The following is a 542,106-nucleotide window of genomic DNA, read 5'->3' as shown; positions in this document are numbered from 1 at the left end:
CGCGATTGGAGGTGGCGTCCTTCGCAAATGCCGGTTCTAGTTTCCACGATGCAGAGACGCGAAAGGCCGGAGCTGCCTCGCGACCGCCACTAGCCCCCTGGCACGCACGCGCTCCGGAACCAGCTGGAACGGTAGTTTCCCCAAGATCCTAACGGGTTCTGCAGTTTCAAACGCTGCAGGCACCGTCACGGGCAGCTCGCCTGGGTCCTCGCCGAAGGCGCGCGCTAGGTGCTAGAGGCCTGGCTGGCAGGCTCGAGCCTCACACTCCTTTCTTTTTTTTCTTAACCATTAGTGCGCGCGAGTTAAGGGAAAGGCGTTTGGGTCAGGAGACGGTACGGAGAGAAGCTGGGACGGCTCCTTCCCGGAAAAGGAGCCGCCAGGTGCTCAAATCCACCAATCCGTGAACAATCCCCCAGTCCTTGCCGCCCCCCAGCCACCGGTGAAAAGGAGCCAATCAGAAGTACCTAGACAAAAGCCAATTGAGTGGGCGGAGAAAAGAAGTCCAGCCAATACCATGAAGAAGAAAAGAATATTAACCAATATCACCCTAATATTGAATTAAAAATTTTTTTTGAAAAAGGAGGGCTCCCCTCAATCACTGTTGAACATACAAAGTATTTTTCAGGAGCTGTCCCCCTCCTTCCGCTCTCGCAGTCGACTGTTAAATCTAGCTCTGCGCTGCGCGAGCACTCCGTGCCACCGAGGGTGCGGTTTCCGGAGTGAGGCCCTCGCAGTAAGCCCCTCCCCTCTCTTGCGTACACCCTCGGGTGGGGTTACCAGGGAAACTAGCTTCGGAAAATGGCTGACCGGCTTGCTCTTCGGTGGGCCCCAGAGTGTTCTCTTGGGAATAGCGCCAGCCTGGCCTATCCAAAAAGAAACAAACAAACAAAAAAAAAAACAAGGGCTGCTATGGATAGCTGTAAATCTAAAACGGAATACTGCAGAGCTCCTTCCTCAGCATTTCCCGCACCCCCTACTCAGGCACACATACACACACGCTTTATTTTCCGTTTACCCCTCTCCCTGTCCCGTCGGTACAAGGAAACAAAATAGCGTTTTAAGGCCCAGCTCCGACTTAGCTTCAAAGGATTCCGGCGCGAACCCCTTCTGAACGACTCAAAAAAAAACCTCACCTAGGTTTTGCGTCCTTCTGTGTTTGTATCCTTCGTGAGATGACCTCACAACCTAAAAAGCAAGTTGCTGCAGTTAAGCAGATAAGTTCAGGCCCAATTCATTTAATCACCTAGGTCTTTTGAGCTGCTTATCGTGTGTCAGGCATTTGTCAAGGCGCAAGGCACGTGGCGTAAATGAGATAACATTCTGTGCTCTAAAGGAGCTTTACATTCTGGAAAGGGACACAGATAAACTAAAATTATATGAATGATAGGGAAAGTAGATAAAAGTGTGCTGCTTTAGATAGGATAGTCTGGAAAGACCTCCTTGAGTGGATATTTGAGTAGAGAATTAAATGAAAACGGAGGGATCCTTGTAGGAATCCAAGGGAAGGATGGTCCAGGCAGAACAGCAAGTTAGAAAAGCCCAGAAGCTTGATGTGCTTGGCGTTTGGGAAAGAAGCAAGGAGGCCAGGGTGCTTAGAGCACGGTGAACCTGGGTGAGATGATTGTGGGAAGATTATTTGAGACATAGCGGGGCTTTGATTAAGCTGGGTAGGGAGATGGAAGCCATTGAATGGTTTTGGGCTGGAGATTGGAATGATTTGTGAAGTGGTGGATAGACTGTTGACCTTAAAAAGCGCAAGCAGGAAGGTCAGCTAGGAGACCATTTCAGTAGTGTGGTGCCCTGCAGTAAAGTGGTAGCAGTGGAAATGTTGAGAACTGGTAGGATTCAGAATGTATTTTGAAGTAGAGGCAACAGGATCTGATGGATTGTAAAAAGAGAGAAAGTGTGTGTGTGTGACAAATGACAGGTTTTTTTTTTTTTTAACCCAAGCAGCTAGACAGTGCTTGGTTATTGCTAAAATGGGGAACATTGGAGACCTACTGGGTTTGGTGGGAGGGGCCCTTGTTCTAGACATTAAGATTGAGATGCCTATTTCACATGCAAATAGAGATGTTGAGCCAGCTTATACCAATTTGGGAGCTCAGTAGACAATTTAGATCAAGAGATACAAATTTGGGAGTCATCAAAGGGTGTTTTAAACCATGAGACTAGGAGAAATCACCTGGAATGCTAATATTAATCCTAAAAAACCTGCAGGGGATTGATGACCTTTTCCCTTCCCAAGCCAAGAATCCTGAATTCAGATAACCGCCCCTTAACCTACCCACCTTAGCCACCCCCCTCCCCCCACCAAAAAAATGAAAAACATTTTAAAAGTGAAACTTAGAAATCTCCCCATTATTGAGTTTATAAAAAGAACATTATGACATGCACAGTGATCTCTAAACTGCCTAGAGAGAAGTTAATGCTGCTATCACTTGGAAAAATGGGCTCAAAACTAGTTTTTTACCATAGTTTCATGGGATTGATGAACACTATTTGAGAGCAAAAGGAGAAGCATCCCAACTCATTCTGAGGCCAGTGTAATGGTGATGCCCAAAATGAACAAGGACAGAATTAGAAAATCAAACTATAGGTCCCTCCCTTAGTTTGCCGTTGTTTACCCTGGACTGGAGTGTCTTACTCTCTCACACTAGGAAAATCATTGCTACTTTCAAACTCTACTAGGAGGAATAACCAACTCTAATTTCCTATTCTAATTTTCCCAATTCTAGTTTTTCTATCTCCGTTGAGATCCTATTGTGTGTAGCCACTATTCTTCCTGTATTATGATTTACAGTATCAGTCAAGGTTCATTTGCAGAGAATAGAATAGAATCCTTTCCACCTGGCATAAGTATCAAGGGTATTGAATACTTGGGAGTGTTGATTAAATAGACTCTAAGGTTTGTTTTTCAGGAATGAGTCCCAAAGTTTTCACAGAACAGGCCACCAAGGAGCAATGACTTTTCTATAATCAGGAAATGACGATTTGCGAATTATATTGCCCCTACAACTGCCTAGGGACCACCGCCATCAGAAAGCCGCTTGTGTTGCCCACGCGGCACCCACTGCGACCTACAGGAGCACGGGGAGGGCCTAAATCCTGCCCGTTGGGGCCCACACGACCGGTGGCTGGATACCTAGACTTTGTTAGTGTTGCTTCAGAAATACCAAACACCTCCCCAAATGTGCCTATCAGTAGCCACAGCTGAAGCCTGTGGATGTATTTCAGGCTTGGTGTATTTATGGCACTATAATTTACACAAAAATTTAAAGGGTTTCTACACCTTTTGCTTTCAGTCAGTTCTGTGTGAGAGAAATCACAGCCACAGATCTTACCTAGATATATCAATAGTTTTTAAGCCCAAAGACTCTTTATCTTTTATTTTCTGGCTTCCTGTGAGGGGCAGCTACCTCACCCTTAACGACAGCTAACCCGGGGGCATCTAAAACAATGAGATTTAAAGGTTGACAGCATTTCAGTCCCATATTTGTCAGCTTGGTATGGCTGAGTGGCGGGCATATTTCCTTCCAAGGCTTTTGTTCACGGGTGCCGTTTCTGTGTGCTGTGATTTGGAGGTAGAGGAGTAATAGGTGGGGGTTTTTTCAGCCCTAAGGCTCAAAATTCTGGGACTCTTAATCCACTTAGATTATATACAGAGAACCCCTCTTAGCAAAACTGTATTCCTGTCCATATCTACTTGCAGATTGGCTAGCTCTGGCCTGAGTTCATTTCTCAAAGAATTGTGCTAAAAATGGCAAGAAAAAGCTAGTAAACACCAATTTTATAAATTTTTCCAATTATCTCCCGTTATGCCCCAAGTATCTTGGGACTGCACAAGGGTCAGCAGTGTTTCATCGTGTTACATCTGAGTCTGTCCAAATGTTTCCACTAAGCCAACGTGACGTTTCTTTTAAGGTTGTTCTATGTGCACAGTGAATCTGCAGTCTCCTGGGCACCAGGCCGGTAAGTAGGGTTAAGTCAGAGCATAACCTAGCTGGGAGGCACCGTGCCTGATGATGGAGGTAAAGGAGTATTCCCCCCAAAAGATGCATGCCACCAGGAACTTGGGGTACACATGGCTTTCTGCAAGTCACAGCCGAAGGTAGCAGAGGCCTCCTAGAACTTGACTCACTGATAGTAAAGGGGATGACAGGACCCCAAAACAGTAGAGGCCAGGTGGCAGTGCTCAACTACCAGAAGCCAGAGGCCAGGGAGTTACAGTAATTATCATGTAGACCTGACCCACACACTTATGGAAATGGTTAAGAAGATCTTGTCCTTAGGGGCAATATAGGTAGGCAGCCAACACGGGTCTTATTAGTTTGTGTCAGCAGGAAAAATCAAGAATAGATGACCATGAGGCTAACTTCTGTCGCCCTATAAAGTCACAATTCCTTAATCACTTTCCACACCTAAGCCAGTTTATCGACCTGGAACCCGTTGACTGAAGAGGTCCCCAGAAGAGAGGACCCTGCTACACTTCAAGAAGTATAATGATAATGATTTCCCTAGTCCCTCCCCAAGGTGCAGGGTTGGCAAACGAAGGTTTACAGTTGTTCATATGGAAATACAATAATAAATAATAATACAGGAATAAACTCTGTGTTTTGCATATGCACAACTGTAAACCTACTTTTGCTCCACCCTGTATATTTGATCATTTCTTTGGGTAATTGTACCTTGGTGAAATGGGAACACCCAGACATTTCAATTCAGGGCCTGAATTGACATCAATACCCAGAGATGGGAAGTATCTTCCCGGCTCTCTGTCAGGGTGGAGGCATAGAGAGGCCAGTTAATAAGAGGGGTCGAGGCAAGATCCAGCTCAGAGTGGGTCTGTTGGGTCTGTGGCCTACATAGTGGTCATTTCCCCAGTCCTCAAATACATAATGGGATTGGCCTTTTTGGCAACTGGTACAAACCCAGTGGGACCTTTGCCTGTGGAGTAAAAGCTATAGTGGGGAAGGCCCAGTGGAAGCCTCTGAAACTGCCTCCCCTCCCCAGCCAAACACGGCACAGGAAATCTAAACAGCACTGTATCTCAGGGGAGGGCAGTGGAAATTAGCGCCACTCCTATGCGAACTTTTGTTCACAGGGGTGCTGATTCCATCATATCTCCGTTTAACTCGCCATGTGTCTCTGCAAACAATAGACGGGCCCTGAAGGGTGGCAGTGATCATGGCAAGCTCACCCATTCCTGGGCCTGATGGCAGCTGCTGTGCCAGGTGCAGTAAGTTTGCCAGAATAAACGGATACAGCCTCAGGTGTTTGGTACACATCATTGATTTGGAGAATGCATTCTTTTTTATGCCAGTCTTAAGAAAGGATCAGAAACAGTTGGCATTCCCTTGAAACAGACGAAAATACACTTTTGCAGTTTGGCCTGGAGTGTTAACATTCCTGCCCTCAGTCCTAAAATAGCTTGAAGAGATCTAGAACTTCTGGACATCCCAGGTTAATCTGTTAAGTCAGTGATATCCAGCTGGTTGGCCACCATAAGTAAATTATTCTATACCTGTATCAGGAGAATTCAAGGACTGAAAGTGGACATGCGTGGCAGCAGTGCACACGTGTGTGGACAAGAAAACTAAATCCTCATCTTCCCTTTCGGGAAATCAATAGATAATGGCTAACTGAGGAATCAAGAAGTAGAAATATGAACATGTTATTTAGATATGTGGAAATAAATACCAAAGAATCAGCTAGAAGTCGAAAGTGGTTGCCTGAGGGAAAGGGAAGTCTTTCTTGTTAACTCTTTAGATCCTGTGTCTGTATCACTTTGAAAAAAGCACAAAACTTTTTTTAAAAAAGCACTGTGAGTGAATTGTTTTCTGATTTTATCCCTGGGAAAGGTCAACGCAAAGAGACTCAACAGGAGGAGGATAATTTGGGATTGGGTGACAGTTCTCCCGACCCTCACCTTCTGCGTGCAAAGTAAAGACAGAAAGGCTCGGTATGTGAACCCTTGGCCTTTGTCCAGCATCTTTAGTAGCCACAGAAGGCAAGCAACCTCAAAACAGCTAGTAAAACCACTATCCAGTATTTAAATTTAAAGATTATTTCCACAAATTAAAGTCTTTTGAAAGGTAAAATCCACTTGGCTTCAGGATTTTAAATTCCTTTATACAGACTCAAGGCCCGGGGCCAGAGGGTAGGACCTCCCATGCCTATGAAAGGCACACCTTGCCCCATCAGCAGATGCATGTCCGGTCCGTGGGTGGGTACTGAGGGGTAGCAGGAAGTCTCAAAAGCCTATTTAGAGCCTATTTATATTTCAGGGGAAGAAAGTCTTGTCTTTCACATACCATTAACATTCTCTTATTCTTTGGATGTCTAACCCATCCTGAAAAGAGACCTACAATTAAACTTCAAGAGCAATATCTTTTCTTCTTTGAATAAAACTGACTTTAATAAAGTACTAAGTATTTGAAGAGAACATTAAATTGCTATTCTTTTCATTCGACTATTATGGACTTATGGTTTTTTACATCCTTAACTTGTTTTAAGTATGTATAAGTTTAATCTCCCTTTTGAAGGAAAAAACTAACAATTTAATCTGTGGGAACTCCTTTTTAAGTCAGTTTCTAGGTTCTCCCAACATTTTCAAAGCATCCTCGCCCCTTGTCACATCGCAGATCCATCTTTCAAAATATTTTCTTACTGACTTGAATATACCATGTAATATGTTGTTTTACCATGTTTATGGTCAAGCCATAACATTATAAGCCTCTAATTAATTATAAGCCTTAATTAAAAAAATAAATCTAAGTGGAGTCATAAGATACTATTTACTATCTATCACTTTACCATTTCATTTTGAGCTTTGAAAAGAGCCCAGGTGTTTATCAATCAGACAAGAATACGTGGGGATTGTATAATGATTATTATGGGCTTGTTTCAGCTCAATTATCTTGGAATTAGATTGTGTGTAGGTTTTGGTATGGAACCACCTCCAACCTATTCATGGCCTAAAATAATCTTTTCTTTCTCATGCTTCTATGGCATAAACACATGGTCTTCTGCTGGCCTCCTTTGGCTACCTGGACAGAGGCATTCAGCCAACTGGTAGCCTGGGGCATGGGCTCAGCTAGAGACAGGAAGGCCTCCCTCTTCCAGTGGTCACTTCTCAGGGAGGCTACATGGAGCTTCCTCACAAGACAACCACAGCTTTGTTCCAGGAGGGAAAGCCCCAGTGCACAATCATGTCCCAAGCCTCTGCCTTTATTACTGTATTACACTCCTTCCGGCCAAAGCAGATCGAAGGTCCGAGTCCAAAGTCAGTGTGGTAGGGTCTTCACAAAGACATGGCTGTTAGGGGGGTGTGTTCGGCAAGGAGGGGAGGTTGGTAAGGGGAGTGGTTTGAGTCTGACCCTGGTGTCAGAAAGGTTACAGTCTACTCCAGTCTTGCTACGAATATTATCTTAACAAAATACAAGTCCTTCCACTCGGGCATATCAGACAGATGACCCAATAGTAATACAGAATTTTGCATGAGATTTGATCTAAATATCCCCTTAACTGTAGTTAATTTTTATATACAAATATATATTTCTTACTTTCATTTTTAATCTTTTATCCAAGATTGGATAAAAAGATTCCTATCTTTATCAAAAGATAGGAATCTTTTATACAATTCAGTATTGAACTCTTAATTGTTTACCTTTAAAACATCTTTAAATAATATATGTATTTACTTCACCTATAGCCCCCAAAGACAATTAAGAAATTTTAAAGCAATTTAATATTAAAATATAATAATATTATAATTAAGAATTATCACAAATATCACAGTTTAAAAACTACCTAATAAGATTTTTTAAATGCTTTCTGTGGGTTTGTGTTTTGTTTTCATCTGTGATTTATGAGAACTAATTTATAAGAGAGTGGATATATGAATTATGTTACATTTCAACTGTAATGTGTTTACCTTACATCTTTTTTCAATACAGTCATAAATATTATAGCTACCTTAAGTGTAGGAGGAGATTTTGAGTCATTGCAAGGAATAAAATAAACCATGTTTGTATTCCCAATTTTATATTTTGTAGTATCTATACTTTCCCCTTCAGCTGTAAACTATAAAATCACATTTTAAAAATTAAGTTTTATTTAAAAAAAAAACAATAATTTACCAATAGATTTTCTTTTTAATTTCACTTATCAACATTAAGTAAGGACATTTCCACAGTAAGAAATGGTAATGCTCCTAGATTAGTTGTATCATATATTTTATTGCTTTTAATATAAAAGCTCTAAAATTTGGAATTATAAAATTTACATTAAAAACAAAAACCAGAACTCATACTGAGTTTTTTTCCCTTCTTACCAAAAAAAGAAAAAGGAGGGCTTAACTCCCTTATTATCAGCCCAGAAAACACGGTCTATGGGATCCAGATTCCAAGTGACTCATCTTTTTCTCGTAGGCGTGGAGGGGCTGTGTGTGTGTTGCCAGATATGTAGGTATGTGTGTGCGGAGGTGTGTGTACAGTTATTTTATTATTATTACAATTTAACGTAATTTTTATCTCTCTGCTGCCTTTTTTTTTGAAGCTTGGAAGCTTTTCTCGACTGTAATGGTATGCTGAAAACAAATTATTAGTTAAAATAATTTAATTCATAACACCTTAGCTTTATTGATTTTCACAATACCAATAACAGTTATATCTTTAAGTTTGCATTCAAAGCATGCTTATGCATATTCATTCTTGCAAACAGGCATTTTAAAATAATTTTTATACCTCTTTCAAATGGAAGATTTATGTTTTCAATTAAGGATTTTATTTGGTTGTTTGTAAGGAAAGTTTTCTAAACATTAATTTTGAGATCCTGAGACATCTGAATACCTCTTAAAAACTCAATTAGTTTGCAAAACATTTGCACAAATTACACGGCTTTTTAGGACACGCTCCTTCAACTCTTTGTCTTTAAAAGTAAACAATGTATTCCATTAAAAGTTTCTAATAAGAATAATTAAATTTTCCCTCCATTTGAACTACAAAATCTATAATAATTTCTGCCGTCTGTTTGTCATTCTCTTGACTTTTCATCAACAGGATAGAAGAAGCAGGCTGGGCTGACACCCAGTTTTGCTAAAGAACTTTGACTGGCCTTTCAGGGTTTTGAAGTCTTCCCAGCTGAGCCTTCTACAGTGCTTCGCTGTTTCCTCATATGTTAGAAAGTCCAGGCCACTAGGCTTTCTCGGAGTCATCTGTCCCCTGGAGTTTTAAGTGCATCCTTCAGACAACAACATCTTGTCTCACATTATCTGTGGTTCGCCGATTTCCAGCATTTACGAACTAACAACATTTATGTGCACATTAGAAATGTCAATGGACATGTCCTTGGGACTACCCTCTCTCTCACTTCTCACAAGATAAAACACCCTGGGCCTACTCAGCCTCGGTGTTTCCTCAACTCACACAGGAGAGCAGCACACTCAAACTGAGTCTTTTCTTAGCTCAATACTTTTCCAGTGTAAAGGCCAAAGCTTCTAGATCCTCATCCCTAAAACCACTTGGAAGAGGGCAGCCAGGTAGCTGACAGGTGCACCTCTGGGAAAATAAGGCATGTTGCCTTATTGAGTCTCGAGTTTAGAACCTACTGTCTCAGCATCCTCACATAATCAGAAGTGGCAATAACTCAATCCATACAGGGAGACTCATTCATTGATACTGCATTCTCCCTAAAGTGTAAACTCCATTTTTATGCTTTTTAAAATCTAAGAGTAAGTCAAGATCTGTCCGTGAAAGGCATGTTCCTATACCAGAGTTAGGCTGTCAGGCTGCTCTGCATGGGAGGACCCCAAGAGTGGTCTGAAAGGCTCTATCCATCCAGCTATCTATCTACTAAACAAAGTAACTCCAAGTTAAAGAACCATGGATTGTTAAAATAAACCAGGCTTCGCACTGTTAAGATCTTCTCCAGGGGTGTCCCACCTTTTGGCATCTCTGGGCCACCCTGGAAGAAGAAGAGTTGTCTTGGGCCACACATTAAATACAGTGCAACATGTACTCACAAAAAAAAATCTCATAATGTGAATAAGTAGCATAGATGATAGGTGGAAAATAGACAGGGGGAGGGTAAGAATAGTGTAGAAAATGTAGAAGCCAAAGAACTTATCAGTATGACCCATGGACATGAACTATAGCGGGGGAATGTGGGAGGGAGGGGGTGGGCAGGATGGAGTGGAGTGGGGGGGGAAACGGGACAACTGTAATAGCATAATCAATAAATATATATTTTTTAAAATCTCATAATGTTTTAAGTAAATTTACAGTTTTGTGTTGGGCCGCACTCACAGACATCCTGGGCCGCACGTGGCCTGCCGGCCACACGTTGGACACCCCTGGAACTTTGGCTAATTTCACAGTGAGACTTACTTTTCATTTTTTATATTTTGCTTTGTTTTAATAAACGAATGTTCCTAGTTTTAATGTAATCAAAATTGTTAGTCTTTTTCTTTATGGTTTGCTTTGTTCTTTATCTTGTCTAGGATATCCTTTGCTGTATTCTACAAAAAGTTGAGAAGTTTTTACATTGGCTTTTACTGACTTTGGTGTATGGTCTAAGGTATAAACTCAATTTTACGTTCTGTTTTCCGTATGGATAAGAGGCTGTCCCAGTTCATCGTTCCCTGCGGATCTGTCGGGCTCCTCTGTCGCGTGTCGGGTTTACATACACGAGTCTGTTTGAGGGTTTTCTGGTTTCTTATCTGTGTAACTACTGCACTTTTTAAGATAAATTGTGATATCTGGTAGGATGAGTACTTATACCTTGTTTTACTTTAAGAATGTTTCATCTGTTTTTTGGAATCGGTTCTTCCATATAAATTTTACAGACCCTGAGTAGTTTATGTGAGTTCTATTTTGTTCTCCTCTTAAATCTGGTCTGGCCCTGGGACCTATTTCGTCTGATAAAATGCTTTAGACATGATACTTCGTAACTTCCAGAATTGGTCTTTAAGAGACCTACAGCTTCTTCCTTTGCTGTGTGGAGCACTCTGTCTTAAAATGTAGCCACCCTAAAAAGGGAGCCTGAATTAGCTAAGTAAAGAAAACCAAGAGTAGAGAGGCAGGGAGGTGCCAGTCTTCCAGCCGGCTCTGCCAAGTGTCAGACGCCTGAGTGAAGCCATTTGAATGCTCCAGCAGCAGCCGCCTTCCAACAAGCAACGTCATGAGCCAGCGCCACGTGGAGCAGCACTGCCCACCCAAGCGTTGCCCACATCGTTGACCTGCAGAATTACGAGCAAATAAAATGAATGGTAGCTTTAAGCCATTATGCTTTAGAGTGTTTTTTATACAACAGGTAAAGGCCTTAAGAGCAGTATAGGGGGCAAAATATTTGGCAATACTGTCACCTGGAGTATGTGAAAGATAGAAAATAAACCTAACAAACTTGTCTTAACTCTACCCTCTATGACTCTTAAATTCTTCTTTATAATTTTCATATATTGGACCTCCAATCTGTATTCCAGCATTTCTTCACTTTCATCTTCCACGTCACCGGTTCTCTCTTTAGCTGCATCTGACCTGCTGTTTACCCTAGCACTGAGTTTTTCATTTTTCTATGGTCTTTTGCATTTCTTAAAGGTGCTATAATCTATCTGCATATTTTTGTTGACCTTTTCCTTCTTACTCACACTTTTAATTTTATCTTTCACTTATTTGGTCATATAAAATATTGTTACTTAAAATTTTTTAGCCGATAATCCCAATATCTGAAACCTTTACCAGTCTGGTTCTGTTGGCTACTTTTTTCTTTGTTTGGTTGAATGTTACTCGTGGTTGCTTTTTCCGTGTGTAGGGTTTGTGGGATTTCTTGTTTTGTTTTGTTTTTGTCTTTTTAGATGGTAAGCACATATTTATTACAGCTATATCTGTGGAAATGTGTTAAGGAATGGACTGAGGGTTTTTGTGGTAGGTAAAATAATGGTTCCCCCAAATATGTTGATGTTCTATTGCCTGAAACCTATGAATACCATATTTTTCGGACTATGTTTACCATATTTTTCCCCCAAAATTTGGGAGGAAAATGGGGGTGCATCTTATTGTCTGAATGTAGCTTACCTGGCTCACTGGGGGGTGGGGGCAGTGGTGGAGTGGGGGTTTTTTCTTATTTTCCTCCTCTAAAACCTAGGCACATCTTATGGTCCGATGAGTCCTATAGTCCAAAAAATATGGTATATTGCTTTATGTGGAAAAAGGGACTTTGCAGATGTGGTTATCTTGACATGGGAAGATTATTCTGGATTGTTCAGTGGACCCAATATAATCACATGCACCCTTAAACATGGAGAATTTTCCCAGCTGTGGGGAAAGAAGTAGATGTAGCTATAGAAGGAGGGTCAGAGAGATGTCAAGTTTCTGCCCTTAAAGACGGAGGAAGAGGGCTGTGAGCCCAGCTTTATGGTTAGCCCCAGGGGCTGCTAATCTGTGACAACAGCCGTAAAAAACAAATCCAATATTTTTCCTGAAGAGGATTTCTTCAATTTCTCACTTATGCCTGGAGATAGTCCAGACCTAGGTCACTTTTAAATATTGACTGAGGAGAGGGGAGGAGAGGTTTGCAGTTTTTAAGACCTTCAGAATAAATGTAGATTCAGGCCAAAATCACCTGAGAATTGGTCAATCATTAAACTTCTCAGGGGAGACTTTCTCTTTCTAACTTTTTCCTCAAGTCAAGGACAAAACAAACTATTTTCCTTGTTCTCTACCTTTGTGAGGAGGTTTTTTTTTCCTCCCAGCTTCCTGGGAATAGCTTTTTCCGGTTCCCAGCTTTACCTGGAGGGGTCCCTGTGCTCTCTCTATTCCCTGGGTGGGCTCAGAGCTTTATTCCCAGGCCCCTCTGGGCAGTGACACTCCTGCCCTTGGTCCCTGTGAGCCTTTAGGATATCTGTAGACTTCACCATTCACTTCCCTCCCGGGTCTCACACACTGATTTCATCTTCTTTTCCCTAAACTCTCGCTCTCATCCCCAGCCTTAAACTCCCGTTTCAATACCGACTTCATCAGGTTTCCCCCTCCTTTCTGTAGCTCATCTCATCACATAAAAGAAGGACAAAGAGGGCTTGGATGTATGTGACTCAGTTGGTTGGGCATCGCCCTGCAAAGCAAAAGGTTGCCGGTTTGACTCCCTATCAGGGTACACGCCTGAGTTTGTGTGAGAGGCCGCTGATGTTTGTTTTCTCCTCTCTTTCACCCTCCCTTCTGCCCTCTCTAAAAATAAGTTAATTAAATTTTTTAAAAAGAATGAGAAAGAGGGTATGTGTGCACTAGTATTTTGTTGAGTATTTTTAGATGATAGCCAGTAGAAGAATTACAGGGTATCTACTCTTCCATGTTGCCAAAATGGAATTCACAAATATCACAAATATCGTCTGAACCTGTCCCTTTCTCTCCAGCTCCTTGTACTTAGCAGTCTGCGTTCTCTATGTGCACTCTTTCCCTCCGAGTTTCTCTTGTTTGGTATCTTTACCACTCTGAAGCATCCTCTCTATGGCCATTAGACTTCCCTCTCTAATGCACATGTCTGTGCCCAGAAATGTCCTAACTCCCGTGTATGGCATGCAAGCCCCTCCACCACAAAATAACAGGGTATTTTCCTGTTATCAGTCTAATGTTCCACTGTTTACCTATTTCCACTCTATATTCCAACTATACTGATCTACTTGCAGATCCGACAGTGGGCTATGCTGTTGCACACCCGGTCTTTTTCCGTGCCAGTTCCTTTCCTCAGACACTCTTCTTCAGCCTCTTTTTTTCCAACTCTATCTCCACCAGTGAGCCTTGATAACTTTTTTAAAAAAATTTTATTGTGTTTTTTTTCATTACCATTTAGTCCTCTTATACCCCCCTCGCCCCACAATCACCACACTCTTGTCCTTCTTCCACCATGAGTCCTTCTTCCTTTTTGCTCAATCCCTCCACTCTCTAACCCTCACCCCCTCCCCTGACTAGCTGTCCTCCTGCTCTCTACCTTTCAGTCTGTCTCTATTGTCCTTGTTAGTTCAGTTTGTTCATTAGATTCCACAAATGAGTGAAATCACATGGTATTTGTTTTTCTCTCACTGGCTTATTTCACTTAGCATAATGTTCTCCAGGTCCTTCCATACTGTAGCAAAGGGTAAAATTTTCTTCTTTTCTACAGTCGAGTAGTATTCCATTGTGTAAATTCCCCATAGTTGTTTTATCCACTCATCTACTGATGGAAACCTGGGCTGCTTCCATACCTCAGCGATTGTAAGTAACACTGCAATGAACATAGGGGTGCTTATGTTCTTTCAAATTAGTGACAACTTCCTTTTAGTCTCAACACCCAGCTCAAGCTCCTTGGTGAAACTTTTTGTTCTTTTCCTCCCCTGAGCACAGTTGGACCAGCCTTGATTGGCTGCTGCGTTGCGGGCTCTGTGCTGGCCCAGGGACCACAGTATAAATAAGACCAAGTTTCATCCTTAGGGAACTCACATTCCAGGAGAGGACTCACTGTGTAGTGGGTTAATAATGCCACCTTTGTTACCATCGCACATTGGTTCTTATTCCCATCACAGTGCTTTACACCGAGCGTGGAGATCTTTGTGTACATCGGTATCTGAGTCTCTTGACATTTATATTTCCATTCCAAATTAACAAATTTTATTCTGGTTTTACACAAAGTGGGGAGGAAGTAATTTCTTTATATATTTGCCTCTCCTCCTAGGCTGTGGGCTCTTTTAGAAAATGAACGCTGTATGACTTACCTTTGCACCCATGGTACACACTTACCAAACAAATGGTCAGCTGAGTACGTTCCTACCTGTGCGAACATGCTGTATGCAGAGGTCTCCTCTGCAGAACCTTACACAGGACTAACTGCCCCCTCATCTCTTTTCTGACTTTACTTTATATATAATTCCATTGCAGCACTGAACATTTAAATATATTTTTATAGTGCTGCTCTCTATTGAGATAATTTATAAAAACTCTGCGTCCCCCAGGTCTAGGGCCTGGCATAAAGAAAGCAATCAAGGAAGGTGGACTTGAAGTTGTATGTTCTAGCTCATAAATGCAAGGTCACTGAGCGAGTCTTAGAAATGCCAGTTACTCAAACCACTCAAAGTTAATGTAATTTAATTCAAATTTCAAAACCTGAAACTTCTGGAGTAGTTAAAGAGACAGAGCTTTCTAGTTAAAAGGGGAATTGTGCACAAATGTTTGGCCAGTTAACTAATTAACTACTAGTTAAAAGTTAAAGGGAACTTTTCACGTTTTAACTTTTTAACTAGCTAACTGAAATAAGTATCATCTAAGTTTCATCCCTATGAGGGATCTCTGGAGTAACGCCTTGAACCAAGACATACCTGAGAGTGCCGTTAAGTTTCTCAGCAATAGGTGGCGCTCACATCAAAGTGTTGACTGGTCTTTAAACCCGCAGGTTTGCCAAAAGGTACTGACTCGAGGATGGGGAAGGGTGGTCCCCGGTATTCCTTTCGCGTGCTGAAGGCAGAAAATGTAATTATGACAAGGGTTAAAAAAATAAGTATTTTAAATACTTTATCCAGCTTCTGGTTAATACTTTAGGCACTTCAGCAAATCTTTGCCTGAGGGTTTAATCAATAATCTGTGTAGCAGAAGGGAAGGTTAGAGTGGCCATTTAGCAGGATGTGAAGTCATTTAGTGGAGTGTTTGAAAGTTTGGAATTGGGCACACCCACAGTTATTTAAAATGGAGGTGTTAATACTACTGCACCCTATTTTTAAAGCTAATGTTTGTTGACTATGTACCAAGTACTAAGCTTAACCCTTCATAGGGATAATGTCATTCAATCAGCAGTACGATCCTGTGAGGTGGGAGCCTGCTGGTTAAAACCAAACCCTTCCTCAAAACCACCTGTGCCCCTTTAGATGCTGCGCTTCCCTATCCTTTACAACCAAAACTCCTTGCTAACACTTCCTACCCCAACTCCTCACCTCCCACTCACAACTCTACTGTCTTCAGCGCGGCTTCCACCCCCATCGCTCCATCAAAACAGTTTTCTCCCAGGCGGCGATTTTCAGCCAGTGTGCTGCAAGAGTTTTTAAAACATCCAGTCCCTGACCAGTCAGGGGCACTGACCTCTTTTCCCTTAGATTGTCGAATAAGGAAATGACAACAGCCAGCACAACAATAGCCGTCCGGTGTGAATGAATCAAACTGATACCTATTGTTTTTGTCAGATCAGCAAAAAGTATAATACATTTTTTGGTGTGCTGCAGAATTTTAGTAATTAGCTTCTGTGTGCCACGAGATAAGAAAGGTTGGGATCGCCGCTCTGAGGTAGCGCACAGCCTCCACGTTCTGTCCCCACGCTGCACCTCCTTGTCACACTCTCTTCTCTCGGCCTCTGGTGCGCCCGTGATGCAGGGATCTTCAGGAAGACTCTGAGTGAGTATCAGGGGTCAGGTGAGAGCTGCTGGGCTGTAGAAGGAAAGGGAAACAGGCGAATCCATCGTTCCTGTTCTTTCAGTCCTTCCTTACCAATCACTAAGGCAAAGGGGAAGAGTGTTGGTAGAACATGTGTGTATCGTGAAGTGCAATAAAGCCAGCTGTTAGCTGTGTGCTATGTTTCCACTGTCCTGGTACGAACAACACACGGAATCGTGTATGAGCTATGAAATGTGAATTGGGTCATCTCAGTGGTTCCACATATGAGTTTAACGTTCTTAAATTTGCATCTAAGAATGTTACTGCACAATATAAGGATGAATAGTAATTCACGCTAATCATTTAAATTTTTAATTTTCTTTGCAGAGCACCACAGAAAATAGCAAATTAAAAGAGAGATCTTGGGAGAAAGAAAAAAGCATTACATTTTTAGTACCTTCAATGGCACATTGTTCCTGCTTTTTGAACAAGGGACCTGGCATTTTTACTTTGCACAATATCCTGCAAATTATGTAGCTGGCCCTGTTTGCAGCCCCACTCAGGAGTGCTAAAATGTGACTGTACTTTCTATCAGTCAGTTCGATTTCTGACTCTCAGCCCTGATTCTGCCTAATGCAAAACGGTGATTGCTCCTATTCAAGGAAATTCAGTCCAGTTCAGTAATTTCTTTGTCACCTTCAGTTCAAAAGTCACTCAATTCTGGATTCTGCCCATCCCAGAGTGGTGTCCTTTGTCCCCCTACGAGGTCTCTGGTTTGTTGTCATCCTTGGCCAGCATCTGTTGCTGATGTCAGTCTTTCTGTCTCTTCTTTCTTTAGTGGCCTCTGTATCTACTGTGTTTCATGAGATGACAACTAATTGGGGCTCTTTTCTGAGTTCTCAACTAATTTTACTCATTTAATCTACACAATAATCCTATGAGCTAGGAACTATTATTATATTCACGTTACAGGTGAGAAACCCAAGGCACAGAGAGGTTAGGCAAATTGCCCAGGGTCACACAGCTAGGAAGTACCAGACACCTTGGCTCCAAAACCTCTGTCTTAACTAGACAACGCTAGACTACCTCTCTCAACCTGATGTTTCCCAAAGGCCCTACTTGGTCATAATTAATGGTTTTTGTTGTTGTTTGTGTGGTTTTTTAAATATAGTGTTAAATTTGATTTTGGATTATTGTAATTTAATTTTTTAATTTATAAGAGAAATTGGCCTGTAATTTTATTTTATTTCTTATAAGACTTTGAGTTTAGCTTAGCCAAACTTACAGTCGTCGGGAAGCAAGATCTCAAGTGCTCGTATCATTTTATTTATGTATTTGTTTGGCTAACTTAGACTAGCCTCAGAAAACGAATCGGGCACCTTTTCTTCTTTTTCTAGTCACTGAAAGCAATTGTAAGAGCTTATTTGCTCTACGAAGTTTGGGGAGAGTTTATCTGTCCAATTCTCTGGGCTGGTGGCTTTTTGAGTGTAGAGAGACTTTGACTGAACGAGCTTCCAGCCAGCAGACATTTCACACCAGACTCGAGCCTCCTGCAGGGAGTGCTGCCTGGCACCCAGCCCTACTGTCAAAGGTGCGCAGTGCAGGTTGGCAGGGAAGTTTCTGCCAGGGCTCTACCGCAATGCGATTAGGCATTTTACCCGGCCCGACCGCTTCAATTCTGGCTACATAGTATACAAGCCTGGCTCTCTGGACTCCCGGAGAATCAAGGAGCTACTTAATATTGTCAAGGAGCTACTTAATATCTTATTCTTTTCTGCTCAAATTAGTTTGAGTAGATTCTACCATCTGCAACTAAGGATAAACTTTAGGACATAATACACGGTCACTTTTGTACATTTATACTCTATTTATTTAGTACTATTTTTAGCCCAGTTGAGCTACCGTGTCTGACAGGAAGGTGCTGAAATGTAACATACACAGCACGGAAGGAAAAGAACAAAGCCGGAGGACTGACACTCTCCATCTTCAAAACATACTATAAAGCGACAGTAATCACGTGAGTGCGGTGCTGACAAAAAATACACAAATACAATGGGAGAGAATTGGAAGCCCAGAAATAGACTCATTAATGCAGTCAACTGATCTTTGACCAAGAAGCAAAGGCAAAACAGTGGAGCAAAGATAGTCTTTTCAACAAATAGTGGACAGGACATGCACATACTAAAAAAAAAAGAAAGAAAGAATCTAGACTCAGAACTAACACGCTTCACAAGAAATAACTCGAAGTGGATCAGAGACCTAACTGTACAATGCACCATTACAAAGCTCCTGGAAGATAAAGTAGGAGGAAATCTAGGTGACTTTGATTTGGTGATGACTTTTTCAGTGCAGCATCAAAAGCATGATCCATGGAACAAAGAATTGATAAGCCGCTCTTCGTTAAAATAAACAATTTCTCTGCAAAAGGCACTGTCAAAGAATGAAAAGACAAACCACAGTCTGGAAGAAAAATCTTTGCTAAGGATATATCTGACGAAGGACTATTATCCAAAATCTGCAAAGAACTTTTAAAACTCGACAGTAAGAACACAAACAACTTGATTTAAAAAAAAAAGAAATGGGTCAAAGAGCTTGACATCCCACCTAAGAAGATATACTAATGGCAATTCAGCGTAAGAAAGAGCGCTCCACATCACGTGTCACCAGGGAAAGGCAAAGTAAAACAGTAATGCAACACCATTTCGTTCCTATTAGAATGGCCCAGGTCTAGGCCATTCTAGCAGCAAACGCTGGGGAGGACGGGAAGCAGCAGGAATTCTCATCCATTGCTGGTGGGAACGCACAATGGTGCAGCATGGCATTCGCCCGAAGGAGTAGAGAAGTTACATCCACACAAAAACCTGCACACAGATATTTATAGAAGCTTATTCATAGTTGCCAAAACCTCAAAACAACCACATGTCCTTCAGAAGGTAAACGAATAAATAAACTCTGGTACCTCTAGACAAGGAAATATTATTCATCATGAAAAAAAGAAGCTGTCAAGACATGAAAGACATGGAGGAAACTTCAATGCCTGTGACTAAGTGAAAGAAGCCAGTCTGAAGAGGCTGCGTACGGAATGAATTCCAATCGTGTGATGTTCTGGAAAAGGTAAAGCTATGGAGACAGTAAACCAAGCCGTGGTTGGCAGGGGTTAGCAGGGAGGGAGAGTTGAACAGGCGGAGTGCAGGGGATTTTTAGGGCAGCGAAACTGCCCTTTAGGGTGGTCGATACACATCGTTTTACATCCAAACCCTTAGAATGTACAGCACCCAGAACGAGCCCTGATGTGAACTGTGGGCTGGGTGATGAGGATGTGCCAGCACAGCTTCATCGATGGGAACAAACGTGCTCCTCGGAGGCCAGTGTTGGTAACGGGAGGCTGTGCCTCTGCGTGGGGCGGGGGCAGGAGGTGTGTGGGAAAACTGTGCATCTGCCATTCGATTTTTCTGTGAACCTAAAGTTGCTCTAAAACATGAAGTTGATTTAAATACATATGAAATTATGTTAATAAGTGCACTTAAGTTCACAATTTGGGGGCATTGCTCCTTTTATTATCAGGCGCTGCCCTTCTTTCTTACTACTTACCACCTTACCCACAAATTCTATTTTATCTAGTGTGATTTTGCTACACTGACTTATTTTTCATTATACTTTTTTAGTTAGAATTAGATTCAGCTGCAAAGAACTGAGAACCAAAATAACAATAACCTAAGAGGGGAGACTGTTCTCCCCTCCATGGTTACCAGTCCTGAGGTGGGGACACAGTGGATTCTGTCCCCAAGCTAATCTGCCACCTTGACTCCTGCGTGAAGCCCAGACCTGACTCCCCTTGGGCATGGAAGCCTGCACAGGAGTCTGCTCTCCCCCCTCTGCAGTGAGCTACTATTATCTGTCTCCTAACTAGCTCTGGCGCCAGAGCCTTCTCTGCACCTGGTGGCCCCCCTCCCCTGTGATTAAACACACATTCCTTTCCTAACACGTGGACTCGGTGCTTCTAGCTATAAGACAGTCTGGGGGGGGAAGGCATAGAGCATATTTATGTCCTCTTGCCACTGCCCAAGACACGCCTTCTATGTAAGTTCCTTTAATAAACTGTATGGATCAGCAGGCTGCAGTGGACGGCCTCTTCTCTCCAGTGGTTTCTCTGCCCTCTGCGTGGTAGGTAGACTTTCAGTCTCTGGGCTTTTCTCTGGGTCTGTGGGTGTGAGCAACTGATGAACAAGCCAAGAGACCAAAGAAATGGGCTTTGGTGAAGAGGCATCCTCCGGGCGAGCCTGAGGCGGCCATCTGCTTCCACGTGGGGAGAGGTGGCCGACATGCTAGATACTTGCAGGCTGCCGCCTGAGTACAGGGACTCCCCGAAAACGCAGGCTGGTCTTGGGCACTTGTTTGAGGGGCTACGCTGCAGCAAGGCAGGGATATTTACGGCCACAGCGGTAGGACGCTGGTCCCACTTATGGGCGGTTTGGATGGCCACTGATGCCTAGCTAGAGGGAGAAGCCAGGGTTAGAAAATTAGAGGAAAAATGGAAACTAGGAAAAGATATTAGAATGTTTGCCACTTCGTCAGCATTGGGACTGGCCAGGAAAGGCTCCTTAAACAGAACCCACTTCTTTTATGAAAGCGATGAGGTCTCTGTGGTCTGCATGTTCATGTGGGTCTACATGTGTGTTGCGGTCACGTGGTATTTTCTTCTACTAGTGGATGGCGTGGCTAACTCGGAAAAGAGCTACATTTAGTTGGCTTAAAGGTAAGTAAGTGCATAGGGATTGGGTATTACAAAATTCTCAAAAATACAGAAATTATCCCAAATGCTTTTCAGGACCTTGTGATCTGAGAAAATATTTGATACTCAAGCTACTCTAAGTTTATTGCTTTAATTAAAACAAACATGTTTTTAGTTTCATGAAGTTTTTTTGTGAGTAATTAAACTAGATTTAATTATATAAGCAGACTCAAGTATTATAAGTCGGCTGATACAAAAATCGAGTTTGGTTCTCGTTCTCTCTGTTAAAAGGACAACATTTTCTCAGATGATGGATCTGCTCCTGATAAGATTACACTTGTATTTTATGTTGTCTTAAACAGTTCTCTGATTGCTTAAGAATACTAAATCTTCTCAAATATTAAAGCTAAATTTCTGTATTTGAAATGCCCTGGCTGACTTTGATAAAAAGGCAGCAGCAACAAAATCTGTAAGGATTGGGGTACATATGGATGAAGTCCATTCTGCTTCGCAGAAATGACTCCTTAGTGCCAGCCTCTTGCCACCCTAGTATCTTTGTAATGTGGCAACAATCTGCCCCTGAATCAGGCAAATTGAAACGGTTGTAAATTAAACAAATAGGTGAGGTGATAGGAAACCCACCACGGCCACTTGGTTCTTCCAGGCTCCAGGGCAGACCCCATTTTTCAGTATTTTGCATTCCTTCATCCACCATAGGGCAATTCAGCTGGATTTCATTCCCCTGCCTCTTAGTGTGGGTTTTCGACATGTTCTTGTCGTTGTGTGTATGCTTCTAGGTGGGCTGAAGCCTTCCCCTGCTGCAAAGCTGATACCCTCACGGTGGCAAAGAAACTGCTAGAAAATGTGTTTCCCACTTGGAGTATAATTTCCAACTGTATGTCGTGGGATAATTGCTAGAGATTTGTCTCTGGGTCCATGCCCTCCCAATGTCAAATGGTTTCATTATATTGATGACGTGATGCTAACCCCTGAAGAATTGCAATCATTACAGCAATACCTGGACATCCTGTTTGTTTGTCTCCAAGCCAGAGGATGTGCCATCAGTCCACGAAAGACATGAGGGCTGAGCACAGCTGTACAGTTCCTTGGGGTCAGCTGGTCAGGTAAGATGCATTCTGGGCACTGTCATTGACAAGATACAGCATCTTCCCACATCTAAAAATATTTTTAGGCCTTTTAGGATACTAGCAGGCTTTCATTCCCCTGGGTTAACAATATAATGGCTCAGTGTTGGCACCCATTGTATTGACGGGTAAAGAAAGGTATTCACTGGTGTTGGGAAAGCGATCTGAGGCTGGATTTGGGAAAAACAAAGATTCTAATAGCCCAAGCACAGACAGGCCTTGGGTTCCCCCTTGCTGGGATACCCATGTCTTTGGTGTAACGGTAAGCCCTGAGGGAACTAGTTGGGACCTAAGGCAAGCTCAGGGAGAGTAGCCCCTTGTGTTATGGTCCCAGTTATGGAAGGGTACAGAGACCCGTTATTCCTTCATTGAACAACAGGTCTTGGGAGCATATAAAGCATTGCAACCAACAGAGCCCATCACTGTGGCCCTACTGGTGACAGGGCAGACGGGCCTCCCACTAAAGGTTGGGTGGAAGGGTTGTTTGCAAGGCCTGCTTTAGCTGTTGCCCAAGCTCCCACCTGGCAGAAATGGCATGCATATTTGCTGCAGTGCCCCTTCCACAGGCCCTTTAGGCAATGGGTTACATGCCATTTGGGGGCCAGTGTATTACGAGACCACTCCCGCCCCCACTGCAGAGTCCCCACAAGAGATGCCCTCATTAGTGAAAGATGGCACCTTTCCTGCTCCCGAAGAAGCACGGTTACAGATGGGTCTACCCCAGGTAATCCTTGTGTGTGGACTGCGGTAGCCCTCCAACCCCAGGCTGACACCACGTGGTTTAAAATGGAGAACAACAGAGTAGCCGGTGGCAGAACTAAGGACCACATGGCTGGTGTGTACTCATGAACCATGGCTTATCATCCATCCTCTGTACAAGCAGTTGGGCTGTATTTAAGGGTCTCAGACCTGGCTGGCACAATGGGCACAAGATAGCTGGCAAGTACTAAGGAAACCACTGGGGGGGGCACAATATAGCAGAAAATCTAGGAAAGGTTCCAGGAGCCAACTGCTAGCCCGACAGTCTGTCACCTCTCTGCTTACTTGTCTGCCCCTCCTCCCGGAAGCATGGAGGCTGATGTTAGCAAAGAGCAGGGCACTGGCTCCGTCACGAACACCCAAACTAGCAGACTGGTGCCAAGCACAGCAGGCACTGCGGCGCCTGGGTGGGATGGCGAACAATGCAGGGAGCCAGGTTACCCCTCTGTTATGCCGCCACGGTGGCAGCGGTAACCAACTGCCAGGCATGTTCGTGTTTGCGCCCCCGTTGCATCCCACACAAACCAGAACCAGAACACACCAAGCATCCGTCCCTGCACAAGACTGGCAGGCAGGTTACCCTGGGTCTCTGCCAAGGGCAGAAATGTGCCTTCTCAACATGTGTGGACACTGCAGCGGGACCATAGTGACCCTTTCCTTGCAGAAGAACAAACTTTACAGCCCACTTAAGGGATTGCAACAAGTCAGTGTTATATATGGTTACCTTTGGTGCACTCAGAGTGACCGAGGCTCACCTTCCATTGGACGTGAGGACCGAGATTGGGCCCATGAGAGGGACACAAAACAGATTTTAATGACCTTATAACTCGTAAGGTGCTGGCTTGACTGAAAGAAAAAAATGGTGTTTTAAAGGCACAGCTGGTTGTTCTTTTACAATCCTCTCCCTCGTACAGGTGGGCAAATGTCATCGCTGAGGCAGTTAGAAAGACAAATTTGGCCACTACCAGCACGGGCTGGCTCCCTACCAATTCCCAGGAACTGTCACAAAGTTCAGCTGACCATGTCTGTTAACAAGCTGTGGCCTAAGGCCCTGGTGCCAGAGCTGATCAGGGGTCAATGTCAACTGCTCTTCAGAGCTCCTGGAGATGTCAGACCTGGGGAGGGACACTTGAATGGGGGTTGGATTAGCAACGCCTCCCAGGCTGGATAGCATATTGATTGGCAGAGAACGAGCAGTGTCCTGGCCAGCTAAAGCGGTCCCTGTCGATCCTGCTGGAGTCTGAGCCCACACACTCTGCACCAGTACAATGGACAGAAACCAACACCAAAGGGCACAAAGAAAGGCCACTGGGCATGGTCTTATGCTACCCCGCTCACATTACAAGCAATCCCAGCACCCTCACCCTCAGGCAACATGCCTGGTGTGCACCGCCTGCCCCGAAGCCACAGGCTGCACACATTTTAGTCAATAAGGGTCCACCACCGCTGCATCTGATTGCGGGGGAGGCCTCCCTCTCTGCGAGCCCACTAAGCACCTGTATTCTCTCCCACAGCTTCTTGTTCCTGATGCTGTTCCCCCCTGCCTGTGGAGAAGTGCATTTTTCCCTACCTTGGGCTCAAAGTTATGCCAACAGCTTACAAAAAGACATATGTGGGACCTATAGTGCGTCATGGTCCTCCAGCATGCCCGGCCTGTCCTGGTGAGTATCACCCATACAACCTGACTGGGTGGAATTTCGAGTATTTATAAAGGCTCTTAAAGCAAAAGCATCACATTTAACACTAGGGTTACCGCAGATGATGCATACAATTGGCCTATAAATATAAAATACCTCTTTTAACAAAGCAGGACATGGCCCACCTTTCTTTGTCAAGACCACACAGAAACAGGTGACTGCCCTAGCAATGCCTCAGTTATAAAAAACAAAAGTCAAGCTTCCCACCATCAAATCCCAGAGTTGCCACTACAAGGAAAGAGTTTTGCAAATTTGGGAAGGTTTAATCTGGCCCACACCCATAGCAGGGCATCTTAGCAAGCTGCCCCATTATTCTGGGAACAAGCCTGGCACACACATGATTCGTGGGCTAAGAGCACCAGAGAAATGGGCTGGTTCCTAGAGAGCAATCTGAAAATATCATTGCACTCCAAACCAGGGACTGGTCAGCTGCTGGCTGGTCTCAGTGTCTCGGCATTGCCTGGTTGGCACTGAATGGGACAGAATGGCTATGCAGTGCCCACCTATGGCCATGGCTGCTCCCGGACTGGCCGGGGGGTTGCACCCTGGGTTTTCCCTGGGCACGGAGATGGTGGGCGAAAATAATGACTAAATCTGTAAATTACACCCGTTTGGCTAGTAGGTGGACAGGAAGTGTTTTCCTCTGGGATGACCACCAAGCAGCTATTTCTGTGCCGTCCCTGGATTTTGAAGACAGCTCTGGGCTTACAGAAGCTGTAGCTAACGACGCACGGCGTGCTGTGAACGACAGCTCCCGGAGCATCTCGCTGAGTAGTACAGAGCCGGTTTGCATGGGGAAAGATCTGCTACAAAATTACATGGCGCTGGATGTTTTGACACCTGCTCAAGGCGGGACGTACGTCATCATCAAAACTCAGTGTTGCATCAACATTCCTGACAATGCAGCGCTCCGAGCCCCACACGAGCAGATATGCATCTTGTCAAACCCTGAACTTTCTTTTTCCCAATGGCTATCGTCATGGTTTGTGTCTTGGGGGATATGGTGATACTCTTTACCCTTTGTTTCATACTTGTTATAGGTATCCTGGCCTGCTGCCACCTCTACTGTTGCCGCGGTCTTTGCCTGCAAGTTGAACAAAATTAATGTAATCTGTCATCCAGAGCACCCTCTCTAAGGCTCAGGGAACATGGTGGGTGAGCTGGGGGCACGAGATTGTAAGGGCCAGTTAGAGGGGTGGAGTGTGTGGATGGAACGAACTCTGTCTTGAAACTAATCCACCTTCTTGACTCCTGGGTGAAGTCGGGACCTGGCCCTTCCCGCAGTTTGTGAGTGTACACAAGAACTCTGTGCTTTGCTTTGTCAAGGGAAGACTCCCTTGACGATATCTGCCTCTTAACCAGCTCTGCTGCCAGAGCTTCTCAGTACCTGGTGGTCCACCAAGACTTCCTTAAATTATACGCACATTCCTTTCCCAGAAAATAGACTCAGTGTTTTTAGCTATAAAACACCGAGTTTGGGGGTGGAAGGCGCAGAGGGTATCCACGTCATCTTCCTGCTGCCCGAGATGTGCCTTGTGTGTAAATTCCCTTAATAAACTCTTAATGTAATGACGGAGTGGACAGCCACTTCCTGCAGTCTCTCGGCCCCAGGAACTGCTGCCTAACAGCTGAGAGAGGCAGCCTGGGGCTGACACGGGGGCTCTGTTTCACAGGTCCTCGGGGACCTACTTGTTCCAGCCTTGCTACTCAGCCATCCACAGGGCGTGGCTCATCCGCATGGTCCTCAGTTGACCTAGAAGCCTTCTCTGCATAACTGGAGAAGAAGCCCACACTCTGGCAGTTAAGATCATCCCTGTGCACGACTGCCCACGTGCAGGTTCAGGACGGCGTCTGCACGCTTCACCGTCTCGCTGTAAATATCCCACTTGCCAGTTACTGTATGACCCTTGACAGGGGAAGTTTGCTGACCCCGGTGGTTGAGCACAGCCTGACTTCTTTTTCCTAATAATTAATGGATTCAAGCTAACCAACCTTTTACCCCAGAGCTCCCAAGTTTGCCAAATTAGGCTGGGTATATTTTTATCTCCAGTATTTCCAGTTCCTAGTCTCTTCCCCCAGGAATACTTGATACCATTTAGCACTTGCTGATGTTTCTCATAACCAATGCCATTATTGGTGAGGGAAAAGCCACCATCAGGGGCTTCCCTTCCAAAAGGAGATGCTTCCTTATGTCGAAAATACATTCAGTCCATGGGTATCAGCCCATGAAGAGGGACAGCTACGCCCAGCACTGAGACGCCGTACAGTATCCCTACTAGTGACTCAGGTCTGGCTGCGCTCAGCCCCGAAACTCCCAGACTGGAAAGTGGGATCTCCCACAGTGAAATGGTATCATTGCCCGAGGGCGGGGCAGGGAGCTGTTGTCTCTTCGGGAGTATTTTTAACTGGGACTTAGTGAGCCTGAAAAAATCGTCTCCATATTTTCCTTCCAGTGTTGTTCCCCATGTTGTTGCTGTACAATTCACTAAAAACTCAGTGGCTCAAATACAATGGATTATCTTATAGTTATACAAGCCAGAAGTCTGAGATCGCTTGCCCTGGGCTGAGGCCAAGGCACTCGCGGGGCTGCATTCCTTCTGGAGGTCATAGGGGAGAACCCTTGCCTTTCCAGTTTCTAGAGGCTTCCCGTGTTCCTTGGCCGTGGGCCTCTTTCATCTTCAAAGCCAGTAACCGTATCCCTCTGACCTCTGACTGTGTTATCACATCTCCTTCTGTGACTTTGATACTCCTGCTTCCCTCCTATGAAAACACTGGCCCACCCACCTGGGTAATCCAGGATAACCTCCCCAAATCAAGATACTTAATTTCATCACATTTGCAAAGTCTCTCTTGCCATATAAGGAAACATTCTCGAGTCCTGTGGATTAAGAGGAGGACATCTGTGAGGGTCCATTATTCTGCCAAGTAATAAAGTAAAGAGTCCAGGTAGTGGGGCTGGTGGTGGGGGTTGAACAGAGTGGTATTGATGGGAGGGGCTGTAACCATTACCACCTCTCCTCAGGTCTAGAAAAACTACTCAGGCCAACCTTGGCCCAGGGTTTCCTTTACAGCTTGCCCTTCCTAATAGCTCCAAACCAGGTGTTTGAATGCCACTTATGACTTAGCTCATGTCCTCACGGGACCCAGAGGGTTTGCTTACACTTGCAATTTCACCATCTCTGCAGATCTGTAGTTCTCCAGATACACTTATGGAGCTCCCCCCTCCCCCGCCCCTGGTCTGTCCAGCCTGCCTGAAGAGCCCCGAAGAATGGCCTGGAGGATAGAGATGTTTAATTAGGCACCTACCTTGTGACATCCTCCCCATTTTAAACCCCGTTCCGCAGGCTTGCTTTTACTATGGGTTATCCAGTTAAAAATCCCATTCTCCTACTAGCGGACTGCTTGAAATCAGGGCACACTGTACTTTCCAAACTAGATCCCCCTCAGGCCCAGAATAGTGTCATGGTCCCCAGAGCTACCTCCTGGCCCTATAGTGGGAAGGCAAAGTGTCACAGGGAAGAGGGCATGAAGCCTTCCTCGCTCATCCTCCATGCAGAGTCCCGCTTTTGTTTTTGTGTCCTCCTTCTGGCATTGGAGCCATCCCTCCTAGCCATATCGTCTCGTGGGAAACCAATGTGGGTTTTATACTTGTGATCTAGAAGAAATTTTATACTTGCAATCTCTAAGGCCACAGGGTGTAAGGGGGGACTCCAAGTTCCTGCAGCTGGCACCTCTGCCATGGGAAGTATTGTAGTCCTGGTAGAGAACCTGTCTACTAGAGAGCGCGGGGGGTGGAGAGAAAACCTGCCTTTGAGTCATGTTTGAGGTGTTGCATAATGTACTTGTCAGCGTTGTATCTGAATTAGACTGTGTTCTACTGGCTTCAAGAGTGATCAAAAACTCCTTGAGTTTTCAGGAGATATGGGAAGAATTTCTCCCACTGAGTCCATTTAAAGGGATGGTGGAAAACAAAATGAAATTGCGTTCTGATGACATGCCACAGGTCGGGCTTGCCTTGTACAACACACCCAATGCATACCACACCCCATACCCAATCATTTCCTGTATGAGGACTCAGTGTCAATAAAGTTCAAGTGATTAACAACAAAGACTTCATCTACCTGCAGATTCACTAACTATTCTCTCACATGTTATTTCAATTAACACTCTTTTAAAATTTCCTCAATCTTTAAAAAGATTTTATTTATTTATTTTAGAGAGTTGGGAAGGGAGGGAGAGAGGGAGAGAAATATCGATGGGCGAGAGATACATCAATTGGTTGCCTCTCACACGCCCCCAACTGGGGACCTGGCCCGCAACCCAGGCGTGTGCCCTGACTGGGAATTGAACCTGTGATGTTTTGGTCCACAGGCTGGTGCTCAATCCGCTGAGACACCCCACCCAGGGCTAATACTTCCCCAGTTTATGCCTATTGGGAAATGTACTAGAAAGCTAGTTCAAGTGCCCTTCCCTTCCAAATAGCGGCACCCATTCCAGGCCACTTGATTACTTTAATGGGGGAGAAAACAAGATTTGGAAATGGAAAGATTTCCTACTTGGGAAACAATTGGCCAGTGTCGGGGCACCGGCCATCTGCGTCCAGTACAGAAGCAGCTTTCTTTCGAGAGAAATGCTGAGCACATGGATGCTCTGACCCTCGCCGTTCCAGTCCCTGTTAGGATCCTCTGTCCCGGGGCACTGTAATGGGACCTGCAGGTCAGCCCTGTTCTGTGGCCACTGACTGCAGCCTGGGCCTCTGTGGTGGCTTTTTATCTTTAGACCGGGCCTGGCATTACTTCCCTGTACCCTCCTCAGCCTGGGTCACTGGCGAAGAAGCAGGAAGATCTCTGAATATATGACTGTTTGAAGGCCCGGCAGAAAGAAGCAGGACCAGTCATCTCTCACTTTGTGAGCACTGCTGGGTGCTCCACACACTCATGTACTTTCATTGAATGCTTTCAACAGCCTCATGGAGGGGTCGCCATCACTGTTTTATAAGGAGCCTGAAGTTCTGTATTGTCAGGGACCCACCAGGAGACAGGTGGTGTGACCAGGAGCTTTAACTGAAGTGAGTTTAAGAAATGGACTATTTACAAAAGTCTAAACAGAATTAAGAAAACTAACAAGAGTTGATGAAGCTTTGAGGGATTAGCGAGAGCTGGGAGCCGTTATCATCCCTAGAGAGAAAAGGAAAGAGAAGGGAGAGAGTTCCCCAGAAAGCTAGAGAACTGGAGCCAGATAGGAAGAGGCAGGGAGGTGGGGGACTGACTAGCCTGCCCTCTCTTCTCCTGCTGCTCCTGCCCACTGGTCTCCTACCATTGCTTTCTATTGGCCAAACCCAACTGATATCGGGGGCACCTTGGTGATGCAATCTATATAGGCCAGCCCCTCAAGAGACAAAGGGAGACTAGCCAGCCTGTGTTCTGAGGTCAAATAATTTGACCAGCAGTCTTGTGCTGAAATTTAAATTTGGTTTTCCTGAATCTAGAGTGTCACTCCCACTGTCTACATGATTAGGAATAGCAGCTGGAAATTGGAAGCAAAGATTGACAAAAATTAAATTTCAGCTCATAGACCAACCACATCCAAAGTGCAGTCCAAAGAACACTAGACTTTTGTTGTCAAAAAATTTGACAGAAGCTTTATTGTACACCCCCCCCAGCTGGAGCTCCAGAAGTGTGTTTTCGTATTACCTCACTAAAGACTGTGAGGTAATTAAACTTAACTAATTCTCACTCTTTTCTCCAACTTCATTGACCATGAAAACTTCTTTGTTCATCTAACACCAATCACAGCACACAAATTTGTATTCTTAGAAACACACCCGGGAAAGTACTGCCGTAGGCAAGGCAGGGGGTCAGTGCAGGTAATGGAGCTGCAGTGTGGAGGGGAGATTTGAAGATGGCCGCGTGAGGGACGGACGGGCAGACCAAACAGAAGACTCCTCCAGCAATCCAAGTGGGAGATGAGAAGGGCTGGGACCTGGAAGCTGTCACGGGAGGGAGAGGTAAAATCCTCTTTGGTGATTGGGGTGAATGGCGACATCATTCACCTGGAGGAGAAATCAGATGCAGGCGGTAAGATTTTAGGCCAGTTTTGCATGTGCTAGGCATAAGGTGCTTTGAGATAAACAGATGTTTTAGTTGGAAGCTGGGGCTGCAAGGGTACTCAAGGCACACATTTGAGAGCCATCAACATGTGGGTGACGCCTGAAGCCCGGGGCATGGTAGGCACCCCCAAGGTTGAGAAAATAGAACAGGGGATCTAACTTGGCTTCAGCACGTGAGGGAGCATCTTGAAATTACTTTAAAAATAGCATGTCCGTGAAAATAGGCACTTTTTTTTTTCATGGAAGAGTGTCCCATGGCTTTTAGCATATTTTCAACAGTGTCCTTGAGAAAAAAGTATAAGAACCGTGTTGTAGACTAAGAAGAGGAGAGGATTAAGGGTGGTGTCACTGAAGAAGTCCAACACATTCTGGCCAGAGTGTTTGGAGCAATCTAGGGTGCCAGGGCCACAGGATCCACCGTGGCAGGAAAGATCAACAATTTCCAATGAGCCAAGAGGTGCAGGACAATTAGGTCTAGAGACTGTCCTTCGGATTTGGCAATTCGGTGGTTACTGGTGGGCTTAGCAAGAGAAGTGTCAGCAGGTGCTGGATGGGTGGAATAGTGAGTGGCTGGGGAGGAAGTGGAGGGCCTGAGAAGAGATGCATCCTTCGAGATGCCTGTGGTGAAGGCAGGACTAACATTAAGTGCTGTATTGGTTTGTGATTGAGACCAATAAAAGCAGTGTTTAGGACCGCCCCTGGAGACACTTACACAAGGAAAAGTGGATCCCACATACTGAAAGACAAACAATTTCTCCAGGTGGAACGCAAATACCGCTCATGAAACTCATCAACACCACACACATGCAAAAGCAGCAAGTGGAAGTGGGGAGACTAGGTCACGGTCAGAATAAGTGTTTATGGTCAGGTCAAGAGGACCTGCTTTTGACTTGAGCAGTAGGGCGAGTGGTGGTACTTTTCACAGACTTGATGAAGACCGGGGAAGGAGCAGGTAAGGGGTAGAAAACGTAAGCTCCATTCTGGATATCTTTTTAAAAAAAAACTCAACTGAGTTGATTTTTCTCCAGCTTTAATGAGATATAATTGACCTATAACCTTTAAGGTCTACAGTGTGATTACCACAATGAGGTTAGTTAGTATCCTTCACCTTTTGTGTGTGGTGGGAACTTCTAAGCTCTACTCTCTTAGCAACTTCCACGTATACAACACAGCGTTGTTAACCATAGTCGCCATACTGTACCTTGGATCCCCAGAACTTTTTCATTTTATAACGGGACATTTTTAGTGCTCAACCCCCTCCCCCATTTGCCACTCCCTCCACCCCCAGCTAGCACCATTCTACTCTGTTCCTGTGAGTTTGTTGTTGTTTTTTTACGATTCCACATATGAGTGAGATCATACAGTATTTGTCTTTCTCTGTCTGAATTATTTCACGTAGCGTAAGGCCCTCAAGTTTCATCTATACTGTGGCAAATGGCGGGATTTCCTTCTGCGTAGAGCCAGTAGCGCTCCGTTGCATACGTGTACCAGTCTTCCGTGTCCACGCATCTGGCGATGGACACAGTTTGCTTTCCTGTCTTGACCGTTGTGAACGTAGAGGTGCATTATCTCTTAGGACAGTGGTTTTATTTTCTTGGGTTAAATACCCCGAAGTGGGCTTGCTGGATCATATAGTGGTTCTGCTTTTGATTTCTTGAGGAATATCCACACTGTTCTCCATAGTGACTGCACCAGTTTACATTCCCAGGAATGGTGTAGAATGGTTCCCTTTTCTTTACATCCTCACTAAGCACTTATCTCTTGTCTTTTTGATAACAGCCGTTCTGACATTTGTGAAGTGATATCTTGTGGTTTCCATTTGCATTTCCCTGATGATTAATGACGTTGAGCGCCTTTTCTTACACCTGTTGGCCATTTGTATGTCTTTTTTTCGAAAGATGTCCATTTAGATCCTTCGCCCATTTTAAAATCAGATTATTATTGTTGTTGTTGTTTTGCTATTGAGTTGTATGAATTCCTTACCTACTCCAGACATTCTTTATCAGACATGTGCTTTGCAAATATTTTCTTCCATTCCATAGGTGGCCCTTTTGTTTTGTTGATAGTTCCTTCTGCTGCGCGGAGCTCTTTAATCTAGCTCCACTTCTTTATTTTTGCTTTTATTACTTGCATAGACATCCTAAATTATGTTGAGTTTCAGGGTCCTATTAGATGCCCAGTGGGGATGTCAGTGTGAATATAGAGTCTGGAGTTAAAGAGAGGGTAAGACTGGAGACAGAATTTCAGTTATCATACTTGGATGGCATTTGAGCTACGGGCCCAGATGAGATTACCTTGATAATGAGTAGAAGTGCAGGGGATGTCCAAAGACTGAGGTCTCGGCACTCCTGCGTTCAAAAGCTTCGAAGGAGGAAAGGGAGCCTAGCACTTGACCAAAGCTCATTCAAAGTGATCTTCTAACCCGGAAGAGCATTCTGGGACAAGTTGCTTTCTGGGTGCAGTACTCGTAAACTCTGCATTTGCAATCCCTGTACTAGCCACTGGGGTAGCACTCGTCTTAGCAGTATTGCCTGTTCTGCATATATTGGCAACCCCAATCTGCCTGTGATTAGGTTGAAGCCTAGAGAAACAAAGCAACTTACTCAAGGTCAAAGATAATAGGAGCTTATTTACATTTCAAAGCCCATGCCCATCAAGGGCATGCTGGTAGCACCCAGCACAACTGCAAGGGCACCATTCTATACAACTATAATGTAAATGGTGCCCCTGGAGTTGTGTAGTGCACAATACGCACAACCATATGTGGCAGCCTGTACCCGTTCTTTTTTTAAGATTTTCTCTTTTTTAAATTGATTCTAGAGAGATGGAAAGGGAGGGAGAAAGAGGAGGAGAGAAACACTGATGTGAGAGAGAAACATCAATCAGTTGCCTCTTGCATGTGCCCCCAACTGGGGACGGAGCCTGCAACCCAGGCATGTGCCCTGACTGGGAATCAAACCCACCACCTTTCGGTTTGCGGAGGACACCCAACCAACTAAGCCACACCAGCCAGGGCAGCCCACACTCTTCCTTACTGTGCTTTGCTGCTTTGGCATCTTCCCTACAATGTTCTGTTGCTTTGAATATAAATATCCAAGTCCTTCCAAAGCTTCCTGATAAAAAAGGTTTATCATGGTGATTATTGGTTTGAGCTTTGGAATAAAACAGAAATTTGTTCAAGTCAAAGCTCAGCTTCTCACTAATTGTAACCCCCTGGAGCTTCAGTTGCTTCACCTATAAAGTAAAGGACGTAAGAGCAGCCGCTTCAGAGGGATGTAGAAGCGTTGAAAGAAAGAAGGCCTGAAGAAAATTTAGCATGCTCTACCCAATACTTTGAGGCTGGTATGAGCTCATTTTCATTTTCAACTGCAACTCCCACAGCCTAGACCTTGGTTTGCAGGAGAGCGTGAAGATTTTATGGAAAGAATGGCAATTAGATTTGGTTCAAGTCCACCAACAAAATTAATGAAAAAGTACCAGGGATCAGGAATCAGTGCGCAGAACGAAGATACACATCTCAGCAAGTGAGGAAAACATTCTGGGTGACTTTGTTTGGGTCTGTTACTCTTCCTGTTCAGAAAAATGCTTTGTTTTATTTCAGGTATAAGAAAAAGTCATTTGTCATGAATTTGGTTTTGTTTCTTTTTAGTCTGTGCATATAAGGAATTCCAGGGTTGTGTGAAAAGGAAAATTTTGAAAACCTCTGAGATCTAGGATATTGGCCCTGTCATTCCTCTGTGGGGCAGGGAATTGGGAACTAAAGGCAGGTGGCCCAAGAGAGTGAAATCTATTTACAACCTGGTTATAGCATGTCCTGTTTCCTCCCTGCTGTGCTTGGCTGAGCGGGTAACAACAGCTTCTCCCACACATCTGAAAAGAAAACGAGGTTCTGCCTACATTGTTTATGAGGACCTGATGCTATATATTTGTATTTTATTTTTATCAAAGATGCATAATGTTTTCTAGGGTTGTTTTTTTTTTTTTTTTTTTTTTGGTTTTCTCCATTCTTCAAGGAAATGAGAGGAGAAAGGATAGTCTTGAAAAGGGGGAGGCACTGGCCAAGAGCCCAGGATTCTCCTTCTGTCCTCAAAAGAAAATGTGAAGATGGCTTGAGTTTTAAGTGATGTCAGGGGAAAAAAATTGTGTTCTGGAGTGTGACATCACAGGCCTCTGGGGTCCCTACCCCACACCTCAATAACTGTGCAATAACTTGATTTTAGGGAAAGGTGCTTTAGAATACTTAGTCGATTCACTTATTTTTAAAGACTTCAGGGTGGTGTAATGGGTAGAGCAGGGTCATCCTGAAACCAGAAAAGACACCGGAGTTTGGGCTGCCTGTCACTACCAAACCCAATAAGCAGAGGCAGGATTTGAATCTTTATGGGCGCTTTATTCAGGTGGCTGGCGATCTGAGAAGATGGTGGGTTCATACCCTAACAGACCATTTTGCCTTGTCTTTCCAGGCCAAGGTTTTTATAGCAGGAAATAAACAAAGTGTGGTGAGGGGTTTTGAAATTCAGGGAGGAGTTAATTGGATTAAAAAAAATCCTCCAGCATTCCCTCCCTGGGCGGTGGTCTTTAGCTGTGTCCTGGGAGGTGGTCATCTCACCCTGGAGCAAAATGGCTCAGATAGCATCTTGAATTGCTTGCAGTCCTGCAGAGGAACAAAGGAGGAACTGCCTATGGGCTCCTGGAGTCAGGGTGGGTCACACCTTCAGTTCCAGGATCAAAGCTTTTACATGCATTGATTACTAAGTTTATTAGCTATTTCTTAAAATAAAATTTTCCAACTCTTAAGGCCCTTATCAATCCTCCTTCGGCCACTTCCACACATACCTCATTTCACAGGAAAGGGGACAAAGGGGACAAAGGGGGCTTCTTTGGCCACTGTCAAGAATGTGCAAGTGAATCCTTCCAAGAGAGGGAAAGATCAGTCTTCTTATAACTATTACGGAAAATTTTTACCGTAGACCAATGTAGAGAAAACAGGACGGTAAGCACCCACATAACCATCACGCAGCGTAACAATGATCCACTTATACCCCTCTGTGTTCCTCTATGCCCTCCATTCTCCCCAACTAGGTTGTTTGGAAGAAAATCTCAGACATGAAATCATTTCTTTCCCATAAATACGTATGAATCTTTAAAATATAAGAACTATTTTTAGGCATAACCAGAACCATTCTTACCCTTTAAAAAAATTAACAGTCCTTAATATCATTATATATCTAGTGTGTGTTCGAGTTCCCTGACTGCCTCCTAACTGATTACTATTTTTAGTTACAATTGGGGTCCAAATAAAACCTATGTATTGTACAATTGATATGTTTAAGTCTATTTTAATCTAAAAGTCACTCCTTTTTTCCTTTTTCTTTGCAATTTATTCATTGGCCAAACTTACAGGTTTTTCAAAACAGTCTCCATTTTGCCAATTTTATCATTCTCTGACCCTTTGTATGTCCTATAAATTTGTAGTTAGATCTAGAGACTCTGGCTCCACTTTGAGTTGTTTTAGGCACGAACATTGTATAGATGGTGTGTGTTTCCATCAGGAGGTGCACAGCGCCTGGCTGTCTCTTCTTTGTGTGTTATTAGCAGCCATGTACAGATCCATTAAGAAATGCAATTTGGTGATAGTCAAATTGCATGATTTCTTTATAAAGTATTTAACTGGAATACCCTATAAAGATGAACTTATCTACTACTTGGCTGAAAGATAGATTACATAGGAAGGAGGCTAAGTGCTTGATTCTTTTCTTGATTTTCCGGTGTTCAAAGTAAAAGTTGATTCCCTAGTATCCTCCAAATAGTAGTGAAGCAGGGTGCAGCCAAGAGGAGGGCCCCAAGAAGGGATTTGTAATGGGGTCCAGGACTCAGGGTGTCCAGGAAATATTAGAAAAATGTATGTAGGATGTCTTCACCCCCACAGGCCTGAGCCAAGGGGGATGGGACACATGGAACAGGGCCATTCAGAGCTGTTTTGGGTAGCAACAGCTTTGTAGCTAACCCCTGGCAGTCATTTAACATATCTATAACCTTTAACTGGTTTCATGGATATGTTAAATAGCTGTGGCCCTGCTTTGAGCCAGGGAGATGGGAGTGGCTTCCACCCAAGATGGGACTGGGAAGCAACTCCCCCTGGTTACAGGGCCTGCGTGAGAGCTTGGAGATGATTGGCTCCAAGCCATGGGGCCACACCTGCCCAGACTTACTATGGCAGCCCAGTAAAGCTGGAAGAATACAGGGATGCTGGCAGGTGTAGCTGACTGTAGGAGGAGTCGGAAATGGGCTGCAAAGGAAGATGGGAACTGGGATTAAAACCTAGGCCCGGCAGCCATAGGTAGGAGAGAGACCATGTGGCTCTGAAGGGAAAGAGAGACCATGTGGCTCTGAAGAAGAGAGGAGAGACCATGTGGCTCTGAAGGGAAGGAGAGACCATGTGGCTCTGAAGTAAAGGAGAGAGACCACGCGGCTTCAAAGAGTAGGGAGGACCACAAGGTTATGGGGGAGAAAGGAGAGACCATGCAGCTCTGAAGGAAGGAGTGAACCACGAGGCTCTGAAGCAAGTAGATAGATAGAGGTCCATGTGGTTCTGAAGTGGGGAAAAGGACCACGCGGTTCTGAAGGAGAGTAAAGAGGACCACGAGGTTTTGGAGTGCTTCTTCTTGCCACGCGGCTTAGGCAGCAGGAGAGACTTTGCAGCCATAGAGAAAGGGGAGAAAGGACTCTTGCTGCTGGGCCATGAGAAGGTGCCGCATGGCTTTGGATTAACTGGAGATCGCAGCAGCCACACAGCTGATGGTGCTGGGAGCCTGAATCACGGACTTCTACTTCTTTTCCTGAGACACGGTACCCAGGACTGGGCACAGGGAGAGGGAAGGACTGTGCATCTGTGGGTATTCTAGAGGACTTTAGTATCTTACTGAAGACATTAGGTCATTATTCTAAGTTTGTGTAACTTTTGAATAAACAATTCCTTTCCTTTTCACCAGTCTCTGGCATTGAGAGACGTCTTTCCTCTGGCGGCGGGCATTGCGAACCTAGCAGGTGGGCGTGGGGGGAAGGAACCTCCAGAGACAGAAAGGCGGAATCCTTTCTGTAATAATTTATCGTGAAGGAACCCCCCCTCCTGCTCTGTAACAGTAGCAGTGCATTTACTGACCGGTGAAAATTTAAATCTATCATAATAAATTTATGGATTTTTAATACATTGGATGGTTTCAAACAATGCCTGATTATTCTTATTGATGTTTAAATTGTTCCATCTTTGACTAGTGGGATTCCTCTTTTTAAAATTTATTTTTCAATTACAGTTGACATTCAGTATTCTATTAGTTTCAGGTGTACAGCATAGTGGTTAGATATTTATGTAACTTATGAAGTGATGGGGGACCCTTTTTCAGTTAGCTCCTGGGTCCTTCTGACTCACCCTAGTGGTCTTCGATGGGCTGCTTGTTTTCTGTGTGGCAACACAATTCAAGCTCGTCTTGTAATTTTCTGCCCCAGATTTGGAATCTACCATGTCTCCCAGGAGCCCTGGTTCCTTTTGGTGGAAGCAGGATTTAGAGATCACAACCAGAGTACTACGTGCTCAGTTGACTGGGCTGGTTACTTGCCTCTATGGACAGAGCTAGAAAATAAGTTTTATTAAAAAATAAAATATTATCATGAGTTTACTGATACTGCCATTTTGAATTCAGGACTTTGGGGTTTTTCCTTAACCTCCACGGTATGTATTTCCTTTTTCCAGTCTTAATTATTTTCTCTCACACTGATCAACACTATTTTTGAAGCTGTAAAGAGAGATTCCAAAGTCTTCTGGGAACAGAACGTAATGCTGCTTCCCTCCCGCACAAGAATCTGTGGATGAAAAAGGGTTTCGACAGAAAGTAACCTCAGAGGGTGATCTGATCATAAATCTCTCACTGAGGAGGACCTGGTCTGTTGTCACACCCCAGGCATGTCACTTCTTTAGTAAAAAGCTTATCTTTGCCTTTCGCAAGCCTTGTCCATTGTTTCTGTGCATCTAGGTTAACACATCTTTGAGATGGCTTTTCTCAGACCCCTCAGAAGCAAAACCACCCTCAGGAGAGCACATAACCTTGTGAACTACCGAGTAACCCACTCCCCATTTTGCTTTCTCCCACCTTCTTGCGATCCTCCTTATACTCCTCCTTAATTCCAAGTGTTTTTAAAAAGCTGCAAACTGTCATTCTAGAAAACATCTTTCTTAGTCTGTTGCAATCTCGCTTCCAGGCATATCCTGTGTTTTGCTCAAATAAATTTTTATGAAAATTCTCTACAGATTTGCATGTTTTTACGGTGACATTTACTTGTTGCTTAAGGCAAAGATAACCCTTTTACTAGAGAAGTTATGGGCCTGGGGCATGACTTACTTGCCAAGTTCTGCTCTGTTAGGAAGTTACGATCAGATCACCCTGAGAGGTTACCATATTTTGCTGTGTATAATGCACACTTTTTTGCCCAAGTTTTTGAGGGAAAAATAAGGATGCGCATTATACATGGGTAATACTAAAGATGCATAAATATCGTAAATATGTTACTGTTACATAACATTTCTTGTACCTTGTATCTGTTCTTCTGTTTTGTAATTATTTGTTACATAAAATTTATTGTACCATATGTTCAAAAATAAATGCTCGAATTCCTTTATAATACAAAAAACAAGTATCTAAATATAAATAAATAAATAATTGGATTAAAAAATTAAAATGAAAGATTTTTTCCTGAAAGTTTGGATCAAAATGTAGGTGCACATTATACACAGCAAAACATGGTACTTCCTTTGATCCACAAATCATTGATGTGGGCAGAGGCAAGGCAACTTAAATTTTTAAAATTGGAATTAAAATGACTGTTTGGGAGCGCTACTCTAGGTTTTCTTTCAGAGAAGTAAAACTGTCAGGAATTTTTAGCCTAATGTCTTCTGATTATCTCAAAGGATTGGTTGGAAAACCACTCTCATTCTTTCAACCAGTTTCCAGAAATAGGTAGGTTAGTCTTTGAGGGACCAACAAGCTGTCGGAGAAGCAAGACTGAGTGACCGGACTTGGTGTTTGCAGGGGTTTGGGGCTTGACAGCCCGTCACCACTCTCCTTACCTCAGGAGCCGTCCGCGGAGCTATGAGGGTCTGAAACCATTTCTGGATGTTGGAATTTATTAAACTGAGGTTTGAGGACAGATACTAGGATGCTGCCTGGGACACATATGCAGGAGAACACATCAGAAGAGTTAAGGAAAAGAATGTCCCCAGCTCTAATAGGCCCCAAACAACTTGGGTTTATGGTTTCTAACAGGGCTTATCATCTTGTTGACCTTTGAGAAGTATGAAGGTATCTATTTCATACAAAATTATCCGGATGCCACTTTATCATGGTGGAGAACCTAAGAAGCAGAAATCACCCAAGGTTTTATTTTAACTGTAGCAGCTTCTGATGAGGGGCTGGGGGATCTCTGCTGTCAATCAATCAGAGAGTTACAGAATGGCAGAGTTAGAAAGTCCCTGAGTCATCTATCAAAGTTTTCAAAGTCCTTGAAGATAAGGACCTGGAGCCTTTGTTTTAAAACAAACAAATGAGCAAACAAGTACATGAGCAAGCAAACAAAAAACAAACAACCTAGATCCATTTAGTCTTAACTTCAATGGAGTGTTGAGTAACTTCAATATTTAACCACTACCCCCAATGATTCTTATCTTTGAGGAAGTTTTGGAAACACTATAATCCAAAACTCTCATTTTTCAGATTTGGAGGTTGAGACGCATGTGGGGAAAGTGATTTGTCCAAGTTCCCCAGCTGGAGGAGAACAGTGAATGTTCCTGAATGACACGTACCACAAACAATTACTGCTTATGAACCCACCACACATGGATAGCCATCGGAGTTCTTTGACATGATGGTTATATAGTTGCCCAATGGATTCACAGACAAAGGAGATTGTATAAATAAGTAGCATGGATCTCTTGTGACTAATTCTATGGTAAGGAAGAACTTTTTAATTTATTGTACTTTTGTTTAACTTTATAATCTCAGAAAGGTTTTTTATCATAGCAAAACGTGTTTTCAGAACTTAGCTTTATTGGGAAACACAAGACTTGGAAATGCAAACACACCTTGAACAAAGAGTCCTTGTTTAAAGAAAAACTGACATTTAAAGATGAAAGCACAATACAAAGATTATTTCCCTTGTTTTGGACATTGGCCAGAGTTCATTCACCTCTGTACATTCATTATATTAGATTGGTGTGTCATGAAGAATATTGTTCTGGAGATGTTAATATTAATAGAAGTGCTGCCAACAAAGAACTTTCCTGATCAAAGTTTAGGAAATGCTGCAATAAGCTATCCTCTCTTGGAAATACAGGAAGCACTTTGACCTAGTGCTGCTGGGCCCAAAGGCAGAGTAGGAAAGAGACTACCTAGACCACAGCACAGCGAGGGCTCCCTTCCATGGAAGGAGGCTGACTCTTGAAGCTGATGGCCCCTCCTCAGTTCTAGGGTGGGAAGGGCAGCAAGCCCAGCTCCTCACTCCCTGTTTTGAGTCCCAAACTTCAGGCACACCTCTGTGAACAACGAGGGATGCCTTGAGGCTCTCTGTCTTCTCACTCTTCTGGATGAAAAAGGAGTCCTACAGAAAGTGACCTCACACGGTGATCTGATCATATATTTCTAACTGAGCAGGTCATTATGGGTAGTCATATAACTTTTTCATACAAGGTTTATCTTTGCTTTAAACAAGCTTTGTCCATTGTTTCTGTGTACCTAGGTTCACATACCCTTGAAATAAATTTAATTACCCTCAAGAGAGCACATAATTTTGTTACATATTTTGCTGTTTATAATGCACATTTTTTGCCCAAATTTTTTAGGGAAAAATAAGGATGTGCGTTATACATGGGTATAATTATTATATACCATGGGGATAATAATGGGTATAATAATCCTGTGTATAATGTGTGCAAAACTGTGGGTGTGCCTTATACATGGCAAAATACAGTAATGATCCTGTAATCTAATCCCTGCCTTGGATTCTCCCACCATCACGTAACCCCCCTTACATTGCCTCCTTGCCTCCGTAACTTCAAACGCATAAAGGCAACCGCGAGACTGTCACTCTCCGGAGCACTTGAGATCATGCTGCTGGGCAACTATCTTCAGCTTGGGTTCAAATGAACTCTTACAGAAATTCTCTACAGGTTTTGATATTTCTTACATTGACACTCATAACCTTATTTTGCAATCACTACTTTTCTGTGGGTTCTGCGAAGATGTCCTGCTACTAAAATCTACTACCTCTGTGTTCTTCCCAATTTTCAGGAAAATACATTAAGTCAATGGTTGGAATTTTGAAGTTTTTTAATTTTAATCTTTTCCATAATTCCTCCTTAAAGTTTGAACCTTCTACTCTGTATATTTGATACAGTATAAAGCGATGCATGATTTTGCACACAGTGGTGTCAAAGGTTATTTTCATCTGAATAGATCATAGTAGTTAATGGTCATGCACCAGCCCTGTGGTGCTTAACCCCATCGGGACCCACGGATTAAACATTCTGCTACTTGACTTTCTTGGGGGCCAACAACAAAAGCGGTCGCTTAGACGGTGGTCACGCAGCGTTGCACCAGCTGCCATGAAGACATTGTTCAGCAGGTCATCCCATACTCATCCAATGAGAAACCACTCTGTAAATTTAGCTGAGTTCAATGTCAGGAACAAGTATGTCTTTTGAGGACTGAAAAGTGTCTGGAAATTGTAGCTATTTACTATATTTTATTGATGAGTAAACGCGAAAGAGTGTGCCAAATTTAGGGTGAGGGGAGGGAAAACATGGCATGGTGTTTAAAATCACATACAATATGACACATGTTTTTCTTTTTGCTTTGGTTGCTGGGGAGCTTAGATATAAATGAATGCTTGAAACAATAACTATTTTATCCTATATTCCAGTCTCCATTATTGGCTTCCTTCCTGGAGGCTTTATTATTTTTATCCTTCTCGAGTACATGCTTGTTAAAAAAATATATTTATTTATTTATTTTAGAGAGAGGGGAAAGGAGGGAGAGAAACATCGACATGAGAGAGAAACATCAATGGGTTGCTTCTCGCATGTGCTGAGACGGGGGACCAGACCAGCAACCAGGCATGTGCCCTGACGGGGAATTGAACCAGTGACCTTTCTGTTCACGGGCTGATACTCAACCAACTGAGCTACACTGGCCAGGGATGTACATGCTTTTTTGTTAACAATAGTTCCAGACTATCTTAAGAGATAGAAGAGCGTGATACAAGAGTTCTGAAGTTGGGCATACTTCAGAGTGGTGAGTTTAAATGGGCTGACTCTTGGGCAAGTCACTTACCGGCTGTGTGTTTCCTCCTGTGTTATGGGGAATGTTGAGAGGGTTAAATAGGGCAGTGCTGAGAAAGTGCCCAGCAGAGCGCTTGAGACATAGTAAGCACCTGATATGCTAACTGCATATAATAACTGTACATAACAACACTAAAAATCAGGCAGTATATACAAATGATAAATACCATAAATAAACACTTCATGTGTCTGTTTTGATAAAACCATCTCATTATTTTAGAATTACTCCTAATAAAAAAGATAATATTTAAATAATGCTAGGTACTGACTGCTTTATATGTTAACTTACACAAACATGTTTCTGATGTTTATTGATAAAAATGTGATCCTTACAATCCTCTGAGGTGTGACTATCATTTTTTCTATTTCCAAGTCGAGACAATTGAGGAACGGACGAGTCACTGTATTCTCCCAAAGTGCATGGTAGAGTTGGGATTCACCCTCAGCACTCTGACTCCAGAGTGGTTTAAACGCCTTTTGCCAGTATTTATTTAGTGCTCACTATGTGCCAAGCTTTGCAGTAAAGGCATCATTACCTGCAGCATCTCATTTAGTCCTTCCAAACACCACAAGAGGTAGGCCCATTGCAAAGTGCCATTTGAAAAACAAACTGGCGCCTGGCTGGTGTGGCTCAGTAGATTTAGTACCAGCTTGGAAACCACAGGGTCGCCGGTTAGATTCCCAGTCAGGGCACATGCCTGGGTTGCAGGCCAGGTCCCCAGTGTGGGGCATGTGAGAGGCAACCACACATTGATGTTTCTCTCCCTCTCTTTCTCCCTCCCTTCCCCTCTCTAAAAATAAATAAATAAAATCTAAAAAAAGAAAAGAAAAGAAAAACAAACTGGCTCTAATACAAAGATTAAAAAAGAAACCATCTGCAAATGAAAAATATGGTCAAGATTTATACATTACAGGCATGCCTCGTTTTACTGAGCTTTGCTTTATTGCACTATGTTTTTTTATAAATTGAAGGCAGACCTCCTACCAGCAAAAAGATGACAACTCACTTTATTGCGATACTCGCTTTATAGCGATGGTCTGAGACTGAACCCGCAATATCTCCGAGGTGTGCCTGCATTTCCACTCGGACCATGCAGACTTTTTATCAGTCGGATTCATGGTTGAAGGATAAAACGCTTTGTGTGAAAAGGGACCGAAGTAATGAACAGAGCCACAAAACCCTAATACATATTCATCTGACTGAAATTGAGCCTGCAAAGTCTAGCTCAGTGGACTAGCCGTGGTATTTTCCATCCTCAGTTACTAACAGCCCAGATACCTGGTGTGTCTCCCAGCCCAGCTGTAGCAAAAACATGGCAGCTGCAGCAAGACATGGAATGATTAGCTCTTCAAGTTGACTCAATGTGAAATTTTGGGCAGTGTGAAATAGTGAACAAATACATGAGTGAGGCCTAGAATTTCTCTTAAGGGCGCATTTGCATCCACAGAGGGAAGGCAACATCAGTGGAGCACCAGGGTCCATGGGGTGGTGAGTGACGCACTTGCCAACATTGATATCTGTCTCCCGAAGGTGAGAATAGTTGCGAGAAAGAGAACCAGAAAAGGTTCGCTCTGCTCGGGGATCACTCTTTAGGTTTAAGACGCTGGGGCGCAATCCAGCTGATCGTAGTGCTCAGGACAAACTATTCTGCAGTATCTACACATCACCAAAAAAGAAGAGTTAATTTCTTTTAAGTGTGGGCTACTTGAAATTTTTCTAAGACCACCTCCAGGTTTGAGTTCCTCCTCAAAGACAGGAATGAATAGGGCCTTAACGAAGCAGCTCGGGTTGCTGGTAAGCATTGCACTGTGTCACGACTGTTGCTAGTTGGGTTTTTCAGGGAGCAGACTCCGAGGCAGATTGTAGAGTGTGGACAGGTATGGAGAACATCCTAGGGATCAACACACGTAGAAGGGAAGGGAGGGCACAAAAGTGGACAGAAAGAGACGGCAAGTCACGTCACAGGCTCAACAGTCTCAGTCAGCTGACACTCACTGGGAGCTCCGGGGCTGAACTGGACTGTCGGAGTTGTCCTGTATTAGGCCAAAATGCCCAGGTCGTATTACAGGAGACGTAGGCCGCCCCTGGAAGGGCGTGACCTTGCAGGAGACATCTCTCCTCTCCTGAGGCAACCCCTGGAGTTTGCCCAGACCACTTCCACCAGCTGGGGCATGGTGCCCCTCCTGGGAGGGGACCCACGTCCCTCAGATACTTATAGGAACATTTTCCCTCCGTTAAGCAATTCTTGTTAAGCCTCTGTAAAGGGAAGATTGTCACAGGAGCAGAGAAAAGTTCTATTATCTATTGTCATCAAATTCCTTCAGCTTAGCAGTGCCTTTCCAAGACCCAGGAGTTGAGAATCCGTTTCAGGATCTCTTGGCTGGGTTAGTAGGGAAATTACCAATAGGTACGTTTTAACTGGAATGAGGGCAAATTGCGCTCTATGAACCAAATAGAGAGAGGGGAGGAAAGTTCTTACACTTTGTGAGGAAAAATTTGAATATATTACTTAATTATATTGATAAATTTTACTTTTCAGAACTGGGAGAAAGTTAACCAAACTATATTCATAGGTTGATAGTTATATAAATGACAGATGAGACCAATATAGTGCTTAAGAAAATAGGTTTTAAGACTTTAAATTTTTTTGTTGCATGGAGATTTTCAAACATATACAAAAATAGGGAGAATAATATAACAAACTCCCCCATGCCCACCATTCTAATTCCATAATTATCAATCTGTATTCTCAGCCACCCTCCTCCCCCCATTATTTTATTTTAGAGCAAATCCCAGACATTATTGTATTTATCACATTTCATTTATAAACATTTGAGATGTGTGTCTAAAATATAGAGCCAAGCCCTGGCTGGTGTGGCTCAGTGGATTGAATGCCACCCTGCAAACCAAAGGGTCACTGGTTCAATTCCCAGTCAGGACACATGTCGGGGTTACCGGCCGGGCCCCATGGGGGGCACAAGAGAGGCAACCACACATGGATGTTTCTCTCCCTCTCTTTCTCCTTTCCTTCCCCTCTCTCTAAAAATAAATAAATAAAATCTTAAAAGACATAAAATATAGAGCCAAGAACACACAATATCATTAATGCATATAAAAAAAATGGGCAATTAACTCATTTTTTTAAATTTCAATATTTTAATTTTAAGAAAATTAACTTTTTAATTTTATCAAATATCCATTCAATAATCGCTATGAGTTCCTCTCTAGACCTAAAAATATTTTTGACAATTTGTAAGAACAAGTACCCAAATGGGACACATTAAAATTGATTATGTATGTTGAGTTTCCTTTAATTTATGGGTTCTTTTTCATCTTTTCTTTTGTTCCTTGCCATTTATTTGTCATAGAAACTAGATTCTTTTCTTATAGAATGAACTGAGACCTGGAGTTTGCTGACTGCATTCCCATCGTGCCCTTTACCATGGTCCATCTCCTTTTTGTGTGTCACTGATGAAGAGCTTGATTGGAACCTGTTTGATTTGTTTTTTTCTTTTTGGGCAAGACTGCATTATAGATGGTGGTTTGTACTTCCATTGTTAGTTTATAGTATCTAGCTGGTTCCTTTTCATGATGTTAATAGCTTTTGATAATCATTTCTACATAGAGGAATTTACCAGTGGTTGCAAAGTGGTGATTTTCTGATTCTCTCATTCCTTCTGGAGAGTAGCTGAAATACTTCTATAAAGAGAAATTTCTCATCATCAACTGTTTGTACAATTCATGTATATTTGAGTATTTAAGTACATTTCTTTTAGAAATGGTAGGATAACATTTTTATTCTTTAATTTACCGCTTTACAGAATAATTGGATGGTTTTCTGGTGTCCTCCAAAGTAATTGGGCAGCCTTAGATAATCGTGTTTTAAAGTCATTTTGGAATAGTTTTTATATGGTTATGCCTTCAACTCTACACCGTTGGATATAAGTGTATCATTTGGTTTTATTTTCTTTAAATTTAGCAAAGTGGACAAAAGTATGTAGAGGATGCCACCATTAACCTAAGAAAGACATTTGCAGATACATAAGCTGGAAGATAAATCATAAGAAAAGACGTTACTTAGCAGTGAAGGATGAAATAACATGGAAGGGAAAAAAGATAAAGGCTATATTTTTACATATTTGACTTTGGAACCATGTTCACATTTTACATAATTATAAAACATATTTTAAAAACATAATTAAATTAAATGAAAAGCAATCCCTAAAACTGAAAAGAACATTTGAAGGCTGATTCAACCACTTCAGAACTGGGAAGCCCTCAGCGAGTCACCTAATAAGCCTCAATGGACTTATCTCTAAAATTGGAATAATTACAATGAGTTCCTCACTGGGTTAACGTGAAGATTAACTAATGCACATAAAATATATTTAGCACAGTGCCTGGCATGAAGCAGGTGTCCAAAGTACAAAGGTGGGCAAAGTAGGTTTATAGTTGTTTGTATGGAAAAAGACATGTACATTATGATTATTACAATAGCTCTATTAACTCAGAAGAAAGTCACTCACAAGTGTAAACCTACTTTTGCTTACCACTGTAAATAACCTATTGCTTGTAACCCTAAAACTCAAGACAGAATACTTTGGAAACAAGTATGCATTTTATTCAAAGATTCTCCCTGAGATCCTTCTTAATACGGAGATCCTCCAAGATATTTTAAAAGTCTCGTATAGCTTTGAAAAGGAGACTGGTGGTCTCCATCAGCCAAGCACAGAAACTCTGCTAAGAGCTGTATTCACTGCACCTCACTCCAGTGAAGAAGAGACCACGCTCCCTGCAGGCAAAGGAGCTTCCTGCCTTCTTGTGCAGAGAGGAGTCTCTAGAACTGCAAACACAGAGGAGTAGGGCTTTCATTGGTGAGGAAAGTGAGATTGGCTGGGCCAAGGCCCCGAGTCTAAGCCGCATGAAAACGTCCTACTAATCCAGATTAAATGGGCTTTTAGGCTCAACACATTAATTTTTTTTACCTAGATCTTAAAATTGCTGTCAGACAGCTGAAAAACCACCAACACAAGGGAAGTGGTATGGGGGAGACAAGTTGCAATGAAAAGAGTCAATAGCAGTTAAAATATTGTGCATTTTACAAATGTATAGAAAACATATGACCATATAAACACATCGGACTCTCCCAGGGCCTCCGAAGGACTGCAAATGAGAGAGACCTTGTAGCTTGAGCTCTGTCAGCTTCATAATAAATCTGCCTGTGCTTATCAGGAAAGCTCAGTTTTCAGAAGGATTTTCTGAGAAATCCTTTTATAGAACAGAGCTTCATTTCTAAGTTTATTTACCTGCAGGCTGAGCTATTTCCGTGTACAGTTTTCTAAAAATACAGAGACACTTTGATGTAAGAGGTAAAAACTATGTGTGGTGGCTGAGGGGGAGAAGAGAAATGGGAGCATCAGCTGCTTAAAGAACAGCTCCGAAGGTTTAACAGCCACGGCTGGGGGCCAGGTCTGAGCAGGGAGGCAGCACTCCCAGGAGGAGATGCAGGCCCAGACACTGGTTGGGGGACCGCTAGTGACCATAGCAATTAGTAAGGTCAGCAATGGCAGAAGGAAATGTTCCTGAACAGCCTCTCCTTCCCAGGCACCACACTACCGATCTTTATCCCCCGGTCCCTTACCCTTACCAAGGAGTTATAATTACACTGGATGGGCTGAGCTGGAGAATTTTGGTTATGTTCCCATTATGGCCCTATTGATACCCCCTCTGTGATCATGCCTGAGGCCCCTAGACAAGGGAAGCACCTGGTTCTATTTCTATTTATCGCTAGATCCTTAATATCCCCTGAGAGAGTGAAGACTCCCCATTCCAAAGACTGCACAAGCAAGGAGTATAACTGCAAATTACTCATCTCAGACCTGGGCCCAGACTTCTGTTTTGCATTTTTATAAATGGCTGAAAGGTTCGCTTAGTTTGCATCCGTTAAAATCATAGCAATTTAACTTTCACCTAAGGTTAAAAGTAGCTGCTTTCAAAATTCATGATTTCAGAATATCAGGAAGTGACAAATGAATTAATTGGAATTATTATTAAAATTAATGAAGCTTTCAGAACTGCCCCTGTGAGCTTTATAACAAAATCCTGTTTGTTTGAATTTCAAAAAAGTCATCCAGAAAACGGCTCAAAGTTCCTTAGATGCATATCTCTGTAATGAACAGGAGGTTTGAACATGTGCCCGGCTTCTGCAGCAGACTTTTTTTGCTTTTCGAGATGGAAAGTTGTTCAGCTTATGGAAAACAAGAAACAAACAAACAAAAAAACAGCCACCACCGCTTCCCTCTATGATTCCTCTCCCTTCCACAGAAACTCACAGTGAAAGAATAGTCTGCTGGGCGGACTCCTGACGGCTTCCTGTGGCTGGAGCTCCATGGTAAGAAGAAAGGACGCTCAGAAAGACAAAGTGAGGTTGCGTCTGTATTTTCATAAGGAAGTAATGCAAAGCAGTCTGCGCATAAGTGAGACTTTGTGAAATGGACAGACGCGTTGTTGGGGGAATGAATCACTTCGTAACTACATTCGTATAATTATTTGTCCCATACTTGTTTTCCCTCCTAGAGTGTAAACCGCACGCAGACAAAGCTGAAGTTTGTTAGTTCACCTCTATGTCCGTAGAATGCTAGCACAACGTAGATGCCGAAAATATAAACTGAGTAAACACTGTTAAGGTCCCAAAGAGTGATTTTAAAAAACCATACCTAAGGCTCACATTTAAAAAAATCGATAAGTTTTAGGAAAGAATATTCACTAGTTTTTGATGACTTTCATTTTGCAATAATTTCAAACTTACTAACATTTCCAAAGTTGTATAAAGAACTCTTGGGTTCATTCATCCAAATTCCCTAATTTTAACATTTGCCACACTTACTTTTACGTAAATAGGGGTGGGCAAAAGGGGGTTTACAATTGTGAGTACGCAAAACACGGAGTTTATACTTGTATTATCATTCATTAACTATTGTATTGTTTATTCGTATTATAACTGTAAACCTCCTTTGCTCACCCGTGTATATTTGAGAGTAAGCTGCAGATTTGCTGTCCTTTTACCCCTAAATACTTGAGTGCATAAGTGCTCAGAATCAGGACATTCTCTTACATAACTACCACGCAATTGTCAAAATCAGGAGATTAACAGTGACAATATTATTGTCACCTATCCTATAGACATCATTGAACACTTGCTCATTATCCTAATAATATCCTACATAATAGAAAAATAACTTTTAACGATGCAGTCCAGGATTACACATTGCATTATCATATCTCTTTAATCACCTTCATTCTGGAACAGTTCCTCAGTCTTTCTTAGTCTTTCACGATGCTGACATTTTTGAGGAGTATAGGCCAATTTTATACGATGTTTTTCAGCTTAGATTCACCTGTTGTTCCTTCATGATTAAATTCAGATTTTACATCTTTGGTAGGATCACCAGATAAGTGACATTTTGTCTTTTGCAAGGCATCATATCAAGAGGCATACTAAGAACCCTGAAACATGAATCCAAAGGAACTTATGCACCCCAATGTTCGTAGCAGCACACTTACAATAGCCAAGTGCTGGAAGCAACCTAAGTGCCCGTCAGTAAGTGAGTGGATCAAAAAACTGGTACATTTACACGATGGAATACTACACAGCACAGAGAAAGGAAGCACTGCTACTCTTTGCGACAGCATGGATGGAACTGGAAAGCATTATGCTAAGTGAAATAAGCCAGGTGGTGAAGGAGAAATACTGTATGATCTCACCTATAAGTGGAACCTAATCAACAAAGCAAACCAGCAAGCAAAATATAATCAGAGACATTGAAATTAAGAATAAACTGACAGTAACCAGAGGGGAGGTGCGAGGAGATAATGGGAGAAAAAGGGGAAGGGTTTTCAGGAATATCTATAAAGGACACAAGGACAAAACCGAGGAGGGATGGGATGAGGGGTGGGAGGTGGGGATGGCTGGGGTGGGGGGCAGTGGTGGAGGGAAAATGGAGACAACTGTACTTGAACAACAATAAAAAAAGTTAAAAAAAATCAATGTGACTCATAGATATAAAAATGAATGAAAATGCCTGTGAGTGTGTATATGTTTGTATGAATGCACAAATATATATATGTGTATGTCTAAACTATCTTTACTAAAGCACAGAAGAGAAATAAAATTCATATAGAAATAACAAAAAAAAAGAGATACAGATGTCAGCACGCTCCATTTCTGGTGATGCTCACTTTGATCCCTTGAATGAGAACAGTGTTCGCCAGCCTTCTGCATTGTGAGGTTGCTATGTTCCCCTTTGCCATTCTCCTTTGGAGTTAGTAAATGCTTTTGGGGGAGATACTTTGAAACCATGTAAATACCCAGTTCCTCATCAATTTTTCACCTGCTAGCCTTAGTATCCATTGAAAATTCTCATTTGTATTAATTATTACTATAATACTTGTCAAATAATAATGATCTAACTCCATCATTCATTCTACATTTTTGCTTGGCATTCTACTAATACAAAACTAATCTCTTTTTCTTGTATTTATTTATATTAGCATGATCTTGAATTATTGTTTTAGTCATTGGGGTCATAGTCTGTTAATATTATTTATTTGATGTGCACATTCTCCCAAATTAAGTTGGTTCCCATGTTCTTTTCACATGTTCCATTATTTTTTGCATTACGTTTCCCTGTAAGATAACAAGGTATTTCAGGGTCAATCTGAACCTTCTCTGCCCAGCCCTGAAATCAGTTGTTCTCTCAGAATCCCTGGTTCCTTTAAGTGGATGATGGTGCCAAATTTGCTTTTAAAATAAAAGAAAAACAAAACAGAGAACACACAACTACTCAATAAATGTAATAAATATTTAAAACATACTCTGAGTTATGCTATTGCCAGTTAAACAAAAGAGACACAAAGTTAGATTCATTAAGAGTGTGTAGTAGGGGTTTGGATATATAAACGTGGAAGTAAAACAGAATAGAGCAGCCCAGGTTGGATAGCTCAGTTGGTCAGAGTGTTGTCCCGACTGGCTAAGGTTGTGGGTTTGATACCCTGTCAGGGCACATACAAGAATCAACCAATGAGTGCTTACATAAGTGGAACAACAAATCAATGTTTCTCTCTCTCTCCCTTCCTTTCTCTCTCTAAAGTCAGTAAATAAATTAAAAAAGCATTACAGCTACTATAAATAGATCTCACTCCAGCACCAGGGTAGCAGCTTGAAAGGCACCAGTGGTATACAGGGAGGAACTGCAGTGTCTGGCATCAAGGCGAGCAGAGGCCATTGTCCTTTTGCTAAACCTCCCTGCACGGAGCTGGCAAGTTGGTGCCATATCTGAGACTCCATCAACTTGGCTCTTTCTAATTTTTTTAAAGATTTTATTTATTTATCTTTATAGAGAGGGGAGGGAAAAAGGGAGGGAGGAAGAAGGGGAGAGAAAATCAATGTGTGGTTGCCTCTAGCATGCCTCCTACTGGGGACCTGCCCTGCAACCCAGGTATGTGCCCTGACTGGGCATCAAACTTGGTGACCCTTTGGTTCGCGGGCCTGCGCTCAATCCACTGAGCCACACCAGCCAGGGCAAAACTTTTTTTAAAAAAAATTAATAGTTATGTAGATTTACTAGGATCTTTTACTGTTTTGTTTTTTTTTTTTAATTTTCCGTATCATATTTCTTCTTGTGGTGATACTCGGACTATTCAAAATTTGGTCACTGAGCCAGTAAATACCTTAGCCCAGGACCAGTTAGCATGAATTTTTATTTACACACTTATTACAGGCTCTGGTCCTGGTCCATCCTCTTTTAGTCTCTTCTGTAGGTCAAGTAAAATGACATAGTTGTTGCACACAGTATGCTGGGTTCTGTCCCTACCTCTTGTGGGGTATATTTTTGTTTCACTTGATTTGGTTGGGGGGGGTGGATATCAGATTTCTGGGGACCTATCAGATTCTATTTCTAGAATCACAGCCCAGCAAGTTTTTACTCTGCCTCTATTTATTGTTCCATTATCATTTATCTGTTCAATACCCTGTCCATGGAAATGTGTGGGGGTTTTCTTGGTAGTGTTTTGTTTTTGAGGGTGGTTATATTTTTATAACTGAATTATTTTTACCTTATCTGTCATTTCCTCATTTGAAGCAGAGGAATGAAATCACAGCATCCTCGTGCGTGTCAGGCTTCCTCACCCCCTACCCCCTGGCCCAGCCTAATTTAGCAGTTTAGGGAAGGAGCTGGGTGAAGAGCTTTCTGAATCAACTGGGATCAATAACGATGGTGTTGCCGATAGCAAAGATGTTGGTTTTCCTAGAAGTGGAAGAAATGACTTTATCAAGAGTGTTACTTGACTTTCTAATCTTTGTCTCAGCTCCAGGAAACTGTGTTTTGGGTAATGTGTTAGATAAAACTGTTACAGGATATTAAAAATTGGTCTCTTCTTATCTCATTTTTAGCTGGGGCACCAAGATAATAGATTCCATATTCCAAAGTAATGTGTCAGGGCACCTTGAAGAATTTTCACAGATGATGTAGGAAAATTGGTTTAGCGACACTAAGCTCAGCACACATCTCCAGCCTGTAAAATAGGTTGGAGGTGCCAAGAAAAGTATAGTAAGAGATTAGGGGAGAATTTTATTTTCTTGAACTCGTCTAGTCTTGTGCATTAGAATATGAGCTCCATAAAAGCAGGAATTTAAAAAATATCTATTGTGTTACTCTTGAGGATGAATGAATGGGCAAATATTTAGAGAAAACTGTCGTGTTATGAGTTTCAGGTAGAAGAATGAGAATTGCCTCACCTCAAGTCTAGGGGAAAGCACTTCAACAAGAAAGGTGAACTAGTGTCCTGAGAAGTTTAAAAGGGGAGAGCCCAGCTGGTGGCTCATCTGGAGTTTGGAATAATAAGGTGGGCTCTGCTGAAATGGCCTGCACCTTCGGAATTCATTTGTTGGGGAAAAAGATCATTGTTTTCCATGGATCAAATGCAGACTGGACGTGTAAGAATGAGAGCTGGAGCTGGGTCATCTCAGATGAGTCCAAGAGGATTGGAGGGAAGAGGTGATCCAACATGGAAGTGAGCCTCACAATCTCCAGGGACAAAGAAATTGTGACTGACCACCCAAAGTGTTCCTGGCTCTTATGGAAAACACAATAAGAAGTAGACTTTTTGTCTTGTTTTGCAAAATATTTAATTTTTTCTAAACTTTTTCTAATTTTTAAATATATAACACAATTATTTTAGAATTTATTTTATTGTAAAATAAAAGAAGCTTATTTAAAATATATTTTTATTATATTTAAGGTACATTGTTGTCTTTAAACGAGGAGATTAGAGGATTTGCTTTCTCAACCCACGACTATATAGTTCATGTGCAATCCCCCCACCCCCCCAAAAAGGGTGAAACTGACATATCAAGGAGTTCTCTGACTCACAGAAGGGAGAAATATATTCCAAAGACACTGGCAAAACTGTAAATAAGAACTGAAAACATGACAAAAGCATCTTTTCCTAAGCTTTTAAAATGTGAATAATTACCTTGGTGTTTTCTATGCAGCAGAGTATTTTCTGATAGGAGATGGGGAGCCCTGAATTGCAGCATTGTACTGGGTCTAAACACACAGAGTATAAAAAGGGAACTAAAGAGTGTAAATGTAGGTATGATGAGCTCTTTAAGATCCAGTAATTGCTAGTTAGATCTTTTCAAACTAGGAACAAAGAAGTTACTGAAGCACCTTACAAGGTAATTTGCCACACTACATTGCCTGGAAAAGTGCACGCAACAGCAGAGAGACTGATGAAAACGTGTACAGTTGGCATTGCTGCTAGCGAAGGGAACCACAGAACTGCCACCTTTCAGTGACTCAGTAACTCAAAGTAAAGATTTAGCTGTAAACAAAAAGATGGAGTTAATACCTCCTCTGTGGAGCTGAACTTTTGCCTTAAAATGAACAAATCTACATATGTGCCTACTTGCAGTTTGCTTGTATTTGTTCAGGTTCAGCACCAATTAATCATCAAAAATCTTCCTTTATATACCGAAATTTTCAAAGTGCTACATAATGTTCTGAACTGCTTGGTTAATCCTGGCACAGCTGGGCTGACATGCGTCCTCGTGGTACAAAAGCAGTGATGAGTAACAGTTGCTGGTGTTTTAGTTGATGGCACCAGAATATGCAAGTGGTCATGAGATTCTTCACTACCAAATACTTGCGTGGAAAAAGTTTCTCTGAAGAATATCCCTGATGAAGCAGTAAAGATTATTAATTTCTGTTTTCATGGGTATCTACTTTAGTAAAGTTATAAGTTTAAAATGTAGCTTTTTAAAAAGTCCTAGCCATAGAAATCAGACAAGAAGATGAAATAAAAGGTATCCAAATCGGAAAGGAAAAAGTAAAACTATCAATATTTGCAGCTGACATGATACTGTATATAGAGAACCCTAAAGGTTTAACCAAAAAACTACTAGAACTGATAAATTAATTTAATAAAGTAGCAGGATACAAAATAAATATTCAGAAATCAGTTGCATTTTTATTTACTAATAATGAGCTATCAGAAAGGGAAACTAAGAAGACAATCCCACTTACAATTGAAACAAACAAAAAACCTAGAAATAAATTTAACGGAGGAGATAAAAGACTGGTACTTGAAAGATTATATGAACCCAGAGAAAGAAATTGAAGAAGATACAAATAAATGGGAGCATAATATTGTGCTCATGGTTAGGAAGACTTAACATTGTTAAAATGGTCATACTACCCAAAGCAATCTATAGATTCGATTCAATTCCTACCAAAATACCAATGGCATATTTCACAGAACTAGAACAAGTAATTCAAAAATTTATATGGAACCACAAAAGATTCTAAATAGTCTCAGCAATCTTGAGGAGAAAAAATGTTGGAGGTACCACACAACCTGATATCAAACTATATTATAAGACCATGATAATCAAAACAGCATGTACTGGCCTAAAACATATATGGATCAATAGAACAGAATAGAGAGCCCAGAAATGAACCCACACCTATATTGTCAAAAGAGGAGAGAACATAAAATAGAGTAAAGACAGTCTATTCGATATTTGCCACGGACATGAAACTGTATATAGAGAATCCTAAAGATGATGTTGGGAAAATTGGGCAGATACATCCAAAAAAAAAAAAGAAACTAGACCACCTTCTTACACCATATATAGGAATCAACTCAAAATGAATTAAAGACTTAAATGTAAGTTTGAAACCATAGCCCTGACTGGTGTGGCTCAGAGGGTTGGGCATCATCCTGCAAAGCAAAAGGTCACTGGTTTGATTCTCTGTCAGGGTATGTGCCTGGGTTGTGGGTTAGGTCCCCAGTTGGGGGTGTGCAAGAGGCAACTGATAGATATTTCGCTCACACATCAATGTTTCTCTCCCTCTCTTTCTCCCTCCCTTTCCCTCTCTCTAAAAATAAAAAAATAAAATCCTTTTTAAAAAAGATTTGAAAACATAAAACTCCTAGATGAAAACATAGGCAGTAAAGTCTCTGACATTTCTTTTACAATATTTTTTTTTCTGACACATCTCCTTGGACAAGGGAAACAAAAGAAAAAAATAAACAAATGGGACTACATCAAAGTAAAAAATTTTTGCTCAGCAAAGGACACCACCAACAAAATAAAAAAACAACCTACTGAATGGGAGAAGGTATTAGCCAATGATATGTCTGGTAAGGGGTTAATATCCAAAATTTATAAAGAACTCATACAACTCAACATTAAACAACCAAAAGTTCAATTAAGAAATGGGTAGAGAATCTCAATAGACATTTCTCCAGAGAGGATATATAAATGGCCAATAGACATATGAGAAAATGCTCATCACTAATCATAGAGAAATGCAAATTAAAATCACAATGAGATATTACCTCACACTTTTCAGAATGGCTATCATCAATAAATCAACAAACGACAAGTGTTGACTAGGATATGGAAAAAAGGGAACCCTTGTACACTGTTGGTGGGATTGTAAACTGGTATAGCCACTATGGAAAACAGTATGGAGGGTCCTCAAAAAATTAAAAATGGACCTGCCTTATTACCCAGCAATTCTACTTCTGGGTATATATCCAAAGAAACCCAAAACACTAATTTGAAAGAATATATGCTCCCGTACATTCATTGCAGTGTTATTTACAATAGCCACCATACGGAAGCAGCCCAAGTGCCCATCAATAGACGAGTAGATAAAAAAGCTGTGGTACATGCATATAGTGAATATTATTTGGGCATTAAAAAGAATGAAATCTTACCATTTGTACTATGCTGAACACTGGAGACTAATACAAAATAATATGAATTTAAACTGTAATTTAAAAAATAAAAATTAAAATAAAATAAAACATAGCTCTTTTCTTAAGCATTTAAATGCAATGTACCCATCTAGTTAATTTATTCATAACTCTAGTAATTTTGTATAAAAATAACATCGCTGTCACTTGTCCTTCAATTAATATTTAGTTAAGTTAAACAGACAATATATTTCCTTAAACAATTAATGAATTTAACTATCATGGTTAATTAAATCTCCATAAGTGTTTTAAATTATAATCCCAAGTTTAATACATTTGATTCTCTCAAGCATGATATTCTTGCGCGAGATGCTCAGCAAGGCTGATTTACTGAGAAGATAAACAAAACCTTCTTTATCCTGGAAACTATAGTTATAAACTTAAAATGCCTGAGAAGACCTAAAGACATTTTAATCTTTTAGACAGTCAAATACTGTTTACTTCATTGTTTAATTGAAGTAAACAATTGAAGATTGTTAAAAGATTGAAGTAAATAATCTTCATTGTTTAATTTTTAAAGATAAAGTGATATTTAATAATAATAAAACTTTCAAATTAAAATAATAGAATTAATATGTTGGATTATCTGAAATATTTCACTGTAAATAACCATCATAAAGAATTTTTCATGATGGTTATAAAACGTATTCCTAAACCTCACGTAAAAGTATTAATTCCATGGGTTTAATTTATTTTATCATCTCCATAGTGATTATAAACTTTCCTGAGTAACAGAGTCACTTCCCCAACTGCAGCAAGCAGATGTGCCATTTCAACCTATACCGGGCCTTAGCCTGAGGCTGGGGTCAGAGATTCAAGTTCAAGTCAGCCATTTTGGCCTGCAATTTGCAAAGTACTTCTGGCCTGATGCTACTCAAGACTCAGGTTCACCACCCTAACCCTGTCTTAAGGTCATGGGAATTAAATCCCCCAATTTTCTTATGACTTAATTATGAATCATGAGAAGTCATTTCACTTTGTCAAATTTTAAAGCTTTTACCGTAACTTCTTTCATACTTCTCTGTTGTCTAGGAGGATTCCATCTTCTCTACGTTTTTTATTTCCTTACCTATCTCACTGATCTAAGTTTTATAATCATTTCATGGACATCCCTCCTCCTTTGTGTCCCATTGGAATCCTGTGTGATTTTGCATAGCTCCTGAATTGTTTAGATTTATTCATTTAATGAAAACACACTGAGCCCATCCTATGTTCCAGGCATTGTTCTAGGCTCTGGAAATACAATAGGAAACAAAACAGAAACAAACAAAGAAACAATCCTGCCCTCATGGAACTTCCTTTCTATTGAGACCACTACTTTTTTTGCTGCCTCGTGCTACCACTTTGAGTCAGGACTGACTGTGTCAGACTCGACTGGTTCAGGCCCCAGCACATAACAATAATACGGTAGTAGCAAACATTTCTGAGAGCTTTGCTTGTGCGTCCTGTATAATCCTTGTAAAAGCCCACTCTTGGGAGGTGGTATTTCACAGATAAGAAAGCAGGCACGCTGATGTTCATTCATTTGCCTATATCCCATAATTAGTAAGGAACAGTGCCTGGATCCTAAACCAGTCCGTCTTCTGGCTCGTATTTAATGGCTATGACACACTCACTCCTACAGTAGTGTGAAATAAATATTCAGAAAAAAAGTCCATGAGAAATCCTTGAGTCCCTAATGGGCTGGTTACTGTGGTGTGTGTTGACAAATCATTTGTCCATCTCCCCTGCCTGCTCCACCTCATCCTTTCTTCTGCTCTGCCTGACCCGAGTGTCTGCCAGTGTTTTATTTATATACAATAAACTCAATTTAAACCATCTGTATACCAGGTGTCCGAGTCAGATTCTATCAGGAAACTTGATCTATATTTGCAAGCAGGAAAATGGGATTAGATTGAACCAAAAGGGAAACACTATGTAATGTCTTTGATTCATCTCCACCTACCCCTTCCGTGGCTGATCCTGTGCAGACCAGAGGTGACAGATGTCCTACTGGGAAAGCCACAGAGTCCACTTGTTTGCACATTAGCCCCCCCTTGGAAAAGTAGACAAATCAGCTTTACTTGGATATCTAGTCCCTGGAGGACATGACCAAGGTCACTAAATTAAATTTCAAATAAAGCCAAGTTCAAGGGTATGGACTCCTGTAGCCCACATCTGTACTTTCCCATGAGAGTGACAAATGGGAAGCTCCCTGCAGGCCTGAGGGCAATGACAACGACTTCTAGCAGCCCCCAGAGGTTGGGCAATCTGAGTGAGACTCTGGCTAAGGCACTCGATACACACAGCATCACTTAAACCTCAACGAGTTGATGATGTCAGGAACTTTGCCGATGAGGAAACTGAGGCTCAGAGCGGACTCTCCCTCTGCATATCATACCCATGCTTCTGGTTTAGCCCTCATCATGCTGTGTTGTAATCACTTTGATCCAGATGTTAAAGCAGGGCTTTGGCTGTGACATGATTCTGAAGCTTGGAAACCTCACGAGTAGGAGTTGGAAAGCCTGGTGTTCTGGAGCTGTGAATGGTTTCGGTCTTCTTTGAGATGGAGGTGTGACTTTGTCTTTGGAGCAGACTATTGCTTTGTTTTGGCAAAAACTAGGTGTACCTTGTAGATGTAAGGCACCAGGATGTAAGCCAGGTGCCACCCATGGGTCGTAGGGGAGAGGGGTGAAGGCACCGCTCGTAGGTGCTGTGGGCTGGGAAGTGAATGGCTTGTTTTTGATCACCAGGAAGCAAAAGCCACAGCAAAAAACAGTCGGCGACCTTTCCGTGTTTTTGTAATATTGCTTTAAAATGAAACTATAATTCTGTTTCTCACCCAACAGTTAAATCTCAGTAACACCAAAATGATTTTAATAAGGACACAGGACAAATAAGTGGGTGGGGGCTTCAAGCCATGGTGTTTCGGACACGGAAAAATACTGTGCGTGCTTTTCATACTCACATGCTGACCAATGTGAACGTAGCAGTCCTTGACGGCTTGTCGCCCACCACCTGTGCAAGGTGGGGCTAGATTCACATGTATGTGACAGAAGATCCCAAAATACCAGTGGCTTGGACTATGGAGATCTTTGCAATAATGACCTTTCAGTGCAGCTATGCCCTTGGGTGACCTGGGTAAACCAATGGGACATTAATATATGGGACACAAACCAAGGCTTGAAAAGCACCTGCCTATTGGGACCTGCCTTCTCTCTTTTTCTGTTTTTGAACACTGAGACTGCCATGAGAGGAAGCTTCGGCTCACCTACAGCAGGATAAACCAGATGCAGCAAAGACGAGTCATCCCAGCTGGGCCCCCTAGACCAATAGACTGTCAAGCCAGCCTAGACCATCCATCCAGCTGTACCCAATCCTCCAGCCACCCAGCTGACCCACAGAATCAGGAGCCAAATAAGGTGATTGTCGTTCGGAGTTACTAAGTTGGGAGTAGTTTGTTATGCAGCAAAAGCTAACAGATATATATGATATAGAAACTTGTTTTCTTTCTTTTATAAATGACAACTACGAAGCTTAGGGGTGGTATATCATTCCATTTTGTCAAGGACTAAAGCTTCTTCCGTGTGTTCCTCCATCCTCAGTCTGCGGCATATATTTCACGATCCAAGCCGGTTGTCTACGCTCCAGATGGTGCTGTTTGATTTCTAGCCAGCAGGAAGTGGGCTAGGAGAGTGAGGGAAGAAAACCATGTTCCTTCTCCTTACAAACACTTCCCAGAAGTTTTACATACCCCATAAGCTTACATATCAGTGACTGGAACTTTGTCACGCGGCCATAGCCAGTTACAAGAAAGACTGGGAAAAGTAGTCATATCTGGGAGCCATTAGTCCAGCTAAAAATTTGAAAATTTTTTGCTCTCTTTTTACTAAAGAAAGGGGGGAAGGAATTTGGGGAAAATTGGCAGCTTCTGCTTAACTTCTCTCTGATGTAAAGTATTCACCACAGGGCTTTACTCATCTTTGAACCTTCAGCACTTGGCAGGTAGGCGGTAATGTTTGCGGGATGTTGCTGAGTGAGGGGGGGAGGACCGTTCTTCCCTCAGACCACTGAAGGGCACGCACAAGTTTAGGAATTACCCTCTACCTCCAGCAGACGCTACTTCCAGCATCGCCCTCCTATCAGCAACCAGAAAATAGATCTTGTTAGAGAGGCTTCAGAATGTAGCAAGAACACCAGGAGCCTTACAGTCAGAAATCCTGTCTCTGTCATTTATTTTCTTGGTGACATTGGGCAAAGTGACTGACTTTAAGTATCTTGTCTTAAAGAGAAAATAAAAATGTCTGTATAATGGGGAGTTATCCTTTACCCAGTGCAGATTTTGGTTTTGGGCAACGAAAAGTTTTGGAAACAGAGAGTGGTGGTGACTCTGCAACATTGGGAATGAAATTACTGCCACTGAAATGCAAACTTAAAAATGGGTGAGAAAATTTCCAACCTCACAGGCTTGCTGTGTTTCTGTGTGTATCTCACGTGAGTTTATGGAAGAACATGACAAGGGAGACTATAAAAAGGCAAAACTAGAAAGCAGTCACCAAAGGGTGGCCTGGGATGGGGCGAGGGGGTGAATGGCAGAGGCCGGAAGAGAGTAAATACATTTTCCAAAAATATTTGAGTCTGGTGACCAGAGCCCTTTGTGGTCTCCTGGCAGCATGCAGAGCGTCGGAGAAATGCCTAATGTGCAGACTTAGTGATGCAGTGGTTCTCCGGCGGCCTTCTGTTCAGAACTGATAGCGCTTCTGTTTGCAAACCCTCAAAAGCTCTATCAACCGAGCTGGGTGTGACAGAGTTCACTTAATCCGGTCAGACCTAGGCATTCGACTTCATTTTGACCAACACTTAATGAGCACCTATGTGCAGTCATTAGGCCTATTAGTCAATATTCTGGTCCTTACCTCATGACATCAGGTCAAATTTCATTTCCCTACTCCTTTGCTTTATCAAAGGAAAGAAGAGCAGAAGTCGTGTGTGTTGTGCTGAGTGAAAGTATGTCCCTTCTCTTGTCCTGCCTCGGTGATTACAGAAACGCAGGACAAGATGAGGCCTCCATCTCCCGTGTCTACGCATGACCACAAAGAGCCGTACTTGCCACCCTGCACCAAACAGGCAGCATGAGGGAGGAATACACTTTGTGTGTAATGCCACTGAATGGTTAGCACTGTTCGTCACTACAGCATTACTTAGCCCACCCTGACCGATGCTGTGTGTCTCTCCCTGGACTGTGAGTATATTAATGCAGAGATTAAACTCTAGAGTTAAGGAGTGTGAGTTTCAATCTGGGTTAGCTACTTTCTCACAGTGTGATCTTGGACAAATCAATGAACTTTTCTGTGCCTATTTCCTAGAAAATGAGGATGATAATAAAAACCACCTCACTGGGTTTTTATGAGAATTAAACTAGGTAAGCAACATAGCCCAGCATATAGCAAGTCCTCAAAAATGTTGGATGATGATGATCTCGTTCAATTCTCACAACTCTGTGTAAGGTTTGCTGAGGTATCAAGCCATTGAGTTTCGGCACTGTTACTGCAAGAAGTAAGAGAAAGTTTTAAGATTAGAATTCAGCCCTGACCTATCAATCCACCTTGCAGGCTTAGTTCTATGTCCCTGGAAGCTGTCCAGCTCCAGTGTGCAGCCCCTTCTGTTTCTGTCCTTGTCCACTCTCTAGAAGGCCATGGGGCAGAGACTCAGAGCTACAGCCTCCAATCCTGGTCCCCCAGCTAGAGGCCAGGAATCAGACCCTTACACGTGGGATCCATTTGATTCCCTTCTGCACCAAACTCCCCCTTTGGTCTGCTGACGCCAAATCATTTATTTAAACCATTTTAAAATGGGATGCACAAAGTAAAAATAACCAGAAGGTACAAAAGTGTGCAGAGAGAGGTCTTTCTCCCATCCTGATCTCCAGACGCCCAGTTCCCCTCCCCAGAGGCAACTATGCTGACCTGGTTCCTCAAAGTGGGGTTTTAAATCAGTTCCTGTTTTTCCTCTGGCTGCACCATCAGGGGGATGTACTTTGGGGGCGAATATCCTTCCTGCCCCATCAATGCCCCCACTGCTCCCTCCCAGCAGCAGCTGCCCCCGTCTGGCCTAATCCTATCCCTCCTGCTCCATGTGTTCAAGCCACCTTCTTCAGGAAGAACTTTTTAGTATCTCCAGCTGTTCCTCACCACTCTTCTTTTTGCTGACAGTACTGTTTCTGTCACATATTTGGACATTTTGTCATATTCTGTTTACCAGGTGCTAGTTTCTAATTGCTTGCTATGGGCCACCTTCCCTTCCACAACCAGCCTGAAGGTTAATTGTCTATCCCCAGTGGCTTCTACTACCACCTAGGTCCTAATGACTCCCAGATCTGCTCACCTGAGTCTCAGATGGATTTCCAGCAGAAATGGGCATCTTCCTATGTCCTTATGGGGATGTTCAAAACAGAAGTCTTGCTTTTGCCCTCAAGTTGCTCGACTTTCTGAACCTCCTCTGTCAGTGGAGGGTATTAACACTTACTCGGTCATCCAAACCTGAAACTTCAGTCACCTAAAGCCCAACAGCCTTCTCTGCAGCCCCCTCCCTGTGCCCCAGTCCAAGAGGATGTGAGCAGGGGAGGGCAGGAGGAGGAGCATCACCAGCCCTGTCATGGTGTAACAGTTGTCCCAGGGTCCCTTTCTCCACACTCCCACCAGCTTTGCCCTTGGTTAGGCTCCCACTGTCTCTTGCCTGGTTTGTAGAAGTTGCTTCCAAATTGGCCACCCTTCTTACCATCTCCCTTCCCCCTAACTCATTTTCTCAGCCCCTGGCAGTGTCATCATTCTCAAGGACAGTTGTAAATCATCTCACTTTCCTGATCAAGAACTTTTCAGGGTTTCCCTCTTGCCTACCGGCCCCTCCAGATTCCCTTCTTGTATTCCTCCCCACCGTTCCCACTGCCACTCCCCCCTCCACCCCTCAAACCTGGGTGAAGTGACCACCTGCCATTCTCCGGATAGGCTGTTTTAAAATGGGCTCTTTTCCTTGGTGATGTTCCCAAGCACTGTCTGCTGTTTCTAGGCCCAAGAAGGCTGTGATGTGTCTTATGGAGAAAATACATGTTTTAAAAATATGTTAAATAAGCTTCATTCACTCTGATAGTTATGGCTAGAGGTTATAATGCTGTTGGCTCTGAATGCAAAATTAATGAGTCAACAATATATATTAAATTAGGCATCTTTAAGCAGAAGCATATGCAGCAAGGCTAGGTACTGATCAGTTGATGAAAATTTTGTGACCAGAGGCTCAAAGAAATCTAACCCTGTATTTTTTTTCCCTAGGAACGATGGTTCAGTCTCTGCTAATTCATGTTCCTGGTGACTTTAAACAGCATAACTACTGCAAATAACAAGAATCAACTGTATTTACCTCTGTGTTATATGACTCACAGCAAGAATGAAAACTGAGTTGAGGGCAGAAATTTTGCTTATGCTGCAACAATGCCTAGCGCCTAGTAAGCTTTTAATAAATATTTGTAAAATGACAATGAATAAATGACTTAGAGTACACTTTGTCTGGACCTTGGAAGAGGGGAAATTGCATCTTTATTTTTATTACTCTCGAACTGAAGTAAAACAGTCCCTTCAATCATGAGTATAGGCAACAAATCAAAGTAAAATTACTGGTATTTGCAACAGTCACAGTAGAATCACTGGTATTTTTAATCACAGTATAGTTATTGCAGATACTTGAAATATAATTTCACACTCATCAGTACTTCAAATTACAGTAGTACTTTACCCACTAACAAATATCATTATTTTTCATGTATGAATAAAGAAACATTTACACTACACATTTTAATAATTGTACTTGAGAATAATTGTGTTCCTTTGAAACCATGTGGTTTTTATTTTCTGCATTTAAAACACTGAAACAATCTGAGATGATCTCCATAAGCCTCCCCAGGCGATCAACTAGGTCAGTGGCACAAATGAGTTTAAGAACCTTGGTCTAGCTTGAGGTCAAGGCCACATTCAGGTAACATGTCCAGGGCCATGAAGTTACTTAGACAGCAGAACTAGTGTCCATACCCAAATCTGCCTGCAAGCACCACCAGAGTGAGTCTCCTCATTCTGAGGGCTCCTCCACAAAGACCCTCCTCTGTGCATCCCGTCAGACACCTGGGAGAGCACTGGCAGAAAGTTTCCAATGAATTCCACAGAGTGCATCAAGCGCTGGCCACATGCAGAACCTTCTCACGGGGGCTGGAGGGCACCGCTCTTCCAGGTACGGCCTGAGAACTGTTACGGGCCAATGACGAGAAGAATGCAGAAATTGAGATGAGAGTACAGGTGCAGAAACTGTTAGAGCCATTTGAATCGAGCAATAACATAACTAAGGCTTATATTTGGTATGTCTTTGGTTTGTAAATTTCATTTTGTTTTACCAAATCATCAGTCTGCAGTGGATTGGAAATTTACAAAAACAAAAATTAAACAAAAAATAATGGTCTTTCTTCCATACGAAGTTTGAGAAACACCATCATGGGGGAACACAGTGGACAGAAGGTGCAGAAAGAGACATGGACACCGCTGGGCACATGCTCTGAAAAACATGAATCACATGCAGAACACAGAAGCACACGGACAAGCAAAAGTGAGGAAGACACAGGGCGGAGGAGGCATTTGAGCTGTGTTTTGACGGATCTCTACAGGTGGAAGTGATTGTTGGGAACCACCCTGCCTGGTTTCAGAAGCTGTAATCCCCTCTGGCTAAGGCTGATTAAAAAGACCTTGGGATCATAAGCCACTAAAGAGACAAAGCTTATCTTCCTGGTAGGGGCGCTGCCTCTGCCCCCTTTACTTTGCCCTGCTTGGCCTTGGGCAGTGACTGGTTAGCCAATGACAGGTAAGATTCCTCAAAGGAGGGACGACCTAAGACAGGCACAGTTGTGAAGGGGCCTTCGGGGAAGGACTTGGGGGGCTATAGAAAAAGGGGGTGATGGACCCTCGCCCCTCAGTTTTGACACAGCCTGAGTCCTCATTCTGTCTGCAAGAAGTTTCCTAATCTCTTGGCTGCCTCACTTCCCCTACCCAACTTAAGTCTGAAACAATGCCTTAAGCCTGAAACAATGCTGGAGGTGGGTGTGGCCCTGTGCTGGAAAAGGCGGGTTCCCTGGGGCGACCAGGCCTAAGAAAGAATGCATAAAATCCTGTGAAATCTGCTTTGCTAAGAATACCCTAAATGATGAGGGTCCAAGCATGAAATGAGTTTGTTTCCCCAAAGTTTTATGGCCCTTTAGCTATCTGACCCTGACTCAAAATAAGCCCTCAGAGTTTTTTTAATGTTATCTATTGTTTGATCATTTCTGCCTGACAATGATTAATGAGCTTTACATGTATGCCCTGTATTCCTATGCAAATTAAACCCAATAAAATCCCATTGAAGAATAGGCTCCTGGCCCCTCTCCTTTGAGAGATCAGCCACCTTTCCTCCCTAAGCAAATCCTGTCTTGGTAGACTTATTCTCATCTGTGGCAGTCAGGGGGGCCCTGAGGGCAGAGCTCCCCAACAAGTGATGCCTTAGGGGGTGTTGCAAGCAATGAGGCTCAGCAGGAGCTAAGGCAAGGAGTATAGCGTACAAGGTACATCAGAGAAACCTGTCACCAGGCACGACAGGGACAACGTCTATGGCGAGTGGGGACAGGAGACAATGCAGAGCAGCCTGGAAGGTCTAGTGGGAGTCAGCCTTGATGGCTTTGGAAACATGCTGAAGCTTGGGTCTTTTTGAGTGGGCCACAAAGAACAGCGGACCTATTTTGAGTAGGGAATGAAATAACCACTTTTGAGTTTTAAGTGATAGTAACTGTTGAGCCAAACTAAATTTTAAAAACTCTCAGGCACTGGCTTTCAGGGGAAGAATTTCCTTGTTCCATCAGAATGCGCAAATACGCAAAGATTGATTTCCATGCCTGAATGAACACATGAAAAGATGTGCATGAAGGAGGAATGCTCTGGAAAACCAATTTGTCCCTCTCCTCTCCTCTGCTCTCCTCTCCTCTCCTCTCCTCTATTCACCTTTCCCTTCTTTCCTCTTTTTTCTCTCTCAGTCTCTATTACTTAGCAGTTTCCAATAGTACTTTCTGTGACAATGAAAATGACCTGTATTGCCACTGGTAACCACTAGCCTCATGTGGTCACTGAGCCTTTGAAATATGGCTTCTGTGGCTGAGAAACTGAATTTTAAATTTTATTTAATTTCAATTAATTTAAATTTCAGTAGCCACATTTGGCCATTGGCTGCCATATTGGAGAATACAGTGAAACAGAGAAGGAAAATGCAGATGCCAAGTAGTCTGAAGAAAGTGAAGATGGAAATGAGTGCTTCTGCTTTTAACCCAAATATGCATGTTTTTAACCAATTTGGGTCTAGTGGGCCTCTTGGAAAGAGGTCTGGGTGCCAGGAGCTTGGGGTTCTCACCTGATTTGGATGTGTTGCCTTAGACAGGTCCCTGCCAGGGGAAAGGCAAGAACAAATGTCCAGTGAGCATTAGCAGGGTACCAGGCACAGGGCCGGGGGTGGGGGTAAGCACTTTTACAGATTACCACATTAGAATGTTCACCGCACATTGAAATAGCATTTGTATTCCAATGTCATCGATGAGGAAAAGGAGGTTTAGAGAGGTGCGCAATTTGTGCAAGTCACCCAGCTAGTGAGGTGGAGACAAAGTGTTTAGATATTTAGAGCCCATTCTAAGGTCAAAGCTTTTCCCACTGCACCTCTGTGCTTCCCTAAACCCTTCTCATCACCAACAGAACAGGACTAGCGATCCTCCTCCTGTCTACCCTCCCGAACGAAGGTTAAGAGGACCAGAAATGCTGACAAGGCCAAGGTGCCGAGTGTGCTCGAGGGAGGGAGGGAGGGAGGTGATAGTTTCTGAGGGCGCAAGCAGGGCGTGGTGTTCGGAGCTGGTTCTGCACTCTTACTGCTGTTGAACATACTTAAAATTTTCCATTTAGAAATGTCCGAGGCCAGGCCTGTTTCAATCACGTAAAAACCAATATCAGTTTGGAAAGGTTATCGCAGCCTTTCCAATTCCAGTCAACATTAAAAATGCAAATGTTTGCTTTTTAAATATAGCCTTTGGCCACCAGCATTCAGGACGTAAGGTAAACCACAGTGGGCAGCCATTGCGCACCAACAGCTCGCTGGGCTCGATGGGGAGGAAGTGAAGGTCGTGCAGAAGGTCTGAGTCTGCCAGGCTGATAGAGCCACTCCCAACCCCCTGAAGGTCCGGGTCCTCAGAGGTTGTCCAGCATCGGTCACAGAATCAGACATCCTTTCCCTGGGGGCAGGGTTTTCTTTGTCCTTATCTTCCCATTACCTAGCCCATTGCTGGCTGCATGGTAAGAGCTCAGGGGTATTTGTGAATAGTAAATTAATTCATTCATCATATATTTTTTTTAGATATCTTATCATGTCCCAGCACTGTGCAAGGCTGGTAAATGGGTACAGAAACAGGCCATTTGGGGGAATCAGCTCAAGACATTTACTATCTGAGGATAATAAGATGGGCAAATAAATGAAAATAACATAAAACAGTACAAGTTAACCTTACCGTAAGTGTTAATGCTGGAGTCTGCTAACAAAACGTGTTTGAAGATGTGCCAGGTGAAGAATGCTTGTGTGGTTGGACAAAGGGATTCTGGACGATCTCAGAGTAACTGGGCAGCGAGATCAGCACTGGGAGCTTCTTGGAGGTGCCAAGAACCATTCCTTGGGTGGTCTCATGTCCTTGGTAGTCCCCTCCACTCAGATTGCAGGTTTCCTGGTGGCTGGCCTGTATCTTATTCAGCTCTGCACCCCAATACTTCACATGGGGCCTGACACATAGTAGGAAACAACAGATGCTAAATAAATGAATGAATAAATGAACAAAAGTTAGGAATCCATGAGGAATCACAATAACAAGAAGCATTTATTGAGCATTTCATATGGAACAAATATTTTATAATACATCTTTTTAAAAATGTATTTATTTATTTACTTTTAGAGAGAGGGGGAGGGAGAAAGAGAGGAAGAGAAACATTGACGTGCAAGAGAAGCATTGATCGGTTGTCTCTCACACACCCCCAACTCGGGACTTGGCCCACAACCCAGGCACGTGCCCTGACTGGGAATCAAACCAGCAGGCCAGCTTTAGTCCACTGAGCCACACCAACCAAAGCATACATCTTCTTAACTAATTATAATGGTCAGCATGCAGCCAGGAGGAAAAAAATCACATCAGTTACTTGAACAGAGAGAATTTAATGCAAAGGACTGTTAACTAGGAATAAGGTTGTTAACTAGGCAATCAAAGGGTAAAATGAGACCTATAAGCTAAAAGAGAGAGAGAGCAGCTGCAGAAAACAGCTATCACCCTGGGGATGAGGGGGAAAATTTAGAATTATTAAAATTTAGAGACTCAGTGAAGAGGCCCTGTGAGCTGAAACTCAGATCACTGAGGAGGGGGCACTGCTGGGCTGGCGGTAATGTCTCTGATCAGCTGTGATGAAGCTAATTCTGTGTTGAAAAACTGCAAACTGGCTTCAGTTATGCTATGGGGAGTCCTTGCTGCTGTCAGCGTATAAGGCATGGCTGGGTGTTGCTCATAGGTACCTAACAAACTCTTCTTCATCCTTCAAGACCCAGTTCAATGGTCACCTCCCCTGAAAAGCCTTCCTGATCACTTCCTTCAGATAGGAAACCTACAGAAAGAAGCAAGCCTCATTTTTTTCCTCCAGCTCTGCAGCTCCTTCCAGCACCCCCACTGGCATAACTTAGGAGGGAGCCACCTGAGCAGAAATGTGATTTGCAGAGACCCAGCCCCATCATCACAAAGCAGAGTACAGAAGGGTTTTGGAGCTGAGACACCATGGTGTCCTAACTGGTACAGGAATCTTCTCATCAGTGCTGTGATGCCGGTCCTACTCCCATTATACAGATGAGGAAACCTAGGCTCTAGAGAAGTCAAGGTGACTTGCCTATAGACTGAAGCGACAATCCCCAGATTTGAAGCCATGTCCATCTGCTCTTAATGGCAATACCATACCAAGTTGCCCTCACATTGTTATGTTAACAAGGCGTCAGGGAATAGAACAGATGTGAAGTCCCAGTGTTATTTGGTTGGCAGCTGAGGAGGAGGTGGGGTGGAAGATTCAGGCATCCCCTATAAGAGCAGGGAAGCAGGAGTGGGGCGGTCCTGACAAATGTCTCTCAATGTGTCATTTTATTCTCTCACTTTATTGTCCTTAAAGAAAGTTGAGATTTTTATTCATTGATCCAAAATTAACCACCCAACAAACTCCTCTCCATCCTTCAAGACCCCGCTCAGATATCAGCTCCCCTGAGAAGACTTCCTGATCGCTACAGAGCCAGCCATGGCCCCACGGTGCTCCCATAGGACTTGGTGCAGACCTGGGTGGAGTTTACTTGTCTATCTGCCACTCTAGACTGTGGGCTACTTGAAGGCAGGGTTGGGTCCATCTAGACTCTGCCTAGTACCCAGTGCCTAGTGAAAATGATAAAGGCTTGTTTCCCCCAGAAGTGTGCTTCTGTGGGAGCACTGACAACTTTAGGACCATGTGTTTTGACTCATTCTTGGTCCAAGTGGTGAAGATGTGAAAAATAAACCCAAAAGCCAATCCCTCTGTTTTGGCCCTTCATCTATCACCTTTTCCAACCCATTCTTCTCACTTCAGTTAGAGGCAAACATAACCATCTGAAGCCCCTTCTAAAGCCTTCCCAAGGTTTCCCATTGCTCTTGGGATAAAGATTAACTCCTCAACATTGTCACCTACATCCTCTGACATCTGTCTCCTGTCCCTCACCAGCCTCAAATCTGCTCACTCCCCATGCCCTTTCTGCCTCCTTCTACTCTACCCTCCAGCTACTGAACCTCTTCAATCTCCCAGACTCACCAAGCTCTTTGCATCTTGGTCTTTGAAGGTGGGCTTCCTTCACCAGGACTCTCTTTTCTTGCGTTCTTTGTCCAAGTCAGTCTGACTTATCTTTTAAGTCTCAGCTGCTGAGTCACTCCCTCCAGGAGGTTATTGCCAGGGTAACTTGATGCTCCCAGAGCAGCCTGCTCCTGAATTGTAATGGCTTGCATTTGCTCAGGATGAGGAGCTCCCTGGCACATGTCAAGGGCTCCATAAGATATATCCGAATTAATTAATTAATTAAAAACTCAAAAACAACAACAACAAAAACACTAGGAGAAGTGTCTCCAGGTGATTCTGGAAGTCACGCACTGCCTAAGATGTGGTGAAATAACTCTTTACCAGTGTCCAGGGGCCTTTTGAAAAAGGGCCTCTGGAATGGGGGGCAGGGCTCTGGACCCAGAGTCAGGAGATCAGGGTTGGAGCCTTGGTGATTTGGGGGTAAGCTTATTTGTCACTGTGTTAGATTCTTCATCTCTGTAACAGGTATAATAGGGGAGGAAAACATACTTTTCCTCTACTCTCCTAGCTTCTGCAACTTAGGGTCCAGGAAACCAAACTGACAAAAGACAGAGTAACAGAAGAAAAAATAGTTACGAATGCATGCAGCAATGCCAACACGCTAGAGAAATATAGTGATGAGTTTCTCAAAGGGATGGTTAGAATTTGAGTTTTATGTAGCATCTTAATGAAAAACAATAAATTTGTAAAATGAGGCTTAAACTTTTAGGGACTGCAAACTGTGGCTAGATAAATATATGGGGAAACCAATAGAAAATAGAAGTTATTTTAGTAAGGTATGTTATGTAGATTTCTCTTGGTCCCATCTTTATTTTTGTAAATATATTTTATTGATTATGCTATTACAGTTGTCCCATTTTTTTCTCCCCTTTATTCCCCTCTGCCCTGCACCCCTCCTCCCATCAGCATTCCCCATCCCTTAGTTCATGTCCGTGGGTCGTACATATAAGTTCTTTGGCTTCTCCATTTCCTATACTATTCTTAACCTCCCCCTGTCTGTTTTGTACCTACCATTTATGTTTCTTATTCCCTGTACCTTTTTCCCCATTCTCCCCCTTCCCTCTCCCCACTGATAACCCTCCATGTGATCTCCATTTCTGTGATTCTGTTCCTGTTCTACTTGTTTGCTTAGTTTGTTTTTTAGGTTCAGTTGTTGATCGTTGTGATTTTGTTGTCATTTTACTATTCATATTTTTTATCTTCTTCTTTTTCTTAGATAAGTCCCTTAAACATTTCATATAATAAGGGCTGGGTGATGATGAACTCCTTGAACTTGACCTTATCTGGGAAGCACTTTATCTACCCTTCCATTCTAAATGATAGCTTTGCGGGATAGAGTGATCTTGGATGTAGGTCCTTGCCTTTCATGACTTGGAATACTTCTTTCTAGCCCCTTCTTGCCTGCAAGGTTTTTTTGTTTTGTTTTGTTTTGTTTTTGAGAAATCAGCTGATAGTCTTATGGGAATTCCTTTGTAGGTGGCTGTCTCCTTTTCTCTTGCTGCTTGTAAGATTCTCTCTTTATCTTTAATCTTGGGTAATGTAATTATGATGTGCCTTGGTGTGTTCCTCCTTGAGTCCAACTTCTTTGGGACTCTCTGAGCTTCCTGGACTTCCTGGAAGTCTATTTCCTTCGTCAGATTGGGGAAATTCTCCTTCATGATTTGTTCAAATAAGTTTTCAATTTCTTGCTCTTCCTTTTCTCCTTCTGGCACCCCTATAATTTGGACGTTGGAACATTTAAAGATGTCCTGCAGGTTCCTAAGCCTCTCCTCATTTCTTTTGAATTCTTGTTTCTTCATTCTGTTCTGGTTAAATGTTTCTTTCTTCCTTCTGTCCAAATTGTTGATTTGAGTCCCGGTTTCATTCCCTTCACTTTTGGTTCCCTTTATATTTTTCCTTATTTCACTTTGCATAGCCTTCACTTTTTCCTCTATTTTGCAACTATATTCAATCATTTCTGTGAGCATCCTGATTACCAGTGTTTAGAACTCTGCATCTGATAGGTTGGCTATCTCCTCATCAGTTTAGTTCTATTTCTGGAGCTTTGATCTGTTCTTTCATTTGGGCCTTGTTTCTTTATCTCAGCACACTGTTACACTGTAAGGGGCAGAGCCTTAGGTATTCACCCGGACAGGGCAACCCACATAGCTGAGTTGTGGTGCTGTCTGTCAGGGAGGGGTCAGAGAGGGAACAATGCCACTTGCTCAGCTCTCTGCTGGCTTTCAGTCACTTGCCCTGCTACCCACAAGCAAATTAGGCCCTTCTGGTGTTGATTCCCAGGTGGATTGGTTTGTGTACGTTCTAGGACCCTGTGGGTCTCCCCCATGAACTCTCCTGTGAGACTGGGAGTTTCCCCTGCCTCCACAACCCCCACAAGTTTTTATCACCAGAGGATTTGAGACTTTATTTTCCCATGCTGGAACCCTGGGTTATGTGGTCTGTCTTGCTCCCCAGTTGTTCCTCCCGGTTTATCTTCACACAAATGTGGGACTGCCTGGTCCGGCAGCTGCCACCTTGCTGTGCGTCCTCTCCACCCCAGCTGCCCATCTCCACCCCTCCTACTGGTCTGGATGAATCTTTCTTCTTTAACTCCCCAGTGGTCGGAATTCCATACAGTTCGATTATCTGGCATATCTGGTTGTTTTTGTTTTTAATTTGTTGTTGTCCTTCTTTTGGTTGTGTGAGAAGGCAAAGTGTATCTACCTACACCTGCATCTTGGCCGAAAGTCTTGGTGCCATCTTTAGACTTATGATAAGAGTCTGGAGTTGTTTTCTGCAATTAAGAGCCTAAGAGTTGTTGTCCTGGGTCCTCAACTTCCTGGTACAGGAGAGAGCAGTACGTTTACAAATGAAAATTTGTATTCTGCTTTTAGGCCAATAGGGAGCTAGGGCAGAGAGCTTTTGGGGTGGGGGATCCAATGTATGTATCTCAATTGTCTTCAGCTGAAAAGAATCCTTATTCCAAAGTGGTGTATCTCAGGTGGCATATTCTGCATCATCTGCAGTCCAAAAATGCCTGTCCTTCCCAACACACGGGGTTGCGATGTGATGGCGCATGTGGAAACTGCACAAACTGTAAAGTGCTTTACAAATGCCAGGCATTCCCATTCCCATGATAATCATCTCTGCGAGAGAGCCCAGGCCACATCCTTGAAAGCCGCATGCACAGCAGACCAAACCCAGATCTTAAGCCTTTCTTCTCCCCCAGGGCCAAGTTGAGGCTTTTTACAGAGAAGATACATCAAAGCCCCAAGTGAGGATTTTTATAGTTCAGACTTGTCCAAACTTCCTTCTTGAGAGATAAAGAGTCTGGAGGAAACGTGGGAAAGCTAATCTAAACTTCCTACTCCCCAGCCCGTAGTCCCCGTGTCTGCCTCTTTTATGAGGAAGCCTACAGGCTGCTCCTGACTGTTGTTTTCGTCATTCGTGATCCCTGTGACCACTGTTTCTCCCAGACATGTCTCCTAAAAAAAGACCCAGTGCACCTCATCGTCCCAGGCTCCCAAGAGCAATAAATCAAAGGACAGAGCTTATTAAACATTATCCAGACACCCAGATAGGACTTTCCGAAAATGTAAAATCCTCCTGAAATTGACTCTTTAAGGCAAGAGACATCATGGAATAAACATTAATACACCTACTATGTCAGGTATGTAACATGTTTTACATCACTTAAAGCTTACGTCAACCATCCCCATTTTGTGCATGAGTACATTGGGGCTCAGAAAGTTGTTAGCTGGATCAATAGGTGGATGGGAGGGTGGGTGGGTGAGTGGACGAGTGGATGGATGAAGAAGCTTCTTGCCAGGGTCAAGCAGCTTCTGGTCTTGCGTTTGTCCAGAAGGCAGAGCTGTCGCATGTTTCCATATGGAGCTCCTCACAGGAAAGGGCTGTGCCTGTCACGAGGCCAATGCAAAACAAGGCCGTGCTCTGGGAAAGCTGTTTCCTGGATATAAGAATATAGAGGAGCTTTCAAGTTGTACTTGCAGCTTTGGAGTCAGAAGAAGCTGTCTTGGTTCCACCATGTATTTACATGTGAACAGCTTTGTGCTCAGCTCCTCCATCTGAAAAATGGAGAACAGCCCAATCCCATAGTGCCACGAGGTTTAAGTAATATCATACAGAAACATTTGTTAAATATTTGTAACAATATTTGTGTTAAATGTAAGTTAGTTTTCTCTTTTCTCTCCCCTAGGCAGTATGAAAATCATTGCAGAGGTGCACTAAGAGTGGTGAGAATCTCCCCTGAAGGCGGGAGGTCCGGCCGTGTCCCAGAGCTGCTCTGGAGCAGGCCTGGCTGTACAGCTCTGGAGGTGAGAAAAAAATAGTTTCTGTTGAGGTAACCAATGTGGAAATGAATTTTTCCCTGTCATGGGAAAATCTCTTTTTTTGGCTGAGGGGGGCACACGTAGGGAGAAGAGGTGGGGGACAGAAAGGAGAGAGGTTAAAGGCCCAAAGGAAAAAATGTTCTTAGATTGCTTCAGAATGGGAGTGTGTGTGTGTATAAACAGATACACACACTTGTGTGGGTGGGTGTGTGGAGAGGAGAGTGTGTGTGGGTGGGTATACGGGTGGGCTGTGTGTGAGCTGCTGTGCACGTCTGTGGTAGAAGGTCTGGAAGGAGGCGTGGATGTGTGGGAGGGAGGGAGGAGGGCAGAGGGTATGGGGTGTACAGAGGGTATGGGCAGGTTCATGGGAAGGGAAGTGTGGGTTGTGGGTGTGTGTAGTCACCCTGAAAGCATGGGCCTCACTAAATGCATAAAATTACGTGTGTCTCAGCACTAACACTGTTAACAAGCTTTTCTTCAATGGAAATTCTTAAATACGTTTATTTTCCATTCGTTCACTTATTTCTTTTTCCATCGCCAGCATGGACCTATGATGAAAACACAAAAAATTCAAATCCCTGAGGAACTCACGATCTTGTTGGAGAAAGTAACAGACAGATAAGTTTACTCACAATAATGAACAAGTTTGCTGCCTGCCAGGCGCTGTTCTGAGCTCTTTGTGTGTATAGTACTTGGCTAACTCCTCACAGAAACCTTCCATGATAGGTCCCGCCGTGATTCCCACTTAACAGGTGAGGAAACTGAGACTTGGGGTAACTGGTCCAAAGTCACACAGCTTGTGGGTGGAGCTGGGATTCCAGTGACTGCTGCCTGGTTCCTGAAATGTGCTCTTGAGTGTCACCTCACTTGAATGCCATCCATTCCCGCTGACCTACAAGGGCCTGGCTTCTGTTCCTTATGAAGGACTGGCTGCCAGGGACCAGCTGCCTGAGTCCAATCTCCTCCTCCATGCCTCCCCCTACATCTCCTACTCTGATTCTACTTCTCATGGCACACCAAGACTAGGCAGAGAAGGGTACAGAGACACCAGTGGAAACTTAGGGGCCCATCTTCTTCCCTGCCCACCAGCTTCCCCACCAGATCTAGGGCAGGGATGCTGGTCCCATGGTATTCTTCACCCCAAACGCCTTCCTCCTGCTGGTCCTGAGAGGCGATGCCCATGACAGCCACCACACTGGGGATTCTGGGCTCTGGACATGCGGAGGGGTCGGTCAGACTTTGGTCCTCAGGGTCACAGTAACATCTCCATCCATAGAGTTCTTGCCAGGGACCAGAGCAGGCTCAAGTGCTTTAGGTATGTTCTCTCTCTCAGTTCAATCCCCATGACATCTTCACGAGGCAAGGACTATTAGCCCCCACCTACAGGGCTCAGAGATGCCAAACGGCCGGCTCAAACCGTGGTGCTGAGAGGACAGGCTGTGCTCCATGCCGGCATGCTGCTTGGTCGTCCCCTCTTCGCACCAAGTTCCAAGTAGAGTGCAAAGTTGGCCCTGCCTCTGCACGGGCAGGTCGGGGAGCGCATGTGGGTGGTTCTCCATTCCGGGCCACCTCCACCATGAAGCGTCAGTCTCAGGAGCGGGCTTAGGCTACTAACATGCGAGACCAAAGAGTTTCCCTGGACTAACTCACCCCAGGAAAGTGAACAGAGAGAGAAGACCTGCTGCCTCTCCTGAACTTTGCCGCGGCCTGTCAGTGCCCCTCATGTGACCTTGTGCCTGGGTCCTAGGGAGAGTGGCTGTGTGTGCAAACTGAACAAGCACATTCATTCAAGCTTCCCCCAGCCATCAGAGCCCAGGGCATGGAGATCCCATTTGATAGTAGGTAACATGAACAGAGAAGAACTCTCCTCCTGTGGTGGTTCCTTAAATCACCTGGGAGTTTTGAGGGGATCAGTAGAGGCAACAGTGGGCCGGAGGACACAGTGACAGCTGTGGACACACCAGTGCCAGCAGTGGTGGGGCCAGCAGTGTGTGTGGCAGGAACAGAGGAGGACAGGACACAGGTCATGTGGCAGCAGACGGGACCCATGGCTGACACAGGAATCACTATGGGGCACTCCCAGAGAGAGGCAGCCTTTCGGTCTGGGGAGCAGTTTAAAGGAGAACAGGCTTAGGCACCAGTGAGGGCTGGAGTGAGAGTGTGCTTACTGTAAGTTATTGCTCCAGCAGTTACAGCCGTATTTGCTCCAAAAGGCCTCATTGCTGCCTCCGGGCCAGTGGAGGTTTCAGAATTTCAATACAAATGCTAGCCATTGTCTTTTCTAAAAGGAACAATTCAACAAATAGCCATGGCTGCAAGGGGGAAGGGACATTCCTCAGCTGAGTTTTGTCCCACTCCTGGCTGTCCAGTAGTGCAGGGAAAGTCATCTGAGTCAACTCAAGCCAGCCAGCGGCCTATGACCTGTGGCCCAGCACAAAAAGGGAGCCAGGCCAATCAGATTCCCTTCTCAGGAATTTGAACCAAGAAATGCTGAGACATGCAGGCAGTTAGCAGCAGGGCTGGAGGCCACTGGAATGCACTGAAAGGTTGACTACAGTGGAGTCAAAGCTTCAAGGGCTATGTGAGGAGGAGAGAGCCAGAGTAAGCAAAGAACTGGTTAGTAGAACCTGTGTGGTGAGAAGTGAGACTCTAGACTTTCCTGGATGTGTTGAGAAAGGCAGGGACAGAAGTGGAAACCACGTGGCCCCTGGCACACAGAAGCATCCAGAGCACCTCCAGCCTCCGCTCCAGCCCCAAACACACCTCACTCCCTTCCTCCCGAGGTGTTTAAAATGAAAGGCTCTCTGTTCCTTAAAACCAGAAAACCAGAGCCTCTGATGGAACAGGTGACCTCCCTGCAGGATGATGGGGAGGCTTGGGGTTGCAAGAGACCCAATCTTCAGTCCATGGTGGCTCTGCAGCTTACAACAAGGATGGTAAAGGACTGGGTGAGCAAGGCAGAGAGTCTGGATATGATGATAATCTGCCTCTCAACCACATTCGAGACAACACAAGAGAAAGGTGACTTTGAAGGCTTCACACATCTGACCCATGCCTCAGGAAGGCAGGCAAAACTGTGAACCATGCCCCAGGCCCAGGGGCTAGACTGCCTTGATTCCCAGCTTCTCTTTCTGACTGTGGGAACCTGAGGGGGAAATGTACTCTTCTAAGTCTCAGTTTCCACCTCTCTGAAATGGCAATAGAACTTCATCCCTCAGGTTGCTGGGGATGTTATCGGGGATTGTGGGGTGGGTGGAGGGGATGCCTGGAAAGCGAGGTGCCTCTCGGGTAAACCCTCTTTTTAGCAACTGAAATTGTGTGTATAAACTCCGCCATGAGGGGCAGGAAGGGCATGAGGTTGAGGAATCTCCCGGTAGAATTTTCTACCTGCAGTGGCCAGTATAGGCCTGTCCAGTGACAGGAGCAACCCCTTCTTTTTGTCACCTGCAAGGACTCTGTGGGGAAAGAGGCTTTCTGAGTCACCCTGGCCACAGACAGGCCTGACTTAGCCAGACTTATTAATAGGAGCATGTCTGTTTCTGCCTGAAAATAGCCTTAGAAAGTTATTTCAAATGAGCTTCCAGGTGGGTGGTCAGATTGCTTTTTATTGTCTTCCTCTCAGGAGAATTTAAGAACTCTCTTATGTTCCTGTTTCATTAATAGCAAAACAGTCATAACAGGAAGAGCCATTGCTCTGTGTCACTTCCTGAGTCAAGGATACCCGGGGTCTCTGAGGGTCTCACAGTCCAGCACCACCCCACTCACCTCCCACTACCCTCCTTTACAGTGTCTTTGGCAGACAGTCATCTGCCAAGTGTAGGGGCCTCCTGGCTCCATTGGGTGGGGTGAGGATGGGGTGCCTGCCGGGGGGAGGGTCATTGGACTTGGGAAGCAAGGACCTTGACCTAAAACAAAACCCTCACCACCTGCCTAATGGGCTTTTGCCTCTGTTTTGAATATTTTAATAGGATCCCTGCCTACAGTAAGGACCTTGTAACAAAAAGTCCCTTTCTCAGCCTCCAATCCCACATGCAGCCCGCCCCCCCCATTTCTTTCCCTCCTTGTATTTCTTACTCACTCCAGTCCCAAACCATATTTAGCCATTTCACCCTCTGTAACCCTCCATGCATTGGGAACAGTCCAGATCCTCACAGAAGCCTCTCACCACCTTTTGTCTTAACAGAAGTCTTCACTTCCTCTGTAGCCCTTTAGTACAAGGTTGTTCACCCTCTCGGGCCCATGCCCACATCTCTGAAACAGAGATGGCTGGACTGTCCTGGCTTTCTGCTGTCACTTGCACACCACGGTTTGCCCACAGTCGTGTCTTTCTTTGAGCCTCGTGTCATCCAACTGCTCACCTCAGCACGGGAACTGTCCAATGTTCATTCACCGAATCAGTCAGGGCCTGGCTCTTGGTCTTCCCCTCCAGCTCACGTCCTGCACCACCTTAGAGATTTCAATGCACAGGCAGGCAACTGATTGGGCTGTTACTTCTTGGATCTCCTTAACTCCAAGGGACTTCACCCCTATTCTACTCCAACCACCAATCCCGATCCCCTCCTTGGATCTTGTCATGACCCAAGACTGGGTCATCTAGATTCCACTCACTTTCTTTAGGGTCACATTCGCCCATCCTTTGAGCCTTCTCATAACCTCATACCCATGACACCTGCACATTGACCTCCAAGAGACTCCCGCTATTTGGTCTTTTCATTCTCTTCAGTCTCTCAGTCTTCCTGGCTGAAGGTCCAGACCCTGTAGGCGATTGTATGAACTGCACTCACACCGGTCCCGCCATCTCCCTTGCGCTGCTATCCTGCTATGCCTTCCTCTGCTAACAAATTCCACTCCTTCTTTTCCAGTCTCAGTGGAGACCATTCAAGCCCAGCTCTCCCACCTGTGCCCTGCACTTCCCCTGTTGACTCCTTTGTTGTAACCTCTTTTCTTGAACTCTCTCACTCCTTTACTTTCCTCTTGTTCTATAATCTATCCAGTCTACTCCATCTGACAAGAACCCCCCTAAGCTCTCTTCTGTCACCCTCCAATTTGACCCCCCCACTATAGTCTCTTCATGTGTCATGTCACGCTCTTCTTCACATCCTACACGTTCCTCAAACTTCTGCATTCTGGCCTCTCTCCTGACCACTCGATGCACTGCTCTCCCTAAAGTCATTGTTCTAGGTGCTTTCACTGTAGAAATAAACTTTAAATTACCACAGAATTTAGTGCCATAAAATAACATTTTATTATGGTCACGCATTCTGAATGCCAGGAAATTAGATTGGTCACATAGCACACAGCTTTTCTCTGCTCTGTGATGTCTGTGGACCAGAGACCTGAACATGGCCTTTCTATGTGGCTTGGCTTCCTCACAGCATGGCAGCCACGGGGTGTCCTGTTTCTTGCATGGCATGCTCTAGTATTCCAGGAAACAAGGTGGAAAATGCTTTGCCTTTTATGACTTAGAAGTCATTATGACTTTTATACTCAGAAGTCCCATGATAATTCATTAGTCGAAGTAATCACAAGCTCATTCAGAATCAAGGGCAAATAGTATAGACCCCATTTCTCAATGGGATGGTGGTGAGGTCACACTGTAGAAGAGCATGTGAGATGGGAAATATTTCTACAGTCATCTTTGAAAAATGCAATCTGCCACAGTCTTCAAATGATCTTTTGGTTACTGAATCCAGCAGATGTTGCATTTGACAAATTTGACAAAAGAGAAGATAAAGAACCAGAGAGGTTACTTCCCAAGGTTAAAGAGTTATCATCTATTTATCCTTTCATGTATTAATCATACACAGATTGAGTACAACTAAGTTCTAGGAGCTGGAATGATAAAGCTTATAAGACATGGTCCCTGGTCCCTTTCATGGGAGAGATAGGCAAGTAAGCAAGTTATAGGACATAACTATACAATATGATAAATACTGTAATTACGGGGAACACTGGGCACAACAAGAGCAACAAATCCACCCTGGGATAGGAGGGGTGAAGGTGGGGACTGTACCAGTTGCCTGTTGCTTTGTAATGGATTGCTCTAAATGTTAGCTACTTCAAGTGCAAACAGAATAACTCACAGTTTCTGTGGGTCAGAAATCTGGGTACAGCTGAGTTGGCACCTCTGGCTCAAGACTGCACAAGGCTGCAACCCACGTGACATCTAGGACTGCAGTCATCTCAATGCTTGACTTGGGGCGTTTTCGCCAGGAAACTCTCACTTGGCCGGTGGCAGACCTCTGGTCCTCACTGGTTGTTGGCCACACACACGAGTTTCCTGCCATGTGGGCCTCTCCATAGGGCTCCTTACAACAAGGCCCCTTTCTACGCTCGGAGCAAGGGTTCTGAGACAAAGAGAGTAGGAGTAAGGGAAGAAGAGAGGGGGCCCGAGACAGAAGAAGCCAGAGTCTTTTTGTAACCTAGTTTCATGAGTGGCATCCCATTGTTTCTGTCATATTTTGTTTGTTAGAAGTAAAGCACTAGGTCCTGCCCACACTCCAAGGAAGGGTGTTTCACGGGGCACGAATACCAGGAAGAGGGGTTCACGGGGCCATCTCAGAGACTTTCTGTCATAGGAGTCAGGTGACACCTGAACTGCAGTCAGGAGTTAGCTAGGTGAAGGGTTATGTAAAACTGTCCTAGGCAGAGAATGAAACATGTGAAATAACAGGGGGTGAGAGAGAGAGCCCAAGGCTGCAGGAGTTGCATGTTCAGGGTGGTTAGCATGTACGCTGCCACTTATATGAAGATTAGAGCGCAAGCTGTTGCTGAGATCTCTTGGACTAACTCTGTCATCCAATGAATCACCTGTGCTTCCCAACTTAATGTCAAGTTCTTTGTTTACTATGCTATTGTCCACTGTATGACTTAACCAAGTTATAAGTAGTTAATGAACATCGAATATTTCACATATACAACAAACCTTCATAATATAAAAGAGATAAAAACAATTAAACTTGCAATCTCGTTTCTCTTTACAAAATCTCACGATGCTCAGAATGATTTTCCAGTAGAGCACATTTATAAATCATCACAAATGTGAAAAGCATGACTAGAATTTCCAGTTATCAGTGGGTGGAGATGACTGACACTTTTGGAATGTATTTAATTTTTAAATAAAATTTTACATTAAACTATAGCACAAACACTGCACAAATAAAGTTCAATTTACTGAATTTTCACAAAATAACATTCTTGTAAGTATTACCCAGATTAAAAAAATAGAACACTATTGTCCCCCAAATCTCCCTCATGTCACCTCCTAGTCACTCTCTTCTATCCAAAGAGACCCTCTATCCTGATTTCTATCATACCAGAGTAGTTTTTTCTGTGTTTGAACTTTATTAAATAGAATAATACAGTCTATTTTGTGAAATCTACCCATGTCATTTCATTTAGCAATTGTTTGTTCATTTTCACAGCTGTATAGTATTACATTATATGATAAACCACAGATTATTTATTCATTCTACACTGGACATAAATTTAAATTACTTCCAGTTTGGGGAGATCGTGAATAGTACTAATATTCACAATTATTAACTGAACAATTCATAATTATGTCCTGTGGTACATATGCAGACATTTTTATTGCACCTATGCCAAGAAATAGAATTGCTGGGTCATGAGTATTTATATACATAGTCAACTTTAGTAGATACTGACAGCTTTCTAAGATGGTGTACCAACTTACACTCCCGGATCAATGTTTACAAGTTCCATTTGTTCTGCATCCTTGCCAATACTTAGTGTCACAAACATTTTTGCTATGAGCTATTCTGAAGAGTGTGCAAAGATAGCTGACTGAGGCTAAATTGCATTTCTTTAATAATGTTGAGAACTTTTTCATATGACTGACCTTTTAAATATCTTCTTTTATGAAGTGTTTGTTTCAACTTTTGCTCGTTTCTCTATTGGATTGTTTTTTACTTATTGCTTTGCAGATATTCTTTATATATTATATTACTTCCCTCAGAAAGCCATAACAATGACCACAAGTCGTGCGGCTTACACAACAGAAATGTATTGCTTCACAGTCCTGGAGGCTAGCAGTACAGGAAGATGGTGTTGTTAGAGTGAGTTCCTTCTGAGGTCTACAAGAAAAAATCTGTTCCACGCTTCTCTCCCAGCTTCAGGTGGTTTGTCCGTAGTCCTTTGGTGTTCCCTGACGTGTAGATCCCTGCCTTCATCTTCACATGACATTCTCCCTGAGTGTCTCTTTATCCAATTCTCCCCTTTTAGAAGGACAGCAGTCATATTGGATTGGGGCCCACTCTATTCCAGAATGACTTCATCTGCAATGACTTTTCAAATGAGGTCACCTTCTAAGGTACTAGGTGTTAGGATGTTAACGTATGAATTTGGAGGTGAGGGAGGGACACAATTTGACCAATAACACATGTTTTGAAAACCCTCCCAGTCTGTGGTTTGCTGTTATACTCTCTTAGTGGCGTTATGGTATATTAAAGATGACCATAAATTCTTTTTCACTCTCCCCTGTGAAATTTGGTTTTTATTACTCTCTCCCCTTGAATCTAGACTTGTCTTATGACTGCTTAAGCAATGAAACATGTTCAAAGTGATGCTGTACCAGTTCTGGGCCTAGTCTTTCCTCTGACTAACCAGCCATGTGCCAGAGCCACCTTGGATGTTCTGGCCCAAATTACCTTAAGGCCAGAACACTCAACACTCAGGTGACCCAGCATCAGCCAGCATCGGTGGAGCAGCAGACCTGCCCAGCGGAGCCCAGTCAAATCCCAGAATCATTAGTGAGAGTAAAGTGGTTGTTGGCTATGTCAATAAGTTTTGATGACCAGAAGTTCTTAATTTTTAATATCTTCCAAATGTATCTATGTTTTTCTTTAGTATTAGTGTTTTTGGTGTCTTGTTTAAGAAATATTTGCTTCTTGGGACTTCAGATCAAGATGGAGACACACTGTGCCTCCTCGCACAACCAAAAGAAGGACACTAACAAATTTAAAAACAAAAAACAACCAGAACTAACAGAAAGTCAAACTGCATGGAAGTCCAACAACCAGGGAATTAAAGAAGAAACATTCATCCAGACCAGTAGGAGGGGTGGAGATGGGCAGCCTGGCAGAGAGGATTCGTGGCAAGGTGGCTGGTGGACCTGGAGGTCCCACATTCGCATGCGGATAAACCAGGAGGAACAACTGGAGAGCGAGACAGACTGCACAACCCAGGGCTCCAGTGTGGGGAAATAGAGCCTCAAAGCCTCTGACTGAAAACACCTGTGGGGGTTGAGGGGGTTGAGGAGAAACTCCCAGCCTCACAGGAGAGTTCGTTGGAGAGACCCACAGGGGCCTAGAGCATGCACAAGCCCACCCACTCTGGAGTCAGCACCAGAAGGGCCCAATTTGATTGTGAGTAGTGGAGGAAGTGACTGAAAACCAGCAGCGAGCAGAGCAAGCAGCACTGTTCCCTCTCAAACCCCTCCCCACATACGTCACAAAGCAGTGACATGGGTTGCCCCACCCTGGTGAACACCTAAGGCTCTGCCCATTGGTATGTAACAGGAGCACTGAGACAACAACAAAAAAATGACCCAAATGAAAGAACAGATCAAAGCTCCAGAAAAAATACAACTAAGCGATGAAGAGATAGCCAACCTATCAGATGCACAGTTCAAAACACTGGTAATCAGGATGCTCACAGAATTGGTTGAATATAGTTGCAAAATAGAGGAAAAAGTGAAGGCTATGCAAAGTGAAATAAAGGACAATGTACAGAGAACCAACAGTGACAGGAAGGAAACTGGGACTCAAATCAACAGTCTGGAGCAGAAGGAAGAAAGAAACATTCAACCAGAACAAAACGAAGAAACAAGAATTCATAAAAAATGAGGAGAGGCTTAGGCACCTCCAGGACAACTTTAAATGTTCCAACATCCAAACCATAGGGGTGCCAGAAGGAGAAAAGGAAGAGCAAGAAATTGAAAACTTATTTGAACAAATCATGAAGGAGAACTTCCCCAGTCTGGCGAAGGAACAGAGAGTCCCAAAGAAGTTGGACCCAAGGAGGAACACACCAAGGCACATCATAATTATAGTACCCAAGATTAAAGATAAGGAGAGACTCTTACAAGCAGCAAGAGAAAAGGAGACAGTTACCTACCAAGGAGTTCCCATTAGACTATCAGCTGATTTCTCCAAAGAAACCTTGCAGGCAAGAAGGGGCTGGAAAGAAGTATTCCAAGTCATGAAGGGCAAGGACCTACATCCAAGATTACTCTATCATTTAGAATGGAAGGGCAGATAAAGGGCTTCCCAGATAAGGTCAAGTTAAAGGAGTTCATCATCACCCAACCCTTATTATATGTGATGTTAAAGGAGCTTATCTAAGAGAAAGAAGATAAAAAATATGACCAGTAAAATGACAACAAACTCACAGCCATTAACAACCAAACTTAAACAAAAACAAAAATAAACTAAGGAAACAACTAAAACAGGAACAGAATCACAGAAATGGAGATCAAATGCAGGGTTATCAGTGGGGGAGTGGGAGGGAGAGAGAGAGGGAAAAGGTACAGGGAATAAGAAGCATAAATGGTAGGTACAAAATAGACAGGGGGAGGTTAAGAATAGTATAGGAAATGTAGAAGCCAAAGAACTTATATGTACGACCCATGGACATGAACTAAAGGGGGATATGCAGTGGGAGGGGGTGTGCAGGGGGGAGGAGAGTAAAGGGGGGGATGGGATAACTGTAGTAGCATAATCAATAAAACATTTTAAAAAAAGAAATATTTGTTCCTAGAACATGCATATTCTCCTATTTTGTATTCTAGAAGCTTATTATCGTTCACATTTAAGTCTACTTTATCTAAATGATTTTTTGTAGGATATAATACAGTGGGGGCACATTCTTTTTGAATTTAATAATAATAACTCTTTTGGATTTGGAATTAAGTGTGTAGTATAAAACACCAAGATAGTAACTTAACATCACAAGTATGTAAAAGAAAACTTAAAGCCTCCATAATTATTTTAGCTATCTGCTATCCCTCACTCCCAATAGATGTCAGGACCATGGAGATATAGTTGTTTATTCATTCATAAAACATTTATTGAGAACCAGGATTTACATTTAGATGTGCCAGGTTCTGAATTAGCTGCTGAAGTACATCAAATGAGGTAGAGGCCTCTCTTCACATAATCACGATCTTGTGGGAGAAATAGGCAATAACACATAATTTAAATTGTGTTGAGTGTTATGAAAGAAAAGCAGAGATGTTGTGGGAGTGGAGATTGGGAACTCCTACCTTAATTTGGGGGTTAAGAGTCGATCAGAGAGATTCCTCACAGAAGTGATGTTTAAGCTGAAACTCTTGGGATGAATATTAATTATCTAAATGAAGAACTGGAGGGAGGAAAATTCCAGGCAGAAGAACACACAGCATGTGCAGACAACTGCAGACAAGGAAGAACCCAGTGTGTTGGAGGAACTGAGAGGAGTCTCATGTGGCTAGAGGAGAAAGGACGCAAGAGGAGACTGAGAAGAGCTAGAATTGTAAGCCTGCTTAAAAGAATCAGGTTTTATTGGAGCATGGTGATATTCCTGAGAAATTTTAAGCAGCAGAGTGGCATGATCATATTTGTGTTTTGGGGTTTTTTTGAAGATTACTAAGGCCGCCTTGTAATTCAATGTAGAATATGTTGTAGGCTTCAAAAATGCCACAGTGGGCCCTGGCTGGTGTGGCTCAGTGGGTTGAAGGCCAGCCTGTGAAGTGAAGTGCCAGTCAGGGCACACGCCTGGGTTGCAGGCCAGGGCCCCACTTGGGGGCATGTGAGAGGCAACCGATCCATGTACCTCTCGCACATCGATGTTTCTCTCCCTGTCTTCCCCACCCGTCCCTCTAAATAAATAAATAAATAAATAAATTCTTTTTAAAAAATGCCACAATGGTCCCAAGGCCAGAGAAATTCCATTGTCTAGGGCATAGAGAAGGCTTTCATGCAGAGGGTACAATTGCGCAGCAGAATCACTCGGATATGGGAAGACAAGCATGTGTGGGGAGCGGGGGCAGGCAGAAAAGAAAGAATACAGATATAGACCATGGCCTGAACTCAGTCACCAAGCAAGATAAGCGTGGGGCATGTTTTGGAGAACAGTAAACCGTGCAGTCTGGCTGGAGGCTAATAGGGGATAAATCTGGGCGGATGGGTTGTGGATGTGAGGGGCCCAGAAGGCACATATGAATACATATATGTATAGCTGATCCTCATAATGCGTGGATTCTGTGTTTGGAAATTCACTTCCTAACATTTCTTTGTAACCCCCAAAGCAACACTCTGAGCACTTTTGCAGTCACTCACAGACATGCGCAGAGCAGTGAAATTTTTGAGTCACCGGACATGCACATTCCCAGCTGAGGCTGAACAAGGTGACCCTCGGCCTTCTTGTTTCTGCTCTCATGCTGTAAACTCGTGTCCTTTTTGCACTCTTTTTAGCGGTACCATTTTGTTATTTTTTGTACTTTTGGTAGGTGATTTCACTGTTTAAAATAGCACTAAAGCATAGTGCTCAAGTGCTACCTGGTGCTCCTAAGTACAAGTAGGCTGTGGTGTGCCTTATGGGAAACTGCGTGCTAGACAACATTTGCTCAGGTGTGAGTTATAGCACTGTTGGCCATTAGTGCAATGTTAATAAATCAACAATATATATTAAAAATACAATGTGTGCGTATATATATGTACAGTCTTTAAACAAAAACATAAAACAGGGGCCCTGGCTGGTGTGGCTCAGTGGATTGAGTACTGGCCTGTGAACTGAAGGGTCGCTGGTTCGATTCCAAGTCAGGGCACATGCCTGGATTGAGGGCCAGTTCCCCAGTAAGGGGCACAGGAGGGGCAACCACACACTGATGTTTCTCTTCCTCTCTTTCTCCTACCCTTGCCCTCTGTCTAAAAATAAATGAATAAAATCTTTTAAAAAATAAAATAAAATTTCAAAGGATTGATCAGGCATTTCCCTAATTACTAATAAGGAAGAACATTTCTTCATGTTTCTTCATCTGTGAAACGCCTATTGTTTAAAAAAAGAAAGGAAAAAAAAACATAAAACAGGGTTATATATTGATCAACTGATGAAAAAGTGCCCAGAAGCTTATAGGAACCTAACCCTGCATTTCTCCTGGGAACCATGGTTCAATATTAGCAATTTCAGTATTTGTAGCCACTTTATAGAAATACCATGAATAATGAGAATCAAATGTATTTATGCACACATTTCCTCCCCTGAGATCCAGTTGTTAAACATTACCCCTGAGAGCCTTTGCTGAGGCAGACCCTGCAAGAGCTCACCACACTGTGGGGGTGTCAACTAACCACACTGCTTACAGCTGAGCGGTCCTTTCTTGAAGCAGAATCTGAGTGACGTGTCTCCATGCTGGCTACAATTTCCAGACCCTCAGTTAGAGAGGGTTTGGTCTTTGGAGTAACCAAGACCCAACTGTGAATCCCACCTCCCCCACTTACTAGTTGTGACTCCTTGGGCAAGTGACACTGTACCTCATTATCCTTGGCAGGAGAATAACAATTTCAGTTTTACTGTGAGTCCTGATGAGATTATGTGTGTAAAATCTCGGTTCCTTGCCTGGCACAGACATGGTAGATGGTGAGTTCTTGTTAATCCTCCTATACCCCACCCCAACTCCATCAAAAGGTTGGAGAAAGGAGGCACTCCATTCTTGGCCTGCAGCTCAGTCCTCTGATTATAGAGCTTCAGGCTACAGCAGTGTCTTGCTCAGTCATTCTAAATCAGCTCTTCAGGATCACTCTTGTCTGAAAGGCCCAAGCTGGTCCTGCAGTGGACAAGCTCAAACCTGAGATTCTAGACCTGCTGCCTGCAAAAGGTCCCCTGTTTCTACAATCACACAGGAAGTTAACTTCTAGTTCTTGCTGACTTTCCTGTTATGACAGGAAAAATAGGCAGTGCTCTATCTAGCTGATGTCTCTGTGTCTGTGTCTTCTGGTTTATTTGGGGAGGGGAGAGACTAGGAGCAGGTGTATTTGCTTAGTCCATTCTTCTTCCTGTTTCATGATTCTCTACTCTGGGATTCAGAAGCCTGGGCTGCCCCAGTTTCAACCTTGCTTCCTCTGACTCAGCTTTACCCTCAAGACACAGCTTCATCTCTGAGTCATCAGACTGAGCTTTCGAGGACAGCAGTCTGGCACTCCAGCTCCATCTTCTCAGAAAAGTGTTATGTCTCCATGCCCCAGAGCCACACCATGCTTAACTTGGCTCACAGCACCCCAAAAGCAAGAAACAACATCTTAATGAGACCAGAGAATGCAGAGGGAAGGCTTCAGGACCAGGAGTCAGCAGGCCTGGGTTTCAGTTCTAGCTCTGATTAGCTTGTGTGACCTTGAGCTAGTCATTGGAACTCTGGAATTGGGGTTTCCTCTTCCAGAAAACGAAAATAGTCATCTTTGTTGTGTCCATTCCACAGGGATGTTGGGAGGCCCAAATGCAATAGTGTCAAGTAGCCCAAACTCCGGGGCACAAACTCCTACTCCATGAACTAGATCTGTTCATAAACTCATTTCATTTGGTTCAAACAATGTTGACCTAGTTATCAAGCACTTAGCATCTTTAAGTGAGTTACCAACAAATTGAGAGACTTCACTTATACATGTGAATTTGCGGCTTCTCTTAAAAATGGGAAGATTCAACCTTAGTAACTCCTTGTCTCAAATGTTAAAAATTGACCAGAACTGAGTAGCTGCAGCCCCTTCACCAGGGCAGGAGCCTGGAGCTTCCCACAAACTCGCCACAGTTCCCGTTACTCCCCGTTACTCCCTGTTATTTCCAATATTGGGCCCAAGTCTCTGTTGCCATTTGTTATGGCTCTGGGGCTATTAATTTGCTTCTAGAAAAGCCCTAGTGGAAGCAAAATCTTTACAGTAATCATGTTTCCATCAAAATGGGAAAATGAAAGTCCCAGAAGTGTCCCTTGTCCCAAATTATCTCCCCCCTTCAGGGTCTCAATGGCAAAAATGAAACCCCTTATAAGTGGTGATGGATGGAGACTCAATTTTGAGTAGTGAACACACAATACGGGGCACAGATGGATGTTGTAGAATTGTGCACCTGGAACCTGTATAATTTTTAAACAGCGGCGCCCCCAATAAATTCAATAGGAAGGAAAAACAAAACAAACAAACAAAAAGAAACCCTCCGGTTAAGTTTTACCCCGTGCGGATGGGCCCTTTGAAAAGTATGTAGGGTGGGTCACAGTTGGGATCTGGGTCCCACAGGCTCTGTTCCACCCCTCCCCTGTCTGCCCTCCCCTGTAAATGGGGTAGCATCAGCTTTTTTGTTTTAGGGTTGTCGTGCACAACGCCTGGCACTTACAGAGCTGATCGTTCAAGGTTAGTGATTGCACTGAACATCTTTTGAACTGATAAAAAGAGTTCTGGGAAGTGGGAGTGGGAAGTGAAAGATTTCGGATTCCTGAGTGGGGCTAATGCTAGGACTGGGAAGGGAAAAAGCAAACAGATAAAGACATGACTTAGGACAAAGTCCCCTTCTTTCCACCCTCAACCCTCCCTCCTCTACCTGCTCAGTGAGACCATGCCGCCGGCCATGCCCATCACCCCAGGGCACTCCGACGGCGTTACCAAGGCTGGTTTCTAGCCCTGGCTGGGCTAAGTCACTGCTTCGCCCTGATGGCGTCTCCACACCTATAAGGTGAGGATACAAATGCCCCACTAACTGTTGTGGCGAAGACAAACTGACCTAAATGCATGTGAAAGCACTTTTGGAAATCTGAAAGGCACTATATACAGATTAGGAGTTTTCAGGACCCTTTTCAAAAAGTTTTTCTTCCAAACTCTGTCCAAGGCCTTCTGGAGTTTATCAAAGCCAAGACCCTCCCCTCAGTTTCGTAGTGCTGCCCCTTCCTACACACCGAAGCCCGCGCCGCGTCAGGAGTCTTTTTTTTTCCCGTGGCGAAGGCGGGGACTCGGGTGGTGCTGGCAGCCGGCGACGCCAGGCGAGGCTTCGGCGGGCTGCGCCTGGCCAGTCCCGCAGCGGCCCCGGTGGGAGTGACCCGCACGGTGTGCGCCCCAGGCTCGGGCCGAACCCGCCGGCGAGAGGGCGCCCGAGGGTGTGCGCGCTCGGGACGCCGGGTGTGCGCCAGCCCCGGGGTGCGCGCCGGAGACGGGGACTGTGCACCGAGAGACTGCGTGCACCCCGAAGCCGGGCTGTGCGCCGGCCCCTGCCACGGCCGGCCGCCCGCCTCACACCGGACGCCCTCGGCTCGCCACGGTAAGGCGCCCTGCGACCCCCGCTAGCGGGGTGCGTTGGTGGGGCAAGCCGGCACCCAGCCCTGCGCTACCCTGGGTGTTGGCCCTCTCCACGCTCTTCTGCCTCTGCCGTCCGTCTCGTCCCCTCCTTGCACCGCGCGTCCGTGGAACCCCAGAAGGCAGAGGCTGCGGCAGCCTGGGCCGACCTGGAGTCCCCGCTTGGGGTCCGAGACAGAGTGGGGAGGGGGGCTGCCCAAGGGCAGGAACCGCTCGCCTTCCGTCCTGACTGGCTCCGGGGGCCCCGATGCTGAGTACAGAGGAGACCAGTGAGGAGTGGGAAGGCCGCGTCGTCCTTGCGGCTGGGGTGGTGCAGCCCCCGCCCTTAGCTTCCGAGAGGAGCGCTGTGGTCCGGGATGCGGGTTGCAGGACTGGGGCTCCCTGCCGCTACCGTAAATCGAGCTCATAGCCTCCCTTTTTATCTCAAAAGACGGTCCCCAATTCCTACCCTGATGGCCCTCGGCCCCTGGCTGAACTTCCCAGCGCTCCCGCTGGGCTACGACCTTGGGTGGAGGCAGTCGGGCAGCTCCGGTGCGCTGGCAGCCAAAAGCGCTTTTTGCGATCCTGTGTACCTCTTGTGTACCCCTCCCTCTCATCACTGTTTTAAGGTCAAACTTTTGAGCCCAAGTACTTTGTCCCTGCAGAGTGACCAGTTACTTAGCCTGGGAGTTGGAAAGTGGCGCCCCGTGGCCCCTACACCAGGTCTGAATCTGAGCTTGCCCTGGGGCATCTGCTAGGGCTGCAGAACCAGCGGGTTTAGTTAGAAAGAGCCTGAGAGTGCTGGAATGGAGGGAGAGGAAGAGACATTTTCCAGGAAAAAGATAAGGAGATTCCCACCTTTCTGAGGATGCCACCTTGAAAGTTCTATTGACCAAGTAGTTCAGGGAATGGTCAGATGCAGCCAGTGACCAGATTGAGTCCTAGGAGAACGCATATTGAATTAAGCACAATTCCAAAGGACCTGCTTGGGTGGGTAAACCAAATGCTGGTTCCTTAGAGCCTTTCAGGGCGTGACACAGAGAACACTTGGAATAGAAACAGAGTCCACTCTGATATTGCCACGTTAAGTCCAGCCCTCCTGCCCTGTCCAAAACTCCTCACTGGACCATAATGTGAGTTATGGGGAATGTAAAAGGGCAGTGAGAATGAAGAATGGCTCAGTTTCCACACAGGACTTTGCATTCAATCAACAAATACTTGCTCGGAGCTAGGCATGGGCAAGGTACTGGGATAGAAAAATGAACAAAACTGGCAGTGCCTGACCTCATGGAACTTGCAGTCCTGCGGCCAAGACCAATATGAAGCAAATCACTCAAATAAATATACAATTAGGAAGTGCTGAATTCTTTAAAAGAAAAGGGTAAGGTACTCTGAGAATCTGTGATAGGTACAGCATTCACTCAGAAGGCTAATTGGAGTTGACTCATTGAAGAGTGTGGGAAGAGCCTTCAAGGCAGAAGGAACAGCATGCGAGAGGGCCCTGAGTTGAGTAGCAGAGTCAACTAGAGGAGCTGAAAGACTGTTTCCTAAGTGACAAGCAGGGGTCCAACCAAATGGGCATGCCCCGTACTTCAGCATCGCATCACCTGGGCCAATCAGTACCTTCCTTTCTCGGCCATTATAATGGGCAGTGGGAGTCCCCCTGGCTGGGATAGAAAGGGGGAGAGACTGACAGTCAGGTGCCAGACTCACCCCCCATACACACCAGCACCTTGGTCAGATAGCCATGCCCAGGCAGGGTGCCAAGAAGCAGCAGGTCTTTCCTCTGATTGTTCCCTATTGCCTGCCACGCTTGCAACCAATCAAGGCCTCTCCGCTCAACATTTAGGAATGTTCATGCTGGGCATGGTGGCTCATCTTAGACTTTTGAAACTAGAATGAACTCATTGCCTGCAATGTAATTCCTAACATGGCATTTCCCAGCCTGGGCCTGCATTCGTTTCCAGCCTCATTTCCATCACTCCATCTCCTTCCTTCTCAATGAGCACTGTCTGTTCTACTCACAATTATACTCTGAGCAGTTCCTAGAACACACATTGCCTTTGCACATGCTGTCCTTTGTGTAAAATACCAGGGAATGTACACTCAGCTTTCAATTTCAACATTAAATTTAGGGTTTCCTTGCCCCCCCCCCACCCCAGCCAAGGCCTTCCCTGACCAGAGTCAAATGCTCCACTTCTTTGTTTCCAGAGCTCCCTGGGCGTGCTCGTGTAGGTGAGCATCAACCGCACCGTGCAACTTAAAAGCAGGTCTCTTGTCATACTGTGTCCCAGGTACCTAGCACAGAAAAAGACACATGGAAGGTGCTCAGTAAATGCTTCTTGGATGAAAACTCTCTAGTCTAGTATTTCTTAACATTTTTTAGTGGGGGGATTATCAGATATGTCTTTGAGATTTTATTGAAAATAAGGGATACTCTTCTCCAAATGTATACAACCTAAAATATCTTGGATGCAATGTTACATGATTCACAACCCTCCCCTCCCCACTGACCTCATTTCCTGAACTTTGGACTTTAATTTTGCAGGAAACAGAGGCCAGTGAGGTGCAATGACTGCCCAAGCATCTGCAGCTGGTTAAGAACATGAACCTCCCTCCCCTCCACCCCCACATGCCACCCCCAGCTCCTGACTCCCACTCCTTTCAGCTCTCTCTACTTCTTTTAGCCAAGTAGCTTCCCTTTGTCCCTGGCACCTTGTGAATGTCATTGCACATGGCTGGAAGATGGATATCTTGGTTTTTCTTCAGTTCAGTAGCAGCCTAAGGTGTGACAGAGAGAAAAATCTTATTATGGGCAGAGTTGACAATTAGGAAGACAGATGGGTCATCTCCCTGGCCCGTTCGCTGCCCCTTGCCTGCAGTGCTATGACATCTGTTTTAGCTGGAGGTCACGTGTGCTTCACAGTTATCTTCTGGGCCCCAGACTGAGCTATGTGGGCCAGATTTGGCAATGCTCTGGACGGGACCATCAGGATCAGGCACCCAGCTCTTGGTCTTGTCAAAGGCTTCTTCCCCATAGAGCAGGCTTAGGGGAATGAATGGAGGGGCTGGGGTTCTTGCTTGTCACCCCTGGAGGTCTTGGCTGCCCGTCTGGCCTCCCTCCTGCTTTCTGCAACAAGACACCTACTTCAGGCTACTGGGCTGAGAAGTGCCTTCTTATCTGCAGATCAGGATCAGTAATTCACTGATTCATCAAAACTGCGTTGAGTCTCTGCTATGTACAAGGTACTGTGCTGATCCTAGTTTACAAAGAAGGGTCATGAAGTGCGAGCCAGTGGTATGTGGTTCAGCTATGTGTGGGAAGGGAAGAGGGTGTGGATTTTACTTCTATTTCAACCCATCCCTTGGGAGGTATGGTAGGGAGGACAGTTAGAACTTCTGAATGCTGAGAATGTCTTCACTTTTAAAACTCTGATCTCATGCAAGTTATGTCATCTTTGGGGATGGGTGGGGGCACTGAATTTTCTATCTCTCGGCAGTTGTACAGACACAGTTATCACATTTCAGACGGCAGATCCACTCACTTCTGTATGTGACACAGGAGCAGTGCAGTATAATAAAGGGGACCCGTGTATCAAGCCCTGGCACATTTAATCCTCAGAATAATCTTACAGATAGTTACAATCATAATCCTTAATGTATAGATAAGGAAACTGAGGCTCAGATAGGTTAAGTGACCTGCTCAGGGCGCTAATTAATGATAACATTAGGGTTCACTGAGCGCTCTGTCCCTGGAGATCAGACCACTTTGTGCTATTTTATAGCAGAGTATGTGGAAAGAGACTCAGGCTTGGAGGCAGGAGAATCCAGGAATTGGTGCCTAAATCTGTTGCTTCCTAGCTGTGTGACTTACAGCTGGACCCCTAACCTCTCTGTGCCTCAGAATGCTAATCTCCCAGACCCAGAGTTTGGACAAAGAGGCTTCTAAAGATGTCGTTCTCTCAACAGTTTCCAGTCTATGTAGATAATATTTCAAAGTAGAATTAAAGGAAAGAAGAGGGGCCCTCCGGCTAAAAGTAGGCCCGCGGCATTTCCAGGAGAAAATAAATGTTGCTCCAAGACTTCAAGTAGCTGGTTAATGTGATAATGCAGGCATTTGTAGATTGGTGGTGTCTGAAGAAGCAGGCTGACTGGTCCTTCTCCAAGCGAAAGAAGTCTGTTTTCAAAAGTAAGCCTCACTGTCTCACTGGGGCCTTGAGGCCTGGACCCTGCCCCTCACAGAGCTTTCTGGGGACACAGGCATTGTGGGAGAAAACAGAAATCCCAATTCCCACCCTCCTCCCTATTTCTTCCCCCAAAGTAAATAAAACTTATCGACTAGATAAATACATTTTTTTAAATGTGGCTGTGGCTTTTTCCCCTTCGTGTGGAAGGATGCTTTGTGTCTGCAGTTTCCTTTGGTATGTCTAGTTTGTGGCTCTGATGTCAAGTGACAAGTGGGGAGAAATATGGCATTGGGGAGAATGTGCACCATGCAAAGATAAAAGAGCAGAAGTCAGTGCTGATTTCCCTCCACAGCCGGGTTTCTGCCCAGAAGCCAGAGATGCTGACTCTCAGTGAAATCGATTTTGATTTTCATAGCAGAGCACCAGGCAGCGGGGCTGAGTGTTTCCAGGTGCCGTGCTCATCGGCTGTTTGCGTATCACTTCCCACTCCCTTCCCCCTTGGAAAACGTAGCCATCCTACTCTTGGGGAACAGTTTAAATGACCAGGCATGTCAAGTTGGATGGTGGCTGAATATATCCCAGTATGGGCACATTTATTAGGTTCAGTACTGAGTATGTGTGTGTGGCAGGGGTGGGGAGGGGACGTTTTATTAGTAATGTTTAAGTTTTTTAAGAATGGTTCTCATGTATCATTTATGTGATTTTAAATAAACAAATAATAAAGGCCATCATCCCTCTGCTCCTCAAAATAAAAAGGAGGAGGAGGAGAGAAGGGAAAAATTCTTTACCATTTTACTAGCCCTGGGAGCCCAAGCAAATGACTCAACTATTTAAGATTTTTAGAGAGAGAGGAAGGAGAAAGAGAGGGAGAGAAACATCGATAGGTTGCCTCTCACACACCCCCAACTGGGGACCCGGCTTGCCCCGACCAGCAGTTGAACCTGCAAACTTCAATTCCCAGGCCAGCATTCAATCCACTGAGCCACACCAGCCAGGGTGCAAGTGACTCAACTTTCCAGCTTCCCCAGCTATAAAGTGCAATTGATAATGTGGATTTAGAGCTCTTGTGATACAGACAACAGGAACTCCCTTAAGCCGATTCCAGTGAAGAGGGTGCAGAGCTGTCACAGGCAGCACTGCTATCTAAGCACAGGCCTGGCGGGAGGCCCGGCACCCTGGAGGCGGGGTGGAGAGGGTTCTGAGTGCAAGGCTTTTCCATGAGTACAACAGCCACTGGTCTTCACTTTGGACGCCATTAGCTCAACTCAGCACTGCCCTCCCCACCCCCTCGCCATACTATCACACCAACCTCTCCTTTGCTCCTTAATTCAAGTTCCAAAGAGGATCCTGTTGTCTGAGCTTGGTTCTCCAGGAGCTGAGGCTTCCTGTCCAGGCCATGTCTTGGCCAGTCTCCGGTCAGCCTGGGCACAGGATACTGCTGAGGCACAAGTCCTCGCTGGGCCAATGACATGGGATAGGAGGACAGAGGATAGTCAGATGCATGGAACTTGACCTTCTGGAGCAGGATCGGGAGGTGGGCGGAGACTCCTTGTGAAGGACAGGAAGGTAAGATGGAATTTGGGATTATGCCTAATATAAATGCCTACTGAGCTATAAAAGGGTTTTTAACTTGGGGTTGACAGCACATGTATAGAATTCAGAGGAGTCTGTGAACTTGGGTGGTGAAAAACAATAACATCTTTATTTAGCATTTTCTTCAGTTATGGATGTAGGCAACAAACACAATGTATTTTCAATACCTGTGACATTATTACCAGTAGAAATCACAGATATTTTCACATCACATTTCCGCCGCTGCATACATCTTGAACTGATTTATGCCCATCGCAGCTTCGAGATTAAAGCAGTTGTTCTACCCGCTGCTAGAGCATGTTATTAATGTGTTAATAAAGAGCATATATCACTATATAACACACTCATTTTAGAGAATTTCAGTAATTATATTTCAGTGTAATTGGTTTCCTTTGTAGTCAGCTATGCATTTTATTTTACATATTTTAAAACATTCTTAAAAAGGGTCCATAGGCTTTAGCAGTCTGCTAAAGGGGTGTCCATGGCACAAAAGGGTAAAGACCCCCTGGCAGGAAGTCAGGAAGCTTTAGTTCCCAATTTCCTACCCACCTCGTCCTAATCTTTCATATACCCGTCTATCTCTGTCCAATTAGTACAAGACATTCTTGAGCAGTTGTAAATTCCATTTAATAGTTTGGCAAATTTGTAAGAACACATAATTTGTGGTTTGGGTAGAGGGTTTTGATGTATATCCAGGGGTTAATTTACAAATTGCAGGCACACATGGGCAACTGATTAGGTAATTCCTACCAGCCCACAAACCCACCAGGCCCCGTGCTGATGGCTTGGTGGACCCCATGCAACAACCACCAAGTGGACGATTTTGTTCCTGAGAGATTAAGGAGCTTGTGTAGGCGAATTGATGAAATCATTTGATCAAATGAAAGCTAGCCTTCTAGGAAGGAGGAGAAGCCCTGGGAGGAAGAACTTTGAAGTGGGCTCTGAGATGGGGGACTGTGAGGGAGGCCGACAGAAGGAGGGCCGAAGTCTGTGAGGACGTGGGAGACTGACCAGATGCTGATTTTGAGGAGGAAGCCTGGAGAGAGGAAAGACTGCTGGAGCAACATTAGGTGAATGGCTATTTTTTTGTTACCTTTTATTGAATGCTTGCCATGTACCAGACACTATGCCAAGTCCTTGAAATATAGCAGGAACTTAATGTTTACCAACTACTTAAGATGATACGACTGTTGTTCTTCCCATTATAGTGGTGAGTAAAGTGAGGCTCTAACCTTGATACCGCTGCTCTAGGTCACAAAAGTATTCAGTGGCGGAGCCAGGAGCTCAGCTCAGATCTGGCTGATTCCAGAATCTTATGCCTTTAAAAACTACAAGCGATCACAGAAGAGTCTGTTTGGAAAAACTATAGCTGCCATTTTGTTTCGGTAAGAAAGTGCTTACTGTCCATCCGAGTGTCTTCTCCGTCCTTCTCTCCAGCCTTTTGCCTGTGCTCACAGACACCTGGACTGTGGGTGTGAGGATAGGATAAAAATGAAGAGAAAAGCCGTGGGTCAGGTAGAACTGGGTTCTAACTCTGGCTCTGCCACCTGGCTGTCACCCTGCCAAGCCTCGGTTTTGATATCAGTAACGGAAATAATAGTTCCTCCTTCTGAAATTCAGGTATTCTCTTACCAGTGCTTCAGTCCATTTTGGATAGTCTGTCCATTTGAGTGCCTCCACTCACCTAGTCTTCTGGGTGATTGTCCGCATCTTCTGCAGGAGTGGGCTCCTCTAGGAAGCTGCTCTGAACCCCTCTGACCTGGCCTGTGGGCAACAGGTACCTGTGCAGCTGTCCCCTCGGGGCAGAAGCCCCCTCACCCCATTGCAGTGTTCTTTGGTGTCACATCGGGCATCCTTTTCGTGACAACAGCAAGGGAAGGTGTCCTTCAATCCCCAGTTCAGAGCCCCATGGCTCATTGTTGGCATCTGTTCTGAGTTCTTTTCCCTAGAGTTCGTCTCTAGGAAACCTTACCAGTTACCTAGACCATCCCTCTTGTCTTATAGTTGAGGACACCGAGGACCAGTGAGGGCAGGTGGCACAGCCTGGGTGGCACAGGGCGTGAGTGACTGAGCTGGAGTGAGAACCCAGGGCTCCTGCTCCAGCACACAGCGTATCCCGTGTGCCGAAGTGTCTTTTCCACACCGCTAAGCTGAACAGAGCACCTATAAACATTCTTCTGCAGTTGCTACTTGCCCCTCTTGCGCCTGCCTCCTGGCTGGCCTTCCCTGATCTAATCTCCCGTTCTACCCCCCCATGCCCTGGGCTTGCCAGCTGCTGAAAGGAGCCCTGTGTTAGCCAGGTCCGTGGGAGGCCGCCTTCGGGGGATGCCTGGTGCTGCCAGAAGGCTCTTGCCCTGAGAACTCTGCCCACTGTCCCACATGAGGCCTGAAATTCCCTGCATTAAAGTCATTCCTTTTCGGAGAGCTATTGTTAAAATGCAAATATGTTGTCCTGAAGGGGAACCTGTTACACCACTATGGTGGACCCCAGCAAGAGTGGAACTTCATACTGTAATAAGTCACACCACCTCCCTGTCGCTCAGTTTCTTATCTGTAACATGAGGGGAATAAGAGATTGTATTGTAGGGTCACCTCAAGGATGAAATAAGATAGCGCACAAAAAGCACTTTACATAATAAGTAGTCAATAAAATTAGCTCTATTTTGGTCTGTCTCGAAGGCAGTTGGGTCATTTGGTCAGTTCTCTCACTGAAGTCCTGGTTCTTAGTAGGGGTTTTGTGTGTGTGTATGTTTGTTTTGTTTATTTCAGTAATATGGTCTTCTTTTAAGATTTATTTCCTTTGCAATTATAAAATGGCTTTGAACTGCACTTTCTTGCCTTTAAAACAGGGTAAAAGATCCTACCTTACTGGCTGGTTGAGGAGTTACGCACTTAAGTGCCAGGGCTCTCAGTGAACACTTGCACTCTGACTTACCCTGGAGGTGGGATTGAAAGCCCCTGGGAATTTGGGGGGAGTTTCTGGGGGGTTACTCAGGAGGAAATGGAGGAAAAAGAGTGGGAAGAAAGGGGAAGTGAGGAGGAGCCTGCCCCACTGCCCTAGCTGCTGGGATGTGGAGTCTCGGTGGGAGGGGACCTGGGAATCCTGCCTGGCCCTGGGGGAATCCTGCCTGGCCCTGGGGGAGGGTGGACCCTGTGACCTTTTCCCAGATCTTCTGCCGTCTAGGCAAGTTATCATAGGTTCTAAATTCCCTGGAGAAATGGTATCTTTGGCCTCCCTCCCTGGCTTGATCTTCCGTGGAGTGATGATGGGAGACGTGGAGTGATGATGGGAGATGGGAGACGGGAGTTTTCCTTACCTCTGACCTCACAGTGGGTGTCAGTGGGCGTGTAAACTGCTCCCTGGAGAGGATGGTTGGGCTTTTGAGAACATCAACCCACACTAGATTCTCTGCAGTTTCTCCTGAGACCAGGGTGGTTCTTTTTGTCCCAGGCCAGGGAGAAGGTCCAGGTACAGGAGCAGCCTGGCCCTAACTCCTGGCCTGTGAGTGAGGAAGAGGGTGGTGGGGTGGGGGCAATGTCACAGGAGTTTTCTAGCAGCTTGCAGGGCAGAGTGCCTCCCTTCCAGGGTTCTCTGAAAGAGGACACCCCTCTCGCCCCTTGTCTGCCCTGGGCAATGAGAATCGTTGTCTCCCTAGCACGAGGCCTGCTGTGAGCTTTTCCAGTTCACTTTCCTGCCAGCTTTCTGGGGAAACCTCATCCTCACCACCATCCATCACAACTGGAGTTATCCTTTCAAAGCACAGCCCGACTGATGCAAAAATCACTTTCCCCAGGGCTAAGGACCTGGAGAAAAGAGTGGGAGTGAGTGCTGATTCCTGAGTCCCCGCAGCCAAGCAGCAGCCTTCCCCCTGCCTGCCCCACACTGGGGAGGGGGGTGGGTTGCAGCTGGAGCTTTCCAAGTACCTGCTTCTGGGCTGGAGCACAAAGGAGCCAGCAGCAATTCCCCCGAAGTGGGGTTGGGAGCCATGAGTTCATTATATCTCACGTTTGTTGATTACCTGTAAGCTGTTACTCCCCTTTCTTCCCTCCTTCCCTCTTTCCTTTCTCCCTCTATCATTCTCTCCCTCCCTCCCTTCCTGCCATCCAGTAAATGCTGACTGATCACTTACTCTGGTCCAGGTACTGTTCTAGGCAAAGGGCTTGCAGTCCAACAGAGGAGACAAAGACTCAGATAGCTAATTACAAGACAGTTTGATGAGGGCTCTGGCAGACGTTCTTGCAGAGTGCCGTAGGGGGAGGGGGGCCAATCTGACTGGTGTGTGGAGAAGGGGAAGGTGCTGGTAGGTAAAGCTGGCTTGCGGGTTTTAGTAGTTACCAGATGGAGACCAAAGGAAGAGGATTCTGGGTATTGGCAGAGGAGAGCCTAGAAGACATGCAAAGCGATGGGATATACAGAAAAGCTCAAGTTGGTCACTTATTCACTGAGTTTAGGTTTTCCCTCCTGTAAAATGAATTCAGCAGTACCAAAGTCATAGCTGGAACACACAAAAAACCTTCCTTCCTTTTTTTGCAGTTAATGATCTATCAGAAAGCTTTAAACATGCCCAAACAATGGCAATGAGAGGAAGTATACGAGAAGCGCGTGGCAGGGTCGTTGCTTTTTGAAGAGAGCCTTGGACCGTGGGCAATATTAATTGAGATTAATATTTAGAATGAGGATGTATTGGTGCAATTTAAGCAGATTCTTGAAGGATGGGAACGACTCAGAGAGAAGACAAAGAAGGTGTCTCAAAGTGTTAGTAAGATGTGAGCAAAGGCACAGAGGCATTCAGGCACAGGGTGAGTTGTGGGTTGCATTGGTGAGGGGCAGAAGCGTTGGGGGTGAGGAGGAAAATGTGGGCTGAGACCACGTCCAGGCCTAAGTGGGCCTTCGTGGGCAGCAGTTGGTTCACATGTGGGTTTTTTTTGACCTACATGTTTTGTTTTGTTTTTTAAGAAAAGCATTAAGTCAACATTTAAAAATCAGATTTTGCATAAATCCACATTCCTGGCTTCTTTTGACAAAAAAAAAAAAAAAAATCAGATCTGTCAACACTGGCCTTGAACGAACGCCCACACGCAACACCCAGCTGGAAGGTTCATGGGGCACGTTCAGGTGACCTCTGCAGTCCTGGTCGCCGTGGCAGAGTGCACCTCCCCCTGGCGGGTTAGCTTGCCTGGAATCCCCACCATTCGAATCACTCTCGAGTTCATTATGTTCAGAAAGCTCCTAATAAAATGCTGATGGATTACAGAGGAGGAAAAAGAAAGTTTTAAACCACTAACGTCATTTCTTTATTATACGCGGGAATGAATTTTACTGCTCCTCAGAACATCTTAATTGTGGAGAAGCAGTGCGGTGGGGAAATGCTTGGTGTCTGATGGCTTGGGGAGGATATGAGGAAGGGGAGGGGGGGAGCTGACACCGAAAAGGTAGAAATGTCGGGGTCCCTGCAGTGAGTCCTCCTACCCTTCCTTTCAGCCATGGCGTCTGTATCTTCGCTGGAGAAAGACACCAAAACAACGTGTCTTTGGCAAATACATGTTGCATTGTAGGATGTTTACTACCTTACTTTATTAATCTTGTTAAGCTTAAAAACTTGGCTCTGGGAAGACCAAGTGAAATTTGGGGGGGGGGGTTATTGGTAAGGAAATTAAAGGAAAAGAGAAAGTATTCCATTTTTTGAATAATTTGTAGATAATGTGTATGTGGTTTTTACGATTTGAAAGGCTCAATAAGCCTTTGGAAAATGTTTTAATGTTATTAAATGTTAAAGGCTCAATAAGCCCTATTGGAAAATGTTTATTAAAAATTTATTTTAAAAATCATACCAGCTTTTCTGGTCCCAGGTGCCTGGAGAGCCACGGGCTTGGGTACAGAGCTAGCCAAGTCCAAGAACCACACCACGCACAACCAGTCCCCAAAATGGCACAGAAACGGTATCAAGAAACCCTGATCACGGAAATACAAATCTCTTAAGGTGGTAGACCCCAAATTCCTGAGGAACATTTGCTTTGCCAAAAAGCACAACAAAAAGGGCCTGAAGAAGATGCAGGCCAGCAATGCCAAGGCCACAAGCACATGTGCCGAGGCTCTCAAGGCCCTGGTCTAGCCCAAGAAGGTCAGGCCCAAGATCCCAAAGGGCAGCAGCTGCAAGCTCAGTCGACTTGCTCACATTGCTCACCCCAAGCTTGGGAAACGTGCTCGTGCTCGCGTCGCCAAGGGTCTCCAGCTCTGCCGGCCAAAGGCCAAGCCCAAGACTCAAACCAAGCCCCAGGCTGCAGATGCAGCTCAGGCTCCAGCTCAGTCTCCCAAAAGTGCCCAGGACACTATGAAGGCTCCACAGTAGAGGCCTCTGCCTGCCAGTGGGAGGACAGAAGGACTGGTGTGCCCCCTGGGCTGCTGTCTGCACAGGACTAGGTCCTCCTGTGATGTTTGTGCAAATAAACCTGAGGCAGGATCTGTCCATCAGGCTGTGTCTGTGATCCCAGGGCTGGGACTAGGGTTCAGGTGGGGTTGGTGCTTCCATTTTCTGTGGGAGAAGGATTCGTCCCTCTCTGGTTGGTAGGATGCGTGTGGTTGGGCATCCGGGGAAGTACCATACAATGCACACCCACGTTTTTGTCCCAAACTTTCAGGAAAAAAATTTTCATTTTAATTCAATTTTTTTTATTTATTTATATTTAGAAACAAAAATGATTATCATATTCCAGGGTATTATTTTGCATATGAGTATTGTTATTGCTTTCTAGAGTTATACTTTTAACACATAAGCAAAAGCAAAAGAATTAAAAACATTGCCCTGGCTGGTGTGGCTCAGTGGATTGAGTGCCAGCCTGTGAACCAAAGCATCGCTGGTTCAATTCCCAGTCAGGGCACATGCCTGGGTTGTGGGCCAGGTCCCCAGTTGAGGGTGAGCAAGAGGCAACCAATCCATGTTATCCCTTACACATTGATGTTTCTCTCCCACTCTTTCTCCCTCCCTTCCCTTCTCTCTAAAAGTAAATAAATAAAATCTTAAAAAAAAATCACACCAGTTAGTAGCAAGTGTTTAAAATAATATAAAAACATATGAAGGCAAAAACTGCAAACAGTCCAGAACCGGTAGTTGGGCATGTGCAATAGTTTGGAGTGTATTATTCTAGGCCTGGTGCTATACCTGGTGTATATGAGGTTATGGTTGTATATGAGATACAACCATATCCTCATATACAGCTAGATATATACCTGTAAATGTATCTGGACAGAAAATTTTTTTAATAAGAATAAGGTTTTACATATATTCTGCTCTGTTTTTCTCCTGATGCTCTACTTGAACATACGAGTTTATTCCATCACTTCTAGGCTTATGTAGGGAGGGTCTGCGATGGAAACCACTGCAGGATAGAAAGAGCTAGTTGTGAGTCTCCATGGCGCCCCGCAGCGAGCCTCAGTTCTCTCTCTCTACAATGGAGATAATAATTCCTTCCTTCAAAGGTTAGAATGAGGGTTAAATAAAATGCAGATGTGCTCAGCACAGCCTGTTGGGTATTGGGTGATCAGAGCCCACTGCACCATTGGCAGAAAGCAGGCCCTGCTTACATTTTCCATTCTTTGAATTCCTCATTCTCCACCCTTCACCATGTTGAAGGAGGAATAGAGGTGGGGTGTCGGATGTGGGGAGCGAATCTGAGATGGCTTATAACTTTTCACAATGGAATTTAAAATGCTCCTTTCAGTGCTGAGTAACATTAAAATCTTAAGCAGTTCATTAATAGATGCATTCAGTTTTATTTGGGACGTTTTCTCTGGACTCTCTTTTGTTTACTCAGCTGCAGAAAAATTCCTGAAGCCAGGTATGTGGATAGGAAGCCATATCTGATAGGAAGGCTGTGACCTGGGCCTGGCCTTCAGCAGGGCACCTTCTCGCCTGTGGAGAGTCAGCTCCTCGGAGTAGAAGGGGGGTTCACACCTTGTCTTTGCAAGTGACATCCCCTCCCTGCTACCTACTTTTACTTTTTCACTTCTTTCCTTCCTTTTCTGGTTCTAGATTACAATATTTCTCTTTCATTTTAAACAAAGGCCTCTTAGTCCTGTTATCTCATTAAACCCTCTAACAAGCCCGTAGATTTCGGTATTGTGTGACAATTGAAGCAGCTGAGGCCCAGAGAAGTTGTGACAGGACCAAACTCGCACAGCAAAAATTGGACAAGTCTGGATTTCCTGGCTTGGAGCCATGAGAGTCCTGGTGTATCATATTCCCTCCTTTTCTAATTGTTGGCTGAAAGCTCCTGAAGTGGGTGCTGCAGGAGAGGGCCCTAGTTCTGGCCATTTGGGAATTATTCTGGCTTCAAATACCATTTTTGCCTGTTGCTAACTTGGGTAAGCAACTTGGGTAAGGGATTTCGCCTCTCTGGGTCTAGTTTCTCAGATGCAAAATGTGACTCATCAAATCACCAATGGTGACGATTAATTTCAGTTCTGTTGCATGTTTCAGCACTGTGTCTAGAGTCAAGGTCGGCTCTCATGCCACCTTTTCCTTCTCGCATCTCAGTCCACTCCCTTTTCCTGGCTTCTTCCCCTTGGCCTGCAAACATGCTCACCTTTCTCCTCCCTTGAGTGGCTGCCCATTTCTCTCCTGAAGTCCACTGAAGTAGCAGAGTAGCCCCACCTGCTGCTCCTCCCATCTTGTCAACCCTTGGTAACATTCCCCTGTGCCATGGAAGCTGAGCTTGGCCTCATCAGTTTTTTCAAGACCTACCCGCTTTGGATTTCCGGCTTGTAAGCCACCCTGGTTCTTCTTCCACATCTGCTCCCCACGTGTGACTTTTTTCAGTTTTCCTCACATGCCTCCTCTGCTCGCTCTTGCTCCTTACCCCCACCTCACCTGTGCAGTGCCTGCGCTGGATGGATGACCCTAGAGTCGACACCACTAGTCTTCAGGTTCCTCTCTTATCCCACGCCCACCTTTCAGCTGTCTGCTGGGCCACTGTCTCTCTGGGTCACCCCCTTTCTGTGGGTGAACTCCTAGTCAGACGTGCCCAAGGACAAACTATCCATCTTCCTTCTTCTCCCCTTGTTTTTCTAACTCAGCTGGTGTCCCCATCCATCTCTAGTTACCCTGGTTAGAAACCCTGGAGTTTTCGACACCCTGCTCCTCCTCCCTGACCCAGTGCCTGAACTAAAGTAAGTGCCCAGGAACCAAAGGGCCCATTGGCTGCCAAATCCTGGTGTTTTCTTTCTTCCTTTCTCCCTAGTTCATCACCTTTTAATTTCCACTACAGGGTCCATGATAAGCATTCTATATACTTCACCCCAATTAATCTATACAACCCTTGAAGAGAAAATTGTGTTTTTTCCTGTTTGACATATGTGAACCCTGGGGCTGGGGAATTTAGGGAACCTGCTTAAGACACAACTGGTAAGTGGCAGAGTTGGGATTCAAACTCAGGCCCACCTTATGTTGTGCTGCCTCTAGCAGTTCTAGAACCAGGCTATGCTCTTCTCAGAGCTGAATAAGGATTGGAAGCTGAATACCATGTATGTACAGGAACACATTCTTCTGCCCCTCTATTGTTTTATATTGTTGTTCTGTTCCCCTGCTGCTCTCTGGGCTCATGGCTAGAAGCCTTGACACTTGGTGTTAGGATTTGAAAATCTTGACTGAGCCCAGGTCCCTGCGGTGAAATGCCAGAGTCTAGAGGTAGGACTGTGCATATGTCTTTGGATGAGTCATATTGAGAACTTTGGGTCTCAATCTCCACATCTGTAAAATGAGTGAGTTGGATCAGTTAATTGCAAGAGCCTGTCAGCTCTTATACTCCATGAATGTATTTCATGGTCTGTTTACCTGGGACCTACTGTGTACTTAACACATGATAGGTGCTGCTGGGCAATGGAGAGAGAGCACAAACACACTGCTCTGGGCTTTAAGGAGCTGACAAAATTACTCTAGAAGACAAAGCCAACATTCAGGAAACTGCTAACAGTATAAAACATTATGTAATTATGCCTGTAATCTCAGATTATATACATTTGTGATGGTTCAATAAAGGAGAAGAAAAGCTGCTGTTCTCTTAAAAGAAATTTTAAAAAAGACATAAAAGCAGCAGCTAGTAAAAGCATTAGGTCTGGCCAGACCTTTCATCAGACTTGCTACTCTCTCCTCCCTCTCAAAATCATTTGTTCAATTCTGAAATATTTATGCCCTCCTAATGGGCCAGGCTGTGGGGATGCATTCCCCTCACCTCAGCCAGAGTTGTGTCCAAACCTGATCTTGGTCTTGTTTCTCCTCTGCTGAAGAATCTTTGCTGGTTTCCTACTCTCTACAGAATAAAATGAGCTGACCTCCAGCCCCTGCCTTCCCCACCTGGGCCCTGAACTCTGAGCCTGGGTCACTGGTCAAACCCACCGTGCATGTTGTCATCTCTGAGCTGGAGCGCCACTTCCCTGTCTGCCTGGTGTGCTTCTGTTCATTGTTCAGAGCCCAGCTCAGATGCCACAACTGTGATGCTCTCGTGGTCCTCCGTAATGCCTTCACCCACCTCTGTGAAACCGGTGTCCTGATTTAGGTCTCTGCCTCCCATTTGGGACTGTGATTTTTTTTAAAGGGTCTTTATCCAGTCTTGTTAATCCATGAATTCACAGACCCTAACCCTGTGCCTGAACAATAATTTCTGATGAATGGCTGATTGAACACCATCTGTAGAGGCTAATTTTTTAACAAAAAGGCTCCCCGTGCTCCCTTCGAGTTGCCTGGCTGTTTAACTTCATGCCTCGTGGCCTGTGAGGGCAACTGGATGATTGTCTCCAAATGGCAGTGGAGAGACCCAGCCACAAGGGCCTCACTTTGGCCCTGGAGGGGGCACTTTCAGAAGCCACGGCAGCTGAAACCACACACAGCACAGGGCTGGTGAAGGAGGCATTTGTGTTTGGCTTGGCAGGCAGGGGGCTTTGTGCTCCTGAGCACAAGTGGGTAAGTATGTCAGGCAGGCTCCGGGCTGTACACACCCACCAAGGGGCTGGACCCCAAACGCCTTCTGCCCTGGGAAGAAAAGGAGGCATTGTGCGCACTGGCTGTGCTCCAAGGGAAATATTCCTGTTATTCTTCTGTTTTTGAACTGCTCCCTTTTTAAAGAAGAACAGTCCAGATGTGAAAATCTCTCCCCCACTTCAACACATCCTGCTCACCAGTTCCAAATCAGTTGCTGCCTTCCAAATATTAATGAATCTATGAATCCACCAGTTATTTGTATGCACACCAACTGTATCTTCAAGGAGCGCTCCTGTGGCTCAGCAGGGTGCAAAGCACTAGGGCGCGTCCTCCTTTGTCTCTTTCAGGCTCTATCTCCTGATTAGTGGGTGTCCCAGTCCTGTGGAAAGGGCCCTGCTCCTTCTGTTGAGCCTGATGTCCCCCTGCAGCTCAGCATTCCCGCCTCCAGGCCATTGTCTGCCTTTGTCTTCCACCTCTACAACCGGGGTGTCATACCACCTCCTACTCCCCTTCCCTCCACTCTGGCTTTCTTGACAGGTGTGGACAGAACCATGCCTCAGCCTAGGTGGTTAGAAGTTTAGGCAGGAAGACCTAAATTCAACCCTAGCTCTGCCTTTCACTGTCTTTGTGACTTAGACCAAGTTACGAAACCTCTCTGGGCTTTGGCTTCTTAATCTTCAGGACAGAACAAATGATACCTGACTTCACATATAGAGCCATTGGGCAGAGGAAATGATAATATTGTGCAACTTGGCACAGTGCCTATCATGCCATATGGCAACTCTCAATAACTATTGATAGTAAAACAACGAACGATTATTGAGCACTTACTGGTTTCCTCCTTCTCTGAGAAACAAGGGCAACCACAGCTTCTGTTTGAGCGCTTCCTACATGCCAAGTGCTGTGTTAAGTATAGGCATGCTGCCACCTAAAAGTGCATAGTCCTGTTTTATACCCTTTCATAGCTGAGGAATCTGGCTCGAAGAGGTAGAGAGATGTGGCCAAGGTCACACAGCTTGCAAGCACTGGAGCTAGGAATTGTGCCGAGGTCTACTGGACTCTTTCCCATCCCTTCCCAACCAGACAGACACCCTGATCACACGCCTGGCTTCTTGGTGCTGGGGCCAGCAGCATCGGCATCTCCTGAGAGCCTGTTGGAAACGCACATTCTCAGCTTCATCTCACACCTGCTGAATCAGCATCTGCATTTTAACAACATCTTAGCAGATGTATACACATATAGTTTACAGAACATATTTAAAGTAGGTTAGAGCAGGACTTCTCAAACTTCAGTGCACATGAAAATCACCTGGAGAGCTTGTTAAAGACCAGGAGACACAGACTCCTGCCAGAGAGGTTCGGATTTTGTCTCCATTGCTTGCTCCTTTACAGTCTATTGCTTTCATTTCACGGGGTCCTGAGAGGAGGTGTGTTGGGTATGAGTGGGATCCAGGCAAACTCCTGGTTCAAGACTTGGCCCAAGGTGGCCCATGGTTTATATTTGCTGGAGCCATTAGGGAGCAAGGGACCCAAGTCCAACCCTGATTTGCTCAGTGGAGTAATTGGCAGTAGCATCCTCCTACTTTCGGGGAAACCGCTGCCCTGGCGCAGAGGTACACCTCTCTCTCCATGGATCCTTGAGTCAGCCTCTCTGGCCCCTCCCCCTCTCCCACCATGCGCTGGTGAACAACAGAGAAATGAAACTAACTTGTAACCTAAAACCCTTGTATCTGGCCTGAAAATACATCTTTCTAATGGAAATTTTGACAGAGTGCTAGAGCTGCAAAGAGCATTTTCTCTAAAATTGATATCTGTGTAACTTGACTGCTCCTATCTGGTTAAATAGCAATTAAACGCCTCAAGACTCCTTGGAACTTTCAAAGATTATTTATTTGAAAAGTAATTGTGTTGTATCGATTAAATAATTTTAAGCTAATTAGAAAGTCACTGCATTTCTTAGTCTATTCCTTTGCAAATAAATTTATCTTATTTATAGACCTACTGCATGTCCGGAAAATGTTTATATTTTAATAATCATCTGGTATTTAACGAGCATAGAATAGTGAAATTCTAGTGATAGAATTTTACACTAAATCCTTCTAGATGGTTCCTTCTCTTTCTATTTAAACTCCACTGGCAACCTCACAGACAGTCACGCAAGGAGAATCTGAGAGAGAGCGTGCGGTTAAGAGCTGGGTCTCGAGATTCAGACACACCTCAATTAGAATTTTAGCCCCGCTGTTTACTAGCTTTGTGCCCTGATCTTGTCTCAGGGAAAGGCTGTAATAACACCTGCCTACTATGGTTATTGTGAAATTAAGTAAGATATCATTTGTATAGTATCGGGCAGTATCTGATTCATAATTAGTATAACAATATAATATTAAAATTCACTCTTGTTATTATTCCTCAATTTTCTAATCTGTAAAATGGGTGTGTGTGGGGGGATAAAATCATAGACACATGAATATTCAAAACTTTTTTTTGCCCTGACCTGTGTGGCTCAGTTGGTTGGGCGTCGTCCCACAAAGCACCACAAAGCAAAAGGTTCGATCTCAGGTCAGGGCACATGCCTGGGTTGCAGGTACCATTCCTGGTCAGGGTACATATGAGAACCAATTGGTGTTTCTCTTTCACATTGAAGTTTCTTGACCTCTCTTTCTCCCTCCCTTCCCCTCTTTCTAAAAACAAATAAATGAAATCTTGAAAAAAAAAACAAACGATTTTTTTTGCCTATGGCTCAATGGAACCTTCATGTAATTCCCTTCTAAAAACTTTCTGGTGTAGTTTGCTTGGCTGTTACCCTTCAATTATGATGTAGACTGGGTCACCCAGTCACGAGAAAGCTCTGGACAAATGGAGCCGATAGTGGGATTCTTGGATAGGGAGAGGCTGGGAGGATGGGCGAGTTGATGCCAGAGGTGAGGGAGTTGAGTGAGTAAAGAGTCAGACAGAAGCGATGGTGGGGAGCAGGGCACACTGCTTCTGGAGCAGTTGCATTGCTGGAATAGCAGAGATAGGAAAGAAAAAATGTGAGACTTTTGCTTTGTGGTAAGAATGCACTTCCCCTTTGATGTTTTCTCTAGAGACTGCAGTGGATGTTTGGATTGCCTCCAGTTCATTTTTTCCTACTTAACTCCTGTTTCTTTGATCACACACTTAGCTGAGGCTGGGTCGCCAAGCAGCCATCTTTACCGCATTCACAGTGGAGTCTCAACAGTGCTATCCCAGCGCTGAGTGAGGATGGGCAAAGGACTCAGTACAGAGTCTGTGCTTCTATTACTACTGTGGTGCATCATACTCCCCTGTAGCCAGAGGCTGCAGCAAAGGTCACCAACCAGAATATCTTGGTTGGCTTTCTTGGACCACAATAACATCATTACCCCATGTTTAAACTGGAGACGCCAGCCACGGTGTTCTTTCTCAGACAAACCAGCACTCGGGTGGCTTGCAGCCCCACACTGCAGAGCAGTCCCCTCAGTGTGACATTTACAAAGGGACGCATGGGATCAGGAGTCTGGAATGCAGAATCTGATCTTGGCCTTGATGAACCGTATGGGCAAGTCATTGAGCCTCAGTCTCCCCATTAGTAAATGAAGATAATGTACAAGGTCCTGTTTTATATTCTTTGCTCCCAACATTAGAGAATCAGCAGGACTCATTGAGCACTCACTATCTGCAAGGCACTGTGCTGGTGCGCTCGAGGACACCCAGAAGCATGAAAAGAGGTGCCTTGACTTGAAAACCCCCCACAGTATGGCTGGAAGAAAAGATCTGAGTTTACTTACTTACTTAATTTAGAGTTACCTAGTAAAAGTCGTCTTTGCTATGCTCCAAGTGCCCAGTCACTTTGGACACCTTTGAGCTGCAATAGGGTGATACAAACATGGAACGTGAATTTCAGAAACACCTTTCCTTAGTGACTTTACCCATGTGAAAATAAAACCCACACCCAAACCAGAACAGTATATGATCTCCCTTTGTTTTGCCAGGTGGTATGCTGGCAACAAACCCCATCTCCTTCAAGGGAAAGGCGAAGTTGATAGAGGTTTCCAGAGCTCTCCTTCTCTCACTTGTTTATCTCTGAGGATGCCTCCAGCCTTCCTCCAGCCGCATGCTGCTGAGGCTGAGGGCTCATCATCCTTGTTTGACACATGTCACATATATGCCTGCTCTTCTTTACACTGTGCTTGCTAGGGGGCCAGGTGGGACTCTGAAATAGTAATAAAAGGCCTTATAACTGGAAAAATCTGGAAACATCATTGGCTCCACGCAGGCATCTGGAAATTACTTACCAAGCTCAGTTTGGTTTAACTGACTTTCCTGAATGTGCAGGCCGTGCCAAGAAAAATCTTCCTCCCAACCCAAAAGGCAGATGCCGCAGCCCACGCAAGTCCTAAAGCGTTTGCACCTGCAACCTGTGCTCTGAAGACAGGCTGATGCCTGTGAAGGCTTCTGCTGGAGTCTGACCAGGGACAACGAAGCTGGGAGTGGGGGTTGCCCAAGGAGGGTGGGGGAAGGGGTGTCCCACTGCGGAGGGCATGTCTGTGCCTACCCTTGAGATGCTTTCACTGAAGTGACCCAGGAGGGAGGAAGTGAAGCTGAGTTCCTGGGTTTACTCCAAGTTGTGGTTCCCAAACTATTTTGACCATGGCCCAGTTCCGCCAAGCAAAAGACCTTGTGGCCCACCAAGCCCACTCATTTCCACTTTCCATTGGGAGAGAATATGGTAATAACAAAGGATGAAAGGGGAAGAGAAAAATAACCAAACGGTCATGCAGTATATACTCAGGACAAAACAATGGAAACTCCTAAAAGTAATCGAACAAATAACATAAATTAATAGAATAGAAGCAATTAAAAAATCAAGCTAACACTGATGCTTCATTGTAGCAGTTAAGGGTCATAGTTGTAAACAACAGGACTGATTCTAGAGCACTTGCATAGAAGAGGTATCCATCAAAGGATGTCAGGTCATCCCACCACCCTCCCTCAAATCACTTGCTTGTAGCGTTTCCTTTTTCAGAGCACTTTCTTTCCATTTGAGGTCTGGCCTGGGTGCCTCTGCCTGCTGAGCTCAGGGTCATGACTGAGTCCTAGCCGTAAAGGAGGCTGGTACTGTTAATTCTCATTTCACCCCTGGAGAGGTGGGACTCCAACGGAAGGAAACAAAGCAAGCACAGGAAGGATGTTCACAATGTGCTGGGTGGCCAGGAAAAGCACAACAAATGTCTTCTGCACTAACAGCAAATCACCCTTGCTGAGAACTGCAGGAAGTCCAGCCCTTGGCCTGTGTGCTTACGCAGGAGTCTTGCCCTGCTGTTTAATGATAGAGGGAGGTCACACGTCTTTGTAGAACAGAGAATGTTCTCAGTAAACTCTTGCGATGAACTGTTTTTTGTTTATTAACTCTCAAAAACCCACTTATTATGTTGCTAGTTCCTTTATAAAAATGAAATTCTATGTATGGGGCTTCTTTTGGGGATGATGAAAATGTCCTAAAATTTGATTATGGTTTTTTCAACAAATGGTGCTGAGAAAACTGAATGTTTATATGCGGAAGAATAAAGCTGGACCTTTATCTTAAACCATATACAAAAATGACCGCAAAATAGATCAATACGCTAAACTTAAGAGATGAAACTATAAAACTTCTAGAAGAAAACATGGAGGAAAACCTTTATGATGTTGAATTTGGCAACATTTCATGAATGTGATACCAAAGCACAGGCAACAAAAGAAAATATAAATCAGTTGGACTGGATCAATATTAATAACTTTTGTGCATCAAAGCACACTCACAAGAAAGCCTGAAGTTATTCTACAGAATGGGAGAAAATACCCACAAATCAAATATCTGATAAAGGGTCAGTGGTCAGTACATATAAAGAACTCTTACAACTCAACAACATTAAAAACGAACATCCCAGTTCCAAATGGACAAAAGACTTGAATAGACATTTCTCCAAAGAAGATATGCAAATGGCCAATAAACATATGAAAAGATGCTCAACAATCACTAGTCATCAGGAGAATGCAAATCAAAGCCACAATGAGATAACACTTCACTCCTACTATACTTACTAGAACGGCTATCATAATTTTTTGATGGGATAAAAGTGTTTAAGATACGGAGAAGTTGAAACCCTCATGCATTGCTGGTGGGAATATAACATGATGCAGCTGCTTTGGAAAACAGTTCAGCGGTTCCTCAAAAAGGTAAGCAGAATAACCATATGACACAGCCGTTTCACTGCTAGGTATGTATACCCAGGATAAATGAAAGCAGGAACTTGAATAGATTCTTGTACACCATTGTCCACAGTGGCCTTATCCACAACAGCCAAAAAAGATGGAAGAAACCCGAGTGTCAACTGATAGATGAATGGGTAAGCAAAATATGCTACACACATGTAATGGAATATTATTCAACCATAGAAATGAAAATTTATGCATGCCACAACTTGACTGGACCTTGACAACATGCTAAGTGAAATAAGCCAGACACAGAAGGACAAATATTGTACGATGCCCCTTACGTGAGGTACCTAGAATATGCAAATTCATACAGACGAAGGGTAGAATAGATAATACCAGGGCTGGGGGCCAGAGGGAATGGAGAGTTATTGTCCGGTGAGTTACAGAACTTATGTTGGAGATGACGAAAACGTTTGGGGTATATATGATGGTGATGATTACACGACATTGTAAATGTATTTAGTGCCACTGAGTTTTACATCTACAAGTGGTAAAAATGGTAACTTTTATGTTATGTGTATTTTAACACAATTTTTAAAATTAGGTTGTGGAAATGTTTGCACAACTCTGAATATACTACCACTATTGAATCGTACAATTTATATGGGTACATTGTATGGCATGTGGGTTATATCTAAATAAAGATGCTTTTAAAATACCCTTTCCAGCTGTGATAGTCTCTATGATACATCTATTTGTTCATTTATTCATTGATTCAACACATTTTTGTTGACTTCTGCCATGCCAACTGTTAAGAACAGGGTGATAGTAAACCAAGCATGATCCTGGCCCTTTCCTTGCTTAAAACACTGTGGGTGTTAAAAAAAGAATCATAATCGTAGCCAAGATTTATCGAGTGTTTCTCACAAACTGAGCATGGACACATGCATTTTATATCCCTTGTCTCCTGGGGTCCTCACGCACATGTACTGAGTTGGCTTCTTGTTGAATAAGGAAATTTGCTCAAGGTCACAGAGCCAGGATTTGAACCTGGTTTGTCTTACCTCAGACTCTGTGCTCTTAACCATTCAGCATCATTTGTGCCAGTTGACTTCCAGCCACTGAGAATTGGGACCTCCCTGGAGACCTGCCTTGAGGCCAGCCTATCAGGCCGGCTGATCTGGTAGTGTTGAAGGGAGAGTTCAAATAAGGTGGAATGACCTCCAGGAGGTAGTTGGTGGGTTTGGAAAATAAGGCCTAAGTCAGTAGAATCTTGCAGAGCCATGTATAGTAATCATTATAAAGTAAGTATAACTGTATTTCAAAATGGGTTTGTGATAGAATTTTAAATACAAAGTTGAATTCATAATTGAATGTATATTAATTATATTAAAAGCTAATATATTTATTATAGATTAATGCAGACCCTCTGTTCTAAGTGATGGACACGTATTATCACCTTATTTAATCGTCCTGACAGATCCATGATGTGTAGGGTGCATTCCTATTCCTAGTTTACAGATTAAGCAGCTGAGGCACAGAGAGGTTAAGTAATTTGCCCAAGGTTACACAGTCAGTGGCAGGGCTGGGATTGCTTGGCTTGGAGCACAGACTCTTAACCACCACAGAACTTGCTTTTGTCAATTGTGTTAAAATATGCAGAATAGGTGGACATGAAGTTAGTATCAAGGTGGTAGGATATTGATTGGTAATTTCCCACCTTTTTCCCCCAGGTAATTTATTTTTTATTTTCTAAGAATATATCAATCCTAATAGGAATGATCTTTTTAGACCAAGAAAATACATGTGACCTTTTTCATCCCCTTACATCCCCATTGTATTCGATTGCATGTGATTTTGAAGTTGCGTGTGTACCTGCACAGACCGAGCCCGCGCCTTGGAGCACGCAGGCAGTGACGGGCATGCCGGCCTGTGTCTCATGTGCAGCTCCTGTTGGCTGCAGCGGCCTCGACTGCGGAGGATGTGTCCTGTTCTCACCATACTCTTAGCAACACTGAAGATCTTTCTTTAATGAAAAAAAGTTTTTTAACTTGTAAGAGAGTCTCTGATGTGCTGTGGTTAAGAGCAGCACATTAACTGGATTCTCATCTTAGTGCCGACACCCTCAGTACCTGGGCGACTGCTCAAGCCTCAGCTTCGTCCTTGGATGATGGGAATAACAGAACTGTTTCACAGGGCTATTGTGGGAATCCAACCGGACAGTGTTTGCACTGATCTAGGGTGGCTGGCACAGTGTAGGGTAAATGAAGAACATTTCGATGTTTATGTAGCATCTGTTGGGTTATTAATTCATGGGGTTAAACACTTTTTCAATATTAACTACTGGTATTTCTTCTTTTCTGAATTGCCTGCTCTCATCCCTTCCTCATTTGTCTATTGGCATCTTGACGTTAGTGTGTTTGAGTCAAAGACTAAGAGCCTTCTGGAAGGCCCTAACTGGAGGGAGGGATGATGCCTTTGCACGTGTTGAGTGCTGCTTCCTCTCTTCCTGCAATTGGCCCTGTTTCCTCCCTGAGAAATTTTCGTCTGCTGTAAAGGGTCAGTCGTTAGAATTGCTGATTTCCGCCTCCCGGGACTGCTACAGCCACAGGCCTAACACGCATGACTTCTTTTCTCCATTCTTTGCAGCTGCATTCTGTCAGAATGGCCGTGGCCGTAACCTGTCTGCTCCGAGGGGCTCTATTTCAGCAGCACCTGTACCTAACAAAGGGGCTTCTCCTCAGCCCTGCATAATCACACAAGCCACAGACAGCTGTTCCTGAGCAAAGGGCAAAAGCCTAAAGCACCACTTAGATGGAAGGCACATTCTTAAGACAGTTCCTCTCCTTTTCCCACTTGCCTAGCACCCATCCTGCCTGACTTGGACAGTCCACCTTTTCCCCATTGGAGCACAGAAAGGGCAGAAATGGAAGGTTTTTAAACTGCAAAAGGAGTCAACCCTCTTAGGCAAGCGAGGGTTGGTGACTGCCAGAAAAGTTCTTGTATATATATGTTTGTTCCAGGGGATGCTCCAGGTGGCTTGGTGGTAACATGCAGTTGGCTGCTGGTGTTAAGACGTGTGTCTGAACGAGTCAGAGGGGTGGGGATATGGTGGTACCCCAGACATGGCAAGAGTCAGAGGCCATGGAGGGGATCCCACCAAAGAGGCACAGACTCCCCTAGAGACAGTTGTTGGGGTTTCCCATGGAGGCCTTCCTTCCATGTGAGGTCACTTCTGCTCAGACGGCACCAGCATTGAAGCTTACATCCTGTATTCGTGTGTCTCCTGTATTCACCTGCACGCCCAGGTCAGGTTGTGTGATTTAGAGGAGAAGGTATTAGACTGGGAGACAGAAAAATCTAGGTTTGAGTTGAGGCTTTGCCTTTTTTAATCTTCGTAACTTATAGAGCGAACTTTGTTTTCTCATCTAGAAAACGTAGGATAATATTCCCTGTTCTGGCTACCTCCTTGCTTGACCATGGAGTTAAATGAATGGACTGGACAAGTTAGAAAGACACAAAAGACAGGAGAATCTCTCCTCCTCTTATTTAGAGACGTGGGCAGTGAGCACAGTGGTCCCTGCAGAACCTGCAGAACTGAAAGTGCCACTTCTCTCCAGAAAGAGGCCTGGGGGCGCTGGGGATTGTGAGTGTGTTTTCCTGAGGGCCTTCTGTCCTGGCGTCTGAGCCAAACTGATCCGTGGCCCTGCTAGGGGGCTGGTGCTTTCTTCCCTCATTCTACCATCGTTTTTAATTGGATGAGAGGCCTGGGCACTGATGGAAAAGCAGAGGTGCTCCCTTGGTGCTGACGGTCACCTGGGTTTAGAGGCATCAGGACTGTGGATAAGTTCAGTTTCACAAACTTTGCGGCGCATCTCGCCTAGTGCTTGCTGGGGAGACAGACACAAAGGCAGGAACCAGGGTGATGCCTGCCGCAGGAGAGGGCAGACAGGGGCAGTGCCAGCAGGAAGGGTGGCCCCTGGACTTGGAGGGGTGCTGAGCAGAGTCTGGAGCACAGGCGGGAACTGGCTGGCCAGTGTTTCTGGCAGCATGTTGGGTCTCGCAGGAAAGGTGCAGCTCTAGAAGTAAGCCTCTCACCTGTTTGTCCTGCACAGAGAAGACTGTATTCTGGGAGAGGAAAAGAGAACTCTTCCCTTCGTCCCATAGTAGACCGGAGGGGAAGAGTGAGCAGCTGAAAAGCCACGGGGCTGATTGAACGGAGGGCTGATTCTCACTCAGCGTCGGGTGGGACGTCCTGTGCTTCCAGGCACTCTCTAGCCAATTTGAGAGGATGGTCAATGGCCATCTTAAATCTATCAGAGAGGTATTCTGCTCTTCAGTATACATATTTTTTCATAGAACCTCAGAGTTTAAGATACATTTCAGATTTTTTTTTATTCTGATGGTTTGGTCTGTGTACCCAGTAAACAGAAAAATACTCAGCGGTTGAGAAGAGCCAACGTCGGTCTTCCACAGCCTTGCCCCTCACTTCACCCCGTGCCCTTCAGTCAGTGTCTCTGCCTCTCTCTTGAGCGAGAGGCTGTAGAACCTTACAAGGGAAAGGAGGACTGTGATGGGGTGTAGTAGGGACAACACAGGGCCCTGCCCCAGGAATCTTCATTTTCAGCCAGACTCGGCCGGGAAGTCCCTGAGACTGCCCGTCTCTCACTTTCTCCTTCCGCTATGCGATGAGGTGCCATCCCCATCTGGCTGCCTGACGCTGGTGTGAGGATAAAGGGGACCAGGGTGGAAAGTGCTTTCCAACTGGGCTGGGCTGGATGCAGGCAGCATTTCGGGGTGACACTCCGCCTCTGGCAGCAATTTCAGTGTGAGTTAGACAGGAATCTGCCCTGGCCTTTGCAAGCACATCTCGACGGGCACGCTGTGAAGGTCAGAGCTGCTTCGACTATCTTAGTAACAGGCTTTTTTTTCTAGGGCAGCCTCCTCTAGCTAGAGCCACAGAAAGGCAAGGGGAGAAGGTCTCTGTACTCCTGACCCTGCATTCGGGAGCCCAGAGGACCTCCTGGCCCCCCTTTGACAGCACCTGCACCCCATCCCCCCATCTCCTTCAGGTGTAAGGGTGGTGCTGGATTTGGACAGCAGTGCCTCTCACCTGCCTCTGCTCCAAAGAGCTGCGACCGCATTGGGCTGGCTGGGACTCTTCACCGAGCCTGCCTGGGACACCGAGACCTTCCTCCTTCTCAGCTGCCTTCTCCCTGGCTCCAGCATCCGCCTCTTTGAGATCCCTGGTCTGCGTTGCAGTTAAAAACCGTACCTGGAGCTGGATCCTTACAGTAGGTACTTTCTGCTTTTTTTTTTTTTTCTGCGGAATTGGGTGCGTTTCAGCGCTCGGGGCAGCGGACTGGTAGAGCGGCAGGAAGCCGGCGCTTCCAGGGGAACTCACCGGTCATTGTTTCTGTCTCCGGCTCTGCCCCACAGACTCCCAGACACTGAACGATCAGGGCAGCAGGCGGTCTGGGGGCTGCTCGCAGAAGCTTCGCGGGGTTGTGGGACCGCAGGAGGCCGGTGAGGGAGGAAGTTTCTAAGGCAGAGCCAGGAAGGAGGTGCAAGACTGGAGGGTTTCAACTCTTAAGGAAGCTGTGTCCTCCTTAGGAGCGATTTTGTTAATGAGCCACAACAGCTATGGGAAGGAAGGAGGAAAGGCATAATTATTTAGGACCTCCCAGATGAGCACCTAGATTTGGGGGAGTCAGGGGAAGAGGCGTGTGCTGCTTTGGTGTCTTTAGATGTGGTCCTCCGAAGTGGCAGCAGCTCTGGGAACTAACTTTCAATGGAAGGATTTGAGCTTTTTTCCTTTTTCGGCAAGATCCAATATCAGCTCAACGAGCCTTGAATTCCCTCCTGACCCCACTCCCCTGTGCCCCTGAGTGAAAAGGAAGTCAGTATTTGCTTTTCCATCAAGGTCACAGATCACCTGACCAAACCCTCCAACAGCTGGGGAGCCAACGCTACTGAGCTGAACTCGCCAGCAGCAGCCCCAACCTCCCTCGACCCACGCTGGAACCTCGCTTTCCATGAGGGGGCCATTCCTCCTGCTCCAGGCTATGGCGGGGGGCGGGGGTTGGGGGGACAGGTATGCCAAGGGAAGGTAATGTGGTCCCAGCTTTTCTCGTGACAGTTTCCTCTTCTTTGTGAAGCTCCACATTCAGCTGCTGCAATGCAGGCAAAAGTGACAGACACTCGCCGAAAAATGTGGAAAGGGAGTTAATGAGATTGCATTCATATGTCGTTTATTGAGCGTGAGTTATCTCTTTGTTTCCTGGGTTGGTAGGAAGTGAGCCGGCTGGAGAACTCAGTTGGCAGAATCCTTTTCAGGAGTACTTCACCTCCCCGGGTGTCTGGCTGCAGCACGGTCAGATGCCTGCTGCTTCTTAGCACAGGGGACATGGACCCTTGGAGGCAAGGGGCCCTGGGACGGGGAAGCTCTCATCATTTTGGCAGGACCTGCACGAGGTATGGGTAATCTTTTCTTTTTTCGGAGAGAGTGCTTTGTCTTTGCAAGTGATTGTGCGCGGGTTGACAGTCTCACTGTCTGGTGCACTACCTTGCTAAATATTTGACTTTGTAAGGTTGACTTCTCCAAGAATTCTCGTGGCAATAAGTCTGTGCTTTGAGCCAAGCTTTCTTTTCAGGGAAATCCAAGGTGCTATTTATTTTGGCATGTAGCCTGTTTTGGAAAGAAATACAGCATTTTTATTATTGCAGAATAAAGAGAGGTTTGACGAGAACAAAAGTACGGAACTAGGTTTCAGTTTCAGGACGAAGTGAAGGAAGGTTTCTTTGAATTTGGATTTAGGTTAGAAATGAGACTGAAATGGCATCCTCAAAGAAATCAATGCGCTGAGAATGCACGGCAGAGTTGGGCTGACCCTGAGGATACCCGTGCCCCGGGCAGGGACCCTGCTGGAACTGTTTCTAACGTGACCTGGTAGTTGCACGTCAGGACTGCACTGCTGTCTGCCAGTGACTGCCTTTGGTGGCTCTTGCAAGGACAACCTAGTCCCCACCTCTCCACTGCCTGTTGGCTTTGAGAGGCAGTGTGGAGTGATGGAGTCAGACAAACTCTCCTGCCCCTAATTAACTTGGTAGCTTTGCCCGGGCCACATAGCCTCTTTGTGTCTTTGTTTCCTCACATGTAACTCGCAGGCGATACCCTGGCTGAGGGTCAGCCACCTGTGAGACTATGGGAGTTGGGGTGGGCTAGGGACGTGGGTACAGAAATGAGTCCTGCAGAATTCTGACTCTCCCCAGCTTACAGATTAGTAGGGGAGAAGAGCTGGAGGGATAAAGCTATGCATACTCAAAACACCTAGAAGACTGGGCTAATGAGAGAAGTTGGGACCTAGCTGGGCGTCCTTGCTCCTGGGATAGCCCAGAAACAAATGAAAAGTTACATAACAACACCAGATAGTGCAAGGTTCCGAACACTGGGATACAGCTTTATAGAGCAAGTAATAAACTGCTTTATGTCAAAATTTTAAATGTTCCAGAAGATAGCAAAATTCCAATTCAAAGAGGAATTCTGTCCAACAAAGCTGTTTTTCACATTCTGTTGTATTGCAAATGAAGCCGTATGTATCTGTGTGGCAATTATTCCCCAGTTCCACTCACTTAGTCACATCAAACATCCACTCATTCAAAGAAAACCTCCTTAGCTAAATTCTAAACTGCCCACCACAAGGGTCAGTGCCCACAGTGGAGAAGCCTGGGGTGGGTCGAGGCTGGAAGTGGCATGATTTGGGTGTGACATTTCCCTCTTTTCCTTCCTGTATAAAAGCTTGCTGAGCCCTCTTCAGAGAGTTAGATGTCAGCTCATCTTAATTTCCATAGCTTTGGAATGGTAATTTTACTAAAATATAAGTCTAAGAGAACCATTAGTGGTCTCCATAGAGTACTTTCTTTTAAAGATTTTATTATTTAGAGAGAGGGGAAGGGAGGGAGAAAGAGAGGGAGAGAAACATCAATGTGTGAGGGATAACATGGATTGGTTGCCTCTTGCTCACCCTCAACTGGGGACCTGGCCCACAACCCAGGCATGTGCCCTGACTGGGAATCGAACTGGCGACCTCTCAGTTCACAGGCTGGCACTCAATCCACTGAGTCACACCAGCGAGGGCCATAGAGTATTTTGGAGTGAAACTTGACCTAAGGTGTGCTGCATAATTATCTGAAACCCTTTGATCCAATATATGAGGGGCTGAGCCCCAACTCTAGCGAAAGGCAGTGAGTGTGGTAGAACTGTCCGAGGTGATGGTGAGTTTGTGCAGCCACAGGACCGTCTGCATCCAGGTGTCTCCGCTCTTGCTCATGGAGCCTTGTTGCTTGGTGTCCAGCCTTGGAGAAGCAGGTCACACCTTTGGCCAGTAGCCTACAAGAGAGCAGTTACCTTTCTCCATGCCCAGAAAGCGTCTCATGTACACCTGTGGGAGAAGCAGAGAAGCGTGAGAGTCAGGAACACGTCCCCTTACACAGAGAGCTAGGAATCAGTCACAGCACCAGGCTGGCAGATAGGGGTGGGCAAATGTTTGCAAATCACTCCTGTTCCCAGTGCAGGCTTGGAGTCAGCTAGGCTTGAGGGTAAATTCTGCTCTGATACTTGTTTGTCATGTGACTTTGAGGTTTGATCATAAATTTTCCCAAAGTTTTAATCCATTCCCAGGATTTTGTCTTCAAATGGTAAACAACCTGCTTTCTGCCCCCATTACAATAAATCACCCTAGAAATTGTTTTTTTTGTGATTGTAACTCCACACACATCATCATAATGAATTATCTGTGGCATATCAGCCACAGAAGCTGATGTGGCTGCCGAGCCTCTCCTGCCCGCCAGCCTGCAGCACTGAGACCAGTCACAGTGTCCTCTGCCTGGGGACCTTCTCTTTCTTTTATTTCTTAAAAAATTAAAAAATTATAGTTATCACAATAAAAAAATAAAATTAAAATTACAGTTATTTTTTAAATTGAGATATAATTGACAGAATACATTGTATTCGTTTTAGGTGTATAACATATCAATTTGATATATGTATCCATTGCAAAATCATTATGTCAAAAGTTTTGTTAACATTCATTACCACCCATAGTTACAACTTTTTTTTTCTCATGATGAGAACTGTAGAATCTACTGTCTTAGCAACTTTCAAATATACAATACAATCTTCTTAACTATAGTCACCATGCTGTAGATTACATCCCTACGACTTACTTATAACTGAAAATTTGCACCTTTGACCCCTTTACCCATTTCACTTGTCCCCTTCCCGCTGGCAGCCACCGATCTGTTCTCTGTGTCTATGAGCTGGGTTTTTGTCGTTGTTGTTGTTTTGTTTTGTTCTTTTGTTCTTTGATTCCACATATAAATGAGATCATACCATATTTGTCTTCCTCTGTGTAATTTATTTAATTTAGCATAATGTCCTCATGGTCCACCCATGTTGTCACAAGTGGCAAGATTTTCTTCTTTATATGGCTGAACAATATTCCATTTTGTGTGTGTCTCACATTTTCTTTATCCATTCATGTGTTTATGAACACTTAGGCTTTTTCAGGACCTTTCCTTTTTAACAAAGGTGACCCTCCCTCACTCCAGGTTAAACCTCCTTATCCCCAATCTCCAGCTCTATGCTGCTCCCAAACTCAAGTACTCGTTGCTTCAAAGCTAAGTGAGGTGCTCAGTTTGTGCGTTCCTTCTGTGAGGAGTTCTTTGCCTATAGAAACCCTGCCTGTCCTGGGCTCTGTCCCACCTGCGTAGAGAAAGGCCCTTCTGGCAGCTACGTGGAACGTGTTTTGGAGGAGCCAAGGCAGGAGCAAGGTGATAACTTCGGAGGCAATGGCAGTGCTGGCAGAAAGAGGATACACAAAAAACTTCCTGTTGCACAAACTTCAGACTTCCTCTTATTTGATGGGCCTTAAAATTCCCAGTCCTCTTCTCCAGTTTCCTGGCTCGTTCCCCTTTGTTTCATCCTGGTTGCTGGAAGCCACCCCTCATCCTTCTCTCACTCCCAGTTTTCCCCAGTCCTTCCCTTATCCCTGGTGTGCGTTTCTGGTCTGAGCACATTGAAATTCCTAAAACAGCCTAGTTTCCACTGCTGATGTGCCACAGATAATTCATTATGATGATGTGTGTGGAGTTACAATCACAAAAAAAAACAATTGCTGGGGTGATTTATTGTAATGGGGGCAGAAGGCAGGTTGTTTACCATTTGAAGACAAAATCCTGGGAATGGATTAAAACTTTGGGAAAATTTATGATCAAACCTCAAGGCACCCTAATTCAGAGTCAGGACACTGTGATGCTTGGATAGTTGTTGACCTCTTCTGGCCCCTCCTTCTGCCCGTGGTTGGAAATCACCTCTAAGTACCAGCTCCTAGTCAGTACTTGCACTTGTCTCATTTTTATCTTGAATCTGATTGGGATGTCATAGATTGTTCATAGGTATTTTGATTCCAGCTTTTTCACAAAATGGATAATTCTTTTGCCATGATGGGGTGAATAGATTTCAGCTTACACAAGGAACAACATGCTGGTTAACAGAGCCCTGAGTCCGGCCCCAGCTCCTTCACTAATACGCCCAGAGGCCTTGCATCAAGCAATTAACTTCCAAGCCTCAGTTTCCTCATCTGCCAAGTGAGTAGTTTGGACAAAATGCTTCTTTTGTTGTCAACCATTGCTAATGTCTCAGGAAGACACACCCAGGACCGGCCCCTAGGAGTGCATCCAGACTTTTATTCTCCCTCCTTGCAGGGCTCTGAGCTCAAGGGAACCTCTGGGAGACAGGCAGTTATGGTCACACCTTTTTTGGTGTTAAGTTCCCTCCATACCTACTCTACCTCTAATGAGACTCTCCACTTTTCTATTCTTCTTTCAGAACCGTCCAATGCATTGCACAGACTGAGCAGATGAAGAGCGCCTAAGAGCCTGGTGGCCAGCATTCCCTAAGATGGAGAAGACAGACGGTAGGCAGGCTGCCTTGTATTCCTTGGTCTAATGTGAGCATTTGAGGTGGAGAGGCATTGTTACTGTAAGTCCTGGAAACAGCCCAGGAGAGGCCTACAGGAGACATTCCCCAAGCAGCAGGCTGGGAGACCCAGACCGTGTGTTTCAGGCATGAGTAAGAGAAGGTGGTAGGGAATGGGAATGAAGCCTTATGTTTATATCCGACTCGTGTAATTTTCAGAGTGGTTTCTCATCTCTTCCAAGCACTGAGGTGGGAGCAGGATGCTCTCACTCACTGCTCTCATTTTAGAGATGAGGAACTTGAAGTCTAAGAGAGAGAGAGGCACAGTATAGTAAAATTCATACCTGTGTGATTCTCCAGGTCATTTCATTTCCCTGAGCCTCATTCTCCACATGTGTCAGTTAGCTTTGCTGTGTCATCAAATCACTCAAAAATGTATTGACTTAAAAATATTTATTATATCTTAAAAAGATTCTGTAGGTTTGGCTGGGCCATTATTCTGGTCTGGGCCAGCTTGGCTGAGCTTGGCTGGGCTCACGTGGCTGTGGTCTTCTGGGCGACTTGGGCAATGGTTTAGAATGGCCACACTCACATGCCCGGTGGTTGATATGACTCCACATCACCCGGTGCATTGGTGATGACTTGGCTAAGTGTCTATCTTTGTCCAGCAAGCTCCCCGGGGGCGTGGGGGCAGGGGTTGTTCACATGGTGGCAGAACAGGTTCAAGCACATCAAGAACAGATCCCAGTGTGCAGGTGATTTTCAAGTCTCTGCATATGTCACATTTCCTGTTGGCCTACTGGCCCAAACAAATCACAAGGCTAAGCCCAGGGTTAGTGCAGAACGGGCGTACCCAAGGACAGTGTATACTTGTAGTTGCTTTTGTAAACAGTCTATCGTATCTCGACCACAAGCAGGTATTAGTACCTCTACTTCACAGGGTTGGTAAAGAAGTAAATGAGATAATGCATGTAAGGTTGTTGAATAACACTATTTAGCACAACAAATGTTTCGGGTGGGGGGTAAATGCAGACAACTGTACTTGAACAACAATAAAACAATTTAAAAAATGTTTCAATGAATGTTCCCTTCCTCCCCTCCCCATAAAACTAGCCAAGGGTCATAGACTAGATTCTGATGATGTGATTTCTAATGAAATGTTTTTTCCAAATCATGAAATGTCAGGAAACAGGGGAGCCTATAATTCCCCTTGAATCACATGCCCCTTCCCTGGCGCAGGACTGAGGGACCAGACAGCAGCTCCAGCCCTGCTGCTTCCTTCCTTCCACATGCAGTCACCATATTTTTCAAGAGTCTACCTTCCTCCCCAGAGAGCTGCCTTTTCAGCGCATCCCTGGAAGGGGTCCCACAGAACACCAGCTAATTCCCTGAATGCCCTGGGGGCCTGTCATTTTTACCTGCCTCATTTGTCCCTGCTCAGCACCCTCGAACTGGCGCTCTCCAAGTGATGAACCACAGCTAGCTCAAGAAAGGCATCCCTCCCTTCAGGCGCACACATCTCAGGAAAGAAAGGCAGAGGAGGGAGACCTTCCCTCGCTGCCTCAGCCTTTTGAAGAGGCTCCTGTCATTCCCCATCTTTCCAGCTCTATTTTTGGCCACTCTCTCTCCAGTTTCTGTTTTTCCCATTTTCTTCAGAAACAGAGATAGGCTTTTGCCTTTTTTTTTTTTTTTCGCTTTCAGTGCCTCTGATTGGTTTGCTCACACACCAAACTTCTCTTTGTCCCTCAAGATAATGACTGTGGCACTTCGCTTCTTTCCTTGTCCCCTTCTAATGCCCTTTCTCGAGTCTGTGTGTGACTCAGGCTCGGGACTGTGTTGGCAGGTCTTTTCCGGGGGTCTGGTCACCTGGTGTGCTTTCAGATCGAGACTCTGTAGGCATTCTAGGGAGCTCTGAGCTTCATATATGTTACCCTTGTTCTTCTCCCCTGACTCCTTTTCCCAGTTTCTTCAGAATTATTTTCTTGGACTCTCATTTCCTCATGAGGCTGTAGTCCTAACACAGAGTTAAGTACTCCAAGAAGAGAGCACATTTTTAGTCAGCCCTCCCCTGCCCACCCTTGCCTGTGGCCCCTTTGTGGAGTGCCTGCGCCATGGTCTCTACCGAGTTAGTCCTAACAGTCACGACAACTCTGTGAGTATCGCCATGGTACAAATAGGGAAATTGAGGCATGGGGAAATTAAATAATTTATCTTGAATTACAGAGAGAGATGACAGAGCCAGGATTCAAATCCAGCCAGTTTGGCCATGTGTCGGTACATTTGATCTGAAGTTCATTCTGAGCAGGGACGGTCTCCTAATTAATTCTTACCCTGGCCACATGCCCAGAATTCTGAGCTCCTGCATACCTGTCACCGGGTAGAATTAAGAGGAGCAGAGCTGCACGTGGGCATAGGTCTCCCAGCATATCAGCTCAAGCTCCCTCATTCAAGGGCCAGCATTTCTCTTGTACTGGGAGAAAGAGGAGGGACACAGAGTGGCAGGTGGCAGGCACGCAGCACAGTGAATCAGTGGGTGGGAGTATGTCTGTGTGTCTGTGTATGTGTGTCTTAGTCATACCGCAGAGTGCTAGCTTAGGAAAGCACCTATTAAACCATCATGCTGGATAGCTGCTTGGACTCACAGGCTCCTTTGGTTCCCTTCACTCTCCTTTGTGGAAGACTTTGCCTTTCAGTCTCCTGTTTCTTATTTGATGCTATTATTGTGTTTGTGCTCTGGATCCGTTCCCAGAGGCCGCTGGGTAAATTACTGCATTTCTACTGAGTTGAGGCAAAAAGGAGATAAATAAATAATGCAGCCTCTCCTTTAGGACAGTTCTTTGCCTTCTGGGTCATAAATCCACTCTCCACTTAATTTTAGACAAATATCTCCTCTCTGATTTGGCCTGTCCCTGTAATCCGGGAGGCTGCTGAGTGGACCAGTACACCTAAGAATGTTGGAGAGTGCAGCTTGGAAAACTAACAGAGAGCAATTGCTCTCATTTACTGAAACCACCAGTGTGCCTCTTTGGGGAAAATCAAGTCGGTTAACAAAAGGTGTTGGTAAATGTGAACTTATTTGGAGTTCTTTAGGTGCTGGAGTAGTGTTCACTCCTCATCTGCCTGGAGTCCAGATGTCTGCCAGAGAAGCTCTAGAACCCAGCGAGGACCATCCCGGGTACCAGCGCCAGTGCTTAATTCTGTTCCCTGCTGTGGCTGTGATGTGGTCACCCACAGCCCCTGCAGCTTTACTAGCATTGAGGCTGGTAGGCTCGATTGGGTTGGTGTTCATCCATTCAGCCTTCATATGTCTATCGGCTTTGTTCAGTTCTTTGGAGATAACACTACTTCCCTAAGCACAGAGGGCCACCTGCCAAGCACTCACCACTTTATTTCCATGTGACACCTGCCAGAAGGAGAAAGCAGACAGGCCAGAGCTCAGCCCCAATATGTTATCGCCCTTAGGGGAAAAGCAACCCCAAATGTGCCCCAGGTAGCACCAGCATTTGCACCTTTTCTTTAACCTGCCCCTTTCCCTCCCTTGCCTTTAGCTTCTCTCGCCTTCATGGGGTCAGCCATCTCCCGGCTGGTTTTAAGACCTCTGCTTCATTCTTCATCTCATCCTCTGTAACACTGTTCTTTGTGAAATCACATTTGACCAAGTCACTCCCTTGTGCAAAACCCTTCAGTAACTCCCATTACCTAGCAAGTAAAGTCAAAGCTGGTTGGCACCTGCTGATCTTTCCAATTTTGTCTTTTTCTACTCCTCACCCCTCTCTACCACACTTCAAGTCATAGCCGTATCAACCCTGAATCACTGTGGAATTTCACACCTCCGTGCCTTTGTACATTCTCTGACATATGCGTAGCATCTGCCCTGGCTATCTTTTGCTGCATAACAAACCACCTCCAAACTTAGTGGCTTAAAACAATCATGTATTATTAACACAGGCTCAGCTGAATGGTTCTCACTTGGGTTCCCTCCTGTCATTGAAGTCAGATGATGGCTGAGGCCAGAGTCACCTGATGGCTCTTTTATTCATGCCTGGCACTGGGGCCAGGATGGCTGGACCAGCAGAGGCTAGCCAGGTATCTCTCTCCCTCTCTCTACATGATCTCTCTATGGGGCTACATGGGCTTCGCCACAGCATGGCCATTTCAGGGAAGTTGGACTCCTTACATGGCTTCCGGCTTTTCACGGAGAGTGCATTCTAAGAGACCTAGGCAGGACTTACAGGGTTCTTACGACCTAGTCTTAGAATTCTGTCAGCATCATTGCTGCCTTCCGCCCTCCCCCCACCCACCCACTCCCCCCTACCCCGGCCGGTCGAAGCAGTCACAGACCAGCCCAGATTCAAATGGGTGGAGAAAAAGACCTCACCTCTCAAAGTCAGATCCCCTGGCCTGTCTAGAAAGGGTAGAAACTGATGGTGACCATGTTGGAGATACAGAGCTACAGTGTCTTCCACCCTCTTATCCTGGTAAACTGCTAGCTATTTGCTCATTTAACTCCAGTCATATGGGATCTGGCACAAATAACGCCCCTGTTTTTATTACAAAATCATAAGCATGTAATTCTGTAACACAACGATATCACACTCAAGCACACCATGTGACATTTTAGGTGAAATGTTCAAGTCGCTGTCCATCTCGTGGAGACATTCACGTACCTACCTACCTACCTCAATGGTGTTCCTTCTGCTGGACCCTGTGTGTCACTTTTGTGAAGTCACCTTTTTTCTACCAAAGCAGAATTAACCTCTAAGTTTAAGAAAATGACTCCAGATAACCGGGGAAAATAGATCAGGAGGGGAGACTGTTCCTGAAGCATGTATCTGTGACCGCCCTTGTCACACAGCACTGTACCTGTTGGTGTTTCTAGCTACTCGGCCATATGTTTTTTGAGGGCAGAGCTATACCTGCTCTATCTCTATGTCCTTACGGTCTAGCTCAGCAGCCAACACACAGGTGCTCAATGTACAGTGGTTGAGGTAAGGAAATGAACTATGCCTATTTTGTGATTTTTGCCCCCAGGGCCTATTACTCTTAGAACTAAGCAGTCAGTCAGTCACAAAGAATTTGCAGAGTTCTCTGTGTACCCAGCAAATCAGCCTCCCTTGTGGGACTTTACTCCCTATATCTGAGGCTTCCACGAAGATAACTGTGATACTGAGCATGTATTGAATGCTTATCGTGGGCTAGGCATCGTTCTAAGCACTTCATGTATATTAATTAATGAGTCATCACAATGAGCTCATTTACCTATTATTCCCAGCTTATAGATGATGAGACACAGGGAGGCTAAGTAATTTCCCCAAGGTCACAGAGCTGAAATATAGACCAGGCTGTAGAGTACATGTTCCTGGCCTCTGTGCTCTCTGTGAATGTTTTCTCCCAAGTTCAGCATTTCAGAGAATGTTTCGAAGAATGTCACAGAGAGGAGGGGTGTCACATGAGGAACATCAAAGGGACAAAGACTATTTCACTGAAAGAAGAAACTACTTGGAGACAAGTCCCTATGGATTCAATACTTGAAAAACTGACTTGTTCGCTGTGACTGCTGTTGGATGTCACTGCTTTGGTGTTATGGAAAAATTCCTGATGTCCCTGATAATTTGGGTCACCCAGAAAAGTCATGAGTCCCCCATTTCTAAGAGGATGTGTGCCGATGTACCTCTCCCCCCCCCCCTTTTTAAATAGATTTTATTTATTGATTTTTAGAGAGAGGGGGAGGGAGGGAGAAAGAGGAAGAAAAACACCAATGCGAGAGAAAAACATTGATTGGTTAGGCCCTTACTGGGACCGTACCCATAACCTAGGCATGTGCTCTGACCTGAATTGAACCAGTGACCTTTTGCTTTGCGGGATGATGCCCAACCAACTGAGCCACACCAGTCAGGGTGTGAATGTCCCTTTTGACATTAATTGTCCGTTTTCCCTCACCATTTTATTTCTAGGCTGTGAAAAATGTGGTATTTCCTTCCTTGGCATGAGTTTTTGAAAGTGAAATTCATGTTGGTTAAGTATTAAGATGTTTTTAGGTGACAGAGGATGGGCTGTGCACGATTATGAGTTTCTTTTCTCTCTGATCTTCATGTACCTCGAGGCTTGGCCACCTAAGGAAGCTTAAAAACTGTAGAAGGCATAACTCCTTGATGTCCCTGGCTTTACCAAGATTTACCAGTACCTGTTTGAATAATGCAAGGTTCTTTTTCAATGTTGAAACAATTATATATCTCATCCTTTGAATTTTTCCATAGTCATAATTGCCGATTAGTACCCTGATTTGGCAAACTCCTGGCCACTTCAGTTCAGTAACTACATGGCTCAAACCCAGTAAAACAGTGTAAAGACTTTTATTTTGCTGGTCTGTAGGCAGATTCCACAGTAGTAACTGAGATAACCTCCTGCAAATTGAAACTATTTCTCTGCAGACTTTGGCTAAATACACATTGATTTAATAACATGGTTCTTAGCACAGCCAAAAGACTGTGAGCCTCTCAGCATAATTTAGAGGCTGGAACATTTAAGTCAAAATCACAGATATTGGGCCTCACCACCTATAATTCTTATTAACATTGTGCTTTTCTTCTTCTTCTTCTTCTTCTTCTTTTTTTTTTAACATGTCTTATGTCTTCCAGCCAAAGACCAGTCCCATCAGGGGGACGAGGAGAAAGACCCTCCAAAGAGCCACCCCTACTCCGTGGAGACCCCATATGGTTTTCATTTAGACCTGGATTTCCTCAAGTATGTGGATGACATTGAGAAGGGAAACACCATCAAAAGGATTCCTATCCACAGAAGGGCCAAGCAGGCCAAGTTCAGCACTTTGCCCCGAAATTTCAGCCTTCCCGACAGTGGGGCTCGCTTGCATGCTGCTCTTCCCCACCCAAACTGGTCCCCACTGGTGTCCAGGAAGGTGTCGCTGGGGACAGAGGAGCGAGCCCAGGCACTGCCACTCGGTGATCACCCCCAAGCCTCAGTGCGTGGGAGCGAGGGGAGCTACCACAGGAGGGCCGTGCTGGCTGAGACCGCCAGACAGCTGGAGGCTGCGGCTCCCGGCGAGGCTGAGCTTGCCTCCGGGAGCGGGCGGCCCCAGCTTTTGAGAGCATGCAGCATGCCAGCCACACTGCTGCAAAACAGGGCCTCAGAGGACTCCAGCCCCATCTCAGGTCCTCCCACGCCACCCACCCTCATTCCCCTTCCGGGAGAAGGCAGTGTCTGTGGGGGCACCTTTGGCCCTGCGGAAGGATTTGCAGGTGTTCCCAACTCCACCGCCCGAGCAGCTACTCAAATGAAAGTCAAAGAGCTTGGAGAACTGGTGCCTGGAGACCTGGTGCCAGGGATTTCAGAGCTGGTTCAGGAAATAACTGAGCACCCAGAGGGTGAAGAAGAGGCTCCACATCCGCTCCCTCTCCCAAGTCCTCCCTTCTCATCCCAGAATGCACTTGTAGTTTTAGAGGAAGCAAAAGACGAACATAAAACCAGAGAAGCAGAGGGGGTGTTCACCCCTGGCTCCCCAACGCCAAGCCCCCCACCTCTGCCATCACCCATCCCTGAGAATGAGCTCCCTCTGGAAGAAATTGAGCTCAACATCAGTGAGATCCCCCCTCCACCGCCGGTGGAGGTGGACGTGAGAAGCATTGGCACCCGGGTCACAGAGGAAAGCCTGGGCCTTGCCACCCTGGATCCTGGTAGCGTCTCCAGCCTGAAGCAGCAGCTCTTGGACCTTGAGGGAGCATTGTCTGGAAAAATTGAGGAACTGGCCCAGGTTAGAGCTGCCCTCCGGGAGCAGGAGGAGGAAATCAAGGCTAAGGGGCAGAGGATCCAAGAGCTAGAGTGCACTGTAGCTCAACTGGCAGGAAAGCTTAGACACAGGAACACCAAAGACGCTCAGGGCCAAACTGATGCCACCGTCAATACCGATCCTCTCCTCGGACTCTCAACCAAGCAGTCATGTGACAAGAGCATTGGTGTCAACCTGCTGAGCAGCATGGGATCTGAAAGTTGGAGGGCCAGAGGAGAGGAGAATGACCTCCTCTGGGGGCAGGACAGTCACAATCAGGGGGATCAGAGCCCAGCAGAATTCATGCCACCATCCCAGCTGTCACTGCCGGAGGGCCCCGATATGGTCCTCACCTCTCCTTTATGTAGCTGCCTCTCCACTGAGCTCAGGATCGAAGAAGGAGGCTCTGAGCAGGAGGGAGACCCTCAGGTGGGAGCCGAGGGTCTGGTCAGGGGAGCAGGAGGCTCATCACAGAGCAGTGACATAAAGGCTCCCCCAGCAGGGCAGGAGGAGGCCAGTTCGGAGCTTCCAGGGAAGGAGGGCACACAAAGGCCACCAAGCTCTCCCACAGATGCCACCATTGGGCAATACGTTAAGAAGATCCAGGAGCTCCTGCAGGAACAGTGGAGCTGCCTGGAACATGGGTACCCAGAGCTGGCCAGCGCCATCAAGCAGCCCGCCTCCAAACTCAGCAGCATCCAGCGCCAGCTCCTGAGCTCCCTCAACCTGCTGCTGTCTGCCTACTCGGCCCAGGCTCCACCCCAGAAGGAGTCCCCGGCCCCCTCCTCCTCCCCACCGCCAATGGGTAAATACTGGTGCCTGAGACAGGGAACCATTTCTTCTTTATGGGACGAGTCAAAGGGGAAAAGGGGTTTTAATTGCATGCATATGTTTTTTACAGATTTAAGTACCTCCAGGAACTCAGTGTAATAAAAACTAATCTATGTAACAATGGAGGCTCTGTGCCCCTTCTCATGTCCTTGCTCTAAGGTTAGGATTGAGCGCAGGGCCACCATGTATGACTGTCCAGATATAGCACAGAGATGCCAGCCAGGGAGGGTACATTGGAGCTTAAATCCAGTCCACTCCTTACCTCTTCAATTGCCACGCCTGCAGCACCGTGTCCACCCAGAGGGGTGCCTATTTCCCATTTGCATTTCACAAAGGCAAGGTCTAGGGCGAACAGTGGCCCTGGCTGTGTGTGCTCTAAACCTCAGCCTCCCTCCACTGCTTCCTGAGCTCTTGCATTCCTGAGATCCTCTCTGATTCTTGCACATCAGGTTTTCTCTAGCCTAGGTTTGAAGGAACATTATGTTGAAATCTGAAATATTTCACTGAACATTGTGTGTGTGTGCGGGGGGGATTGAGTGATACTCACATGTGGAAGTCGACCCTTTGGCTGAACGGCACTTCCTCTTGTAACAGACCATACACTGTTGAGTAAAGTGGAACCATATTTTGCTTTGCTCAGTGAGCAGTGTGTGAGCCTGCTTCCTGCTGCAGATCACAAATTGCCTGCTTTCTCATTATTTTGTGCTAGTTCTAATCCTGCCCATTAGGAAATGCATCCTGTACTTTTGAGCACAGCCAAAGGCTTGTGCTCTTGCTCATGTGTCTCCTGTGCCTACCCCACATCACAAAGGGTCACCTGGCCAAGGTGGGACCAGAGGTGGGACCAGGAGTCCCGTGAACTAAGTTCTATGCTTAGAACTAACTACTCCTTCTCTGCCATTCACTGAGCGAGGCTGAGCCTCAGATCTCCCAGCTGTAAGGGACGACAGTGGCACCCACAGCACATGGCTCTTCTCTGCTCCCACTGTCATCCACACGGAGAGGGGCTTTGTGACCAGGGACAGATTGGCTGGCACTGACCAGAAGGCTATGCCTCCTCACAGACCCTCAAAATATTTAAGATTTTTTATTTACTTTATTTTAGAGAGAGAGAGAAGGGAAGGAAAGGAGAAAGAGAAGTAGAGTAACTTCAACGTGTGAGAGATACATCTATCAGTTGCTCTTACATTCGCCCAACTGGGGACCTGGCCTGCAACCCAGGCAAGTGGCCTGACTGGGAATCGAACCAGCAAACTTTTTGTTTGCTGGCTAGTGCTCAGTCCACTGAGCCACACCAGCCATGGTAACCTCAAAATATTTGATTGACATTATCTAGTTCCCTGTCCCTGTATACCTCTTCACACACCCTCAATCTGTATCCCCTTCAAGCAAGGGTCTTGATTTTGCTGCATTCTGGGGCATCTCCAAGATCATTCTAACCTGTGATGTTGTGTCTGCCTAGAAATCTCCCCGTCGACCAGCCTTAAATCCATAATGAAAAAGAAAGACTATGGCTTCCGTGCAGGAGGTAATGGGACCAAAAAGAACCTTCAGTTTGTTGGGGTTAACGGTGGGTAAGCATCACTCGTGAAGCCCAGACTGCCCCCCACACTACCTATTCCTGTGTTGTCCTTAGCACTCTCTTGTCCTAAAGGAAAGCATCTGGTTTTCATTCTTCTTCAAGGGAATTAATCTCAATAGCCCTGTAAAACTCCATCTCAGGTTTGCATGTGTTTGGCTCCTTTCCAGCTATGGTGGTCTGTTAGATCCTGGGCTTTTAATATGTCTTAGTTTTGGTAACCCCCAGGCCAGGATCCTAGAGGCTTCTGGGAGTTTGGGAGGCACACAGTCCCTTTAAGGAAGACATGTAATCTGAACCACAGCACTAAAACTAGGACAAACTCTTAATTCGTTGAACTTCAAATTTCACCCATTTGCAGTTTTTTCTTCCTTTTACTGTTACTGCAAACCAAACCAGTATTTTTTAGGATAAAGAAATAAAACCAATGTCTACTGACTCAGAACAGGAACCAAACCTTATGTATTCTAGAAAACACATCATTGGATTTAGAATATTTTCTAAATCAGTCATTCAACAAACATGTATGAAGTGCCAACAATTTCTTACGTGGTGGGGATAAAAATGTCCAGTAAACCATGGTCCCTGCCTTTATCTCCCAGTTTGGACCTGGGCAGAGATAATGCAGGAAGTACAAAAGTGCTGTTATAATGAGATGAATTCTAATAGAAAGGAAGCGTAGGATGCTGTGGAAACCCAGAGGAGGGACACCCGGTCCAGCCAATGGGGGGCCCAGGAGTCTGTTCGAAAAGGTCGGAACCCCTGCTAATTTGGGTCAGACCAGAAGGAAGACATCAGATTCAAATAACAGTGACATCACTGTTGCACATTCTGTGAGGGAAACGTCAGAAATGATGAAATGGGGTCACAGAAGAGTTGCTGTTCCCACTCCTGCTAACTGTCAGATGCTGCGGCCTGAGGAGAATCCTTTACGTGTTTGTAGGATAATCAGCTTTCACCAAGAAAAGGAAGATCAACTTAATCTTAAAGTGTAAAACAGATCCCCTACTGCTGGCTCCTGCCTTTCTTCTTTCAAGTGTGCTGAGTCAGGCCCATCTGGTGGGGGGCGGGGGAGTGGGGCAATTGGGGATTTGGGGGGGCCTTTGTATCTGCTGTCAACCCACCACTACCAGCACCACCACCCCTGGCTTAAAGTGCTCCTTTCTCGGATATTCTTCAGGATTTGTCACTCTAGTGCAGTGGTTTTCAACCTTGGCTGCACCTTGGAAGTCCTAGGGGAACCTTAAAAAATAGCAATGCCTGGGTCCCCTCCCTGAAGACGCCAGTTTAATTAGTGTAGTACAGGTATTGGGAATTTTAAGCACCCTCAAGTGATTCTAATGTGCAGCCAAGGTTACAAACTCCTGCTCTAATTAAAGCAGCCCCTCCCAGCACTCTGTCCCATGGCCCTTTATTGTTTTAGTCAATGTTCAGGATTTACTATCTGAATATATTGTTTACGTGTTTATTTTCTGCCTCTCCCTGTTAGAATAGAAGCTGATTTAGGACAGGGACCTTGGTATAGGATTGTGCCTGGCACACAGTCAGTGCTCAGTAAATTTCTGTTGAATGAATGAATGAACTTCCAGGTGAAGTTTTTATGGAAACAATTTTAAGATGAGAACTGCTTGGTGAATATGTTATATCCCCTACTCTCTCAGTCTCAAAAGCAGAAGGTTGTTCTAAGCACAAGAGAGGAAGAATATCTTGGGTTCAAACAAGACAGAATGTGATCATACCAAGAAACAGGCCAGGTTTGCAAATGCAGTGAACATAGGGGCTGTCATTGAGAGAAAGGCCATGAGGGGGTTCAGTGGAAGATGTGGCCACTGGGTCCCCTGGTCTCTGTGGCAGTGTCCAGTGACCCTACAGCCCAAAATCTTTGTCCATTGGTGGTCTCCTATTGACCATCAGCAGTGGAATCACTACATCTTCTAGGCCTTTCCCCCATGGTCTCTGGTCTGCCACCTCAGTAGAGGTACATATAATTGAACATAAGCTGTAGCAGGAGAGGGAGGACCACGAGTGAGGTGGCGGCCCATGCCCTCCCTTTCGCTATTCCAAGCAATAGTTGAAACAGGCTGCAGATGAGAAAGGCAAATGCTGGGTTCAAGTACCCCAACTCGGAGTAGACAGAGATGGTTCCTTCTTTGTTGCGTGTAAGCTGGGCTAGAACAGGGGCTAAAGGGAAGTCTCACAATCACCCAAAGACATGAAGATTTGTCAGGCAATTCAGAAAACTGCAGGTGGGGGATGGGAACCAAGTTACCTAGATGTGGGCTCTTTTCTGGAGGCATTAGGATTCCAGAAGCAAATGTTTTCATAACAACCGTGGACTGCCTGTGGGGATCATCTGAACTCATTGGTCAATTAGGCATGTGCTGTTTGTGTGTTTGCCAAAGACCGCAGTTCCTTATCTTCCCCCCAAATGGCCTCTGGTGTTAGAGTCAGAGCTCTTACCTGCACTTTTCTCTGACATCAAGGTTCCTGGGAGTTCCCTTGTCCCGGCCTGAAGGAACAGAGTGGAGAATGTGGTTAGCAAGCTGGGAAGTGTTATCTAAAGCCCACCTAGGTCTCATGCGTGTTGACATGGGCATTGGGCAGAAAGCACAGAACAAGTCACATCTGTCTCCTTTTCCAGCTACGAGACCACCTCAAGTGAGGAGACCAGTGGCGAGGACAGCTCCCCAGAAGACTTGTCTGACAGTGAGGCTGAGAAGAAATGTGATGGCCCAGAACATAGGCGGGACAGGGATGCCCACCCCAGCTGCAAGGTGGGACAAGCCATCTCTGAGAGCACCTGTAGCACAGGCCAGGAACGGGGACCTGGGGAAGAACCCCTTCTTCCCAAGGCTGAGCGGTGAGTCAGATGAGTGTAGAAGGGGCACCTGAACCTCTGAGAAAAGATAAGAGCACTTATTCATTCTGTGGCTCAGTCATTTATTCATTCGTTTATTCCTTCACCAGTACTTATTGAGCTTCTAATCTATGCCATGTACTATGCACTGCGTGAACTAAACAGGCATAGCTCCCGCTTCATGGGATATTCTGTCATAGACTGAGCTCTACCTATAGAGCTAACATTGACCTAGCACTGAAAATGTGAAGGACTTTACAGGTGTTGTCTTATGTAATTTTAAAAACAATCCTGCAAGGTAGAAATGATTGTAATCCCTACTTTATAGGTGTGGAAATAGAGGCTCAGAGCAGGTAAATGACAGAGCTAGCAGAGTGGGGGTTGCAACCAGGTCTTTCCTGATTTTATCCACACCTTTTCTGCCTCTCCCATTGGCTGTGCTGATGTAAGTATTTTAAAATGATGGGAGGTCAGGTGGCAAGATGACAAGAGTACTTCACAGTTGGACACACCTGGATTCAAATCCTCCGTCTGCACAGCAATATTTTAGACAAGGCACTTAAGTTGTGGTCACTTCAGTTTCTTAATCTGTAAAATGACAGCAACCTGATAGATTTGATCTCGGGGCTAGATGAGAAAAGCTATGTAAAATGCCAAAGTAGTAGGTTCTCGGCGAATGGTAGAAAAAGCATAGTAAATACCATTGTCATCATCATCATTCTTCCCAGCCTGTCGAAGCAGTGATGAGCAGTCAATGCTGGCAGCTTGTCAAGCAGGTCCGCAGGGCTGCGCCAGCATGGTAGCACTATAAGGACATGATGAGTGAGTGGAGCTCCCCAGTGATCGATGCCACTAAGTCCCAATTTGGGCCTCTCGATGCTGACTCTGCCCTTGTACTAACATAGGAAGAGTGTTTATCACTGCAAACACCCAGCTTAATTGGTTTCATTTTATTGACTCCATTAGCACCTACAGTGTCTTTCACGGAAGAATAACCTGAAGAAATTTGCTGGTATAGATTATTGGGTTCTTTGAAGTTTTCAAGGCAGTCAAGCAGCAAATGTTTGGTCCAGCCCTGGCTGGTGTGACTCAGTGGACACAGTGCCAACCTACAGACTGAAGGTTGCTGTCCCAGTCAGGGCACATGCCTGGGTTGCAGGCCAGGTCCCCAGTTGGGGGCATGTGGGAGGCATCTGATTGATGTTTCTCTCATATATCAATGTTTCTTTCTCTTTCTCTCTTCCCCCGCCCCCAAAATAATAAATAAAATAATTTTTTTAAAGAAAGAAAATGTCTGGTCCAAAGTCAAAAAGACAACCCTCCATTGCCAAGCGTGACAGGAATCACAGCTGGGGCCCCAGAATGCTTTGGGACTGCTCCCACCCCCTGAAAACATCAGGATAAAAGGGCAACATGCCCAACTCTCTCTTCAGAAGAGCTCAGGTGCTGAGGCTCATCATCAAGACGCCGTATTCACCCCACATTTCTGAGAAATGCCCCTTATCCTGGGAAGTTGGCCAGTTTGTGTGTTTGCATTGCTGAGAATGGAAGTGAAGATAGAGAATAGCTTTTTTAAAAAATCAACATGGAGACTGATACATATATTTTTTCTTTAGATACAAACCCTCTGAAGAATTTCTTAATGCATGCCGGGCATTGAGCCAACATCTGCCAGAAACTGGGACCAGCAGCGACCAGCTCTTGGTACTCTGATTTTTCATTGTCATGTAGAGATTGCTGTACTGTTTAAGCTGTTAGTTCCAACTAGGTGACTTTGGTCCCTTGCCTGAGGCAGCAGTGTGAGTGTGCACACAGGAGCCCCTTTCCTCTGGGTGCTCTCTCATTTGCCCAAAGTCTTGCCCATTGTCCAAGATGATGGATTATGCTGAGAAAGTGGAACCGGTGCACATATATATGCACAAGAAAGCAGGCCCGGTGCTCGGAGGCTGTTACCAAGGGTTGTTACCCATTGCATCCTGGATGTCTGTCATGAAATTACTTGTGGCTTAGGCTCAAAATTGATGTGCAATTTGAGCGAACTGTGGGTAGAGTGGAAAAGAGCATGTGAACACCAACCATGGGTTCTATCTCAGGAGCGCTACCAGTGAGATATTGGGCAAGCCAGCTCAACACTCAGAGCCCCCATTAATAAAAATGAGGGTAGTAGGCAGCATGTCTCCATTACCCTCACGCACTGGCATTTGATTTTGTAGTCTTTACTCTTTTGCTTGAAGTGTACTTATGGGCCAAGAGACCAAGAGACCAACTACATCTGTTTGTTCCCTTGTGGGGGGGCTCCGCCCACAGAGCACCCCACCTCCCCCTTCATCACAGATGAGAATAGTCTACCAAGATATGATCTGCTTGGGGAGGAAAGGTGGCCAATCTCTCAAAGGAGAAGGACTAGGAGCCTGTTCCTCAACGGGCTTTTATTGGGTTTAATTTGCATAGGAATACAGGGTGTATACATAAAGCTCATCAGTCACTGTCAGGCAGTAATGATCAGACAATAGACAACATTCAAGGAACTCTGAGGGCTTATTTTGAGTCAGGGTCAGATAGCTGAAGGTCATAAAACTTTGGGGAAACAAACTCATTCTATGCTTAGACCCTTATCATTTAAATTGAGGGTATTAGCAAAGTAGATTTCACAGGATTTTATGCATTCTTTCTTAGGCCTGATCACCCCAGGGTACCCGCCCTTTCCAGCACAGGGCCACACCCACCTCTGGCATTGTTTCAGGCTTAAGTCAGGCAGGGGAAGTAAGGCAACCAAGAGATTAGGAGATTTCTTGCAGACAGAATGAGGACTCAGGCTATGTCAAAGCCAAGCGGTGAGATTCCATCACCCCCCTTTTCTGTAGCTCCCCCAGCCCTTCCTTGAGGGCTCCTTCACTACAGTGCCTGTCTTAGGTCGTCCCTCCCTTAAGGAATCTTACCTGTCATTGGCTATCCAGTCATCCTGCCTAGAGCCAAGTAGGGTGAAGTAAAACGGGGCAGAGGCAGTGCCCCTCCCAGGAAGATCAGCTCTGTCTCCTTAGCGGCTTATGATTCCAAGGTCTTTTTACTCAGCCTTAGCCAGGAGGGGTTACAGTTTCTGAAACCAGGCAGGGCGGTTCCCAACACTCCCTAACACCTTCATGGCCCTGGGAGACTTAAACATGTAATGACTGGGTTCTACTTTTAATCAAGAGATACAAGTTATGGGAGCAGATGATTGTAAAACTTGAGAGCATTTTCAAAGCTCACTTTCTTCTCCTTTGCAGAAGAGCTGTAGGAGTAAAAACAATCAATTCTTCCCATTCCATTTTTGTTACTTTATCTTAGCTGATTTGGCAAATAACTGCCCTCAGATTGTTAAAGAACAAATATGTGATGTGGATGTTGCTTAAAACTCCTGTTACATATTCTTAAATGAGTTACAAAACTATTTCTTAGTTCTCTATTTAAAATCTACCATTGTGTTCCTTAATATTAGGATCTTTCTTCAGATCCTCTTAAAGATTCCATGGCTAGCCCTGGCTGGTATGGCTCAGTAGATTGAGCGCTGGCCTGCAAATCAAATGGTCGCCAGTTCGATTCCCAGTCAGGGCACATGCCTGGGTTGTGGGCCAGGTCCCCAGTAGGGTGCACACAAGAAGCAACCACACAATGATGTTTCTCTCCCTCCCTTTCTCCCTCTCCTTCCCCTCTCTAAAAAATAAATAAATCTTTTTTAAAAAAAGATTCCATGACTGAAGGAGATATTATACAAAAAAGTGTTTCAGCCACAAAAGATTCCACTGTTTCTGCCTACAAAAGGATATGCAAACCTGACACCATACCCATGTTAGGATCAAAGCACAAGACCCTGCCACCCTACCTTAGGGACAAAGCAGCTTGTACAAGGGCCTCACTCTGTAGAGCCGTGGGAGGTTAGGGAGCCAGCCCTCTTCTATACCCCCATTTTGTAGATAAGACAAGTGAGGTTCAAAAGGCGGTATGGCTTCCAAAGTCACGCAGCTGAGCCAGGACTTACACCTGGCCTCATTGGCTTAGTGACCCCAAATCCAGTGCTCTTTCCAGAATGAGTGAAATCATTTCTGATACATCCCCTAGGTAAATAATCTAAACATGGTCAATTTTAAACACTGAGGTTATGTCATACACAAAGTTGATGTCATTTGCTCTGGATTCTCCTCATTCATGATTCCACAGAGCTGAATGAACACTGTCAGGGGTGTCTAACCTCCGGCTCGTGGGCTGCATGCGGCCCAGGATAGCAAGGAATGCGGCCCAACACAAAATTGTAAATTTACTTAAAACCTCTTTTTTGCTCATCAGTTTTTGTTAGTGTTGGTGTATTTAATGCGTAGCCCAAGACAACTCTTCTTCCAGTGTGGCCCAGAGATGCCAAAAGGTTGGATACCCCTGCCGGATGGTGGGGTCCTGCCATGGGTGGTTCAGCTATTTTCCCTGAAGGCCCTAGCAAAGCTCAAAAGCCAAAAATAATTCAATCACAGCTGCTTGGGTTTTGTGTCCAGTGTAAGTTGGTCATGTTGTTTGAGCTTTCAGCATGCATTTTTCCCATTAGTAAAACACTGTGACTTTCCATCTATGTGTATTGAAAACACTCTCAAGAGTCTGAGCTAGGGTCAATAAAGGCTGGCTGTATGCACGTGAAAGAGAAGGTCTTGACTGGCTGTGACCTAAACTTACAGCAGACTCAGCCCGTCACCCAGTGAAGTGCCTTGGTGCTAGTTACTGCGTTGCGCTCCCACTGCTCTCCACTTCATGTGGGGAAGGAGCAGTCAATCACACGGGTTCAAAGTATGTTGCTGCATCCTCCACCATACCAGCCAGAGCTGGAGGGAGCTAAAGGGATAGAGGTGGAAGTATCCAAAGCTGACTTTTTCCTAGTAGAAATGAACACCCCCACTGGAGCATCCCAGGCCAGAGAATCTTCTGGAATTGAAATCTTTTGCTCTTTCAGAAGCAAAGCTTGAACACCATCAGTCAAGAGTGGTTTCGCATCTCTAGCCGGAAGTCATCTAGTCCTGCTGTGGTGGCCACCTACCTCCAGTCTCACTCCCCACACTTCCTAAAGCTGCTCGTCAACTTAGCTGATGGGAACGGGAACACAGCCCTTCACTACAGTGTGTCCCACTCCAACTTCTCCATCGTCAAGCTGCTGCTGGAGACAGGTCGGCAATGGCTGCATCTACGCAGTCTGGGTCCCCCCTTGAAGGGCAATTCTTGTACTCACTTCTTTCCAGCAAGGGGATTCTTCTGTTCTGAATTCCTTCTGTATTCCAGGAACTGGGGTAGACCATTTTCTTCTGTGATACCACTTATTTTTCACCACACTCTTGTGATGTGTGTATTATTATTCTCATGTTGCAGATGAGGAAACTGAGGCTCAGGGAAAGTAGCAAGAATATAAAGGCAAGAATACCATTCCAAACAATAGTAATAACAATGAGCACTTACTGAGCATTTGCTGTGTGCTAGGTGTTGTTCTAAGTACTTTAAATATATAAATTCATTACATTTCTCAATAACCCTATGAAGCACAGTTCTGTTATTATCCCCATTTTACAAGAAAGGCTAAGTGACTTGATCTCCTCCGATTGTTTTGTTATTGCCCAAAAAGAGACACATAAGCTTCTCAGATAAGCAAAAGTACAGACAGATAACAGGCTGATCATCTACTATCTCCTTTGGTGGAGAAGGATAAGAATGCCTATTTCCAGGGCTAGAAGAGGAGAAATTTCTTTTGAATTCTCATTTAATACTTCATCTTTAAAATAAGCCATTTTTTTCATTGTTATGAAATGTATATTCTTAATTGTTTTAACATAAAATATTACAGAGTTTTTTCCCCTGTTTTCAAGTGAGATTGCTATTCCTAAAGCTCTCTTGTGTTTATCCTGTGGTGTTTTTCCTGCCCCCTGATATATTGCACAGCATATCCCTGGGCCTTGGAAAGGATGTACGAACACAGCCAGCAGCTTAAGAGTTACTCACAAACACAGAGTGAAACTTAAAATGCACAGCTGTGGCCAGGTGAGTGATGGGCGGTAGAGCTGGACAGACCTGAGTCCTGGTCCCACTTCCCCTTCACTTCGGCAGTTCGTGTAGCTTCACTGACCTTCAGTGTCCTCATCTGTATAATGGGAATAATGTCTGTGCTCCGCTTTAGGAGATGCAGTCATGGTCCTTGGCCCCCGTGGCCATCTCTGATTCTGCTGTAGAACTTCTTTGCTGGGTAGCCTCAGAAAACATGTGGAAAAGAAGTAGCCAGTTTGAAACGCTGCTAGAAATATAAAACACTGATTCCACCCCTGGGAAAGGATTGCTCTATCCCATTTTAACCAGCAGCATCCTGTTGAACAGGCTAAGGCGGTCTCGCCTCTGGCCCCTTGGGAGCTGTTCCAGCGCTCACTGCCTCTCTTGCAGGCGTCTGCGATGTGGATCATCAGAACAAAGCTGGCTATACTGCCGTGATGATCACTCCCTTGGCTTCTGCGGAGACCGATGAAGACATGGCTGTCGTCTGGAAGCTCCTAAGGGAAGGCAATGTGAACATCCAAGCTACCCAGGTAGGAGGTGTGAACCTGATCTCCACTTTAATAAATGCTGGAACCTCCTGGGTTTATTCTGCCGGTGGGGTGAGAAATTCCATGTAAATCCATGTAGAGTTTTTTAGCCCGAGGAGGCTGGGGCTTCCAAATGGTGTCTGTCCAAAGGCTGATCATTTGGTTTCCTCAAAAGCTCCTGAGACCCAGACAGGCTGGTACAGAAGTCAGGACACTTGTAATCTGTGTCTCAGTCTGAAATTGGTCAAATACCATCTGGACTCAACTTCTCAAACCAAATATTCCCACAGTTAGCGCCTTCAGAAGGCATTTGGCTGGTCGGCTGCGCTAGGAAGCCCCTGCAGGTGATCTGTTTTAATCACGGATTACAATGTAGTTTAGTGTTGGGATGTCTCTGTTCTGCTTCTGGGTTCTTCTTCCTGAGAACACAGGGTAACTATGGTTCTACCCCAGTGGGGCTTTGAGTTAGACAAGGCTCCATTACCAACAGGCCACTTCCACGTCTCTGGCCAATACAAGAAGAAGTGGAGTGCATTCAGCCGTCCTTTTCCCCCACCAGAGTGATCATAGATGGTAGACTCACTATCAAGAACTGTAGGGGGTTGAGATTTTACTTTACCTCAAAGCTAACAAGTTATGGTGCTACAGTGTCATGAAGGCTGGCAGATACATGAGATGACGTATGTCAGAGACAAAGGACAGAGTGTTACAGCAGTAGTGGCAGCAACAGCATTGGGATTGACACCAGTTCCCTGAAACCCAATTCCCCATTCCCTCTGGGAAGCGTGAGGAGGGCCAGGTCCCTGTGCGCAGAGCGGGTTGTGTTACTGGAGAGGAACCCTGAGTTTAGGGAGCCTGAGTCTTTTATACTGGTCAGCCTCTGCCTCTGTTCTGGAGGAGACACGCTCTAGCTTCCAAAGCTGTTCACTGCACAAACATCCGTAAGAAGATAGTCTCAAACAAAAGGGCAGGTAATGCCTCACCCACCAGATGTGCATAAAGCCGGGGAATTCGTGGCACGTTGTCTCCCAAGAACACACTCAACTCCACTCCCCTACAGCCACCAAAGTGATCGCACGCAGTAGCCTAACCTGACGGCGAAGTCACTCCGCGGACTTTACCTAACGGCAGTCCTATTGGTGCCAAGAACAGACATTTGTGGATCACGTTCTGGTTTTCAAAGCATTTTCTCTCACCTATACTCCTACTCCATAGGACTCAAGCAGTTTTCATTTTGATGTGTTTCCCATAAACATTAATTTTTTTCTAAATTTTCCTTCTTGCAAGAGGGGATGCTTATCTATGATCAAAATTAACATTCCCTCCCCCACCCCCACACCTTATTTTTAATTTACAGAGGAGAAACTGACGGTCTAGGAGGGAAGGGACTCAGCCCAGGGTCATGAAAGGGGGTCATCAAAGAATTCAGAGCTACAGCTCCCCTTGGGGCCTTTATGTATGAGGAGAGGTGCAGGGACCTGGTTAAATGGGAGAGAGCTGTGAGGCTGGGAGTCTCCTGGGATAAGCTACTTATTTCTCCTCGTACCTCCAGTGTTAGCCTGGCACCTGGCACACAGCAGTGCTCTGTAAATGATTGTACAGTCAGCTGTATTGAACTGGACCAGGAGGGAGGCGATGAAGGATGGGGCCCTGAGTCAGGCAGAGGGGCAATGCAACCTCAATCTGCATATGTCGTCTGGCTTTAATACCACTTGCAGAGAGGGGTCTGGGTGGAAATCACGTGGTCCGTTTAGTTCAGTAAACAGCCATTACCTCAGAGCCAAGTATGAGCAAAACAAGAAGCAAACAGACTTCTCTGGAAAGATCTGTCTGGATTCCAGAGAATGGAGAGCCAGGACAGCTATTAATGCATTCTCACATCTTGAGCCTTTGTCATATATTATCTCTAACCCTCATAATGATGATAGTAGCCAACACATACCGAGCATTTGCTGCGTGCTCAGGTCTCACAACAACCCCATGAGGCAGGTAATATTATTAATCATTTCCATTTTCCCAGACCACGAGAAGTCACCGAGAAGTTAACTCATCCAGATTCACATAGGTAGTAAGTGGCAGAGCCACCCCCCTCGCTCCTCTAAGCCCCAGCGCTCCGGGCAGGGGGAAGCACGGTCCGTCAGTGATGGCAGATCAGCGCTTTAATCAGCAAACACATCAGCGAACATGTCTTAGCACTTTTTACGTGTAAGACACTGTGCTCAGAGCCATGGGGGACCTGAAAGAAGAGAAAACATAGTCCTTGCCTCGTTGCTGCAACCTCACAAAGTCTGATGTTCTGTCAGAGGGACAAGCCTGCCCACCTGGAACCCAGGAGAACCATGAGGGCAAATGTAGCCACGTCCTAGAAGAGGATTAAGTATATATAGGAGAATCTAGGAGAAATGATGGGCAATTTGCAATCAGAAAAGTACTACTACATAATATTGTATTTACAACCTTTATCTTATTTGATTCCTACAAGATCCCTGTGAGGTACATAGAATAGATCATTATTATATTAATTTTTAAGAAAAGAGAAGCCCCAGCTGGTGTGGCTCAGTGGATTGAGTGCCGGCCTGCTAGCTGAAAGGTTGCTGGCTCGATTCCTAGTCAGGACACATTCCTGGGTTGTGGGCCAGGTCTCCAGCGGGGGGCATGCAAGAGGCAACCTGCCGATGTATCTCTCACACATCAATGTGTCTCTCCCTGTCTTTCTCCTTCCCTTCCACTCTCTCTAAAGATAAATACATTTTAAAAATCTTAAAGGAAAAAGAAAGAAAAGAGAAACCAAACTTCAGGGAAGACAGGAGGTGGCCAGGGTCATGCATCCTGATGAGGAAACAGCAGACCAGAGCTTGGACTTACTCACTTTCTGACTAGTTCATTGCCACGTCCACCGATGATCATAAGGATGTAAAAATTGTCAGTGGGTATGGATTAGAAATGGCCACAGGGCCATGCAAGATCTTGAGACAAGAGAGTTTTGGTGTCATTAAACTGAAAGTCCCAGAGGCGTTCAGAGCAGACAAGGCTTCCTGGAGGAGGTCGGGCTGGGGCAGGCAGTAGTAAGTCTGGTACTGAAACATTCAACCCTTCACTTACCCATCATTCGACATGCATCAGCACCTACTAGGTGGTAGGCAGTGGGGAGAAAGAGATGAAGTCCCTGCCATCAACATTTCAGTCCACGAGAAAGAGATCGACAGGTTATAACACCAAGTGGTAAGTGCTGTGTTATGAATCCCATAACATAGTCTGGTTGTCAGTAGAGGGCTTTAGAGAGGATGTAGCATTAGACTAGTATCTTAGAAAAGGAATAGAAGTTTACCAGGTGTTGAAGAATGTGTCCCCTACCAAAGGCATAAGAAAATTCCAGCCACCGGTCATTTTCTGGAGAAGTTATCCCTGAGCACACGCAGGCAGGACAGGAGTCCTTCCCCGTAGGCAGCAGCCTCACCTGCCCCTGGGCTTTATGTACAGGGAGGCCAGACTGCGCTGATGCTGGGAGTCAGCCACGACAGGGAGGACATGGTCCGAGCGCTGCTGAGCTGCCAGGCAGATGTCAACCTGCAGGACCATGATGGATCGTCGGCCCTCATGCTGGCCTGTCACCATGGCAACGCTGACATGGTGCAGCTGCTCCTGGCACACCCGGCCTGTGACAGCAGCCTGACAGACAAGGTGAGACTCACAGGCATTGACAAGAAGGTGTTTCCCTTCCTTAAAAGTGCCTTGCTGGCCAGCAGAACCCAAGGAACCACACGGCAGTAGCAACAGAATCAACCTCAGAATTGACCTGTTGTGGGATTTAAATGAGATAATCCATGGTAAGTGCTTGGAGCCTTGGATTTGGGGAACCCCAAACCCTAGCCTTTCCCACCATCATGAGGGAATGTGCACAGGCCTGGCCTAGGCCTGGAACCTCATCCGGTCCTGGCAATAACAGCATGTGGGCTTTAAGGCTGCAGCTCAGATGGAGGACCTCTGCTGTTCATGGGGACTCCCAAAAGGCGGGAGGAAGTAACTGAGTGTAAATTATGTCCTCTCTCTGACAGCGATCCACCTTATAGAACAGCCCATGTCATCAAGCCAGTCTGCTTGAAGTTGCAATGCCAGACACATGCTTAAGTAAACTTGTGAAAGGCGATGGTGGCGATGATGATAATGATGGTGATGATGATACTGACAATAATGATAGTAGTTCACATGTATCAAGTGCTCTCTCTGTGCCAAGTACCATACTAAGCATTACCATGGACCATCTCATTGAAATTCCACCACTACCTCGTTATGTTACCTTGTTCATGCCACTCATTTGCTCACAAGAAAATGGAGGCACCAAGTGGTTAAGTAACATACCCAAGATCACACAGCAAGTGGAACCCTTCTCCATCAAGTTCCTGAACCTGAACTCTTAATTGCTGCATCATTGTCTTTGTTGTCACATTGTGGGTCCATGTCTCTGGTTCTCTGCTGAATCCCTGTACCTAGTAGAGTGTCTACCACATATGAGGTGAATGAATCAACAGCTAAATGAATGAACCCCTAAACTTCAGAGGTAAGTTGTCAGGAAGTGATCCTGTGACTGATGATTGCAGCAGGTAATATTTCTGGAGAACTCACAGGAACTGAATTCTTTCCATGCACTAATTCTCAATAATCCAGTGAGGCAGATACGACAATACCCTTTTTTTTAATGATAAGGAAACAGTGGCCTAGAGAGTTTGTGTAGCTATCATAAAGTCACAATTTGCTGATTCTCAGAGCAGGGATTCAAGCCCTGGTTTGACTCCAGTGTTCTTAATGTTGGCACTATAATTTAATACTTTAAGCAGACCTCTGTATACTTCTTAACATACATAGTTCAAAAGGAATAAAGGCCTGGGGAGGGGTAGAAAGCCCTATGTTTTTCCAGGGGCAGAGCCTCTTACTAAACTACATCTGAACTACCCTAGATTGTTCCATCAGTGATTCAGGCTGCTAGGTCCCTGACCAGGAAGCAGGCTCTCAAGTTCAATGTCTTCGTGTCCGGTGAACCCCAGGCTCCATCCTGAATCTATTTCTGAGATGATTAGAAAACACAGACCCTCCTGAAATGCATGTAGGAACAGTGATGGGCTACTGGAAATAAGAGCCCCCTGTTCCAAACATGGCACATTCAGACAAAGGATCTGTGTCAGTGAGCTTCCTGTGGGATCTCCCTGGGGGAGGAAGAGGTGACCCGTTAATCGGGAACAGGCCCCAGGCCCCTTAGGGGTGACCACTCCTGTTGCCTTGGGGAGGCCTGCAAGGGCAGGCCAGTGAGATGGGTGCATGAGCTTTGGGAGTGCCTGGTTAGCAGGGATCATCAGGCTGTGACCCCGAGAGCATCTCCTGGATGTCTCTGGAGATCTGTCCCAGATGAGAGAGAGGTAAGTGGCTGCGGCTCCTTCAGGAGGTGGAGGAAGCGTCATGGAGGGAGGGCTCTGTCATACTTCAAATGACTGCAGTGATCGTTAGAAGCGCGGACTTTAAACACTCATGGGTTTGAAACTGGGTTCAGTGACTGTGCTTTGGGCCTATTCACCTAACCCTCTGAGCCTCTGTGTGCTCACCTGTAGATGGAGGTAGTAATAGACGTTACCTGAATACAGTAATGTTTGTAAAACCCGCATCCTACACCTAGGAGGCACTCAGGTGATGGTAACTGTAAGTGTTATGGACACGTGAACAGCAAGCTGAGACAAACAACTACTACCTACATCAAGAAGTAGCGTCCTCGGCATTTGCAGGCAGAGTCTGGGGGGAATAGGGAGCATGAAGGTCTGGACTTAGGTAGGGGAGTCCCTACCTAAGAGGAGACTGGCCCCCACAGGGTGAAGCTGCATGGTCAACAAAATGGGTTTAGTCCCATGGTTCTCATGCCAGGGTGATTTTGCACTCCAGGGAAATTTGGCAATGTCATTTTTAAAAATTACTTTCTAAATCCTCACCTGAGGTTATTTTTTAAAAATTGATTTTAGAGGGGGAGGGAGAGAGAGAGAAAAACATTGATGTGAGAGAGAAACATTGGTCAGTTGCCTCCCGAACGCACCCTGAGTGGGGATCAGACCAGCAACCTAGGTGTGTGCCCTGACTGGGAATCGAACCTGCAGCCTTTTGGTGCACAGAATGATGCTCCAGCCAACGGAGCCACCCAGCTAGGCAGCAATGTTATTTTATTTGTCCTTAGTGAGGGAGGAGGTGTTCCCAGCATCTGGTAGGTAGAGGCCAGGGATGCTGCTAAACATCTACAATGCACAGGAACAACGAAGAATTACAAATTATCTGGCCCAACATGTTAACAGCACCACGGTGGAGAGACCCTGGTAGAGGCAAGTGCTAAACTCCAGGTGGGATTAGACAACTATCTTGGTCAAGTGCTGCATCAGGAAGAGCCAGGCCGGGGTTGAGGATGAGGCCAGCTGCCGCTCAGGGCAGGGCTGGAAGCCTGGAAGGAGGAACTGGACAGCTAAACAGGAGATGGCTGCAGAAGCCTGTCATAGCGGAAGTAGAGAGGCTTGAGGTGCCCAGCGAGCACGGGGGTGGCCAGGCTGCGCAGGCAGCAGCTCCACAGGGCATCCTAGGCCCCACCCACGGCCCAGTCACTTGCTGCCTGCTTGGGTCAGGGTCAATGCAGGATTCACACCCAAAGTTCCCAAGGGTGACATGGGTGAGAAGTTTCAGTGTCAGATGGGGACTGCTGACTGGGACCCCACCGAGCACCAAGCCCTGTGCCTCGAGCTTTGCACTGAAAGACAAACTCCAGCACTCATCACGATCACCAAATCATTTCAGTGTTCGCCCTTCCTATGGAGCTTGGATGCAGGGATTATTTGGGAATTCCCTTAGAAACCTGAGAGAACTAATGTCCTGAAATTGGTTTCTCTCATCCTACCAACAGTTAATGGTCGATATAAACACAGACCTCCCAGAACAGCCAGCAAGGCACATTCCCTAGGTTTCAAAGGTAATTCAAGAAATCGGTCACCCAGCCTCCCCCGCGAGGCTGCAAGAGTGATGAGCACAGGGAAGACTGAGCCCCAGGCCCCAGAGGCTCACCCATCAAATTGAAAGCAAACACTCTGCCTTGTTCGTCTTTGCCTGATACATAGTGCATTCTTGTCATATTGAAAGGCAACCCTCGCACCACACGCATGCACAATACCACACATGTGCACACACACACAGGTGGGCTGGCTTCCCCAGCCCCTTTGTCTCCGGGTCAGCAGTGTTGCTGAGCAGGGCTTGCTGCGTCTGGCTCCTGCTGGCGTGCTGCGCTGTGGGCTTGTTCCCAGGGCTCCGGCTCAGGCAGAGGTGTTTGAGAGACACACCCTCCCCAGGTGGTCTCCCAGGCCACACTTCCTGAGCCCAGTGGGGACCCCCACCCTCCACGTCTGCCACTGAGGAGCCCACAGATGCAGGCTGACATCTCCAGATGCGCCTTGTTCAAAGGTCTTTGGGGGCTGGCCCAGTGGCTCTTTCCCATGACAACAGTGATCACACATCTTCATGGCTATAGAGAGCCTTGAGGTCGGCAAGGCACAGCGATGATGTCCAGACTGCTGGGTGCAGGCCCCTGTCCAGTGGGGCTTTTACAAGACTCCTGTACTTAAAATCTTTGCTTCGTTCCTGACTTGCCCAATCTGAAAAAATTCACCAGGACTTTGGTGGCTCAGGATCTTCATCACATGGGAGTGACTACAGTGGCTCTCTGGCATTCAGCACCCCCTCTTTCAACAGTGCCTACTGAGAGCCAACCTAAGGGCAGCCACGGGGACAGGCCAGATGCGGTGCCCGGCCTCGTGGAGAATGGGATTTACCAAATAACCCCACAAATACCACTTATGAAGGTTGGTCAAAGAAAGCTACAAGGAGTCATGAGGCCTCTTCTGGGAATGAACTCCATCTGTTTTGTGAAGCTCCTGTGCCCCGCTTCGGGGTCCCGCTGCCCTCTGCACACACGGCCGTCGTGCTTTCCTCTGAGCATACCTTCCCTTCTGCTCATGTGGCTCTTTGCTGTGCTGTATCTTTGTTTATGTGTGCGGAGCCCCGATGGCAGCTGGACTCCATCCTGGTGCACAGAGGAAAGACTGAAGAGTTTGAGGCTGAGTGTGAACGCGTCCCACCTGCTTCTGTAGATGTTCAACATTTTAGGAAGTAATTGCACCCTGGCTGGTGTGTCTCAGTGGATTCAGTGCCAGCCTGTGAACCAAAGGGTCGCTAGTTTGATTCCCAGTCGGGGCACATGCCTGGGTTGCAGGTCAGGTCTCCAGTTGGGGGCGTACAAGAGGGAACCACACATTGATGTTTCTCTCCCTCTCTTTCTTCCTCCCTTCCCCTCTCTCTGAAAATAAATAAATAAAATCTTTTTTTTTTTTTTTAAAGAAGTAATTGCCCCCATGTACAGTGAAGTAGAAAACAAACTAGTGGGGTCCTGGGTGCCCTCCCATGTATCAAAGTCATCAATATTTACGCAACAAATTGTAAAAATATTCACACTATTGGTGCTAAATAAGGATCATAGGTAGCTTCAGGTTTTATTTGCAAATGAGTTACCAAAATAGTGGTTTTTGGAGACAGCTAGGCTTCAGAACTCTGGATACGTGATTGAGCTCATGCACGAGGCTGTGCTGCCCTCGCAGACGGCGTCCGCTGGGTCACGTCGGCCTTTCCCCTCGTCTCTCCGGCCGCTGCTGCCTGCGAGAGCCCCTCTGAAGGCCGCTTCTTCAGACAGTGGCCCCAGCAGCTTCCTGCATCACTGAAACAGCGGAAAAAGCGCTAGGGTACCATGTATTGGGAGGTAAAAATGTGTATGTCCTTCCACACTGTGAGCCCACTTCTAAGAGTTGGTCCTTAGAAAATAATCAGAAATGGGAAAATGCTTTCAGCACTAAGTTTAGGATGATGAAGACTTGGATACCACTTGTGTCTCCAACAGAAGGGCAATAGTTCAGTTAGTTATGGAATCTTATGTCGCCAATAAGAGAAATTATATGTGCTGATGACTGTGTACGAACAGGGAAAAATTGCACAGCATACCTTGGTAAGTTCAAAATACAAGCAGATTTAAAATGGATATACGCTATCATTCTTCTGTTTAAAAACCAGTAACAGATTTGCACAGGAGAAAAGACTGGAGAGAGACATACCAAAATGCTAATTTCACTTAGAGCTGCGTAATGGAATAACGGAAGAGTTCTTTTATTTTCTTTCTACTGTTTTCCAATTTTTTTAAGTGTATTAAAAACCAAGTGACACTTTATTTCCATTGATGTGACTCTCCCAGGAGTGAATGCTGTTTCTGTGGAAGGGGCACATTTCTCATGATTCTCCTGCCATTTGAATCTCCTCCTCTCCCAGGGTCTCTGTGCTTGGAATAGACTTCTATGCCCCACGTACACTCCCTACTCCCAATTCCCTCTAACTTTCTGGGGTGGGATGCAGACAGGATAAAATTTGTTTCTCCTTTTCTTTCCCCCGTAGGCTGGCCGAACAGCTTTGTGCATCGCTCTGAACCCGCCTACCCATGTGGAAATTGCGGGGCTTCTGCAAGCCCATGCAGAGCAGGGCAGGCCCTTGGGGCCGTAGGGGCTGTGGAAGAACTGGCCACCAGGAACAAAAGGCTCCTTCTCTGGACTCCTCCTTCGCCCTTGGAGAGGGCACGGGTCACAGCCAGAGGGCCGCCCCTCAAGAGGAGAAACTATGTCAAATATGCACATACATTCCTGTTGTATAATTCTGCTCAGTAGGATGCTTTGTAGTGTTGCCTTAGGCCAAGCCCCCAGAAAACTCAGGCTGTGGAGCAGGGTGCAAGGTGCAGGGCGCTTTGGTGTCATCTAAAATCCCACATATCTTCAGCCTGGAATTCTTCGTGACTCCACCCTTCGTAGCATTGCTTAGTGAGCCGGCAGGCAGGAGCACATTAGAAAAACAATACTTTTTACATGGAATTTTAAAGTGCGCCATCTTTTCGTTTTTTACCCGATTATATATGAATACGTCCCCTTGACTATGCATGTCTAGAGAGGATGGGGGAGATTTCAGTCAAGGTAGAAAGAAGCACACTGGTGTCCGTGCCAGATCTACATCTAAACCACCTGTGAGTCATTGAGCGGCTCCAGTTTGCTCCAAGGAAATTGAAATGAATCAGGAAATCCAATCCAGGGAGGCACGCCACATGTATTTAGGCAGTCAGTCACGTCAGCTATTCTGGAAAAAAATGAATCGGAATATCCTCCTGGGGATGGATTTTTGTCATCCAGAAGTCCCACACTTCCTCCATAGCTGTATCCATGGCCCTACGGTAATGCCAGCTCCTTCCAGCCTTGATGAACCATCTATCAGCCCCCTGAGGCTCTGAGGTTTCCGAGGTCCCAGACTGCAGAATCTTCCACCTTGGGCTACAGCAGGAGTGTGGGAGCCAGGGAGAGCAGGCCTCCCCTGGGCCGACGTCTCTCTCCCCTGGACAGTTCTTTCTTAAACTCCCATAATCCCAGGGCTCATATGTATGTGGCTCATATTCAGTAGCTCACACAGGGTTATCTACAAATTTGTTCTTTCTTAAAGTCTCTTATGCACAAAATCACCTTAAGTGACAGAGAAAGACATCAGAGGTCATTGAGCCTCACACTGGAAACCCAAAATCTTGAGATCTTATTTTGACTGAGATGCCAATTTGCTTGGTGCCTCTTAGGTAAGTCACAAAACCCCCTTGGGCCCTAGTTTCATTGTCTTTAAAAAAGGAAATTATACAACCTACCTCCTGGGGGTGTCGTGCAAGGCACAGATGATGGAAGTTTGGGGATCCACTCTCAATCCATAAAGACTGCCTATGGAAATGTTCCATTAGGATTCACAAGAGAGGCTCGCAGTCCCAGAGCAGGACACTGGCATGTGGCGCAGTTGCTCAGAGGTGGCAAGAATGGAGCAATTAATAAGCTAAAAATGCTATAAATGGGTTTATTTTGACCTCAAAGCACACTTTAAGAGCAAAGCCCTACATTAATAAATATTTTACCCCAGTGCTTCTCAAACTCTGATATGTGCACAGATCTCCCGAATGTAGTAGGTCTGGGGGAGGGAGGGGGCCTGAGATTCTGCTCTTCTAACCAGCTCCCAGGGGATGCCAATGCTGCTGGGCCACACCACACTTGGAGTAGCAAGGCTCTGGCCTTTGACTGTTTGTATATTAAAATGCTGCCCCTCAATCTTTTGTCTCAAAGTTTCTTTGAATTTCTCTGCTCTTGGTTCTTGGGAATTTGCATTATGAGACGTATTTGCTATTATGGTTCTGCAGGCAGCAGTAGGGGGTCCATGTCCTATGTTCATACTGTCACTTCACCATCTACTTGAGAAAATAGAATGATGAGGAGGAAGCCCAGAATAATACAGGGGAGTCAATACGGGTACCAAAGCTAACCTGAGAAAATCAAGGGAGGCTTCCTGGAAGCAGAGGTATCTGAACTGAAAACAAAGATTAGAAAATGTCACCCAGAAAAGGAAGAGGAGTAAGAGGTAAGGTGAGGTGAGAGCGTCCCAGACAGAGAAACCAGTTCTGCCGGGGATGGATGATGAGAGAGCAGACATTTGGGGACCTTCATCAGTTTAATAGGACTGTCACATAGAGTCTGAGTGAAACACAGATAAAGGGCAGATTTGGAAGAGACAAGACTGATAATACCTGTGGAGAAGATCATAAATTGCCCTAAAATTATGATAAAGCTTTGTTCTAAAGGCAATGTAAAACTACTGAAAACCAAGTTTATGATGGAGAACTTCGTTCATCTAGCCCTCATTTAGCACAGATTTATCAGGTACCCACCCCCTTTTAAATATTTACTGTGTTTGGGGCTGGCGATGTATGATAGGTGAGGTGGACAGAGAACTTACAGTGTGGCAGGGAAGGAAGTCAAGTCATCATGGACCAATATGACGCATGTAGTGACTAGGAGAGGACAAGGTGCATGGGGATACATAGGTGGGATCCTCAGCCTAGTCTGAGGGTGGGGAGGGGTCCAGGGGGGCTTCCTAAGGAATATTTAAGCTATCTGAAGGGTGAATGGACATCAGCCAAGGGAAAGAGGAGCAAAGAGGAAGAATGCATAAAACCTCTAGATGAGAGAACACCGATTTAGGCAATAAAAGAACAGAGGAAAAAAAGGAAGGAAGGAAGGAAGATGGGGCCAGAGAGAAAGCCAGTGTACCAAGTTGGAACACAGGAAGCAACTCTCAGATTTACATTTTAGAAAGAGTATTCCATTGTGGGGGCGGGGGATGAGTGACATTTATTCAACAAGCTTTGGTGGACTATCTATTCTGGGTCCCGGACTCCAGGGTTCCTGATCTGGTGGAGGAGACAGACACAGGCTGACAACGACTATGAACAGAATGCGTAACGCAAGTCTGAAGAGTGCTGTGGAGTCGTTCCAGCCAGAGGGAGTCGGAAGCCTCACACAGGAAGTGGTTTTGAGCTCTGCTGTAGGAGGCAGAGGGAGGAGTTTGCCAGGGCATTCTAGATGGAACATCAAGGTACAAATATGTGAAGTGTGAAAGGCCATGGGCTGACTGGCAATGGAGAGAATCTCAAAATGACCCCAGTTTGGGTTGCACTGGGCAAGTGACTGAAGAGTAGGTTTAAGAGGAATGTCAGTAGATACACCTGCAGGGTGAGACTAGGAATTTGGATTTAAGCCTATAACTTGAGGGGGAATCAGGGACGTCTTTGAGAACCTGAAGCTTTCTTTAGAAAAATGCACATAAATCTGCAAAATCCGCATGTAATGTCAGGAATTCAGAAATCTGCAGTTAAAATCTCAATGCTATGGACAGCGGGGAGCCATTGAAGAATTTCTATACAGTGGAGCCAGATCAGATTTGCACATTGGATGTTCACAGAGGGAGGCTGGAGAGAGAGAGAGAGACTAGAGGTGAGGGGCCAGTTAGGAGGTGGTGCTGAGACACTGGGTACAGAGCAAGCAGTAAGGGCCTGGTCCACCACAGCATCGTGGGGAAGGAGAAGGCCCTATGGGGATGTGCCAGCATGTGATGACAGACTGGATGGTGGAGAGGGTCAAAATGAGTGACAGGGAAATGGTGACGCCATTGCCCCCAGTATCCACTCTTCCTTTGCTCCTTGGTAATAGAATCCCCAACTTTTACGTGGACACATGACCGCCCAGAATAGACTCCATCTCGCAGCTGCCCTTGTAGCTTGATGTGGCCACATAACTAAGTTCTGGCTGATGAGACGTGAGTGAAGGGATGTATGCAAACGTTGACTCCTGTGTTCAAAGGAAAGGGAAGTGCACTTTCCCTCCCTACTGGCTGGAACGTGGTAACAACCCATCTTGGCCCATGAAGATGTGGCCCACACCCCAGGGATCATACAATAGCAAGTCAGAAAGAGTTTAGGCCCCAACACCATAAACCCAAATCTTCTCTGGACTGCTTATTTCCCATTTGATATGTAATCAAGAGATAATCTTGCCCTTACTGGTGTGGCTTAGTTGGTTGGGCATCGTCCTGCAAGGCAAAAGGTTGCCTATTTGATTCCTGGTCAGGGCACATACCTAGGTTGTGGGTTCGGTCCTCGGTCGGGGTGCATTTGAGAGGCAACTGATAGACGTTACTGTCCCTGTCTTTCTCCCTCTTTTTAAAAATGAATGAATAACTTTTTTTAAAAGAAAGAATCTAACATTTAAACCGTTGTACATTTGGATCTCTGCTGCAGTAGGACTTGGACAAATGCACTCACCTCCCAAGGCAATCGCAGGGGTCTAAGGCCATGGTTCTTGAGTTCCAGGGTGGAAAAGTTTGAGAAGGCTTTCAGAAAGAGCGTCCTTTTATATCTCCTCACAGTGCCAGCTCCTGTTCAATGCCCACAGTGAAATTGCCCAGCACGCCGCTCTGCAAAGGATGCAGCCTTGTGTTGCCCTAGAAGATCTCTGAGCACAGGCTCTGCACCTCAGGGCAGCCAGTCCCTAAGCAAACCAGTGCCTGTGAACTGGCCTGGTGTGGAAACTTGGGCATATGAACCCATTTCAATTAGCTGAGAAATTTGAATGAAGAAACATGCAGAGTTTTAGGCAGTACTAGTGGGTTACAGTTAGAGAGTGAGAAGTCATGAGGTGGAGTGAGACATGGAAAAAAGATGTAAAATTTGCACACGTGGAGGTGAAGACAGGTTGAGAGTATGAGCAAGGAGCAGCTCTGAATAGAGAAAAGGTGGAGAGAGACGAAGAAGCCTATCGAGTAGACCCCTGGGGACTGTCTGCCAGGTCTTCTTTTCCCAGGAACGTCCCCTTCGCAGCCCCCTCCACCACCCACATGACTGCAGCAGAAGCTGCCACATTCTGACAAGAAAACTTGGTCCCTGGTCATTGAAAGATGGACCCTGGACATTACCTGGGCCTGGGCGAATCAGACCCTCCCCCAGGAATTTTGGAGCTGCGATTTAGGAGAAAGATTTGGTCTCGTTCTGAGTATCTAGATTGTAACGTGGATTTCGGAAGCTACTTAGTGGCTGATTCAGCCTTGTGAACTGGGAAGCAAAAGGGACTCTTCAGCCAAAGTTGGATTCACCAGAGCAACCCTAGTTTCTTCCCTAAGGCCCAGTAGATACCCACCCTTCAAATCCATAACTACCCTACCTGCTTGCATTCCCCAGTCTCCTCTCTGGGTTGTGTAGCATGGTGTCTGGAATCAGCTACCTCTAGTGTAGAATCCCATTTGGCCAATCGGGCTCTTGATCTGTAAACCGGGGTATAATAGTTCCTTTCTTCTGTTTTTGTGTGTGGTTAATCAGTTAAGGAATCCACATAGTGCTTGGCCCCTATGGCAGAGCTCAGTATAGAGTACTTCCCCTTTACCCTGGCCATTTGGTCCTTTCCCTAGACCTGGCCCCATGAAAATAGCAACTTGCCTTCTCTGGGTACTTAGAACGACCCAGACACCAGTCTTAAGGGCATGGCATGAAATCATTTACTCCTCACAATACCCCCGTGGGGTAGGTTAATATTATCCCCATTGTACATATGAAGGAATTGAAGCACAGAGAGGATAAATAACTTATTCAAGGCTGCTCAGCTAGTGAACAGATCTGGGATTTGAAGCCAAGAGATCTGGCTCTGGGTCTACACTCCTGCCACACATCCGGAGCTCTTGCTTCCTTGCCAGTGACTTAGGCTATGGAGAGGTGCCCAGCAGCAGGGGGTAGACACTCCAAGGGAACAAAGCTGCTTCAGGGACTCGGCATTAAGTCAATGGATGACCTGCAGGTCCAGCTGGGTGGCCCCAGGACAGAGCAGACACATAAGCAGAGTGTTTGGGATTGGAACAGCTGAGGGGTTGGGACCTCAGCATCCTTGGGGAAGAAAGCAGCTTTCTGTCCAGGATACAGATGGTCTCAACACCACATTGCCTCAATTGCCCCCTCAGAAGGGAATTCCCTGCAGTTCCAAATCAGTTCCATCAACCCCTCTTCCATCCTGAGAGATGGGCCTGGAACAGAGGGAGGAAATCCAGCCAGGGAAGGGGGTGGGAATAGGGGGTCCAGCCTGCCTTCCTCTCCCAGCCATCCCCCACCCCATCCTTCTGTGCTCCATGAGGGAAGGTTTCTGGGTCTTTGCTCTGAACCCAATGAAACCATTCTGTTGTTGACTACAGGGTGGGGGAAGACATTCTCCAATCCTCATGTTGCCTGAGAAGTGAGGAAATTCCTACCCTTCTCCCCAGAAGGGAAAACTAGGGAAGAAACTGTCATTAGACACTGCCCACCCCCGCCCCCGCACCCCACCCCACCAACCCACTGTTCCAGTAGGGAGATCAGAAGCAGGAACAGAGCAAAACTCACACCCTTTCTCTGTCCTGCCTGCTTGCAGAGAGGACATCCCCCAGTTAGCTCTCCATCCCTGTCAGCTCAGGTCTGTGGGGGACTGAGTTCTGACAACTATTCTAATGTGGGTGTGGGGGGGTGTTTGCCCATACCCAGCAATTCTCCAACACCGGCTCGGTGTCCTACCATTCAACTCAGTTTTGACACTACCTGGATATAGCTCAGATCCCACAGATTAAGCATTCAGTCCTATAAAGTTGCCCCCACCCCACTCCCTTCAGACATCAATTGCAAGTCCAAGTTGACACCTATGCTTCTCACCAACTGACTATAAACTGGACCCCCTCCTTTGGTTTGAGTAATTTGCTAGAGCGGTTCACAGAACTCAGAGAAACATTTTATGTATTACATCACCAGTTTATTATACAATAAAAAGACATAACTCAGGAACAGCCAGTCGGAAGACATGCACAGGGCCAGGTATGGGGAAAGGACACGGAGCTTCCATGTCCATGACAGGAGCTCCATTCTCCCTGAACCTCCACGTGTTTATCAACCCAGAAGGTCTCCAAACCCTGACATTTTGGGGCTTTATGGAGGCTTCATGTCATAGGTGTAATTGATCAAATCATCGGCCATTGATATAACTTCCAGCACTTCCCCTCCCCAGAGGTGTGGGGAAGGGGGGGCAACTGAAAGTTTCAGCCCTCTAATCACGTGGTTGGCTCCCTTAGCAACCTGTACCCCCATCTTTAGGTGCTTTCCTATAACCACCTTCTGTTATGTTATTAACATAACAAAAAACACCTTTGCCTCATTCCTCACTTGGGAAATTCCAAGGGTTTAGGAGCTCTGTGCCACAAAGACAAATATGTCAACAGGTGCCTGAGATCTGATTGGGCTGTCCTTTTCTCCTGGAGTCCAGCGTGGTTTGTGTGAGTGTTTGTGTGAGGCAAGTCACAGATGATTGCCTTTTCCACCACACTCCAGGTCTGTATGTAGCCTAGGAGCAGGCCTGCCCTGCAGTTCCAAAGCAATTACCCTGTGGCATAGATATCAGGCAAAATGAGCAGGCCCAGCGGCAGGAATGCTGATGCATGTAGGAAAGGTGCTGGCGAGTGCGCAGCTTCTGGTTGTGAGAGACAGAAATGCATCTGGCCCCACACCAAAGAGCTAATCTCATTTCTAAGCAGATAGAACACCAGGCCTGATTGGCCTAGAAAATTTGGGAAGTGGGAAATGGGGGAATTACTAAAGATTAGGGAGGGCCTACAGAGTATTTTTAACATATCTCATGGGAAAGTTCAGCAAATCCACAATCTTTCTAAATTGAATAATATTTTCAATACTCTAGGAGATACCTCTGTTTAAGGAAATTTGTAATAAACCTCTGAAACGAAAGAAACATTCCCTGACTTTTTCTCATCAACTTCAGTGCTCTCCAAAAGAAGGCACCAGTCACTGCTTTCCAACAAATATGTGCTGCCCAGCCAGGTGCTGCCCTCACAGTCCCAACAATTCTCTATTGTTTCATTTGTTAATTGTGAATGAAACGAAAAGAACTGAAAGCGTGAAGAGCCCACTGTTTCCAGAACCTTCCCCCACCAGTGCTTCCATCCTGCTCTGTACTGCTCCTTCAGTATTAGGAATGATGGAGCCCTCTAGAATGAGGAGTCTCCACAGCATTCTCCTCTCTTCCCCTTTCTCTCCTCCACTCAGGTGCAGCTTTGCCTCTGGTGATTTCTGGTAGCTCAGGGTAGCTCATCAGCGTCTAAGACTCTGCTCTCCCTGGTCTCCTTCAGATCTCCAGCTCAGGCTCCTATCTTTGAGTTTCTTTAAAAGGTTTCATTCTCAACTCTTCTTTCCTGCCCTTCCCTCCCTTAGAAGCCTCAGAAGGGCTATGATTACTTTCTCCCAAACCACTTGCACTCCTACATTTCTGCCCTGACCCTCCCAGTTCCATTCACCCCACCTGACTTTGCAGGAGTACCTGATGTCCTGCCTGTCTACTGCATGTGACACCCTGGTCCAAGCATCTGCCTGGACCCCTTCTGAGCTCATGGTGTCCACCCTAAACAAATCCATCAAAGGTTCCCCACTGCCTACAGAACTTCTCTAATTTCTAGCCTTGGATTTCAGATGCAGTGTGTTCTGCTTCCAAACATCCACCACTTGTCATACCCTCCAGCTAGACAACAGCTGTATTCTTCCCCTGCCTCTGACAACTGGCTTGTGTGTCTTCTGCTAGTATATTCTCTGCATGTTAAGATCTCACCCAGGGTCCTTATCTATTCCTTAGGGTTTAAGGGACCAAAATACCTTGGAAAGTAAGTAAATCCCCAAAACCCATCTCCAGTGGGTGTGATACCCTATAGGTCAACAGATGGGGCATATTCCCTACCTCAAAGAAAAATCTAGTTCTACTAACTGCCATTACAGAAAAAAAAATATGTGAATAATCACCTATTTCAAGAAGAAAAACAATATAATAAACCCAAAGAAAGTAGAATAAGGAAAGCAATAAATTCAAAATCAGGTAACGGTGATTAAGAAAACAATGCTTTATGACTCAGCAATTCCACTTCTTGGAATTTATCCAAAGAAGTCCAAAACACTAATTTGAAAAAATACATGCACCCCTATGTTCATTGCAGCATTATTTACAATAGCCAAGATTCGAAAGCTGCCCAAATATCCTTCAGCAGATAAGTGGATAAAAAAAGCTGCGATACATTTACACAGTGGAATACTACTTGGACATAAAGAAGAAGAAAATTTTACCCTTTTCGACAGCATGGGTGGACCTGGAGAGCATTGTGCTAAATGAAATAGCATAGACAAAGAAAGACACGAGAAAAACAGTCAGAGAAAGACAAGAACCATATGATTTCACTCATATGTGGAATCTAATGAGCAAACTGAACTAACAAGCAAAACAGAGACTGACACAGATACAGGGCAGACTAAGAGCTCTGAGGCTGGGGGTGGAAGGGTTGAGCAAAAAAGGAGAAAAAGAACTCATGGACAACAGTGTGGTGATTGTGGGGGGGGGGTGGAAGTGGAAGAGGGTGTGGGGAGATAAATGGTGATGGGAAATGTTTAATTTTTACTTAATTAAAAAATAATAAAATGATAAAATGAATTTATAAATCTAAATGCTGCATCACTGAGCAATATGGGCATCAGTAACCAGCCTTAAAGAAGAAACAAGGAGAAAGCACAAGAACACAAAGTTAGGGTAAAGGGAAACATGCCCAATGTACAGAGGAAATACAGATGGGTGTGAGACTATTATACTACTACAACCTAATACGTTTGAAAAGCCAAATAAAACTGATAATCTTCTATAAATATATATTACCAAAGCTGGATTGAAAAGAGATAAAACCTAAACAGATTAATAAGTTGGAAGAAATTAAGAAAATTCTCCACAAAAACCCTACTCCCAGATCACTTCACAGGTGAGCCTTTGAAATAATGAATGAACAGGTATTTTGAAGCTGTTTAAACTATTTAGGAGCCAAGAAAAATAAAGGAAGTCTCTTAATCATCTGTCAATATTTGACAAATCACTAATCTAAGAACCTAATAAAGACAAAATTACAGACCGGTTTTACTCACAGAGATGAAAAAGAAAGTTACGAAATACATATGCAAACCTCACATAGGCTGTAGGAGTATACGTATCCAACCCAACGAGCCGTGCACCAGAAGAATGACACAGCAAGACCGACTGAGGTTTATTTCAGGCCTCCAGGGGGGCTCCATACGGTATAGGGCAAAAGCAGATTTACAGCTGTTCTTATGGAAAATAATACAATCCTTAATAAATAATAACACAAGAATAAACACTATGTTTCGTGTACGCAAAAGTGTAAACCTACTTTTGCCCCCAGCTGGTATAAAGATATTTAGTAATATAAATTATTTTAAATAAGTCAAAAGAGAAAGCCATATGCTTGCCCTTATTAATGTGGAAAATGCAGTAAAAGGGGACTCCAGAGCTGTCAGAATGCACAGAGCAATCCCTGAGGTTTTACAGCCCATGGAAGGACCAGGGGCTCCAGGGGCTGGAAGGACCAGGATGGAGGGGCTGGGGATAGAATGCCTGCAGCCTTGGCATTTAGTAAGGAGTGGGATGGGAGCCAGGGTCAAGCAGCCTGTCCACAAACAGAAATCTGATGGACCTTCCCCTAGCCCAAGTTCCCACCTAGAGAACAGACTTAGCCATGAAATTGGAATCCTAAGTCTATACCCCTTTGGGACCCTTGCATAGCAAGGCACCACACTCCACTCCAACAGTATTGCCTTAATATGAATCTCTACATAAGGAGTGGAGGAGGGGCCTCATTCTAGTCCTCCCTAGACTGGAGTCGCCCTGCCAGCTCCATCCAGAACTCAGCATAGGCAGATATAACGAAGGGGCAGTACCCTTTTTTAAAAATTAATTAATTAATTAATTTTTACACAGGGGAGGGGAAGGAGAAAGAGAGGGAGAGAAACATTTATTGGTTGCAAACCCCCAACTAGGGACCTGGCCCGCAACCCAGGCATGTGCCCTATGTGGGAATTGAACCAGTTACCTTTCCATTAGCAGGTCACTGAGCCACACCAGCCAGGGCAGGGGCAGCAACCTTATGGAAACAGAAAAAAAGTTTTGTCTCCCCTTCCCCCAAGGCTGCCCAGTCCTTTTTCCATGGTGACTTTCTTCTGGATTTTTCTATTTTTGGTTTAAATTTTCAACTCTATAGCCATTCCTTACATTTCGTATATAAATCCAAACATGACTCAGTAGGCAGAATAATTTGTATATGTGAGTGTATTTGGTGTGGGTACACATTCCTGAGTACCAGGAACCGGGAAGGCATAAACAGTAAATCTATATAGCTGCAAAGCTAAGAGTCTGCCTTTCAAAATCAAGACTTAGGTGTTATCACCCACTGGCTTGGGATGGCACAATGAACCAGGTGTGCAGAGTGAGCCCAAGTTATTGTGCCAAAGCCCTTCCCTGTCCCTTAGAAACTACGCCCAGGCAAAGCCCGCCTCCACCTCAATTGTACCCAAATGGGTCCCTTCTGCTGGAAAATAGTCTCACTGCTTTCATTCAAGCCCAGGATGTCCAGCAGCCCCTGTCATGATGGGTATGTGGCTGGGCCAGCTTGGCCTTTCCAGCGGTCACCCCTGCCAGGCCTGCTGGTTTCCCTGACACGTGGTGAGTTGGGGAAAGGTTACCAGCATCCTCCCCTACAACTGCTTTCCTCAGGCCCACAAGAAGTACAACAGGCTGTCTCTGCTGAGACACTTTATCAGCTAGTCTGACTCTAGTTTCTTGCTCTGGTTCCATGAGATGGAATTGGGGCTAAGCAGGGAGGCGGGGGAGAGGGGCCAAGAACACCATCTCACCAGTTCGGGGCTCGTTGTCCGAGAAAACTGAGCACTCCCCCAAAGACCTCATACGTTTAGTTTTTATGTGGAAATTGGAAAAATCAGACTAGCGATGTGGACAAGAGTGTGGACTTTCAGCTTTCAGATTCGACTTTTTCATGTGCTTGTGTGGGAGACTGATAGTTTGTCACTATCACGCCCCACTTGGCTGGCAGGCTTTTGGCGGGGCCAACGAACTTGCAACCGCCATCTCAGCAAGTTGCCAGATTGAGTACCTGCCTCCAACTTGGGGTTTAAAAAGTGAAAAGGGCTGTGGTCTTGGGCACTGACCTAGCCTTCGGCATCAGAAACAGCCTCCTGGAGGAGGCCAGGCTAACTGCTACACAGAAGGAATTTCCGGTTGAGGATGGGGAAAGGTAGTGGGAACGGCCAAGGAGCAGGCAGAGGGGAGAGAGCACAGTACACTTAGAGAACTGTCTGGGCAGGCTGGGGAGGGAAGTAGAATGAGGGAGAAACCAGGTAGAGTCTCTTTAAAATCTTCACTGTCTTGACTTAATTTTTAATTGTTTTGGCTACCTCTTGAGCAAATACAATTTTTTAAATTAAAATTTCCCTAATTAGAAGATAAATTCTTGGATGGCAGAGAGTATGACATATATCTCTCTTCCCAGCAGAGCCCTATGCTGGTCTGGAGAGACTTATTGCCAGGCAGCCATGCCCAAGTTTAGAATCACTGGAAACATGAGCGGAGGATGATGAATTTCCCAAGACACCTGCGCTCTGCTAGGAACAGAGAGGCTTCTGCTTCGGAGCCCCTGGCAGAGCTGAGAGGAGCTCTGGTGCTAGAGGGGGCAGAACCGCACCCAACTCCCTCCGGGTGACACAGCCAGGGGCTTGTTTTGGGATGCACCCTGCTTGCATCAGGTCATTGCTATGTCAATTTCTTGAAAATTTTCCCGCAGAATTCAGAATTTTTTAAACAGTGGATTTTGGGGCAGTCCTGTGTTCTCAGGAGCAGTTTAATTTTGTGTTTTAATTTGAAGAGGATGAGAAAAAAGCTTAATGTAAGCATCTTCTAGATTTCCCAGTTGGTTTGAAGAGAGAAATGTCCTTGAGAATGAGGTGTCCTTGGAGAATGAGGTCTCCCAGAGACTTGACGTGGGGTGGTGAACACGCAATACAATATACGGATGATATCTTATAGAACCGTATACCTGCAACCTGTATGATTGTATTAACCATGTGCACCCCAATAAATTCAATTGAAAGAGAAAAAGAGTAAATTCTCCCAAAGATGGGCAGCAGAATTCGAAAAAGCTTGCTCTGGAGTGGGCAGGACCATAATCATGCTGTGAGCAACTATTAAATTCCTGGAAAAACAACACTGCGAATATGATTATATTAATGTTTTTAATTTCATTGACTTTGCGGTTTTGTTTGTAATTCAGTTGTAAAACTGTTCCAGTTTATAGTTATACAAGAGCTTTAAACACAAGGAGTTTAAATATACACAAAGCTTGGCATAAGTAACTTTATAATAAAAATTTTATAACACAATTTTTTTTTTCTTTAAAAGAAGTCAGGCAGCCGTGGCTGGTGTGGCTCAGTGGATTGAGCGCGGGCCTGAGAACTGAAAGGTTGCCAGTTCAGTTCCCAGTCAGGGCACATGACTGGGTTGCGGGCCAGGTTCCCAGTTGGGGGTGTGCAACTGTTAGATGTTTCTCTCTCTCTCTCTTTCTCCCTCCCTTCCCCTCTCTAAAAACAAACAACAAAAAACTTGTACCTACTAGTCTATTAAAAAAATTAATAAATCAAGTGTTTTTTTTTAATGAAAGATAAAAGAGGTCAGGCAGATCTACACGGCTTTGGAGGAGGCAAGTATCTTGCTACTGGAACTTCGAGGCATCCAGTTGGCTTCAGTGTACAAGTCCAAGTGGGTGCTTGGCCTGGTACCTCACCTGTGCACCCCCTGGACTGGAGAGTCCAGCCCACTCACTTGTGCACCTGGAGACCACAGCCCCCAAGGCCTTTTTTCTTTGCAGCCTGTCCGGATGTGGCCAAGGTGGTGATGGGCTGCCAATGGCCATCTCATCAGAGGCGACTGAAAGTTTCTTATCTAAAAACATTTGGCTGCTCTGGCTGGATAGCTCAGTGAGTTAGTGCCCTCCTGATATGCCAACATTGCAGGTTTGATCCTCTGTCAGGACATTTACAAAAATCAACCAATGGATGCATAAATAAATGAAACAACAAGTCAACGTTTCTTCTTTCTCTCTTCTTCCCCCTCCTCTCTCTCTCTCTAAAATCAATAAATACAAATAAATAAATTAAATATTTGGCTGGCATCCCCGTTGTCCAATGGAATAAGACCTGAGCCCAGAATGGGTAGCTTGGTTGATTAGTGCATCATCCAGATACATCATTCCAATACACAGGTTCAATCCCAGGTCAGGGCACATACAAGAATCAACCAATGAATGCATAAATAAGTGGAACAACAAATCAATGTTTCTTTTTCCCTCTCTTTAAAATCATTACAACTTTTAAAAATTATATATAAAAAAAGGAGACCCCAAAACTTTGCCTCTCTCAAATTTTGTTTGGATCATGTGTTAGAGGGGACAGAGATCGGCTGCTGATTGTGTTGATGGGACAGGTCCACTTCACTGGATGAACTGCTCTTGCATAATTCAAACTTAATTCAAGCTTTTTAGAAAATCATTCACCCATTGGGAAGAAAACTGAAGAAATCATGGAGGAAGGCAAGAAATCTCACAGGGATACGTGGTTGCTATCTTTATAGTATCCTCATGAATATTCAAAGTACAAACACTTTCTAAAACTTGTGGAATAGATGAGTCGAGCTGCTTAATTAGATGTTGGTCTATTTGAAGTACTGCAGACGAATGCTGAGGTTCGTCTAGACTTGCTTGAAACGTCAACGTTGTGCCTGTAAACGTTACAGTTCAGTCTTTCTTGTTTCAAAGGTGCTACCCAGCCCTCTGGCTTCTTTCATTCTTTAAACCTACAGTATGCCACAGCTATAAGTGTTAAGGATCTAGTCCTGGACAAAAAAGAAAATTTCACAAAGTCACCCACTTCTGAATTGTTTTGTTACCTCAAAAGCTTACATGTTATTCATTGTTCTTCTAACTGTTCAGTACATTAGCAAGTTCCCTGGCGTGCTTAGGAAGGTGGAGGAATTTCGTTGACTGTCTGCAGTAATTAATTTAAAGGTGAACTCAGGAGTGAACAGTAGTGATAATGACATTTTTTCTTTTTGCTGTGTCTTTAGCTTTAATGGTTAAAAAATAATAATTTTGTTTAAAACCTAAAAGAAGGGAAATGCCTGGCTGGTGTGGCTCAGTGGATTGAGTGCCGGCCTGCAAACCAAAGTCCGGTTCTATTCCCAGTCAGGGCACATGCCTGGGTTTCAGGCCAAGTCCCCAGTAGAGGGCACACTAGAGGCAACCACACATTAATGTTTCTCTGTTTCTCTTTCTCCTTCCCTTCCCCTCTCTAAAAATAAAAAAATAAAAGGAAGAGAAACAAAGAGGACATGCGGTACCTTAATGAAGCCTGAGAAATACTGGGGCAGGACATCTATTTACCAGTTCGAGGTCCCAAGGTTTTTGTATTTCCTTTAAAGAACTAAAGCTGATACATTCTGTGGCTTTGATATTGTGGGCCAAAGTGTTCTTTTATTCTTCTCTTTACCTTGGCAGGTACAGCACATCTATATAGCTCAAAAGACTTTCCTGAATCTGGAAACCATCAGTTTGAGCTAAGAAGGTTGGCCTTTCTTTGCCTTCAAAGTAGAAATCTTAAAGAAAAAAGGACTGCTTGAAAAATCCTGCCAGATGGAGAGACCTCCTCAAATGTCTTAAACTTGCATGGTAGCTCTTTGGGCAGGAGACAGACCTCCTCGACACTTTGGAAAAGGCGGTGGGAAGTCGCCGGTAGACTGAGTCCCCTCAACTGACCCATTAGGGGAATCTGTCCTATGGGAGACCCCGGAGATACTTGTTTGTCAAAGTCTCTTCACGTACCTCGAAGTGCTAAAATAGAGCACACGAAGTCACCCAATACCACTGAAGTGGCCCCAGCAAAGCAGAGGCATGTCTAAATGGCAGTGTGGGCTCTTTGATGACGTGCTCCTTATTAGAAGTGCACTGAAGGCCACCTCTGTTCAGTTTCCTCTCACACCCTGGAGAGAGTGTGAGCTTTCTGTGTTTTGTTTTTACATTTTGTTTTGGACTTTACATTCTCCCCAGGTCGGAGAGAGAACATTATCCAAGGCCCAAGGATGAAAAATATCTCTAGGGGCTGATATGGGAAGTGTGTACCCACCTTGATTCCCTCTAAAAGAGGTGACACAGGACATCCTGGGTTGGATGTCCCCAGATTTCAGTCTTTTTGAAGCTAAAACCCAGGGGAAGCAGAAACCAGTCTCATAGAGGACAGCCCACACTTTGAACCTTTCAAACTCCATGGTGTTTTCTGTGAAACAGCTGATAACGACTTAGTTATAAGCAGCCTAACCTGCAGCAATGACGGTTCGCAGAGACCCCTGAAACTGGGTCCAATCTCCTCAGACTTGACTGTGGGAGAAAAGCCACTTTCTGCAACCTTCCATCTGCAGGCCAGAGTCCAACCCACTGAGCCACAGCAGCCTGGGCAGCAAGCTAGTTCTTAATCCTCCCAGGACACATAAATAATTTTGTCCCCACCCCCTGCCCCACAAGAGTCAAGGCTTTTCTTCTGTTTCCAAAAGCAATACTGATGAGATGAACTCAAAATCTCACTAGCCTTTAGGTTTTACTAGCAATACTTGCCTTTCCCAAAGCTCTGCACTGAGACCTTCTTTATGCCAGCCTAAACCCTGTTGGGTCAGGTTACACAGTGGGCTGGGGAAAGCTGGGTAGGGTGGTCGACTGTGTTCCAGTAAATGAGGATGCTCCATGGTGCTTGTTACCTTGATGCATTCTGCTGTTCCTACTTCTCATTTCAAATCACCTTTTTGTCATCTTAATCTTTCAACTTCTTTGGTTTTATTCATTTTACCTCTAACTAAAGGTAAAAGTAGTTTGCATTTTAATTAAAGGTAAAAAGAATGTTTCATTTTAAATAAGTCTCATTCTTCCCCTTAAATTGAACTACCTGCTCCTTCATCCTGCCTGATGTCTTCTCACTTAATTCTATTTTAAAAAAATTCACCACCTAAGTCTGAGCAAAGCTTTGATCATGACATTCCCCTGGGCAACCTCCTTCAAACGCTCCGCCGTCTCAGTAAATCCAAATGGTTCACCCCAAGCCTGGAGCAAGAGTATAAATAGAGCTACATATTCTATTAAATATCTAAAAATTACAAACTAAACCAAACTGCTACAAATGCCTTCATGAGGATACAGAATGGCAAACTCAAGTTCAGAATTCAGACCCCTGATCTCCATACCAGAAGAGGGGACAGGAGTAGTGTTGTTGGCCCACAGCCCATCCCCTTCCTACCTCTATTCATTCTCAATTTTGGAGGGTTCTCATAATACTCAGGTGGATACCCAGACTCTCCACACCTTTCCCTAAATAACCAGTCAATTGGCCCTTGGCCCCCTTAAGGCCCAGGGATGCTCACTCTGTGTCCAGTGTTGGGAGCTTAGGTAGGTAAGAAAGTCCTGGGAGGCTGCAAGGGCTGGCCAGGAAATTCTGGGAGCTTGGCTAGGAGGGGGAGAGGGGAGGCTCCCTGTACATCTCTTGAGGAAGGGAGTAGCAGTGAAGGCTGAAGAGGTGAGGGTTTAAGAAAGGGAGGTGGTGTCTACCTTGTGTGTATACCCTCATTTTTTAGAAAGACACCAGTCCTTGGATTAGGGCCCACCTTAACCCAGTTTTGACCTATTTTAATTTTGCTTAATTACATCTGCAGACCCTATTTCTGAGGGTCGCATTCTAAGAATCCAAGTGGACATGAATTTTCAGGGACACTCTTCAATTTAATAAAACTATCTACTCTCCCTTCAGCTGTACAAAGGAGTGACTAGCCAGTCAGCAGTTAATGACATTATCTCCAATCCCAAACCCCTCAGAAGGGGCTGTCATTGCACCAGCTCCCATTATACCTTTTAATCTTTTGTTTCTATTAGAGATACAGTAATTTGGTGGTTTCCTGGCAAATTGACCCTCAAAAAAAAAAAAAGCACCCCTATTTGTACCACTTCTGAGATTAACTACTCTCACCATGGCTAGCTGTAAAGTACCAATGATCAGTTCATTGACCTAGGGTAGGGATGAGACGTGTAAGTAGCCCCCCTCAGTCAGTCTGCCACCTCAGGTCCCCTTTACCCTCAGTAGTTCCTACTGAAAGCTCAAATACCTTTGCCACACACTTATCAAAAATTGCTGGAACCCATAAAGACCAAAATGGTCCTCATGTCTTCCTGGGGTATGTTAATTTCCTGGGAACTGAGTGGACAAGGGCCTCTACAACTTCTAACAATTTAAACCTCAAAGACATAGCAAGTTTAAGCCACCTCAAAAGGTTACACACTGTTGGATTCCATTTATGTAGTATTTTTGAAATGACAGAATCACAGAAATGGAGAACTAGTGCTTAGGGGCCAGGAACAAGCAGGGGGCAGGGAGACATGAAGGAGTTTCTCAGTGGTGATCCAGTTCTCTATCTTGAGTGTGGTTACATAAATCTACGCACAAGGTAAAACTAGAGAACTATACATGTAAACGGGTGTACACTCATACCTGGTGGAATCAATGAGGCCTGTAGTCTCGTGCGGGAGGCTAAATAGTCCCCCAAAGCTAGCAAGTCTTCCTGCTGGAACATTTTACCTTATACATGGTGAAAATAACTGCATATATGACTTAAGGATCTTGAGGTGGGGAGATTATCCTGGATCATTTGTGAGTGTTAAATGCAGTAACAAGCACCTTTATAAGAGGCAGGGGAAGATTTTTACCATAGAAAAGGCATACTGGAATGATGCAGCCAACAAGCCAAGGAATGCCAGCAGTCCCCAGAGGCTAGAAGAGCAAGGAGCAGATCCTCCTATTGAGCCTCTAGAGTGTTGTGTAGACACCTTGATTTCAGTCCAGTGGTAAGATATCTGGCACCCATAATTGTGAGAAAATCAATGTTTTTTAGGGCATCAAGTTCGCGGACATGTAAACCTAAGATATGATTAACTTCCCGATTTTTGTATTGTACTGCAAAGCAATGCAGATAACGGGGGTAGCAATGATAGTCTCTAGTTTTACAACCTGACCACATCCAATGCAAATGAAAATGGCCTTCCTACCGTGAAAAGGGCACCCAGCCTTGCTCTGCATTGGTAGACCAGGAAGCGGTATGTCCCATCTACTGAGGACTCTTATGTTGGGCACAAATATCACCTCGCAGAACCTTGACAAAAAGCCTGTAAGGAATTAACTCAGTTACAGAATAAGGAAACGGAGACTCAAGAGGAGTTAAGAATTTCCCTGGAATCACAAAGAATTAGAGCTCAAAGTCAGGTCTACTGAGGTCAGGGCATTTAAAATAATCATTCTGCAGAAGGACCTCGAAGGCCAGAGTTAGGACTGAATTGAGAAAGGGGGCTTGTTTCAAATGCTGGACAGAGGATACTTTTCTTGTTTTTGGTACATTGAATATACTTAATTAGCCCTTGTAATAAGTCATAAAAGTTACACCATTCTTTCCTTAATTCCTTCTTGGCTATCTATACATTGCAAATCAATTCATTTCACTTGTCAGTAATTAAAAATTAAGAAAAAACTAATGTTTAGCATTAGGGAAGAGATTTAATCTCTCCATTAAATGGGTTAATACAATAAAATGTAAAATAGAAAAATATTTAATAATAAGGAAATGCATATTGAAAGGAAAAAGTTTATTAAGATTCACATTATGATAAAATTCAAATATCCTTCTCTTGATAGAGTTTAACTTTTGTATCCTTTTCTAGAACTCCCTCCCCACCCCTTTCATTTCTATGGTTACACTGACAGATTCACTCCCTCACAAATTAGAATTACCATTAAAAATTTTAATACACCCTTCAACTTTACCAACAAATAGGTAATATTTGTAATCATGTTTCCCCCCTCATCCCCAAGTATACTGTTAGCTACCCATGTTTTGGGATAAAAATATGGCATTTTATTTTCCTGGTTCCCTTGTTGGGTTTTGGTGCAGAAGAAAATATATGTATTGCATGTGTTTACACTCACCCTAGATTGCTAAAATGTATTCTCCAGTAAATCTTTCAAAGAGGGTATACGAGAAATAAACTTTCTGAATTCTTCAACATCAAAAAATATCTTTGTTTTACCCTCAAAAGCAAATGCCAGTTTGGCTGGATATAGGATTCTGGGATTAAAGCCTTTTGCCTGAAGAAGTCTTATGATATTGCCCCACTGACTTCTAGCATCCAGAGTATCTAATGATAAGTCTGCAGTCAACCTGACTCTTACTCCTCTATAGGTGATCTCTTTTTTCTCCCTGGAAGCATTTAGGATTTTTTCTTTATCACTGCAATTCCCAAATTTCACCAAGATGTGTCTAGGGGTGAGTCTCTTTTCATCAATTTTACTGGGTATTCGATAGGCACTGATAATCTCAAGACTTGAATCTTCATTTAGCTCTGCAAAGTTTTCTTCAATTATTTCCTTAACAATTTCCTCTGCTTCATTCTCTTTATTATCCTTTTCTGGAATGCCTATTAAACGGACGTTTAAGCTTCTGGATCTATCTGCTATGTCTCTTATTCTTTCTTTAATTACTATCTGTTTGGCAATTTGCATTATATCCTTAGAGAATTCATCAATTCGATCTTCTAGATTGTTTATTCTTTCTTCAAGTGTGTCTATTCTGCCCCTTAGGGTACCTACTTCGATTTTTGTTTCCAAGATTGATATTTTTTTATTCCCAGGATGGTAATTTTTAATATTTCCAATTTCCTCTTGTATCTCTCTGAAGATACCAATTACACTTCTTCTAAAGTTTTCTTCTGTTTCTTGTATTAAGTCTGTTTCTTTAGATGTTAGCTCGTGTTTCACCAGTGTTTTCTTCTCAGAATCCAAAGCCAAATAACTACAGGCAATTTCTTTAAGTGTATGTGAGTCTTCTTTTCTCTCACTCTGGGAGGTAGTCTTTATTTCTTCTACTTCAAAGTCCTTTCCTTCCTCCCATATTAAGAACACTCCCAATTCCCACTCTGAGCCTTCTTCCTCCTCTTTCTCAGAGTCTTCTGCCTCTTTAGTTAAAATATTCTCCAACTCATCACTGGTTATTTCAGCTCCATGCTTTGTATTTACCACCACACTACAAGACTGAAAGGTTGAAGGCTGTTCCTTACCTAACACTGAGTCTTCTCCGTCCTCCAACTCCGAGGCCTCTTCCTCCTCCTCCAGGCCCGAGGCCCTTTCTCCCTCATCCAACTCTGAAGCCTCTTCCTCCTCAGGCCCTGAGGTCTCATCTCCCTCATCCAACTCTGAAGCCTCTTCTCCTTCCTCCTCCAGCCCTGAGGTCTCTTCTTCCTCCTCCAACTCTGAAGACCCTTCTTCCTCCTCTAGCTCTGAGGCCCCTTCCTCCATGAGGGCTTTCTTTTCCTTCCACTCTGAAGCTTCTTCCTTGTGAGTCTCTGAGCTTTTTACCTCTTCTGGCTCAGCAACCTTCACCTCTTTAATAAATAGAAAGCTCAAGTCATCACTGCTTGTTCCCCCAGCTCCATGCTTTGAGGCTATTAGAGCTTTACCCTGAAAGTTAAAAAAAAAAAAAGTCATTAAATTATGTGTCTTTTAAAAGAATAAAAGCTTTCATTATGTAAATGTAACATGGCCACTATTTTGACAATTAGCAAATATTTAGAAAATTGTTTAAGTGACTTGTTCTTAAAGGCTTTTTGTGTCCCCAAACAAGTCAAGATTCCCTATGATCATTCCATCACACCTGTAATTTCTTGTGTAGTACTTGCAACAAATTTCCGTGAGGTTATGTATACTGTATTCCTTCTATATTCCCAAGTCATAGTGTTTTATGCACAACTGATTCTCAACAGTGACTTGTATTAGTGAATTTCTGGTTATCATACGCAGGGGTAGTAGAGACCTTGTTATCTAACTTTAGGAAGCTTACAAAGCAAAACCAAACACACAAATTTAACCTTTCCCCCAAAGAAGACAAGAAAATTTAAGTTTTTTTAAGATCCCACTAGGCAGTGCAAACCCTAGCCATTTTAATTAAAAGGAAAACATGTTTTGGTTAGCATGCAGGCTCGATTCAAGTCTGATTTTTTTCAAATCCAGTTGCCACATTTGCCACTAGTACCTCAATTTCCCCCCTAAAACAGGACATTATCATAGCGTTACCCCTTTTTGTTGTAAGGGTTAAAAAAGGCACTTTATGTACTGAGCTTAAGACAACACACGCAATGTAAATAAACGGTGGATCAATATTTCTTAAAACTCTCCTTGACCCTAAATTTTTCACTTACTGCTCCCTCTGTTAGGAAGGACTTTCCCCTCTTTGTGGCTGGTTGATCACTATTTGTTCTTCAACATTCCAATCTCCAGAACAGGTTACATATCTATTTAAATCTCTGGGGAACAATTAATTTCTGAAATTGAATATTTATTCTTAAATACTGGATTAATAATATAGACCTCTGAAGGCACAAATAAATAGGAAGGTATTTGATGTTCCTAAATTGGAAAAGTATTATTAAAATATCCATACTAACAAGAGCAAGCTACAGATTCAATGCATTCTTTTATTTCATTTATTTATTTTTAGAGAGAAGGCAGGGAAAAAGAGAGGGAGAAACATCAATGTGTGGTTGACTCTCATGCACCCGCTACTGGGGACCTGGTCAGCAACCCAAGCATGTGCCCTGACTGGGAATCAAACCAGTGAGCGACCCTTTAGTTCACAGGTCAGCACTCAATCCACTAGGCCATGCCAGCCAGGGCCTACCTTTTAATGAAGTTATTGTTCTAATTTTACCTTTAAATATTTAACATATTCATTCATTTTTCTATCAATAGCTAGAATATGTACAATCTCCCCTCAAGCAACTCTTAACTCTTTATTTCTCCCAAGCTTCCAACACTACTTTTAAAAAAGAAAAAAAAAAAAAAACTTTGTCCTGGCCGGCTTAGTGGATTGAGCACCAGCCTGTGAACTGAAGTTTTACCAGTTCAGTTCCCAGTCAGGGCACATGCCTAGGTTGCAGGCCTGGGTTGGGGGCCTTGTGAGAGGCAACCGTATCTCTCACACACTAATGTTTCTCTCCCTCCCTTCCCTTCTCCCTAAAAATAAATAAATAAAATGCTTCTTTAAAAAAGGCTTTTTAATCATTACTTTTAATGTCACGCTTTTACTTTTAAGGATTTCTTAAAAACTGGTCTGAAGATCAACTATTACATATATTTTACACATAAACTCTACAGAGTTGTATGCTTACCACTTTGTTTTGAATCCCACATCTTCCTTCTTCTTTCTTTACTTTTTCATTTTCTGGCAGTACACCTTTCAGTAATTCTTTCATAAAAGATTCTTGGCTGATAAATTTGCTGAGGCTTTGCATGTCTGAAAAAGTCCTGATTTTACCATCACATTTAAATGCTAATTTTACTTGGCATAAAATTTTAGGCTCAAAATTATTTTCCCTCAGAATGTTGAAGACATTACTCCATTGCTTACTAATGTCCAGTGTTGCGGATGAAAAGTCTGCTGCCAATGTAAGTATTTCTCCATCATCTTTGGAGGCTTTTAGAATTTCCTCTTTATTTTTGAAGTTCTGAGGGATGTTGTCCTCTTTCATTTCTTTGATTAGCACATCCTGTCCATGCTCTCGGCCCTCTCCTGTAACTTCTATATGGATGCTGCAATTTCTACCTCGGTCATCTATGTTACCTATGGCTTCCTCCATATTTTCCATGACTTTGTGATGTTGCAACTCATTCTGGGACAACTCACTACCTTGCTTAGGATCGTACTCTTTATCTTTGTCTGATTTGCTACTCAGTTGAATTATTTCTTTCCTTTTAAATGTCAAATTTTCAGTATCGTCAACATAGTTTTCTCCTATTTTTTCTACCAATCCTGTTGTTATAGAGGCTGTATCTTTTCTTTGTTGCCACTCATTTCCGGTACTGGAATTCTTTGGATTTATCATTTCAGGTACTGTACCTTTTACTCCTAAAATTTCCTTTAGGTCATTTTTAAGAGATTCCCTGACTTCTTCGACCATTAAGTCCATATTTTCCATCAACACTTTAAACTTCTTCATAATAATTGTTGACATGTCTTTGTATTTTAAATCCAATAACTGAGCCACCTCAGTTTCTATCAACTGAATTACTTCCATGTGGAAACTATTTTCTTGTTTCTTTGCAAGTGTAGGTATACTTGATTGTACACTGGACATGGTGAATGTTGTCAAAACTGGGCTGTTTTCTTTTCCTGAGGAATAACTTTGTTCTTGCAGACCTTCCAAACTCAAAAATCTTTTAAAAAATCACCTGAAATATAAACAAAATAATTGTTTACTGAAATATTATTTTTATCTTGAGAAAGCTAAGCTTGGTTATTAAGTAAACTATGAAAGTGTACTCCACTCCATAATAATTTAATAAAAGGGCCACTAACAAGATGAGCATATGTACACTGAAACAAAAGAAAAAAAAAATCAGAATTCATACAACATGATCATTAAAACCCCATTCAGGTTAAGACTGACTATATCAGTGAAACAGTAGATAAATATGAATGATGGAAACTGACTGGTTTCCCATACTATTAACTTTTGTATATTCTGTTAGTATTAAATTGACTAATTTTAAGAAAATAAACATTTTTTAAAAAAGTGTTCCATACCAAATTTTGAAAGTCTAAGGTACCTTGGATAGCCTCTTACACAAAACGAAGAAACAGAAGTCCTCCTTTTAATTGCAGAGATTCACATTAAGAATTTTTTTTTTCAAAACCAGCTGTTAAGTCAATTTATAGTATTATTTTTCAGAGTGCAAATGTTAAAACATATCCCGAAGGGAGCAGCACTAAATTCCATGCCTCCTCCCACCTAACTTAGGTCCTATTCTGGCGGGAGAAGACACATTTGGGTTGTTCATTTACAATTTTAATCATCCCACTATACTGCGTAAGTGTCTAACCTTGAAAGAGAGAGACCACCCCCATGCCTTCATTATTTAGGTAACAGGGAGAAAGCACAATGCACACTTTGGACAACAGCTGGGATGCCAGTTCCCGAATCTCCCTTTGCAAAGCCTACCAGGTAATCAAGTTTTACCAGTTGAGTTTACTGCTGAAGTACTAAAAATTATACCACCTGCTGATTCACCACAGACTGTCAAGACCCAAATTGCTGGAACTTGCAGGTTTAAAAAGAAAAATTACACCCCTTCATGGGGATTCACTGACTTGTAGGAAGGAAACTAGGGTAAATAATCAAAACTGTAGCTGTTATTAAAGCAGATCAATAAACGAGAAAGCAAGTGGAACTTGTGAGTACTCACAGTAGCTCTGAAGAACAGAACCAGAAAACCTCACGAACGGCTAATGGAAGGAGGATGAAGAACAAATGGCATGGTAACAGGAAACCTTCCTGGACTAGAGCCATCTGATCACAAAACTCATCAGATTTGGTACAAGGTTAATAAAAGATATACAATACATCTACATATATCCTGGTAACATTTCTGAATGTAGACATGAACCTTACAAGTTCTCTGACATTGGCTCACATATATTAAGCTCAGACTATATGCTAGTTACTCTACTAAATGCTAAAGAAAAAAAAATGTTGAGCAAAAACAGACAAGGAACTGGCCCTCAAGGGAGTTAACGTCCAGGGAAAAACAAATATCCAGATGCAAATGTACCAACTTACAAAGTAAGGGTCAAGGGTCATGAGTGCTTATACTTCGCACTGATGTATTCAAGGAGATCCAGGGGGGCTTTCCTGGGGGAGTGGTTCAAACTGGATCTTAAAAATAGGCAGCAGCTGTACAGCAAAGAATAGCAGGAAGTACATTCTAGGCAGAGGAAAGACGACATGCCAAGTCTGGAGCGAGCACCCGATGAAAGATTAGACATAGAGGGAGGGGAGAAATGGGAGGACTTCCATATTTGGCTTCCCTACTAGACAAACGGTGATGCTTGCTATACACCGAAACAGCCAAGACCAAAAAAGAACCAGGTTTTAAAGGAAAAGCACAAATTTTGTTTGACATACTGAGTTTGAGGTGCTTTTGAGATAGACAATGGGATAAATGGGCCTAGAGCTCAAGCTAGTTTCCATTCTGCCAATATGTATTTGTGAATCATCTGTTCATAGGTGGTTAAATGAGAAGACAAGCCACAGACTAGGAGAAAATATTTACAAAAGACATATGCTAAGGAACTACTATTAAAAATATACAAAGAGCCCTGGCTGGTTCAGTGGATAGAGGGCCAGTCTGCAAACCAAAGGGTCACTGGTTCGATTCTAAAGGCACATTCCTGGGTTGTGGGCCAGGTCCCCAGTAGGGGGCGCGTGAGAGGCAACCATACATTGATGTTTCTCTATCTTTCTTCTTCCTGTCCCCTCTAAGACTAAATAAATAAAATCCTTAAAAAACTAAAATATATATAGAATGCTTAAAACTGAATAGTAAGAAAATGAACAACCTGATTAAAATCAAAACGAGATACCACTTCACCTTATTTGAATAGCCCAAATCCAAACCACTCACAACACCAGTTACTGGTGAGGATGTGGAGGAACAGGAACCCTCATTGTTGGTGGGAAGGAAAAGGGGAGAGCCACTTTGCAAGACAGTTTGGCAGTTTCTTGCAAAACTGAACATATTCTTACACTACAACCCAGCAATCATGCACCTTGGTATTCATCCAAAGGAGCTGCAAACATACCCAATGAACCCCCCCCCCCCCACAAAAACACCTCATACACTAATGCTTATAGCAGCTTTTTTCATAATTGCCTAAACTTGGAAGCAACCAAGATATCCTTCCATAGGTGAATGGATAAATACAGTGTTACAGCCAAAGGAATATTATTCAGCACTAAAAGGACATGAGGTATTCAGCCTTGAAAGAACACGGAGGACCCTAAGGGAAAAAAGCCACTCTGAAAAGGCTACATACTGTATGACTTCAACTATATGACATTCTAGAAAAAATAAAATTACAGAGTCATTGCCCTTTTCACGAAGATGGTGTCAAAAGCCAAGAAGGAAGCCCCTGCTCCTCCCATTGATGAAGGCAAAGCAAAGGCTTTGAAGGCAAAGAAGGCAGTGCTGAAAGGCATCCACATACACAAAAGAAGATCCACACATCACCCACCTTATGGTGGCCAAAGACACTGTGGCTCCCAAGGCAGCCTAAATAGCCTGGGAAGAGTGCCCCGAACAGAGACAAGCTTGACCACTATGCCATCACCGTGTTCCAGTGACTACCGAGTCAGCCGTGGAGAAGATCGAAAACAACACTTCTATTCACTGAGGGTGTCAAAGCCAACAAGCACCAAACAGGTGTGAAGCAGCTCTTACGGGGTGGGGGAGCCAACCTGAGGTCCATGAGCCACATGCAGCCCAGGATGGCTGTGAATGCGGCCCAACACAAAATGGCAAATTTACTTAAAACATTATGAGATTTTTTGTGATTACGTGTCATGATGTATTTAATGTGTGGCCCAAGACAACTCTTCTTCTTCCAGTGCGGCCCAGAGACACCAAAAACTTAGACGCGCCTGAGAGTCTAGGATATTGTTATAGCCAAGGTCAGCACCCTGAGCAGGCCTGATGGAAGGAAGGCATTCTGTTCACCTGGCTCCAGGCTATGATGCTTTGGATGTTGCCAACAAAATTGGGATCATCTGAACTGAGTTCAGCTGGCCAATTCTAAATATAAAAATTTTCAGCTGTAAAGAAATAAAACGAACTATGGAGATGTTAAAAAGGTCGGTCGTTCACAGTGGATAGGCAGGGAGTGATAAACAGAACACAATTTTTAGGACAGTGAACTTATTCTGTGCGATGCAATGGTAATACACACATGTTACACGTTAGTCAAAACTCCTAGAATATACAGCACCAAGAGTGAACCCTGATGTAAATTAAGGACTTGGGTGATAACGAAGTATCAGTGTAGGTTCACTGACTGTAACAAATGTGCCACTTGGTGTGAGATGCTTGTTGATAAGGGAGTTTGTGCATATGTGGGGGTGGGAGTGTACGAGAACCCTTGTACTTTCCACAGAACGTACCGTGACCCTGAAACTTCTCTTAAAATTTAAGGTTATTAATTTAAAATAATTAGCATGAGATATCTTACCTGCAACACTGAAGCCTAAAAGACAATTCTGGAGACTACCGCAAAAAGACTGATGGAAGAATCATTGAGCAGCTAATACATTATTAGTGTCAGGGCACAGGAAAGATGCACACTTACAATCAAGTTCAGAAGTTTCTCATTACGTAAAAAACTGAACCGGGGAAAATTAAGGTAGCATAAAATTAAAAAGAGATTTCTGTTTGGCTTTTAACTACTAAAGGATAGTTACTTAAATTCTAAAATAATTCACTAACTAAAAAATCCAAAGGAAATCTGAAAATACGGGATGTTAATAATTACTCGTGGTACACAGTGAAAGTGCTTTGAGGCAAATTTATAGACTTAAATATTTAAAAAGTGGAATGAATGAAAATTGAGTTAAATTGCCACAGAAAAGATAAAATGGACCCCAACGTTAAAGACATTAAACCTCTGGTGCATTGGATCGAGCCATTGAGAAAAGGAACAAATAGAGAGAACCAAGATGGCGGTGTAGGTAGACACACTGCGCCTCCTCGCACAACCAGAACTGACAGAGAATCGAACGGCAAGGGGGACTGACACCAAGGAAATAGAAAATAAACATTCATCCAGACCGGTAGGAGGGGCAGAGACGGGCAGCTGGGCCAGAGAGGACTCACTTTGCCGTGGCAGGACCGAGACTGGCGGAGTGTGGGACAAACAGGGCAGGCAGTTTGACCACTAGCAGACCCTGCGGCCCCACACTCGCGCACAGATAAACAGGGACGAACGGCGGGGAGCAAAGCAGGCCGCGTAACCCAGGGCTCCAGCGCAGGGAAATAAAGCCTCAAACCTGAGTGAAAACACCCGTGCGGGTTGGGGCAGCAGGAGAGACTCCCAGCCTCACAGGAGAGGTCGTTGGAGAGACCCACAGGGGCCTAGAGCGTGCACAAGTCCACCGACTTGGGAACCAGCACCAGAGGGGCCCAGTTTGATTGTGGGTAGCGGAGGGAGTGACGAAATCCAGCAGAGAGTGGAGCGGGCACCATTGCTCCCTCTCGGCCCCTCCCCCATGTACAGCGTCACAGCGCAGCGACCAGCATTACCCTGCCCCCAGCATTACCCTGCCCCGAGAACACCTAAGGCTCCGCCCCTTAAAGTAACAGACAAGCCAAGACAAAAAAAAAAAAAAAGGCCCAAATGACAAAACACTTCAAAGCTCCAGAAAAAATACAACTAAGCGAGGAAGAGATAGCCAACCTATCAGATGCGCAGTTCAAAACACTGGTAATGAAGAAGCTCACAGATTTGGTTGAATTTGGTCAAAAACTAGATGAAAAAATGAAGGCTATGCTAAGAGAGACAAAGGAAAATGTACAGGGACCCAATAGTGATGCGAAGGAAACTGGGACTCAAATCAATGGTGTGGACCAGATGGAAGAAAGGAACATCCAACCAGAAAAGAATGAAGAAACAAGAATTCGGAAAAATGAGGAGAGGCTTAGGAACCTCCAGGACATCTTGAAACGTTCCAACATTCGAATGATAGGGGTGCCAGAAGGAGAAGCGGAAGAACAAAGAATTGAAAACTTATTTGAAGAAATAATGAAGGAGAACTTCCCTCATCTGGCAAAGGAAATAGACTTCTGGGAAGTCCAGGAAGCTCAGAGAGTCCCAAAGAAGCTGGACCCAAGGAGGAACACACCAAGGCACATCATAATTACATTACCCAAGATTAAACAGAAGGACAGAATCTTAGAAGCAGCAAGAGAAAAGAACAAAGTTACCTACAAAGGAGTTCCCATAAGACTGTCAGCTGATTTCTCAAAAGAGACCTTACAGGCAAGAAGGGGCTGGAAAGAAGTGTTCCAAGTCATGAAAGGCAAGGACCTACATCCAAGATTGCTCTATCCAGCAAAGTTTTCATTTAGAATGGAAGGGAAGATAAAGTGTTTCTCAGATAAGGTCAAGTTAAAGGAGTTCATCATCACCAAGCCATTATTATATGAAATGTTAAAGGGACTTATCTAAGAAAAAGAAGATAAAAAATATGAACAGTAAAAATGACAGCAAACTCACAGTTATTAACAACCACACCTAAAACAAAAACAAAAGCAAACTAAGCAAACAACTAGAAAAGGAATGGAACCACAGAAATGGAGCTCACATGGAGGGTTATCAACGGGGGAGTGGGAGGGGGAGAGGGGGGAAAGGTACAGAGAATAAGTAGCATAAATGATAGGTGGAAAATAGACAGGGGGAGGGTAAGAATAGTGTAAGAAATGTAGAAGCCAAAGAACTTATAAGTATGACCCATGGACATGAACTATAGGGGGGGAATGTGGGAGGGAGGGGGTGGGCAGGATGGAGTGGAGTGAGGGGGGGAATGGGACAACTGTAGTAGCATAATCAATAAATATATTAAAAAAAAGAAATTAAAAAAAAAGGAACAAATAACACTGCGAACAGAAAAAGGATATAAATACAGATAAAGTGTAGTTCAAAACCAGGAGTATTATTAAAACTTCACAATTCAATTTAAAAATCGAGAAGCAACTTTATTGTAATATTACCCAAACTGTTCTACAGATCGGCAAAAAGGAAGTATTTTAACAGACTCAAGGAAGCCAGATTAACTTCGTAACACACCAGAGGACACTGAGTTTTTCATCAAAATCATAACTATAGATGTAAAAATCTGAACTAAGTACCAAATCAAACACAATACTATTTAAAAGGATACACCAAGATTAAGTTGGTTTATTCAAGAATGCAAGGAGAGTTGTACAGAAAACAATAGGAGGTTCCTCAAATAATTAAACAGAATTATCATATGATCCAGTAGTTCCACTTTTGGGTATTTACCCAAAAGAATTACAAACAAGGACTAGATTGTACACCCACACTCACAACAGCATTATTTACAGCAGCCCAAAAGGTCAAAGCAGCCTAAGTGCCCTTCAAAGGATGAATGAATGAATGTAATGTGGTACATACATACAATGGATTTTTCTTAAAAAGGAAACTCTGACATATGCTACAACACCTATGAACTTTGAAGATATTACAGTAAGTAAAATAAAGCCACTCACAATATACAGTATTGAATGATTTAACTTATGAAGTACCTAAGAGTCAAAATCACAGAGAAAGAAAGTAGAATAGTTTTATGAGCAGTTAGGGGGAGGTTGAATAGGAGCTGGTATTTAATGGGTTGAGAGTTTCAGGTTAAAAAGATGTAAAAGGCCCTAGCTGGTGTGGCTCAGTGGATTGGGCACTGGCCTGCAACCAAAGAGTTGCTGGTTCAATTCCCAGTCAGGGCACATGCCTGGGTTGCAGGCCAGGTCCCCAGTAGAGGGCTTGCAAGAGGCACACACATTGATGTTTCTCTCCTCTTTACCTTTCCTTCCCCTCTCTAAAAATAAATAAATAAAATCTTTAAAAAAAAGAGAAAAATGTTTAAAAATATAAAGAAAGTTGTTAAGAAAAACTACTGAGCTCTCCCAGCTGAAACACACAGACTGTTCTGTTAAGTCCTACAACAGTTACTTTTATCCCTGGCTGGTGTGGTTCACCTGGTTGGAGCATAGTCTCTATACCAAAACATTGGGGGTTCGATCCCCATTCAGGGAGGCAACCAATGGATGTTTCTCTCTCATATCAATGTATATCTCTGTCTTTCTCCCTTCCTCTCTAAAATCAACAAACATATTTTTTATTTTTTAAAAACCATTTTAAAAAAGATTTTATTTATTTTTAGAGAGAGAAAGGGAGGGAGAGAGGGAGAGAAGCATCAATGTGCGATAAATACACCAATCAGTTGCCTCTTGCACACCCCTAAACTGCAGACCTGGCCCACAACCCAGGCATGTACCCTGACTGGGAATTGAACTAGAGACCTTTTGGTTCGCAGGCCGGCACTCAATCCACTGAGCCACACAAGCCATGGCTAAACATATTTTTTTAAATGTAAAAAAAAAAAAAAAAAAAAAAAAAAAACCAACCTCTTAAAGCAAAATGCAAAAAAACAAAAACAAAATACTGGGAATAGGAGCAAAACTGTACAGATACATGTAGACAATAAAAGCACAAGGGTCAAAAGTATGAGATAAAGCAAAGAAAAAAATTCAGTGATGGTAATCTACATACATAAATAGCTTTGTACACCAAACAATGTGGCTAAATCAAAACTTTAAAAAGAGTGAAAGATAAAGGGTGAGATAAAAGAAGAAATTTAAGAGAAAAGTGTAAAGAATAAAGTAAAAAGCCAAAGAAAAATATTACAATGTGTGAAATTAAACATGTGAAAGGACTCAGTACAAGGATTTTAAAATATAGCCTGCAAATGCATGTCAATTAAAAAAAATAAAGCTAGTGGAAATAAATGTTATCCTAGCAAAACCCTTAAATAATCAAATATTGTTCCAAAAACTAAAAACACAAAACCCTCATGAGATCAGTATTATAAAGAAAAATCATGCTCTAGCTGGTGTGGTTCAGTGGAGTGAGTGCCAGCCTGTGAACCAAAGGGTAGCCAGTTCGATTCCCAGTCAGGGTACATGCTTGGGTTGCGGGCCAGGTCCCCAGTGGGGCTTGTGCAACAGGCAACCACACAACTGATGTTTCACTCTCTAAAAATAAATTTTTAAAAATCTCTAAAAATAATAAAAATAAAAGCAATAAATGTTCAATGGTTGAAAAGCTTCCATGCCCACAATCCATTTAACTATATAGAACAGATAATCCTCATTATATAATTCAGCATAAAAGCTAAAACAAATTAGTTCACAGAAGAAATACAATTAAGTTCTGCAACAACCATCACAGAAATCTTTAGTTTCTTATAGAAAGAGTTTATATAAATTGTCAAGCTAAAAACACAAGAGAAAGGGAGAGAAAGCAAAGCAATACCAAACATTAAAAGTGGCCCAACCTCAGGAGTTGGGGATATAATAGGGGGGAAAAATGCATTTTTTTACTAGCTGGAATGGGAAAAACCTATTAAAATCTGCTCTTGAGAAGCTACACCAGAATAAAACTGCCAGTACTGAAGAGTACATGAACATGAACAAAGTTTGGTGCTGAGCTTGTTACAAAACCCCAGGAATCCACACCCTTTAATAACCATGAAGATCTATGCACACTGCAGTTACATGCAGCTATTAGAGAGTGTGTGAGACCCGTGCGCAGGGGTTAGGGATGTCCTTGGGATATGAGAGGAAAAAACAAGTTGCAGAAAAATGTATATCGTTTAATCCTACTTTTGTAAGCATACAAACAAAGATCACAAAAATGAGAATGACAGTAAACCTACAAATATGCTCGATTTTATTAGTTACAGGAATGCAAACCAAAACAGATTTCAGTGTTTGAAAAAATTCATCACCGACAGTGCTGGGGCAAATTTGGTGTGCTCTTCTGCCTTGAAAAGGGCACTGGTGATTGTTAGAACCTTTTGTAAAATTAAAATGTGAAAAGAATGGCATTAAAAATAAGAGGAAGTTAAAGTTAGTAGTTTCCTTTATTTTCCCCTAAAGCCAGAAAACACCCAGGCACTTGCATGTATTGAAGAGATGCTACACAAACCCTGGGGGGTGGGGGTGGGACGGGCACAGAGAATGGGGTGAGGAATATTAACTGTTCTTTCTCTAGCTAAGTCCACAATACAGCCAGCAAATTCAGGAGCACACACACAGACTGGGCTGCCAACCTTATTTCCCTCCACGCCCCACCCCCCCAGGCTGCCTATTTTAAAGTTAATTCACTACATAGGAAATCCAAGCAAATAAACACAAGAAAAGACAGCAGTCACAGGCCAAGGAAATGCAAATTAAAGCCAGCTTTTTTCCAAACAGGAGATTAAGGGGAAATTTACTCCCACCCTCCAAAGGCTTGGGTGTTAGAATTCCTAAATGTTTCTCACCCTTCCTAACAGGGCCCCGTCTGCAAAGTTGGCCCTCCACTGTATTTTTGTTAGAGCAATTTCCTTAAAACAGAAATCAGAACTCATCACTGCACTGATTAAGGCCACTGAAGTTTTCCTTTTCTAAACCATATTTAACGGCTTCTAAGCCTGAACCAAAACTTGCAAACTCTGCTCCAGCCTAGGTGTTTAAACCTTGTTTTCTACCTCGATTAGCGAGTTTCGACCCCAAGTGGACTGAATTTCAGGGTATCTAGATCTTGGGTGAGAACTAGGCCACATATTTATCTCTGACTGGAATTTAGCATTTCACTTTAGCTGTTAAAGTAAGTTTGATACAGAACATGTGAGCTTCTTAACTAACCTATTATTTAACAAGATTGAGTGGTGGGTCTAAACTACTTCAGTTTTGAGACTGTAAAGGAACAACTGTAATGTAGAATGAAAATACCCATGGTTTCCAGTGGTGAGAACGTCGTGCATTCTGCTAATCACACCCGACTGCCAGACTACCAAAGTGCAAGGTTAAGGATCCCCATTCCTAGATTATCCCCGGCAAGACTCACTCCTGATCAGTGCAAAGGTCGATTCCCTGACTCTCTACAATATCCGTGCCTCCCTAGCCTTGGCTGGTGTGGCTCAGTGCACTGAGCACTGGCCTGTAAACCGAAGGTCACCGCTTCTCAGGGCACAGGCCTAACTTCCTGCCACATCCCGCTGGGGGTGTGTGAGAGGCAATCTGGACTGATGTAGCCCAAAGTACTTGCTCATCCACGTTTCTCTTCCTCTCTTTCTCCCTCCCTTCCTGTCTCTCTAAAAATAAATGAAGTCTTGTAAAAAATAAAATGCCTAAACACATCTGCTCACTCTCCACTTTTTTCTAGCAAGATACCACAGCAAAATGTTATATATTTCATATCTGAGTGATGATGTAGTAAATAGTAAAGTGAAATCAAAATCATGAAAACAAAACCCAAGAAATGCCAATTTAAAACATAGAAAATACTGTGATCTTTAAAATTTCAAGTAACAATACATGAAAATCAAAGTAGCTACATTAAAGTGGCGGGGATTTGCATTTTATGACGCTAATTATCAGCCTTCTTAAGCAATAATCTGTATGGAACAAAAGACTGATGAAAACTTACACTTAATAATCACTAACCACGCTTTCTCCCCTTAAATTTTCCCTCCTTCAGGCAATCACCAAATTTGAAAAGTATTGCAGATACAACACACTTTAGATTTCTTGAGGCATTTGGGAATAAATTGCTAATCTGGTCTGTCTTCATTTAGAGTATCTATCACTTGGCGTGCATTTCCTACAAACAAGGACATTCTCTTTCACAACCAGGATAAAGTAGTCAAAATCAGGAAATTGACAGATACGTTACTTCCCTCCAATCACCCTCCACTTCTCCAGCTAGCCAGCCCCTCAGCTACCAAACCTCAGCTGCTTACCCACTGAGGGTCCCTGGCCTGGAAGATGAGTCTGTGCAGAGCGGGGCTTGGTCTCCTCGTCACAGCGCTGAGTCTCAGTGCCTAAAATTCAAGCAAAGCTCGTGATATATAATTCAAAGTTTACTAGGAAGTGGAGATAGGATGAAAACCCAGGTCTTCCTGCTCCAAACCTCTTTATTCCGTCGTTGCCAAAAGACACCATGAAAGTGTCTTTTCACTTTCATTTACTCCTCCTGGCACACTATTTTAATATCTCTATTTTCCGGGGATGGGAAGGTTTAGGAAGGTGCCTTTCTCACTTACTAATGAGGAACAAAGCAAGTTGTAAAACTGCAGGGATGGGGTGGTTCCCAGGCGGCGCCCAACCCCGCAGCCCCCACTTCGTCCAGCCTTACCTAGAGAACTAGGAATCCGACCTGAAGCTGAGGACACGGTGAGAAGGAATGAGAATTAACTCACAACCTTTGGCTGGCTCCTCCCCTCCTCTGGTGACGGTTGAAAGCCCCTAGGCCCAAACCCCTCCCAACCTACACTCCCTTGTCCTCTCCTCAGGAACCCTCCTCCAGCCCTGGGGCCAAGGCGGGCTGGTACTGGAGAGTCAGCTCCCAGCTCGAATTCCACCTTGCCTGGGGCTGACCCTGCCCTACACCACCTCGCCCCGGTCTCAACACCAGGCCCACCTCTCAATAATGGAACCACCACTACTCAGGCCATAACCCCAGGGCTTACCCTTGATTGCTAACTTTTCTGAAATTCCCTCATTTAATCATTCCCAAGCCCTACAATCTGTTCCCTTATCTGCCTCTCTGTGGCTCCAGCCTAGTCACTGGAATAACCAACTAGTCTCCTAGCCTCTCCTCTGGCCTCTGAAATCCTTTCCTCCATGGAATACCTCTCAGTGGCTTCTATTTCAGTTAAAAATTCTAAGCCCTCCTTCCATTCTGATGCCTCCTCTTCAACTCTGTAAGTAGTACTTCCTGTAATAGAAACAGTCTCCTTTCTGCACCTCAGAAATACCAAGATTGCTACCTCAGGGCCTTTGCACTAGCTGTTTCCTTGGAGAACTATTTTTCTAGGTTTTTCGTGGCTAATTGTTTTTCATCCTCAGGTGTCAAGTGAAATGTTAACTCCTCTAAGAAGCCTTCCAGGCCACCCTTTCTAAAGGAGCCACACACACCCCATTCCATTACTGAGTAAATTTGAAGGACCAATTGACTTTATTACATGATACATGAATCAGCATCCCACTTAGCACTATGTAGGGGGATCTGGTAAGTTGTACAAAACAGAAAGAAAAGTTTTTATAAGCACAAATAGTAGTAAGAAATTAAGAGTGAATTATTTCAGGCAAGGAATCCCAGCCTTAGGGGAGGGGAGGGGATTTTTATCAAGAAAATTACCTCACTAGTGTTGATCAGGAAATTCCAGACTATTTGGTTTTCAACTTTCACTCCTTGGAGAAGCTGAAACTGAAGTTGGGTTCATAAGTTTGGGTTTGGCGACTTGGCTTAGCAAAAGTGACTTTATTGTGCCTCCTTCTTTCTCTTTCTTTTTAACACTTTATCACGGCACCCTGTTTATTTGGTTCCCAGTTAACAGAATATGTACTTATCCATTCAATTCTGTGTGTCCTTATTGTGTTTCTCTTCTACTTATTCACCAGAATATGGACTATGACCCTGTAAGGACAAGAATTTTATCTTTCTTGTTCACTGATGTATCCACTGTGCCTGAAATTATGCCTAGTATGGAATAGACCCTCATGTTGAATAAAGGAATGAATGAGTGAGCAAAAGTCTCTTGTCAAATCAGACCTGGTGGTACTCATACATGTTTATCGAACTGTCTCCAGAATAAGAAGGGTGGGCCAGGTAGCTCAGCAAGCTATCCTGAGATGGAGATGCTGGGGTTCCGGCTGCTTGGGCTCCCGGGCCCAACGTGCAAGGGTTAAGTGGAGGCGGAGTTGCTCACGGTTATTCAGTTAATGAGCAGTGAAGCCTTGATGATATCAGGTAGATGTCCAATCAGTGTATATGGAATCAACAAAGAATACGTAGTCTTTTTTTTTTTTTAATCCCTTCTACCTCTCAGGCATTATTAATAAAATCATGTAAATGAAAATAATTCAAGTTAAATGGCAGAATCAAGTGGCAGGGAAAGAAATCAAACTTGATGTGAGCTTCAGGTTAGGGGAGATACCTGAGCCGGAGCAGCACGCTAAAAGACACGGCAGGGATGCAGGACATCCAGAGTGATGGCAACCACACAGGATCAGTGGCCTTGTTTTTTGTTTTTTTTAAATTTTTTCTATTCATTTGGAGAGCCAGAGAGAGAGAAACACTGATGTGTTGTTCCACTTATTTATGCATTCATTGGTTAATTCTTGTATGTGCCCTGACTGGGGATTGAACCCACAACCTTGTTGTATGGGGACAAGGCTCTAACCGAATGAGCTACCCATCCAGGGCCCTTGTTTCTTTAACAAATAAAAATCAATAGGGAAGCAGGAAGGGGCAGATTTCAATCTTTTAATCAGTAAAAGAGACTTAAGCCCTGACTGGTGAGGTTCAGTGGGTTAGGCGTCCTCCCGCAAACCAAAAGATCACCAGTTGATGCCCAGATTCCCAGTCAGGGCGCAGGCCTGGCAGGGCCTGGTCCCCAGTTGGGAGCGTGTTCAAGCAGCAACCAATCCATGTTTCTGTCACACATCAATGTTCCTCTCCCTCCTTCTCCCTCCCTCCCCCTCCCTCTATATAATAAATAAACAAAATCATTTTAAAAAAAAGACTTAAGTAACATCAATTATATGAATCAAATGCAGTGTGTGTGGAGCTTGTTTGGATCTTGACTCAAACACAAAAGCACACACCAACAGGGAGACAAAAAAGGAAAATCGGAACAGGGACTGGATATTTGATGCTATTAATAGATCATCTTCCTTGCCCTGGTAGGTGTGGGTCAGTGAACTGAGCACTGGCCTGCCTCTGAAAGGTCGCCGGCTAGATTCCCAGTCAGGGCAAAGGCCTGGGTTGTGGTTGCGGGCCAGGTCCCGGTTGGGGGCATGTGAGAGGCAACTGATCACTGTATCTCTCACAGATTGATATTTCTCTCCCTCTCACTCTCTCACCCTCTGTCTAAAGGTAAATAAGATCTTAAAAAATAAATAAATAAAAATTTATAAAACAGATCATCTTCTTTTGGTTTTAAGTGTAATTAAGAGTGCTGTGGTTTTTATCAGTTGGAGCATTGTCCTGCAACCAAAATGCTGCTGGTCTGATTCCTGGTCAGGGCCCAGACCTAGGATTAGGGTTCAACCCCCAGTGCGAGTACATATGTGAGATAGGCAATCAATGTTCTCTCTCTCTCACTCTCTCTCTCCCTCCCTCCCTCTCTAGAAGACGAAAGAATGACCTTGCCTATTGTTCCAGGAACTGAAGGGATGGCCCACAGTGACTGCCGGAGACCACAAGCAGTTCCACCTTTGTGCCCCAGGAGGACTGCAAGCAATCAGGATGGTATCTCAGCCGTTGTGCTCCAGGGTGAGATGCGCACCACCCAGGACACAGATAAAGAATCCCCAGTCAACAGGTGAAAGAATGCTGCAGGTTTTTATCTGATTAGCCTTTTCCCTGAATTCTATGCCTTCTTCTCTTGTAAAAAGGGTCCGTTTGAAATGTAATGCAAGATGGTTTATTAGGGTACAAACCCGCCATCTTCTCAGGTTGCTGGCCATCTGGATAAAGTGCCCGTAAAGATTCAATTCCTGTCTCTTCCTATTGGTTCTGGTAGGTGACAGGCAGCACAAATGCCAGGCTTTATGGTTTCACAAGGACTCTTTAAAAGAAGATATTGTGGGAAAAATCCACATAATATAAAATTCACCCTCCCGACAGTTTCCAGGTACACAGTACAATGTTGTCAACCGTGCATATTGTCGTGCAGCTGAGCCCCAGGGCCTCCCCATTCTGAATGACCGAAACTCTCCATCCACAGACAACTAACTCCCTTCCTCCCATTCCCTCTAAAGAAAAAAAGGGTACTGTGATTCTGTGTTTAAAAGGGTTAGCTTTCCTAGCACTCTGCATTACCAGTTGTTTGGGTGAAAAGATTTAAGCCTTGGGCTCTGAATTTAATGGGCGATTCAAAGCCTATTTATTTTAAGAAGTGAAGTTGGCTGGTAATTGCCCTGTTCCAGGAGTGTCCCAGCCTGCTGCCTCCAGGGCACTGGGAGAGCTTCCGAGGGCAAGGGGGCCTGAATTAGTAGGTTTGTAAGAATGATAATATAATAATATTTTATTTATTCTGTCCATTAATAACTAATATTTGAGAACATTTATAATAGTAATGGAACTTAATCTAAGAGAAGTTTAATCTATACTTTTACATATCAGTAAAAGAGATAGTCAAAATACTCATGGTCAGAATTAAAATGTCCAGAACTTATGAATGCTTAGTGATAGTAGGTCTACGTCCAGTTTTTGTTGAAAGTTCCTTGGCTGTAAGAAAAAACATTTGCTTCCCTTCACTAACAGGAGTAGCTCAATGCTGGGATGGCTCCTTCTTGGTCTTTCTTCTGTGATTGTACCAGTGGGGTGGAGTGGAGAGGTACTCATCATCTTAATTCCAAGAAAAAGACTACATAGCCGATTACTAGAGTTATCAGGAGGTAGACAGGCAACGAAACTGCCCAATATTTTCGAGGTCAATAGGTTAAGCCTAAGGAGTTTGTCAGAGATTTGGGAACAAAGGCCTACAGGAGGTTTTGTATGACTCCAAAAGGACAGAGCGTGTATGAATTGTTCTTTCTCTCAATGGCCACTGTGAATTTTCCATTTCTCCTGTGGCCTGGACAGTCTGGTTGCTGAGTCGGTTGCACAAGCACCCACCACGGAGCTGCCAGAGGATGAGGGAGAAGAAACTGAAAGAAAGGCTATGGCGCTACAGCCCCCCCAACCCCCACTCCACTCCATGGCGACTGAAGAATTTTAAGGAACTCAAACACTGTTTCCAGGGGCTCAGCTTCAGTATGTATCTGCTCTAATGCCCATCTGCCTGAGAAGGTGCCTGAGGTACAAGGATTCTATTTTCTTAGTTTCCTCTGACTCTTAATCTTGATTTTCCCACTTTACACAATGATCTCTCTGGTATGAAAATCTGGTTGAAAGTACCTGCTTCTGGGTAAAAATCCCTAGTGTGTCCATGCCCAGCCTGTAAGCTGCCATGAGAAATAATGAAAGGAGAAGTATTTCATCTCTTCCAGGCAACAAGCTTCTCCATCCCCATACATGCATCCACCCACTCATTCATCCATCTCCATCCATCTATCCACCCACCCACCCATCCACCCACCCACTTATCCACCCACCCACCCATCCACTTATCCACCCATCCATCCATCTACCCATCCACCCATCTAACCACCCACCCTTCATTCTCTTGGTCCTCCCTGTCATTCTCCCTCCCTGTCCTTGTTGGATTGAGAATTAAAGTCCTTAACACCAGCATTTAAACTGAAATATAAAGTCCAACTTTTTCTGAAAGAAAGTATTATTTGTCTGATAGGATTGGCTTTGCCAATTAGATTCTATTTAGAACAGTTTCCATTAAGTGGAGGAACTAAATCTGTTTTTGACAAAAACAAGCAAAAAACCCACCAAGGTGTGTTCAAATTATTTTTAAAAACATTAGGAAATATATCTTTTGAAAGTACTTAAATTTATGACTTAGATATCAACCTAAAAATGTGTTTTGTGAAAAAATATGAGCGAAAGAATTTGGAAACCAGTATCCCCTCTACATGGTCCAGAATGACCTTGGAAACAGAGGGTGAGCCATCCAGGAGGGCCAGGGAACAGGCTGAGCGTGGTGCCGGCTCCTGGCCTGGCACCAGTTCATCTTTGAGTCTGCGCGGCTCTTCACACTTGTCTGGCTCGTCAGAATAGAAGACTGTGCCCGGTTCCAGTTTGACTATCAAGTTGACACCCCTGATACCAGCCAGGACACCACATGCTTGAAAGGAAGAGGCATTTATCATCTTGTAGTAGCTGAAGAAAACCAGCTTGGAGCCCTGGCTGAGACACATCCTTTACATGTATTCTGCTGGGATGCCCTTCCTCACCCAAATTCTATCCTCTTTGCTAGGTCAATCAGTTCTTGTCAATGTTTGTCATATACTTACCGTGTGCCAAGTCCCGTTCCTTCAGAGTTCTGCTTTGATGACACCCCCTGTAAGAAGAAGCCTTGTTTGATCTCCAGCCTGCGAGCAAGCGGAGCTCTGCTGAGCCCCAGCGTCGCGACACCCCTGGTGTCACGGTGGTACTGCACTGTGTGCCACCCTCGTTTTCTTGGAATGCAGTGATGGCCGCCCGCAAGAGAGCTGGCTCCAGATTCAGGCTGTTGGGTTGAGACCACTATTTTACCAGCAGTGTGACCTTGAGTAAGCTAATTAACCTCTCTGTGCTTCCACTTTTAAAATCTATAAAGTAGGCAAAATAGTATCTGTGTCACGGTGCAGGAGAACCTGAGGTCATTAAAGTGCGATTCTCAAAGATCAGGGCTCAGTAATGCGTGCACGTGGCAACAAGTGTGTTAACAGCAAGGAACTGTAGAGAAGCAAATATTACCTGCAGCATTCTGATGCATATTCTCTCAGACTTTTTTTTCCTTCACATTTTTTCTATTACACATGCACTTACATAAAGTATGAATTTCTTACGTCAGTGAACTTTCCTTCCTTGGGAATTGTGATGAGATTTGAGTTACATATAAAAAAACAGTTGGGCCCTGGCTGGTGTAGCTCAGTGGATTGAGCACCGGCCTGTGAACCAAAGGGTCGCAGGTTCAATTCCCAGTCAGGGCACATGCCTGGGTTGTGGGCCAGGTCCCCAGTTGGGGGCACGTGAGGGACAACCACACATTGATGTTTCTCTCCCTCTCTTTCTTCTTCTCTTCCCTTCTCTCTAAAAAATAAATAAATAAAATCTTTAATTAAACAAAAACAAAAACAAAAAAAAAACGTTGGGGCCCTGGCTGCTGGGGGCGTGAGAGAGGCAGCCAATGGATGTCTCTCTCACATATCAATCTATTTCTCCCTCCCCCTCTAAAGATAAACAAAGAAAATATATTTTAAAAATATAAAAAGCAATTGGGGAAGAATTATAAATTACTCAAGATTTCCAGCAATGAAGATGAAATCTCATCAAGCCAGTTACCTAACCTCTGTTTTTTACAAAATGGGAAGTTCTAGGGCACCTACTTCAGAGACTGTTAAGTGAAGTAAAACATGCAAAATGCTTAGAGTAGTGCCGAGGACATGGTGAACCTCCCATAAATGTTGGTTATTAGTGTTGTTAAGACCATTTGTTTAAATGTTCATATTCCTGGGAAATAATTATTTTAATTGCTATTGTGAATATTTCTTCCTCCAGTCTAATCATTGATATATAGGAAAGAAGTAGCTGACATCCTATGAAAGTAGCTCACCGCTCAGTATCTCTTAGGCAAGACAGCTCTTGTAAACAGATTGTTTTCATACATTTTAATTGAAAGATAAAGGTAAACAGTGGGTTCTAGGAATGGCAGAGAAGGCCGTTAGCCAAACTCGCAGGGCAGGTCTGGGAAGGCTTCTCGGAAGCTGTAATAGGGGCTGAGTCTTTAAGGACAGGGCATTTTGTGCATTTTAAGGGTGCTGTGCTCCCATAAGCACTCAGCTCTTTCTCAGTGGAGGTGCCAAGGTGGTGCCTTCTGCCTCTAGCTCCCACTGACGTTAGGACTCACCGGAAAGGGTCCAGCCAGGGTTGGTCTGCCTCCGGCCTGCTGGCAGCGTGTGGGTTCTTGACTCCATGCTGGAAAGATTTCACGTGAGTCCAGGTGATTTTGAGAGTACGTTTATTAAAGCTGGGGACAGTGCAACAAAGGAAGGGCTAGGGTAGAAGCAGCAGGAGAGAGCCTAGGCTTTGCTCTGCTTTGTCTCCCTAGAAATGTTATGGGAAAGGAGTGAGCCAAGGCGTGGCTGGCTGTTCTTAGTTCACTGAAGTCAGAAGAACGGTCTGGGAGACAGGTTTAGGGGGTTAGCCCAAGATGAGTTGTCGCTGTCCATTGTTCCCCTAGTTGCAAATATGCTGGGAACACAGACTTTAGAAGAGAAAAGTAAAGATGCATCCCTGGGAGGGGAAGGTGTGGGTGTGCTCCAGAGAGAGCCTTCCCTTTGTCTTGAGTATTTTTTTAAACTGAATTTATTAGGGTGAAATCAGTTAATAAAATTATACACGTTTCATCTGTATGTTACATTGTGTTCACCACCTCAAGTTTGAGGGTTCTTACCTGTTTTCTTAAAGGCGGGACTTTTAAGAGAGGTCTTAGGGAGGATCTCAATAGAATATTCATCAGCTTTATGCTGACGCACCCAAATGAAGTTCATTCCCCTGGCTCCTATCCTCCTTGGGTGTGGTGGGTACAGATGGCACTAATTGGATTTGTTACCTATACAAAGGAGGGAGAAGTGTAAACCATTTACTCTTAATGTCCTTGGGGTTAAGGAAAATGGGATTTACTAGATGGCTGTAAGCTGTTTAGCTGTATAATTGAGCTGTGTCTCAGGTTCCGTATTCCACTTGTCCTGGCTTTACTAGCCAGTGTCAGTGCCGGAAGTGAAGGAAGAGAACTGGTTAGGTGGCACCAATAGGCCAGGGAGCCCTGGGACTGGAGATCCTCTCCCATTTTTATTTTAAGTTTAATCTTTATTGTATTCTTTCCCATTACAGTTCCCCTTTCCTTTTCACTCCCATTACTACTAAATTCCACAGAGACCTACCCTATGCTCACAGCTGGCCCTGACTTTGCAGCCACGATAAAACAAGGAGTTGGTTAGAGCTTTCCTTTGGGCTAGAATGGTACTAGCCCAAAGGACATACTCAAATCTAATCATCTTTCTCTAGAAAAGAGTGGTTTCTGTGGAGACAGGTCACCTAGTCCCATCCATTATTTTAATATTCTTGTCACTATGTGTAGGGTGGGGATGCTCTTCTGGATTTATATGATGTGATGAAGCGATTCATTTTGAACAAAATTTCCTTTCAACTCATGAATCAGGTAAGTGGAAAACATGCGCCATCTTCTGGTCCTGAGTGAGAGTAGCTTTTTCTTAAGACCCATTTTTCATTAATAGTAAACACAGGTTTTTCTCTCCTTTCCTAGGTGCTAAATCTGAGGCGCTGCGAACTTCAGTGCGCGTTCAGTGAAGACTCACCTGGGAAGCCAGGTTAACATGTGGATTCTGAGTCCTAAGTGCGCGCCTGCGTGCACAGGATCCGCTGTTAATTGTCAGGAGCCCCTCGGAGAAACAGTGAAAATGATACAAGTCCAAACTGTAAAGCAAATAATTGGTTTTTAAAAATCGTTTTATGATTACAAAAGAAAACACTTTTTTCATTAAAGTGTAAAAATTTGGGAAATACAGAAGCATTAAAGATGGAAATTAAATTCACATACAATCCCAGAGAAGAACACCATTTTATGATCTGGTTTTTATGTCCTTTGAGTTGTGTGTTCCCAGTACAAAAATTTCTTTGAGGATATGGTTGGCAGTGGCCGCACCATTTTCTCTGCATGGCTCTGTGCCTGGTGGTATGTGAATGCTCCCATGGGGGTTACAGGAGGACCCTTAGGCTGTGTTTCTATTATAAATAGTAGATAGCATGGTACTGGTGTGACCGTGCACTTATGTTAATCTTTGCACGTGATTTTGATTATTGCCCTAGGATAAAATGGGAATGATAATGGTACAGTTTGGTTCTTGCTAATATTGCCAGCTCATTGTTACTTGTTTTAATACATTAGCCACAATTTGCAAAACATGAAATTGTGTAGATGAAAAGAGTCAGTTTCTCCACAAACATACCGTATTTTTTGGACTACGAGACGCACCCCCCAAATTTGGGAGGAAAACGGGGGTGTATCTTATAGTCCGAATGTAGCTTACCTGGCTCGCGGGGGTGGGGGTGGGGGGAAGGCTGGCAGCGGTGGAGCAGGGTCACAGGAGGCAGGAGCAGGACCACATTTTTGGCCTCACAGTTTTTTTTCCTATTTCCCTCCTCTAAAACCTAGGTGTGTCTTATGGTCCGGTGCGTCATATAGTCTGAAAAATACACTAATTGTTTCTAATTAGAATAATAAAGGCTATACTTCCAACTGATTAATGGAGTGTTGCAACCCCAGTGATTGTCCTCTCCAGGTATACTTTCTTACTGTGTTCTTTGTTCTCTTTTTTCCTTTTCCCCAAACTTAAATATCGGATTAGAAGTGATCCATGCACTAGGGAACCGGTGCACAAGGAACACGTATAGTAATAATAGCTAATTTCACTATGTATCAAGCACTGCTCTGTTTACATGTATATTAATTCATTTAATCCTCCTGTGTTATGTTATCCTGTGAACTACGTATTATTCTTGTCGTCATCTCCGTTTTACAGACAGGACGTAAGAGTAACTTGCTTAAAGTCCCGAGAGCCAGGATTTGAACCCAGGTGTTGCTCTGCCAGAGTCCCTGCATTAACCACGAAGCAAGAATGTCTCCGTGTGATTCCAGGGCGAGAAAGATTGTAATTCTGGAGGGTCCAGAAGGATTTTAAATATCAGTGTTTTACCTGATGCTGATTGATGGTGAAAGTGAAATAACAGTCACGGGCCCTGCCTTTACTCTGCTTGGGATCTGGTGAGGGAGCCACACAATCGACAAATAAAACCCCAAGGGAATACATAACTGCACACTGTTGCAAGTGTTATAAAGGCCAAGAACTGAATACTAATGTAAAAACAGTAATAATAGGATGAGGAGGGGGTATTTGGTGGCATCCTGGAAAGTGCCATTCCAGTCTAGAGTTGCAGGATGAGGAGGGGTAGACGGCACAAAAATGAGAGGCAGAACCTGAGTGCAGGTCCTAGGGTAGGAGCTTGGGGCCAGAACTGAAAGACAGGTTGTGATAGCTTAGTAAGCAAGGGAGATGGATAAAACAGACTCTGGGCCAGGTTACAGAGACTGGATATACTTATTCCAAGGTCAATGAAGGGTGTGAAGTGGACGTGGGGAGGAAGTTACAAGGACTTGTTAACATTTCAAGAAGATCATTGGATTTCCAGTCAAGATAGCGGCATAGGCAGACATGGCTCACCTCTTCACACAACCACATCAAAATTACTGCTAAAATGTAGAACAACCATCACTCAGAACCATCAGAAATCAAATTGAATGGAAGTCTGACAACTACAGAATTAAAGAAACCACATCCATCTAGACAGGTAAGAGGGGTGCAGACATGGAACAGACTGGTCTCTCACCCACATGTGGCGGATAAAAATTCTGGAGGGATATCTCAGGGGCAAGGAGTCCCAGCCCCACACCAGGCCCCACAGCCCAGGGTTCCAGTGACAAAGAGGTAAGTCCCCAAAACTTCTGGCTGGCTGCAAAAACCAGTGGGGATTGTCTGTGGGAGAAACTTCTGGAGCCCCAAGCAGACCTCTTAAAGAACTCACACATGGACTCACTTTCCCAGACCCATGCCCTCTGAGCTCCAGCACTGGGGTAGCAGCTTGAAAGGCACCAGTGGTATATAGGGAGAAATAGGGAGAGACTGAGTGTCTGGCATCAAGGTGAGCAGAGGCCACTGTCCCTTTTCTAAATCCTTCCCCCACAGAGCTGGCAGGCTGGTGCCATATCTGAGACTCTTATCAACCTGGCTAACACTGTGTGACCCACTGTGAAGATCCACAGAGACTCCACTGCACTCAGCTTATGGGCCACCCAAGCTGCTGTTCATATGAATGGCTCTCTTGCCCCACACTTCACAACTTCCTAAATCCTCTCAAACAAGCAACAGCTGGCCTCAGAGCAGCCCCAGGCCTAGCACCAGCAGCAGCGAGCCTAGATCCACAGCTTGACTTTGCCTAGAAATCTCCAAGTCCAACACAAGTAGCAGCCATCTCAGGTTGCTTTATAGCTCAGGCACGGTGGTCCCAGGCAGAACACAGGTTGGGGCTGACCTGGGCCTGCACCACCGAGGAAACCCCAGAGCCTGTGTACCCAGTTGACAGCTACAGACTACCTTGGAGCACCACCACTCCGCCCCCACACAACTGATCCTCCATGGAGGGTGGAGGTTGGTGGTCAATGGATACAGCCAGTGCATGCAGCTGACTGACCTGGCTAAATCCCTTCCACTGACTTGCCAACAGCAGCCAAGCCTCAACTTCAAGAGGAGGGTGTACTCAGCCCACACAAAGGGTGCTCCTTGAGCACCCAGCTTGGGCGATAGGGGAGGCTGTGCCACTGGACCCTACAGGACACCTACTACAACAGGCCACACAACCAAGACACAGAGTCAAAGCAGCTCTACCTAATACATAGAAAGAAACACAGGGAGGCTGCCAAAACAAGGAGACAAAGAAACATGGGCCAAATGAAAGAACAGGTCAAAACTCCAGAAAAAGGGCTAAACAAAATGGAGATAAGTAATCTATCAGATGCAGAGTTCAAAACACTGGTTATAATGGTGCTCTAGGAACTTAGTGAGGACCTTAACAGCATAAAAAAGATGCAGTCAGAAACGAATTACACACTAATTGAAATAAAGAACAATTGATAGGGAAATAACAGTAGAGTGGTTGAAGCCAAGAATCAAATCAATGACTTGGAACCTAAGAAAGCAAAAAACAACCAATCAGAACAATAAGAAGAAAAAAGAATCCAAATAAAAATGAGGATAGTATAATCAACCTCTGAGACAGCTTCAAGATGTTTAACATTCACATCGTAGGGGTGCCAGAAGAAAAGAAAGAGCAGGAAATTGGAAATCTATTTGAAAAAATAGTGAAAGAAAACTTCCCTAATTTGGTGAAGGCAATAGACATGCAAGTCCAGGAAGCACAGAGAGTCCCAAACAAGATGGATACAAAGAGGCCCACTTCAAGACAAATCATAACTAAAATGACAAAGGTTAAAGATAAAGAGAGAATCTTAAAAGCAGGAAGGGAAAAGCAATTAGTTACCTACAAAGGAGTTCCCATAAGACTCAGCTAATTTCTCAAAAGAAACATTGCAGGCTAGAAGGGATTGGCAAGAAATATTCAAAATCATGAAAAGCAGGGACCTACAGGCAAGATTACTCTACCCAGCGAAGATATCATTTAGAATCAAAGGGCAGATAAAGAGCTTCTCAGACAAGAAACAACTAAAGGAGCTCATCATCACCGAACTATTATTATTATTATTTTTTAATTTTACGAACTATTATTATATGAAATGTTAAAGAGACTTATTTTAGAAAGAGAAGATCAAAACTATGAACAAGAAAATGGCAAAAATACATATATATCAACAATTGAATCTAAAAAACAAACTAAGCAAACAAGAAGAACAGAGACAGAATCATGGATACAGGAAGCATTTTGATGGTTGCCAGATGGGAGGGAGTTTGAGGGGAATGGGTGAAGAAGCGAGGGGATTAAGAAGTACAGACAGGTAGCCACGGGGATGTAAAGTACAGTTCAGGAAATGCAGTAGCCAAAGAACTTACACACATGATCCATGGACATGAACAATGGTGTGGGGGTTGCCTGAGGGAGTGGCAGGTGCTGGGTGGAGGGGGACAAAGGAGGAAAAAGCAGGACAACTATAATAGCATAATCAATAAAATGTAATTAAAAAAAAGATCACTCTATTCTATGACGTACGAATGAGGTTGAGAGAGTGAGAACCGGGAGAGCAGTTAGAAGTAGTTCCGGGTGTGAAATGATGGTTGTGTGGACCCGGGGCTAGTAGCTCTGGAGATGGAGAGAAGTGGACATCCTGTTATCATGCATTGGGAACAGAGCCAATGTTTCTGATGGCTGACTTAGACGCGAGAGGTGACTTCCGAAGCTTTGATTTGGTCAGCTAGGTGGATGTGGAGCTGTTTCTTGAGATGGCAAGCCTGGGGTTGAATAGATTGAGAGGGCTCACAGAAGGTGACTCAGAAGTGAGATTCCGCCAGAGTTCAACCAGCTGTAATCCCATTCCTTTTTCAGCATAATTCACACTCCCCTCCCAACTCATTTTCTCTTCCAGTCGACCATACACAACCAACCCCACAGTAAGGAGCAATGCAGCCTGTTGTCTTGAGAAGTGGGAGGGGTGAGCTCTAACAGCAGGCTCCTCCGGTTTCCCTGTTGTTCCTTCCTCTCTTTGCAGGTACCTGTGCTGTAACTGTGGATATGAACTCTGAGAGGTCACGGATCTTATCTGGCTTGTTCGCCCATGAGTCCTTTTCTGAGGGACCTCTATGTTTTCTTTTTTATATTTTCAATCTTATTCCCTGGTGGACCCCAGCCAACCACCCCCACTCACAGTGAGTATGTCTGTCACCTCCTCTGCCCCGTTTTGTTTGCAGACTGATCTCAAAAGGGAGTGTGGGAACGCTGCTGCAGGTATGTAAGATTTTCCAGCCCCCCCCCCCAATCTGGTTCTTAATCCATTATTAGAGTAATTTCTTTAAAAGCAAAATCTGATCACAAAGCGCCCCCAGATTAAGTGATCTCAGAGATTCCGGAATGCTGAGAGGGTACCTTCCAGGCTCTCTCCTGCGGCCTGGAAGGTAAGGTCTTTCTTGACCTGTTCCCTGCCTGTCTGGCCAGTCGCAGCTCTTCCCACCTCTCACATCTTTTGTCCCAGCCACACTTGACTGCTGGTGGTTTGCTGAACTCACCACTCTCACTTGGAAAAATGCCACTGTCTTTCCTGGACACCATGTCATTCCACTCTATGCCACCCCTTCACCTTGCCACCTGGCTACCTCTTTTTGCTCTTGTAGCTTTTGCAGGCCGGTTCCCTGACCCTCAACCCCATGCTTGTGTTTCCATAACGCCCTATACTCCCTGCCATTATGGTATCGCCTCTCTCCGTTGCATGGTTGTTCCCTTATCTGCCTCCCCCTTTAGACTAATGAAGTCAAAGGCAGGGAATATGTCTTATTCACTTCTTTTTTAAAAAAATATTTTATTTACTTATTTTCAGAGATTTTTATATATTTATTTTTAGAGAGAGGGGAAAGGAGGGAAAAAGGGAGAGATACATCAATGTGTGGTTGCCTCTCGGATGCCCCCAGCTGGGGCCACATCCTGCATGTGCCCTGACTGGGAATTGAACCAGCAACTCTGTGGTTCACAAGCTGGCATGCAACCCATTGAGCCACACCAGCCAGGGTCTCACTCCTGTATCTCCTTGAACCTAACATAGTCAGGTCTTTATAAATGTTACATGAGTAACTGAAAGTCCTATTGTACCTCATGTTTCTTTAAAAAATGAATTTGAATGACTGCTAAATCCCCTTGCCCTTTCTAAGTAAGTGTATGTTACAATAGCGGTTTTGCTTAAAATACACAATAAAATTATAAACCCCAGCCACGAGACTCTGGAGTGCAAGTCCAGGAAGGGGGAAGGATGAGGAGGGTGGGGAGCATTTAGGTACTGAAATCTATGCCCAATCCCTGAAATCCTCACACCTCAATATTAAGGGCCAAACTGATACAATTTGGTTAATGGAAAAGGACCAAACAGCTAAGAGGATGAGGTTCACCTTCCTGTACTGTTAACAACTTGGACAGTGCTAACATTCTGAGGTTTTGCCCTCAATGGAGGTCACACAGCCTTCGCTCCTGTGGTCTCTGCCATCCCTCACCTCCCCCTCTAGTTCTGAGAACTCAGCTAAATGAACGTCCCCCCCCCCCCCCGCCGCCCCTGCTGCGCAGCCATCCATTGCAGACTCCAGGAACTCGCAGCATCTCTCGTGCGCCCCCGCGTGGCTGTCTGCGGCCTCGCAGGCTGAGGCTGGATGTGGGTGCCTGCGGAGGCGCCCAGGGCCACGGAAGCAAGTTTGGGGGCACGTGATCCATCGGCCGGATTTCATTTCTAGCCTCTGCAGGTGAAGGAGATCAACCCGCGGGGGAAGCATGTTCCCTGTCCCCACCAGTACGCGGCAAATGGGACGCGTGGCAAAACCTCCCTGGTTAGAATCCCCACACATGGCTGGAAAGCCAGGGATCGAGGAATGGTTTGAAAGAGGGAGTAATTATATTGCAATTGCGGACATAAAACTCCGAAGCTGTGGGAGGGAAGTCACAGTGGGGTTTCGAACCAGTCCTTGATTTCCCCCACCACCCCGCACTAATCCTTAGCCGCATTTAATTGATGCCCCTTTGTCTCGTGAAGCAACCGACCGCATATAATGGCTTCATGAAGCCTGTGCTGTGGTTGCCAGTGTTTTCAGGAGTCAGGACGCTTCTGGAAGAGGAGAGGTGCTCCTCTAGTCCCCTGGAGAGACAGACATTGTCCTGCTGGGGAGCCCTCATGCCCAGTCTGCTGCAGCGGTCCTTCCCAGTCCTATTCAGGATTGGCACGGAGCTGGGCTGTCTGGCCGCGGGGCCTGCATTCCAGTTCTTGGACGGGAAGGTAGTTTGCAGAATCGCGTGAATTCTGCTTCTGCCGGTTTTGAGATATTGAGCAGGTTTCTCACTCATCTGATTTTTAATTTCCCCTTCTGTAAACAATGGAGACAACAATAAACCTATCCTGAAGGATTGTTTCAAAGTCATTGAGTCCCCCGCCTCCCGTATTTTGTTATGCGAAATTTCAAACATATAGCAAAGTTGAAAATTTTAGAAAACCTCCACCACCAAGATTGTCATTAACATTTTACTAGACATGTTTTATCTCACATCTATCCAAGCTCACATCCTTCTATCCACCCATAAGTACATCCTTTAAAAAATGCATTTCAAAGTCAATTGCAGAGAGAGATTTAAAAAATAATTGTATCTGGCACACTGTCTAGACAGATACTTCAATTCAACAAATATTTGCACGTTTCTGTTGTGCCAGGCACTATGGTAGGTGCTGGGGGTACAACAGTGAGAAAGAAAGACACTGTCCATCCTTAAGGTATTCAGAATTTGGCTCAAACAAGAGACAACTTATCAGATACCAGCTCTCCCTCCATCTAGCTGATGTGATTGGGGAAGCCTCACCCGGGTCTGTGGGGTCAGGGAAGCCTTCCCGGAGGACGGGACATTTAAAGGAGGATGCTTTGACTGGTGTGGCTCAGTTGGTTGGGCATCATCCTGCAGAACTAAAGGTTGTGGGTTCGGTTCCTGGTCAGGGTATATGCCTGGGTTATGGGTTGGTTCCCTGGTTCTGGGCACAAACCAGAGGCAAATGACTGATGTTTCTTTCTCTCTTTCTTCCTCCTTTCACTTCTCTCTAAAAATAAATAAAGTCTTAAAAAAAAGAGCTGTCTTTATTATAGTCTCTATAAATACTGTAATACATAGTGTGACGTGCATGTCAACTAGCTTTAATACACACCCCAGGGGTGGTGAGTTAATACTGGAGGTGTACCCCATTCAGGAATCTGGCTAAACATGGATCATTTGAAATTGAAATCACCCCAATAAATTCAATAAAAAACAAAGGAGGAAAGAAAGAAATTGAAAGACCATATACTTTTGGGATGACTTCGAACATCATCTAAAGCTACACTAAAGGCTGCATTAATTAAGGGTACAGTACTTCTGAAATTAGCGAACTCTAGCCCTGGTTGGTGGCTCAGTTGGTTGGAGTGTCTCCAGAAACGGAAAGGTTGTGGGGTTCCATCCCCAGTCAGGGCACATACCTAGGCTGTGGGTTTGACCACTGGTCCGGGTGCCAACAGGAAGCAACCCATCAATGTTTCTCTCTCACATCAGTGTATCTCTCCCTCTCTCTCTCCCCCTTGCTCTCCCTCTCAAAGCAATGAAAAAAAAAATCACCGGGTGAGGATAAAAGTAAATAAATAAAATTAGTGATCCCTAGTTGGTAGAAACATAAACAAGGTACCCCTTCCCCCTTGCTTAATTATAAACAGGGGAGACTTCTGGGTCTGGAACTCTCAGTTTTGAATTCTCCCTCCTGCCTCCACCCACCTACTCAGGAGGCGTTTGTTATCTGATGGGAAGGAAAGTCCCTGTGTTGTTGCAGTTGCTTGGAACTGATACTTTTCAAGCCAGGTGTTTGTGGGAGGACCTAAAACAATTGTTCTTAACTCGGGCTGCACATTAGCATCCCCTGGGAAGTGTTAAAAAACAAAAACAAAAAGCCCCCAAACTTGAATAATGCCCTTTCTTCCCTAGTTCCCTTTTAATAGGCTTGGGGTATACCCGGGCATTGAGCACTTAAAATATCTCCAGGTGATTTTAATGTAGATCCAAGGTTAAGAACACTGACTTAACAAGACAGAGTAGGCAGCTTGCTGAGCTTTCTGGACAGGTGGAGGCTGTGTGTTGTGCTGCCTGCAAAGAAATGTTTACACAGGTGGTGGACTCACTGAGCCTGGCTCTCAATGTCTCTGAATGTAACATACCTCAGAGAGCAAGCAAGGCCACAAGGGAGGCGGCCTGTATTCCCGGCTGCCTCTAACCATGAGACGCCACTGGTATTTACCAAAAAGAACTTGGCAATTGTAAGTGACCATAGAGAGGAAGGAAAAAGGAGGAGGATGCTTTAGCTTAGCGGTTCTGTAACTTTTGTAACAGACTCAAGCAGAGGGCCTGTTAAAGCACAGATTGCTGGGCCCCACCCACCCTGTAGATTCAGGGCCCCACTCCAGAGATTCCGGGCAGAGCACACATTGGCATTTCTCCCAAGTGATGCTGTGGAAGTTGGTCTGTGCTTTTTATACCTTGGACAGCACGGCTCTCATTGTTAATGAACAGTGTGTCCTAAGGCCAAAGGGCTCTAGGGAGCTTGGCTTGTCCTGGGAAGTATTTGGTGACACTAGTGTTAACACAACTGCCAGAGATTTAGACAGAAGCTAAATTATGAAGTGCGTCAAAAACATGCTGAGTTTGAACTTCACCCTGGATGCAGTGAGAAGCCACCCAATAACGCCGCACAGGCAAGATCTCAGCTGTCTGCTCTTGGGGGATCTGGGGAGGTGGTAGGGGAGGGCAAATGCACCACCACTCTGGACACCAAAACGGGCAGGAGGCTGGACAAGGGTTGAGAACAGACTCTAAGTCAAGGCCATCCCTAGAGGAGTTTTGGTTCAAGGTCTCATGATGTCTGTGACAGTTAATGTTATGGGTCAACATTGAGGGTGTCTTTGGATGAGACTAACAGATCAGTAGACTTTGAGTTAGCAGACTGCCCTCTATGTGTGGCTGGGCCTCACCCAGTCAGTCGAAGGCCTGAATAGAACAAAAAGACTGGCCTCCCCGAGCAAGAGGATTCTCTAGCCGACAGCTTTGGACTTCATCGGACTCCTCTGGGTTGTGTGTCTGCCAGCCCATGCCGTGGATGTGGGACCTGCCAGCTCCTGTAATTGCACGAGTTAGTTCTTTAAAATAAATCTCTTTATGTATATACACACACACGCTATTGCTTCAGTTTCTCTAGAGAAGCCTAATACAATGGCAGGCGGGAAATTTCTGCTCCCAATCTTTAAAAACAGATAAATCTTACCCTTCAGGATATGAGGGCCACTGGAGCCTGTTTTCTAACAGCCGTTTTGAGGCTCCAGGAAAATATTATAAAATGTGGCTAGTGGTGGGGGGTTGCATGGCTGGTACCCTTCATTCCATCACCACTTCTTTTGTTCTCCCAGGGGAGAAGAGCCGGGCAGCGCCCAGTCAGCAGGTTCGGCCAGAGCGGCTGCTGACACTGCACCGGTTGTGAACTCGGCGCCCTGAGAAGAAGAATGCTGAAGCCAGGAGGAGCCAGGGTGCTCAGCCTTGGGAGTGCTTCCTAGAATGTAGAGGGGTATGGCGAGGTGGCAGTCCAAGGCTTCTTTGTCAACATCCAAAAGATAGGTCTATTTTTCATTGTTTTCTAGCCTTAAAAAATTTTTGTCTCATAAGTACCTTGTGTTGTGGAGCTAAGTTAGGGATAACTGAAATAAGCCTTAAAAATTCAGGCTATTTTGGAAGCCATACATGGCTACTCTACCATAGTTTGCTAAATCGGTGAATTCCCACAGGTTTATGGATGACTCTCCTGCCTGCAATTTAGCTGGGTGACTGGGCAAGTCCTCTGCTCCCTTGGGTGTGTTTCTCCCTGGGTGAAATGGGAGTAGTGGTGGGCAGGCAGGACTGACTCCAATTACGAGGCTGCCACCATTTCTAAAATCTTTTTCATACATTTATTTTTAGAGAGAGGGGGAAGGGAGAGAGAGAAAAACATCGATTTGTTGTTCCACTTATTGGTTACTTCTTGTATGTGCCCTGGCCGGGGATCAAACCTACAACCTTGGTGTACTGGGACGATGTTCTAACCAACTGAGCTATGCAGCCAGGGCTATAAAACCTGATTCTATAGGGAGGATCAGAGAAATTTTTGCTCCTGTGTATCTTTGCCCAGCACAGGTCCTGATACGTGACGGCAATATCTCAGGGGCACAAGACCAGAGGCCGGCTGACTTGTTCCACAGTCACGGGAAATGAGAGAAGTACTCAGAGGGGTGGAGGTTAAAGTCGTAACACAGTCTCCCACACAGATACATTTCTTTGTTTAGTTTAGACAGATGCCTTTATTTGGCTTTAAACACAAAAAAGCAGTACACGTGTGAGTGAGGGGGCCAATCAGGTCCTGTGGGGGAAAGGTTACAAAAGACACAAATACCCATCTCAAAAGCTTAAGGGTCCTTATATCCTTCCTTAAAGAACAAGTACGTTCTCACCTTTAACTGGAGCATAATCAACAAAAGAAAAAAGCAAACAAAATATAACTAGTCATTGAAATTAAGAACAACTCAACAATAACCAGAGGGAACTGGGGAGGGGACAGTGGGGAGAAGGGTCTTTAGGAACCACTACAAAGGACACTGGACAAAACCAAGGGGGAGGGTGGAAGCATGGGAGGGAGGTGGGTTTGGATGGGGCTGGGGGGAGGGGTGGGGAGAAAATGCAGACAACTGCAATTGAACAATAAAATAATTAAAAAAAAAAAAAAAAGAACAAGCACATTCCATACAAATGAAAGGGTTGTGACAAAGAACTTTTTAAAGTCAAGAGCCTTTCACAGTAATGAGGTATAATAATGGACAAGAAGTCTTGCAAGCTTCTCTCTTGTCTGATACTCACTGGATACTCACTGAAGTCTCCTTCGTTTTTCAGGGGGCCCTTTGGTGCTCACAGTCTGCTGGATGTTCTTTGTGGTCTCCTTCTCCTCAGATTTTACAGTTTCTGGTGTAGGTTCTGCCTCTTTCTTTGTCTGATCCACTGGGACAGGCTTTTCTCCAGACTTATGCTGCACAAATTTGGGTGGAAACTTTTGTCTCAGGTCTAGGAGTAAGGCATCCACATGTTGCCTCTGGAAAATAGAGCTTGGTTCTTCTTTCGTTTTGGTTTTAGGTTTGACTTTATCTTGCTCTTCATGATCTTTGAAGTGCCACCAATACCCTTTGGAAGGATGATACCGACAGTATGACATAGCTTCATCCAAAGCTGACGGAATGCCCTGCACCGCAGGAAGCACTCCAGAGTTTATAGCTGATCCTAAGTCTGGTGCCTGATAGAGTTTACTCCAGCAACGGTATAGTAATCAGCCAGCTAGTAATCAGCCAGCGGGGTAACTTGAGTAGGGGACTGCCACTGTTGCTTCCGAATAATAAAAAGAATGGGCTCTTGAGCATGTAAAAGGATGTATCCTACTCCAACCATCTGATTTAAGTGTTCTAATGTTAGTTTCTGCATTTTTGACCACTTCATTATTGCATGCTCTGTCATAAAAGGGATTACTTCTTTCTGAAAAGTAATCCAGCACATTTCCACCGTTCAAAGCAGGGATCTATGAACTGTCAACCCAAGACATTTCCCGCAGATTATCTCGGATGTCCGCCGCCGCCGTAATTCCAAAAGTGTTCGCGGCACATTTTAGTTTATCTTGGTATCGTGCAGTGAAATGTTTCTTTTTCCATCTTTACTTAAATATAGAGAATCTGAAGGTTGAGAGTCAAGCTGTCAAACACTTAACATTTGCACTAGGCTGACATAAAACTGGAACTGTGACCTGAATTGAAAATTTTGTGTTCAAAAAAGTCTCACTATTCTGATTTGTTTTTCTATAAAAATCTAAGTATAAATAAAATATAAAATGGGGGAGACTGAGGGGAAAAAGTTTTAGTTGCTTATAAAAGTATGAAAACCAACTGTAAGAAAAGGCAGTGGTGCTGGATCTCCCAAGATAAGGTGGTGGTAGTTCTGACTCGGATGAAGTGTGTTACTAGAAAGGATGCCCTCTGGGTCCTCTGGGCAGGTGTGGCTGTGGGTGAGGGTGGGGGAAGCGTCCTAAGAACTGAGTCAAATAAATGGCCAATTCCAGAAGCAGGGACAAACCAAAGGCCTTACTGGTTTAGTGCTTCTTTAAGTGAAAAATGCTTACAGAAAAATTGAATCATATTGTGAGAAATTGATTCCCATTAGCATCTTAAATCCTTTTGACTAGGACTTTTGCTTCGGTTCATAAAGGATTAAGTGCTATGGGAATTAATTGCCCTTCTTCTGTAGTGAACAATTAAAAAAATGGACATAAGATGAAAACAGCAGTTTTCAGACATAACAGGCAGCTCAGGATTTTGCCCCACAAAAGAAGGGAAACAAGGTAAGGTCTACAACTGCCTCCGTTTACTGTCAGTAGGCAGAATCCAGGCCAACTCTCCACCGGAAGAGGGAACCAAATAGACTCTGTCAGTAGAGGAGAGAGATCAAAGCTCACGTCTTGGTTGGAATATTAATCTGCACATGCACGAGAGGTAACTCCGCAAGGGCAGGAAAGAACCACCTGGAGTTCAGACAGGGCTGTGAATAGTTCTACCTGTCAGAGTAGAAAGACCTCATTGGGTAGAATTCTCAAAATAATGTCTTAATAGTGGAAAGAATTAGCTCTAAACTAAAGGCTGCATTAGACTCACCCTGTTACTTGTGATCGGTTTGGTCTTTTCATGTAAGATATTTTCAAAGAAGGTCCTTTCAAGTCTTCCTTTGAAAGCATCAAACTGATTACAAGTAACTTAACTATGTGCAAAAATAGTCGACTGCTTTTTAAAGGGATACAACATCCCCAGCCAGGTAGCTCAGTTGGTTAGAGAGTTGTCTCCATACGCCGGGGTTTCAGGTTTGATCCCCAGCCAGGGTGCGTGCAAGAATCTGGTGAATGCATGCATAAGTGTAACAACAAATTGATGTTTCTCTCTCCCTCTCTCTCTCTCAAAAAAAAAAAAGAGTACAACAGAATCCACCGTCTAACAAGGTAAATTTTACAGTGCCTGCTATCTAATAAAAAATTATCAAACATGCAAAGCAGAAAAATAAGACATATCCATAATTAGAAAAAATAAATCAATCAATAGAAACAGCCCCATCAATGTCAAAGATGGAATACTAGAGCAGCAGATATTAAACTACGATAAACTTAGTATATAAACCCCACAGAGTACACCCTGTGGGCCAAATTTGGCCCCCGCCTGTTTGTAAATAAAGTTTTATTGGAACACAGCCAAACTCATGTATTTATGTATCGCCTCTTACTGCTTCCATGCACCAATGGCAAAGCTGAGTAGTTGTGACAAAAACTGCAAAGGGCTGCAAAGCCTAAAATATTATCTGGTTCTTCACACCAAAAGTTTGCTGACTCCGGATGTAAAGGGAAACATGAACATGGAAGGAGCTGGAATATATATATAAAAAAGACTCAAATACAAATTCTAAGGATGGGACATACAGTATTTGAAAATTTTATTGGATGCAATTAACATGACGATGAATCTGACCTAATGTCTGTTTTCAAAAAAGCTTTGTCTGCTGGGGGGAGGCTGACCTCTCTGACAACAAAGGATGTGAAAAAGGGGAATGTGGCAGGAATTAGAAAGAAAAAAAACACCCAGCAGTTTGCAATTCCAAATCCCTGGAATTAAGGTCCATTACTAGTTTCAAGTTCCTTTCCAGAAGGTTGATAGTATTGGGTTAGCCAAAAGTTCATATAGTTTTTCCATAAAATAAAAGACACATTTTTCATTTTCACCAATAACTTTATTGATTTGGGTATTTTGGGTATGTCGGCTATCTCCCCCGTGGTAGAACATTGATGGTTCTCAATTGATGTCTCGATTTGATTGCTATCAACCTCAACTGGTCTACCCCACCGTGGGGCATCGTTCAGTGAGAAACCTCCAGCACGAAACTTTGCAAACCACTTCTGACAGGTTCAATCAGTCACAGCACCTTCTCCATACACTGCACAAATCTTTTTTTCTGTTTCATTTGCATGTTTCTCTCTCTTGAAGTAACAAAGCATAAAAATGCTGAAAATGTTGCATATTTTCTTCCATCTTCAATACTAAAATGGCTACATAAAAATTCACTAATTTGGTTTTTTTTTTAAACACACGCTGATATGAGAGCTGCTACGTTCAATCTAACAAAATTGTTTCTAATGAAATTAAAGACAACTAAATGCCACTAGAGGCATCTTATGGAAAAACCAAAAAATCCAAATGAACTTTTTGGCCAACCCGATGAGGTGCTCTGCCTGGTCCTGCAGGTGGGAGGCAGGCCTCTGGAGTTGGAACTAGCCCCTCCCACTGGCATGGCTGATGAGGGAAGCGCCAGTTTCAGCTCGGTTGTGACTTTTCGTACCACAAGCTATAATTCCTCAATCCCACACCATTACAGTCAGTTAACGTGCTTTGCTCTCCGATTTGGGGGCAACAGTTCAGAGCTAAGCCACCTGCAAAAGTGTATTTTTTAAACGTCATTACTGGTTGAAACCACAAATTGCCAGCATAAATATCTAATTTCAGGCCACCTCCATAAATGGGATAAGAGTTTCATTGCTAATGTTTGTTATTGTAGTACTTACTATAGCCAGGCATTGTACTAAGAGTTCTACTTGGATTTTGCTCATTATAGTGCTTAGAACAGCCCCCTACCCTGCCCCAATCCTTTCTAAGTGAGAAACTAAAGCAATGGGTACTTAAGTAACTCAGATAAGGTCACATGGCCGGTAAGTTAGGATTCAGACTTAGTCAGTGTGATACCAAGACTCACCCTCTGGTCTCCTGTACTGGCTCCTTTGTAAAGTATCTGTTCTGATGCCTGACATCATACCTGGCAATTAATAAACGAGACAGCTAGTAATGGGTCTCTGATTTTAATAGGACACTGAAAACTCTGTGAAAAATTTGGATTTCTTTTCCTATTAGGGAACAAAGTGGCTGAAGAAAAAAACAAAATCTGATACAGAAACTAAACTCTTTTCATATATAATAAGACTCCATTCGCTCCTTAGGCAACTGCATTTATTTAAAATCTTAACATTTTGTACATACAAACATTCAGCAGTTTTATTTTTCCTGGTTTACTTCCCTCTCATGCTAAGTCCAATTAGTGGTATTATTACTGTATATAAATGGCCCAAATAATGAAGCCAAAACAATATATGTGGCTGCGAGAACTCTCTCACAAGTTCCCACCTTCATATCCTCTTAGCTTGACATAGTTCAGATGCAAAAAAAGTGTTTTTGGCAAGGCAATTACTTATTAGTCATGCAAGCAGAGATAGAACCAGTTGTGAGAGGCACCGGTTCTGTCAATTTACTGCCGCAAGGAGTATAAAGCATCACAATTCCTTTATCAACAGGTCATGAATAACACGACCTGGAAGGATAATGTGTAAAGACACACAACAACAATGTATTACTTCAAAATGCGTATTTAATGGCCATTCCATCAAAATCAAGCAGAATCACATTTCAAAAGTGTGTGTATATATATATATATTATTTTAAGGTGCATTTTCAAGTTTTATTTAGGCTTCATTTTTTCTTGGATGCCTGAGGTGTTCTTGCAGATACAATTAACATAGATTGTTCAGAGGTTGATAGCTTCTCATGCACTGAAAGACAGGATCCTAACAATACCGCGTTATCTTGGGTACCTTAGAAATTTCAAAAGCCATGTGTAATTTAATACCAATCATGAAAGACATTTTCAACATAAAATTTAGGCACTCTATACTTTGGAATAGCCACAAAATATTCCAACAAGAGTTAATGCACTTTGTGATTATATCTACTCAGAGATAACTCTCAATTAAAATCTATAATTACTAAATAACATTTTAGCTTAGAGCCCATTACATTTTAATAATTACTGTGAACGATTTGCAGCATTGTGTTTTAATTAAATAATGCCAACTATTTCCAGTAATGATCCTGATACTCATCCTCATGGTGTATTTTTTTTAAAGGAAGAAACTTACAACGGCCACTGATAAGTATCTCCCCCTTTTTTCCTTCTAATACCTGAATAAGAATGTCTCTAACCATCCTTAAAGGTATTCTTGTGTTTTCTGCTGTAGTTGCTTTCTTAGCATGCACAGCTACAGCAATGGGAGGCTTCCTGGAGATCAGGAAACATTAGTCAAGAACTCATCATTGATTCCGGGACTCAGTTTAGTTGTTCAGTTACTTTGTGGCTAAATGCACTGTTCCATCTAGGTTCCTGCAGTCTAGGAACATAGATGTGCTGCTAGACTGACCGGTAGGGGGCCAAGGCGAAGGATACTCAAATTTGTCATTCCATGTTCCACAAGGCCAAGGCCACCTAGACCGCATCTGACTTGAGGCAAAACTTGCTGATCTCTGCAGTGTGGTTTTGGAGGTTCCATCTCCTTGTCTGAAAACTAAGGGGTGGGCATGATATTTACTTACTGAGATGCCATTAACTCAAGATGAACTTCCCAGACTTGAACATAATTTAGCATTTTTAGAATTCAGAACATGGATACTAATTGTTCCTGTTGAGAATAAGGTGCTTTTGCTAGGTGGTATGCATTTATGTAGCTAAGAAAATAACTGGAAAGCCTTTCAGAATTTTTAGCTTATAGTCTGCAAATTGACTCATCATAATCACCAATGATTCACTTGTAAAGATCTATTCAGAGAAATGAATTGAGACTTATCTGACTGTAAGTCGTACAGAAGACAGCACAGTAACTTCCCATAGGAGAATATGGTATTTCATCATGGGGATCACTGGTAAATTAATTACACTGCTAATGTTTTCTGGTGTATTTGAAGAGACAATTAGCATAAGTAAATCGTGAGTGAGATGACAATTGCTTGATATTTGATTCTGATCATCAGATGAGATCTGAGGTTCTGTTAAGCCTCCATTTGAGTAGGGATGGGGAGAGAAGGGCATAAGGAATGAGTAGTTGTTAACTTCAGTTTCAGCAAGTATAACCAGAACCAGTTACTACTAAGTTGATAAACATCGACGTTAAATGCAAAGCGGATAAGACTCATTTGACCTCACCAAGAGGTGACAGATGCTGGGAAGCATTAGGGAGCTGATTGTTGATGGGGGAAATTCATGTGGAACCTCAGCCGTCTCTCCTGAGCAGAGAGAATGAGAGAGTAAGAGGGAAGGTGGATTTTAGGTGAGGTGGCTTTTCCTCTTCTCTCAGAGCCGCGTCTTCCTATGGATATTCTACAACATCTATCTTGTGGTCAGGATCCGAGGCTCATGGCAGCACAGTAAAGACTACAGTCCCTCTCTGGCGTTTTAGAATGGCCACAGCTTGCTCATGAGTAACACCTTCTAGAGACTCGCCATTAACAGCTAAAATCTGATCACCTCGTTTCAATTGGCCATCATCTGCAGCTGCTCCCTACAAACAAGAAACAGTCCAGTTTAATCCAGGGTAAAGCAATTAACATTCAAACAATATTAATATTATGGTGTGCATATATAAAGAGTAACTTTAAAATCTACCAATTAAAGTTATTTTTAGGTAATGCTTTTCAATTAAGAAAATTAAGACAAATGTAAAATGTTATTGGAATAGTCATTGAATAGTAACGAAAACTATGTGCTGTTTAAATAACTTACTAGTAGAAATGTAATAACATTAGCATTTCTTTTATTACAACCTGGACCTTATTTCAGTATTCAGTGCTAAATGGGATTTCAATGTCATATCATGTCATATTCATGAATATGTAATACACAAATGAAGGCAGAACTGAATCTGGTGTCAGTCTTATTGCTAATACCATCATCATATGTACAGGGCTCCCACTGCATTATTAACCTATCAGTGTTGTGGTGATCTGTCAAAAATAAGTGTAGCCTCGAAACGGGTGAGTTATATGGCATGGAATTACCTCTCACTAAACCTGTTCTATATAGAAATAAGCAAAAGTGTGGCATCTCTAAAATGTTGCACTATCATGTTCAAAATCTCCAACTTTATGCATCTTTGATCATCTAAATAGGTTTCTAGATGACTGCTTTCACTGTCCACCCAGTCGTGCACGGCTCCTCAAAATGGCCCAAAGCTAGTGCAACTTGGGCTTTTTTCACCCTAAAACTGAGTATCTAAAATGCCATGATATTTTGGGTGGGTAAGGAAAGAACAAACCTGGAAAATGTCTTATAGGAGGAGGCTTCCCCATCTGTTGGGGTGACTGTGAAAATCCCTGGAAAGGGCAGTGCCACCAGGTTCCTCTAAATGATGCTGACCTACTGGGGATGTTAGTGAGGGTCCACAGGCACCTGTCACCTGAGGGACTCAGGGAGAAGCTGAGCTGAGAGGCATTAATGGTCCAGAGACCTGTGTCTACTAGTAGCATGCAGGTCCTGAGGGGGTGGGTGAATGATCTAGAATTTCAAAACTGTGAAAAGGGTAGAATTTCTGAATAAAGCTATAATAAAGAATACTCAAAACCAGGCCTGTACTGGGGGGGGAAAACACCAAAATTAAACAACTTGCAACTTCAGTCAAATCTTCTTTTTGTTCTTTTAAGAAAGCGTGTTAACTGCACTAAAGACAGGATTAAACGAGTTACTCTAGTGAATAAAATCAGAGTTACCTGGCTCACTTGACTTTACATGCTGAGATTTAAAGGCTTCAGCAAACCTCAGATATTTGCATAATTCGTTTTTTAAAAGGCATGTTAAGCTGTTCAAGTTTTCGTTTTCAGTAAAGTGAAAAAGGATGATTTTTCAACTTTCTAGGATTTGTACGCTATTTCAGGTATTGCTGGGCTTACTTGATAACTGCCGCTGACTTGTACCTCCTCTCCTACATCACCAGCGTGGCAGCTGCGGATTAGTCAGGGAAGCAAGAGAGAAGTGGCTCCCAGAGAGCCCTCCATCTGTTCGGAAATGTGGCTTTACCCGCTGGCTGGGCCCCAGCTTGCTCACTCAGCCTGCCCTGCGCTGTAAAATAGGCGTCTACTCTCACCTTTCACCTGTTCTGAGGGTTAAACACATGGCACATGGTATTAGCTCCATAAGGGTGGTAGTTTAATAAAATGAAACTCCAGTGATAAGCAAACTCATGCTTTCCTGTTGCACAGGCTCTGAAAAACTGCTCCCTAAGTCTGCAGGGCTGTCGAAGACTTTAGGTCCATGTCTTTTTACTTATGGCAAGATCTGGCTGCTGAAGGGTCTAAGACCTAAACTTGGCTTTGATTTGGAAGTTTCCAGACAAACACCTGAAAGAAAATGGAAGGTGCTGAAGGCTCTTGATTGGATTGATCAAGTCTCACAAACCCTATGTATCCGTGCCTGTGATGCTTCAGAGTTCTAGTGGGAGAACCATCCTGATGGGCCGAATCAGTGTCTTAGTTGAACAAGAGAATTACTAAACGAGGCTTAGGACACCAAAAAAGTCACGCTCTGTGGATGTCTAAGTTCCTAAAGTGACAAACATTTTTAAGAATACATGTTCAATACTGTAAAACTCCTTTGCCCATTTTTGGTTTATGATTCTTTTCAGAAAACTTTTAAATTTGGGTATATTGCTTTGCTCTAACAAATAAAAAAAAAAGAAAGAGAAAAAGTCATCAAATGAAATATTATACAAAACTATGGAACTATCTTAATAATAATAGTAATAATAATTACTTGCATTGGCATATTCTTTTTTTGAGATGAAATGAACTAAGTAGGCCATTAGCTAGGGCTTTAGAACTTTTTTTTAATTCAGAGCTTTTCATTTTCAAAAAAGGTCCACTCCTTAAAAAATAAACCATACCAAGGATATTCAATATTTACCACTATGTTATGACCTACATAAGTGCTTCCTAAATGAGCACTTTCAATGGAGACCTTTGGAAAGAGCATTTTGTTTGAGCTTCATTCGTTATTCATTCATGATTCCCACTACTCTTGTCCCACTCTGATTTGATGGTTATTTCTTTTCAAAAATCCACCAGCAACGCATGGCCACTTCACTCTCAGCTGTAGGCTCTGGTGACCTGACAAATGCTGCCTGGCTCCGGCCCCACCAGTCCGTGGGCACGTGTCGGCAGGGGCAGCTGGTGCAGCCTGCTGAACTCTGGGCCAGGCCAAAAGACCTTAGAAGCCAACCAGTCCTCTCTCTGGACTGCAGCTGATCTACTTACGGTTATGAAGTGAGCTGGTGATTACAACATTCTGGAGGAGCTTTTCAGAGGTGCAGGTTCAATTTGCTGAAAGGCGAGGGCTAACCTTGCAGCCTTTCCACTGCCCTCATCTATATAGCTGGCACTCTTAAGAGCAAAATACAATAATGCCTCAAAAGAGGCATTATCATCACAGCTACTTCTGGTGGTGTCTCAGGAAAGGAGAGCCTGTAGGTGGCTTATCCACCTGGGAAATGAGCAGACTGGGGCAGTACTGTTATCTAGAATGTTTCTAATTTGCCTTCCCCCTTGCCCTCTGCCTGTCACCAGGTCACCAGTGTTTAGGAACAACATGGCTTCCTAATAGGCACCTTGGCAAGAAGGAAACACATGAAAACATCTGCAGGTGCCTCACGGGTCCCAAAGCAAATGTCAAATGACTTAAGGATTAGGTCAGGTCATTGGGTTAGGCCCAATTTACAGGTGATGAGATGTGCACAGGTAAAAGTGAACTTATACTGAGTGTATAGTATAGCTTTCTAGAAAAAGAAATTATCTATCTTCTCCTTTTGAAGATCTGTATTTCTTTAGGAAAAAAACCTAAAGGAAGCAATCAGATTAATCAATAAACAAATAACTGTGATAAAACCAAGGAAGAATAAAATTGTCATGTCAATACTAAGTACTTTTCAGAGATTTAAAAAAAATTTATAGTAAAATTAAGTTCCAACTTAAAAGATCCCAAAGAAGTTAAAAGTAAGCTATCCATGAGCCATCTGGAGGCAGGTACACCATGAGCTCTGCACTCAGTAGGATGAACTGGAACATTTGATTCCTGAGAAGGGGTATGACCTAGTCTTAGTCTAACTTTTTGGGTGGGTCCTGCAAGTACTCGGGAGAGTACTGGGAGAGAGAAACCACCGCAGGCTCAAGTGTCCTGAGGATTTTGGTGACAGGCAGCCGTTAATGTTGCAGTGATCCGAGGCTTGTACAAAGTTTCATGCCGTGTGGCCCTCTTGTGTCTGCCACTTTTTCTTAAAGGAGAAAGCCAATCTTTGTTCGAGCCCACAGCAATACTTCCAAGGCCATCTTCCAAAGAGTGTGGCACTGCTCCTGATATTGTGTTGGTGAAATAGGACACTTTTTAAAATCTACTAGCATCTACTTTTGTAATAGGGTCCAAAGAAAATTGACTCCACTATTATAAAAGAACTTTTCGTTCACTCATCTGGTATGGGAATTTCCTATAAGTTTGAAATAAAATAAGCATACATGTACATATCCAAATATAGCCCAAAATAAACCAAAGCACTTAAAAAAAGTCTCACCTAGGTTTGATTAAAAAAAAAAGTAAAAAAGTACAGTAAAAAAGGAAAAAATACCTTTGCAAATATAGTCTTGACATAAATTGGCAGGTCTCCATGGGGACTTCCATAACCCCCTACAATACTAAACCCCAATCCTTCAGAGCCTTTCTCCAAAGTAATAATCTTAGGTGGAGGTGTTCTGAAAACACAATGCATGCTGTTTAATTCAAGAATAGATATCGAGAAGGAATTTCATTTTCATGGAAGAACATAGATTTGAGAGAGACTTTCATACTGCGAAGCTATTAAGGTCAAATCAAACTATCAGAGAGCAATCTAGAAACATTTTAAAATTTCACATATTATGCTGGAGTAATGACCAATGGTCTTGATGTTTTAGGGGTTTCTCTTTTATAAAACCCACTATTTTTTATTTACAAATAAAGTCATGATGCAGAAATTGTCAAAACACCCTTCTATACGCTCCAACTCTTAGGTTGACTATTTAAATCTGAACGGAACTGTCTTAACATCCTGAAAGAATACCCTTGGCAATAGGAGGTGGGGCGTCAGCTTAGTGCAGACCGCCAGCCTGCGGGTGGACCTGTGCACTGAACAGGAGACGGTGGCCTGGAACTCGGTAAGCCTCTGTTCTTCTCTGCTTGAACATCCTCCCACACCTGCTCCACCGCTCCCATCTAAGGTGGAGACTCATGCTTCAAAAGCTACCTCCACTGTGATGCCTCCGTGACTGCCCTGGGAGAGTTAGCCACATCTTCTCCGTGCTTCCTTTGCACTAGGCCCCGATGTCCATTATGGCCCCGTTATAGTGCATTGTGGTTACTTAAGCATCTTTCTCCTCTACTGGACCATGAACTCCTTAAGCCTTCATCATCTGAGTACTCCTAGCACTAGGCTTGGTGCCCATCACAAACTCAGCATCATGACTATGTAAATGAGAACTGAAATCCGGGAGAGAAGAGAGAACCCAAGGTAAAGCAAAATGGATAAATTCAATCCGTTTCAAATGTACCTTTTAGATTTTCAAAGCTTCACTCAGTGTGGAAGTCATCTCTCTCAGAAACAACATGGGTAAACATCAAATTACTTATGTGGGCTCAAGCAGTTAAATCTAAGCTTAACTAATACCAGCTTCTTATTCCAAAATGTGGTTGTCCCAAGGATGAAAACCCGCAGGGACTCCGGCCGCCCAGCCCCTGCGTTTGCAGTGGGAAGCTCCCGTTGTGCGCGGGCACTACCACTTGTGTGGCAGCATCACATCTGAGTTGACGTGCATGTGATGTCAGCTCAGCCATTCACACATTTAGACAAACTTGCAAAACTGGGACATAAGTAACCTTTGAATATGCTGTTCTGTCTGGCTAGAATATTCTTCCCTCTCCTCCTTCTCCATTTTTCCTGGCTCATTTTAGGCTTGATCTTCAACTGGTTCACACTGATGCCAGCTCTTTGTTGGTGTACTTACTGGTTGCTTACAGCTGGCATCCATGGTAATTGCTCAATGTCTATGCCATATGAATTGTTGACTGTTTTGAATGCCACTCCTGCTTTTTCCAATTACATTAAAACTCGGCTTCAGTGTTACTGCCTCCAACCATACGCCCTGACTGAGTGATGCCCCTCCTCCACGGTTCCCCAGGACCCTGGGCTTACTTATCCCTCTCACTGAACTTAGCTCTCCCATACCCATCTATTCCTTTATAACCATGGGTTCGTTTTTCCTGTTCTCTGGCAGTTGCATGAGGACTGGGGCAAGCCTTCACCTATGCTTCTAGGTTCGACTCCTTGGGACCCAGCACTTGCGCAGGGTCTAGTCTTAGCAAGGCACTCGATAAATCTCTGCTGAAATAATGATGAATTTGTCTCTATGGCCGAATGGTAATGACGTCACAAATAAGGCTCTACCTTTCACCACTTTGTGACCTTACCAGCACTCTCAGTAATAACCCACTGACTAGACGTGAACTTGATTTATGTTTCCTCTTTCAAAGGCCCTCATACCCAAGGATATTGAAAGTCCCCTAGATGTCTAAAGTCATTGTTTTAGAAATAGCCCCTGTGGCCACCAAATCATTAGAGATCTTCATAACTGTGCCTATTCACAATTAGAGACCTGTTTTGGGGCAGGGGGTGGGGTGAGGGAGGAACAGAGCTCCACTCCTCAGTGGGAAGCATCAGATGGAGTCTGTCTCCATTTATCTCACATTTTCAATTAGTTTTAATTTTTTGTGTAGAGAAGAGTAAAACAAAAGTCCCCAAATGTAAACAGTGGTCGGATTATAAGTGATTTAAATTATTCTAAGCTAATGGTTCTCAACTTCTCAGGAGCTGTACAGCTGTGGAATCATTAAAAAAGTGGACACATCAAAAAATGCTAAATGTATACTACTCTTCCTGTAAGGATCCTAATTTTCTTTTAGAAGGGAAAGAGTCATTTTAATTTGGTAATGTTATATGTTCATGTATTTGTTATATTTTAAAAGCATACATTTCTTACTTTCATAATAAGAAGATAGTAAATGAGGTTAGTTTAATATGTTTACCTCAAGAAAAATCCAGGAGCATCTAAGATCTCATTTCCAGGAATGTCATCAGTTTGGCTCAAGGAAACTCTTATAAAAATTAAAAAAAAAAAAAAGCAAAGATGTCATTTAAGTTGATGACATTCCAGGAAAAAGCTGGGAATGGCTGTGATCACCAGATCCTTCTAATAAGCCATTCAGGTCAGTCAACAAACATTTATGGAGCACCGACTAGTGACCAGGCACTGGTGGTACTGAGAGGAATAACTTAGGCAGAATTTCCCAAAGTATGGGTCCTCTGCCTGTAGGTAGCAAATGCTCCCTGGAGAACCCACTGTGGACCACCTACTCAGAATCTCTGAGACCGGGCCAGGGAAATTAGCATTTTAAAATATGCTCTTTATATTATTTTTATGTACATTCTAGTTTGAAAAACACTGCTTTAATGAGCAACTTTCACTGCAATGACTGGTTTTAATGAAGGACGCCAGCGAGTATTACAAGATTTTGGTTAGAAAACTGAGGAAACCTGGCTCCTTGCTCACAAAAGCAGGGTGCACCTGGGCTGTAAAGCTGTGGTTTCCAAGGGGAGAAGGCACAGGCGCCGTGGCAAGGGGACCAGATGCAGGGTCTGTTAGCCCTGCAACAACAGTTGGTTCCGAACTTACATAGTGGAACAAAACTTTGTGAAAAATAAGGAAACCCTGGTGCTTACTTGGAGATTTTCTATGAATTAGAGAAGTAATGTACACGTTCCCCTCTTTTTCTGAGAGTATGCTCTTGACTCTGGAAAAGGTCTCACTGAGCTTTTGCCCCGCACCCCCAACACACACACACAGGCACTCGGCATCTAGGACACTCACTCTGTGTCTTCCGGATGGTGTTCAGCAGTGGGTGAACCAAGGTGGTAGCCGGTAGACAAATTTTCAAGCTGAGTTGCTATGGCGCTTATATTGGTGTCTGCTACAACCTGCGGGAAAAAGTCAGAAGAAGATAACCCATTACAAGTCAGGGAAGAGACAGAGAAACCGAAGCGTACCCGATGGTCGGTTCTCAGTCCTCATCTCGTCCAACCTGTCTGCAGCATTTATGCAATGGATTACTCTCTCCCTCGCAAACTGTTTTCTTCATTTGGTTTCCATGGCACCGCCCCAGTCAAGTTTCCTTTCTACCTTTGCTCATTCCTCCGTAGCTCTCAAACCTCTATCAGAGTGCCAAAGGGCTCAACCCTGGAGCTTCTTGTTTTTTCCATCTAAACACATCTCCTTTGTCACCTTATCTCATCAGGTGAAGTGCCATCTGTGGATGGCACTTCCTGAGTCTGTATCTCTAAGAGTACCACCACCTTTAATTAACTCGAATATATATATAGCTCTCCACCCATCTGATGTTCCTAATGGGCTGTTCAGCAGGTATCTCAAACCTAACATGTCCTGCACTGAGCCCCCACCTCCTCCACTTATTCCCATGGCCTTCCTCCTCTCAGGTAGCTGCAACATCCATTCTTTCAGTTTCAGCAAACACCTTGGTGTCTCTTTCTTGGTGACTCCTTAAGTGCTTTTCCTTTCAAAACCCACATACAATCCTCATAAAATTCTACTGGTCTTCCTACAAAATTTCTATTGCCCGGAGTTTTACAGTAGCTTTCTCACTGGTCTCCAAGTGTATAGCAGATAGAATTGGTCCTGTTAAAATACAGCAGATTGCCCTGGCTGGTGTGGCTCAGGGGATTAAACCAGGCCTGTGAACCAAAAGGTCACCAGTTTGATTCTTGGTCATTGCATGCGCCTGAGTTGCGGACCAGGTCCCCAGTTGGGGGTGTGCAAGAGGCAACCCACCGATGTTTCTCTCATGGATCACTTGCTGAAGATCTTCTGCCCAGTTATATCTCTGCCCTCATCTCCTAACATCCTTCTCTGATTTCCCTCTGGTCCAGCCATTCCGGCCTCCTTGCTGTTTCTAATATGCCAGAGTCATTTCCATCTCAGTGCTTTGCAACCGCTGTGCCTTCGCCTGGAGTGCTCTGCATCCAGTGTGGGTGTGGTTAGCTCCACTTCCTTCAGGTCTTTACTCTACAGTCACCTTCCCTGACCACTGGAACTGAAATCTCCACACCAACGTCCTGGCCCATTTCCTATCTTCCTTCCCTGCTTGCTTCCTTCTTACCACCATTACTATCTAATGCACTGTGTGTATATTTTACCTTCTCTATCATCTGTTGCTTCATGTTAGAATGTGTCAGCAGGAAGTTTGTTTTGTTTGCTACTGTTTTGCCATTATGAAAAACAGTGTCCAGCATATATTGTACTAGGTGAATGAAAGAATATCTCTATGATTTGCCTTTTAGATGGTCCCAAAATATAGTAGGATAACATTTAAACATTCACTTTGTATTCCTAACCTGCAAAAGCCATCCCAAAGCATTCAGAAGAAATATGGGATAGCTCTGACAGCCCACACAGAGCAGGACACAGAAAGGAGCTCTGGTGTTCAGGTTCTCCCAGTTAAATGATGCTGATGCCGAGTTTCAGCTTCCTCATCTGTCGAATGGGAATCATAAAAGCATGTGTTGTCTGTCTTCTTAGCCTGGAGTTGTCTTCCACCTCAGTGAGTTGTCAGAGCGTCTTTCTCAAGAGCTCTTGGGCTACCCCTGCTTCCGATCAATGGTTCTTTTCCTAGGTTACAATTCTCAGTGCACAGGTATGGAGTGAAGGGACTTAGCCTGACAGCAGTGCAAAGGAACTTGATTTGACTGTAGTTTCAGAATAAACCAACAGAGGGCACAGCCGCCTCAATCTGGAAGCTTATTTGAATCTGTTAATATTTAGAAGGAAAGCAGGTGACAGGGCAGCCCTGGCTCTGGCTGGATCAGAGCGCGTTTTGGGGGAAGCATCCTATTCTGAGGGAGAACACTGCTAAATGTGAGTTATAGGATATTCTGGAAACACCACCATATAAAGAATGACTAAACGAACTGTGGGAATATTTAGAACAAGAGACACAGAGGAAATGACAGATTCTTCCTGATCACAAGAGCACCTCCATTTTCCCCACAGCAAGTGTTTTGGAGTTGTCTTTGCATGCCACCTCTGTAACCTTACCTCTTCTTTAAAAAATGAAGATTTTATTTGTTCATTTTTTAGAAAAGGGGAAGGGAGGTAGAGAGGGAGAGAAACATCAGTGTGTGAGAGGGATATCTATTGGTTGACTCATGCAAGCCCCCAACTGGGGACTTGGCCCGCAGCCCAGGTACGTGCCCTGGCTGGGAATCGAACTAGCGACCTTTTGGTTTGAGGGATGACGCCTAACTGAACTACACCAGTCAGGGCAATCTTACTTACTCTGAAGCTACACCATCTTCATAAACCCACTCCATGCCAGCTTCCAGTCCCATCACCTGGCCCAGCCATCGATGGCCCACATTCTCTGGCTTTGCCCAGTTTTCCAGTCTTTGCTGTTTCTACTCACCCCTTGTGGCTCAGTCCCGGGCCCCCTTCCCACTTGCACACTCAGGGTCTAGGTGACAGCATTCATGTTCCCAGAGCTCTAAATGCCGACGACGTGCTGACAATTCCCAGGCTCCCCTTATACGAGCCTTCTTTGGCTACCCTTGTTGACATCAGTTTCCCCTGTTTTTCCCTCCACAGCACTCTCGAAGTACTTCTCACAAACTGTGATGCATACTTGTGTGACTATCTTTCCCTCCCAATCACAGGATTCGCGAAGGGCTGCTTCTCAACGTTAATGTGCCCGGCACACACTTACCTAGAGTATCTGTGGAGTGAATGAACGAATCTAAAACCTTCCTAAGGGGCAGGGATTATGACACTCACTTCTCTGAATTTCCACAGAACAGACTGAGACTGATAGAGATTGCAAGGAGACTGGTTTTGGGTCCTTTTAAGAAGAAAAAGAAATCTAACAATTAAGGCAGTTATAGAATGGAATGCCCCATTAGCACCCCACCAAAGCAAGCACTCAAATAAAGTTAAAAAAATCCATCAATTTGGGATGTGGTAAAGGGGATTCCTAGACTTGGTGGGAATTTGGACATGTACTCTCAGCTGACCAAGAAACACACCATCTGTTATGACGTTGAGGAAGGAAGCAAGATACTGTTTCTTTCTAAGGTACCTTCAAAAGCCAAGGTCTGCTGGCAACTTGCTCATTTCTTGTTTATTCAATATGTAACAGCACCACTACTAAGCTGAACAGTTTATGCTAAGCATTCTTTAGAGTGTCTAGAGAGGTAGGTACCATCGTTCCCATATTATCGACACAAGAACCTGGAGCAGAGAGGTTACGTAACTTTCCAACATCAGTGAAGGAGTGAAGGCCGGATTCGGATCCACGCCATTCCACTCTGGAATCCTGTGCTCTTAATCATGTGCAGTGTGAGGCAAATGGCCTGATGTGAGGGCACAGAGTTTAGGGTCTGGACGTGGCACGGGGGAGGAAGAGGGGCAGAGAGACGTGGGGGAGGAAGAGGGGCAGAGAGAGAGTCCGACAGCAGATGCAAACAGAGCAAGAGATCGTCGTGGCGTGTGCTTGGTGACAAGCAAACATCATCCCACTCCCCCAACATGACAAGGAGAGGGCTTGGGGGTGGCAGACCCCCCCCCCCCCAGAGGCTCTAGGAGGAGAGCTTTTTAACTTTTAGAAAGAGAATATACTTCATGAGTGCATGAAATCAGCCATGTGAATGATGAAACCAAAGTCATAGTTCTATTTGGGTAAAAGCTGTTTTATCTTTAAAATCTAGCTAGAAAATGTAAAGACTTCTACAACATCATCTTGCAGAAAAACTCACATCCCTCCAAAACATAAAGGCCTCTTGCTTAGTCCAGAGCCCTGAAATAAACAAGGCCTCCCAGTCATTGATAATATTAAATCCTAGAGATCCACCTGGGGTCCTGGGAGCTCCCCAGGTCCATGCCTGTTTTGCAGGAGTGGAACCCAAGGGGCTGAGTGGGCACTGTGAGGGGTTTTCACTGACAGCTAGGCTTTTGCAGGAAGATAAGGAGAGCACACACCTGTCACCCCCAGATGACTTTCTAACCCCAAGGCATTTGCACTTCCCAGGGACTGACTAGTGAGAGGGGATAAACTGATTTGGAAGGGTGTGCAAGTTCAAGGAGATGTGGTCTATGAATGTTGACTCAGCCCTGTGTCTGAGTCACAAGGGCTTGCTCTTGCCCCACCAACACCAGGGACTGAACAACACGGAGGTGAGGCTAGGAGAGGTCTATTTGTGCGTTCTGAAGTAGGGGAAGGCAAACAGGCTGATGGAAATTGTACTCTTTTTTTTTTTAAAGGAAATCTTGAACTCCTGGATACAAACTTCTGTGGTAGGTTCTGAAGACAGAGATGGGAGCAGAGGAAACCAAGGGAAAGCCAATGTGCCCCCTGCACTCCACAACAACAGGCTTGCAGCTGATGTCAGCTAGTGTGGGAGGTGGATGCAAACACATCCATTCAAAGTGGAGGGAGGACAGGGGAAGGACTGCGTTCCTGCGTAAGGCAGGGAGGCTCTGGGTCGTGAGATGATGGGCAGTAGGCCTGTGCACCATGAATGTGTGGTTCGAGAGCCATGGTGTCTGGAGTCCTTGGGCCCAGCTAGGGCCAGCTTCAACTCTTACACTGGTGGCCTATGGTCTGGCGTTTTACAGATCAGCAACCCGCTTTCCTCTCATCCTCCTCCCAGGGCACCTGGAAGGGTGGCAGATGTCCTCCTTACTTCCTATTCACCCTGCAAAACCATCTAGTTCAAAATCTGTGGGTCTTTATGCTCCTCCTAATGCTGCAGTTAGTGCTGCTGTAGACATCTCGAAAGTGGTTCCTAAATGTAGATCACTAGATAGGGAACTGCTGGGTGATGGGTATGCTCATACTGAACCGACCAGATCTTCCTAAATTGCCAAGTGTTGGTCCAGTTTAAACTTTCACCAGGCATTTAATGAAAGTGGTGGGGGACTTGAAAGTTGGAAAATTTTAGTTTAAGTAATAGCTAATAAGCTTAGTAATCAATGCATATAAAAGCTGTTTCAGGAACTGAAGGTGGGACCCACCCTGACTCCAGGAGCCCACAAGCAGTCCCACCTTTGTGCCTCAGGAGAACTGCAAGCAATCTAGTCAGCACCTGAGCCCTTGTGCTCCAGAGTGAGCCACCCACCTCCCAGGACACAGCTAAAGACCACCGCCCAGGGTAGACTACCCAATGCTGTAGTTGTTTTAATCCAATTAGCTTCTCCCTGAATTCCAAACCCCTAACCTACACTTTGTTCTCCTTACAAAAAGGGCCATTTAAAAATGGAATTTAAGATGGCCTGTTAGGGTACAAACCCATCGCAAACCATCTGAATAAAACGCCCATAAAGTTTCAATCTCTCTCTGTGCTTATTGGGTCTGGTAGGTGACAGGCAGCACAAACACCGGCTTTTCCAGTTTCAAAAGTACTTTCTGCCCTGGCTGGTGTGGCTCAGTGGATTGAGCCCGGGCCTGCGAACCAAATGGTCGCTGGTTAGTTTCCCGATTGGGGCACATGCCTGGGTTGTGGAGCGGGTTCCCGGTGGGGAGCATGTGAGGGGCAACCACACGTTGGTGTTTCTCTCCTTCTCTTCCCCTCTCTAAAAATAAATAAGTAAAATCTTAAAAAAAAACCCTTTCTTTCCTTACATCCTCCCCAAACTTATTATGATCAAACATTTAAGGGCCTACCAAAGGAGAGGGAGGCGACAGACCTAAAGGAAGAGGAAGAGGAAATCCTTGTACCTGAGGAGAGGGTGACTTGTGAAATGAAAGAGAAGGAGGAAATCACTCCACTTGGGGAGGGGAAGACTTGTGAAATGAAAGATGGGAAAGAAGCCTTTTCCTCTGCGCCTAAGCAACATGCAGAGACCTTCGAATTCGTGAAAGAGAAAGAAGCAATAAGCACGTAATTCCTCCTCACTCTGTGTTTCCCCCTCCAACTGCACCTGCCCCTCACTCTGCGTTTCCCCCTCCAACTGCACCTGCCCTCACTCTGCGTTTCCCCCTCCAACTGCACCTGCCCCTCACTCTGCGTTTCCCCCTCCAACTGCACCTGCCCTCACTCTGCGTTTCCCCCTCCAACTGCACCTGCCCCTCACTCTGCGTTTCCCCCTCCAACTGCACCTGCCCTCACTCTGCGTTTCCCCCTTCAAGATGGTTTCCCCTTCAATATTCATTTCCTTCTTAACTTGGTCTCCTCCTCAAACTGCTTTACTGAAGGAAGGTATTTACTCTGATAATCACTCTCTCTGGTGCCTTGGCTCCTTGCAGCACTTGATAATTTAGGTTATAAGCAAAACTAAACTCAATCAGGATTGTATGCTCTATATTAAAACAATGTATGTTTGAAAGAACTTCTAACGGAGTAACACAGCAGAGGTCTTTACTGCACAAACCACAGGATGGCTACCCTTCCTTAGAAACAGGTTTGGGGGATTATGTTTTGGAGAATTGAGAAATCAAAACAGTTTCCAGGTTAATTTCCATTATAATATTCTACAATATTATAATGCACAAAAGCTTGAGCTCCTTGCTTTGAACTTTCCATAGCTGCTGATTGTGTAAAGCAGGGGTGTGAAACTCATTTTCACCGGGGGCCACAGCCTTGCGGTTGCCTTCAAAGGGCCAAATGTAATTTTAGGGCTGTATAAATGTAACTACTCCTTAACTGTTGAGGAGTTGAAATTACATTCGGCCCTTTGAAGGCAACTTTGAGGCTGATGTGGCCCCCGGTGAAAATGAGTTTGACACCCCTGCTATGAAGGAATACAGTCAGCCTTTACATTTGTTGGGACTTAAATTTCCCACCACAAAAATACAAATAGCGCTCACACCCAGCCTGGATCCAGAGTACAGACATGCTGAAAAAAGACGGGTAGGCTGTCAAGTTAAGTGATTCCTGAGAAAGTAGGCATCTCAAGATGGGGCACATAACAGAAGAACAATCAAGAAAAGCTTCCCTAGCCCTGGCTGGTGTGGCTCAGTGGATTGAGCACTGGCCCATGAATCCGAAAGTCCCTGGTTTGATTCCCAGTCAGGGGACATGCCTGGGTTGTGGGCCAGGTCCCCAGCTGCGGGCATGTGGGAGGCATCTGATTGATAAATCCTTGCGCATTGATGTTTCTCTCCTTGTCTCTCTCCTTCTTTTCCCCTCTCTCTAAAAGTAAATACATAAATCTTTAAAAAAATGAAAAGAAAAGCTTGCCTTGTCCCATGCCTGGCATTTGGTGTAATTTAATGAGGTAGAAGCACATTTGCTTAAAGTTTTTATTTAGAATCTAGTCACACTGATTCTAGTGACATCAGAATATACTGATTTTAATGTGTCTGTTTTAAAAATATACTTGTCCCACCCTGGCTGGAGTGGTTCAGTTGGTTGGAGCATCATCCTATAGTCTGAAGGGTCATGGGTTCGATTCCCAGTCAGGGCACATGCCTAGGGCATAGGTTCAGTCCCCGGTCTGAGAAAGTACAAGAGGCAACTGACTGATATTTCTCCCTCACATTGATGTTTGTCTTCCTCTCCCTCTTTTCCACTCTCTGTAGAATCAACAAGCACGACCTTGAGTGAGGATTTTAAAAAAACGAATAAATAAAAATAAAAATATGTGTGTCTGGCCCTGGCTGGGTAGCTCAGTTGGTTAGAGCATCATACCCATGCAGCAAGGTTGCGGGTTCCATTCCCAGTCAGGGCACGTAGAACAAACAGCCAATGAGTGCATCAGTGAGTGGAACAACAAACGGATGTTTCTCTCTCTCTTTCTCCCTCCCTCTCTCCCTGAAAAGATCAATAAAAAAATCAATAAAAATATTGAATAGTGGTCTGAAGTGTCAACTCTGTTAAGTCAAATAAAAAGGGGCAAATCGCCATCTAGTGGCCCACACCTCAGTTGTCACCTGGAAAACCACTCCACTCCCAGGACTTTAGAAGGAGTTTTAGCATCCCCTGACTCAGATCTACGTGATTATAATGCAAGTAATAAAATACTGCTTAGTTAGTGCTTACCATTTGCAGTCCACTGTCCTTATTAAACATTCCATCTCATCTGATCCTCACAGGAGCTATGACCCCGCCTTACAGGACACAAGGCACAACTTCTGACCCTGACGCCTGCCAGTCCTACAGAACTTCCACTAGGTCTTCATTTCAACTTTCAAATCTTTAGCTCTTTGTCCTCTTCCTGGAGTCAATCACCCCCCTTCCTGGCATCACTTAGCTTTTTATCCATCATGAACCCCACAGATCTTACCCCTGGCTACCTATTAGAATTACCTAGGGAGTTTTAAAATATCCCGAAGTCCCTGCCACATCCCAGACAAATTAAATCACTGCAGTGAGACCCAGGAACCGAGATGATGGAATCAGTGATTTTGTTGTGTTACTTAAGGTCAAGAACTACTCACAAACCACTCCTTTAATGATGCTCACATGTGCCTTTACGTGCTCTATCTGCACACGCCACCACACACCTTTACAATTCCCAGCCCAATCCATCCATCTTTCTCCTCTACTAGAATTTGTCTGCACCCAGTTGATAACTGTGCTGATTTGTTCTCTGTAAGTTCACATCCTTCAACTTGATCAGCACAGCTCAGCAACCTACTCAATGCAACCAGCATGTACCAGGCAACTGCTCTGGGCGGGGCCCTCTGCTGGAGGCGTACACTGTCCCCACTTTAGATGAATTCGTGGCCTTCAGGGGCACTCACACCCAGATACTCCCTGTTTTTAGATGAAGAGTTTCTAAACAAAAGATTTCCCAAGATTTAAAAAGATGGGATGAGAGCCCTCACTGGTATGGCTCAGTGGGTTGGGCGTCATCCCACAAATTTGAAGGGTCACCGGTTCGATTCCTGGTCAAGGTACATGCCTGGGTTTCGGGCCAGGTCCCTGGTTGGAGGGCATGAGAGGCAACTGATCGATGTTTCTCTTCCTCTCTTTCTCCCTCCCTTCCCCTCTCTCTAAAAATAAATAAAATCTTTAAAAAGATGGGATGAGAAAAGAAAACGAAAAAAGAAGGAATGAGGGTGTGGTGAAATGGGTATTCCAGGCATAGAAAAAAATACGTGCAAATCTTTGCTCATCCCAAATAATGCACTACTCCAGCGGGTCTCAGGGTGGTCTCCAAACCAGCAGCAATACTGGGAGCTCATTATAAATGCACATTCTTGGATCCCATCCCTGACTCCTATGGAATCAGAACCTCTGGGGGTGGGACCTAGCAATCGTGGTTAACAAGCCACCAAGGTGATTCCAGAGCGTGCTAAAGTCTGAGAAGCACTTTTCTCAAATACCACAATCTTTTCTTTGCTCACTCTTAGAAAATGACGGCCTAAAAGAGAAGCCATCAGACTCAAACTCCCCTGCAAGATTTTCTTTTCAGGGGTAATATCATCCCTACCTTTTCTCCTATCTCCTTTGCTCTCAATTACTCCCTTGCTCTCTACTGGCTTGCCACCAACTCTAAAAGAAAGAACTCAGTTATTTTAAAGATTGCCAGTGATGTATCTGCCAGTTGGAGTGCCTTTTCTGAGGTTTTATTTACTTTTGCCTCCTTGGTAAGTGTGCTATTCTTGAAATTCCTTTCTCCCTTAGTGTCTAGGAACTGTGTTTTTGACTCCTGGTTCTTTTTCTATTTTATTTTTCCAGGTTATTTCTTTTTGTATGTGCAGGATAAAAAATTAAACAGGGCATGATAAAAAATTCAACACCCTTCCTCCCTAGAGACACACTGAGCTTCTTTTTTTAACCCTAGAGGTGTAAGCTAAATAATATGCTGACAAGCCAATTCTGAAATGTATCATCTTGATGATATCGACTGACTCCCTATTCCAAGAGATGAAAATTTAGCTTGCCAAACTTCCACTTAACTTTTATATTATTTTTAAGGTTTATTTGTTTTCTTTGTTTCTTTAAATATATTAAAAGTGCTATAGTTCTGACAATTTCCAGCAATGTGTTCTTTTTCATTTCAACTTAAACAATCAAATCTATTCATGTATAATTTAAAAATAGCCCTGACTGGTGTGGCTTAGTGGGTTGGGTGTTGTCCCGCAAACAGAAAGTTTGCTGGTTCAACTCCCCATCAGGGCACATGTCTGGGTTGTGAGCTAGGTGCCCAGTTGGGGTGTGTGAGAGGCAACTGATTGATGTTTCTCTCTCACATCAATGTTTCTCTCCCTCTGTCTCTCTCTTCCCCTCTCTCTAAAAGGAAACAATAATAAATAAAAATAGAAATGATCATACAGTATTTAATGAAGTTCCCTTCTTCCCTAATTACAAATTGTCACTCCCTACAAATAATTATTTTCAACACTTTTAGCTGTTTCTTCTAGTAACTCTTCCAAATTTCTAAAAAATTATGCTTTTTCTTTTTTATCTTGATTTTTCAGTTTTAAACATTATGTGATCACATCCTATTATAGAAGATGAAGATTTACGTCTTATATTTTCCTTTCCAACAACACACCCCAAACCCCATGCTACTAATATTTCAGGCATCACGAGGCTTGGTTACATTGGTTTTATTACTACGAGTTGGAATGTTTACACGAATGTTATTTATACGGAGCCAACTACTCAACTATGATTACAGTTTTTTTTTTCTTCATACAAGTTTATTTTCCTTAAGGTTAACGATTATCTAATTCTGTTTAATTTTTAATATACTGATCACTAATTCAGCCCCAAACTTTCCAACAGATCTCAAACTTCCAACTCAGTTAAACATGAGATAATCTGTCTGTTCCTCTGTTTTCCTCTCTAATCCAGAGGCATCTCTTTGGGAGCTCTCTCCTCCTGCTCCCATTGGGACAAGTTGTTCCTTCTCTCTGCCAGATACAGAGCTGTCTTGGGACTTCGATGTTCTTTAGCTTTGGATTCACTGGCTTTCCTCTTTCTTACTTTGCTCTTTTGGTGGAGTATATCCTAAACTAATGTCTCAGAAACATACTGCTGAAAAAAAGCCAGGCGCTGTTTGAATCTCTTGTTCTTTTGTAAGTAGCATATACTTTTCTCCTGGAAAGTTTTGGAATGTTTACAGGTATCATTCTTGTTTTATTTATCCTGCTCACTGATGAAAAGACCTTAAGTTGAATTTATTTCTTTTCTTTGTTATTTTTCCGTTTTTCTTTCTGTAACTCCTATTTGTTGGATATAGGACCTCCTGAATTAATCCTGTGTTTTATTTTTTCTCTTCCATTTTCAATCTAGGGCTCACAAGAGAAGTCACTGTTTTCTGAATATGGTCATAATAAGTAGGACATGTCTCTCTCTTCCAACCAGCAGCCAGGCCCTCTTACAGCAGTGTTTCTGTGCTTGTTTTTTGTGCTCTGGAAGATGCTCTCTGAAGGTCTCCTGAACTACTTTGTAGCCAGGTCCTTAATTAATGTCCCTAATCTTAGACTCTCTTCTGCTCTCCCTACTTGCTGCTGATTCCTAGCCTTTGACCTCTCTCTTTGTCTCTACTCCTTTCATTCACTGAACCAGTATCTAGGAAGTATAATGTGGCAGGCAGTGGGGATGCTGACATTAAAAAGCTGCAGATGGCTTAATTTACCCTCTCTGTTTCTAGCACTGAAGACCCCCAACCATCGGCAGCACACTTCCTGTGCCTGCTAAACATCTCTCCACCTGGATGTCCCAAATGACAATGTTCTCTCCTCTCCCAGCATACTCCTCCTAAATTTCCTAGATTAGAAAATGCTACCTCAATCTGTCCATTCTCCTATGCTCTAAAATATTTGGGAAAACTCTTCAATTTTTTTTTATTTATTGATTTTAGAGAGAGAGGAAGGGAGAGAGAGATAGAAACATCAGTTTGTTGTTCCATTTATTCATACATTAATTGGTTGATTCTTATATGTGCCCTGACTGGGGACTGAACCTGCAAACTTGGTGTATCAAGATGATGCTCTAACCAACTGAGCTACATGGCCAGGGCTGGAAAAACACTTATTGGACCCAGAAAAACCTCACAATGTTCTTTATTGATACAATTCCCTTATATGCTTTTTTATCCTCTATGTTCCCCAAAAAAAGTAAAATATTTTTTTTTAGCAGAGAGCCAGAGTTACCTGATTTTATCAAAAAAAGATTTTATAGTAACTCCACAGACAAAAGAACTAAACTGACAAAAGATCAAACTATAGAAGTAAATATAGTTGGAAACATGTAAAATGACCCCTCATAGCCAAATCAGTCTCTGCTTACCAATCCATAACAGGGAATAAGAAACATCTGACTTTAAGGGCAAGAATATCTACCTCCTTATTACACCTAGAGACAGAAGTTTAACTGTGGGGAGGAGCTTCCAGAAGTGCTGGTTGTCTCTTCCACCCCCTCCCCTTCTGCACCCTGCAGTCTGTTGGCCCAGACCTTGATCTTCCCTGTGCCCTCAGTAGCTGCTGACTTCTCAGCACAACCACTGACGGTAAGTCTCTTTCATATTGTCAGACACAATTATCTGACCTTCCCTACTATTCTGTCAATGGGCTAGCTCACTTGATAATAAAAATTACCTAGTGACACGTCTGCTGTGATCACCGGATTGCTGGTACTGCTCCTGCACACTGTTTTAATTGAAGCAAATACGCTATGCAACCGAAAGGGGTCTGATGCAGGACATGAGACTTTCCTGGGCTTCGTGTCTAAAGCCGTTGGCAGCACATACGCTGCACACCCACAACTGTGTACGTTACAACTGTCAACATCCCAAAGGCGTCCCTTAAGCTTTTAATAACACATGCTAAAAAATAACACCAACTAATGTGTTTAACACGAGATCATTTGAAACCAAATGTCATTTTCTTCTTAAAATACAGAAATAAGGGGAATAAGGAACTCATTCAAAAGTACGCTCCTAGCAGCAGTTTGGCTGAATGAAGGGTTAACTCTGCACGGGAGAGCATGACTTCCTTTGCATTTAAGGTTCTTTTTGTAGTTCATGGTACACTTTTACATTGTCTTCCTGTTCCTTTGTGGAGAAGGTGGAGCTGAACAAATTATATCGGTGTATGCCAACAGCAACTATCCCAGGTTTTGCTAAGGGAGACACCTTTTTGTCTTGACATAGTTATCATCTGAAATGACTTCTTACAATCCTGTGTAGCTAAGGGTCCTCCACTACGAGGTTGGAGAGTTGCACAGGCAGGGCCTCTAGGGGTCAGCCTAACTCGAAGGGAACGCCAGCACAGCAAACGCAAGAGGAAGATTCGCAGGCTGTGACCATGGCAGGGGAGGAATGCCAGGTAACTGGGTAAGATCCCACTGAAAGTGCAGAAGAGGAGGAGGGGGAAGCCGACCCTGCAGGCAGTCTGCATACTCGGGGACCCACACCACTGAATAAGTAGGTTGCTGATGACACGAATTCCCCTGAAATACTGACGGTATTTTTATGATACCCCTCTTTCATGCTGAAAGCCACATACTTATTTAAATGTCTGTTTTGGCGCTTTGGACTTAGACCATTCAGATGTGAGAGTTAAGTACCACAAACTGGTTCTCCCAGAAGTAATAGTTTTTCATTTCGAACTTATTACTTTAGGGCTAGACTGGTCTGAGGGGCTGGCTAGCCGCGCCCCCTCCCCCCAAAAGTACAAAATGGTGGGTGTTATTATTCTTACCTATAAACCGTTTAATACTAATTCTGCAGAGTATGTATGGTGATTATAATCCTACATTGGGAGAAACTCTCTAAGGAAACTCACTGCCAGTACCCTGCCGCTCACTCACCACGTGATATCAATCCCCGAGATATTTGAAGAGCTGAGAATATAAGAAGAGGTGATTAACAGCACGCCTCGCTTTCACTTCCTGGTATATTTCCCTGTGCCTCTCCGGACAATACCCTTGGAGACCACAGCTGATAAATACTTGTCTGCCTGAGCTGACGGCTACTGTGCAGTAAGAATTTAACAGTGTTGGCAATCACTTACGGTACAGGAAAAGGAGCATTGTATTTCTCCCTTCTTTTAATGTGAGTGGACGAAACAGCACTTGGGCAGTTCAGTAACAGTTTTTGGGCAGAAGAAAAGAAATCATTTCCTATTCCTTGCGAACTCTGATTTACAAAAGAACACTGGAAGCTAAAAGCCTTGTTGATTTATCACGTGAAGCAAAGAGTAATTTTTCTCCCCTTGTTATGCTTTCATATAATCATGCTCACTGCCTGTATGGGTGGCATTAAAGAATTTCTGAATAAAAATAATAATTTCTTGCTTTCAACCTTCATAATTCACATCAGCAAGCGCCCTGCTGGGTGGTGATGCCTACTGCCAGTGAAGCTCAATCTGTTTTGCACGCCACTTATCTGCCTCGCGCAGCTGCGTGGTCCATTGATGCAGTACCTGCAGGATAATGCGCCCGTAGGCGTTCTTCAGCAGATTAACCACATCCGCGTGAGACAGCCCATCCAAAGGCTGCCCATTGATGCTGACAATCCGGTCTCCAACCTGGAAGCACAAAAGTGGTAGAAAATCACTATCATTAAGAAAAATTAAATTTGAGAAGAATGCTTCAAATTCTTTAGAAGTCATATTTCCCATTTGTGGCTATTGTGAAGATTATGTATTTCTACTGTGCGTGCATGTTCCAGAAGCATGAGGCATTTTTATGGCTTTCCCCAAATACAGACCAATCAGAGACACACGAAGGGGGTCAGATTTAATTATTAAAAGGCACGGCAGGCCACTTTTGTATTTTGGTAATGGTGGTGTTTCGTGCATCCATTCGCCAATAATGGCGGGGTGGACGAACTAACTGTTCAATAGAGCTCTAGTGAGAACGCCAAATATTTTCCGCTTTATTTTTCTACCTAAGTTAAAATTAATGGGCAATGGGGAAAAAATTATAAGAATGCTGATTCTTTGGGCTGGAGAAAGATTCTAAGGTCAAATCGCTCTCAGGCGAAAATCAACCTTGGGCAGAAGTAGGTGCTGAAAGATGGCATGGGAGGCTTTGTAAGTGAGCTGCAAGTTCTTCTTTCATCGAGAAGCTTTGATACAAACAATAATATTTTTATGTGCCCATAGACCTAATGAATTTCAGGTATAAACTTTCCCCAACGCCTTTTGTCCTCAGCATAGGTCTCTGACGGCTGTTGGAATTCCAACTTTAAACAAAGTGCCCGCGGCAGCAACTTCCTCTCCCACCCCACCACGTGCTGCTAGTGCTTCACCAGGCCCCTGTGTTTACTTTAAGCTTCTGTGTGCGTGCGGCCACTCCGTTGGCCTGAATCATGGCAATAAATATTGGGACATCTCCTAAGGGGCTTCCTCTTCCTCCAGCAATACTGATTCCAAGGGCATCACTGAGCTCCTAAAAGAGAAGCAAAACACAGCACATATGTAATAAAGAGCCACAACCTGACTGCCCTTGGTAGCTGCTGAACAAAACACTCCAGGAGGCAGGAGGTCAGGGGAACATAGGAGGTAAGAGGAAGCTGTGTTTCTTTCTTTCTTCTTTTTTTAAAAAATATTTTATTTATTTATTTTTAGACAGAGGGGAAGTGAGGGAGAAAGAGAAGGAGAGAAACATTGATAGGAGGGAGAAAAACATCAATCAGTTGCCTCTCATGCAGACCCCCACTGGGGACCAAACCGACAACCCAGGCATGTGCCCTGACTGGGAATCGAACCTGTGACTCTTCACTTTGCAGGATGATGTCCAACCAACCAAGCCACACTGGTCAGGGCAGAAAAACCCGTGTTTCAGCACTAGCACTTAATTTGCTGGGGAGTCTTCAGGAAGTTTCTTAACCTTTTCGAACTTCCATTTCTAGGCATAAAATGGAAAGAATGCCACCTACTTCCCAGTGTTGGTTTGAGGGTTAAATGAGATGACATAGTGCAGTCCTGGCCTACAAAAAAGGCTCAATAAAAAGGCAATAGTGGGAGTGAAAAACAAAACAAAACCCTATGCTACTGCTCACTTTGGTGGCCAATTTTGATGCAGACTTGGCAAGTATGTACTCATATGGTGTTTATAATCAAACTGCCACACATATCATGCTCTCGGGGGTGTGAACAAACATACTTGGCTCTGAAAGAGCTGCAGGACTGCTTAAAACAAAGGATGTTAGAGGACACTCGCAATAACGACAGCACAGTTTGGAGAGAGAAGTAAAATGTGATAGGAAATGTTCCCTAAGATGATTAGGTGAGGCCACGTGGTTCCCTCAGACCCTGGGGAAGAGATGCTGGCTTCAGTCCAGGTTCTTCCCACATTCCATCAGTGGGTTAGCATTTTAAAATTCTCTAACAGAACAAATGACAAGTTCCAGATTTAGCATGGTGGCATATGCACACGATAGTGTATCTCTCCTGCTGATGAAAATAAAGGATGTGTCAAAATACAAAAAACAACTACCTGAGGCTTCTGAAAAGTAAAGAAACTCAAAATGTGGTGGAAAGCCAAAACTTGGAGAAGTGACAACAGGGATGACCGTCCTGGTTGTTGGCCTGGCAGCGCCGTCCTGAGGGCGAGACCGAGGCCAGGAGCTGGGAAGTGCTGCACACTGCTACCATTCAGAGATGCTCCCCTCTCCCTGGTCAGAGGGACCAGGAAAAGGAGCGCCTGGTGGCGGGAGAAGAAAGGAAGAAAACTAGAGTAAAGGGGGCTGGAGAAGGGATCTTCTAGCTCTGAGTGAACCCACAGAATTCTCAAGCTCAATTCTAAGCTACACACGCATGGAACAGACCCCAACCAGAGAACTGAACCACCACTCACAAAAGGGGACACGCAACGTGTAGTCTCAACCTAAATGGGTTGACTGCATCCTGTCTACTCACGGGGTCCAGCATAAAACCCCAAGTTACTCGACATACAAAAACCCAGGACACTGGGATCATTTTTTTCTTTAGTTCCTGAAAATACATAGCACAGTTGAAAGCAAACATCATAACATCACTTGGTGGGTTCTCAGATTACGGAAGTGTTAGTGTGCGACAACTAGGGCAGAAATGCTAGCGAAGCGGGTGTGGTAAAGGGGCCTGTGTGGTCGCAGAGCTTCCACGGCTTTAATTAATCCCTTAAAACCCTGCACAGCTTAGTGTGCCTCGATTTGACCTCAATAAAGTTGGAAAAAGGGGAAAGAACAAAAATGACAACAAACACCATATATGCAAGAACTTTAAAAACTCATGTCCCGTAAGTGTGAGGCATTATTATTAACATTACCAGTGCCGCTATGCCATGCCTGCAAGACGGAAAAAAGGCAACGCTGACCTCTCCAGCCACAGGCAGCCTGCGGCTTGTTTCCCAGAGCATTTGTGTCTAGCTTGTAGTTTCTGAGTGCATCGAGAGCAAAGCCCCGTGTGCCAAACGGCAAAAATGAGTGTCATTATGAAGTTTCTTCCTGGACAACGTGTGGGAGAATAGGGTTGGTAAAACTAGGTCTTTTTATAAAGGCTTCTAAAAACAAGTGGCTCTAATGACTGAGAAAACATAAAATGACATTTTATAAATCTTGGAATAAGGAGAACTTTAAGCAATAATTTGCTTTTGTTCAAACCCACCATGACGTTTCCTGAATTTATCCAAAACGGCACATTGAACCTCCCCACTGTAGGAACAGCTGAGTTGCCACTCGGGCAGAAGGATACTGGGATCCCATACACAGATGTAGTAAAGATTTAACCAGTAATAATGGATGCCACTTCCTGGACATTCATGATGTACTAGGTACTGTGAAAAATATACTATATGCATTACTTCATTTAATCCACACAACAATATTACCTCCTGAGGTAAACAGTGTTTTCACCCCCATTCTACAGATGAGAAAACTGGGTTAAGTAACTTGCCAAAGATAACAGAGCTAAGAAATAGTAGACTGCCTTCACACACAGCTATGATTGACTCCAGAGAACTAAGCAATGCTGGGTACTACTTTACTGCAGTTAAATGATAATTACAAGGTCACACTTGTTTTTATACTTCTTGAACCCCAAATTTAATGGTCAAAGTGATCAAAATAGAAGTCCACTTTCTAATACTCCAGATATCATGTTGGAGTTTGAAATTCAGGATTTGACAAATGCATGAACTAAAATGCATCTTATGCAATCTTCTCAGGAAGGCAATTTAGCAATATGTATAAAAGCCGTTAACAACAAGTGTGGCTTTTGACTCAAGAATTTCATTTCTAGGAGTTAATCCTGAGAAAATCACCCATGATACAGGAAAACCCCACCCCCTCCCCGAAGATATTTTGCTATAAAAGGTAATGAAAGTTGAGAAATATGTTAATTGTTTTAAAAGAGGAAGCTGGTTAAGCCCTGGCTGGTGTGGCTCAGTAGGTCCACACATCATCCTGTAAACTGAAAGGTCGTAGGTTCAAATCCTGATTAGCGCACATGCCAGGGATGCAGGTTTGGACCCTGTTTGGGGTGTGTGCAAGAGGCAACCAATTGATATTCCTCACTCACATGCATGTTTCTCTGCCCCCTCTTGACCTTCCCTCTCTCATTCTCTAAAAATAATGAGTGGTGGGGGGCGGTAGGTTGTTAAGAAAATCATGCACATTCATATGATGGAATATTATATAACCAATAAAAATCATGCTATATACCAGCTATTTTCAACCTTTTTCATCTTATGGCATATATAAACTAATTAATAAAATTCTGCAGCGTAGCACACCAAAAAATATATTTTTTGCAGATCTGACAAAAAAAAAGGACTTCCAGTTAAGATGACAGCTTGGGCAGACACAGCTCACCTCTGTGCACAACCACATCAAAATTACAGCTAAAACATAGAACGGTCATCACTCAGAACCATCAGAAATCAAACTGAATGGAAGTCTGACACTATGAAATTAAAGAAACCACATCCATCCAGACAGATAGGAGGGGTGCAGATGTGAAACGGGCTGGTCCCTCACCCATGTATGGTGGATAAAAATTCAGAAGGGATATCTCAGGAGTAAGGAGTCCCAGCCCCATACCAGGACCCTGGCCCAGGGTTCTAGTGCCAGGATATAAATCCCCCAAACTTATGGTTGCCAAAAGCACTAGGGATTGAGTTGGTGGAAGAAACTTCTGGAGCCCCAAGCACTTCCTCATAAATAACCTACACACAGACTCATCTAGTCAGACTCACTCTCTCTGAGCTCCAGCACAAAGGTAGCAGCTTGAAAGGTGCCAGTGGCATACTGGGAGAACCTAAAATGTCTGGCTTGAAAGCAAGCAGAGGCCATTGTCCTTTTTCTAAACCCTCCCCCAAGAGCCACAGAGCCACAAAGCCAGCAAGCTGGTGCCATATCTGACACTCCATCAACCTGGCTAACACTGTTTGATCTGCCTTAGACATCCCAGAGACTCTGCCCCACCTGACTAATGGGCCCATGTCCATCCAAGCTGCTTCTCCATGTGAATGGCTGGTCTTGGCTCATGCTGCACAACTTCCTAAATTCTCTTGAATCAGCAACAGCTGGCCTCAGTGAGCCTAAGGCCTGGCAGTAGCAGCAGCCAGCCTAGATTCACAGCTTGGCTTTGCCTGGGAATCTCCAAACTCAGCACAACTAGCAGCTACCTCAGGTTGCTTTATAGCTCAGGCATGATGGCCCCGGGGAAAACACAGGTGGGGCCTAACCTTGGCCTGCATCACCTGGGAAACCCCAGAGCCAGCATACTCAGTGGACAGTTACAGACCATGTGGGAGCACCACCACCCTGCCCCTGCAGCGCTGATTCTCCATGGAGGGTGGAGGTTTGTGGTCAGTGGTCATAGCCAATCCCTGCAGCTGAGTAGTTTGGGTAAATCCTTCCCATTGTCCTGCCAACAGCAACCAAAGCTCAACTACAAGAGGAGGGTGTATTCAGCCCACACTAAGGGTGCACTTTGAGTACCCAGCTTGGGTGATAGGGGAGGCTGTGCCACTGGACCCTACAGGACACCTACTATATTAGGCCACACTACCAAGACACAGAATCAAAGCAGCTCCACCTAATTCACAGAAACAAACACAGGGAAGCTGTCAAAGTGTGGAGACAAAGAAACATGGCCTAAATGAAAGAACAGATCAAAACTCCAGAAAAAGAGCTAAACAAAATGGAGATAAGCAATCTATTAGATGCTGAGTTCAAAACACTGGTTATAAGGATGCTCAAGGAACTTAGTGAGGACCTCAACAGCATAAAAAAGATCAGCAGTCAGAAACGAAGGATACATTAATTGAAATAAAGAACAATTTATAGAGAAATGAAAGTAGAGTGGATGAAGCCGAGAATTAAATCAATTATGTGGAACATAAGGAAGCAAAAAACAACCAATCAGAACAACAAGAAGAAGGAAGAATGCAAAAAATAAGGATAGTATAATTGGCCTCTGGGACAATTTCAAGAGGTTCAACATTCGCATCATAGGGGTGCCAGAAGAGAAAGAGCAAGAAATTGGAAAAATATTCGAAAAAATAGTGAAAGAAAACTTCCCTAATTTGGAGAAGGAAATAGACATGCAAGTTCAGGAAGCACAGAGAGTCCCAATTATGATGGACGCAAAGAGGCCCACTCCAAGACACATCATAATTAAAATGCTAAAGGTTAAAGATAAAGAGAGACTCTTGCCCTGGCTGGTGCAGCTCAGTGGATTGAGCATTGGTTTGTGAACTGAAAGGTTTCAAGTCTGATTCCTGGTCAGGGTACACGCCTGGGCTGTGGGCCTGGTCCCCAGCTGGGGGCATGTGAGAGGCAACCAATAGATGTATCTCTCACACACTGATGTTTCTCTCCTTCTCTTTCTCCCTTCCTTCCCCTCTCTCTAAAAATAAATAAAATCTTTTTTTAAAGAAAAGAAACTATAGTACAAGTATATATAATAAAAAAAACAACAACCTTGAGGCCAAGTAGTAAATAGGTTAGAGAGAGAGAGAGAGAGAGAGAGAGAAAGAATTAGAATGAATCTTAAAAGCAGCACGAGAAAAGAAGTTAACAAGTTAGTTACCTACAGGGGAGTTCCCATAAGGCCGTCAGCTGATTTCTCAAAAGAAGTTTGCAGGCTTGAAGGGATTGGCAAGACATATTCAAAATCATGAAAAGCAGGGACCTACAGCCAAGATTGCTCTACCCAGCAAAGATATCATTCAGAATTGAAGGACAGAGAAAGAGCTTCCCAGACAAGAAACAACTAAAGGAGTTCATCATCACCAAACTATTATTATGTGAAATGTTAAGGGACTTATTTAAGAAAAAGATTAAATGCATTAACAATAAAATGGCAAATAAAATAAAACAACAAGTGAATCTAAAAAACAAACTAAGCAAACAAGAAGAACAGAGACAGAATCATGGATACTGAGAGCATTTTGATGGTTGCTAGGTGGGAGGGGGTGTGGGTGAATGGGTGAGGAGGTGAGGGGATTAAGAAGTACAAATAGGTAGTTACAGAATAGCCATGGGATGTAAAGTATAGTACAGGAAATGGAGCAGCCAAAGAACTTATATGCATGGCTCATGGACAAGGACAATGGTGGAGGGATTACCTGAGGGAGTAGGGGGTGCCGGGTGAAGGGGGGCAAAGGGGGAAACATCAGGACAACTTTAATAGCACAATCAATAAAATGTAATTTAAAAAATAGGCATAATTTTGATTCATTCACACCAGATGACTATTGTTGTGTTGGTTATTGTCATTTTTTTATTTGACAGAAGGTCAGTGCCCCTGACTAAATAGTCAGGTGTTGAATATTTTAAAAATCTTGCAGCACACTGGTTGAAAATTGCTGTTATATGCTGTCAAAAAATGTTTATTGGCACAGCTAAAAGTTCTTACTTTAAAGTAAAAAAAAGCTACAAGAGTATGTTGAATGTAACACCACTTTTTGTTTTGTAAAACTTTAAGTACACGCACAAAGTGTAGTAGATGGGATGTACCAAAAATCAATGGTGGTCATCCATGTACTTTATGGTATTTTTCTAAGTCTGTTTGGGTTACACACATCACATATTTTTTTCAGTAACTTAAAGGATCACGCTAATTCCCCAACCAATTGTATTAAGGGGAAAATGTGCATTTTATGCAAATACTACACAAACCAGAAAAATAGCAAAAAACTGACTTACCCTGATTATTTCAACGGTCCTTGGTTCTGTATCTGTGCCTATCGATAAAGAAGCAACACAATTACATTTTAAAATTAAGAGAAAATATATGTAGGATATAATATTATCTCCTGAAAGTGGTATCATTTTCTAGGCCTGTCAAGAGAAAATACTGACCCAAGTGGACATTGCACCCGTTCTCAAAATCCACCCCAGCAGCCGCTGATCAGCGGCGATGGCCTCCAGTTAAAGAAGTCCTCGCGGCGATCTGGCGCGGATGTGGCCATAACCACTCGGTCAGACAAAAGCCGACGGGCTGCAGCAGAGTTGCCTGCAATACGGTGATTAAATGGCTCGGAACGTGAACCATTTGCACTTTACTGCACATTTTTCTGATTTAATCAAAGATAACCATCTACCCAAGGAAAGACTTAAAAAGACCCTTGCCCTGTCCCACCCCACTGGTCTATGCACTTCTGACCCTCCTTGAGTGACCGCTAGTTTTTTAAATGATTTTACTTTAGGAAACGCTTTCGATTTGTTTTCCTACTTTTTAACTTTCGTGTAAAGTTAAGGGCACATTCCAAAAATGAATCTCTCTGGCTTTATTCCCTTTAGAACAGGCCTTTCCCAATGCTTGGGGCCTATGTGGCCAAGCACAAAGATTTAAAAATATTTTAATTAAAGGTGAAAAGATTGTTTTAGAAAAATATTAATGTTTACAAAAGTGGATGACAAGAAGGTTTTGCAGAAGGTGTGTCCCAGGAATACCTGAACTTTGCGGGGAAGGATCTGAAGCTCTTTTTGTGCCCACGAGGCTTTGCAGGCTGCTGATGACAGGAGCCAGGGAGGGATGCAAGCTGCTCGGGGTGCTGTGCTGGCTCCGCTGAAAGGAAACCCCAGAGGTCAGCGGTGCTGAAACATGGGCTTGGTCTGAAAAACTCCCTGACAAGTCAGTATTTTAGTTACTGACGTAACCATAACCATATGAGAGAAAATTCTTAAGAGGCTAAATAAGAAAACAAAAAATTACCCATACTCACTCTCTTACCACCCTAACACAATCCCATCTAACATTTTTTCCATTGTTTTCTTCCTTATATGTGCTTTAATATATGTTTTCAATCATCAAGGAAGAAGATATGCAATAATTTAAGCTTTTCTTGCGCAATATGAAATCAAAAACATTTTCCTAAGTCGTTGCACAATATTGACATATGCTCAGTTAATGGCACTGTGTGTCACTGGAAGCGAGGGACACCATTTATTCGCTTATCACCCAAATTATACACTCCATTTTGCTAAAAAAAAAAAAAAGCATAGTAACTGCTTCAATTCCCAGTTGGGGCCCAGGCCTGGGTTGTAGGCCAGGTCCCCAGTAGGGGGCATGTGAGAGACAACCACACACTGATGTTTCTCTTGCTCTCTCCTTCTCTTCCCCTCTCTCAAAATAAATAAATAAAATCTAAAAAAAAAAGCCTGATAAAACCTTGATTAACAGACATTTGACCAAATGGAACTCCCAACTATAGGAGAAAGTAGCAAATACCCTGGGAATATGTTGTTTTAGTAATATGTTATTTTTTTTTCTTACAGATTTTCCTAGAGTCAGGAATAACTCAGCTCAATTTGCTATACCTCCATTATTGCCCTTTTATCTAACTAAATATGTGAGTTCTACAATGTATAGTTAAGTATGGCTAGTGGCTATTCAATTAAAATCATACACATAGTGAAGGGCTTTTTCAATGTAGAATATAATGTCACCAATAACAAATAATTTTTTCTTCCAAATTATCCAGATTATGCCCAATTGCCTCAAAATTTTAAACTAAACCTAAGATCACAATTATCATCAGATGAATTATAATTTAAACCACTTCCTTAATTCTATAATGCAAACTATTTATTATTTTAACACTTATGAGAATTTTCAAATATAAAGAAGAGTTAAAGGTAGACATCTATACACAGAACACCTAGATTCCACAATTAATATTTTGCTATGCCCTTTTCACATATCCATTCACCTCTTCATCACTCAATCTGTCTTTTTAAAAATTCTTTTCAAAGTAAGTGATAAACATTAGTACACTTCACAATGGATGATTATAAAGAAGTATGTTTTATATTTCCCTGAAAGAATGTGATTTAAATCAATGGTGTTATAATAAATAAATACTCAGAACTGAGTAAATACAACATATAATTTCTGCCTAAAAAAAAAATCTCAAAACGTGTTTGCTAAGGTCTGTATGAGTATGGACTTTGCCTGACAGTGTTCCCTCAGTTATCTGAGTAAGATTTCTCTTCTCCAATACACATTTTCTTACGCAGAGTAGATACACTCTTCTGGTTGGTTGGAAAAGACATTTTACACTAACTTCAGTTGAGTTCTGATAATCCACTATCATCGGACCAGCCTGAAAAGACATTTTAATAAAAGAGGCTTGGTGTTCCCAAGGCTAGAAGATCTCTCCTAATGAAGCCACTTTCTCTAGGCCAACTTAACGGGTTAAAATTCTCTGGCCCTCAAAAGCCTCTATCTCCCTCGCCCAGAAAGAAATCTGTGCCCCTACAGGGTCCTGGGTCTACAGATGAACATGCTTGGGGATGGGATTTTCTTTTTCTCCATCTGGGTCATGGGCTGGTCTTCAGCGCATGATGGAGGATACTTCCTTTTCTTAGCTAGTGATAAGCCTTCTTCCAATCAGCCAACGTCAGTGCAAACTCTCACATCATCTCAGCCATAATTTTAGGGACAAAGTAAGGCTATAATATATTTACTGTTTTTCTTAAGATTGAATGAAACTTCTATCCTTTGAAATAAAAATTCTGTGCAAGAAGATCAAAATATTTGATGCTTTGTGCCAGGTTTCAAAAATATGACAGTTCATATTTACATACCACATAAATGGTAATGGTGGTTTTGTTGACATTTAACGACAGCATTTCTAAATGTGTTTGCTCCATATTTAACCTGAGTGTGAGCTTCATCAATCATTAAGACACACATATACATTCCTCAAGGACAGAAATCCAGTTCTACCCACCACCTCACCTGTCAGTCCAAACTTTTGTTAAAACACTGCAATTTTTACCTTTTCCCCTTGCACACACTACTCCCTCTGTCTGGGATGCCTTCTCCCTCTTTTCAACCTAAGAAACTCCTTTTAGAGTAAAACCTGATGGAAGCTCTTCTGTGTAGCTCTTATGTACACTCCAGAAAGAAACACTTCATCTCCAGTATTGTTCATTCTGCATCTTGACCTCCTTAATGTACAATGAGGCTTTAAGGAAATCACCCAACATATGAATCTTCCATTAAGGAAAAGCTGAGATGACTATTTTGCATCTCAAATTTCCACTGTTGATACAAGTCTGGCCAGAATCATCACCAAACATGCAGTCCTGGAATCCCACTGTAGCACTCGGTGTTATAGTACATGTGATATTTGCTGCCCATTCCCTAAGCCAGAAATGGAAGAAAAAAAAAGTTCTAAACTTAACATGATGTTACTGGGTTTGGCTGATTTGAGGATTCTTTTTAGACAAGCCAGCTAGCTAGTCTGGGATACTATCTAAACAATAGTCTTTTTAGTCATCCATTTTCTTTTTCTTTTTTTTTTTTTTAAGATTTTATTTATTTATTTTTAGAAAGAGAAGGGAGAGGGAAAGAGAGGGAAACATCGATGTCGAGACATACATCGATTGGATGTGTCTCATATGCCCCCAACTGGAGTTCTGGCCGGCAACCTAGGCATGTGTCCTGACCAGGAATCGAACCAGCAACCTTTCAGGTTGCAGGCCAGCACTCAATCTACTGAGCCACACCAGCCAGGGCTCTTCATCCATTTCCTAACACCACTGAGACGAAGGAGACAGTAATAGTATTCCGGAAGCACTTGTGTGCTAACCACAAAATCTGAGAGTCTTCCGGACAAAAGCCTTGGACAGGTTTTAGGTCTAAGGCAATCAGGGAGGGACTAAAAGTCATGCTTTTAACCTCAAAACAAAGGCCCAGCTATAATCTGCAAAGGAGACTTGGGGGTAACATGCAATTTCTATAGTTTTATTATATACCAAATGGGACTTAAAAATATAGTCTACCATCTTGATGTTTTCAGCCATTACAATGAAAAAAAAATACAGTGAAATATACTTTGTTAAAAAAAAAAGTGGCACTTACATCAGCCTTGCAAATAAACATAAGATGTTTCCTAACCCACAAAATGTCACCCATTAAGGCCTCCTTCCCACAGGAGAAACCTTCACATTTTGCTCTCCTAGGGATATACCATTAATTGCCCTCAGCATGTGTGAGTGGCTATTCACAAGTTAACTTTATAGCAATATTTAATTGAATGAATAGAACAATGTTGTGCTAATGAGGGTCAAATTGCCACCAGATGTTGCTTCTTCTTCTTCTTTTTTTTTTTTAAATAAACACAGCTGTGTACATGCATGCATAGGCAATACAGAACTAACTGTGGGGGAGTAAAGTGGTCCTAAGAAAACACTGGCAGGCAATAATGGAGATAAAAATCTAGGGATTAATGAATTTCCATCCCACCTTTCATGTTATTTCAAACATGTTAAAAACACTGAACTTGGTATTGTGAATATGCTGTATATTACACATTACTGTAACGCTGTATATTATAGAGTATTTCTCCATTTACGAAATGAGGAACTTTCTTTCAACAGGGACAGGTGAGTGGGTCAGTCTGCGGGGAAGCCATCGACAACCTGACTGTTCTGTGACGTCTTCCGCGCGGAGGTCCAGGAACCAGCTCGGAATCTCCCGATCTCTAGCTGCACAAGCCCCTGCGCACACTTGGGAACACAAGAAAAGAACAGAAGTGAAAAACAGTAGTATTTATGTTCTAAATTATCATAGCAGAGCCTCCACTCATGTCTACAGCCAAGAATTGTGAATGGGTGATGAAAGCCATAGGAAAAAAGAAATTCAGTAAAAAAAAAAAATCACACAAAATCACAAAAATTTATCAACTCAATGGTATTTTCATCTCATGACTTCATGACTTCTTTAAATGTGTGAAAAGGATTATATTTCAATTCACCTCTTCTCTCCTCCAATAAAGTATTTGTGAGTAGTGAAATAACTAAGAAAAAGTGGTGAGAAAGAAGACAAAAAAAAAAGGTAGAAGTAATCTACATATGCAAATCTTCTTGAGTAATAACTGACAGTTGACTATATTAGGACATCAAGATTTAAAAATAAACAAAATTTCTTTGTCTTTGTAAAAGCTTCCATAACTATTTGTAAAACAGAATAAAATGCACTTGGTTATAGTTGAACGGAAATTTATAAGAATTTTTGTTAACCAGTTTTTCCGAAGGAGGTAGGGTGCCTGTGGCAGAGACACTAGGAAGTGAAGTGTGAGCTGTAGCATCTCCACAATTGCAGGGAGAGACAGCTTGGGTGGTAGGAAAGGCGCTCAGGCAGAGCACTGTGATCTTGGGCATGCCATTCTACTTTTTTATTTTTTAAATGATCTTATTTATTTTTTAGAGAGAGGGGAAGGGAAGGAGAAAGAGAGGGAGAAAAACATCGATGTGTGGTTGACCCTCATGCGCCCCCAACTGGGAACCTGGCCTGCAACTCAGGAAGGTGCCCTGATGGGGAATCAAACCAGTGATCCTTTGGTTTACAGGCCTGCGTTCAATCCACTGAGCTACACCAGCCAGGGCCCATTCTACTTTTCAATGTTACTTGTGACATGGGAGAATTGGTCTAGACAGTCTTTAACATTCCTTCAATGGATGCAAGCTGGGTTTGATGAATTCACGGTAATATGTTCCCTGACATAGCCCTAGAGGAGGAAGATGAATTCTGTGACTCCAGGAGAGCCCACTGCATCAAGAGCATTTAGAAGACAATTGTGGATACTTGGAATTCTCACAATTATGAAAATATAGCTTAAAAATACCAAAGTAGTGTTCTCTTCACTCCTGCTAATCAATATATCAGCTTTCTTTTAAAGTTATTCCTGGTTGGTTAAAATAATCAGAGGTTAGATTTCTAGTAAAAAGTAGAGTCAGCCTATATCACCCAACCCATTTCATAAGCACACTAGATTACAGTGGCTCCCCCTGGACCTCAGTAGTGCAGGTAGGCAGAAAGCAGCCCAGGGACTCACCTTGAGGATGGTGGCCACTGTCTCCTGTGAGGCATTTCTCACGTCCTCCCCATTCACAGATAAGATCTGATCGCCCTGAATCAATCTCCCATCAAGGTCTGCGGCTCCACCTTTCACGATGTCAGAAATAAACACTCCATTTCCATTTCTGTGAATACCATGAAGTAGTGGGTATTGTCACAACTTAATATTCCTTTATTAAAGCTGAGATTACTGACATTCTATATAGATTTGCAAAGTCCTAAAACTTGGAAGAACTACAAAGCCATCTCATCTGATAATATCCACTAATTGCCCAAATGATAAACCTTAGAGTGCTTGCCCTTTAAATAGTTTATACCTACTTATGCTGCTTATTGTAATATTCACTTTTATTGGCCCAAGGGCCTACTTTCTGTGAGAGGATAATTTTAGTGAAATGAAATGGAAATTCACTTTAAAAAGTGGAGTTTAGTACTCTTAAAATGTACAGGTTATTATAACCTGAGAGATCAATTCAATTATTAGCATCTGACCTATTTCTAATCTCTTTCTCCCACTCCCCTTTCTGGACGTTATTCCTTCAAGGTTTTAATGATAGTTATTTGATGAATAAATAATTGGATGTCTCAAAATTCAAGAAGTCAAAAAGGGTCGACCTTGAAGGTCCCCGCTGTTCCCTGGTTTCCTTCTCATAGGTAACCAATGTTACCCATTTCTGGGGTATCTATCTGTAAGAGACATTCAGTGTATACACACGCCAATGAACGTGTGTGAATGGATATACATGCACACACATTCCTTTTACCCCCAATTCTATTTTCTTTAACTTGGCTTTTTTCACTTAATACACCTTGGCTATTGGCACTTGGGGCTTCCTCATTGCTTTTCATGGCGCATATTATTCTATGGGTGGTCCTTAAATTTGCTTAGCAGTAAACTATGTATCTATACATAAGTTAGTTCCATTCTTTGGCTATTGCTAACACAGTGCAATGAATAACACATCTACAAGCATATACTTAGGATAAATTCCTAGTTGTGGAATTGCTAGTCAAAGAATTGTGAATTTTGAAAGCTTATATATCTGATCCTTTACGATGGAACTTTTTGTGCTACGGAACCTAAGTGTTCCTTTAAAAACTCAATATGAAATACTGGTGTTGTATGATAACTATTTCATCAATCGACTATCAGACAATAAAGTAAAAGCCATTACTCTAAGTGGAATCTCCCATCTACATGTGTGAGTCACAGCAAGGGGCACACTTCAAATGGGCTCCGTCAGTTGCTCTGCGCCCAGATGTGCATTGCTTTGGTTTAAAAATATGAGTCTCAGCTTTTTTGTTTTGTAATGCATTTTCAGAGTGATCGTCTTATGGTTCTGAAGTAAAAGATGAGGTCATGACAGCACAGTACCCGGCAAAGGCAGTTCTCAAAAGTATGAATTAATGTTTTTATTTTAATAACACCGTGGACTGTTGGAGAAAAAGCACACAAGATTAGTCATCAAAGGTCTATGAGGGCATGTGACATAATACATATAAAATCAACTCATATTCTTCCTAAGAAGATGACTGACACCATTTAAAGCCATACTGGTGTGTCACCTGAAAATTCTACAGTCCTACTAGAATAAATACACACTAGCTATCTAGAGTCAGTAAACTTGGGAAGCTAAAATTGCAGTTGCAAGATACTACCTCTCTAGTTCACTGCAAGAAAAATCTGCAAATATTATCTAGAACAATTACTGTAATTCCCATCCCATGGGTAAGCAGCATGGACTTCAAAAGAAGATCCTGGCCATCAGGATCCACCCACATTTTTGGTGTAAGTTATTACTTTGGGGACATAGTTCTCAATAGAAAACTATTGCTATGAAAAATTTACGTGTTCCTCAACTATGTCTACTCAGCTAGTTTTAGTAACCCGCAACTAGTTTTAATAACATAGTATGACATTAACATGGTACTCCAGGGCAGAGCAATTTTCTTCACCCAGGATTGCATATCTCCCTCTCTTGATATTAGCTCTTGCTCTAACTAACCCCTGTAAGCCTGAGATCTAAGTGACTCGAAAGTGAAAGGACCTTGCTGACTGTTCTTACTCTTGTATGGGCTGAACAGTCCCGTAAGAGTAAGTCCCAGAAGAGTAATCTGAACAGTCTGGGTTGATTGCGTGTAGAGTTTTCTCTTGATATGATACTTTTTTCGGGGGTAAGAGGTTGCTCAGAAATATGACCAATGTTATTTAAATATTCATAAATTTGTTAATTTTATACATTATATTATTATACTAGGCTTTATCTTTCAGTGCTTATAGGCATTAGTCCCCAGAAATCTAAAGCAAAAAGGCCAACCGTTCTGATTTGCACAGCACTTTTTTTTGTTTTGTTTTTATTACCGTTTTCCAACGATGCTCAGGCCCAGTCCTCGGCCGACCTTCTTCTGCAGATCTATAGGGAAAATCTCCAAGTTCTCCTCGTCCCTGTAGTGTGTCTCGTCTCTAAACACCACCAGTCGCACCTTCGGGGGGGTCTGTCTCAGGGCGGTGATGGCTTCTTCGTGGCTGGCGCTCCTCAGGTCAACCCCATTAACCTGGAGCAACAGGCATGGGAGACAGGCTGTTGACGGCAGAGGCCTCTCGCCTGCTCTGTCTGGTGGAGCTCCTTGACCCAGCCAGTGAAAACCCTCTAGAAATTCCCAGCCATTCTCAAAGCCCACAGACAGTGACCACATGCAGTCGTAGCTGCTTCGGATATAAAGGAGGTGATCCTTCTACTCCCCTGCCCCAAATAAGCATAGCGGGTGGGTTAGTATGCATGATAATACAGTTTTGCCTAGCTGTGAACTTTACTATGGAATCAACATGAGAGACAGAGAGCAGGGACTAACTGGCTCATTTAACTGAGGCCAAAAGGGAAATAAATATTAAGTGGTTGGCATTTTTAGACTCATTTCATTTACTGACTATGACACCTTCACTTTTAATTGCTGAGATCACAACTACTTCAGAACAGGCTGGAGGAAACGAGGGCCCAGTATTTCCAAGAGTGTCAAAGGCGCCCTGAAGTTCACGCACTGCAACCTGGGTCTGAGCGAGCACAGACAGGACCCTGCATGAGGCAGCCACCTGTACCGGAAACAGCCCTGCAAGAAGCCGCGGCTCTGCAGTCTGGCAAGTCGTGCGAATTTAGTTGAGTCACGGAACCTCCATTTCCTTGTCTGTCAAATGGAGATCATAGCCAACTTACTTATTTTTTAAAAAATAAATACTTGTGTGGGAACCAAGATGGCAGCGTAGGTAGACACACTGCGCCTCCTCGCACAACCAGAACTGACAGAGAATCGAACAGCAAGGGGGACTGACACCAAGGAAACAGAAAATAATCATTCATCCAGACTGGTAGGAGGGGCGGAGACGGGCACCGGGGTGGAGAGGACTCGCGTGGCTGTGGCGGGACTGAGACTGGCTGAGTGTGGGACAAATGGCGCAGGCAGTCAGAGCACTAGCAGACCCTGCGGTCCCACATTTGCACAGATAAACCCAGAGGGCCGGACTCAGAGTGGCGGAGAGTGGGGCAGGCAGAGTGGTGGGTAGCACCTTGCGGCACCACATTCGCCCACAGATAAACCTGACCAACGGCGGGCAGCGAAGCAGACCGCTGCGCAACCCAGGGCTCCAGCTCGGGGAAATAAAGCCTCAAACCTCTGATTGAAAGCGCCCCTGGGGGTTGGGGCGGCAGCAGGAGAGACTCCCAGCCTCACAGGAGAGGTTGTTGGAGAGACCCACAGGGGCCTAGAGTGTGCACAGGCCCACTTACTCGGGAACCAGCACCAGAGTGGCCCAGTTTGATTGTGGGTATCGGAGTGGAAGATTGAAATCCAGAGGAGAGTGAGGCGGGCGCCATTGCTCCCACTCGGCCCCTCCCCCACGTACAGCATCACAGCTCAGCGACCAGCATTACCCCTCCCCGGGGAACACCTAAGGCTCCGCCCCTTAAAGTAACAGACGCGCCAAGACAAACAAACAAAAAATGGCCCAAATGACAGAACACTTCAAAGCTCCTGAAAAAATACAACTAAGCGACGAAGAGATAGCCAACCTATCGGATGCACAGTTCAAAGCACTGGTTATCAATATGCTCACAGACTTGGTTGAATCTGTTCGAAAAACAGATGAAAAAATGAAGCCTATGCTAAGAGAAACAAAGGAAAATGTACAGGGAACCAATAGTGATAAGAAGGAAACTGGGACTCAAATCAATGGTATGGACCAGAAGGAAGAAAGAAACATCCAACCAGAAAAGAATGAAGAAACAAGAACTTGGAAAAATGAGGAGAGGCTTAGGAACCTCCAGGACACCTTTAAACGTTCCAACATCCGAATTAAAGGGGTGCCAGAAGGAGAAGAGGAAGAACAAAAAATTGAAAACTTATTTGAACAAATAATGGAGAACTTCCCCGATCTGGCAAAGGAAATAGACTTCTGGGAAGTCCAGGAAGCTCAGAGAGTCCCAAAGAAGCTGGACCCAAGGAGGAACACAACAAGGCACATCATAATTACATTACCCAAGATTAAACGCAAGGACCTACATCCAAGATTACTGTATCCAGCAGAGCTATCATTTAGAATGGAAGGGAAGATAAAGTGCTTCTCAGATAAGGTCAAGTTGAAGAAGCTCATCATCACCAAGCCCTTATTATATGAAATGTTAAAGGGAGTTACCTAAGAAAAAGAAGATCAAAAATATGAACAGTAAAAATGACAGCAAACTCACAGTTATTAACGGCCACACATAAAACAAAAACGAGAGCAAACTAGGCAAACAATTAGAACATGAGGGTTGTCAATAAGGGAGTGGGAGGGGGAAAGGGGGGTAAAGGTACAGAGAATAAGTAGCATAGATGATAGGTGGAAAATAGACAGGGGGAGGGTAAAAATAGTGTAGGAAATGTAGAAGCCAAAGAACTTATGACCCATGGACATGAACTATGGGGGGGGGAATGTGGGAGGGAGGGGGGTGGGCAGGATGGAGTGGAGGGGGGGGGAAATGGGACAACTGTAATAGCATAATCAATAAATATATTTAAAAAAAAATAAATAAATACTTGTGTAGTGCTTGTGTATTAGTCCTTTGTAAATGTTCACTCTTTTTAATCTTTATTCTAACTTCCTGAAATAAATATTACTATCGTATTACAAATGAGGAGACTAAAGAAGGGAATGGAAAAGCTAAGTGATCTGACCAAGGTTGCAGAACGAGCAAGTGGAGGAGCCAAGGTTTGAACCGCACTTTCTCTCCAGACTATCTTTTTAGTTTCTTTACCATGCTGCCTCAAAATTTACTTTTAGAATGGATTATTGGAGCCCCTGACACAGAAAAAGCCAAGGACTGATGAGGCTTAGTGAATCTGACACAAGGGAGGAACTGAGGGGCAGAGAAGTGCAGGACTCAAAGGAAGGGAATCATGGTCACTCCTTCAAGGTCACAGCTAGGAAGAGGGAAACCCAGGGAAGGATGGACCCAGGTCATGCACGGCCAGGTGGATGGCAGGATGGAAGAATTCCCTTATGACGTCGGCTCCACGCGTGTTCTGGTCCATCCCTGTGTGTCCTGGGCAGGTGATGCCTACCTCTGGACCTCTATTCCTGCAGTGCAGTGAGGGGCTGGTCTGAGGCTTTTCCAATTCTAACATTCCAAAGACTAAGGATTCTTGTCATAAAAAATGGTGCCAAAGAAGAAAGAAAAAAGGAATGAGCCCTTTTTGGAGAAGGTGATTTTTGAGCTTTTACTTAAAGCTGATTTTTGCCCTGGCTGGTGTAGCTCAGTGGATTGAGCATGGGCTGCAAACCAAAGGGTCGCTGGTTCAATTCCCAGTCAGGGCACATGCCTGGCCTGTGGGCCAGGTCCCCAGTGGGGGCCATGTGAGAGGCAACCACACACTGATGTTTCTCTCCCTCCCTTCCCCTCTCTCTAAAAATAAATTTTAAAAATCTGAAAAAAAAAAGCTGATTGTCTCAGCTAAGATGATGCTTAAAAGCCTAATTTTGAAGTTAGTTTTTCTTTTCTAGTATATCTGGTACTCAGATTAAGTATACCCAGAGTAACAGTGGTTAAACATGGGTTTTAGATATAGATGGACTTCAATTTGAGTGCTGATTCCAATTTAGTCTGGGAAACCTTGTGCAAATCACTCAAGCTAAGTTTCAATTGTGTCATGAGGGAATTGGAGATGATAATGATGACAATAGTTGCTTAGTGTTGTGAGGATTAAATGAAATAAACCCTGTAGCGCATTTGGCATAGGGCTTCACACACGTTGAAAGTTCACATTTTATATGGAACCGAGGTGACTGCAGTCAGGGCTGTTCCGTCTCGGCACCAGCACGCACTGCTACTTTGTGCCCATGATGCATTCTCATTGTTGAGGCAAACCCACAGAACAAAGGGGGAAACAATGTCTCTAGGAAACGTGGGCTGAGCTGATTATTTTCTTGTATTCCAATAGATGGCACACAAGACCACTTCTGTTACTCAGTTCAAAAAAAGTTACTTCCATGGATTGAAGGTGAATTCTCTAAGCCTCTAAATTACCTTTTGAAAGCCCTGACAATTATACTTTTAATTAAAAGCATTCTCATTAAACTCTAATACTACAAAAGCAATTTATACTAAATTGCAGCATCAAGATGTCTGCTCAAATCAAAGTGATCTGCTCCAGGTTCAGTTTTCATTTCTTCCTCTGTTTATCAAGAGACACCGCTAAATGCACAATACTCATAAGAGACATACTGTGGGGCTAGAATATCGTGGAGTGATGTATTACCTTAAGTGCTTACACAAGCACTATATGCATTATTTAGAACACTGATTGTAGCGGGGTAGGGGTGATAAAAGCAGGGAGCCCTATTTGAGAAGAAGGGCCATCGGAAGCCCCAGTTGTCAGTGAGAATACATCACATCCCATGGGAAGGATGGGCATGTGGGGAAGTGGGTGAACCATTGCTTTAGAAAGAAGGAATAACCATACTAGGGCGGTGATTTCTCATTATTTTGTTCCACAGGGAAAACCAGGCATTAGCTCTCTACTCTTTCTGCTTGCACATGCAACAATAGAAGGGAATAATGGAGGAAAAGGTAAAGCAAGAGGAGGAACTGACCCTAAAACGAGAACTGGAAAGAAGATAGTCTATGCTAATCAGAGAATCATAAATCTTGCCATGCTAAAAAAATTATTTGACTATGTCTTTTTAAGCAAAATCTGGCTTATTCTAAGTTTAATATGAGGCCAGTATTAAATGCATGGAAGGCCAGCTTGCACAATGCAGAGGACCCCCATGAACCGAAAGGCCATTGTTTGGGAAAAGCACCGATGAACAGTTGCCTTGGTTCATGGGCTCAAAATACACTGTAGCAAAGCTGGCCTGTCTTCTTTTTGAGGGGACCTGCAGCCCACTGGCTGATGATGCATTGTGATGCTTCCGTACACAGCAACCACAATTAGAACTAGTGCAAAAGTGGGGTCTAAAGCTGCAGAGAGAGGGGACATGTTACTTGACCAAACTGAGAGCTATTTTTTTTTAAAAACTAAACACACAATATGTTATTGTGGACTGGATCCTGTCTGGGGTAAGAGAAGAGCCTGTCCTGGACATCTTTAATGAGAAGTGTAGGCCATCCATCTATACTGGGCACAATAATTTAGCTAGATAAACCAGGAGATGGTTTATTTGACCTTTCAAACCCTCTGTCCCTTAAAAAAAGTTTGCTTTCTTCATGTTAACCTATCCTGAGAGTCCACTTGTATGTGAATGTATTTTATGGATGAGAGGAGTTACAGCTGAGGGTCTATTCAATACAACTAGATATAGTTAATTTTTTTTTTACTGAGGTATAATTATTATAAAATAAACTATACATATTTAAAATGTACAATTTATAGTGTGAATTTATACCTGTGCAACCATTGCCACAATTAAGATGGTGCACATATTTAGTTACAAGTAACCATTTGTGGACTTACAAATTGTGTAAGTATCAAGGCAGTAGGCATCTGTACTCTTTCGAATATTCAGTCTATTCAACGTATACGGCCAATTGTGATATGACCTGTTAATTAAACAATCTAGGAAGAAAAACAAACACTACGAAACTCCTGACCATTAAAAATTGGTGTTGTATGCTAAACCAGTCAAGCTAATTCCCAAAGAGGCCTCGCTTATTTTTCTAACCTCATACACTTGTGCCTTAAATGAATGCATTGGGAATCCGTCCTAATCCAATGATAAAGCATAGTAAAGGCCTGCAGAGAAATCCTGTAAGTTGCCTTGAATTTAATTTGCAGTCAGCCTGGCCTCTCTTTTAACTCCTTCTTGCCTATATTTTCTGCCCTTAATTATATCTCTGATTTCATCTTGGGAGGCAGACTTGAAGCACCAAAGGGAAAAATAAAGTTCTATGATGTCATTCATAATGTGCCATATTAAAGTTGAAAAGCAAAAATGCACATGCCCACCATAAAATGTTAACTATTCAATTAAATTCATCCAGTGAAAGAAATAATGTTGCCTAAAGGTTTCACACCATTGAAAAAGCTCTTTAGTTCCACCTACCAGAATGCCTGGCACTGACTTTCCATTCATCCGTTCCCCTTTTCAGACACTGCCTGCCTTGGCACTTTTTAAAAGGCTTTAACGCCTTTGCTAACTGAGAGTCCATTTGAAAGAGGCAAGTTAAGCATTTCAGTTTTTAATAAGTACCATATACCACCTAAAGGGAAAAAATTCTACATTTCCATCAACCAGAAAACAAAATTGGCAAGGCATGGACCTCCATTTGACTTGAAGATTTATTAGGAATAAGAAAATAATACTTAAAGCTACAGTAAAGTCTTTAAAATGTCAGGTGTGCATGTTTATGTGTATGTGCTTTGAGGGGGGAATTTAGTAAAGCATAATGGAGAGGCAAAAAAATCTAACTGTAATACTACACAGTCTCATTTGCCATTAAGATTATACAACCATAGATTATACTTTTCCCTTGAATTAAAAAAAAGTGTTTTCATGGACAGATTTATTTACTGGTACAAAATAAAATTCAGAATCGTGTACCTCTAATATCTGGTCACCAGCCCACAGTCTTCCATCTCTGGCTGCTGCTCCTTCCTCATAGACTTCGTGTATAACTATAGCATCCTATAAAAAAAATTCTTATTAATTTTCAACAACCACAAATGCTTCCTTAAGCAAACCACCAAACCATAGGCAGCAACCCATAATTTTGCTACTTGCTAATAATGTGATATTTTATTTGACCTAAAGATAAACAAAATATACAGTTATGACATATTCAGAGGTATAATTAATTTTTCCTAAGTTTATTATTTCGTTCCTTTAGGCCTGGCTTTGCCTAATATTTCAAGTTAAACTTCCCCCATGTGTTTTACTGTAAGCCATGTACATTGCTGCTGTGTATGAACTTGAGGTGAACTATGTGTCATTCTTACTTATATTTTATGATATATTTTGAAACATGGTTTCAGGTATTTATTGGTATTCAAGGATTTGGCATAGATGTGTGGTCTGATGAAGGGGGTTTGTCAGGCCTCACTGCTTGTGCAATTAAAGTAAAGAACTTAGTGGAATGACTGGCCCCGGACAGAGCATGGAGTAGGGGAAAGAGCAGTCATGTCCGAAGTGGAAGACAGCTGAAGGCTCGAACCTGGACTCGGCCGTTGTGGAATTGGGGCAACTTAACTCCTGCACTCAGCATTCCGAGCCGTAAAATCAGACAATATTTAAGGAGCTAAGCTTTGGCTGAGGAAGTGTTTGATAGTTAATGAGTTAAAATAATTACTATCTCTTCAAATTAATCATATTCATTTTTTTATCATAACAATAACATGTACCAATGTAAAGGACTCAAGCGATATCACAGGGCACAGTAAACACAGAAAGAGACAGCCACCCTCAACAGCTTCATCAGGGTCCCTCCAGACAATTCACATCCATATGCCCAGATATTTATATGTTTGGGGGAGACTATTTCAATGGACTTGGTCCACACCAATTTTCTCCTTCATGTCAAGGTTTGAAATTTCTTGCCTCAGGGATGTTTGTGGAGCTGAACGCTGAAGCATCCAAGAGTCACAGTTCTTTCTGTTGTTGGTAAAACTGAAAAGATATTGCTGAATGGATTATGCTAGGTATGTCGGAGGGCTGCTGGGAGAAGGAAAGAGCTTCTGAGTGGAGACTAGAAACAGATCTGTGAGTTCTGTGAAAAGTGAGGACTGGAGCCCTGCATTGCCCAGTGCCCTCCCAGGCCCTGCCCCCCCTTTCCCCAGTGCACACACAGACAATTGTCAAGGGGGGCAGGCTCCAGGTGTAATGATCCACCTTGAAAGAAGTCCCGTGTCCCACAAACTGGGGCCTAGAGCGGCAGGACTTCTGGTCTTGCAGGGAGCATGCAGGCTTGAGTACCTAGGGGCTTGGTGATCACCAGGGCGGGCTGATGACAACAGCCAGCTGCAGGGGCCTCTCCAGGTCTGGGAGCTTTGTAAGGAAACGGGAACCCTGAGAGTTAATGAGCCACCAAAATGACTGTGGTTGAATTACGCCTTAGTCCAGAAGTGCAGAGCCTCAGAATTAGAATTAAACTAACATTAAGTAAATAAAGAAATAAAATATTTCTTGCAAAAATATAACAAATAGGAGGGAAAAAATCCAAACCAAATCTACTCCCTTAAAAAATATAAATGATGTATTATGGGATTGTATACCTGAAACCTGTATAATTTTATTAACCAATGTCATACCAGTAAATTCGATTAAAAAAAAAGGGGGGGTTCTACACCAATTCTGGAATAGAGAAGAAACAAAAGAAAAAGAAGAGGTCTATGACCATATGACCCATCTGGATTCCAAATCTCTTTACAGTATTAAATGCTTTCGTTTCATCTCACCTCACATTTCTGAAAGCATTCTTTATTATGGCAATTAGAGAGGCAGCCCCCCCAGAGCCAGGGACGGTTCCTTGATCCAGACAATTTACATTTCAGATTCCGTACCAGCAACTTATTCAGACCATTCTTTGTTGTAACTGACTTATGAAATTTCCAGACCCAGGGAGCATTTACTGCCAAGAATTTGTTCTTCTGAACTGTTTCAGGGAAATGGTTTTGAGGAAACTTGCTGGGTCAGTGGCTTGAGGTGATCCCAGCAACACTGCCAAGATGACACCAAGGGACAGTTTTACGAAGGCAGTGCAGGCAGAAATTAATGCACGCTCCCGGTAGTACCCTATGTTCTGCTGGTTTGTTTTCAGTTAGGTGATCAGACACCCCCACCTCACTGGATGGGGAGAATCAGACTGAACTCATACTATACTTGGCTTTTACAGAGCTTTAATTTTCAATATAAACTCCTTTAACCTCAGAATGTTACAAAAGTCAAATGGGAAATTTCTCTTCATTCATATTCAAAAGGAAGGAAAAGACCCCATAAAGTTTTTATTCTATAAAAGTAGCCTGAATTCTACATACTGTCTGGGTGCTGAATGAACTCATACATAAAATAAATATACTGTTAATAGTCTCAAATAAATGCCAAACTCTCTGCCAATGATCTGTTTTTAGTCCGTGAGTCTTTATATATGAAAAACTCTCCATTATTTCTTTCCTTTTGCTTGACTATGCTCTAATTTCTCTAAAGTTATCAGGGAAAATACAAGAGAGCATGAGACACTCTGACCTAATTGAAAAAGGCCACGTTTCTTACCACACGCCCTTGTGTGGTTTGGACAATTGCATTAACTGGGGGTGACAGAGGTAAGAGGTGGGGACTAACAGTTATACTGGAAATGTGGGCTGGTGAATTAAAAAGAAAAATGAATTTGATTTATTCTTTAAAAGTTATATATATATATATTATATATATATTTCCTAGGGTAGGACAGAATACAGAATAGTAAAAAAGATACTAGATTGGGTTACATTAAGCATCTGTGTGACAAGGCTACATTAACATTTTACTTCTGGTGATATACATAGTTATTACAATATTATTGACTGTACTTCCTATGCTATACTTTACATCCCCACAACTATTCTGTAACTACCAATCTGTACTTTTCAATCCCTTCGCCTTTTTCACCCAGTTCCCCTGTCCCCCACCCCCCGACCTCTGGCGACCGTCAGTCTGTTTTCTGTATCTGTAAGTCTGTTTTTGCTTGTTTGTTTATTTTATTCTTTAGATTCCACATATAAGTGAAATCATATGGTATTTGTTTTTCTCTTACTGACTTATTTCACTTAGCATAACACCTTCTAGGTCCATTGAATGTAAATGGTAATTGAAATATATTTTAAAAAATTTACTTCTTGCTTTTGAAAAAATGTGATTAGGTAAAATAATGGGTTATTAATATAAAACTGATTTTCATTGTTTTAAATAAAAAATTTGGAATTCATGATACATGATTCTAATCTTGTATTTTTTTCCTAAATTTTAATGCTTGGAAGCTATTCACATGGAACTGCTTGCTGGAATGGCTCTGAGTGCCTTCTCCCCCACTATCCTCCCTTCCTATCTCTGCATATTTAATAATACCCCTTCACCCTAGAAAACTCCAGCAACTTCGTCTATCAACACCAATGACTTCTTCCAAAACTCATCCATTCTAGAGGCAGTCTGTGGGTCATTCGCCTGGGGGTGTGTTGCTGGCTTCTGGCTGTAGAGACACATGATGATGAGGTAGGCCCCTGAAGTCAGACTTCTAGGTCCAAATCCTGGTCTTGCTATGTCTGGCCATGGGCCTTGGGAAGGCTATTAACCTCTCCAGGACTTAGCATCCTCATTTTTATATGGCTTTTAACAATATTATCTATACACAAGGCTTCTATACAGTGCCAGCAGAGTCAGGAACCAATAACATGTCATTTATTTAACATCTATGTGCCAAAGATGCTACCCACTTCCATTTGTGCCATTTAATCCATGTAACAACCAGGCAAGTTCAGTATTATTAGTCGCATTTACAGTTGGAGAAACAAGAGGCTCAGAAGGGTTCAGACTTGACCACATCTTCACAGCTTCCAAGAAGGAGAGATTAAGTTCAACTTGGGACTGTCTGATGCCAAAGCCTGTGTTTCTACCACTATAGCAAGATTTTCATTTGTTTTGAATATTTTATTTTGTGCTTGTACAAAAGCTTACTTGGGATTTTCCATATGGCATCAATTCTGTTGAAATACTGTCTCCTCAATTCTACAGCAAAAACCTTGAAGGCATAATGAGTTGAATCATTTTATAGAGTGAACAAAAAGACAACTTGTGAAAATGAAAATTGAAGCCTTAATGAGGTGATGTGATGATCTATGGATCTCCCTTGCTTAAGTGTTGGTCCATGATTAGGGGTTCTACACAAAGCACGTGGTTAGGCCCTTTCCCCACCCCCACACAGAATCTCTCTCCTAGTCCCATTGTTATTCTGGTCTCCTTCCTTCCTTTCATCTTTTCAGTTGGTGCACTCCTCTTAATTCTCTGATTTTTTCTTCTACAGGAGCGGTTACAAAACATTAGATAAAAGTGGTAAATTAATGTTTAAAATAAAAAGTTGTTCAGTCCAAGAAAACAGATTTCTCCTGATTCATGGCGTATAGACTTGAGAATCATTTATAGATGACCAAATACAACCAATACTAATTTCCTCTTGATAGTTGTGTGACTTCCACTGGGACAACAGAAATTTAAGTAAGATGGTCTGTGTACTTACTGCCCAAAACAAGACTAACAGTTTTTCTCTGGACACTCTAAATTACCGGTTTGACTCATCAGCTCAAGAGAGAGATGAATTTGATCAGTGAGTTGGAAAATCACTCAAATATTGGGCTTTCTCTAATTAGAAGGGTCAGTAAGGATTTTAGAGATATAGGAAAAGTCGTCTGCTTACACACTTCTCCCTCACCAATTTATGTCTGAAATGCATTTGAGAAAAATTCCTTTATTCCACAATTAGTGATACCATTAAAAAAATAGATACCCAGGAAGAAGCTGGCTAGCAAATTCATCATATTGTTTAAGTGAGCACTGTTTTAGTGTACCCATTCCCAAAAGAATAAGTTCTTATTTATTTTTAAATACAGATAATACATGTACATGGTACTAGACTCAAAATAGAGTACATTGGAAAGTTTCTCTCCAGCATCTGTCCCTCAGCCACCCACCTTCCCCACTGTAAGAAAACAGTATTATGCTTCCTGCGTGTTTTCACACAGACATATAATATATCTATACGTGCAAAGTATGAAGGGCGTCAAATGCTTGAGGGTCAAGCTCTATTTGACTTGCCTTCCTTTGCTTGAGCCAGCCAAGTACATCCACTCCACAAAACCTTCTCTGACTCTCTCCTGCCGTGAAGCTGATCAACCCTTTCTGTGGGTCACTGCTGTGTCATGGTATCACAATAGCTTGTTCATGGCTCTAGGTCTGTATCACCTCCTACCCTCAGTGGAACCCTTCTGAACAAGGGGTGCTTCCAACTCCTCTTTGTATCCCGCTGCTGAGCCAAGAGCAGATACTCAATGAATTTTTGCTAAATGATTATCAAAAATTTGGATGGAGATTGAAGAAGGTATCAAAATGACCCGAAAAGAGCAGGGTTAGTATGTCATAATCTTAATCTAACCCAACCAAGCTTCTGATGGTAATATATAACCATTCTACCTACCACACGTGGATATTAAATCCATCTGAAATTCCAGAGTTTAGTTCATAGTGCAATTTAAAAGAGCCAACTATGAGGGGCTTAATTATCACTGAGCCCCACAAAAATCACAAACTCCTCTAGGGGGATTTAAACTCTGAATCGCTACAAAAGAATTTCACAACATGGCAGTAATGTATCCTGAGGCAGGGTCAAAGTCATCAGACACTTCAGCCTATCAATCACCATTTTCTTTACTGTGCAAGCTGCCAACAAGTAGATAAAGTAGCTCATAAACACACCAATCATTCAGCAGAAGGCAATTTTACTGTTGTCACAATAGGCCCATAACACTTAAAGAAGCCATGTGTTAGAAAAATTAGCTACGAGTCTCCTGTGGACTGAAGGGTATCAATGAGCACCCAGTGTGGGTGAGTGAGGTTTTATAGCTTATACTTCTAGATATTCAGTGAATTGTTTTAACAAGCATCTTAGAAGAAAATTTTGATAAGGAGTTATATGGTAGACAGCATTATAAAGGACTGGGTATACAGGGTTTAACTTTACCGCTTGTAGGCCAGCTTTACTTAATTTGGATTACTCTGGAATTAAACGCAATCTGTGCCATACTCATAAAAGCCCCTGCGTCCACTCCCCACAAAAATAATCCTAAGGGACATTTTAACTGCAGAAAAGTTCCACATCAAATTTCACATTTAGGTGGAAAACTTATTTACCCATGATTCAAAAAGAGTGTTATATCTTATTTTCCTGTTTTACGGGAAAAAGCTCTCCTAATAAGAAAGACCTCTGAGGATCAAAAAGTATTAAAATACTGTAAATAAAATGGGTATTTTTCCCCCTTTGGAAGAAACCATGGCTCACATCTGTGGCCTTAGAGGAGCAGTGCTATTTTTAAACATCATTTAATGCAGTTCCCCTCTACGGCCATCAGTGTTCTGAAATCATCCAAACATGTGTTCTACATGGCAGACAACTTTCTCAGTTCCAAGGCCAAGCCAATGAAGGGTGATGATATGGTGGGGCAGGAAAACATCAGTCCAGTGCTGTGCAAACCAAAACTGTATTCAACTCTATGCTGAAAAACTCATGTAGCTGTGTTACGTTACTGATGTGTGATGTCTACTGCAGCTAGAGAGTTAAAAAAAAGTGTTGGGTTAAAGCTGTCAAAGTGTTTCTCACTTTGAGCAAAGTTGCTTCGCTCCAAACTGTATTTATATAAACAAAGGGATGAGAGTCTTAGAACATGATTCTTTCTGTCCCAAATCCTCATGACCAAATTCCTTAAAACCCCAAATTCCCTATTATATTTCATATACAATGTGATTTGAAAAAAAAAGGCATTAAAGTGTGAAAGAAGGAACCTAGGAATGGGGCTGCAAGGAGTTAAATGTTCTAACAGCTCTGCAGGTAGCCAGTTTTGCAAATGGTCCTCCACAGACCATGTTCGATCGTTGTTCATAATGCTTAGTATCATCAGTAAAGCACAGAGTTGAATAGCATGACTTCTAAAGCCATTCCAGCTCTAAAATTCTAAACCGCTATGAAATCGTTTACTGTGCAAAGTGAAGTAGAGAGAGCCACCATGTTAGAGGATGCCCAGGCCCTGCCTAAGAATAAGGCTTTCTTCTAATGGCACACCAATCACTGACTTGATTCTCAGCTTCACCACTCTACTGCTGCTCCCCTGTAAATTGTTCTTTACTTCAGTTAGTGTATCCTTTGTTTCTGACTGGATCTTTTTAATGCTGTTTTATGCTCTTTTTTATGCTGTCCTCACTAAGTTCCTTAAACATTCTTCGAACCAATGTTTTGAACTCTGATCTGATAGACTGCTTGTCTCCATTTTGTTTAGTTGTTTTTCTGGAATTTTGATCTGTTTTTTCATTTGGGCCATGTTTCTTTGTCTCCTCGTTTTGGCAGCCTCCTCGTGTTTGTTTCTATGTATTAAGTAAAGCTGCTATGACTCTGTGTCCTGGTAGTGTGGCCTAATGTAGTAGGTGCCCCAAAGGGCCCACTGGCACAGCCTCCCCTTCACCTAAGCTGGGTACTGGAGGCATGCCCTTTGTGTGGGCTGCTTACACTGTTCTCTTTGTAGTTGAGCCTTGGTCACTGTTGGTAGGCCAATGGGAGGGATTTACCCAGGCTAGTCAGCTGCAAGGACTGGCTATGACTACTGACCACCAACCTCCACCCTCCATGGAGGATCAGCTGTGCAGGGGCAGGGTGGTGATGCTCCAACATGGTCTGTAGCTGTCCACCGGGTGCGCAGACTCTGGGGTTTCCTGGGTGGTGTAGGTCAAGGTCCTCCTGCACTTGAGTTCTGCCCGGGGCCACCTGCATGATCTAAAGAGCAATCTGAGATGGCTGCTACTTGTGCTGGGCTTGGAGATTCCTGGGAGAAGCCAAACTGTGAATCTAGTCTGGCTGCTGCTACTGCTGGGCCTGGGGCTCGCTGAGGCCACATGTTGTTTGTTTGATGGGACTTAGGAAGTTGTGAGCCAAGACCAGCCATTCATATGGAAAAGTCATGGTTAACAGCTTTGGTGGGTCTGTAAGTTGGATGGGACAGAGTCTTAAGAGATCTTCAGGGTGGGACAAACAGTGTTAGCCAGGTTGATGGAGTCTCAAATATGGGACCTGCCTGCTGGCTCTGTGGCTCTGTAGGGGAAGGAGTAAGAAAAGGACAATGGCCTTTGTCTGCCTTTCTGTCTGGAAGAAAGCTGTCTCCCCACTCCTGCCTTGATGCCAGACACTTCAGTTCCTCCCTGCATGACACTGGAAGCAAAAAAACAACCAATCAGAACAAAAAGAAGAAAAAAGAACCCAAAGAAACTAGGATAGTGTAAGCAGCCTCTGGGACAACTTCAAGCATTCCAACAATCACATTGTAGGGGTGCCAGCAGGGGTGCCATAAGAAACTGGAAGTCTATTTCCCATGCAACTGATGGATGGACCTGGAGAATATTATGCTAAGTGAATTAAGCCAGTCAGAGAAAGACAAATACCATACGATTTGACTCATATGTGGAATCTAATGAACAAAGTAAACTTTCATGCAAAATAGAGACAGACTCATAGAGAGCAGGATGACTGCTTGGTTGGGGGGCGGAGGGATTGAGCAAAAAGGAAAAAGGACTTGTGGACATAGACAACAGTGTGGTGATTGTGGGTAGGGATAGAGTATAAAGGGACTAAATGGTAACGGAAAAAAATACAAGAAAAAATAATAAAAAAATAAAAGACACCAAAAACATTAAAAAAGGCTTATGGCTTAAATCAAAAACTAACCATTTGCTTGTTCAGAATTCTGCAGTTTGGTAATTTGGGCTGGGCTCAGCCGGGCAGCTCTTCTGCTCCTTGTTGTGCCACTTGTGCTCTCACACGCATGTGCAGTCAGCGTGGCTGGGGCCTTATGCGGGATGTCTGGGCCCCTCTCCCTCCAAGGGCTCTCTCTATATCGTGTGTTGTCCTCCAGGAGGCCTGTCCAGACTTGTTTGCAAGATGGTAGTACTTCTGGAGAACAGGAGCTAAGCTCGAAGCCAAGGTGTGAAAGTCACACAATGCCACCTTCACCACTATTGGCCAGCTCAATTTAAATGAATCCAGAAAGAGCATTATAGAATTTGTGGTCAATCTGAATCTACTACAGACTGTATCAAGTCTGTTAGATGAATTTTCCAGCCTATAAACAATGTATAATGGGAAGAGTCCTGGCTATGGCCACATAAACCTGTGTTTAGAATTTAGCTCTGCCACTTATCATAGTTTTCTGGTACTTCTATTAAGCTATTTAACTTCTCTGAACCAATGTTGCTTTCTCTGTAAAGTGGAACTAATTAATCCTACCTTGTAGGGTTTGAGGATGAAATTAAATTATGTATATACTGTCAAGCAAAGTATCAGCCAAATAGATGCTAAATAATTGCTAATGAGGGGTCCCAATACAAATATCTCTAAGGTTTAAGGGGCATGTTTGGTACATAAAGGAATACATATACATCACAGTAGTCACAATTCATGATTCTAAGGATGAAGGATGCCAGTTGTGGTCCATATTTTAATTTCTAATTTTCCTATTATCATGGTGATCCCAGAATATAATGACTGCTTCTTTTCAAGAAAGATTATGCTACAAGGATATTTTAGATTATTCTTTCTCAAGTCATGAGTGTGCAGGGCTAAGTCCAAGGGACCATCTGAATGTCACAAGATCTGAGCCAGGCTACAAGAGTCCTGTTCCTATATGTTTTGATTTTTCTGTTTTAGTTAAGTACAATCTGCGTTGTTCGTTGTTTCTGTATTGGTGAATTTGTTTACACTCCCAAATTAATGCTCTTGGTGCTTTCGCTGTCATTTGCAGCCATGTTACAGAGTGGTGAAAATTCTGAGTAGCCAGAGTCTCTGGTTCCCAGCTGAGGTAGAACAACATGACACTTGGCTTCCTGTTCTAGCTCTCATACTCTAAGCATCATTTCGTGCTTTCTAGTGCCAGGTGTTTTGCTTTTGTGCTTTTTTGTTTGTGATTTTACTTTTTAAAATGGTCTCAATGACAGAGCTGAAGTGCTATCTAATATTCCTAAGCACAAGAAGGCTGTAATGTACCTTATGGAGAAAATTCGTATGTTAGCTCACGTTTGGTTATGAGTTACAGTGGTGTTGGCCATGAGTTCAATGGCAGTGATCAACAATATATACTAAGCACTGGCCAGTGTGGCTCAGTTGGAGCATCATCTCGTAGACCAAAAGGTTATGGGTTCAATCCCTGGTTGGGACGTGTATGAGAAGACACCCAATCAGTGTTTCTCTCTCATATCAATGTTTCTCTTTCTGTCTTCCTTCCTCTCTCTCTAAAAGCAGTGAAAAAAAATGGCTTCAGGTGAGGATATATATATATATTTAAACAGAAACGCACATAAAACAAGAATTATGTATTAACCGGCTGTTGAAAATATGGCCAGAGGTGCAGAGGAATCTAAATCTGTATCTCCCCTAGAAGTAGCTCGTCAGTTCTCACTAATGTGGGGCCTGCCGCAACTTCACGGAACGTAACTGTCGTGGGTTCTGAGAGTGGCTGTACTCCCTACTGGAGCTTTTCACTGGTGATACTTCATTGCAACGAAACTCGGAAGCCTAACAGGAAAGGTGACAAAGGTAGGAATGCAGACAAATGGTAGCTGTAACAGAGATGCAGGCCTCCAGCGCACAACGGCAGTTCTCTGTCGTCCTTGCACAATGGGGCAGCGGACGGATTAACCCAAGGATGGAGAATTTAGTGCAGCTTTCTTACGCTATGGCCGATGTAGTTAAGCTTACTCAGTGTGTTTTGTGGATCTATATTTTTTGAGCCAATTCTAAAGGTAAAATAAAAAGATAATTTCAAGTTGCAAAGGTGCTAATCTTCCCCACCTTCAGACCAAACACATATTCCTTCTTTGATGCAAAACGTATCTGGCACTCCCTCACTGATCCACAAGGACCAGTGAGTAAGAGGTTACTTAATTTCAGTATCTCATAAGAATATGTAGAACCCGAAGGAGAACATAGTCAATACATATACATACTATATTTCCTTTATCCTAAGATGATTTATTTCTCATTTTAACAATTTTACAATTTGGGTGAGTCGTAATGTGCTGCTTTACCACTATGGACAACAAAGATTATTGGTTTAGAAGAAATACAATATTTGTCAAGTTGATGTAGTTTTGTTTGCCAACATTATAGGTTAAAGAGGTCATTGTTCCTGTTCGGAAAACCTGGGGGGGCTGTAGCAAGAGTCAAAGAAACTACTTATGTATTCTACTCTACTTTGCTAACCAGTAAACTAGGGTTCATCACCCAGAATTTCCCCGAATCTCAGAACACAGACGAGACTTCATTTAACCCTCATAAAACTGCTACAAAAGGGACAAAAAGATATTCTATATATCCTAATCTCAATATGTTTATCTATTCTCTATGCTTGGGGGTATGAAGTTACGCACCTACCAAACCTTCAAAGAGAAAGAAAATGGATCTCTATGTTTAGTACCTATTATTTGTAATACTGAAATATTCTCAGATAATAAACTATAGACATCATAAATAAGTATTACATCAGCGATAGATATAGTGGCTTGTTTGACATAAAAATAAGGATTAAATCAGCAGCTACACAGGAAGCAATAACTCCAGTCTGTGTGTGTATGTGTGTTTTGTTTTAAAGCAATGGACTGTGTAAGCTATCCTAAAACTCAAACGCAGGGATTGTAAACTCTTACACACTATTTACAGATAGCTAAAATGTGAAATGAAAATCACAGCAATAAAATAGCTAATATAAAGAACTGTTGTGAATATATAAAAAATGTTCCACATTTTAAGACCCTGAAAAGCTTTCTTTTGTCAAGCTCAAAAGAAAAAAAAAACAACCCCAACCTGTTTTATATTTACTTATAATGGAGTTCCCTTGCCAAGTCTGATTTAACAAAAAGTTGAGACTCATCAATATGAATATAATTTTTCATACTGAAATACAGATTTATTTTAAGGAAATGGAACAATATTTGCCTTATACTTTATAAGTCCCTATAGTTCCATCTGGTCCTTATTTATCTAAATTTTACTCAGCTTGCATAATATTTTTGCTTACAGTCATATTCTTTAAGATCAGAAATGTCCAAATCTGGAAATTCAGAGGTACTATTCGTTAACATTCTTTCAGTGTGATTCATAGACTTTTTGCAAACTCCACTTTGATTTTAAAATAAAACTAAGGTAATAAGATGTTTTGTGTAAAAATATATGACTTAAGCAATAATGATAAAAGGAGCCTGGCTTTGGGGGAATTACAAGCCAAAGCAAACCGCACTCCTTATGAAATAGACTGTGCAAAGTTCATTTGAAGGGGAATGGCAAAATAAAACACTTAATCAAATGTAAAATAGCTTTCTATTCTGCTTACTTTAAAAACTATCTAGTGGTTTAAATTGCTGCAGTTCCACATTGAAGTGGTCACAAGCAGTAATAACTGAGTAATAGCATCCACATACTGAAGGGTTAAATGGGAACCTGGCATATGGTTATAGCTAAAGGACAGATATTCTTCACTTCAATTTCTAGGTGGATGGACTCTGCCACATGGTATCCAGAAAGGTGAGTCTAGCTACCTTGATGCTTCCTGCCATTGTATCTGCCCTATAGAAGTTCTGTTTAATAAGAATGTATTAAATTGGTACTAAATCAGGTGACAAAAAATATGCAGGTTTGAAACTTGAAGAGAAATAACAACAGTCTGCATCTGACATTCCCAGGCCTTCTTGATATTAAGAATATCTAAATTTTATAATCTATCCTGGGAGTCCCATTTACAAAGGGATGGCACCAAGACTACTAGACAAATGTCCTGGTGTAATTGTTTGCCTCTTGCAAAGAAACAAGCCTATCTCCAGACCCATAAGACCAATAAAAGCATAGCAACGAGGGCTTCTATGTTTAAACTCACCTTTCGAAGCATCCAGAAAACAAAACAAAAACAATGATTAGGCCTAATTCTCTAATAAAAAAAAGACAAGACTTTGCAGTTGAAAGGAATTTTTGACAGCACTGACCGGTGTGGCTCAGTGAATGGGGCAATGTCCTGCAGACCAAAAGGTCTGTGGTTTGATTCCCGGTCGGGGCACACGCCTGGGTTGTGGGCCAGGTCCTGGCTTGGGGCATGTGAGAGGCAACTGATCAACGTTTCTCTCGCACATCAATATTTCTCACTCTCTCTTTTTTCCTTCCTTCCCCTCTCTCTAAAAATAAAAAATAAATAAAAGATTTATGAGATAGGAATATAAAAAGAGATTGTGCATTTTCCTATATTATTATATTGAAAAATAGTTATAAATGTAAAGGTTCCTCCCTGATTAAAAAAAAAAAAAGCCTAATACTTATAATATATCCTTGCAAAGTGGCTGCCTGCCTTTGTCAAAATATTTCCGAAGAGGGCGCACGCTTGTCCCCAGGCAGTTCACTCTGGCTTTGGTCAGCTGATGTTCAGAAAGTTCTTCCTTATAGTCACGTAAAACCTGTTCTTCAGTGAGCTGCCTTGGGAGTACCTGAAGTGATCTTTTCCTACATCCCTAAGAAGATAACCTTCCATGTGTGCAGAAGACATCATTGTCTTTTTGGCTTTCCTTTTTCCAGTCTGTTCTATTCTTTCTCAAATGATGTGGTTTCAACTATTTCTTTTTAACCACACAATCATGCCCAGAAATGAATAGCATACTCTAACTATAGTTAAAACTGATCAGAGAAGCACCCCACAGAGATCTAACAGTATGCGCAAAAGCCTGGCATTGGGTGGGGGCAAGACTCATTAAAGAACTGAAGGAGGCCAGAATGGCTGGACTCCAGAGAGGCTGGACAGAGAGTCATATTTTTGTGTAAGTTGTTTAAGTGTGTAAGGCACTGTGTGGGGGTACTGAAGATACAGAATAAAATAAAACAGCTCTGTTCTCAAGGAGCTCAGGGTCCAATGGGCGAGGCAGGGAACAGCACCATTTCACAGGAGAAGGCTGATGGCACACAGTGCAGCATGAGAAAAGGGGCACAAATTGTGTGGCTTCAGAGTCAGACTGTCCAATCAAACCCCATCTGGATGAAATGCCAGTATTATGCCCTTGGAGAAGCCACCTAACTTAATCTGTGCCTCAGTTTCCTCATCTGTAAAATGGGAACATTGCTTTCCTGTAGGGTTGTTGTGGGAATAAAATGAAATGATACATCTTAGTTCCATATTAATAACAGTGCCTGAATCACTTTATAAAATGTTCATGCTAAAAAACAAATATCTGATTATCTAGAAACGAAGTCATGTTTCTCAGGATACAGGTAACATACCAGAGACACAGACGATGGGAGCTAAAGATCTACATTTTTTTAAAGGCATTGACTAGTTATTTATTTATTATCCTCAGGACATTTTTTCATTGCTTTTAGAGAGAGAGGAAGGGAGAGAAGAAGGGAGAGAGAGAAACATTGATGGGAGAGAGAAGCATGAACTGGTTGCCTCCTGCATGCATCCAGACTGGGGACAGTAAGTGCCTGGACTGGGGATCAAACCTGCAACCTAGGTTTGTGCCCTGACCAGGAATCGAACCTGCAACTTTTAGGTTATGGGATGATGCTCCAACCAGGGCTAAGGATTTATTTTAATATGACCATTTAATAATAATAATAACTGAACTCATTATAGACAAGTGCTGGAAAAGGCACTTTTTATTCTATTTATTTATTTATTTTTAGAGAGGGGAAGGGAGGGAGAAAGAGAGGGAGAGAAACATCAGTGTGTGGTTGCCTCTTGTGTGCCCCCTACTGGGGACCTGGCCTGCAACCCAAGCATGTGCCCTAGACTGGGAATCGAACTGGCAACGCTTTGGTTCGCAGGTTGGCACTGAATCCACTGTCACACCAGCTAGGGTTATATATATATATATGTATTTTTTAGTGTTTATTGATTTTAGAGAGAGAGGAAGGGAGAGAAACATTGATTGGTTGCCTCCCATATGTGCCCTGACTAGGGATTGAAGCTGCAACCTAGGTTTGTGCCCTGACCTGGAATCAAACTCACCATGTTTTGTGTTCGGGACGATGCTCCAACCAACTGAGCCATACCAGCTAGGGCCCTTTATATTCTTTATTTTAATTAATCCATATATTGTACCAACCTCAAGAGGTAGATTTTTGTCATCATCACTATTTTACAAATGAAGAAGCAGATTTAGAAGAGTTAAGTCTCTTGTCCAAGGCCCACAGTTAAAGATCTGGGATGCTGATGCCACAGAATCAGCATCATTACTCCGCTGTGCTGCCTGCTAGTTCGACAGAACACACTGTCCACAGTTTGGGACCTTTGGCAGTGGTACCCAGAGAAAGCAAAATACACAGAGTGAGGATCCTGGAGAACTTTTCCTCATTCTTTCTCCACTTCCTTTGTTCAATTCCAAGAACAGTTCAGGTCTGCTAAAACTCTAAGATAAAAGATTAATTTCCAATTTTTTTCTCTTCTCTAGAATTCCCAAGGCTGAGAACAAGGGAGATGTACTTCTGATCATCAAGCAAACATGTCTGAGAAGAGGGTATTGAGGGTTTCAGGGAGGGGTTTAAGGAATATGCTGCAATCATCATAAGAGGTAAGAGTGCTCGGCCTTTCATTTGGCAGAATATGTGCCAAGTCCTCTGGGCTGCAAGATTTCATGCAAACAACCACTTCAAAACCAAAAAAGGGGAGGGGAAGGCAGGGTTAAAGGATGGATGAATAGTTGGGTAGAAGAAAATAAAAAACGTGAATTAATATACTACCTCTTCTATGCAATGTGCCTTATCTGGTTTCCTGGCTGTGTCCCCCTCAAATTCGTAAATTGAAATCCTAATGCCCAATGTAATGGTACTAGGAGGTGGGGCCTTTGAAAGATGATTAGGTCATGAGGGCGAAGCACTCATGAGTGGGATCTGTGCCCTTAAAAAGAGGACCCACAGGAGCCCCCTTGCTCCTTTCACTATGTGAGGATACGAGAAGCCTGCAACCCAGAAGGCCCTCAGTCAATCACGCTGGCACCTTGATCTTGGACTTCAGCCTCCAGAACTATGAGAAATAAATTTCTGTTGTTTATAAACCACCCAGTCTGTGGCATTTTGTTACAGCAGTCCGAATGGACTAACACACTGGCTTACAAGAAACATATAAAAACCAGCCTACATTAATTAAATCTATAAAGTGCATACTAAGCTCTACTTTCCAGAGGAAGTCCTTATTTTAATAGTCCCTATTATGATTTTTCATTGGTTGACCCCCTATATTAGACCATAAACATTAAAGGCAATAGAATCAACTTGAATGGATGTGTGAGCTCTTTGAAGACAGGGTTTTTCACTCAATTTTGTATTCTTAGCACTAAGCAAAGGGCAGCCTTTGAGCAAACATGTGCAACCTATCACAGAAGAGCCAAACCCACCAAAAGCAGACCTGGGAGCACATCATAAGATTGAAACAACAGAGGCAGAGCTCGTCGGTGAGGATTGGGTCCAGGTGTACTCATAAAGTGTCCCAGGAGGCTCACCCTCATCATTATCTTGGTATTTTAAAAAGCCTAGTTAGATGACCTTCTGCAAGTACATTGGGATCCTAAATGAGATCTCCCTCTGTGATCTCAGAAACCATCTGTCTTGGCTCCAGAGACACTATTTATAGCAGATAGGACTGATGTGGTGTCAAGACCAAGTCCCAGAGGCTTAATTCCTCTCAAGACAGCAAAAATATCTGTTGGACATACAACAAAGAGGGCACAGAAATCCTAATTGGGAGGGTTGGAGCAGATGTGTAAGAAGGGTCACCAGCATGCAAAACGTGCTCTTTCTCAGCACTGGAGCTGAAGTAAGGGTGCATCACATAATCAGATGTGCAAGGGCAAGTGCAAAGGTACTTTTGAGAGTGGATCTCAACATTGTCCACAATTTCCTTTCATAGGCTCTCATCTTGGTTTGCTAACTTTCTGCTCTCTGGATGCCTCCCAGGACCCGACCGGACGGTGTGCACTGGAGTGTCAATTAGGCTGCTTGTCCCAGGTCAAAACTTGGAGGGGGAAAAAGAAAGATTCATCATGACAAACAATGGTTTTATTTGTTAAAGCACCTTCCATCCCTGTGCTGTTCAGCCTCACCAAAACGACACGCCTATATATTATGTGAGTCTAATTTACAGCTTTTGATGAGGTACCTGAGGTTAGGAAATAAAAGCCATGTCCCATTTCTCATTTTTAAGTGGTGCTTATCCTTCCAAGGACAATGGGATTTACAATCTCAAAAGGCGGGACTATATACTATGAACCTCAAGATGTTCTTAAAGAAAACAACTGTTGGCTGCCTCATAGTGGCAAGAGAAGCAGAGCGTAGTGTTTAGCACACAGCCTGACGCCCCGGGTACAGGAGGTGACGCTGGGCAGTGGGAGCCCTCGGGCTGGCAGCCAGCAGCACAAATGTAGGTGACATGAAAGGCCCAGGAGCAGCGCAGGCCCCGCTTCTTTAGGTTTTGTAACCAACTCACACAAAACAAAATCACAGTAATAACAACAAAAGAAAAGTATATATGTATATACACCGGCTAACAAATTCATTCAGCTAGGCCAGACATGCTGACTAAAGTCTTCTGAGTTCCTAGGGGAAATCTAGTTCTGCCTTATTTTAAGCAGTATAGAGAGACTTATATTTGCAATAAATAAATAATCACAGGGTTCCTTTTTGATTATGAGTCACTACAGAATTTTCTTAGATTTATTTCAAATGTGGTTTTACTTATACAAATTTAATTATTTAGCATTCAGAAACATCTCTTGAGGAAAATGAGAGAACAGGCCCTGGAAGGGAGACACACCCAATATTTGGGGTCAACCAGCAGTTTCTCAGTACAATCCCAACGACCTCAGTAGTACACATATAAAATGTTCTACCGTTTGCAAAGTCTCCGATCCTCACCACAACCCAGTGTGTGAGAGCTGTTAAGCTCACTTACTACATGTGGAAACTGAGGCATGGAGAAGGTACATATCATGTGCAATTGCTTATAATGTACTAGGCATCAGGCTAAGCACTATATACTGGTCATCTTTTTGATCCTCCTAACAACTGTATATGGTATTACCATCCCCATTGATAGATCAGGAAATGCACTCAGGGAGTAAGGAACCTGTCCCAGCTGGTAAATAATAGAGATAAAAATATTACTGAGAGCTAAAAGAAGAATGAGCAGCCAGTCAACCATCTGCTCAGAATCAGCAGAAAAGAGATCATGGAAGCTGGAGAAGCTGGACAAGACATCCTCCAGAAGGTAACAAACACTGGAGGGGGCGGGGAGGAGGGAAGAGGGCAGGAAGGGAGTAATGTGGAAGGAGGGGCACAGAGTCTGAGAGCTGGGGTGCATATGCAGGTTTGGGGCACCATGGTCTGTTCTGGTGCTATGTTGATGGTGTGTTACTTCCTACCCATGTTAGGAGCTGGCTAGAGGGCTGGCCAAGGCGTTTCTATGAACTGCTCAAAGACCAGATCACATATAATTAGGAGGCATTATTAAAAATACAATTAAGAAAGATCAAATCACTTAAAGGGAAAACTTAAGGAAGAGTTTACCTCTTTTGTCAACATCAAAAGCTGAACAGAGAGCATTCCAAGTCAGACATGCAAAGTCCTGCAGCGTTAAGAAGGCAAAGACCCATGAAAGGGCTGGGAGCTAACACCGGTTGTGGAGCTAGTTAAATTCAGGTGAAAAAACATCAGTGTATGCAGGAAGCCACACACAGCAGTTCCTGCATGCAGAGGGAAAGGGAGAATAATTCAGGAAATAAGGTATCCTGAACTCTGGAGAAAAGTTTTAATCAATCTTTCATCAGTCTGAAGGAGATGAAATCTTTTACTAAATAAAAACCGGCCTCTGAGCACATTTAGGCTCAGGTGCTTCAGCAGTAGGGTTGAGCAGAACATTAGGATTCGCCAGGTCAGGCCAGGGAGTCGGAGAGAGAAGGACCACATCCAGAAAACGTGTACAAGGCATTAAGACCCATGTTTCTGCAGCAAACACTGTGTCTGAGTTGCCTAGTGCTTTGGGGGGCTAATGTTTGTTACTGAAAAATGGAATAGGATCTTCCCACCCATCAATAGTACTAACACAGAAATATTATATTCCTGCCAAAAATGGGTAGAATCATTTTATTGATATTATACTTATTTTATCTGTAAATCTGGCATATATAATTTATTCCTTACTAAATAAAATAGGCAAAAGAAATACCAAAATACTCATTTAAAAACATATTCATTAATTACAGTGATTGTCTCTAGGGAGAGGCCCTGGTTAGAGTTGGGGGTGGGGAGAGAGGGCAAATCTAGGGCAAAGGGATATTTATTTTTCACTTTATATCCTTTTGTGTCAATTTAACTTTGTATATTATGCATATACTACTATTCAAATATGTATACATTTATTAATCACATTTTGAGTAAATGAAAACCCATAAAGTTTTACATTTTAATGGCAATATTGATTAGTGACAATCAAAAGGTATTAAATAATCAAAGATCTATCATCCAAGCAAAAACTAACATTCTAGACCAATTTTTAAAGAAACATTATGAGTAGACGGGACCACGGTCAGAAGAAAGCAAAGCCTAACTTTCTGGGCTAGAATTGATGTATACATTAAAAAATATTTTATTTATTTATTTATTTTTAGAGAGAGCGGAAGGGAGGGAGAGAGGGAGAGAAACATCAGTGTGTGGTTGCTTCTCACACACTCCTTCCTGGAGACCTGGCCTGCAACCCAGGTGTGTTCCCTGACTGGGAATCGAACTGGCAACCCTTTGGTTCGCAGGCTGGCACTCAATCCACTGAGCCACACCAGCCAGGGCAGAACTGATGTATACTTTTATCTAGCATTCCATTAAATAATAATGATGATGATAATAACAATAGTTCATACTTATATTTGCACTTTGTATATCCAAGCACCACCCTAAAAACTGTTATAATATTTCTAAATGCTGCTGTGATGTCGTTGGTCTGATAAGCACTTATAAAAACTATTCAGCATTCTGCATGGAGAAAATCCTGGTGAATATTAAACAAAGAGAAACATCTGAGAGCTGCCCAGAATACGGATATATATCCATCTACAATTACACTTTTTTCCACACCATGAAAAAAACGACTCTTCCGCAATGTGACACATGGCCATAATGAGGCTCAAAACAAACTTTGTGACAGTGGGCATATTTCACATCTAGAAACTTACCAAAGGTGTGTCTTTTCCTCCCACAATGCTGAGACCAAGCCCCGAACGTCCCTTGGATATTTCTATAATCATTTCCTGGCCGGGGACAATGGGACACGTGGCAGGGTCCACTGACAGAGGAGCCTGGAAACCACCTGGAGAAGGATTGAACACGGAATGACTGGCAAGTAGGAGACGAAGCTCAGCTCGCATACTTGGAGAGCCCACAGTGTGCGTGTGCTTAGCACTTCACTCTTTTTCTGCCAGGCACCACGCAGGAAAAAGCTGGGTCACTACTGCCCATTCACCCAGGAATGGAATGTGAGGTTCCTATGACACCTTTGAGATTAAAACAATAACTAACCCCATCTCCAAATCATCAATTTTAGTCTGAAAAATTTTCAACCTTAAACTACACCACAGAGTATGATGCAACTGAAAAAAAAAACCCTAAAAATTATCCTAATTGTATACATAGTAAAAAAAAAAAGGTATTATAAACATAACTCAAGAATTGCTGCCTCCATACATGAAAAACTGTTAAAAGTATTATTGCTGCTTTATAAAGATTTACTTTTTAAAACCATTGTTTTAGAAAAATTTAGAGGCTAAGAAAAGATTTTTAATAATACCCACTTATCTAGCATAAATTCTATACATAGGCGTTTCTCAGATGACTAAACCATACCCATCGAAAAATCAAAACTGTCAAAATACCATTTTCAAGAGAACCTTATACAAATAATAGTCTCCCGAGATGTTTCCCCCACCTTTTTTTTTTTTACAACAAAGATTAATCTTCATGAGTATTGATTTTTACATTGCAATTATCATTTAGTAAAGGGCTGATAATAGAGGGCCCCACCTGCTGGTCAGCTGCTGCTAATGCACTGACGCCAAGTTGAGATCCATAAAGCTCATTATACTTACGGAGAAACAAGGGCCAGCGGACTAACTAGACAAGGTCTGAGGGCCAAGAATGGTTTTTTGGGGCGTGGGGGTGGGGGCTGGGTGGAGTTGGGCAAAGAGGGGGAGAATGGGGACAACTGTAATAGTGTTGATAATAAAAATAATGCAAAAAAGCAAAAGTTCCTACAGTTTTTACATTTTCAGAATGTTGGAGAAATAAAAAGAAAAATAGTATTTCGACACATGTGAAAATTATACAAAATTCAAATTTCAATGTCCGTAAATAATGCTGCACTGGAACACGGCCCTGCCAATCCACTCACATCAGTTCGTGGCTGCTATCACACAGCCACGGCAGGCCGAGTAGCTGCAACAGAGACCACATGGCCCGCAAGCCTTCAGTATTTACTACCTATCTGGCTCTCTGCAGACAGTTTGCCAATCCCCGTATAAAGCGAAAGGAAATGGGCTCTTGGTGAGACCCTGGGGGTTCTGCTCCGACAAAGCGATAACCACGGTCTTTGTGAGAAAAGGGCACAGGTTTGAATTTGAGTTCCCAAGAAGGACACTAAGAGGTGGGTGAAGCGAAGGCTCACTCCTCATCAGAAAAATGCCGTAGCTGCCATCTAACAGGCTGTCAGAGGAATTAAATGTGTGTGAGGTACCTTGCCCAGGCCTGGCGTGTTGTGGCGTTCATATAGTTGCCGTTCCTGACCACGTGGAATTTATTAATCTAATGGCCTCTTGGTGAACAGTGGGAAATTGAGGGACGCAACCCCAGTTACAATAAAAATGCGCTGTATTGGAAATAAACTGTTATAAACCTGATTTGTCTCTAGATGCTTTTGCTGGACATGTATTTCATACTTCATTTCCCGTTTACTAACAATAAAAACAATGTACCTCCATTTCATGGAGGCTTTAAAAAGTTTATACTCCTTTTGTAAATGACTAGTTTAGTCTCTTGAGTGAGAAGAGAGCAAAAACATAGTAAGAGATGCCGGAGATGGCACCTCCGTCCTCCTCCACTTTTGCTTCGCCCCAGCCAGTCTTGACTCAGTCCTGGTATTTATGTCGCTAATAGAACCCAGCCCAGAGCCTCATACCTACTAAGTCCCCAACAAATGCTTGGTAAGTAGATGACTGACTGAATACATTTCCAGAGATTAAACTGTAGAAAGGGAAGGGTCGTTAAGGAACATGTACAAAGGACCAATGGACAAAGACAATGGTGGGGGAGGGATTGAATGTGGGAGGTGGAGTTGGGTAGGGTGGGGGAGAGTAATGGGGGGAAAATGGGGACAATTATAACTGAACAATAAAAAAAGAAAAAAAACAAAATTGTAGGATGATTAATTTCCATTATCAAGGAATAACTACGTGATATATATGATCAAAATTCAATTGGTCTGCATCAGAGTCAGCAAACTTTTCCAGTGAAAGGCCAGGCAGTAAATATTTTGGGCTTTATAGGCCCTATGGTCTCTGTTGGAACCACTCAACTTTATCCTTATAGTGTGAAAGCAGCTATAGACAATATGTAAACAAATGAGTATTTCAATGAAACTTTTTTAAAAAGATTTTATTTATTTATTCTTAGAGAGCGGTGAAGGAAGAGGGAGAGAAGAAGCATCAATGTGTGGTTGCCTCTCACGCACCTCCCACTGGGGATCTGGCCTGCAGCCCAGGCCTGTGCCCTGACAGGGAATCGAATGGGCCATCCTTTGGTTCACAGGCCAGGACTCAATCCACTGAGCCACCCCAGCCAGGTCTCAATAAAGCTTTATTTATGGACACTGAAATGAGAATTTCACATAATTTTCATGAAACATTCTTTAGATTTTTCCCAACCTTTAAAAAATGTGAAAACCAGTTTTAGCTTGAAGACCATAAAAAACAGAGGGTGAGCCAGATTTGACCCAGGGGTCATCTGCTGACCACATTCACCAGGTATTTTAGTAAAAATCCCATTCTTTAGAATACTGCCTGCTTGTTAAATTTTTTGAGTTAATGTTTATGAAAAATATGTAAAGGACAAATACCATAAGGTGTCAAACCTGCTAACTTTATGCAGATTTACTCTTTGCCATTCATTGGTGAGCCTGGTGTTGTAAATAGTCCTCTTTTTTCCCTTTTACTGACTTATGTAGCATAAAAGCAAAATGGAACTACTCATTATTCATTTTGTCTCTCTCTTTTTTTCCATTATTCATTTTGAAGTTCTATTTTTAACCGCCAGTCATCATAATTCAAGCCAGGAATTCAAACAGACAGAGTGAATACCAATTTCTTTAAGTACTGAGAATTAACAGTCTTCAAAGAGCTTACATCAACATATGCAAGGCTAACAGTTTGGCTCAATATGATTTTTAAGAGATATTACTCATGAACTAAACATTCTTTTGGAGAGATTAGAGAGTAATTTGTAAGCTTCAGATTCAAACAGCACTTACTGAGGGCCTTTTTTGTTCTAGTACTTTTATATTCGATAAGCAATAGGCAATGCCAATGACAGGGATAAGGAAAATGGTGTAGAAAGTAAAAATGACCTAAGTCTCAAAGCTAAGGGAGCGGAGGAGGGGTACGAAGCCAAGCTTCCTGACTCTTAGTCCAGTGCTCTTTTTGGGACATCACAATCCCTTCCTTTTTTAAGCTATGATGAGTCAGTTCAATTCTGCTCAGAGAAAGAACCATACCATAGCCTGTGAGGTCTGCATCTGTTGAATGGTATGATGGAGTTGGTGCTAAAGGTATCTCTTGTGAACTGAAGGAGACTTTCGTCGAATATTTTTGTTGTTTCATCTGGCTGACAGCCTACAAAAGGAAGGACAGTTTGATAAATGTCAAAGAGAAGACTTTAAAAAGTGGGTGTATTGTTACCAAAACAATAATATACTCCAATAATATCTTTTGAGAATTTAGGGTAGGAGAGGGGCAAGAGGGGGTTAGGATGACACCTGTCCCATTCCCCATGCGTCCCTATTGAACTTTACATCTAAAATGCTTTGGTGAAGAATGGACCAAGGAAGGGGGGAGGATAAAAGGGGAAGATATGCTATCATTGTGGTTTGTATATGAAGCTGGGGCTTGGAAGCAAAACCAAAATTTTTACATTTTCTCCTCATTCTGATGAAATCAAAGTGAAGTCCATACATCTACACTGTGTCCACTGACAAATAATCTGTGCTGCAGATGTTCTGAGCATACACCACCACCCATCTCTTGTGGACACATTAGAAATAGTCAGGGATGCACTGGGTAGGTTGACTGAGCAACAGGAGAGGAAGGAAGGGACGACAAACATCTACTGAAGGCCCACTAAATGCCAGGCACACCAATTACAGTTAAGGCACCTAAAAGAATGGCACCTTATTCACCTTTGGTCTCCAGTGCTTGGAACATAGTAGGGCCTCCATAAATGTTTGATGAATGAATGAGTGCGTGAATAAATGCATACAGAAGTGCAAAATTGAAGACATGGAAACTCAGAGTGGGAAATGAATGTGTAATTCAATGAAGGTACAGAGACCTTTGCTAGGTGAGCTTTAGAAAATTAACTTGTAATTCTGGATTATTGTTGATGATACCACCAATGAATATTAGTGTTAGAAAACTAAGAAAAACCAAAAGGACTCCATGCTTGCTTAACAGGCAGTTAAGAAATATAGGTAGTGACCTGACCTGCCTTCTGGATCTGTAGTTAGCCAGGGAACCCATCCCCAGCTGGAAGATTCTGGTGGAGGCACTGAAGCACCAGGCTGTCCCTGGAGTCTAGAAATAGGATCAAGGTAACTGCTCCAGAACAATAACACCTGCAGATTCTGTTAGTGGAAGGCGGTGCCTGAATACAAGGCATTGTGCAGTATGTAACAACTAAAACTATACCATCCATCGCATATCTGTGTTGTGCTTTCCAGTTTTCAAAACCACTTTTCTATCCATGAATTCGCTTAATCATGAGAAAAAACCTCAAGAGTTAAATGATATTACTCTCTTTTCCAGGTAAAGAAGCCAAGACACAAATGTCAAGTGACATATCTGAAATCATACAGCTAATTAGAGAAAGAGGTAGGACCGAAGGTTGGTAGTTAAGAATCTACCAGTTTAAAGTGCTTTTATCAAACAGCTGCTCGGCAATAATTGAACAGATGTTTACTTTTTTCCTGCAGTTTTTCTATCACCATCATTTAATAATGACTGTCTACTTATAAAAAGACTTATTCAATTACGTATTTTCAGTACTTTTAAAAAGAGGGAAGTGGAAGAAAGACAAATAAGGGATTACTATCAGAACACTGAACAATGGAACCACCTAGATGCTTGATTAAGTCTAAACACCACCTTCCCCACCTTCCCTGACTCTGGATGTGTCCACGAAGGAAGTCATGGTCGGTGGGATGTAAGTAGACATGAATTACATAATGTTCAGATGGTTTTCTCAAGAAGGATCTCACCTTCCCCTTCTCCTTAGCTGGATAATGGATGGGATGGTATTACCTGGAATGGCCATCTTCGACCCCAAAATCCCATGTTTTGAGGACAATAGAGTCATCTAGCAAGACTGGTATAGCAGTCACGTAAGAGGGGCTTCTGTCCATGATGCCATATTACCCTCCAACTGATCACATCCCGACTGTTACCTAAAAGAGGAACTTCTTGCAGTGGAGGAGCCTAATCTTAACCGACACAGTACTTGTGTCCAACTTCGTTTTGTATCACCTCAAGGAGGAACATTGATAACAAAGCTGATTGCAAGCTACAGGGCTCTTTTATGAAAAACAATCATGTGAGTTTTAAAACAGGAAAGCACAAGAGACAGCAATTGCTACAGTATGACTTTTATAAATAGCAGGGAGTGTTTGTTTCTTACCTGTCTATCCCAGTTCTATGTACCATTCCATTTCAATGTGCATAATAGGTTTCCAGTAGATACTGGTAAATTTGAACTCAATTGAAAAATAGGAAGTAGTCCACAGAAACCAAGGAAAACATCCAAGAAAGTACATGCAGAGGCAGGAGATGAACCACACGCTCCCATGACTCACCCAGTGACACCAAACCAAAGTACTAAGTATGACAGGTAAGAAAGATTGTTACGTTACTATATTCAAACATGAGTTGGAACGGACTTTGTAAGTCATCCAACCTAAATAAACCAGTGGTTTTCAACCCTGTCTTCATAATAGGAACTGTTCGAGAGCGTTTAAATTTTATGGATACTGGAACCCCCGTCCTGGACCAAATAATTTGGCACATAGGGGTGTGGAGCCCAAGCATAGTTCCTTTTTTTTTTTTTTTTTTAAATTAGGTTGAGAGACTTATTTCTTGAAATTGAACCATGGACTCTTAACCCAGAATACATGGGTTTCTAGGAGATACACAGAGGAAATTCTGGAAACCATACAATCTCTGTGACTGTATCAAAATTATACTTATCAGTATTTTTCCGGGGACAGGGTCTGCACTTGATCAGGTCTTCATGACCAGGAAAAGAAGACAGGAATTGCTAAGTTTGCTGGCGGCCACAGGCAAGTCCCTAAACTCCCTACCCTCACACTTACTCATCTGCAAACTGGTGGCAATACCTCTATATTTTGCATGGTTATTGTGAAGATTAAAGAGAAAACTACATAAATAAACCTAACGCTATGTCAGAAACAATTTAGGAATTCAGTTAATAATAGCTATGAACGTCTTTATGTCCTTTGGTAACATGTTAATAAACGATTGGCCAGCTTCTGATTGAAAACCTTCAGGGATGGAAAATTCCATTTCCATAAGGAGGCTCGTTCTGTCTTGGCACAGTTTGAATGTTTGGCAAGTTCTTTGTAATGAGCTGACACAGCCTCACTGCAGATACCGCCCACTGATCTCTGGGCCAGTTCTCTTCTGCAGCCACAGAAAAGGCTTATGATCATTTCCCCAAAGGATAATGCTTTAAAAGTGCTCACTTTTCAGCAGGAAAAAGAAAGTCCAGATGATGTTTATGATTTGCCCCGGCTCTAAAATGCTGGAGTTACAAAATTTTAGAGTTGTTTGATCTGTACCTTGAGACGGGTGGCAGTCTATAAAGTGTTAACACATAAATAGTATTTGCAAATACGTAAAGTAAAAAAATGTGATTTTAAACTTTAAAAATAATTGCTTACAGGTTTTCAGTTGAACTGAATTTGGTTATTTTTAAGTTTCTTTCTATACCTGTTTGTCTTTATTTAGGTTTTTAGCATTATGATTATGGAAGATTTTTTAAAGGCATTTTCTTTGGCAAGGTTTGAAATATCATATATTTTCTGTAAGCTCTAGTAACCCAAAGTTCCTTAAACATAAAAATAATCAATATAGTAGTAATGCAAATTTTAACAGCACAACAGTATAAACTAGCAAACAGAAATGAGAATCAGGACTTAAAATACTCAACAGAAGCAAAAGTGTAAAAATTTGATAGACAGAAGTTTATAATTTTTTAAGAGAAGTGGAATTCAAAAATACAAGGACCACTAAAGTTTGTAAAACTACAAGCTCTCCCATTTACTATTTTTATTTATGACATTCTATAAAATATGGTGCTCTCAGATTTAAGTGCTAGTGTGTTTTCATGCACGCTCCACTTGTATTTATTCATTTGTTTTAATATTTTTTTATCATCATCTGAGGTTATGCTCATTGATTTTAGAGAGAGAGGAAGTGAGGGGAAAGAGAAAGAGAGGGAGAGAAATGTTAATGTGAGAAAAAAAACATCGATTGGTTGCCTCCCACATGTGCCCCAACTGGGGACTGAACCCACAGCCTAGGCATGTGTCCTGACCAGGAACTGATGAACCCACAACCCTTCAGCCTATGGGATGATGCTCCAACCAATTGAGCCACACCGGCCAGGGCTACGCCTCACTTTTAAACACCTGTTTAGGATGTTGGTACCAGGAGACGTACAGAGGAAATTTCTAAACACCTTGCACAGAATTGGTGATACGGTTGTAGGCTGACTTTAGGTTGCAAGACATACTACTACCCCCTGCCAAGTAATAAAGGATCTGATTTTATTGCAATCACCTCCTTTTCTTCTGGAACCTGTCTATAACACACACTATCCCAGGAGAGCAGAACCTGAAGTGTAAGGTACGTACGTTGTCCGTTGAGCACTCCAGGGCCTTCTGCTGGTCTGCCACCACACCTTGACAAACCACCTGGGAGCTATCTTCCTGCAATGGGAAAGATACAGCCAGTTAGCAGCATTGCAGGACTCAAGGCACTTTATCGTTTCAGTAGTCAGGCACGATTCAGCAGGGCTTCAGCCTCTTACAAACATGATCAACACACTGGGCATAAAAATTCTACTCATCAATCTGGACTAACTCTCTGAAACGAACGCAAGCTTGTCATTTCCAAATGCTTTTTTAACCCTTTCAGATCTGTCAGGTGTTAAGCCTATGAGATATCCTTGGTGGTTAGTTAGACCAGTTTTTTTCTTCTCTTAACACACCAGTAACCCCTATATTTGTATTTACACTCAATATTCAATCCTTTCAGGGTTCAAATCTTGATATTAGAATCCCCTTTAAGATATTCAATTAGAGGTAAAAATACATTCATTAAAGTTACTGGGTGATAAGAAGATAATCCTGAACCCCACAGAGAAGTGCAGAGTCGAGACTTAGGAGAGACGCGAACTATCAGAACGTATGGGAAACTGCCCTGGCTGGTGTGGCTCAGTTGGTTGGGCGTCGTCCCCAAAACTAAAAGGTCACTGGTTCCATTCCCAGTCAGGGTACATGCCTGAGTTGGGGGTTCTCTCTCACACTGATGTTTCTTTTCCTCTCTTTCTCCCTCCCTTCCCCCCTCTCTAAAAAACAAATATTACCCCCCCCCCACACCAAAAAAAAAAAACCACCCATATGGGAAACCAATGCATAACTAAGGGGAAATTAATTGAAATAAATGATGACAGTGATAAATTGACCAGACTGCTTATGTCTGCCTCCCACCATATCCTATGCTTTTTACAGGCAAATTTATGGAGGAAATTATCATACGGCAGTTTACTCTAAGGCATGAAGTCCTGCACATCGTTTGGACAGTGCAGGGAACAGGGAGAGAGACTGATCTGGATAGGAGAGGGGATGGGTTTATTCTGGCCCTTGGTAAATATTGAAGAGAAACCCAGGTGGCAGGTGTACACCTAGATGGCAGGTAGGTGAGCTGTCTGAAGATGAGAAGCATAACTTCTATAGCAAATTATCAGAGTTACCTGACCTCTCGGAGCCTCAGTTTCCTCATTTGTAAAATGGGAAAAAAAAGGGATGCTGAAAGGATTAAATGAAGCAAAACATGAAAAATACTTAGCATGGTACCTGGCAAATCACATATATTTAATAAGGATATTAATGATGATAATAAATGGAGCCAACCTATAATAAACTCATGTTTATAACTGCACTATAGGGTTGGTGAAAACAGTTACTTGAACAGGACACTTCCTCCCTTGGGGAATGCTGGCATACTGACACCCCGTACCCCCACCCCACCCTCATCCTGGTTTCCTTTTGGGGCATAGTGACATCCTCTTTAACAGGCTCCTATGAGATTTGTAACACTACAGTAGATAATGATCAGGTATCATTTGTTTTTACTAGACTAGGTGAGAATCTCCTCCCATCTCATCAACTTCCTATTGGTTTACAAGCTGAGAGATTTAACCCCTCCACGAAACATCCTGAGACCGAAGCCTGGGGCCCCTGTGACACTCCTTAGCTGTTGACTTGTGACTTATTTTTTAGGGCTAGAATTATGTCTCCATTAGATTCCTTCTTATTTCCCCCAAATAGGAGAAAGAGCCTAGAACTCTTCTCCCTCACCCCTGGCCTTTTAAATTTTTTTTTTAGAACATTGCCACAAACAGATTATATAACATAAAATGAAATTGAAAACCATCCCATAATCCTTCTCTGGACCCCTGGATGGTATCCTTCCACAGCATGACCAGTTTATTTTATCACTATTTTTGCAATATTTATGTTTTTTAGTTTTTATGTGTCTATCTCCCATATACTTGTATGATTGACTTTTATTTTACTTGTTTGTCTAATCTGTTTCTTCAACCTACAGCAGAATAGAATATGAACTTCATAAGGACTTAGGGGAATGAATCAAACTTACATCCTAAATGCACGTGAGTGGATTTCAGAGCCAGTCATGAAAGCAAGGACACACAGTGAAGGCGACACTGTGGCCTCCGCTTTAACGGATCACAGTGGAAAAGAGAGGAGGAAGACACGAGAAGGTTCCTAAATGATGCTCACAGAAATTTTTAGAATAAAAGTTCTAAACTGCCTTATAAATTGTAAATCATTGGTGCTATTCCTTCCAGTGTGCATGAAAAGGCCTTCAGAAGCACGAAAGTGCCTCTGTTTGAAAATGGTACTATGCTGCAGGTCTGCAAGTCTACCAATGTTTACACCCAGATTAACCAGCAGTGGGAAAGGGAGCTGAATTCCCCGTTAAAGACTTAAAAGTGCAATTTGCATGTCACATAGAGATGCTACTAATTTGGTTCAGTTTGTCCCTATCATTTGGCTTGTAAATAAAAGGAAAGGGTGCTGGAATGGTAGCCAGGAAAATCTGGGTTCAGACTGGTTCCACCACTTACTAGCAGTAGTTGTGCTTGGAGGCCTTCATTTTTTGCAACTCTAGCTACCTGAGCAAGGGACTGTAAGCAAAGCTGAATTCAACACATGCTTATTGCACATTCACTCTGTGCCAGAGGTAAAAAAGGTGAACAGAGCCTAGCACTTAGGAGGTTTACATATCTGCTGAGACAGATATTTGAGAAAAAATTATGGAAACTTTGAAGTACAACTGTGAAGTTGTGTGGCACAGAGCAGGTGCACGAGAAGTATGAGTTTCCTTCCCTTTCTCTTGTCCTCAAAGACGTGGAAGAATGAGATGAGAAAATCAAAGCTCTGAAAAGCATCTGCTCCAACACACTGTGCTTACACTGATTACCCCTTAAACCTCTGGGCCAACGGGTGGCGCTGGTCCATGACAACAATGAGAATAATAATGACAGCTGAGACTTACTGAGTACTGACCAGTAAGCTGAGCTTACTGGTGAGCTAGGTATGTTACACGTTTTAGATGTGGATGTCCAGCACAGACCTGTGTGTTAGGTGTTATTATCATCCTCGTTTTTGAGTTGATGTAATTGAGACATAGAAAGGCTAAAGTATTTGCCAAGACGGAGCTTAACCCAGACACATCTTGCTCCAGCGCCCCTGCCCTAAACCAAGGAGTAAACCACACGGGAAAGGGAAAGTGCTGCTCACCTCCCCCGACCCACACTCAAGAGTCTCAGGACTCAGCCTCAACACAGTGGTCCCATTTTAGAGTCAACGTTAGGTCAGATCAAGTCATGCCTGCTTACTTGGAGCCTGCGCAGGAAAAAGCTTCATGGCGATAGCCACTGCAGTGACCTCTGGTGAGTCACTTTTCTTTGTGTTCAAACATAAATTTAGAATTTGCTCATCTCCCAACTACTGCACCAAGGGAGCTCTTAGGGGTTTTAAAGCTGAGGTCCTGGGACACTGTAAGGCGTTGACTTTGTACAAGGGACCCCTAAATAAGAAGACTGAGGCAGCAGTGTGGGAAGATCATCCCATTTCACCAAAGAAACTGCTCGGCATGCTCTGTGTGCATTATGTTGCAATCCTCAGCACAGTACTATGGGCTCCTGAACAAAAATGTTCTGTGAGCCAGGCAAATTACTCTCATCAAGAGAAGCAGCTTCCAGTGGGTGGACATAAAAGGCAACACTGGGAATATTCTACATAAGAGATAATAACAGGAGCAATGTCCAGCTTATAATCACCAAAGCTCGTAGCTTCTGTCCCAAAGCTGGGTAATCAAAATACCCTGTCTGTCTGGCCACGGTAATTGGTCCAAGGTTGGACATCTGAACCACACAAGCACATTGTGTGGTTTTTCCAAAGTGGACCCTAGGGGAGTGAGTCAGCCCTTTTCTGGCAGACAGGCCAAGGCGCTTTTGGCAGCCACGCTCCCACCATGCTGAGGACGCAAATCTGCAGCAGAAGAGAGTCAAACACACATGCACAGACGTCTCTGGCAGCGCCAGGCCTCCGGTTCCAACTGTCCTGAGGCTGTCAACCCTGCTCTTCCCGCAGTTATGTAAAAAGAACCTGTCACTATCAGTAAATTTCTTCTTTTGTCTATAAGGTCAAGTTGTGAGGTTATTACTTGCAATCAAGAGACTCCTGATTAAAATGAAGAGGTTCCCAGAAAAGACTTATCAGGATAACAACCTCACAGAGGTCAGGCCTAAGGTAGCTAAATATCGAGGCATGAAGTGAACTGAGTATAAGACAACAAACTAGAGAGAGTGCTCGGCCTAAAAGCATTCAAATTCAACAACTATGAAAACATGCCTATCAGACAAACAACAAATACAAATGGTCAACTGTTGATTTGAGTCTTTGGACTTTTGCTTTGTAGCCTCCGAATACACTAGAAAAAGACAACCTTTGCCTAGGTCAGTCCCAGCCTCACTTTTAAGCATTCACCTACCCACCTGGATTAGGCAAAAGTACATTAGTAAAAGCTCTCACAGCACCTTACCGTCTCCTTCAATAGTCGTCATCAACACTAGGAATTACTTATCTAAAGTTGGATTTAAACCCGGCATGACCCTTATTACTTGAGTGTCTGTGTGCCCCGGTTTCCTTATCTATAAAGTAGGGTCAGTAATAGTTATCTAAAATATGAATTAATACATTAAACTGTTTGCAGTAAATGCTGTGAAAGCGTGAGCTGCCTTTACTCTCAGCAGTTCTGAAAGCTCCCCCAAGGTAAGACCTGTGTGTCCCGTTCACTGGGATTTGACTGGTGGCCAGCACCATGCCTGGGACCTACCAGGCCTTCGATACAAACTTGCTCAATATTTGCTCCCTTTGAAAGACAAGATAATCACCATAGGTTTTAGTTTATAGGGTCTTAAAATTATGTCAGCAAATAAGGCTTTCTCAGGAAAGTGAAAACTTTGCAGGCTCAAAGAACAGTGCCTGAGCAGCCCTGGATTCCCCGGAAGCTCCGGGATTCCCAGGACAGGGCACTGGAGACTGGCAGGTAAACAAGTCTGAGTTCTGGGCTCTGAGCTGGCATGCCATTTTCTTTCTCTGAGACCTTAGTGCAATTAATTATGATTGTAAGGTTACCTTCTCAATTTAGAAAAAGTCTGATAAGCAATAGCTTCCTTTTGGCAGGTTGAATTTTAAGTTGAAAAACAGGTCTCTAGAGTGGACCAGTTCAAGTGAATGGGAGTGAAAGTAAGTTAGCGAACGTCAAAGGTGTGGATTTGTGTTAAAAATATGCATCTATATTTCTGCTGTGTTTGAATTCATGAGATTACTTCACCTGCTCTGCTCTCTCTCTCTCTGGTATCTTCATTTACAGTGCAGAGGGGAGAATGGGAGAAAAAGCCAAAAGCTTTCCTCTGGTGACTTGTGAAGGAAGTAGATTTGACTGTAAATCTAGGGTCTTTTTTTATGACCAGGAAAGGGAAATTTGTCATGTAGACAAATCTCAAGTGATTTTCAGAAATACAAGATATAAAGTACAATGAGCTGTGAAAAAGACCACATATTTGAATGCACTTGAACTCTGCCATGGCAATTTGCATACGGCTGCAAATGGGAGGCCAATGCTGACGCAGACACATTCTCTCCTGCTCCTTACAGGAACTTCCTGAACTCTTGCTATAAATGCAGTTTTCATGCTGGATGGGAAACAGAGAATAAGATGCACACAGTGACATCTGCTTCCAGAAATTCTGCAGTTCCTGATGCAGTGTAAATGGGGGGTAACAATGGGTTCTGAGCACACAGCTCAGGCCCTTGTTTATACCTGAGAATTCCGGCCTGGAAGACCTAACAAAAAGCCTATAATCATTAGAAATGCAGCATTTTAGACTATTTTTCCGAACTTGGATGCCAGCTAGGAAGAATTTGTAAGCAAATTGATAGAGGAGAACCTGTTATTCCTTTAAAAGTTCAAATTCTGTACTGAGCTCATTATCTTCTCCCACAAATCTGGCTTTTCTCATGTTCTTTTTTAAATTAGTGACAATATCAAGCCCCCAGTTATCAAGGTTCACAATGACAGTCAGCTTCCACTAATCTTTCTTGTCTGTTTTCATCACATCGTTTGTAAAGTACTCTCGTGTCCGTGGACACCGCATGAAGCAAGTAGATTTTTCTCAGACCTTGGAACTTCACAGACCAGAAAATTTTCAAAATAACTTTGAGGACACAGAGTTACCTTTTTTTGCTAGGTAACTGAGACCAAAGAAATATTGGGTTGGAACATATGAATTTGCCATTTTGTAAGTCAAAGAAATGGTCAAATAAGAGTGATTTCAGAGGGTCCAACTCACTGAAGTCCTCTCCTCCATCTACTACCATATATTACTACCATAATGTCACACGGGAAGAGCCCTTTCAACACTAAAAATGTGGGTAGGGCACAGTCTTAAAAGAGCAATCCTTTAAATTAAATTCCCGATGTGGTTATTATTTTTCATGTTTCCCACAGAGCAAATGAAAACTGTTATGGATCCACATGGGCCAAATGAATAACTAGTTAGCATCATCTGAATGGAGGAGAAAGCCTGGACTTTAGAGTCTGACAGTGGTTCACATCTTGGTTCTTCTACGTATAGGTTATGTGCTCTATGACAAATTAGACTTCGTTAAAGTTCAGGTTTTCTATGGTTTGATACCAGCTATCTCTAGCAGAGACAGGGTGGCAGGATCAGGCACGTGAGTCAAACATATAAGGCTTCAAATCCTTACTGGGGCACTTACTGGCCCCAAGTCTTTGGGTAAGTGAATTAACTTTTGCAATATTCAGGTCCCGCCTCTGCAAAATGGAGATAATGATAATGCCTTATAATATGAGGATGATGATGATAATACACTCTGTTCAGCTCCTAATGAAAAAGTGCTCAATAAATGATGGATGATATTACTACTTCCACTACTGCTGCTGCTCTGTTGTTTGGTCAGAATAAATGAGGTAATATTTTAAAGTGTCTACTACAGTGACAGGTACATAATGATTAGCCGCTAAATAATACTGCAAACTGTTTTCCAAACTGACTGTACCACTTTACATTCCTACCAGCAAGACAGGAGAGCTCAAATTTCTCCACGTCCTTGTCAGCACCTGTTATTATTTGTCTTTTTTTTTAGAGCCATCCTAGTAGGTGTGAAGTAGGATCTTATTATGGTTTTGATGTGCATTTCTCTAATGGTTAATGAGGTTGAGTATCTCTATGTGAGTTTATTGGCCATTTGTGTCTTCAGAGAAAGCCGACTGAGATCTTTACCCAATTTTTAGTTGAGTTGTCCTTACTGACTCTTAGTAGCTATGACAGCATAGAGAAAGAGATGAATAAGTAAACTGGCTTTACATCAAAGCAGAAAATTATGAAATTGGACAGGGTTAGGGATCCAGGTGGGAAGCAAGAATAGAGGTCAGCTACTTATTTAAAACAAACAAACAAACAAACAAACAAACAAAAAACCCCTCCAGCACCGTCCTGACTGGTGTGGCTCAGTTGTCTGGGTGTCATCCCACAAAGCAAAAGGTTGCTGGTTTGATTCCTGGTCAGGGCACATGCCTGGGTTGGGAGGCGGGGGCATGTACAAGAGGCAACCAATGGATGTTTCTCTCTCACATTGATGTTTCTCTCCCTCTCTTTCTCCCTCCCTTCCCCTCTCTCTAAAAATAAATAAAATATTTTAAAAAAGATAAAAAAACAGCACTATCTCTTCCTGTCCATCTCTTACTCCGTTCTTCCAACCTAACCAATGAGCTTCTAAAGGCAGCAAGTGGATGTGAACACTTGTCCTCGAATATCTAAAGCCCTTTAAGCAGCTCTGACAGTTTTGCTCACCACTGAATCCTCTGCACACAGCATTACCTGACATACAAGAGACCCTCAATGAGTATTTGAACCAATATTTGAACAAATAGATGACAGTGATATTTCTGGTATTTCAAGAACATCTGTGTATGAGAACTACCCAGTGAAGAGAAGATGGGTTTCAGAGGCAAAGAGAACTGGGTTTGGGTCCCAGCCACACCACCTACCAGCTGTACCTGACCAGCTGTAACTCTCTCTTAGCCTCAGCACCTTATTAGTAAAGTAGGGCTTATAATATGGGCATCACTGGGTTAAATAAGACAACCAGTTTGAAACTGCCTGGCACAGGTTAGCTTCTCAAAAACATACTCACCGAAGTATTATAAAAAGGTAAGTTTCGGTATCTTTAACTATCTGATTCTATGCCACCATTTTCTATGTTGGAGTTCAAGATTTAGACAAAAGGGAATGAAAGTTGCCAAGTTCAGGTCCCAGTGTAATTTCTTGTTGTCCTTTGACTTTGTTTTGTTCTCTGTCTGTAACTCTCTGAGAGGCAGTAGTGCACGATGGTTTAAAGTGCAGCCTCCAGCTCAGAGTGCATGGAACCTGGATCCAGGCTTCACTGGGCAAGTGAAGCAATTTATTTAACATTTCAATGCCTCAGTTTCTTCACGATATAAGATTATTCCCATCTATTCCCATCTATTATGTAAATGAGCTTAGAATAGTGCCTGGCACATAGGTATTCAATAAATGTTGTCTATTACTACAAGCAACTGCATTTTGGGGGTTAAAAATTTGCTTCAATTGTCCAAGTTACACCTCAGAGGGTCACTATTGTTTATGTGGCCAACCCTTCATGTTTTAATCGGAATAACATCATCATGAATAACAACAACAATTTGCACTTTTACGGTGACTCAGATGTACTCCGCATGGTTCTGTCTGGTACTTTACAGGTACTAATTCCTCCTCACAATAACCCTTTGTTTCTTTCCCCCATTTTACAGATGCAAATATTGAGGCACAGAGAGATCTTCTGCCTAAGGATATATTGCTAGTAAATGGTAGAACCAGAATTTGAATCCAAGTCATCTGGCTCTGATGTTTTCATTCCTTTAAAAAATTTATTTTGCCTTTTAAAAAAAAGATTTCATTTATTTACTTTTAAAGAGATGGGAAGGGAGGGAGAAATAAAGGAAGAGAAACATCGATATGTGAGAGATACATCGACTGGTTGCCTCTCACATGCCCCCAACTGGGGACCTGGCCCACAACCCAGGCATGTGCCCTGACCGGGAATTGAACTGGCGACCCTTTTGTTCGCAGGCCAGTGCTCAATCCACTGAGCCACACCAGCCAGGGCCGCACTCTTAATAATTTAGTTACACTTCATCAAAAGAGTATATTACATGGACACAGATATTCCCAATATGATCAAAACATAGCTTTATATCCAAAAGATTAAAATAATTATTTTAGGAGTTCATGATCTTCTATGTCAAAATAACAGGGAGTCAAGGACCCTTTAGGATGAGTCCTAGTTCTTCCAATTTCTAGTTTTATGATCTTTAGTGAGGGACTAAGGTCCCTGTGCTCACTTCGGCAGCATACACAGTAGAATTGGAACGATTCAGAGAAGGTTAGCGTGGCCCCTGCACAAGGATGACATGCAAGTTCGTGAAGCGTTGCATATTTAAAAAAAAATTAAGGTCTCATTTCTAAGCCTGACATAAATAATTCCTGCACTACTTTTTGTAGTTTTATTTGGGGGATAAAACCGAATAAGGTCAAACAAAATACCATTTAAAAAAATTTAGATAGTAAAAAAATTAAGCTAATGAGATAATAAGCAAGATTTTGTTTTGCAAATTACAAGGTTCTGTGCAAAATGCATTTTTAAAAGTTCCTTTCAAAAGGCTTAACACATAGTCTTCACAGGCTCTCACCTAGACTTCTGAAATAGATCCCAGACACTTCCCGGCCCCCAGTCTCTCTCACTGGAATCTATGCTTCACAAACCATCATCTGATCAGTTGCCTCAAAACACGTTATTCTTCCTTTAAAAACATTTTAGAGCAATCTAATACATACTTGTATTTTTATAAATGAATAAAGGTATTATCCCTTGGCTACTGAGGGATAGTAACTTTATCCCTCATAGTAGTCTGCTCACACATACTACTGAGACGTGAACCGACGCCAGCTGTAACTGCACAGTGAAAGGGCACCGCAGTACGGGTGGACCCGTGCTTAGTCTCAGCTCTGAAACAGGTGATCTCAGAGAATTAATTTAATAGCTCTTTGGAATATAGTTTCTTTTTGTTTTAAAGATTTTATTTACTTATTCTTAAAGGGGGAGGGAGAGAGAAAGAGAGAGAGAGAGAAACATCAGTGTGTGGTTGCCTCTCTCATATCCTGCACTGGGGACCTGGCCCGCAACCCAGGCATGTGCCCTGACTGGGAATCGAACCAGCAACCTTTTGGTTCACAGGCCCATGCTCAATCCACTGAGCTACACCAGTCAGGGCAGAAATACAGTTTCTTATACATAGCACCTTGTGTGTACATGGATCCATCTAGTTACAGAGACATTTATTCAACGCAGATCATACAAAGATAAATTAATAAATCTGTAATCCACAGCATATAGTCCCTTCAGCTCTGTGATTCTACTGTTCAAATTCCATTGCCCATTGTTGCCCTACAAAAGCCCAATCCTTACTCGCTACTTTCCCAGCACACAGTTTGATTCACCTGGTAAATCTCCTATTTATGGCACCCTCAACAGTCAATTGCTTTCTCATCTTTACAGGTTCAGCTTAAAGGCCATGATTCTAAGAAACCCTCCTTAATCCCTGAAAGAGATGGTTTTCCTTCCATTTTTAAACTTCTGTAACATTGTGGGTTTTTTTTCCCCTCTCTCTAATATACTTCTGCCTGGTTTGATTTTCCAGACACAAAGTCTGGAAAATGATTATCCTCACTGATGCCAGAGGGTAAGCTGCTTAGGAGCGAGGCCCGTGTCTTTCTCCTGGTCACCCCTCCAGAAGCCAGCACAGTGCTCACTGAGACACATGCTCCCACAGGAAGCAAGCAAGCAACGTTAGAGGGTTAGAGCTTACTGTTGCCAAACATCTCAACATAAACTAATATAAAAAGAGCTGCAAGTTGTCCTCTGACATGGTGCATCCAGCAGCCTTCCTAGGATGGGCACTGTGCAGGGGAGCTTGCACCAATCTTGTAACAGAAGCAATCATACGATGCCTAGTGATGATAAGCTACTAATACTTTATAACAAGGCACACTCATGAATATGTTAGCTACATGAAATTTTTACCTACAAAATAGTAATTTCATATAATTCAATCTAATATTTTGCTAATTAATGTATTATCTATCTTCCTTCCCCCTACCTACCCTGGAATGAGTCCCCATAAAGACAGGCATTTTTGTACATTTTGTTCAATGTTGTATCTCCAGTGCCTGGAGCATAGTGATATCAGGCAAATATTTGTTGAATTAATGAATGAACTTACTGAACAGTATTTGCCTTATACTCTATTACATTGTTTCTTCATAGCATCCTGATTACTGTTGCTTCTTCATAACATTCTGACTACTGTTATTCTTCAGATGAGGACACTGAGGCTTGGTGAAGTTAAGTAATTTGCCTAACGCCACACTCTTAACCAACACTTTATGCTAGGCCAATGATGTTTATGTTATAGTAGTTGCTCAAATTCAGGCTACCTTTCCTTAATCAACTAGACCAAGCATAGATTTTATTGGAAATGGTGAGAAAGAAACCACAGAATACCACAAGGAGAGGGAGGTGGGAGGGGAAGGAGGGGAGGAAGAAAGACACAAGTCAGTGGGTTTGGGGATGGCTCTGGTTCTTGGGGAAATACAGAGAAAGGACACAGAAAAATTATCCTCAGCCCTTCGAGCCCTCTGCCTGAGTGTGGGGCTCTTCACCTGCCATGAGACTCAGCCCCGTCACTGGCACTGCTTTCTTGGAAACAGGATGTGCGTGATGGACGGCTCTTGCCTGCGGCCTACAAGGGAACCTCTTTGGGACTGCCAGACTCTTCTTGCAAGTGAGAGAGTGTTCTCACCCTTTTTACCACTTCCTCTGTGGATGAAATTGGGGGCCCTTACTTACAAAACCCCACAGAAAACAATGATGTTGCTTTAAGAGACTTTTCCTTACCCCATCTATGGAGCTATGTTTTTAAGAACAAGTTAACAGTGTTTGTACATGAAGGAGCTTTGAGTCTGAAATTTGTCAATGTCAGTCATCCCCCTTCAGTTCAAATATACAGTTTATCTTCCAGAAAGGCAACTAGTGTAACCTCAGAACATCTTGTTCAAGAACAATGGTCACAATCGTTAGGCCCAGTGTTCTTGATGCTAGAGTTCTCAGGTCCCGTGTAGGGCTTGTCCAAGAGGGGCCCACTGTAATTTCCATTCTTGCGGAAACGTCCTTTCCCTTCAGCTGGACAGACATAGTTCACTTTCTAGGACACGGAATCTACACCAGTCCCAATACACATTTTCTGCAAGTTGAAAGAAGATAAATGGATGGTTTCTCAAACTCCCTGAGTAAAACAGACAACTGTGTGCCGCCCTAAAATCAGAGCGATTCTTCCCAGTGAGTAATTGTTTGAGATTTGTAAGTTATTCTGAAACGCAGAGAAAACAGACCCATAGTTCTTTCTAGAACTTGAAGTCTAACCCTGAAAGTGCTAGGCTGCTAAATACAAAGGTAGGTTATGAGCAAAGGCGGGGGAGTCAGACTGCATAGGACCAATCGCCAGGTCTATCACATCCCGGTGAGGGGCCTCTGGCACGTTAGTTAACCTCTTTAACCCTTGGCTTCCTCATGTGTAAAAGAAACTTATCTTTACCGACATTACAAGAATCAGGAAATGTCTGGTACATAGAAGTTCAATCAACACTAAAGAAAATATCACCCTGGCTGGTGTGGCTCAGTGGACTGAGCACCAGCCTGAGAACCAGAGGGACAGGGCACATGCCTGGGTTGCGGGCTGTGTGAGTCTCTCACACAACGATGTTTCTCTTCCTCTCTGTCTCTTTTCCGTCCCTCTCTCTAAAAATAAATAAATAAAATTTTCTAAAAAATTAAAAAAAAAGAAAATATAAAATAATAGGATACATAAGGAGGAAGAGTTCTCTAAAGCTGCTTCTTTCCTAATATCCTAGCCCCTGGGTAAGATTAAGTATATTTTCCTATGAATCAATGTAATAAATGTAACATCTCTTTCTATGCTTCTAGGATTAATTCAGCTTTGCCCTAGGCTTAAAGACACCCATTATTTAAAAAGATTTCTAAGAGAGATTGCTTCTTTAGTCCCAGACAGCAGAACTCAAGTGTGAAGAAAGTGGGAAAATGGGCTATTCTTTGGAGTGAATGAGTCATACAGTATATGGAATAGCTCTCTGTCTCAGAGATTAAGATTCCTAGAGGAGAAAACACAACAGTTCATCCTTTCCGAAGTGCCACAAAATATAAATAACACATTCCTCAAAAGAACGCTGGATGGAAACCACCAGGATTCTCACCAGTTTGGAGGTCTCACTGCCAGACAGTTGTTTAGTGCCAGCTTCGAGGCTGCCATCTTCCTCACTACTCACAGGTTCGGTGCCGCTCTGATCCTAGAAGACATTAAAAAGGAAATGGCACAGATGTCATTCTTCACTCACAGTGACCTACACTGTGCCCACACTCAATCATAGTTTGTTTTATGACTGTAGTGGATATTGCTTTCTTTGAAGAAGCTGTTCCTATTTTTTTTCTTTCCAATAGAAGGACTTTTTTTTTCCCAGGTATGTGCACCAGGAAAAGCTCATCCCCACTTCTGTTCCAAGAGGCCTGACTGCCTTAAGGTTAATGCCATCCTTTTTGCCAATGATTTTGTCAGGAATAGGCATACGATCCAGTTCTAGTCAATGAGTCACCAAGAGAGGTTTGCTGGAGACTTCTAGATAAGTCTTTTCTTGATCTTAAATGAACCGTGAGAAGTCCCAATGCATCCCAAATAAACAAGAAAGTATGAAGCTCGAAATGTCACAGCCAGCCATCCCGCCACCAAGAGGAAACCAGTTGTGGGATGAGGCTGACATTTTGAAAGATGACAAAGATAGAGATGGAAGGGGCCGGGTCCCTGAGGGAAAGACCTGGACCACTGGATCATGCAAACCTGAAGCTCAGCCTTATCCTTAGCAGCATTCTAAGGAGAGCTAATAAGTTTACTTATTGTTTTGTCCACTTACAGTTAGCTATTTGTTCCCTACAGCCAAACTTTCTGAGATATTTGTTCATTTTCTGTATAATGCGGAACTGTTGGAGATAAGACACTGTATTTACCTTGTTGATTTCTGAAACTCAAGTACCTAAGCACCCTCCCTGGCACATGGAAACGGTTGACAAATACAGGTTGAACCAATAAATGAACTGAGTGCTGCTTGTTTACTTGATGATTCTTTCTGCAGAATCTTAAAAATATTTATTTAATATAAATGAGACATATGATAACAATAAGTCCCATTGCAATTCCAAAACACATCAGGTATCTCCTCAATTGAATTATGACATTAAATGTTCGAGTTAATTAACTAGAAGTTTCTTTACCCTCTAAGGGCACACAAGGGAGAATAAGGATAATAAATTAAGTTTCTTGTGTTTATCTAGATTTTTATTTTAAAACATCACCATTTTAGGATTACTACAAATTCAAATGGGATAGTTTGTAGAATGGGACATTGTATCTTGCAAAAATAGTTTTGAATTTGGGAGATCCTACCTCACTTATAATGTAAAAAATGCAAATTAAAGCAGATACAGCATTCTTTCATCTATCAAATGGACATGAGAATAGAAAAAGAACATTCAGTATTAACAGTATAGTAAAACAGGAATTTTTACATACCATTGAAAGACTGTAAATTAGGGCAATCTTTTCATATATAATAGATATAAAAGCAGGGAAAATAACTGTAAGCACATAGAACACATTTTTTTAAATTGCTTACTTCTGAGGAGTAGGGATTGGGGAATTATGCATTAATTACTTCTATACTGTTGACAACAGAAGAATTAGTGTGCATTATTGCATGTTTAAAAAAAAATAAAGGAGAGCTATGAGAAATAGCTTTAAAAAAATCCAAGAAAGAAAGTAGCATGGACATTAGAATTGGTTGGATCTGGTTTCACATTTTAACTTTGACACTTAGAATTATATGATTTTCTGCAAGTTACTTTCAAGTCTGAGTACTTGTTTTTAAGGTACAAAGAAAAATACCAAATTGAAATAGCCTATTAGGTTGCCTTGAAGATTAATGGATAAACATGTAAAAGTTCTATTAGCACAAAACCAGGTACGGTTGATGTTTTTTTGTAGCTTTTGTTGAGACAGGCTCCTAAGTCATGCCGTTTCATGTGGTCTCCATAACAACCCTATATGAGTATGGGGAAGAAAGCATTTAAATAAATGAGAGGAATCTGTACTTTCTTTATTTCTCAGCAATGTACTTTCTTGGCTTTAGAGAATGAATACTATAGTGGGAGAGAAAACAGCTGTCTGATGCTTCAACTTAGAAAATTTAAGAAAACATGGGCCAAGGAGTCTAGGATGCAAACGGTCTATATATCCTTTAACATTTGAGTAAAACCAAAAGAGAATGCCCTTTACATCTACAAAGCTATGTCTCATATGTTACTTGATAAATCCTTTCCTTCCTAGCTGAAAGCATTTCTTCCTCTAACTCACCTAACATTTTACCTGAACTTATATCACGTGTCATTGACTCATATTTGCCTTAATTATGTGTGTACAGGACTGAACTCCCTGATGAGAATGAAAGACCCTGAACCCCAAATCTGCCTCATTCATTTCCTTTGTCTGATTCATTTTAAAATTTGTCAGAGCTATTTTGCTTCAAAGTCAATGTTCTTTTTAACTGTACCATGAGCCCTTTCTAAAGCTTTTCTTGTTTTTAGTTACCAGTTTAGTTTGGGAAGGCTACACAGAGGGGGTTAAAATCAAAATATAGAAGGAGAGAGGTGAGTCAGGTAAAAAGGAAGTTGGTATTGAGAAGTTAGCAATGAAGCATTTAGCTTCCTAGGAGAGCGAAAGTTTACGAAAGAGTTTTCAGACTTTAATGAGGCACAGAACTAAACAATGTGGGTTCTGTTTAGAGAACAGAATGGCTCATATGGGTTGAGGAGCCTTCAAAATCCCCTGCTGACCATGAGCTTAAAAAACAGGAATCAGTCAGAGATGGGAAGGGGAAAATAGGTCAGCAAGCATGGTTTCCAAAGCACAATTGTATCAAGGTGGTGTGAAGACCATCTGGCTGATGGATGGTGGCCCACTGAAACCCAAGGTGATTAAGCTAATCCTGTTGGCTGTGTATTCCCTTCCTCTCTTGCTGATCCTCAAACCACCTGTCCAATGCTGCCTGTTCAGCCTAGGCCGCTCAAGGAGAATGACCTTTCCCCATGGAGACCACGGTCAGTAGATTCCATGGTGAACTATGCTTTATACATGAATGAAAAGAAAAAGCGAAGCTTTTAGTATGGTGCTTACAAAGATTATATATTTAACACAACATTTACCACCAAAAAAAAAAAAAAAGGCAAGATTGATGAGTAATGCTATTCAATCCCCTCTGAGAAGTCTCTCACAAATATTCAGGAAGTTCTAAACTCCCTCCCTTGGGCTCCTTCAAAATCTTCTACATTAAGTGATGATAAACTTTTATTTTAAACACTACTTTATTTTTTTCATACCTATTATTTGTCTATAGTTTCCTCCAACTAGACAGTGAAAACCTTGACAGCAGGAATTTACGTTTAACTTGAGAGTAGGCTATCAATAAAAGCCAAATTAGTTAAGGAAGTTTTTGTGGGTTTGGAAAACACTTCTGATCAGGTAAATGTTCCACAGTGTTGTTCCCTATCTTCTTCCTTTATTTAACATGACAAAAAGTATATTATAATATACAACCATTTTTTCCCTTTTAATTTGTTTTAAGATTTGACTAAGCAAAATAAATTACAAAAACAAAGAAACAAGAAAAATCCCAGCAACTATAAATGTCTGCTATAATTGAAAATTCTTTAAAAAAATGAAACAAATGTTGGTTTAAATTTTGTCACCCCTAATATTTCCTAAATCGAATGCTCTCTTCAAAAAACCACAAAATGATTTATTAGTCTCATTGCCAGCCTAAATTCACAAATATTTCTTTCTGTAAAGTCATGTTTACTAGATGTGACAAATTGAATTTCTTTCTTCTACCCTCAATCAGAAGCATACTCTCTAGGCTACTCAGAATTCAGAAAGGCTGTGCACAATTAAGATAAAGTGAAAATTATGCTAATGACACTTCCTGGGTATTCGGCCTCTCCATTCTTTTTGAGGCTTGCTCCATCTCACTTAGCATTCAGAAAAGCACAACTTCTGAGAAAAAGGAAAAGTCCAGTTTTTTGCTTCTATAAAGATATTCTAAAAGATCCATCCAGCCTTTGTCAAAGAATGGAATAAACATCGTGCCATTCAAGTACCCGTGAGTCCTCAGTACCTCTCAGCAGACACCACAGCAGTGGCTTCCTAACTGGGTTTCCCTCTTCAAGACACCTCTGACGTTGCCATGGGACTATCCTACCTGAAGCAGAGCCCTGATCAGGCCATTTCATTGTTCACGTGCCTTCAACTGTTCCAAGTGCCCACCACGTGAAATTCAAACCTTCTGAGATTTAAATCCGAGCCTTTTTCATGTGACCTCAACTTATTTTTCCAACCCCAATGTCTATTACTCCCTTCCACGTGCCCTTACAGTCTTCTCTTATTCCCCACCCTTATTTTCCTTAGTCTGTGTTTTATTTGTGCTATTCCCACATTCTTATCCAATGATGTTCATATTTTAAAACCAAATTTATGAATCGGAAATCGCTCTTATCCTACCAGGAAATACCGTTCATTTTGTGAACTCCTCCTAAAGCTGTGTTCCCTAGGGCGCCTTGTTTTAGCCATTTACATGTCATGTTTGCCTCTAACTTCTTTGCGGGCAGAGACTATCTGCAATTAATCTTTATGTGCTCTACAAAGTAGATATTTGATAAATAGCAGCAGAATAAATTGAATCAATGAGAGGTATTCAACACTGAAAGGAAGCATCCAGGATGCAGTAAAAAGCCTTAATATGGTTCCTGCCATTGAGTTACCCCACAAATATTTATTAAGCAAGTACTATGTGCCAGGCACTGAGGATTGAATGATCAAGGAGACAAAAAGCTTAACCCTCCAAAAGCATACAGTTTAGTATGGTGTTTACAATCTCACATTCTTAAAACGTCACGAAAATGACGGAAGTACAAGGAACAGAATCCTTGATAAACCCATATAGAAAGGGGTCTTTTTCTATAAGGCCCAGATGATATCACACAAAGGACAAAGGACAACTCTCACCGTTTAAAGGAATCCTGAGTATTATCTAGCTGTGAAGGAGTAAAGACTACTGAAGGGAATGCTGTGGGGTGAAGCTGGTCGTGCAAGCAGCATCTCACATTTGAGCACATTTCAGGTGCTATGCTTATTACTATCTACGCGTTATTTTACTTACTTTGAGTCATGTAAAACTTGGAGGAGGTGTCCAAACAAGCAATTTTTCAAGGAACCAGTGGTTGAGCATTAACAAAGAATAACCAGGAAGAAAACCAGGTAGAAGAAACAGCAGAAACAAAGAACCAGGGGCAGGGAGACCAGGTGTGTGGGGAAACCAGTTTTAATGAGAACAGAAAGCTGATTAGCGGAGGCTGTGGCGGTAAACCCAAAGCCTAATTCTAACCCGGAAATGAAGACTTGGTCTGATAGGCAAGAAGGAGGCATTAAAGGCATTTGAACAAGTGGACAAGCACAGTAAATATGGTAAGAAAAGAGATCCTGTGTGTTATGTAAGTGTTGAAAAAGGAAGCTCCTGGAGGCTGGGAGTTCTGTTAGAGGGCTGTAATAATGTCAGTATAGTCACAGCTAATAGGAGTTCCTACTGTGTGCCAAGAATATGCTAAAATTTTTACAATCATTATTAAATTCTTCTAACAAATTCATTGAATTCATTATTATTAGCAAACTCCTTTTAAATGTGAGGAAATGCAAGCTTATGGAGCATAACTGGCTCAAGTTCATCTGTCTGACTTTCAAGCTTAGGCTATCAATTACTGTGTCATGCAGCTGTCCCAACAACATTACAGTCACAATAGTACAGGACTGGGAATGCCAACAACCCCTTATATATGTACATAGCTGCACAGATTTTAAAACACTTTTACCTACATTTAGTACTTGGTCCTCATAATTACCTGTTGACACAGGCAGAAAAGGCTAATATATTAACCTGGCTTTACAGAAAAAAGCAGACTTTGAGAGGTAATATACCTCTACCAAGGTCACATGCTCAAAAGGTTACTGCTAAAACAAGAACCCACACCTCCAGCTGCCTTGTTCAATGTTCTATTAGCACTCCTGTTCACTGTACCGGCACACAAATGCACGCAGTAATTTTTTCTGGCACACCCTTGGTGCCTAGAACAGTGCCTGACACATAAGAGCTCAACAAGTATTTGTTCAATAAACAAATGAATATAAGATCACGTTAATATGTAATAAAAGTGCTATTCAATTATGCTGAACTATTATTGGCAGGTCCAACCTAATGATGATATGGCTATACCTGCTTATGATTTGACTAGCTCTCTCAGCAATATGTCAGATATAGATTATGCTTAATTACTAGATAATGCTTCAAGGGAAAAAGCATAATGAGAGGGGCCACACGGTTGAATGAGAAGGAATGAAGAAGTGGTTAGGGGACCGGAGCATGCCTACGTGCTTCATGTATCAGCCACAAAACGGGTAACACTCATCTGTGCTGGCAGTTGTTGGAGGACAACTTCCAGAGGTTAAAAAAAAACCCCTCTCTTTATCCTGTAACTCATTGTGATGTTGCAACAGAAGCATCACACAGCATATCCCTTTAGAGAAAAGGACTTATGATTTATTTATATATTAGGTGCCTAATGTGACTTATTTTTGAAAATGAAACTAAATAATGGCACACTCAAATTTGACTTAAATACTGTGATTAGCCTCTTACAACTCAAGACTGGCATTATTTATACTTCATACATATTACTAGTCTTTTTCACTTAAAAGTAAAATCAGCCTTCTGAATTTTCAGAATACAATAAATTTATTGTGTATGATAGCAAATTATTTTCCTGACTTATTATTGCTTCTGTTATGTGTAAGTAAAATTTCTGTGGCTAGCACAATTCAAAAAATGAAAACAGAAGCTAATATTGTTTAATATACTTAAAAATTCAGTTAGATATACTTAAATATTTGAATAGTTTACATTTAATGAGCATTTACTTTGTGCCATGAGCATACTGAATGCTTTATATACATTACTACCTTTACTCTTTATAACTCTATAAAGGTTTGGTGGAAACATCTCCAGGTATAGATATGGAAGGTAATGCTGAATAATAACACACCTGCCTCTGGGCATATGGGTATGCTATCTAGTTTCTCTACATCCCAGTCTCTTCTTCTGTAAAGTGGAAATAATTATACTGTCTCCAAGAGGTCTGATTATAAGTGGGACATGGGACAGCACACCTAAGATAGTATTTGATATGGTAGACACTATATTCAGTCATCCTTTATAAGTTTCTGCCCTTTCAGCAAGCGGCAGCTGAAACTACTTGGCTGGATATTCACTGGAGAAGATATGCAGCTGACATCAGAAGTCATTCCTGACACTTCCAGTCAAGATGGAAGAGTAGGTAAACCTTGCTCACCTCCTCACACAACCACATCAACATTACAACTAAACTACAGCACAATTGTTATTCAGAACCACCAGAAATAGAGCTGAATTGAAGTCCTACAAGTATGGAATTAAAAAAGAAAACACATCAAGACTGGAAAGAGAGGCAGCGAGGCAGAACAGAATGGTCCCCCACCCATATGTGGCAGATAAAATCAGGAGGAATATCTCAGGAGAGAGAGGACCCAGCCCCACATCAGGTCCCCCAGAACAGGAATTGAGTGCCAGGAAAATAAGTCCCCATAACTTCTGGCTGTAAAAATCAGTGGGGATTGCAGCTGTGGAAGAGAGAAACTTCTGGAGTCCCAGGAAGTTCCTCTTTAAGGACCTGCACATGGACTTACTTGACTCACTCCCTCTGAGCTCCAGGGCTGGGCCAGCAGCCCAGAAGCATACAGGGAGAAACTGAAGTGTCTGGCATTAGGGGGAAGCTGGGGGCAGCTGTGGGCAGTTTCTCCCAGAAAAAAGTGCTGGCAGAGGCCATTGTTCCTTTTCTTAGCCCTCCCCACACAGAGCCAGCAGGTGGGCACCATATCTGTGACTCCATCAACCTGGCTAATACTGTGCCTCACCCTGGTGATTCCCTGAGGCTCTATCCCACCCAATTTTCAGGCCCACCCAAGCTGCTTCCAATGGCTTTTCCATACTAATGGCTTGTCTTGGCTCATGCTTCAGATTTTCCTAAATTCTCTCAAACATGAAACATCTTGCCTCAGCAAGCCCCAAACCTCTCACTAAGTGGCCCCAGGCCTGGCACTAGAAGTAGCTGGCCTTGGTTCACAGCTTGGCCTCATTTGGGCACCTCTGAGCCTAGCACAAGTACCAAACATCTGAAGATCACTTTTTTAAAAGATTTCATTTATTTATTTTTAGAGTGAGAGGAAGGGAGAGAGAAGGAGAGGGAGAGAAACATCAATGTGCAGTTGCCTCTCATAAACCCCCTACTAGGGACCTGGTCTGCAACCCGGGCATGTGCCCTGACTGGGAATCGAACTGGCAACCCTTTGGTTCACAGGCCTTCACTCAATCCACTGAGCCACACCAGCCAGGGCTGAAGACCACTTTGTAGCTTATGCCTGATGGCCTGTGATAGATCAGTCAGTGGCTGACCTTGGCCTGTACCTTCCAGGAGGCCCCAGACCCTGCGCACCTAATGGACAGCTACAGACAACATTGGAGCACCACCACATAACCACCTCCATAAGCAACACACTCAAGGAGCAGAATTGGTGGGCACCAGGGCCCTGCTGAAGTAAGTCCTGCTTTGTGGAGTTAGCTCCTACTCAGCTGATCTTTCACAGTGATCTGAGGTTGGTGGTCAGTGATCAAAGCCAGCCCTTGTAGCTGATCAGCCTGGGTGAATCCCTCCCATTGACCTGACAAAAGCAATCCAGTCTAAACTATAACAGGCGGGTATACATAGCACACACAGTGGACACACCTTGAGTACCCAGGTTAAGTGATAGAGGAGGCCATACCACTAGATCCTACAGGATATCTACTACATTAAGCCACTCCACCAAGCCAGGGAGTCATAGCAGCTCTACATAATATATATAAACACATACAGGGAGGCTGTCAAAATGAGGAGACAAAGAACCATGGTCCAAATGAAAGAGGAGAACAAAAACAGAAAAAGTACTAAACAAAATGAAGACAGACAATGTATTAGATGCAGAGTTCAAAACTGGTATAAGGATGTTCAATGAACTTAGGGAAAGAGTAGATGAACTCAGAGAGAACTTCAACAGCATAAAAAAGGACATGGAAATGATACAAAAGAATCAGAAATGAAGAATACACTAACTGAAATGAAGAACAGTTTATAGGGAATCAACAGTAGAGTGGGTGAAGCCAAGAATCAAATCAGAGATTTGGAATATAAGGGAGCAAAAAACACTCAAACAGAACAGCAAGAAGAAAAAAGAATGAAAAAAAAGTAGGGCAGTAGTAAGGAGCTTCTGGCACAACTTCAATGCACATTTGTATCATGGGGGTGCCAGCAGGAGAAGAGAGAGAGCAAGATATTGGAAATATATTTGAAAAAATAATGAAAGAAAACTCCCTAACTCGGTGAAGGAAATAGACATACAAGTCCAGGAAGTGCAGAGAGTCCCAAGCAAGAGGAACCCAAAGAGGCCCAAGACATATCAAGACCAAGACATATCATAATTAAAATGCCAAAGGTTAAAGACCAAGAGAGAATCTTAAAAACAGCAAGAGAAGAGCTGTTTTTAAGAAAAGTATACATTTGCCCACTATAAGATACAAAAGCTGGATCTCACAGAAGTTTTATAATTTAATGAAAGGCTAGTTTTCTTGGTCATTATAAAGGTACTTTTCTTTTACATGGAGAAAAAATATAGATGATGAAAAATTCATTTCCAAGGAGATGATATTTTGATGGGAACATTCATAACTTATAATACTATAGAAAAACACTTTCTATAATGTCAACCCTAGCCTTCCAAATAATTTTGTGTGACATTGTACAAACACAAAATACTTAGTAAGTAAGTACTAACATTTATTGGGTAGCTACCATGCACTGGCACAAGATACACGTACAAGCACACACCTTATTTAAGCTTAACCCTATGGAGGTAGGGACTTCCTATTGTTATCTCCTTGCAGGTAAGTGAGGGGAGAAGAGGTTACTATAACTACCTGAGGTCACATGTCTAGTGTATGCTTGTACTAGAATTTGGATTGAAGTAGTATGGCTCTGGGATCCCTCATTCCCACCACCATGAGAACTGCCTTCCTTAGTTCTTAATTAAAATGAAAATAGCCAGTACTGGCAAAACTGTGGCTAAATTTCTATTGGTGGAGAGTCAATATCTATCATTATAATCTTTTTGGATAGTAATTGGTCAACGCAGACTAAAATTTTGAATTTGTATTGCTCCGAATCAGCAATTATACATTGGGGAAGTGCATGTTATAGTAATAAAAGCACCATATGACTGACACACGTGTGCGTGTGCACCTTGTGCCGATGTTTATTTTGGTACCATTTCCTGGCAAAACATTGGAATGTCATCAAATGTCTGTCAGCTGGAAAAAGATTATAATAGAGCATATAGATATATGACCACTATATTAAGCAAAAAAGCAAGTTTTCTCTTTTTAATGTATAGAATCTATTCCAGAAGGATGTATAATATACACCTTAAACTTATCTAAAACAAACCACTTAATTTTTGCTTTTCTTTTAAAGACCAGTATTCTTCAACAGACTGTAGTAAATGGCATCATATCCACACATCCAGGTTTATCCATGATTCTCTATTTCCCCTGAGCTCCCACATTTAAAGAAGCAAGACTGATATGACATCCAAAACATCAAGAATCAGCGCACTTTTCTTTGCTTCCAATACCAAAACCTCATCCAACCACAATTGGGTCACACTGGGCTTCTGCCTTCTGGGATAATACTTTTACCTTCCTATAGTCCATTCTCTATGTAGTAGAATGTACATCAGCTTACTTCACTCCCCTGTTAAAAACCTTCCAGTGGCTTCTACTGCTCATATATGCTCCCAGACACATTCCTCAAACACATTCAGCTCATTAGTTGAGAGCTACTTTTGTCCCCTCTGCAGAGAAAGCCCTTCCCCCTTATTTTTGCATGTCTGGCTCCTCATCATTTTGATCTTGTTTAAGTTTCACCTTGTCTAAGAGGTCTTCCCTCTGACCCGCCAAAGTGGTCACAAGCATCCCTTAATCTAATTATCTGCAAGGCACGGACTGCTGTTGATAGTTCTCTTAGTTTATTTATTTGTTAGTTAGTTTTGTCCATGAACCTGGCAGGGAGCCTTATCTGTTTTATTCATACCTATATCTTAGCACCCAAAATAGTGCGTGTGTGCAAAACATGCACTCATTGAATACTTGTTGAATAAAAAGAATGTGGATTATATAGTTGAATATTTGCTAAGAGAGATACTATTTATATGTAATTGTTTATTTTTGTTATAGAAGCAAAGGAAAAAGTGTGGAGAGATACTAAACAGTAAAGATTCACTTCCTCAGGGAGGTGGGAAAAGGAAAATCAACTTTTTTCACAATAAATCTGCATCTGATTAATTAGAATAAGTGTGCATTTCTTTTTAAAATTAAAAAAAATAATTCAATGAATAAGATACTAAAGAGAATGTCATACTCCCTTGGCTGGGAAGACACACTGATTATAGAGCTCTCTCTCCAGCAGCAGATCACTATGATAGCAATCTTGTTGTAGTAGTAACTTCTCTATCAATAATTGAAAGTAATTATTTACAGATAGCTGCAATCACAGGTACTAAATTGTTTTAAAACCTTAAAGAAAGGGGTAATATTCAGTTATTTAAAAAAATAATTTTCTAATAAATTCTGAAATGCCCAATTAGGACAGGTTTTATGACTAGAAAAAACCTTACAGACCTTTGAGGAAGGTGATACTCATATGATTAAGTTCAAATGTGTTTATTTAACATTGTTTTTATATTATTTTATAATCATACTTCAAATACTATTACTTTAATTAGGGAAATTCCCTAGTTAATAAATCTACAGGGTTGGAGTATGAGATACTGAAAATCAAAAAACTAGATTTGGAAAAAATAATGATGACAAATGTGTTCAATAGATTCACTAGAAGCTAATTAGGAGTCACCTTACCTCAATAAAAGATGGAGAACTTGATGGTAATGGAAAGGGAGTAACAGCCATCTGATTGACTGCATCTTCATTTCTGTGGATGTTAAAATAGCAGAATCAGTACACAGTAAATGGCAAGTTCCTGGCTCAAATTAGAATCTTTTCCTCAGTTCTCAGTTGAAAATGCACACTCAGCTTTACCGAATTAAAAATATATATCACATGCAAAATAGATGTATTACTCAAGGGATACTGAGATACAATTATTAGTGACAAGGAGTGATGATGCTAGGAGCTGTCCAAATCCTGCTTAGTAAGTCAGGTGCTGCAGAGGATAATTTTGGAAAGTCATCAACTCTTTCTGCACTGAGGAGTATAAATTTTTCAAAAGGGTGTGTGTAACCTGTAAGCCCCACTAATGTTTACAGCATTTTTTTCTTTGAACTGGAAAGATTCCCCGCCTCCTCACTTGGCTTCTTACTTTGTTCTGCCAAACGAAGGATGATGGGATGCATATGACAGTCCCCACCTGGGTGGACTCTGTGAGGCGGAGTGATGGATGGGGAAGGCAGAGATCTGGTCGGGCAACGCTGTGTGGGTTAGGTTAATTCTACTCCTCATCATGCTAATGGGAGCAGAAGAGGTGGGAGCTGAAAGTTCATCACCAGAGTGACAGGCACAGAATAATTCCTGGAATACCAGTTCTGATTATTTGGGCTTATTTCCACTATGTTATTTATTAGCAAATGGTAGACGGTGGTTCTGTGGGCAATTTATCCTTTACCTTTCAATCATGATGCACAACCAATATAATTATCTCAAGGTTTATGTTAAGTCTGACTTTAAGCCTTGCAGGGGCGTCCAACCTTCTGGCATCTCTGGGCCACACTGGAAGAAGAGCTGTCTTGGGCCACACATGAAATACATAAACACTAACAAAAAATGATGGGCAAAAAAAAAAAAAAAGTCTTGAGTAAATTTACAATTTTGTGGTGGGCCGCATTCATAGCTACCCTGGGCCTCATGCTGCCCGTGGGTCATGGGGGTTGGACACCCCTAAGATTTCACAATATAAACAAAGCACCAAAAAAATGCTTCTTACTGGTATGGAAAGACCGTTCACAGATCTCTCAATATGACCAGATTATATAGGATAACCACTACCTGACTTAGGAGCACACTCAAAATCCCACCCATATTATTTTTTACTTCTCACCAACTGGAAAAATCCATTGGTCCACATCATTCCTGCTTTGGGATTTTAATCATATCATGGCCTTTAAGCAAAATGCCTTTCTTTATTTAATTTATGTTCCACCCATCCTTCTTCTCCAGTGTGAGTTCAATAACCTCAACTAGGAGAATTATTTCCTTAAGTTCAGACTGTCTACCTATTGATATCTTCCAAGTTCACATAGTTTAACCCAGGTGTTTTTCTGAGCTTATGATTTGCATATCCCACTTCACATCTCCACTAGCTGTCTTGTAAGCATCTTAAATAAAATAGAGCTCTTTATCCCACTTAGTCCCCCTAGGGTTCCAAAGTCAATTTCTTCTCCACCTGTGCAAATGTCAACGGCATCTGCCCCGTTGTTCAGCGAAGAACCTGAGAGTCATTCTTGAAACCTCTCACGCCTCAATTGTATATCCAATCCATGCTATGCAGGAGCAACAAATCCCTGTTAATAAAACCATGTAGATATAGACATTTTACCCTTTGAAGTCCCAACCTGTTGCCATTGATTTTTTGGAAATGGTTTTAGAAATTTCCAAGTTGTCCTTGAATTGCCTAACTGTGGACATCAGCAGTTGTCTCCTTTTTCTACCATGTAGAAAACTTTGACTTAATTTTCTTCCAGGTATAGGGGGATACCTGCTTATTTTTTCAAAGTGTATATTTACTGCTGTTGCTATTTCATTAGAATGTATTGATATTAAATTAAAAAACCTGACTTTAAAAAAAGAAATCTTGTTGATTCTACCTTCAACACATATCTTGAATCTTTGCCCTTCTTTCCCTCCTGTCCTTGTGCAAGCGATCGGCATTTCTCATCTGTATTAATGTAAGAGCACACTAGGTGGTCTCCCTACTTACGCTCTTCATCCTCTCTCTTATCTACTCTTCACCTAGCAAAGTTATTATGGTTCCAAATCACAAATCTGATTAGAAATCTCACCCTGTTTTAAATATTCCTATGACTTCTTAGTGCCCTTAGGGTCAAGTCCACAACTGTCAGGGAGGCTGTCAGGCCTTCAGCACTCTGAGTCTCCCTCTCTTCTCCCTGCTCCCTTTGTACCTCTCTCCTGCTACACCGGGTTTCTTTCCCTTTCTCACCTGAGTCAAGCTCCACTCACCTCAGGGCCTTCTCTCACTCTCTTTCCTTCTTCTCTGCATGCTGTTGCCCAAATCCTTTGTCTGATTTATACTTATTTCTCCTTCATAGCTCACCATAAATGTCATTTTCTGAAACAAGCCTTCTAGGATCTCCATTATATGCATGTTTCTAACACCCTACTCAATGATCATAGATCTGTTTCTTTCATAATTTACCTAACTGATTTGTATGAACGCTTGCTTCACGTTCCCCTCAGCGGTTAAGCACTCCAAGGACAAGATTCCTGTCCTTCCTACTGTCTATTATATCATCTAGGGTAAACACAGTGCCAGGCAAAGAGTTTGTACTTAACACAGCTATTTTTTAAAATGTAATAACCTCTCACTTCAATAAGGAGACAGAGGTAGGAGTTCTAATACTACCACTAACTAGCTACAGGATTTTGGAGAAATAACTTCTAGGAGAATCGGTTTCCTGATCTCTTAAGTAAGTAGGTTAAACTCTATGAATCTTAAACTGATATAAATTCTTATGAAATGAAGCAGAGTATAAATAAAGAGGTGAAGTTTAAGTTGCTCTAAACTTTTCAGATTCTTGGATTATCTAGCATACCAGCCAAATCAGCGCAGAAAGAAGAAAAACTAAAACTATGAATTGATAGAGAGCATGAAGAATATCTTTTATTTTTCTGACAGCATTATAGATGCCTTGGCATGCCTTATTATGTTACGAGATAGCTATTGTTTCTCATGGACTACAATCCATTCCCCAGCAGTTTGCTCACACATAGAAGAAGTAGTCAGTTACCTCTAAGTAAGTAATAGCATTTCTTTCGTATTCAGTTTCCCCCATTGAATAATGCAACAAAGCTCCGCTCTAGCTTAAAGCCGAAAGTCAACAGGACATGTCTACTCAGGATTCAGAGCCCATGGGGCAGAGTGTATCGGGCAGTAATTAAGCAGATGGCCTTTCCTATCTCTTTCAAAGGTTACCAGCATTAAAAATATGGCTGCAGATAAATTCTTATTGAGAAATCATGATTAGCTGGACCAAGTTAGCTCAAATCAGCCAAGTTATCCTTTCACAATTTAATGATTTTCCCGAAATTAATATGACTTTCCTGGCCTTTAAAGTCCCTATTAATTTTTTTAAGCCTCACAGAAGAGAATTACTGTGAGGCTTAAAAATGGAGAGAAGAAAGCTGCTATCAGAAGTCACAGCTCATAATCCTCTATAATCCACTTACTAGTGAGTGTTCACACACCACCTCAGCATCAAGCCAGTGGGGACCTGACATGGCAGCGATTTTAACGAGAAAGAAGTAGAATGAGGGAGACCAAAGGAGAGAGGCCATTTACACTTCAAACAAGTGATTAACTTGAATGATTTGGGGGGACCCTTTGATACCTCATATTCTCTGATACTCATAAGGAATGAAGTCTGTTTGCTTTATAATGAACTTTCCCCTTCCAATATGCTGAATAAGTGACTTAGGCCCTGATGCCCCATACAGGACATGATGAGGAATTGTAATTGTTTGTTGGTGTTTTTATAATTGTCTTTAACAGCTGTTGAGAGAGAGATAATGGAGTTCTAGCACGGACAACAGTGAGAACAATTTTCCTGGGTAAGGAACCCTGTAAGTGTATGTCTTTCCTTATCATTGTATTTGCCCTGTTCTATTAAAATTACTCATGCTGTTCTTTCTCCCTCGCTGAACACAGAGATGGGATCTGATTTCTCTGTATCCCCAGCGTGTAGCTGACAGAGAGTAGGTATACTGTAAGTGTCTGTTGCATGAAAGTGATCTTAACGAGGCAGGGGAAAGGCAGAAAGCAGGACTACCAAAACTATGCTCTGTGCTTTCCACACAGTTTCAACGAGGTAATGACAATGTGCTTCTTGCAGTCACCAAGCTGTCAGTATTAACCACATGAATGGACATTTTTTGGGGGTGTCTGCCCAGCCCACAGTGGTTCCATGGATGGGCTGTGCGCGGCAATGTCCATATGTGTAACACTGACAGCCTGTCTCAACCTCAGTGGGTGTGAGGGGCAGGCACCTGCCTTGGTTTAGTGCCTGCCCCAATAGCAGTGTTTCTCCCAGGAACTCAAGATTTAGAACACACACATTCAGATCAGGAGTGTAGTATCCAGACCATACCAATGGACATGATTATACAAGGTCCTGCACAAGTAGCACCCTTTTTTATTACAAAATCATAAGCATGTAATTCTGTAACATAACATCACGCTCAAGCAGATGTTACTTCTGCTGGACCCAGTATATAGAGTAAGACAACGATGTGTTACTCTGAAAAGATATCTAGACCTAAGCAGACCAAGGCAAGAATACAGTTCTACCTATGTAAGTTCTATCAGTAAAATGTAATGTAAACAAGATACTAAACAACTTTCTAAAACCTTCATTTCTTAATCTACAAAATTGGGGTAGTCCCTTCTAATAGAATTGGTGTGAGAGAATGTAAATGCCAGAGTACTAAGGCACAACATAGGGTTTTATGACGATCAGTCTCAGATGCTGAAATTTCCAGGTGCTAAGTCCTCAGTTACTCGTAATTCATTCAGCATCTACCCTTATATCAAAAAAAAAAAAAAATCACCAAATCTAATGAATTCTTTCTAAAGACATCATCCTTTCTTGTCTTTTCTTCTAGTCCCATGTTTCCCATCCTAATTCATGTACTTTTCACGTTGCCTGGACTATGATAACAACGTCCCTATTTATTTCCTTTTTCTGCTCTGAGTCTCAATAAATTTAAATCATGTCCTTTTCAACTTGAACCACTTGATAGCACTTCCATCAACTGAGCCTGAAAATTAAAATCTCAATAACTCAACATCAGAGAGTTATCTCTATTGGTGCTTGTTTTGCCTGATGCAAGTCTTAGAAGTTCTTGGAGGACTTATTAACTATATGGTTTTATACAGCATCTGACAAACACTAGGTACTCAATAAATGTTTGAATGAAGGCCATTCATGCAGGTAATTCTTTCCCGTGTAAGTGTACCCAAGCAGCACTAGTTCTTGCTGCACCCACTTCTCCAACAGTAATCTTGCTCTCCTCTGAAATTCTAAACTTACATGGTCTTTCTCACCAAGTTCATTTTACTCTTCTAAGAATACTTCACTGCATTTTTCGAAGCACATACATGTTCTAGAAAGGGATCTGTTGATAAAACCCTATATGTTTATTCCTTATCCATCACAGTTGTAACCATAATTCAAGTTGTAATAAGATATTTTACTAACATGTTATTTGAAACATCGATCTAACAACCACATTAGGAATTTATCCTAATTCCTTAGGATAAATACGGGATATTCTCCCCAATATAAACTCTGAAAGAACAGTGTGAATTGTGGTCGAAAGAAAGATTTGTGGCTATTAGGAGAACATACTTATCCTTCAGGAAAGAACAATGAGCCCATGACAATTTGTGAATGAGGGAAGAAAAAGGAATATGATATAATGGGTGGTGTGTATATTTATAAAATGCCATAACTTCCATTTATCAGGGACTGAGTTATATCCAAGAAGCATTTCTACTTCTTTTAAAAGAGAAAGTGTGTTCCATCCTAAAATCCATGTAGAATCCCAAATAGCTAAAAGAATCTTTGGAAAAAGCAAGTAGGAGGTTTCATCCTTCCTGATTTCAAAATTTATTACAGAATTATAGTAATCAAAACAATACAGTATTGGCATAAGGACAGACATAATGGACCAGTGGAACAGAATAGAGAGCCCTAAAATAAACCCTCCTATATGCATGGTCAAATGGTTTTCAACAAGGGTGTCAAGACTGTTCAATGGGGAAAAGGATAACCTTTTCAACAAATGATGCTGGGAAACTGGATGTCCACATTCAAAAGAATGATGTTGGATCCTTCCCTTAAACCAAATACAAAAATTAACTCAAGGTGGAACAGAGACCTATATGTAAGAGCTAAAACTATAAAACTCTTAGAAGAAAATACAGGAGAAAAGCTTCATTGCAATGGCTTTGGCAATGATTTCTTGGCTCTGACGTTAAAAGCAGAAATAATGTCAACAAAAAATAGATAAATTGGTCCACATCAAAATGAAATGCTTCTTGCATCAAAGGACACAATCAACAGAATGAACAGGTAACCTATGAAATAGGAGAAAATATTTGCAAATCATTTATCTGGTAAGGGGTTAATATCCAGAATACTAAAGAATTCCCACAACTCAACAATAACAACAACAAAACAAACCACCTGATTAAAAAATGGGCAAAAGACTTGGCTTGAAAAGACATTTCTCCAAAGACATACAAATGGCTAATAAACACATGAAAAGATGTCAACATCACTAATCATCAGAGAAACGCAAATCCAAACAACAATGAGATACCACTTCTCACCCATTAGAATGGCTACTATTAAAACAAACAGAGTATAAGTGTTGGTGAGATTTTGGAGAAACTGGGACCCTTGTCCACTGTTGGTGCTAATGACATGTACAGCTGCTGGGGAAAACAGTAGGATCATTTCTGAAACAATTAAAAATAGAACTACCACATGATTCAGCATTTCCATTTCTGGGAATATATCCAAAAGAATTGAGAGTAGGTACTCAAAGAGACATTTGTATACTCATGTTCATAGCAGCATTATTCACAATAGTCAAAAAGCAGAAGGAACCTGAGGTGTCCCTCGACAGAAGAATGGATAAACAAATGTGGCATATATATAAATGGAATGTTATTCTGACACATGCTACAACAAGGATGAACCATGAAAACATGTTAAGTGAAATAAGCCAGTAACAAAAGGACAAATGCTGTAAGATTTCCACTTTTATAAAGTACCTAGTACAGAATTCAGAGACAGAAAGTAGATGGTAGTTGCCAGGGGCTAGAGGAAGGGGAGAAAGGGGAGTTATTTTTAAAGGGAAACAGCTTGAGCTTTGCCAAACGTGAAGAGTTCTGGAGATGGATGATTGCGATGTCTGCACAACAGTGCTGATGTGCTTAATGCTACTGAGCCGCACGCTTCCAGTGGTTAAGATGGTAAATTTTATGCATATTTTACCACAATTAAAAAATATTAACTAAGCAAGACAAAAAACAAGTACAAGTGTGATGAGGACATGTTTGAATTATTTACAAAATAACTGAAAACATTATTGTCTTCAAGATGGCTCTGGTCGTGCCACTTGGAAATTCACTTTCTGAAACCCATAGAATCTTACTTTATGCCAACAAAACAGCATTTTATCAAAAGCAGAAGTTAAGGGCCTGAATTCGGCCTGGACTGCTGAGTAGATTGATTTAATCTGTCTGCAACCTATTCTAAAGCGATTACAAGTACAATCGAGCGCCTGGCACAAGATTCAGATAGGCACGCACAGAGAAGGTGAATACATGAGGAACACGTCAACACAACTCAGCAGCCTATGTGTTATTTTCTGACTGTAGGAAGTGTAGTGATGTTAGACACATATGGACAGAAAAAAAGCGACTCTCCATTTACTCCATTAATTGAAACAAATTAACATTCAGCTGGGAAATCTCCATGTGAACGAACCAGAAGTAATATATAAAACAAGGCAAATCATATCTCCTTTCTGTGATGCAAAACTCCTTTCTGAAAAGAATCCAGAAGATATTTCTAACTATCTGAATAGACTGAACAGTTTCCCATTTGCAATAGGAAGAAACCGACAAAATGGCTGAATATGCTGAATTTGAAATACATATCTAATGACAGTGCAGTTATGAACTCTATTTACTTGACATTCCAAACAATGTCAGTCACTAATGAGGGCTGCTGGGAGCAACTTAGCATCCAGACCCACAGTGTACAAAGGTGGCCCCAGGCAAGTTCTTAATAATGGCCAGTCGTGCAGAGGAAAAGGTGGCTCACCAGATACCTGGCAGTGCAGACTGGCAGGAGGGTTCATCAGGAAGCTTGGGACTAGGTAGGATAGGTGACTTAGGCTAATAAGTTACTCAAAGAGATTTTTTTTTTAAGGTAGTGTAGTACATACCCCATGCCATTCCTCTCTTTATCCTGGCTAGCAAAGTCCAAACATTGTTGAGGTAGCCCGCCCTTACCATGAGGCAATGGGGCTGAGAAAGGTGAACCCACAGCCCCACCCCAGGTATAAATCCAAAAATATTAGCTCCTGCTTGACTCCTCTGAGATAAGCATGGCGATCTTTCAAGAGCCAGTAAATGCTTTGGCAATAGAAACATGTCCTACTGGAGATCCTTAGTAGAGACTTGTTCGGCAGTCTTGTGCCCTGCTAAATAAGTATGGAGGATAAAAACTGAGCATCAAAGCTAAAAGCCTGAATGTGACAAGAACATGTGCAGAGGCAGCCAAATATCTCATTCTGGTTGCTCATGGTTTGTCAAGATGGCTCTGCTTTTATCACCCTTCCCCCCCATTCTTTGGCAGCAAGCAAATCAATAGAAATCAATTTGGGCCAATGTAAGCAGAGGGGCATATATTAGAGGGACACTGGGATCTCAAGAAATACAGGCAGGCTGTATGACCAGAATTAAAACAGATAGGAACTAAGAGACCTTCAGAGGACAAGGAAGCAGGAAGCACAAAGATGTATAGCAGGAACTTCTGATCAAGGTGCTGTGACTCCATTAATAAATGCCATTCATATAAAACCACTCATATTATTTGTCTTCTATTCTAAACCTGAGGTATCATATTGCCCAGGCTTAGTTCATATGACCAACCAATGGTCACACCTCAGGAATGAGAGGAAGGTCTGGCTCGTTCAGCGTCCACAGAGGGAGACAGGCACCTAGATTTACAGCTCCACCACACTACATACATTGTGTGTGTGTGTGTGTGTGTGTGCGTATTTGAAGGAGTGGAGTCTATCAAAGGAAATAGGCATTCTGCAGGGAAAGGGGTATAGACATTGACCAGCAAAAACCAAACCAAACCAAACCAAACCAAACCAAACCAAACAAAAAACATCACATCACCCTGGCTGGTATGGCTCAGTGGATTGAGCACCGACCTGCGAACCAAAGGGTCGCTGGTTCGATTCCCAGTCAGGGCACATGCCTGGGTTGCAGGCCAGGTCCCCAGTGTGGGGCGCATGAGAGGCAACTACAAATTGATGTTTTTCTCTCTTTCTCCCTTCCTTCCCCTCTGTGTAAAAGTAAATAAATTAAAAAAAAAGAATTACATTCCTACTGATTTAGTAGATATTTAAAAAAAAAATGAAAAAGCACCACATCATCCCTGTGACCATCACAAGTAGGTGTTTCTGAGTGCCACCGAAGTGAAACAAATGTAGTCATCATTTCCACGAGCTGGTACTATGTTAAGGAGTGGGAGTAGCAAAGAAAAAGTTACCAACTCTGTCCTTGAAATAATAAAATTGATTTTCAAAGACATTCTACAAAGTCGTAACAGAAAGATGGGCTTGTTCTTTGATAGCAATACTTACCTAAGTCACTGAATTCACCTAATTCATGAAATAAATAAAATTTTTGGTCAGTTAAGACTACCTAACTATAAACACCCTCAAAGGAGGAAAATTTATGCATACTGTGGATATTCAAAAGAATATGCTATAGGCTTTCAAAATGTTTCTAGAAATGTATGTGTGATGGAATCAGAACCAGATTTAATGGACAGCTTCCCAAGGTTACCACAGTATGTCAAAGGAAACAATGATTCTTATTTGGATGCATAAATTGTAATGTCCGACAAAAGAGCAAAACACAAGACACTTCAACTGCACCTTGTTCTTTCACCAAAAGGCTTATAAATTCTACTTACACATATAATAAATAATCAAAATTACTATTTAAAATGAATAGTACAGGAAACATGTACTGAAGAAATTAAGCAAGAGTCAGCACTTCAGACCACCTGAGAGACTTATATGGGTCTACCATATGGTCCAACTAAAGAGAGAAACAGAGGAGCCTTGTAGGAGTGTGTCTCTACTTCCTTTCGCCCTGCAACTCCCAATGACGGGCCTCTTCCTCAAACCCCCACGTAAGATGTCCCATGAATGATATTTTACTGTGCACGTGAAAAGGGGCATTGCATACTTTAATGGTCCACGAGAGTCAGAAAGATGTTTTCTTACAGTGTTCAAAGCAAACGCCATACACAGCTGTACTCATCTAATGGTACTTTCTTAGAGATGGACTGATTTTCTCCTACAAGTAAATATTCAGGTATGTTGGGTATAACATCTAAACACCTATGACTTTGCTTATATGTCCTTCTGGTCTCAGCTTAAGCATTTTTCTCTGTGACACCTTCTGTTAGGCTCCCGAACTAGGTTAGATTTGTCTCCCGTAAGTCCTTGTAGTATCATAGACTTTCATCACTGCATAAGGTACCCATTGTTTACTCTCTGCCTTGTTGCTTAGGGCAGAGATTGTGCCGCTGACTCCACAGCACCAGCACAGGTAGGCACTCAGCAAATACTTGTTGAATAAATGCATGAATATTACTTTATGAAAGTAAAACTCACGATTGTGCCCACCATCTTTCCCCCTCACATTTATCAAAACTAGGTAGTATAAAGAATCAGGAATACAATAAGGACTTTAAAAACATCCATTCAGTTTGCTTCTTTGGATTAGGACCCTGAGAGTCACATTAATTTCAAGTCAATACCATCTCTTAGGGAACTGGCCAGAGGAAGACAGACCACACTGAACTTTTAATTACAAAAACAAGACATATGTTCAATCGCCATGGTAAGGTGATCCCATGGTGAGTCCACTTCTACTCAGTAGGGCTTGACAGCTGGCACTAAATCCAAGGGGATCAGTTTCATTTGGCCTCCTTACGCCCCAGGAGTTTTTACACTGCACATGTTTTCCACATACAATTAAGTAATGGAGAGTGAGTTGTTATACATGACATTTAGAGCTGCAGGCAACATCATTAATCTCCTTGGATCCCCACACTGCCAAATACAGCAATTCCTTCTCCATAGTCTTAATATAGCTCTCCCCCTGTGCTTCAATAGGTTGAATAGGAAAGCCCATAGAACTAAATGTCTGGCGCATAGTAAGAACCCAGATTGCAATGTACCTCTGGACGATCCAGAGCAGAAAAATTCAGTATATCAGAGTCCCTATGTGGCTTAGTGCACAATTACATAATTGAGGATTGTATAAAATGTAATGATGCAGGAAAAAGAGAGGAGGGGGAGTGATTATGTAAGTCACATATACATAACAGCAACTTACTAATTTTCACTAATGACTCATAGACCCTTTGAGAATTATAGATCAATTAGTATATGAATAAGTATAAGTGTTAAAGGAATATGACAAGAACTTGATCGCATAAATGTACATCACTGTAGACCAATGACTCCAGTAAATTAATATGTTGCCTGCAGCATGTTTGAACAGCTTTGTGTGATTACTTTCCTGTTAATCATACTCCTAAATTTGTGGCCAGTTCCCATTTTTTATCACAATTGTCAACAAATTTGAAAAAGTATTGTCAAGGTATAAAAAGCTAAAAATTTCTATGTAACGGAAGTGCAAAGAGAATCAGTAATTCCAACTAAGGAAGAAAATATTGTCAAATAGAAGTACTAACTGTAAAGGAATATAATTTATAAAACTCAGTTTTTAAAGTAATAATAGATATAACACAAGTTATGCAGTTTAAAAGTATAATTGTATCTGTTGTGCCAAGATGGTTTCAGTAGTAACTTCCCGAAAATGGATAGCAAGTCAACATTTAACTGCTCCAGGATTTGGTTCCAAAAAGGCAAAAGTGAAGGTCTTGTGACAGTAGAATGAAAGAGGTAATAAATATATGAGCAGAGGCTGAAAGATGTATCTACATGAGTAATGAGCTAGACAATCAGCTTGAGGGAGACAGGATGGTATGTGGGATAGCGCCTAAAATGCACAGGTGACCACACGAGAAGAGGACTTGTCTCCCGTTATGCCGCCTCCATCACAGAGGTACAGAGGCTGACGAGCAATAAAATACTGGGTTGGTCAAAAAGTCCGTTTAGTTTTTCCATAAAATAAAAAACACATCTTTTATTTTCACCAATAACGTTATTTATTTAAGTATTGTGAGTATGTCAGCTCTCTCCCACATGTTAGAATGTTGACTTTCTCAATGTCTCCATTTGATCGCTATCAACTTCAACTAGTCTTCCTTACCACAGAGCATTGTCCAGCAAGAAATCTCCAGCACAAAACTTCACAAACCACTTTTGACACGTCCAATTGGTCACAGCACCTTCCCCATACACTGCACAAATCTATGTTTGCATTTCAGTTGTTTTTACCTTCCTTGAAATAATAAAGCATAATATACCAAAAATGTTGCTTATTTTCTTCCATCTTCAATATTAAAATGGCTCCACAAAAATTGACCAATTTCGATAAATTAAAAAAAATGCATGCTGATATGACAGCTGTCACAATACAATCTAACAAAACTGTTTTGAATGAAGTTAAAGACAACTAAGCACTATTAGAGCCATCTTATGGAAAAAAACAAACTTTCTGGCCAACCCATTATTTTCTTGATTTCCTTAACTGTTTTAAATTCCGACACTAAATTGATATTACTTATGTAAAATCTAATATATTTATTGACATGGGGGTTAATTTATGTTTATTAGACTTATCTCTATACATTCCTCAATTAAACAGTGTTCTCTTGTTAAACTATCAGGCCATCATGAAAAAACAGGAGGAGGAGCTGCAGGAGCGGTAGCAGCAGCAGCTGACAGAGAACTAACAGAGGTGTTTTAGGCAGGTTTTGCCCATGTCTCCTATTCTAACATTTACCAGAAATGGTTCGATGTAATATCTGTATCTATCTCTTAGAGTGGTTAATCGTTATGGTGATAATTAAAGCATTTTTAGACTGTGAGTGTGCTTTACTTTAAAAAATATTCAAGATTCTATTCCCTGCTTGGTGTGGGGATTGACTATGGAAGTGTGGGGCCAGCTGGGTGGAGGGGGGCAAAGGGAGGAAAATGGAAAAAATGTAATGGCATATAAACAATAAAACATTAACAAATATTCAAGATTCTGGAATTAGACAAAACACATATGAAGGAGTAACTGATTTTAGTCTTCCTCTTTCCTTCTCTAAGACTTCTTTTAACTCCTTCTTCCTCCTCTTCCCACCTTTTCCTGCCATCATCATCATCGTCATCATCACCATCATCACCATCATCATCACCATCACCATCATCGTAACTGCAGCAGTGAATATTGTTGGGCCCATATTGCCAGACAATTCACACGTATTAAAATATTAGATGATTTATGAGATAGCTACAGCACCCCCACTTTACAGAGCAGGAAACTGACCATACTCACACAGCGCAAATATAAAACCCAGTTTCAAACTCAGGAAGGTGAATTCAGGATTTGCTCTTTTAATTATTTATAAAGCCTTATAGTTTAGTCTTGCTTTAGAAAAGAATTCATCACCTTAGTTAAGAGTTCTCAGGCAAATGAATAGTTCCTTCTCTTATGGAAACTGAAGCATTAGTTAATAAAATGTTGGCACACAAATTACGAGATCTATCTATTGAATCAAACAAAAGATTGTCAGCAGTGCATCCATATCTCGATTCCATTTCAGCTCATTTTCGTTAACAGTCTAAAAGTGGATATGACAATAGATTGTTTAGAATTAATTTTTTCTCTCTATAAAAATATAGAAAATCTTTCTAACTTAGGTTATTTGGGAAAGCAGTGGAAAAAGGAACTAAGGTATGAGTAATTATGTAAAATAATGACACTATGTATTTTTACTTTTATTTTTTTCTATATGTATTTTTAAATCCACAAAGTAAGTCAAACTAACTTACTATGATTGTTGTCTTTGGAGAATAAATAATGTAGAATTATTCTGTAGGAACTGAAAAAAAAAGTTATTCAATAGAACTTTTTGAATGCCTACTATGTGCTAGGCATTATAATTTAATGATCATGCAAGACACGTCTATAATTAGATTATATATTTTCAGGGTACAGTGATACTCCTAAATTGCTTAAAATCACTTCCAGTAAATAAGTATTCAGCAGCATCTTCAATTATGCTACATCATTAATTTACTGAACACATTATTTCCTTCACTCAGATCCCTTCTGAATAATCAAAATTGAAATAGTTAGACACTAAATTAATGGGGCTTTATTACCATTATAAAATTCTACTCAGCTTTCTCTTCTGTATTCTAAACAAGTCAAGTCATTTAACCTTCCTTTCTTGAAGGAGGCGGGTTCTATTTCTCAATACTTAATTGCATTAAATGATTTCCTTTGGATCCTATTCAATTTTCTGTTTGCTCTCTTTAAAACAGGATGGCCATTATGGGTAATAAAGGCCCCACAAATGCTGAATAGGTAACAGTAATATTAACAACAGCACCCCGACACCACGAGCTGAGCACTGAAGTGCAGATCCCATTGAGTGCAATGTAAGTCTTCTCCTGTAATCTTCACACAACCTCATACAAAGTTTTCGCAGCTAAGTGGTTTGAACTCTTTACTTGCATGGACTTCTCTCAATGGACATCCTAAACTCTTTGTTTTTAACTTAAGTGTTTTTTTCTTTTTCTTCCTTTCTTTTTTTTAGTAAAAGGCATTTTTTATTATATATTTTCCATTACCGTCTATCCTCTTATACTCCTCCCCCCCTGCAATTACCAAACTGCTGTCCATGTCCACGAGTCCTTTTTCCTTTTTGCTTGGTCCCTCCACCGCCAACTGCCCCCCATAGCTGTGATCTTCATTTTTCAATTAAAGTTCACCTTCAACATTACTTTGTACTGGCCTCAGGTGTACAGCACAGTGGCCAGACAGTCATACCCTTCGCAAAGTGCTTCCCCCGATATTCCCATCGTTCTAGACTCTGGAGTGGCTGACCTTTCCTCCAGTCTACTCATCTTTTCACCTCCTGAGTCTAATTTTGTAACCTCTGGCAATCGGAGGGCAGAGAAACTCAGAAAGAAGATCTGTGACTACCAGAGCAGGGTGAGGTGAGAAAGCCAGAGGAGGTCATCTCAACACACAGAGACTCACAAGAAGAAGGAAGGTTTCTCCTTCTGGAAGCAAGAGTTAAAAACTGGAAGGCCAGAAACTGCTAGCGAGTGGGAGAAAAAGTCGCAAGTAGGATTTCTTTAGGAGCAGAGCGACAACACGCCCTGAGGCTGAAGTGATGCTGTGGAAAGAAGTATTTCAATCATCTACATTAGTGCCCATCTCTGGGAATAAAGTTACCCCTAATCCCAGAAACCCCCTGGGATTGTATAGGTTTTACTGACAGGTAAGAGAAGAGGAAGAATAATAATCACCATCATAAAATACCAGCTAACACTCTTCCAGCCTTTACTCTATGCTAAACACTGTACTGAACATTACAAATTGCTGAAATATCACAATGAAGTAGGTGTTTTGTTATTTCCATCTTACAAATAACTAAGGCCCAAACGGAAAAGAAGCTGACCAACAGTAAACATACAGGGTTAGTTACGTCACCTAATAATAATTCAGAGTTACCTGTCATTTCAGTTCAATAACAGAGAATGAAAGCTCATTCCACTGCTGATGACGCAGTAGTGGCTACTACCGATGAGGATTCCCAGTTCTGATGCAGTCTTGCCAAAAGGGCTCAGTCAGCCAGCAGGCAAGCTGTCGGTACGTGTGGGGCCCCACGGTCACCACGGGACTCTAGATCTCAGAGCTCATATATCCTCCCCTCTGGGTTTCTCACCAGCACTCTTAATGTGGAGCTCCTCAAGTTTTCCTGCCTATTCTTCGACGAAGACGTTGAGTCATCACATAAACAAAATAATGGTGACAGAAGGAAGAACAGCTAGAAAGTGCTATTATATTTACATGGAGAGGGTAATTGGATCCAGGAAGGGGAATTTTTTAAACAACTGAACTATGAATAAAAGCCTCAACTACCAATACTATCATGTGAAACATAAATAACAGGAAAGCCTCATACTCTAAACAGTCTATACTTTTCAACAGTTACAGTTACAAAAAGAAAATGTATTTTTAGCATATAGTGATTTTTGTTAGATAAACCAAAGATAGAATAGTCTTATATAAATAATAACATCTCCAGAGGGGATCTCAGATTTTATGACGTAGCTATCTTACCTGATGAAAACCAGCTTGACGTTGGACGGGGCAGTCTTAATAATGGCAGATGCATTTTGGTGACTTCTTCCATACAGAATCTGATTGTTGATCTGTTTGGGAAAAAATAACATGTACTTGTAAAAGTGCAACATGTAGGTTTTGTATAATATACAAAATAACAAAATAATAACAAAATAGTTATACATTATACAATATATCTTTATACTTGGAATTAAACAATGAAGTCCATTTATTTTTAAGAATCTACATATAAGACTCTTCAGTGCCAAAAATCTTAATATTCTATGTAATATGGATTCAAACACTAGTTCTAAACAGCTATTAAAACCTCTTAAATTCAATTTTGAATGCTGTTAATAGAACACATTGTTCTTGACTCTCTTGCTAAACTTTAAGAGCCAGTAGTTGAGCTAGATGCAAAACATTTGTGATACATATATTTCATTTCCTACAGCTTTTCCAGATTCCTGAAAAATGTAGAAAACAGACCGAACTGTGGTATTCACCAGCATTTTGGAGGGCCCATTAAACATGATTCCATAAACATGTCAAGGTTATTACACAGCATACATTTCGTTACTCCAGAGGAGGTAAATATTATACCCCCATGTTAAGTCAAATTTTAGACCAAACACACAGAAACATTTTACTATAAACAATCAATAAACCATCTGCTTTTATCCAACATGCAGTGGGATTTTGAACTTGAAGGAATTCACCCAAATATGATCTAAAAACATCTACATTCTTGATCTTCCCACTGATAAACTATGATGGTAGCCATAATAAATTTTTTTATTTCACCCATTGATAATAGTTCATAGTTTTGGCTTTTTTCCTCTTGTGTTTATTAAGTAGTTAAGGCTGTATACTATATTGTCCCTATTTAACTGAGACCATAACAATTCCTACTACTCAAGAGATGTATATGTAGGACATTATATAAGGGATAGTAAAAAGGTATTTAATGTTGTTTTCGTAACTAGCATCTAATTTGTCTGCCCTTGATATCTCTGAAATTTTGCATTTGAAGACACAGGTGAAAAAGGTATCATTTTTGCCATAACAGCTATAATGAGAAAGTGTATGGAAAAGAACATTTCAAAGGATGAAATGAAAATATAATATTTTTAACTGTTTAAGTGAGGCTCATCCATCACCTTGAAGTAGTAAAGCTGGGACTCATATCAAAGCATGCTACAAAGACCAAACTTGAACTTCCTCCTTAATACATCTCTGATTCCATCAACTTTTATTCTTCGCCAAGACAATCTCCCAGAAACCCACTGATCTGCATGTTGTCATTTCTCTGCACCTTAGTTTCCTGTTCTTTAAAAGAAATCGAAGCACCTACTCCATAAAACTGTTGTGAGAATTTAATGAGATAATGCCTGTAATTTTATTTATAGTAGTAGTCTTGATATCCAAAAGATTTTAAACTTTTTATGTATTCAAAACGACTCATCGTTTCTGTTAAAGTGTCTGCCTTTTTCATATAATGCATTTAAAAACGTGCTCACCCTCCGTATGATACTGCAATGATAGATACGTGCCATTACGCATTGCGCAAACCTCCAGAATGAGCCCTGATGAAAACCGGACTTTGGGTGATGACGACATGACATGTCGATGCAGATTCATCGGTTGTAATAAACGCACTACTCTGGAGGGGGGTGTTGATAACGGGAGAGGCTGTGAATGTGTGCAGATGGGGGTATAGGGAAATCTCTGTAACTTCTCAATTTTGTTTCTCTAAAAAAAAAAAAAACTTAAAAAAAAAGTGCCCACCCTCAGGAGTATATATTATCTTCTACTACTTTTTCATGGTTTTATTTTTTCCTTTAAAAATTCTTTCTTCATGAACAGTGTGGTGAATGTGGGGGTGGGGTGGGGAGGGGATTGGGTGGAGGTTGATAGAGGTGGAAGAGGGTATGGGGAGAATAATGGTGATGAAAATAAAATAAAATTTTCTTATATTTGTATCTTTTTACCTAACTTAGTTATAATAGAAGTAGTTAAATAATTCATGTAGTCATTAAGAATAATGTGAAAAAGCATACTTAGTGACACAGAAAATGTTCAAAATGCCTCAAATTGCAAAACCGAGTTACAAAATAGTATGTCTAGCACTTTTTCTGCTAATTATATTTTTCAATCTCTTTACAATGAAAAACAAATAAGGATCTTTACATAGCAATTTTAAAACGAGATGATGCATGGAACATGCTAGATTTGACATCTGGCATTCAGGCAATTATTTGCAAATGTCTTCCTCACTGTGCCTGGCCTCTGCTTTTAGAAAGTCTTTCCTAAACCTTGACCTATCAAAACTTCCAGTCTTTGAATTTTATGGCACTAGGTTTTTTTTTTTTGTTTTTTTAATATATTTATTGATTATGCTATCACAGTTGTCCCATTTCCCCTCCTTCACTCAACTCCATCCTACCCACCCCCTCCCTCCCATATTCCGCCCCCTATAGTTCGTGTCCATGGGTCATACTTATAAGTTCTTTGGCTTCTACATTTCCTACACTATTCTTACCCTCCCCCAAGAATTCAGAAAAATGAGGAGAGGCTTAGGAACCTCCAGGACATCTTGAAACGTTCCAACATCCAAATTATAGGGGTGCCAGAAGGAGCAGAGGAAGAACAAAAAATTGAAAACTTATTTGAACAAATAATGAAGGAGAACTTCCCCAGTCTGGCAAAGGAAATAGACTTCCAGGAAGTCCAGGAAGCTCAGAGAGTCCCAAAGAAGCTGGACCCAAGGAGGAACACACCATGGCACTAGGTTTAAAGCAATTCCTCTTACTGCATTTATACCACGCCCGCCAAGTCAGTCCTTGCTGGGCGGTAAGCATCGGTCAAGCACACACTCTTTCCACACTGAGCGAAACTCCTGAGGGCAGGAACCAGTGTCCTCCTGGGCCTGGCGGGTCCTGCATGCTCGCACGCGGGGCGCTCTGTGAGCACATCCCGAATCACACAGCCGTGAATGCATGGGGCACTTCCATTAATCAACTGCTGGCCCGCTTTCTCTGAGGTGGGCTCTAGCCTGCAAAGTGACTGAGGTTCACACAAGATTTCTTTTCTGATTAGCTAAAACGTGAGCATATATAAACTCGAGCTGTTTCATGTTTATGGATATGCCTGCTTTTCAGCTGTGAGCCTCCATTTTGATAGAATAAAATACACGGTACTATTATTTTAAGAGGGAGACATTACAGTCCAAATGGAGAAAGCAGGTCATTAATTTTAATTTCCTAAAAGTAAATCTAAAGTTATGTCCTTCAGGATACAGTTTCTGAATATTCAGAGGCTCTGGCAGTAGAAGGGGAAAGCATCTTGCTTGCTGTTGATGTGTTTTCCAGGCCAACAACTGTGGTGTTGACTGCGAAGGCGGCTGCTCCCTACCAATGCTCACAGGCCTCTGGAGAAAGCGCTGTTCAGTGGAAAACTGGGAACCAAGCAAAGAACCCAGGGCAGAGAAAAACTGATTTCATTGGATTCAATTGGGAGAGAAAAAAAGCAGATCTCTGGATTAAAAAATCCAAGACAAAGCCTCTTTTCTGACCTCAGAAATGACACATAAGCAGCCTCAGCAAGGAAGGCTCTTGCATTTTCTTAGATCTTATTTAATGTAAAACAATTTCACTATTTAAATAAAAAGAATATAGCTTCCAACTACAAAAGCAATTTTTATATTACTTCATCACTAAAGGAAAAACACTCCAGAGAAAATTCAGCGAGTAATTGGAAAGAATATGATGCGTTTCATGAATAATTAATTGGAGACCGGCACTCTATTTCTGAGAAGCGGCTGTTCTCAGAGGGCGTTATTCTTTAAACAACAGATGTCAGACACCTTCTAAGTACAGCACAGGCAGAAAAGAAAGCATTCCACACCTCCGGGACATATTTCAGGTTAACTGTAATTAATAATAGCGACTGTTTACCAAGCGCTTACTCTGTGCCGAACACCAGCTAAACTCCTTATGCACACTATCTCATTTAAAGCTCACAACAACCGGGATATTACATACTTCTACTTTTTAATGAAACTGGGACTCCAAGAGCTTGAGCAATTTGCCCAAAGGGATTTAGCTATTAGTTTAAAAGCCTATTATCTGCAGACACACTTAGAATTCACATCGTTAAGCCCTCAGGACATTAAGTTCTGGTCAGCAGCAAAGAATCTTAAGAACAAAGACTCGTGTCTAACCACCACAGAGACAGAGTTTCAGTCAAACAAAGACAACATTTAGGCCTCAGCTGTGTTTCGGCTCCAGTCCTAGAATGGCAGAAAACCCCATGGACCACATTGTTGGGGAACCAGACAGCGATGCCAGGGCTGACATCAGGACCAGATGCACTGACTAATCCCTACCCCAGGACTGACCAATCAGTAGAGACCATGGCCCTAGTCACGACCAACCCTAACTTCCTTAGACGTCATAATTAATGATTCCTCCCCGCTCCCCGCCCATGTAGCCCATCCTCTGGAAGCCACTGGGGAGCCATGTCTTTGAATACAAACTCACCTGTGTCTCCAGGTTTGGCATCATTTCCTTGAAAATAAACCTTTACTTTCTTGCCAGCAAACTCCTGTTCACATTTGATTGGGCTTTGATGCACAGGTGAACAAACCCCTTTAGTTCACTAATACTAGTTTGGAGGATAAATTATATCTTTATCCCACGTTCATCAAGCCATGATGATGGAAAGAAGGAAGAAGACTTATAAGAAGGAAGAAGGAGAAGGAGAAGGAGGAGGGAGGAAGAAGAAGGAAGAAGACTTTCTGTCTGAAGGAGCTTTCTAGGTTCTCGACCCACAATTTTAGTTTTCGTATCTGTGGTTAGCTTCCTCTACTGATTGCTGACATATAGGCAGGGCCTTCTGAGACCCTCCACATGGTTATTAACTTCTGTCTCAGCTTCGTGACCCCTGGTGCCAGAAAGACTATTTTACCATGCCCAAGTTAGCTCATCTTTTCCTCAGTTCTAAATTTCCAGTTCAATGAAATGTCATTCAGGAGCAAATTACAGTACTTCTAGATACAGAAGACAATAGTCCCAAATGAAAAAACATCTTATTTGTAAAACTTACATCATATTCTAACTGGCTTTCACTGTGACTCATTTTCCCCTCATGGCTTGGTTTTTGCTACAGTAGTAAAACGAGACAATAATAACAAAAACAAACAAAAAAACTCACACTGATTTGAGGTAAATACTTGGTACCAGAGATGAGATACTCAATTGCAATGTTTTATAGTCTACAGAAGAAGTAGAATTAATCCAGCAAAGACTCAACAAAAGTAAATGGATGTAAATCCTTTTGTTATACTACATAAACTTTTACTTTCGAGGTCTTATAATGAGATTTGTTTCATTAAAGTTAATTATTCAAAACTATCATGAAGAGATAGGCTTTCAACTACTCTTAATTTTCCATAGCTCAACTGAACACGAATATAAATTTATGCTGGAGAGCAGCTCAATTAAATTATTCTCAAACTGACCAAATTGGACGTAAATGTTAATTAACTTAAGCTCAGATTGAAAATATTAATTATACATAAATTAAAAGTTACTTCAAGCAACAGATTTGCCTGAGGTTTGTTTGAATATCATGTTAAATTATGTTCAACAACACCCCCTCTGTCCATGCTTTTATCAAAGTAGAGGAATTTATCACGAACAGTAACAATAATTACTAAAGTACTGAGTTGGAATTCAGGGAACTGGAATTGCTGACATTAAAATCTGAGAGTACTCCCTACTTCACTTTCAAATATATTTTAAAATTTACATTTCAAGACATTAGAATTCATAGATTCCTTTTTTCTATAATAAACTCTTTTACTGAGTATCATACATGCAGAAAAAGAACAAATCATAAGTGTTTATAACTTGATGAATCATTTTATAGGTTAATTTTTAATCTAACAATTTCACTTCTAAGAACTTATCCTAAAAAATTAAAAAACTTGGGGTCAAAATGTCTTTTGTGGTTATACTTATAATAGAGAAAAAAATGAAAACTATATATTCATCAACCATTATAGTTGATGAATCAACAAGCTTCATTATAGTTGCCACCACACACCAATAAACGGAAAACTGCACCATGAAAAGGAGGCGAAGGAGGATGATATAGATCTAGATTCACTGCCATAAAAAGGTAACATTGTTGAGTGACAAGTATCGTGTAATCTATTCCTCATATTATTTTCATTTACGTAAAAGGTTCTGTTTGAGTCTAAAGAAGGCCCTGTGAGTATCTCTACTAAAATCAACAATGATGCTATCTCTGGTTTGATCTAAAGTGATTTCCAATTTTTTTCTTTATTGATATTTTATAATATCATTTAATAAAAGCTTACAACGTACAAGGCACACACATTACTCATGCACATACACACTTCTTAAATACAGTATTTCACTTAAGTCTCACACAAATCAGTAGAGGAATACATTGTTACCTCATTATACAGATGGAGAAATTGAGGCTTAGTGACTTCAAGGAATTTGACATATTTAGGGCCAGTAGTTATGGCCAAATCTGTTTGAGTCCAAAAGCCTTTCTTGTTAATAATTAAAACCATTTCTAAGGATATTTATCTGGGGTTGGGAAAAAAAGCCATAGAATAAGTAACATATTTTTAATTCTAAGCAATTTTAAATCCAATTAACTAGACTTCAGAAAGTACAATAGAAACACCAGACCAAGAATAGTCCAATAAAAGTATACAGTTATGTGTTCTTTCCATCCATTTATTCTCTTATTCAACAGCCTTTGTATAAGTGATGAGGATACAGGAATTTACATCACCTTCATCACCATAGCTACCTTGTATTAAGCACTAATATGTTTTAGATACCAGATTCTCTGAAAGTCACTTTGCAGGAATTACTTTGTTCAGTCAGAAACGGTTGCCGCCCTCAAGTATCTGGTACTCTAATAAATGACCCAGCCTTTGGAACAAATTATTGCACTGCCATATGATGGATGTAGGCATAACGCAAGAAGTGATCTTCTCTTCTTTGAGATGTGTGGGTTGATCTTGAGGAGGTGACAAGAGGTTGGCAGGCACAGGGGGAAGTGAGTAGCAGGAAGGGTACGAGGACGGAGGAAAAGCATATGCAAAGCGATGCAGGTATTATATGCAGTTATTACATTCTTTCTAGGAACTACAGTTACTTCAGTATAACATTTGTGGGTGGTGAGGGATAAACTAACAGAGAATAGAGGTAACCACTTACTGTTCAAAGAAAACCTTGGGTACTTGCTGAATATTTTCCCTTTCCAAAAATCTTGGGCACCAGTCGTCACAAAGAATGACACTCACTTTCCAAACTACTGCTTCAGTTTTACAGATGGGAAAACTGAAGGGAAGTAAGGGGCACCCAGGCCAAGGATAAAAAAAAAGGGAAGATGACTAAAACTTACATGAAAACACAATTTCACTAGAATGAAGAATATTTCTGAATAAATTATCACATTAATTTTTTTCTCAGAAAGACAAAATAATATACACCAAGCTCCAATATCTTAATACTTTGGGCAAAGGAGCAGGTTTTAAGGACCACGTTTAATGGATACAGTGCTGAAATGAGGTCCTCTGCAACTTCAATTTAATCTATTTCTTGTGCAGTGCAATGTTCCCAAAGGAATGCATTCATTTAAAAAGCTTAAGCATGAAAGATTTATTTTCTCTCAAGCAAAACTAATTAAATTGAAATACCTTCTAAAGGCAAAGGAATAGTAACATGTAGCTCACATCTTTCTAAATCTGATATATTGGGAAAATATTAAGATATATTTTATCTTAATAATATATTAAGAATATTAAGATATTCTTTTGACTCCTAAATGCTGATAATTTTGAAAAATATTGACTTCAAGGAAGTGAGCAGAGAAACAGGTTTATGTGTTGCTCTGATTTTTAGCATTTTTTTGTGGAATTTGGTCCAATTGCTATAGGTTGGTTCACTGACCAAATGAAGCAGGTGCTTGTAGATAATTTCGTGTTACCTATAGGGCATAGGAAGGGGTAAGTAACTGGAGGTAGGAATATCTACCTCTTAACAGCTCTTTAATATTGCAGGGGAATCAGGTTTTCCTAGGAAGCTGAGGCATTACAGCCTAATTCTATTAATGGTATTGTTAGTCACATAAATAAATAGAATTCAGGTGACCTGATCTAAAATTCTTTCTTCCAAAAACATCAGCACATGCAACGAGTTAAGACATTTGCCAATCTAATAATCTGGAAAGGTAGGTTAAAGACAACTTTTGAAGAACTTTGAATATTATGATAAGTAGTGTTGACTATCCCCAAAGTCAGTGTTATATTTTGTGTTATATTTAAATTTCATTTAAAAACATATGGATAACTTAAATAGGTACAGAAAAATTATTTGACAAAACACAATGCCCAAGTGTAATTTAAAAAATCTCATCCAATTAGAAATGAACGGGAACTTCCTAAGCTTGATAAAAGGCATCTATGAAAATCCTACAGTGAAGATCTACATGTATTTAATTATCTAACACTAAATGCCTTCCCTCTGAGATTGAGAAGGGAGGGAGGGCAAGACAGAAGGCAAGAGTGAGAGTGAGAGAGAGTGGAGGAGGGGGGAGAAGAAGGAGGAAGAAGAGGAGGAGGAGAAATAAGGTCATAAAGATTGAAAAGGAAAAAAATAAAACTCCCTATACACAGATGGAATTATTGCTTATGTACAGAAAATGCTAAGGAATCAACAAAAAAATATTACAAGTAAAAAGTTTAGCATGAGTGTAGGATTATACTACTATAATTATAATTTTAGCCTGAATACAAGGGCAATATATAAATATGTGAAAATAAAAATTCTACTCATAAGAGAATTGGAAAGTATAAAATACATAGGAATACACTTAACTGAAAATGCAAAGGTTCTACACTGAAAATTATGAAACACTACAGATACGTAATTAAACGGAGAGACATCACGTTCACAAATTGGAAGACTCAATATTGTTAAGACTTCTAGCCTCCCTTAATTAAACTATAGATTCACTCCAATCTCAGTCAAAATCCCAACAGGCTTTTTTTAAAAAACAGAATTTTACAAGTGGGTTCCAAGAGTCACATGGAAATTCAAAGGACTTTAAGAGTAGCCAAAACGATACTGAAAAACAAGAACGAAATGACTTAGCACAACCTGCATTCAAGACTTGCTGTAAAGCGTTGGTAATTGAGGCAGTACGGTAATGGCGTAAATAATAAACAGATTAATATCAGAGAACTGAGAGTCCAAAAAGAGATGCAGTGTTATGTGGTCCTTTAATATTTGAAAAAGGTGAAAGAAATTCAATAGGAAAGAAAAGTCTTTTCAACAAATGGTGCTGGAACAACTGGATACCCACATGACAAAAATAACCCGCAACCCCTATCTCACACCACACGCAATGATTAATTCAAGATAGAGCACAGAAATAAACATAAAAGCCAAAGGTAAAGTTTTTCAAAAAATATAGGACAATATTGTTGCAACCTGGAGGTAGGCAAAGATTCTTAGCTAGAATAATAACTATAAGAGAAAAAATAAATAAATAAGATTTCATCCAAGCTAAGAACTTCTATACATGAAAAGATACCATTCAGAAAAAAATAGACAAGTCAGATTGAGAGGAAAGATCCATAGTCATATATCTGATAAAGAGCTAGTATCCAGAATATATAAATAACTTCTATATTCAATTCAATTATAAAAAGACAATCTAATTAAAATGGAGAAAAGACTTAAATAGACAAAAGGCAGTATCTGAATGGCTGCTAAACACAACAAGAACATTCCACATAATCAGCCATTAGGGAAATGTAAATTAAAACTAAAAGGAACCGCTACACACCCACCAGCTATGGATGCGGAACAACCAAAACTGCTGCTGGGAATGCGTAATGTGTCGGCCACTAGAGGAAAAGAGTAGGCTGATTCTTTGTCAGTTAAACACGTGACTACCCTGTGTTCTAGCAGTTTACCACGAATAGTTACCTCAGAGAGAAGAAAATATCTGTCCTCAAAAAGGCCTGTCACACAAATGTTCGTAGCAGCTTTATTCATTATAGTCAAAAACTTTGGAAAAAATTCAAATGTCCATCCACAGGTAAACTGATAAACCAACTGTGGTATAGTTATACAAAGGAATCCTATCCAGCAACAAAAGGGAACAAACTACTCACATGCAACAACATAGATGAAACACAGACATGCGGAGAGAAAGAAGCTGGGCATAAAAGAGTACATACTGTATGGTCCCATTTATATGAAGTTCTGGAATACAAAAAGCTAATTAAAGGTAAAAAAACATCAACACAGTGGCTGCCTCCCAGGACGGGGGTGGGAAAGACTCTGGGGAGATGGAGATGACAGACGTCAGGGTTATATAAGTTCGGATGCTGGGGGAGCTAACAGAACCACTGTGTACAAAGCAACTGTGTGTTAGCAATCATAGTACTTGGTGATTCTGGAGCGATACGAGGCACTTTCATCCTGCCATGACTATGTGTTACCTACATGCAATTATTTTAATGTACTTCAGTTATACTTTGTGGGGGGGGGTTGGGGTTGACATGTAATACATAATTTTCCTGACTTAAAATAATGAGAAAGAGCCCTGGCTAGTGTAGCTCAGTGGATTGAGTGCCAGCCTGCAAACCAAAGGGTCGTGGGTTCGATCCCCAGTCTGGGCACATGCCTGGGTTGAGGACCAGGTCCCCAGTAGGGGGTGTGAGAAGCAATCACACATTGATGTTTCTCTCCCTCTCTGTCTCCCTCCCTTCCCCTCTCTCTAAAAATAAATAAATAAATAACATCTTAAAAAAATTTTATTAACAATTTTCTTTCATACTTTGTGCCCTGAGATTGAATAGTGACATAAGTGACTCTAACTTCCTGTTGTACAAATAAAGCAAAATATAGAAATAAATTATACATTGAAGCTGATATAAGGAAACCCTTCTCAATAATCTAAGAGCATATCTTTCCAGAATGCATTTTAAGTAGGGCCACTACAATAGCCTCAAGTAGAAGTGGAAGGAGAGGGGAAGAAACTGGAAGGAGGGAACGGAGACCAGAGAACCATCCCAATGTCAGTCACGTAAAATCCGAGGAAAAACTGCAGAAAAGAGAGGGCAGTCTCCAGAGGCACCGTTGAAATCTATTTATTCCCCCCAAATGGTCAGTTTCTTTCCCAGCAAATACTCCTAACCCTATTTTTTATATTCTTTCCACAGTAATCTAAGTTTCTTCAATTATCCTCACTTTTACTTTCTGTTTTCAAGGCACTTTCTCTCCGTGATTTCAGATAATGTGGCTCGCTGGAGAAATCTCACATAAAGCTTTTGTAGAGCAATAATGAGGACGGCTATAATAAAAATTAAATGATTACTATTCCTCCAAAGGATCAGTAAGAATACAGGTCTTTAGCCTAAATATTTCAGCAGCATGAAGAAAATGAAATGTGACTAAATAATTCAAAACTGTTCCCCCAACAAATCAGAGACAGAAACAAAAATGGCAGAAATAGAGGTCAAAGACTTCACTGCAGGAAACCCAGAAAAGAATGAGGCCTCCCAATATAAGCTAGGCTTACGTAATACTTCCTGCAGCCTGAAAATACAACCTTAGGTCTATTAATATACTGAGGGCGGGAAACTATTAAATTATGAAGTTCAGAGGAGCTCTCAAATTGGGCAAGAACAACCTCAAAAAAATATTATTTTTCTTTTCTGGTTCTTGAGAGATAGGTATAATTTCACTGAATTCAAAGTGGCATTAAATTTTAAGAAGATAAAAAGAATAACATGGTATTGCATTATGAGAAACTATTTTAGATATTTTAAACTAGCACTGGATTAACCACATTAATCTAGATTTGCCGAAACTACAAGATGATGAGAAATTCACTTACTACCTTCTAGAATCACCATTAATCCAGAACTAAATAACTTAAGAACAAAGTCCCTACAGTTAGAAAAGCGTGTTCACATACTGATTCTGCCCCTGGTATCTCAGTTTTGTTTTTTGGAATGCAGGGATTAAAATAGCACCAACTTCCACTGGGCTGTAGTAAAAGTTAATAGAGGGAATGCATTTAAAAAATATAGCAATGCCTTGTAATTAATAAGTACGCAATGTTAGCTCAATTACCAACACAGCTCCCCCGCTCCCAAACGTTCTCTTAATGAGTACATTTTTTTTATAACTCAAATGAGATATGATACAATGGATTACTTAGGGAAGATGATTTAGCAAGACACAGATAGCTGTGGGTTATAATGCTGTAGTGATGGGGGTGGGGGGACTGCACTTTGAAGAAAGGAAAAATGTTGCACACACAGCAGAGGTTTCCCACTGTTTTGTGTATGAGGCTGACCAATCAGCCAGCACCACATTCTTCTGCTGACTTTCCAAGTTGTGAATTAGGCTGTAGACTATTTTTTAGAGTCACAAAATGGGGTGACTCTTGCTTTGCATATGGGAAGATCATATTCAGGACCTACTTACAGTATTTATTTTATTCAGGTTTGATCAACCAATTTTTTAACTGCTTCACTGAGCTGTCATAGACATGTAAATCACATGTTTAAAATGTAAATTTTGATATGTTGTAACACTCATTAAACCATTCCCACACAAAAAAAATCAGTTGATCAATTTATTTTTGCACTTTTAGCTAATATAACCCTAAGTTAATAAAACTGTGGGAAAAAGAATTTTTTTTTTGCAGTTTTGAAATCCTTTCTCTACTTTCTGCTCTATAAACTAGCATTTCTATAATGGGATATTTTATTACATGAAGTCTCTTAGGGCATAATTATTGCATTAAGAGGTACACTTTATAAAATTAAATCCATGTATGATAATTACCTAAAAGAGCCAATCTGAGACAGAAGCTTCTGACTGTAAATTAGAATCTTATCTATGGATGCACAAAAGCTAGTGATTTACTCAATACTGTACTATGTATGCTTCTAAATTACATCTAAGTCTTCCAAAAGATTTCAAAAATAATTCACTGGCAAGGAGCAGAGAGTGAAAGACCCACTGTTGGGACTGGTGTGGTGGTAAGGGCCCGCGGGAGTTTTGTCGAAAGCAGCTACAGGTACCTGGGTCTGTCATTTAACATCCAATTTTTTTCTTCTTTTATTAAATAAATACTACTAGACAAGATCTGGGTTTACCTGTAGCTGTACGTCTTTATCCCTGGGAAATACGGGAAATATTCATGGTTTTTATTTTTATATTCACATGCAAAAAACCAAGATTTAGTTTTGGCTATCCTGCAGGTAAATGTTTCAAAGGGAATGTACTTCCTCTATCTCACAGGCGGCAAACACAAGGCCTGCGGGCCAAATCCGGCCCTCCACCTAGTTTTATCCAGTCCGCACCTTGTTTCTACCCATCGGCAGTGCAGAGCTCCTTGCCCCTACTTAAGGAGTAGTTACATTTATACAGTCCTAAGATTACAGTTGGCCCTTTGAAGGCAACTGCAAGACTGATGTGGCCCCCGGTGGAAATGAGTTTGACACCCCTGCTCTATCTTGAGGGACTGCAGGGGAGGGGGGGCAGGCAAGACACAGCTCTACCTGCCAGTCCAATCAACTGTGCACTTCCTGTGCCACCACCACACCTTTCCTTCTGGCTGCTCCACAACCTGACAAATCACTACAGTTCCCCGCACCCCACTATCAGCTCTCTCTTCCTACTCAAATATTGTAGGGAAGAATATAAATAAATCCTCCATTCATATGACAGCACCATGCCCAGGCCTGGGCATTTTCTGGGACTAACTACTTAGGGAAAGCCAATACTCCAGCGCAGCGATCCCCAGCCTTTTTGGCATGACAGACTGGCTTTGTGGAAGACCGGAATGGGGGTGGGGGGCTCAGGTGAGCTACACTGGCTCGCCTGCTGTGGACCGGGAAGGGGGAGACGGGAGGCGGAGCTCAGGCTGTTGAGGACCCCTGCTCTAGTGCAAGTCTAATTCCCGGTTACCCGCCCCCCACCCCATCTCCCACCCCTAGCATCGAAGTAAACAGCAAAGAAGCTGAGATTTAATCACGCTGTCTTTCTGGGGGCTTAATGTAAGATTTCTTTAATGCATGAACTGGGCCATCAACCGACAGAACTTGGGGGCTGCTCTTCCACTATAAGGGTGCAGTCCCACAGCAACCAAACTGATGGTGATCGTCCTGCCAAAAATCAGTCCCTGACAGGGCTCTAGTGAGAAGCAGACCTGTCTCTTCTCCTTCCTATAAATTAGCCTCAGCTTAGGGCTTAAAACAGATCAACTATAAATAAAAAAGGCTGTGAGCAAAGTAACAACAAAACAATAATGAGAAGTAATATGAGCAAATGGTGGAGCTGTAAAAATAATCAAGACAGGGAGAACTCTACCTCAGCTGAGGAGGGAAACCACAAAAATAAAAGGAGTGTGGGTGGATAAGCAAATACACAGACGTGCTCTAACCTGGGAATCTAGAAGTATAATCTAAAACCCACAGTAGGTGCCTCCTACATAATGCGGGGTCCTTCTCCCATCTAACACACTGCAAGAGCCAACGAACAGCTCTGGCGACACTGGCTTTACCTTTCCTGGCCCTCATCATGGAACCGATTTCTTATTCTCAGTTCAAAAGCACAGTGGATTGGATATCATGCTATACACGAATTCCTGACATATCAAAGAGAAATGATTGAAATTTTTTCTCAGCTATAAAAAGAAACCAGGGGAATATTTCCCACAGGAATTTTTCCCCCTGTCATCCCTGACCTAGAGCCAAAAGTCACACGAGAAGATGGGTTATAACTGCTTAAGAATCCAGGATATGCATTTTTTGATTCTCTCAGCTTTTCAAGATGCTGCAGGGAGCTACTGAGGAGTAAGAAGGTGCTTTCCCTCTGGAACACTCTTCAGAGACAAATGCATTAATATAAACAAGCTAAAAAGAACCGAAATACACAAATCCATGCAAAATATTATTTTATAAATATCAGCTGAAATGTATTAAGGCATTATTACATGCCAGATACTGTGGCAACACTTGCCAGTATCTTCTCTCATTAGTTCTCATTGCATCCCCTGAGGCTGCTGCTATGCAATCACTTGACCCCAAGCTCTATGAGAACAGGTACCACGATTTTGCTCACTGATGTAAAATCAGTACCTTGTTCACGTGTTGCCTGGAAAGGACAGATGCACAGTAAGATACTTGCTGGATGACTAAGTAATTTCCATTTGATAAAGAAGGTAACAGGTTTAGAGAAGATAAATAACTAGCCGATGACATGTGAGGCTAGAATGTACTCCAACATAATTTTAGCTTTTTTTTTTTCAACAAGAGAAATTGAGGGGAGTGGAGGGGGATTAATTTATTGACATGTTTAATCTTCTTTGCTCATCTCTGAAAAATAAAGTTGCTGAACAGCAAAAAAAAAATGCCAAATTCAGAAAGTCAAAGGAAGGAGTAGGAGGGGTCTGATATGGCGATTTGTTAATATTCTTTTTTTACACAGGAGAGCTCTTCCAGCCTTTAGCCCAGAAAGCAGATATCTGAAGTTTCTGTCTGTGAGGGAGGAAATGCGATCCAATTAACAGTCAACTATTGTGCCAGGTACTCTGTTAAACTCCTTCTAAAATGCAACTAATAACTGAAAGAACTGATTTAAGTTAAAGTAGGTCTCCCAAGGCCAGTACTCACGGCCCTTACAGTGTTGACTTTTGTATATAGGCTGTAAAATACTCTCATTACTCTGCGGACACAGCTGATTTGCTACAGGTATCTAATAAGGTGTCGGAGAAATAAAACACCAGTGCTCCTGTTGGTCTGGATCCACCTTCAGTCTTAGAAAGACAGAACAGAAGCAGAATCTTCACGTTCCAAATTATAGCCTTTGGGACATTTCCACATACCATGCAAGACAGAAGACCTGTGTCTAGGTATCCGTGACACACAAAGCGACAAATATATATGATTTCCTGAAGAATAGAGCATCATAAATCCGAATTCTCATGCACATAAACATGGGGTTTGGTTAAAGTATCATGGGGAACACAGTATACTTCAAGTGGTTAGAGCACGGATCTTACAGTCTGGTGAACCTGGGTGCTTACTGAAACTTAGTACTTAGTTCCATAATACTAGGCAAGTTACTTATCCATTAGGCAGTCTTCTTATCCATAAAATAGGGATAATAACAGTATTTACCATATAGGGCTCTTAAGAATACTGAATACAGATGTGTGAGTGCATAGGTAGAATGCTAGTGATAACTCAGTAAATCAGCTTTTGCTTTCAATATTACTACCAGCACCATCACTTCAGTCTCATCTCTGAAGAAGTCCCTAACCATCAGTCAAAGGATACAAACTTGAAGCAATGAATTACATTAGTTAATATATACTGTCACCTTTGATTTTTACTTATTTAATGATTATGCTAGTCACTGTTACCAAATATGGGTCGCTTGCATGATGCTATATTACAAAAAAAAAGAAGAAGAAAAAAGTAATTCCAGAAGAGACATTTCTGTGGAACCAGAATGTAGATGGGAGAGACTATTGGGCTTGGAAGAGAGAGGCGACACTAAGGGCCTCACAGTTGTGTCTGCCCAGCTTTGGCTGTAGATATTATAGGCAAGTCAAACTGTGGATGACTAAGAATTGTATTCTGAGTCAGAATCTGAAGAGGAAATGCTACAAATTAAAATCAGTAAGTCCTCATTTTCAATCAGCAGTCTGACACTCAGTGCCTCTGTGACTCCCCTTACTGTCCAAGTTTGGAGCAGTTTATCCAGGGGGCCTGGAGCACACTGGTCAACAAAGAGCTAAGAAGTCCAACCACGCGCCCGTAAAAGCGGTTGCTGCATCTGATACCGAGGGCCTGTTAGCTGTTGTCATTATTATCACATTTTTCATTTTGTAGTGCCACAATCTTGTCATGTCTCTTTCTTCCTAGACTGTGAGCTATTTGAATGAACTGGATGATCTCATCAATTTTTCTGTGTCCAGTTCTAAGAAACACTCAAAAAATATTAGCTGAATAAGTAATCAACAAGCAAATGAATATCCAACTAAAATAAATTCAGAATAGAAACCTTAACTTTAAGTTTAAGAGAATAAGAATAACCTTTCAGTTTATTGATGAAATCATCTAGCGAGTAATTAGCAGAGGATCAGTCATCTCCTTAGCTTCTTTTATCTCTATGCTGGTCCTACATAAGGAACTTACGTGGCCTTAACCCTCACAATCAGCTTCACAGATATTAACCATTCCCTGACAATCAGATCACATAGTTTCATTGGCTCTAACATCTTCCCCCAAAATTAAATGACAACAACAACAAATGCAGTTAATTCAAAACTCAGAGAATGATGATTAAACACCAACAATATTCAATTAATATATAATCTAATTAGTTTTGAAAATTTTAAAATTAATATTAAAAATAAGCCTTATCCTTTTAATATGTTTCCATGAGATTTTCCTTAACGGCTCCTAAATTATTCTGAGAGGTTAGTTTCTACTCAAGCAGCAAAATAACGTTTGCAAGCAACACTATGATTTTTATTTTTGCTTTGAAAAATAATGTTAAATAGTAGAAGAAAATATAATGTCAACATTCTTCTCTTTCACCTCATTCTATTTTTAAAACTTATTTACTTATTTATTTTTAGAGATAGGGAGGGGAGGGAGAGAGAGAGGGAGAGAAACACAGATGTGAGAGAGAAACACCGACTGGTTGCCTCTTGCACTTGCCCTGGCGGGAGACCGAATCACAACCCAGGCACGCACGCTGACCGAAAATCGAACCAGCGGCCTTTTACCTGGTGGAACCACACCCAACTGAGCCACTCTGGTCAGGGCTCCCCTTCACCTCATTTTATTGTACACTATGCCCCGCAGCCCCTCACCTCAACAAAAGAAAAATAAAAAAATACATATATGTTCCTTACCTCTAACAGCTCATCTCCAATACGCATTCGTCCGTCCTTGGCAGCGGGGCCTTCTGGGTTAATTCCCACCACAAATATGCTCATGCGTGACCTGTCTTTATTGCCAGCAAGGCTGAGTCCAAGTCCATTCTTATCCTTTTCAAGTTCAATAATGTGCAATTCTCCAGGCAAATCTGCATATCTTTGCCTGATTTTTTCTATTAAAAAATAAAAAGAAAATTAAATAGAGCAGCTGAATTTGTATTACAGAGCTGTTATATTTTTCCGTCCATACTGTGTGTGATTCCTCTGCAATGATTGGTCCCTCTTTGAGAATGAAGTACTTGAGGTCATTGATAGCCTTATGTATAGGTTACAGTTAAGAATCATTTTGTATCTATCTAAGAAGGTTAGCTCACCCATAAAACTGTCCCTGATTGTTCAGGTTCACACTGGCCTAGACTTTCCATGTATTTTTTTCTCACATAAGATGGTCAAAACAATGTGGTAGAAACCCTGGCCTCAATGTATCTACTCCAAAAAAAGGGGGGTGGAGTGGGGAGACAAAGACTATTTACTGAGCACCAGCTATGTGCCAAGCAAAGTGATTGGTCCTTGAGATATTCCGAACAAAACAGACATGGTTCCAGTTCTCATGAATCTGCAGTCGAGGAGAAAGAAAACTAACAATTAATTCTAAAGAATTACATTTTCAAAGATTATACAAAGGGTACAAAACAGTATTGAGTGCTATGTGAGTGAAAATCAAGGGGGATTAAGAATGTTGGCTTAGCTGTCAGCTCATTCTGCAAATCTACCACTTACTTCATACCCAATAATTAACACACTATTTTATCTCTATGGAATTCACCTGGGAGATGGGCACTGGATTACCCACTGCACAGATGCTGAAAAAAATGAACTAAAACACGTTAAAGAACTCAATGGTTCATGGCTTCCAGGCATTCTATAATTCTTTTATTCAATCTTCTGTCTCACCTTGCTACCTCTACTTTATGACCTAAATTACCTATTTTATATTTTAGGATTTGGCTGGCCATGCTTCACTTGTGTTGGTCCTGTGCAACAAAATCACCCAGCAAATGCAAAAATACAAGGAGAGAAAGGAGCAAAGAGAAGGGCATCTGTTAATGAAACAGAACCATCAACTCCAAACCAAACCAAACACACACAAAACAAAACAAAAACATTACAATAAAAAAATCAATGAAAGTAAAATGTACTCTTTTGAAAACATTAATAAAACAGGCTCTGCAAAAAATGATCAAGGAAAATCTAGATGATACAAATAAATTATAAGACAAGAAAGGGGAAATAACAGCAGACAGATTTTAAAATAACATTATTATGGATAATATAACAACAAACAAAATGTTGACATACTTTCAACTATTGATAACCTGGATAAATTTCTTAAAAAATTTAAAATGCCATATTTAATACAAGACAAATGTAAAACTGCAGTAGACTAGTAAGTATTAAAGAAACTGAAATGATAACCAAGGATACTTCCTTTAAAAAAAACTGCAGTCCTAGATATTTTTACATTTGAATTCTATCAGATTTCAAGTTATAACAAATTTTTATCCTCTCTAAGCTGTTACAGAACATGGAAAATGTACGAAAACTTATCCACCCGATTTTTGGAGGCTGGTTTAATCCTGATTCTGATTCCAAAATAAAGACAAGTCAAGAAAAGAAAATTATAGTCTTATTTATAATCATGGATATAAAATTTTTTAAAAAGGTAATTTAATTAAGAGTATATTAAAAATATTTAGTTTGACCTCTATGATATAGGCAAGTACTTGACCATTTTCTGACATAAGAAAAGCATCTTCTTATGATTCAATATAACAATATATTATAAAGAAGAGTGTGGCCCAGAATGCAAGGATGGTTAACCATCAGGGAATTTTTCTTGGAAAATCACATTCATAAACTAAACTAGAAGAACTGAAAGATCCTATTAATAGATGAAGAAAATTATTCTGAGAAGGTACAACATCTATTTAAGATTTTCAAAAACACCAAACTGTCGGCAAATTGGAACAGAAAGTACTTTCTGAATTTAGATTTACAAATAAAAATACATTGGAAAAGATATTTGCAGTGTTTAAAACCAACAGGGAATTAATTAGTATGCAAAGAACTTCTATAAATTAAGCAGAAAAAAATAGCAACTCCAATAGAAATCTGGTCAAAAGATATAAAAACTCAAATGGCTAAGAGACATGTGAAGAGACATTCAAATTCATTAGTAATTATGGAAATGCAAATTAAAGTAAGATATCAGTTTGCACTATCAGACTGGAAAACATCCAAACTCTGGATCATTAAGCCTTGGTGGAGATAGGAGGACAGAGGAACCCTCACACACGGCGGTTGGTAGTGTTGAGTGGTGTAGTCACTCTGGAGAGCAGTCTGGTACTACCTGACCAAGTTAGGCACACACATACTCTATAAACCAGCAATTCCACTCTTGGGTATATATACCCTAATGAATTCTTCCACAGGTCTCAGGGGGACAACTGGCTGATGTTCATTACAATGTTGTTTGAGATAGCAGGGAGTGGGGAATAATCTGGGTGTCCATCATTGGGAGAGGGGACAGGTGAAATGTGGTGAAGGGGCATCACAGTATACTAGCAGCAATTAGAAACAATTCATTGTAAGTAGTAACAACAGACTTTAAAACAGAGCTAAATGAAAAGGAGGAAAAACAGGGTGGTGTCAATACCACTCATGCAAATGAAGATTACAGCACAAAAACACACAAATTTTATAAGCAAACATACAAAAACACAAGTATTTAACACATTAATGATTCATTATAGTGGGTGAAAAAGTAGGAAGAGCAAGGCAAAAGGGTCAGAATTCAGTTCAAATCCCTTGCTGATGCACTTAACACCACTGGTCCCTTGGACCAGTCACTGAACCTCTCTACAAACCGTAGGTTTCTTCTTCGTAAGATTAGGCTGTGTCCTTAAAATAAATGTTACCTAAAAATGCCTGGGGCATCGGGTCTAAATAATGTTGGGGGAAAAATAGAACCACGATTTTTTTCCCATGGCTTAGTTATGTTGAAGTTTTAAGTTAGTATTAAGTTAGTCTTACGTTAGTGACAAAGTGACTCTTTTCTGCTTTACCTTTATCTAACTTGAGGAAAACTGAGACTTGTGAAAGGGAGCAATGCTTCTCTATGACGGCATGAAAGAAGCAGGCACACAGTTCTCCCATGGGGACTGTCAGAGGAAGGGGCTGGTGTCATTCTCCCCCCAATTCTCCTCTCCGAGCTTCACATATTGAGGAGTCCCTGGGCCAACCTCTCCAGATGCAGAGGAATCACACCACTAGGTCAAGGGTTTGTCCCACGGGACTCAGGCCATGAGATGGACTTAAAATGGTGTGCTAGTCAAGCGTGGAGTTAAAACCCTTTCTGTAGTTTCAATTTGGGAAGATGGGAAAAATTTCTGGAGATGGATGGTGGTCATGGTGGCACAGCGACGTGAATGTGTGTTAATGCCACTGAACTGTACACTGGAAAGCGGTTGAAGTGGCAACTTTGTTGTGTGTGCTTTACCATGCACACAGGAAAACCCAGCCAGAGGCTTAGAAGACTCTTCAAAAATTGGTTCCCTTATCAATATCCCAACAAGGGACTAAGGTGTAGATTTAGTATCCTGAATTTTTACAACCAGCAGCCCTATTTTTCTAGCCAATGTTTTGTTGAGACACTACTAAAACCCCATTTATTCAATTAACAAAGATTAATTGAATCCAAATTCATGTCGGGTTTGTGATGCAAAAGGCACACTATGGAATTTGTGTTTAAGGTCCTTAAAATCTATCATTGGAGACAAGCATACATATGACTAAGTATAATTTAGAGATAAGAGCTATAATAAAAATACCAGAGCTGAAGTCACCCATCTATCTTACTGAGTTGTCAGGAAAACTACTAATGTCTGCAAACTATACTGAGTATTATAGATAGCCTAACAAACTCTCAATATATTGGTCAGATAAGCCTTTAATACATAATGCCAAAAACTTCATTTTATTTGACATTTCCAATAATCCAGCATCTAATCTCTTCCAACTTTATTTGTTTAAATGCTAAAAAATGAGTTACTCAGCTTTCCTTGATGTCTCTTATTATTATTAATATTATTATTATTATTTATGGGAGAAGCTCACTAGAATAAAGCTCAGCAAAAAGGCAAATCCTATTGCAAATAGTGATGCAATGGACATTTATAAAAACAGCCACAGGGATGTAAAGTACAGCATAAGGAATACAGTCAATTATATTGTAGTAACTATGAATGGTGTCAGATGGGTACTAGACTTATGAGTTCATCACTTTACAAGTTATGTAAGTGTCTAATCACCATGTTGTATACCTGAAACTACCTGTGGTATACCTGTTGTATACCATAATATAATATGTCAACTATAATTGAAAAATTTAGAATTAATTAAAAAAAAATAGAGACTTCCAGTCAAGATGGTGGCATAGGCAGACATGGCTTGCCTTTCATACAACCACATCAAAATTACAACTAAAATATAGGACAACCATCACCCAGAACCATCAGTTTTATGAGGCTCCTTGTACATACAGCTCACTGCTGTCTTCTGTACCTAAAACAGTGCCTGATGTATATTAGGTGGTTAATATGTGCAATATATGCCTGTTGAAAACATAAAAGAATGTTTCTAAGGTTCACTTGAATTCCTATGCCATACTATTGAACCAATGACCCCCAATAATGTGACAAAAAAGCGACTGAGACCTAAAAATGATGGACATAAAATTTTTTCAGACACAATGTATTCTTTCAGTTAAAAGAAGTAGAAGAATGGTTTCTTCTTTAGAGTTGTATTGAAAAGCAACAAAATCCATTAGGACTATTAAAAAAACAAATAACAAATAACAAAGTGCCCATTACCTTTTAAAATCAACTGTATTAACTGAGGAAACTTGAAGAGCAAAAAGGTTTAAACTTCATAATTTTTTTCAATGCATTATAAAACAGGAAGAGCAATAAGACAGTAAGAGTGCCACATGCTTTGTAACACATATGCTCTTTATTTTAAAAAATATATTATTGTTTATGTTATTACAGTTGTCCCAATTTTCCCTCTTTGCCCCCCTCCACACAGCCCGTCCACCACTTCCATAGTAAACCCCACACCCTTGTCCATGTCCATGGGTCCTTCATGTATGTTCTTTGACTAATCCTTTCACCTTCTTTCAATCAGCCCCCACCTGCCCCTCCCCTCTTATAGCTGTCAGCCTGTCCCATGATTCTATGCCTCTGGTTCTATTTCACTCATTAGTTTATTTTGTTCATTAGATTCCTCTTATAAGTGAGATTATTTGGTATTTGTCTTTCACCAACTGGCTCATTTCACTTAGCATAATAGTCTCCAGTTCTATCCATGCTGTCGCAAAAGGCAGGAATTCCCTTTTTCTTTCTGCTGCATATTATTCCACTGTGTAAATGTACCACAGCTTTTTCATCCACTCATCTACTGATGGGCACCTAGACTGCTTCCACATTTTGGCTATTGTTAATAGCGCTGCCAGGGGGTGTATAAATTCGTTTGAATTGGTGTTTAGGGATTCTCGGGCATGAACCAGTGGAATCACTGGGTCAAAGGCAGTTCTATTTTAGTTTTTTGAGGAAATTCCATACTGTTTTCTAAAGTGCCTGTACCAGCCTGCATTCCTACTAACAGTGCACTAGGGTTCCCTTTTCTTCATATTGTTGTCAGCACTTGTTTGTTGATTGAGTAGTGATAACCATTTTGGCAGATATGAGGTGATATCACATTGTGGTTTTAATTTGTATCTCTCTGATGGCTAGTGATGCTGAGCATTTTTTCATATGTCTACCGGCCATGTGCCTGTCAGGTCCTTTGCCCATTTTTTAAATTGGATTGTTTGTCTTTCTGGTGTTGAGTCTTATAAGCTCTTTATATATTTTGGAGACTAAACCCTTGTCCGATGTATCATTGGCAAATATGTCCTCCCATACAGTTGGTTCCTTTTTCATTTTGATGATGGTTTCCTTAGCTGTGCAGAAGCTTCTTAATTTGATGTAGTCCCATTTGTTTATTTTTTTCCTGTATTTCCCTTGCCCTAGGGGATATACTGGCAAAAATATTGCTATGTGAGACAGCTGAAATTTACTGCCTATGTTTTCCTCTAGGATTTTTATGGTTTCACAACTTATATTTAAGTTTTTTAAATACATTTTGAATTTATTCTGGTGTATGGTATAAGATGATGGTCTAGTTTCATTTTTTTTTTGCATGTACCAGTCCAGTTCTCCTAACACCATTTATTGAAGAGACTGTCTTTATTTCATTGCATGCTCTTGCCTGTTTTATTAAATATTAACTGACCATAGAGAAGTGGGTTTATTTCTGGGCTCTCTATTCTGTTCCACTGAGAACTACTTGATCTGATAAGGGAATTCATCAAAGTAGTGGGATACAAAATTAATACTCAGAAATCAATGGCATTTTTATACACCAATCATGAACTATCAGAAAGTGAAATTAAGAAAACAGTCCCATTCACTATTGCAACAGAGAAAGTAAAGTACTTAGGAAAAAATTTAACCAAGGAGGTAAAAGACCTGTACTTAGAAAACTTCAGGACATGAACAAAGAAATTGAGGGAGACACAAATAAGTGGAAACACACTGTGTTCATGGATTGGAAGAATTAACATCATTAAAATGTTTCATACTACCCAAAGCAATCTATAGACTCAACACAATTCCTAAAAACATATCAATGGCATACTTCACAGAACTAGAACAAATATTCCAAAAATTTGTATGGAACCAATAAAGATGCTGAATGGCCTCAGCCATCTTGAGAAAGAAGAACAAGTTTGGAGGGATCACATTACCTGATATCAAACTATACTACAAGGCCACTGTAATCAGAACAGTCTGGTACTGGCATAAGAACAGATACACATGCTCTTTAATCTTCACTTAAATTTTTACTGTTAAGATTTTCAGGCCTCAGAATTTGAGGTAGCCTACATTTTTTATTTAGACTCATAACTAGAAGGCATTTGAAGATGACAGGTCCAACTCTTATATAAATTAAATGCTATATTTTCACCATATCATGGAATCAGAGACTTTTAATTCAGGCAAGATAAATCATGAAATCATGTAAAGCTACCATCTCTTAAAGTACCTCCCTACCTTGGACTGCATTTCATAAAGAAAGAAATAAGACTGCAAAAATGAAGATCCTGTATAAGGTTATAAAGCTAATTTATAGCTAAAAACTAAAGTCTTGTAATATGTAGTTCAGTTCCTCCTCTACAAAATCATGTTAAATTTCTCCAATGACATTTTAAAAAATAATAATGACTTTAAATTTCTCCCTTAAAGAAACTATCTTTATAATCATCATTTTTGTAATACCTCCTTACATAAAAAAATAAATTCACAGTTCATCATGTTGTTGAATCTTCATACTTTTGCAAACACCTTCGTATACAGGTGAGTGAAACAATACTCAGAGAGGTGAGATGACTCGGCCAGTGTATGGGATCCAAGTGCTGTGCTCTCTTCATCGCCACACGGCTATTGTTTAGACTGGTGGAATTTTTAAATAATAAGAGGCTCCCTTAAGAGAGTTGAAATAATGGTTCCCAGGCCTAGTCTCCTTACTTTCCAGGAAGGTGACCTAAAAATCACCCTAAAAGCCTGTAAAATAGAATCATAACTAAGATCCACCAGTTGAGATTCTGAGCCAATGAGTTTGGGGTAAGGTTTGGGAATGGGGTAAGTTTTTCTTTGTAACAAGGTCCTTAGTAATTTCCATTAACAGCTGTTTCTGTAAATAATAGCTTAATCTCCCATGCAATGCAAAAATTTTTTTCCACAGCAATCATGACAGTTAACCATAAAGTTCACAGATAAACAAAGTTTATGGCAGGCTTTAAATATGCCCCTCACAAAATTAATCTAATATGGAGACTATCTCTGGCTCCACAATCATGCTCAGGATTAAATAAGAAATTTGTTCTGACTATACAGTAGATTACTTTAGAATCTCAAGCTCAATCTTTTCCCCTATATCTCCTACCCTCCTGCAATATAGCGGCCTCCCTCTCTCTCACATCTCAGAAATTTCCTGTCATTTCCATTACCAATTACTTCTACTCTGTAGGAATAATAAAAGGCATACTAGAATTTCAAAAGGCAAGAAGGAAAACAGTGGGTAGGGAAAAAGCAGAGCTGAACTCTCATCTTTGAAAAATCAAGACACCACATGGCAGTTTGTTAACTCAGAATTTAAGAAAAAAATCACAGTATAGCTCCTCCTGAGCACAGCTGAGTCAGCACAAACTGTTCTGCAGCATCAGACATGTGGCTCCACCACAGGGGAACCCCACACTGCATGGCATTTGCTCTAAGGGCTGCTGTGAGTTGTTTCCATGGCAACCAGTGGGCGGGGAAGAGGATATGTGGGAAGAAAATGTATAAAGAATGTGGTTTTCTGAAAACATATCAATTTCACTAAAAGTGAAAGTCAATTTCACATTAAAGAGGTGGGATGAAGAATGTTATTTTATTTGAAGCCAATGAAGTTCTGCTCTATTAAGAAAAATAAAATCCAAAGAACCCATACTTTGTTTCCGGCCTGTGCACGCACGCGCACACACACACACACACACACACACACCCCACATATAACTACTAGACTTTTAGCAACAAAATATTAAGTGTTGTAATGATCCAAGATCTTACTATACCTATTACTGCTATTTCCAAGAAATATTTGTAATATACACCTGATCCTTATACTGATTTTCATTGACTTTCACAATGTTTAATTAAGTTCCTATCCCAAATAATCTAGATGCTTTTTCATTTCTTAATAAAATTCAGAGATCAGGAGCTAAGAAAAGTACTTCTTTTCGCACCAAGGTTTACTTAAGTCCCTGAAATGAACATCAGCCTAGAATAACTGGTGAGAGAGAACAGTCTCTTCATTCAGCTGAATAGTCACGCTTGTTTAAGCATGGATTTTCTAGCCCCATAACAATGTTATCTCATAACATTGCTCATAATTCTGTATCAAAGCATCGATATCTTTTTCTTGTCCAAGAAAGCCAGTAAGACTTCTCCAGTATGGTCCCAGGGTGTTTTTCTATCATCATAGGATATTAGGTGTTGCTAAGTAACAGAGTCTTTCTCCCAAGAAAGAAACTTAATTCAAGTCACTGCCCAGTATTTTAATAAAAAATGTCTAACACACTGGAATAATGACCCAATACAACTTCAGGAATATTTTGTTACCTGGTCTGTTTCTAAATAATAAAAAGTAATAAATACAGAAGAATACGTAAGTATATTTTCCTATACATTAAACACAAGAATGCCACTTTTAAATAATCAGATTATGATATGCACCTCAAATTAACTTTCTTATGCAGTAACCACTTTTAATTCCCTGAGAGTTAGTCAGTACACACAAATTTGAGAAGCAAAAACATGGAAGAAAACCATAACTAATCTAAAGAAACAGCATGGGATCTCCCATAAAGGAGCGAATCTCAAGTGAAAACCCACAAACAGAGAAAACAATAAAAAACCTGTCAGTGTAAACAGACTTCATTTGGCATGAAAACAAATAAGCAAACCTTCCTCTTACATGTAGAAGATATTTTTGCCGGTTATAAATTTGATAATATCACATGGCTCTCTAAGTAGAAATTAATATTAAAACACAACAACCTGAGAACTACAGATAAGTATAACAACAACTGCTAGGCTATGGAGTCCATGATCTTAGGTGAAAGTCAGGGTCAAAATTAAACAACAAAGTATTAATGCAGAACTTGGAAAAAACTGGAGAAGTTAAGTAATTTCCTTCCTTGCATTCACAAAAATTCAACTCATATTAAAGAACAGAAAAGAAAATCAACTATAAATTTAAAGTGACAAAATTCAGGCAGTCAATTAGAGCAAAAATCATTAAGATTATTTCCTTAAGAGACCATAGAGTAAGAAAAAAGAAAAGCTCCAACTAGTAATGAAAATCTAAAATGTTCCAATTAGATGAATCAAAATTCAAATGAGTCAATATGTAATGAGCAAATTTTAAACAAGGCACTGTATTAACATTAACTGAAATTTCACTGACACTATGTGGATCTCTTTGTATATTCCGTGTTATGAAATATAATCCTCAGGATGCCCATTTACAGTATAATGGATAAACAATTGTGGCATGTTCATAAAACAGAACTTTATTCAACAATGAAAAACAATCGCTGCTATAGGCAACATGTTTGAATATTAGAAATGTACTGTTGAGTGAAAGATTATATATCACATTATTCAATTAGTATCAACTTCACAAACAGTCAAAGCTAGTCTATGGTTTTAGACTTCGAGACAGAATTGAACTTTGAGGAAGAGGGAAGACACAGTGAATCAGAAAAAGTGACTTTTTCTGAGTGGTAGTAAAGTTCTATTTTGTGTCCTGGGTAGTGGGTAGAAATTCATCAAACTCTAGTACAGTTTCCTGTTAGTATATATTTCAATAAATTTGTATTAAAAAAAGAATAAAATAATGTAATGTGAGGACCTTGTTTGAAATCTGACTTGAAGCAACTGTAAAAAATGCATCAATTATAGGTTATATATTAGATAAAACCCAAGAATTATGTTAGGTACATTAATGGTCTTATGGTTATATTTTTACAGATACACATGTACAGATGAAATTACATGATGCCTGGTTATGGTTTAATAATCTTTTAGTAAAGAAAAATAAGGGATAGGTCAAAGAAGTACAGTAAAACCTTGGTAATTATTGAATCTAGAAAAATAATAATGGGAATTCACTGACCATTCATATTTACAAATTTGAAAGTTTTCACAACTAAAAGAAAAACAAAACCATCCTACTAACCCTACCAGATTCATCACCCAGTTGTACAGATGATGAATCGGAGGCTCATGGAAGTAACAGGATTCGCTCAAACTCGTGTTTAGTCATTGGTAGACCTGGGGTTCAAATTCAGGTCTGTCCCGCCCCAAACCCCATGTTTACCCACCATATGAGGAAGACTACAAAGACGCATGTTGTGTTCACATCTGCTAGAGGCAGACGGGAAGTCTAAGGCATGCCTCAGTCCTTTTGGCATTTACAGTTTCGGAGAACACTCATGGGCAACCCCCAGCGCCCAACTTTTGGGAGTTTAATTCGGCAGCAGTACACACTGGATGACTTAAAGAGGGGAGAAGAGGAAACTTCAGGAAGATGATAAAAGTACAATGGAGGACAGAGAATTAGAGGCGAAGCTAGGATGTGGTGGTAGAATATAATTGAATGGATACAATCAATAAGGCTTGCACACTGTTTGGATACCTGAGGTAAAAGAAGGGAAAGGATAACAGGGAAATTGATGTCTGATCCTTAGAGACAAGGAGTGAAGGACAAAAGGTGATGATTCAGTCTGAGTGAGCTAGTTTGCAGTACCAACAACAGATGGCTGTCAAACCCTTGTCCCAGGTATCACTGGCAAGTACATTCTCCCATATGGTTGGTTCCCTCTTCATTTTGCTGATGTTTTCTTTAGCAGTGCAGAAGCTTTTTAATTGGATGAAGTCCCATTTGTTTCTTCTTTCTTTTATGTTCTTTGTTCTAGGGGACATATTGGTGAAATATTGTTGCGTGGAATATCTGAAATATTCCTGCCTATGTTCTCCTCTAGGACGTTTAGGGTGTCATGACTTATATTTATGTCTTTTATCCATCTTGAATTTATTTTTGTGTATGCTGTAAGTTGGTGGTCAAATTTCATTTTTTTGCATGTAGCTGTCCAGATCTCCCAACATCATTTGTTGAAGAGGCTATTTTTACTCCATTTTATGCTCCTGCCCCCTTTGTCAAATATTTGACCGTAGAGACATGGGTTTATAACTAGAGACATGGAAATAGAGAACAAACTGACAGTAACAAGGGGGGGGGGTAGGGAAGGGGGATAATGGGCCAAAGGAGGGGAAAGGTCATCAAGGAACATATATAAAGGACCCATGGACAAAGACAAGGGGAGGACTGAATGTGGGACGTGGGGGTGGGTAGGGTGGGGAAGAGTGGAAGAGGGCGGGGGGGGGGGGGGAAATGGAGACAACTGTAATTGCACAACAATAAAAGAATAAAAAATAATAAAAATAAAAAGATTTAGTTCATCAACAGCTAACAGACCCCATATATATATATATATGAAAGGAAGTTATTATGTAAGCATGAATGGTAGCCAAAATTCTTTCCAAATATATATTATCAATCTGACCATAAAAAAAAAAAATAACAGACAGCTGCTGGATTCGACCTAGAGCTCAAAATGAAGGAGAAGCTAGGCCTGAACTGCTGCTAAATCAGCAATGGATAACATCTGAGCAGCGTTTGACAATGAACTAGCACTCAACTGTGGGGAGAACGCTCTCAGGGGAATGGGGAACCAGACCATTTAGGAGGCTATTACCACACACACCTAAGAATGATAAGAAGTGGATATAATATGGGTTAAGGGGTCAATTGTAATGGAAAAAGGAACTCAAGGATTCAGAAAAAAAGTGTAATCACTAACTTCATTCCATTTATTCATTAAAAAAAAAGTACTGAATGACTGCTCTAAGCCAGGCATCATACTACTTGCTAAGGATATAAGGGTGAATTAAAAGGGAAATGAAAGGTTGAATTAGGTACTGTCAAAAGCATAAGAAACTCCAAATATGATTGGGATCTTTCTTTCAGTCATGTAACAACAGACTAAGAAAGATTCACTTCTGTAATCAGTCCCTAAACTCGTAAGAATCACACTGAGTTTGGAGAGGGAAAGAAACCAGCCCAGAGCTTTCACAGTTAAGGACACCAAAGACCCCAGAGGCTGCCACAGGCTAATGGCAAAACCAGTAACAGAATCCAGAAGGAACAGAATCCAGAAGTCCTCATTAACTAGGCAGTTTCCCTCTTCTAGGTCTCAGATACTGAGGCAGTTAGGCCTGGTCTACACTGAAGTTTGAGGTGGGTTATCTTCATCTCCGCTGTTCATAAATCTCACCCCCACTCCTTTATTTCATGCCATGAGGAAACTGATCACTCTGCCGCATCCCTCTGGTACTGAGAGATGTGGGATAAGGCAATCATTCAGTGGGGGAGATGCAGTTGGCAAGTGATCTATTTACAAAGTACAAATTCATTTACCACCTACAGGCTGAAAACATAAATTTAAATTAAACACAGAGGAAAGCATATCCACCCTAATTAGTGAAGACAGTCACTTCTACACCCGTGTTCAAACACAGGCTCACACATTCAGTCTTGATGGATATGCCCCGTGGGGCCTGTCTGTAACGGCACTGTGCCACCCGAAGTGTGGTCCACGGACCACCACCAGAGGTACTTCCGTATAAAATGCAGTTCTCAGGGCTCCATGTCATGTCTACAAAATCTACATCTTTGGATGCAGCCGAGGAATCACCATGATTTGTTTAAAAAAACAGATCTCTACGTAATTCTTACACACATTAAAGAATACTGTTGAAAAAACCTACAATAAGGGTCTGTCCAAGAGCAAAAGCCTTAATGGCCCTTGGAGATAAGGGCCATTAAAGAAAAGACATAAAAGGGGGTTTGATTATTATGGACCTCAGAGTTTTACTAAGTCTTAAGAGAGACCTGTAAAAATGTTCTGATTTGGACAACAGCAGTGAGAAAAGCCAAAAGTAATTAAAAAAACCCCACTTTTTATAATCACTTGTACATTTTATATACCAGGAGAATAGAGAATACGGTTCTTTAACCATTATAAAAGCATTGAGTTGCAAGCTCCTCGTGGTTATAGCGTAGCAGAAATGTGCTAGAGTTGGGCTGACTCCGCTTTCTGGTCATTACCCAGTCACGCAATAACGCGCAACCAAAGCTCCACGCTGGCGACAGATCACGGAGACCAGCAGTGGCGCTGACAGCGTGAAGGTGTTTAATTATGCCTTCTGGAGGGGAAACATGGCAGTTTCCAGCAACTAAAGGGAACGGGAGTAGTATGTAGAAAAAGGAATATAATATGGTATTTGCCAAGTTTACCTGGTCCCCTTAGTGACTGATACTTTGGAAGCAAACTTCCCTCTGCATACCAGCCTCAGAAGCCATCTGGTTATGTTTGCCCAAGGCCCTGCACATACGAATCAGTGCCGGTAACCACTGCAGCAAGGTTAAGGGAAGAAGTAGAATTCTAGCTGGCATTTGACAGCTTGTGTGTGTGTGTGTATGTGTGTGCAGTTGTCTTCAATTATTTATTGCTCCTGTTCCCCACTATCATGAGAGAAGGAACTACCTGTTTTCTGTAGGCAGAGGTCCTGGCCCAGAATAGGTACAGCATACATGTCTAACTAAACTACAAAAACACAAACTTACAAATTCTTCATTACCTGAATTTGTCAAGTAACAGGTTAAGTCAGGCAAAATTTCTAATTAATGGTTTTATTTCCCCTAAGAATTAAATTTTAATAAAAGGCTCCAAGATTAGACCAAGAAGAACATCTTCTCTAGGTAATTCAGATGTTTCATCATTATTGGAAACACTATCATTTATGTGAAACTAGACTCAATCACAAAAAAAGTCCAAGAGGCTTCGAGTCAGAAAGATCTTCATGGAAACGTATGTAATGAAGGAAAAAGAACTACTGTTCAAATTCTGCTGGTGCCGCATTGTATCTGTTGACTTCCTGCAAGTTACCTAACCCACATTTCCATCTTTAAAATAAGGACAATAATCTTTCTTGTCTTAGGAATTTAAAGATAGAAATAAAGAATTTAAAGTGTTTGTAGCTTAATGCCTAGCCCACAGTAGCTTTAATACTTGAGGTTTATTCCTTAACCAGTCAAAACTTCCCTTATTATCTATTGCAGCTGTAGAACTTTAAAGTAACACATAATCCAGTTTTAATTATGTAGCATTAATATCCAGAATATTAAAGAATTCCTACAACCCAACAACAAAAAAACAACCTGATTAAAAAATAGGCAGAGAACATGAGAAGACATTTCTCCAAAGAAGATACACAAATAGCCAATAAACACACAAAAAGTTGTCAACATTGCTAATCATCAGAGAAATGCAAATCAAAACCACAATGAGGTATCACTTTGCACCCATTAGGATGGCTACTATTGAAAAAAAGCAAACAAACAGGAAATAACAAGTGTTAGTGAGGTTGGAGAGAAACTGGGAAGCTTGTCCACTACTGGTAGTAATGTAATACGGTGCAGCTGGTATGGAAAACGGTATGATGACGTCTCAAAAAATTAAAAATAGAATTATCATATGACTCACCAATTTCACCTCTGGGAATATATGCAAAAAAATTAAAAGTAGGGTCTTAAAGAGATATTTGAACACCCATGTTCACAGCAACCGTTCATAATAGTTTTTACCACAATGAAGGACAGAAGGATGGAGGGAGGGAGGGAGGGACGGAGGGAGGAAGGAACAAGATAGAGTCTATTAAAAACAAAATTAACCCTTTAAATTTTATTTAAGGTTATACTGTGATTTAGATATGGATTTGCCAAAATGACAACTGAGTTAGGAAGAAAATCACATATATATTCTGTAGAGAAGCTGCTGTGGGAAGGGAGCATCTATCCCACAGAGCTAAAGAAGTCAACAGACAAGATGAAGTTCTAAAAAACTGGTAGCTAAGATGATTATAACGAAGATACAGAACAGACACCAATGACTGTCAAAATAAACTGACCAGACTCATCGTTCATCTCCTTCTCACAGGGGAAGACATACTTGTTCTCCTCTGGGGTTGGTAGTTTTGCACCATTTAATGTCTTGGGCTTTAATATCCTTTTGGCTTTTTCTTAGGCAGTGGAGATGATAACATGAAAAAGGAACAGTCTTTTCTCATTTGTGTCTTGTCTTTACATTGATCACACTCTGAAAGCAGCCGACAGTCAGAACCTGGACAGAATCTTGTACACTGGTGAACAACTGCTCTCACAAGACAAACGGAAAGATAAATGAGAAGGGATGAGACTGGAATAAGCAAGCAAAATAGAAAGGCAAAGTAACAGCAGAGGAGGAAAGCAAGCAAGGAAACATCTGTGGAAGACTGATCTAAAATCTCTTATGGGCACTTCTGAACTCAAGTTTCTAACAATAACAGATGCTGCCTTTGGAGTGACCGTTACCTTCAAGTAAATGATCTCATTTCATACTTCAACAGTGCTTTCTAGAAATAAGAAATACTGAGGCTGGGAAGAATTAAGTGAACTGCCAAGAAAATTAGCTAGTAAAGGGCAGAGTCACTATTTTAACATAAATCACTGTCTCTTATACATTATAAACCACACATGTCTTTAAAAGGTAATACGGAATTGTATTTAGAAACTATCTTTTTCCTAATACATAGTCAAATCAATCCCAATACAGAGCAGTACTGGATACTTGTTAAAGGTAGAGAGGGAGAAAAATGTCACTGTGTGGTTGCCTCTTGCGTGCCCCCTACTGGGGACCTTGCCCTCATCCCAGTCACGTGCCCTGATTGGGAATCGAACCAGAGACTCTTTGGTTCACAGGCTGGCTCTCAATCCACTGAGCCACTCCAGCCAGGGTACATGATGATATTTTATGTTAAAGTATTCTGATCAGTAAAAAAATTATTGAATTGATTCAATATTTTTATCACCATTTGCCAGAGGACTTAGAAATTGTTTCAACTGTAATTAACATGGTTGACAAAATTTATGACATCAAAATACAGAAACATAGAAATTATGAGTATATCACCATTGTATCTGTAAGATAAATATATAACAATAAACAAAGTTAATCTTGAACAGGGAAAACAACATACAAACTAATACATTTTTTTGTATATAGCTAACTTTTTGTAGTATTTACTATTTAAAAAATCAACCAGTGAAATACTTTACATATTTTATGCCATATAATCACCTGGAAAAACTTATGGCTGGTGGTATTATCTCCATTTAGAGGAAAATAAATATAAAATCAGACAATTTTGTAATAAGTAATTTGCGGAAGGCTACACAGGTAGCTAGCTATAAGGCAGGATTTGAACCCACACCTGATTCAAAGTTTTAACTTCTATGATATAACTCAGAGGTTGGCAAACTTTCTGATAAGAGCTAGGCAGTACATATTTTAGGCTTCGTGGGCCATATGGTCTCTGCTGCAACCAATCAATTCTGCTGTTCTTTGTAGCTCAAAAGCACTAGAGACTATATGTAAATGAATGAGTGTGGCTATGTTCCAATAAAATTTTATTTACAGAAACATGCAGCAGGTCAAATCTGGCCCACAGGCTGTAGTTTGCTGAATCTTAGAATAATTTATTGATTTAAAATTAACTCACCCTGCACCAAAGTTCTGCTGGTTACAAAATGAAACACTGCTACTTTCTCCTACCTGACCAAGAAACTATTTTGTTTCCTAAACACATACATGCATAAATCATATTACAGATTTCTTAAGAAAAAGCAAACAATGGATTGAGAGCAGGAAAATAAACTCGTCTGCCCGTTACTTTATTGCCTACCCTCCCCAATTACATAAATTCCTCATAAGAACTCCTTTATGATTATTGAATTTTTTCACCAAAACCCCATTGTTCCAACTGGAGATTATGTCCTTTCCTTATCATTGCACATTGTAGCTCATAAAAAGAACTTGAGTAATACATTCAGATGGTAGAATGATTTCATCTTCTTTTGTAAGCTACTGTTGCAAGAGAATGCCCAATTTATAAATTGGATAGATTTGGCCATTTTCTCATAAATATTCATTAGGTTACATGGAGAAATAGCTTTTCCTACATCAGTTCAAAGAACATTTATTGAACATCTACAAATGACCTAAACTTTGGAGATAGAGGAGACTAACACCTAAATGCCGAATCTTAACACCATAATCACATGGAAGGGGTGATGACTGAAGTACAAACTAAAAGAAATAAAGAGCACAGATATATGATGAAAATTATAGACTCCCCAGGGACTGAAAATAGGGAGCTAGTCTTTGTAGGTCTGTAGTGTGAAGACACAGATTACATATTTGCCAAAATGATCCTTCTTGAAGAACAATCAAAATGGGGGACTACAGCCCTGCCTGGGTGGCTCAGTTGACTGGAGCATTGTCCCTATACCAAAAGGTTGTGGGTTCAATCCCTGATCGGGGTACATACTTAGGTTGCGGGTTTGAGCCCCAGTCATGGTGCATATGGGAGGCCACCGATTGATGGTTCTCTCTCTCTCTCTCAAAATCAATGAATATGTCATTAGGTGAGGATTAAAAAAATAAGTGGGACTACACAACTTGAAAATTATACTGTATAAATGTGTCTTGGCAATCATTCGTTTGAAGAACCAAAGCATCTTAAGTAAATTTTGTACAGGAGGGAGAGCTGTTTCAGAGATTTCACACGGCACAGATGAGCAGCCTTAACCAATAAAATTTTGTTTGTTATTAGGTTATCACTATGTACACATTTTATCCGTGCAGGAATAATCCAAACATTCCCAAGAAATATCAGATGTGTTCAAGCAAACACTTAGATTGGAAGCCATTACACTGTCCATTTGATACAAATTTTTTTAAACCTAGATCTTTTGCTTTATAAAGCTGAAAGGTGATACCTTCTCATTCCCAGCATGCTCTTATATCTGTATTGGCTTCTGAAATACTCAAGAGCAGATACTGAAAACCTGGAGCAGGTATGGGCAACACGGAACCAAAAACCCACACTGCATACAAAACATTTATCCAAATGCTAATACCTTTCCATCTCACCTGGGATAAACATGAAAATTTTGAGTGATTCAAAATACAATTAAATTGAAAAATTCCATCTGAACACCTGCTTCACCTTAGATGCTTACCCATTCCATTCTGGTTAACATCAGGAGACTTGCTATTTCTCCTCCAAATATAGACATTTTTCAGAAATGGAAGATAAATTTGTTCACGCTGAGAAGCCTGACCTGTGCTGTGCTGCGTGTGGTGCCACTGAGAGTGATGCCACTCTCAAGAATAATGGCGCGCCTCCATGACGGGGTTTTCCCCAACTCAGCTCCATTTGGCTTGGGGCTTTTCATTAAATTGGAACTTTCGATATTAAGATATTAAAATGTGGTTTGCAGAAAAATATAATGAACATTTCTCAGAGTTCAGCACTTCAGTATGTTTTTTTTTTTGAATTCTAATTACATGTCTAATTTGCCCAATTACTGAAAAGGAGGATAGTATTCAATTTGCCTTTGCCAATGGAATGGATTATTTCAGAAGATCCTTGAAAATACTCAAAGTTAAAACTTGTTAAAAGTACAGGCTTTAGAGTCATTTAGACTGTAAGAAACTTAAAAAAAAACTCATTAAATTATATGGATTGAAGGAAATTATGTCATAAAGCATTTAGCACAATGCTTAGAACATAAGTACTCCAAAAAAGTAAAGAAATGAAACTATAAATTTTATCTCAATATTCAAAAATGTAGTCTTCGGAAATGGGTTAGGTACCACTATAATTTCCATTTCAGAAAGTAACAAATTCTTGAGCTTTAAGTTTAGAATCCTTGCTTCTCTAAAATCTGTCCTTACGTTGTCCATTTGCTTTTCGGCTAGTATCATCCCTGTACCCCCTCTTGGTACAGAGTGTCTTTGTCCTTTCCCTCCTCCACTCCCAGCTTGTAACATTTCTTTGCCTTTTAGTGGGCTCCCAAGTCTGCAGCTACCATATTCCTGCCCATCCTGCCAACTTCTCAAGCTCAATCTTTATTCTAGAGGGCCTTCCACTACATTTGCACCCGTACACATTTTCTCTTTTTAGGAAGATTACACGCTCCTTGAGGGCAGAGATCACATTAGTGTATTTCTCCCCTTAGGCTAAGGACTATATTCGGCTTCCAACATTTTCAACGTTAGGGCACCATGGTCACTGAGGTTATGTCACACTTCCAGCAGCCCACGGGTAAGCCATCCTAAGCTTTCTGCAGAGTTTTACTATCTATACTATAGGAATAATAAGACTAACTGACTTGGGACAGATTCAGTCATAATATACAATACGGATTCTTTATACTATGCAAGTCTCTGAGAGTCTTGGCTTCTTATAAATGTAATAAAAGCATATACATATATTAAAAAAATACAGAGCTATCTAAATAAGAAAATATAATGGAAACCTGAGAGTAATAGTTCTTACCTCCTCATTGTATTCACCAAAAAAGAGAGAGTCTCTACAAGAAAATAACTTTACATGCTACTAAATTTTTATACACTACCTCCCTAATTCAAATTGCAATACTCTCTTTGTTCAAGCTGAATAAATTAAAATGAGTGTTTAACCTATATTCATATATACAAAGCTGAAATATTTTAAAGTGACATAATACTGCTGATATCAAAGCAGCATAAACCCATTTAAAATAACAAGTTTCTAGGCAGTACAAAAGAAAAAGTAAGTTATTTGCAGACTGAGGCCTTATCTTTTATTTATTATCCTATGTATAACTTTTTGTAAAATATGCCAGTAAGAGTTCTAACCTAAACATAATATGTTTATCATTTCACATGTTCATGAAATGTATACATTGAAGGTTAATTTTTGAGCAACCTTCAAATAAACTGCTTTAATGTGAAAATAATACATATATGCCAAAAAGAGACACAAACTAGAAAGATGCTATTAAAATTAACTGAATGCAGAGCAGTGGCCATAATATAAACACTACTGCAAAGCATTAAAATACTTTAGAGTTAAATATATGTAAATAGAAACCCTTAATAAACACTGTCTATATTTGTTATGAAATCATGAACAATTAATCCTGACCAGAAACACTGAAAAAGTAACCTATATATAACACGTAAATACATGTTCACTTATGAGATACATTCATAGCTAATAACTTACTAAAAATTGACTTTATATTTTGAATAAAATGCAAAAGGGACAGAAATTTCTCTCGACTAGATACACTGTATTCAATTTCCAGAAAACCCACTGTGGGGACTCTGGAGGTTCTGCTGGGGTGTGTGAAGCCTGGCCAGTGGCAACTTCCAGAGGGTGAGATGGAGATTAAGGAAATTATTGGGGAGGGCAGGCTACCCTGAGGGGACTGAAGCACATAGGTATTTTTAGTCTGGAAATTGATTTTAAAATCAAGAAACTTCCTAAAACAAGAGGAAAATAAACAGGTTGCTCTAAGGAGTCTGAGAGAAAGCAGGGAGGGTCCACGAATACTCTGGGTCTACTGCTGTCTGGTCAACACGAGACGGCGGTTTACAAACGAAAGCAATTCCAGCTACACAGCGGAAACACTATACAGACAGTTGTCACTACAGGGAAACTGTGATGCAACCATTTAAGAGCAATACCATTTCCTCTACATGAAAATAACAAAACTGGATACTAGATAGCTCAGGACTCCAACACTAAAATCCTCGGAAATTATACTCTAGTCAAAAGAAAAGTTCTTGCTCAGTTATTTTGACAGCACAGGCAGGAATAGGCTTGCTGGCCTCAACCAGCATGCAGCATCTATCTTGTTGTTGCAGTGGAAATAACCTAATTTGCATGTGCACTGCTGACAATGAAAAGGAAGGCTGTAATGTGACGTCTAACTCTTGGAGTTTATAATTGCTTCCCTTAGGCAACCATTCTTAGGCAAGAAGACCCCTATTATGCCTAAATATTCTGTATCTTAGATTTTAAAAAAGCTCTGATGTTAATAAATTAATCTTTTTGGAAGTCAGGCAAAAGCATACACAAAAGAGAGTAATTTATTGCATGGAATTTCATTACCAATCTAGGAACCATTGCAAGAACTGTATGTTAAACAAGGAAGGTCTTGATAATACTTCCAAGTGAGCCCCCACCCCTAATGAGTTTGAATGTGTGCATTTAGATGAATGAGACTGCAATCACAATTAGCAAGTAATATTTAAGGTGCTATTTTGCGATTTAGAAAAAAAGCAGCCTTCTGTTTACTACTATGATTCCTTAATGATAATCTGCTTTCAACTATACCAAAATGCTGAATGGTCAGTATTTTTAAAATTAATCAGAATAACCTTGTTCTAATGTAAGCAAATCATCTTCCCTTCTGATTACAGTGGAGAACAAGTAACAGTAATAATAAATATCCAGGAGAGTGACTTCTCAATTACAATTCTGGAAGCAGAGGATCCTGCGTGAACACAGTGTTAAGAATTTTGGCACTGCACCCACTAGTACATTCTTGACAGTCTGATAAACTACTCTACTTTTCAAAAACATTATATGGATGATACCAGCCACAATACAGATGAATGGAAAATTTTAAAGGTTTGTCTCTAACATACAATTGCCTTGCACATGCATATGTACCCTTACTCTCTCACTTAAGATAAATGCCTTAAGCTGATTATTGTTCAAACCTTTAAGACCACATTCTGCACCAATACTAAAACAGCTTCAGACTGCATTCCAAAAAAACCCACAGATCACAGAGGCACAGACATCTTACCTGGGAACCCCCCTTGGACCATTGCTGTTGCACTGCTCCTTCCCTTCAGGGTATCTGCATTCCTGTTAAACAGTCAATGCTGGAGGCAGCTCGGATCCTCACCAGATTCTGCCCTCTCTCTTCTGTCGACCTTGGGCCTATTTTTTTTACCCCTCAGATTTTATTCTCTGTAAGGGCAAGTTGTCAGTTTATTTCTATCATGAGAAGCAATCAATTAAGCTAATTTCCAGCTGCCTCTCAAGCTAACAGTCACATCTGTCAGTAGGTAAAGCTGCCTGGGAAAGTATGCTGGGAGAAGCAAAATCCCTGCTTCCCAACATCTGACCCTCAGATGCTTCGCTGCCGACTGTGGCATCCAGTTACCCTGCGAGCATCAGGATGATAGCTCTGTTCCAGAGCAGGAGGCAAGATAAACAAAACCGTTTATTTTGTGGCCAGCTTCAATTAATATCATTTTAATGACCCAATCTTCCTGCTGAGAAATACTTCATCACATTAATTGCATCTTTCTAATGCAGATTAAAAGGAAGCAGCAGTTGACTTGAGCCTGTCCGAAGTGAGTGCAACCGTCATCAACTTACTCTCTCCTTAGTGCTCGCAGCATTCAATCATTTTTACAACAAAGAAACCCGTGAACCACATTAAACACGCGGCGTCCCCTAGCCAGATTCATTTGTGTCTCACTAACATTCTGAACATGCAGTAAAGATTCTGTTTAAGCTGTCAAGTGTTCAAGGTAACCTTTGGCTGGGGGGGAAGGGGGGGTGGAATTATGAAGAAAAAACCCCCAGAAGCTTCAGAAAAATTACTAGAGGAAAAGTTGAGGTTTCTTAAACTTCACTTAAAAAGCTACATTGCATCTCCTACCCTGCCCCACACAAACACACCTGAATATATTCATATACTTATAACCAAATGCAACTGCTTCAGAATTACCTTTCTATTAATTACTACAGTATCTTCTGGCCTTTCTTTGTAAAATGTAGAAAAATTAGTCATCTATCTGATCACTGATCATATATAAAAATGTCAGGAACACTTGGATGTAATTTAAATGCTGCTCAAAAGATCATAACAATACATTTTGTTGTTGTTTATATTTGCAATAAATACCTTTCAAATTATGTCAGGGGATGAAGGCTTGGAAGTTTTGAAACAAAAAACAGTCTAAAATAAAATGATCACCAATCTCCAATTACAGGGCAAAAAAGAGAATTTTACTTATTTTACTTAATTATAAAGATGAAAAAAGGATAATTAACTATAGGAAATGAGAAAAAAATTACATAAAATTTAAAACGTAAATGTTAGCCTTTATTTCTTAATATTTCCCCTATTTTGCACAATCAACAATAAAAGGCGAGGGCAAATAAATTCATGTTTAGTAAAATGAACACAGACATACTGCTAGAAGCCACTAATGAATTCTTATTTGATGTGAACATTCTTAACATTTTTTAAATCTTAGTAATAATTGCTGTTGATTGTAGTGACATCTATTGGCAAGGTAGAGATAAACTAGAGTCTATAATAAAAAAAAAAATTCAACCAAAAATACTACTAGTTGCTTAATAAATCTTCATCAGGCATGAGTCTAATTTTAAGTCATTTATCCATACTGAGTTTCTTCTTGTGTATGCAGGAAGATGGTCTAGTTTGATTTTTTTGCACATATATATCCAATATTCCCAACACCATTTATTGAACAAACTATCTTTAGTGCATTGTATGTTTTGTATTCTTTGTCAAATATTAATAAAGATAGGCCTGGGTTCATTTCTGGGCTCTCTATTCTATTCCAGTAATCTATACTCCTGTTTTTATGCCAGTACCAGGCTGTTTTGATTACTGTGGCTTTTTGGTATAGTTTGATATCATACAGCATGATTCTCCAACATTGTTCTTCTTTCTCAAGACTGATGTCACTATTCAGTTTCTTTCATGGTTCCATATGAATTTTTGGAATATTTGTTCTAGTTCTGTGAAATACATCATTGGTATCTTGACAGGAATTGCATTAAATTTGTAGATTGCTTTTGGTAGTGTAGACATTTTAATGGTGTTAATTCTTCCTATCCATGAACACAGTATATGCTGCCATTTATTTGTATCTTCTTTTACATTATATTTTATTGATTATGCTATCACAGTTGTCCCAATTTTACCCCTCTGCCCCCTCCACACAGCACCCCTCACTCCCTCAGGCAATCCTCCCACCATTGTTCATGTCCATAGATCATGCATGTAAGTTTTTTGGCTACTGCATTTCCTGTACTATACTTTACATTCCCATGGCTATTCTGTGACTACCTATTTGTGCTTCTTAATCGCCTCACCTTTGCACCTATTCTCCCAATCATCCATCTAGCAGCCATCAAACCACTCTCCATATCCATGACTCTGTACTTCCTGTTTGCTGAGTTTGTTTCTTAGGTTCAGTTGTTGATTGACATGTATTGCCATTTTATTGTTAATATCTTTGATCTTCTTTTTCTTAAATAAGTCCCTGTAGCATTTCATATAATAATGGTTTGGTGATGATGAGCTCCTTTAGTTGTTTTTTTGTCTGGGAAGCTCTTTATTGCCCTGCAATTCTAAATGATAGCCTCGCTGGGTACAGCAATCTTGGCTGTAGGCCCCAGTGTTTCATGACTTTGAATATTTCTTGCCAATCCCTTCTAGTCTGCAGTTTCTTTTGATAAATCAGCTGACAGTCTTATGGGAACTCCCCTGCAGATGACTAAGTTCTTTTCCCTTGCTGCTTTTAAGATTCTCTCTTCATTTTTAATCTTTGGAATTTTAATGATGATGATATGTCTTGGAGTGGGCCTTTTTACATCCATCTTGTTTGGGACTCTCTGTGCTTCCTGGACTTGCATGTCTATTTCCTTCACCAAATTAGGGAAGGTTTTTTTCATTAATTTTTTCAAATGGATTTCCAATTTCTTGCTCCTTCTTTTCTCCTTCTGGCACCCTTATGATGTGAAAGTTAGAATGCTTTAAGTTGACCCAGAGCCTTCTTACACTATCCTTGTTTTTTTGAATTCTTTTTTTCTTGTTTTTGCTACCATATGTTCCAAATCATTGATTTGATTCTCAGCTTCATCTACTCTCCTGTTGTTTCCCTGTAAATTGTTCCTTATTTCAATCAGTGTATCCTTCATTTCTGACTGGATCTTTTTTATGCTGTTGAGGTCCTCACTAAGTTCCTTAAACATCCTTATAACCAGTGTTTTGAACTCTGCATCTAATAGATCGCTTATCTCCATTTTGTTTAGCTCTTTTTCTGGAGTTTTGATCTGTTCTTTCATTTGGGCCATGTGTCTTTGTCTCTTCATTTTGGCAGCCTCCCTGTGTTTGTTTCTGTGTATTAGGTAGAACTGCTATGAGTCCCTCCCTGTCTTGGTAGTGTGGCCTAATGTAGTAGGTTTCCTGCAGGGTCCACTGGCACAGCCTCCCCTATCACCCAAGCTGGGTACTTAAGGTGCACCCTTCGTGTGGGCTGAGTACACCCTCCTCTTGTAGTTGAGCCTTGGTTGCTGTTGGCAGGTCAATGGGAAGGATTTATTCAGGCCAGTCAGTTGCAGGGATTGGCTGTGACCACTGACCACAAACCTCCACCCTCCATGGAGAACCAGCGCTGCAGGGGCAGGGTGGTGTGTTCCGACATGGTCTGTACCTGTCCACTGGGTGAGCTGGCCCTGTGGTTTCCCAGCTGATGCAGACCGAGGTCAGCCCCGGCCTGTGTTCTGCCCAGGGCCACCCGGCATAAGCTATAAAGTAATCTGCGATGGCTGCTACTTGTGCTGGGCTTGGTGATTCCCAGGCAAAGCCAATATGTGAATCTAGGCTTGCTGCTGCTAGTGCCATGCCTGGGGCTACTTAGCAAGAGGTTCTGGGGGTTGGGATCTCAGTTAAGTCTGCTGTTGCTTGTTGGATAGGATTTAGGAAGTTGTACAGCATGAGCCAAGACTAGTCATTCTTATGGAAAAGCAGCTTGAGTGGGCCAGTAAAGCTGGGTGGGACGGAATCTCTAGGGATCTCCTGGGCGGGATAAGCAGTGTTAGCCGGGTTAATGGAGTCTCAGATATGGCACCAGCCTGACAGTTCTGTGGCTCTGTGCTGGGAAGGCTCAGAAGAGGGACAATGGTCTCTGCCCACCTTTCTATCTGGAAGAAAGTGATCCCCAGCTCCTGCCTTGATGCCAGACACTTGAGTCTCTTCCTGTATGCCACTGGTGCATTTCATGTTGCTACCTTGGTGCTTGAGCTCAGAGGGAGTGAGTCTGAGTCTGAGTATGTGTGTGCATAGTTTCTTTAAGAGGAACTGCTTGGGACTCCAGAAGTTACGTTCAGTGACTCAATCCCTGCTGGTTTTTGCAGCCAGAAGTTATGGGGACTTATCCTCCTGGTACTGGTACCCTGGGCTGGGGGGCCTTGTGTGGGGTTAGAACTGCTCACTCCTGAGTTATCCCTCCTGAAATATTATCCACAACACGTGGATGTGGGACCAACATGTTCCGTGTCTCCACCTCACCTACTAGTCTGTATGGATGTGGTTTCTTTAATTCTGTAATTGTTGGACTTTCATTCAACTCGATTTCTGATGGTTCTGAGTGATGGGTGTTTTACAGTTTAGTTAATTTTGATGTGGTTGTATGAAGAGGTAAGCTGTGTTTACCTATACCTCCATCTTGCCTGTAAGTCCTTTTGGGATTGTCTTCTTAGTTTCCCTTATGATAGTTTTCTATTTTATTTTTTAAATATATTTTATTGATTATGCTATTACAGTTGTCCCATTTATTCCTCCCCTTTATTCCCTTCAGCCCTGCACACCCCTTCCCACCAGCATTCCCCTGCCCCCTTAGCACGTGTCCATGGGTCATACCTATAAGTTCTTTGGCTTCTCCATTTCCTATACTGTTCTTAATATCCCCCTGACTATTCTGTACCTACCATTTATGTTTCTTATTCTTTGTACCTTTTCCCGCACTCTCCCCGCTCCCTATCCCCACTGATAATCTTCTATGTGATCTCCATTTCTGTGATTCTGTTCCTGGTCTAGTTGTTTGCTCAGTTTGTTTTTGTTTTTATTTTTTAGGTTCAGTTGTTGATACTTGTGAGTTTGTTATCATTTTACTCTTCATAGTTTGATCTTCTTTTTCATAGATAAGTCCCTTTAACATTTCATATAATAAGGGCTTGGTGATGATGAACTCCTTTAACTTGACCTTATCTGGGAAGCACTTTATCTGCCCTTCCATTCTAAATGATAGCTTTGCTGGATAGAGTATTCTTGGAAGTAGGTCCTCGCCTTCCATGACTTCTAATGCTTCTTTCCAGCCCCTTGTTGCCTGCAAGGTTTCTTTGGAGAAATCAGCTGATAGTCTTCTGGAATCTCCTTGGTAGGTAACTGTCTGCTTTTCTCTTGCTGCTTTTAAGATTCTCTCCTTATCTTTAATCTTGGGTAACATAAGTATGATGTGCCTTGGTGTGTGTTTCCTTTGGTCCAACTTCTTTGGGACTCTTAGCTTCCTGGACTTCCTGGAAGTCTATTTCCTTTGCCAGATGGGGGAGTTCTCCTTCATTATTTGTTCAAATAAGATTTCAATTTCTTGCTCTTCCTCTTCTCCTTCTGGTAGCTCTATGATTAGGATGTTGGAACGTTTAAACTTGTCCCAGAGGTTCCTAAGCCTCTCCTTTTTTTTTTTTTTTAATTCTTGTTTCTTTATTCAGTTCTGGTTGAATGTTTCTTTCTTCCTTCTCCAAATTGTTGATTTGAGTCCTGGTTTCCTTCTCTTCTCTGTTGTTTCCCTGTATATTTTTCTTTATTTCACTTTGCATAGCCTTCACTTCTTCCTCTATTTTGTGACCATATTCAACCATTTCTGTGAGCATCCTGATTACCAGTGTTTTGAATCCTGCATCTGATAGGTTGGCTATCTCTTTATTGCTTCGTTCTATTTTTGGAGCTTTGATCTGTTCTTTCATTTGGGCCATAATTCTTTGTCTCACCTTGCCTTTTACCTTGTAAGGGACAGAGTCTTAGGTATTTGCCATGGCGGAGCAACCCAGTTGGTGTGTTGTGGCACTGTATGTGCGGTAGGAGTCCAAGAGGGAACAATGCTGTTTGCTCAGCTCTCTGCTGGCTTTCAGTTACTTCCGCCACTACCCACAAGCAAATTGGGCCCTTTTGATGCTGATTCCTGGGTGGGTGGGATTGTGCATGTCCTAGGACCCTATGGGTCTCTCTAATGAACTCTCCTGTGAGGTTGGGAGTTTGTTCTGCCTCTGCAATTCCTACAGATTTTTACAGCCAGAGGTTTTGAGGCTTTATTTCCCCATGCTGGAATCTGGGGTTGCTTGGTCTACCTCGATACCCAGTTGTTCCTCCCAGTTTATCTGCATGCAATTGTAAGACTGCCCAGTCCACCAGCCACCACCTTGCTGCACATCCTCTCTACCTGGCTGTCTGTCTGTCTCTACCCCTCCTACTGGTCTGAATGAATGTTTCTTCTTTAACTTGGTTGTAGGACTTCAATACAGTTCAATTTTACGGTAGTTCTGGTTACTTTTAGTTTTTAAGTTTGCTGTTGTCCTTTTCACTGTGCCAGGAGGCAAAATGTATCTACCTATGCCTCCAACTTGGCAAGAATTTGAGAGCTATTTTTTTCCTGATAGTTCTTTGATGTCATATAAAAATGCAACTGATTTCTGGATATTTATTTTGTATCCTGCTACTTTAGTGAATTCATTCATCAGCTCTAGTAGTAACTGGTAGAATATTTGGGATTTTCTGTGTACAATATCATGTCATCTACAAATAATGACAGTTTTATTTGTTCCTTTCCTATTGGGCTGTCTTTTATATCTTCCTCCTCTCTGTTTGCTGTAGCTAGGACTTCCAGTACTGTGTTGAATAAGAGTGGTGACAGCAGATATCTCTTATTCCCAAGGGAAATGGTTATAGTTTTTGCCCATTGAGTATGACGTTGGCTGTGGGTTTGTTATATATGGCCTTTATTATGTTAAGGTATGTTCCCTCTATGCCCATTTTGCTGAGAATTTTTATTATCACTGGGTGCTGGATTTTATCAAGATGGTAGAAAAAGCTTGTTTCTTGAGATAGGCCTGTAGTGCTATTAATTTCCCTCTTAGGACGGCTTTTGCTGTGTCCCATAGATATTGGGTGCTTGTGTTCTCATTTTCATTTGTTTCAAGGTATCTTTAGGTTTTTTTGCCTTATCTCATTGTTAACCTATTCATTATTTAGTAATATGTTATTTAGCTTCCATATCTTTGTGTATTTTTCAGGGTTTATTTTTATGTTATTGATTTGTAGTTTTATACCATTATTGTCAGAGAATATGCTTGGTGTGATTTCAGTCTTAAATGTATGGAGACTTGCTTTGTGTCCTAACATGTGGTTTATCCTAGAAAATGCTTCATGTGCACTTGAAAAGAATGTATATTCTGCTGCTTTAGTTTAAAATTCTCTGAAGATGTGGACTAAATCCATCTGATCTAGTGTGTCATATAAGGCCACTGTTTCCTTGTTGATTTTCTGTCTGGAAGATCTATCCATTGATGTCAATAGGGTGTGAAAATTTCCTACTATCACTGTATTTCTGTTGCTCTCTCCCTTTAAGTCCATCGACATTTGCTTTACATATTCAGGCACTCATATGTTGGGTGCATAAATGTTTACAAGGGGTATGGCCTCTTGCTGGATTGCTCCCTTTATATTTATGTAGTGTCCTTTGTCTTTTACTATAGCCTTCATTTTAAAGTCAGTTTTGTCAGATTAGGATGGCTACCCCAGGTTTTGTTTTGTTTTTTTTCATTTCCATTGCAGTAAAATATCTTTTTCCATTCCTTTACTTTTAGTCTGTGTGTATCTTTTGATCTCAGGTGGGTCTCTTGTAGATAGGATATTTATGGCTCTTATTCTCTTATCCATTCAGCTACCCTATGTCTTTTGATTGGAGCATTTAAGACATTTACATCTAAAGTGATTTGATAGGTATATATTTTTTGTCATTTTATTCTATATAACTATGTTCCTCTGTTTTTTTCTTCTTTTCTTCTTCTTCTTCTTCTGGAAGAACCTTAACATTTATTGTAATACTGGTTTGGTGATGATGAATTCTTTTAGTTTTGGGTTTTTTTTTTTTTTTTTTTTTTTTTTTTTTTTTTTTTTTTTTTTTTTTTGTCTAGGGAGCTCTTTATTTCTCTTTCAACTTGAAATGATAGCCTTGCTGGGTAAAGTAGTCTTGGTCATAGGTCCTTGCTTTTTATCACTGAGTATTTCATGCCAATCCCTTTTGGCTTGAAATGTTTATGTTGAGAAATCAGCTGGTAGTCTTATGGGAGCACCCTTTCAGGTAACTGTCTTTCTGTTGCTGATTTTAAGATTCTCTCTCTGTCTTTAACCTTTGATATTTTAATTATGATGTGTCTTGGTGTGGGCCTCTTTGGTTTCATCTTATTTGGGATTCTGTGTTTCCTAGACTTGTGTGTCTTTTTCCTTCACCCGGTTAAAGAACTTTTCAGCCATTACTTCTTCAAGTAAGTTTCTTTTGCTTTCTATCTGTTCCTTCTGGTACCCCTATGATGTGGATGTTGTTACGTTTTATGTTGTTCCAAAGATCCTTTAAACTATCTTTATTTTTAAATCTTATTTTTCTTTTTGCTGCTTTGATTGGGTGTTTTCTGCTACCTTGTGTTCCTAATCACTGATTTGATCCTTTGCTTATCCAACCCAGTGTTTATTACTTCTAGTGTATTCTTTACTTCTGATATTTAATTTCAGATTGGCTTAATTTCTGACTGGCTTTTTTTTAATGGTTTCTATATCCTTTCCCATGTTATTGAAGTTCTCACTAAGTCCCTTGAAGTTCCCACTAAGATCCCTGAGCATCATTATAAGCATTTTTTTTTAACTCCAAAATTGGTAAATTGCTTGTCTCCATTTCATTTAGCTCTTTTTCTGGAAATTTCTTCTGTTCTCTCATTTGGGGCACGTTTCTTTGTCTCCTTGTTTTGGCTATTTGTGTTTGTTTTTATGTATTATGTAGATCTGCTATGTCTGCCCTCTTGGTAGAGTGACCTTATGTAGTAGGTGTCCTGTGAGACCCTGTGGCACAGTATCAATGATCACCTGAGTTGAGTGCTCCAGGAATGTCCCAGTGTGGGTATTGTGCGCCTTCCTGTTGTAACTGAGTGTTGATTGCTATTGGCCCATTTGTGCATGGGGTTGACCCTCATGCACAATCCCAAACACGGTGTACGGGGTATCAACTGCAAACACAGTATATGAGCTGCTGTGCAGGTGCTGAACACATGAGGCAGAATTTGTCTCAGTAGGGTCTGTTGTCTGCAGATATCTCCCTCTGGATATGCCACTTCTGAAGCTAATTGGATGCTGCTCTGATGTTGTCTGAAATTGGCCACTGGGTGTGTTGGTTGTGGCACCTCTTGGGAGGGACTCTGGTGCAGGTCAATGTCAGACTTTCCCTGTTGAGTGGCCCTGGGTAACCTGTTCGGAGCTACAAAGCAATCCACAGATAGTGGCTGCCTCTGTTGGGCCTGGGTGTGTGTAGGAAGGACCAAGCTGAGCACTTAAGCTGGCTTTTACCAGCACTGAACCTGACGGCAGTTCAGCAGAAGGCCCATGATCTGCCTCCACCTCTAGCTGCCTGTTAGGTTCAGTCACTGAAGGAGCCTCTGGCAGTACCTGAGTTACGTGAGGTATGTTCTCAGTGAGTTAAGGGCAAATGGTGTTTACCAGGTTGATACAGGTTCAAACTCAGTGCCAAGGCTGGGTCTGAGGCCATTCAGTGAAAGTCCCAGGGTACACCAAGGCCAGCTGCCACCCACCTTTGTGGTGGGGCAGGGTCTCAGGGAGTCATCAGGGTGAGGCCAACAGAGTTTTTCAGGACTAAACAGACAAAGATTTGGCCGTGTGAAAGGAAGGCACTGCACCAGTTAGGCATGCCAGGGAAAAATGGAGCCCTAGAGCCCCACAACTCAGTCTGTCCCAGATTCTGCAGGGGCCCAAGCTCAGCAGGGTGGGAGTGCTAAGAGTCAGGTGGGGCTAATGGATCTCCTGTGAGTATGAATCAGTGCCTTTCATGAATCCCACTAATTTTGTGAGTGTGTCTCTGCACATGTGCAAACACAGATGTACACATGATGTGGGAACTCTGGGGTGAGTGCTGTGCTCTGCCTATTTTGTGGAATCAAAGTACTATTGACTCGATAACCTCCAACCACTTTGCACCTACTTCTACCATAGTAATGGATTTTAGGTAATGGTTAGTGTTGATGATAGTATAGGCTCTGAAGTCAGAGTGCCTGGGTTTAATCTCCATTTGCCCTGTTTACTAGCTGTGTGAAGTTTGGATGTATTCCTTAATTTCTCTGAGCTTCAGCTTCTTTATTTGTAAAATTAGAGACCTCACAAAATCAGTATGTTGACTGACCTAATAATATATGTGAAGGCTTGGCACGTGGAGACCAGAGAGTTTACTAGTTATCACAATCCCTATACTAGGCTCTTTAAATGTTTTTTCCCCTCTAATTCTCACCACAAACTTATGAGGCAAGTTATAGTAGGACACCCCTACTTCCCCTTAGGGAAGAGGTTAAGTAAATTGTCTATGAATTCACAATTAAGTTGTAGAACTAGGATTAGAATGTAGTCTTAGTCACATGTCCAAATGAGGATTTCTAAGAACTATGCAAATATAGGCATTCTAGCATCCCAGAAATTATGAATAATCAATAAGCTCTCTCCACTCTGCTGCAGCTGTCCTAATATCTATATCCAAACAAGGAATTATACTACACATGTGCACACACATGTCAATCGTATCCATCATATATAGTTCTCCAAAAGAGGTTGAAAATCAAGGCACTCTGGTACATTTATCAAAATTTGTTTCCATGCATTTATATCCTCCTTTCCAGGCCCATGATCCACCAAGAAAAAGGGAGCTATGCTATTCATTTCATAGCAGACTCACTCAATTAATACTGTTAGTAAAAAGCAGTTGGCTTTCAACAAAGATTTGTTGAATAAAGAGAATAATGCATGAGAAAGGGCTCTGTAAAATTGCAAAGTACAAACCAAACTTTTATCAAGTCAACTAAATAATTATAAACTTACATTTTTATTTAAACATTTAGTATTATAGTTAGAAAAATATAAAGTTACAAAGCCATCTTGATAATAATTATTAACAATAATAAGAGCTATAATATTTGTTGAAGATTCACTATATGGCAGGCTAAAGGTCTTATCATCTTATTTTAATCTTCACCATAACCCTGTGATGTAAGTCCCATTATTTTCACAGAAGACGGAATGCTTAAGGTTACACACTAGAAGTACAACTCTTTCAATTTTTATATCGAACTCCTTTTCTGTATATAAAAAAATATCTTTAAGGAATTATACAGTATAGCCCTGGCTGGTGTGGCTCAGTGGATTGGGTGCCAACCTGAAAATCAAGGGGTTGCTGGTTCAGTTCCCAGTCAGGGCATGTGCCTGGGTTGCTGGCCAGGTCCCCAGGGTGGGGACATGAGAGAGGCAACCACAGACTGATGTTTCTCTCCCTTCCTTCTCCTCTATAAAAATAAATAAAATCTTAGAAAAAAAGAATTATACAGTATATATGTATATATATATACCCACATATATATTCCACAAACCAAAAAATCATCCATTTAAACATGTAATCCTATGGGTTTTAGTACAGTCACAGGTTGTGCAACCATCATCACAATCTAATTCTAGAACATTCTCTTCATCCCCAAAAGGATTTCCATATACAACAGAAATCAGATCTAACTACATATACTTCACATGCATAAAATACAAATTCTTTCAAATAAAGCCTTGAATAAATATATGTATGGATGTGTATTTGATATAGCTAGTGCAAAAGAAAATCATGAAAGGAATTCTAAAGGAGAAAAATGGCATTGGCAACATCACCACCCATTCGAGTAGGGTAAGTAATCAAGAACTGTCACCCAATTCCAGTTATTGTGGATCAAATGCAATTTCAAGGACTTCTTACCATTTTTGTATTCATAACCACATAGTAAGGCCAGGATGGAATGTAGGTAAAATAGCGTTCAACCCAGATGCCTTTCATATTTACTGTAATATTATATTACCATCAAAGAGAAATGCTGAGGAACATAAAGTCACAAAAGTTAAGGAGAATATAATTTTTCTCTTTTAGCATGATACATTCATGCACATTTTCTACGAACACACAGCACTGCATTTCATAATTTACAACAATCATTAGAGCACCATTTCATGAATTCTGCACCCACTTCGAACAATGCAAAGGAACTCACTGTTGGTAAATGCGTATTCTTCTTCATTTCCATCACTGTCATCAGATGGAGCTTTGTAAGGAGGGGGCAGTTTCATTGGAGGCGGAGCAGTTCCTTGCCTCTGAAGATGCAAAATTTGAGAGAAGGGTAAATTGCTTTTGCACAATCCTTTTCTTCAAAGACAAACAGGATAAAAAGATCACCTGTATCAAACTTCAGTTATATCACAAGGATAATAAAACAAATGCAATTTATTTTCTTATGTTTATGTAAAAGTGACTCTGTGATGTAAACACACCAACAAACAGGAATGAAAGCATACTTCTTAAGACTACAGACTTACCCAGAGGAATGCATTCCTTTCCCCAGTAAGAAAGTCATTATATTGAGTTCAGCCCAATTTTCTTTGTTACTAAACCAAGTAATTCAAATGACATTTCAAAATTAAATCTAAATGTAAAAACTACACACTATGTTAACTCTACTATTATTTAAACTTTTTATTTAATTGTAGAAGATACAGATTTCATTCTCACAAACATATTTGAAATGAAATACCAAGATTTTCTAGCTGAAAAGATATTCATTTATAACATGTAAATAGTCAACACACATTTCAAAGTTTGGAAAAAGAAAGAAATCTTTATGATGAATACGTTTTGCTTGTCTGTGTAAGTAATCTTTAAATTTACATGCCAAATGAATGACACAACACATCAATACTTGCTTCAAACACTTAATTAAAGCAGAACAAAACTCTATGACTGTGTTACCTTCATAGAATGTAGATGTTTTCTTGAATGCTGGAAAAAATAAAACATGCCGGACTTTACACAGAGATCCAAGTTACTCAAGAATAGGAGCAAATACACCCTAACACTCCAATTCCAAAACAATTAGATTAAGATTTGTTTTGCTCCAGGATCTCAGCAAAGCACATTCAATTACGATTCAAATGACAACCCCACTAATGGCAGGATACACTTTGGCAAATGGGCAGTCGCTGGCCATTACAGAAAGCTGGCTTGGGTATTAAGTTCCTCCAAAGGACAGCATTAGGTGGGATCCATAAAGGAAAACACACACCCGAATCATTCAAAGTGTCTACCCAAAAACTGATAAAATTCAAGAAAGATGAAGGAAGAGAAAATGCCAAAGACAAAATGCTTATTAAGCAACAGAAGAATGCAGAAATTGGCCACAGTGTCTCTTTAATTCTGCCTGAAAAAAAATTAAGAGTTAAGTGAAGAGTAAAAAAAAAAAGGCGAATGAATTCTTTTCAGGAAAACCTTTTCCTCAGAACCAGATCATTCTAGGTCAAAGACAATACTCAGAACAAGAATGGCCAACTCAGCTTTTCAGGTAAGGTTAAGAGATATAAAGTCTTTAACAGCACTTTTTTGTTTAAGGGGAAACTGTTTGCACAACTGACTTATTTCGTTAAGCCTACCAATACTCCTGAGAATATAGGATACGCATATCTTGGACTCCCTCTAGTTTGAATGTGGGTTGCCAGGTACCCAGGGCATCTTCCTACTGCACATTTGGGAAGCGTGTAGGCAGGGTCAGCCTCTCCCCATTGCAATGAAGGCTGGAGCTGGGTATATACCAGGAGGCCAGGTGAACATAGTCTCCACGAGGCCAACACAGACAGTGTGGCATCCTCAGCTCAGAGAATGCCTGGTACAAAGTAGGCCTTCCTTACATATGAGTCAATAACTAGTTCCCACTCAGGCTACTTAGGTTCCCTGACAATATTAACTTTTGGAAAAATGACAATAATGCAAATGGTTCCTATCCAATAGCATTGCATATTAATTCTGCCTGGAAGAGATGCAAATTATATTAGTCCTGTAGAAAGAATAACTCCAAAGGTTACAGTTTTATTGCCCTGTAAGACATTAGCTAGTTTTGTGCCTATTTTGTGTTCTTTCTCTCAGCAACTATAAATACTTCACTCTCTCCAATCTCTCTGAACCAGGCTGACCATCCTGTCAGTTCCTTTGTTAATGAGTTAAATAAATATCTAGCACCTGTACATTTTACATAATTTTATAGGTCATGTTTTTATTTCTTAAATTATATTTTGTCAGTTTTGGAGGTCCCATGGAGATATTCAAGTGGACTCATCTTCCAGAACCAATTAAATAGGGATGCCTGAGATACGCAATTCACGAGCTATTTTAATAGCAGACACATGATTTCTTGGCTCCCACAGTAAATCCCCAGTGGTAACAGAACTTTTTTTGGACTTTTGTTTCTTCATTTTTAAATTTCCAATTCTATGTTTTTATTGCTAAAAGCACTCTGGTATACGAAACTGCGCAAAGCTCTTTCCTTCATTGCGAGTGTGTGATATTTTCCTACCTTCAGAGGGTATTAATAAATTGGATGTAAGTCTCCTAAAGAATCTCTGGTAGGTGTATAGCGACAATCTAATATTCCCAGTTTCCCAGAAAACAGTGAAACCAAACTTATGTTACTTTAGATATTCTAACCTTTTAATTTAAAAAAAGAAACCTTTTTCATAGAAACCATTAACTTAAAAGCATTTTTATGCAAGAATCCAAATTCACAAAATCAAAGTGATTAGGTAATTGTCATTTTGAAACAGGTGTACTTTCTCTCTGATCTCCTTGATCTTATTGGTGTGGAGTATAAACCAAGACATATAATACTATGAAAACATTTATACTAATGTTGAGTGATACCCACGTCTATGTGCTCTGTGTGTGTGTGTAAAAGAATATCGCAGATTCTCATCCATTAAGCTGAGTGTTATCAGCCAGTTCTAAGGTCTAGCACAATGTGGAATATCACTGATGGAACACTGTGTTATTTGCTGCTATTAAGAATGATCTGAGAGCACACACCCGGTGACACTAACGTGCCCTCAAGGAGTTCACAAGAGACCATTCTGATCTTCGTGAAACGCCTTCTTGAGGTTTCCCTTAGTCCCAGAGTGTAGCGTGTCCAGATTTTTCACTTGAAATAGATGTGTCTTAACCTTACTGAGGTATAATTTACATATAAAAAAATGTACTCATTTCAAGAACTCATCTGGAGTAGGTACATTTTTAGAATGCATTTCACCAATATAATAGTTCCTAAGAATATAGTCATATTAAACTTAGAGTTGAATGCAAATATCCTTGCTATATATTGAAAATCAATTCGGTTTAATGGAACAAGACACAGTTGATATGAATCATACATTTATCTTTTTCCTTCCTGGGACCTTATGTGCAATTTTCCTAAATCAAATACATTACTTCGTTTCCCCATAGTAATTAATTTAGTAATCAGTTTATTCATCTATGTGTGTTTATCATGTGTCAGATTCCTTATCTGTTTCCTTTTTGACATTAGTCCCAACTGTTGCACAGTAACCGGCACACTGTAAGTTTCAGTATCCAAATAATGCACGCTCAGACTGTAGAATCAACTTTCTAAGCAATAAGGTAGACTACGTATTCTGAGAAACCCATTAACCACATAAAAATGACAAAGTTTCAAAAACGTGTTGTTGTAACATGTGACCAAGAACAGAAATATCAATAAATTCCAAAGGGCATGTGACAATCCCTGGCGGCCTGGAGCCAGTGATTTTGTTTTGTTCTGAGGAATCTTTATTCAATCAACGAGTATGTATTGTGTGCCTGTTAGGGGTCCGGCAATGTCCCGGGCAATAGGGATTATTATGAGACAAGAGAAAGCCTCATGGAGCCTTATGGAGCTTATATTGCAGCCCCTTTCAGATGCCATGTTTGTAGGTGTCCATGTCTTATCCCCAGGTACTTTAAAACGGCAGTCTCTGAATTCTAGATTGTTTGCGTTACCCCACTCGAATGCAAGCTCCAGGAGGGCAGGAGATTTTTGTTTGTCTTTAAAAGCTTTTTTGTGGTATATTGAGATACAATTAACATATTAAAAAAACATACACATTTCAAAGTATACAATTTGAATCCATTACCATGATCCAAATAATGTACATTACTGTCATCCCTGAAAGTTTCCTTGTGCCTCTTTTTAATTCCTCCTGCCCACCCTTTACACTGGCACCCCGTTCTCCTGAACTAGTAATCTCTTTTTTGTCAATACTGGTTGTATTTTCTAGGTGTTTATGTAAATATAATCATACAGTTCCTACTTATTTTTATCTAGTGACTGCTGGCGATTTAATTAGCTCCACTTGAGGTTAAGCAAGGTGGGAGATGGAAGCAAAGATATTACCCTTCCAAATCCAAACCTCACAAACAAAGCCTATCATATCTCCAAAAGGTTGAGAAAGAATTCTGCAAGAAATCACCTGCAATCTGTGTGTTACTAACACTGCTACACCACAGTCTTCCAGAATCTACCTATTATTTATGTTTATTAATAGTTGCCCACAGAATCTTGCACCCACAGTATATGCTACTGCTCATCAGAATATAATCTTTATGATTACAATCTGAACTCAAAGACGTTGGCCAACCAGGTTAAAACAGACAATCCTACAATTTGGTAAGCAACTGTATGTTACTTTTCCTTATCCTTTTGCAAAATCCTTCCCCCAAATTCTCAAGAAATCTTGATTATCCCCAGTGCACATGTCTGTAAATAACGTCCCAAGTGTTCTATTCAGTTATAGCTTTTCCTTCCTTTTTTTCTTCCTTTTAATAGAGGGAATCTGCAATAAAGTTAAAAACAAACAAGGACTTCCAGCCAAGATGGAGGCACAGGTAGATATGCTTTGCTTCCTTGTACAACCAAAAGAAAGACTACAACAAACTTAAAAACAAAAAATGACCAGAATGCCAGAAAATCAAACTGTATGAAAGGCTGACAATCAAGTAGATAAAGAAACATTCATCCACACTGGAAAGAAGGGTGGAGACAGGCAGCGGGGGCAGAGAGGATGTGTGGCAAGGCAGTGGCTAGAGGACTGGGCAAGGCAGTGGCTGGAAGACCAGGTCGTCACGTGCAGATAAACTGGGAGGAACTGGGGAGCAAGACAGACTAAGCAACCCAGGATCCAAGTCGGGAAACTACACAAAACCTCTGGCTGTAAAACCTGTGGGGGTTGTGGCAGTGGGAGAAACTCCCAGCCTCACAGGAGAGTTTGTTGGAGAGATCCATGGGGTCCTGGACCATACACAAGGCCACCCACCTGGGAATCAGCACAAGAAGGGCCCAATTTGTTTGTGGGTAGTGGTGGAAGTGACTGAAATCTGGCTGAGAGCTGAGCAAGAAGTATTATTCCTTCTTGGACCCTGCCCCCACATACAGCATCACAATGCAGCTACATGGGTTGCCCTGCCCTAGTGAATACCCCAGGCTCTGCCCCTTCCAACGTAACAGGTATGCTGAGACAAATAAATATGGCCCAAAAGAAAGGATAGATCAAACCTCCAGAAAAAGAACTAAGTGATGAGGAGATAGAAAACCTATTTGAAGCAGAGTTCAAAATACTGGTAATCAGGATGCGCAAGGATATGATTGAGTATGGACACAAAATAGAGGAAGAACTGAAGGTTATGCAAAGTGAAATAAAGAAAAATATACAGGGAAACAACAGAGAAGGGAAGGAAACCAGGGCTCAAATCAACAATTTAGAATAGAAGGAAGAAAGAAACATTCAACCAGAACTGAATGAAGAAACAAGAATGAAGGCTTAGGAACTTCTGGGACAACGTTAAACATTCCAACATCCTAATCATAGAGGTGCCAGAAGGAGAAGAGGAAGAGCAAGAAACTGAAAACTTATTTGAACAAATAATGAAGGAGAACTCCCCCCATCTGACAAAGGAAATAGACTTCCAGGAAGTCCAGGAAGCTCAGAGTCCCAAAGAAGTTGGACCAAAGGAAACACACAACAAAGCACATCATACTTATGTTACCCAAGATTAAAGATAAGGAGAGAATCTTAAAAGCAGCAAGAGAAAAGTAGACAGTTACCTACCAAGGAGTTCCCAGAAGACTATCAGCTGATTTCTCCAAAGAAACCTTGCAGGCAACAAGGGGCTGGAAAGAAGTATTCCAAGTCATGAAAGGCAAGGACCTACATCCAAGATTGCTCTATCCAGCAAAGCTTTCATTTAGAATGGAAGGGCAGATAAAGTGCTTCCCAGATAAGGTCAAGTTAAAGGAGTTCATCATCACCAAGCCCTTATTATATGAAATGTTAAAGGGACTTATCTATGAAAAAGAAGATCAAACTATGAAGAGTAAAATGATAACAAACTCACAAGTATCAACAACTGAACCTAAAAAATAAAAACAAAAACAAACTGAGCAAACAACTAGACCAGGAACAGATTCACAGAAATGGAGATCACACAGAGGATTATCAGTGGGGATAGGGAGGGGGGAGAGTGCGGGAAAAGGTACAAAGAATAAGAAGCATAAATGGTAGGTACAGAATAGTCAGGGGGGTGTTAAGAATAGTATAGAAAATGGAGAAGCCAAAGAACTTATAGGTATGACCCATGGACACGTACTAAGGGGGCAGGGGAATGCTGGTGGGAAGGGGTGTGCAGGGTAGAGGAGGATAAAAGGGAGAAAAAAATGGGACAAGTGTAATAGCATAATCAATAAAATATGCTTTAAAAAAGCAAACAAACAAATGAATCAAACCAGAATCTTGATATTAGGCTATAGTAGGAAATGTTTCCTGGCCTTCGACTTACCTTGAGGTGGAAGAAAAAAAGGGAAAAAGAAAAACCAGTTTTCCTTGAGCATTTTTTACAAGCCAAGACACATTCAGGTTAGAGACCAAAATTCATTCTGTGTGTGGCTCAAAAATTTCCAAGCCAAAATATCAGGCAAACACAGAAAGCTGGGATATTTTCAGGTTTATTAGATGAAATAGGTGTCAAGGTATAACTAAATAATGTCATATATTAATAACAGGGTCAATTTCCTAGGAAGATATAAAAATTTAAATCTTGTAAACACCTAATACATTAATTTGAAGAAATAGAAAATAAAAACTGAAAAACTACATAAAAATAGGCTAATTTTGCCATCAAAAGGGAGATATCTAGGTTACCCTCACCCTTCCCCCCAAAATAAATTTGTACATAAAATATCTGAATAACTCAATTAATTATTTTGCCTTAATGACTTTGTATAAAAACCTGTGCCTAATAACTAGGTAATAGCTATTCTTTTAAATCACAAATATATATATATACAATAACTGACAATGTGCTAGGCCATAGAAGAATTTCAACCAATTTAAGATAATATTGAATACAAATCAGAATCTCTGATTATAATTTAAATATATTAGAAAATAATAACAATAAGTTTAAAAAATTCAAATAGAGATATAAGCATACATTTCTAAATAAACTTGGGTGAAAAAGAAATCATGTTGGGAGATAAAAAAAACAACTTAGTACTAAACAATAGAAATTCAACTTAAAATCTCGGGATGCAGGTAAAGAGGGACTTAGAAGGAAAATAAATGATTTTTTTAAAAAAATATTTTATTGTTCAATTACACTTTGTAAAAAATATATTTATTGATTATGCTATTACAGTTGTCCCATTTCCCCCCCTTCACTCCACTCCATCCTGCCCACCCCCTCCCTCCCACATTTCCCCCCTATAGTTCATGTCCATGGGTCATACTTATAAGTTCTTTGGCTTCTACATTTCCTACACTATTCTTACCCTCCCCCTGTCTATTTTCCACCTATCATTTATGCTATTTATTCTCTGTACCTTTCCCCCCTCTCTCCCCCTCCCACTCCCCTATTGATAACCCTCCGTGTGATCTCCATTTCTGTGGTTCTGTTCCTGTTCTAGTTGTTTGCTTAGTTTGCTTTTGCTTTTGTTTTAGCTGTGGTTGTTAATAACTGTGAGTTTGCTGTCATTTTTACTGTTCATATTTTTTATCATCTTTTTCTTAGATAAGTCCCTTTAACATTTCATATAATAAGGGCTTGGTCATGATGAACTCCTTTAACTTGACCTTATCTGAGAAGCACTTTATCTTCCCTTCCATTCTAAATGAAAACTTTGCTGGATAGAGCAATCTTGGATGTAGGTCCTTGCCTTTCATGACTTGGAACACTTCTTTCCAGCCCCTTGTTGCCTGTAAGGTCTCTTTTGAGAAATCAGCTGACAGTCTTATGGGAACTCCTTTGTAGGTAACTGTGTCCTTTTCTCTTGCTGCTTCTAAGATTAAATGATTATTTTAGAAAAGAAAAATTACTAAAAATAAATAAATTCTATAACTAGCTAAATATTACTGGAAAAAAAAAGGGAAAAGAAACTGTAACAAAAAAGAAAGGCAATATAAAGACAAAAACAAAATAAATTGAACAGAAAAAAGATACCACAAAGAAGACTAACACAATTCAAAAGTTAATTCTTGCCTTTGTGAAAATCCCAGAACCTGGAAGTGAGGCTGAAGCACCAAGGGGATTCTCCAGTGGGGAAAAGAGATCCCAATGCAAACATCCAAGTTCCCCAGCACTCAGAAAACTTCCTATAAGACCCACTCCTATGTTGCCTCATGAAGAACACTGGGAGAATCAGGAAAGCTAAACAACCTGGGATCAGCTAGAAATAAGGAAGAGATGTGGGGCTCATAGCAACCAGCATGTGGGTCTTGGTGGACTGTGTACCTGATGGCAGTGGTCCCTGATCAGAAGCATAGCCAGCATTTCTCAGCAGTTCTGCCCACCTATGGAGTGGAGCCAGTGGTTTCTTCTAGCCAGGGCACACGTAAGCATTTCTGCCCAGACTGGGTTCTCAGCCAGCAGTATGGCCCAGCCATGGAACTCATCCTATATATAGCCCTATCCAGAGAGGGTGGCAAGCCAGCAGCCTCATCCAGCTGCAGAATATCACTTCTGGGCCTGTCCAACCACAGGAAGCCCAAAGAGTGACCCTGCAAAGCCCTGGAGTTCAGTTTACAGACCTGCCTGGCTACAGAGCCTAGCATATAGCTCTGCTTGATGGTAATGACAGCAGGCAGCCTTGACCAGGCAGCGAACCCAGTCAGCAAAACCTACCCAACTCAAGTGTAGCCAGAAGCTAACAGGATCTCAAAGCACAGCCTGGTTCCCTGCCTCCATTCAGAATCAAGCCAGCAGCACCTACCTGACTGGGGAACACAGCTAGTGACCCTGCTTGACCAGAGGCAATTGCAGAACCCAGCCAATGGCCCCACATGACCATGGAGACCAGCTGACAGAGCTGCTTGACTGTGGAACCCAACCAGTGGCTCCTTCGGGCCTCAGAATCTGGACGGTGACCTCACTCAAATAGAGACTCTGACAGTAAACCCCACCTTCCCACAGAGACTACCAGTTGGCCATCCAGAACTTCAGGTTGAGACAATGGTGATGGTCTTTCCTTGCCAAAAGATATCTATAAAAGCTGGAAAAAGAGAATGCTTGCTAAAATGTGCAAGGATACAAGGTTCACATAGAATCAAAAACATTGCACCCAAGAAAGAAACTAATAAAAGTCCAATAACTGATGCTCAAGAAATGTAGGTATGTCAAATGTTTGTCAAAGAATTCAGAATAATCCCAAATGCAGCTCCACCAAGACATATTAAATTGTCAAAAGTCAAGGACAAAGAGATAATCTTGAAAGTGCTGTATTTTGCCATGTATAATGAATACTTTTGCCCAAATTTTTGAGGGGAAAATACAGATGCATGTTACACATGGGTAGTACTAATTCCGTATCTGTTTATTTATGCTTATGCATTAAAAGTGTAACTCTAGAAAGCAATAATGATATCCATATGCAAAATAACACCCTGGAATACGATAATCAGTTTTGTTTCTAAATGTTAATAAATAAATAATTGCATTTTAAAAATTAAAAAAAAATTAATTGTTCAAAAAGAGGAATTAAATAGAAAATAACTTTGAAGATTAACTAAGAAAGAAATATATAAAAAATATATATATTCAGAAAGAAAACCAACTACTACAGAGAGAGCATAGATAACACAGATTAAGAGAACACCTGAACAGCTTTACGCCAACAAGTGTAAAAAGTTAGTGATATATTCCTAGAAAAGAGTCAGTAACCAAAACTGATTCTAGAAGAAATAGAAAATGTAAACAGTTCAATAATTATTAATGAATTAAATCTATTATTTTAGATTTTTCCCACATAGAAAACACAGGCTGACAATGGCTTCATAGGCTAGTTTGACCAAACATTTAAGGAATAACTATCATTTTACACAAACTCTCAGAGAACTAAAAAGGAAGGAAGGAAGAAAGGGAGGAAGGGAGGAAGGGAGGAAGGAATATTCCTACTATTCGTTTTAGTAGTCTCATATAACCAACATCAGATAGAGTAGTACATAAATGGAAAATTCCAGGACAACTTCATTAATGACCACAGATGCAAAATCCTAAAAGAAATATTAGCAATGGGCAAACCAGATCAGGATGAGATTAACTTTAAGCCAAGAAGTCAAGATTTGTTCAACAAGGTAAAACCCATTAATGTGATTTACCAGTTTAAGGGACTCAGGGGAAAAATAATTTATACATACACACAATTACTGCAGTAAATACAGATAATAACAATAAAATTCAATGCCGATGCCATTTATTATAAAAATTCTTAGCAAAATAAGAATAAAAGTGAATGCACCATTAACCTCAAGCATTGTCTACAAGAACTTAAAGAACACATCATATTCAATGATGAAACATCAAAAGTATTTTCTTAAATATCAGGAAGATAAAAATGGCAAGAATGTTAGCTACCATTACTTCTATGAAACATAGTAGGGATCTTGGCAGACATAGTAAAAAAGAAAGACTGGTAAAGGAAAAAGAAAACTGCTCTTATCCAAAGTGATTATTATTAGCTATATAGAAAAATCCAGAAATAAAAATCTATACACACAGTATTAAAATTTGAGTCATATTCTTATTAAAAGTATTTTTTATACACATATAGAGAACATACCCAAAGACATTAGAAGGCTCTACATGAAATATTTAATAAGTTTATCTTTAGGGAACAGGTTTACAAATTATTTTAATCTTTTTATTTTAGCATTTTGGTTTTCCCAGTGTTCTACACTAGGTCTTATTTTATAAAAGAGTAAGACAATAATGTTGTAAGATGTCAAGTATATAAAAGTCAATTTATGTCTATGTATTAGCAACAAACAGAAAATACAAGTTAAAAATATATAAAAGAAAAACAGATAAAGATATCTAGGAATAAACCAAAGGTTACAATATCTTGTTGAAGAAAATTATAAAAATTGAAAGAAATAAAAGAAAAACTAGTAAGTTCTAAGTTGGTATATATACACATGTATATATACATATATATTCCATATAATCTCACTTATAAGTAGAATGTAATGAACAAAATAAACTAATGAGTAAAATAGAACCAGAGGCATCAAAACATGGAGTAGACTGCAGCTGAGGGGGGGGGTAGGGAGGAAGAAGGGGAAGGTACTAGTGAAAGATCACATAGAAGGACCCATGGACACGGACAACAGTCTGGGGATTGACTGTGGGAGTGAGGGGTGGGCTGGGGGTGGGGCAAAGGCGGAAAAATTGGGATAACTATAAGAGCATAAATGATAAAATATTTTTTAAAAAATAAAATGGTATATAAAAGATATACCATGCTAATGGTTAAGAAGGCTCAATATCATAAGGATGTAACTTCTTTTCAAATTAATCTATAGATTTGACACAATTCCAAACAAAATCCCCAAAGAGCTATTTTTGTAGAATTTAACAAGCCAATTCTAAAATTTGTCTGGAAAAGAAAAAGGACACAAATAGGTAAGACACTTCTAAAGAAGATATATGTAAAGGAGAAAATTGTTGTTCAAGCAGACAAGATTTACTATTAGGCTAACATTTAGGTAGTACAGTACTTGTTCTGGCAGAGACGAAGAGACAACTCCAAAGTAGACTTCTCCTGATAACCTGAGATATGACAAAGGTTGTGTTGCAAACCAGTAGGGAGGGCCTATTTTTAAAGAGTAGGATAATTAGTTATCCTTATAAAAAAATGAAAATTCATCCCTTACTGACACCATATCCTGAAACTAAATTTTAGATAAACTAATTCTACTAGAATAGAGGTGGGAAAATGGGAATGGATGATTAATTCTGATTGATGTTAGGGAACGTTTTCTCAGTAGAGATGATCTTTGACCTGCTCCTTGGAGGAGTGGAGGAGAGCAAGGAAGAGCAATATGGGAAATGGATTTGCAGGCTGAGAGAACACCAAGATCAAACTCTCAGAAGCTCCCAGTGTGCAAGGCACTTTCCGCGAATGGACAACTGGTCCAACTGAACAGAAAAGAGAGATGAAGATGATGACAATGTCTGGTTGGTGTCCTGTAACATTTTTATACTTACGCTTCCCTACGTTTCTGGCCTTCGTCCTGGACAGTATGTGCACAGAAAGCAAATAGTATAAATTCAGTACATCTACCCAAATACTTATCAAAATAACATTCTTATTAACTGTAGCTTAGATAAGCAAATAGAAACCAAAAACATTTTTTAAAAGCTCGAGAGGTTCAAGTTACCTTTTCTTTTTTTTCTTGGTTGTCTTGGTCCTGGTTATTAGTGATTTTGTTGGCTTTGTTAGGCATACTAGGAATGACCTACCACCAAAAAAAAGAGAAAGAAAAAAGGAGGGGGGAGGAAGAAAACATTTAAATGTCACAATCATTACATTTCTTAATGTAATTTTTTAAAAAAACAGTTAAAAATCTTACTTAACTCTTTGATTGCATGTATAACATAAAGACATGAGAAATACAATTTAAGGCAAACTATATAAATTGGGAAATCTGACAAGCAATATAACAAGTTGTGGTGTGTGTGTGAGTAATCAATAAGTAATACATCCACAGGCTGGTGTGTGTAGACCCAGGAAGTGAAGATGAACGAGACCAAAAAGGAAGTTGTGATGCTGACTGTTGTCCAAACATCTCATTTTGCAAAATACAATATAAGAGGTGGTCTAAGTTAATTCCTAGAACATAGGAAGCCATTATTTACTTGATAAATTTACTTCATTCATCATTGTACCCCAGTTCAAGTATGTTATCTAGCACACTTGTGCACACTCAATAAATAATTCATTATCACTGTTAGCATAAAGATGAATTTCAAATTTTTTATATCACTGAATAAAAGCCCAATAAGAGCTGGAATTTAGTGTTATTTATCACCCTAACCCTGGTGCTCAGAAAGAGCCTAATACATAGCTGTACTCAATAAATGTTTCTACATGAAAGAAAGAGTGTAATTTCATAGAAATAATTTTAATTCTTTATGGTACCAACAGCATAGATTACTTTTTGTAAAACTATGTGTGAAACATCTTTGGAAAATACAAAATTGTACTGTTTTTTTTAAAAAAAGTTCCTCAAGTAGCTAACACAAATAACCTTGGCATAAAAATCTGATGACAAAGACTAAAAGAAAAAGAAATTTCTCACAAATTTAAAGAAACTATCTTCTAGGGATAATTTAACAAACAAAGGCAAAAACAAAGTTTCTCTCTAAATGCAATTTAACATTAATTTTTCTTCAATTTTAATACAGAGTCTACAGAAGTCAATTAATTTTGGGAATAAATAAGGAAGTCTCAGAAATATTTCATTTAAGTATAAAACAATAGTAATGACATATCACCATATATTCAGTGCTTCCTATGTGAACCGACATGGTGCTAGCACTTAATATTTACTTCTGTATTTAATGCACACGACAATCAGAGTTCAGAACCTGCTGTGACTACAGGCTTTGGGATGAGATAGAAGGTCAGTTGCCATTCATAAGGTTTACACTGTTTGTTTTCGGATAGCAGAAAAATATATTCCTGGACACATATCATTGGCAAAATTTGGAATACAAAAGGCTTAGCAAGAGGACTATATCTTTATGAAAAGCAAAAGACAACCTATTTCTTGTGAAAGCAAAAATATACTTATATATGATTAATATGCAAAATGTACATGTGTCCAAAAAATTTAGGCACCAGTATGAAACAATGGCATTAGGAGATACAAATGGAATATAGGGGGAAAAATAGAAAATAGCACATGAAAATAAATTTAATGAACTGAAGACATGACCCTAATTTCAAGAGGGTTTATTTTTGAACATTAAAAACTACATGGTGCCACTGTTAAATGTAGTTCTGTTATTTAGTGGGAAAAATAACCTTGGCATAAAAGCTATTTATTGAGGAGTGCAGTATAAGTAAGGGAGTCCGCTCTCAAATAAGCATTTGCTAATAAGTAAATCTAAATGGATACACACATTTCCTTTTAGTATACTAAAAATATACTCGAGATATTCAGGAGAAAAGGTTTAAAAAGGCAATATATTGTTGATACACCTAAAACATCTTTTAAAAACACAAGTATAAAAAAATAAAATACAACTCAAATTAAAAATGGGTAAGTCTTTAAACGCCACTGCTCAACTCATGGTGCTGATGAGAATTTCCACGTGACCAAGGCACAGTTTGACAGAGCCTTTGAGAGTCCCGACACTAGAAAACCACGGGGCCTTTGGGGACTTTGAGGGGCCGGCTCAAAGTAATGAAAACTGGTCAAAAAGCATCAAGCATTTGGCTGTCTTTCCTGTTTCTGGGATGCCCAGCACTACCTGCACAATAGTGAGCTGAACGGAACACCAGTTTGTGAAGACGTGGACTTTTATTCCTTTTATTGGTTCATTCAACAGGAATCACTTTGTGCTAAAAAATGGAACTCAGTAACTAACACCATGCCCTGAATACGCCGCCTTTGCTAGAACCACCGAGAGTTCAGTGCTTGAGGAATCAAATTCAAGTGCGGCAGTCTGTTGGCTGCTTGGGGCATAAGTGACAGCGTGGCACGGCGCTGGAGATTCTCTTTTTCTTTGTTGAAGAGTTGAAAGAAATGGCACTGTTTATGTCATCCAGGCAAAAATTTCCACCTCAGCTCACCAGCAAAGGCTGGGTTGAAAGCTTGATGTTTTTTATTGACTTTATAACCCATTTTGTTGAAGGCTTTCAATATTTTTTGGCAGGGCATTCACAAATGGCCTCATAATTTGATTGGCTCATTCTAGTTCAAAACTGTTTCTTTGGAAGCATCATTTGGCAAGGAATAATCATGCCAAATTTTCCTACTGAACTCAGTTTCTAGAACTAAAAGTGATGGTGTAAACTACTTTCTCAATATTACAAAAGTTTTAAAAGTAGATTCCAAAAAAAATCTTGAATTTCAAATTGTGTGAAAATGAGAATGCTGTCTTCAGGTCACCCCTCTCAGCCAGCCCTGACGGTGTGTAAACACAGTGCTAAGACTAAGAGGGACCGAACCGCAACACAGCGCATCCCATCAGAGCTGCCTCAGTGGGGAGAGGCCGCAGCCTGCTGTGTGCAGGCCGGTTACAAGGACGTTGAAACAGCATATTTATGCCCTGGCTGTAGGGGCATCTCTCTGCCCAATTTGACATATAATTATTATTTTCTGTGTACCTGGACATATAAAAGGTTGAAAAGTACAATACTGTATTGGAAAGCAAATGTTAAAAATATGCACACTTTTTCTAGTGTTCAGATGTGCCTATATGTTGAACAGCTGTCTTCCATTACAAAGTTTAAAAAAATAAACATTGCTTCCACTTACAGGGCTTACGGGTGACATTTCTGCTACACACTGTAATATAAATACACACCCTGCCATGGACATCTGTGTATCAGAGTTCTAATTCTCTACTAAGTGATTTATTATGGAGAAAAATTTTATGATTAAATACTACTTCTGAATTTGGAATCTCCAAGAGAATATACAACAACACAACATGTTTGTGCTTTTACATGCTTAAATAAATATACAGAACACTTGATAGTATCTCTAGAATGTTTTCATACCTAACACTCTTTATGTTCAAAGTATTTTATAAACAGAATAACTGGCTCAGAAAGTTAAGTAACTTGGCTCCAAGTCAGCAAACCTAGTAAACAGGGCATCAAGAAAGGCCAAAAAGCTCTGTTTGATTCCATAGCCTGTGATTTACACCAGTGCACACTGGAATGACTCAAATTTAGTCAGGAGATCAAAACTGGAGTAAATAAGGGAAAACTGAAATTAATAACTAAATTTTTATGAAGCCAATGCTTTTTCTAGATAATGGTAGAGTACAAGTAGAAATATGTAGAAAAATACCTGGAGGCTAACACTTAGTTTACAGTACAGAGAATATTTTTAAACTCTTTAGAAGTATGAACTGAAGCTTACTCTTGGAGTGGCTGACAAGCTCTGAACAACGAACACCACGGGGTTTCCTGCATTCTTGATGGCCTCGACTGCTTCGCCGTGTGAGGCATTCTGCAGATCCACTCCCGACACCTACAACACACAAGTGATTTACTGCAATTAGAAGGACAGTAGATATTGTGGATAGGTTAACTCCGAGTTCATATGTATTACACAGTTATGAGAACTGCCAGAGTCTAATGAATTAGACCAAAGCCAGAATAAAAGTAAGATTGGCCCATCAAAAGCTTTGATGTTTTGGGACACACTTAAGGAAGTAATGGTTTACCTTCAAGGAAAGTAAGTAAGGCAGATATCTTAATAACAATAGTCCTGGTTAAGTGTAATTATTCAAAATAGCAGCTCAGTCAGTAACAGAACCTTAAGCGTCTGAGTTTATAATGTCGCCCCCGTCACTAACACAGTACATAGTTCTGGGTGGGGGTAGCGGAGGGTGGGGGATCTCTCTGGACTCTTCTCTCAAACTGAGAAGAATGATCATTTTAAGCAAATTGTCCATTATCACAATTGGGCAGTAGAACATTTCTTAAATTATGTTCAAAAAGAAGTATGAAAACATCCAGTTACTTTCACTAAAAGTATAAACGGATCCTTATTATATAAATCTCAGAGAGCCTATTTTGCGAATATGCCAATAATCTCCAAGACATTCTGTACTTACCAAGCATATTTAACAAAACCAATTTTTCAAACCAATAATGTAACAAAGCCTTGGTAATTGTTGGGTGGATAGTGACAATGAATAGTGACAATGCGCTGTAAGGGGACAAAAGAAATAGGAATGTGGGTGGAGAGAGATGTAGAATCAAAGTAGGTTTTTGGTTTTAATACGGGGGATATTACAGCAATGCTGATGGGGTGAAGAGGAAAAAGGAAGGACACAGAGGGAAGTGACACTGAGAGGCAAGTCCTTGGATGGTGCAGAGGGAATGACATCTACTGCGCAAGTTAGAGCGATGGGCTTTGGACAGAACCACAAATAGTTCATTTGTTATTACACATACTGTTAGAAAAAATCTGGCATGCAGTGGGGGCAAGGGGAAGTTCCCTTTTGACTGCTTCTAGTTTGCCAATAGAAAAAGAAACAAGGATCATAAAGTGAGATTAAGTCTGAGGAAGAGGTACAGGAGGTTGGGAATAGTTACCCATATAAGTAGGAGAATGAAACAACTGGGAAATATTCAGGATTACAGGGCAGAACAAAGACCCACTTGAAGGGGTGGCCATGAATTTAAAATAAGACCAGACAACATGGCAGAGAAACTTTTTTCTCTGGTGATAATAGAGACCTGAAACAAGCAGAGTTGCACAAGTTCAGTGACAGGAGAGAAGATCCGAGGAGTTGGAAGTGTAGGCAAGGGAGTGGTGAAGGTGATCTGTCACTGAATCTGAGCAGAGTAGGAAGAAAAGTGAGCCCCCCAGAAGCTGAGGGACAGAGAAGGGCTCTCAGGTAAGAGATAGAAGCCTGGTATGTTAGAGGGATTGAAAGGCAGGTGAGTCGAAAAAATGGGGAAAGCCGGGGAAGAAGAAAGGTGAAGTCAGGAAGGCAGCTGAAGCCACATCATGCAAGGTCCAAAAGGCCATAGTAAGAACGTGGTTTTTTATTCTACTAGACAACCACTGGAAGATTTTAATGCTCTGTAAAAGCTCTCTTCTCATGTGAATTGAGGAAGGATATGAATAATATTAAATGAATAAAATACATATAGAAAAAATTTAAAGTGAAGCTTAAAAGCTGCCGCAACGGTTTGATGAAGCTTCTTATAAATAACCTAATCCCCCAAACATTCGACAATAAGAGGAGTAGAGGCCATATTAGAACTACTTCATCTTCCAGTAATAATCAGCTTTTGTTTCCCTTTTCCACAGTGCTAAATGGGAATCACTAAAGTTGGGAAGTTAGGGGGAAAATGGAATTCTGTCATATTACAACAGAAAAATATCTACCCAAAATGTGTCCATTCACACAGATGAAGACCCATTCTAAAAATTACACTAAATTCAAACTTCCTGGTATTAAAAATTTCTTTATATGAACTGAAATTGTTCATACAATTATTTTAGGACAGAAAGAAATGATTATTATGCTTTACTTAAAAAATGAAATAAGCAAGTAACCTTTCACAGGGAAAAAAGTAAACAAATGACTCATTATGCTTGACAAAACCCATATTAGAGTGTAACATTTAAAGTCTGCTGTGAGTCTGAAGAAATATAAATTATTAAGTCTGAGACAAAACAGTGCATTCTTATTATTATGTGTAAAAGTGATGATGGACAAGTGAGAGAATACTTTCTTTTCAAGTCAGCCAGTTGAGATGGAGAAAAAAAACCCCTAAAATTTAAAAAGATAAAATAATGAACAATTCAATTAGCAAGCAGAAAAAAGACATGCACAAACATGTCACTGGAGTATATACAGATGGCAATTAAGCAAATGAAAAGTCTTAATATTAATCATTAGTCATTAGGGAAACACAAATTAAAATAATAATGAAATACCACCATATCCCTATCAGAATGGCTAAAATGAAAAACAGTGACAATACCAATTTTGTTCAATACCATACATTGTTGATGGAAATGTAAAATGGTATGGCTGTTCTGGAAAAAATTTTGACAGCTCAAGACTAAAAATGAACTTACACTCAACAATTGCACCCTTGGCTATTTATCCCAGAGAAACAAAGACTTATTTTTGCTTAGGAACTTGTATACAAATGTTTATAGGAGCAAACAAACAAAAAAATGAAAAGCAAAACAACACAAATGTTAATAGGAACTTTATTCAGAATAGCCAAGAACTGGAAACTACCCAAATGTCTTTCAATGGATGAATGAATCAACTGTGGTACCTCCACACCATACAACACACTGAGCCATAAAAAGGAATGAACCATTGATGGACACAGCAAATTGAATGAGCTTCAACAAAATTATACTGAGAGAAAAAAGCCAACTTCAAAAAATATACATAGTGCATGATTCATTTAGGTGACAACAGTGAAATAACAAAATTACAGACATAGAGAAACAGATTAGACTCTGGTCAAGATGGAGATGTAGTTAAACACACTTCACCTCCACACACAACTACAACAAAAATTACAACTAGAGTACAAAACAATTATCACCCAGATTCATCAGAAAATGGAGCTGTGTGGAAGTCTGACAACCAAGGATTTAAAGAAGCCACATTCAGACTGGTAAAAGGGGCAGAGACATGGAGTGGAGTGGAGAGGCGGTGGAACGGGTGGACCCATACTCACATGTGGTAGATAAAAATTGGGAGGGATACCTCAGGAGCCAGCGATCCCAGCCCCACATCAGACCACCCAGCCCAGGGGTCCAGCACCAGGAGGATATGTCCCCATAACTTCTGGCTATAAAAACTAGTGGGGGTTGGGGCATCAGAAGACACTGCAGGATTCTCAAGAGACTCCTCTTACAGGGCCTGCAAGAGATTTAGGACTCACATAGACATATTCCCTCTGGGAATCAGCACCAGGGCAACAGCTGGAAGGGCATAAGTGGCATACAGTCAGAAAGTGAAGTGTGAGTGCTAGGAGACAGCTTCCTCCCAGGCAATCTTCAGAGACCAGGCAGAGGCACTGTCTCTTCTCTTAGCTCTCCCTTACACAGAGCCACGAAGTGGTGAAATAGGTTGCCACACCTGGACGATCACCCAAGGCTCTGCCCCACACAATTTACAGATGCTTTTTCTGCAATAGGCCATGCTACTAAGACAGAGAGTCAAAGCAGCTCTACCTAATACACAGAAACAAACACAGGGAGGCTGCCACATTGAAGAGAGAAAGAAATATGGGCCAAGTGAATGAACAGAACAAAACTCCAAGAGAAGAACTAAATGAAATAAGATAACCAACCTTTCAGATGCACAGCTGAAAATATTGGTTATCAGGGTACTCAAAGAAATCACTGGATACTGCAAGAGCATAAAAAAGACCCAGGCAGAAAAAAAGGTTGCATTAAGTGAAACAAAGAAACCCCAAAGGGAACCAACAGCGGAAGGGATGAAGCTGAAAATCAAATCAATGATTTGGAACACAAGGAAGAAAAAGCATTCAATCAGAACAGCAAGATGAAAAAAGAATTTTAAAAAATGAGGATAGAAGGAGCCTTGGGGACATTTCCAAACATATCCACATCCAAATCATAGGGGTGCCAGAAGGAGAAGAGGAAGAGTAACACATTGAAAATTTGTTTAAAAAATAATGAAAGAAAACTTCCCTAATTTGGTGAAGGAAATAGACATACAAGTCCAGGAAGCACAGAGAGTCCCAGACAAGTTGGACCCAAAGAGGACTGCATCAAGGCACATAATAATTAAAATGCCAAAAGTTAAAAATAAAGAGAAAATCTTAAAAGAGAACAGCAGACAGTTACCTACAAAGGAGTTAGCATAAGACTGTCAGCTGATTTCTCAAAAGAAACTTTGCAGGCTAGAAGGGACTGGCAAGAAGAATTCAAAGTGATGAAAAGCAAGGACCTACAACCAAGATTACTCTATCCAGCAAAGCTATCATTTAGAATCAAAGGGCAGATAAAGTGCTTCCCAGACAAGGTAAAGCTAAAGGAGTTCATCATCACCATGACTTTATTATATGAAATGTTAAAGGGAATTATATAAGAAAAAGATCAAAATTATGAACATTAAAATGGCAACAAATTCACAGCTATCAACAACTAAATCTAAAATTCAAACTAAGCAAACAACCAGAACGGGAATACAATCACAGGTATGTAGATTAGTTGGAGGGTTATCAGCTGGGAGGAGAAGGGGGAGAATGGGGGAAAAGTGCAGGGATTAAGAAGTACAAACTGGTAGGTAAAACATACTGAGGGGGGATGTTAAGAACAGTATAGGAAATGGAGAAGCCAAAGAACTTCTATGCATGACCCATGGACATGAACTAAGGGAGGGGACTGCTGGAGGGAACTGGGGTACTGGGTGGAGGGGGACAAAGGGGTAAAAATTGGGACAACTTTAATACTATAATCAATAAAATATACTTAATAAAAAAGAAACAGATTAGTGGTTGTCAGAGGTTAGGGATGGGGAGAGGAGTGGCTCGAGAGGGGTGGTAACACAAGGGAGTGGTAATGACGGAGTTGAGGTTTTTGACTGTGGTGGTGGTTATGCAAGGCTACACATGTGATTAAACTATGTAGATCTACAAACACACACAAATAACTACATATGTAACTGGTGAAATCTGAATAAGGCCAATGAATGTACCAATATCAGTATTTTGGTTCTGCTGTTGTAGCCCAGTTGTGTATGATATTAACATTGGGGGAGGCTGAGGAAAAAGTACACGGAGCTCCCCGGAATATTTATTTGCAATTTTCTATGAATCTATAATTATTTCAAAATAGAAAATTAAGGGAAGAAGAGAAACAAAATATAAAATATATATTTAAAAGTTAAGTTCAAATATATCAGTAATTAAAATTAAAAAATGAATTAATGTCACTTATTTATTTAGACAGAGATTATCAATTTAGATTTTTAAAAAAGCAAAATCCAGTTGTATGTTGCTTACAAAAATACAACTATAATAAAATCACAAGTAAGGATGAAAAAGAAGAAAAAAAATTGTACCATGCAAATGCTAAATAAAAGAGACCGTACCTGCCCCAGAAACCTGAGTATCCTTTAAAAAAACAAACTATGGATGCATCCATAATTCCCTAATAGAGTCTCACTGCATTCACAGTACTCACACTTTTCGCTTCCTGGAGCCTTCTTCCCCCATAACTCCCCATGGCTCACTCTCCCACTTTCTATTCTTGTCCTAGTATCTTCCATAGCAAATCTATTAACTGAAACTACTGCCTTCACTACCTGTCACTACCCGTCATTCCTTATCCTCCTTCCTGTTACTTTTCTCCATAGCTACTCATTCCAATTTATCATTCTACATATAATAGTGTACCGTCTAGCTCCTCCACTATCCGTAAATGCCATAAGAAAAGGGATTTTTGGTCATTTTCTTCACTGTCATGTCCCCAGTGTGTTTGATATATTTAAAAAATTTCACAAAACATATATAATGTAAAATTGGTATATACAGAGAATTTTGATTTAATCTGCACAATGATACTAAGGGCTTTGAATTCTCATTTCCATTTTATTTGGAAACTGAGAATAAGGTGGGTTTAATAATTTGTCCAAGAACAAAAAGAAAATAAGCAGGAGAATCTAGACTTCAAACCATGCCTCCGGGGCTCTCTTTACTCTCTCAGCGCTAAATCACCAGAGTGGATGTTTAGCACCATGAAGCACACTCAACAAGAAGCAGATAATGGGACTGAAGATATCCAATATGGTGACATCCAACAAACCCAATGCAAAGAAATGTTATCAGAGTCATACCTCAGGACATTCTCAGTGCTTGATGTGCCCCAAAACTCTGCTCTGCAAAGCCTACCACATGTGAATGATGGGTTTACCCTTCCACTGGCTTCCAGGGCCAAGTCAACTCTGGGAGGACAGGCATGGCTCATCCCACTGACACATATTTATAAAATTTAGAGCTTGTTAAAACCTGTGGGAGAAGCAAGATGTCCACCACTTGCTTCCTTCTGTTAAGTTTTAAAATTGTTTGTCTAGTCAGCTGAGGCTTTTTGTTTTATTGTTTTATATGCTACCACCTCAACTTTAGAATCGCATATAATTGTGCAAACAACGTACGAACTAAGGCATCTAAACAAAATACAGCAATTGTAAACACATAAACACCAACACATGAAGAAAGGACTTCAGGCTAAATAATTATTTTACTGTTTTATAGTACATTCAAACAAAAAAGGAATTTTAATATAATTTACCTCAAGTATTTTATCTCCAGTTTTAAGAGCATTTGTTTTTCCTGCTGGACTGTCTTCTAAAACTTGTTTGATAAATATACCTTTCAGCTCCTCTCCATTCTTCAGGCGTTTTATAACGGTCTGTCCACCAACAATGCTAATACCAAGAGACACATCCGGTTCTCTGAAAATCTCAACACTGTAAAAAGAAAAAAACAAAATTCCCTCATGAAACAGATTTAATTTGTTGGGTTGTCACTGTAAGTGTTCAATTTGCATCATATCCTTGTGACTCATTTTATGGAAGTATATTTTCTAAATGTATTTTTACAGATGTTATAGGTATTGTCCCACATTCCAAAATTAAAAGATACTATCAGCAATTCATGGCATATGTGAACATTGAAATTCTGAAAAAGACAGGTATCTAAAACAATAGGTACATCCCACTATTGAGAGGTTTAGCTAGGCCTTAATGTTCCCATCTCCTACCACAATATGCATTCTGTGATTAGTCCTTCTCATCTACATCCATAATGTTAGCAAAGAATGGTTTAAGGAAATAACAAATGAGTGAAAAATCAAGAAAGTCACATATCATTTTGGCAAAAAGCAGAGACGTTTAGAATAAAATAAATTTGCCATTGAGAGGCTTATTACCCAGGCTGCTTCTCCCAGTCAGTAGGTTTAACCTGTGGTTCTGTAAGTGGAGGACCAATTTTTAAAAATACTTGCCTGACGATATGTTTATTGATTTTAGAGAAAGAGAGAGGAAGGGGGTGGGGTGGGGGAAGGAGAGAAAGAGACAGAGAGAAACATCGATATGAGAGAAACATTGGTTGTGTTCCGTCTGCAACCCAACCACCCTGACCAGGCATTGAACCTGCAACCTAGGTATGTGCCCTGACCAGGGATTGAACCTAGAACCTTTTGGAGTGTGGGACAACGCTCCAACCAGCTGAGCCACCCAGCCAGGGCAAGTGGAAGACCCATTTTATCTGTTCTTAAGACAGGATGGTTTTCTTTTTCTCCTACCTCCGCACCATTTTAAAAACATACGGAATAAAACTTTCCCCTCAAAATATTATGAATGTCGCCCAAATTGCACAGATGTGGCCAATAATTAATGCAAATAAAAAAATTAGCTCAGAAAACTGTTCCTAAGAGTGTTTGAGACAAAAGTCAGAAGTGTAAGAAAAAACAGACAGTTTTGACGGGCACAGGAAATTAATAATGCGTGAAGAATAGACAGAGCAGCTAATGGAAGACTTTGATCATCCCAATAAAGTACAGCCCTCATGACTACATAACATCACAAGGGGATCTGAGAGCAGATGGGCCCAATACATTCCGTTCGCTCACACAACGCGCAAACTGGGTCAGCACAAGGGTTGGAGGGAAAGATAAATTGGTATATGATGTAGCCTCAGCCACTACTGTTGTTATTTACACATAAAGAGGCTTTTCTGCATTCAAGGCAGCCCGATCTGCTCTGCTTAGTGAGGCAGCGATAAACTCTTCTTAGTCCATCAGTTACTATCAGTTACTATCATAGATGGACATTTGTAAATTGCTTTCTCTGAAAGAGTATGACAAAGATTTTCCTAATATTGGTTACAGTCATTTTGCCTGGCTAAAAACCTCTAAATAAAACAAAATGAAGCTAAACTTCGGGCTGGTGCACATGTGAACAGCAATTTCTCAATCATTAGAGAATGACTGAACGACAATATTAACTTAAAGAAAAAAGCAGCTGATTGAGTTGTCCTATTGAGAAAGCCAATAATGTCGTCAACGCACATTCTCGGTGGCCCCCAGTGGCTGAAGTTTGGAGTTTCTTCTCCTTCACCTTCTTCTCTCTCAGGTAACTCACTGAAGAAAAAGGAAAAAAAAAATACACACACAATCTATGACACAAACTTGTTATTAAAGGTTGTTGGGAAGTTGTGAAATTGTACAATTACATGTAGTTAAATAATGCTTAATTTTTAAGTTTGACATTAATAGTCAACTGTCCATACAAAACAAAAATACACTGCTTTACCATCCAACTCAACACCCACCCAGCACCAGAAAATCAGATTGTAAACCCTGTTATTGATGATACTCTATTTGCTATTTTCAAAAAATGTGCTTGATTTATGTAAGTTCACATTTGTTTCTCTATCAATATGTAAAATATTATAAAATATATTCCTTAAAACTTCATGTTGATTGACCAGCTAATAACAGGACAATATAAACGACACATATGGCTAAACAGTCAGTAAACATGATCCCTCTTGCTAAATTTTTCTGTCACTGTAAATAATTCCCATCACTTGTATCCTGTATTTTATGTAGTTATACAGCACTTTTCAGCTTGCAGAGAGATTTACTTATGTTATCTAATTTGATCCTCCCACCTGCCATTACCATACTTTTGCCCATCAACTTATGTTAGTATGGAACTGCTTAATCAGGTTAACAGAACGCTGAATTACAGAGCAGTTAATTATATGAGTAGTGCTGTCGTGGGGGGGAGACACTGCCATCGCTCATCTGGGAGAGGAGTCAGGAGTCCTAAGCTCCAGTGCAACCTGTGCCACGAAATAAGTGTGTGACTTGGGACCACCAAGTGAAATAATATATCTGATATTGTAAATCGTGTTACCCCGTGAAAAACCGTGGGCACCACCACTCTCATTTCCCAAAAACCCTGTGAGGTAGGCCCAGCAGGTCCTATTTTATTTCCCACATGAGGAGCTGAAGCTCAGAGAAGGCTCATTCTACACACAACCTCTTCACAGTAGCCAAACCTTTCTTTCCACACTAAGTTTCGATGCTCCATTATTCTCCGAATTCTCAAGTAATTCTATAAAAAGTAGCAAAACTCCACCTACTTGCTGCTCTACAGACTTTCTAGAATAAATGGTTTAAGGCTGAGCGTAAAGGAGAAAGCCGAAAGGATTCTAGACATTCCAAAAATCAGTGAAGAAATTGGGATCATTGGGGATCCTTAACATCTCACCCACTACCATATGGCCTTCTTGCCTTGGCCAATCTATTTTTTAAGATTAAAAGCATCATAGCATTCAGGCAAAAACAGTTTGGCAGATATTTGCTGGTTACTTATCTAACATCTTCTCTCCCAATCTCCCTTACCAACAGAACTCTTTTATTCCAGGTGACACTATGCCCAGCTCGAAAAAATACACTGCTGGACTTCCTTTCAGCTAATGGTAACTGTGCGCCATAGTTCTGATTAGTGCCATGGAAGCAAAAGTCCCTGGATGCGACTTCCAGGAAAACTGTTTAAATGGAGGGAGAATCAGCTGGCAGGAGCCTTTTGCCCTAGCCCTTCCCCTTATTGGTAGTAAGTCATCTGTCTTAAAATCATGAAGAAACAGTGAGAGGCCATAAGGACAGCAGAGAAGAAAGGAGAAACTTGTTTAAGACTCTAACAGATCACTTCCTTCAGGACTTTATACATGAACAGAAAGTAAGGCCCTGTTTGGTTAAGCCAATGCTAAGTGCAGGGTTTCTGTCTATGAGCCTCGGAACGCAGTCCCTAAGCAATGCTCCCACAATTCCGCCAACTTAAGTGAGGTGTTCACTTTGCCATATCACATTATTTTTTTTTAAAGATTTTATTTATTTATTTTTTTAAAGAGAGAGGGGAAGGGAAGTAGAAAGAGAGGAAGAGAAATATCAATGTGTGGTTGCCCCTCACATGCCCCTAACTGGGGGACCTGGCCTGCAACACAGGCATGTGCCCTGACTGGGAATCAAAGTGGCAACCCTTTGGTTCACAGGCCCACATTCAATCCACTGAGCTACACCAGCCAGGGCACATTATTATTAATTGGACAGTTGTAATCATCACAGGAACTTTCCCATTTTGATTATCCTATAAAATAGTAACAAGGATTAAATGAGATAAAACTGGCATTAATTAAAGCTTAACCAATATTTATATCTTTTGCAAATTTTTCACTTTTTGCATCAAAGTTTCCCCACATATTATCATAATCTTCACAATTTTTTATTTAATAGCATCTTAATAGTCTGTGGTATTGATATCATTTAATTTACCTGCTACCCTGAATATGAGGCATTTAGACTATTTCCTGCTTTTTGGAATACGCAAGTTACTGCGAGGAATATCTCCATGTTCTGCTGTATTTTAGAATTCCATTTCAAATCAATATCAAAGTAAGATTGAAAACTGAAATCCAAACCAACACTGACACCTTCCTCTTCTCCATTTTCCACTTTCTTGTACCCCAAATTATGACAGGTATGATAATAAGAAATAAATAGTTGGTGTTTGCCTTGGTTCCTGACATACAGCTTCTAAAACCCTTGGAATTTCCTGAGTGATATGGGTGATAGGAGCATCTTTTGTTTTTAATAACAGCCTCCTTTCCACCATACCTAAACCTGAGTTCATGCTGATAAGGTGATTCTTGGTAGGACCCTAAATAGTTTCAGGAAGGGTGCCACTGCCACAGAAACAAACAGGTGATTAGAGTCAGACCGTTCACCTCTGGGATGGGGAGATGGGTAAGAGATTGAGCTCATGCACCAAAGGCCAATGATGTAAACAATCGTGCTATATCATGGAATCTCCATTTAAAACAAACAAACAAAAAACCCAGAAACAACAACAAAAACCCCCAAACCGACTGGGTTCAGAGAGCCTCCTGGTTGAAGGATACATCAAGATGCTGAGAAGGTGGCTTGCCCTGAGAAGACGTGGAAACTTGGTGCCACCCCATCCCTCCCCTGATATCTTGTCCTATCCCTCTCTTCCATTTGGCTATTCCTGAGTAGTTCTGTGAGCCTTCCTCACAAACCTGAGGAAGCGGTCACAGGAACATCCAATTTAAAGCTGGTTCGTCAGAAGTACAGTTGGAAACTGGCATCTGAAGTTAGGGCAGTTTGGCCGTATTGAACCTTTATGCTTCGAAGTCAGCACCAACTCCAGGTAGTTACGTCAAAGAGAACTGATTGCTGGCTGAAGGAGAAACTCATGTGTTTGGTGTGAGAAGTGTTGTGAGCAAAAACAGTTCGTAATAGGCATAAGGAAGAAAAACCCACATACATGTTTTTATTATGGTACAAATATACTATCGTTATAGGAGTTAAACATGGAAAATTTTAGATAAAGTATGTAAAAAAATTAATTTTTTGGGAGAGAATTACTGACTTCTTCAAAACATATTATCTTTCTCAGGAACTTGGTATGCACATATTTTAATCAGATTATGTCCTACCTAACTAGAGATAAAACTTGCAAAAGTTTATCCAGATAGTGTGATTAGTTTCAGAAATACAGTCGGAGGAGATGAGAAACTATACAAACTAATGTAGTCACTTTACATTGATGAATGCATATACCTTTTAACCCAAAATAAAATTTAACTGAGAAGGTACTTTTATTGCACATATTAAAATGTAAATTCTCATAAACATATTTAAAACTTTAACAAGGGATTTCTAACCTCAAATTTTATAATTTGTACTGTAATTAAACACGGTCAATAGTTCGATCAAGTTAAAGTCTCAAATCTTAAAATAACTGAAATTTACCTCTTACATTTAACCAGTTTTTCCCCAAGGGAATTAACCATCCAATAAAAACAATACTTTTTTTATTAATGCCCAAAGTTATCATTCCTTACAGATTTGGAGGAAAGATGGAGTAGCTCATTAGTGAACAGGTGGGTGTTAATAGTAAGACTTGATCATGATATACAATCCCTTTACAAATAAAATCTCTAACACCATACAAAGTCAGATGGATCCAAATAGCCAAGGTGACCTTTCCTTTCCAATGTACCTTTTCTTCATATGGAATTTTTACATACTAAGCCATGAGGGTCAAATAAACTCAGCACTCTAAAAGGACGTAAACAGAAAGAGTTCTGGTTGCGACTAAGCTATCTCGAGATTTTTTTTTTTGCCTCTTCAAATATAGATTTTATATGGCTGTTTGGTATGACACCCCATAGTGAATATTGAGCATTTAGAGCCAGGGAGAATGGGCACTAGTTTTCCAAACTAGTGTTATTACTTATACAGACGTTACACTGATTTTGAGGGTAGAAAGCAAATTATTGCTTGATACTGGCATATTTAGAGACTTAGGCACTCCTCATGTTAAAGTTCAGAACGACACGGAAATGGTACTGAGTGAAAAGAAGGACACAAAAAAGTCCCACTATACGATTACACTTATATAAGTTCTAGAACAGGAAAAATAATTTACAGTGTAAGGAGTCATGGTAGTGTTTGCCTGGAGCATGACACACTCAAGGGGCTGGGGACACGTTCTGGGGTGACCGACACATTCGATAATTTTTTAAAAAATATATTTATTGATTATGCTATTACAGTTGTCCCATTTCCCCCCCACTCCACTCCATCCTGTCCACCCCCTTCCTCCCACATTCCCCCCCTATAGTTCATGTCCATGGGTCATACTTGTAAGTTCTTTGGCTTCTACATTTCCTACACTATTTTTACCCTCCCCCTGTCTATTTTCCACCTATCATCTATGCTACTTATTCTCTGTACCTTTACCCCCCTCTCCCCCTCCCACTCCCTTATTGACAACCCTCATGTTCTAGTTGTTTGCCTAGTTTGCTCTCGTTTTTGTTTTATGTGTGGCCATTAATAACTGTGAGTTTGCTGTCATTTTTACTGTTCCTATTTTTGATCTTCTTTTTCTTAGGTAACTCCCTTTAACATTTCATATAATAAGGGCTTGGTGGTGATGAGCTTCCTTAACTTGACCTTATCTGAGAAGCACTTTATCTTCCCTTCCATTCTAAGTGATAGCTTTGCTGGATACAGTAATCTTGGATGTAGGTCCTTGCGTTTATTCTTGGGTAATGTAATTATGATGTGCCTTGGTGTGTTCCTCCTTGGGTCCAGCTTCTTTGGGACTCTCTGAGCTTCCTGGACTTCCCAGAAGTCTATTTCCTTTGCCAGATTAGGGAAGTTCTCCTTTATTATTTGTTCAAATAAGTTTTCAATTTTTTGTTCTTCCTCTTCTCCTTCTGGCACCCCTATAATTCGGATGTTGGAACGTTTCAAGGTGTCCTGGAGGATCCTAAGCCTCTCCTCATTTTTCCGAGTTCTTGTTTCTTCATTCTTTTCTGGTTGGATGTTTCTTTCTTCCTTCTGGTCCACACCATTGATTTGAGTCCCAGTTTCCTTCTCATCACTATTGGTTCCCTGTACATTTTCCTTTGTTTCTCTTAGCATAGGCTTCATTTTTTCATCTGTTTTTCGAATAGATTCAACCAAGTCTGTGAGCATATTGATAACCAGTGCTTTGAACTGTGCATCCGATAGGTTGGCTATCTCTTCCTCAGTTAGTTGTATTTTTTCTGGAGCTTTGAAGTGTTCTGTCATTTGGGCCTTTTTTTTTTTTTTTTTTGTCTTGGCGCATCTGTTACTTTAAGGGGCAGAGCCTTAGGTGTTCACTGGGGCGGGGTTGCGCTGGTCGCTGCTCTGTGACGCTGTACGTGGGGGAGGGGCCGAGAGGGAGCAATGGCGCCCGCCTCACTCTCCTCCGGATTTCAATCTTTCACTCTGGTACCCACAATCAAACTGGGCCCCTCTGGTGCTGGTTCCCGAATGGGTGGGCCTGTGCACACTCTAGGCCCCTGTGGGTCTCTCCAACGACCTCTCCTGTGAGGCTGGGAGTCTCTCCTGCTGCCGCCCCAACCCCCACGGGTGTTTTCAATCAGAGGTTTGAGGCTTTATTTCCCCTGTGCTGGAGCCCTGGGTTGCGTGGTCTGCTTCGATCCCCGCCGTTTGTCCGGTTTATCTGTGCGCAAATGTGGTGCCACGGGGTGCTACCCGCTGCTCCGCCTGCCCCGTTCTCCACCACTCTGACTCCGGCCCTCTCGGTTTATCTGTGTGCGAATGTGGGGCCGCAGAGTCTGCTAGTGGTCAGACTGCCTGCGCCGTTTGTCCCACACTCTGCCAGTCTCAGTCCCGCCACAGCCACGCGAGTCCTCTCCACCCCGGTGCCCATCTGCGCCCCTCCTACCGGTCCGGATGAATGTTTATTTATTTATTATTTTATTTTTTAATCGCCCCAATTTTTTAAAATATATTTATTGATTATGCTATTACAGTTGTCCCATTTCCCCCCCACTCCACTCCATCCTGCCCACCCCCCTTCCTCCCACATTCCCCCCCTATAGTTCATGTCCATGGGTCATACTTGTAAGTTCTTTGGCTTCTACATTTCCTACACTATTCTTACCCTCCCCCTGTCTATTTTCCACCTATCATCTATGCTACTTATTCTCTGTACCTTTACCCCCTTCTCCCCCTCCCACAACCCTATTGACAACCCTCATGTTCTAGTTGTTTGCTTAGTTTGCTCCCGTTTTTGTTTTATGTGTGGTCGTTAATAACTGTGAGTTTGCTGTCATTTTTACTGTTCCTATTTTTGATCTTCTTTTTCTTAGGTAACTCCCTTTAACATTTCATATAATAAGGGCTTGGTGGTGATGAGCTTCCTTAACTTGACCTTATCTGAGAAGCACTTTATCTTCCCTTCCATTCTAAGTGATAGCTTTGCTGGATACAGTAATCTTAGGTGTAGGTCCTTGCGTTTATTCTTGGGTAATGTAATTATGATGTGCCTTGGTGTGTTCCTCCTTGGGTCCAGCTTCTTTGGGACTCTCTGAGCTTCCTGGACTTCCCAGAAGTCTATTTCCTTTGCCAGATTAGGGAAGTTCTCCTTTATTATTTGTTCAAATAAGTTTTCAATTTTTTGTTCTTCCTCTTCTCCTTCTGGCACCCCTATAATTCGGATGTTGGAACGTTTCAAGGTGTCCTGGAGGATCCTAAGCCTCTCCTCATTTTTCCGAGTTCTTGTTTCTTCATTCTTTTCTGGTTGGATGTTTCTTTCTTCCTTCTGGTCCACACCATTGATTTGAGTCCCAGTTTCCTTCTCATCACTATTGGTTCCCTGTACATTTTCCTTTGTTTCTCTTAGCATAGGCTTCATTTTTTCATCTGTTTTTCGAATAGATTCAACCAAGTCTGTGAGCATATTGATAACCAGTGCTTTGAACTGTGCATCCGATAGGTTGGCTATCTCTTCCTCAGTTAGTTGTATTTTTTCTGGAGCTTTGAAGTGTTCTGTCATTTGGGCCTTTTTTTTTTTTTTTTTTGTCTTGGCGCATCTGTTACTTTAAGGGGCAGAGCCTTAGGTGTTCACTGGGGCGGGGTTGCGCTGGTCGCTGCTCTGTGACGCTGTACGTGGGGGAGGGGCCGAGAGGGAGCAATGGCGCCCGCCTCACTCTCCTCCGGATTTCAATCTTTCACTCTGGTACCCACAATCAAACTGGGCCCCTCTGGTGCTGGTTCCCGAATGGGTGGGCCTGTGCACACTCTAGGCCCCTGTGGGTCTCTCCAATGACCTCTCCTGTGAGGCTGGGAGACTCTCCTGCTGCCGCCCCAACCCTCATGGGCGTTTTCAATCAGAGGTTTGAGGCTTTATTTCCCCTGTGCTGGAGCCCTGGGTTGCGTGGTCTGCTTCGATCCCCGCCGTTTGTCCGGTTTATCTGTGGGTGAATGTGGTGCCACGGGGCGCTACCCGCTGCTCTGCCTGCCCTGTTCTCCGCCACCCTGAGTCCAGCCCTCTAGGTTTATCTGTGCAAATGTGGGGCTGCAGAGTCTGCTAGTGGTCAGACTGCCTGCGCCGTTTGTCCCACACTCTGCCAGTCTCAGTCCCGCCACAGCCACGCGAGTCCTCTCCACCCCGGTGCCCATCTGCGCCCCTCCTACCAGTCTGGATGAATGTTTATTTTCTATTTCCTTGGTGTCTGTCCCCCTTGCCGTTCGATTCTCTATCAGTTCTGGTTGTGTGAGGAGGCGCAGTGTGTCTACCTACGCCGCCATCTTGGTTCTCCACATGCGATATCTTGATTGGACTGTCAGTAATATGACTCTATACATTTGTGAAAATTAAGAAAACTGTCCCTTTAAAATGTGCACTTTATTAATATGTAAAGTTGTGTTTTATGGCTCAAGCCATAAAGGGCATGTTGCTTCCTTAGGTCAACTTTACGTCTCTTGGCCTTTTGTAGAGCCTGGATTAGTAATCAAAGGTCTAATTACAGTCTCAGCAACATTAGCGTAGTATTCCTATGTACCTGCTGTCCTAATTCTTCACATTTACCTTCACTGCCGTGTGGACAACAGCTCCAACAGAATTGTACTGAAACCTCCCCTTTCTCCTCCCAACTCAGACATTCTCGAGTAGGCCCCCCTCAAAAGCACCCAGTTCTTTTCCCTCATGTCCTCAGCCTCCTACCAATGTTCTAAACTTACACATAATTTTTGTCACTTTATCTCAAAGGCAAATCTATTAAACATCCACCATTTATTTAGAAGGCAGTAAATGCCAGGCACTGTTTTGGAGGCTCAAATGATAACAACTCATTTAGTCCTTTCCCCAAATGTGACACCCTGCCTCCAAATTCTACCTCCCCACTCATAACAAAGTATTTAACCTGTGAAAGTATTTTTCATTTGTATTATACCTATAGCATGGTTTCTTGTCAATTTTAAATGTCTTTCATCTCAAGTTCATCCTCCTCCCAAGGCTTTACCCTCTGACACTTTGCTTTACTTACTACGAGTCAATCTTATTTTGTCATAAAAGAAACAGAGAAAAACCCTACAGTCTCCTTGAGTATTTAAAAAACACTCAGCAACAATGAATTGTGCCCTAGATAAACCCCGAGGCCCATGAGTCTGTCATTGTCATCTAGCATCATTGTCACCCTTTCGTTATACATTTACTATGTTAAAGGCACTATACGAAGCCCTTTGCATTCAATTTTATTTAATCCGTAGAACTACCTACTTTATAAGTGAGGAAATATAGACTTCGGGCAAACTTCTCAGGGCCATGTAGCTATAAATAACAGGAAAAATCTGAATAGCACCCAAATATATCTGTACTGCAGATCTGCTATTAGTCTGAGAAATACACATGCCCCCTTTATAGGCACCCATATGTCTTCAGGCAGCAGGTGACAGAGATGTGTTAGAAAAAGACTGAAGCCAGGTGAGTTCTGAGGACATGATCTCAAGTGACCTTAGGAAGAAAGGAGGATACTTGGAACAAAATTACTCAGATTCCTTCCAGAGTTATCATATCCTGCCCGCTCACAGTTGTCTTTGTAAAGAGCCCCACTTTTAAGGTGTGTCTGACCTCTTAATACTTGTCCTGCCTCCAAATGTTAAGAAGTCGGCTTGATGGAAAAACACAGTGCATGTTAAATAACTCTGTGACATCCTACATAAAAATTAATGCAAAGAAGCAACTCTAAAATACACTCGAGTACTTCATGACACCCGATAATCTGAAAGACTGTCTTCCAAAAAATCTATGCAGTACTCAGGAAGGCTGCTGAGTGGCAATAAATATTCACCTATGACCCTAACTCCATGGGGCATTCTCTAAAAGATTAAAAGGGGGAATATGATTTACAGGAACTCTTCTGGAACCTGCTGAGATTTAAATATATCCTGAATTTATGAGAGCAAGCCAAAAATACAACTTTCAAATGCAAGACTGATTTCCCAAGACAAAGTTAGGTTGGAGCCCCCAAATACCTGTGCCTACATATGAAATTGGCTTGTTGAAGTACTCATTTGAGGAGAAAAGGCAATGGAATAGGAGTAAAGGGTGTCTTCCTTCTCAGAAGCTGGAGAATTGAGTAAAATACAATTGACGTTCCATTTTGTTTTCCGCATGAGGAAGGAGGGCTGGGCTTGGAAACTTGTTTAGATATTTTTCTGTTCTACAGTTAACAATTTATAGCTTTAGAGAAGCAGCTCCATTTCTGAATTCTTCAGCCAGCTTCAATGATTAACAGTAAGCACCATAAAAGGCAAAGGCGTCTCATTTAAAAAGTAATTTGACCACATAGAAAGTCACAAAACATATTCCTAACCCTTCCAGTACTTCCACTCCCAGGCATCTCCCCTAAAGAAACAACACTGTGCATTCCTCTGGGAGCTGGGTAGGACGCCAGGACACCAGGCCTGTCAGCACCACCCCCTGCACGCTGGTTTAGTTCTGCTGCATGAAAAGCCACCAGATTCTCCATGTGGTGGGGCCAATCTGTCTTTCCTTCCACTCAGAGGTGAGCTATGCAGAAGCACAATAAACAATGCTTTAGGTAGTTTCTATCTGTAACTCTAGGAGAGGGTCATAGGTTGCTGAACAAAGACAAAATCATTTTGTGTTGATAGAAGATATCAAACCATTCTTGGACTAAGGTTTTAATAAAAGCATTAGGGCCAATGAATCCTACCCTATTTCGCAGCATCTCTGTTGTGCTTTGCCAATACCCCCAGCTCCTTTGTTCACTCCTCTCCTGTACTCATAGCACTGTGCACTCTGGTTTCTCCTTCACGGATTGCTTTGGTTCCCATCCTCCACCCGCAAAGCCCGCCCAGCCAAACTACTCATCACACTCTGTGGAATCTCTTTGAACTGTAAAGAAACTACTCCATGCCCTATCTTCCTCACTGAATGTTCTCTATACCTTCTGTGTTTTCTTAACAGCTGCTGATTCTCAGCCACATAACCACACTCAAGTGGGTAATGCTCATTCTCTTGCTCTCTGGGAAGTTGGAAACTGGAGGCCAATATTTCCTAAACTCCCTTCCACAACTAAGTCATTACTCCCCTATTCTTGTTTCAAAAGCTAATCTCTTCCCTGACACCTCTCCTTTTAATGCGCACTCTACTAGTACCCCATCGCTCTTAGTAAATCGCTTTCCCCCTAAATGACAGAGAAAAAAATCAAGGTCACTGGGCCAAAATCGCTTTGGATTCCTGCCTCTGAGGTACAAATTGTACCCAGACTTGTACTTTCCTTTGGTTCCTGGCATCTGTCTCTGTGGAGGAGGTGAACTTCCTCATATCAAACTATCAAAGGTTAATCTCTAGGTATGCAATACCCTCCCCTCCCTTTACCTTCTTTAAGAATTATGCTTAATCACCCCCATCCTAAAATCTACATATACCTTGTCCTGACCTTTTCCAGAAAGACAAAGACAGACAGGCAGACACACACACATTATCTATCTATCTATCTATCTATCTATCTATCTATCTAATCATGAATTCTATCTGCTTTTTTCAGGATCAGGATTCTCAAAACACAGTCTGTTCTTACCATGTCCAATTTCAAACCTTTTGTTCAATTCTCAATCCTCTGCCCTCTCTAAAACTGCCCTGTGCTTACCAAGGGCCATATGGCCAAGCCCCATGAAAACTTTTCCTTCTTATTTACCTTGACCTCCCTGTAGCATGTGACCAGTTTGTGATGATCTTTTTGTTAAAATGTTCTCTCCCCTTGGCTTCCACATCAACCTCTAGTTCATCAATTTCCTTCTACCTTTTGTTCATTCCATTTCACTATTTTCTTCCTCCATTCATGCCTTTAACATTGCTGCTTTGAAGGATTCCCATTTTAGCCCTATGCTCTTCTTGTTACTTAACCTTCCTCTGGATGACTATTTAAATCCAGGAGTTTTGCCTATGCTTGCCTGATCTGGTTCCCAATTATCCATGTCAGGTTAGATGTCAAGATTAATCCCGAAAATCATGGAGCTAATTGACTCCACTTTACTTTGCTGCCCTAGAGATACCTAGACCCTCAATATGTCTCAAACTTAACTCATTATTTTCCCTTCCCACTTGTTTATGCTCCTATAATCTTATCTCAAGGAACAAATGGTCCCATTATCCATTTGGTTTCCCATTCCAGAAACACAAGCCATCCTCAACTGTTCCCTTTCACTTCCAATGTGTTATCAGTCACCAATTCCTATAGACTCTCTAACTCTTAAATCCATTCCCTCATCTGTCTTCAAGTACTTCTTGCTTGAGTTGTTAGAATAAACTCGCAACCTCTCATTTTCTAAGCAAATACTCTATTTAATCCATTCTGCACACAACTGCAAGAATACAAAATTTTATATATGGTGCAATTTTATATATGTGAAATTCTCATAGTAATTGTCTAATATAGTGGATTTTATTCAGAATATTTTTATTTTCCAAATGTTCTGCCATAATCATGCCTGTTTTATTATGGAAGCTAAGAAATCTATTTTATAATGTAAAAGCAAAAAGGAAATGGAATCATACTATGCATCAGCGGAGCATCTAGAAGATAACATTCCCATGTATGCTGAGGTCTTGGAAACAACTCGGGTCCTGGGCAGTTGGTATAAGGGTAGATCTTCTTGGTGCCTTCTTTGAGCTGCAGCAGGAAGTTCAGCAAGCAAGCCAGGACCTTGGACATCACTCGGAATCATCATGCCTAAATAGTAAACCAAGATGATGGTGAACATGAGATGCTTTCTTTCATCCTTCATTCATTCAACAAATAGTTATAAGCATCTACTATGGGCAAGCCCCTTCCAGGTAAAGACTTATTTATATTAAGCTAAATAAATAAAATATTTCACACGTCAGGTGGTGACAAGTACAATGGTGAAAAATGAAGCAAGGAAGGGGAACTAGGGATTGCTTAGTAGAAGAAAGTTACAATTGTGAATGTGGCCTCACTGAAAAGTTGGTGACATTTTAGCACTATACACATTTTATCAAAAAATCCACTTTATGATGGTATTCTAATCTTACTATAAATTTTCCTTTATTAACCTAGGCCATCTCAATTACAGGCACTCCAACATTTCACTGATTTAAAAAAATTATTATTCCACAGAGTTACATATCACCATGTAAAAACACATTTTTTTCTTTTATAACAATAGATTTAAAAAATTTTTTTATTGTTATTCAATTACAGTTGTATGCCTTTTCTCCCCATCCCTCCACCCCACCTCAGCCGAACCCCCCTCCCTCCCCACCTCCACCCTTCCCCTTGATTTTGTCCATGTGTCCTTTACAGTATAGTTCCTGTATAAAAACACATTTTTAAAAGGGCTTTGTTTATAAATTCCAGAATTCTCTTACATTTGTTACCTTGTTTAATTCTCACATCAAACATTGTGTTACAGAGAAAAGATACTAGCAAATGTATTTTATAAATGGAGGAACTAATCTAAGGAACAGTGTAGGGAATTTTGCCAATTAGAATGTGCAGATTTACCTGACAAATCATCTCTGTCATTTTTCCATTTACTCAAAAAAAAAGAATAAGGCAGAACTGTGCCCAGAGTCCTATGGCACAGGCTTAGAGACCTGCACCATGCAGGCATGGATTCATTAACCGCTCTTAGGATATACCCCAGTATCCAGGATAGCCAATCCATTATAAATTCCCAGCCAGTCTTTCTTTCTCATGTTGTACAAATACGATGAATTGTGCATCAAATGCCTCCCTTAAGTCCAGGCATTTATAGTACATTTTGGAGATGTGCCTTATCAGAAAACGAGAAATGATTTTTGACTAAGAGATACAGATACTCTACTAAAACTTTTGCTATAAGCATCGCCTAAACTTTCCACTTCTTCACACTGAACAAATTTTCTAGGAAATTCACTACTACTTCTGCTTTATACCTTGTCTAGAAACTTTGGAATCAGGATCTAATCAGTTGATAATGCAACAGAGAGTCTGATGAGGGAGTGACATAAGTATAATGCTTAGGTGGTGTGAAAGGAGGTCTCAGTTTCCTTTCCCCCAACCCCATGCACCCTTCATCCCATCCACTGGGGCTCACATTCCTGCGAAACAGTCATACCTGTCCCACTGTCCCACTGTTTCAGCTCTCCCTATGTCTGCCTCCTCCCCAGTGGGAGGGGCCAGGAGTAGGATCAAGATTCTGGGAGCAATTGCCTAAAACCAGAGTCTTAAGAACAGGAAAAAAAAAAAAAAAGCTGCATTTGTAGAGCTATTTCCCATTCACCTACGCCAGTAAAAGCAGCCTGTTAAATTATAGCATTGGGTTTCACAGGTTGCTGCAGTTTGTTTAAAACTTTGCAATACCTGCTCCACACAAAGAATGCTCGTGCCCTCTGCCCCACTACTCCCCACGGACCCTTGGTGGTGCTTAGGCACACATTTTCATCTCTCACAGTGCTTGACACAGTTGCACTTTACAGGGCTGTTCACCAAGTGCCCCACAGTACCCAGGAGCCCATAAAACAAATCAAGTCCTTTAGGGCCTGCACAGTTGTCAGGTAATGGCTGTAACAGGAGCACAAAGGTTAGAAAAACAGGGAACTTAAAAAAAATGTTCTGGGTAAATTGGAAGTTAATGCTTATAGGAGAGGAATGGGAAAAATTTTCAAAAGGCTTATACGTAGTGCGGTACAAGAATACATGGTCAACAGCCCTGGCTGGTGCAGCTCAATCAGTTGAGTGTGGGCCTGAGAACCAAAGGGTTGCTGGTTAGATTCCTAGTCAAGGCACATGCCCGGGTTGCGAGCCAGGTTCCCAGCAGGGGGTGGGTGAGAGACAGCCACACATTGATGTTTCTCTCCCTCTCTTCCTCCCTTCCCCTCTCTCTAAAAATAAATAAATAAAATCTTAAAAAAAAAAAAGAATACATGGGTCAACAAAATAAAGGCAATAAGAATCCAAGCAGAGAGGAAATTGGGTACTGTACAACTTAGTAACTGGAAAGGTGGGGGGTGGTTGGTATGTTTATAAAGAATCACAAATGAGTGGCATGTCACTTTCTCATTCAACAAATAATTTCTTGAGCACCTACTATGGTATACCATAATCAGAGATAAGCCTTGCCCTCCAGAAGCTTAGTCTATAGGATGAGACTGGAGTGCAAACGAGTACGTATGCCTGTCTCTTGGGTGCAGTGACAAAAATTCAGGCAGGATTAACTGGAGGCACACTCCCAGGAGGGGCAGTCAAAGATTAGGAAAAAGAACTACTTTTTCTCTGAAATCTTGTAATACTAAAGGTATTACTGATCTAAAATTTATCTTGTATGCTTTACATTATTAATTATACTAATTTGTAGGATTTGTGTCACAGCCCATGAAGAGTACAGGCTCTTGAAGGATACATAATTTTGGGTAAAATAAAGAGTCAAGAATAGCCCTATACAGGTAGGTTCTCCAAAACAAGTTTTTAAAAAAATTTTATTGTTATTCAATTACAGTTGTCTGCATTTTCTCCCCATCCCTCCACCCCACCCCCAAAATAATTTTTTAAATTAATTGTTCATAGATAAATCTAAATTGCTACTAATAAAGCAGTCAAAGAGCTACAGATGTGGAAGAGGCCTCGGAGAACACTTTGCCCAAATCCCTCATTTTACAGTTGAGGAAATGGAGGGGCTTGGAGAGGCCTGAAGGCCTGAAACAGTCCGCCATATGCTGGGCAGGGCTCTCGAGAGCAAAATGAAATTTGGAGTAGAATTGACTCAGTCTGTATGCTGCTGAAACCTGTATTGACTCTGATCGGTAATTTCTTAGCCCACCCACGGTTAGCACTAATTCAAACACTCACACCTACCACATAGCATTGTGGAGGCTCTCAAGTTTTTCTCAAAGCATGTGGTTATGAATGTTTTTCTAGTGAGGACAGATCTCAGATAGCTTCATTCCTAAAGCTATAATGTCTGAAAATAAATTATTTCCAGGGCCCTGCAAAATATTAGGTTAAGGCAGTACAGTGGGTTGAATGGTGAACCCCCTAAAAAATATGTCCATGCCACGGGACCTATGAATGTGACCTCATTGGATGGGGGAAGTCTTTGAGGCTGTGAGTAAGCACTTGAGATGAGACCATCCTGGATTACCTAAATCCAATGACAGATGTCCTTGTAGGAGACAGAAGAAGATAAGACATGGGTAGGAAGAAGGGAAGGCCATGAGAAGACGGAGGCAAAAGACAGAGTGATGCAGCCACAAGCCAAAACACACTGGAGCCACGAGGAGCTGACCAGGCAAAGAAGAGACTCTTCCCCAGAGCCTTCAGAGGGCACGCCACACCTTCATTTAGGACTTCTGGCCTCCAGAACACGGAGGGAATTCATTTCTACTGTTTTAAGCCACTAAGTTTGTGACAATTTGTTACAACAGTCCTAGGAAACTCATATACACAGCAGAAGGCAGTGGAACTAACTTGGGAGTCACCCAGATAATACACAGAGCAGGTCTCATGGGGTGCCTGGATCCTGCCATAAAGAGAGTATCTCTTTCCCTATGTTCTTCCCAGCCCCACTGTCCCTCCTCACAAATACCCCCTCCATTTATCTTGTCTGTTCCTTTCAATCCTGATGGTAGAAAGCATAAATAGGTCCAAAGAAGGGCAATTTTGCCTCCCAAGGGACATCTGGCACATCTAGACACATTGTGATTTTGATCATCACTGGGTTGGGGGTACCACTGGCATCTAGGGTTGGGGGCAGGGAAGCTGCTAAACACCCTGCAGCGCATGGTTCAACCCACCAACCAAAAGTGTGCTGGGCCACAATAATACCAAGATGGCTTTAAAGTATCAATGATAATTACACATATATGGTTTATTAATTTTCTTATTTATTCATTGGTACTATAAACCTTCTCCAAGTAGTTAATAATTGGAGGACTACAGAAATGGGGTGAATTTTGGTGGAAAAAGCCCCATTTTTTTCCTAGTCACAATTAGTTACGCATGATGGAAAATTAGACAGACTCATCTAATTTTAGATATTCAACATTAACTCCGTTGACCACAGGGAATTGACAGTTGTTATCATCTTATAGGTGCCATCAGTCTTTAACATTAAGAACCCTATTCTTTGGATTTTACTTAATAGAATGCTGAATTCACATAACTGGTATGTAATTTTCTATAATTCTTTCTCTCCCCTTACAATGCATTACCATACAACACAAGAACTGCCCACAGAGAAAGACGTTTCCTACAAGCAGAGCCATAACAGGTGAAGGGCAGCATAAATCCTGAACAATGGCTCTATAAATCCCAGTGCTAGGGAAGAATTTAACAGTCTCACCTAGGGATCCCAATATTATAACGGCATTAGATATTTCAGAGTTGAATGAAAAAAAGTTATTTTTTAAAGTCAATTTTTCAAAATTATATAAGAATCAATATTGGGAGGAGGCAGGGAGAGGCACAATACTTTCAGGATTCTTTAATGGAAACTAAGTTATTAATGCACCAAAATTGACTGTAATATATGGCTATTAAAATGTTTCATAAATGTTTAAAATATGCCTCTCTTTATTAATATTTAACAACCCCATTCAATGAGCTAACAGTATCACTTAATAGCATCAGAGATTTTAATATATATTAGTAGAGACTTATTTCAGATTCAGCCTAAGGTACTAGTTTTAGTTTTAATCCATACTGATAATAAAAAGCAAAACGAGGCAGAGAAAATGCAGCCTTCTCAGCAAACATGATCTGAGAATTCTAAGTTGAAACATGGACAATGTTATTCTTTCAGGTATTTTGAAAGAGATTAGTTAATAAACAGATTTAAATTTGAAACACCATGATGAATGAAAATGTGACAGTAAAATTCACCACATATAAGCATAATGCTGAAAGATTGCAGAATAATGTAATTTGTGTTCATGAGGAAAAAAAAAAAATCACAAACCTAAGTCCAGACTGCTTTTTGTTAATGAATTAAGATTTTCCAGATCGTCATATCTGCCCTGTTGACTGTTTCCTTCAGTTGAGGATATGGACGGTAGGGAATCGATGACAAAATTTTCCTTCATCTTGAGAGGAAGAAAACCAGAAATGCATTAGTACTTTATGATAAAATGTGGAACACTATAGTGTTGTTTAAATAGAGAAGAATGACAGTGGAAAACTGGCCCTGAACACAGGCGTTCTCAAGTAACACTTTATATCGTAGTAAGCAGCAACAAACGGTGGTAACTTAACATCTGCAAGTGTACAGGCTAGTAAAACCTGTTTTTTCCGGACGTTGGATTTTTTAACAACAGACTTGTTTTTCTAGACATTAGTAAGTGGATTTAAATAAACATTCACCAAGGTAGAGGAATAAAAGATCTATCTAGTCAAGCAAGGTCAGAGGTTGGCACACTACCGGCTGATCATGCTGGATCACCATTTAACTAGCTGATCCCAAAACACCTGATGAGTTTTCATAGCCCTAAGCCTTGGCTACACCCTCCCTAGCACTCTCATCTGCGTGGTGAGCACTCAGCCACCCAAACCTAAAACCGAAAGTAAGTGCAGTCAGTAACTTACTGCACTTTCCTCTTGTCCTCATCTTACAAATGTCTTTTATGGTTTTCCAGTTATAATCCTGCAGAACATACAATTTTTACTGATGTATTTTATTATGATACTTTAGGCATAAAATTAAATGACAACATTAGGCCACCACAGGGATATGCCTTGACTCAATTATGGTGAATAACACTATGTTATTCTCTACTGTTGGAAATTTAGATTGTTTAAAACAAAAATATGAATTATACCTTTTGCAACAGTCCATTTTATGTTATATTGGTAAGACTTCAATAGAGAGAGAAGAACTTCTCATAAACTGATGTACCATAATGAAGCCTACAGAACATGGACTTGAACTCAAATGTTAGAGGTTAAAAAGGAGCTACAACTACTTAGCTGCCTAGAATAAAATAAACAGTAAGTTCTTACAAAAGGAAATAAGGAGATGGTAGGCACTGAGTACTTAAAAAGAAGAAATTTCATAGTAATTTTGGACCATTTGAACATTTCTTAAAAAGGTTAATGGAAATTATGTGACAGGGGAATAAGAAAATAGATACGTGAATCTGAGAGGTTAGATCTTTAGAAAAATGAATTCAGGTTTTTTTCTAAATAGAGAATAAGAATATACAGTCATTCTCAGGTAAATAATCCTTCTTACAAAAAAAATCAGATCTTTTAAAAATGGGCAAATGACTCGAACAGACATTTCTCCAAAGAAAATTAGAAGATAGAGAACAAAGACACGAAAATTTGCCCAACATCACTAAGAAGCAGAGAAGTGCAAATCGAAACCACAATGAGATACCACTTCACACCTATTTTTTTAAGGAAAATAACAGGAAAATATGTGTTGGTGAGCATGTGGAAAAATTGGAAAACTTGCGCATTGCTGGTGGGAATGTAAAGTGGTTCAGCTGCTGTGCAAACAGTATGACAGCTCCTCAAAAATTTAACAGAGAATTACCATATGACCCAGCAATCTCACTTCTGGCAAATGCCCACAAGATTTGGCTATTTGAACAGATAGCTGTATAGCAACGCTCACAGCAGCACCATTCACAATAGCCAAACACAGAGGCAACCCAGGGGCCCATCGGCTGATGAATGGGTAAACCAAATGCAGTGTATAAATACAATGGAATATTAATCAGCCTTACGAAGGGAGAAATTCTGACACAGGCTTCAAGATGGGAACCTTGAAGACAGCACACTAAGCAAAATAAGCCAGACACAAAAGTATCAACATTGTATGATTCCACTTATATAAGGTACCTAGGGCTGCCAAATTCTTAGAGACAGAAAGTAAAAGTTTGGTTCCCAGAGAATGAAGGAAGGGGGGAATGAGCAGTTCTTGTTTAGTGGGTACTGAGTTTCGACCTGGGAAAATAAAAGAAGTTCTGGAGGTGGATGGTGGTAATGGCTGCACAATAATTTAAGTATATTTAATTCAACTGGAACTGTTGTAAACCTAAAAATGCTTCAAATAGTTGGTTTTATGTAATGTATATTTTCCCACAACTATAAATCTTGATGGTTTCACCCTTCACCTAAAGTGGAGTAAGTGGATGGTAGAGAAAAATTTTGAAGTAGCTGGGTACTATTGGCACTCCACAAACATAGCTATATCTGTACCCCAAATGGATGTCCCTCTTCCCTCTGGAGAGCACCCTGTAAATAGAAGAATATTGGGAGTTGGGCATGCAATATAAGATAATAAATTATCGTCACAGTGGTCCATCAGTAACGAGAGAAGGGCAACTAAAAACCCAAGCCCATTCTCATCAGGTAAGTATAACTGTTACAGGCAGTCAGAATATTTGACCCAGAAATATGCCACTTGGGCACAAGGATTATTTTGAGCTGAGGACTACTAAGAAAGCACAACTCAGCAAAGCTCTCTATCCACCCCTGATTCTCAATCACCAGAGATGGCTCTAGACTTTTCAGCTCAGAGATTGCACTAAGAGAAATGCACATAATAAACATTACTAAAACAACCCTTATCTTCCATCAATTTCCCTACACATTTACCTTCTCACAGTTTGCCAACCATAAAAGCCTAAACCCCTTTTCTTTGGGCAATTGCCTACAAATCTATTGGTCCTCGTTAAGATGCTAGACAAGCCCCAATTCTTAACTACCCCTTTGAGTTACTCAACACTAAGTTTCTCCTCTGTGTGTGCGCATTGCACAGGTGTTAATGAATTGTTTCTCTTTTGTTCATCTATCTTTTGTCAGTTTCATTCCAGGGTCCCAGGCACCTAGGAGAGTAGAGGAAAAAAGGTTTTTTTCCTCCCCTACACTGTGGGGTATGGGAAGAAAGGAAAAGTGTAATGTCCAAAGCAAGAACATATAATTATTTAAAGAAAATAAAATATTGTTTGGGCAAGACTTATAAGGGCTGAAATAATCTTAATTCCAATTTAGGAAGCCTACAGAGGTTACGTCACAGAATCAGAAAGCTAGGAAATTTAACACAGCTTTAGTCATTAGGATGCATATCCTCCAAACTGTGAGCATTCAATGTTGTTATAAACAAGTTTTTGAAGAGGACTTTAACAAACAAGAGTAAGTGGTTACATTTTGAAGATCAACATAAACTTACAAGAGGAATTTTTAAAATATCTAACATTATGCAAATTAGTACCTAAGATCAAGATAAAATTTTGACTGACAGTATGGATTCAAATACTAATGGATCCCAAACAATGCAGATGGTAATGAAGACGGTATGTAGGAAAGCCATATTAAAGACTCAAAAAGTGATTCTCGTGATAACGTAGATACTGACATTACATATAAATCAAAAGAATTTTAACAAAATTATACCATTACATGTGAAACAGGCAAAAATTAACATTTTACAGGTTTTAAAACATAAATGTTTAATTAAAAATATTGTGAATACACATTTGACTATTTCATCTATATCCCTAAATGTACACTAAAATGTGCCTATATTTCAAGTTGCCATATACTTGGGTAAATAGAAAATATTCTTACAAAAGAAAACTAAGCAAACAACTAGAACAGAAACAGAACCACAGAAATGGAGATCACATGGAGGGTTATCAATAGGGGACTGGGAGGGGGAGAGAGGGGGTAAAGGTACAGAGAATAAGTAGCATAAATGATAGGTGGAAAATAGACAGGGGGAGGGTAAGAATAGTGTAGGAAATGTAGAAGCCAAAGAACTTATAAGTATGACCCATGGACATGAACTATAGGGGGGGAATGTGGGAGGGAGGGGGTGGGCAGGATGGAGTGGAGTGAAGGGGGGGGGAATGGGACAACTGTAATAGCATAATCAATAAATATATCAAAAAAAAGAAAATATTCTTTTTATAGAAGGAAGCCACACCAAGGGAGTATTTATAAATAGTCACTAGTCTGCGATTAGAATTTGCACCATGTAACTGAACATTCTGTTTGGGGTCAAGCACTTACAGATACAGGAGTAGGACTGGAAAAGACAGACAGCCCCAATGTCAATGGCAACACACCACATCATTCTGTGTCACCTATTCCCATATCACAGTATTCGTCACACATTCCCAACACATCTGTTATCTGGTAGACTGCCCAGAGTCGTCTATTATGAGGAATCCTCTGGGGCTCCATAAGTCATCTAGTACAGTGCCTTGCATGGCAGAAGGCCCCACAAGCACTGGCAGAAGGGAAAAGGAAAGGAGAGATCTAAGAGAAACAAAGAAAAACCCTGGCTCTCTCTGCCTGTGAGAGAGCAAGCAAAAACACACTTTGCTCATTGTTGCGGGAAAGTTGTCAACCTCAGTGAGGGGAGCACCACACTGCACCTGCACATACTGTTGTGTATCACTGTACAGTAAGTTTCTTTCCGTTTGCCTGGAATTTAATTAGGGGCAGGAAATAAACAGACAAAAATTAAACATTAAAAAATGTCCCTAATGAAAGATTCCAATTGGTGACCAGTTAACTTTAATTTATAAGAAATAAAGTTTATTGGTGATTTAATAGCAAGGGCAAGACTATTAAAATACAATGCTTTCCTGCCAAGTTGTAAAAAGGCAGTATCACAAATGTAAAGATAATTTTCTATAGTTCAGTGACTTTCTATTTAGTATCATATATTATAAAGAAAACACTGGGGACAAAGAAGATATAAACAACACTATCTCTTTAATAAGTTTGCCTTGATTTTTCTTACAAATACACTATGTGAGAACTATTGAGCTGTATCTCCCTGAGGAAATAAAGAAATCACAAATGGCAAGAGAACTCTTCCTTGAAGTGGGTAATTAGGAGAAAAACTTCACTAAAAAGACAAAGCAAAATAATAATAATAATAAAAGCACTATTAAGCAAGGCAAATTCAGCTAATTGACTTCAACTAAAAGTTGTATAATACAGAAAAGAGAGTTTTAGTTACAGTAATACACTGTATGGTACATTTTAGAAAAAAGTGATTCATTATGAAATGATCCATTAAATTTTGTTTCTTTTAGTCACACGACTTAGTGACTGGGATAGGAAGGGGAAGAGACAGGGACGGTGCGGGAGATCTGTTCTAGAACAGCTCTTACCGTGTTTTCGGTGCCATAGCTGTACTGCTGTGACTCCTGGGAATATATCCTCATCATGGATCTTGCCTCTTGAGCCTCAGGTGACTCATTACCATGTAACCACTGTGTGCCAAAGTGAAGTTCCTTCATGGACGGAACAGGAGTGGCTTCTTGAATGTGCGAGGAGGGATACAAATCCATGGACTGAAAGCAATCTTGATATAGCTCATACTCTTCATCAACAAGCATTTCTCTTTCTTCACCCATTTCCTGCAACCCAGGGGTCAGAAATTCCTGCATTTCCCAGGCCTCCTTGCTGTTGTCTATCTCTTTTTGTTGGGACTGGAAAGACTTTCCCAAATTTAGAAATGGTTCGTCCACAAGTTCTTCTTTAAAATAGGGTTCATCTCTGAACTCCTGTAAAAAGAAGTTGCAAAAAAATTTTAAACTACACCTGTCTTCAAGCTGGAAAAGAACCCCCTTCTGTAGCTGCAATGACTCGATCACATGGCAGTGCATGGTTCACATGAACAGCTCTCCATCACAAACGAGGAGAAATGCAAGCTCACCACCACACGGCCCTCAACCCAGGAGACAGACGAGCAATAAAATCAGAGGCAGCAATCTGCCCCTGGCAAGGTGAACAGCTATTCTAAAAGGTCCATTATACATTAACAACTTGAAAACTCTCAGTCAGAAATAAGAATTTTGTTTGACTGCTACACTGAACATTTAACTCATGGATGTCATATAAAGAGTAATATGTAAATACAGATACACTTCATACTATTATTTACTAAAGCAAAGCCTTAAAAGGTCAGGATTTTCAAGCTTAGGTAACTCAGAAGAAATGGCTATTTGAACATTCAAGAAACATTCTGTATAAACTAAAGGTATAAGGAGTATGTCCCAACTAATTTGAGCATGATTCTAATAACCGTAAGTACAAACGGATTTTTCATCTGCACTGAAAATATATGATGAAAAGGAATAAATAAATACAGTATGCTTCTAAATTAATTGATATTTTACTAATCAAAACAGCAAGCACACACAACTGAAGCTAAACAGTCAGAGACGTGCAAGAACACTGCGGAGTCCCCAGGTAGTGCGTGAGGGTTATATGGGTCTGCCGAGCCTCTGACCTACCTCGGGGCCATCAGCGTGCTGGTCACAATGACCTGATTCCTGCTAAGGGATCAATGACCGTTCCTGTATTAAGTCCTATTTATTAAGTATGAGTGAGGGTAGATTCTGGAAATGAACCTATTCCTTCCCATTGCTTCCTCACTTGCAGCTAAAGGTCGCTGGGGTGACCCGTGTTAACTAATACAGGATGCCAACCACTGCAACCAAGTTTTACTTCTTTGTGTTTCGAGGGTATATTTGAATGTCATGTGGTTATGAAATTTTAACCAAAAAAGTCTGCACTAAAATAATGTAATGGATTACATATCAGCTGGAGACACTGTCAACTAATTATCGTTATCAAGGGAAGCAAAACCCTACTCTAACTGCAAAGAGTAAAATAAGCACAGTTCATTTTAAAAATAAAAAGGACCACGTTTTAAAATGTACTTTCTAAAATTGAAGCAAGAAGTAGGGTTACACTGAATCACTTTTCTTTCGAAAGGATTTAATAAAAAGTTTTTTTGTATGGTTGTTTTCTACAACATTTTAAATACAGATCTATTTTCAAAAATATGCTCTACCCTCAGAATTTTAAGAATACATTAATATTAAAGAGATTGTGTTTATTCTTCAAAGATGCCTTACACTGGCCAATGTCATTTATGGAGGCAATGATACAAGAGGAAAAAGATTTCAGTTTAAAGAATAATAAAGATTGAGAGGGGATTATTTACATTGTATCTATTCAGCTAAGGGAATGAGAACAAGCTTCTTTATAGAAAACTTTGGTTCACAGCAAACCATTCAAATGGAAATAAATTTACTAAATACCTTGGGTGCTTCAAGTATTAAAGATGAATTTATATCATGAATTGTTCCTGAAATTTCAGTCTTGTCTTCATTAGTGTTTGAATGTAAAATATAATGACTTTCTTCCTCTTTAGCATCTTCCTGAAAATAGAAGCATTTTTGTTTTATTTTTCACTTTTTTTCACAACTGAAGAAATATTTTTGTCAACCATGAAGCTATTATATATACTGAGACATAACTGATATATAATATGATTATTAGTTTTAGGCATATAAATGATGATTTTATATATATTATATATTTCATATGTATTTATTTGGTAATCATTTTGCTGTAACAACTTTCACGTACACAATACAGTGTTGTTGACTACAGTCTTCATGCCTTACATTTCATCCTTAAGACTTATTTATCTTATAACTGACAGTTTGTACCTTTGACCACTTTCACTCATTTCCCCACCCCCTCCCCTCTGGCAACCACAGAAACACTTATAATGAAGAAAATACCTTAGTTTCAAACTCTCTTCAGATGAATTCTTATTCTTCCATTAAGTACAAGTACACAATAAAATTTATGCACACTGTTTTATTAGAACAAACTTTTCCTTAATAATTAAAAAGAAAGCCATATTCAGGTCAAAGCTTCTGAAACTTATTATTCTTTTTAAATGTTACTTAAAAAAAACATCTCCTCCCCAGGGTGATATTGGAAGAGCAGCTGAGCTGGAGTGTAGTCGCTCTCCGTCAGAAGATGCACAAGCATCAGAACAGCATCAGAAGTCCCTCTCCACTCTGGTGCTTATCGGGCCACTATCAGTCCCAGGTAGTAACGTCGCCACCGTTTATCAAGTCAGAGCTGCCTATGACAATCTATGCTGAATACTTCCATATGACTTATCTCAGCATAATCTTTCCAACAGTCCTATAAGGTCAGAATTTTATGCTGTGTATCTACCTAAAGATAACAGTAAACATATACATCTCACTGGTATAGGTTTAAGCACTTTAAATAATTCAATTCATTTATTGTATATACATTCTAAAAGTATGTGCTCTTATTAACCCCATTTTACAAATGAGTAAAAAGGACACATAATTTGCCCTAAGTTTCATAACTAGTCAGTTAGATACTGAGAATTTGAACTGGCTGTGTGGCTCTAGAAACGGTGATCTCAACTACCATGCCAGGCAACCCCCACCGTGTAGGTGAGGAATGGGAGCTGGTGAGGTTACGTAAGTGGCACAAGGACACGTGGCCTCGCAAGTCACAGCACTAAGCAAAGACCCGCGGCTGCCTGGGTCAAAACCTCCATGGCCAGCTCTGTTCTGTTAGTTCTGAAGATACAATGCAGTTTTTAATGTCAGTTCATTCATTTTCTGGATGTGGTCCATCTGAGGTGAGTTTGTAGAAAAGAGAAGGCAACTTACATTTGTGCTTGACACGAAAATGATTTTACTGATAATATGTATCTATATATGACTATAACCCATGATTATATAGTATCTATAAATATGTAGATAAAACATACCTACAAGATACAAGACAATAACAAATCATTCTGTTCCTGTTACATATTCATAGCCTTCTGCCCCAACCTGACCTTGGGCCTCTTCATTCAGACTCCACCCCCACTTCTGCTGAGGAATGAGTAAATGCTCAGTAAACATTCAGTGATTAGATAAGTAAGTGGGTACCAGCTGAACCATGAGAGAAAGAGACAGAGGCCTCGGAGAAGATCCATGCATCACTATTTATAGCTCACAAGCAGAGAGTTTTGCTACAAGAACCCAGACGTTAAAAAAAAAAAGAATTACTTAGTGGTAATTCCACTAAGAATTTTTAAAGTCTTGAAAGTGACCTTTCCTCATGGCTGTATTGGCCACCCGCTGCCAAGTATCCTGACAGCCTTCTGGTCACTGAGGGAAGCCTGGACAAAGGTCCGCCTCACAATTATTATGTTCTAAAACCCTCTAAAGGTGAGGCTCCGAGGTCCTGAGGTTTCTGTGGCTCTACCCCTGCCAGAAATAGCACAGGAATCCACAGCCTGTTGGTACTAAGTTCCATTTTTTTATACCGCCCGAAACACTCCCGTAAACGACTTCGAAGTAAAGTCATGCTGTGGAAGTCTTATTGGCCATAAATAGTCTGTCATTTCCTCTAGCAGACCCAGCAATCAGGCAAATAACCGTCAGGGAAAATCTAGACGAAGTTCCTGCCACAATCCAAAATACCAACAAGATGAGGTCCCCTTTTCCTAATTTGTGCAAAAATCAACCTGGGCCTCTCATGGTGTATATTAGCTATGGCAACACTCACATACCAAATACACAAATGAAGTCAGGAACTTACCTATGTGCTACAGCTCATTTTGAAACATTTAAAGTCTCTGATAGGTGAAATATACAGACATCTTTTGTGTAATACATGAAGAATAAAAAGGTAATCCATGAAGGTCTTATTGAGGTTCCCCAGTGCAAAAGTCATACATAATGCACAAATCTATCTATACTAAACATATACAGGAACACATCTGTCTATATGAACCCTTGTAGTACATTAATATATTTCATGAAATAAAAATTTTAGAGTTAAGGAAGACCTTAGGAGTTCTCTTGGCTTGTTCATTCAGTCTTCTCAGAAATGGAAAAACTGGCCGAGAGAAGAAAAGTGGTAAACCTATGATCAAATAACAAGGACAGTGTTTCTCAAAGCACAAAATTCTGCATTAGAATTACATAGGTGACTCATTGAAGAGGCTGGTTCTTGAAAAGCAACCAGAATTCTTAAGTCAGAACCTCTGAGAGTAAAACCTGTGTTTTAACCATCCCCCAGATGATTCTTACGTATATTACCTGTCTTTGAGTTTGAAGCCCCTGGGCTAACTCATAGCAAAACTAGAAACACAGTCTAGATTCCCTGAAATCCAGTCCAACACTCTACTACACCCCTGCTGTTTCAGACATGTTGCATGCAAACTGTACTACTGACAACAAATTAAAACAGGAATACATGGCATCGTGGCTAAGAGCACAGGGTCTGAAGCCACCCTGCTGAGTTTATATTCCAACTCCGCCCCTTACTAGTTATATTACTTTGGATAAGTTACTCAACTCTCTGTGTCTCAAATGACTCATCTGAGATAAGGGTAATAGAACTACCACTTCAAGTTCTGTAGTTAATTCATATTAAGGGTTTAAAATACTGACGAAACATATAGTGAGCACTTAATAATACTTCAACGCTGGTTGAAAATTATCATCAAGCGAACTTCCAGTCAAGATAGATAGCAGTGTAAACAGACATGGCTCGCATCTTGGAACAACCACATCAAAATTATAACTAAAATTTAGAACAACCATCACTCAGAATCATCAGAAGTTGAGTTCAATGGAAGTCTGACAACTATGGAATTAAAGAAACCACATCCATCCAGACTGAACTGGCAAGCTGGTACCATATCTGAGACTCCATCAACCTGGCTAGCACTGCATGATCTGCCTTGGAGATTCCCTGAGACTCCACCCTACCCAAATTATGGACCCGCCCAAGCTGCTTTTCCATAGGAATGGCTGGTCTTGGCTCATGCTGCACAACTTCCTAAATTCTCTCAGACAAGCAACAACTGGCATCAGTGAGCTCCAGACCCATACTAGCAGAAGCCGGCCTAAATTCAACCTGGCTAACACTATTTTCCCCACCCTGGAGGTCCCCTGAGACTCTGCCCCAATCAACCTATGCGCACTTAAACTGCTAACAGTAACTTTTCCATACAAATGGCTGGTCTTTGCTCATGCTCCAACATCTCCCTAAATCCTATCAAACAAGCAACAGCCAGCCTCAGTGAGCCCCCAGTGCCCTTTCCTATTGCTAAGGGGCTCCAGGCCTGGCACTAGCAAAAGCCAGCTTAGATTCACAGCTTGGCTTCCCCTACGAATCTCCAAGCCCAGCACAAGTAGCAGCCATCTCAGATTGCTTTATAGCTTATACAGGGTGGCCCCAGGCAGAACACAGGTAGGAGCTGATTTTGGCCTGAGCCACCAGGGAAACCCCAGAGCTAGCACACCCAGTGGACAGCTACAGATAACGTCAGAGCACCATCAATCTGTCCCTGCACAGTTGATCCTCCACAGAGGGCTGAGGTAGGTGATAAGTGGTTATAGCCAGTCCTTGCAGCTCACTACCCTGGGTAAATCCCTCCCATTGATCTGCCAACAACAACCAAGACTCAACTACAAGAGGAGGATGTACTCAGCCCACACAAAGGGTGCACCTCAAGTACCCAGCTTGGGTGATAGGGGAGGCTGTGCCACTGGACCCTACAGGTCACCTACTACATTAGGCCACACTACCAAGACACAGAATTAAAGCAGCTCTACCTAAAACATAGAAACAAACACAGGGAGGCTGCCAAAATGAGGAGACAAAGAAACATGGCCCAAATGAAAGAACAGGTCAAAACTCCAGAAAAAGAACCAAATGAATTGGAGATAAGCAATCTATCAGATGCAGAGTTTGAAACACTGGTTATAAAGAGGTTCAAGGAACTTAGTGAGGACCTCAGCAGTATAACAAAGATCCAGTCAGAAACAAAGGATATACTACTTGAATTAAAGAACAATTTACAGAAAAACAACAGGATAGTGGATGAAGCTGAGAATTGAATGAATGATTTGGAACATAAAGAAGCAAAAAACAACCAATCAACAACAAGAAGAAAAAAGAATCCAAAAAAAAAGAGGAAAGTATAAGCAGCCTCTGGAACAACTTCAAGTATTCCAATATTTGCATCATAGGAGTGCCAGAAGGAGAAGAGTAAAGTTAGAAATTGGAAATCTATTTGAAAAAATAATAAAAGAACACGTCCCTAATTTGGTAAAGAAAATAGACATGCAAGTCCAGGAAGCACAGAGTCCCAAACAAGATGGATGCAAAGAGGCCCACTCCAAGACACATCATAATTAAAATGCCAGAGGTTAAAGATAAAGAGGGAATCTTAAAAGTAGCAAGAAAAAACAAATTAGTTACCTACAGGGGAGTTCCCATAAGACTGTCAGCTGATTTTTCAAAAGAAACTTTGCCAGCTAGAAGGGATAGGCAAGAAATATTCAAAATCATGAAAAGCAGAGACCTACAGCCAAGATTGCTCTACCCAGCAAAGCTATCATTTAGAATCAAAGGGCAAATAAAGAGCTTCCCAGACAAGAAAAAACTAAAGGAGTTCACCACCACCAAACAATTATTATATGAAATGTTAAACGGACTTATCTAAGAGAAAGAAGATCAAAACTATGAACAAAAAAATGGTAATAAATACATATCTATCAACAGTTGAATCTAAAAAACAAGCTAAGCAAACAAGAAGAACAGATTCATGGATATGGAGAGGGTTTGATGGTTGCCAGGTGGGAGGGGTTGTAGGGGAATAGGTGAAGAGCTGAGAGGATTAAGAAGTACACATAGGCAGTTACAGAACAGCCATGGGGATGTAAAGTACAGCATAGGAAATGGAGTAGCCAGAGAACTTACACGCATGACCCATGGACATGAACAGTGCTGGGGGGACTGCCTGAGGGAGTGGCAGTGCTGGGCGAAAGGGGTGTAAGGGGGGGAAATTGGGACAACTATAATAGCATAATCAACAAATATAATTTAAAAAAGAAAATTATCATCAAATATTTTTTTGCATTGGGGAACCTCAACAGCACCGTAACTGTAAAGAGGCCTTCAGTCATAAACAGTAATCTGACCTGGTACCTGAGATTAAGCAATAAGATGACTTGCAGAGGGCTGGACCACACAGAAGTTTAATGAATGGTAAGGTTACAAGGCACTTTGACGGTCAGAAGCATATTAAAGTCTCATTGCTATATGGTTTAAATGATATGGGTGACTGGATTCGACTTATCATGCCATCTCAACATCATTCCCACATGAAAAGTTAAAATGCATGTTAATTTATACCATAACTAATGTGACAAGACCTTAAAACAGCAATTCTCAACCTTTTTCATCTCATGGCACACACAAATTACTAAAATTCTGCAGCAGACCAAAAAATACATTTTTTGTTGATCTGAAAAAAAAAGTATAGTTTCAATTCATTCACACTGGACAGCTACTGTTATATTGACTGTTGTCATGTTTTAATTTGACAATTTAAGGGAAATGTCAGGTATTGCCTGTTTCAGAAGTTCTCGGGGCACACCAGTTGAAAACTGCTGCCTTGGAAGACTGTGCTAAAACCGTGAAGACAAAAATAGTAGGAAACGTGGTAGTCATAGGACTAGTAATGTTAGTAGCTAGCATTTATGTAATAACTGCTAAGCATTTAATGAATATCATCTTTAATTCCCCAAACCCTATGAGACAGACAATAGTTTTTCTGATTCTGTGTAAGTCAAGGGCGGGAGGATAAACATACAGTAAGCAGTAGAACAGGGATTTGAAGCCAGGTGCGTTTGTCTCCAAAATCCGTATTCTCAACTATCACACTGTTTTCACTTCCTACAGTAACAAAATTCAACACTTACCCCCAAAGGTTTGCAGATGCCAAGGCGTACAGTGCCCGGTGGCACAGCTTTCAACAGTTCCACAGCTTCGGCAAGGGAGGTGTTGTCCAAACAGTGCTGATTGACGGAGACCAGGCGGTCTCCAGGTAGCAGTTCTCCACTTCTCTCCGCAACACCCTCTGCCACCAGGGAACGAATCACAATCACTGATCTTGTGGAATCTAAGGGGTCCTAACGATCACACAAACAAGAAAGATGAGTGAGTTCCAGAAACATCTCTGCAGCCTTAAGACAACATATGTTTACTCCTGAATCTCATTTCACTATTTATTTCATGTGTCTGGCACTCTGGTGATATTCTTCCAAAGAGGACACAATCTATTTAACCGGCCCTACAAACACCCACACAGGTATCAGCTCCTACGAAAAACATAACCATAACAATTTTAAAACTTGCCTGTCTGAGTATTCCATACACATAAATTTCTTTTTAAAGCATTTTGGGGACATATTTTGTTGAATAACCAGAAGTCTAAGGACAACTGGGCAAGATTCTCTGACATCCTCAAGCACAGTCACCCTGTGGATCAAAGAGAAGCCCATTGACTACTGCTCTTGGGTGATAAGTAGGCTTCAGGAGAAGTGGGTTGTATGACACTCCATTCTTAGGCATTCCACCAGTACAGCATCTTCCTGCCAAATCACTTACGTTCAGAAAAAGACATGGAAACCATGGCATATTGCACTGCATTTAAAAAGCACGTTTAAAAATGACATAACCTAAAATTAGGAGATAGTATCGTTATTCACATGTAGACATACAGAGAAAATGAGTATCAATTCATGAAAGAAACCCATGCGCAAAGCTCTCTCATCCATATTTCTTTTCACTAAGCACTGAAGATAATGTTGACATAAATACATTTGGTTAATAAAAATCAATTTATAACCCCACTATTATTTTGTACTTTATTCCACAAACACTGATTTATAGCATTTACTATGTCAGGCTCTATTCTCAGTGCTTGACAATCATTATTTCAACAACAAACTTTAGGATGTGGGTAGATTTATTATCTATATTTACGAGGAAACTGTGGGTCAGAAAGTTAAGGAAACTTGCCAAGATCACCCAGCTGGCTCCTAAGTCCTGGCTTTAACCCCCATGCTCTGATACTTGCCCTGCACCATAGTAACAGAAGAAACTGGAAATCAAGAGTTGTGAATGCACAGACAAATTCACACGGAAGTCTTCTGGTTCAGTAGAATCTCTTAATTTGTCCTAATGGTGGAGTATATGATTCTATCACTAAACCTCGCACTGAGCAAGGGAGAGAGAAAGGAAGTCCCAGTAACAGCAGTACTAGCTCTGGTTGTCTATTTTGCTCCTATTGTGTCATTATACACAGACTATTCCATAAAGCCAAGATGTAGTGACATGACCTTCTTCTACTGCTAGTTTCTATTAACCCCCTCCTCAGAAAGTAGAGAGAAAGTGCCACATCTTGTGTTAGAATTGTAACACTTTGGAATTAACAAAGTGAGAGTGGCAAGTCCTAGGCCAGGTCTGTTGGAAGTGTCTGATGCTTCCTTTGAACTTGTCTGATCCAGTTTCCTATACCTGTGTGTTTCAGATATCAAGGTTCATTTTCAAGCACTGCACAGAATTTTAAACAAATATGTCATATTTGAATCCACAAAAGCTATACAGCTGATTCCTTGAAAAGTACCTTCAAACAACTTATCTTACTTTTCATAAGTAACTGTGCTTTTCCACTCCCGAGTCAAGAGATTCTTGGTAATTTCTAACGAGCTCTGATCTATAACACAAGATATTTATGAAGAGGTTTAAAAGTACAAACCATCATGGGAACGGATTAATAAAGTACATAGTGTTAAACCATAATTACACCGATATTTTCAAGTAGAGGGAGCTATTGCATAGGAAGAGAACAGAAAAGAACCGAAAAGGAAAAAAAGTACAGTGGCGTATCAGCAGGCAATCAGCACAGCAATATAAAGGAGCTGTCTATTTTGTCACTGGCAGCCATGAATCACAACACACTTTCCATTCTGAAATATGAAACCATTACATTTTGAGTTTGACACACTAATAAATAAGCTGTACAATTATGTCCTTCATTTAGGATGTCAGTTTTTGATGGAAGGCTTTTTTATTGGGGGGGAAGGGAAACTATATAATAGCTTATTCCCCTCGTGAAATGCATAGAAAGCAGCTAGCGTTAGTTCATATGAATAAGTACTCAACTTTCTTAGAGAAACCTGCCATAGCAAAAGATACCAAAAGCAAATAAAGGATTTTCAAACACTGGTGTGAGTGATCTCTGTAGCTTCATAGAACACCAAATCAAAACCTAGTATTTTTAACCTAATAAATAGGTGAATTGGGTTTCCAAATGCAACCAGTTGAAATGATAATTAGAAACATTTCAAAGGAAGATGAACCAGGAAATAATGGGAAAGTTGTGGTGAGCACTTATGCACACACAGTCCAGTCTTCTTTAGGCCTCAAACTAGTACCAGGTGTGCTTGCTTACTAAAATTTATTCAGGCTTCATCCTCTGAAATTCAGTCTACCACCACTTTTCCTGGAGAAGAAAACCCAACGGCAGCTTCTTTGTCATTAAAAAAAAGAGAAACCACCCCCCCTTCTGAAGTCGCCCCATTGTGTATAATCACTGCCTCGTTTTCTGTGACGACTTTCGGACTGTGTGATTTCCCACACAGCCGAGTGCAGTGGCTGTAATGAGTAAGCGTCATTTCCTTTCACGGCCATCCCATGACGCAGCCACCCTGTGTAAAAAGAGCAGCTGCTACTTCCTCCTGGGGTGGCTACTACTCTTGAGGCTTTGCTGCATTAAAAAAAATGCTTTTTAAAAAGCCAGATTCGGGTTGCTTCTCACCAGAAAAGTCTATATTCTGAAAATACAGTCCATACATCATGCCTTTGTTATATCCAATGAAGTATTATAAAACTATTTCTCACGACCTCTACCCAACTCCTAGACCCTGTGCAGATTTTTAAGTCCCCATCAGTTTTTATTGTCTTAGCACATAATTTTAAAATCTCTAACTTTTCTTGTTTTAGTAAATAACACTGCAAGGAACACTGTATTTAAGAGTCAAGCTGTTTTAGTCTAAACAGCCAACAGAGGGCACTAAAGACCAATCACAAAACACAAGAAACATCTTTTACTAGGTAAGCCATTCTCTTCTGAAGGGTATTTTCCCCCTCTTTATTCCTCCTTCGGTCATTATACATGTTCTAATAGTATCCCATATGATTACTTCAACTCAACCAGTGATGATACTTGTTCCCTGTAGCTCTTAAAAATATTAACAAACTGCTGAAATCAATTTAGAAGAGCCAACTTTCACCAGAATCCTACACAAGAAAATAGATCTCATCTGAGTCCTCTTCACTACTTAGCTGTAAATTCCTAAGAGAACCACCGAACTGCCATCTCACAGTGAATAAAACATCATACCTGTCTGAAGAAAAACGGATGCAAAGATTTTTGAGGTCTCTCAAAGTGTTGCTAATATTTGATATTCACTACAAACACAGGATGTGTCCATGTGGAGGGAATCCATGTTGACAAGCAGATCCCTCTCCTCCCGTCCTCCCTTGGTGGCATTACCGTGTACCCGAGCATTCACCTCGCCCCCACACCCCTCCACCAAGTTGCTGACGAAGGCATGCCAATTTGTTCTTTCTCTTGCATCCGATCCTCTCTCTCCATTTCTCTGCCACTACCTTGATTCAGTTTCTTGTTATTTCTAGCCTGTTCAATCGCTAGTCTCCCAATAGGTTTACCTGTCTCCAATCTTACCTCCATTAGTCTATTTTCTACAGAGATTAAAAAAAAGATCTTTAAAAATAAAAATGTAATCACAATTCCTCCTCTGACTGAAACACTTCAGCGATACAGCCTTCAGGATAAAAGCCCAACTTTTTTGCAGAGGAACTCCTTCAGATCTGCCGGTCTCTTCTCGCTGTCCCCACGTGTACCAGTGCCCACTCCCTTGTGCCCCCGCACTGTCCCAACGGTACAGAACTACTAAAATTCAGGGATTGTGAAGTGCTTTGGCATGCTTTGTGACATCCTGTCGGCCATGGCACCTGCCAGGCATGTCCTCCCTGCCCCAAGGCCATTCATCAATAAGTCTGCCACAGGGCCAGCTCCAGTGTTCCCTCCAATGAGAGGCTTTCCCTGGCTCCCCAAAGACTCAAGTTCTTCCTTACTGGGTACGATCTCTAAGTCTAAAGAAGACCTTCCAGTACAACATTTGTCATAGTATATTTTCCTTCATGTCCCTGATCTCCTAGGGTACGTTGGATTGTCCTGCTAGATGTATTCACAGCGCCTTGCATTTACCTATTATAAAACTTTTGACATTTTACGGAAATTATTTTAACCATCTTCCCTACTAAAAACAAGCTTCATGAGACCAAGAATATATTTGCCTATTTGTTGCTTTACTTCCAGGGCCTACTATAAGTGCCTGCCACACAGAATGTACTGAGTAGTTGAAATATCGAATGACAGTCTATTCAGGTTCTCTCCCCTCGGCGGATTACAAACACACCAAAGGCGTACCATCCTACATGAGTAGCAACGATAACATCAACATCAACCGGGAACACTTCCTGAGCCTTTGCCATGCCAGGCATGTTCTAAGAATCTTACTTATGTGAAGCCATTTAATCCTCGGACCTATATAAGATCAGTACCATTAGTATCCCTTCTCTCCAGATGAGAAAATTAAGGCAGAGGAAAATTAAATAACTTAACCAAAGCACACAGTTGATAAATGGCAGAGCCAGAATTTAAACCAGTCAGTTAAATTCCAGAGCTTATGCTCTTAGCCACTAAGTGATGTAGCTTCTCTATCTTAACGTAAGTATTTGCCTAGTGAATGAAAGAATGTTGAAAGGAAGTGAACTGTTAGAAGATATACTTATTATCTTGCCCAAGTGTATAAAGCTAAGCTCCTTAAATATCACACTTGGCTACTAGCGGTTCTGTTTCAGTACCTAGCTGATGAGCAGATAGAGAGCCCAGCATGTGTGGCTTGCCGCATGTACAGGTGAAACATGCCTTTGTTTGCTGCATTTTCACTGACATTTACTTTCTCAGGAATCCACTCATTTGGTGAGCTAAGAACACCTTTACATAAACAGATACAAACATGTGACAACCATTATGCTCAAATGGATGGGATTCAAAGTGTCTGAAGGGTCTATAAAATGTATTATATGGATATTTGTGTACATTCCCACAGATCAAAGAGACCAGAGTTCACATAAACTCAAGCAGAGTGCAGGGGCATCACCTGGGGCGGGGTGGTGGCTCGGTGAAATGTGAGCTCTGTCAGAGACGGCAACCAGGGGAAGTGGGAAGCTCTCGCTATAAAGCCGCTCCCAATACTAAAACTACAAATGCAGACAAGTAAGTGTGGCAAACTCAGAGCAAAGGCACAAAGCAGGGAATGTTACAGAAAGAGGACACAATGAAACAAGAAGTGGTCACATTTAAGAAATTGGCCAATGCGTTATGAGTCAGGCATTTTTGAAAATAAGAGGCATTGGAGACATACACCAAGGACTGTGCTGACATGCCACATTGAAGAAGAAAAAATCAGTGTAACAATGACAACTATATGGATTCAAAATAAAGACTCACTTTGAATTGTTCTTTTAAAATCTATTCTGTATCCAACACCCAAACTTTTATTTTTTATTATTTTTAAATACTTTTGATTTTTATTGTTGTTCAAGTACAGTTTCCAACACCCAAACTTTTAAAAACATTAAGTAATGTAATTGGAATTTAAAGACAACAGCAGGAAGATAAAGAGATAGGCCATAGTTTATTTCAGGTAAAAATTTGTGTATAAGAAGCAAAGTAGAGACAGACTCATAGACAGAGAACAGGATGACAGCTATGGTGGCAGGTGAAGTTAGGGGGTGGAGGGATTGAGCAAAAAGGAAAAAGGACTCACGGACACGGACAACAGTGTGGGGATTGTGGGGGGAGAGGGGCACAAGGGGGCTAAATGGTAATGGAAAAAATATAATGAAAAATTTTTAAAAATTTGTATATAAACTACCTTTGATAAATTTGACATTTATTGTCAACTAAGTATATTCTAATATAATTCTACGTCTAATTAAAGTTCTGTGCTGTTATATAGTTTACCACACCCAAAACACATGCGCTCTTGTACTCCACGAGTCCTTCTCCATAATGAAGTGAGTCCAAGGATAACTAGAAAAACCACTTGGAACAACAATGGGATACAAAGCGCTCTACACAGGAACAGATCTCCTGACCGGCGAGTCCAATGCCGTGGTGTTCGCCGGCACAGAACTGGGCTACTAACTTCATTCCACAAGTGTTTATTCATATAGGTATGAGGAAGCATGTTTGAAAGATAATTTTATAGGATCTACACACTCATATATTAATTTGTGAATAACATAAGGGTGCTAGCTAGGTAATCTTTGATGAGAATTGTCCAAACTCAATTGTTGTCAACTAAGAGAAAACTATGAAAGCACCAAGTAGCCAAATATTTGATTCTTAAAGAGTATACTCTTAAGTGTGGCTATTATTATTTGAACTAAAATGTATTGAGTTAAAATCTAAATAAACTAACAGCAAAATAAATTTTCAAAATACGATCTCAAGGAAGTTAGTAAAATGGAGGATGCAGAAAGAAACCACTGAGTTTAAAAGGGAGACAGCAAACCCTTTCATCCTGGAGGTGGGCACAAAAAGGAACTGGGTACAAAGAAAGGCGAAGGAAAGGTTTCTTTACACACACAGAGAAATACATCTTAAGGAAAGAACAGTGATCTCCAGGTGCTCTGCTGTATAGCGGGCATAAATTAAAATTCCCATTCTTAGCAATGTCAGTCACGAAATAAGAATCTAAATTTCTTTTGAAAGGACAAAATGCACGTAGGACAGACAAGAAGACAGCCGGTCAGTCCACCAGCGGTAGGATGGGTGGGCACACAGAAGTCAAGGGACAAGTTCTGAGCCCCAGCCTGGCGCCAGCCTGGCTGTGCAGTCTCACAGGTTCATTCTCTGAGTCAGTTTTCTCAACTGTACAATGGACATATGACAGTTACAATTCGTTCTACCAACTCCAGCATCTTGTAACTAAATTTGATGGAGTATCTTGAGTCAAAGTTGTCATTAATTTCTACCAAGACACTCATAAAACCACTATAAAAAGTAGGGAATGATAAAAAGTTAGCTCAAAACACAGCATCAACAATGAAAAGGACATGGTCACAAATATTGATATAATTTTAGTGGTATCTTTTAAAAACTCCTAAAAAGGCCACTGACTATACAAGATCTAACTGCCTGGGTATCCCACCATGAAAACAAAAGATACAACAAAATGTATATGACACATGCACCTTTTTTTTTAACGAGTCTTAAAACAACTTTTTTCTTCTTTTGCCATTTTTAGAGAGCAACGAAAGACATGTCAGAGACTATTAGTTGAATTAAAATCACTAGAATAGTTCTGGTTTAAGACAGTGGGATGTAATTAACTGTCCTGAAAGAGCTTCTGATTTGACCAACGAACTAAATATTTACTTCTAGGAAAAAGAAACAAATGTATTTATAGTGAATGCAAGGCAATAACTAGATGAATCTAATGAATAATGAGCAAGCTATCTTATCAGCATCTAACCCCATTTTAACTATTTTATAATATAGCCTAGTATTACACTAATCATGCCAATAACCACAACATCATCATGTTCAAGTAAGTACCCACAAAATACATTCAGTGCACTCAAGATAGATTAAACTGATACGGTTCCTGGCTCCTTCTGTCTTATTACTTCCTAAATACTATTAGGCATTAAGAATAGATTTTTCCACTCATCACACATAGAACTAAATAGTCCCTGAGCAGCACAGTATGTAAGGCAATTAAAAGGGCATTGGAAGAGAAGTGGACAGAGAAGCTTGCTAAAAGGTCAAAATATATTCTAAGAAGGAAAAAAAATAGAAGCCTGTAGATAATTTTATTCTGTAGAGCTTAGTACTTTAAAAATCTATTTTAAGCACCAAAATAATCAAAATGGTTCAAGCAGAAGTCCCATGGAAATTACTTCTCGAAGACTATTGCTTTCTCTTACCCCTTCTAGTCTCCTATTAGATATTTTTCTTGGATATTAAATATGTTTCTTGGGTATTTAATTTCTTGAAAAACTTATGTCATTCTGTAATTGTTTACATGTTTCCTATTCACCCCTGACCTAAGACTTGCTGGTTGTAAGAAAAATAAAACAAACCCCACAAGTGTCCTTTATCTAAAAGTCCCATCATCTGGCTGAAATGGCTGGGGTTCCACCAAGCAGACAGCAGTACTCAGGTACAAAGCCACACCACCTACTAACATTACATCAGTGGAAATTTGACTATGCTTAACACTATGGGACTATACGCTTAAAAATGGTTATAATGGTAAATTTTGTTACCTGTGTTTTACCAAAAAATTTTAAAGTAGAAAATAAAGTTATAAACAAGAAATATCCCAATATCTTCCAAAAAGAAAACCAAACTACGTTAGTTGAAAGTTATGATGATATAGAGAAGTATAGACACAAAACTTTTAAAAGCTTGTTCAATATTAGTTTTGGAATTCATCTTAATATTGCAAACAAGTTACTCTCAAATTAACCTAAATACTGGCTGAGTGCTGTTGTTCAAGTTGTTTAATCTCTAAGACTCGGGGTTCTCCTTTGGCAGTGGAAACAATACAGTACAGATTTCACAGAGCAGCTACTAAAGCGTTAAATGAGATAAGGCATGTAAAGAGCTTAGTAAGCTGATAGAAACCACTTCATGTGTGCTCTTTTATTATTATTATTATTATTATTATTACTAGGAAGATGATGGTGAAGCCGGTAGGATAAAAGGGATTGAGGGGTTAACAGTTACCATCTCATTGACTGTCTTCTAAATTTAGCTGAGCGTGTGAGAGAGACCCGCAGTGCTATCAATTGCCACGCTATTCATGACGTTCCACGTTTAAGACATGAAAACAAAGGGTCGCCACTACGCTCCTGATACACGGACCCCGGCACCGGAAGACAGCCTCATTCTCTTAGGGCAGACAGTGAAAGACAGGGGCCACCTCTGACGTCCAGTGCCACAGTAAGGACACAGGATGCTCTTCAATCCTCAGAAAAGATTCTGCAATTTTTTCTTTTAATCCTTGAAAGGGCCACCCACTCTTGATATGTAGCACACAACACGTAGAATAAAACTTTCACAACTTCAAACTGCAGGAAAAAGGCCAAGGAGTCCTATTGCGAAATCTAAGGTAGAACACACAGTTTCTACTCTCCAGCAGTGAAAAAGCCACCAGATCTGTAAAGGCTTTTGTCCAGGGGACAGCAGTAAGGGCAAGGGGCCATAAGGATTCAGGAATACTCTGAAGTAAGTCTTCTGGAACTGTAATAAGTACGTCTCTCTGGAAAGACAATTGAACACTTGTAACATCTTTCCCTTGAGCCATAATTAAAAAGAATCACTGTTGTTTCTGATCTAAAGACTGTACTTTCATACTACTTGACCACAGACTTAGGAGCCCGGCTCCACTTCTAATTGGGTGACCCTGACAAATTCTTTAACCCCTTGTCGTCAGCTTCCTTATCCACAAAATGGTATGATTGTTATAATACCTACCTCATTGGGCTTGTAGAGATAATTAAATCACCCCCCCCACACACACAGGCTTTCAACAATGCCTGACGGAGTAGACGGAACATAATAACTGGCTATTATTGAAATGGCAGTCATGCTTTCCAAATAAAATATTAGCACACAAAGTTTCTTAAAGGATAATTCGTCAGAGGGAATAAAATGTAAAAGTTTAGATAGATATCACACAGCTCACAGTTACTAAAGAAAACGAAGGTATGAAATCAGGATCGCATTGTCAATACCAGGAGCTGCCGGTCCACAAAGCGCGCCTCAGTTCCCCACGATCATCACGGGGTCTCTTAGTCTTACTCCCACCGCTGCTAAAACCATAGCATGTTACGTACAGTAGTTCCCAAGCATGCTCCCTTTATTCTATTTTAACACTTATTCATCTGTATGCGGTCTCTCTATGCCCAGTACAATTTAAACTCCATGAGGATATGGAGTCTACTGGCTATTTTGTTCGCTGCTATATCCCCCATGTCTGGAACATGGCCTGACATGGCATGTGCTCACCACACATCTGTCCAATGAAGGATCTCTAAAGGGAACATAACTTTTTAAATTTTATATCCTTCATATTAGTCCATATTAAATAAACAATTTTTTCAAAGGGGAGAATGAATAACAGGTATAGAAAGTCTGTGCTCAGATTCTGTCTTTAAAAATCTTTATCATCATTTTTCAGTAAATAGTAACATGTTATTTTATGCCTACAAAAGTATGGGCATTTATGTACATCTTTTACTTAGTCTTTACAACTTTATAAGCAAATATTATTCCTATTTTACAGCCTTATTATTTTAGTAAACTGAGAATAAGAAAGACTGACAAGCTTGTTCAAAGTCCTAGAAGGGCGCCATAGCCAGAATGCAAATCCTAGTCCTTTCTGATTTGTAAGCTGGTGCTCTTAACCACACTGTACGTTCACAGTGGCATACCGGTGAATGCTGTATCGGATTCAGGTCAAATACAGAGGGGACAGCTGAGAGGGGAGCTCGAGCCCTGGAAGATGCTGAGTGAGGATCAGGCAGCCAATCCCCCTTCAGGAACTATCAGGAAATTAGACCTGGGGTACCAGAAGGACGCAGCCCCACGTCCTGGCCCTCACTGGGAAGAGCGTGGTTTCTCTCAATCACTGCCTGGCTCCGGTGACACCCACAAACAGGGCGGAGCAATGCAAATCACCAAGACACAGGAAAACCGACCCTTAATACCTGTTTGTGGATTTGATTCAATCTTTCCGCCTTACTCCAGAAAGGGCTACGACTTTCACCTACTAGCATGGTTTTCAACTCTGACATCAGAATCAAGTGGGAACTTCCAAAACACACTCACACCTCGAGGTAGGGGAAGACTAGGGATGAAACACCTCTGGAGACTGAGTTTCTTCTTTAGACTAATTATTTAAAAAAATATTGTTCTACTTTTAATTACATGGGAGAATCAGATGTATAGTCAGATTGATATCCACTACTTTTCTGGAATATCATGAGCAGTTTACAGGAGATACACAATTATCAGGTACTGCAGTAAATCTGAACATCTCTACGGCTACATTTTAGCTCTCTGTGGTTGTTTTATAAACATTAATATGCAACATTTGGCCACTTCTGAAATACTCACTGAAGGGAGCACAACAGATATATCATATTCACTATCTCCTCCTCCTCAGCAATGCCGTCTAGTGTGAAGCAGAAACAGTCCTGAAGAAACATTGTTAAAGGAGAGCTGCCCTACGAGAAAGCACCATCCAGCTGACAGGAATTTGCTGCCTGCCCTCTATTTTTTCTCTCCCCCATTAGACACAATGGGATTTTTTGCCAAATCTATATTCCAGAGGAGCCATGAAATTCCCGCAAAGTTCAACATCAGGCCTGACTTAAGATCTTTGAGGCCTCCTGCTAACTTCATCCCCCTGCAGCTGCCTCGCTCAGGCAAGCTTTTGATCTGTGAGATCTGGATTTCAAGCTGATATACACAGAGCCTCTTTGATCTCTTATTAAGTGGCTTCTGGTCTCCTGATGCCTTTAGTCTTGCTGCAGTGAAGTTTTTGGAAGTCAGTCGTCATCCTGAGCACACTACAAACTCCACACACCAGGAGTGGGCTCCCTTCGTTTACCCACTTCGCAGGCTTGGGAAGCAATCTTGAAGGCATGAGAGAATTTCCCCAGTAGCCATAATCAATCCACTCCATGAACACATTACTAAGAACTATTTTTCAAATGAAGCAGCTTAAAATGATTTAAAGGATACAGAACTTTCCCATAAAGAGAAAAGAAGCAAACCCTCTGTGAAAAGATATCTTCAGCCCAGTTGGCACTGGGGCTTACAGTACTTTGATGTTAATAAAAATAAATGTGGATAGGAATCAGGGATGGGCAAGAGTAGCCTTTATCAGTTCCCTGAAGTTCTGTTAAGCAAAAGTGACCTTTAAACACAGTTGTGTGATTTGTTCAACAGTAAGCTATATATTTGCAAGAACATGACACTACCATAAGTAACAGACTGACTACATTTTGCTTAGTACCAATATCTTTTTTCAAAGACTTTATTCATTTATTTTTAGAGAGCAGGAAACGGTGGGAGAAATAGAGGGAGAGAAACATCCGCGTGTGAGAGAAGCAGAGATCGGTTGCCTCTTGCGAGATCCCAACTGGGGACCTGGCCCGCAACCCAGGCATGTGTCCTGACTGGGAACTGAACCAGCGATCCTTCGGTTCACAGGTCGGCACTCAATGCACTGAGCAACAGCAGCCAGGGCACGCTTAGTACCAGTATCTTATGCTACATGGGTGAATTGGATTCAAAGAGCTCCATAAAAATAATAAAAAACACATAAACAACAAGAGGGGGAAAAAAGATGCTGGTGGCCATGTTATAAGATCCTCTGAGTATTAAAGTGGAACCTGCAATTCATTCCTATCTTCTATATGTTAGATTCTGGACATAGTATAGGTTTGTATCTGGCTTTTTAATAATACTAATATATATACAGTTGACCCTTAAATAACATGGGTTTGAACTATGTGGGTCCACTTATATATGGATTTTTAAAAATAAATACCCTAAATGTATATACTCTTCTTTGTGATTTTAATAAAATTTTCTTTTTCTAGCTTACTTTAGTCTAAAAATACAGTATATAATACATTAACATGCAAAATATATATTAATTGTCTATTTATGTAAAGGCTTCCAGTCAATAGTAGGCTATTAGTAGTTACATTTTGGGGGAGTCAAAAATTATATATGTATTTCAACTGTGGAGGATCAATGTACCTAACCCCCACATTATTCAAGGATCAACAGTACTACTATATGTTAAAATTATATTAATACCTATCAAATTCTATATCTTGGATTCTATAAACTAACCAGCTAATATGAATGTAAAGACCGGGATTCTGCAAGTTGGGATTCTGAATATAACATACTATGGTAGCATTAATGCAGATTCACCCAGCATTCAACTCTGGAGGCAAAAATTAAAATCTTTGATTTCTTCCACTTTTATTTTTTTAACCTCACATGTTTTCTTAAACTGATTTGACAGAGAGAGGAAGGGAGAGAGGAAGAGAGAGAAGAGAAGAGAAGAGAAGAGAAGAGAAGAGAAGAGAAGAGAAGAGAAGAGAAGAGAAGAGAAGAGAAGAGAAGACCATCAATCAGTTGCCTTCTGTACGTGCCCAACCAGGGATTGAACCTGCAACCTCAGTGTGTGCCCTGACAGGACATCAAGCCTGTAACCTTTTGGTGCAGAGGGTAATGTGCCCACCAACTGAGCCACCCAACCAGGGCTCTTCCACTTTTAAACTCAGTTTTTTGATAAACACAATTAAAACTGGTGGAAGAAATATGATTAGACTTCTGGGCACTGATATCAAAGTCTCAATATATATACTTTATGCCCTCTTAGCTATAAAGGTGAATAAATTAATCACTACCATTATAAAAGTTGAAACAAAATTGATAGTTATAAATTGCTCTCTCTTAAACTGTCCATATCATGGAAAACAATTAGCAAAATACATGTGAGTCTCACAAAGAGTTATGCTCAAGCAGTTTGGTAAAAATATATCCAAATTTAAAAGATATATGCTTTTCTTGATGAGTAATTCCACTTCCAGGAATTTATTACAAGATTTATCCCCACCTTTTTACAAAAGAGAATGACAAGGGTACCCACTGGAGCCTCATTTGAAATACCCACTAACTGAGTACAGGAGATTGGTTAAATAAATTATTGAGCATAGATAATGATATACTATGCAGCCATTAAAAAGAACTAGGTAGCTCTATAAATACCAAAATAAAAGAACATATAGTTGATGAAAAAAGCAATGTGCTTAAAATGCTTGTGACATATTCCATTTATATGTAAAAAAAATAGCAACCAAAAAATTATCCCTTATCCAACCATGTATGTATAAAATATCCTGGGAGGATGGAGAAGAAAATCAGGAGTATTATCTGGGAGAGTCAGGGATTGTGTTCAGAGACAGAGTTACTTCTCATGGCATACCTTTATGTACCTTAAATTTTTATGCCATATGTATGTGTTACTTATTTTTAAAACATTCTGATGTGTTCACAAAGTCATTCTGCTGAGCATATGATAAGAAAAACATCAATTTAAAGATACATACATGAAACTTGTACAATCCCTTCCTACAACTTTTAAAAGTCTTTTTTATTTTTTAATCCTCACCCAAGGATATGTTTATTGATTTGGGGGGTGGGGAGAAATATCGATGTAAGAGAGAAACATTGATTGGCTGCCTCCCGCACAGGCCCAACCAGGGATCAAACCCACAACCTAGGTATGCGCCCTGCCCTGGAATCGACCCCTCAATCTTTTGGTGTACGGGACGGCAGTCCAACCAACTTAGCTACCTGGCCAGGGCCTGAAAGTCTTTTTTGAAGAGAATTCTACCTAATAGAATTAGTAGTCAGGCAAAAACCGCACACTAAGTTTTTCATGTCAATACTAAGGCGTACTATGTCCAAGACAAATACTCCTGGGGTTCAACAACCATTTCTTCCATTGAGAAAAACTAATCGCTGTTAATTTCTATTGGGAGGGATACTTTCACTATTCTTTTCAATCAATCATTATTTGCCTGTGATCTTTCATGCAACTTCTTAAAGCATCACTAACAGTATTTACATATGAGTCCTCTCTCAAAGGCTGTTGTTATTCTGCTTTCTATGTTTATCTCTCCCAATATCTGAAGTAAACCCAAAGTCTTTCAAAAATATCTACTTTGACAAAAATTGAGTCCGTCCATACCAGAAGGGAAGAAAAATGAGTCATGGGATGTGGGAGGAAGAACTGTTGGTTAATAAATTTTACCTTCTAAGTCATTAAAATTCAAAAGTATCAAGAATGGCAATATCATGGCTAATGTTCAAAAATTGGCTAATGTCAAACATGCCGAGTGATTTATAATTATGAGGGGTTATTCAAAGTTCAGCATAAATCAAAACACCAGAAAATATCCACTTGCCATGTTTAATTTATAAGGTCAACTGAAGGTAAAATCCACACAGTTCTAAATTTATTTCAAGCTTTTTGGTACATTTAAAAAATCACAGATTCTCAGACTACCTAATAATTGCTCCAATACTGAACATTAACTCACACCAAAATACTTGCACTAACTTAAGCATCTTAAATTTGCAATTATTTTTGTTTGAAGCAATAAGCACTAGTTCTTACATAATAAATATGAACATGCTATATTAATTTCAATACTTACTGAACTTTCGTGTAAGTATTAAAAATGAGAATACTATCTAGCAGCTTGTCTTTAAGGCATGAAAATTTTTTGCAAGCTGAAAAAACAGAAAGATCTGCTGTGAAAATTTATCACAGGGATCCCTGGTAATAAAATGCACATGGAAGCAATTCTCATAAGAAAGGGAGCAGCAGAGCATGGTGGTTACAAGCATAGACTTTGGGAGCCAACTGTTTGCATTAAATTCTAGTCCTGCCACACACTAGCAGTGTGAACTTAGATGAGTTACATAACCGCTCCGTGCTTCACGTTCCTCAGTTCTAAAATGAGGATAATGGCCCTGACCGGTGAGGCTCAGTTGGTTGGATATGGTCCCACAAAGTAGAAGGTTGCCTGTTCGATTCCCAGTCAGAGCACATGCCTGGGTTTTGAGTTTGGTCCCTGGTGTGGGCACGTGTGAGAGGCAGCTGATCAATGTTTCTCTCTCACATCTTTGTTTCTCACCCTCTCATTCTCCCTCCCTTCCCCTCTTTCTAAAAGTAAATAAAATCGTTAAAGAAATAATAAATAAAATAAAAGGAGGATAATAATAGTATCTAATTCATATGGTTCTTGCGAGGAATATATAAAGCAATTAGAACAATGCCTAGCAAATAGTAAACACTCAACAAATGTCAGCTCTTACTATTGAATATATATTAATTTTATTTCTAGAAACATTAGGAATAATATCAATCTGAATATTAGTAATATTCCAAGGAATAAAACCATTTAATGTAAATATTAGGGAATCGAGACAAAGATGACTAGAGCACAATATGTAAACCATACTTAGAAACTACTGGCAAGAAACTAAACAAAACCTTACAACCAAAGTTCTGAAGCGTTTTATGTTGCTTAGAGTACATAGTTAGCCACAATACTATTGCTCTTGACAAATTAAGCACATTGCTGTTTTCCATGACACAACCCTGTAAGGCATGACGTCACAGTGACCAATCAATGACTCTTCTAACATGGCACATACACAGGGCAGGATTTTAACTAGCCACCACATGGAGGAGCAACTAGGAATATTTGAGATGAACAAATATTCTACCTTTTTTCAAATCAAAGTCAATAAAGTTACTATCACTTTACCCTAAAATCTAATAAGAAAACTTACAACGAACCATATACACTATGTCTTCCCTGTTGCTTTCTCCTTTTCCTTTGCTCCAATCTATTTTAAATGCATTTTGTGAAAATGAATTTCTCCACTTTGCTCTTTGACTGAGCTATAGTACTGCTTAGTAGATTCAGCTCCTTTGTTTCAGGTATAAAAACAAACTTCTTTTCTCTGCTCAGCTACACAACTTCCATCAACAGTTAAATCACTGAATCACCTGTCCAGACAGCTACCCCATATTTCCACGGCCAACTCAAAACCCTTTATCAGCTCATTCATTTTTTCCTAAGATTTGGCTCAATTTATGTAAAAAGTAAATTTCTGACCAATAATCCACAACTGGATAATTAAATACGGCTCATCAAGAGTTGGCAGCTTTCAGCCCTGGCTGGTGTGGCTCAGTGGACTGAGCTCCAGCCTGTGAACCAAAGAGTCACCGGTTAGATTCCCAGTCAGGGCACATGCCTGAGTTGTGAGCCAGGTCCCCAGTGCAGGGAGCACAAGAGGCAACCACACACTGAAGTTCTCTCCCTTTCTTTCTCTCCCTTCCCCTCTCCCTCAAAATAAATAAATAAAACCTTAAAAAAAAGAAAAGAGTTGGTGGCTTTTAGCCCTGACTGCTGTGGCTCAGTGTGTTGGATGTCATCCTGTAAACCGAAGGGTCCCTGGTTTAATTCCTAGGTATTGTCTGCAGGCCGCGTCCATAGTTGGGGTGTGGGTATGTGGGGCGCAACCAATTGATGTTTCTCTCCCTCTCCTTCTCCCCACAACCTCTAAAAATAAATAAGGAAATGTTTTTTAAAAAGAGTTGGCTGCTTTTTAAATGCAATTTTACAATTAAATTTAGACTTCTCTACACAAAGACACCTAACATTAATTTTCCTAATTTCACTAAATAGTTGAAAATTGATACAGTACATACATAGTGTAGTATGGCTCCATCTTTGAGGAAAATATAAAAACTTTTTGACTTTATTTTTAAATTTGGATCATTATTAATAATATTCACATTTGCATAATAATGTAACATCCCCACTTCTTTACACATTAATTTACGTGGCCCACAACAATCCTTTGAGCTAGGCATTATCATCCCCATTTTATAAATGAAGAAATTGCATACGCATCCATGAATAGATGTCAAATATAATTTTGTCAGGCTCTTGAGGAATTTCTTATTATTTGAGAGAATAACCCATTAGTGAGAAAGTGGTTAACTGAAATTAGCATTCCAAAGCTCCCCCACTCTAGTAACACTTTCACCATCAGCTAAGGCAGTCAATGTGTTTCCACCATAATTTGTATTCTATATATGCTAACCCTGGGGGTGGGGGTGGGGGTGGAGATCTGCACTGGTCCTTTTCAGCTACCAGTAAATTCATACAGGATGCACCAAATAAAATAATAACCAGGAACATAGCCTTTAATGGCTTTTGCTAAACCATCCCCTAGTCTTGCAAAAAATATTTGTAAACTTTAAAATTTCTTATCTAATTACAACATGGAATGGTATAACCCATTAATTTACCTTGGCCCAAACCAAATTTAAATTGAGTTTACATGTCATCTAAATGTCATGGGGGAGGACATAGGCAGACATGGCTCACCTCTTTGCACAACCACATCAAAATTACTACTAAAATATAGAACAACCATCACTCAGGAACATCAGAAATCAAGTTCAATGAAATCTGACAACTATGGAATTGAAGAAACCACATCCATCCAGACTGGTAGGAGGAGTGCGGATGCGGAATGGGCTGGCTCTACACCCATGCAAAGAAAAATTTGGGAAGTGTATCTCATGAGTGAGGAGTCCCAGACCCACACCAGGCCCCCAGCCCAGGATTCTAGTGCCAGGAAGGTAAGTCCCCACAACCAGCAAGGACTGAGTCAGTGGAGGATGCTGCTGGAGCCCTAAGCAGTTCATCTTGGGGAACCCACACATGGACTCACCTTCTCAGACTAGCTCCCTCTGTGTTCCAGCACGAAGGCAGCACCTTGAAGGGCTCCAGTGGTATACAGGGAGAGACTGAAATGTCTGGCATCAGGGCAAGCAGAGCCCTCCTCCTACAGAGCTAGTAGGCTGGTGCCATAACTGAGACTCCATCAACCTGGCTAACACTGTAAGACCCACCTTGGAGATCCACAGAGGCTCCACCCCACCCAACTTATGGGCCCACCCAAGGTGCTTTTCCATAGAAATGGCTGGTCTTTGCTCCTAAATCCTATCAAAGAAGCAGCAGTGCTTGGGTGATAGGTGAGGCTGTGCCACCAAACCCTACAGGACACCTACTACACTAGGCCACACTACCAAGACACAGAGCCAAAGCAGTTCTAACTAATAGATAGAAGCAAACACAGGGAGGCTGCCAAATGAGGAGATAAAGAAACATGGCCCAACTGAAAGAACAGATCAAAACTCCAGGAAAAAAAGCCAAATGAAATGGAGATAAGCAATCTATCAAATGCAGAGTTCAAAATACTGTTGATATGAATGCTCAAGTAACTTAGTGAGGACCTCAGAATCACGAAAAAGACCCAGTCAGAAACAAAGGATACACTAATTGAAATAAAGAACAATTTACAGGGAAACAACAGCAGAATGGATGAAGCTGAGACTCAAACCAATAATTTGGAACATAAGGAAGCAAAAAAAACAACCACACGGAACAAGAAGAAAATAAAATCCAAAAAAATGAGGACAGTATAAACAGCCTCTGGGACAAGTTTAAGAAAACCAACATTCTCCTCATAGGGGTGCCAGAAGGAAAAGATAAAGAGCAAGAAATTGCAAATCCATCTGAAAAAATAGTGAAAGAAAACTTCCCTTATCTTGTGAAGGAAATAAACATGCAAGTCCAGGAAGTACAGAGAGTCCCAATTATGATGGATGCAAAGAGGCCCACTCTAAGACATATCATTAAAAGGCCAAAGGTTAAAGATAAGGAGAGACTCTTAAAAGCAAGAGAAAAGAAGTTAGTTACTACAAGATTTCCAGATGGGAAGGGGGAGGAAGAAAATGGGTGAAGAGGTGAGGGGATTAAGAAGTACAAACAGGTAGTTATAGAATAGCCATGGGGATGTAAAACACAGTATAGGAAAGGGAGCAGCCAAAAACTTATATGAACGACCCATGGACAGGAACAATGGTGGGGGGACGGCCTGAGGGAGTGGCAGTGCTGGGTGGAAGGGGGCAGAGGGGGAAAAATCAGGACAACTATAATAACATAATCAATAAAATATAATTAAAAAAATAAATGTCATGGTGGAAAACAGTTCTATATTCCATTTGACAAATGGTGAAAATATGCTGTGTACAAATGTAAATGTACTCAAGACTGACTTAAGAAAAACATTCAGTTTAAGATTTCTTCAAAAGTTTAGATACAGAAGTAAATAAGCTGAGCCCTTTAACATAAATCACAGCAACATTTATAAAATATTTTTCTATTAGTTCTTTGCGAAGTGCAAAGGCAAAAAGAATAACTTTTCTTTTGCAGAAAAAATACTACATATAATTTGTGCAGAAATAAATGTCTGTCAGTACTGCATGTTTAATGACGATGGTGAGGAAGATGAGAGGGGAAAATCCTAGAATCTAATAAAAATTAGAAAAACAAAAGGTATGGTACAATACATTCCTATAGGAATGCAGTGAAGGAAGAAAGCATTGCATATTTAGAACAGACTCCATGTGTTTTTTAAAGTGTAAAGCTCAAAGCTCAAATAAATGTTTCCATTAACTGGAGTTTAACCTGTTAAGAACTCTCAAGTTTTTTTCCATCTTTTACTGAAGTTGTTTTTAGTGTCTAAAGCACTTGTCTGCTTTAAATGTGCAATATTCAAAACATAAAACTTGCAGATAATGTCATTTAACAGGATAAAAGCAATCATCATGATATATTTATTATCTAAGATGTAAAATTATCATTGGAATATATATATATTCCAATATATATTATATAGTGTATATATATATTTACATATATATATGTATATGTATATATATATATATATACACACACATTCCAATGATAATGGAAATGTGGCTGAATCTCCAAGACCACATCTGAAAGGTGTTTTCTAAACTAAATCCCAATCATCAAAATACTTAACAAGAAATCCCACTGAATGTGTTCATTTATTTAGTCCCAGTTAATTTTGGCTAACCAAAACTTTCTGCAGTCATTCTGCAAATATTTGTTAATCACCTACCAAGTGCTAGGTAACAGAACTACATTGGGGAGGAAAATAATGACATATACTGGCCATTTGTTTTATATGCTCTAATATTAACCAATGTATAAACTTTCAGGATCTTACAGTATTAATATTATCTTATAAATATTTCCCAAAATGTATATTATTTGGAATCAACAACTCATAATTCAATAGTATTCCAAAGAGAAGTTCTAATAACTAAGAAGGTTATCTGGCACAGAAATATGCCAGCAAGAATGGAACAGATATAATCTATTTCAGTAATCTTAAATCACACTGCCAAAATATGGGATTTAATGTCTTACATAATGCTTAAAGTATTTTTCTTTTAATCTATTCCTGATTGCCTTCTTATATTAAAAATAAAAGAACTGATTTTTGTATCACTTGGCATTTTATGTGCTTTGATAGAATACATTTTGCTTTATTAAACCACAATGTGTTTAGGCAGCACAAAGGTATTAAAATATGCGTCTTAAAATTGAAGATATTTCTTGCCGACAGTTGTAATTCCCCATGGTCATCAGAAGCTCTGAAAGTAATATAAACTGGTAAACTGCTAAGACAGACAGACGTCTTATTGTGACCTTTCACTTCGTCCACCAAACACATCGGTAACTCAACCCTAGTCATATCTGGGGTACATAAAAATACATAAATATCATGTGTCCCATCATTATTACATATAAATATATAATTTCACCAAGTAGAAATTACACATTTAGGTAAGCAAAACTATAAAATCCTCCACGTCAAGAGTAGGGATAGGAGGATAATTAGGAATGACTATTAATATGTACAGGGTTTCTTTTGGGGGTGAGGAAAATGTTCTAAAATGAGACTGTGGTGAGACTGCACAACTCTGAATACACTAACAGCAACCCAACTGGATGTTGTAAATGGGCGAATTTTATACTATGTAAAATATATCTCAATAAACCTGGGGGGGACTCCATATGAAAAAAAATTCATCAAGTTCTAGTCTCTAAAGGCATCCATGGGTAGAAAACTATTGCTTCCTTTATTATATCATCTATCATTTTATTGACTAAGAGACCTATCATTTGCCAAGTTAACAATGGAAAATATGACACATCATCTTTGGACAGTAGCATTATACATCAAGTCATTCAGTTCTGCCTAAGTCAATGGGTGCCTTAAACAGTTACCACTTCATATAACATTAATACAACTAATCACTCCGAAAAACTCTATGGAGGTTTTTATACCTGGTAATCCAAAATGCTGAATCCCAAGCCTTTATGATCTTTTATTAGTTCAACAATCTTGACTTCAGGAGACCACAGTGCTAATTCCCCATCGTCATCATCTTCAGTGTTGACATCTACATTGTGATCAGCCTGAAATACCAAAGAACATAAATCCTTCACAATGCTGTTCTTTGAATTCTGAAAAGAACATACCAGTGATCTCATAGCTTCTTCACAAACTGGGGACTCTGTTGGCATGCGTAGTTTTCCTATCTAATCTTTTTAAAGGGGCATGCACTGGAGCATATCCACTCTAGTATAAGGTTTTCATGAAAATTCAAGCACTTAAAAATGCAGATGTTCACATTAGGGTTATTTTTTTAATGTAAAGTATCCATTTCATTCAAAGTATTAACACTGACCTCTTATACTTCAATGAGTTCTGTCATCCCATTAGAAGCATAAAAGGAAAAATACACAATTTAAGAAGAAATGAAAACATCATACAAAGTCAAAGCTTATAAGACATTTAAGTAGCAATACCTGAATTCGTAATTATAGTAGAGAGAGAGAGAGAATGCCAACACAGAGAGAAGCCAGGACAGGACACAGAGAAACCACTTCTGCTGGCTCCTAGAAGTTTTCAAGAAAAACTTCACTAGAAAAATAAGACTGAAAAAAATCCAAGTCTCTGGGAATCATGTAAGTCTAAAAACAAATAAAAATCACTGACATGAAATGAAGGAAATCTCATCTTGGAGGAAGTACATCAGCACAGCTATCCAGTACACTGGTCCTGGGTTATTTCCCCTGACCCCACACCCCAAACCCCCCTATTCCAGGCTTCCCCTCCTCTCAGGGAAAAGAGTCACTGTCGTGTGGAGTTCTCGGAAGCTACATGATACAGGGTCAATGAGTTTACACAGAACGAGAATAGCTGCTCCAGCCTTCTGCCTTTATACTATTAATAGCACTGTATTGTTGTTTTTTATATGATTTAACTTCCCTAAAATACTCTGAATTTCCACCTGAAGCTCAAGAATTATATTCTTTTTCTTTGTAGCCCTAGCAACTAACAAAATGTCTGACTCGCAGGCTAGGATGAGAACTCTGTGCAGGCTACCGTACAGTTTGCCATGGTTATCCACTCAACGCACAGCACTGCCTGGCTCACCACAACCACCCGGCAAATATTTGATCAAGATATATTAGTATTGATCAAATACAAATCGCCCATCGTTCAGTGGGCTTTCCGTGCAACTCTTAAAATAAAGCTACAGACTAAGTAATAATTTTTAAAAGTAGACTCCTTAAAAGTGCAGGTAATCCTGGTAAATAAAAGGAGAGTGTATCATTTCTACAAATATAATTTTGAGTGACCTTATAAGAAAATCCACTTAATGGAATCAATGTTAGAGGGGAAAAACCCCTCTAATATGGAAGAGTAAGTAAGGCACCATAGCTAATACAAAAACATGTTTTAATTAGGGTTGGTCCAAACCTCAAATTGTCCCTGCAGGACATGGAAAGTCAATACTCAATTCATGGTGGATTGAATCTAAACATGGGAACAATTTCTTGGTTCTTGAATTACAAAACTTGAAATCAGTGGGAATGTTCTGGATCAATAACCTCTGTATATGTCAGCCTGATGTGAGGAAATGATATACTTAAAAAGAAAACACTATGCCTTCCAATAAAAAATAAAGTTCCAATGGCTAATACAATATGATTGATGTTTTACTAGGGTATTTAATATCCTCACTGATTAATGAGCATTAGAATTTTGGCTGAGCTGCCTAGCCAGATAGAGTTTAAAAACCTAAGATGGCACTGGGATAAATGAAAATAGAGACAGATGGAAAAGACAGCCAGCATTTAAAAAAACACACACATACAATTATAAAACCCAAGTTTATAGAAATGTCAAGGCATCTAAGGTACACAAGATGTTATTTTCCAACCTGAAATATATCACTTTGATACAATCAATTCTGCATAACTCCTCTATTTACAGAATGGAAAGCAATCAACTAATGGGCAGCAAGGCTGACATTTAGCATAATTCAGAGCTGTTGCTTACCCATTGTGGTAAAGTATGACAGATGGGAGAATCGAGTCAGCAAGCTGGGCTGGTGATTTACACAGCCTATAAGATTAGATTAAGGGCATTTTTATCAACATTCAGAGGTAAGCCATCACCCACACTGAATTTTAGTAAAGATAGTAAGAATCACAAAAGTGTGGCACTTGAGTCCCTTCTTTGAAGTATGTTTTACTAAAGATAAACATTTAAAAAGGGATTCTCAGTCAATAATTTACCAAGCACTTCTTAAATACCCAGTACAGAATAAAAACACTATGAAATACAAAACAATGTTAAGGTATGACCTCTACCCACAGGAGCTGACAGTTTTCTGGTAAAAACAAACTTAGTCACAAGTAACTGTGACTTCCGATCCCCTAAAGGACAGTGCACATCCTTTAGGAGATCGGAAGACACACGTGGGTGAACTGGAGGGGTCAAGAATAGCTACAGCCAACTTTCACTGAGCACGTTCCATGTGCAAGGCATGGCGCCAGGAGCTTTGCACACATTGCTCCATCTCTTCCTCACACAAGCCGATGAGGTCGTAAGTACTCTAAGTGTCTCCACTTTTCAGGGGAAGAATATGAACAAAAGGCAAGTTATTTGCTCAAAGATTCACCATCGCTGTGCGGTAGAGCAGGATTAGAGCCCCTGTGTTCTGAATTCAGACCATAGGAGGTAAAAGGAAAGGCCCCATGATCTAAACTTTCGTTAACAGAATTATGATCTAAAAAGTCTGGAAAGGTGGGAGCAGCATAACAGATAAGGTTACAAATGGCATAAGATGACAAAGCATATGCTTAAAATAGTTTTCATAATTATAATGCTCTTTTAAGAAAAAGAGTTCTAAGAACATAGAAAGTGTTATTTTATTCTCTGACCTTCTAGAGGATTTTACAGCAATTTTTAGAATTACTTTGAAATTGGTCATAGATCTTGATATTTTTAAGGCTCTGGAAAAGGGGAAGTCTATTTAGATATTCAACACTCATCAACGTCTTAAACTCATTAAGATGAACTGAGTTAAACTGGAAGCCAAAAGTAATAAGCCCAAACTTACTAGTATTTTTAAAATACTAAAAAAAAGTTCTCTAAAATCAAAGTGCATGCACATTAATGTCACCAATATTTCAAGGGGGAAAAATTTTTATGACATTAAGTGAAAAGTAACAATTTGAAAGCTATGCATTGTTGACACTGAAAGCTAATGTGGTCGAATAGAAGAAGGGGGAAATATTTTCCCCTGTCTTCATATTGTAATATACCCTCTGGGGCACCCCTGATGAACGGGGGTGCCTGTGGGAACCACAGTGCATTACTGTAGTACCTCCATCTCAGGAAGAGAGGCTTCAGTGGTCCTTGGTTCATCTACAGAGGCTTCGTCATCAAACAACCGTCGACAGCAAACCAAGGTAAAGGGTGGAGGCACTTCTTTAAGAAAGGAGACCGCTTCTCGACGTGATTTCCCATAGAGCTGCACGCCATTGACCTACAAAGACAAAGGTAAGTCAGAACGAAGGAGGCTCCAAACGAAAAAAAAAATCTCTGGCTTCCATCAGCCTGTCAAAATGAAAATAGGGTACTGTTTTACTTTCCCTGTATACAAAGGACCTAAATTTAACATTATTTTAGTAGTAATTAAAAACATTAGAAATCCTTAAAATTTATAAAAACTGAGGCTAAACGTCCACCGAACTTGGGTGAAGAAAGTATAAAATGTGTGCGGAGTACGACTTTGGCTGGGTATGTGACCTGCCTGACTTCTCATACCTCCGTGGTTTCGCCTTTCCACACTCCAATGCTACACCCTTCTACCCATCTCTCCTTAAACACCTTAAATACCGTTTACAGCCTTAAGACCATTTCCTCTTGCTTTTTCATTTTGTAAGGATATCACTATAGATATTAACAGTAATTTTAAGGCTGCTAATAGCTGCTGAACTTGGAACCTGTAGGTAACAAAATCTAGGCTACCAGGCTGTTAAAATTTAGCCTGAGTTCACAATTTTCTTTTACATCCCATAAGCTCTTAATACCAGACCAAGAGAAATCACTTCTTTTGAAAACTGCGTAGAACTTTGTATCAGTTCTATTCTCACATGCTATGCTGACACAGTTATCAATTGTAGAAAGTGTGTCAGTTTTCAAATTATTTTTTATGTCCCATATGTTTAAAAGAACAAAAAGGTAACCAACTATTCCTTAATAATGAGTAATGTTTATCACCCAAATTATTTAAATTTCATATTCCTTTTAGTGTGTAATAACAACATTTTGCACCAAAGATGATTTATAAAGATGTCTATTCTAATTTTCCATATATATAACTCTAGCTCAGGGACCTCTGCCAGTCCTGACTAAACGTCCCAAACAGATGATCTTTCTGGCTACTCGGAGGCTGAGGCATGAACACAAACCAAGCAACAAACAATCTTTTCATCCCTAACTCTACCTTCCCAGGAGGGTTCAGCAGCATCAGGTTTAAAAGACATTTCTGGTCTGGTGTTTACTCTGACAGGTGCAGCACTAATGTCCAGAGACCTGGCAGGGCTGCCTTCCCTGGGAGGAACTTTCCACAGAATCTGTCATTGTTCAGAGAATAAGAGCACAGTGGGTTGTTGGAAGCAGCCCATTGGCAGTGATCTGAGCCCTGAATCAACTGTCCCTGGGAACCGCTCTCAGGCCTGTATCATACCAAGTACTTAGCCATCAGGCCAGACAATCTCCCTGCCTCTTAATTATTTACAAAGAAATCACCACATAGTAAAGAGACCCATACATGCTGCAGGGAGCTAGCACTAGTGGAAAAGCAAGTATCTCCCAAGACTTTGACTGATGAAAGGGCCCAGGAAACAGCAAATTCAGCAGCAGATGAGAGGTATTCCTTGGAAGAATTACAAGCTAATCTATACCCAAAAATGGGCAGGGAGGTACCCATCACTGGTCACACCATATCCATGGTACAAACTGGTGCCACAGCGTAGAAAGTTCTAAAACCAACCAAACGGGTAGTAACTTACCCTGAAAGATAAAGCAAGCACATAGAATCAAAGCAGGAATTCTACCCATACACAGCACTAGTTGGTGTTTCACATTACTTCGACAAATTAGAAAATCACTTTTTAGGTTTGTATCTTGGAGTACATTTAAATATTTATTTGGCTCATTATTTATTTATTTGAATTGTCTCCAATTATTATGGCACTGCCTGGTAGTCCTCCTCACTGCACTCAGTCTCTAAAGGGATTGGTCACATTTCCCATTACCAACTCCTATCTAAGGGGATTTATGGCTGCTGTGAATAGCTGCTCTGGGCTGAGAGTTGGCACGATGTTCTAACCCCAAAGCATATTTGTGTTTCTGGTTTTAAGCTCTAAGGAGTACATTAAACACACACACACACACACACACACACACACACACACACACACTTTAAGTTCAGGAGTTTATTTGGCTAACATTACAGAGATTTTTAAAAACTATTATTTCTACATTTGCTTACTCAGAAGCAGCCAATTTTTGTTAGAGTTCACAGTATTTCTCTAGGTCTTTCAACTTGAGACCCTCAGAAGTGCTGTCAGGTCTCAACTGTTCAGACTGTGACAAGAGAATGTACACACACACACACACACGTGTACTCATTTGCAGAGTACGTAACACCATACAAGTAGTGTGCCCTACATTACCACACTCAATCCTCACTCAGCCTATCACATACAGACTACTTGTGCCTTTCCACAGTGATAATATTGCCAACAGCTCACAGTGAGATAATGCTTTAGGGTTTACATGGATGACACTCCATTAGACCTTCACAAACCCATAGCCAAGTAGGCATTTATTGATGAAGGAACTGATTCTCAAAAAGTTAAGTGACAGGCCAAGGGACATGGTTACACTGTGTCAAATTCAGAACCAAAAGCAGCTCTTCTGACTTTTAAATCTGTGCTTCTTTCCGTATCCCAAGTTCTTTCACCAGAAATCTGCACTTAGACAAATTCATGTTTCATGCTACCTTATCACACCACATTCTATGACAAGGTTGAAGGCCCATGGAGCTCTGGTCTTGGCAAAGGCACAGAGGACTCAGTTATGGCTGGGACCATTTATACTTGGTCTACTCAGATCCAGCTAACATTTCTTCATCACCTACCACATCCTAGTAGTGAATTATACACTAAATTATACGCTAAAAATGCTTAAAATATAAATTATATGTTATATGTATTTCACCATAAAAAAGTGAACTAAATTGGTTTTGGCTCATATTTCCACATCTCCCAAACTAATATATCTCATTTCTCCATATCTAACAACTACATATTAGACAGATGGTTTCCAAATGGTCTCCCACCTACAGATTGCCATGTGTGATAACCACAGAGCTATGCCATGTACCCAGCAAATCAGAGAGACATGCTTCAGAACAAATAAAACACCGTAAGTGATATAGTAAAACCTACAGCATTAACCTGCCAATAGCATCCCAACATCATCCCGGGAGCAGCTCTAAAATCACCGGCATACTACACTTTACAACAGGACGCCAAGGCGCTGCCCTCCCAAACCTACGGCAGAATTTGACAACAATCAGTCACAGCCCTTTTCCCTCTAATCTTAAAATCCAACACACTCTTCTAGGTGGCTGGACACTGCTAAAAAAAAATGCAGTCCCACTCAACAAAAAACCTATTTGCGAGCTTTGTCATTCCACTTTGAGAAAACATAAATTTTAGAAAGAAATTTCTATAATCAAGGCTTGTGGGATTCTAATCTTGGCTAAGGCTACTAGGCTAATTCTGTTAAACCCAAACTAGGGCTTCTTGTGGTACCTGAACTCTTGGGAAAAATAAATCTCTTCTATGCAGTCTTCTCTAAGGTTGACCATTCCCCATATCTTTTTTAGGAGCTTACAAGTAGTGTGATGTATTTAAAAAATAACAGTCAAAGAGGAATTATAAAATATGAACTAAAGTTATCATTCTACAAGTGTAAAAAGTTGGAGGAAATCAATGCCTTATTTGCTTCTATGTAAAATTAGGGGTTTCAGTATTGATTGGTTTGTTTATTGTGTTCGTTATAGAACTTTCCAATCTAAGAAAATCTCTCAAGAAAGTCAAGTCAAAGCAGAAGTGCTCTAGAATCAATCTGATTGAATAGCAGCTGGGGAGCCTGAGTGAGCCCACTAGAGGCTGCCATGTTGGGAGGAGGGAGTCCCAAGGAGACAATCTGAAAACCAGTCAAGAACACGTAAGTTCAAGGTCATTCAGCTCTAATCTTGATTAGAAATAATTGACAAAACCTGCAAATAAATGTTACTTCATGTTCCTAAGGGTCATGAATTAGATTCTTAAAAAGAATTTTGCGTCCTGGCTGGTGTAGCTCAGTGGATTGAACGCGGTCTGCGAACCAAAGGGTCACGAGTTTGATTCCCAGTCAGGGCACCTGCCTGGGTGGTGGGCCAGGTCCCCAGTGGCGGCCACATGATAGTCAACCACCATTGACATTTCTCTCCCTTTCTCCCTCCCTTCCCCTCTGTCTAAAAATAAATAAATAACATCTTAAAAAAAAGAATTTTGTTCAAAAAATACTAATTATGCTATCAAACTAAAATAGGGCATTAGCTAATTTCTTAGTCATTTATTTAAATAAGTACTCAGACATCTCAGAAGATGGGGAAAATGAAGTTAAAGCATATTATCTACTTCCTTTGTCATTACATAAACTGTTTATATTTTACTTTATTATTTATCTTTTCCAGCTTCACCGAGATATAATTGACATATAACATTGTGTAAGTTTAAGGTATATAATGTGATCATCTGATGTGTGTGTGTGTGTGTGTGTGATTACTAAAATTAGGTTAGTTAACAATTCCATCATCTCACAGCTACCTTGAAGTACACAAATACCATATTAACTATAGTCATCAAGTTTTTTTATTCTAAGTAGGTCACATTTCACTGGCATTGGCGATAATATAACTTGGGGGATTTCTGGTGGGAACACATTCTCCTGGAGCTTAAAAACTGTGTGTTCCTTTATAAATTTTACCTCAAGAAGCTCATCCTCTGGCTGAAGGAGGCTCAGTGTGTCAACAGGACCACCTGGAGCAATCGAAGAGATGTAATGGTGCCCATCAAAGGAATCCACTTCCATGCCAAGCCTCAGAGTGTGAATGGGCAGGAGCTGCAACAAAATGCAGAGCAATAACATCAAACACCATGACAACCCGTCTGGCTGTTAATTATCCAACAAGTATTTGATAGAAGAGCCCCACCCCTTGAATCAGATCACCAAAATCCCAAAAGAGGACAATATGGGAAAAGTGGCCTCAAGTAAAATGTAAAGTTGCTTGTCTTCTTGTTCTAACTCCTCTTTTCATTTTAGATTCCCTGAGAATACAGCAGCAGACATACGAAGTCATGCCTCCAGTTCTGAGCCCTGGGCGCTCTAGACTTCCCAGGACTGATTCTGTGTTTCACTTTTCTGCCTGGCTTCCCGTCTCCCAGGACATCCTCGCTCCTCTTTATTATCTAATCAACTTACGTGCACACTTCAATACGGAAGTGCCACTTCCAGAAAGTACTCCTGATATCTGAGTTGACCCACCTCTGTCAGGGGCCCCGTCCGACCCTGTACACATTGCCATCACAGATGACTACATAACTGTGTTTGAAATTTCTGTTTCCTTGATTGTTCCCCCAGCTTGAGTGCAGAGCCACATCTCTTCTCTCTGTAACCTCAGGCCCTGAGACAGTACCAGGCACAAACATGGGCTCATTAAATGTTATTTGACTGTAATAGGAAACATTTTTTTTAATTTTTAAAAATATGTTATTTGAACTAAGCCATGAGAGATGGCACCTCCTTCAAGATGTCCTTCTCCATCTCATCAACTTAAACAAAACAACCTCTGATTTGTGGGGAGGTATGGGCGTGTAATAAGAGGTAATCATTATTCCAGTCTAAGGTTGGTGCCGTTGGCTTAAAGGATTTACAAGAGCTAAGAATTGAGTCAAGAGATAAGAAACTCGCCAATGTCACAGGAAAGAGATGAGTGTCTTGGTGGTGTTGGCTGCAAAGTTCCAAGGCATTCACCAAACTCCATTCCCTTGACTTTCAAAGACTGAGCTAATGATCTCCCATTGTGACTACATAAACTCAAATATGGTAAATGATACTCATTATGATTGATATTCCCTGGATCAACAGTCCATTTATCTAAGAATACCAGGCCTACCCCAAATGCATATTTGACAAGGGGAAAACCCTACACAAGGTCACAATGCATCCACAACATGGCTCTTTCCCATTTATTCCCTATTCTCTGTGACCTCTGGGCTTGTTCCTCCCCTTAGTCATCTGCTCTGAATCTGGAGTTCCACAGGCCTTGCCTCAGACACCACCTGGGGCTCATCTCCCTCCCACTGCAGACACACAGGCAAATTTGAAGTGGCAAGCAGTCCAGCTGACTAAGACCTCAATTACTTAAAATACGCATAAATGACTTTTGGCCCTGGGCTAATTTCCTGAAAAATAAGTGCTCTTGACCACCAAGCACCTCAAATCTACAACCACCTCTGGCAATAAGATGTTCTGGCTCTCCAAATGAAAGGTTTAGATTGTTTTTACTCTGGCTGCCTCTCTGATTTCTTTATTTCCCACTGCTGCCACTTTATTCTCTCCTCTAGTCATTGTACCAAATCTGTATACCGAGCTAGAAGGAGACATTACTGTCATTTTCTTTAACAGTACAAGGTGAATAAAAGCCCTCAGAGAAATGTCTCTGTGATGACAATTTATTCACCCATCTCAGCCAACTCTCTTCCTTCCTTTGTTTATGAGCCAAACACTCGGGCAGAGAGTGGTCAGTGGGACTCCCTGTAAGTCATCTCCAGTGGGGTACTGAAGCCTACCACTAGGAGCAGGTCGTTCAATTTTCAGGAATTTTGCAAACCAGTTGTTAAATATAGCCAGCATTATAAATCAGATTATATAAGGTTACAATTAAATACTTAAAATAAATGTAATAAGTATTCAAAATCCATCACTTCCTAATTATTTTTAACATATTTTACCATGTTCTTGAAGTGACTTCTGTTATATATGTGGTAGAAATACTCTCTGAGAACTTAGAGACTACTGAAGGGGTGAACAACCGGAGAGATGCAAGGGTTGATTTGTTTAGTTGCTGAATGCAGCTGGACTGGGGAGAGAAACAGTCCCGCTTCCGCAGAGAAACCTGCCACTGTGCAGTGCTACTTGGAATCCTTTCCAAACGAGCCTTCAGTGATGTTATTTTGGTAGCTTGAAACCTACCAAAATGTGGGACTGTTACACCACAGATAGGCTACAGATCGGAACTGCTTTTTTAAAAAATTCTTTTTGAGAGTTAGATTGTACCAGCATAGTACTCATCTGCAATCTAAGTTGCTACCTAGCATATATTTACAGGATATAAACTACATGCAAGGATTTGAGCTATGAGCTACAATTATAGGGTGAACGAAAAAAACAGTCTCTACCCTCATGGAACTAACATCTAGTGTGGAGACAGAAAATATATAAGCAAGAGAGAAAGCAGATACATGCAAACAAAAAAGTAAATAATTCACTAGCAAACAAGTGAAAAATAAACAAATAATTACTTATTGTGATAAGTGCTATGAAGGAGCTAATATGGGTCAAGACATCAGACATCAAACATAGCTGGTGCAGGCCATTTTGGAAAGTTGGCCAAGAGCAGGTTCCACAGAGGTGGGGACACGTTTAAGTTGAGACTTGAAGGGATTAGAATGAATCAGCCCTACAAAGAGCCTGCTGGGGGACTCCCTGTGGGGGGTAAGTGAAGAAGATTAATCTCTTAAATTTTTGGTTTGAGTAATTGAATAGACTGTGGTGGCAATTTCTGCATAGAAATGTGTCCAAATTAAAACAAAGACATTGCTGTACACACAGAGATCTTTGCTACTTATAAAATAATGTGCCCCCCATAAAAACCAAAAGGATGAAGCAGGGAACTGATTCCAATCTCCCGTTCCAGCCCTTTATCAATCCTGCTCTATTCACATGGTTGAACCGCAGCCCTCTCCTCAAATCCATAGAATAGCAGGCATCAAGAGTAAGTTGAAGCACTGAGGAGCAGCAGAGGCTCACCCATGGAATCCCTTGCCCACCAGACACAAGGCTCTGCCCTTCTGGGCTACTCCAGTTCATATCTATAAACACCACATGCTCCCTAGAAACTTAAACCATGAACAAACACACATGTGCCATCTTTAGTCATGCTGAGCAAATAAACCAGAAGCGATGTTTACAAAGTCTGTCGATCTGAAACAGGCCTACTTACTATTAGTTCTGAATCTAAATCTGAGTGCAGCTGAGTTTCTGAGACTTCGCATTACATTGCTGCAGGCTTCTCTGCAGGGGCAGGACTGTTTAATTACCTGTCTCAGCTTCATTTAGCAACCAAACAAATCAACCATTTCGCCTGTCTCTTTCGGTTGTCCACCCCTTTGGTATTCTGAGAACAGAAAGTGCTAAAATGACAGGAGTAGATGCAATAGAGAGATGATTGATATCTTCACACACGTCGCCTGTAATGCTTTTTGATGCTTATTGGATGCACTTTGCAAGGGGTCCTATTGTAATTGACAAAGCTAATGAGCAGCAGGATTGTCACGATACTGATATGAGTAAAGGATGCGAGGAAATGTATCCGAGGAAAGTGTGGCCATGGTGTGATTTACCGTCAGTGCTAAAATGATAAAGATCAAAGGAGGCCTTTAACCCATGAGTTGGAGAGATCTGTCATGAAACAAACCACAGTTCATTCATTTCGCTAAAAGCTCTCCTTTTAGGACTCTAAAACAAGATATCAAAATGCTAGAGTAGGAATATAAATGATGTTGCTCAGGAGGGGAAAAACCTTCTGGAAAGGAATATGTATGTCAGTGGGATGGTGGAGAATGCTTCCAAAAATGCTGAACTCAGAACAGAAAGAACCCCATAACTAGTTCTTATAACACACACACACACACACAGAATATTAAAGTTATATTTAAAGATTAGGTGGGAAGAAGTACTAAGTTTACCACAAATAAGAATCAAGCTTCCCAAGAACAGGCTACAACTTCTGAACTAAGGGCGAAACACAGCATGACGACCTCGAGTTAGGTGTACCCACACAGGTGATACAAGACAACTCAGCAGGGCTTGATGTACACATTAGCACTCCTCACCCATCTGGAAGTGTAATTCTGGATGTTCAGAAAAGTACACTCTATGTGCTTTGTTGTACAGAAATACTCTGAAGGTTCTCTTCAGCTTCCTAACACCAAGGTCAAGTGTCAGTTGTCACTTAACATTTGAGATATCATTTATGTTAGTTACCTGTTTGGCCCATGTGATATCTGAGCTTTTGACATCTGATCTAACACTTTATACTTAGGACTCTTTCTCTTCCTTTGCTCATAATGTTTCCTCTGCCTGGAATAGTCTCTGTTCTTATTTTTGCAAACCCATTTTTCAGAGTATAGTTGAAATACCATCCTTCCAATAAACTCCCTTCATGTGTCTTGAAGAAGTAAGATCTCTTTCCTTGAATACACTTAAGGCATTTTAGCAATACCTGAGCAACAATTCTCAATGTAGTGAGGCAAGGAAGGGATCACAGTTTTGCAGACCTCACCCCAAACATACAGAATCACAATATTGGTTAGGAGAAACAAGTAGGGCATCTGTATTTTGAACAAACTCCTCTGATTTTTCAGAGACATGGGAAGGGATTGAGAAAGAGAGGGAGAGAAACACTGATCAGTTACCTCTCACATGTGCCCCAGCCTGGGACTGAACCCAGGCATGTGCCCTGACTGGGAGTCGAACTGGCGACGCTTCACTTATAATGCCTAACCAACTAAGCCACACTGGTCAGGGCTACTCTGATGTTTCTGATAGGCCATTTGCCCTAGTTGATGACCCCTGTTACTATAGTTGTTTGATACCAGCAAAGTATACAATTACATGCTTGAGAATTAGTGATAGAGGTTGGTTGCCTCTGCAGGGGAGTACAAGGGAACTGGGATGGGAAGGAAACTTATTTTTTGCAGTACATGCTTCAGTAACTTTTTAATTTTATGTCTTGTCCATATATTATCTATTCAAAAGGATAAAGAACGGCGCAGACTTAGAAGCCAGGTAACCCTTGATTTGTTTCCTGATTTTGCCACTTACTAGCTACATAGGATCTTAGAAGTCACTTTATCTACCTGTTACTCAGTTTCCGCCTAATAAAAATGGAAAGGAGGAACTAGCTCCTGACAAATAGAGCCATTGTGAGAAATAAAAGAGATAATGCATTTAAAGCAAAGGACTGACCCTGATAACCAAGTAGTAACACCCACTGCAACTCCTGGAGGGCCCAACCATCCCACTGCCTTAAAAACTGTGTTTACTCAGGTGGAGCGAGAAGGAAACTCACATTTCAATGCCCTTCCTAAATCATATTCTCTGAACCAGAGAGAATCATGATTTAGGAGGGAAATAAAGTGAAATCTGTCAGTCTGTCTTGTCACACCCAGGGAACAGGACTTGGTATTTTCGTTCCCCATGGCAGGGATACTACTAATGCTCATTCCGTATCACAACCGATGGCCAGCAGAAAGGTCACTGGGATGAGCCTAACGCTTCTTCCTCACAAGGCTGTGATTACCTTAATAGTAAACGCCTGCCAAGAAAACAGCCCTAAAAGTGCAAGTCTCCCCAGATGTGGGGAAACTATTCTTGTGTCATGATTAACAGCTTCCTAGAAGCAATACAACTAACACTCAAGCCACTGTAACTGCTTTCACTTCCCTTTCCCCCCCAATTCCATTGGCCCACAATATGTAAAGATGCTCCTTGAATCAATCTCTTCTTGAGTGATGGCTATGGGATGGTAACTGGAGTAAGCATCTAAAGACGGCTACACCCTTACACGAATGATAGCCGTGAAATATGACTTTGCTAATCACAAACCTGATGGGACAGGGGAAAAACCTGCAGCTTTGACCTCAGGTGCAGAGGAAGGGGCACATTAGAGAGTGAGCGAGGAAGAGTTTTTCTGGATCAGGCTTAAAAGATACATGCTTAAATGCTTCCACTGGTGTCACCTGGCACTGAGAATAAAGCCCAGGCTTACCATCGTGGATCTCGAGGCCCTGTAGCACCTGGTGTTCCTCACCTGCCTCATTTAACAACACTCTGCCCTTCACTTAGTTTGACCCAGGCACGCTGAGACAAACGACTTCCATTCCTCCCACATGCTAGTCCTATCCTGCTGATCACATGTTTCCCAGCTCACCAGTTCTTATCCTTTTTTTTCTTGCACTTGTGTGCATTTAATGAACTTCCCACAGTGTGGCTTCAAGCTACCAGGACGCAGGCCACATCAACACCTTTAATCTTCTCCTCAGCTCTTCTGCTGAAGTATGTGGCCTTCGCAATGACAGGCCACTTTGGGAGATTCTGTTCCCTAGAACTTTGTAGAAGCCCCATCGCACCATGTCAATGATGGGAGTGGCTCCAGTCTTGTTTTTGGCAGCATTTACCCGTGTCTGCTCACTGACCAAGGTCCACAGTTTATCAGGTTGACAGCTGGGCAAAAGCTCTGGTTCCTCTTTAAGTGGTCATGCCTCATACCAACTTTCCCAAAGTAACCTGGGTGACGTTTGTTAAAGTTGATCCTGTGATGATACAACCCACCAGCATTCCCTTAACCTCCCAGGTGCTTCCTGTGCTAGCCAATGCAGCCATGGCCTTGGCTCACGTGGCCCCAAAGTTATCAGGTCTTCCTGGACAGCATTTAAACCTAAGCTGGAAAGACTCCTCCTGGCTCTCTCTCAAAGTGCCCCACCCTTAGGTAGGCTCTCATTACCCAGATTGTCCCTTTGCATCATTTCTCACAACCTATAAGTATCTTACCAAGCTATTTTTTATTATTATGCCCCTACCCAAGCCCAGGATCTAAGCTCTATGGAAACACCTTATGCATTTTGCTTCCCCCATTTGACAGCAGTATGGCACACAGTAGGAGCTCAGTGACTATTTCAGGAATGAATGAATGAATGTGCTCTAAGCTGCAACCTGCCTGTGCTATTATCTAGCTGTATAATTTGAGGCAAACTTCAGTATTCTCACCTGTGAAATGGGTGTGGATGAGAATATATATTGTGATGATAAATGAGAAGCAAATGAATGAACTAAATTAAACTTCTAACATTAAGGGGATTTTTAAAAATAATAATTCATCAAAATAAATAACCTGTGGACATTTATAATTAAGCAATCAATGTAATACAGTAAATATGTATGATAATGTTGTGAGGAAAAAGTGTACATCCCTTCTCTCATACATGTATTACACAAAAGGTTGGGCATACGAACTATAAATATGCAAATATACACAGGTAACAAGTGACTATGAAAAAAGTAATGCAATTATGAGTGACTTTCTTCCAAGTCAAAAATTCTTTTTAAAAAACCATTTTGCAACAACGAAATTTCAATTAATAATTAATAACTGTTTCATAATAGCTAGAAAAGTTGCTTTTAAAAAGGAGCCTGCCTTTAGGGGAAATAAATGGTAATGGAAAAATACAATAAAAAATAAATAAAATAAGTTTTTGTAAAAAAGGAGACTTGGCCCTGGCTAGGTAGCTCAGTTGATTAGAGTGTTGTCCCACAGTCCAAGGCTGTGGGTTCGATCTCTAGTCAGGCCACACACAAGACTCAATCAATGAATGCATAAATAAGTGGAACAACAAATCAATGTTTCTCTCTCTTTTTTTCCCTCTCTCTCTCCCCTCTCCTCTCTCTGTAAAATCAATAAATTAAAAAATATGTATAAAGGAGCTGTGAAAAGGTCACAGACTAAAAGTACATGAAGCATACAGTTAGGAAACAAAGCTACCATTTATTGAACGATTCTTATGTGTTGGCACTGAGATACATTGTCATATATTAAATATATTTCTATTTAATCATCTATGACATAGTGTTATGGTTCATACTCAGTAGAAAAAAATTAGGCTGCTATTTTACCTCCTGAAGTGTTTCCCCAAATGTCACCTTCTTAATGAGGCCTTCCCTCATCAACCTGCCTCGAATTGCAAACTCACATTCTCCTGAACTCCTTCTCCATCTTCCCTTCCTTAATATTCTGCATAGCAAATATCACCCATACTATACAATGTACTTCTTTTCTATCATCCCCACGAAAATGTAAGTTCAGGAGGGCAGGGATTTTTTTCCTGCCGTGTTCTCTTCTGAAACCCAGCACCCAATAGAGGACCATAGAATAGATATTTAAAAATATTTGATAAATGTATGAATGAATGAATGAATGAATGAAGAGTGAAAGAACAGCTGAATGTGCTGGTGAGTTTCTACAGGTGGTACTGAAAGTGTATTCAACTCAAAACCCTTCCACACCTCTATACTAGAGTTACTGAGTAATATATATATATGTATATGGCAACGTTGCATAAAGTTGATCTGGAAAGACGAAACTAGTGAGTGGCAAGGAACTAGGAAAGAAAGGTGAGAGGGACATCTTATGCCTGGAGAAAGATAATGACATTCTTTAAGATGCACACAAAGTATGGTTATGACCCTTTTTTACTTATTATAGATTATGATGACAAAGGGTTTTACATTGGGAGGACAGACAACTGAAGCTATGCTGCATGACAGACTGAGCCTGAGCTCAGCCATGTTCTTCACCAAGGACATCTCTCGATTTCTAATGCTATATTATAGGAAGGGAGGCTAAAAGGCTAACCAGGAAACCACTGAAGAGCAAAGCAAAGATTTCAGAGGCCCCAAATGGAGTTCAGTTCCCAGCAGGGAGAGGGAACTGGTAAACAGCCCCAGACTCATGTGGCGCACTTAGTAGGCTATGTCTTAGGAGCAAAGGCAAACCGAACATAGTCTGAACCTTACCAAAACCTGAACCTTACCTGTACTCCTGCCTTGTCTCAGAGATGGTCACCTACCCCCATCCCCTCTCTCTTCCTCTCTCTCCCTCTCCAACCCTCTCTCTCATTCACACACAGACATGCACACAATTTCCTTACTGGACAGAGATAACATTGCTGAAAGACTTGTAGTTGGCACACACAATGTCAGGCATTCAATCCAATTACAGCATGATGAGAGATACAACCAAATATCTATAATAAGAAAACATCGAACACTAGAAACTCATCTAAAGTTGATCCAGATAATAAAATTAATTACTTGAAATCCTTATAAACTATGATTAATATGTTCAATAGAGAAAAATATGGTATATACAGATTTTTTTTAAGATGAGAATTCCATCAAAAGAATTATAATCTAAAAAGGAATAAAACAAAATTTTAGAATAGAAAACTATAACTAAAATAAGGACTTAATAGATGGGCTTTAGTAGCAATATCAGGCATAGGAAATTTAGTAAACTGGGAGACAGTAAGTAGAAAATATCCAGTATCGAAAAGTTTAGTATAAAGTACAGTTTTAGGGAAAAAATCATTGATTTATATGAATGATAAATGACAATAACAGCCTACTATGTGCTTGCAACTACTCTAGGCACATTATAATTAACTCCTCTAGATCCCATGCGGTAGACACTGAACTACTACTATCTCCCTTTCACAGACAACGAAACTGTGAGACGCACAGTTCGGCCAACCTTACAAGCTAGTGAGCGGATAAGCCAGAATCAGAACTCAGGCAGTCTGGCCCCAGAGTCAGTGTAATCAGTAAACTACACTACAGCAATCACTAAGAAGTGAAGCTTGGTGAAGTACTTCTATCTCCTAGTCTCGTTTTGAATTAAATCCCTCTCAATATATTTAGATGGAATTAGTAACTAGTGACAAATCTAACTGAACACAAAGATGACTTTGTCAATGATTTAAAAATTGAAAAGTTAACTAGAAGTTGTGCCACATCGCTGTCACGTTGCACATCTGAGGGAAGCTCGGTCAGTTGGCCCACCCAGGCACAGCGAGGAAGCAACTCAAAATGTAGGTTACCTTCGGAAGGAAATGCTCTCCATAGCATCACCCTTCAAAATCCAAACCTAAACAACTATAGCACATTTCATATAAAATTATGGAAGGGAAGTATTCATCACAAATAAAAAAAATAGTAGAACTATTTAAAGAAACCACTTCTTACAAAACCCACATGGGACACAGAAAACTCATTCTGCATACTGCATGTGACAGCTTGAAATCAATACATAATGAGGAAAGGAATCACCCAGGGTGGACGGGATACCGACAAAGTTATTTCCAGCGGCAGAGAGTGAATCTGTAATAATCCTAACAAGGATATGTCGACAAATATGGAAAACAAAACAATGGCCTACAGACTAGAAATGTTCGATGTGCATCCCAATCTTCAAGCAAGGGGATGCCAGGCAGTGCGGGAACTCTAGAACCCGCGCTCTGACCGCCCACACAAGTAAAATGATATTCAAGGTGATGCACTAAAGGCTTCCAGCTTATGCGGAGCAAGAAATGCCAGACGGTCACGCTGGATTTAGAAAAGGAAGAGGCACTCAGCGCCTAATTGCAAGCATTTTCTGGATACTGCAACAGTCCAAAGAATTTCAGAAGATCAGTTTTAGGTTTTACAGATGGTTGCTGCTAGCATGGAAAGCTATGGGTTGCTCTGAAAGAAACGGGTGTGCCGTGGCACGTGTTGTCCCGAGGCTTAACTGGTATCGTGGACAGGAAGCCACTGTCAGGACAGAAGACTCTGAGGAGAAAGAATAGTTTCCTTCCGGCAAAGATGTCAGACAAGGGTGCATTTTATCTCCCTGTCTGTTTAATCTATACACAGAAGATACTACATGAAAAACGGGGCTAGACTTAGAGTAAGGAGTGAAAATCGTTGGAAGAAATGGCAATAACTTCAGATATGCAGAGGAAACATCTTCCTGGCAGACAGAGCAATGTCCTGAATGACTTCTGAGGAAAGTGAAAAAAGCAAGTGTCAAACAGGACTGCACTTGAAACAGCATCAACACCGAAATAACACACAACTCTTACACAGACAATCAAGACGCTGAAATTGTCAAAGACGTTGCCAACTTTGGTTCGCTCATCAATTCAAACAGAGCCTATAGCCAAGAAATCAAGAAAAAGCTGAGACTCAAAAGGGCAGCAATGGAAGAATTAGGAAAGGTCACCAAGAGCAAAGATGTGTCATTAGAGACTAGGGCAAAGATCATCCACACCCGTGTTCCCCATTACTACGTACAGATGTGAACGTTAGACAGTGAAGAAGGCTGATGGGAAAAAAATGATTCATCTGAAATACGGTGTTGGAGAACAGCTCTACAGACACCCTGGACCGCCGGAAAGATGAACAAGAGGGTCCTACAGCTAATTAGGCCAAACACAGAGCTAGAGGCAAACGTAACAACACTGAAGCTGTCCTACTTCAGGCGCATCATGAAAAGGCACGGTTCTTTAGAAAAGACAATGATGTTGGGAAAAACAAAGGTGACGGGAAAAGAGGAGGACCAACTATGAAATAGACTGACTCTATAGAAGAAGTTGCAAGCATCAGGACACAGGAGCTGAGCTGGGGTGCTGAGGACAGGGCATTGCGGACATCCCTCATTCACAGAGTCCCAGGGTGTTGGAGCCAACTCAACAGCTCATAACACACACATACGACAGTAGAGTTTAAGCTGAGCTCAGCTCCTATACCCCATGTGGGATTACGGTATAATTTTTGAAACTATTCTGACAAGAAAACATTACCTTTCTCATCATTTGTTGAGAAAGCCACCTAGAAGGCTTCTCTAAGTTTCAACACCCTGGCTGTTGATTATCCAGAACAGGAACTATAAAATTAATTTGTAGTGAGAGGACAGTAAAAACTGTAATAGTTACCTCCTGGCATTTTGCCCTTAGAAATAAAGCTCTCAGTATAAAATTTTTAGGTTCAAGAAAAAACATTGCTTATACTTGAAGATAAACCACTTTTCTGTCCTTAACCATCTGGACCTGAAGGAGTTTTTGAAGTCTGAATTTGTGGTCTGGATTTTAGGAAACATGGGCAAGGCCTTCGCATAATGAAAAGCTTACACGCAGTGCGCACAGTGTTTCTCTGTGTACCACCTTTCAGGTGGGCAAGGCGGTCAAACCTGAGTTTCTGGCTTCTGGGAAGTGGTACCCGGGGCCCCAGATTCTTCCCAGGCTTTGCTCACCATCGCCTTTCATAAGTGGAGAACTCACCACGATCCCAGAAAATGTCTAAGACTAACTTCTGGAAACCGTAGGATGTAGCACTGATTTGTTTTCTGTGATAAGAACTTAGAGAAAAGTCTTTCAACAACAAAATAACTTTTTAAAAAATAGTGCTTACCTTTGAATATTTCTGTAACTCAGCATCATCAGCAATTTGTGTGTCCAAAGTAGCAACCTACATTTACAAAAAAAAAAAAAAATCCAATATTTGTAAAAGCATACCTTTATTTTTTCCTACATTTCCTGAAAAAATCTGTTAAACCTTTATGTTCCATCTGACCTGCATTCTACCCTCTTTTCTATGTTTCTTAACTCTGTAACACATCATAAATTTTAGAGACTATTTGCTTTTCTGTTGTTGTTCTGCACAAAAATCTTTTTTCCTAAGTTATTCAAAAGTTGAATCAGGAGATGGAGAAATACATTTACATATGCTATTTTTAAAACTCCATGACCCCCCCAAATTTTAATATAATTCTCCATTATATTGAACCCATAAAAATTTCATTCTTTTGACAAAACCAAGAGTATGGTCATTTTTACTTTTAAATTCCAGGCTTATAACAAAGCTTGCAAGGTCAGTGAAGTCAGACAAGTGTGGAAAAACTGACGCGTCTGACTTTCCACAGCAAACTCAAACCATTTCCTGGGGAGAAATAGCTGGCAAGCACACAAACAGAAAGACCTGGACTGGTGGGAAGCTCGTGGAATACCTAAGCTTTTAATCCTGGCCTAAAACTATTGTTCAGAGCTCCAATGGTGGACATCCACAGAAATGAATGGCTTACAAGCAAAATACTTCACTGATGATTTGCATCTGTAAGTTGTTAATGAAATATGGTGCATCTGGAAGGAGGAGATAAATTAAACAAGGAGCCAACTAAAGCTTTTGAAAGTACTGCAGATAAGTAGATTCTGGAAGAAAATACAATGAAAAACACTGGAGTACATGCAAGCATGACTCCGATTCATCTTGCCTGGCCTCTACTTTGTGTTCCTCATTCCTCAGAACACGTCACAACCCTAATGAGTAACTGCCACGTTAAATTCCCAACTTTGAATTCTGTCTCCGCTTTCCAGCCCCTCTGTTATAACCTCTCCATGTAAGAAATGATAGTTGGAAGAGTAGTTCCAAGGAGGATAACATTTTAACAAAAAAGAGCCCATCGCAAAACTGGCCATTTATAAATACTGATCTATTTTGTAAATACTAATTACTTTGACAGCCTACTGACAAAACAGCATTCAAAATCCATGAAGTGAAGAAGCAGTGGTGCCTGAGGACTGACAGGCAAGTACAAAATTAGCAAGAACAGAGAGGATGGACTGTTTCGACTTATCTTAATGACACTGGAAAATTTCTGACAATAGATAGTGGTTATGTATATGCTGAAGCAAGAAGAGGAAAAAAATGATCTCCAAGCAGCCAACAAGTGCTAATGATAAACATATGTAAGAAAATGTGAATGACAATAGAAATTTAATAGAATATTTTATTGCTCATGCATTTAGTGAACACTGTAGAGGATTTTCTAAGCACAGCTTTCTGCTTTCATGTGGATTCCTATGAGGAAATGTAATCAATCCCGTACTCAATGAATCTAATAACAGGTGAAAGGAAGTCTAATGGACCACTGGCACTATAAACGTATACCTAACCTAAATCACTTCCTGTTCTCCCAAATACATTTGATAATCATTCTTTCATTTTTCTCATAAAACTGTAAGATTCTTTGTGAAACATAGAACTAATATCCACAGCCCTTTCAGTGTACAATAAAACAAACAGATCATAAACGCAGTCGTAAAAATGCCAGCAATTTTAAGCAGCTGAGACAGGTTTTAAATTTAAAGGCAAGACCTCTCTCTCCTAACATTTTTCCGCCTATTGTTGACTTAAACGGTTTTACCGTGAACTGAGGGTCTGCTAATTATGACTGAAGCTTGTGTGCAGTCCTTAATTGTTGTTATAGCTTAAAATGCTACAACCCAAATCAATTGACGGGGAAAAAAAGGCAGGAGGTAAAGATAAGGGCAGGCTGGCTACTCTTTGCCTCTCCAATTTCTTTAAATTGTAGTGTTAAGGGCTTGACATGAAATGAGACACGAGTGATTTTATTTGAAGATTTTTAACATACCATTACTTCATAATCAGGGCCTAGCAGGTTTTCCCATCTGGATTTCAGCTCATTTTCTGGAAAGTCAAGGGCTTTTCCTGCATTAAAAACAAAGCAAAACAAACAAACAAAAAACCACCATAAGAATGTTGAAGCTACTGCGAGTCAAACACACTTAACTACTTAATTCTTCAATAACGGCAGTTTCAGTAAGTAAAATGGAAATAAATAAGATAAAAATGCATTAACTTAGGACTACTAGGTAAAGCAAATCAGAGGTATCCTATAAGACTGATGTAAAAACCAGCATGACCAAATTATGAAGGGGCTTTCATTGTTACAGAAAACTGTAAGAGGAAGAGGAAATAATGAGTTTTAAATAAAACTTGAATTATATACAGTTTATAGGTAAACACCCTATAGTTTACAAGTAAAATGCATCTGGCTTTGCTTTATAATATCTTAGAACTAACAGGATTTAATGTAAATGTTAATTACTTCAAAGTAGTACCTTCCACTCATCCACGGGAAAAGTAAAAACTTATCAAGCTATCTTTACTATTAACTAGGCACATCAACACAATCCATTCAGACTCTTCACTTGGGTGGACATAAAGGCATGCCTAGTTTTAACTCAACCACTGAGTACATGAGATTTAACATAATAAAAAATTTGATTTTACTTTAATCTTTGTGGCTTCATTATATCTTTAAGATTTCCTTACTTGCTATCTATATTGCCTTGTGTGCACAGGTGAGAGAACTTTAAGGAGCTATGACAGATGATGTGACCTGCCTGTCTTCCACACGACCTCAGCCAGAAGCTCAGTATACAGTCTGTAGTCTGAGTAATGCCTACTAGGCAAAAGCCAAAGTACCAAGACTATAATTTCACCTTATATCTATAGTAGTGACAGATAATAAACAAACCTCCACCTTTTTTCTGTAAGTGAAGAAAAATTCTCTCAAATTTTGTCACAAGACCAGACAAGTTACCACCCACAACACAACCAATATAACGCTATGTCTAAAATCAAACATAACTTGCAGTTATCAGTTCTTTTAGTCTTCAGCACGGGCAGCTCATCTTGGATGCATATGATGCTTAATTATATAATACATAATAACTTAATAAACACATTAGATTTTAATACATAAAACTTAATGACATAATAATTAAGTAAAACAGGCTACGCTCAGACATCAGAGACTCAGACTACTAAACACTAAAGAATTTAACTTACTAGATTTACAAAAGAATATCCATGAAATAACTACATGCTAGATAACATTTCAGGGATAACTAACCAAAGACCCCATTAAAAAGCAAATACCACTCATGTGGGCTCTGCATCTTTGTGCCTCCTCCTGCTAACACTTCCCTAAGAAATCACATTAAAGGGTTCTATCATCCTGCCTGTTAAACCTCCTCCAGACGGCAGTTTCTTACTTGGTAAACTAATCTGAACAAAATTTGCAAGGTCTTGGTTGGAATGTAAGCTTAAAAATATAGTATTTAAAGGTGATATTTCATAGGCATGTATAAAATAATGTTGCCATTTCCCTTTCCATTGTTTTGGCTGGATTTTCCCTTTCAGTCATACAAGGAAAGCACAGACAACTGTGAGTTGTAAAGTACAGCACAAAATCTAGGTAACAGAGGAAGGAGATTAGTTTTCAGTAGCTCAATAGTAAGGCCTGGGCTACAGAAAATGATCACATAAAATGATAAAAAAATAGCATGATGATCTGAAATTATTATTTCAATGGCAATGAAAGGGAGCAGAGTATACCACCCCAAAACATGCCACTTTGGCATGCAGGTTGTTTTGAGCTGAAGGCAATCAAGACCCCACAAACTTAAAAAAAAAAAAAAAGGCCTTACCTTTCCCTTAACTACCTAAAAGAATTTAGAGAGGGGGCTTGGCTCAGAAGAACTATTATCAGAGAAAACACTTTTTTTTTTTAATCTATAAGACCTATCTACACGGCAAGACAAGCTTCTGATTACTGAGCATCTGCTCTTGTTATGGTCCTGTGAATTATCTCCTCCCCTCGTAGCTCCGAGTGGCATAAAGCCTCAAGAAGAAAGGAAAAGAGCTAACTTCATAGCTATTAGAGTATTTTGGTCTTACTCGAGTTGAAGTTATACATACTCATGAAGAAAAACATAGTAAGAAGGATCTACAAAGAGAAGATAAACTATTTCTAAAAGTATTTCTAACTTCAGAATGTATCGGATTTTCACCTGATAGTTCACTGCCAGTCTCTCCGGGTTCACTTGAACCTAAGCAGCACAGACTAACTGCAGTCTGCTTGCGTCGAAAAGAACAAGGTCAATTTCCAAATCACAGGAAAAATTTAAACCTGAGTAAGGGGTTATTCCTTCCTTCAGGCCATTCTTTCCTGAGAGAAGACAATGAAAGCCAAAAGCCAAAATTTCTGCGGAACATGAGTGGTATTAAGTATTCCATTTCATTCAACCGGCAAGGCTTTCCCGGGCACTCTGTGCAGGAGACCGGGAGACTGTTGTTACTCTGTATGTTTGCAGGACACAGTCAACTACAGTAGCTGAGGTGTCAAAGTACAAAGTAAAAGAACAAAGTTGCATACCAATTAAAAAGAAGAGTAAAAGACAAATATATATGGCTCCGCAGTGACTTGATGAAACATACAAAATGCACACATTATTAATTTTTATGATGAAAAGGAAATACTGCTATGCATATTACAGATAGCTATATATCTATAGCTATATCAATAATGTGCAAGCTAATGTATGCAGTAATTAAAAATGCTGACAATATTAAAAAATAACCATCACGTACTACTAAAAATGCATTCAAAATAAATATAATCAAAGATCAAACAACAATATACTTGGTTCCCCAATGCCACAAGTGTTAAGATTCTGACTTTAAGAATATCCTATTTTATATCACCAAAATGGCTCTAAAACTCCTCCCATTATATTAACTATAAAGAGAGAAAATGGTCAACAAATGATAAAGTCAAAATACTTAGCTTTGAATCGAATGCTTGTGCCTACCCAGTTTTCCTAAGGCTTGTGTGTTGTCATTTTTTAGATTATCCATTTTTTCTTCCATTTCCTCATCTTCACCACCCAAATTAGTTTCTACTTCCAGTGCTCCAGTTGGCAAGAGGGCTGGTGTTTTGGGTGGTTCTACAGCAGCTCCTACAATAAGAATTGCACACTTGAATCACCAGCAGCTAAAGACCATATTTAAGTGAGCTTATTCTACTCCTGTTCTACTGGTTAAAAACCTCATTACAAACACCGTAACTTATATGTGTGATTCCCTTCTTTAAAATCTCAACTGTAATAAATAACCAATGAATTCCTTTAAAACATAAATATGTTGCTCTGGCCAGTATGGCTCAGTTGGTTGGAGTATCATCCCATAAACTGAAAGGTCACTGGTTTGATTCACGGTTGAGGCACATGCCAGGGTTGTGGGTTTTGTCCCCAGTCAGGGCATGTAGGAGAAGGCAACCAGTAGATGTTTCTCTCTTGCATCAGTGTTTCTCTCCCTTTCTTTCTCCCTCCCTTTCACTCTCTAAAAATCAATAAACATGTCCTTAGATGAGGGTAATACATACATACATACATAACTGCCTTGGCAGTATTGAAAAGAATAAGGAACTAGGCAGTGGGAAGACATATGCAAGGTCAAGTCAATGACAAGGCAGGAGTAGATGCTTTTCCATATGGCTTTGGAGAAGAACAGGAGCACTGGTGACTTAGGCTCCTGCTGTTGTGGTGGGCAGAAAACAAGACCTGCAGAACAAGCTGGTCCCACTGTCCTGGGCTCTCTGAGGGTCTGGTATGACATCATCATGAATATAACAAACAATGTACACAGGTAAATTGGAAGGGACCTGGAGAGCATTGCCCTGGTTGCAGAGACTCCTCCCTTAGCTAAGTACAGTAACAGGATATCCAAAGCTTTCGATCTCAAACATTCAAGTCACAATGTATCTTAAACACACACAAAAAATTAAACAAGAGTCATTTCAAATTATTTTTTAAATAATCACGAATCACTCATAAAAAGTATTCTTACAAATAATATTTAACCTGAATCTATGTAAAGCTTTAGATTTACCTTTCAGGAAACAGTGTGCAGATAAACAAGTTAAATGATACCACAAAGAAACTATTGAATTCAGAATGTAGCATTCTAGGGGCAAAGGAACTAATGTGTTCGAAAGTCTATGCCCTGGGTAGGGGTGGGGGATACTTCTTAATTAAGAAACCAAAGAAACATAACACATGCAGTGAGTGCGATGCATTATTAGATCTTGATTTTATGGGGCTGGGGGGCGGGCGGAGGGAGCAAGAGGAGAAGCTACAAAAGACATTTGCGGCAACTTAAGTATGTGTTGGGTATTTGACATTAGGGAATTACTATTAATTTTCTTTGATATGATAATGACATTATGTTTATCTAAGAAAACAGCCTTCGCTTCAAAGCTGTATACTGAAGTACGTAGGACCAAAGTGTCATAACGTCTACGACTCACTCTAAAATGGATCAGGGGAAAAAAAAAACATAAAGAGAGGAAGCAAATATGGTAAAATGAAAGCTGCTGAATCTAAATCATGGGCATTTGGTATATTATTTTTCATTTTTTTTGTATGTTTGAAATTTTTTATAATAAATGGTTGGAAAGGATAACCAGTTAAAAGCTCCTTCTGATCTTCACATGAGACTTTAAATCATGCATAGGATTTTTTAGATCATCAATCCACTGAAACACACTAAACACACAGCCCAATGCCAGCAAAAGAAATGCCAGTCGTGGGGAATAACAGTTACATGCCCAAGTTTACAGTACAAGCAGTGCAATGATGTGATTCTGGGCTACAAAACAAAGTAGGTTGAGTTACCAGCCGCCATTATCTAAAAGATAAATCATAAGTAAGGACACGAAATGATAATAGTAGTGGTAACAATATAATAATAGGAAGGTACTGTGCCAGAACTAGAAGCCGTGCGGTTTGTTCCAGTAGGACAGACTGCAGTGCCATGTGGAAGGCACACCGAGGGGTGTCACATGGGCCAGGCGGCAAAGGCATACCCACACAGCCTTATGTAGTGGCCACACAAAAACAAGCAATCACAGTGGAGGGTCAGATGCTACCGTGAGTGCTCTTCGAAGGGTGCTAGGGAAACAAACGAGAAGGTCACCCAAACCTTGGAGGGAGAGGTAAGATTTAGAGTCAAAACTTACCCCAGTCCGAATTTAAAATGTAGGCATGCCCAGTAAAGAATCACTAATTTGCAGATGACATACTTCATTTGATATAACAGACTAAAGCCCAACGCTCTCTCAGAGCTATTAAAACCATTATATTGATATAAATATTTATGTACAACTTTTAAGGTCAGTGTAGCATTTGTACAATTTGTACTATTTAGGCAATTTTAAATTTCATAAGAACAATGCAGTTGATAGGGCATCTGTCTTTGAGAGCCAAAATTTCCACTATCATGTAAAACTTGAAAAGTTCCAATTTAATACAAATCAATAGCTGTTGAAAGCAAAGGCTTCCAGGCTTATTACATCTTCAGAGGAAAGGAAAAAAAAAACGTATTTATCTTCTGATAAATTCTAATGGAATTATTTCTTACTCACTAGTTTTATAACTAGTCATTCATTTTAAATTGAATATGTGTCCCCATGATTGTCGAATTTTGATCTACACATTTATAAGCTGATAATTAAGTGGAACCTAAGCAACAAAACAAACAAATGAGCAAAACAGAACCAGAGACTTGGAAATAAAGAACAAACTGACAGTGACCAGAGGGTAGTTGGGAAGTGGGTAATGGGGGGGAAAGAAGGGGAAGGGGCAAGCCAAGGAACATGAACAGAGGACTCATAGGCACGGACTTTGGGTGGGGGATTGACTATGGGAGTGGGGGGGGATGGGGCAGGGGACAGCAATGGGAAAAAAGGCAGGACAACTGTAACTGATCAACAATTAAAATTAAAATTAAAAACAAAATTAAAAATAAAATAAAATAATGTATGTTAATTAAAAATTGACATGCATACAATGTTTTTGCTCCATAATGAAAATTTACTGTTCATGTAATCAAAATAACAACATATATTATTCTACGAATAAAAATGTTCTTGATGGAAATTCAGGTTTTATTTTCTCTTGCTATACTTCAAAATGTAAATCAAGAGACATTAGAATCAAATATATCACTGGAAGTAAATGAAACCTGAAGTCTGCAAAATGTCAAAGCATTAGACAAACGAGAGCTCCTGAACTAAAGGTGTCAAAGCTTTATTACTCAAACGTAAGTAATAAATGAAATTTGGAAGCTTTCTGGGAAAATGATTTCCATAACCATTTAGAGAAGCTCTCTGAGCTCGATGTGAGTCAGGGTTCATGTTCTAACATTTGGGCTGGCACATTAGAGTAGGCAAAGGAAGCTCTTCTTCAGTGCACGGATGAGCCGATTCATTTCTCCATCATTGCATGACACGAGGTGGGCAGTCTTTCCTTCCCAGACTCACAGAGTAACTTCCATCAATTAGCTACTCTTCCAAATCCAGACTACATGGTGGGCAGAGGGACCGTGGGATCCATTACCTCCATCTGAGGGCTGTTCCACAAGTGGGGGCTGTTCCACAAGTGAGGAAGCTGGTGGGGGTGTCCTCCTTCGAACCAGGGTTAAGTGCACCACTTGCCCTGCGTTGCGTAATACTTCGACAACATCCTGGTTGGCAAAACCTTGAATATTCACACCATCAACCTAAAACACATTAAGACAGGTTCCAAGTCAGCTACTACTTTAAATTCTGCCAAGGCAGAATCAAATTAGGCAATTCATTTTATCCTGAAAATAATTTGTACTAGACCTAAGGAAGTTTTTGAATAATGAGAAGTTAGTGGTAAAATATGTGGGCAAACTTCCTGAGACAGTAGAAAGCAAATTCAAGCATGTACTCCTAAGTCACACATTTTAACTTACAGCCTGAGAGGCAAAAAATCTAATTTTCTGATGCTCTTCAAAATTCCAGGTGGATAACCAGTTGTCACACATAGTTCTCAAGGTGCATTAATAGAAGCCATTATTATCAAAATTGAAAGGGGTGCAATACCTCATCCCTCTACCCTATCAATATGTGATATTTTCCCGAAGAAATACACTGACCTCTCTCCATTAGGTCCTTTTTTTACATATTTTAAAAATTTACTGATTTGGGGGAGAGAGAGAGAGAGAAACATTAATTTGTTGTTCAACTTATTCATGCATTCATTGGTTGATTCGTGTATGTGCCCGACAACGTTGGCATATAGGGACAATGCTCTAACCAACTAGCTACCCGGCCAGGGTCTTCCATTAAGTCTTCCAGCATTCTGAAAAAGTATGCGCAAGAAAGGTATTTACTAATCTAAGTCAAGTCAAATTGTACATTTCTGAAGTCCATTGGGACAAAAAGACCTCCTCTCTCAATCTTCTTCAAGCTAGACACATCATTGCTTTTGTTTTCCCCATAAGTATTTTCTCCAGTGTCCGCTGTTATTGCTGGTCTCTGAACCCAGCAAATCACAAGACAATTCCTAAACCCAGTAATGTAAAAGCCAAGAGTCACGAAACACGCTTCCCGAGATAGTCTTGAAAGACAAAGACTCAGTCCTGGCTGGTGTGGCTCAGTGGATTGAGCCTGTGAACAATGGTTGGATTCCCAGTCAGGGCACATGCCCTGCCTGTGGGCCCGGTCCCCCCACTGATGTTTCTCTCCTTCTCTTTCTCCCTCCCTCCCTCTCTCTCTGGAAATAAATAAATAAAATCTTTAAAAAAAGAAAGGCAAAGACTCAAATTACACAAACAAAATTTTATTTCATGTAAACCACTAAATTAAATGTGTGTATATTTGTGTCTACGCTTAAAATTATTATGAAAATAAACTATAAATTTAATTTTCTACTAAATGGAGGAAAGACTAATCTGAATTGATAAAAGGTAATTGTTATATTATCAAATATATAAAACATCTCAATTTTGTATATAGTCATTACTGTTAGAAAAACTATTCTCACAAAAAAATAAAAAGATCTAATAAATGGCCTATTAATTTTATAAATGGGTGACTTTAAAGAACATGAAGAGGTGCCTGAAAAGTGTTTTCTAGAAGAATGCTAGAGCACCTTTCAAATATGTGTCTGTATATTAAAATATATTTATATATGTAATTTTTCCCTACAAATATAGTTAGTCATTCCTTTCTTCACAGACAGTAAAAAAAAAGCAAATTAAAATTAGGACCATAAAAGTCGAAATTAATGAGATTTCAGTGTACTAACAAATTTAATTTTTTAAAATATTATGAGACTATATTAAGCCATTCCCCTCTCACACATAATAAAGATAACTTTTTTCCCTAACTTGTTTCAATTCTGAAACTGAAGGCAGTTAGTTACTTACAGCAACTATTTGGTCATTCACTTGAATCTGTCCACTGTGGTAGGCAGCACTGCCAGGTATCACACTCTTCACATAAATCCCTGAAGCCTCTCCTAAGGGGCACAGAACGTGGGAAAAGGAAGAAAGCTCTAATTACTCCTTGATTGCAAAATTCGTATTAAGAGGTTAATTAGCTAAAGGGGCTGACTGGAGGCTTGATAAAAACTATTTTGAACACAAGCAGAGAAACTGATGGATTATTTCAAACTGTCACCGGCGCAAGTGACCTGAATTTGAAATGATCTGACTGATGACTCTTTCTGGGAAAATAATAGCAATGGAAGCTCGATGAAATGCACTCTGATACAAGCCGGATTCCAAAGAGCCCAGACGAAGTCTCACCCTCTTCTCTTGGTCTGTCACACTTCTCCCCATCGACTTGGCATAGCTCTCATCATTTTTCACCGGCACTATGAGAAGAGTCTCCTAACAGGTCTTCCTGACTATATGCAGTTCACTGTTCATGCTAGTTTCCCCCAAAACAGGAAAAAAAGAGGTACACACAGACTTAAAAATCTAGAATAATCCCAGCAACATGAAATGATCCTTGTATTATAAAACAAAACATTTAAACAGAAAAATGGCCATATAAAAATCACAACTATATAAAAAATATGCATGCCTATAGGCAAAAGGAAAATTGAAAAATGAAAAACTGTAGCTCTGGATGACTTTATATTTTTATTTTTTAGTATCAAATAAATTTAAAAATACTGTCTGCAGAAGAAAAGTAAACACAATGGATTTTCATCACCTACATAAAAAAAGTAAATTTCATAAAGTCACATTCAAGGACCTCCACAATCTGCCCCAAACTAATACTTTTTAAAAAAAATTTTACTTCATCCCTCCAACACGACAAAACTCCAGACACATGAGGCTCTTGACACTCCACCAAAACAAGTATTTTCTTGATTTCAGACCTTTTCTCATTTCATTTTTTCCTTCCTGCCAACCTCACCCCTGTATCAAGCCCTTTTCCTTGTCCATGCCCAGCATGAATGTCCTTCTTTATAAATCCCCCATTGCCCTCTGTCACACTGACTCTTATCCACTGTGGTAGTTTGCTTCCATCTCTGCTAAGACACGTATTTCAGTTATCCTTGAGCAATTAAGTTATTTACATGTTTCTCTCCCTGAAATATTCATTATTCCACATCCTCCAAAACTAACCAAAGTAACTGCTCAAAAGTTCCAATGAATGAAATAAAGAGAATTATTTTGAAAGAGTACATGTTAAAAACCTTACTGAGTTTTACAATGTTCTAGTTTTGGCATTCACCCCCCTCCCAATCCCAAAAACTTCTTTTGAGGGTAAAGAAGTAAAACGATTTTTTTCTTTATTCAGTAACATAAGCATTACATTTTATCAATTTTCTATCTTTCGCTTTCATTTTACTCTGAATGTATATTGTGAAGATTAAAAGGGCACCTTGAAAACTTCATATAATAAAGGTTCATAAGTCAATACATTTAGGAACTAAGCCATGATTTCTCTAACCAGATAACATATTAAGAGCTATTGATATTGTTTTTTTGCAACATATTTATACAAGCCATACTGAGCTCTCTTGGAACTCATTTAAATTCTGAACCTAAAAAAGGTGGCACTTAGAAAAAGCTAGTTTTGAAAATAGTTCTTTCATTAGGCTAAAATAGTACAAGGTGGCCTGACATGAATTTCATTCAGGACTTTGAATACATTAACACTTTTAATCTTTCCACCTGCTCTAAGTAGTCAAAATAATAATTAAAACAAAATTAACCCTCTAATCTTGCTATTTTCTAAAAACACTAGAACATTTCATAACTCTCAACTTTCATGTTATTAGCAAATATCTATGAAAGGTTTATTTTTCCTTACTCTGATGATTTTCTTATAATAACAGAGTAACTCTTACAGTGAAAGCTACCAAAGCTTTACATGGAGGAGCTGAGAGAGAATTATTATTCAGAGACACCTGAGCCATGTACTTATTCTTACAACGTATGTCCTTTATATGAAAGGAAAATAACTCTAATTAAAGTATTTGTTTCATCTTTTGTTTTGGTACTTAAATACAACAGTAATACTTTTTGACATTCATAATATGAAATATATGCAAGGATCATTTTACTTTACTACATGTAAAATGTTATAATATGTAAAAGTCACACTATTCAAAATATGTCTCTCTTAGAAATAAGAGGATATACAATTCAAATGCTACACACTGAATTGGATAATTAAATTCTGTTGTTAATGACTATTGAGGCAGCTATTGAGATAAAACTGTGTGATATTGATAAGATATTTGGTTTTTATCCACAGTTCCTGGCTCACAGGTCCCAAAACCCTTGGAATTTCCTAAGTGTTGAGAGTGGTAAGTCTTTTTTGTTACCTTAATGAGGTGACTTTGGGAAAGCACCTTCAGCTGGGGGCTGGTTGCCAGAGGAACCAACCCTGTGATTAGAGGTTTGGAACTTTCAGTCCCAAGGTAATAGAGGAAAGGGATTTTTAAGGGGAAAGGGGAAAGATAAGTCTAATTGCCAATGGCCAGTGATTTTGTCAATCCTGGCAATGTGATGAGGCCTCCATAAAAACCCAGGAGGTCAGCTCTGTTGGTTCTTTTTCAGGGAGTTTTCCCACTGGGGAAACAGAACACTTCCAGGTGCAACCACGCTGGGCCTCACGCTCCAAGAGGACAGGACTACCTTCTCTCAGAACTTCACCTTGTGTACTTTTTAATCTGGCTTTGGATGGTATGTTTTAATATCCTTGGTAACAAATCAATCATCTAGTGAGTAAACAGGTTTTCCTTAGTTCTGTGAGCCATTCTAGCTAACTAATCGAACCCAAAGAGGGGGTCATGGGAACATCTGACTTATAGCCAGTCAGTAGAGAAGTACATATAGAAGCCTAGGCGTGCAACTGACATCTGAAGGAGAGTGTGGTTTCTTGGGACTGAATGTGATTCTATCCTCGAGTAGAAAATGCCAGAACTGAGTTGAATTCTCAGGCACCCTGCTGGCATCTGAGAATTGCTTGTTGAAAGTGGGTCTGGGAGCCTTTTTTAAACTGTGCTCCTTTCATTATTGAAAATTAACTGGTTTCTACTATAGATTCATGGTTTTATTATTCAATGTTTATATTAAAATCCGCAGACACTTAATTTCACTGTCTAGAAACCTTAATATCCTTTACAACTATTTCCAAATGTAAAATAGAAATGGTTCACTTACCTGTATGAGCAGTTCCAACATAGCCAACAATTCTAATCCCAAGACTCTGTCCATCATTTTTAATGAGTTCAACATTGTAAGTTTCATAAAGACTAGAATTGTCCTAAGAAGAAGAATAATTTTAATTATACATAATGTTTAGTTACATTACTGTACGTATGCAGTAAATTTGTGCATGGTTCGTCAAGTATTTCTTAGTACCTATGGCAGGCAGAACTTTAAGATGGTCCCCATGACTTAAAATCCTAGTGCTAGTCCTGTATTCGTCACATTACATGGCAAAGTGGAGAGTATCCAGGTGAGCCTGATCTAATCAAGCACCCTTCAAAAGCAGAGTTTTCACCTGTTGGTGGCAGAAAAAGATCTGACTTACGGACTTGTGGTTTGAAGATGAAGTGGGTCATGTGAGAAGGAATGCAGTGGTCCTTAAAGAGCTGAAAGATGTCCTTAGCTGCTGATGGCCAGCAAAGAGAGACTTCAGTCTTACAACTGCAAAGACCTACACTGTGTTAAGGTTCTAAATGAGTTTGGAAATAGATTATCCCAGAGCATCCATATTTGGAGCCAGCGCGGCCACACCTTGATTTTGGCCTTGTAAGAATCTATGGAAACAGCCAGGACGTGCCCACCCAGATGTCTGAACTACAGAACTGTGAACTAACAAAGGGTATTGTTTCAAGCCACTAAGTTTGTGGTAATTTGTTACACAACAATAGAAAATCAATACAGCCACTTGGAAAAACTCAGCATTAATTTCTATCTGAAAGAATTAAATGTAAAGAAAAATGTAGAAACAAATGATAACATTAATTATTGTAATAATCACTGTAAGCAAAAAATACTGACCTAAAACTATTTTCATTACTTGTCTTCTAATGTAAGATATTTCTATAAAAAAGTAAAGTATCTAAAACCATAATGCCTTGCTCTCAGTTCAAAGCAGTAACAGTTGAAAGTAAACATTGATGGCATCAAATTGTCACTTACAGCATAGCTACTCTGGTCCCTCACGACACAGGCAAACAACTTTACAGAAAACACCAAATGGCCCTGCAAAGGAAAGGTGGCTTCGCAGCCTTCTCACCATAATCACTCCTCTTTTCTTTTCTCTCCTCCTAGCCCCTCCTTTTAAAAAAACATTTCTTTCCTTTTACCTTATTGTCTCTTGATTCAAAGCCTATGAGATAATCGGAAAGTGCTTGGAATGAACCAGGAACAGGAGAATTCCAATCCCAGCTCTGCCATCTACTCTTTATATAACTTTTAACAAGTTACATGGACTTCAGTTTCCTCATCTTTGAATGGATGGTATGACCTATCTTTTACAATTCTTGGGAGGAATTCAGGTGACCTGAACAATTCCAGGTGCTTGATAAGAATTAATTATAATATTATTATATAACTATAATGTTACATAGTTATACCATTATAGTTATACTATTATATAACTGTATTAATCATAATAAATATTATTAATGTCTCTTCCCTTTGGCCAATTTGTTCCTCTCATACATGACTTATGACTTGATTGGTTTTTACAGTTTCTGCTCCACCACCTGGATGTCTCCTTACCAATCTTCTCCTGCCTCCCCTCTGGTTACTGTCAGATTGTTCTTAATTTCAATGTCTCTGGTTATATTTTGTTTGCTTGTTTTGTTGATTAGGTTCCACTTAAAGGTGAGATCATATGGTATCTGTCCCTCACTGCCTAGCTTATTTCACTTAGCATAATGCTCTCCAGTTCCATCCACGCTGTCGTAAAGAGTAGGAGCTCCTTCTTTCTTTCTGCTGCGTAGTATTCCATTGTGTAAATGTACCATAGTTTTTTGATCCACTCATTTACTGATGGGCAATTAGGTTGCTTCCAGCACTTGGCTATTATAAATTGTGCTGCTATGAACATTGGGGTGGGTGCACAGGTTCTTTTGGATCGGTGTTTCAGGGTTCTTAGGATATAATCCCAGCAGTGGAATTGCTGGTTAAAAGGGGGGAGTGGTAGAAGGTAAATGTAGACAACTGTACTTGAACAACAATAAAATAGTTAAAAAAAAAAGAAATGGCAAGAATTATTATTCTCCAATTTACAGATGAGTAACTGAGGCTCAGACAGAAAGAATGACTTAACCCTGAGAGACAGCAGAAAATAAAATCAAATTTGTCTAATGTCTTTAAATTAGGTTCTTCTGCTGCTTCACTGTTGGACGCTGAGACACAACTCACACTCATGTGGCATTTCAAGTTGAAGACAAGGTTTCTAATCTTATGGTGTACCACACCCAATATTTAAGATGAAAGGAGAATTTGTGTACTCACAGAACTAGGGCTCCTGCTAGGCATAGCAGGCAGGGCAACAGGTAAGGCTGTAGGGGTCGGAGGGGTTACAGATATTTCATCAATTGGGTCTCTTGCAACTAGCATCCTGACTGAATTCCCGCAGTTCCTCAGCACTTGTGCAACTTGCTCACTGGACATTCCCTGCACATTTGTGCCACCAATCTTCAAGATGTGGTCCCCTGTCTGGAGTCTTCCATCCTTAAATCCAAGAAAAAAAATTTATTCTGAGAAATCAATGATAAAACTTCACTAGTAAATAACAATTTATCAGACTTTGAGTTGTGGCAAAATGGCTGGCAGAGAAGCCATCTAAAAATGTAATATTTTAAATGATGGTTGAATTGGCAACAAAGAAAGGAAATCCTTGCCAAAAAAAAAAAAAAAAAAGGGTTGCGGGGGGAAGATATGGGGTGGAGGAGAGTTCAAAAGGAGAAAAGTAACAAGAATTCTAAAACAGGCATTTCCTTGAGGGTGTCACTTCATGCCTAATGGCCAACATCCAGGGAATTAATAGCCACATATACAAGGAAGAGATCAGAAAGCCCTTGGCATCAAGAAGGAAAGGAGGTCAGCTCAGAAGCCTCCAGCACAAAGCCAGAAACTCTGAAGCCCAACAAGCTCAGTGGCTCATTTGAGGAACAGCAAGATGTCAGTGTGGATGGAAGAGAATAGGCAAAGAGGACAGCAGTCAAATAAGAGATGAGAGCATTAATGGGGTCGGCAGTGTAGACCATCTGCTCCAAATGAGTAGAAAGGGAAGTCATTGGAGTGTTTTGAGCAGAGGAGTGACATTATATGACTTAGTTTTAGCAACATCGCTCAAGCCTCTGTGCTGAAAAATAAAACTATAGGAGGAAACAAGAGAAATAGAGATACCAGTTAGTAAAGCAATAATCTAGAAAGAGATAACAATACCTTGGCCTAGGTTAGCAGTTGGGGTGTTGAGAAGTGAGATTCTAGATGTATTTTTAATAAATTGTCAACAGGCTCCCCTGAGCCTATAGTGTGAGGTATGAGGGGGAAAAAGGCATCAAAACTCTAAGTTTTCAGCCTGAGCAACTGAAAAGATAGAGTTGCTATTAATTGAGATAAAGAGCCCCACAGAAGAACAGACGGGTGGGAACAGAAATCAGTTCATCTTTAGAGATGTCCAGTCTGAGATGCCTATCAGACACATAATATCAGATATGCAAATCTGGAGTTCTGGAGAGATATGGAAATTATATATTCAAATTTGGGAGCATTAACATATAGAAGGTACTTAAAGTTATGATTCTGGATGAGTATAAAGAAGAGATATGTAATATTCTATTTCCTAAGCTGGTGATATGTATATGGGTGATTATTACTATTATTATTGTTATTATTTAAGATGTTCTATAAAACTGAGTGATATGTACATTGGTGATTATTATTATTTAAAATGTTCACAGACATTACACATACTTTTATATGTATGTACATTTCACACATAGAAAAGTTTAAAACATAATTTATCAAAAAGTGTATCAGTTCCGAATGTTTATCATTTCCATTCCACCTTCATTTGTGAAAATTTTGAAACAGCTTATCTATCTGCATTTTCACTAACTTTGTTTCATCAGAATTTCTGAATATCCCTTTACCATATATTAAAAATACTAAAATGCAAACATAGCAGGTTACAAAACATTATACCTGCGGAGCACTGTACAGGTTAGAAGTCACTTTTCATACATCATTTCACTCAGGGTGGGACAACTTCAAAATGAGAACACTGAGATTCAAAAAAGTTGACAGACTTGATCAAGGTTACAAAACCGAGAGGGGACAGAACCAAAGTTCAACCCGAGCCGTCCCCCTGAAGACCTGCTCTCATCCAGTCATTTGTCTTCTACTTGGGTATCTCCAGGGTAACGTTAGTTGCTATTAGTTTTCCTGTTCTCCAAGAAATTGCCTATCACTGTCAAAGAGCTTAAATAAAATGAAGATGAAAAAATAAATATTTTGCAACTGAGAGAGGAAGACAGCCTGAAAATAGAACAACAATCGCTGGGCTGGGCTAGCACAGCCCGAGGCTTCCTATTCCTGCCACCAGGAGGCACCATCTGTAAGTTGTAGATGAAATTCAGGGAAAAAAGTTTTTAAAAATGTCTACTTTCCATCCTCCCTTTTCTCCAATTTTGCAGAAGTCTGAGTGAAGAAAGAAAGGTGTTAGAGCGAAATAATGAATAGAGAGCTACGTTGTGAACTCTGCTGAAGGAGCTAGATGCAACTAGAAGTGGAAAGGAGTGGGAAACAGAAATTTAATGCAGTTCAGAAACCTTTGGACAGACTTAGAGGAAAGAAACAGATGCAAGGAGGAAATTATTATGGAAAAAGGAATAAATATTTGCTGGAATTCTACTTTACACACCAATAATATGATATTCTATTATTACCAATGCCACAAACTTGAAATAAAACTACTTAAAAACAGTCAGTGGTCATAACGAAAAATAAGGGTAAAACTGCTTCTGTGAATCAAACCATCCTTGAACAGAATCAAAGCATGACCAAAAAATAAGTAATATGTCAAATAATTCCTTTCATACGTGGCTTGGCCAAAGAAGAGCATTTTCATCCTAAGTATATAGTTAGTCACTTCCTAGACACTATTTTTTTTCCTATTTAACTCAACTCAATTTAAAATGATGTACGTAATTTGCATCTGTCACTGAAAGTCAAACATTTTCTTTTTCCAGAAAAACAGGTGTTCTAGGGTATTTGTAAGTGTAAAAACAATCATTAGTCAGATTGATAGGAAAGACACCAAAATGACAGCTACCTAGTTTATGTCCCGCAGCCCCAAACACTGCATTCTATTGATATCTTCTGATCGACATTCTCCTTCCATACCTGTCTTCTGTGCAAGGAAACTAAAAAGCAATATAGTCCTTTTTGTTTTTTCACAGAAGTTATAAATCAAGATAACCAATAAATTGCTATGCCAAGATTCAGACAGTGTGTGCTAATCAAACATCTCACAATAAAATTTATTAACCCATAGATTTTTCAAAAGAGAAAAAACATGCATATATGCAAAGATAGTATGGAAGGTGGAAAAATTGAAACAGCTGATATAACAGGGTCCCACACTATTACCGTGAAAGCACTAACAGTACCACTTACAATTTTTTAATTGATTGATTGATTGATTTTACAGAGAGGAAGGGGAGAGAGAGAGAGAGAGAGAAACATCAATTTGTTGTTCCACATGCATTCATTGGTTGATTCTTGTGCCCTGACCAGGGGTCAAACCCACAACCTCAGTATATTGGGGTGATGCTCTAACCAACTGAGTGGCCACGCCAGGGCACACTTACAATTTTTTTAAAGATAAATATTTTAATACAAATTAGCAGTTATTGGTCAAAAATATATGTATACATTATTTTCAGTTTAAGTTCTCCGATCAGCTAATGTTATGGAAAATATAAATTCAAAAATATTTGAAAACCTAAAGGAACTCAAGCCTGAGGTACAAAATAAAGAAATCAAATTTATTTCTTCAAAACTAAAAAATAGCACCAAATACTTCCATAACTCAGAAGATAAAATCATTACTACTTTTGACTCAAGGCCAAGTCTATCACTGGTCTTTAATCAAAAGGAAAAAAATAAGGCAATATGTCATTGACAGGAAGTAGTGACTTTATAAAATAAAATAAACACTCTTTCTCCCAAGGAATTAAAAGAAGTTACCAAATCTAAGTATCTTTCTTTTCCTAGTGAAATTCCCTGAGACTTCATCAACTGATTTTTAAGGATAAGGAAAATAGCTGTTTATAGACTCACTCAAAGCAAAACTGCTGGGGAATAACCAGCTGTTTAATGGCCTCACGCTGGCCTTTGCTCACTCAAGACTGAAAATTCCTCACAGTTCACACCCACTGTCCAAATTCTTGCTTGGTTCCATTCCTTCCTAGTATTAAAGGTTACTGGATAGTTATTATGACTCACATTATAAGTGCCTCAGACCAAAGAGTGAATAATTCAGGACAACTTTTAAATAGGCTGAGTTGTAAAAGTCCCCTTCTGGAGACAATGGGGTAACTCAGTGTCCCTGATTTGCCTAGAATTACTCCAGACCACATGAAACAGATTTCTGCAAAAACAAAGTTGTTTTACACTGCCCACTATCATTTCTTTTTTTAAAGAAAAACATATAGCTGCTGAAAATTTTTTTAATTTTTGCCATCACTGAACAGAATTCTCAAAAGACGCAGGCGTCAGGTCCTGTGAATTCCTGAGTGTTTGAGGGCTGCAGGTAGTAGTTATGTCTCGCAGCTCCTCTTACGTGACACCCTTTAATTTCTTTATCCATGGAATTGGTGCTTATTATTGATACGTCTACTCATTGGTCATATTGGTTAGATCCCAATAAATGTTTCTAAAAAGCTCATATAAATCAATATTTTCCCATTTCATTTCCTTTATAATATTCGAGGCCGCAGACAGAAGGCCAGGTCAGGGCTTTGGAGTCAGACATACCCAAGTTCCATCCTGGCTCTGCTCTGATCAAGCTGTATGGTCAAAGGTCAGTTAACTTATCCTACCTAAATCTCCCTCTTAAACACATTTTCAACTCCCTCTAAAACAAAATGGGAATGAATCCTTTCTCACAGAGTTGTGAGCAATAAATTCAATACTGTACGTAAAATCTTTAGCTTTGTACCTTACAGCAAAGCAAGTCCTCAAGTGCATCCATTTCTCTTTTCTTTTAATTTCACTTACAAATATTTTAGCACATATCACTACACCATTGGTCCTACATAAGAATCAGCATACTTCCTTAATAACATTATATATTTAGTTTCTTTTCAAATTTCTCCAATAATCTTATTAATATTTTTTAAATTGTTATTCAGTCACAGTTGTCCCACCTTTTTCCCGTTGCTCTCCCCTACCCCATCCCACCCCTACTCCCACAATCAACCCTCCCCTCATTGTCCATGTCCGCGAGTCCTCTCTCACTCATTTCTGATCCCTCTTTAGGCTGCAGTCACCTCAGTAAAGTGTTCTTTGCTGCACCTCCTCAACTCGGCCCCATCCTTTAACTATACACATTGACTTACCTGCACACAAAAGGAAATAGAAGGGGCTATTTTATGCAACCCTTTTAAACATGAAATACTGACTTCTTTTTCTTACTTTCTGTTATACAATTTTATATTCTTTGAAGAAAGTAGTATTCATTGACCCCTTCAGCAGAATACAGGTATCAATTTTCATCACATCTGAACTAATGACCTAAGACATCCATATTCCCTCACCATGAAGGTTGCCATAGTCAACAGTGAGCACTAATATTCAAAACATGAGCACATTTTAATTAAAAGCAATATAGCCTTCCATCCTTTTAAAGCTGTGATCAGGCTACATGAGCAACAACTTGCGAAGAGTTAGTAACACTGCATCAGCTGAAAAGATTTTACCTGCCTTAGCTGAGATGAGAGGAAGAGAGAAGTGAATACTGCTTTGTGTGGGCCTCACCACACCCCCTACACCAGGGGTGTCAAACTCATTTTCACTGGGGGCCACATCATCCTCGTGGTTGCCTTTAAAGGGCCAAAGGTAATTTTAGGACTGTATAAATGTAACTACTCCTTAACTAGGGGCAAGGAGCTCGGTGCTGCAGCTGGGTGGAAACAAGGTGCTGGGCTGGATAAAACAAGGAGGGCCGGATTGAGCCTGCGGGCCTTGTGTTTGCCACCTGTGCCCCACAGGAAAGAGTCAATAGCTCTGTTGCTCCTAAAGCTGGCTGTGTTTCCTAATGATAGGTTTGACCAACTCTGGACAGGTGCACATCAGGAAAAAACACATTAGGGCCAATGCTGAATAAATAGATTTCAGAAGAAAAGCACAGGCTTTGGAGCCAAACAGTGGTGGGCTCAACCCTGACTTTGTCATTTTGGCCTTGGGCAATGTCTTAAGTTTCCATATCTATAAATTGGGAATAAGATTTGTGACTGTTTTCAGAATTGTATGAGAATACCGTGTATTAGGCAGATAACAATGTTTGGCATCAACACTTGCTTCTCCATTATGACTCTGACGGGTACACCCCTACCCCCTCCTTGATGACCTGACATAGTGACAATCCCTTCCAGTAAGGGCACAAAATCAGACCTGGGCTTCTCCTAACAGCATCTCAAAGGGATTAATTTGGGAAACACTGCACATTATATTCTCCTGGTGAAAGTTCATAGTGCACATTAGGATATTAAATGCTCAGAACATTCTTACAGTAAGGAAACCTATTTGCTTTTGTTTATTTGACCCTGTGTTTTCCATAACAACTACTCCACTTTCCATCTTGAAAAATGCTAGTCCAGCAATCAAGCCTATTAAAATTGTCCAAGGGGAGGGGAGGAAAAGATGTTAAAATAATCCACCATTTCTCATCCCTTTCCAGGTTAACAAAAATTTCAAAAAATCCTCAAAGATTACTACTAGTTTTGTGCCACATATGTGTTTTAATGGCTCATAAAATGACCATTCTCAACCTTTTTGGTCTCAAGACCCCTTTATAGTCTTAAAAACTATTGAGGGTGGAGGAATAGAGATTACAGAGGGGCACAGGAAACTTCTGTAGCTGACGGCTTGTTCATCATGTTGACTGCAGTGATAGACAGTATGATGGTTACATTTAATGAGTCACCTTGGCTATGTTATGGTGCCCGATTCTTCGGTCAAACACTAGTCTGAATGTTACTGTAAAAGTATTTTGTAGATGTGATTAATATCTAAACATACTAACATATACTAAGTGGGTTCCATCTACTCAGTTGAACATTTTAAGAGCCAAAACTGAGGTTTCCTGGAAAAGAAATTCGGCCTTAAAACTGTAACAGAAACCCTGCTAACCTCCCCTACACATTTCAAAGTCCAGACTGCAATAGCAGATCATGCCCGCGTTTCCAGCCTCCTAGCCTGACTTCCAGATTTCAGACTTGCCAGTATACATATGTCAAAATTTATTCAACTTTATCCTCTATCAATTATATCTAAAATTTAACTCAGAAACACAAAGAGCTTTTTGATATCTGTTGATGTCTACTGAATTAGAAAATAGCACTGTGAAAAATTTAAAATATTTAATATATTAATATGTTTGATATTGATGTATATATTTTTTATTTTTTAAAGAGCTATATAAAAAGTAGTGAGAAGAGTGGTATTTTATATTATTTTTGCAAATCTCTTTAATGTCTGGCTTAAAAGAAAACAGCTGAATTTTCATATCTGCTTCAGCATTCAATATGTTGCAATATGTTGTGTTTTTTTTGAAGTATATAAAAAATATCTAGCTTCAATCAGATATACAGTTGGAAAATTGAGAAGTATTTTAATAGCCTTTTCAGCCCATTCTTCTTTGATAGCACCCAGGACTTGACAAGTGGTGGTTTCTTACAGAGCAGTTGCAATGTAGCATCAGAAAATATATCCAACAAACTTTCAGACACAGTTTCACTAAAATCTATTGATCTGTCTTGAGTGGATCTTTTACCTATATTTAATTTTGCCATATCACAAACTGGTCTTCAGAAAATATAGCTTCACAGGACTATGAATTTCTTCCACATAGTGACATATTTTATTAACTAATATAAAAAAGTATTAATATCACCAACAATCTAACCAGAAGTCTTTAAATACTGAAAAAATCAAGCTCATAAAAAGCACAAATTTTCCAAAATTCTAATTCTTGTTTGAAAGTTCAAATTTTATCATCAACAAATGCTGTCAGTTATTTTCCTTGAAATAACAGGCTCATTCCACTCATTCATCTCCAAGAAAATGTTTGCCAAATACTCAAGCCTGAATAATCATAGTTTTTCTGTCAGATAGTCTTTCAAAAATAAAAATGCTGTTCCAGGGTGGTTCCCAGAGCCAGGAGGTCAGGGAGTGGATAAAATGGGTGAAGGGGATCCAAAGGTGCAAATTTCCAGGTACAAAATAAGTCATGTAAATGTAATGTATAGCATGGTGATTATAGTTAATAATATTGCACTGTATATTCGAAAGTTGCTAAGAGAGCAGGCTTTAAAAGAAAAGCCTTATTCATCACAAGAAAAAGAATTTAACTATGTGTGGTAACAGATGACTACATTTATTGTGATGATTACCTCACAATATACACAAATACTGAATCACTACGTTGTACCTGAAACTAGATAATGGTGAATGTCACTTCTCGCAAAATTTTTTGAATAAGAGCAAAAATGTAAAAATAAAACAAAGTAAAAAAATTAAAAGGCTGTTCGATATTTAAAAAGTGAATACTTCACCTTACAAATGTGTTTAACTCAAGACAACCATCATACGTCAGGATAGGGCCGAAGTGTTATATGGTACCTCCCATTTTGTCACACAGTATTAAAAACACATGCACTTAAAGGTCAAAATGTACTAAAATTAATAATTGCCACTGCACTTTCTTAAGTGAAACGGTCCATTTTCTTCTTCTTTTTTTTGTTGCAAGCACATGGTGGAGAAGAACGCAATGGCTACTGAAGTGGCATCAGAAGCCTGATGCCACTGCCCTGTTCCACGCTGAGGCACCGGCCGTTCCAGTCTGCCAGATTTCACATCATCAGTACGGATTTCAACATGGCGAAAGAGCTGGTAACATCTTTGCACCATTATAAAAGTTCTTGATCTTATTGACCCTCTGCAGGACACTGTGATGCCGACAGGCCACTGCTCTAAATAAATACACTTAGATACAAAAAGGATAATAGGAATATTTGTAGTTTCCCAATCTGTACAAGATGGAGCAATCTTGCTTAGAAATGGGGAACTGATGGACTTGCCTCAAAGTTGCATTTACACAAGTTTAATTTTATTTATATACACTTATTGGAAGGGATAAATGTGTATGTAACTGTGCATTAATCAGTGAAATTTACATATTCTGATTATGATGGGCATTCTATATAATGCAGGCTTATTATTAAGTGGCTTCATAACCAAATTTCTAATTTCTAAAAAACTAAATGTAATACTTAATACTTTCTTCAATGTAAAACTGAGAAGAAACAGTTGATAAGTTTTTAAAAGGTCCACTTTCAGTTTAAACATGGCTAAATAATAAAGTGTAGTCATTTGACTGGTAATGCCAACATTTTAAAAATCATGTGAAATTTACCATGTAAATTGAGACAACTGTTTATAGACACCGTACCTTCTGATTGCAGCCCACATTATAAAACTATATTTGAAGCCATACAATTTAAATTGTATAAAACCAAAATTTAAAAAAAAAAGGTCAACTTACTCGATCTGCTAATCCTCCAGGAACTATAGTCCGCACAACCACACCGCTCGATTTTCCTCCAACTATTCCAAAACCTAGTCCAGAGCCGTCATTAATGAGCTCCACATCTTCAATATGGCCCCAACGAACCTACAAATTAATGGCAAGAGCCAAAGTGTTAGTAAAATACACAGATTCTTAGCTTCTCAACACAGTAATTACTAAAGTAACATACGTACAAGAAATTAAACATTCATACAATTCAACTTCCTAGAGGCTAGGAAATATGTAAAGATGATCATATCGTCCCTGCCCTTAAGGATTTTATATTCCAATAGAGAGCCAAACTAAAACATAAATAATTACTACCCAAGACAGAATACTGGATCATAAGACAATGCCGCTCTGAGGACTGAAACCCGTCACAGTCCCCAGTCTAGGCCGAGCTCTAGTACAGTGCTCTGCACGCAGTATGACTGGGGGTGGGGGTGGCACAAACAAGAAGTCACGCCCAGTCAAGAAGTACAGAAAGCTTCAAGGAAAAGGTGTCATTTTAATTGCATTACAGAGGAAAAAAAGACATTCAAGCAAAAGGGAAATGTAAGAGCAAAGCTGGCCTTGGATGAGTGAGTGGGACTAACTTAAGGTTTTAGAAGAGGGAATGACGGGAACAAAGCAGTGGTTTAAGGAAGATTCATCTGGCAGCAATGCGAAGCATGCAACAATGAGGAGGACACAGGCAGTAAAACTAATTCAGGAGGCTCTTCCGAGGAAGAGGAAAGACAGCCTCAACGGAAGATATCGGCAACAGGATTATACAAATCAGACGAAGAGACACGACACTTTTCCTCTAACTAGCAAAGTTCCATCAGAAATGTGCCTTAAATTCACTCAATCCAACTGCAGAAGAAAATTCCCCCTCTCAAGATCCTTAGGGCATACTTACACTTAGTTTTTCTATTGTACTAAAGTGGAAAGTTCCTATGCAATGTAACAATAACCAGGAATATTGGAAATATTTAATAAATTCATGGTTGAAACAATATCTAGTATCTGGGAAGCAACATTTCCTAAAATATGCCTGAATTCATAGCAGCTGGTGTTCATAAAGTCTGCACTCTGCACTAGGCACTGTGCTGAGTTAACTCTTCACATGCAGTCTCATTTAATTCTCCCAACACCTCTATGAGGTAGACCCTGCAACGAGCTCCACGTAACAGATGAAGAAACTGAGGCGTGGAGAGGTTAATAAATCTACCCAGTGTGATGCAGCCAGGAAGTGGCGGACTGGCCTTAAACCCACTTTAGCCTGACCCAGAGCCCTTGTTCTTAACCGCTATGCTAAGCAATTTCCCACTTTGTTCATTCTGTTTATTATGTAAATTGTGCTGTGTAAGTATTACTGATTATAACAGGGAAAATGTCTATACATTAGTTTGTGTTTGTGACCTTGTACTGTTCCCAGTCTATTTTTTCTCTTGTCCCAGTGAATGAAAATTAAATAAATCAGCTAGCACTTAGTGTTATAAGAAAGGAAGATTTATTAGCTTACATTCTGAAGATGCAGGCCAAAATCTGTAAAATGTTATTAAGCAAATTTAAAGATCCCCCCCCCCCAAAAAAAAAGATTCCCAAAAGAGGCATGTGCCTTAATTCTTTTGAACTGTTTTCATCCTTACATGAAAAATAAAAAAGAAAAACTTCTACAATGGTGCAGTTATCAATAATCTAGTCATATTACCCAATATGATTTATAAAAATAATGTTTTTGAAATAACCAAATCTTAAGATACTCAATAATAAATCTCTAATAAAAATTCTCAGCTTAATTGATATCACCCAGGAACATAAGACTCTTTCCATCACCAAATAAATTATACCCATTACTACAATTTATCCTCTGCATTAAATAATCATCTTAAATAAGGAGAGTCATAGGGCATTGGAAACAAAACAAAAGCCCTCCATGGAATATCTTATTTACTGTGCTGATGCTGCACTTGCAAATATGATCATCTCAAGCTATGGCAAGTCAAAGGACACCTTCTAAATATCTTAAAATTAATGGCGCAATTCAAAATTAAGTATTTCCCCAAATTTGCAACTCACTGTTTCAGGAAGAACTGTATCGGTTAGGCTGGTGGAAGTGCTGCTTTTTGTGTGGACCGGCTCCCTGGCCACAACCAGACTCAAACACCCAGTGGTTTGTTGTAGCAATGCAATTGCTTGCTGGTGGGAAATGTTCCGATCCAGGGGTGTATGATTAATTGCCAATATTTGGTCATTTTCCTTTAACCTCTGATCCCTTGGTGAAATAAAAGACAATTTTGTTTTAAGTGATATAATAGCCTGATTTTTAAAAATCTATTATTCAAGTTAAACAGTTTTTTTTTTAATGGTACTAATTGAATAATTTGAGTACTCAAATTATTCAATTATGTAACAGATATTTTTAGAGTGTTTTTCATTGAAGCACTTATTAGCTTATTAACCCATTTAGTAATACATCTTGAGAGACACACATACATTTTAAAAGCTATTTGGCTAGAAAAATAAGCAAAAACAATGAATAGGGCCCCACTGCCAAGGTTTTGTAAGTATGGACACTGACCCCCTTAATTGCATGAACCCTGTTCTCTGAACCCCTTTCAATTTGACTTCAACATATACCATACTGGGGTAACTAAATTCTCAATTTCATCAGTAATCTCTTCTCTAGCAGATTCACCGTAGCCTCATTGTATTGTACTTCAGCTTTGCCAACAGGTCAATAGAGGTCAACCCCCCTCCCCCCATAAAAATCGAGAGGTTAGTTCCCAATCCATTTCTAAACCCTTCTCTCTCCTTTAAGCACCCATCTCCCAACTGTTAACCAAGATAAAAAAGATTATTTTCAAAAGAAATTAGCAAAATCTCCTAAGGAAAAAAAAAGTCATTATTATAGTCAACATTTACTGAGCACTTACTATGAGCCAGGTACTGTGCTAAATGCTTTACATGTATTATATCATCTAATCCTCATAATCACCTTTCAGATTACTTAGATTTTACAGTCCAGAAGTTGAAGCCTAGAACAAGTTTAGCATCTTATCTAAGCAGCCTGACTCTGAAGCATACTCTTTATAACTTAAATTACAGGGCATCCTAAGACTATCCTAGGATTTACTCCATCCTGGTTTACTGCATTTGACCTTATCTCCCAATCACCACTCCTCCTCTCCCTGTTTTTCCTTATTACCATTGTAATGCTTCCTTATCATTGCTTATCTCTCTTGCATCTACCCATCTCCATCTTTCTTTCCCAATGTCAACCCTCCAAGGGAGACCTTATCTGATACCTAAAACCTAACTTGCAAAATTCCTCAGTTTATTCTTCTAAGATCTCCTGTGCTTGTCTTTGCCAACTCAAAAATATGTGATAATTATCTATGTTTATTGACCAATAAAAAGAGAACTAAAGGAAAGAAACTCTTGTCATGATTACTTAATAAAAGAACATTTTTACCCTTCAAAATATAAAATCTCCCTGAGAAAAGATTTAACCCAAAACAGAGTATTCTAATTCGCAAATTTGAATTCTGAAAATTCCATTATATTGCCCCTATTTTTTCTCAGGTAACACCAGATTCAGCAAAACTTTGTCAAGGACCAGAATTTAATAACTTCTGACCTCTAAGACACAGGGTAAACTTGGTTGGTATTCAAAGGCCTCTGTATTTGGTCCCAAAAACCAATAATACACCCTCTTCCAACTTGGCTTCTTCCCTACACAAACACCTTTTTTTAAAAAACTATGCTGATCTCTTTCCCTCTCAACTCTTGGTTTCCTCCATCTCTCATGCCCTTCCACTCTGCTCAGCCAGAGTCAATTCACCCTCCACAATCCAACTAAGGGTGTGTCTCTCCTTCCGCCTTTTCTCCCCATTCTCTTCCTCTCCCCACCCAACTTACCCCTTTATCAGGGTGTTCTGAACCACTCATTTATCGCTCATTGAATATTCATTTACACTATGTATGCTGTCAACAGACCTCGCTAAATCCTTCTTTTTTAGATTTTAAACTTCCTGAGGACAGGGACTGATAGGTTTTAGGTTCTCCTTTGCAACTAGCAAGCTGGATATTTGCATTTTTGATGCCAAAATTGTGGGTGGTTCTCACAACAGATCATATACCATTAAAAATGTTGCTTATACATCCTTTTATTAATATTAGGAAAGGTTTATATTATATTTTCAAAAAGAATAAAATTGTATATACTCTATGATCCATCTTTATAAAAAGAAAATGTTCTAATGTTTTTCCTAGTTGTCTCAGGGTGGTCAAAGTCCAAGAGGTTTTTTGGGGGGAGGGTGTGGGAACTTGATTATTTTATTTTTATATTTTATATTTGTCTAATATATGCATGTACAACTCATAATTATTTTCATAATTCTGAAATATATATTTTTAAAATTGAGAATGTTGCTTGTGAACTGTTCCCTAGTCCTAAAGAAATATTTATTTTGAAATGTGACCACTATAGGACAATATCCAGGACTCACTTCCATTTTCCCATCTCCAATGGCCTCTTTCCTCTAACCTCTTCACAGCTTGTTCACTAAAGCAAATCTCTTACTTAATCCCAAATGAATGAATTGCTCTTGAGTCTTTTCAACCCTGATGTAACTCATTTGACATAAAATGGTCTTACTTTACTCATTTTCAGGTTTTCTAGTTTCTGGAAATCGATCTATTTTAATCTACCTTTCCCAGACTCTCAGGACACTCCATTTCTTTCCAGTTAGTTTTTTCAAGGCATATAAATTCAAACCAAGATAAATAAGCTGCAGAGAGGTCTCCTGGAAAATATGATTTTGATACATTTGAAAGTTGAATAAAATTAGTTTTATGGCTACTATTTTTTTCCTTTAAAAAACATTTTTAAATTTTGTAATTACATTTGACATTCAATATTATATTAGGTTTAGGCATACAGAATGAAGTGATTTCCCAACCCCCACCCCCACCCCACCCCCGCTGGCCATAAGTCTTGTACCTACCTGGCACCATATATAGTCATTCCAATATTATTGACTATATTCCTCATACTCTACTTTACATCCCCAGCCACTATTATTTATAATTTAACTTCCCATCATATGTATATAAAATTGAATTCACACTTTCCATTCAAGAGGAGCCTAATTCTTGTCTATCCATTACAACATTCAGGAATAATGGACTTCCATGACCTTGAGAGTCAATAGGTCTTAGGGAAAGCTACTTAAATAACAGTTCTATGTGGACAGTCCTGAGCAGAAAGGAAAAACTGATCATAAAGGCAATTTAACATGAACTTACAGGGCTGTCCAACCTTTTGGGTTCTCTGGGCCACCCTGGAAGAAGAGTTGTCTTGGGCTACACATTAAATACATAAACACTAACAAAAACTGATGAGCAAATAAAAAGGTTTTCAGTAAATTTACGATTTTATGTTGGGCCACATTCACAGCCATCCAGGGCCACATGCGGCCTGTGGGCCGCAGGTTGGACACCCCTGGACTGGCATGCCTAAGACCTACCTGTCTTCCAGCTCCTTCTTGCATGATCTTGCACTAAGCTCCCACACAAGTACCAGTCACATTCCACAGATAGAAGATATGTTCCATCTCTCCATGGGGCTACTTGTCAAGAAAGTCTCTTCATTCCTCTCCCAACACATTCTGGTCTCAAAATTCCCTTCAAGCACCACAGCCTCTGGGAAGCCACCTGACTCCTTAGCCTTGATTAAGTTTCGTTACATACCCAAATATCAAACTCCTCTTTTTTGAAGTGCTCACCCCAGTTTGTAATTATAGACCTTTTTGTAGAGAGTAACTGAGACATAAGGGTTGACTACAAAATGGTTATACAGCATGGAAAATACACTAAGAACTACTGAACTGCACACTTTAAAATGGTAACATTTGTCCCTGGCTGGTGTGGCTCAGTAGATTAAGTGCCGTCCTGTGAATCAAAGGGTCTCAGGATTCACTCCAGGTCAGGGCACATGCCTGGGTTGCAGGTCAGGTCAATGTGTGCCTAGTAGGGGGCGCGAGAGAGGCAACTTCATATTGATGTTTCTCTCCCTCTCTTTCTTCTTCCCTTCCCCTCTCTCTAAAAAGAAATAAATAACATGTTTTTTAAAAAATGATAACATTTGTTATTAAATTATATCCCAATAATAGTTTTTAATTTTTTAAAGTTTTCAATTACAGTTGATTAGTTTCAGGTAGACAGCATAGTTGTTAGGCATTTACGTAACTTACAAAGTGATCCCCTTGATAAGCCTAGTACGCACCGGACATTGTGCTTACTTATTAGAATATTATTGACTATATTTCCTATGCTGAACTTTACATCCCTGTGACTGTTTTGTAACTACCAATCGGTACTTCTCAATCCCTTCACCTTGTTCATCCAGTCCCCCAACCCCCCTTCCATCTGGCAACCATTAGTTTGTCCAATAATAATTTTTTAATTGAAAAAATTTATTTTATTGATTTTAAAGAGGGGAGGGGGGAGAGCGAGAGAGATCAATTTGTTGTTCCACTTCTTTATGCGTTCATTGCTTGCTTCTTGTATGTGCCCTGACCGGAGATTGAACCCGCAACCTTAGCACATTGGGACAGTGCTCTAACCAACTGAGCTATGAGGCCAGGGCAATAACAATTTTTTAAGTTAGAAAAAATTCTTTTAAGTTGGGCCAATCAGGTTAAATAAGCTTTTTGTCAAGGGACGTCACAGCCTCAAGTAAGCTAGTGTTAAGTGACCCTTAGTCCAGGTTTACCCTGGACTGTCTGGACTTGCCAGAATGGTCCTAGTTTACACCTGCTGTGTCCATGGCATTACTAATAACACACCCTCTCCCCCAAAATCCCAACGTGGATAAGAAATTATATGATGACCATAACTATATGTACCCAATCTCCAAGGACAGGATAGAATAGCTCAAAGATACATGACCACTGCTACGGTTCCTCAAAATACACTTGAGGAAATGCTGCATTAGATGGCAGAATAAATATACAAAGTCATAGAAATCCATTCTTTCCAAGAGACTAGAATTGATCCCCCATGAATGGAGAATGTGAATTCAAAACTATTATTAACTGAAAATCTTTCTATAATGATACTGCTAGTGTTGCTATCATTGTAACAGGTGGTAGTAGTGTAATGAATAGAGTGCTTGTTAAATGAATAATAAACTAAAAATCTGAAATCAAAGACAAAATATAAGTAAAATAACGGCATGATATGACTGCCAAAAACGTTAAGTTTAATAAAAAATAGGGTATGCAGAATATGAATTTGAATATTCTAATCTTACTCATAGGACCTTCGCTAAACTATCATATCAGGTGTGAGAGAGTGTGGTGTGGTGGAATAGAAAGAATACTAGCTTTGTGGTCAGACAGGCTTAGAATCGTATCTTGGCTCCAGCATTAACAGCTCTGTGACTCCCGGCAAACCACTGGACCTCTCGGAAACTCAGCTCTCTCATTTGGAGCGTGGAGTAATATACCGGAAGCTAGATGGCTACCACAACTTTGTGTGGGAATATCTGCATAAGGCCTGACAAATGGAAGAGGGAAAGTTAAGTGTTCACTGCCAATATTACTGTTTTTATTACTAGTTTCTTATTCTCTTTCTCAGAATTGTCAGAAAAAAAGTTAAAAAACACAAAATGACCATTTTCCTCACCTGTCTGCTATGCTCCCTGGCTGTACTTCCTTCACAAAGATAGCGACTTCCAGATTTTGACTTCTAAGGGCCACCACGCTGAATCCGAGGCCTCCAGTTGAAGGCCGCTCTATATCTATGTATTCAGTTTGCCGGCCCTAAAAGAGGAGAATTTTTTAAAAAGTCAATGAAATACATTTAATGACAAACTGAAATTGCCATTCTGTGAGCAGCACAAAAAACAGCCTCTCCTAAGCCATCTCTATAAAACCAGATAAACTCAGCATTTCAGTAATAAATTACTCCTGAAAATCCTCTCACTTGATCACTTTCAGTAGAACAAAGGAGGGAATGTGCAGTATTCCACAACCTCAGAAAACAGCAGAGCTGCTTCCACATGTCACTGACATCGTGACATGAATCCCAAGCTGGATAAAGTCCAAGCCCTGGCTGGTGTGGCTCAGTGGACTGAGCGCTGGCCTCTGAACCAAAGGGTAGCCATTTGATTCCCAATCAGGGCACATGCCTGCATTGCGGGCCAGGTCCCCAGTAGGGGGCTTGTCAGAGGCAACCACCCATTGATGTTTCTCTCCCTGTCTGTCTCCCTCCCTTCCCCTCTCTCTAAAAATAAATAAAATCTTAAAAAAAAAAGTCCCATGTCCTTTCCCACAGTATATTCTAAATGACTTCTTACACTGAATTTCTCTAAATTCTCTTGATGCAAAATATGTTTTTAAATGAGAAAAGAAAGTTAGATGTATCAAAAATATGTTAGTGTTTAGCCTAAGTCAGAACCAGATGCATTATTTATTGTTTTTAACTCAAATGTGCTGAATTAATATTCTATTTTAATAGTTTAATTCAAAAGATTACCAATTATTTTATTGCTTTAATAACTGCATTTATACTATGAGAACTCCATAAATGTCATCAACTTATAAAAGCATCACACAGAAATAATTATTAGTCAAAAAAATTATTTTATTAAAGGGATAGGGCTATAAAGTCAAAAAAGGAATCAGGTATAGAACATTATTTAACTATCACACCTTAAACAGATTCTTTTTAACTTTCAAAATCAATTTTTATTTTTTAAGACACATCAAAAGATGAGGTGAAAAATACATAACATACCTATCCTAAACTATCATTTGATTTTTAATAGATATTAGAAATAAAACTAATTACTCTTTTAAATGTTTCCCTAGATTTTCCTAATTGTGTTAGTTCTAACTCCTGTTAACTCTGTTTTGATATGAAATTAAAAAGTTTCAAGAGTTTCATCACCTGTATACATATTAATTTTCCTCCTATCATCAAAACCATAAAAATCTCTTTCCTTACAAGTGTAGAGATGTGTCAAATTAGAATAATTATCTAAAATCTCTCTTTACCACAATGGATATTTTAAGCCAATGAATTTTCAACAGATTAGAAAATATTATCAATTCCTCCTAATATGAAAACATAAGCAAACAAAACACATAATACATTTAAGACAAAAACAGTGAGTATAGTTTTTTAAATCTTTAACAGAAAAGTAAGCGTAATATTCCCATGACAAGATATAAATTTACCTGTGCCATCTGTTGAATGATTGAGTTAAAGTCTTCATTTCCTGACTTAGGGGTCCAAGGAAATAACCCCGATACAGTCGAGTTATTTGTGGACCGCTGGGCATTCCCATTACTAATGGCACCATCCGTGAACACTAATAAACCTTTCCTCGAAAAATCAAAGTTGGCTGAACAATCTGAAGGTATATGACTGAGCTGTTGGAGAGAAAAACAAAAGAGAATCAACAGCAACCTGGAAAAAATAAATTATTTCTATTTAGTAAATATTATATCTTACCCATCCCATGTAATTTTCATGTTAAATATATACACGTGAAATAGAAAAGGTATAGATATATGAACCTGTGTATTTATAAAGCTATAAATTTTATTTAGTGTGGCACAAATGTTTAACAGCTGAAAATGTGTTCTTGTTTCCTGCTTCCCATCATTGCCTCACGTTAGCAGCATGTACCACAATTCATTACACTTCACATACACAGATAGATATAAACAGGCACGTAAGATACTAAGTCCTTTTGCATTTATCTGTACATTTCTATGTGGGGAGCCACAAAAGATCTGCGGGTACTATGTAATAGAAATAACAGCAACAGTATTTACTGAGTGCTTGCTTTGACCAAAATACTATACCAAAATTCTTACATATTACCTCAACCTCTTTTAATCCTTACAACTGCCCTATGAAATATTATTCCACTTTGTGAACTTGAAAACTGAAACACGTAGGGGTTAAATAACTCACCCAAAATTAGTAGCAAATGAGTTGCAGAGCCACTCAAACATTAGTACAAAAAAGTAGAGAATCCTATGATTATGGGGAACAGAAAAACGGGGGTTCATTTAAAAAATATCATTGGCTGAGCCCTGGCTGGTGTGGCTCAGTGGATCGAGCACCAGCTTGCAAAACAAAAGGTTGCTGGTTCAATTCCCAGGTGGAGCGCAGGCCTGGGTTGTGGGATGTGTCCCCAGTTGGGGGCATGCAACAGGCAACCGATTGATGTTTCTCTCACACACATTGGTGTTTCTCTCCCTCTCCTACTTCTTCCCCTGCCCCTCTATCTCAAAACGAATAAATAAGTAAAGTTTGGGGGGAAAAATAAAAATATCATTGGTTGATATGAGTGCCAACATAGTGGAATAAAGGTAATATCAAGAACAAATGTAAATAAGCCCTAGCCAGGTAGCTCAGTTGGATGGAGCGTAATCCCAATACACCAAGGTTGCAGGTTCGATCCCCAGACAGGGCACATACAAGACTCAAATAATGAATGCTTCATAAGTGGAACAGCAAATTGATGTTTCTCTCCCTTCCTCTTTCTCTAAAATCAATCAATAAAAAAAATTTTAAAGCTGGCATAACAATACTTATATCAGACAAAATAGACTTCAAAACAAAGGCTAATAACAAGAGACAAAGAAGGTCAGTACATAATACTTAAGGGACTTGTCCAGCAAGAGGATATAACCCTTGTAAACATATATGCACCCAACATAGGAGCACCTAAATATATAAGGAAAATTTTAGAGGACTTTAAGAAGGAGATCAACAGCAATACGGTCATCATAGGGGATTTTAATACCCCACTGTCAACAATGAACAAATCATCCAATCAAAAAATCAACAAGGATATTGTGGCATTGAATGACACATTAGATCAAGTAGATGTAATTGATATTTACAGAGCATTTCATCCCAAGGAAACAAAATATACTTTCTTTTAAAATACACAGGGATCATTTTCAAAGATAGACCACATGACAGGACCCAAAACAAACCTCAAAAAATTCAAGAAAATTGAAATCATATCAAACATCTTCACAGATCACAATGGCTTAAAAATAGAAACCAACCTCAAGGAAAAAAACTCAAAAACATTTAAATACATGGAAACTAAATAACATGTTATTAAATAATGAATGGATTAACAATGAGATCAAAGAAGAAATAAAAGTTTCTGAAAACATGAAAATGAACAGGCAACAACTCAAAACCTATGGGACACAATGAAGGCCATCCTGAGAGGGAAGTTCATAGCAATACAGGCCTACCTATCGAAGACAAAAATCTCAGATAAACAACCTAACCCTGTATCTAGAAGAACCAGAGGAACAACAACAAACAAAGCCCAGGAAATAGAAGGAAGGGAATAATCAAGATCACAGCAGAATTAAATGATATAAAGACTAAAAAAGCAATTCAAAGGAACAATGAATCTAGGAGCTGGTTCTTTGAAAAGATAAACAAAATTGACATACCTTTAACCAGACTCATCAGGAGAGAAAGGGAGAGGACCCAAAATATTAAAATCAGAAATCAAAAAGAAGTAACAACTAATACCACAGAAATACAAAGGATTATTATTATTATTATTATTATTATTATTAATACAAAGAAGGCATGAGCATACAATGAAGTAAAAATAGTCTCTTCAATAAATGGTGTTGGGAGAACTGGACTGGGACATGCAGAAAAAATGAAACTAGACCACCAACTTATACTATACACCAGAATAAACTCAAAATAGAAAAAATGACTTAAATATAACTCATGATACCATAAAAATCCTACAGAAAAACACGGGCAGTAAAATTTCAGATATCCCACATAGCAGTATTTTCGCCATGCATCTCCTAGGGCAGGGGAAATAAAGGAAAAAAAATAAGCAAATGGGACTACATCAAATTAAGAAGTTCTGCATGGCTAAAGCAACCATCATCCAAATGAAAAGGGAATTGACTGTATGGGAGAATATATTTGGCAATGATATATATCTTTAATCTCCAAAATATAAAAAGAACTCATACAACTCAACACCAGGAAGACAACAATCCAATTAAAAAATGGGCAAAGGATCTGAACAGACACTTTTCCAAGGAGGAAATACAGATGGCCCATAGACACATGAAAAAATGATCAACATCACTAGCCATCAGAGAGATGCAAATTAAAAAACACAGTAAGATATCACCTCACACCTTTCAGAATGGCCATCATTAACAAATCAACAAATAACAATTGCTGGTGAGGATGCGGAGAAAAGGGAACCTTAGTGCACCGTTGGTGGGAATGCAGACTGGTGCAGCCACTGTGGAAAACAGTATGGAATTTCCTCAAAAAATTAAAAATCAAACTGCCTTTTGACCCAGTGATGCCACTGCTGGGAATATACCCTAAGAATCCCAAAACACCAATTCAAAAGAACTTAAGCACCCCTATGTCCATAGCAGCACTATTCACAATAGCTAAGTGCTGGAAACAGCCTACATGCCCATTAGCAGGTAAGTGGATAAAAAAATCTGTGGTACATGTACACAATGGAATACTACACAGAAAAAAAAAAAAAGAAGGAACTCCTACCTTTTGAGACAGCATGGATGGGTCTGGAGAATATTATGCTAAGTGAAATAAGCCACTTCACTTATTTCACTTAGTATAATGTCAGTTGGTGAGAGACAAATACTATATGATCTCACTATAAAAGGACTCTAATGAGCAAAATAGAACCAGAGACATGGAAATATGGAACAGACTGACAGTGGCCAGAGCGAATAATGGTGGGAAGAAGCAGAAGGGACGAGTCAAAGAACATGTATGAATGACGCATGGACACGGACAATGGTGTGGGGACTAACTGTGGGAGTGGAGAGTGGCTTGGGCAGAGGAGGGCAAAGGGGGAAAAAGTAGAACAACTATAACAGAAGAACATTAAATAAAGAACAAATATAAATAGGACCTCATAGAAAAAAATCAACTCTATAAAAGAAACTATAAAATCACTCATAGGAAAACAATCATGGGAATTTTAGAGTTGAATACATAAAATGATTGTGTATTAAAAACTGAAAATTGTATAAATATAAAAGGTTGTTATGATGGAGTAGTTAGTTAAGTCCACTTTTAGTTAGTAAGAGTGATACTGTAGTGATCTCTCCCAATTTCTATTGCTACTAATCGCATTCACTTTGTGACATGGGGCTCATGCCAGGACCAGGAGATACAGAAAGCTAACCTTCATTATAGGAGTGCTAAAATTATATATGAATTTTTTTAAAGATTTTTTTTATTTATTTTTAAAGAAAGGGAGGGAGAAAGAGAGGGAGAGAAACAGCAATGTGTGGTTGCTTCTTGTGTGCCCCCTGGAGGGGACCTGGTCTACAACCCAGGCATGTGCCCTGACTGGGAATAGAACCGGCGACCCTTTGGTTTTCAGGCAGGCATTCAATCCACTGAGCCACACCAGCCAGGGCAAAATTATGTATGAATTCTGATTTTGAGAAAGACATGTGTGCATTGTTTAATAATTAATTAGTCATTTAAAAATTACTTGCTAAATATTTTTGGGACAGCACTTTAGTTTATCAACAAGAAACCTTTTTTCTCAAATTGTGTTAATTTTCACTTAACTCTGCTGCATTATCTCTAATTACATTTAAAAATTATCCCCAAATTTAATCTATAGGATAGCTATGATTAAGATTAGCTGAATGATTTTAAACCAATTTACCATCTCTGACATGAAAACATAGCAATCAAGAGAAAAATTAAAAATGTGAATTTACATCACTTATAGTAGAGGTATTATGTGTCCTGTAATTCAACAATTATATATTTAGAGCCTGCAACAGTCCAGGTACTATACCATAGGGAACATACAAATTTTAAAATATCATGTACACTGACTCCAAGGACTTTCCAATCAGACTTTCTATGACATTTAACATTTATTTGATAATTATTAAGAGGTATAAGGGCATTAATCACGTCTTGCTAGGAAAAAGACTTCATGAAGAAGATACATTTAACAGGACTTCCAGTAAAGATGGTGGCATAGGTAAACATGGCTCACCTCCTTGCACAACCACATCAAACTTACAACTAAAATATAGAACAACCATCACTCAAAGCCATCAGAAATCTAGTTGAATGGAAATCTGACAACTATGAAATTAAAGAAACCACATCCATCCAGACTGGTAGGAGGGCACAGATGTGGAACAGGCTGATCCCACATCCACGTGTGATGGATAAAAATTTGGGAGGGATATCTCGAGAGTGAGGAATCTCAGGCCTACACCAGGCCCCCAGCCCAGGGTTCCAGTGCCAGGAAGATAAGTCCCCATAACTTCTGGCGGCAAACCAGTGGGGATTGAATTGGTGGAAGAAACTTCTAGAGTCCCAAGCAGTTCCTCTTAAAGAACCCACACTTGGACTTAAGACTCACACGCTATGAGCTCCAGTACTGAGCTTGAAAGACACCAGGGGCATGTAGGGAGGAACTAAAGTGTCTGGCATCAAGATGGGAGTTGGGGAATAGCTTTCTCCCAAACAGAAAGGCCAACAGAGGCTGTTGTGCCTTTTTTGAACCTTGCCCACAGAGCCACAGAGTTAGCAGATGAGTATCATATCTGAGAATCCACCAACCTGGTTTACACTGTTTACCCAGCTCTGGAGTACTCCTAAGACTCTGTCCTACCCAACTTACACCCACCCAAGCTGTTAACAGTGACTTTTCCATATAAATGGCTGGTCTTTGCTCATGCTCCAACATCTCCCTAAATCCTATCAAACAAGCAACAGCCAGCCTTAGTGAGCCCCTAATCCCCCATACTTTTTGCAAAGGGGCCCCAGGTCTGGCACTAGCAGCAGCTAACTTAGATTCACAATTTTGCTTTGCCTGGGAATCTCCAAGCCAAGCACAAGTGGCAGCCATCTCAGATTGCTTTATAGCTCTTGCAGGGTAGCCCTGAGCAGAACACAGGTTGGGGCTGGCCTTGGCCTGTACTATCGGGGAAATCCCAGAGCCTGCTACAGACCACACTGGAGTACCACCAACCAGCCCCTGCATAGTGGTTCCACCACGGAGGGCAGAGGGCATTGGTCAGTGGTCACAGCCAGTCCTTGCAGCCTGGATAAATCTCACCCACTGACCTGCCAACAGCAACCAAGGCTCAACTACATGAGGAGGGTATTCTCAGCACACACAAAGGGTGCACCTCAAGTAACCAAGTTGGGTGATAGGGCAGGCTGTGCCACTGAACCCTACAGGACACCTGCTACCAAGGCAGAGAGTCATAGCAGCTCTACCTAATACACAGAAACAAACACATGGAGGCTGCCAAAATGAGGAGACAAAGAAACATGGCCCAAATGAAAGAACAAGTCAAAATTCCAGAAAAAGAGCTAAATGAAATGGAGATAAGCAATCTATTAGATGCAGATTTCAAACCACTGGCTATAAGGATGCTCAAGGAACTTAATGAGGATTTCAACAGCATAAAAATGATCCAGTCAGAAATGAAGGATACACTAGTTAAAATAAAGAACAATTTTCAAGGAAACAACAAGAGAGTGGGTGAAGCCAAGAATCAAATCAATGATTTGAAATATATGGAAGCAAAAAATAACCAATCAGAACAACAAAAAGAAATAAGGATCCAAAAAATAAGGATACTGTAAGCAGCCTCTGGGACAAATACAAGCATTTCAATATTCGCATCATTGGGGTGCCAGAGAAGAGAAAGAGCAAGAAATTGGAAACTTATTTGAAAAAAATAATAAATGAACACTTCCCTGACTTGATGAAGGAAATAAACATGCAAGTTCAGGAACCACAGAAAGTCCCAAACAGGATGGATGCAAAGAGGCCCACTCCAAGACACATCATAATTAAAATGCCAAATTAAGGAGAGAATCTTAAAAGCAACAAGAGAAAAGCAGTTAGTTACCTACAGGGGAGTTACCATAAGACGGTCAGCTGATATCTTAAAAAAAGCTTTGCAGGCTAGAAGGAATTGACAAGAAATATACAAAGTCATGAAAAGCAGGGATATACAGCCAAGATTGCTCTACCCGGCAAAGCTATCATTTAGAATCAAAGGGCAGATAAAGAGTTTCCCAGATAAGAAAAGCTTAAAGGAGTTCATCATCACCAAACCATTATTATATGAAATGTTAAAGGGACTTATTTAAGAAAAAGAAGATCAAAACAATGAACAATAAAATGGCAACAAATACATATCTATCATCAATTGAATCTAAAAAAAACAAACTAAGCAAGAACAGAGAGAATCATGGATACGGAGAGCGTTTTGATGGTTGCCAGATGGGATGGGGGTTTGGGGAAATGGGTGAAGAGGTGAGGGGATTAAGAAGTACAAATAGGTAGTCACAGAATAGCCATGGGAATATAAAGTACAGTATAGGAAATGGAATAGCCAAAGAACTTATATACATGACCCATGGATATGAACAATGGTGTGGGGATTGCCTGAGGGAGTGGGGGGGTGAAGGGGATATTGGGGGGGCAAATTGGGACAACTGTAACGGCATAGTCAATAAAATATAATTAAAAATAATAAAAAGTAATAAGTAAATATCAAAAAATATTTAAACTAAATACTACCTTATAATTTTGAATAAACAGTTGTGAATTCTCAAAGCAGCCGACCTTTGCTTACTTAAAAAAGTACAAATACCGTATCTCTGAGTCAAATACATAATTACCAACATTTTAAAACTATTCATGTGTACCATACCCACAGGTTACAAGTCCTAACAATTTCTTTGCTGAATTAAGAGTATTTAGAAACACGTTTTCTCTCCTTATCTCCTTCTATCTTTCTCTGATGGATTGAATATACGAATGAGTCAAACCATGATGGGTAACTTACTTGCACCTTGAGTTGCTTGATGGACTGCTGGAGTGTGAGTATCTGGTTGAAGAGAGGACTTTTTAGTGTCTCATAAAACATACACAGCTTCTCATTCTGTGATGTGTCACCCTTCTCCTGCAATTTCATTTTCAGCCGATCAAGAACTTGCAGGACCTGCAGTTTATCTTATTTGAAAAAAGATAATCAAAGGTCAAGTTAAATCCCACCCTATATTCTGATTTTGAATTATTAATTTAGTGGTAAAAATATATATCTAGTATACCTGTAGCAGGATTTTCAGGCATTTTGAATTACTGTCTTCAATAACTTTAAAGAAACCTAAGGAAAAAATTTTAAATACAAGAGATGATTTTCCATTAGTGTATACATGTCTATAGTCCTCTGTAAAATTTAAAACCTCAAGTACATTCTTGATCAAAAGATTTCACTTAGGAAATTCAAATTAAAATCACAGTGAGGTGCCGCTATACATTAATATGATGACTAAGTAGAAAGCAAAATAAGAGACAATACTAAGTGTTGACAAAGATGAAGCAACTGGAACTCTCAGATGTTGCTAGCAGGAAAGTAAAAGGCACACTTTTGTTTGGCAGTTTCTTATGAAGTTAAATATACACTTAACATAAGACTCAGCACTTCCACTCCTAAATAGTTACTCAAGAGAAATGAAAATATATGCCCATAAAAGATCTGTATATGAATTTTCTTAGCATTTTTATTTATAAAAGCCCCAAACTAGAAAACCCCAAATGTCTAATAACAGATGAGTGGATAAACAACTTGTGGTATGTAAACATAATAGAATACTCAAAAGTAAAAAAGGAAAAAAATTACTGATACATATAACATGGGAATATCTCTAAAATAGTATGTTGAGGGATGGAAACCAGACAAAAAGAATATAAATGGCATAATATCATTCACATGACGTTCAACCTATAATTACAGATTAATTTGCTTGGGCAGATGGAAAGGAGTTGACTGGGAAGGAATGTGAGGAAAGTTTTTGGGGTGATGGAAATATTCTGTTTTGAATGGGGTACTGGTTACACAGATATATATGTTTTTCAAAATTTATTGAACTATATGTTGTAAATCGATACATTTTACTTTATGTAAATTATAATCTAAGAAAGTTGATTTTTTTTTTTTTTTAAAAGGGTTCTGGGCTGGAAAAGAACATCCAAATTAAGGCATCAAGAAGATCTTAGAGGTTTGAAAAAAACCATTTTTTTTTCCTAGATGTACAAATGATTCCCACTTGGATTCCCAGACTCCCACTAGCATCTGAGAGAGTCTCCAAAAGGTAACCACTCAATATGGCATTTTCTATGAACACTGCTTTTTAAATCCAGTGATTAGCACAAGCTAGCCTAAAATGTAATATAATTGAAAGTCAAAAAGCTAGCAAACCCTCTGCTATGACCAAAATGGCACTTTCAAAGTGGTCATTTCTAACAGTGGTACACTATTGTAATGAGCCACCAAAAAAAATTAGTATGATACAGTCAAAATTTTCTTACATCAGTACCCTTTGCTGAATGAAATCTTTACCTTCTAATTCAAGGTCATTAAGAAAGAAAGCATATTAAAAACCAGTAAAGGACGCCAGTGGCATTGATAAAAGGCCTATGTATTCCATCCAAATGTTCACTGGATTCAGTGAGAACTACCAAAAAAACTGCTGAATAGAGCATCACAGAAACACTCCTAATGTGCTCAGCTGCTCAGCCGTGCAACCCTTACAACTGCCCGTTGACAGGTAACTGAATAAGAGAAGGCCAGTCACAATGGCACTGTCCTTTTCCATAGCAGCATCCAGTCCAAAGGAATTGACAGGAGCAGCTTTGGGTCATTAGTATATCAACCTCTCTAAATCAAAGAATTCGAGCCAAAACTATGAGATGCTATTTTTTTTACTGTCAAATTGGCATTTTTTAAAAACTAATAATAGCCTGTACTCTAAATGTCATGGAAAAACAGGAGGGAACATAAATTTACACAACTCTTTCAGGGCACAACACAACAATACCTACCAACATATTAAATTTGTATTTTTTTACCCAGAGTATCTTCTGAGTATCTCTCCTATAGAAATACTTGCAAAAGGGCAGGCCGCAGATGTGTGTACAAGGACATTTACTGCATTGTTTTTAAAAACAAAGAAAAATGGAAATGTCAACAGCAATCACTCATTAAAATAATAAAGTAGGTCTGAATGTACTGAAACAGGAACAGGACTGAAGTGGTTAACAGAAAGCCTGTGGCTCACTCCTCCAGCTAAGGATTCCCAGCCAGATACCGGACCTCCAAGCAAACATGCTAAAGGTTTTTAATAAATAAAAGGTTCCCTCCTTTTAAAAATGTCAGGAAATACCTGATGTGTCTTAATCGCTTTTTGTAAACAATCTGAGAATGTATGGACTTTTAGGGCACACCTGGCTGTAAAATGAGAGATAATCACAGACATTTTCTGTTTGTGTAACTAATGGAGTATAAAACTTGGGACTCCCCAAATGGAAAAGGTTTCGTTATTGTTCATAACTTGTCTGGTAACAAGCCCTCCTCCCCTCCAAAAAAGTGTCCCAAGGTTGAATTTTACTCTTGTAAACAAATTAAAAATTACAGTAAAAGTTTGTCAGAAATACATTTATAAATGATTTCATATTAATCTATATGCAACTAGGTATTGTGGATGAAAAAGGGGTACATACTAAGCCTGACAAGCTCAGAGAAGGCCTGCATGGTGGGCCTTAGAAACTCAGAGACCAAAAGTAACCACATAGGATGGTCTGCCATGAAAACTTTGAGTCATGGCAGGCAGTCATATTCTAGGCTGGCATCTTCCCTGACAAAGGTCAATCTTGACCTTAACTGAGGCTATTTTCCTTTTGCATCTATGATAACATCCCCTTGGAATGCCAGGGTCATTTCCTTTTATCTGGACCCTTAACTGCAGAGACCACAGAAACCCTCACTGCTATTGTCATCACGTTAATTGTTAACTGCTAACTATCCTACACCACAAATGTAAAAGAACTTTGTATCTCTCCGTTTTACTTTTTATCCAATCCCAGAGATTTCCCCACATTGCTTTCTCCCACCTCCCCAATGTATCACCAATAGACTTCGTGTAACCCCTTACACCACCTCCTTTGATGGCAATGTACACAATAAGGTGCAAAACTGCCATTCTCTGGAGCATTTTCTCCGTTGAGATTTTGCTTCCCTGAGGTTTCGCTTCGCGGCAATTGTCAGTTTGGCTCAAATAAACTCAAAATTTCTCTACAAGTTTAAACGTTTCTTACTTTCTTATGTTTGACAGTTTTATGTTGATGATATGGCCTAACGTGGAAGAAAGCAACATTCTTTGGACACTGTGCCTACCGGCTGGGGACTCTTCTAGAAGGAATGTCTGTGCCTGGCTCCTGCGCCAGCCGCCCATGTATAACCTCTGAATCATAAGGTGTGGTGCCCGTTAAGGACTCTCATTCACATGAGTATGCTTTGACAATCTGACCCTTTGTGTTAGCAAAGTGACATTATTTAATATACACAACTGAGGCGGGAAAACAGCAAGTTTTAAGATATATGCATTATTTTCTCCTTTTCATAAAAAAATACATATTTGTATGTGTAGGTGTTTAGACGTACAAATGTACTCAATTAAATAATAGATTGGTTACTTCTAGAAAGTTGAATTGGAGATGAGGAAATTAAAATTACACTTTTACTTTACAGACTTTAGTGCTGTTTGAACTTCATTTTAAAAGCATATATTAATTTTATAGCTCAAAAAGTAAAAGGGACCAAAACATAATGGCTAAGATGGCCTAGTGAAAGAGCAAGACAGATCGTAGCAAGAAAATAACAACACAATAGAATAATTATATTATAAGGCATATACCTACAATAGCAGAGGTATGTATGAGACCTGTTCAGAAAAAGGCCAGCCACTGTTAATATAGGGAGAACAGTTTGCGTTACATTGAAGTAACCTGGCAGCCAAGGACCATGGACTAGAACGTGCATGTGTGAAAAATGATGACTTTACTGAACTAGCCAGTGGGGGCGGTAAACACAGCTAAATGAGCATGTGTACTGTGTGGCCGTGGTATTCAAAATGACTGAGTGAGTAGAGCAACGAATCTGCATCAAATTTTGTGTTAAGCTTGAACATTGCTCCACAGAAACTATTTGGATGATTCAGAAGGCCACAGCTATGGGCAACTGGTGACTGGTAGCTTCATCACGACAACACACCCACTCACGGATCACGTCTAGTACAGAGTTTTTTGGTGAAACATCAAATCACCAAGGTGACTCAGCCCCCATACAGCCCAGATTTGGCACTCTGCAACTTCTGGCTTTCCCCAAAACTAAAATCACCTTTGAAAGGGAAGAGATTTCAGACCATTGATGAGATTCAGGAAAATATGATGGGGGAGCTGATGGTGATTGGGAGAATTGTGTGAGGTCCCAAGGTGCCCACTTTAAGGGGACAGAGGCGTCATTATCCTCTGTACAATGGTTCTTGTATCTTGCATCTTCTTCAATAAAAGTCTCCATTTTTCATATTACATGGCTGGATACCTTCTGGACAGACTTCATATGTACCACATGCTAAGATAAATCATTAAGGGAGAGTGATTAACCCTGCCTCGGGAAATTTGGGAATGCTGAAATGAGAATACATTAGAAACTTCTCTTAAAAGAAAAAGAGTGGGGTATAAAAGTAATCATTTGTCCTCTTTTGCCTAGGATTGTCTCAGATTACCCAGCATCATTATTAAAAGTGCTCCATTTCACTCTGTGTCCCAGTTTGAATGACATACAGGACTGCTCTAGGTGAGTGGTTCTCAAAAATTTAGTACACATCAGACTCACCTGGAGGGCTTGTTAAAAGACACGCATCTGGGGCTCACCCCCCCCCCCCCCCCCCCCGTCAGTGTTTCTGACTGTGGGTCTGAGGTGAGGCTGGAGAATTTGCATTTCTAACCAAGTTTCCATATGATCTTCACGCTGCCAGCCTTGAGACCGCAATTTGAAAACTACTGCATACAGGTATAAAAGTGCATGACTTTCTGTGAGAATGGTAACTAGCTCTAAGTGACCTAGTATGTGGTCTCTAAAAGTAGCAGAGAGGACAAAAAAAATAGTTTACACTAGTGATACTGCAAATATGGACTGTAAATTGATGCCCGGCCACAAACAGGTAAGTACCAAAACTGGGAATAAGCATTTAGAAACCATGTAATGTGGCAGACTAATTTATATTTATTAAATTTAGTAATTTAAAACAAACTCAACTTACCTTGTACTTCTTTTATTTCACTTTATTTTTCTAACAGTTCATTTTTCTAATAATTTACTTTACAAAAATATCAATCCTTGAAAGACTAGGAGGGAAAACCCTGATCTTTCACCATTGATAGTTTGAGAATCACTGGTTTAAAAAAGGCTACTTTGAGAGGGGCCATTTAATAATGCTAAGTAGACTCGTCTTTATCCTGTAAGCAACAGGAACTAATTAAAGGCTTTTAAGTAGGGAAGTATTGAGTCCAGATTTCTATTTTAAAAGGTAAGTATGGTAACAGATAGATTAGTGGTCTTCAAACTTTTTTTAAAGATTTGATTTATCATTTTCAGAGAGAGGGGAAGGGACGGAGAAAAAGAGGGAGAGAAGCATCAATGTGTGGCTGCCTCTCAAGCACCCCCTAGTGGGGACCTGGCCTACAACCCGGGCACATGCCCTGACTGGAAATTGAACCAGGGACCTTTTGGTTCCCAGGCAGGCACTCAATTCACTGAGCCACACCAGCCAGGGCACCAAACCTTACTAATGATTCAGAGGTTATAGATGGGAGACTGGCACAGGAGGCAGGCACAGACATTCACACTGTTTTACACACATTTCAAACACACATTCCCGTCAGTAAAAATGTTGACCACTCACCTTAATTTATTTTTTATAATTATAAACATATACTACATTTACACATTATGTGTTTTAAACATATAAAATAGAAATGTCATAAGAGTGAGAAAAAAAGTAAAAAGGTTTTATTGTCACCTTCCTACCCTCCCCATGGATCATCCTGCAAAGTTTAGAAACCATAAGGGTAGCGTATCCCTCGTGAAAGGTAAAGGGTAGAAACTCTTTGGCCTTCCAATCCGCTGACTCACAGTTAATAAAGGCTAAACTGTGTCCACAAAGCAGGCCTGGAAAATTACTGTAACTCCGTGGTGTTAAATCTAAGGAAGGGGGCTAAAACCTTCAGAGTATATATAAGGACAGAAGGAAGAAATATTAACTCTACAGCTGAACATCCAGCAAGCAGCACGCAGGCTGAATGGAACCTCTGTCTCACTCTGTTATGGTCATAGGAAATCTTCAGCCAAACAACTCTGACCTATTTGGCTGGGCTAAGATACCAACAGTGCTTACAGCAAGGAATTTCAGGTTTGTTTAAACATGGCAAAGCTGCGTCTCACTTGTCATAGATAGGCTACCTACAACAGGTCATAATCTAAACATTAAAATGCCACAGTGCGCTGCTGTCCTCACAGTCGGACAGCCTCTGGAGAGCAAGTAGTGTATTACGCTCAGCAGCTTCTACTCCGTCATTGATCAGGAGAGTCTGTACCATGAACTTTTCATGTCTGGTTCCCTGTAGGCTTTGACTGAAGGAAATTATTATCATATTGTGGCTTTAAAAAAAATATCCAGGCCCTTAGCCATCACCAATTAATGGAATATTGGAAGGAAAAAGCTGATACCTAGATACAATTTAGTTTGACTTAAATTTCTAAGTGGAGGAAACTATTGAAAAGATTTACTAATTTCCTCAGTTCAAGAATTAAAGCGAGTTAAGAACCCTGCAAACACTTTTCAAGACTCCCAAAAGCAGACAAGAATGTAGCGCCTCAAGATTTTTTTATACTTCTCTCTCGAACTTAACAAAACATCTTATGCTTTTATCTTGAAAAGTTGGGAGAAAAACATAGCCGGCTATCTGTTTGAGAAAGTACAGGTATTCGGCCTCTGACTGCAGGTGTGAATTGGGCTGATCCGATTGGACTGCACAGAACTTTGCAATGGGAATTTCCCAGACCTCAAGGCAATCAGGGATTTTGAACAAACTAAAAGCCATTAAATGTAAATGAAGTCATTATTTCAGAAGTTATTCAAAAATTGAATTTCATGAACAACTTTTAGTTTCCATTCTTCCTTTGTAGTGCAAAACTCAGTTATGTCTAATCATCATGCCACTGTCCTCAAAGCCTAATGTTAAATGGAAAACAAACTCTCCCAGCCAAAGGACAATGGTGACCCTTCACTTAAACTACAATACACACAATTGCTGCTAAACTAGTGCAGATTCAAGACAGATGCCCTAGACTTGCGTCCCTTGAGAAAGATAAGGCCTTTTCTAAACCTCTTGGATTAAAAAAAAAAAAAAAGTATCAATTTGTCTGCTGCCAAAACATTATACTGTATTCCTGGACTTTCAGAAACATATATAAATTCCAGAACGATTCTGACATTTTGGAATTGCCTACTAGGAACTGCTTAAGCCATAGGCAATATTTAAGTCCACTTAATGATGGACATTCAGGACAAGTCGAAATTGAAGCAAAAAGATACCATGTTAAACTCAGAATCAGAACTGAAAATTGAGTTGGTTCTTCAGAAGAGTTCCGTTGGCTAAATACTAATTTTCTCATTGAACTATTCCAAGTTAATCAACGCATATCAATATTCTGCCTGGGACTTGTTTCCTTTGTATGAACAAAGTTAAACTATTTGATGGTATCGTTTTCTGTTCCTGTTGGTGGCAGTTTTCTCCAATGACTGGCAAAAACAACACAAAATTCTGGGCAATTTTCACATACATGGATCTTTGATGGTGTAGCCAGTCCCTCATGGAAAAGGCCAACAAGCCGTGGTCAGGTCGCTCAGTTGGTTAGAGCCTGGTCTCATACACCAAGGTTGCAGGTTCCATCTGGTCAGGGCACATGTAAGAGTCAACCAATAAATACATGGGTGGGCAGAGCAATGAACAGATGTTTCTCTCTCTCTCTCACTAATCAATAAATTTTTAAAAAGTGGGTAAGTGGACCCAATTTTATGTTACTAAATTCCACAGGCTGCACAGCAGTACAAACTCAAAAAATAAGTTGGCTCTAATCTTCAGCACAGATCTACCCCATCACTAAAGAAAGGGTAAGGACAGGCTCTAAATTTCTCTTCATTTGCTCTAGATAAAATCAGAGCTTTAATAAAGGCATTCAAATCTAAACAAAAAACATGTGAGTATGAAAAAAACAGAAGTAGTCAAGCAATCTGAAATGTTAAGGTAGAATATTCCTGTTTCTCAAAAAATGTACTCTAGTACCAAGGTGGGCAAAGTCCTAAGTAAGCAAATGCCATTTTGGCTTCCCCAACCTACTGTTTTTGTTAAACTTTAACAAAGCAAGTGAATTCAGACTGCTTGGTTGTTTAGCTTAAGGAGAGTTATTAAATGTTTTTCAGCCAAAATACAAGTACAAGGATTATTGAATGCTGAGCCCATCTCAGCATCACAGTGTTCTAAAGGTGAACTCACTATGGGAAAATTCCAGATTGTTTTTTAAGAATACTAACTGAAAGACAATATACCATAATTTTATTAGTGGTTATTTTCAATGGTAGGTGGGGTTTGTGTGTGCTTTTAGTTCCTTTTCTGAAAATCCTCTCCAATATTTCTACAAAGAACCTATATTAATATATGATTTGAACTTATTAAGGCATCTTTAAACACGAGGGCTTAAAACAATCTCTCTTCAACTTTAAGCAATGTGTTATTCAGGTTTATCTTACATGACCTTTCTAGGATCTCAGCTGACAAGGGCAAATTCCTTCAGAACTCAGTTTACAAATTATATCCATAAAGTACCTTCCAGCTCCAATATTAACTTTCTAGTTATTTTAAATTTTTGAGAATCTTTATAAAGGCCATTAGGGCCTAGAAACAGGAGGCTCATTTTAGCTCGAAGTCACGATTTCGCCTTTTTCTGATGATGCAAAGTAAATCCATTTGAGCTTTTAGCCAACTCTCCCCTAGATTTTCTTTAAAAAAGATGTGTGCAAATGAATTGGCAGCCGATAGCTCAGCCTAGAATGTGCTATTACCATCCTCAGGATTAACTGAGCTGTGTGTGTGTGTGTGTGTTTTTCTTCTAGCTTTCCAGAAGCCTTCGTTCAAGAAACACTTGTTGGCTGCACACCGATTAATGGTCAGACTCCAAGTGCAGCAGAGAAGCACCCTAATGAAATAAAGGCCCTCAACGGCGCACCCTTCCGATCGTGGAGACAAGCGAATAAACAACTAATTCCAATCCAAAGTTAACTACCTGGAGATAGGACGAAGTGCCAAGTGAATACTCCAGGGGCAGTTTAATCGACCTGGTAGGTGTGCCCGGAGAACTAGGGAGCCTGGGAGTGGGCAGGGAAGGATCTGAAAATCATTTTCTGAGCCTGACTTAAAGAAGGAATCCAGCAATTCTCCCCAAAGAGTGGAGGCCAAAGCACTTTCCGTCGGGTCCTCCCCACCTATAAAGTGTGGCTAGCAGAGCCCAGGCCTGACTGCTGGCCTGGGAACCCGGCTACGTGACGACTAAGCGTCCAGATGGGGCGGGAGACAAGTCGCCCCCTCGCTGGGCTCTGAACCCCACCCTCCTTCTCCGGGTCCCGGAGGCAGGCCACCACCTGTTCACTTTCACCGTCACCCGTGGAGGAAAGGCTCCGCCCAGCTCTGGGGGCGAAGCGCAGGCACCGATCCGGGAGCAAAATTCGATCCCTGCCACTCCTGGAACAGAAGTGGGCCGAGATTTGCGGGCCGCCGGGGCAGCCGACGCGGGGCGGATCCGCGGCGGGCAGCCTCCGGCGAGCCCTACCCGGAGGGGCGGGGGCCGCGATGGGGTCACCCGGGTCGACGCCGGAGGAGCGCCCCGCACCCTCTGCAGGCCGAGCCGAGCGCCCGGCGGCGCCCCTGTGTCCAGTGCCACCTTCTCCCGGAGGACGGGCGGAGATCGCGCCCGGCGCTGGCTCTGGGGAGCTGTCCCCGGCCGGCCTCGAGGCGCAGGGGCCCCGCTCGCAGCGCGCACCCACACAGCCGGGAGCCCCGCTTTACCTGGAGGAGCAGAGAGGAGGGTGGGATCCCAGAGCAGGCCGACCGGCGGGAGGGCGCGGCGTCGGCCCTCCCTCACCTGGGCGGAAGTGAGAGGCCCAGGGTGACCGCGCCTCACCTGGCAGGCCCTCCCCTCGCACCGGCCTCCCCGCCCGGGGCGGGGCGCCTGGTGGCGCGGCCGGGCAGCCGGGGCCGCGGGAGGCCGACTAGGGGGTGGGGGGGAGCGCGGGGTCTCTTGGCTTCTCTACTTTCTGCAGATGAAGCTCAGCTGGGCTAGGGTTAAAGAGCCTGGGAAATGTGGGGTCTGGGGGCCGAGTTGGCAGATGAAACGCCACTGCTTGGGGGCAGCAGCCAGTAATCGGGTGGGGAGATCGCTGGACTGGCGTAGTAGGAGGGGTGAGCGGAGAGGGAGACCCAAGATCGAGGAAACTGAAGGAGGACATGGAGGAAGGATTTGGTCAATGTGCTTCGTCTCTCGTCCTTTTCCTTTTGCGTGCTATCATCCCTCCCTTGTGTTTTCCATATCCACTGACCCAACCTAAAAGTCTAGGAAGTAAAACTGGGGGTTATTTTTTTCTCATTTACTTGAGAAAAGGAAAGAAATGAATCTAGCAATATGCATGATTGCTAGATTACCTTACTTAACTCTAGGAAGAAACTGCGCACCAGACGGATACAGTGATTTGCCCCAAGTCTGACACCCAGAGGAGATCTTCTGACTCTAAGTCCTGTGTTGCCTTAATTATTTATTGTAATATTTTTATTCTTGGTATCACTCCTGGACTTTAAGGAAAAGTTGGATAAAGCAATGATATTATTCCACTCTCTTTAATGTAACTGAGTTGAGAATTTTGGTGCTAGGCATTTTAATTTGTCAAATATAGTACACCTTGTTAAATAAAGAGAATCGATCTTAAGGTATGTATTCATTGAATAAATGCAGTATTTGTTAAGCACTGTGTTTGACTCTGTAAAATGTTAAAAATGGGATACCTGTCCTCGAGGGACATAGGCGTGTTAAGAAAACAATTGCAACAGTGGGTCATCTGTTGTACGATCATGCACTTCATAGTGTGATTGTTAGTTTGCTGGTTTTAAAGGAAATATCACTTGTTAGACCTGGTAAAAATATACACAATGTAAGCATGGCCCCTACTTCTTAGGAACTAACAACTATTGAGAGAAATAAATGTATACAATGACTTAAATTACCAAATAGAATGAAGGTAGAACTTTCAGAGAATAAAGAGATCAATTATGCTTTGTTGAAAGCATCTGTTAGGACTTAAACAGGCCTAACAGGTGTTTGGGATTTGCTTAAGGTAAAATAGAAAAGGAAATTCTTCCCAAGTTGGTGGGGGTGGAGGGGCAGGATACAGGTGGAGACCAATTATCTCAAAGGATCGCTTGCAAACATGTGGGTCTCATCTCACTCTAACATTTGGTGGTGATTATAAACACTCCCTTTCCCAAAAAATAATGTGCCTTTGGATTGACTGTGAAACAAAGTTCTAACTCCCTTTCTGAGTATCCAAGCCTTTTTAAAAATGTTTTAAATTTATTGTTCTGGGGGTGGGGGATCAATTTGTTTTTCCACCCATTGATACATTCATTGATTGCTTCTTGTCTTTGCCCTGAACGGAGATCAAACTCGCAACAGTGGTGCATGTGGACAACACTCTAACCAACTGAGCTACCCAGCCAGGGCTTCCACGTCTATCTTAAGCTCTCCCCTTCTTGATTTTCCAACCTAATCTCCCACTGCACCTCTCCAAGGTCTTACTCTGGCCAAACAGGTCTGCTCCACATCTTTTCTGTTTGTTATCCCCTTTCACATTCCTGGAATGTCCTGGAAGCCCTGCCCTTCCTTAGGGCTAAACTCAAGTCTCACCTTTTATGAGAAGCTGCCTCCATGACCACCCCAGAAAACATGCATTTCCACTACATTTCATCTAATTTTTCCACATTTTTGTGATATGAGCTTACCTTTGGCTCTTCCCCGAAACTGAAAAAGTTTTAAATGTACTCAATATGTATTTTTAAGGTGATCGTTCTGTGGTAAACATTTTCTGGTACAGGAGTGTTTTTGGTTTTTTACCTCTGAGAACTCTCAAGAGGATGATCTTATTCATAAAATGAAGAAGATACACAAAATATTTAAGAACACACCTTGAAGTCAAAAGAGCTGAGCTTGAATCCTGACTCCACCATTTTTTCCCCTTTTTTAAGGATTTTATTTATTTTTGGAAAGAGGGGGAAGGGAGGGAGACAGAGGGGGAGAGAAACATCAATGTGTGGTTGCCTCTTGGGGGTCCCTCACCAGGGACCTGGCCTATAACCCAGGCATGTGCCCTGACTGAGACTCGAACCAGCGATGCTTTGGTTTGTAGGCCCATGCTCAATCCACTGAGCCACACCAGCCAGGTTACACCATTTTCTAAAATATGTGACTTTGGCAAGTTGCTTCACCTTTCTAATTCTCATCAGTGAAATTGTTAAAACAATGCTTACTTTATATGGTAGTTTTGAAGGCTAAATGAAGGAATACATGTATTGCGTATACCTGGCACATAGAAAGTACTCAATAAAAGAGGCCACACATAGCTGGGAGTGAACATGGCAGACATAGGAGACAGTAAGGAGACAGCCAAGAGTAGGAGTAAAGCGAGGCTCGTGGTGGAGGACCAGGAAGTACTACAGAGCACCTTAGGTTATAAGACTTATTCCTCCATCTCTAAGATTTTAAAGAACCACTAAACATTTTTGAATAGGATTTTGCTAAATGTTCAATGATTATTTGTTTTTTAAAAAGATTTTAGAACAGTTTTAGAGGCATAGCAAAGTTGAGAGGAAGGTATGGAGATTTTCCATATATCCTCTGCCCCCACACATCTCCCCCTTTATCAACATCTGCCACCAGATGGTACATCTGTTAAAGTGGAAGCTACATTGACACATCATAATCACTCCAAGTCCATAGTTTACTTTAGGGTTCATGCTTGGTGGTGTACATTCTATGGGTTTGGACAAATGTATAATGACACGTATTCACTGCTCTAAAAAGCCTCTTTACTCAGTCTACTCATAACCCCCACCGCAACCTCTGGTAACCACTGATCTTTCTACTGTTTTCATAATTTTACCTTTTCCAGAATGTCAGATATTTGGAATCACACAGTACATAGCTTCTTAAGATTGCTTGTTTAGTACATGCATTTAAGGTTCTCCATGTCTTCTCATGGCTTGCCAGCTCTTGCGTTTTAGCACTGAACAATAGTCCACTGTCTGGGCACCACAGTTTTTGTATCTGCCCAGGTACTGAGAACATCTTGGACATAGTTGCTTCCAAGTTTAGGCAACTATGAATAAAGCTGCTATAAACATCTGTGTGCAGGTTTTTGTGTAGACATAAGTTTTCAACTCCTTTGAATAAATACCAAGGAGCTTAAATGGGATTTTGAATATGAAAGTTTTTTTTTAATAAAAGATTAATCTGGAAGAAGTATGAAAAAATGTATTAACAACATTGAGGAAAGAGCCTAGAATCAAAAAGAGGAAAGAAGAAACTACAGCAAGATACACAGAAAATAAGTTACACCTAAAATAAGGTGAAAATATAGGGTAAAAAAATAAACACTTAAAAATATCAGTTGCTTACTGATTAGATAAAAGGATTAAAGAAGAACAAGGAGAAAATTGAAGTACAAGGATGACTCTAAGTATTTAACCCGATAAAAGGGATGGTGGTGGTAAAACCTAGAAAAGCCAATTTATTGGTTTTTTTTTTTCTTTTTAAGAAGCAGGACTCTGATAAAGTCAGTTTAGATTCTGTATTTTGACATTCAAGATGAAATATACTTGGCATAGAGTAGGACTTCTTAAGTGATGAGTGCATTTAATTGGAGAGTAGGCAGCTAGATCGGTGCCCCAGAGAGGACAATGAGAAATACTTGAGAAACAACAGCATTAATGTAGTAGAATTCAATATATACAGACAACTATAATGCAGATCTATGAGAGTCCTGATATTATGAATTTATTACCAGAGGTGGGGGAAGGGGAATGCCCAGCACAGTCAGATTAAAAAAAAAACAAAACAGGAGTGTAACAATCTTTTATCTCTTAATATTTCTGTCCTAACCATGGAAAACTCAG

General features: G+C 41.3%; 3 protein-coding genes, 1 long non-coding RNA gene, 1 other non-coding gene and 2 pseudogenes across 11 annotated transcripts; 3 read left to right on the top strand and 4 right to left on the bottom strand.

Moving 5' to 3' along the window:
• Positions 1-65,078: 65,078 nt before the first annotated feature.
• Positions 65,079-71,567, bottom strand: LOC112309357 (uncharacterized). The gene is made up of 3 exons (XR_002975224.4): positions 71,464-71,567; positions 69,120-69,411; positions 65,079-65,802 (listed from the first exon to the last, which is right to left on the bottom strand). It is a non-coding gene; the product is annotated as an uncharacterized lncRNA (long non-coding RNA).
• Positions 71,568-91,430: 19,863 nt separating this feature from the next.
• Positions 91,431-105,049, top strand: LOC112309086 (large ribosomal subunit protein eL29-like; annotated as a pseudogene).
• On the top strand, positions 91,993-156,915 carry KANK4 (KN motif and ankyrin repeat domains 4). 5 transcript variants are annotated; one of them, XM_053920698.2, is made up of 11 exons: positions 91,993-92,126; positions 120,164-120,385; positions 125,980-126,067; positions 132,708-134,657; positions 136,146-136,257; positions 138,904-139,122; positions 140,736-140,823; positions 144,092-144,302; positions 145,558-145,700; positions 149,178-149,378; positions 155,202-156,915. In XM_053920698.2, the coding sequence occupies exons 3-11, from the start codon at positions 126,052-126,054 to the stop codon at positions 155,304-155,306; spliced, it is 3,045 nt and encodes a 1,014-aa protein (XP_053776673.1). In that variant the 5' UTR covers positions 91,993-92,126; positions 120,164-120,385; positions 125,980-126,051; the 3' UTR covers positions 155,307-156,915. The 5 variants fall into 5 exon arrangements, with proteins under 5 accessions (XP_053776673.1, XP_053776674.1, XP_053776675.1 ...); XM_053920699.2 differs by having other exon boundaries at positions 120,164-120,389; XM_053920700.2 differs by lacking the exon at positions 120,164-120,385 and having other exon boundaries at positions 92,042-92,126.
• Positions 156,916-175,179: 18,264 nt separating this feature from the next.
• On the bottom strand, positions 175,180-179,369 carry L1TD1 (LINE1 type transposase domain containing 1). Its single transcript, XM_024565331.2, has 2 exons — positions 178,404-179,369; positions 175,180-176,697 (listed from the first exon to the last, which is right to left on the bottom strand). The coding sequence occupies exons 1-2, from the start codon at positions 179,367-179,369 to the stop codon at positions 175,180-175,182; spliced, it is 2,484 nt and encodes an 827-aa protein (XP_024421099.2).
• A 31,948-nt stretch (positions 179,370-211,317) lies between these two features.
• LOC112309084 (mediator of RNA polymerase II transcription subunit 6 pseudogene) lies at positions 211,318-213,641 on the bottom strand (annotated as a pseudogene).
• A 2,336-nt stretch (positions 213,642-215,977) lies between these two features.
• On the bottom strand, positions 215,978-538,084 carry PATJ (PATJ crumbs cell polarity complex component). Of its 3 annotated transcripts, XM_024565364.3 has the most exons (46): positions 537,955-538,084; positions 528,042-528,097; positions 527,777-527,943; positions 520,103-520,297; positions 518,547-518,683; positions 512,934-513,129; positions 510,846-510,974; positions 501,524-501,742; positions 499,211-499,313; positions 495,950-496,041; positions 494,110-494,272; positions 490,525-490,671; positions 487,497-487,573; positions 485,477-485,533; positions 473,117-473,251; positions 468,390-468,551; positions 464,992-465,123; positions 442,887-443,096; positions 436,374-436,493; positions 434,433-434,828; positions 429,260-429,383; positions 423,858-424,032; positions 411,467-411,538; positions 409,688-409,865; positions 402,794-402,904; positions 399,074-399,151; positions 386,551-386,650; positions 351,578-351,774; positions 333,566-333,657; positions 317,089-317,161; positions 305,095-305,187; positions 291,701-291,775; positions 287,273-287,390; positions 283,689-283,822; positions 263,271-263,354; positions 256,560-256,753; positions 254,175-254,322; positions 252,760-252,846; positions 248,782-248,896; positions 248,032-248,069; positions 241,164-241,286; positions 240,317-240,421; positions 225,805-225,911; positions 224,963-225,031; positions 222,474-222,597; positions 215,978-218,369 (listed from the first exon to the last, which is right to left on the bottom strand). In XM_024565364.3, the coding sequence occupies exons 2-46, from the start codon at positions 528,061-528,063 to the stop codon at positions 218,223-218,225; spliced, it is 5,820 nt and encodes a 1,939-aa protein (XP_024421132.2). In that variant the 5' UTR covers positions 528,064-528,097; positions 537,955-538,084; the 3' UTR covers positions 215,978-218,222. The 3 variants fall into 3 exon arrangements, with proteins under 3 accessions (XP_024421132.2, XP_024421133.2, XP_024421134.2); XM_024565365.3 differs by lacking the exon at positions 224,963-225,031; XM_024565366.4 differs by lacking the exons at positions 222,474-222,597; positions 224,963-225,031.
• LOC112309457 (U6 spliceosomal RNA) lies at positions 301,102-301,208 on the top strand. The gene has a single exon (XR_002975252.2). It is a non-coding gene; the product is annotated as a U6 spliceosomal RNA (small nuclear RNA).
• Positions 538,085-542,106: the final 4,022 nt, after the last annotated feature.

This window comes from Desmodus rotundus, chromosome 3 (genome assembly GCF_022682495.2).
Source record: "Desmodus rotundus isolate HL8 chromosome 3, HLdesRot8A.1, whole genome shotgun sequence".
NCBI classification, from domain to species: domain Eukaryota; kingdom Metazoa; phylum Chordata; class Mammalia; order Chiroptera; family Phyllostomidae; genus Desmodus; species Desmodus rotundus.
The sequence above is the reverse complement of the archived record's forward strand: the minus strand, read 5'-3'. Positions and strand labels throughout refer to the sequence as shown.

Excerpts from the sequence above, each read along its gene's own strand:
- KANK4 (XM_053920698.2), top strand. Across the intron at positions 139,123-140,735 it reads CTTCTTCCCAAGGCTGAGCG|ATACAAACCCTCTGAAGAAT; the intron begins GTGAGTCAGATG and ends TTTTTTCTTTAG. Across the intron at positions 149,379-155,201 it reads ACAGCAGCCTGACAGACAAG|GCTGGCCGAACAGCTTTGTG; the intron begins GTGAGACTCACA and ends TTTCCCCCGTAG.
- PATJ (XM_024565364.3), bottom strand. The coding sequence starts at position 528,063 with ATGCCTGAAAATCCTGCTACAG. Across the intron at positions 351,775-386,550 it reads AGAATACGCATTTACCAACA|AAAAAATCAGGCAAAGATAT; the intron begins GTGAGTTCCTTT and ends ATTTTTTAATAG. Across the intron at positions 248,897-252,759 it reads AGACGTCACAGAACAGTCAG|CGGAGCCAGCACAGCACCCC; the intron begins GTTGTCGATGGC and ends GTTTCCTTTCAG.
- L1TD1 (XM_024565331.2), bottom strand. The coding sequence starts at position 179,369 with ATGTCCAGTGTACAATCAAGTATACCTACACTTGCAAAGAAACAAGAA. Across the intron at positions 176,698-178,403 it reads GTGGGATTCAAAACAAAGTG|GGTAAAGCTCTAATAGCCTC; the intron begins GTAAGCATACAA and ends TTTAACTTTCAG.